The sequence below is a fragment of the Sabethes cyaneus genome, chromosome 1 (genome assembly GCF_943734655.1).
Source record: "Sabethes cyaneus chromosome 1, idSabCyanKW18_F2, whole genome shotgun sequence".
NCBI lineage: Eukaryota > Metazoa > Arthropoda > Insecta > Diptera > Culicidae > Sabethes > Sabethes cyaneus.
The window spans coordinates 56174671-56751386 of record NC_071353.1 but is presented as its reverse complement, the minus strand read 5'-3'; the positions used below and the strand labels follow the sequence as shown (position 1 = coordinate 56751386).

The following is a 576716-nucleotide window of genomic DNA, read 5'->3' as shown; positions in this document are numbered from 1 at the left end:
CGTCGCTCTTATCCTGAAAACCGACGGCTCGAAATACTCGGAGGTTCTGAAGACCATGAGTGGAGACGCCCTACTAAGGGATCTGGGTGCGGACGTGCGGAGCATCCGCGGTTAAAGTTAAAGAAGGACGCCACCAAGAAGAGTTCCGCATACAAGTCCATAGCGGAAAGAGTGCTCGGGGAGGAAGTGCAGGTACGTGCTCTCACACCAGAAGTGACTCTCAAACTTAAGAACTTGGATGAGATCAACGAAGTGTGCGAGGTCGTACAAGCTCTCTAAGAGCAAAGTGGAGTGGTGGCAGCCGAGGCGTTTCACCTACGCAAGAGTCCGACCGGGACCCATGTAGCCATTATTCAACTCAAGCTCAAGCAGTCGGAAGCTTGCTTCCGGTTGCACCGACCTCCCAACCGAACGCACGTAGCGATGTTGCCACTTTTTCCTCGGTCTTCTTCTTGAGCATCCTTTGGACCTTCTTGTGGCTCAGGGTCGTCCGCCATCCGGAACCGGGCTTTCTTTTGATGCTCTGATGTAGTAGATGCCGGAGCGGGCGAATCCGGCGTCCACAAAGTGCCGCACGATGTCCGTTTTCGACGCGGTGGGGTACCGTTCTTTCAACGCGCACACTTCTGAACGGACTAGCTTCACTGTTTTCGTCATCACGGTTAGAGTTTGACTGAGAGAGCTGTAATTTTCTGCGTAGTAGAAATTATTGTTGGTTGATATCATTTGATTAAATTTGCATCCTTCATAACTATATATCAATCAGATGATGCAAAATAGTGTCATCTTCTGAATACATAATAATAAATGGAATACATAAAATGGAATTAAATATCAAGATAATGAAAATAACATGGCGATGGCACGAAACATGACTTTTCTTGAGCTCTTTTTGTTTTGGTTTTCATGACACCCCGCATAAATGCATAAGGTTTGGATTAAGCATTTGTGAGGATAATTTGAAGCCAACATGGTCAGTTTTTAAGCCGATTTGCCATCTGCAAAACCGTTTTTGATAGTTTGAATCGTTGCCAAGTAGACGTCAAAGATTCTTTTATAGTTGTAGCTGACGTGTGGAGTTTTCATCAGATTTCGAAAAAGATGCATGTTGAGTATGCTTAGTAGCTCTTTCAATGCGTTGTGATATTAAAAGTAAATGCACAATCTAGGAGTGTAGTTATTAAACGGATATTGTTAACCATTTCGCTCCACAAAGGAAATCATGTTCATCGATCTCAGCGCTACTTATTCTTCATCACTAAATATTAGAATTAAGTTCATGTTGCTTTCCTAAATGTATGAATGTATGTATGGGGACTACCACCTATCGCAGCAGAACAACTGTTCATAGCAATGGGCTTATCTGATAAGGGGAATTGTACAAACATAACCATTGGTCATACGCATGAGTCATGAGATCGTTAAGTAAGCCCTCCCAATGCAGAATGGTTGCAATAGGTGGGGAGAAGGGCCCGCTCATCATCCACAGTGTGTTGTTAGCCGGGCCAAGGTTAACCTTAGGAAGTTGACCACTTCACTCTCCCTAAGCACACTGCTTCAAACAAGTACCCTGTTGGACCTTCCCATTCATTGATGTTATTGTTTTTGTGTACTTTAAAAATTTGATTTGGTTAAGTGCTCTTTTTCAATTACTTCTGTCGTGGCAATTATTGGGTTATAAGTAATATTGTATGCTCTTTTTTATCATATTGTTGTGTTATAATTGAGTATTATTGGATCATAGTTATGGATTAACTTTTAGATGCTTTCTATTTTCGTTTTTTCAATACTTAGAGTGGTTATGTTTTTCAATTTTAGGAAAACCGAAATATTGATATAAGAAAAAACTACGAGAATTCAGTTTACCGACACCGAAGATTATGTGCTATCTACTTATTCGATCCGTCCGAAATCGCGCGCGATTAGACGCCGATTGACATTTGTTGCTATACGCGAAAGCTGTCCTGAGACAAACGGGTTTATTTTGTCAATTAAATCGAAAACGATTATAACGCTTCAATATCAGTCCCGGTTTGTAAACACGTCATTGTTAGTGTGCCCAAGTTAATTCAAAATGATTTTTAGAAACAACCGCTGCCAGAAAAATGCAACGACTACATGTAAGCACCAATTATATGAGACCAGTCTAGATATTCAAACATTTTCTCGTAAAGCTAGTATTACGAAAATTCGGATATAAAATATACCTTTTTTAACAATTTAATATAATAGTTATGGTACTCATAAACAGCCTAATTCATATCGAAAAATACTATGCTCATGCGAGATATACGGTGGCTCAAAAACCACGTAACAACTTAAATTCATTATAGGGTATGTTGCTACATCGTCGTAATTGCCTATTCCCGTCCTATCCAACACAAATTATTAAAAATATCAGCATTTTTATGACACACAATGCAAAACTAGTTATTCCCTAATATTTTAGTTAGTTGTCTATCATACGCAATCAATCAAAGTGAGCTGAGATCTATTTAAATGCTTTTTATCATTAAAGAAGTCCTACCAGCCAAATTTCCTACGTTTTTTCGTGCGACGAAGAAGACAATGTCGACTAATCGTGCTAATTTCCGTCATTCATAAATGAAAATAACTCACGCAAGGCATTGTCGTTATTCTACAGCCAGAAAAACTTGTCTGACCTGCAGAAATTTTGTAGAATAACATTTGTCATGCCGTCCTACACAAATACATGCGCGTTAGCTTCGTAAACATTGTTGTGACTTTTAGTTCGGACGATGAAAAATTTTGTTGGACGGATTTTAAAACGGTACGACGAATTTTAGCAATAAAGTCAGTTGCGTAATTTCAATAATACGCTTTAATAGTCGCTTTTCAGTGATTTTAAAGTTCACGGATCGGAAGGTAAGTGTGTTTTAGTTAAATCAGTACAAGAACTTTTGGAGTATTCACTAAATCCATCCAGCAAATGATGAAAATTAGAATGGCTTTCCTTATTACGACGGGAATTAGAAAAAGACCCTACCTGAAAATACAAATCAGGCACAATGAAACCAGCCAATATAGTCCCTAAGTTGATAAGCATTTCCTCTTACCAACACTAATATGCAGAGATATAGCGCCCTACACGCATAAGAGCTCATGTTGGTTTCCTAAATGTTCACAAAATGGTTAATGCACAGATTCATTATGATTAGTAACCGTGTTACTCCGTTGAGCAGATTCTTCGTTAGTTTTCAAGTCAAGTAATTATGTAGTTTCAAGTGATTCAACCGACGTTGTAATGATACGGAGACTGTCGGTTGGCCCATGTTCGAGATTATTGAATGCTTTCAATTGATGGGGGGTCACTATTGCAAATTTTCCAGAAGTTCTGCTTTATTTCACGTTTGAAAGCACCAATGGTATTAACTTTTCTTGTTTTTTGTTTTTTCTTTTTGGCATCCATCTTTATTTCAGTGATAACAAAAAATGGTTTTAAAATACACTTTGTTTTGCCCAAAAAGCAACAGCATATGCTTTTCACTCTCTTCTAAGACCAAAAGGTGTAATGATGGTATATGTAATTATAAAACACGTTTATAAAATACTTTACTGTGACGATGATAAACAAACGTCAGTGTAATTTATTATTGTTTATTATGTTACGTATTTTTATTAAGGAATAGAGAACAGCTATAAAATTATTTTAAAGGCTGAGAGTTTCTGACTTTACCATTTAACTTTATAAGGTATTAAAAACAGCTTAAAGCAAAAATATGAACTACCTATACTTTGCATTATAAAAATTAGCTTGTAAACTAAGAAGCATGCCAATTGCCGCTATAAAACCGTTATAAATTTTATGAATGCTAAAAAGCTGTTGTATTGTTACTTGGGATGGGAGATTCATCAAACTCAATTAGCTGTCTTAGTTTTTTATTACCATACGAAAAAAGCGCATTTTTTTAATACACGCGATATGCCAGATTTTCGTTCCTCCATGTAGCAAAAAGGTCATCACTTCTAATTTGGGACAAAATATTGCATCTGCGGTGAGTAAAACATGCAAGGTTTTTCAAGGATAACGCCTCCCTGTCGGTCAAATCGACCACCAGATTTTGCCAGGCACTATTATTCGTGTTCGCCAGATTTTCGGAGAAACTTGTTGGTAACCCTGAGTGTAGCTACTACTACTACTGAGCAGTAAGCAACAGGGTTCCGCGCTGCTGGTGCCTTTTGCTGCGGTAATGCCTTTCGGTCCGAATCCGGTTGCAATCTCAGATTATTGCTTGGTTTGACCCATGCATCCTCCAGCATTGGACAAAAGGTAGGAGTCACAACGACTACTTGTTAAGCGTAGCTACCAATAATTCCCCCCTCCCTCACCTTTCCGCTCTTTCCTTTCCATTCCAAAAATTTTTTAACTAGTTTCCCCTACCGTCCCTTCATCAATTGTAAAACCACCGTTTCAAAAAATATTAACAATTCTAAAGCCACTTGGTTTTACATGAATTTTATGAGTGTTATAGCGGTGGATATGAAATGGAGAGAGTTGCCTGGAAGGAGCGTCAAACATAGCTCTGACTCTCTCAAGCTCCAACCTGGCGCCTCCACGCAGATCTAAGTCAAATGATGACGGTCGATGGCCTTACCCGGAAATGCTTAATGTACTTACTGAAACAGCTAAGCTAGGAGGTGCGAACTAGAGCGTCTGTTCTCCAGGTGAGAGGCGGCTCACAAAGCGTCTGTCTCGTAACGGGCGGCTGAATACGAAATGCTGTATCCCGCAAGCTATACCTAAGATGGCAGACCCATCAGCGGGATGTAGGTATCGCGACCCCGGTGAGATAGTATACCGAAAACTCAATTACCACGAACAACGAACAAAGAAATTCAGGACGGAACAATCGGTATAGGGCACGGCAAGGGACAAGGAAACGATTAAGGGATAACGATTGGAAACTTGGTACCTGGAATGTCCGATCACTCCATGAACCGGCACGGACTGGCTTGCTTGCTCGAGAGCTGCATCAACTCGGAGTGGAGATCGCTGCTATTCAGGAAGTTCGGTGGCCAAATTCCGGAGAAAGGGAGTTCCGTGCAGTAGACCCTATTGCAGGCACTTCTTTCAAGTACCACATCTACTACAGTGGCGGTAAAAAAGCAGAACATGGAGTCGGTTTCGTAGTGTTGGGAAAACAAAAGCAACGAGTCATCCGGTGGAGGCCCGTAGATGACCGTAGATGCGTGTTGAGGATTAAGGGCAAATTCTTCAACTATAGCCTAATCAACTTATACGTACCGACAAATGATAAATCCTATGATGCTACAGACGAGTTTTACGACAGACTTGAAAGTACCTATGGAGAGTGCCCAAAACACGACGTGAAAATCATTATCGGAGATGCAAACACGCAGATCGGGAAGGAGGAATTCTTCCTTCCAGTTATTGGAAGACATAGCCTGCGTTATCATTGGTATACAGGTCTGAGGCTCATAAATTTTGCCGCGGCCAGAGGGATGGCCATCTGTAGCACCTACTTTCCACGTTTGAATATTCGGAAACACACCTGGAGGCATCCAAATGGAGACTCTAGCTCTCAGATCGATCATGCTTGATTGACGGTCGACACTTTTCGGATTGACCAAACTCGTGATTTTAGTCATGACCTTGAAATGCGGTCAGGCATATATTATAATTTTTTTTTTTTTTTGAAACGATGATTCTACAATTGATGAAGGGACGGTATGGGAAAGTAATGAAGGATTTTTTAGGGAATGAAGGGGAAAGAGTGGAAATGAAGAATGGGGGGGGGGGGGGGGGTAACAGGTAGCTATGCTTAACAAGTTGTCGTTGTGACTCCTATCTTTTGTCCAATGCTGGAAGGTGCATGGGACTTGCAAAAACAAAAAATATTAATATATGCCTGACCGCATTTTAAGGTCATGACAAGGGCCTGCATTGTGTCGTCGTCCTGAAAGTAAAAACACGTTAGATTAAAACTTCTCGGTCGGTGGTTTCTACAGTAGGTGGAGGAAGAGGCACAATTTGTGTCTAAAAATAGCCCAACCCATGTTGCTATGGTTAATAAGGGGGGTTGTGCAGACTTCTTTTGTCCAGCGCCTCTATAGTTCAAAGGTACACGAGCACCAGCGAGCCACATGCCCTGGCAGGTGTTGTGGGTTCAAATCCGGTTATAATCTCTGATTATAGCATGGTTCGACCCATGCACCTTCCAGCATTGGACAAAAGATAGGAGTCACAACGACAACTTGTTAAGCATAGCTACCTATTACCCCCCCCCCCCCCCCCTTCCTTTTCACTCTTTCCCCTTCATTCCCTAAAAAATCCTTCTTCATTACTTTCCCATACCGTCCCTTCAATTGTAGAATCATCGTTTCAAAAAAAACAAAAACTTTTCGGATGTTATCGATGTACGGTCTTTTCGTGGACCAAATATCGACTCTGACCACTATCTCGTAGTGAGTAAGATTCGCGCAAGGCTGTCGAACACGGCGAAAGCTCGCACTGAGAGGACGCTGCGTTTCAACATCCAGCGGTTAACGGCAGACGGCGTAGCAGTGGAGTATGCCAGGAAGCTTGACCAGCGAATCGCAGAACGGCAGGTAGAAGAAGAAGATATAAATGGGCTGTGGAGGAACATCCATGGTGCCATCCAAACAACAGCGAGAGAGGTGGTAGGCACGACGCGTTGAAGACAGCGTAACAGCTGGTTTGATGCCGAATGCCAGAGAGTGACAGATGAAAAGAACCAGGCCAGGAGTCGCATGCTCACTGCGGCAACGCGTCAAAACAGAGAGAAATACAGAGAGACTAGAGCTGCGGAAAAAAGAATCCATCGTCTAAAGAAACGCGAGTACGAGGAGCACGTGCTCGCCGGCGCAGAGGAGCGATACGCCAGCAACGACATACTGAGTTTCTATAAAACGGTGAGTTGCAGGAATTTTGCCATGCTTGTGATGTGCAATGATAGTGCTGGCAACCTGCTTACCGACAAAACGGTGGTAGCAGCCAGGTGGAAGGAGCACTTTCAGACACTATTGAATGGAGAGGTAAATGCGAAGGTCAGCAGGGATAGGATAGAAATTGTAAGCGATGGTCAAGCTGTGGAGCCACCAACACAGGAGGAGGTTAAGAAGGCAATCAGTGAGCTGAAAACGGTAAGGCTGCTGGGAAGGACGGTATCCCGGAGGAACTTCTAAAAGCGGGGAGCGAGCGGCTGTACGAAGCAATCCACCGGATCATTGTCAGGATCTGGGAGGAAGAACAAATGCCGGAGGAGTGGTTGGATGACCTCATTTGCCCAATTTTCAAAAAGGGACATCGAATGGAGTGTAAAAACTATCGAGGAATTACATAGCTCAATTCTGCCTACAAGGTGCTTTCCCGAATCCTGTTCTGCAGACTGAGACCGTTAGCGGAGTCCTTCGTCTGCGAGTACCAAGCAGGTTTTCGTGAGGGTCGCTCCTCGATGGATCAGATGTTTACCCTGCGTCAGTTGCTAGACAATTTCCGGGAGTACAACTTGCAGACACACCATCTGTTTGTGGACTTTAAAGCGGCGTACAATTCAGTTAAACGAAATGAGCTGTGGTAGATAATGCTAGAACATGGTTTTCCGACGAAACTAGTTACGCTGATTCGTGCGACGCTGGACGGATCAAAATCATGCGTTAGAATAGCGGGTGAGACCTCAACTGCTTTCGTGACGTTGGATGGACTGAAGCAAGGGTATGCACTCTCTAACCTGCTATTCAACATTGCCTTGGAAGGTGCATTACGAAAGGCAAACGTGGAAAGGAATGGAACTATCATCACGAAATCTCACATGCTTCTTGGTTTTGCGAATGACGTCGATATCATCGGAATCAACCGTAGAGCAGTGGTAGAGGCCTTCAGGCCCTTTAAAAGGGAAGCTGCGAGATTGGGACTTACCATTAATACCGCCAAAACGAAGTACATGGTTGCTGGTAGGGAACGTGGGAGCCCAACTGGTGTTGGTGCCGGGGTGGAGTTAGATGGGGAACGATATGAAGTAGTGGAGGAATTTATATACCTTGGTACACTCGTGATATGTGACAACGATGTAAGCGGCGTAGTGAAACGACGAGTTGCAGCCGCGAATCGGGCTTTCTACGGATTACGTAGCCAGCTGAAGTCCCGTAGTTTGCAAATTCGCACAAAACTGGCGCTCTACAGAACACTAATCCTCCCGGTGGCCCTTTACGGGCACGAATCATGGACGCTAAAGGAAGCTGATCGGCGAGTGCTTGGGGTTTTTGAGCGTAAAATTCTGCGATCTATACTTGGTGGCAAATGGAAACGGAGTGTGGCACAGACGCATGAATCACGAGCTGTACCTAGTATAAAAATATGCTGATATAATGAAGGTAGTGCAATGTGGCAGACTGCGGTGGGCTGGACACGTGGCCACATTGCCCGATGAAAGAGTAGCCAAAACTATTTTCAGCAGAAAACCAGGAAGACTCCGAGGCAGACCCCGCACCCGGTGGGTGTGTGCTGTCGAATACGATGCACGTTCAGCTGATGTTCGTGGGGATTGGAGAACGGCAGCCCAGGACCGACGGTACTGGAGGACCATAATTCATTCTGCGCAGGATCGGTAACGGACCGTTGCCACTAAAGTAAAGCAAGTAAGTTATTGCGGTATTATTACCTCTGATTTTATTATAGTATTACGAAATACCAAGATGATATGAGTCAAAAAACACTTGTAGCTAGCTATAAAACCATAATAAAATTGTTAATAAAGAAAATTTATTGTGGTTGCGTATATTACCACGATAAAACTAATTGGCTACGCCACGTCTCTTATAAATTTACTATAGAGATTGCTGACATTTTCCGCACGCATATTTCGCCGGATATACGAATACGCGGTTTGTTTGCATCTGCAATTTTTTTTTCCAAGCGAAAATTTTTTCCCGATGCACATAAACCACTAATACAGTTGGACATCAGCAACCCTTATACGTGTGGCGTATCAATACAATACGGCGCACCAATCGAAATTGATCTTATTACAGTTGCTTGTCAAATCGCAATAAATCTGCTGGGATTGGGAGATTCTCTTTGTGTCTCCTCTACTACTACATATATATATATTTAGTTAAAACGACCAGTTTTCGAAAATTGCGATGGCGCGTTGATTTTATTCACCTAAAAGTTACGATAAAAGTTTATGCGCATGTGCTGCAAACAAATGGAAACTTCTAAAATTTATTAATTACTAGAGGACCCGACCAACTTCGTACTACCACAAATTAGACTGAATATTTCCGATTGTAAAAATCAGACGAACTGCGTGAGCTGCTGGTTTTAAGAAAAATGAGTACTAACGGTATAAGTAGAATTTTGTATTTTTTGAGGATCCTAACGTTTGATGTAGTCGATAAACTTCTGATTTTCAGAGAACGTGTATATCTAACAACCGTATTAAGCCATTAGCAAGAAATGAATATTAGACAAAATCTCAAAATTATTATCAGCTACACGTTGGAAACATTTCGGTGTAAAAGTTGCCGAAATAATTGCATTGCCGAATCTGGATAGCTGTAATTTACAAACTGCTTTAGTAAAAAATAATTGATCAAGATAACTTCATTATTGTAAATTTTCATTTATATCCGTAGATTTGTTGCTGAATTGCTGAAATTTGATGATCTGGCAATTTAGTCAGTTTAGTGCTTAAACCATTTGTAAACCTGTATTGGATCTTCTGGATAGCATCCTATGTAAAAAGGCATAAAACAGTTTTGTGTTTATTTCATAAATTCGATAAATGAATATACGAATTAAATAAATAAGCGAATTTTCGTATTAGACGGTATGAATAAAACAGTTTAGTTTGCTTTTCCCGTTTAAATCGTATGGGAGCATTTGCTATAACTCTTTTATTCATACGGCCTATTGACGTTTTAGACTTGTGCTTAGGTTTATAAATAAGTTGTAACTGCATTGCAGGAGCACAAAAATTGTTAGTAGCATTGTTACATGTGGCGAATTTCAATGAACGTGTTTGTTTATCAGACGACGAACGACGACGAATTTTCCGATTTTTCTCGCCGTCAAAACATAGCGGTGGTGGAAACGAATATAATGAAAAAACCCGAATTAATCCACCTAGCGGCGTGACCTGGCCTTTCTACTAGATCATTTTTTATTTATTAGTTTCTGAATATGTACTTATAATTCAGTTAGCCATATTTTAAACTTCAATTTACTGCGAGCAACTATTGTATTTTCCTTATTAGACTCCAGAATGAATATATGTAGTAAATCAATAATTCAAAAACCAAAGTGCCACAAACATTTCCGATTGCAGGTAACAGTGAGAGAAGAAAATTATGATTCAAATGTTTTAGAGCAATTCCTGCTTAAAAGCGCTGGAAAAAGAGCCATTTTTGTTTCGACTATTTTTAATTGAAAAGAAATTTAGCTGAGGTGTTGGATGCCACGTAAGGATTCATTTTCTATGAAACTTAGTTTTTGTTCATCAAGCGTAACTGTTCAAAAGGGCTTATTTATAAATGAGGGCAACATTTAATATATAGCCTAAATTATGCTCTAAAATCTGGTGAAGTGTTATCGAGACGGATACTCGGACGGACGGAAAATTTGATAAAGTTTTCGAAAATACCCTAATTTCACTTTCTTTTAATAAAACTCAAACAAAATCAAATTCTATGTATGATTTTGAACAAAATATGTCACATAAAATTTTTCTTAGGCCTAGCCGTTCTCAAGTTATTGTTAATTCAAGTTAATGTTTAAATCTAAAAATTATGTCCTAGGGTAATTCTACGCGAGGTATCCAAGAACCGTGTAATCGACTTTTACGGATTTAAAGCAAATTTTGTAACACTATTCGTCTTAGGTCAAAAAACAAAAACCCAAAATTGGCCCCCACGGTTGATGGGAGCACATCCTTTTCACAGAAAAGAAATTTTTGTTAAACCCTCTTAATTATTTTGCTTATATCTCCGAAAATATTTGGTTTAAGAAAAAATCATCTTTACATTTCCAAAGGAAATTGACCAATAAATCCTAAAAAAATATTATTTTTTAACAGCAGTGCTACCAAATACTTTTTAATTCGATTTGAAATTTCTTTTCGGTAGCTCTTCAATAGATTTTAGAGTATAATTTAGGCTATCTTCAAAAAAATATGAGACAAATCTGAGGGAACATGTTTTGAGATAATTCTCATTTTATGATTTTTATCACGGTATTTCATGAAATTTCAGTTAGGCCATTACAAAAATTTTATAAAGTTTTTGTCCTTCCGCTGTTGGGCCACTGAAGGGGGGGGGGCGAAAAAAAAACAAAGAGATTTTTTAATCGAGCAAAAAAAAGTTGATTTAAGGCATTTTTACTTAAAGTTTAAACGTGAAAACCAAATCTATTCTTGCTTTTAATATATACGTTATTATTTTCCATGCGAAAATCTACGAAAAAAGACAAAAACGAAAGAAAAAATTTTCGGCCGATTTTCGGAAACTCCGTTGTTTGAATTTTCATTTCTGTTTCGTGCTAGAGGCATCAACTCAACTCGTACACTCATTTTTCGAGTTTTTCAGGCTGTAGAACCCACAGACAATTGATTTTATGAAAAAAAATTAACTCATATCCTACAAATTATTTTTTGCCCCTCGATTTTTCAAACCAATTTCCAACGGGGGGTGACAAAAACTTTTAAAATTATTTGCAATGGCCTTATTGAAAATACACTTAATTTTCGACAGCTTTTTCTTTGATGTCATTTTGAACAAATAAGTAGGTTTTGGGATATGAATTTTTAAAAACATAATAACTTCGTTTCTAAATACGTCCGTTTGACAAATTACGCTTGACGAAAAAAAATAAGTTTCATAGAAAATGAACCCTTGCGTGGTATCCAACATATCAGCAAAATTTCATTTCAATCAAAAATAGTCGAATCAAACCGTTTTAGTTGAGCAGAAAGTGCTCTTCATCACTTTTCCTGTATATTAATGCAAATTACAAAACTGCAAATTGTACATACATACATCATACATACACACTTACATATACGCACATACATACATATACACACATAGATACATATACACATACATACACAAATGCATACATACATACATACATACACACATACATACATACATACATATATACATACATACATACATACACGCATGCACACATACATACATTATATACAATCGACCCTTGCTTGATACATTTTGGCTGCACGTTTTGAAAGTTTTAATATACAGTGCTTAAGTGCTAAAGTTTGAATAACTTTTGAAGGAATCATCCGATTTTCAATAACTCGGTTTCATTTGATAGATCTCAACAGTAATTTTCAAATAACAATAAATTGTAAAGTATTTTCCATTGAATTAATGCTTATATGTAACAAAAATATGTTTTAAATGCTTTTGTATCACATTTCTTTATGTAACTTTCAAACCACAACCCCATTCATCATGAAATTTGGAAGTTAAGGGTTTGAAAGGCTTCCCTTTCAAATGCAATCAATTTTGTTCAAATCAGTTAAGGGACCTATGAGATAATGAAGTCCCATATTTTTCATATTTTTATACATAACTTTTGAACTAAAAGTCCGATCAGTATGAAATTCAATAGCGACCAATGGGACACCTAGACCTTTCATTTGACACTAAGATCATAAAAATCGATCCAGCCATCTCCGAGAAAAGTGAGTGAGATTAAAAAGCGTCACATACACACACACACACACAACACACACACACATACAAATGCTCAGTTTTCGAAACTGAGTCGAATGGTATATGACATTCGGCCCGCAGGACCTTCTTTCAATTTCCGATTTTTCGAGTGATTTCTATACCTTTATACTATATATTTATATAGTAGAAAGGCAAAGAGCTGACTCAAATTGGACGCTCCGTTCTCAAGTGCGCGGTCGAACTTTTTCGCTTCTCTTTTATATAGGGTATGTTGCTACATCGTCGTAATTGCCTATTCCCGTCCTATCCAACACAAATTATTAAAAATATTACCATTTTTATGACACACAATGCAAAACTAGTTATTCCCTAATATTTTAGTTAGTTGTCTATCATACGCAATCAATCAAAGTGAGCTGAGATCTATTTAAATGCTTTTTATCATTAAAGAAGTCCTACCAGCCAAATTTCCTACGTTTTTTCGTGCGACGAAGAAGACAATGTCGACTAATCGTTTTAATTTCCGTCATTCATAAATGAAAATAACTCACGCAAGGCATTGTCGTTATTCTACAGCCAGAAAAACTTGCCTGGCCTGCAGAAATTTTGTAGAATAACATTTGTCATGCCGTCCTACACAAATACTTGCGCATTAGCTTCGTAAACATTGTTGTGATTTTTAGTTCGGACGATGAAAAATTTTGTTGGACGGATTTTAAAACGGTAGGGGAACTGTGGGTAAAATGAACAGGGGAGGTAAAATGAACAGGCAGCCAAATTCCCAGTAAACCAATTAAAATCTGTTCCAGATCAATAGGAATCTTCTCCTAGAAGTATTTCAAGCTGTTTGAGACAATATGTGGTGATCATAAGTTTTCCAATGTGAAAAAAAATGGAAAAAGTAAAAAATATTTGCAGAAATCTGACGCGGATGGTAATTTCCACTAGTAGTAAATAAGCTATTTTGGCGAAACAAATTAAATTTCGACTATTGGTATCATTCAGTGTTGTTTGCTTATCACTATCCTACGGATCTGTCGAAAATTCCAAATATTTTTATCAACTGTTTGTTTATATTAAACACTTGAAAACAATTGGTGTTTTGGGGGTAAAATGAACACCTCACTATGGGGGCAAAATGAATAGTGTGTATCATGATGTTTTACTTTCCATTTATCAGCAGCTACGAAATAATTACAATTCAAGCAACAAAAATGATCGAGTCTCTCGAAAAATGACGGTAAATGACCGAGTGCTGGAAAATCCTGCGTCAGTCGTCAGTCTTGCTTGACAAAAGTCAAGCATTGTATGAACGTGACGAAGATACATTATGTTAACTTTGTTGACTCCCATTTTAATTCCAACAGCCTTGTTGAATACCTACGGCTTATGTAGAACAATGATAATGTAAAATAATGTTTAATTTACCCAAACTCACAAACTCACAGATGTATTTTCAAGTTAACAAAGTTGGCAAACTAATTTAGCTTTTCACCAGAGCAATCATGCTTTATAGCTTTGGAGCTCAAAGTTTTATTAGCGGTTTTATGGAATTGGTGATGAAAAGCATTAGTGGAACGTAATAAAACTTAAACTCGTTACTTGGGCTGTGTCTACCGAAAGCTACAGAGAAAAAGGCACAATGTTTGTCTAAAAATGACTTAAACCACCAGTGTTGGCGAAGTTTGAAGCACGTCGCACGCTTCAGAAGGGGGTTGTGGAGTCTCCTTTTTATCTAGTCCGCAGTGGTTCAACCAGTTTACTAATATCTACGATCCACAGGGCCTGGGTGGAGAAGTAGAGCTCGAATTCGGTTATATTTGGCTCCAATTATAGTTTAGTTCGATCAGGAGATCCCCCAGCTTGTGTAAAGAGGAACGGTGCAAAACTTCTTAAGTGTTGCTTCAATGATCCTCACTTACCTAATTTTCCGCTCTTTCCTCCTTCACGCCTTGTCCCATTCTGCTTGGACACTATCAACACCTATTTCATTCCTTTTTCAGCCATACCATCCGTTAATTGTAGAAACTACCTCGGTATACCGCCATATAAAACCTTAGGGTGCCCACAGAGTGTATATGACGCGACTTCGCTCACATGTTACCAAATACACAGTCCTAGTTTGGGCGAAAAAGAGCTGAGCTTATAACTGCAGCAAGAAAACTCGTGTCGCGTCGCAGCTCGTCTGCACTCTGGCGGTGTCCTTACTTATCCAGGTGCGATGTCCGTTAGGATTTCACTTTTGTCTCCAGTTTTACTGAATAATCTGTCTTTACTGTCATTTATCAGTCAACAGAAAAATATTTATCCTAATGGCAACTAAATTATCAGCTTCTCACGAATAGAAATTTAATCCCCAAAATGAGCAAAATGACTTATGATTTCAGGTTTCTAGCTTATGTTTTATGAAAATACACCATGAATAATAAACATGGTATCATGAACTTCTTACAGTACAACACAACGCAAGATCACGAACTATTATTCATGATTTTGCACGGGCTGATATGGCAGTTCCGTCATGATTTGACAGTAATTCAAACTTCATGATTTCATGATTTTACTCATGGTATCGGAATCGGATTTCTTTCCGTGTATCAACTGAGCTAACACCAACGTCGTTTGAGACAGTGATGGCTAAACTGTGGCCCGCCAACTGATTTGAGGGTAATTTTTTAATGCCTGAAGGGGCATCCGATATGCAGTTTAGTCGTGATTTTTCGTACACAGTATGGAGCTGTATGCTTTCCAGCGTGAATGCTATGGCGAGTCTTGGGAAACGATAGTTGAGGTCGATGTTAACTGGCATAATTATTGTTGAATTGAACCAACGAACATTCACCAGTCACGTGAATCATTTATCAGTCGTCGTATGTTCGAATCTCGACTAGGCGGTGCTCCTAGATAGAGTCAGTAGGATTTTTGCACCAGCCCCGTAACTGTCCTGTACTCTAATATCCGGTCGCGAAGTCTGTCGATAAAGAAGGGTCAGACCTTTGAGCCCACAGCTGTGCTCTTTAAGTCGCGCTTGCACCGAATGTGGATTGCATTTTGCCACAAAATTAAATGTAGCTAACCAATATATGGACAACGTACCGCCAAAAGGATTTGCCCTCAAAACATTTTACGAACCACGCCGGAAAGGTCTTATGGTATTGCAGAGCATGCACCTCGGAGGCTTTGCGCAGATTTAGACCTATCCGAACATTCACTTGCTCAAATCCCCAGCACTTGAAGCAACGTTTCATTTGCTTGGCCACGCGAGGGATGGCTTTCAAAACGCACCCTGACCACTCAACCTTAATTTCGCCCTTCTTTAGTAGTTTGGATGCTGCTACCGCTGAAAGGCAAATCGCTGCCATCTGTGTTCCTCACTCCCTTCCTCAGTCGGATTGCCATCGGTACGTCACACAGTTCGCACGCTCGCTTCATTTACCAAACTAACAAGCTCCTTGAAGGCTGCTTCACCGATGGATCCGTTTTGCAGCTCGAAAAGCATCTCTCCCAGTTGAGTCCGCCTGGTCCTCACTACCTTTTCGCCAAGCTTCTTCAACTCCGGAGCTTCTCTTACTTTTGCTTCTGCTTGTCCCTCTGACTTACGATAGGACGCCTTCCATTGCATTCGCCCTGGTTCCTCTTCTTCGTTGTTCTTCACCTTCTTTTGCCGCTCCTCTTCACCAGGTGTTTCTCTTTTCCTTTCCTTTTCCTCTCGCTTCAAATTCAAATTACAAGCAAGGCGGTATAACAAACGTTTACCACCATGTGGATTTAATTAGCTTTAATCAACGCATCAAATTCTAACAGGTACACCTATCTAACTGTCAAAGTGCGTACCATGATGCAGTAGAATCAATATATATAGAATGCCAGTGTCGCTGTTTTTCTATAGGACTCATTGTGGTAAACATGATGCTAACAATCTGTATCAAATCTGTGAATCGGGAACTTCGTTGTCAAAGTTGCACATTGTTATTTATCTGTTCTTTACCTGTGCGCTGGTTGGTGCTGTCATCAGTGCGTTCTCGGCTGTGTTTTTATACCAGTGATATGGTTTTAAGGGTTTTAAACGTTCTTTTTCTTTTCGTCCGGATGAATTGGCCTTGCCAGCGTTGAAAGAGATTTCGTAGGCTGCTCGCACTTACAGGAAATCCCGTGCCGAACTGTCAACGCGTGAGTGTTGACAAAAGCAAAAATACTTCTCTTTCTTTTTTTCTTACGCAAAACCCTGAACAATATCAGCAACGCTGGCAAGGCCAATAGAATCCCACAACTGCGCCCTTTAGCACCGATTTTTTCAGAAATTTGCAGCAAGCGAAGTTTCCAATCACATTACTTGGCAGCCATAATTGAAATTTTAAACTAGTTGCCAAAGTTTGACAATGAGATTCCCTTTTTGATGAATCTCAGGCACACACACATTTGCATATATAATGTAAATACATTATCTGAACATGTGTGATGTTTACCACGCGCACTGCAGCGACATTGGCATTCTATATATATTGATTATACTCATGATGCGCTCATTTTCATATATTATAGCAATGATAATAAAGCACCAGTTAGGCAGATCGTACAAGCGTATTGGTTCCATGCCTGTATCATACAGTAAAAGCAAACGAAGCGCTCGGAAACTACGTCACAACGTTTGTTCTGTTGTTATAGAGTGAAATGAAATTTTTCAATCACGTGGTGTAGTTGCAATGAGCACATAGTTTGTTGTATCATTTTTTATTTATTATTATTGATATTATGTGGCTATAGTTGGGACGATTACATAACAGCGATTGTTTTTTTGGAACGGAAGTAAAGGAAGTTGCGGTGATGGTGTATAAAATTATCGTCACTGTGAAACATAAAAATTGAAAAAAATATTTTTCATAAAATTTGATTGTCTAGTAAATAGATAATGGTAACAAGCAACACATAATGAAATAGCTGGACTTTTTTTCCATCCAACAAAATGCAGACGGTTGAATTGACTGCTGTGGCAAAAAAAGTTATTGATAGTGGTAAGAGTAATGTATAGTTTCATTTCAACCTTTTTCAACCGCGTTTTTTTAGAGAGTGTAACACTGTACCCAGTCCTGCGTCAAAATATTTTATGTCAATGAATAGCAGAATGTTATAGTTTGCTGTTGAATATCGAGACACAAATAATCTAATTAATACGAAGAACGTGCCTCTTGATTGACTCAATTACGACGTTAGTTATCGGGTTTGCCAATATTTTTTTTATTTTGCTTCTAATGTATTACCTTGCTGATAGTTTCAGAAACTAAGATAAAAAATATTTTTTCAATGCTATTCTATTTCTTGGACCACAGAGCGTCGGTATTCACCTTAAAAACCTTCGTTATAGTCTAATTTGCATTCCAAATTGCACAATCTCGATGAAAGAACCATTTGCTAACAGTACACGCGTTGTTACAGTTTTCCAGTTCGAATTCTATGCCCCCTTGTCTGTTAAAAAGTCTAGAAAATAAGTAGTTAACGTGTGTAAATTGTTTACACAAACAGAACCAATAAATTCTTAAATGCTTTAGTTTACAGCTCATAATTAGACCTTACCTGAAGCATATTCTAAGAATTTATTTCTCGTTATCGGTCATGTTTACTGCCCATAGTATTCAATTCGTCGTCTTATTGCGTTCAAAGAACTTTGTTTTTTCTATAATGCTCTATCAACCCAACAAACATGTTTGTGCGTTTCTATCTTCTATCAACTCTTTCTATTTCTACACACATACCGGCTAGAGGTGATTGTTCGAACTGGTATATGTATGGTTAACATTATCATTGTTGTCATAGCATGCAATTATTTCCAACATGTGTAACAATTTACGACATCTTGGCTCTTGCAATTCCCGAGCACTTTAAGGGCAATTCTGTATTCGCGGTTTTACGATAGTGATAACGCGTATACACATCAATTCATTCACGGATCATTCATTCAAAAGACAACAGCTCCTTTGAAAGCATTCGTAACTGTAGAATTACGATTGGTCTAGTGGCGCTATTAGAAACGGAAAAATCGTTTTCCAATCAGCTAATGATACGTTCTATATTCATCAAGTATCTCTGTAGTTACAGTTTTTCACGCATGGCAGCCAATCCAGGGTACAAAAGTCTGCAGTGCGGACTTTTACGACTGGGGATAAACAGTTCGACGTAATACCTACATATAATATCTGCAACAGGATGCTTTTGACTTTCGAGGAACTAACAACCAAAAGAAACGTTAGCTCTAGTAAAACTGCGCTCATGCTTCACGTGTGCTTTCAAGCTTATGTTATAGAAAAAAACAGCAAGACTTTGGAAAACGGAGAGAGTGATGGAATGCGCCACTTTGAGGTAATAAATCAAAACCGCGGAAGAGACTAATTTATTATTTTATAGCATTCTAAACTACAGTGAGCTAGACTGCCACTCTTCGTGAAAATGCACCTTACTAAAGGTGCAGCTCAGCAGACATTTATGAAGACTGCTAACAGCTGACCGGAAAAAAACAGTTGGTTTTTCATCAACGATGAAGTTACATTGTAATGGGTACCTTCTGTTGTTATGGAACCACAATATATGTGTCATAGGACATTCATCGTTCTAATATAACGAGTGTTGATAAATCATTTAATGATTTTAGCGCTCATGAAAATATTATCGCCTCATCCGTATTGAAGACCGAATAGAGTTGAAAGTGTAAACAAATTATTATATTAACAATATAGCTCACTTCGCAATATCTCAAACATATCTGAAATGACAAAAAGTAACACCCTCTTGCGGACAAAAAGGTGACTAAAAGCCTTCTGAAATGAAAATTTTTAAGCGTGCGACCAATGATAAGTAAAAGGTGCGGCAGATAGAATGTACTATCTCTAACGCTACACTCAAAATATTCTGCACATAACAAATAGTAAATTTCCATATGAAATCCCATATGATTATCATGAGCCGCATATAAACACAATCCTCCCAGAAATACACATAAAAATTATACGCGTATGTATAGTATGTGCAATTATACACCTAAAAATTATACGCATATGAATAGTATGTACATAAACAATGTACAAAAATAGCTTGCACATAAACGATAACTGTTTGGCACATAAAGATCATTTACTGGGCACATTGCAAAAATCTATATGTGGGACACATAGAAACTATACGAAAAGTTTTCTCAGTGTATGACGTGGTTCTAGATCAGAGCTGCCATAAATACAGATATTTGTGCATGCATAAATTTGGGACCCTACCGTTTTCTCCGGAGTATTTAATTTTCTCGATCTAATCTTTTAAATAACATAAATAGTTTATGGACTACTTTAAAATTCAAGAACATTAGTAGAGCCAGAAATCACAGCAACTGAAATAATTGATGGGTCCCAAATTTATGCATGCACAAATATCTGTATTTGTGGCAGCTCTGTTCTAGATTGTAACGTTAATTATAAAGATTGTAACGTTAATTATAAAAATTAATTATGGATAGTAGAAACAGCAAGAAATCTCAATAAAACCTTCAATTACAGTTACAAAAATGCTATAGGAACATAGCAAAGCTTAAAATCGAAATATTTCAAAAATAGTTTACCTTTGGATAGAATAAATTTGAAAAAAGAAAACACTGGAAGGACATCCTTTTGAACCAATTTTTACCAATTTATCTCTTGATCAATAAAAAAGCTAACCGGATTTGGTTGTTGCAAGACAAATTGACAGAAGTTTTGGAGTCAGCGATCCAATCGAATGGTTAAATTGTTGCAATATTCTTACTTCAAACAGTCTAAGTAAGTTTTCGCCTATTTTGCGACTACGAAGGTAAGCAGCTGCACCCAGTAAATGTTTATAGGGTGTTCAATAAGTTCGAATACACTTTAAAAATGTGTTTAAAATGAAAATGAAAATACAAGATATTGTTTTCTGAGTCAATTTTTACTGAAACAGTGTTTATTGAGAGCCTTTACAACATGGAAGCATCAGAATCAGAACCAAATCAGAAAACCAAATGCGTTGTATGTGTACATCCAACAGACCTCATAATTCCTAGACTAGTAATGGCGCTGGTGTTCCCATTGTATTCAACACTCTTAACCCGTAAATTGGTTGGATCTAGTTAAAACTTGGTTAAAACTACTCAAAATATCCTTAAAGTCTGCAAATTCAGATTTTGAGCAGTTTATGAACAAAAAAATTGGTAGTAGGATCTTAAAAGTGCATTTTTTGTCACAGAGAATAAATCAATTATCGGTAGCAAGTAGCCAACATTGGTTGAATTTTTTACCCAAAATTTGAGTTTGTACATTTTAAGGGCGTTTTGAGTAGTTTCAACCAAGTTTTAGCTAAATCCGACCTATCTCCCGACAACAAAATATAGTCCATTAGTAAGCTTTTGGCATATTTGTTTCATTCAACTTCAATACCATAACCGTATGCTCGCACCTTATGCTTAACTCCACTCTAAAAGTTTTGTACAACCTAGCTGCAGCTTCATCTGTACGGAAATCCACTTTTTCTTCATGTTTTCCTCAGACTCAACCTCCTTGGGATGCTTCCGTAGTGTCTGCTTCTTAATAGCCTAGCATTTTTCGATGGACCTTAGTTCCAGTGCGTTGGAGGCGTTCATGTCCTTGGGTACGAAAATGATTCCGTTGGCTTCGTACTATTCCAATACATCCTATGAATATTGGCACGAAGCTAGATCCGGCCAGAAGATCGTAGGGCCCTCGTGTTGCTTCGACAGAGAAGGCAAATGGTTCTGTAAACATTTTTGAGGTAGATCTGCCCGTTCACAGTCCCGGTAGTCACGAACGGTGCACTCCGTTTGTCACATGATGTATTTCTTGGCCAAATCATGTATTTCATGGCAAACTATGAAAGTTTCTGCACTTACTTCCTCCGAACATCAAACTTGTGCTGGTAGGTGAAGTACAGTAACCCCGGGAGCTGCCGGAAGTCCGCCTTGACGTAAGTCTCATCATCAGTCTGATTTCATAAATCCCAGATTTCCTGTGTTCTTCAATCGGGTCTTTAGTTGATCCCAACTTATTTTTAAGCTGGTTATTCGGCTTGTGTAGACTAGGTCAATCCCAAATTTCCACATTTTCCAACGGAGAGGGCGTGTAATGTTTCCGTCGTATTCTACTGCCAGTCTCTTAAGTTCTGGTGTTATTGATGTAAGTGTTGTGAGTGATTTTTTGTATGTGTCTCTTCGTTTCTTGGAAATAATGTTCTGTATTGTCGTTTCTTTATGTTCGTTCAGTATTGCAATTTCAAGAATGTGTGTTAATTCTTTTCGCTTTCCTAGCTCACTTAGCGGTAATGTTTACATCCTATGCATCATGTGATGGAAAGCTGCCATTTTGTGTTGGTGGGAGTGGTTAGATGAGCTAGGTATAACTCCTTTGGTGTTCGTTGGTTTCCTGTAAATTTCAATTTCTGTTTCTATGCTTTCGTTTTGTCTGATTACAACGATATCCAAAAAAGAAAGTTCGTCTTTTTATATTTCGTGTGTGAAGTGTATATTCCTGTGTGTGTCATTCATGCCTGCTAGAATGGTTTCCAGTTCTCCTTTTTTGACTATGCTGAAAACGTCGTCGACGTATCGCCATCATCTTTTTGGGAGCACCTTGTTTTGCTCCAGCTTACTTTCAATATTAGCTATGAACAGGTCACACAGGAACGGTGATAATGGATTGCCCATCGGTGCACCTTTCAACTGTTTGTAATAGTTGTTCCTGAATTCCTGAAGTTTTTCCTCCATACACAAACGTGTCAGCTTTAAATAACCTCCCATCTTTTTTCTCCATGCGTTGTCCTCATGTTGTTGCAATAGCCAGTCTTCCAAGAGGCTTTTCGATTCTTTCACGTGGTCGCTTGGGAATAAGGCCGTAACATCGAAAGAGACCATTATGTCGTCTTCTGCTAGTTATCCCGATGTTTTTAGGTACTCGACGAATTCTCGTGTGCTGCTGACAGAACGGCTCGGGAATTTTATTGGCATTCTTTGGAACTCGGTTACCAACCACTTGGCAATCTTTTCCGTGGATGATCCGTTTGCCTTGATTATTTCCCGCGTTTCCGTTCCTGGTGTGTGTATTTTGGGCTGTCCTTTAATTCTTGGTAATGTAGGGTTTGATGTCCGTAGTTTTCCGATGCAGTCTCCTAACGCTGGTTGGCATTCTTCAATTGTACGATTAACTCGTTTAACTATTTCGAGTTGTTGATTTTATCGAGCATCTGGTTATCGTTATCCTTCTTGACCATTATAACCACCTTGTTAAGAGTAGGATAAAAGCTAACAAGCGAGCCTGCTTTGAAAGGTTATGTGCTAATGCCAATGCGAACCCGTGGGCTAGTGCCAATGCGAAGTCCATGTAATGGCAATGACCAAGGGGTGATGGCGCCCGCAGATGGCGCCAAAGATGCTGGAGCAGATCATCGTGGGCCTCTTTCCGTGCCACGAGCCAAGGCCCTGGCCTTAGGCCACTGAGTCGTCCCACGGCCGACGTTCTAGTATCTCAGACCATAGCGTAGGATGGTCGGCCTCCATGCCGAACATCCAAAGTAACGTGAGTGACGGCGGCTTAGAGGTTGGGGAGGAAGCGACGGTTACGAATGAGAAACTCATTGAGATCGTTAGATCCTTGAAGGTGAGTAAGGCACCGGGGCCAGACGGAACCCCGGATATGGTCATTGAAGCGGCTATTCTAGAGGCTCCCGAATTATTCGGGGCAGTCATGAGTAAATGCCTGGAAGCTGGCCATTTCCCGGACAGATGGAAGCGACATAACCTGGTCCTATTGCCGAATCCGAGAAAACCTCCGGGTGTCCCCTCGTCATATAGGCCGATCTGTCTGCTCGATACTGCCGGCAATGTGCTGGAGAGGTTTATCCATAACAGACTCGTACAGTACACTGAGAGTACAATGGTCTGCCAAGGAAAGGCAAATCTACGGTGGATGCCATCTTGTCTGTCACTAAGACAGCCGAGGTGGCGATTTAATAGCACTAGCTGGAACACCATAGCCAACTCGCTTCGGAACGTCCAAGTGCCGGTGTCGCTGTACACGATTCTGAAAAATTATTAGCAGAATCGTGTGCTATGCCACAACACGGAGGAGGGTCAGAAGTGCGTTCCAATCACCGCAGGGGTTCCGCAAGGTTCCATGCTGGGCCCGGTTTTGTGGAACGTCATGTATGACGAGGTGATTGTCGGCTTTGCGGACGACATAACCTTAGAAGTCTACGGTGAATCTATCAGAGAGGTTGAGTTGACGGCTGCTCACTCTATAAGCATTGTTAAAGATTGGATGCACTCCAGGAAACTGGAGCTAGTGCATCATAAAACGGAGGTTATCGTGGCGAATAACCACAAATCGGTAAAGCAAAGCCTAGGTGCTACATTCCGTTATCGAAACATGACCTTCTGTTTTTGTACGACAGACTTCACAGCCAGCTGTTAGAATACAGGACAATTGCAGGGTTAGTTGCTACACAAATCGGTGCAGTAAGCAAATATCAGCGCCGGGGTTTGCACTATTTCGTCAACACGGTCCTCAAAACTCCTGGGAGTCATGGTCAACGACAAGCTCAAGTTCAGGAGCCACGTCGAATATGCCTGCAAAAAGGCTTCCACAGCTATGTCGGCATTGTCTCGTATGATGTCTAATAGCACTGCGGTATATGGCAGCAAGCGAAGGCTTTTAGCCAACGTGGTCCAGTCCATACTTAGGTATGGCGGACCGGTGTGGTCATCGGCGTTAGGAACCAAAAGCTACCCAGGTAAGCTGGAAGGTACCTATCGTCTTATGTGCTTGAGAGTGGCGAGTGCGTATCGCACAGTTTCACATGACGCAATCTGCGTCTTAGCGGGTATGATGCCTATTGGCATCATCATCAGTGAAGACATAGAGTGCATCAACCAACGTGGAACTAGAGGCATACGGAGTACCACAAGATCGGCCTCGATGACCAAATGGCAGCGAGCATGGTCTGATTCTACAAAGGACCGGTGGACACAGCGACTTATCCCGGAGGTATCCGGATGGGCGAAAGGCGCCACGGCGAAGTCAACTTCCACCTGACACAGATTCTGTCAGGGCATGGATGTTTTAGACAGTATCTGCACAAGTTTGGGCATGCGGAGTCCCCCGCGTCTCCCGAATGCGTAGATTTTGAGGAAACTGCAGAACATGCTTTCTGCGTACGCCCTTGCTTCGTGGGCGCGAAAAGCAGCATGATGGCAGTGAGCGGATAGGACCAGCTAGGGAGCCAGGGGCGGGGCCTTGGGGGCCTTGGCCCCCCCCACAATATTTCGGCTTACATTTTAAAAAAAAATTTCAATGCAGAATAACAATACGCCAAGCTAAAACTGTAGCACAAGTATATTTTTGTTGAATGCGCCTTTGAATAACAATATAATCGACATCGTTTTGTATCTCTCATAATCTTTGAAAATTCTCAACTATGTAGCTCTCCGTTACTCGGAACATTCGGCATGGACAAAGGCGACGAAGGACATGGAATGGAGACTTGGTGCCTGGAACTGCAAATCGCTAAATTTCGATGGTGGCGATAGGGTGCTGCTCGATCAGTTAGAACCCCGAAATTTTGGCATTGTAGCACTGCAGGAGCTCTGTCGCAAAGGCGAGAAGGTGTACAGGATCCGTGGCGGCAAAGCCCAATTTTTCCAGAGCGGTGGAGCGACCAACGAGCTGGGAACGGGCTTCGTAGTGTTGGGCAAAATTCAGGACCGCGTAATGGACTGGAAAGCGATCAATGCAAAGATGTGCGTGTTGAGGATAAAAGGCAGTGTCTTCAACTACACCATCATAAAAATGCATTGTCTACACGACGGTAGACCAGACGACGAGAAGGAAGCGTTCTCTGCGCAGCTGGAGGCAACGTACGACAGCTGCTCACGATAGGATATCAAGATCGCCATCGGGGATATGAACGCCCAGGTCGGCAGGGAAGCAATGACCGGATCAGGCCCCATAGCTTACACACCGACACCAACGACCAGTGATGCATCCGAGACTTGGTGATCAGAAGCACATTCCTTTCCCACAAAGATATTCACAAAGCCACCTGGAGATCACCTGACTAACGAACTTTTAACCAAATCGACCATATTATCATCGAGGGCCGGTTTTTCTCGAACATCACCAACGTACGCTCCCTACGGGGTGCGGATATCGACTCGGACCATTACCTAGTAGCAGTACACGTGCGCTTAAAACTATCGACGGTTTATACCTTGCAACAAAGCCGCCCTCCTCGGTTCATTCGGCAGCTATACAACCCACCAGTTGCCGAAAACTACGCGCGAGTACTGGATGAAGCTCTGCCTTGTTCTGTGAAGCTAGATGCTTCGACCCTCGAAAACGGATGGAGTATTTTACACTCGGCCGTCAGCACAACCGCGGTGCTAGGAGTGGAAGACTAGAGTGCACGAAGTGATCAGTTTGACGGGGAATGCCACCAAGCAATAGAGCGGAAAAAAGAGCATGGAAAATCTGTCTAAGCATAGCCACGTGAGAGAATTTGGCCAAGTATCCACGAGCGCGGAATGAGTTGACCATGATCCTAAGGAGGAAAAAGCGCCAGGACGAGGACAGAGATCGTGAGGAGCTGGAACAGTTATTCCGGGCTAATGACACGTGCAAGATTTATGAGGAAGGTCGACAGGTGGAAGCAGTATTTCGATGAGCACCTCAATATATAGCGATATAGCAACAGGAGACGCAACGGAAGTTAACCTCGGAGTGGCTACAAAAGAATACAGCGTGCCGGCTCCCGATCGCGAAGAGATCCGGCGAGAAATTCGTCAGCTGAAGAATAGGACTATCGGTCTGATTAGTGCTTTGTATATCGTCAGCTTAGTGCGGTGTACGCTGCTTGATCGAAGCGTCTTGCGGAGGGAAAAGAAGCGTTCAATGCGAGAGTCCCAGAAGCTATGCAGTCTTTAAAAATCCTGTAAAACATTCTTCTCGACAGCAAACTAATTAGCAGAAACAATATTGTACGCAAACTTTTGAAAACCATTAGAAAGTTACTTGTGTTACATGAATACTTAGTTAAATAAATTAAGTAATTAATTCGAAAAAAAATTCTGTAACATAAGCATTAAATATATTGACATTCGTAGAGGGAGAGTTTATCGACTGCAAATTATTATGCTTTGACGGTTTTTCGGCTTTCAGCCAAGTACCCAGTACCACCGGACTACCAAAGCAACATCATTTATAGCATACCATGCACCATCTGCGACGCCTGCTATATAGGAATGACAACAAACAAATTCAAAACCAGGATTAGTGGACACAAAACACATTACAATGCACTAGACAAACTACTAACAGAAGACGCCACCAATGACACTGCAACCACGGAACTTCAAATAGACGCACTTAAAGAAAAGACAGCACTAATGGAACACAGCATAGCTTTAAACCATAGATTTGATCTCGATAACACAAAAATTTTAGACAGACACAGAAAACAACGTTCGTTACCGTACTTAGAAGTATGCCATATAATGTCAACACAGAATAGCATAAACAAACGCACAGACACTGGGACTAAACGCCATATATGCAGGAGTAATACCCACGCTAAAAACCTTCACAAACTAAAACTGTCATAATCAGATTTCAATACACAAACGTCACAGTGATGTCAGTTCGAAATAGTGATAGCCAACACACCATCGGCGCAGTGACCCGAATAAAACAAACCGCAAAGCCCCGCTTTCTGGACCAGATTTCAAATGCAAACAAAACGCAAAACGTACCTTAAATTTCAAATTCAATAAAATACAGTAAGTAAAATTCTCAAACAACACAGTGATAGAAAGTTAACCCAAGCTCCTTAAAAATAGTACAAAGTAGACGCCATGTTATTAGGTTGCACAATAGGAATACGACACAAAGATATGACAAAAAAACGATTAAGCTTTTGTAAGTCCCATCATAAGTTACAGCTAGAAAAACCACCTAAATTATTGTACAATTCCAGAATCCTTAGAAAAAGGTGAAATAAATCACCGAAACGTCGGATAAGTAAAAGCAAAACAATCGTTTGCTAAATCCACTTGACTGAAAGCCGAAAAACCGTCAAAGCATATATTGACATTATTAGTTAAACCAATGGTTTTCTGCATAATAACTTGGCATCCCTCCAAAGGCGAGAAAACCTCTTCTCTTAGCTTTAAAACTTCTCGAAAAAATGGTTTGGCTACCCCCCCCAAACGAAAATCCTGGCTACGTCACTGGATAAGACACAACTCCAGGTAATTTAGTCTAAAATATGTGTTCTAGCTCGGACGTCTGCGGTGCGGCCAATGCGGCTGCTATCCAGATTGTACTTGAGCTACAAAACCGCTGAAGAGCCGATCAACGGCGCATAAACAGCCTAACTACCATAGTCCAGTAGTTATCTATGAGGCTGCGTTAAGCACAATAGCCCCTCCCTGAAGTAATACCGATAAAGTGGTACCAGGGAGGTATAGGCTGGAGACGCGAATAGGGTTTAATGGGTCTGGATCCGCACGCCCCATTAGGGGAGTCGGGATACCTAACCCCACACCATGAGTTGTCTTCTCAGGTGTCTGATAGTACCGTGTCTTCTAAGGTGCTCAACAGATTTCCTTACTCGTAAAAAAACACGGATCAGGAAGGGCAAGGGTGCCTTTGCAGTATTGCGGAACATGCAGCGTTCAAACCAGATCACTCTACATGCCTCGACACACACGTTAAATTCCTATTACTGTATGGCTGCCGCTACCTGAGTTGTATCATTCGTGCCTGGTGGTTTGACAACTGAATATCCAACGAGGAACTCCATCGTCGATGTCATCAACGATATTGACCAAATAAAAATTGAGAGTACGTAGGTGGAATCAGACACGCCTCGAGGAGGGGAACGAACGAGAAGCAATCGTCTGGAATCCGCAGGGAGAACGAAGAAGAGCCAGAGCCAGAGGCTCATGGCAGCGCAGCTTAGCCAATGACATTCGAACTGTTGACGTTAACCTGTCCTAGCGACAGATGAAAGCCATGGCGGGTAAGCGTCGACGGTGGAGATCTCTGGTTTTATCCCTTTGGTCTGCCGGACCGACGGACATGGAACAACGTAAGTATGTTTCTACCACGAAGTAGATTCGAGCATCAAATCTGTTACCGGCGACACTTGACGGAAAATAACGAAATATTTTTTTCTCCGGTTGTTGAGGCGGGAACCGAAGTGGATCTCGTTTATTATGCTACCGCAAGTAAGAACAACGCCACAAACCACAGAACCACGAAGACTGCATGTTAAACAGGTCACAATTGCACTAAAAAATGTTCTCTTATCTTCTTACCACGATGTTATCGATACCCATGCTAGTCGTGATCGTACGTCAAACGCGTTCTGCTGCAAAATGTGCTACGAATGTGTTCTCGTACCAAGTACGAACCACTCGTGTTCACAACATTTGGGGAAGAAAGTTCTTATCAGCTACAAATATTTTTTTACACATATTTTTGATTTAAAAAAAACGAAATCATGTTCTCAATGTAGAACTGGGGACTCTAAGACGGTATATTTCGAAAGCAATCGTCAAGAGTCGGTAGTGTATTGTTGGCTTCTTACAAAAAAAATTCGATTTGACTCAGGAAAGAGGCCCGATTGTCTTTTCGTTGCCGATTTCTTATGTTTTGAATTTTATTTACGCTTAACAGGTTCAAATATACCCAACACCATTGCCCTGCTGTATTTTACCTTTTCTGCTAATTCAAAGTAAAAGTACTCACAATCATTATTCCGAGTGGTGGTAATTGCGAGCTCGAACTGGAATTGGATCGAATTTTGGCCAAACGCCGACCGGGTAAGCTGGCGATATACTTTCGATTTCAAAACCTCTATCTGTTTTTAGGTAGCTTGTTAACGAGCGGTGGATTCATAATTGGCCCCAATACGAGCGGGTTTGAACTCGACAGAAACCAAACTTGCAAACAGGAAGAGCAAAAACATGTTTATATCGCACGGTTCAGGCTATTTCTCTTGTCTTAATCATTCACGCTCTTGGGATGTTACAGCTTACTCGGCCAATCTACAACGTATTTGACTATTATCGCTGTCTAATGTGGAGCTTCCGATTATGTTTCGAGCGGATTCATACATTTTCGTGAGGAAATGTTGATTAAACAGAAAACATATCAAGGTCAGTTGAAACTGAAACTTAGAGCTTCCGTCTAGCGTCAAACTTGTTTGTACGCACGAAAGCACCTATCACTTCTTTCACTTTTCGTTTTTAGCCTTCTCATGGCGATGAGTCGTTTGCCACGTGAGTATCTTTAATTTAATTTAAACCATTCAGCAGAAATCCCATCTTAAGCAAATATACATGCGAAGACGTGATCAAGCTGAAACTAGGTCTATTTTTTAACTTTCTTTAGGTAGTTCTTGCTTTTTCAAATTGTCTTGTGAACGCTATACGACTTTTTTTTTCCTATGAAGTGAGCTTAACAATAAGCTTAACAATATATAGGTACAAGCAGACGGGTATCATCACAGATTTATAACACACAAAGGCAGCCGACCTGCAACGGAGTGGAAGCAGTCAGTAAAAGTGTAGCGAATCACACCAAATCTCAATTAATTGCATGTCCGGTCGGCCTTCATCCGCAACGCCAGCCGACAGCGTCCATGCCTACTGGTCGGGTCACCGGTTCGTTCGACAACAAATCTTTGCAGTTATTACTAACAAAGTTTCTTCCATCTGGTAAAGGTCCTAATTTTATTTAGTATTGTATTACCTACTCTGAATCCCTTCATAAGTGAAAATGTTTGTTGCGGGAGTAGCACGTAAGTTTTGGTTCCGTTTTACAAATTGCGGACGTGGTCTTGCTGTGCCATTTCGTGATTTTTACTTCTGCGTTCACTTCAGATAGCGCCAGTGTGCTGTTGCAGGCTAGAAAAAGATCCACTAAATTTTGTTGAGAATTTATAGCTCTTTATAGCAACAATTAATAAAATTATGAAAATGTCTTCAACTATGGGCTGTTCTGCGATTACCGGAAACCCGGAAAAACCGGATAATCAATTATTCCATCTGCATAACGTGTAACAGCAGATGTGTTGATGAACATACCGTCTAAATAATTGAGTGGGCAATGAAAATAATGTGAACGTAACTAAAGAGGCAAGTCATAAGTTGCAAATAGTTGATTGTACTGCGAGGAAGAGAAAGAGATACAAAAGGATCTACTGAAGCGACAAAAATTGTGTTTATTCTTATTGTCATGAATTAATGCTTCAGTGATGAGTCTACTGAAATTAAAGTCCTTACATCCAATTATACTGTCCTTCCGTTCCAAACATAAACAGCGACTGTAGTGTTGTGTAATCAAACGAAAAAAATGTTAAATTTTACGCCGCTTTGGAAATTACTGTCTGTATCTGACCACCTTTTTCTGGTCCGCTGAATTATACTTATATCAATTAAAACATTTAATAACACAGAAGGCTATCTATTAACCAACTATAATTATACAATTTATCAACCACAGCAACCAATAATATACTTCTAAAGAAAAAAGCAAGAACTGTTCGTTGTACGGGAACTGTACATATTGAGTATAAAGTAACTCCACCATGAATCTCCCTAGACGAGCCATCTAGCACGTTGGGCCCCTATATTACTGGTACCGGTGGGGTTCTTGAAGAGAACGGATTTAACTGCACAGTCGTCCGGCATCCTTGCGACGAGGTCGGCCCACCGTAGTCTCCCAACTTTCACCAGGTGTACGATGGAAATCTCTCCAAGTAGTGCTTGCAACTCGTGGTTCCTACGCCTTCGCCACTCTCCGCTATCCGTTTGTACTCCAAAAATAGTCAACAATACCTATCGTTCAAATACGGCAAGTGCACGTATGTCTTCGGAAAGCAAAGTTACTGTCTCAAGTCCGTAGAGGACTACCGGTCTGATAAGCGTTTTGTACATCGTCAGCTTTATGCGACGGCGTATGCTCCTTGATCGAAGCATCTTGCGGAGGGAATAGGCTCGATTTCCAGCTTGAATGGGTCGTTGAATCTCCTTACCCGTATTATTATCTGCGGTGACCAGAGATCCCAAATATACGAATTCATCAACCGCTTCCAGTTCATCGCCGTCAATAGTAACTGTCCGTTGGAGACAAACTTTCTCTGAAGCCTCTTCTTACCATATATTTGGTTTACGACGGAGGAGTTGGCTACTCTTGATGAAGAGCGTTCCTCTCGTTTCGATGCCCGCTCGCCAGATCGCACCTTCAATAGTGATATTGAATAACGTACACGACAGTCCATCCCCTTGCCACAACCCTCTGCGCGATTCGGAAGGACTCAAGAGTGTCCCCGAAATGCGCACGTAACACATAACTCGCTCCAGGAAACAATTGCGACAATTTGTCCGGAAAATCGTACTCGTGCATTATCTGCCATAGCTGTTCGCGTTAGCATCTCTTGGCCATTTTTGTAGAGTTCTGCCGGAAGTCGGTCCTTTCCGGTGGCTCTTTTATTCTTCAGCTGACCGATTTCTCGCTGGTAAGCACTCCTAGATTAACTTCCGTTGCATCTCCTTCTGCTTTATTGCCATTCAGGCGCTCATCAAAAACTGCTTCCATCTGTCGACCACCTCGCGCGCGTTTGTGATTAGTTTCCCTCTCTCGTCCCTCATAAGTCTGGTTTTGGTGTGTAACCTTGTCGAGTTTAGTTCACCTTATCGTAAAACTTGCGCGCGTCATTAGCCCGGAATAGTTGTTCCAGCTCCTCACGATCTCTGTTCCCCTCCTGACGCTTTTTCCTCCTCAGCATCGTGGTCAGCTCATTCTGCGCTTGACGATACCTGGCCGAATTCTCTCTCGTGGATATGCTTAGATAGTTTAATAAAGAGCTTTGTAACAGCTCTATCGCTTGTTGGCATTCCCCGTCAAACCAATCATTTCGTGCGCTCGAGGTTTTCTCACCTAGCACCGCGGGCGTGGTTGCGGCCTCGTTAATGTTCGAGCGTAACATACTCAATCCGTATTCAAGGATCGAAGCATCTCGATGAGAATATTGTCGATTTGGTTCGAGATTCGTTGATCTCCACGTGGCTTTGAGGATATCTTTGTGGGGAAAGAAGATGCTTCTGATCACCAACCCTCGGGAAGCTGCAGAGTTGATGTAGCGCTGACTGTTATCGTTCGTATCGATGTGCAGGCTATGGGACCCGATCACCGGTCTATACATTGCTTCCCTGCCGACCTGAGCGTTCAAATGACGATCTTGATGTCCCGTGATGAGCAGCTGTCGTACGTAGCCTCGTAGCACGTTTACGATGGTGTAGTTGAAGAAACGGCCTTTTATTTTCAACATGCACATCCTCTCGATGATCGCTCTCGCGAACGTCCATTACGTGATCCTGCATTTTGTCCATCCCACAGACAACCTTCACCAAAAGCCTTTCCATGTAACACATCATTACTTCCGGAAAAAGATTAGGGCACCGCAACAGTAAACTAACCCTGTGAATGCCCACCGAATGAAACCTTGCTAAATTAGTCGACGCTGAGTCGTCGACCCCAGTTGTCCGCGATTTAGCCGCTTGTAGGTTAGTGTAAGACGACTAGAGGATACTGCACTAACCGATGGATGCTTATGTCCCTCTGCCGTACGGATTCACCCGATGTTAAATTCGTAAGCACTCTGTCTGCAAGTGTTAGTATGAATGTTTGATGGACTTGTCGTGAGGTTTCCTAGCAAGACCGGAATTGATTCTAAGACATGCTTCTTCACGGCATGTTACTACTTGCCAGGCGCTTAGGTGAAGCTTGTGATTGCTCCCTGCACGAAACAAAATCATACAAAATCGTTCTGTAACATTTTCCGTTTCAATATCATTCCATAGAGCAAAAAATAACAGCCTTCACTTGAAACCCATACCACAGAACAGAAATGGAAGTAGAAATCCAAACACGTACATGCTACTTTCTACAGATACTAGCGAACCTGACGGTAGCGAGTCACTTTTTTCCACGAAAACACACGAACGCATACGAATGCGCACGAAAGCATGTGAAAGCTGCTATGCGATTGGCAGCGAGTGTTCTGCTTATATTGCTGTTATTTGCTTCTATGCGAAAACCTTCCCAAAGAAAAATAAAAACAAAAAAAGACTCTGTTACCAGTTTTGATCGCCGAATCGTTCGGACTTCCACTTCTGTTCTGTGACTGTTGTCAAGTTTTCGCTTGCGTTCTTCCCACCACACGCGAGCACACACACACCTTCTCTTCTTTTCCTCGGAACCACCCCATCGGCAGCCAACCATGTTTTCGCTGACAACATCTCGTGAGTGCGAAAATGAAACAGCATTTCACCACTGCGTTTCATTCAACTGCCAGCAGTCTGATTTGGGCCCGCTGTCAAAATTTGAGCCCGGGGCCGGGACATCCTCACAATGTCACTTACTGCAGCTCGATATAGCTGGCAGCGCTGCGTAAATGGAATGTCACTACAGTAATGACCCGATTTTGATGAATTTAGGGGTGACAAAAACGGGAAAGTGACAAAATCGGGTATTTTATTAATTTTTATTTTTTCGCAGATAAGGCCATCGCAAATTATTTAATTTTTAGTTTAAAAAACTCGAAAAATGAGTGTACGAGTTGAGTTAACGCTTCTAGCACGAAATAGAAATAAAAATTCATACAGAAACAATTCCGAAAATCGGCAAAAAAAAATTCTTTCGTTTTTGTCTTTTTTCGTAGATTTTTGCATGGAAAATAATAACGTATATATTAAATGCAAAAGTAGATTTCGTTTTCACTTTTAAACTTTAAGTGAAAATGCCCAAAATCCATTTTTTTTGCTCGATTAAAAAATTCTCTTTGTTTTTTTTCGCCCCCCCTTCAGTGGCCCAACACCGGAGGGACAAAAACTTTATAAAATATTTGTAATGACCTAACTTAGAACGAATTACATTCTGATCGCTTTTAGGACATCTGGGGACATGTGCCACCTTTTTACAGTAGAAGTCCCAAAGGCATCAAAATCGTTTTGCCTTTCTACTATATAAATATATAGTATAAAGGTATAGAAATCACTTGGAAAACCGGAAATGGAAAGAAGGTCCTGCGGACCGAATGTCATATACCATTCGACTCAGTTTCGAAAACTGAGCATTTTCTGTGTGTGTATGTGTGTGTGTGTGTGTGTATGTATGTGTGTGTGTATGTGACGCTTTTAATCTCACTCACTTTTCTCGGAGATGGCTGGACTGATTTTAATGTTTTTAGTGTCAAATGAAAGGTCTAGGTGTCCCATAGGTCGCTATTGAATTTCATACTGATCGGACTTTTAGTTCAAAAGTTATGTATAAAAATACGAAAAATATGGGACTTCATTATCTCATAGGTCCCTTAACCGATTTGAACAAATTTGATTGCATATGAAAGAGGAGCCTTGCAAACCCTTAACTTCCAAATTTCATGACGATTGGACTTGTAGTTTAAAAGTTACATAAAGAAATGTGAAAAAATAGTATTTAAAACATATTTTTGTAACATATAAGCATTAATTCAATGAAAAACCCGAATTAAACCACCTAGCGGCGTGACGTAGCCTTTCTACTGCCACAATAATCATTATTTAATTTCTCAGGAACGTCTATGTATAATTAACTTGACTATATTTTTAAATATCCGTTCCGTATTCCTCAAAATCCTTATTTGCCAGTCAAATTACCAACGTATTGCGTAGAATAATTAAATTTTCTTTCCTTGGGTGCGTAAATACTTGTAACACTTTATTTAGTTTTATAATCGGTCGGCCTTAACTTTTGGGCTTCAGAGCCATATACGAAACTTGTTTTGAATTGACAATATGAAATATGTGTTCAAAACAGATTTTTTGATAATTAATAAATACCATGCGTTCAAAAGTTAGCATCTTTGAAAAACAAGAGTTCAGAAAAATTATTATTATAATTCGAGTATGTATGTATGTATGTATGTATGTATGTATGTATGTATGTATGTATGTATGTATGTATGTATGTATGTATGTATGTATGTATGTATGTATGTATGTATGTATGTATGTATGTATGTATGTATGTATGTATGTATGTATGTATGTATGTATGTATGTATGTATGTATGTATGTATGTATGTATGTATGTATGTATGTATGTATGTATGTATGTATGTATGTATGTATGTATGTATGTATGTATGTATGTATGTATGTATGTATGTATGTATGTATGTATGTATGTATGTATGTATGTATGTATGTATGTATGTATGTATGTATGTATGTATGTATGTATGTATGTATGTATGTATGTATGTATGTATGTATGTATGTATGTATGTATGTATGTATGTATGTATGTATGTATGTATGTATGTATGTATGTATGTATGTATGTATGTATGTATGTATGTATGTATGTATGTATGTATGTATGTATGTATGTATGTATGTATGTATGTATGTATGTATGTATATATGCATGTATGTATGTATATATGCATGTATATATATATGTATGCATGTATGTATGTATGTATGTATGTATGTATGTATGTATGTGTGTGTGTATCTGATGACAATTTGCAATTTTTAAATTTGCATTGAAATTCAAGAAAAGTGAGAAACATGTCAATTGTCGGAAGTTTTTGAAGCCTCTTAGTGGAATACGAAATTTGAAATTAAAGAAAAGAAAAAACTTTTACCGACTAAATTTCACTATTTAATATTTTTTCGCGACAGATACGTATACGCTTTGAAATAAGACACTGATGGAGCCTGCACGTCGTAGGCGAACTACGTATCTGTTGCAAATAAATATTAAATAGTGGTATTCAATCGAAAAGCTTTTTCTTTTCTTTGATTTCAGATTTCAATTGTCGTTTTGTTCACTTGCTGTTACTCACAATTGTACAAGCAAAGCAAAAAGCGAAGAAAAGCAGTTCATTTAAGCATGTAGGTATTGTGGTGTATTGGATTAAAAATACTAGTGAGTTGATTTTTCCAAATAAATTTATACAAATTTCAAACAAATTTTGCGCATTAATAGATGCTCTTTTTAATCAATAGATACTAGAGCTAAGAAATGTTATATGAAAAATAGGAAGTAAACGTTGCACGGTAGTAATTTTGTACGATTTGTTTTCGTTAGTGACATTTTAAAGGACAGATGTCTTATGTCATGTATCATGTTTTAATAAATAAATCAAAAATGACAAGCACTGGAAATCATATCGATCATATTTCCCATTCTCAAGCATGTTTATGGCGCAGCTTTTGCACTATTTTTCGAACTCATCTTGTTTTCCTAACCCTCTAACAAAACGATGCGATCAAACTAATGACTATCTTTTCATGAAAGTACATTCAAAAGAAGCTTAAGTTTTGATTTTCATGCAAAAATAATTATCTGAAGGAGCGCCAGCTAAGAAAAAGTTCAATTTCTCTTTTTCATATCTAATGATCTTCAGTTATTTTTTCTAATTCAGATATATTGCAAAATTGAAACCAAGCAAACTAATAGTAAAATTTTGAGATTAATCATTTTGCTGTCGATATCCTTTTTCTTCAAATGCGAAGTATAATAATAATTTTTCTGAACTCTTGTTTTTCAAAGATGCTAACTTTTGAACGCATGGTAATAATATCAAAAAATCTGCTATGAACACATATTTCATATTGTCAATTCAAAACAAGTTTCGTATGTGGCTCTGAAGCCCGAAAGTTAAGGCCGACCGATTATAAAACTAAATAAGGTGTTACAAGTATTTACGCACCCAAGGAAAGAAAATTTAATTATTCTACGTAATACGTTGGGAATTTGACTGGCAAATAAGGATTTTGAGGAATACGGAGCGGATATTTAAAAATATAGTCAAGTTAATTATATATGTTCCTGAGAAATTAAATAATGATTATTGTGGCAGTAGAAAGGCTAGGTCACGTCGCTAGGTGGATTAATTCGGGTTTTTTTTTAATTGCGCGTAATGGTTGATTATGCTGGTTAACTATGTTCAGAAAAATTTCTCAGCGTAAAAAACTCTTTCTTATGGTATAAATGATTGTTTGATTAATCCTTCTAGAAGTAAGTCAGAAAATTTATTTTTTAAGCAGTAAGAGATAGAGCAAAACAATGTTCCACAAAATTTCAGAGAAGATTATTATAAATAATTTTTCCAAAGGAAGTAACCTTCTAGCTATTATAGCTGTGGAGATAAGAAACAACTTTTGTGGAAACTCCACGATAATCAACTTTTTGAACACAGTTTCCACAGTGTTTTAACACATTTGATATGTTTGACAATGATTTTCAAACAGTCAAATTCATACTTTTCTAGAATATAATGACTTGCAATCGCCAATATTTGAGAATAAAATTCAAATTTTCTTGTAAAAATCATGCAACTTTCAATAGCAATAACTCCCAAATCAAAAACGTGCAAGCCATTCATTGCCCATGTGAAAGTACAACAAAAATACTACAAAATGCTAAACAAATTAGCCTGACCCTGCATAACCCTCTACCGAAATACTTGCACTGAATGTTGTTACTCGGTGGGCTTTAATATGGTGTAGTTCAAAAACAGTGTTATCCAGATTAAGTAAATGTCCAAAATAATTAACGAAAATGTGTAATTCAAGCAACATAGATTGATTATTTTTAGAGATCCAGAATAAGATTTTCAGACATCCTTTTTGTATGGAATCAAATTGCAGCTGCAGTTCAAGGTGTGCAAGTTTTTGTGGTCTGCTGAATTATACTTATATCAATCTTCATCATCACTATCGCTATTACTGTGCCTGTTATCTGTACTGACCAATTGCGTGTTTTGATACAGTACCTTTGGGGCCGCTTTGCACACTACTGCCGAATCGTAAAAACGCGATCGTTACCTTTTGTGTAAAAATTGCGTAATTTTTTAAGGCTGGTATTTTTCGAGAAGTTTATTAATAAAATACAGTGCACATTTTAATTACCTCTCCAAAGATCAACAAATTACGAATTTTTGTGTAAAAAAAGACCTGAGTGTATTCCGCTTTCTTCCGAAATTAAACCTTTCGATTTTTTGTTCGACAGACTACGTACCCAACTGTTAGCACAGCACAATTGCGGGGCTCGTACTTCAGTCCTTGTGACCAGAGGTGGGCATCGCTAACCGAAATTTTAGCTTCGCTAACAGCTAATCCGCTAAATCAAAACGTTAGCTTCGATAACCGCTAACCGCTAAATCAACCAACAATTTAGCGGAAGCTAACGCTAACCGCTAACAGCTAAATTGTAACCTTCGTTTACATATTTTTTATAAAATTAACTCTGCCAATTTAACATGCTTTTTTCAATCTGCTCATAATTCCCAATCCAAATTTCCTAAGTCCATCTCTGAGCAAGCTGTCGACTGTGTGATTGATAGCGCTCCAAACCTTCGGGTGGAGCGGTCACTCACACGGGTAAGCTTGTTCGGGCATATCTAAAACAACCTGAGTAAGCTGTCTACTGAGTGGGTGATAACCCTCCAAGTCTCTCGCTTTGCGAGGGGCGGACGGGTCACTCACTTAGGAAAGCTCTCTCGGGTATAGTTCAACAGGTTTGAGTTAGCAGTCAATGACGTGAGCGATATCCCTCCAAGTCTGTCGCAGTGCGACCGGGACGGACGGATCGCTCACTTCGGATAGCTCTCTCAATTATCTGCCAGAGAAACGGTGATGCGATCGACTGGGTGAGTTATATCCCTCCACGTCTGGCGTCTCTCGTCTGGGACGGAGCGGTAACTCACTCGGGAAGGCCTTTTCAAATACAACCAGAAGATTCCTCTGTAAGTGGGATAACCCTCCACGTCCCCGATAGACGGAGGGGTCCCCCCCCACAGGGTTGCCCACAGATACCATGAGAAACACAACCAAGGTATTCAGAGCCATAGGGTATTATACAGTAAATAATGGTTGCCAGGACAAAAGATTGTTAAAAATTGAAAAACTTTTAAAGATTCAATTTTTAACTGACCGAACTTATAAAAGGGTTCAGGCTCGATGAACATATCATTTGATGTTTGGAAAAGTAAACGACAATAGTGCGCGAGAATCGTTTTGTCCGTTACTATTTTAAAAATATATTTAAATCGATTTGATTATTGTCGGTGAGATAAAAAGAAAGATTTTGTCGTGTGTTGTGTAAAGTTAAAAGGACTAAACTAGGTAATTGTCAAGTGGTTAAAAAAAAGTGTATTGTGGAAAGTAAAAAGTCTATTGTAAAATCTATTGTTTATTCTAGTGTTAAGCTATAAAAACACAGAAAGAGCTAAAAGCGAACAATTTACAAACACGTAACGAAGAAACAAACGTGGATAAAAAGAATTATAAAAGTAATAGTGCCGATATACAAGGAAGAAAAAAGGTAAAAATAGTTTTAAGCAAATTATAAAATGTGCAAAAGTAAACTAAGGCTGGTGTAGGAAAAACTAAGGCTGGTGTGTGAAAAAGGCTAATATCCCTCGAAAAGGTCCTCGAGGGACCTTTTATTCTTGGACTATTTCACAGGCGCAGAACATCAGCGCTAGCAACCGTACCCAGTGAGCCTGCGTGCCCGTCAGCATTCGGCGCAGAGCGAGTGAATCGGTGTTCTTGGCCGTGGGATCGTTTGGTACCGGCCGAGACGCAATACAATCCAGCGTCTACTGCTGACCGTACCCGCCGCAAAAGCCTCCCTGCGGCTAGTTCAACATTTATCTACAATTCGAACACCCTTGCTTTTGGTAACGTAGCTGTTGGTTCATTCATTGCGGGACGAGAACAATACCCCGTACCATCAAGTTACGGTGACCGAGGCCACCTTGACCACATTTGCATCCAAATTGCCGTGTGTGGAGAAACCGTCGTCGTCGTCGAGAGGAGAAGGTCGTTCCACCAGCCTTAGATAAGCAAGTAACCTAGATTTAAGCCAAAATTGTCGGGAGAGGGCAAATAAACCTGTAAATTGTATACATAATCTAGAGTTTTACCAACAGCGTCACCGTCCTCTAATTTTATCTTCACCTTGATTGTAAATTTCGTTTGCGAGCTTGAAAGGAGTTTCAGTCCTGGTCGTTTATTTTTCTTCTGAGGTGTGACCCGATTATAAACTCGATCATTGTGTGTCTGGTGGCATTATTCATCGTGATATTATCCTAATTGTTGGTTGATTTCCATCGATTTCTGTTTGCGACGGAAACACTTATTGTATTGAGGAATAGCCGTGACGCACTACCGTTTCTATCCGTTTTAGCACCATTACCCTTCCCTTCCCTTCCCGCTGAGCAGTTTGGAGGGTTACAAAATTTGTTAGCACTGTAGGATCAGCATTACTTTGTTAAGCGCTGATTTCGGCAATAAAAGAAAATTTTTGTTTTAAGGTGAAATTGGTCGTCATCGATTCTGCAAATTTCAAAAGCAGTTTTTTTGTTTAAAACAAAAATTTTGTTCATGAAAATACATTCGCTGTGTTCAGATTGACAAGAAGAATGCAGTATTTACATTTCTATAAACAGAACCCCGCTTTTGGGCCCAAAAACTGCTTCCGAAATTGGGCTTTCCGACGAAAAGTTAATGACTGCTAGTTTCCCTAGTTTCCCTGCTAGTTAAAGGTCTAAGAAAAAATACCTGAGATAATTCCGTGCAAAGAATTGCAGGCATTCATGAAAACTGTTTAAGGAACATTATCATTTAGCATATTATCACATTAAAAGGGTACAAAACATTTCCATGTTCCATGACATAGATTTCTCGATTTTTTATTGGAGTTTTCCATCGCTTTGAAAATTTATGTAAATGCTTTCCAAATAATATTTTCTCTGGATTGCTTAATAAAAAGTTACTTACATTTTGTTGGGTTTACACTTGAGCATTACCGGTAAGCGTACCAGTAGTGGCGCATCTAGTAATAAAATTTCAAGTTTTTAGTAAAAATACAATAAAATCAGAATGAAAAGAATCATAATCATAATTTTCCTTGGTTGTTGTGAAAACTTTATTGCGTTGAAATTTGGCCCATGAATTTATAAAACGAGTGATGTCCGAGAAAATCGAAAAATCTCCCTTGATGTTTTCACTGAATGTAAGAGGCCTCGAAGTTTTTAAATATCGATTTATTTGAATCCGCGTACAAAAGTAGTCCTCTATGGACTTGAGATAACAACTTTGTTTACGGAAGTGCACTTGCCGTATTTGAACGAAAGATGTTGCGGATTATTTTTGGCGGAGTACAAACGGATAGCGGAGAGTGACATAGACGTATGAACCATGAGTTGTAGTCACTATTTGGGAAAAGTTGGGAGACTACGGTAGGCCGGCCACATCGCAAGGATACCGAACGTGAAATCCGTTCTCTTCAAGAGCTCCACCGGCGACAGGAATAGAAGGGCCAAACGAGTTAGATGGTTTGACCAGGTTGAAGTCGACTTGCATGTGCCGAGACGCGTAACAAATTGGAAACGAGTAGCCTAGGACCCAGAAGTACACTGGAGAGGAATTCTTGATACGGCAAGAGCCACCCCGGCTCTTGGCTGGTAAAGTACGTACAAAAGTTTGGAATTTGGAATCCTTCGACCGAAACCTGTGCGATATTTCTTACAAATTTTCTTTCTGCCAAAAAAAAGTTAGCGGTTTATTTAGCGGTACACACATTTAGCGGAAGCTAACAAAAACGCTAACGGTTATAAAAATTAGCGAAAACGCTAACCGCTAACTAAAATGTTAGCTGAGCTAATTAGCTGTTAGCGGATTAGCGGAATTGTGCCCACCTCTGCTTGTGACTAACGGTTTTTCTCAGTCGAGATTCGAATATGTGATAACTTCCTTGTCAGACCAATGTCGTACGTGGAGGGTAACCTCTCAGTTATATGCTGCATATATTTTTATTATGCATTTCCAACACTCTTCCTACAGTATGACTAGTATTACAATGCACACCCCATCTCTCCTTATTCTCTCTAAGAGTCCAATTACTGCTACGCTACAGCACACTATACATCATAAAAGCAATGACATATGAATTCTAGGCAGAAAAGCAGTTCAATTTGACAAATCGAAATCGTGACAAAATCCGGTCAAAAACGTGACAAAATCGGGTTACCACTGTATTTCCAACTTTTAGATAGTCATGCTTTCTTGCATTACTTGCAAAAGACGCCATTTACCTTGTTCAGTATCACATAATCTAATTTCTTAGTTTCTCTCACGTAGCATGACTTTTCCATCAATTATGGTTCACTTTTTGGCAAATATCACACATATACAGTATTGCACTTTATCATTTACTGAATTAAATCATATTTTTCTCGTACTCACCGATTTTAATTCACGTCGCCATTTTGTATCCACTGAAGATATCCAAACACTCGCAACTATCGACCGTTCACAACGATTGCATAGCTCTGACTGACTCTTTGATCCAAGAACAATCGTACTAGCGTACACATGTGTTACCCCACGACTTTACCGATATATCTACACCGATACAGTCTTCTAGAGATGCCAGTGTTCTTGATTTTTCAGGATTATCAAGACTTTTTCGTGCATCTCCTCATATACTGACAAGCACTTTTTTCCTGATTTTGAGAAAAAATCCTGATTTTGTGTGTTAATTTAAATAAGTTAAGTTATGAGTAAGTCTCGTTGAAACGGAGCCACTACTGGCACGAGGTCTTCAAATATTGGAAGCCCTGTTTTTCTACTTTACAGAACCGGGCAATTTGTTAGTTGTTTCATTGCAAATTTTATGAAATAGGGTACGGGTGGGTTTATCCAGCCCATTAAGCGGTAGCCTGAACAATATTCAGGAACTACGTTGAACTATATTTATTCGAGACAAGATTTTTATACCAGTTGATAGAATAATATTTACAGAATATCGGCGTGTATTTTGGGTTTAATAAAACGCTACTGAATTTGAGTTATAGTCGCGAGAAATGATGAAGTCGCTGCGGTTAAATTGAGCCCAATTTCTATCGTGGTGTCTGTGTTTTTTAAATCCGACAGGCCGAAATAGCTCGCACAGCAATTAAATGCTTTTCAAAAACAGATCAAAAGAGGCAAGAAAAGAGAGACCGATGGATAACTTCTCGCTATTGCCTACATTCCGGGCTCATTGAAGATAGTTAGTTTTGCAGTGACAACAGCTTGCTGCTGGCGCTAGTGTATCACTGAATCGTTCATATACACTAGCGCCAGTTGTCACTCAAATACCAGATATGTCAGTACATATATTGGTAGTAGTGTAAATAACGCACCATACGCTGGAATTAAAAACAAAATGCTGCTAATGGTTAGTGAATGAAAATTGATTTATATTTTCATATCAGAGGGGAATTTTTGTGTTCTTCCGTGATAAAAAGAAGTAGAATTGTTCTGTGATAGCATATTCACAGCTGTTTAGTTTCTAGAATAAGTAAACGTGATCATAATTGTGTGTTTTCCAAATCATCATCAAGAGCAGATACGCGTAAGCGATTGCTGCTAGTTTTTCCAGCCTGGTTACGTGCTAATGGATAAACAGTGGTATTGATGTTTATTGAATAAAATTAAGCAAACTACTTACATTTTTATGAAAATAGTTATAACACATTACAGCCTATGAGCCTACATTCGTTTCAGTATTGTTATATAGCGGCAAAGTTTTTATTTGGGAAAGTGTAGCCAAAAAAGGTAATGTATGCCGAAATTAGTAGCGTGATGGAAATACCCTCCCGTACCCTATCACATGATATAGATCTCGAGGTTTGCCGAAAATTCAACTTTTTTTGAAACTGTTAGGCCCCTTGGCGAACGAGGGGTGTACTATTTCGATATATTCAAAGTGTAATTCTTATTTTTTAACCCTTTTCAACCAATTAAGTACAAAAGTTGCAATATTTGAAGACCTCGTGTCGGTAGTAGCCCCGTTTCAACGAGAATTACTCTTATAATTTTAGTTAAGCCAATTCAAATATTTAAAAAGTTTTTATCCTGCCGGTGTTGGCCAACTGAAGGGGGGAGGGAACGATAAAAAAACAAAGAGATTTTTTTAATCGAGCAAAAAAAAACTGCGTTTTAAGCATTTTTACTTAAAGTTTAAACGTGAAAACTAAATCTTTTCTTGCTTTTTATATATACGTTATTATTTTCCATGCAAAAAAAATACGAAAAGAAAGACAAAATGGAATGAAAAATTTTTTCGTCGATTTTCGGAAATTCCGTTGTTTGAAATTTCCATTTCTGTTCCGTGTTAAAAGCATTAATACTCATTTTTCGAGTTTTTTAGGCTGTAGAACCCACAGAAAATTGATTTTATAAAAGAAATTTGACTTAGATCTGCCACATAGTTATTTTGCTCCTTGATTTTTCATGCCAAGTTCAAAGGGGGAGGAGCGGGGGGGGGGGGGGGGGGGGGGGGCTACGGGTATTGGGTATTTTGTTACTCCAATTCTTTCTTCCGGTCACTATTGATTTCTACTTAAATTTACTGAACCAAAATATTGGATGAACGAAATATATGTACATTTTTAGAACAGGAGTTGATAGGGTGCTGGATGGATTCGTCTACGGAGGGTCTTCGTCTACTTTCCAGACATATAGACAAGAAACCAGCATTATAACCAGTTTTGATGCGAATTACATTCAAACTAACCTGGTACATATTGATATTTATAGATTGTCTCTTCGCTATCGAGGAAAAGATTATGTTAGAAAATTTTTCACTATTTGTTCAAAAAATAGAAATCCTCTTAGTTTTTCTACCAAAACTAGTACTTGCGCATTAATTGTTATAAAAACTCGCAATAAAGTATGGATCGTGTTTACGTAATGACGAACAGAGTCCGTAACCTTATGCAAAATAAAATATAAACGTTCAACTTCTTCGATCCGAAGGAGATATAAAGGTTAATAGCATCTCCTAAAGTAACTGCCCAGAACAGAAGTAAAATAATGAAACCTCTTCGCCCAGTGAAGCTATTAAAATGGTTGATATCGTGATCCAAAGCGTTTCCGGCCAGCCATCATTTGAACGGATCTCACTCGCAGTCACCGGATGAAATGACTAAATGTTTTCACTATCTGTATATGCACGATCGTTTTTTTTTTGTTTGGTGATCCTTTCCCAAACAGCGACCTGATGATAGTAATCATGGCGCAGCAGCAAGCGGTTAAGGCGAAGCTCGGTCTGCCCTTCGTGTGAAGAAATTGAAATGATCACAACTTCTTGAAACTGGAATGTGATCCAATGTGTATTATTGGCTGCTTGGGTGGCTTTCAAATTACCAACGGAAGTGTTTTCTAATCATATGGTTCATGTCAACAACACCGCGAACAGTCTCAAAGTGCACTAGCCACGAGAAGAATAACGTGTCGTGTTTTCCGCTTAAGCCTGCGTCTAGTTTCTGACCTTTGCCGAAATTAATATAAATCACAGGGAAATTTGTGTTTACATACATAGGGTAAATTAACTATTAATGGACCAGTAAGTACTTGAGTAGTTTTCTTCCACGAATAATTTTAAACTGGTAACGCTAGACACGCAACCGATGGCACTTACATTACGAGTAACTTTCGATTAAGCCTTAAAAATATCTATTTATGCTGCAAATCTCTATATTTTACACATTTTTTAAAACAGATTGTAATGTCCGTTTTCCTTTAATGGACCTTGTGGCTTTCAATAGGATAGCGACCGGGTCCATTATAAGAATTCTAGTGTATTTTGCATGAAGAGGGTTCACTAATGGCGACATTTCGCATTGTTAAGCATAAAATGAACCCTAACTTGTTAAAAATGTCGATTTTAAGGCATTACAGTGGACTCCCGTTCGTTTGAACGATTCCTCATGCAAACTAACGGGGTTAGCTTTTAATTTGAACAACTGGTAACCCTAAATATGCTGCAGCTTGTGTGAACTGGCTGCCCTGTTCTTTGTTATTGTTTTGGTGGCTTGATTTAGTTGGCAGTTGCAAGCAACGAATATTTCATTCTCCGATCAGATTTCTACCATAATCGTTGAGAAAACGCATTGTGAAACAGATTAAACACGCTAGATCAGTACAAACAAATCGTGTTTATGTGCATTGTCTGCATAAGCTAATGATGTCATATTGAGAATGACATTTGAACCATTTTTAATTTGCACATCGTGCAAACCAACGGGGCTCAAATTAAAAAGTGTTCAGATTAAAAACGGTCAAACGAACGGGGGTCCACGGTAATCATTAAATTCAGCTAAAATTTTATAAATCGAACTGTGTAGTATGTTTAGTACTTTCTGTTTTATGTCATATATCCTCGGAAATAAGAAGCCCAAGCTAATAAACGCCGAAACTGTACCCGATGTCCATTATAGGTAAAGGGTACACTATAAGTTAACTTAGCCTAATTAAATCATACCGTGCTGTTGTGATATTATGAGAATTCTCTGAAAGTTCTCTTACTTTCTTTCTGAGTTTGCCTGTGCAGCTATCGCATGCTCCTTAGTAAGCCTTGCTTTGCTAGCTTTTCAGCTGAACATCAATAGTCGGCATGTAATCTGTATTGATGACGGTAAGTGCCCAATAGTTAAATAAATTAAAGCAAAAACCAACAGGCTCCGCTTTGCCGCATAACTAAATCAGACACGGTGAATTGCCTGTTGGGCGGCCTATTTCGATGAAGTCATCTTCGGTTCGGTTGATCGAATCTACGTTGTTCAGCGAACGCGGCGTCATATTTTCAGGAAGCTGAAGGTACCTACATGATTCCACACTAAGTCCAATGCTTTGCGGCCTGATTGGGAAATGTGAATCATCTTCTTCTACTAATAAACCCATAAATAAGACACCTTCTTCGATCAGCAACCTGGTTTGTGGTGTGCGGAGCACTGCTGAAAGGTTCTAAATTGCTTACCTGGTTTCGCCATCGAACACCTGTGCGAGACTGCTGGAACGGTTGCGGAATCTAGAGCTTACAAGTTTGTAGCCAACTTTGTGTTCTTGCCGCCATCCACTGCATGCAATCTTGTTCCACTGGCAACAGCTAATGAAGAGATTAGACCGGACACAACGGTAAACTACTACACGAGCAAGCAAATTTATCACAGAATCTGTTCGACATCAAATATCTACTACTGAATAAAGGACCAACCCAGTTTCCTGCTGTAATTTTCGATTTTCTGCTAAGATTTGACATGTTACAATTCATAACTTGAATTTAAATAGTTGATATGCGACCATAAAACATCATATTTTTGTGGTGCTCGTATGCTGCAGGATATAGCCTCTCATCAAGCAATCAGAGTTTTACGCCCTCCGGGGTTTACCATGCGGTATAAATATTATGACCCATATCGGTCTGTGCCTCGTTCCCTAGCTTCTGCCAGTTCGAGCGTTTGCATTCGATATCAATGTGCGGCTTGGCGCTGGAACCACTAATTACCGAAAGCATAGAATAACCACTCAAAGTTTCAGTAACCGTTAAAAATGTAATTTCGATCCATATTTTGGATAAATCAAGCCGCAGAATCGAATTGGTGGCCGAATGATATATTTTTCGGGAATTTCCTTAGTGTTGTTATGTGTTTCTAACTTTTAAAGAAATCAAAAATTAACTGAAGCTTTAATGGTAGGTAATTGAGCTAATCGTGTGACTATATTTCTTTCTAGTAAACCAACCGACACACACTTTGTACATAGCTTTTTAGTGAAATACCCTGTCTAGAAATAATCAATAGAAGTGGTTTGTTCCATCTAAACATAACAAAGGACGATGTAATAAATTGTTGTCAAATTAATTACAATATAATGATTGAATACTAAAAATAATAAATTAATTAAGCTGTCGCAGAAAAAAGGGTTGATATCGAGAAGATTTGAATAAAATCATTATACTTAACCTTCCGTTACTCGTGCCAACTTTTGTAACACGGATACTCGCGCGTTGTATTTTGTACAACACTCTTTATCTCGGAATATCTCGGAATCCTGGCTATATAGAAAGTTACTGTCTTCAGCAAAGTTAATCAGTAGGTTAAGACCTTTCGTTTTGGAGATAAAACTTTAAAAGTTTGTCACCAGGCGCCGCCAAAACCCGCTGTAAATTGAACATCTTACAATTGCGGCCATATACAAGTTGCTGCATTCGGAAAGATCCTTTTATCGTTCCTAAATGATGTAGCATTCTATTTATTAATTTTTTTCTAGCAGTTATCATGTTTTGTTAGATATTTTTCACATAAAACAACTCATCACATAAAGTATGATAACATTTCTGCTGTTGGCAGAAAGTAGGGCATCTGTGGTTAGAAAGTAGGACTGATGTAGTGTTTTGATTTACTTGGGTAGGATGTTTAGAAAGTTTTTTGCACAGTGATGATACATAGTGTGAAAATTGGATACTTTCGTTCACCTTTTAGGTCCACTAAAACATTTTCTGAAAACAGGATCTTACAAATAAACAGATACCGTAGATAGAACACATTCAGAAAACTAGCCCATACACTAGCGCCGTGAAGTCACGAAATTATGAACTTTTGCACACCTGCGGAATGACCATCAACTTGTAACTTACGACTAGCTCGACCGGATTCTTGGCTACAGGGTCGGCTACCCACCAATGTACTGGAGGAGACTCACTTCCCAGAAACTCACCTCGGACTATCAAGCAGACAAAACACCAAATACATGCAAAACAGACATAGGGCTCTTATATTTATATGCGATCATGCTTCATTTGAACGGTGCGGCCGACTGGAACTGTTGGGGCCCTGATGACAGGAACATGCAGACGTAGAGGGGGAGAGAGTGTGACGTACCTTGGCTGGAACGATGTGAATCGAGCTATCCTGGATCGTGACGGTCGCTCTATTCACGGCGCTCGTGGACAAAGGAGACACTCATTGGTTCTGGCGTCGAAGAGCGGGGGTCAGGCTCAACCAGACCTCCTCGGGCCTTCCCGTCCGAAACGTTCGTCCCTCTCAATGAACACGTGTGACTCGACGATGGCGTTACTCGCCGGCCACCAGCACCTCTGCTGCCACCGGTGACACGTGAAATTGCTTCTTACTCTGCCGGAACGGGATCCGGGATCTGAGATGGTTGTAGATATAAGATCCGCCGATTTGGGCCACGCTGCTGAGAACGCTGCGGGGTACTATATAGTACGTAACCGGGACTCGGGCTCCTAGACAGTGGTTGTTCCCTCCAAAGGGCTTTTGCGTACGAACAGGACACTAGTTTAATCAGCGGTCAAATGCCGATTACAATCGGGTTACAAGATGATGAAGGTTTTCTCCGATTCCTCCGTAGTAGTATATCACAGGGAACCGCTTGACTTAGTCGTTTTACGATGCGTCGTAATCCTCTTCAGAGCAGCTTTTTAACACTCGCGATATCTAACAAATTTGCTGACAGGCAGTCTAACTTTGGCACGTGGTTTGGTACCACCGAGAAACTTTTTAATACCGTTTGGAGAACAGGCAACAACGATCCTTGATTGGTCTAACTACGAATGAATCTCCGCTCATCTGTCATCACTCTTAATCCCCCTGTCACACTCCCCTTCTCTGTCGAACACCGGACACAGTAGTGTTGCGTCGATTTCGCCTATATCTGAAACTCGCTGAAGAGATGTTAGTCGTTATTTTCAAGGTTGAAGATTTTAATGCGGTTCTTTGCCGTCTTTTTTCTGGTCTGTACAATTTTTTTTATTTGTTTTCTTTGTCGACTTCATGCGTAGTCTTCCACACTTATTTTGGGCTGGGTGGCTATTTAGCTGGGTGGTATGTTTAAGGTTAGTACTTAACTTACCTAAATCTATTACAAATAGAATGAGCCACCGAAATTTGAACAAAAAAGAAACAAAAATTAATAAACAAAGAACAAATTGGAATTTAAATTAATCAAAATAAACTAAATGCATGCCTTGAATGTCCATTCAATGCCTTGTTGCCGATATCGACGGTAACAAACTGCTGAATAACTGTATATAGAAACCATTTTCCCTTATGAAGAAATAAGAGAAAATTCCAGTAGGGACCAAGGGCGGTACCCCTCACACGCCGCTTGCATCGTTTCTGCGATTTCAGTTTATGCATATCTATTTTGCTGAACAGTTTAAAGCATTAATGTATTGAATAATTATGTCATTTTGTTCATAATAAGTTTATTGAAGAATACATTTTGGTTTGAGATCAATCTGTTACTTTAAAACAAAATGGCATCTAAAAATCTACAAGTGTTGTACAAAATACAACAGCGCGAGTAACGGAAGGTTAAGGGTACATGAATAACTAAAAACTGTGAAAAAATCACAATTTTTTATTTCAGATTTCGATTCCACAGATATGTTCACTTATTTTAATGTTAATTGTGTAATGATCCGACCATGGGGAGTGGACGATAAACGATCATACACAGCACTGTGTAGCATCATAGATTGAATCAATTTGATGAGCTACCAGGGAAAGCTGTTCTCGTCCATGATTTTACATAGCTCTTTTTGGTCGATGGTATCGTATGCAGCTTGGAAGTCATTATTAATATTTATTATAGTCAGCAGATAAAATGTAATCCTAATGACAACTATCTAATTAAAACATATATGAACTAAACTAACACAAACATCTTTCAAAACAACGCTTATTGTTTTCACGAGACACATAAAATCAAACACTCGTAGCAGCTATTAAAAACCCGGCACATACTAAGACTGGTTCGTGTAACCCATAGTTACTTCTTGAGTGTCGATTGACGAGGGAGGCATGCAAACGAAGATTACATTTTCTAGTGTTGATATCAAGCCGACTAAGAAATACAGAACATCCTTGAAGGAAATCGCCGCCGAAACACGCCTCAGCCACAAGCAAGTTGCAAGCTGTTTGAGAAATCAATCCAAAGCCGGATTCTTTCATTCGTTAATGAGAATGATGTCCTTCTGGGCAAGGGAAAATCGACTATCCATCAATTCCATCGAGTTACCAACATAATCCAGCGAAACAAGTCGGTATCCAAGCTCAGGTCAGATCATTCAGAAGATTATCAGAAGCTATCTGTCTGGCAAAGCATTCCAGGTATCTCTGAATAGTGCCTGCTCTAAGATATTTAACATCCCTGCAGATGTGTCTCGAGGAAGTATCCTGAGGCTCATTCTGTATAACATATTTGATATACAATTTGATATCCCTCCCCTTAATCTCCCACCTAGCGCCTCCACGCAGATCTAAGTCAAATCATGACGGTCGATGGCCTTTCCCGGAAATGCTTCATATACTTACTGAAGCAGCTAAGCTAGGAGGTGCGAACTAGAGCGCCTGTTCTCCAGGTGAGGGGCGGCTCATACAGCGTCTGTCTCGAAACGGGCGGCTGAATATGAAATGCTGTATCCCGCAAGCTATACCTAAGATGGCAGACCCATCAGCGGGATGTAGGTATCGCGACCCCGGTGAGGTAGTATACCGAAAACTCAATCACCACGAATAACTAAGAAAGAAATTCAGGACGGAACAATCGGTATAGGACACGGCAAGGGACAAGGAAACGATTAAGGGATAATGATTGGAAACTTGGTACCTGGAATGTACGAACACTCCATGAATCGGCACGGCCTGGCTTGCTTGCTCGAAAGCTGCATCAACTCGTAGTAAAGATCGCTGCTATTCAGGAAGTTTGGTGGCCAAATTCCGGAGAAAGGGAGCTCCGTGCAGTAGACCCTATTGCAGGCACTTCTTTCAAGTACCACATCTACTACAGTGGCGGCAAAAGAGCAAAACATGGAGTCGGTTTCGTAGTGTTGGGAAAACAAAAGCAACGAGTTAGCCGATGAAGGCCCGTAGATAACCGTATATGCATGTTGAGGATTAAGGGCAAATTCTTCAACTACAGCCTAATCAACTTATACGCACCGACAAATGATAAATCCGATAATGCTAAGGACGAGTTTTACGACAGGCTTGAGAGGACCCGTGAAGAGTGCCTAAAACACGACGTGAAAATCATCATCGGAGATGCAAATGCGCAGATCGGGAGGGAGGAATTCTTCCGTCCAGTCATTGGAAGACATAACCTTCACCTGGCGACCAATAATAACGGTCTAATGCTCATAAATTTTGCCGCAGCCAGAGATATGACCATCTGTAGTACCTACTTTCCACGTTTGAATATTTGAAAACACACCTGGTGGAGGCATCCAAATGGAGATTCTAGCTCTCAGATCGATCACGTCTTTATTGACGGTCGACACTTTTCGGATGTTATCGATGTACGGTCTTTTCGGGGACCAAATATCGACTCTAACCACTATCTCGTAGTGAGTAAGATTCGCGCAAGACTGTCGAACATGGCGAAAGCTCGCACTGAGAGGACGCTGCGTTTCAACATCCTGCGGTTAACGGCAGACGGCGTAGCAGTGGAGTACGCCAGGAAGCTAGGCCAACGAATCGCAGAACAGCAGGTAGAGGGAGAAGATATAAATGGGCTGTGGAGGAACATCCATGGTGCCATCCAAACAGCAGCGAGAGAGGTGGTAGGCACGACGCGTGGAAGACAGCATAACAGCTGGTTTGATGCCGAATGCCAGAGAGTGACAGATGAAAAGAACCAGGCCAAGATTCGCATGCTCACTGCGGCCACGCGTCAAAACAGAGAGAGGTACAGAGAGACTAGAGCTGCGGAAAAAAGAATCCATCGTCTAAAGAAACGCGAGTACGAGGAGCACGTGCTCGACGGCGCAGAGGAGCGATACGCCAGCAACGACATACTGAGTTTCTATAAAACGGTGAGATGCAGGAATTTTGCCATGCCTGAGATGTGCAATGATAGTGCTGGCAACCTGCTTACAGACAAAAAATCAGAGAGGTTGTGTACAAGACACGACCGCATATATAGGTGACGCAGGACTACGTAAGTCTCTTTGTAGTGATAGTAGCATGTATTCATGCTTGTAATCATTCGATTCTTCATGTATACATGCTATATGCAAGATATATACATGCTACATGCGTTGTATGTAACATTTATCAAAGTAGTAACATTGCATACGTTCAATTCTCAAAAGATTGTGGATTTGAGAACAATTTAACAAAATCAAGAACACAAACTATTACTTTCCTGCTACCTTACTGCAATTAAAGATTGTTTTTATTATCCATGGTTTCCCACGTTGAAGGGATTTTACAGTAGAATCAATATATATAGAATGCCAGTGTCGCTGCAGTGCTCGTGGTAAACATCACACATTTAAAAATTATGTATTTACATTGTATGCGCATATGTGTGAGTGATCGATTCGAAACGGGAATCTGATTGTCAAACTAAAAAGGCAACCCAATAAAAAATCCTTCTGCTTTTCCGTAAATCACGTAGGACAAATCACCCGATTTGGTCGTTTTAAGGTATTTCGTCGGCAGGAAAATTTTCTATTGGGCAATTTGACAATGCAGTTCCCGTATCCAAGACACGAACCAGCAACATGTTTGCCACCAAAATATCCATGAAACACCAGCGACACTGGCATTCTATATATATTGATTATACTGATTTTACCAATTCAATCCTATTTTATCAACAGCACATCTTTTCACTACACTTCTAATGAAACGGCAAGCATGCGTATTCATACAGAGTCGTATTATAACCGAACACTACAGCTGTAGCACATTTTTCCAACACAGATATCAAATTCGCCGAGGTTTAATCGTCTCGCAGTAAAAAATTTGCGATCTATTGGGACAACGAACTTGTGTAATTTTTTCTGGCACACTTCCCTAACACAGACATCAAATTGGACTAGGTTTAATCGCGTTCGTAAGAAATCTTTTGGCATGAGGGGGCTTTGTCACTCTCTCTGGCGTACTTCCCAAGCAAGGACATCAAAATGGTCTAGGTTGAACCGCGGTGTTAAGAAATCTTGTTGAAATGAGGAAACTTTGTCACTTGTTTTGGCTTACTTCCCAAGCACAGATATCAAATTTGTATAGGTTTAGATCATCGTAAAGAATCTTCCAACCAATCACGAAGCGAGAATTCTGGTAAAACATAGGTTTATTATTTTCAATTTTTCAATAGTTCAACATCAAGATTCCATACTTTTCTTCATTTGGGTCAATTCTTAGAAGATTTTCCGATCGATTGGTGTAAGAATATTGAAAATCGATCGGAAAATCGCTGAGCTATTAGTGCTCAAAACCTTTCATTTTTCGTGACGCTCGCATTTTTCGATTTTTTGGAATGACACCCTATCTCAAAACTTGCCGTAAGACGTAGTCCTACGTCAAAAATGTCATCAGCAGAAGTTTTTGCTGCGAACAGAAGTAAGCGAAAGAGTTAGTAACCCTCGCTTTGTCCGAAGGCATAGTTAAAAAGTTTGAGATTGAAGTTTAAAGTTAAGAATAAAGAAGATATGTACGAAGTATAACTGTTAGAAGTAGAAGTTAATATAAGTTTAGTTTCTAGTTGAAACTGGTTACAGTGTTATTGATCTTCCGAAACCTATTCTATAGTCCACCGAGAAACAGCGATCAACTTCAATATCTTTCTAATATTACGACAAAGGTCAAAATAAATAGTGAGTAAAAGAAAATCAATCTGAAATCGTGAATCTAAACCAGCACCAGATTGCATTCGAATCCAGCAAAATAGATAGATTACGAAATTCAACTTGCTTTCCAGAACAATTATCGTATCATAATCGATTGTCTATTTCAAGACCACACGCATCCGGCCCGCAAGCTAATGTACACAATTTAAACTCACTTCTTGCGCTATTGTATGCCCTCAGCCAGCATGAACTTCACGTCGCACCAGGTCAACAAACAGCATAGGACTGAGTGAGCGAAAAGGGTAGATAATTGATGTAAAAATCATGAGTAAATCAATACGAGAAAGCATGCAACGCACGAAGGGGCATCTACGCTAAACTGCTTTCTGACTTGAAAGCAACAACTTCTCACATTGTTGTAACTCACTCGAACCGGTTGATTTCCCTATCCGACGTGACGTGGGTTATTTTTTGTTTCGAAATATTCACAAAATCATGCCCTGTTCCAGCTGGAGATAATCTTACGACTCGATTAAACTTTCATGCGGCGATGGATCACGATGAAAATGGTTGCATACCTTGAAATTGAACTTTTCTCGCGATATCTCCAGTTTCGTTGGATGTGAATAGCAATAGGCTGACAAAAACACTTTTATACAAAAAAAAAACGGTTCAAGTACCGGTTCGGTCACCAAAACTCGCGGTCTCACCCTCTGCCAGAGCATTGAATAAATTGGCTACCCCCAAGAGGCAACGACCGTATGGGAATAGTAAAATGTCAACGATTGCGCGAATGCCTCTCGTCGTCGAATTTGTTTTTCTCTACCAAGTCTATAGGGCAGTGTGAAAATGACATCAGCCAACAGTTGGCCATTGCCATTTTGAAGTGGTGAAAACGGAGCTTGATTTCGCAAAATTCAACCGGTCATGTTGCGAATGATGATCTCCAGGTGCATATGCTACACCGGACATTTAAATGTTCGTTGTTCATGTCAGTGCATGCTGACCGATCGGCTAACCAGAAGAGCTAGTCATGGAAAACGAAAATCGATTACTTAAAGTGAAACGGTTCCCAAATGCTTGCATTAAAGATGAATCACGAGAGTTTCGACAGAGCCAGGAAAAGCGCCAAAATAATGAGTTTGCTGCAGTGCTAATACACTTGAGCGTGGTTGCCGAATGCCAAAACTATCTTTTTCAGTTTTCTCAGTAGTGAAGGCTGCAAGCTGTGTTCAATATTAGCGGCTTATTTTCCGACCAGTCTATTTATCAAATACGTGTGTCTAGCGAAGTGCCGGCAATGCATTTCGCGCTTGGTTGATCAGTAAAACCAGCCGGTCTCACTTTCGTTTGATGCAACGAATTTTTCACACAGTATATTAGCTGAGTAATTTGGGAAAATGGCAGATCGAATTCATTGCTGGTTTCCCGATTCGAAGATATCACCCAATAGACGAGTGCATATTGCTCAAGGTGTTTGTCATCCCGCGTTCTTTCGAAACGTTTTACTAGGTAAGAAACAAGTTCATCGAATGTTTACATTGATTGTGTAATGAGTAATTTGTGCAGAAACAACAAGTGTCAGTTCTTAATCGTTTGCCAACAGCCGCATAAATAATTCTCTACGCATCGTACCGTCCCGTTTTCGAGAACAAGAAAGTTAATCCTTTGCCATTCAGTTTAGATCGCCTTTTCTACAAGGAATCATGCTAGTACCAAAATTGAGTCCGTACCAAAAATTAACTCCACCCGCAAATGACGGATCTCCCCCCCAGGAGAAAATTTGCTTGCTTGAAATTTCACAGCCAGCTGTTGTTTAAAGCACAGGAAAATGTACGGGGCTGATTGTACGATCCCCGTCGGCGTCGTGAACTTAGAGCCGGGGTGGTTTGTGCTGTTTTAAGCCCCATTTAATGCGATCTGGGGATACTCGTCACCCATTTTCCAGGTATCTCTAAAGTCGCAGTTTTACCTTTGTTATACTATAACAAAGGTTTAGGAATTGGTCGAAAAACACGAAATTGATCCGAGACTCGGAGGGCCGAGCTACATATACCAATCGATAGGGTTCGACGAACTGAGCAATGTCTGTGTGTGTGTGTGTGTGTGTGTGTGTGTGTGTGTGTGTGTGTGTGTGTGTGTGTGTGTGTGTGTGTGTGTGTGTGTGTGTGTGTGTGTGTGTGTGTGTGTGTGTGTGTGTGTGTGTGTGTGTGTGTGTGTGTGTGTGTGTGTGTGTGTGTGTGTGTGTGTGTGTGTGTGTGTATGTATGTGCGGGGCGCAACTTTTCTATCGCCTGTTTCTCGGAGATGGCTGAACCGATTTGTTCGCTATTACTTTTATTTGAAAGGTATTATTGCCTAGTATATCACTATTGAATTGTTTCGAGGTCCGACATTTCGTTTAAAAGTTATAAGTAAAAACGTGAAAATTTGAAATTTCCAGAGAAAAAGTAAAAATTAGTTTAAATTATTTAGCAGACCTATGATGCTGTTTGCTACGAAATGGATGATGCAAACTAATCTGTCAAAATATTGTGCTCAATAGTAAAGAATGTGAGTGTGCTGGTGTATACTGGCGTATTTTTGTTGTGCATGTGATCCACAAATTGGATCGATCATTATGGCTTGGCACAAACTCATCCCGTGAAGCTCGAAAAGTAAAAAGTTTCGAAAAATATTATTTTCGTAATCAAAACTTATCCAACGCATAATAACGCATAATAATTGTAAATGATTAGTTTAAATACCTTCACAATAGCAAGTTGATGCGATTTCTAGTTTGGTTTGGTTTTTGCGGGACATTTTTACAAGCGTTATTTCCGCGAATTTTTGATTGCGAACTTTGAAAACCTGTTTAGGCTAAATAGTTTGCTAATATTATCTGTGTTCCATTCTAAGTTATGAATAAATATGTTATGTTCATCATCATTTTGAATTTAGGTCACCAGTTTTGCCTTTCTACTATATAAATATATAGTATAAAGGTATAGAAATCACTTGGAAAACCGGAAATGGAAAGAAGGTCCTGCGGGCCGAATGTCATATACCATTCGACTCAGTTTCGAAAACTGAGCATTTTCTGTGTGTGTGTATGTATGTGTGTGTGTGCGTGTGTATGTGTGTGTGTGGGTATGTAACGCTTTCAATCTCACTCACTTTTCTCGGAGATGGCTGGACCGATTTTAATGTTCTTAGTGTCAAATGAAAGGTCTAGGTGTCCCATAGGTTGCTATTGAATTTCATTTTGATCGGACTTTTAGTTCAAAAGTTATGTATAAAAATACGAAAAATATGGGACTTCATTATCTCACAGGTCCCTTAACCGATTTGAACAAAATTGATTGCATATAAAAGAGGAGTCTTGCAAACCCTTAACTTCCAAATTTCATGACGATTGGCCTTGTAGTTTGAAAGTTACATAAAGAAATGTGAAAAAATAGTATTTAAAACATATTTTTGAAACATATAAACATTAATTCAATGAAAAACATCACACATTTTATTATTATTTGAAAATTACTGCTGAGATCTATCAAACGAAACCGAGTTATTTAAAATCGGACGGTTCATTCAAAAGTTATTCAAACTTTAACACTTGAGCACCGTATATTAAACCGTTAAAACATGTGAAATCAAAACATATCAATCAAATGTTGATTGTATTCAATGTATGTATGTTTGTATGTTTGTATGTATGTATGTATGTATGTATGTATGTATGAATGTATGTATGTATGTATGTATGTATGTATGTATGTATGTATGTATGTATGAATGTATGTATGTATGTATGTATGTATGTATGTATGTATGTATGTATGTATGTATGTATGTATGTATGTATGTATGTATGTATGTATGTATGTATGTATGTATGTATGTATGTATGTATGTATGTATGTATGTATGTATGTATGTATCTATGTATGTATGTATGTATGTATGTATGTATGTATGTATGTATGTATGTATGTATGTATGTATGTATGTATGTATGTATGTATGTATGTACGTATGTATGTATGTATGTATGTATGTATGTATGTATGTATGTATGTATGTATGTATGTATGTATGTATGTATGTATGTATGTATGTATGTATGTATGTATGTATGTATGTATGTATGTATGTATGTATGTATGTATGTATGTATGTATGTATGTATGTATGTATGTATGTATGTATGTATGTATGTATGTATGTATGTATGTATGTATGTATGTATGTATGTATGTATGTATGTACGTGTGTATGTGATGACAATTTGCAATTTTCTAATTTGCATTGAAATTCAAGAAAAGTGAGAAACATTTCAATTGTCTGAAGTTTTTGAAGCCTCTTAGTGGAATACGAACTCTGAAATTAAAGAAAAGAAAAAAACTTTTACCGACTAAATTCCACTATTTAATATTCATTCGCGACAGATATGTATACGCTTTGAAATAAGACACTGATGAAGCCTGCACGTCGTAGGCGAACTACGTATCTGTTGCAAATAAATATTAAATAGTGGGATTCAATTGAAAAGATTTTTCTTTCTTTGATTTCAGATTTCAATTGTCATTTTCTTCACTTGCTGTTACTCACAATTGTACAAGAAAAGCAAAAAGCGAAAAGAAGCAGTTAATTTAAGCATGTCGGTAAAATGGTGTATAGGATTAAAAATACTAGTGAGTTGATTTTTCCAAATAAATTTATACAAATTTCAAACAAATTTTGCGCATCAATAGATGTTCTTTTCAATCATTAGATATTAGAGCTTACAAATGTTATTTGAAAAATAGGAAGTAAACGGTGCACGGTAGTAATTTTGTAAGATTTGTTTTCGTTAGTGACATTTTAAAGGACAGATGTCTTATGTCATGTATCATGTTTTAATAAATAAATCCAAAATGACAAGCGCTGGAAATCATGTCGATCATATTTTTCATTCTCAAGCATGTTTAGCTAGCTTTTGCACTATTTTTCGACTTCATCTTGTTTTCCTAACCCTCTAACATTGTAAAAACGATGCGATCAGGCTAATGACTATCTTTTCATGAAAGTACATTCAAAAGAAACTCAAGTTTTAATTTGTATGCAAAAATAATTATCTGAAGGAGCACCAGCTAAGAAATTTCTCTTTTTCATATCTAATGCTCTATTCAGTTATTTTTTCTAATTCAGATATGTTGCAAAATTGAAGCCAAACAAACTTATAGTAAAATTTTCAGATTAATCATTTTGTTGTACATATCCTATTTCTTCAAAAGTGAAGTATACTAATAATTTTTCTGAATTCTTGTTTTTCAAAGATGCTAACTTTTGAACGCATGGTATTAATATCAAAATATCAAAACATCTGCTATGAACACATATTTCATATTGTCAATTCAAAACAAACCAGTGTAAGTTAGTTAGATACTGATGAAGGTCACACGTCGAGACCGAAATACGTATTTATCAATAAAACACAGTAGTAGAATTAAAGGATATAAATAACTTTTTGTTTTTACCTTTGTTATAGTATATAACAAAGGTTTAGAAATTGGTCGAAAAACACGAAACTGATCCGAGGCCCGGAGGGCCGAATCACATATACCAATCGATAGAGCTCGACGAACTGAGCAATGTCTGTGTGTGTGTGTGTGTGTGTGTGTGTATGTGTGTGTGTGCAGCTCATTTTCTATCGCCTGTTTCTCGGATATGGCTGAACCGATTTATGCGTTATTAGTCTCATTTAAAAGGTATTATTGCCTAGTATATCACTATTGAATTGCTTCGTGGTCCGATGTTTCGTTTAAAAGTTATAAGCAAAAATGTGAAAACTATGTGACACGATTTTCTCCGGAACCACACAACCGATTTCAATGATCTTAGTACCAAATGAAAGCTCTTGCTGAATTATAAAAATTTTCAGAAAGTTTTATTGAATACAAACAAGTAGTTTAAAAGTTATGCTTAAAAACGTGTTTTGACAACGTAATAATTATCGCCTGTTTCTCAGAGATGGCCAAGCCGATTTATGCGCTATTAGTCTCATTTGAAAGATAATATATCCGGATAGATCACTATTGAATGGTTTTTTGATTGGACTTTTAGTTTGAAAGTTATGAGCAATTGAAGTTACACGTTAAAACTTACAATACTTTATAGCGATTTTAACCAAGATAATTTATCTAGTTTCAATTGTTTTAGTATTAAACGAGAGGTCTTAACACTGTAAATGTATTTACCAAATTTCATAAGGATTGGTTCTACTGGTCAAAAGATATTTAAAAATGATTGATGAAATTTATTCAAGAAAACCTTAATGACCAAACCTTTAATGGAACTAAACCTCAAAAACAGAATAATATAGTAAAAATGTGTAATTTTTCAACGGGTGTTTCTTTGCAGCAGTTAATTAATAAAATATAGCACATTTCCTGACACTTTTAGGGTGACCGTGAATCCGCTTAGAAGGGTGACACAAATTTTTATTTTTGAAACGCGTCCAAAAAATAGCGTCTTCACAAAAATTGTAGAACACACTAAAATAAGCAACTTTGTTGCAAATAGTAACTATCTATCTCTTACTGGTTGCGAAATTTAATGATTTGTTTAAAGAAACCAGTTTAAATTCAAGCAAAGCAAAGTCATGGGTGTAAACGGCCTTCAGAACTTAACCCTTCTTTATCGACAGACTTCGCAGCCGGGCCGGTTATTAGAGTACAGGAAAATTACGGGCTAGGGCAAAGATCCTATTAACTCTGTAACGGCACCGATCAGTCGAGATTCGAACATACGACGATTGGCTTGTTAGGCTAGCATTGTACCCCGAGACAAACAGCCACTTTAAAATCAGTTCTGCTCAAAAATTCTGTACACGCTGTTTTCATTGCTTTCATATGTTCTATAAAGTTATTTAGTAGGTTAAAATACACACTGAAGATTGTTTATTGCTAGGATGCATATGGATGATAACTAGCACAGCATTAACAAACAATTGAATTAAGTTCCGAAGACGTGTCGATATCTGTATGATCATTTCCAGCTCAAAACGCTTAAAAAGACATTTTTTTCTCGACTATTTTCGATTGGAATTGGAATTTGAATGTGAATTTAGTTTCTTTCTAATCCTAATATTTGACGGGCAATATTTCGAAAGGTCCAATGTGCAAATGAGATTCTTTTTGCGCCTCCTCTCTTACGCTTATTACGGCGGCATAAATGCACTTGAATGCATCTATTTTGCATGGAACGGTTGCCGGTGTTATTGGAAAGCTAAAATCCTTTAGAAAAATTGGGTTGAAATGCATTTATGTCTCCGTAATAAGCATAAGAGAGGAGACGCATAGAGAATCTCTCATTTACACATTGAACCTTTTGACATGTTGGTCGAGATTTCCACGTTTATCTGTAAATAAAAAATAAAAAGGTTTGACAAAACGGGTCTTTTCTTTTAAAAAGGAGGTACTGCCACTAATCGTGGGGGGTATCAATCGGCACCAAATTTAAGATGTTTGCTTTCTGACCTATAATGAACAATCTGACAAAATTTGGTTCGAATTCGTGAAGGTCGATTACACGGTTATCGGATACTTTGCATGTGTTAACTTTAATAGATAATTTTTAGATTTCACATCTGAATAACTTGAGAATGGCTGGGCCTGGAAACAGCTTATTTAAGACTTTAGTTCAAAGTGATGTGTATAGAATTTGACTCTGTCAGTTTTATAAAAATTACAAATTCAAATACAAATTAAAAATAATATTTGACCTGGAAATGCCCATTTCAAATGACATATAAGCTGGTATAACAAAGGTTCCTTTCACCACTAGGTGGATTAAATCGGGTTTTCTTCTTTTTTATCAATTCAAAACAAGTTTCGTATGTGGCTCTGAAGCCCGAAAGTTAAGGCCGTCTGTAGACCCGTTAGAGGATTAATTTATAATTTTCTATATATATTCATTCAAGTCTGCAAAAATTATCTTTTGTGTTAACATTATTTTTCTGTTCAGATGTTTCTGAGAAATTAAATAATGATTATTGTGGCAGTAGAAAGGCTAGGTCACGCCGCTAGGTGGATTAATTCGGGTTTCTATAGATATGATAAATTTTCACAAATAATCGTTTTTGGTTTTTGGCACAATCTCACCCCGGAAGGTGGTACCACAATTGTTCAAAATACTGGACACTGTGGTAAGAGTACCCAACAGAAAAGGAAGTACCCAAATTGACTCCAATGCAGTCGAAGAAACAGTACCAATTTTGTAAAACACACTTCTAATTAACTGAACTATTTTGACTCCTCCGCCTTCTTCCTGGTTCACTTGCCTAGGATTTGAAGATCCTGAAGGTATTCGCACGTATTATTATCGAAACAGTCAGTTTACTGAAATTTCCTCGTAGGTAGGCTCCGGTATGGCGGTCAACGGGTCGTACACTAAAAAGTGGCCCGAACTTAACGGTGCTGGACAGACTGGATTATCAGAAAAGACATAAAGAGGTCGAGAGTTGAGCGGTGCTTCGACCTGGCAGATAAATGTAGTAAACTCCATCGTGTTGAGCATGACGAGTTGGAGTTTTTTCTTAGCTCCTTTGTCCATGTGCGGCGCGTATTCGGAGGAATCATTTTCCATGGGATTTCGCGAGCCTGACAGAGCTCGAAAAGCTTTTCCTCCAATAAGGGCTGCCGGAAAATAAAATTAATGTCATGCAACTCTTTCTTTGACCCCCAAAATTCGTTCCGTTGCAACGCTTTGTCGGAGGAAATTTGCTCTGGAAAACCACGTCTGAAAACGAAACGAATCTTTGTAAATAAGGTTGGGATACCGGGAGTACCGGAACTGGTAATACCGGTACCATCGGCCGATTTTCCGGTACCGAAATACCGGTACTGGCGTAAGAGAATACCGGTATTTTCGGTTCCAGGTGCTGAAGCTGAAATTCATATCCCAGAAATCAAACTGATGTTCATCCCTGGTAACTTTGTAATGTACAATAAACATTATTTGTTTCGATTATAGCCACTTTGCTGTTAATTTGGTTATTCGTGGCTTCGTCCTCCGGCATCCTTGCAATATGACAGGTCCATCGTCGTAACTCCCGACTTTCGCCAGATGATACGATGAGAATCTCTCCAAGTAGTGCCTGCGGCACATGGTTGAGCCTGCGCTATTCTTCGCTTTCTGTTCATACTCCACCAACAACTTTTGTTCAAATGAGTGTTGCGAAGCCCACACTCCCCAAGTAGCATTTCCAAGTTTTATTACGTTCGTATAGCGGTTTTCATGACCAATTTCATAAAACCGCTAATAAAACAATGAGCTCCACCAGAACTTTCTGATGACCGCTGTAAAACTGCTTACTGACCAAGTGGCCCACTCCTCAGAATGTTTTCATAACCGCTATAAGAATCAGGTTATAAACTCAAGTAGTCGTAGCACGCTCTGCTAAAAGCAGCAATAAAACCGATTAAGCTTTCGCTGCTTGACAGCCATCGCCATAATTTAAAAAAGCTTTTCGCTTTTTGCTTTTTGCTTTTCGCTTTTCTAGCAAACGCCAGATAAGTTCGCTAGCTTTGTCAACTTGAAAATATATCCGTGAGCAGAAAAGTTTTGGTTTTACTGACAGATCATTCTGAACGATTTAGTTTATAGCCCAGAGTAACCAGAACCAGAATAAAATACCCCATAGAATATTTATTAAATTCTAAGCAATTTCGTTGGTTTGCACTATGTGCGCATTTAATTTCAGCGTGCATTTTGATATGATAGGTCGATAAAATTAGGGCGCCACTGAAATTTTGCAATTTTCGAAAACTGGTTGTTTACCAAAGATATTTGAAAGCCTCGTCCATGATTTGCTGTATCCGGAGATTCACCACATTATTTCCGAATGGTAGCATGGGTTCGTTAAAAAACGACGACCAACCTGATGGCTTACGCTTCATCGCTGATCAGTGCACTTGATAAACGACAGCAAGTCGATGCCGTTTATATCGATTTTGCAAAGGCTTTCGATAAAGTGCCGTATGTCATATTGGTGGCCAAATTAGAAAAAATTGGATTCCCCGAATGGCTAACACGGTGGATACTGTCGTATCTCACCGAGCGTACTGCTTACGTCCGCACAGATGAAACGAGTTCACTCCCGTTTGAGATCGAATCAGATGTGCCTCAGGGAAGCCATCTAGTTCCACTGCTGTTTATACTATTTGTAAACGATCTGTGCACCACCATACAGTCTCCTAAATACATGTTCGCAGATGATCTCAAATTTTTTCGCGTAGTAACGTCTGCTGCGGTTGACTGCTGTGCAATCCAAGCTGACATTGACGTGTTAGTAAACTGGTGCTCGCTGAACGGGATGGAAGTGAATGTACAGAAATGTAATGCTATCTCTTTCTGCAGAAAAAGACGCAACGTTATAACATTCGATTATAAAATGTCTGCAGCAAGTATCAACCGTGTAAATACAGTGAAAGATCTGGGCATTCTACTAGACAGCAAATTGAGTTTCACACAGCACATTGCGTCTACTACTGCCAAAGCCTATACTGTATTGGGGTTCGTCAAACGAAACACGAAGCAATTCCAAGATGTCTACTGCCTAAATTCGTTGTATTGTGCACTTGTACGGAGCATACTGGAGTATGGAGTGCTTGTGTGGGCTCCTTATCATGCTGTGCAAGTAAATCGAATCGAACGAATCTAACGCCACTTTGTTCGATATGCTCTACGACTCCTGCCCTGGCGCGATCCAGTTCGTCTACCGCATTACGAAAACCGATGCGCGCTTATCCATCTACCGACGCTGACAACTAGAAGGACACTGCTGCAACGGCTTTTTGTTTTCGACCTTCTTGGCAATAATATCGACTGCCCCGACTTGCTGAGCCGTGTTCCAATCAACGTGCCTCCAAGGCCTACTCGCCAGCCACATTTCCTTCGGCTTCCTGTGTATCGTACTCAATATGCCCAAAATAATCCGTTTAATGTTTGCTGTAGAGAGTTTGACAATATCTCAGAGTGCTATGATTTTAACATTAGTAAAATAACCTTTAACCATAGAATAAGTAATATGTAGGGACAGTCTGTACGAATTAGTCGAAGACTTGTAAATAAATAAAAAAAAAAACAAAAAAAAACAAATTGAAAATATTCAGTTAGTCAATCTCAATTCCTAACCAAATCATTTTAGTGGCTTCCTCTGACAGAAAAACCGATTGAAAATAACTTTTTTTCTGCAAAATACTTTGATTTGATGAATTGTTGTTTGCGAGCCAAAACAAAATACTAGAATATGGCAATATGGCTTCGCACAAAAAAATTATTTTGGTGTTAAACTTTGGTATTCTTCATAATAGCAGCAAAAAAACTGTTAGGTTAGGGCACAGACAAACAGACGAGACACTCGCGTTAATGTCATCGTCCAATAAAAAACCACTCATTTTTCAAAAAAAATGTGTCGTAACACAGCCACACCGCGGCGCGCGGATGTTGCTTCGTGTTTTCAATAGTAGAACCATACAAATGTAAAAACCCTACAGCATAAAACACTGCAAATGCAAGCTACTCCGCAACATGCATAACAGAGGGTGCTAGTGTGCAAGCAGAATGTGTTGGACGATGGTTTTCAAAGGATTTTCTTCTATGTGTCATGTCAGTTTGTCAGTGGTTAGGGTGTTACCGTTTTAATAGCACTATAAAACTAACAGATTTATTGCGGTTTGACAAGTATGCGCGATAAGATCAATTTTGATTGGTGCGCCATTTTGTGTTGATACACCACACTTATGGTAAGTTTATAGGAGATGTGGTGCAGCCAACAAGTTTTAACGTGGTAATATAAGCAACCACAATAAATTTGCTTTATTAACAGTTTTATTATGGTTTTCTAGCTAGCTATAAGTATGTTTGGACTCGTATCCTCTTGGTATTGCACAATACCACAATAAACCCAGAGATAATGATTAATACCGCAATAAAACCTTTATAAAATTCAAGTTAAACCAAGTGGCTTTAGAATTGTTACTTGGGTCGTGTGGTCTAATTTTCTCACACACGCCTACTCGTTCTAACGAACACGCCGGCATAAGCATCCCTTTAAAACTTCCGCTTTTATTTCTTCATGCACTGCAACGAGTTTTTGCAAGTGTGTGTTTAGCTAATACCCAGCAAACACCAACTCGTATATCAATGTACGAAAATTATCGTTATTGACTTTTAATAAATTCTGTATCGTAAATATAGCCTAATGAAATGCACACAAGTTTATATTCTGTCGTATTTGACGATAGCAAGTGTTTGAACTGCGACTTCCAGTATAGAATTGTATGGCATTATAAAACTAATCGCTTTGAGTCGGGTCTTATCGCATACAAAGATTTATAAAGTTGAATTGTTAACGTATATTTTGTAGTACGAATATGGCCTCCAAATTAGTACGCATATGCTAGTTTTGTGCATTAGATACGATTTTTCATGGTATATATAGGTGCATATAACTCATTTGTTACTCTGATATGCGTTCGAAAATGTTTGCTGGGTAGCTACAGTCGTCGCTCGTCGTTCGCCGTTGCAGCCCGATCTGCTGATACCGATTACTCGCGACCGACGGCTCGTACTCCCGCCCGTGAGTTGAATCGAACGCGAAGCAGAAGAAGTAGAAAAAGTTATTCAGATTATCCCAGTGCGCCACCAGCCTCTCGGCCACCTGATTCCCCATGAGTTTTTTGACTCGGAAAAAGTATGCAGGAAGACGATGTGAGGATGTGCGTGCGCGGGTGTGTGGGTAGAAGAATATCTACACACAGCACTGGCGGCTGTTTCTTTTACACCGTTAAGGCGTTAAATGCTATGTTTGTCTTACTCTTGCGCGTGTGAGTAAGCATGGTTGACTTCTTGCTCGATTCGCAACATTGGCTTCAAATATGGCAAGCGCACGTATATCTTTCATAAGCAAAGTTAGTCTCAAGTTTTTCCGGTTCTTTCCATAAATAAGATCTGTCTTAAAAACATATGGGTACCGGTACTGGAACCGGTTTCACGGCTTGTGTTTCACAAGCAATTGCGGTCGAGCAGACTAAGCCCCCGTACAAAGTGTACCCTGTACAAGACGCCTATTAGACCGGTTGTTCTCTACGGGAATGAAACATGGACAATGCTCAAGGATCTGCGAGTGCTTGGAGTTTTCGATAGAAGAGTACTAAGAATAATCTTCGGTGGCGTACAGGAGAACGAAGTACGGAGGCGGAGGATGAACCATGAACTCGCATAGCTCTATGGCGAACCCTAGAGAGCCTTAGAGAGTCGTCATCTTAAACCGAAAATTCCAATCGAACAGAATCAGTTGTCTAAAGTAAGTCCAAACGAACTGGAGACATGTCAAAACAATAATTGGAGAGCCTGCAAAAGAGTAAGGACTATACAGCCTGTAATAGATAGAGAGACGCCATCTCAAACCGAGAACATTTTTTTTAGAGTAGTTTTAACCCAAAGGGTCATTCACTACTTACCCAAGAACATTTTTAAGCAGAATTTTCTAAATTTTTAGCAGCTTTTTATTAATTATTCGAAATAAAAGCTTCGGAAAAAGGTTCCTTGAGTATGTTATTATTATATGAGCATCGTGAAACTCAAAATGTCTAATTTAAATCGCTGGTTTTCAAAAGAATTCGCAATAACAGACAACAGCAGCATAACTATTTACGGTACGACTGTGAACTGTAGTAAAAAAACCCCGAATTAATCCACCTAGCGGCGTGACCTAGCCTTTCTACTGCCACAATAATCATTATTTAATTTCTCAGGAACATCTATGTATAATTAACTTGACTATATTTTTAAATATCCGTTCCGTATTCCTGAAAATCCTTATTTGCCAGTAAAATTACCAACGTATTGCGTAGAATAATTAAATTTTCTTTCCTTGGGTGCGTAAATACTTGTAATACCTTATTTAGTTTTATAATCGGTCGGCCTTAACTTTCGGGCTTCAGAGCCACATACGAAACTTGTTTTGAATTGACAATATGAAATATGTGGTTATAACAGATTTTTTGATAATTAATTAATACCATGCGTTCAAAAGTTAGCATCTTTGAAAAACAAGAGTTCAGAAAAATTATTATTATACTTCGCTTTTGAAGACAAAGGATATCGACAACAAAATGATTAATCTCAAAATTTTACTATTAGTTTGCTTGGCTTCAATTTTGCAATATATTTGAATTAGAAAAAATAACTGAATAGAGCATTAGATATGAAAAAGAGAAATTGAACTTTTTCTTAGCTGGCGCTCCTTCAGATAATTATTTTGCATGAAAATCAAAACATAAGCTTCTTTTGAATGTACTTTCATGAAAAGATAGTCATTAGCTTGATCGCATCGTTTTTACAATGTTAGAGGGTTAGGAAAACAAGATGAGGTCGAAAAATAGTGCAAGCTGCGCCTTAAACATGCTTGAGAATGGGAAATATGATCGATATGATTTCCAGTGCTTGTCATTTTTGATTTATTTGTTCAAACATGATACATGACATAAGACATCTGTCCTTTAAAATGTCATTAACGAAAACAAATCCTAAAAAATTACTACCGTGCAAAGTTTACTTCCTATTTTTCATATAACATTTCTAATCTCCAGTATCTATTGATTAAAAAGAGCGTCTATTGATGCGTAAAATTTGTTTGAAATTTGTATAAATTTATTTGGAAAACTCATTAGTATTTTTAATGCTATACACCACTATACCTACATGCTTAAATTAACTGCTTCTTTTCGCTGTTTGCTTTTCGTGTACAATTGTGAGTAACAGCAAGTGAACAAAATGACAATTGAAATCTGAAATCAAAGAAAAGAAATAGCTTTTCGATTAAATCCCACTATTTAATATTTATTTGCAACAGATACGTAGTTCGTCTACGACGTGCAGGCTTCATCAGTGTCTTATTTCAAAGCGTATACGTATTTGTCACAAATAAATATTAAATTGTGGAATTTAGTCGGTAAAAGTTTTTTCTTTTCTTTGATTTCAAATTTCGTATTCCACTAAGAGGCTTCAAAAACTTCAGACAATTGATTCACAAAAGTGAGAAACATCTTTTCTTGAATTTCAATGCAAATTTAAAAATTGCAAATTGTCATCCCAAATAACAATTTGAGTTTTATTACACTCCTATGATGGCATTCAAGACCAAAATTGGTCATGAAAACCACCACAAGAGTACAATCAAACTCACATTGTTGCTTGGGACGACATACACACACATACATACATACATACATACATATATACATACATACATACATACATACATACATACATACATACATACATACATACATACATACACACATACATACATACATACACACATACATACATACATACATACATACATACATACATACATACATACATACATACATACATACATACATACATACATACATACATACATACATACATACATACATACATACATACACACATACATCACACACATTGACTACAATCAACATTTGTTTTGATTTCACGCGTTTTAACGGTTTAATATACGGTGCTTAAGTGTTAAAGTTTAAATAACTTTTGAATGAACCGTCCGATTTTTAATAACTCGGTTTCGTTTGATAGATCTCAGCAGTAATTTTCAAATAATAATAAAATGTGTGATGTTTTTCATTGAATTAATGTTTATATGTTTCAAAAATATGTTTTAAATACTATTTTTCGCATTTCTTTATGTAACTTTCAAACTACAAGCCCAATCGTCATGAAATTTGGAAGTTAAGGGTTTGCAAGGCTCCTCTTTCATATGCAATCAATTTTGTTCAAATCGGTTAAGGGACCTATGAGATAATGAAGTCCCATATTTTTCATATTTTTATACATAACTTTTGAACTAAAAGTCCGATCGGTATGAAATTCAATAGCGACCAATGGGACACCTAGACCTTTCATTTGACACTAAGAACATTAAAATCGGTCCAGCCATCTCCGAGAAAAGTGAGTGAGATTAAAAGCGTCACACACACACACACACACAGAAAATGCTCAGTTTTCGAAACTAAGTCGAATGGTATATGACATTCGGCCCGCAGGACCTTCTTTCCATTTCCGGTTTTCCAAGTGATTTCTATACCTTTATACTATATATTTATATAGTAGAAAGGCAAAACATGAAAAGGAATTACATATCTCTCTAGCGAACCCAGTATTCAAAAGGTGGCTAAAGCTGGGCGGATACGATGCACCGAACAACTACCCTACAAAGATGGCGCTTGTCTCAAATCCGGTAGGAACAAGACGACCAGGACCACAGTAAGCAGGATGATTATACCAGGTGGAGCGAAATCTAACGGAGAGTACTCGATGTCCTAGGAATTAGAGAGTGGTAGCACACAACCGAATTAACTGGAGAGACCTTGTTCATCAGGCTTTCTTTAAGGACGGTAGGTCACTTAAGTAAGTCGGTCGGACGCCGTCCGACATAAACGAACAATTTACTTACGTTGGACCGACGCCGGGCGACAAACTTTTACTGTGTAGATTTAAATACTAAAAGAGAAATGAAAAAATACGTCACCCAATGCTCCCAGTTTGCTTGCAGTTTACACTCTCCAGTGTGAACGTAAAGCAGGAGAACGACTGTTGGCTTCTCTGAAAAGCCACATGGATTGTAAGCAGCAGCTTCGTCAGCGGCAGATTAACTGGATTCAAAAAACAGTCAAATGATCGTTTTCGATGCGCAAGTTGAAAGCAGAAAGCGTACGCATTCACACAGTCACAGTCAGCTTGCGATCCCTTTTCAAGCCCTAGCGGTGACGTCCACCAACTCGCAACAAGTCATCGTTCAATAACGGGAACAAGCTTTTCGAATTCTAGCTCACCAGATTGATTGCGAGTAATTTCCTTTGCGTATTCATTATGCTAACTCACCCTTACAATTACCTTCATCGCCTCTTGCAGCTTCATAATCATCGGGAATTTCGTGAACACTCTGGTATTCTTGTTGTTCTGTGTAGAACGCATCACATATGCCAAAACGCGTTGCAATTTCCTGAAGCAGCTGTACTTCTTAAAAATCGGCAAATCTTCCAGTTTGATGACACCATTTAAAACGACGATTGGTTTGAGGTCAGGAATATCTTCATCGGAAAGCTGAGTAGGCAGCTCCATGTCGTGTCTCTCACTTCTAAGGAATATTGGATCGTTCCACCAAGTGCTTTCCCTAACTGGCTTAACAATAGAGCAGCAAGTAACTGCTTGCGTAGGACCGCAAGCACTGATTTTGGCACTAGATTTGATTTTACAGTCAATAGCTTCTCCGAAACCGCCACAACTTTCATATCCACTTCAATATCTCCAGTATGGACATGAAAAAGTTTTTGTTAAAAAGGCTTTTTTCCGTAAAATACGTCCATTTTGCTATGTAGACTTATAGGTAAATTTCATTTTTTGTTTTTGAAATGCTATTTTTGAATGCAGGAATTTTTTTTACGAAAATTCAGGGCATTTTGTAAAATTCATGTAAAATTATTTTTTGTAGGACCTATAATTTTCGAGTTAGCATATAAAGCAATTTTGAAAAAAAAAAAACAAACAATTATGCAAAGTTACTTATTTGCAAGAATTCTGTACACCCACAAAGTTTAATTGAATTCTGATTCTGAGAGAGTCATGCCAACCTCTGTTCGAGTTGGCGCGAAATCCGTCATATTTGTGTTCTGTTACCTATCCGCTCTACAAGAGCTAAAGAGCGTACCGTCACAGATGAAGTCATTATTGGAAAATGTTTCGATTATCGTTTTGTTGTAGGTACAGTACGCCATTTTGCACAATTTAATTCACCGAATTGAAGAATCGTTTGGAAGTATTACTCGTACTTGAGAGAAATAAAGTTCACATCGATAAACCGTGCCCTCATTAAGCGTTGTTTTAATAGTTATAACGACCAACCGTTTTGTGTACGATTTTATTTCCAAAGAAGGTTAGCAATCTATTTCAAAAATCTTATCTAGGGTTTTGTTGCTATTTCGAAGTTTTATGTTGCATTTCACCGTAAATTTTTTATGATTATGAGGATTCAGACTCTATTTTATTTTAAATCACGATTCTTATTTCTGGAAATACCAAATGATTTCAATTGAAAGGAATGAGTTTATGCAGGAAATTACGATGGTTTTATTTTTTTCTCGCATGCTGATAAATTGAGGAACAAGTACTTTTTCGTTTGTGCTTTCATTGTTAACATATGCGTAGGTTTTATATCATCCTAAACGATCACTTAGATGACAGTTTAGTATGACTTTAGTATCACTAATAGCACTCATTCATGTTGCGAATGCGTTCATTGCAAGATACAAACAGATGATAATTTTAAAACTCGGCTATTGTGGTGTGGTTTTGTATGATTCTAAACAAGGTTTTTCAATATTTGCCATAGATTGATTTATCAGGCTTTTGACTCCCTTTACCTTGCATAGCATTGCGTAATGTAAATCTGTTTTCTTCCCTCATTTGCCAAATAATAATAATCTGTCTTTTGATATGGAATTCGCTTCGATAAATTAGGTAGACAACGTGATCATTATACGAGCCCCATTTTCTGTCAATTTAAAGATTTAGTTGAGTTTGGCATTAAATTTTAGAAAAGAGAATTCATCATGTGTGTATTATGTAACTTCCACTGACTTACCACTATCATTTTCAGTCATAAGCGCACATTTATCTCCACGAATATTTTCCGCAAACAGATTGAAAATGCCGTATTTGTTAATGGATTAGCGTAAATACTTTGCACGATGTAAAGGCAAATAGTAGAGCAGCAAGCTTTGCATTATGTTTTAAATATACTTTTTAATGAAAATAGTTAAGCGGAATAGTGTTATAACGCTGTGAAAATGAGCCAAAAAATCAAAAGGTCAAATGACCCCTTTACGGTACGTTTAGAGTTAAGTATACAAGAAAACACTAAGATATAATAAATAGATGAGTTGGCCTGGCTCCGGCGAACTTCAGTAGAACATGCATCGTCTTCGACAGCGCACATCCATCGGGTGCGAGGTATACCTCTGTTCCTGGTTCTCAGCTGAAAACAGTTTTGGCCGTTCTTTAACTAGACATTCTATCCCCGTGACCAGCCCAACGCAGTCTACCACATTGTACAACTTTCACTATATCCGCATATATGTATACTTGATATAGCTCGTGGTTGATACGTCTGCGCCCCACACCATTTTAGATTTTACCACCAAGTACTGATCGCAGAATTTTATGCACAAAAACCCCAAGCTCTCGTCAATTAGCTTCCATCGGGAGGATTAGGGCCATTCGGAGGATTAGTGTTCTGTAGAGCAGTGTTGCGAAACCCGCACACGTGTAAACTATTTTTCTCACATACGCGTTCTCGTTCTAACGAACACACTGGCATGATTATTTTTTCATGCCCTGCGACGAGTATTTGCAACTGTGTATTTAGCAATCAGCCACGATTGTCGTTCTCGCTCGTCAGTGCAACCCGAGCAGTTGGTACCGAACGCTCACGAGGGCCAGCACTCTTACTCGCGTGTAAGATAGGGGCATAAGATAAAGAAATAAAGCAAAATCTGCATCGACGCTACGAGGCTGTGCGCTCACGAGAGTGTCGTTAGCAAAATGTATGCACACAGCACACAGCGGTTGATTGGCATACGCTTGCGTCAGTACTCCAGTAAGCGTAGGGTGCTATGTTTCTCGCTCTTGGTCACGTACGGGTAAATAGTTCCGTTGGAAAACCATGTTCTATCATTATCTACCACGGCATTATTTCGTTTGACTAAATCGTACGTCGCCTTAAAGTCAACGAACAGATGATGAGCCTGCATGTTGTACTCCCGGAACGGATGTAAACATCTGAACCCTCAGAAAAATCAACGTGGTACTCGATGACGAAGGACCCCGCTAACGAGTTCAGTCTACACGATGTGATCTAAATTAATTTCGGAGGCCAATATATTACTGAACATTTGCACAAAATTTGATTTTCTGCTTTTGAGCTGCTTTCACGTTATTGATATTTGAAAAAATCATATTTCTTTTTAGAAAAAATGCCTGTAGCTTTGGAAGCGAAGGAGATAGCAACTTGATTCCTTCAAACAAAATGTGCGTTTTCCATGTGTGTGAAAGTGCTCAGTAGGCATGATTTGTGAGATGAGAAATAAACACGAAAGAAGATATAAAGAAAAAACGGATTTTAGGTTAACCCCGACCAAAAGACTTCAAATAGCTCCAGCCCTTCAACCATAAGAGATAGAAATTTAATTTTTATGGCAAAGTTACTGAAAATTTAATATTCTTTAACTTTGCTGAACATTTTATTCAGCTAACTAAAGCCATAAAAAAGTTTACATTTTGCACTCGCTTACTATGATGGCCACCCTAATGTCAGATAAAGCAAAAAATGCGGAAGTTAAAATAACAAATTTACTCCGAACATACTATATACCTAGGACTAACGGTTTTAGCTTAATTACTTTTGTCCACCTAGATTTGAATTTCATCCCACGGTGCGGCGTTGACCAACATGATGCCACGGCCATTACAGCAATCTAGCCGGTCGCCGTTTTTGTAGATGGGATAGACTACACCTTCCATCCACTCCTCCGGTTGTTTCTCCGCCTCCCAAATCCTAGAAATTATCTAATAAAGTCAATGAAGTGCCGTTGCTAGCGGTTCTTGGCCATTTTTGTAAAGCTCTGCCGGGAGTCGGTCCTTTCCGGTCCATATTTTTGGCCTTATTTCAAATATTTTTTTCTCGATAACGCGGAAGGCAAATCGATTCGGGCTTTTTGCATTCTAAACATTGTATTTTGGACTAGTATTTACAATTTTGTTTACCTATGGGAACCTCTTCCCCCCTCCCCTACGGCTCCTTGAACATGATCATTCGAAAAAAACATGAATTGCGGTACCATGGATTGGCGCTCGGGGGCTTATCCGAATTGAAAAATTACAAAACTACATGAAAATATACTAAATTATCTCGTGTTTGACCCATCCTTTTTTTACAATTGAACGCATAACAAAATGGCGGACATTCAAACATTAAACTAAGGGTTTTCGTCGACTTTAACTTTAAACATTTTTAAAAAATACAAAAATTGCAATATCGAAAAAAGGATGGGTCAAACACTAGATAATATTGTTGGCTTTAAAACAAAAAAAGAATCATCAGAATTGCTTGAGCCGTTCTTGAAATATTTATGGTACCGACTTTGAAAACCTGAAAAGTTTTTATGCACTATGCAATCGTTCCAGACATGCGCGGTACTAATAACTGTAACTTTGCCATTTTTTTTGGAATTCATCGAAACGGCTTCAAACACATATGCTAAAAATGTTAATCTTTTGATATAAACAATAAAAAAAATTTCGATTTTTTAGAATTGAAAAACTACTATGCCCCCTTAAATCCTATTCCTACCTCCACGAGGTGCCGGCTGGGGTACGCATCTTCGGTTGTCGTATGCTAACAGGAAAGGGGGCACAGTGGCTCCCGCCCACATTCAGATGGCAGTCCCATCAGCGGGATAAGGACCTTAGGTTAACAGCCTACTGTACCAGAACATACAAAAAGTTACCGAAAATGAAAGAAGATATCTCTCCGGATTATTGGCAACGACCTTTAGCATGAAAACACGGACACGAATCGGAACATGGAATGCCCAGCAGGGCAAGCTGGCTCAACTCGCAAGGGAAGCTAGCCGCCTGAAGCTTGAAATCCTGGGGCTGAGCGAGGTCCGCTGGAAGGGTACTGGCGAACACAGGACATCATCCGGGCAAGTCTTACTCTACTCTGGCATACGAGGTGAAAATGCTACTCGAGAAAGAGGAGTTGGATTCCAGACTTGTTATAAACACCGCCCGGTGCGACACGGTTGCCACCCGTCCACATACGCACGGCAATGGGTGCTTTCGATAATAGAACGCACTGGCGTTGCTACATGCTGGCACGCTCGCCGACAACGCGAAAACCCGATCGAAGTGCCTTGCCTTCGGTTCGGGCACCGTTCTCTTGCCGTGCTTTTGCCGTGTTTTTGCGGTGCTCTAGCAAGTGCCGGCTGGTGTACTGGCACGCCGTTTCGCTCGCGAACTAAATAACCTATATAACTGCTTGGAGCGATACGGTAAAAACTTATGAACGTAACGTAACGATGTAACGCTTATTATGATACCTATAGGAAAACATTTAGAAACAAGTTAATTTTTCGATTCAAGGACAGTTTTTCTAACTAATTGTTAATTCGTTTATACAAAGCATCAGTTTGTGTTTTGTTCCGGAATATTTAATGTGCGAACCTGCATGTCCCATGCGGGTTAAAAGCTATCCTACTTTCTTTTATAAATCTTGATTTGGTTAAATTATGCATTTCAATCGAAAACGGGGTTTCAATTGAGAGATGTGAATATAATATTCAAATAAAGTATGGTTTAAAAACTCGTTAATTTAATCTTTAATCGTTTTAACTTTCATGTCCATATTAGGGTAAGGAACGAGTTAAGCAGTGTTACCTATTTTAATCAGTTGAACATAAATGATCCGAAAATGCACTTTTTTATTCATATTTTCAAAATCTTTTGATAGGATCATCTTCACAAATCACTTAACCATACATTTGGTTCACACAAACACAATTTACTGGGTTTCCGACAAGAAATATGATGAAATAAAAATTGTTGTCCAAAAACGTACATTTTTCAGCTGCTCTTCAGCAATCGCCACCTCGCTACTAACGAATTCATCAAATTTTCAGCACTGATTACAACCACTCTGAAAGTCAAGCACTCAATTGTCACATACCATATTATTCAGTCTCTTTTTTTCTATTATCTAAGGCTTTGTCACTAGCCGAAAGTTTTATTATTTTTTAACAAAACTGAAAACAAATTCTGAATTGATGGAACCTGTTCACCAGTAGCAGCAGCTGCAGCACAACTGATGAACTATCGTGTTGCCAAGATACTGTTTCGGTTCTGGAAATAAGAATTTTAAGTTTGAAATTAACTGAAACCTCCTATGGTGAAAACGTGGTTCAATACTTTTAAGAGAAATGTATGTTCATAATTAATTTTTCTTTATTAAAAACAACACAAAAGACAGCTTTTTCAATAATTTTCGAAGATTTTCTCAGTGATTTAATGAAGCAACGATGTGTTTCAATGTTATTTGCTTTGACAACACTGTTCTAAAGTTAGATCGTGTGCACTTCTATGTTTGCCTCTTTTGTTCTCCCACCATCCTTATGAACAGCGAGTGAGACGTCAAACTCGCAGTTTCCCATAAGAACACCAGAGAATAAAAGAGACGACGAATACCGTTTGCCGAACGGTGCGGTGAGTGTATGCCCCGATAAACAATTTAGACAGATGGCATTTTACGCATATGCCGATACGCTATGCCGATTACGCATCAGATGCCGATTAGTAGGTCGCGGATAGGAACGCGAACTTACTGAATAGGGGGAAAAGTTCGAGGGATTTTTTAACGGGACGTAAAAAAATTCAGATTTCAGGATTGCTGAAAACAGCACCCTGCGGGTGAAAATGGGTTCGGTGTGTTCAAAATTAGTTACACCGCTCCAACTTTTAAAGCGAAAAATCAAAAGTTTAGCTCAACAATAGTGTCTTCCAATGGTAACAGCTTGAAGAACTAAAGATAGCAAGAAGATTGGTATGCTGATATCCCCCACTTAGTCAACCCATCGCTTGTAATAAGGTAAAACAATCAGTGACCCGCTTAGACTGCTTAAAACTAGTTCTTTACCCTATTCGCTAAACGAAATGTACAGAATGTTTTCGGATAGGTAGATAAGTGCGCAGCGCAGCACGAAAGAAAGAAAAAAAGCAGAATATGAGTGGGGTGCTCGGCTGTCGGTGTTTCGCCCGGTGCCGCTCGGTGCCCACTCAACACATATAAAACCGAACCTAACAAAAAAAATCGGCACCGATGTGCGGAGTCATATTTGTTCGTACGATAGTCGGCGAAATGCACTGAAACCGGGTGCGTATGATGTATGAACGAAGGAGAATGCTTTAGCACGGCGTGCGGAGCGGCGCGTGCTTTCACATGTCTGTTGGATTCCTACTGAACCCAGGGACACATGCGGCCCTGTTGAAGTGGGAACCGACAAATGAACGAATAATCGTTGTCAGATTCAGAGCACGGGTTAGGAACCTTACGGCAATCCAGTGCAATGCGCCAACAGATACTGCCGACCTGCAGGAGAAAGAGAACTTTTACAGCTAGCTGAGCAGCCTGGTTGAGAAAATCCCGAAGGGGGACATCCAAATTCACATGGGCGACTTCAACGCGAAGATTGGCTCAAACAACGCGGACCTTAAACGTGTCATGGGACGCCATGGCCTAGGAGAGATGAGCGAAAACGGGGAGCTGTTTACAGAATTCTGTGGTAATAACGACATGGTCATTGGTGGATCGCTCTTCCCCCATAGACCAGTACATAAAGTCACGTGGGATTCTCGCGACGGCCGAACAGAAAACCAAATCGACCACATCTGCATCAGCCGGAAATGGAGAAGGAGCCTTCTTGATGTACGCAACAAACGCAGCGCTGATATTGCATCCGACCATCATCTTGTTATCGCTGAGATACGTCTGCGTGTCGCACGTGTCCAACGACGGGAGAAAAAAGTTGGATGCCGCTAAACCGTCCGCCGATTGGAGAATCCTGAGGTGAAAAGGGCCTTTGTCGAACAATTTGAATCTCGAGCCTCGGAGTTGCCACCTGGTGGAACCGTCGAAGAGCAATGGACCGGCATCAAGAACGCCTTCATCACGACTAGTGATGAAACCCTCGGCAAAGCGCGCAGCGGTCGGAGGGAGTGGATTTCAAATAAAACTTGGAGGAAGATCGACGAGCGGACAGAGGCGAAAGGCGGCATTAAGCGAGCGCGGACCAGATCGGCTAAGACAGCTGCCCGTCAACGATACGCCGAACTGGAGAGGGCTGTTAAACATGCTTGTAGGCGGGACAAGAGAGCCTGGACTAACTCCCTAGCCGAACAAGGAGAAACCGCCGCCGCCAATGGTGATATCCGTTTGTTGTACGATATTTCTCGCCGCCTTACTGGTGCCAGGATAAATACAAAGATGCCGCTAAAGGACAGAGCTGGTCAGCTATTGACTGACCGTACAGAACAGCTTGAGCGATGGACTGAACATTTTGAACAACTCTTCCGAGTTTCAAATGTCAGAGACCAACAAAACCAGCAGCGTATGACGCCTATAGTTCGTCGAATTAATCGCGTCAACTCGGAGGCGCCATCGCTGGATGAAATTGTAGCAGCCATCAAGAGTATGAAATCCAATAGAGCGCCAGGGATAGATCGTATTTCAGCCGAAATGCTCAAAGCTGACCCATCTTTGTCAGCCCAGATGATGCATTAGCTTTTCAGCAATATTTGGGAAACCGCAACTTTTCCGGTGGACTGGATGCAGGGCATATTGGTCAAAGTCCCTAAGAAAGGAGACCTAACGGAATGCGGTAACTGGCGTGGCATCACGTTGCTCTGTATTACTCTCAAAGTACTCTGTAAGGTAATCCTCAACCGGATCCAGGAGAAGATCGACGCTACTCTCCGGCGGCAGCAAGCAGGATTCCGTGCTGGTCGATCATGTGTAGACCATATCACAACGCTCCGAATTATATTGGAGCAGATCAACGAATTCCAGGACTCTCTTCTGCTAGTGTTCGTTGACTTCGAAAAGACGTTCGACCGACTCAATCACGAAAACATCTGGGGCGCACTTAGGCGTAGAGGAATTCCAGATAAGCTAGTCCATCTCATCGAGGCGTTCTCGTGCAAGGTTTTGCACGACGGCGTCTTACCCGACCCCATAAGGGTTACTGCTGGCGTGAGACAGGGCTGCATTTTATCACCGCTTCTGTTTCTCATCGTTATGGATGGGATATTAGTTGGAGCAATTGACAGTAGACCAAATCGATGATTGCCTTGGAATCCTCTAACGATGGGGCAGCTAAATGACCTCGACCTTGCCGATGACATTGTCTTGCTCGCACAACGCCGAAACGATATGCAGAGCAAGTTAGATGACCTCTCCGAGAGCTCCCAGGCAGCAGGTCTCACAGTCAATGTAGCGAAAACTAAGTCTATGGTAGTGAACACTGACAATTCTACCAACTTCACAGTAGCAGGACAACAAGTTGAACAGGTAGACGCCTTTCAATATCTTGGTAGCCAAACAACGCCCGATTGTGGTACCAAGACTGATATAGCCACACGGATCAGGAAGGCCAGGGGTGCCTTTGCAGGTCTGCGAAACATTTGGCGCTCAAACCAGATCACTCTACGTACGAAAACCCGAATCTTTAATTCAAACGTTAAATCCGTACTGCTGTATGCCTGCGAAACGTGGTGCGTCTCAGCGGAGACAACGCAAAAACTGCAGGTATTCATTAACCGGTGCCTGCGATGTATTATTCGTGCCTGGTGGCCTGATAACTGGATATTCAATGAGGAACTCCATCGTCGGTGTCATCAACGGCCGATAGCCACAGAAATTCGTGAACGTAGGTGGAAGTGGATCGGACACACCTTGAGGAAAGGAGCGAACGAGGTTTGCAGAGAAGCACTTGACTGGAATCCACAAGGACAGCGTAGAAGAGGCAGACCCAGAAGCTCATGCCGACGGAGCGTAGCCAACGACATCCTGGCTGTAGACGAGAACCTGTCCTTGCGACAGGTAAAAGCCATGGCGGGTAACCATCAGCAGTGGAGATCTCTGATTTCATCCCTTTGTTCTGCTGGACCGGCGGACATGGACACATAAGTAAAAAAAAGTTAAGTATTTACGGCACACTCCCAGTTCACACTGGGCGATGCACCCAGGGCGCTTTCTGCGCACTACCCACTGTGAAGTCAGAGTGCGCCGTAAATACTTAAGATAGAGCAATACTTCGTTCAGCAATCTTATGGATGGTAATCGACTCTATAAATGTCCCATACATAATATTTTCGAATTTGGTTTGACACCTAAAAAGGCAAAATAGGTGCACTGAGTGCTACACACTACACTACTACAGTCGATATCCGCACCCCGTAGGGAGCGTACGTTGGTGATGTTCGAAAAAAAACCGGCCCTCGCTGAGAATATGGTCGATTTGGTTCGAAGTTCGTTGGTCAGGTGGTCTCCAGGTGGCTTTGTGGATATCTTTGTGGGGAAAGAAAGTGCTTCTGACCAGCAAGCCTCGGGAAGCTGCAAAGTTGATGCATCGCTGGTCGTTATCGTTCGTGTCGGTGTGCAGGCTATGGGGCCCGATCACCGGTCTATACATTGCTTCCCTGCCGACCTGGGCGCTCATATCCCCGATGGCGATCTTCATGTTCCGTCGTGAGCAGCTGTCGTACGTTGCCTTCAGCTGCGCATAGAACGCTTCCTTCTCGTCGTCGGGTCTTCCTTTGTTCGGACAATGCACGTTTATGATGGTGTAATTGAAGAAACGGCCTTTTATCCTCAACACGCACATCCTTTCATTGATCGCTTTGCAGTCCATTACGCGATCCTGCATTTTTCCCAATACTAGGAAGCCAGCTCATTGGTCGCTCCACCACTCTGGAAAAATTGGGCTCTACTACCATGGATTCTCCACACCTTCTCGTCTTTGTGACAGATCTCCTGCAGTGCCACGATGCAAAACTTTCCGGTTTCTAACTGATCGAGCAGCACCCTGTCGCCACCAACGAAATTTACCTGCAGTTCCAGGTACCAAGTTTTTATTCCATGTCCTTATTTCGCCGCCTTTGCCCATGTCGAATGTTTCGAGTAAGATTTTCTTGACCCTTTTTAGCTTTTAGGGTTTAGGTAGGTAGCCGTACCAAGGTCTACGCTACCGAGTCTCGTGATGGGGCTGTCATCTGACAGTGTCCAGACACACTGTGGCTCCTTTCCTGTTGGTATACAACCTTAGTTTCCACCGGGGTTGGTTACCCAATCTCCGCTAAGGTTGCTCGTATTCCGGCTGGTACCACGAGGAGGTAGGGGTAGGAGTTGTTGGATAAGAGGCTGAGGACCACTATGGGGTATGTTTTTCGCATTATCCTACCATTTTCCAACCAACTTATCTCTTCTACCAGCCCATTTATAGCTTCTTCCCTTTCTTCCTGCTGTTCGGCGATTCGTTGATCCAGCTTTCTGGCGTATTTCACTGCCACACCATCTGCCGTCAACCGCTCGATGCGAGCCTTAGCCGCGTTTGACAACTTTGCACGAATCTTACACATGACGTAATAATCGTCACAGTTGACATTAGGTTCCCAAAAAGATCGTACATCGATGACATCCGACAAGTGTCGACCTCGGCTAGGACATGATCACTCTGGAAGCTTGAATCTCCACTTGGATGTCTACAGGTGTGTTTCATCTACGTGTTTTCGGGCTGCTTCCGATGTAATTTTTTGCGTCGTTTCGAAATAAAAATAGCTTTCCTTTTCAGAATCTGCAAGTAACCGGTTGTCGCTTTCACCACGATAAAATTGAATAATCGGGAGATTTGTCAATTTGACAAAATGTAAATGTGCCATAAATGTGCCACTCGAATTCACGTACATTTCGTTCACATATAATCGAGTAACGGATAGTTAACAAACTATTGCTGGATTGAAACTAAAGAAAACTCCTTTCACGGTTGAATTTCACTATTAATTTTATTCACGACAGATACGTATTTCGCCTACGACTTGCAGGCTTCATCAATGTCTGTTTTCGAGCTGTTCAATCTTCGTATTCCACTAAGACGATCTAAACTGAAGTTTAACACTGGGTTTAACAAATGGGTAAATGAGAAGTCATCGTGATCAATCGTAATGTCAGCGTTCAATAGTCTATATTATTCTCCAAGCAGGAAAGTTCAAAAATACCGCATAAACAACCAATACTAGTAAACCTAAGAACTGTTGACTGTTAACCCGAGCAAAGTTTTAAAGCAAATTGAAAACAAAATTTGATACCTTGATGTAACTGATTTTCATTAGTCGGTGTGATTTCATTTTGGTCGACTTAGTGGTTAAGATATCAAAATTGATAGCAAAAATTCTACGTCACGTGAATACTATTGCCCGTTTCTTTGGTAACAAAACGCGCTGCTCACTTTTTTGATAGCTTGAAATCGTCGCAGGGAGAATCTGCTTGGCTGTATGTAAGTTATAAGTATATATTATGCTTGTCTAGCACGTTAGCTTTTGATTTACTTGACAAAATAAACGATATTTGCCGCCGCGACGAAATTCATCGCGTGCGAAAGGGTGGGAAATTGATAATACTTTTGCTATCAAAAATATCAAACGGAATATTAATCTTGCTGTTCCACAATATCAATAGGAGAGCTGAATTCATTTGCTCATTTTGCTATCATATCATCTTCATATTGCTATCTATCATCATATAATTTGAACTGACCATTTTACTAGCAAAAAATGTATGTGAAAATAGATTAATGTAAGTATTGTAGGTTTATTTACATCATACATAGACTATGCCAAAACATTTTTTTTTTTTCAATAAAAATGAAAACAAAATGAAAGCAATGTTTGATACATCATAAGTGCCATTTGGACACAAAACAAAACATGATTTCTAGATGATATCAACAGCAAAATATGTAATGACTTTGATATACTTTTGTTGAAAAACCTTGCTCGGGAAGTTTGTCGAATAAAAACAGCAGATCGGGTTTCGAATACGGAATGTAGCATGAACATTTTACTTTGCTTCACAAGGTACACGGATTTACAAGGGCCTCTGTTAGATTTTTATTACTAAAAATGTTGATTTTACAAGGGCTTCAGTAGTTTCATAATTGACTAATGATGCCCTGTTGAGCGCCTCCGTAAAGTCTGTAAAGAGATAAAAATGCTACTTTTCCTTTTAATTCTGCTAATTAGTAGAATTCAAAGAAAAAAAACTCATCTTTCTCTATTCTCTAGTTTCATAATCTTTTCTCTTTTGAACACATTGCTATGAAATGATTCGCATAGCCAACCACTATTGTGGTAATGATGAAAATATTTCTCATATTTCTATTTTTCCATTTTTACCTTTTCAAGGATAGTTATGCGCTGTTGTATACTATCTGTGTTGCTTATGAATAGATACGTTATTATTTGTTATTAATATGAAAGTGGTCATAATTTCAATACTCTGATTACGAACAAAAAATCCCGATGATAACCAATAACAGAGCGATCTACATTGATCGTTCAATAATGCGCCGGGAATCGAAAATACTGGAATGCTTCACAATGCTAAATAAATACTTTGTTCAAACATACCGCGGGACGGCTCACTGAAGTCTTCACTTTCTAAATAAAAGTTATTCTGTTTACGGCCGCACGTAATTATAATCATTTAGCGAAGCATATAGACTCCCACATCCATTGGTCGCTTTCTGGCTATGGATGAACTTAAGCAAAAAGGTCATTCGAGAAATCTCGAACCATTTCACTTGGACATCGGCTGCCGCAATGCCCTGTTTTGTGTAGCAAGGCTTGATACAACTATTAGCATAATTATGCCAACAATCGGCGAGATCGAAAATGAGGGGGGGCGCCATTAAAAACCAATACGTATCAACGTAGCCAACGAGCTGATCATTATAACTAAATCAGCAGCAGCGGTTCGAAACACTACTGCTGAACTATTGCTATTCATGCATTGAATGGCATCGCGGGAAACGCGAATTCACGGGATACTCCCGACTGGTCGGCAGGCAGGGCCTATAATTGGAGCCTTTCTTCTGAATACGACGTCCAGAGAGAAGAGAGCATCAGCTTGATGTACATGCAACATCCACATCCTGTAGTTCTTTTGTCAATTTTGGCCATTGTTGTTGAGTGTCTGACTTCGCAAATCCCCGGCCCTAATGGAATCTGGCTCTCTGATGGCTTCCTTTCCATTTGGTCAAATTTTGATTGATTTCTCGCCGCAGAGAGCACCACATTAGTCGGTGGAATTGATCCAGCGAGGTTTGTTTAACGGTACTTCGGGGATGTCCGACGATGCTGCCCCGTGAAAGCGAAACGGGCTTCGAAATGGATCGGGGCGTCATTGAAAACGATCGCGGGTCTTGCCTGCAATTGCTGAAAGTGAAAAAATAGGGAAAAAACATCGATCAATACTGACCTTTTGCCAAACGTTGCAGATGGGTACGATTCGTTTGCCAATAATTACAGCCAGGTAATCGTAAATTTGCGGTCTAATTCGGTGTTAGATTTATAATTTACAACGGTATGAGGTTTCTAATTATGTCACACTATGGATTAATTTTAAAAGTTTCTAAATTCAAAACTTCGTAATTGTAAATCGTAAACGTTAATGTCTATTCCCGTTCTATCCAATAAAAATTACACTGAAGTCGCTTTTCACGCGACTATTTTTACGCGAATTTCGGAATTTACGCGTTTTTTTTTGCGCGAATATCGGAATTTACGCGGTTTTTTACGCGATTTTTGGAATTTACGCGGTTTTTTTACGCGAATTTCGGAATTTACGCGGTTTTGATTTACGCGGGACGTATCCTTCGCGTAAAAAGTGACTTTAGTTAGTTGGCTGTCAAGCGTGACCAATAAAGTAAGTTGAGTTAAATGCTTTTTTTATTACAGGATTCCTAGCAGCCAAATTTCCTGCCTTTTATAGAGTTGACGAAGAAGAAATGTCGAATGTCCTTACAGCAGAAGCAAAATTGTCAGCACACCTGAAATCACCATTTGGTATAAAAAATTTTTTCTGACTTTATAAAACACATGCTGTTCCAAAATCTAACCCCACTGCTTAGTCGATAATTCCAATACAATTAACTTTTTTAAACGTTTTAAAATCATCCTTTTTTGTCACTATTTCTCGTGTAATTTTTCAAATAGACCTAAGTGACAATGGGAGATTCTCTTCGCGTCTTCTCTTTTCCACTTTTTTACGGCTACATAAATGCATAGAAAAACTTTCAAAACATTTAGCTAACTAGTGACTCCGTCAATCGATTTATGCAAAGCTGATGTGTTAAAATACATTAGTATCGCCATAAAAAGCGGAAGAGAGGAGACACGAAGAGAACCTCTCAATGTCACATTGGTCTATTTGAAAAATTACCCGAGATATTCCGGAATGTCCAGATCGGCTCAAAATACATCCAAATGACCACTAAAGAGTTCGTGTTGAAAAATCCTGTCATTTGATACCCCATTTGCCATATTTTCAAAGAGAATTCCAAATGACCACTTTTGAGTTCCGGTAGAACCGATACCAGATGTTCCGAAGTATGGGGTGTAAGCCAGCGCTCTACAGGGTAGTGTAAAAGTCATTATTAGTGACTACAAATAAAATGGATAACTTTTGCGCAGTCAATTAAGTATACAGGTATACAGGACTCGATTATCCGGGTGAAAAATTTTTTTTAAATAGGCTTTTTGAAATGTGCTTACGTTCAAAACGTGTTTAAGATTATAAAAAAAAAATTTCACCCGGATAATAGAGTCCGACCTGTATTTCTAGTTTTATTTCATCTGCTACTTATGACGTCAAAAAATCCCACCGCGATCTGGAAAATCTCCGGGAAAATGGAACCATAATTTATCTGCACATTTTCTCATTAACCCTTTATAAGGCCGTAGCAATTATATTGCCACCAACGAAAAATATTTGTATTGCGTCTATAATGACATCAATATAATTATAGAAGCAAAATAAAAAAAAATTGTTGGTGGCAACATAATTGCCACTGCGTTATAAAGGGTTAAAGGTCAATCTAATGTGGTTCTTTTAAGACTAGTTACATAAAAATCGATTGAAAAGCAGTGGAGATAGAGCCAAAAGTGTAACTGAAAGTACCTTCATTTTTGATGTCGGGGACGTAAAGGTTAACCATGTAGTACAGTGGTGCCCAGGCATATGCGGGCCAAATCAGATCGCCCATGAATACCGCGGGCCGCAATAATCTCTGGCCATTCCTGTGCATAACAAAATGTAAAATATGCGACAACAAAATCACCACAAGATTTAAACCGGAAAGCATTCAGATTCACAACATGCACGAGGCATTACAACTAAATTGAGGGACTCCTAAGTCATCAAAAAAATTTCTCGCAAGTCCACAATCTTTCAAATCAATCCGCGGGCCGCAGTTTGGCCATCACTGATGTAGTACCTAATTGTGACACAGTCTTACAAGCAGGGCTTGAAAAGGGATCGCAAGTTGAATGTGACTGCCGTGAATGCGAACTTTCCGCATTCAAACTCCGCTTTTTGAACGATCATTTGACTGTTTTTTTGTATCCAGTCAATCTGCCGCTTGCGCTGCTGCCGTCTTACAATTCATGCGGCATCTCAGCAAAAGCAAACAGTCAATCTCCCGTTTTGCTTTGCGCTTTGAGAATATAAACTGCAAACTGACTGGAAGCATACGGTGACGTATTTTTTCGTTTCTCTTTTTGTCTCCAAATCGGCTGCTCACAGTAAAAGTTTGTCACCCGGACGTCGGTCCGACGCAAGCAAAATATTCGTTTGTATTGGACGGAGTCCGACCGACTTCTTCCATGCACATGTAGTGGTTGTTTTTTTGTAGTATTGAATCATACGATTGTGCGGTTGCTTTTCGTTAGCGTGGTGATTGCCAGTCATTTGACTGTTTTGCAGTCATTCGCTGCTCCAAACGGTAAAGGTAACTTGATCGAAACGAAAATGTCAAAAAGCGTTCATTCTGTTGCGTGCATTCGGCGTTTGACTGAGCAAACTGCCAGTTGTTTTATGCATAGCGTTCGTATTCCACCTCTAAACGGACGGTGTGAACTTGAATGCGCGTTGGTGTGACTGCGGTAGAAAAAAAGGATCGGTCGAAGCCCTTGTTACAAGTACAACGCCTGCAACCATTGACCAAAGACGTAGTCCTACGGAAAAAGGCAGTTTGATTTCTACTGAGCTCAGCGGCACATGCGGCCTTGATGGAGTGGGAACCGATAAATGGAAGAATAATCGTTGCCAGATTCAGAACATTTGTTAGGAGAGAGAGGGTTTCTACAGTCTGTTGAACAGTGTGGTTGAGAAAATCCCGAAGGGGGACATCCAAATCCACTTCCACTTGGGCGAGTTCAACGCAAAGGTTGGCTCAAACAACGCAGACCTTGAACGCGTCATGAGACGCCATGGCCTAGGAGAGATGTGCGAAAACGGGGAGCTGTTTACAGAATTTTGCGGTGATGAGCGATTGATGGATCGCTCTTTCCCCGAAGACCTGTACATAGAGTCACGTGGGTTTCCTGTGACGGCTGAACAGAAAACCAAATCGAAAACATCTGCATCAGCCGAAAATGGCGAAGGAGCCTTCTTGATATACGCAACAAACGCAGCACTGATATTGCATCCGACCACCATGTTATCGCTGAGATACGTTTGCGCGTTGCACATGTCCAACGACGGGAGCAGAAAGTTGGGTACCGTTACGACGTCGGCACTATAAGATGACCCCATCATGAGACTCGGTAGCGTGGCCCTAACAAGGCTTCCTACCTAAACCTTACGAACAATCAACAACATTCGACACGAAACATTTGGTATTGACAAAGGCGACGAAACTTGGACATGGCATGAATAAAACTACAGATCGCTGAATTGCTTGGGTGGCGACAGGGTGCTGCTCGGTCAGTTAGAACTTAGAACCTCGAAAGTTCGGCATCATAGCACTGCAGCAGATCTGTCGCAATGGTGAGTAGGTGTGGAAGATTCGTGACGGAGATCGTAATAGAAAGTACGCATTAAGTCGTATGCATGACAATTTTACATTGGAATTGCATAATGATTAGAATATGGTAAGGTGAAGTGTACAATAAGTTGTTTTGCGGTCGTGCGCGTCGTCATATACAACTTATGGCTGTAAATTGTAAAGCAGTATATATGATTGTAACATTTAGTTATATCTTAATCGTTACTTACTTACTTACTTAGGTGGCTTGCCGTCCTAAGACAAAGCCTGTTGAACAAAATTTCTCCATGTAACTCGGTTGAGGGCTACCGCTCTCCAATTCCTCGGGCACCGAGTACTCTCCGCCAGATCTCGCTCCACCTGGTCTAACCATCTTGCTCGCTGCGCTCCTGGTCGTCTTGTTCCTACCGGATTTGAGGCGAACACCATCTTTGCAGGGTAGTTGTCCGGCATTCTTGCAACATGCCCTGCCCATCGCATCCGTCCAGCTTTAGCTACCTTCTGGATACTGGGTTCGCCATAGAGCTGTGCCAGTTCATGGTTCATCCTCCGCCTCCATACTCCGTTCTCCTGTACGCCGCCGAAGATCGTTCTTAGCACTCGTCGTTCGAAGACTCCGAGCACTCGCAGGTCCTCCTCGAGCATTGTCCATGTTTCATGCCCGTAGAGAACAACCGGTCTAATAAGCGTCTTGTACAGGGTGCACTTTGTACGGGGACTTAGTCTGCTCGACCGCAATTGCTTGTGGAGCCCATAGTAAGCACGACTTCCGCTGATAATACGCCTCCGAATCTCACGGCTGGTATCATTGTCCGCCGTTACCAGTGAGCCAAGGTAGACAAATTCATCGACTACCTCAAACTCATCGCCGTCGATCAATATACTACTGCCCAAGCGGTGTCCTTCGGCCTCAGTACCGCTGGCCAGCATGTACTTTGTTTTAGACGTATTTACCTTTAACCCAATCTTTTCTGCTTCGCGCTTTAGTCTGGTGTACTGTTCAGCCACTGCCATAGATGTTCTGCCGATAATATCCATGTCATCGGCAAAGCAGACGAATTGACTAGATTTGTTGAATATCGTGCCCCGCGTGTTGATATCCGCTCGGTTCATAACACCTTGTAGCGCTATGTTGAACAGCAGGCATGAAAGACCATCACCTTGACGAAGCCCTCTGTGTGATTCGAATGAACTTGACAATCCACCCGAAATCCGAACACAGCACTGTGTACCATCCATCGTAGATTTAATCAGTTTGATGAGCTTCCTGGGGAAGCTGTTCTCGTCCATGATTTTCCATAGCTCTTTCCGGTCGATGGTATCATATGCGGCTTTGAAGTCAACGAATAAATGATGCGTGGGAACTCTGTATTCACGGCCCTTTTGGAGGATTTGCCGCAGTGTAAATATTTGATCCGTTGTAGACCGACCTTCAACGAAGCCGGCTTGATAAATTCCTACAAATCTATTCGCAATTAGTGATAGACGGCGGAAAATGATTTGGGACAGCACTTTGTAAGCGGCATTGAGAACGGTGATCGCTCGATAGTTCTCACAGTCTTGTCGCCCTTTTTATAGATCGGGCAGATAACCCCATCTTTCCACTCCTCCGGTAGCTGTTCCGTATCCCAAATTCTAACAATTAGTCGGTGCAGACAAACGGCCAGCTTTTCTGGTCCCATTTTAATAAGCTCCGCTCCGATGCCATCTTTTCCAGCTGACTTGTTGTTCTTTAGCTGCATGATGGCTTCCTTAACTTCGCCTATCGTTGGGGCTGGCGCCCCTTCCCCATTTGCTGCACCGTCGAAATCGCTTTCCCCGCCACCATGGTTTTCCGCCGGTGCGCCATTCAGGTGTTCGTCGAAGTGCTGCTTCCACCTATCCGTCACCTCACGATCGTCCGTCAGAATACTGCCAGTCTTATCCCGACACATTTCGGCTCGCGGCACAAAGCCTTCTTAATCGTATATTGAGGATTATTAAGTTGCTTGTTCCAAAAATTGTTGTATAGAATGCAAGATAGAATTATTGAAATTTTTGCACGTATATTGCCTCCACTTTGGTACTTATATTTTCTTATGTGGTGGGAAATATAACTTTTTTCGTGTGGATATGATTTTGTATTTCTCAGTTGCAACCGAAATATACAAACTAAATTGTTTACTGGGCAGATCAGTGGAGAGACCAATGATCTGGGAACGAGCCTCGTAGTGATGGGCAGTAAAGCAGTAATGGACTAGAAAGTGATCAACGAGAGGATGTGCATGTTGAGAATAAAAGGCCATGTCTTCAACTACACCATCATAGATATGCACTGTTCACACGAAGGTCAACCCGACAACGAGAAGGAAGTATTCCATACGTAGCAGGATGCAAAGTATGGTAGCTGCTCGCCACAGGACATCAAAATCGTAATCGGGGATATGAACGCCCAGATCAACAGGAAAGCAATGTATAGACCGATGATCGGGCCCCCTATAGCCTGCACATCGACACGAATGATAATGTATATATGGTATTCTTGTTGACTTTTTCGGTGAGAAATATGAATGATAATGATCTGCGATGCATCAACTTTGCAACTTCCCGAGGCAAGATGGTCGGAAGCATTTTCTTTTCCCGCAAAGATATCCAGGAAGCCATGGGAACCTGACCAACTAACACAGAACCAACCGATTTTAATGATTGCTAGTTTCCCGTTGCTGTACTTCAAAGGTTCACCAACAGGGTCCACAGAGTCTTTTTTATATTGTTTATGCAGGGAGAAATGGGTGTAGGTATGAAATGGGGAGAGTTACCTGGAAGGAGCGTCAAACATAGCTCTGGCTCTCTCAAGCTCCTACTTGGCGCCTCCACGCAGATCTAAGTCAAATGATGACGGTCGAGGGCCTTACCCGGAAATGCTTCATATACTTACTGAAGCAGCTAAGCTAGGAGGTGCGAACTAGAGCGCCTGTTCTCCAGGTGAGGAGCGGTTCACACAGCGTCTGTCTCGTAACGGGCGGCTGAATATGAAATGCTGTATCCCGCAAGCTATACCTAAGATGGCAGACCCATCAGCGTGATGTAGGTATCGCGACCCCGGTGAGGTAGTATACCGAAAACTCAATTACCACGAACAACGAAGAAAGAAATTCAAGACAGCACAATCGGTATAGGACACGGCAAGGGACAAGGAAACGATAAAGGGATAACGATTGGAAACTTGGTACCTGGAATGTCCGAACTCTCCATGAACCGGCACGAGCTGGCTTGCTTGCTCGAGAGCTGCATCAACTCGGAGTGGAGATCGCTGCTATTCAGGAAGTTCGGTAGCCAAATTCCGGAGAAAGGGAGTTCTGTGCAGTAGACCCTATTGCAGGCACTTCTTTCAAGTACCACATCTACTACAGTGGCGGTAAAAAAGCAGAACATGGAGTCGGTTTCGTAGTGTTGGGAAAACAAAAGCAACGAGTTACCCGGGCGAGACCCATAGATGACCGTATATGCGTGTTGAGGATTAAGGGCAAATTCTTCAACTATAGCCTAATCAACTTATACGCACCGACAAATGATTAATCCGATGATGCTAAAGACGAGTTTTACGACAGGCTTGAGAGGACCTATGGAGAGTGCCCAAAACACGACGTGAAAATCATCATCGGAAATGCAAACACGCAGATCGGGAAGGAAGAATTCTTCCGTCCAGTCATTGGAAGACATAGCCTGCATCTGTCGACCAATGATAACGGTCTGAGGCTCATAAATTTTGCCGCGGTCAGAGGGATGGCCATCTGTAGCACCTACTTTCCACGTTTGAATATTCGGAAACACACCTGGAGGCATCCAAATGGAGACTCTAGCTCTCAGATCGATCTTGTTTGATTAACGGTCGACACTTTTCGGATGTTATCGATGTACGGTCTTTTCGTGGACCAAATATCGACTCTGACCACTATCTCGTAGTGAGTAAGATTCGCGCAAGGCTGTCGAACACGGCGAAAGCTCGCACTGAGAGGACGCGGTGCCCGTTTCAACATCCAGCGGTTAACGGCAGACGGCGTAGCAGTGGAGTACGCCAGGAAGCTTGACCAGCGAATCGCAGAACAGCAGGTAGAAGAAGAAGATATAAATGGGCAGTGGAGGAACATCCATGGTGCCATCCAAACAGCAGCGAGAGAGGTGGTAGGCACGACGCGTGGAAGACGGCATAACAGCTGGTTTGATGCCGAATGCCAGAGAGTGACAGATGAAAAGAACCAGGCCAGGAGTCGCATGCTCACTCGGCAACGCGTCAAAACAGAGAGAGATACAGAGAGACTAGAGCTGCGGAAAAAAGAATCCATCGTCTAAAGAAACGCGAGTATGAGGAGCACGTGCTCGCCGGCGCAGAGGAGCGATACGCCAGCAACGACACACGGAGTTTCTAAAAAACAGTGAGATGCAGGAATTTTGCCATGCCTGTGATGTGCAATGATAGTGCTGGCAACCTGCTTACCGACAAAACGGCGGTAGCAGCCAGGTGGAAGCAGCACTTTCAGACACTATTGAATGGAGAGGTAAATGCGGAGATCAGCAGGGACAGGATAGAAATTGTAACGAAGGTCAAGCTGTGGAGCCACCAACACAGGAGGAGGTTAAGAAGGCAATCAGTGAGCTGAAAAACGGTAAGGCTGCTGGGAAGGACGGTATCCCGGAAGAACTTCTAAAAGCGGGGAGCGAGCGGCTGTACGAAGTAATCCACCTAGGGCTGTCTAACCGGTAGTACCGGTAGTACCGAAACCGGTAATACCGACCAATTTTTGGATACCGAAATATCGGTTTTGGAATGGCAAAAAACCGGTATTTCCGGTATTTTCTAATCTGCTTGTTTTTTCTAACTCCTTATTCGAATAAGAACTAAATTTGATAAAAGATTATAAAACTCTTAGAAAAACAACTTGGTGTTAATGCCGACGAGATTCTTCGACTACTAACAATGAAGAGAGTGCAATTGTGGGTCAAATTATTTTAGCTCTTGAACCCGTTTAAGGCACAGTAGATTAACTTTGTTGTAAAAATGTTTCAATGTATGAGCCAGACGTCGCGTTTCAATTTATTTTTGAACAACTTGATATTCAAAAGCCAAGCCAGGAAACAAGATCAGGGCCCAGAAACGTCACTTACAATAGTAAATTGCAGTGTTGGGCAACGCTAATTCGCTAACCAATTCAATTTGCTCGATAATCGAGGAAATTTCGCTAATCACTAATAGCAAACTGCAAATTAACAATCACAGTTTATTTTTGAACATATCACAACAGCTTGCATTGTAATCTATCACTGTACAAATTATTACTTTCTTAATAAAACTAAGATCAAAACCTATAATAATGGATAAAATGCTCTACAGTTTATTAATTTCAAAATTAATAGCGGCACTTCATTTGGAATTACGGATCAGCAACAATTCGGCTAGTCTGAGTATAAATTATGAAGCCTAATTAGCGTTTCGCATTTGCTCGGTTAGCGAATTAGCGGTACCCAACACTGGTAAATTGTTTAAAATTGTGTTTAGTAAACACTGGTAAATTCAACAATGAAGTAATGAAGCTTCAGTTTTAACAGAAGCAGCGCCGCTTCGTTTCAAAACTAGCTTCAATCAGCGTCATTGAAACGATTTCAGCGTCATTCAAACGATCACTTCATCATAACAACCGGTTTTAAAGTTTCATTTGTATTTCTCTATCAAATATTCAGAAAAGGTCACCCTAGACTCTGAATGCAATTGAATTGATTTTGAGTAACATTTCCTACATTAATCTATTCAACATCGAAAAATCGTGCATGACTGTCAATCGTCATTATTTGACACAGTCAGTAGCTTCAGCTGAAGCTTGCTCGAAACGTTCTGTTCGATAAATGAAACAAGTCGCTTCATATAGGGTAGATGCTCCAGTAGTTGTGGTAGTACCAGTAGTGGTGGAAACTCGAAATATATCATAATTTTGGCGGATTTCGAGATAATTTCAGTTTTCTATTGTTAAATATTTATTTGTTAACAGTTTTATCTAAGATACACAGTTAAAATTCAAGATGCGGGTGCAAAAATTACAAATTTCTTTTCAGCAGTCCAATAGAGTGCAATTGCTTAAGAAATTCGTAACAATCCATAGCATTTTAACAAGCCTACGTTGTTATCCACATGCTGCCATGCTCATTGCAAGCGTTGCTAAGGCGGTAAACAACATTCCACTATTATAGGCAAATTTTCCACTATTATAGGAACATTACCACTACTTTAGGAGCACATACTAATGTCAGGAAAAGCAATACTTTAGATATATTAACCAGCAGAATGGTATAATTTTGATATGTATTTAAAGCCAACACTATGGCGCACCATATTATCATGTAGTTCAATTGAAAACTGATAAATTGAGCGTTTAAATTGTCTTTACACACTACCCCCTGACATAATGCCTCCATTACTGGAGCATCTACCCTATGAAGCGAATGTAAAGGAAAGTTAGCTTCATTTATTTGTTTCGACGATGCCGGGCTTTGATCAGAATACGGGGATCTTTGCGCGTTTTGAGCATTCTTGCCAGCAAAGGATCTGCCAGGAAAGAATTTGGAATATTTTTCAAGTCTTTCGAGTGATACATTGATTGAACTAGGAGATGAAATTTGCATCCCACTATCTTCGAATAGTGGGATTGATAACCGAGAAGAGAAGGTATTTGTGAACGATGATGAAGAGGATGACGTTATGCAGGAGTTCCGGTTTGGGGATGGAGAAAAAATTGTTGAGAGGCTGTAGGAGACCGGAACATTAATTATGCTGGAAGCAACAATACAAGATGATTTGTAAATAACGAAAGGCGGGTCTCCCTACTATAAATTTGAAGAAATGAAAGGAAAGTTCCTGATGTACTTAGAGCCGTTCGCTAGACATCGATGAAAGCGGAAGTTTTTTCAAATGTTGGAAGTGATGGCAATAAAATTTGTTCTATAGCAAGGGAATTAAATCGCTAAGAGTATTATATCTGCTTCAATTCTATTTTGCTAAGCAACATTACTGAAGCTAATGTTTCAAAATAAAAAGATTCACTGAAAAACATCGATATTTCTATTGATTTCGAATAATCTGTCAATACCGGTATTTTACCGGTATTACCGGTATTTTCTACGCCAATACCGAAATACCGGTTTTCACCAAAAGCGCCCAATACCGACAGCCCTAAATCCACCGGATCATTGTCAGGATCTGGGAGGAAGAACAAATGCCGGAGGAGTGGTAGGATGGCCTCATTTGCCCAATTTTCAAAAAAAAAAACATCGAATGGAGTGTAAAAACTATCGAGGAATTACATTGCTCAATTCTGCCTACAAGGTGCTTTCCCGAATCCTGTTCTGCAGACTGAGACCGTTAGCGGAGTCCTTCGTCGGCGAGTACCAAGCAGGTTTTCGTGAGGGTCGCTGCACGGCGGATCAGATGTTTACCCTGCGCCAGTTGCTAGACAAGTTCCGGGAGTACAACTTGCAGACACACCGTCTGTTTGTGGACTTTAAAGCGGCGTACGATTCAGTTAAACGAAATGAGCTGTGGCAGATAATACTAGAACATGGTTTTCCAACGAAACTAGTTACGCTGATTCGTGCGACGTTGGACGGGTCCAAATCATGCGTTAGAATAGCGGGTTAGACCTCAGCTGCTTTCGTGACGTTGGATGGACTGAAGCAAGGGGATGCACTCTCTAACCTGCTATTCAACATTGCCTTGGAAGGTGCATTACGAAGAGCAAACGTGGAAAGGAATGGAACTATCATCACGAAATCTCACATGCTTCTTGGTTTTGCGGATGACGTCGATATCATCGGAATCAACCGTAGAGCAGTGGAAGAGGCCTTCAGGCCCTTTAAAAAGGAAGCTGCGAGATTGGGACTTACCATTAATACCGCCAAAACGAAGTACATGGTTGCTGGTAGGGAACGTGGGAGCCCAAGTGGTGTTGGTGCCGAGGTGGAGTTAGATGGGGAACGATATGAAGTAGTGGAGGAATTTATATACCTTGGTACACTCGTGACATGTGACAACGATGTAAGCCGCGAAGTAAAACGACGAGTTGCAGCCGCGAATCGGGCTTTCTACGGATTACGTAGCCAGCTGAAGTCCCGTAGTTTGCAAATTCGCACAAAACTGGCGCTCTACAGAACACTAATCCTCCCGATGGCCCTTTACGAATCATTACTCTGATCGGCGAGTGCTTGGGGTTTTTGAGCGTAAAATTCTGCGATCTATACTTGGTGGCAAAATGGAAAATGGAGTGTGGCGCAGACGCATGAATCACGAGCTGTACCAAGTATACAAATATGCTGATATAGTGAAGGTAGTGCAATGTGGCAGGCTGCGGTGGGCTGGACACGTGGCCACATTGCTCGATGAAAGAGTAGCCAAAACTATTTTCAGCAGAAAACCAGGAAGAGGCCGTAGACTCCGAGGCAGACCCCGCACCCGGTGGGTGTGTGCTGTCGAAGACGATGCACGTTCAGCTGGTGTTCGTGGGGATTGGAGAACGGCAGCCCAAGACCGACGGTACTGGAGGACCATAATTCGTTCGGCGCAGGACCGGTAACGGACCGTTGCCACTAAAGTAAGTAAAGTAAGTATGCAGGGAGAAAATCTTCACAGGCAGCACTTTCACGGTGCCGAATAGCATTCGCAAGGTGCCAACTTGCGCCTACCTACTAAAAACTCTCCTGCTCTCCATTTCCTGAACCCCTACCGTTAGGTTTTATTTCAGGAGGGAAAAAAAGTTTACCTCGCCATGTCTTCTACCCATCCAGGACGAGATGTTCTGGATCAGCCTATGGGTCCACCTACCGTGTTCGGCGTGATCCCATTCCGCCTGCCAACGCCTAATAGAGTCCAGCCTAACTCTGTCCCTAGCGCCCCTGACGTTTCTCTGCCTATGGTACTCGATGTCCTTATCTAGAAGTATGCATGTGGGAATCATAGCTGCAATAACCCCGATAGCATCCAACGATATGGTACGGTAGTCGCACGCTACGCGTAATGCCAACAGCCTGAATACCTTGTTTAAACATGCCTGATTGCGCTTACTATCCAAAGCCGAGGCCCATGCCGGTGCACCATATCGTAGCACCGACGTGGCAACGCTGGTCATCAGGCGTCTCTTACTGCTGCTAGGTCCCTAGCCGTTCGGCATAATCTTTGACAGCGCAGTAACCGCTGTTAACGCTTTACCTCACACGGATAGAAATTTAATCTCCAAAATGAGCAAAATGACTCATGATTTCAGGTTTCTTGCTTATGATTTATGAAAATACACCATGAATAATAATCATGATATCATGAACTTCTTGCAGTACAACACAATGCAAGATCATGAATGCAAGATTATTCATGATTTTGTGCTGCCTGATACGGCAGTCCAATCATGATTTGACAATAATTCAAACTTCATAATTTCATGTTTTTATTCATGGCATCGGATTTCTTTCCGTGTAAGCATAATCCACATGGCTGGTGAAGTTCAGCCTGTTGTCAGCCATAACACCCAGGTACTTCACACTTCGTTTGGAGACAATAGTTTGTCCTCCAACGATGATTTTAGCCTCTAAGGCCGACTTGCGGTTACTGATCATCACCACTTCCGTCTTATGATGGGCCAATTGAGATTGACGCCCGTTATCCAATCCAATAATAGAGGTATTATGCTCATGGCGTTCGATGTCAGCATTTCCACCTCCTCTAGAAACTCGCCTACCACTGTAAGGACGATATCATCGGCGAAGCCAGGGACACTCCCCCTACCCTTCATGGTGGTAGGGATGTCAGCATCCGATCGCCGTATGTCAGGAATGTATCAATCTGTACTTAGAGACCAGCCACGGTTTTAATGGGACGGAAGGCAGCTGTACCATTAGCCTACTCGCCGTTTCGGGAAGGTCCCTTCCTTACCTAAAACTTACCTTACCAAAAAGCTGCTTTTGCAATTGGGCTCTCCGACGAAAAGTTAATGAGCGCTAGTTTCCCATTAATAAGGGAGTTGTGGAGTCTTCTTTTTATTCAGTCCGTTGTGCTTCAACGCTTCACCAATAACGCCGATCCACAGGGTCTGGGAGGATAAGAGGCACCCTCTCCGGTTATAATGGGCTCCGGTTACAGCTTGTTTTGATTCGCGGTTACTCCAGCTTGGGTAGAGAGGAACGGAACTTCTTAAGCGTTGCTTCAATGGCCCTCCTTTACCTAAATTTCCGATCTTTTCCCTTCATATCTTGTCCAGTTCTGCTTGGATACTATCAACACTTTTACACACACTCTGTCGATTGTAAAAACTTCCGTTATAAAAAAAAACAAATATATGGTAGAAAGAGGCCTGGCGAAAGTTATATATGGTACCAAATACCTACCAAATATATGGTAGAAAGAGACCTGGCGAAAATTGGGAGGCTACGATGGGCCGACCAAGCCGCAAGAATGCCGGACGACTGTGCAGTTCTCTTCGAGAACTCCACCGGCACCAGAAATAGAAAGGCCCAACGTGCTTGATGGCTCGACCAGGTTGAAGGCGACTTGCGAGTGAAGGAGACGCTCAACGAATAGGCGACGAGTAAACTCGGACCGAGTTTCAGTGGAGCGGAAGTAAGTGCGTTGCGTCACTTAGAAACAGTTTAGTGAATAAATAGTTCTCTGGGTCAGTTGAGACTACCGTAGCGTCGTTTAAAGAATAAGAATAATACACCTTTTGTACATTTATCGTAGTCAATAAATTCTCCACTTGTTTCTATATTACCATCATTTAAGAGAGGCATTAGCTACATTGTTGACGACTACAAATTGTTTTGAATTTATACGCTCGTAATCTGCATACAACCGGAGCTAAATCATGAACATATATAAAACTTCGTTTGATTGTCCCCGTTAATGTTTATTAGCATTTACTGTCTCTTGGAATATTTGAATCGTTGTAGATCTCACCGGTCAAGTCAAAGGTAGACATTCTAGAAAAAAAAACACTCACACACATTCCACGATTAATGTGGTGGTTTTATCACTCAATATTCACAAAGGTTAATTTTAATTAAGGGCTCGTAAATTATCACTTAAGGACTTATAAATCCGCGAAAACGACCAACATCGAAGCCCATAATTATGCAAAACACCAATATTAGCGCTAAATTTATTGTTCCCTGCAGCCCGGCGGTTTTGCCGTCAGCCGAAAAGCGGCGGGCTTCCTTCCGACGCTGACATCGAACTCATTTGCAAAAGAGAAATTACATCCGAACTCTCGGTAAAGATACGCATCGCACTCGGTTCTGTCGAATGCAAATGCAACACATCATAATGACAGCCGCGCAGGTCCATCACTTTAAAAGAAACACGGTTCATTCAATAAACACGGTCGTATGCGCGAGCGCACGCAAAAAGCACGTCTCGTTTTTATTGGCACATGAATAACAAATGGCGATACGCGAGCCGACCGTGCAGGCCACCGTTCCGCCCGGTCCGCAGAGTCCACCTATCATCGCTGCGCCGCGCGGAATAGCGGTAAATTATGTTTCAGGTCACCACTTGTGTAGACTCACTTTCAAACAAGAGCACGAAGGGTCACGAATTTTGCGTGCTAAAAGGAGGCTAATGAAAATGGTAACGCGGCGGCTCGATGACATCGTCATTGTACATGCAGTGACGCGTGCATTTAAATGCATTCGTGCGATGATTGACCGCGGAAGATTTGGGGTCAACAGCAACAGCAGTTATGGCGGAAAGAATGAATGACCAATTCCGAAAAACAGTCGAAACAGTTTTCCCGTTGCGTCGCTTTTTGGCCGCGAGACAGTTACCATTGATTGTGACCGGCGATCGTGGACGGTTTGCGAATCCACAATTTCTCCGTCGGAGGATGGCGGAAAAGTTAAAATACTTATGCACTGATTTAATTTTCTCTCTCCGGATCAGCCGGTCCGTGACAAGAACGTGTCAAGGTTTAGCGAAATGGGACATCCAAGCTGACGGCTCTGCTGTCTCCGGATTGCTTGAGCGGACCTCAACTGGCGCTCGCTGGAGCAGAAGAATGGAGCGACAATGAAAGAAATGCCAAGGAGAGTTCGGTTTGAGTGAGTGGTAGCATTGACTCTCGCGAGCGGTATCTGCCACTGAGAGATGGTTTATGTTCCGTTCGTTTTGTGCGGTGGTTCGTCTCACGGAAAATCGGATCGCGGAAAAGCTATGCTTGTCCGTTGAACTTGATCGTGCTTCAATGTCTTTCAGAACGGCACTGACCGAGTGGTGCAGAGTTGTGCGCTTTTCACGATCAAGGTCACTCTTTCTCTTGCTTTTAGTTATGCAACTATGCTCGATCCTTTGCGGTAGCAGGAGAGTAAATCATGTTGAGAGAACCGATGGTCCAAATCACCCAGATCGCATTTCTCTCGCGAAGAAAATGTAGAAAATACTGGTGAAATGAAGACGAATTCAAACTCTTCTGCGAGCAGCCAACAGCTGAAGATCACGGCCAAGGGGAGATCCGAAAAAACTTATATAACAACCTACCGTAAATCGGTATTCTTTAGTTAAGTGCCAACCTTAGGACGGTCGAGATCGTACCATCCTCTGTAGCGATTGTGTCCCAGAGAGTGAGCAGCGATTGCACACAGCCACCGGGAACTTTCTTCCCGAGGAGCTTCTTTCAAATTATTCAAAACCGTTGAGCGAATTTGCCTGCCTTTCTGCCCTGTATTCAGGAATTCTTCACCAACCATCCAGAGATTCTCCGTCGATCATTCTCGTTAGTGCCTGTGCGCTCTAGTGTACAAAGTGCCTACCAAAATCTGTTCCGAGAATTGAATAATCAGTGAAAAACAGTTTCATTTGCTATCCAGGTGGAAGAAACAGAAAATTGCCGCAGTATTGCAGATATCGGAAAGTGCTTCGAGAAAAAGGTGAAATCAACCGATCGAAGAAGAAGTTACAATTATTGGCAGAAAAAAAAACAACTGTTAGTGTGATTGTTGGGAAGCAAGCTGTAGCAGTGAATTTTTAAAAGCCTACAAGTCTCGATAAGTTTTTTGCTGCGCGCAAAAAAACCGCCAAGACCAGAAGTGAAGTGCCAATTTCTGTGAAGAGGAAAACCCACCAAGTTGTAGCGAAATTAGACAGCGTTAGCGTGCCGTTTGAGCAACGTAACAAAGTGCCTCGGAAAATCACCCTCGATATAGCAAAAAAAAAAGGTAAGAGCCTGCTGCAGTTCGGTATCGCCAAGGGCTTTTATTTTTGCTCAAAGTGCTTAACAAACTGAACGAGACTCAAAAAGTGAAAGATTCTTCTCGACGGCAGCTGCAGCAAGTCATACTACTAATCCAATCTAGGCTTCACTCGATTTACGCCGCTGAAGTTCGCGAAAGGTGGTTCACGCTGAACTGACCGGGTGGGAGAATTTCCAGAACAGCCAGAAAGCGAAAAACCGTTGCTCCCTTAGTTCAATCATTTTTGCCAAATCATCCTATCGCGCCCTCCTGCGTACAGATCGTAGCACTGGCTATTAAGCAATTCTGGTACACCATTGGAGCCCATGGGAGAATTTTCCAATTTATGGAATTTCAAGATGCGAATCTACCGCAGCAAATTAACCTTGAGAGATGTTCAACCGTGCTGGAGTCTAGAAAAGCTCCGAAGAGGGGTCTTTCGGTTGTTATTTCTTTTGATAACAGTATCAAGCTTTCGGTTTTGTTTCCGAAAAACTTGACTGGTGGCCATTTTTTGCTGCTTTTTTCGTCACTTCTGACGTCGATTTCCGATTGACCCCCAAACACAACCAGATTTGGGGCTCCACATCACGTCACGACCAAAGTTTACCGACGATAAATAGCCATCGGAAAGAGGGGCCGGGCGCACAGCACAGCCACTGACGGGAGAGAAAACAAAAACATCAAAACCTTTTAGGGTCAATTAGAAGTGTTCAATTGCCGGGCAAAGTGGTAGCAGCGGCGACGCCGAGTTTCGAAGTCCATTAGGGGGAGGACCGACGATGGAAGGTCATCGCAGCTCGGGTGGAGCTGGTAATTGGAGTGCTTGTACCGAAATTCAGATGTACGTATGTGGTCGGCAGTGCGATTTTTTCTAGTGGAAACTGTCGGAAAGTAAAGTGAGTTGTATTTTAGGTGAAGATGAACAGAGCGACTCAATGCTCGTTTGTTCTGGCCTGTGGAGGCCAAGTTTGGATCGGGAATAGATATCCGACAAGCCCCCAATGTTTTAGCGGAATTTTAAACTGTGCAATCGGGTTTCGAACATAAAAGCACTTCACTAGAATATTCAGTTCAACGAGAAGTGATATTTACTTCAGTCGTCAATTTTTTTTATTTTAATTTAAGATGCTTTGCGCTAATTATTTTTCATCGAGTGACCATGCTTGGATTAATTATACTGCTAAAGATCGTTACCATGAAATTTTACATATCACTTTTGTTGATTCTTCACCGAAAAAATCAACAAAAGTAGTAGATTGGATTGATTCTTTCCAGGACAAAATTTCTTAAAACGTTCTAGAAAGCTAAGTATTGTACAACTATCAAAAAATTTCGCAGTTTTTTATAAAAAAAAAGTTCATAATACTGCCACATATGACAGTGGCTGTGTCTTTTCATTTGATAATGTTCGTATTCCAGTTTGAAAATTTATAACAATTGGATTGAGAAATTCAAGAAAATAAGTCAAATTAAAAAAGAGGCGATAAAAATATATATTGAAACGATCGAGCAAATGTAGTGATTCTGATTGCTCTTCTGCGGAAGAGAAAGCGTAATCTCGGAATAATGTAATTTTGGGAATTTATTTTTGCAACTCAATACTTTTATGGTATTTCAAATCAAACAACATTCCACAAACGTAATGTTGGACATTACAGAAAACAAATAAAGTAATTTGAAATACCATGGAAATAGAAGCGCACATTTACCCGGAAATTTTCAAATTTAGCTTCGTGTGATGTTCCAAGTAATGCATGCTACAAAATTTAAAGAACTATTGTGCAAAATATCCACAAAGTAATACTTGCATGTATAGAGTAACGCAATCCATTTGAAAACTTAATAAATAATTTTTGTAACATACACCAATATCATACCAGATAAAAAAATCCGAATGGAATTAAATTCCGCCGGGCCATTTAGTCAATTACAAAAGTGAAAACCAGTTCCAGTAACTGTTTTTAACTGTGTGAAGTCAAATATTAGGTTCATGTAAAAATATCCATCACTGTGAAGCATTATTTCAAAACTTATCTTATAATATTTCTAGCATGTTCAAAGACTTTTGAACAAGTTTGAATAAAATAATGTCCTTTTTGGCTTGTAAAGATTTCGAGAAATCGTGAAATCGTCTGAAACATTTTGATTTTGATTAAAAAGAAAAGTAAAAAATTAAAAAGAAGTTTCTTAGATGGATTGCCTACTTAACTAATTACAAGACAAACATAGTTTTTCAAACATAAAAAATAGCTAAAATGCTTTTTCTCTGGGTTTAACAAAACTTCTTTAACCCCAATAGAAAATTTTAAATTTTTTGACCTGCAATTGAGACGCCATTTTGACATAATACAATTCTTTTTTCAGCAACCGCGTATAAATTACTTCGTGTTACAATTACTCGTGGGTGTTTATGAGCACATAAAAGTGCTTTGTGATACGACTCTAACGTTCACCACTCGTTGAGGAACATTCACGAAAGACATGTTATCATAAAAGTCATTGTGCTTTTGTTTTTCGATCATTTTCGTTGTCAGTATTACTATAAAAATAGACCAACTTCTTCTCACAGTTTGATAGTTTGAGTAATCACAGTTGGTTGGTCGTTTATTCCGATTATAGACCGTATGTTGATTATGCCGCTAGCGGTAGGATAATAACTTTTTTGCCCGAAAAGAGCCAACAACTGTTTAGATTATTTTGCCACAGTAAAACGTTAGTAGCCTTTCCAACAGTAACCGTTGTAATTCATACAAGCACAATTTACTGTGTTTCCAACAATAAAATATGAAATATGGTGAATTAAAAATTGTTGTCAAAAAACTTGCGTTTTTTCAGCGGCTGAAGAGCATCGCCATCTCTCTACTGCTTAAAGAGTTCGCCACTTTGCTACTTTGAGCATTTCTAAAAGTCTAGCGCCCAATTTTCACATACCATATTGTAGTAGATATATGAGCGCTTACGTTATTTTATGTCATGGTCACAAGCTTATGACAAGATAATTTGAGACAGTTCAGTAAAATTCATGACTGCAGAAGAAAATGCCTTGGTGGTTAAAATACCTTTGGGTTAATTAAATCTCGTTCCTTCGTTTTTGATGTAAAATTCGGAAGTTTTGCATAACAACTTGAAAAACTAAAGTTAACAAGAATATTAGTATGCTGACAACCCGCACTTAGTCAAACCATCGCTTACAATAAGGTGAAACAATTAGTGATCCAGTCAGACTGCTTAAAATAGGTTCTTTACCCTAGGTAAGCCGTTAATGCCGTTTTCCAAGTGCAAACCACCTCCCAAATCGGACAATTTCCTGAGAAATTCAAAAATGTTTTGGGGTCTCGTACTATCACCGTACTAACGACCCCTAATCCATTAGCCGTGTAGAAAAACTAGATCTCTGGAGCTCTTTAAAATCGGCTCTAATCTTAATTACTGGATTGTCATAGTGCAGCTTAGCTTTTTGTACCCAATGCCCTTCTGGCACACAAAAAAGCTTAATTACTACTAACGCGCTCCTGATTTGGTTGGGTTTTTTTGTTTGTCATCTTGTTTAAGTGTTACTTTTCAGCCTTGTTTATTGATAATTTACTCCGATAGAAAAATTCGGAATGCGTTCAAATGCTTTGAACACTCTTCTACTGCTACCAATTGCGGTTAGGTTTCGTTTTCCTCCAGATTCCTGTGTTCTTGTAGCTGAAACTTTTGCATTAGAGTTTTTTTTCTACATTAGGCAGTTTTGCTATGTAACTGAGAACAAAATACGAGCATTAATTTCCATAGTCTGCTCCTTTGTGTTCGTTGGCATTCTGCTTCATTTAAATAACAGACCTCATAAATTCTAAACAAGCCGTGGCGCTGGTGTGCTTATTGTATTCAAGTTGATTTTTTTTGGTTTTATTTCGAGAGCGGTTAAGATCATCGAAACAGCTCGGAAGCCAAACGAAAACAAGTTTGACTTTATTTACGCAACAATTATAACCCGTAAAATTTCAGTGATGCCTGCGCCAGTACCTATCTAGACGTTATAACTTATAAACTCTTTTACTTAACCCATTATGACCCGGGCATACCTAAATTTGGACCAAATGAAGTGAAACTCTGTAATCTATTATATTATGGTTTGAATGTGTCGGGAAACGCAAACTCGTCTTTGGAATGCTTTCAAGGCCAAAATATCGCAGGTTTAATATTTCATAGGCTCAGTTTCAGATTTTTTATCTAATTTTGTGATAGGCTTTACATATAAATACCAATTTACATGTAATGTTTCGTCACTAAATGTAGACTTTTTCATGTGTTTTGCAGACAAAGTTTTTTAATTTATCACAACTTTGCACTGTTGAAATTACAGATGAAATCACAAAAACTGACAGATTATATCACACACACGTCAGATTGATCTCTCTTGTAGTGATATATTAACAATACTAACTATTGAAATTCAGCAGTAAACAGGTTTTGAAGACGAGGTATGATATATCATACGCTAGGACATAATGGGTTAAATTTACGGTGAGGTCCCGGTTCGCCAAAAAGCCAACCTATCTTACCCGGTGTCGAAGTTTTACTAATAAGTATTACCTACTCCTTCAAAAGCCGTTCATCGAGTCGAAAAACTATTTATAGGTTGGTTTAACCTGCTGAATACATCTTTTGCAAAAGCAGTATAACTGATGCACTTATAACGAGCAATAAACTGAAATATTTTTCTTCCCAAAACATGCTAAGATATTAAATGTTATTATCAGTAAACTGCTTTTCAAGTGAAAAACACTTTAATAGCCATATAAATAAATAAAGGGTGCAGAAACGCTTTTGCATAACATAAGTATCATAGTTAGACAAAAGGCAGAATTGTAATCAAACATGCGTGCATTCGATAACTGTATTCAACTGGTAATAAAACAAAGCGGATAAAACCATTCAGAGAACAACAGATTAACAGGCTCGATGAAAGCATTCGATTTTTTTTGTATATAAAATCTTACGGTAGCGCCTTCTAGAAATAGTTTGCCAAACGCAGCAAATAATATGTATGCACGCTTTACCCATGGGACTGTTCACTTCAAGTTTGTTAAATATATTTTATGTATATTACATATTTTTACTTGGCTTCTAAATAATTTAAAATATTTAACCCATATTGAAAGGTTTACTTTCCACCTTCTTCAATACAATCTTGAACCTGTCAAGTCGTCATAAAAATATGTGACAAGAATTGTTATGATGAAGTGAACACTGTTTAAAATAGTAAATATATTACTGACATATTGCATATTTATGCAGGTAGTGAGTTATCCCGAGCCAGTAGCAATATTACTTCGTGATGGAGTTATCGTATTAGTGATGGCAGGAAATCGTGTTTTAGTTTGGCACTTATTGTTCGAGCGGTACTCCATCGAGGGATTTCTCCTTGCACACTCAAAAACCTTTTCACACACTGCTCGTTTATTGCCGGTTGATCTGTTCTGTCTGCGATCGGCAAACTGTGCGTGCACTATACGGAAGCTGCAAAGTGCCTTTACGGTTAACATAAATAACCAGTAGTAACTGACCTGGTAAACGATAACTTTTAAAGGGTTTTAAAGATTACGTTAGAGCCTTTTGACTGAAGAGGTCGGGCACGCGATATTTGTGACAGAGTTTCTACATCAACTAGATTTTAAATATTTGTTCATTAAGCCTCATTCTACATATTAGATTGAGCACTGCATAATTGTTTCGCAGCAAAAAATGAACCTTTCTTCAGTTATCTTTCGTTATTTGGTTATTTTTTCAGCTGGTACACTCTGGAAAAATGTGTGTACATTTAGACGATATTTCGAGAAGCAAACCACAAATATTTCGAGAACGAATAGAAAAATTCAGTTACTTTCATTTGGTTTCAAGACATATAAAAACTAAAAGATAATTAAAAATTGTTTAAAGCCGTTGAGCGCAGTAATCCATACACCATCCGTAATGTTAATTTCAAGTCTAAAGCGTGAAGTTCAGACTGCAAAAGCTCCTAATCAATCCGCCTCTTACGGTATGGAGAACTTCAGCTTTTAACGTGCTATAACGGCGAACACCACAATGAGTGTTCGAAAATATTAGCATACTTTTGGCGACCCTACTCACTTCAACTCTACACTTTGACCGGGCCTTATGCCACAAATATACGTAGTCTCACATATGTGACATAGTTTGACAGTACTGTTGAGCCCCTCGTTACTAGGCCGTAAACTTGCTAACTTGCACCTTAATCTTATTTGCTTTGCGTTGACAAAAGTTAATATCACTGCGGGCTCAAGGTTGTGGGCCCCACTGACAGCCGGAGAGATGTTATCCGAACGCTAACATGTTGGCAGCGAAAACATGGCTGCCTGCCAGCTACTTACCTTAAACATATCTGATGTTAGCTGATACGTCAGCTTTTCTGTCATGTACTATATTGCCACCTGATGCACTCTTTTTACGAAACTATCATTTACTGTTTCATTCGTACATACGATACAATGTTGCCGGAGAAGTTATTTTGATCCTTTACTATTGGTTATAAAAACGATCACGTTGTGATGAACAGATTTGCCGAAAGTATGGTTATATTTTCGAACATTCATTGTGGTGCCTGTCAGTAGGCACACGAAAAACTGAATAAATATTTGAAATGAGTCAAACAAAACGGTAACAAAGCTACTGGCTCCTTCAACAGAAAACAGAATATTGCTTTACAATAATGTTCAACAAGTAGAGTAAGGAGGGGTAAAAGTGCGATGGGGGTAAAAGTGCGATTCAATGATTTATCGGTGCAGATTCCGAGTAAATTTTCTACATTGGCATGGATGGGTGACTACTTTGACAGCTTGAATCTAACGTAAACTTTGGTTGCTTACGAATCATAGTTGCTGAGTTATGTGTAAATGTTATTTTAGGGCGGTTTTGATGTAATTTTTCGTTTTACGGCAAATACGATATCAACAGGAAGATATTACTTGTTGAAAATTTGTAGCAGCGTTTTATATCACTCACATATCTGTTTTGAAAATACGGTGAAAATAATATACAAAATATATTTTGCTTTTCCGTAATTTCATCGAACTCCGTCAAGCGCCTAGCGGGGTAAAAGTTCGATTCACAGACGGGGCAACAGTGCGATTCATGGACGAGGCAAAAATGTATAGCTAATTATATACAGCTTTAGGCACTATATTACAGATACTAGAAATGAAAGATTTGCAGAAAACTGTGTGCTCTACAGATGTTAGCCAAAGAAAAACAATGGGTTTCCGCTGATGAAACAAAAAATAAACGGTTGGAAATGTTTCGATCTAACGGAGGCTGCAATACACCAGCGCAAAATAGAAAAGGTGCAAATTGAGAATATTCCTTACCGAAACATAACGCAGATTGAAGATAATATGGTTTTGTTAGCTACTGTTGGGCTAATTTCATGGATTCTAGCTTCGAACTTTTGCCCCGCGGTATTCGCACTTTTGCCCCGCCAGAGGGGTAAAAGTGCGAATCTGCACTTGATCAGAAGAAAGAAGAATTTATTTTGCAAACACCGCAGATGATTTATAGTTGAATGTGAAGACATTGAGTTACTGCATCACTATAAAATGTATTATGTTGTCCTTCTTTATATCTCACGAAAATTGATGGCAACTTCAAACATCGCACTTATGCCCCGCCCTACTCTATTTCATAAATACAATTCTACAGAGGCGAATGCCAAAATAGGCAGTTTCTATATAAAAAAAAATATAATTCTACAGTTTGCAACCTGGCAGCAATATAAACCGAAAGAAAACAGCGAAGGTCTAAATTTGCTACTCCGTGAAACACCAGAATTGCTACACAGTTAATTCTGATTCTCGCGGCAGGAAAAAATATCTAGCTGCATGGTAACTCGAAATTGAAGTCCATGATCCAAAGAAAAGTCGAAACTATTTTCACAAGTGAATTCCACGGTAAATTTTATTCTAACGAATACGCATTTTGCCTACGACTTGCAGATTTCATCAGTGTCTGTTTTTGAACTGGAAGAATTCAATTTTCACTCAACAAATGTTAGTTGAAAAAAAAAATAATACCAATCTGATTTTCACGTAAACGCATTAGTATGCGGGAGAACTACCTGAAAATCACGTAATTAGTATAGGAAAAGCTGGATGGAAAATATTCACACAACTTTTCCTATGATTTCGATGGGAAATTTATTTTGCGTGTAAAGGAAAACTTTACAATGCTCTACTAAAATGCGTTTAAAGCTGTTAAGGCAGATCAGGATATGGAGAAAACATAGATGCACACCTGCATTTGGTTATGAGATTGTGGTAACTGCGACATCTTGGAATTTAGAGCATATTAAAGGATTTGCCTGAAACGTGTAATGTGTGTTAACAACACAATTATTTGGGCATTTGCCAGTAGCGTGTAACCGGCACAGAGAGAAAGTCTGCAAAATGTAAACAAACCAAGTGAGGGTAATTTTCTACTGGACTGGCATACACTCTGAAATGATTCTACCTGTAAATAGGTCGGATTTAGTTAAAGCTAGGTTGAAACTACTCAAAATGCCCTTAAAGTGTACAAACTCAGATTTTGAGTAGTTTTTCAACCAAAAAATTGGTAGTAGGAACTTCAAAATGCGTTATTTGCCATAGAGAATAATTCAATTATCGGTGGCGAGTAGCCAAAATTGGTTGAAATTTTTACCCAAAGTTTGAGGACATTTTCAGTAGTTTCAACCTAGCTTTAACTAAATCCGACCTATTTGCAGGTAGAACCATTTAAGAGTGTAGGGAAAGAAACCCTCACTCTGTTTGTTTACAGTTTGCAGATTGGCCCTTTTAAAAAATTGGTACCGAAGTGTCGGAATCGGTTGACAGCTTTCCGCGTAAAGAAGTCGAGAGTCTCTTGTGTGCGACATCGAACGGTTGGACATCACATTGGCGATCTGTTTGCCAAATAGGACCTTCGATATAAATTTAGTAGTAAAATATGAGGTGAGAAAAATGGAATATATTTTGTAGCGCAATATAGTAGCAATTTGGGTAGAATTCCAAACGAAAGTGCGGTTTTACTTCAGCTGGCGTTTATTTTGCGAAGTTGTCCGCACTATTTTTTTTAGCCAGGGCTTATTTTGCACATTTTGTGGCTGCATTGTTTCTCGTAGGAATAGTGTTGTATTTTTTTAACTTCGAACGTTTTGCATGGAGATGGGTAAATAATTGTATTGAACGAAGCTCTATTTGGGACTCCATTTGGCAATAAGGTTGAGCCGGAGAAAGGCCATGGGTAACTCGAAAAAATATGTACATTAAATTTAAATTTAACAATAGTTTTTATTGCGGATTTTGAAGCTTATGGTGAAGCTATTGGTATTGCAAAAGTGTCATAAATTCGTATTTTTGTTTCTTTTTTATGGAATGGAATAGGCCAATTTCATCACAAATTTACTGTACTTCTGATTTGGTTTTGACGTAGAACTACGTCTTACGGCAAGATTTGTGATAGGGTGTCGATTTTCAATATTTTTTCGCCAATCAATCGGAAAATCTTCTTACGCATCCACACCAATAAAGAAAACTATTGTTTTTTAAGTGCGCACTATGGAAAAATGGAAAATAATTAAGCCTTGTCCAACTGGAAATCCTCGCTTGGTAATTGGTTGGAAAAGACGGCATCATAGGTTTAACGTGTTTTTTTTTTAAAAAGTGACGAATCTTCCATCCCAATAGGTCGAATATTCTTTGCGACGATTGAACCTAGCCTAATTTGATATCTTTCCTTATGAAGTGAGTCAAAACAAATGACAAAGTCTCCTCGTCTCAACAAGATTTCTTAAGGCCGCGATTGAGCCTAGACCAATTTGATGTCCTTGCTTGGGAAATAGGCCATATTAAAGTTGAACTGGGAAATGGCCAAGGCCAACGCAAATTAGGATTGAGAGAGAGAAAGTCATGGCCAAACCATATTAAGATTCAGGTTGAGTTGGTTTAAATATTGGTTAGGGCTAAGTCTAGAAAAGCCCAAGACCAACCTTTGAATAATGAGTCGAGATGAGTCAAAGGCCAACGTAACGATAAACGTTGGTAGAATATCATGAGTCTTGACTATTGACTTCAGGAAGGTAACGATACTGTTTACCATTGTGGTACTGGGTAACAATGATACTGTGCATCAATGATAAGATATGGTAAATAATGTGACCATTATGCGTGTCCTAACAAACTTCTCTGGATGGTGGCCCAAGCCAATAAATATTGAACCCGAAGCTTTTATCCCGAACTTTGGGTGTTTGTCCGTAAGCGACCAAAAACCTTTCGCCTGGGACGGACAATCAAGTTCAATTAGCCATCCGATTCATCATTATTAGTTTGATTGCACCAAAGAATGTGCTGCGGCTCTGTGGTCGATTGTGTCTGACACTCGTTCCTTACCTGCATACATAAGATTTGATCCATCATAGCATGTGTGTAGCCAACGTTTGGCGCATGAATCAGAACAGCGCATACTGCATAGCCGAAGCGCAGAAGCTCCACCAGCTTGTTCTGAACCATATAAACAGTCTAGACGGATGCGCGTTCGTTCACACCGAAAACCGGACAGGCGAACCGACAGCCACTCATTCACGCCAAGCGAATCCTATACGAGTTACCGTAGATGATCACCTGATACGTGCAGTCACTGTTGCTATCGCGTTCGTTCACATCACTGTCCTCCGAGGGTTCGGGGGAGCCCTTGGCAGTCCGCTGAAACAGATGCGTACCCATACTTAACGATGTAGCCCGAGCGCAGTGTATGTAGCCCGTAAGCAGGTAAGCCCTACAAGTACCACTTCGTCTGATACCGTTCAGTCGTCAAGAGATGATGGACCTTCAGGTGGCGCTTCTCCATAAAAACAGTTATGTCCGATGATGGGTCTCTCAATGGCCTGGGCACATGTGGATCTAACTCACTCATTTGATTTCTCGACATTCCCTTATGCAATCGTGGTTAATGAGAAACTCTTTCCGACACAGGAAATTATGTTACCAAACCTAAGCATAGGTTCTACACTGTTTTGCCCAGTACCAAAAGGCAACCGCAATAAATACTTTCAAATTTCCCTAAGCATCAGCGGCGCACTTTTCCGTTAGCAACCAGCACTTTTCGGTTTCGTCTGACATACATTCCGTTTATCAATTTTTCTTCATTTTCTGTTTTCGGCGCAGTAAAATTTTCTAACACAGAAAGCAATAAAACAAAACCAAACGGCAAAAGGCCACTCCCAGTCATGCCGGAAAAATGCCATGCTGCCGCCTGCAGCGGTTGTGCAACCGTTTTCCGAAGACGTTCTCAATCGCGGTCGGGGCATCCTCTCGGGATGCCGAGAAATAGGAGGGAAACCACCACCGTCGAGCATTAGCGGGCAAGGTGAAGAAATCGTTTATTTTCTCCTTCACTATTACCCCTGTTACGCACAATCAGTATCGGAAACGATGCTTGGCTATAGAGTGCACAAGCGCAAAATTTTGCATCGGTTGTTCCTAAATCGCAATAATTACCCCGCCGGAGTGCCGATCGTAAATTTTGCTTATCAAACACAATTGTGAAATCTTTTTGTCTTCGTTATCGAGGTCAAGCTCAATTGGAGCGATTTATACGGTTTCAACACGGACTGTACATAATAATTTATTGAATTTGGGATTAGTTAGTGTGCTATTGTTTAAGTTGATCGATAATAATTATCTCCATTTATGACATCGTGTTTGTAGAAGTGAAGCTTTTCAGCCAATTCACTTTCGGTTAGAAATGAAAGCGAATTTCTACTGAATTTTTGCTAAAAAAAATAAACTGCATACTACTAAGAGCTTTCAACGAGTCAATTTCAGTCAAGCAATTTCAATCGATAATCGTAAGATGTAATGTAATTCTGTAACTGGTTAAGTTTATTTCAAAACAGATTCTAGCTGGTTAAAGCCTGATTAAAATTCGAATCATTCCAGCTAACAAGATACACAGTTTTAAGGCAACCGGCGAACCTGTCGGTTCTTTCGCAATAAGCTATTTAGCAACTTTCCAAGCCATTAATTTTCTATCCTCAAGTGGAACATAAAATAGAGCTAGCGAACTTTATCATAAAACACCCTTACTAGTGCCGTGCCTTTATAGACAGAAAATGAACCGCCGTGCCGTCTCGTAAATCGCCAGACTAACGGAGATTCTGGCCCACTTCGTTATCCCGGTATGTTTGAGTTATACGGACCAACAGATTAGCAATGCATTAGCACTTCTTTGTCGATGCACGATCGATAAATAAAGATTTCCTGAAGAGCTGCTACACTTCTACGTTGCTATCGGACTTTTTAAATTTCTGACATCCTATCCAATTAATTACCTACACCTTCTGAAATCTGTTGAGTGGTTTCAACACTTTAAGACCGGTGAACTCGATATCAAGGAAAAAACTGAAGACGAACAATATTGGTGACTTTCCTCCGTAAAAACTCGCGATAGTGCTAAACTTGTTACATGTAACTGTTTTCAGGTGTAAATAAGTAATGGGGTTTATCCGTAAGGTCCAAAATTTCTTCGTTCTATCCAATAGAAATTATTCCAAATATTATGATACACAATGTAAAATTAGTTCCTTAATATTCCTTATATTCCTTAATATTTTAGTTTATCATGCGCGACCGATACAAGTGAGCTGAGACCTTTATACATTCTTTTCTTTTCATTAAAGAATACCTAGGAGTCAAATTTGCTATTGTTTTTCATGCGACGAAGAAGAAATGTCGATTATCTTTACTCCAGAGATAAAATTTTGACTTGAATAACATTACAAAAAAAAACCTGATTTAATCCACCTAGTGGTGAAAGGAACCTTTGTTATACGATCTTACTTGCGATTTGAGATAGAAATCGACACGTTTGGCTTACATGAAATTTTTGGAAATTGAATAAGTTTACAAAATTTGAACCAAATAGAAGCACTTATAAATTTTGATAGTTCCTTTTCTCATGAAATTGCTGAGTAAGTTGCTACTAATGAGGGTAAGTCCAAGTAAAAGTGAGTTGTAAGATGAACTATTATTGTTTAACATATGCATTGCGTAGTAAAGGTCTAGTTTATAAGTTTTTGAACTATGCATAATTTCCTGTAATGTCATTCTATTTGATTCACAACAATAAAGTTTTCTTGAATAAATTTCATCAATTTTTATTAACTTTCGGTTACTCACGCTGTTGTATTTTGTACAACATGTGTAGGTTTTTGAATGCCATATTGTTATAAAGTTACAAATCGTATATTACGTATATACTAACGAAATAACGTATATTCTTCAGTAAACTTGTTATGAGCAAAATGTCAGAATTATTCAATGCATTAATACTTTAAATTGTTAGGAAACAAGATTAGCATAAACCGACATCACAGAAACGAAGCAAGTAGCATGTGAGGTGTACCGCAATTGACCCCAACTGGAATTTTCTCCCGTTTCTTCATATGGAAAAATGGTGTCTGTATGCAGCAAAACTTCCAGCAAATGTAAAATGTTTAAGATGTATCCGTCTGTTGGTAATCGAGTAATTCGGGGTCAAAATCAGGTTATTTTTTACAATTAAAGTTCTACAGTTCCTAAACAAGCAAACATAGAGGTATACTAAATTCAGCAAAGTTGTATATTTTTATTATTTGTACAACTTTGTAATACATGAAAAAGTCATACAACAATTACAAGAAGAGTTAAAATAGAAAAACTGACTTTACAAATTCATATACATTAAATAAGATTTTTCTACCTTCACTGAAGAGATAGAAGGTTACTGTCTTCAGCAAAATTTCTTGTAATAATATGCTCTAAAAGTTTGCAGAACACATCAATGTGTTGTATTGAAACTGAAGGAAAATAATTTTTTTATTTCACTTTTAGGGGGATTATTCAAAATTCAAATTCTACCAGACGATAGAGCATTCAATTTTAAGAAACTCTTCCAAAGGTTCGATAAACTTAAAACCAAGTTTTCCCAGTCAAAACTCTAGTGCGCACGTTTTCTTTGGTTTTAGGCTATTGTGCGCGCAAGTAATCGTGTTATAAAAGTTGGCGCTAGTGCTCGAGGGTTAATATCTTTCGACCGGTAAAACCAATTCTTATGTAATTTTGCATATATATTCGTAGTGTGAAAACCTCTCGTTTGATATTAAAATAATTGAAATTAGGTAAATTATCTTTAACCAAGATCATAAATTATTGTTAATTTTGGTGTGGTGTATTCGATTGCTCATAACTTTCAAATTAAACATCCAATCAGAAAACCATTCAATAGTGATCTATCCAGCTATATTACCTGCCAAACGAAACTAATAGCGTGTAAATCGGTTTGGCCATCTCTGAGAAACAGGCGTTCATTTGTACCTAGTCAAAACAAGTTTTTCAAGGCTAACTTTTAAACTGCTTGTCCGTTTTCAATAAAACTTAGCAAAATGTTTAGTAATAGTAAGAGCTTTCGTTTGGTACTAATATCGTTAAAATTGGTTGCGTGGTTCCGGAGAAACCCGTGTCACGTAGTTTTCACATTTTTGCTTATAACTTTCAAACGAAAAGTCAGACCACGAAACCATTTAATAGTGATATACTAGGCAATAATACCTTTCAAACAAAAGTAATAGCGGTCGAATCGGTTCAGCCATCGCCGAGTAACAGGCGATAGAAAATTCGGAGCGAACACACATACACACATACACACATACACACATACATACACACACACACACACAGACATTGCTCAGTTCGTCGAACCCTATCGATTGGTACATGTGACTCGGCCCTCCGGGCCTTGGATCAATTTCGTGTTTTTCGACCAATTTCTAAACCTTTGTTATATAGTATAACAAAGGTAAAACACCTGAAATCACCATTTGGTATCAAAATTTTCTTCTTACCTTATAAACTACATGTTATTCATATGACTGTTTAGTTCATAATTCCAATTAAATTACCTTTTTAACACGTTTTAAAATCATCCTTCCTTTTTCACTACTTATTTCTTCAAAATAGTTATATCGCCACCTTTGTTGCTAGTGTGGCTATCAGCAAATTATGTGAAATAAAGCTTCCACTTTATTTACAGAATTATTAGCGATTTAAAAGTCTCAAACAGAATTAATTCACAGTAATTAGTTGACAGTAGACTTTAGTTTATTCATGAAAATAGAATATATTATTTAACAGTAGTAAGTCAACAAATAGTTCAATGAAAAAAAAAAACTGGGAAACCATGTGGTTAACAATTTGGTAACAACTTTCGTATGTATACATGCCAAGGGGCTGCTAACAGCTATGATTACAACGCGCCTTTGTTAGCAAAGTTAGCTTTGATTGCTAGTAACATTTGATTAGCAGTAATTTTTGAGAATCATACTCTTATAATTACTAAAAATGGATCATTTTAGGCAACTTTTGCTCATGCTTACCGCTAGATGGACACTAAAGCGCCACATGCCACATTTAGAGTAAACTTGAAGGCTGATACAGATTACACGTCATAACTTCTTTCCGTTCCGTTGTTGTTCACGATTGTTGATGGTTTGGTTAATCTGAAACGGCCTTTTTGAGTGCACCAATCAGTTTGAAATGCAATTTGATAGTCGATCACAGACGTTCGCCGAGTATGTTTGACAGAACATGTCTATGCTGGATCTATGAGATTTTTCAACTTTTTTAATGATCCATTAATAATGATTACTAAAGATTATCATCAATTATTATATTGATAATCAATATATCGATTATGTAATTGATATATAAAAGATTACAAAAATAATCTATGATTACAACGCACTTATACGCCCTACTGGGTACCCTCTCGTACACTCTAAAAAATCGACACGTCGCATCCACGTAAAAATCCAGTAAACTTCTCTACATCAACTGTCGACTAACATTAGAAAACGTCAAACAGACCGAGCGAGGGTTTTTTCTTTGCTGGAGCAGCATAGGAAAATGAACTCTTACTCGTTCTGTTTGACAGTTGGCTTATTCGCCCTTTTCAAATGTTGGTCGACAACTTACATGAACTTCAGGTGCTAGTTAATGGGCAAGTTAATAAAATTTACCGGAATCGCACGTAAACCGGTTAGTATAAGTGCAAGTTACCTATAATTCACGTGACGGTTACATGAAAAGTGCGATGGATGAGAATTACCCATGCTTTCACGTAAACGATGCATGACTTTTGGTAATAAATTTGGAAATAAAAATGGTACGACGAATTTAAGCAATAAGGGCAACTGACTCAATTGAGTCAAATCAGCACAAGAACTTTTAGATTATTCATTAGAATCCATCCAAGAAATGATGAAAATTTAGATGACTTTCCTTACTACGATGGGAATTAGCAATAAACCCTACTTCAAATATTAAAGACCCAAGGTATATTCAGTAATCCCAAGGAATAAACTTTGTTTGAAATTTTTTTCGACATTTTTATCAGTGCTTGGATGAATAATAAGATAATTAGGTTTCAATTCACTAATTAGCTTAACTTATAATAGTAGGTAATTGTTCACCGATTTGGCTTCGAACTCATGTCATGCTGATAGAAAGCCATCGTTGAAAGCATTGGAGATAATCTGAAATATGATAGGCCTAATTTGTTAATGGTGATTGTTCATTGCAAAAAAATCATTTAAGTGCTGAAAAGCGCGCTCTGTTTGACTTTCGATTACTTTTTTCCATTTTCAATGAAAAGTGCTGTATTACAATTCTTTAATTTGCTGGAAAAACATTAACCCAGAATACAGTCTTCAATTATATCATTATATCATCATCATTTATAAACACACCGTTTACACAACATTTATTCAACGCTACACAATGCTTTTTAACACTAGTCTTAAGCGACTCTTAAGCGACAGTTATTCTGCATTCGCTTTCAGCAGTGCTGCCTAATTTTTTTTTTTTTTTTCAATTTTTTTAATCAATCATTGGGTCACTCACCACACATGATATTGTTTATTCAACGAATTTGCTTATTCAGCATCGGTTGCGCAGCATTTGTTCCACAGTAGAATAAATCTACTTTAAACTGTTTGAGCCAAAAAACTAAGAAAAAGCTGCACTAGCCACAATTTATTCGCTTACATTGGATTTAATCCAAAAATCACCATTTTCACCATGAGCCCCCCAACTGAATTTCATTTTAACTGAATGAAACAATATTATCTGTAGCATGATTCAAAATTTTCATATAATTGTTATATTTCTCAAATTTGCTGTGAAACAAATAGCATAGGGTTTATGGAAAATCACATTAAAATTAGAGGAAATACCAGAGTCACTTTTCCGAAATTTCATAGATTCGGAAATTTGGAACGTATCCCCGTGTGAAAACTCCAGTGAATTTTTGTTTATGAAAAATTACAAATTTAGGGACTTCACTTTCAATTACTTTTATTTAGAAATACCTATATGTTTCTTTCTTGCACGGAGTAACGTTACGTTGTATATGGTCGCACTGGCGTTAGATGGAATTCAACAAAAACGGACGGTGCTGGGTGAATCAAACAATAAACAATAGGTCATTGACGACCTGATTCCCCTGGGAATCAGACCAACGGTCATCACTCATCAAATGAATTTATTAAAGCGGCAATCAAGCGCCAAAATTTAAACTTAAGTGATAATGAAAATAACTGTTTGTTTCGTTTTGGACGCGGATTCCGTGCGAAAAGAACATTTTTACATTTTTACGGCCGACGTTTCGAGGAGTATTTCTTCATCTTCAGGGCAGCTTCTGAATTAAAAACATTTTCAAAATTATACACGTAAATCATTGATAACAACACTGATTAAAAACAGAGAAGGCGTAAAAGTGCGCCGTGGCTGAGAACTACGATAAAAGTTACTCATCGAGAGAGTACAAGAATTTACATTGTCGGTTTTTAAATTGACTGTACGCTTATTATGATCGACGTTCTTTTGACGAAAAACGTCAATCATAATGATATTAATACGACACAAAATTAACTGTAGATGTGTTTGAAAAGCAAACCCTTGGATAGTGACACGAAGCTAGATCCGGCCAGAAGATCATAGGGTCCTCGTGTTGCTTCAACAAAGGAAGCAGCCGCTTCCGTAGACATTGCTTGAGGTAGATCTGCCCGTTTGCAGTCCCGGTAGACACGAACGGCGCACTCCGTTTTCCACATGAACAGTTCGCTTGCCAAATGATATATTTCTTGGCTAACTTTGAAAGTTTCCGCTTCCTCCGAAACATCAAACTTATGCAGAGCACTGAAGAACCCAACAAACATTTTTGTTGTATAATTGCTTCTTGAATAGTAGTTGAATAGTAGTTGAATAATCTACTGTTCAAATAAAATGTTTGTTGGGAACAGTTGCTTCGGAAGCTGCCGGAAGTCTGCCTTGACGTAAGTCTCATCATCCATGATGAGTCATTGAGACTTCGTCAGCATCTGGGTGTCCAGTTTCCGAACCCGTGACTTTTCCACCATATTTTGCCGTTCGTCACGATTTGGAGTCTACTGTACTTTGTACGTATGCAGTTTCTTCCGGTCCTTGGGTATCTGAGCGAAAGACTTGGACAGATTCAACTTTTTGACCCCTTCCCTGACCGTAACATTGGGCTTGCGCTTAAAGGCTTTCACGTCACGCTTGTGATCCTGGTCACTGACAGAACATCCACTCTGACCATATTTCTCCTTCCATCCGATGCTCAGAATTTCGTAGTAAGGTCACACGACTGCACGATTCCGAGTTGTTTTCCGACGTCCCGTTGAGAGAGTCGAGGATTTTCCAGGTGCTTGCGCGAAACCAATTCGCGACGTTGCTTTTCTGGTGACGCCATTTTTTTCAATTTTCGAAAAACTGACAGCGATAAAAATACAGTGTAAACAATACACTTTAAGCTACTTCTTCCGGAATTTTTTCAAGAGATAATACCTAATGGCTAATTTTCTGCAGCGTTTTTACGAGATGCGATTTAATGTGGGACACCCTCTAGGAGTGAATCAGGCAAAATTGACCATTTGTGGATTCTTCACGATACGAAATCGATAACATTCCCCTGATTTTCACCATTCTCCTGGTTTTCATCAGACCTTTGAGTTAGTTTTAATCGCTTCAATTAGGTTTCACTATCTATTTAGAGGTGAATTGGGCAGTATGGACTATTACGAACAGTGTGGAATGGATGGACTTTGATTCTTCTGATGCTTTGACTACATTTGGAAGCAATTTGAGTTCATTTCACGGGCGGCAAATAAGTTTTATAATGTTTAATTACCTTTTATCATGTCTTGGCTATAATAGGACATCACGGTCTGCACCAGATGGGACTGTCACCATTCGATTCCTTGTATTTTTTTACTTAGGAATAGTTATCTTGTAGGACCCCAAACTAGTGGCTTCTAACTAATTAGGATTACGAGTCCATTTTTGCCCTATGTGCATTGTTGCTAGAAGTTTTACTTCGAAAGTCTGCCTTTTTTGACAAATATATTAAGATCTTTTTTGAAGCCAAAGGACCAAAAATTCGCGAAACAGAAAAATCTGACGATCCGTTCTTCTTTTCTACTGTAATTATATACAGTTCAATATATTTTCTGTTTTTAATCCACCTTTTACCATGTTATCGTTTTATCAAATAATGTGGAAGCTGGAACAAAGCAGTGTCCTGTTTTGTTATGAAATTCACAGCGTTTGTACTTTTAGCTTCATCGCAGAACACTGGAAAAATTTGTTACTGAATGAAATTTTATTGTCTGCACTTTAGAACCATTTGGCATATATTTTATCTACTCGGTGGATTTACAAGAATCGCACAGTTTTCCCACGAGGTATCCATTTTCAATTTAAATAAAAACAATAAATTCAAGTTTATACTTCAAGTAATTGCATTTGAAGTATTCAACATAACATGACCCCATGCAGCATAACATCTTGAGCGCGATTTGCTGCCAGACTCCCATCTATGAGTGAGTGACTGCGTCCGGATCGGTTGTCAGCTATGCTTCGTAATGTTCTATCTGTTTGTGAACCTGAATTAATGCGATTTGTTTTACGAGCACCGTTGCATGCGGTCGCGATCGAATACAGTTGTGAAAAATTATTGAATAAGCTTGGCTTTAATTATCTGTTGTTGTACCAATTCCTTGCTAGCTTTTATCGCACGTACCGTTGCTCTGTCTACCGTTGACTAGAAGAAGGAAGAAAAAACAGTCGAAAGCCGCCGAAGGGGATTTATTTGTTTGCAGTTTGAGTATAGGTATATGTCGATCGAAGCAAAATACAACTAATGGCATGCAATGGTGGCACAATTATTTAATTTTCCTATGATTATACCATCTATGCTTTTATAGGACATACGTTTAGAAACAGTTGAAATTTTATTTTGTACATAATCAATGCGTGCACAGAATCACTAAATCTCGTTCTCGGTTTCTTCTCTTGCAGGTACACACTGAAGATGATGCTTCCACTCCGAAACCTAATCAAATGACTCATATCCATCAATATCATCACTGCAGGTCATTACAAAAGTACTGAATCACTTTGATTGCTCCAAAAACATTGGCGAAAAAAACTTTAACGGTACTCAATGGAGCTACTGGTAATATAGCCCTTGCCTGTATGTGATACTTTTCAATTAGTTTACGAGAATTCATTGGGAAATTACACGCTTGTATCACAGGCACCATACATACAAGCTACAATTCAACTGCTAACTATCAAACTACGTAAAGATTCATTTCTGAATGGATATGAACGTTCTCTGTGCAGCACGATATGTCAGGTTTATCCGCCTAAAGGGTTTCAGCCAACTCCGACACTCATCAGAACAAATAAATTTTTATTATTATTACAATCGGTATTCGTCTCACATGGATATGCTTTCCCAGGACCTATATAATTGCGATTAATCTAGGCTCAGCCACCCAACGGTTCACGGCTTTATATGACGAGAACGATTCACAGCCTACACTGGGTCTAAATAGTCCTTTATTATCTGAGCTATTTTCTTCTCATATGAAAGAATTTTATCACCGCGCAGAATTGGATTTTATGAATGGTTGACAGAAAATGGCAGAATTGAAGAAGGGAGGCTGGGAGTTACCTTTCGGAATGGTTGGAAATCTCAATGGAATACAAATATGGGTGGCTTAGCAGGCAGAGTGCGGAAAATTAACTTCTTTCATGCTCACAATTCGAACGGTGAACGAGATCCCTGTGCACACAATCAATGAGCGACAATTTTACAATCTATGGCTAGCGTTTCCGTATAATTTTGCCCTGATTTTTTGAATAGGTCGTGTCGATCAAGTGTAAACAAACCGCGTGAGTGCTATTTTCTGCTAATGTTTTACTTTCCTTCCGTCATTCCGCCATTCCGAGGACAACTCATCAAATAGACTCAGAATTGATAAAAATCAACCCCTGGAGTGATTTTATGGATTAATTTTATGAACCTACATATTGTTAGGGTTTCTACTCAATCATATTTGTAGTCATACAGGGACCCACAGGAACCTGCTCCAGAGTGGCTACTCGCTAAATAAACTTAAAATGGATAAACATCAACTCCTGGAGTGATTTCATGAATTTTGATACCATTTGTTTGGTTTTATTGACAATATTGTACAAATATGTCTTGGATCTGTAAGATGATCCCCGAGATACGGATTTACGAGATGGAGACCTAGGTCTGTTCAGGTCCTAGATGCTAGAAATAGACAAATTTTCCAATTTTTTGACAGCAATAAACGGTAAAAATACAGCTTATAGAATAGTTTGTAGGTAATGTGCTCGAAACAAATACCCAAAAAAGTTTATTTGCTTATTTTGGGATTTATTTTTTGTCAAAAAGAATAGAATAGATTAGTAAAATGCATATAATCTTAGTATTAAACCTCTCTTTTATGACCCGGCCGATTTTAAGTGTAATAATTGACTCAACAAGTATTGTATAAATTTTTGCAAAATGGCGTCCATCCCGGTTCTGAAACAGTAAAGTTCTCGGATTCTGAAACTCACAGAAGAACTATTATTTCATACTTCCAAGATTTTTTAAGTGGTTTTAACCCAGAGGGTTATTCACCACTACTTCAAAGATCATAAACATGTTTAAAACACTTTTCAGGCGTATGAGGACGAATTCTGCGTATTAGATATCGAGCTACCTACACAGAGTGCTTCCTATTTCAACATGCATTAATTGCTATTCAGATTGGTTGGACCATGGACACTTTTTGTGACCCTTACGTGGTACACTGTTCTGCTATACCTTGATTACGTATTGTGATAGGTGACCAAACATCCACTACTATCCACTCACTTAATTGTCTTTTGCGCGGGCATCCACTGCACACTCGTCCATACTCTGTCAACCGACCAATGACACGCTACAGCATGTTTCCCAAGTATCGAGTCAAACATAGCTTTACACACTTCAAGCGAAACCTTACGATATACTGTAAAGATTTGTATAACGCGGTGGGTGGTGCTGTACGCCCATCGCGATATCTCAGCTGTTCATTAGCCAATAAAGTTGATTTTTGGTAGTTGACTAGGTTATACCCAATGCTAACAATGTACCAAATATTGACTTTATTGGTTACTGGACAGCTGAGATATCGCGATTGGCATACAGCACCACCCACCGCGTTATACAAATCTTTACTGTAGTATAAATAACTGGATGCCACATCCTCCCCTGGCGCAAAATAACCAATTATTGTTTAAGTTAAAGTTTCGAGTCAACAATGTAGATTATATTATTTATGTATTGATGCAGTAGTTGGCTTACTCTCATATGCCTCTCCGTTTTGTTATGTGTTGCACAGTTATTTCAGTACCCAATTCCAGTAAACTGTTTTTGTACTGACGTGTTGGTGCTCGGGTTATTCGGACTCAATCTTCTTAATCATTAGCCTTGGGCTCTTCCCGACCATACCTTCATAAGCGTTGGTTTTGGGCTTTTCTAGACGGGAAGCGTTGACCGTTGGCCCTTCCCGGTGCAATCTTCATAAGCGTGTTCCTTTTTTTTCTGTTTGGCTAGCAGCTAAACTCTGTGCAAACTAATTTCCAGTTAGGTTATTTGTTTGTTTGGCTAGGAGCTAAACTCTGCGAAAACTAATGCCGCACGCATGTCTTCAAACTTTCAAGTGTTCCAAAAAGATTTAAAATTGGATGATCTGATCAAGAGCTATGACCAAAACACAAAACCTGTTTCACAACCGGAGGTATTACCCTACCCTAGGCTGACCAGACGTCCCGGATTATGCGGGACTGTTCCGGATTTGGATGGCTTGTCCCGGGTTACTAAACGTCCCGGAAAGTGTCCCACATGGATTAATTCAGTCTCGGTTTTAGCCAGTCGGCACCTTGTGTTCTTCATCTGACCAATGTCGCTGGTGACTGCTTTCTTTTCATTTTCTCCCAGTATTTCAATATTGGACGGACCTGGGGACAATTTAGTGCACTCAGCTGTGAACTAAAGTCTATTGTCGTTGTACCATTGTAACATGCTCTTGCTGTAAAGGCAGCAAGCTATCATGGGTCTTAATGAAGGGTAAAATCTGTTAGTGGTTACTGGTTTTCACACTGCTGCGAACCTTACCGCGAGCAAGAGCGTGTATAATTTATCCCCTGAATTTGTTTAAAATCGGCTTTTTCTGAAGCTTGGGACCCTAAACTGTTACGTCGAGTGTCACTTTGTTCAGCACGATTTTGTCGAGTAACTCGACTGAGTCAACCGCTAAAAAACTAGGGACTCAACTGTCAGTAAATGAGCAAATGACGTCTGAGGTTGCTATGTTACGGTTATTCATTAAGGCGATACCGAAAGTGGCTAACGTTATTGTGTTGGTGCGACAAACACTGTACTGTACATCTCATGTGTTCGTTAAAAACCTAAACGTTTATTTGAATATTGCATTAGTATTGGTCAAATAGCGGAGCTTGCAAACATAAACACACCTGATCCGCAGCCAACCGCACCGCCTACATGCATCCCGAAATATGGTTTGTTTTCTTTATCAAGGCACTCCGATTCAATCAAGATTAACAGCAGCAACTGAATAATGCGTAGGATCACTAGGATGTTTAATTAATCCGTTTGCATCGGAGGCCAGTGTTTGATTTCTGCGCTTGCGTTTTGTTTGTTTACATCACTCTAAGCTTACCGATGCGGCGAAAGTTGAAAGCTCTTTAAAAGCTCATTGATGTGACGAAAGTTTGATACTGTGTTGCTGCTTTTTCGGAAACCGCTAGTACAATGAAATATGTGCGCAACAAAATATCTATTAACTAATTCCAAATTATACATTGGTCGCTTTTATGAACACGTAATGATCGATATGATCAGTTAAATTTATTTTCCATTAGCAATTATGTTTTGCTGAGCGTTTGTTGATATATAGCAGATCGATAAATGGAATGACAAGTTTTAAGAAATTATAACAGCACTGGAAACACTGATTCCGTGGCGAAAGCGTGCTCTGCCAATACAGCTGCATTTTTAAGGTGCAAAACAATACATGCTTCGAACGGTGGCCATTTATCCAGCCATCTTTGAGCCACTTTCGGTTTCGCCTTAAGCCGCTGTGCTGCCCGTTCTCCCCGCACTCGACACTCGACAGTGACTGAGTCGACTCGAGTTGTTCGACGTGACTTACAGAATAGGACCCTTATTCTTCGTCGAGTTAGATACATCTATCGCGTTTCGTCAGCACCCGGTCGTACAACTTTCGAGACTGGAGACTAGTCATTGTTTATTATTTGAGACTTCGGTTGGGTCTCTTCTTGCTCAGTAATACTTATACAATGTGGTATATACAGTTGTAGCAATGTTGGTAAATAGATGTTAGTGCAATGAAGAATTTACATCATGGTGTGGATGGAATCGTAAATCGACTACGTGAAACTCCAAAAACAAACCCAATTGTCCGACGCGGTTTGGTTTCGTAATTTGACGTGAATTACTGATTTTTCGCTACTTCCACGTCTTTTTGAACCTCGTTGATACTTGCAGCCTCTTCAAGATGGCTTTGCCGTATAATACAGTGGTCAGTATTCAGTTTTTTTCGCTAAAGCATAATCCGTGATGTTGGGATTAGCCTTGACTTCCCGAATGACCACAGTTGACGCTCAAGAGTTCCATTCCAACGCTTAGTTTGAGCACAATAACTTTTATAATATGATCAATCAATTTTGCCAGCACCTGAGTTGACACTGAAGGAATTACAAAACGTCATCAAAAGTTTGCATTTACGGCCACTGGGAGCGCTAATTTTGCAAATAAGCCATTTAATACGTCCCGCATTTATTCAAAAAAATCTGGCCGCTTTATCCCACCCCCATTAAGATGAGCTACTCGATGCTGTACCCCAAACAAGAATGGCCGCTCTATAGAATTTCTATGATGTAGCTTCCCGCCCAGTGCTTTTGACATTTTATATTTCCGTCATAGAAAAATAACGACGAGCCGAAGGGTCGATGTCAACTCGTTAGCTCTAGTGTTTTGTTGTCTATGTCCATCATCTGCTACTAAAGCACAATAAAATCAGAATACTTATCTCTAGTTTACTTATTGAAATTTATACAATACGTAATAATGTTATCACCGGGCTTCTTTACGTTCACTGTAGTAAGGTCAAAGCGTACCTATACCACAAGACGCAAGAACACTTTCCTTCGAGTTTCTTTGAAAATTTTAGCCGCTAGTCAGTTTAATGACAATTATCTTTTTATGGCCTCTCTTCAGTACAATGATTTTATTTTTTCCAAACCATACAATAACCAAGCAGTAATAATGAACATCAAAGCCGCGGTCTTACGCGTGGCAAAAAACAATTAAATTAACGTAAGTATTGTTGTATGCATATACAGTACAATATAAAGTACGCACCCGCTCTCATACTATATAACACGCGGTATCTTTTTTATTGTCAAACATATGAACTCGGTATATTTGGACAAATTGTAGCATTTTCAATGCTTTAAACGATTTATGTATCGTTAAATATAAACATTAGCTATTTTGATCAAGCTATTATATAGTTCTAGAAAAAGTCAATTTTTAGTTGATCATAATAAAGTACGCACTACTAATATAATGACTGCACAATGCCGTCTACTGCATACGAATAGTTTCCTCGCCATCACACTGCAGCGAAGTGTCAAAACAAATTGTTTATGATTGATTTTTCATTACTGGTGCGCGTTTTTATCTGGTACGATGGCAAAAAAGCAAATTTGTGAAGATATCCGTAAATTTATCGTTAAAAATCGTAAGGAAGGTTTCTCGAATTGAGAAATTGCTCGAAGATATGAAATTAGTGAGGCAGGAGTACGAAAAACATTGAAAAAATATGAGGAACTTGGAAGCGTGAAAGACCGGACTGAAAGAGGAAGAAAGCGGAGGACTACAACCAGTGATGATCGCCTGATTCGTCGAAAAGTGGCGAAAGATCCGTTCTCTACCAGCCGAGTAATCCGAGAAAATACGAACTTAAATATTTCCGAACGAACTGTTCGTAGAAGACTGAAGGAAATGGGATTTAAAAATGGATTTGCTCAACGATGGCCATTTATCCGAAATGTTAACAGGTTTGTTTATTTCATATTCAATATTTGTTTTTAAGTAATATTAATTTGCATAGGATCAAACGTCTTAAATTTGCTCAAAAATATATCGACAAACCTCTGGAGTATAAAGCCTCTGTATAAAACATCTTCTGAAAGTACATCTATAAAGCAATTTGTTCGATCACTGTGAATAGTTATCTACTATAAATAATGAGAAAAGCATGAAAGTTTCAAGATGTGGTAAGTGCGTACTTTATTTTGTCCAGTACTGTACACTCTGCACTCTTAAATGAGTTCACCCGTAAGTTGGTTGGATTTAGCTAAAACTTGGTTAAAACTACTCAAAATGCCCTTAAAGTGTACAAACTCAGATTTTGAGTAGTTTTTCGACCAAAAAAAAAATGGTAGTAAGAACTGAAAAGTGCGTTATTTGTCACAGAGAATAATTCAATTATCGGTAGCAAGTAGCCAAAATTGGTTGAATTTTATACCCAAAATTTGAGTTTGTGCACTTCAAGGGTATTTTAAGTAGTTTCAACCAAGTTTTAGCTAAATCCGACCTATTTACAGGTAGATTTTTTCAAGAGTGTGGATAATACTAACTGCGAGAGCATCTGCGCAGACACACACTAGCGTGTGCTCCTCTGTAAAGCTCGTGTTGAACAATATAAAACAGTAAATTTCAGCCTCAACTGTACAGACATTTACGAGTTTTCTTCTATTGCAAGAAGTGAAAGATTTATCTCGTGCTGAAAACCTGAATACTTGTGAATATAATTCCTTCAAAAACTCGAAATAAAATGTGAAACGTGATTGCGTATGACTAGGTGGCTCCACACGACGATTAAACAAAAAATATCTCACTTGAAAGATTCTCAAACATCCTAAAGCTACCTCTTTTAAAGCTCTATTATATAAAGTTTGGCAATGAGGTAGCACGGTGCACCAATCCAACTGTCAAAGTGCGTCCCTATCGAACAAAATTGCTGCCACCATATTTTGCATCGAAAACTTATTGTGCGCGCATTCCCTTAGTGGACACGACGGTTGAAACAGTCGTGTTTCTGAACGGTCGTAAAAAGGGTCGTTTTTAGCTTTTGACAGATAAAATGTCAAATTATGTCATCATCGCTGTTTCATTACTGGAACCAATCGAGCAAAGTAAATAAACCTAGGAATTACCGTTCTATCAGAAGAAACGGAATGAAATTCAGCATGAAATGAATTTGTATTTTCAACGCCGGTTTGCCGAAATTTCATAGTGAATAAAGCGTAGTTTATCCTTCATTATCCAAACAAGCAATAACAAAGCAATAACGTTCGTATTCGAAAACAATTTGTTTAATGCTTTTGTATATGATTAACACGAAGTCACGATTAAGGTTGCGACAGAAACGCAATGAGCCTGTGTTGCCAGTTATGGCGATAAAACATTACGAACTGTGTTGCCAATTTAGTCATTTTTTTACCTTTGGAACGTTTGAAACAGTACCTGAACTCCCCTCGGAATCCATCGATCAAGTAAATGCACAATACCGGAAATTATTGAATTCTGCATATATTTTTGCAGTGTTTGAGATGGAATTAAACTTTTTAACACTCAACACTTAGATCTTAAAATAAAAACAAAGCTTATAGCCAAAATGCATTCTTGTAAAAAATTCCGGGCCGTTGGTTTAGTTATTGAGTGGCAGTGTTGATCAAGCTGCGGAATTTTTCATTGTCATCTATAAATATAAAAGTGAGCGTGAGTTTGTGTGTTTGCATATTTGTGTATTCTGCCATAACTCCAGAAGGCCTTAACCGTGCTCCACCAAACTTGGCACATATAGTCCTCCATAATAGAATCAGCACTGTGGTGTTGACAAAACGGGGTGGTCCTTATAAAGGTGAGGGGCGGTCCAAATAACTAAACGGGATTGAGTTATGTAGAGGATTAGCTAAGAGGGCCTTATTTCTCTTCCGTTCTTATAGGGATTTTTAGAGAGCAAACAGATGCATAATAGCGATGCGACAGAAGGGGAACTGACTGGTAGGGAGGCAACAGGGAGGGTGACGGGGTGGGTGCATGAGCAACGATTAGAATGTGTGTTCCGCCATAACTTCGAAACGCCTGGATGGTTATTCATCAAACTTAGCACACATGTTCCTTGACATAAAAGAATTAGCACACAGAATTGGGGGGGGGGGGTCCAAAATAAAAGAGATAAGGAATAATTGGAAAAAAGCTTCCTTTATCCAGTTTTTTTACGAGCCATAATGGCGGACGTGTTCGTAATATTTGGACGTTCCTTCGCACGTTCCTTTAGTTTTACCGTGAACGGAAAGAAAACGTGCGATGTATTTAAGAAATGTCAAAAATGCTGTTCAAATATCGCGAACACAGATTATGCGGTCCGCCATTATGGCCCGTGAAAAGCTGGATAGAATATTTTCAAATTATGGCTGAGACCGTACTGTCTAATGAATCAAAATTGAACCATAGTGATCGAGCCTGTCCCCTACGGTCGGTTACTGTGCCAGTAACTTTGATTATTGCACTTCAGCCAATGGATTTTTATCGGGAAATCTCACGTAATAAAGCAAATGTTGGAAACAAATCAAACCCTATATTGGAGAAATAAAAATGGAAGCTCTCATTTTCCGTGCAGGCTTCCACCGCGAACTGCACAAATCACCTTCCGTCCGAGCGTTCTCAAGCGAAAAACTTAGTCGGTGAATTTTACGGGGCACTGATTTCATGCGCCCGACCGCCGATCGACCAGCTCGCCGCTGGCGCTGGCTCACGCAGTCCCCAGGTTAGATTGGAGCAACCTGTTCGAAGGTGTTCAATCAACGAAATTGGGAAGCATGCGCATCTCCCGGTAATAGTGCCCTCCACCGCTTCCGCCTCAGCAGTAACAGTGTAACTAACCTTTTGGTAGGCTATTTTTGAGCTGTGTAATTTGATTCTTGACTTGCTCAATTTCTTCGCTATTATTTTCTGTGTGGCTTCACATGCTCGGCACGGTCAGTGGTCAGAGGAAGAAAACAGAGCTGCTCGGTTGGGTTGGTCTGCTGCCTGCACGAGCCGACGAAGGGTTTCCGCGTCGTATTTGACCGGGCAGCAAGTGCATGAACCCACGACGTAACCGGCCTTTACCGGGGATCAGCTGAGACCGCACAGATGATGGAGCGAGTGATTGAGATGGAACGATTCGCTCGAGCAACGGTATCTTTGTTCGCGCCTTGTTTTGGTAAGGTAAGAGGATGTACGATTTTTATTTTGGTATCTTCTCGTCATTACACATGTATCCGAACTTTAATCTGCATTCGGTGAATAATTTTTTTCCACTGATTGTTTTAATTTAGCGGTTTCTCAGTGGTAGCAATCGTAATTAAATTATCATTTCTTGTTCTACTCCGATTAGGGGCAGATGGAATACATTTTACGTGAAATGGTTTGCAATGCTTTTTGGGCGAAAACTGTTTGAGTACTCATAAAACCATTTTATTGTACCGCTTGATCTTCTTTTCGTTTGTGTATTTCCATCGTTAGTGAGTTCAAACCAATTTTCTCTCACTCAGTCTCCTCCAGATAGCTAAGTGTATTCTATTTATGAGCGATTACCTCCCCTGTAGATAATCTTCTTTGGTGGCATCCAGTTTCTGATTTTGCCATTCGGCGGGGGTAAATGCTTTAAATGAGGTAGATTTACCCGAAAGCAAGCGCATCCAGTACGCAAAAGATTACCAGATATCGAAATTTTCCCGCTCCCACATAGTGGCAACCCAAAAACCCACTGCATGCTAGCGCTAATAGATTTCCATGTCGAAATTTTCCCACTTCCACTTAGTGATAACCCGTTGCGAAGTGATTGATATGATTTCCTCCGGCTGCCGTGTGCCAACCTCACTCACCATTATTCACAGCTTTTCGTTTGCTATGCTGTGCTTTACAACTGGTGTGAATATGGCATAAATCGGATACGCAAAGCCATCGTCTCCATGAACCAAACAGTGCGGTTCGCAGGCAGTGATACAGAATTGAGCGGATTTGCATTGCCACAAATCATACGTATCTTGGGGGGAAGGAATCATAATTCCTATTTATATCTGACCAATATAGCGCCTAGACTCCCATGGATTTCCGCCAGTGCCTGCAGGTCCAATTTTTCACGATCCGGAATCAATAGGTCCGTGAGGGAATTGCACACAATTAAACGCAACCATTGATTATCTCACCAGGGTCGACCCCTTGCTTAAGCTTCCGCAAGCCAAGGATCCGTTACTGGGGCCGCAACGAGCAGGAATGCATTCTACGCCCGTCTAGCCCCAAAGACCTACAATCTTCGCGGGAAGCCTAGGCTCCGATAATTATTTAACTGTTTATCACCGTTTCCCAGCTGTGGCGTAACTTTCCGCCTGTAGTTGTGTGCGGTTGTACTGGCCAAGATCGGCAAACGAACGCACATTCGCGTGAAAGCGCAACGCACATATATGCGCTCGTCGATTGGTGCACGTCAATAAAGTATGTTATCGTTATGCAGCTCGTCAGGGACCGACGTCCGAGATCAAACTGGTTGCTGAGAACGGGATCGATTATTATGCTATAGCTCGAGCTATCCGATTTCTGCAAGCTTCTGGTTTCGTTCGTTTGTTCCCCAGCCATGCCGCCAATTTGCTTGCATGCAGATCGTTGCTCTTATTTCGCTGGCCGACCCGCAAGATAAAAATTGAATTATTTGATCCAGATTCTAATACCCGAAGCATCTGCCAGGGGTCGGCGCGTCATCGCTGGCTGACCCACTGACAGGAAACTGCCCGTGGCAAATGCGTCTTAAAGCACAACGAAAATGTTCCATCAAAACAAATCACGTGCTCCGATTTAGTTTGAGAATAACCAAAACAAAAACACCGACAAACTTGCCTCTTCCCAAAATTTGTATTGTAATTTGTCTTGTTCGAGTTTTCGGTAGATTGATTAATTTGATCATGATGGAAAACAATTTGTGCGTCGATCTAGTTCTGCGCCACTCACTCGTGGGGCGGTGGTGGGGGGGGGAGTCGTTTTAATGACCGCTAGGCGGCTGGTAGACTGCATATGATTTCATATATAAACAGACAGGTAAACGTAAGCAAGAATTCCGTATCAGCTAAGTATATAAGATTATCCGATCTTTCTCTTGATAGCTTGCTTCTTAGAGATACTTCAACCGATAAAATATCGTAAAATTTTCCCCCTATATCTATCCATTATCGCGCACAGCCCACATGCAGTGCTATCGAGTCATTTCGTTTAGGATTCAAAAGTGACGAGAACAAGGCTTGTCGGCCCATTGAAGGCATTCGTGCGTGCCCAAGCTGCTGGTCATTACACCGCCGGTGCGGTTTAACTTTTCCATTTCGCTGGGTAAAGCTCGAGGATCCGTACTGTACTTGTTTCAAAGAGAATAAAACAAATGAAAAGAAACTAAAAAACTAAATAGAAGATGCCTGCTTCATTCCGTTTAATGATTGAAGATATCATCAATGATTAATTCTTATGACCAAGTGTCTCGCATTGATTGATTTTATTATGGTTCCAGTAGAATGTTGAAACGTTCAAAAAAAATTTACAGGTAAGACAGTTTTTTGCCACTGAAACTTCGCTGAAGAAATGTCATTTCTATCTCCATCGGGTGTAGAGTGTCAAATGCATTAAAAAAGCAAATTCTTTAAAAATTAGTTTTTCATACTTACTTTTTGTTAGTTGCATTTTACAAGAATACATTATTCTAGGCAAACGAAGCACTTAAAACATACAATTTTGCTAGAAATTCATATTCAAGCTTTATTTTTTCTTAACTTCACAAACCAATGGGGTAGAATGGGGCAAGTGATAGACATGAAATCGATGCTTCGCCTTGAAGGTTAGGTCAAGTACTATAAAAATGTATAAGTGCCGCTGGTCCTTACCCGCTCATATTGCAGTACGATTAGTACTTGAACTAAGTCTTTCGGCAAAGTAGGGTGCCATTTCAAAAAATCTGAACACGACAAGTGATTAAGTTTTGAGTGAGCGTTAACAACTCTGGATTTTCAATATTTTTGCACCGATCGATTGAAAAATCTTTTATGCATTGCTTCCCATTGAAAACAAGATCCTATTTGGCAAATCACTGTTGAAATGAACATAAATATCTAGCACAGTCAGAATTAACCAATTAGCCAACCACAGGTTAGCACGCTTTTGCTTCTCAAGACCGTGACGAAAAATTTAAGCTCAAGTCCAAGTTGATTTCCAGAAAGTAAACAATTTTGCTTAAGGTGAAACGGTACTAAATCCCAACAAGCCCATGTTTGGATTCAGTACCGTATCACCTTAAAGGGTTATACGCCCAAGCTTTCCAACCGCTTTTATCGTTTAAATATTGAAGTTATTTCAATTTGATGTACTGAAAGTAAACACAAAAACAGTTATAGAAAAGTAAACGACCATCCCTTCCTTTTGCTTCCATGTAGTGCAATAATTTAGTTAAAACTGGAATCTGGTATGAAAACAAGGTTAACGGAATATTCAGCTACGTGACGTGACGCAGCAATTCTCAAAATGAAAAAGAATTAGCGGTTGTCTGATCAGCGCCGTAGCGTGCAGTTGGTCAGATTGGCCAAAAACGGCCTGAACCTCAGTAAAACACTCCCGAGGGTAGCGAAGTACTGAATACTGGGAGTTGTACGAATCGTGTATCACAGTCTAATTTAAAAAAATTATAAACTTCCATGGAATTCTTATTCAAAAAACGAGGGGGTGCCAAATCGGGTCTTCGCCAAGGCTGCCTCGATGTTATGCTACGACGCACTGCAACCAGGTCTAGAATCTGATTCAAAACCTGATAAAAAATGTTAACCAAAACATGGTTCACAAGCTAGTCCAAATCTGTTCCAAAACCTAATACAAAATTCGATACAAAATATGGTCCACAATATGGTCCAGGTCCAGAATCTGGTTCAAAATCTGATCAAAAACCTAATTAAAATGTGCTGCAGAATCTGGTTTAGGCCCAAAATCTGGTCTTAGTCGAGTATGTGGTCCAAAATCTGGTCCCGGAATCTGAACCAAAATATGATAAAAATGTGGTCCAAAATATTATCCAATACTTGCTCCAAATTTGATTAACAATTGGTCCAAAATCTGGTCCAGAATCTGATGCAGGTCCAACAGCTGGTTCAAGTCCAGAATCTGGTACAAAATATGGCCTAAATCTAAATAAAAATATAGTCCAAAATCTGGTCCTGAATCTAGTTCAAATCAGTTACAAAATCTGTAACAAAATTTGATAAAAATATGTGGTCCGCAATCTAGCCCAGGCCCAGCTTCAGAATCTGGTTCAGAACGTGATCCAAATTCAGGTTGGTGATTTAGAATTTGGTCAAAAATGTACCCCAAAATCTGGTTTATAGTCGTTTTCAGTTCCAGAGTATGAAATGGACGTAAATTTAATGTAAAATCTCGTCCAAAATTTGATAAAAAAAATGTGGTCCGGAATCGGGGCCATGTGATTGGTAGTCTAAAATCTTATCAGAACGAACACGGATTTAAGAAACGAGGGGTACTAAATCTTGTCTTCGGCAAGGGTGCCACAGTGTCACGCTGCGGCTTTGTGTCTGATCCAAACATAGGTTTTGGGCGTTTAATTTACGGTGTTTTGCATCAATTAGTTGCGTGCAATTCTTTACATAGGGTCTCCCTATTGTGTAAGTTACGTCGAGCAGCTCAACCACAGAGAACATATAGTAATTTAGGAATATTTTTTTCCAAAATTCTTGGATAAAATTTCAAGCTGAAATCGCTTAATACACTAACGACACCACCGTTATAGTCTCCTAACTAAATGATTCTTTCTGACAGAGTTGACTCACCAGCTTTCTAGTGGTCGACTCAGTCGAGCTACTCGACTAAATTGTGTCGCGTGTGACTAGTATAATACCAAAAGTAGTCAAGTCAAGCTGTGACACTTGCCGTAAAGGACGATTCAAATATGACGTCCACCAAATTGCTACTTTTTTAGACCCCCCCTCAACCGTCTGTCAGATTGTGTCACAAAACTCAACCTCGCCCCCCCCCCCCCCCCCCTTTGGACGTTACACAAACTCAAAATAAAAAAGAAAAAGCGTGTTAAAAGTAAAAAGTGGTTTGTAAAAATAGCTTAACCTTTTAAGAGTTAGTGTATGATTAAAAAAATATAGAAAATAACAATTAAAAACAAATAATAACTGCGAACAAGGGCTCTAACAACATTCAATTGCAATTTTTACAAATCAATGAAGAAATAGTGCTTTGGTTTCAATGGTTTCAATTGAAGTAGCACGGCACCGCTTCAAAAAAAGCTTCAATCTGCGTCGGCGAAGCAGGTTTCACCACATCGTGACGATAGCTTTTAGAGTTCATTGTACTTTTCTATCCAATAAAAAGCTAGAAACTTTGATTGCAAATGAACTGAAATTGATTTACATAAATCCTTCAATGTAACGCGTGGTCTATCTAGTTAACATTGGCAAATTGTGCCTGACTTTCAAGAGCCGTCAGCTGGAACAATAAGTTCGAAATCGAAATAAATCGATGAGTAATGAATGACTGAGAAACATATTTTTGCTGCCTTTTGATGAAAATGTTATTTTTTTTACGGATGTCACACTCCCCCCATAAGCAACCGCCCACTTAGCTTCGAGGTACGACGCTGGTCTAACAAGCCAGTCGTCGCATGTTCGAATCTCGGCTAGGCGGTGCTTGCTTGATAGAGTCAGTAGGATCGTTACACTGGCCCCGTAATTTTCCTGTACTCTAAACAGCCGGCTGCGAAGTCTGTCGATAAAGAAGGGTAATGTCTAATGACGGTTTAAGCCCAAGACTTTGCTTTTTGCCCCCCATAAGCAATGGACATCATTACTGAATGATCCCTAACATACATTATATGGCCCATAACTTCGATTGTATCGCTGTCAAGTATGGAAATAACTGTTAAGTAGAGTGTCACAAAGAACTAATAAGGTGCATAAGACGTTAGCTAATTGAAGATACACATGCGGAACCTATACAAGTTCATAGTACTTGACTAACGCTTCAAGGTGAAACCACAGACTAACAGACGTAACACTGAAGCCTCAGTCCATCGCCAATAAAAACGATCATTTCTAATTTTCACTTAAACCAAGACTCAAAAGTGGCTGCTCGAGAACGCCGCTCGCCTGCGCTGGTGCTGTTGTAAGATAATATACAAGTCAATTTATAGCACTGATAAATTTATAGCACTGACGAACTGACATCCCAGGTAACCAATAAGCATTTCCAATGCAATTTAAATGCAAGTCAATAAGCATTTAAGTTGCCTTAAATGCTACTTAAATGCTATTTTGGCAAAATATGCGGCTACTTTACTGCTAGCCCTCTTATAGTGCTGACAATGCTTATTTGCAGCTAGTTACCGACAAGAAGAATTTAAATAGAATTATCGATGCCAATTTAGAACAGTTATGCAGTCAAAAGGCTGATAAACAGCAACCTGCAGTATAAAACGCCAGGGATGCTAATAAACGATTGATTTACTGCTTATACTAATGCTTATTGGTTACCTGGGATGACATATGGTGGAAAATCCCATTGGCGGAACCTGCGATCATTTCTAGGGGGGGCTATAGCCTACGGATTTTTTTTCGACCATTTGCAGGGTTTTTACAATTGTATGGTTTTATACTGAAAACTCAAAGAAACACTCAAGCGCCGCGATGTGGCCATGTTGCGAAACAAGCTTTTTTGAAAAATGAGTGGTTTTTGAATGAACGGTGGAATTAACGCGAGTGTCTCGTATGTTTGTCTGTGTTTATAGTATCCATGCTCTACGTAGCGCGAAGACTGCACCGGGTGATGCCTGTGTTTTTTTTAAGTTTCAGGGTTCTTATTGAAACGATGTTTTATAAGAAAATTTGTTCGAAGTGATACGTCTGTTAGTCTGTGATGAAACATTGATTTTACATCTCCACTTGCCCTTTTGTACTCTACAGATTCATGAAGTTAGGCAAAAATAGAGCTTGGATATGCGATAATTAAACCAGGGAAGGTTCTAGAGACCTGCAAAACGTGTGTGTTGAGGGTCTCAATGTGGCTTAGGGCGATGTGTTCAAACCAAGTAACAACGGCAGCTGAATTGCAAGAGCAATTTCTGTTTACTGGTTGGTTTGAGACTATCAAACCTACATTACCAAAGCACTTAAATGCCGTTTGAAAAAGCGATGCTTAAACTGCTTTAAGTTCTTCAAATTAGCACTCTCCCAAAACCCGAAAAACAAGCTTATTTATGGGCTGCATAAAGGTTGAAGAGACGTTGATTAAGCGGCTAGAAAGCATTGCTAAATTATTTCACATGCCAAAAACAGACTTGACAGCAGTGCGCTAAACCGGCTATTTAAAGAGCCTTCGTTAAGCTTTTTTGCAGCTACGAAAGCAGCCCAAAGCTTGATAAAATCACCAGATTTAGATTTTTAAGAGCTGAAGGAAGGCCTTCATTTATATTGACAAACCTGCGTTCAAACAAAGGGTAAAAAGTATTAGCTCTAAAAACGTTTAATCAGCTTGAAATTGTTACCTGGCTAGTGGCATTTGTGCAAGTAACATTTTGGATGCCATTTTGATCTCGAGTAACTTTTCAAAAAGACCTAAGTAACTCTTTTTGGCGTCCTCTCTTCCGATTATTACGACGACGGAAAGGCACTTTTACAGAAATTTTCTTACCGTTTAGCCACAGACAAACAGACAAAACGCTCACTCGCCCATTCTTTGCACGGTATAACAGTCATTTCAAATTTATTGTTGGTTGAGAATGTCCCTATTTTGGTCAAAGTGGTACTTTTTACGAAAGGAGGGAATACCCCATAAAAAATACTTCCTTGTTCGAGGGATACTCCTGTTGTAAGTTAATATTTGGAAATGTCGATCATAGATGGGGCCAGTGTTCAGACAAAACGTGCAAAATCAAAATAGAGACATAATTTTGCACACACATGCTACAAAATAAGGGATGTTCAGGTTTATTAAATGCATAATCGAATGAAATGTGTCAAGTTTAAATCGACTACATTTTAATAGAAACATCGTGAATAAATCGTGACATGACTTCTAGAAGAAAATGCTCTCATAAACATCGTCAGACATATTTTGCTTGATTTTTATTTTATGGTTTGAATTCCATTCCAATTCCATCCTCGAGAAAAATCAACAAAACCCTGAATTAGTCTTGTGCTTGAACGCAGGCATCCTCTGTTCACATTACGAAGCAATTTGCAACTGAAGCTAAAAGCTACAACACTCGATTCGATTACCATCATGCGGCAATGTTCCCAAAACATGCTTTTCTAATTTCGCATAGACGATTGGATCAATGCACGAGGAGCATCTGTTTGTCTGTGCTAACAGCCTTTAGAATTGAAAGTTACGTCTTTCTTAACCTTAGCGTAACAGTGGCTATTTTGCATCAAATGGTGTAAAACAAAAACGTCAGATCCCTATCAGAAAATTTTGCGAATTCCACGGATAAGCCGACTGCTTGACTGGATGCGCGTGCTCAAGTATCGTCAATCATTGAAACTAGACAGTGTACTTGTTTGCCTTTGTTCTGATGGCTGCACGATTACCAGCAATCCAAGGTCTGTTGCGCTATGGTTCTGCTTCAGATGCTTTCCACAGCGTTGGTTTACAAACGGTTTGGTAACGAAAAACAAGGGAAGCATACTTAAAACGCATCCGATGACTGGGAAAGATCAATGCACAGCGCTTGTAAAGGAAAACAACCTCCTGGTAAATGGTATTTAATCAATTCTAATTCCATATAAGATATGCTACGTTAAGCACCAATGGAAGTGCCGATTTGTTTCAATCCACATAGAAAACAGTTATGGCTGGGAAAATAACATAATGACACCTTTGGAACAGGTTAAGTACAACATATGTTCGCCTAAAAACATTAAAGATCGGAGATAAGGTTGATTGTAAAGAACGAACCGCTCCCGAATTTCAATGCTAATTGAACGATCAACATTAGCATTAGCGTAAAATTCCCGCTCTGCGTTCAGTGGATCGTGTTGTGCCTGCGGCCTGCATGCCGAGGTAAGTTTTAGCGTTGATTAAAAGCCAAACTCTCAACTCAACGTGCGGAAATATGCGCATGTGTACCATACTGGCGCATAACGTAAGCTTGCCCGAAAAAGAACTCACGCGCGTAGACGCGAATCCAAACGGAATCATTCAGGCTTCGGCCAAAAAATGGGGTAATTGAACAGAAACATTAACAGTAGTGCAGAACCCTAATGAACGCACACAAAACGGCAACCTGAAGGTCAGGTTCGTGTCAGGTGGGGCTAACAACATCAAGCAGAACAGGGTCATCACTGTTTCCGATCAAATTTACAGCCTTGTTGGGAGGAGAGCAAATCCGATTCGTGTTAGTTCCATTTGCTTTCTGAACTTTTCAAGCCGGCGATACTATTCCAGTGAATCAAGCAATTATAGGTCAGAAGCAGATTTGGTTCCCGAAAATTAGATATTGGGCTGGTGTGGAAAGTGAAGAGGCACGGAGGGGTAGGAGATTCCTTACGCATTAATGATATAGTATATGTGGCTCGCAGAGCTAAGCTTACAGTGATTGAAACGAATTGTTGTACTGTTAAACTGATTATAGTTTCGTTTGTGAAGAGGATCTTGGGAATTGGGAAAATTCGAGGAATTAAAACTGAGCCGATCGGTACTGAAGATGTTTGCCAAGAAGAGTTTTGGACATGAAGAATTGCAGTCCATAGCGGTTTGATGAACTTTTCTAATGATTCCAGCGGCTGATAGGTTCTTTCTATTCGCTAAACCATGCCTAATCGAACAACCTTGGAAACTGCCCGAGTCCGAACCGCCTGTCATCCGATACAAAAGCATGCGGATCTTTTATTGGAAAGTTGTTGTTAGCAGAACGACGAGGTTAGCAATTTTCCTCGCCTACCTTGTTGCTTCGGATGTTATCAGCTTTTTACTCTCGCAGTAGTTGCTGTTTTAACAGTACATGAATGCGGTCGCCATGGCGCGTTGTTGTCAACGGAGTACGCGATGTGAGTACAAGCTATGGAAACATGTTTTCCAGCACATCTGTGCGGTAGCACCGTTTCATGCCGGTTTTCCTAGGCTGCTTAACTTTCTTTTCCCCACAACAGGCTGTGTATAGCGAGACCAGCGGGAAGTGTGTTAGAACTGCAACAACATTCGCCACACATTCCGGTGCGGTTGTTTAAGTTAGACAAAAGAGTGGCCTTCGGGTAGCGGTGGCGGCCATGTCGAACCTAACGACCATCGGTGACGTATCGTGTTGCAGGCAACGCGCCAGGGTGGTTCGATCGGGAATAGCCCGTAAACTCGAAACTGAAGAGAAAAGATTGCAAATGTGTATTGAAATACATTGAGTTTGCAAAACAATTAAGTATCTGCGGAAATTTGGTCATATATCCAGCTTTTTACGAGCCATAATGGTGGACGCGTTCGTAATATTTGAACAGCATTTTTGACATTTCCCTAATATATCGCACGTTTGCTTTCCGCGCGTTCACGGTAAAACTGTACGGGAAGGAACGGAAAGAAAACGTGTGATGTACTAGGGAAATGTCAAAAAATGCTGTTCAAATATTACGACCACGTCCTCCATTATGGCTCGTAAAAAGCTGGATACGATTTGGTCATTCTCGTCGATTCCACAAATACTTTGAAGTACTCGGGGAATATGATGAAATTATAACTCAGATTTGCCGAACGGAAAATGCACCATCCAAAACTACATATGTCGGTAAAAATTATTTGTTCGACGTCTGACAGATAATTCTTGGTGGGAATGTGTAAATACAGAACAAATCAAAGCAAATGGCGCACTTACACTAGTAGTGGCAACTAATGATAGAGGGCGACTGCCGATTCGTGAACATTGCACGAGTAGTTGCAACCAACCGGCTGACAACCTTGCCTTGTTACACGCGACGTTGTGTCTCGACTAACAATACCCGCAATTGTACGACTACGGACGAACTCTTTTCACTTGTAGAGTGTTTCTCAGTGTAGACTGTTCAAACAAATGGAAAACGTGCGATGATTTGCGATGTATTTCACCAGCGTACACAATAAACTGTTGGCTAAAAACTCAAACTAATCCAATTAGTGGTGAAAGAAACCTTTGTTATACCATCGCATCAAATTGTATTTTCAACCACGGATACTGGTGGGAACGTATATTTCAGCCAAAGCAAGGCACAACATTCTGTTATTCAATTAACCCGAGAAGATTTAATTTTCAAAAGCCTCATCAAATAATTAATCTAAATAAAGTGTACCAAACGGTTCATGTAATACATTCTAAAACCTGCAATAAAATTCTATTTTTGCATCAAATAAGTAGCTTGACTACTTTTTAGTTTTGAGCCTTCTCAGTCCGTCATATTTTGAGGAAAAACTTCACTTTTTGTTGCCAATAGATATTTCGCAGCTTGCTCATCCGCCGTTTTTTGATGATAGATTGGTAAGCTTCAGGTTCATGAAATACAAACACAAAAACCATGCGGAAAAATCATTTCATCATCTAGACACAGTGATACTTATGGCGACCGGTTTTACTCATTAACGGGAAACTAGCAGTCATTGACTTTTCGTCGGAAAGCCCAATTTCGGAAGCAATTTTTGGGCCCAAAAGTGAGGTTCTGTTTGTAAAAGTGTAATTACTGCATTCTTCTTGTCAATCTTTTACCGCATTAATGGGACAAAAGTTCATTTCTCGCGGGGCAAAACTTTCAAGGCTATAATAGACCTCTTGCTGTCAAAACAATCAACACCAGAGGTTGGAAAACTAGCAAAATGAATATATACACCGAGGACTAAAAGCCACTAACACTACTTTAAACTACCCAGCTTTTTACGAGCCATAATGGCGGACGTGTTCGTAATATTTGAACAGCATTTTTGACATTTCCCTAATACATCGCACGTTTTCTTTCCGCACATTCCTTTAGTTTTACCGTGGATGCGCCGAAAGAAAACGTGCGATGTATTAAGGAAATGTCAAAAATGCTGTTCAAATATTACGAACACGTCCGCCATTATGGCTCGTAAAAAGCTAGATTCCCTTTTCGTGGTAATATTATATTGAATACTTTCCGGTGCCCGACGACACTGGAAAGTACCGCTAAATCGAACACACTCAATATTCAATTTTTGAACGAATTCTGATGTTCACAATGAGGTTTTGTTCGAGATAAAATTCGAAGCTGATGCGTGCAGTATCGGCGAGCCACGCGAATAGTGTATGTTCATGCCTCTTCGAGCTTGTTAATAGCTGCTTTTAAGGCTGCAATGAAGCTTAACCATGCACCATGCTGTTAATTCTATTTTTAGAACGAGAAATAGTTATGCAATATGCTTTTTCAGCCGCTCAATCAACGTCTTATCAACCTTTATGCAGCCAAAAAAATCTATTTTTAAATTTAAAAAAATGGAACGCGATATTTTTATTTTGCCGTAAACATTGTCGAACGCGATATTTTTAATTTCGGATAACTTTAATTCGTATAAGTAAGCTAATTAAAAATGCATGTGTTTTTTCGGACATGTGCATGTGCAGAACAGACAGTGGGAATATCTTTACACCTGAAAGCAGTCGATGACGTCGATAACTAACAAACTTTTGCTGTCAGCCGAATTGCGAAATTCTATGATCTGACAGTATGTGTGCTGTGAGTCGAATGAAAACTTTACAGTAGTTTGTAAAGCCATTTTAACACCTTTAAGCAGCCTTAAAGTAGTTTGATAGCTGTGAGCCTAATGAAGGCCTCTACTCTACACTTTAACACCTTTAAGCAGCCGTAAAACGGTTTGATGTTTATGGCTGTTTAGAAGCGGATTGTTTAGCAGAAAAATCCGCTATAAAGCCTGTTTATCAGCCTTTGAGAGAGAGAGCTGGTTTGAAGAACTTAAAGTAGTTTAAGCATCGCTTGTTCAACCACGATTCAAGTGCTTACTTTATGAAGTTTTGATCGCCTTAAGGCAGCCAGTAAACAGCAATTGCTCTTGGAATTCAGCTACCGTTGTTACTTGGGAAATAATCACTTTTTCGTGAATTCTCCAACTACTGGTCAACACAGAATATGTGTTGATAAATTATTGAAACTCACTTTTACCCCCGGCACACCTCCTGTAGCCAACCCAACCAGAATTGGCAGTCAACGCATCCGTCAGTGTTAAATTGACAGTTTTTCCACGAATCGAATTGACACTGACAGATGCGTTGACGCAAAGTTCTATTTGGGCCTTTACCCTACATGTTTTTTCACCTGAATCGTTCTCTAAAGACCACTCACATTTTCACTAAAGGCCTAGGTGTAAGGTCGGGGTTCCGAAAGAATTCTAAAATTTTATTCAACGTTTGTCTGGCCTAAGATTTTGTTACTAGAAAACCTTGTTAAGCTACTAAAATCTGAATTAGGCGATTTTATCAAACGTTGAGCTTGTTAATGGTTGCTTTCGAAACTGCAATGAAGCTTAATGGGCGCTTGTCCGCGATTTTTAAAAACCGATTGACGAAATGCTGTCAATTCCATTTTAATAAAGTGAAATAATTATGCAATGCTTTTCCAGTCACTTACCAATGTCAATGTCTTATCAACGTTTATGTAGAACAGATCTCATACCTCTAGACAAGTAATGGCGTCAGTGTGCCCAGTGTGTATGTATGTATGTATGTATGTATAAGGGTAGCCACCATCACCTCAAGGGTTTCCCATTGTATGCAAGTAGAATTACTGCAAAATCGAATTTATCTAACGGGTGACAACTAAAATGTTGGAATTTTTTTGGGGCCCCTATACTCCACAACAAACAAGCTCAGAGGGAAATGAGAGTATGTATGTGTTAGCTCTCTCTCTCTCCTCTTTTTGTCAATATTTTTTGCTTTGTTTATGCTTGCCTTGTTTTGCTTAAAATGACGTCGAAACAAGAAGCATTTCGAAAGCGCATTATACACTTCTACGAACTACCACAGAAATCTTGGCAAAAAGTATCCAGCTTTTTACGAACCATAATGGCGAACGTATTCGTAATATTTGAACAGCATTTTTGACATTTCTCTAATACATCGCACATTTTCTTTCCGTACATTCTTTTAGTTTTACCGTGAACGTGGGGAAAGAAAACGTGCGATGTATTAGGGAAATGTCAAAAATTCTGTTCAAATATTACGAACACATCCGCCATTATGGCGCGTAAAAAACTGGATACGGTACAACATTTAAAAAGCGAATATTTTACGGCTTCGACTGTTTACCATATCCTAAGATGACCAACAACTATTGGATATCAGATGCACTGATGGAAACTCAAATGACGCAATTATAATTTATTACATTACATACTTACGGGTACACCATATCAGCCACCCATGGTGTGTACGGTTGTCTATGCTATGCTATGCTATATATGGACAAAAATAGAACAATCACACCAGCCGTCCTTCGAATGGAATAGAGTTTCATCATTTGAATTTACATGAGTACTTCAATTATTAATTTAATTCTTTTTTCTGGTACCCATGAGTATCCAGCTTTTTACGAGCCATAATGGCGGACGCGTTCGTAATATTTAAACAGCATTTTTGGCATTTCCCTAATACATCGCACGTTTTCTTTCCGCGCGTTCACGGTAAAACTAAAGGAATGTACGGAAAGAAAACGTGCGATGTATTAGGGAAATGTCAAAAATGCTGTTCAAATATTACGAACGCGTCCGCCATTATGGCTCGTGAAAAGCTGGATTATTTAAACTTTCTTCGGCCCGCGTTTTCACTATACAGTAAGAGGTGCTTGCTTCATGAGCTAAAACGAAACAAATAATTAAAATAACTTATGTTAAGCTTACCTACTAACAAGGTCGTGTGGCTCAGCCGTCATCCAAACCCGCAGTTTTGAGATCAGGCAGCCGGGAACCACCCATCATCGCACCTCCTAGCTTGGCTACTCAATAGAGCATTACCGGGTAAGGCCACGTGGAGGCGCTAGGTAGGGGCTTGGGATGGCTAGATCTACGTTGGACGCTTCCTCATTTGTCTTCCCCATTTCATACCCGGCGCCAGTATGCCCATTATATTCCTGGAAAATCATCTCCAGCAACAAGCCAGCACTTCTGAGCTACAAGTGTCAAAAGTTTGTTTACGTTTACCAAAATGACGAAACCAACTGCCAGAACATAACCTGTAAATAGCCAGTGATGCCAGCGCCAATACTTGTCTAGGGACTATGAGGTCTGTTTTATGCAGCCAATAAATAGTCTTATTTAAAATTTAAAAAAATGGAACGTCATCTTCATCTGCAGGATAGACAATGAGAATATGTTTACACCTAAAGCAGTCGATAATGTCGATAACTGACATAAATTTTCGCTGTCAGCCGTATTGCGAAATTTGTGATCTGACAGTACCTCTCGACCAACATGTCAAAAGGTCCAATGTGCATATAAGAGATTCTCTTTGCGTCTCCTCTCTTGTGCTAATTACGGTGTCATAAATGCATTTCATCACAATTTTTCTCAAGGATTAGCTAGCCAATAACGCCAGCAACCGTTTCATGCCAAATAGGAGCATTCAAGTGCATTTATGCCGCCGTAATAAGCGCAAGAGAGAAGACGCAAAGAGAATCTCTTATTTGCAGAATGGACCTTTTGAAATGTTGCTCGTCATCTGTTATCTGTGAGCCTAATGAAAGCTTGGTAGTAGTTTGTAAAGCCAGTTTGACACCCATAAATAGCAAACCTTAAAGTAGTTCCAAAGCGGTGAGCCTAATGAGCTTCTGCAGGTTTATAAGGCCTCCTTAAAACCTTTAAGCAGTCGTTGATTTGATGTTTATGGTTCATTTCTAAGAATTGTTTAGTACTAAATAGCTTGCTTAATAGCTTGTTTATCAGCTCTTGGGAGAGAGTTGATTTCAAAAACTCAAAGTAGCTTAAACATCGCTTATTCAAACCTAATTTCGGTGCTTAATTTATGCAGCTTTGATCACTTCCAATCACTTCCAATAAACCGCCATTGCTCTTGCAATTCAGCTGCCATTGTTACTTGAGCTTCCTTGTTTATCTACATAGAACCTTATGATCCAGTCTTTGGTACGTAGATTCCTTTTCTTGAGAGTTTGTCATAAGTTTAGCACACCCTATTTTGTCGACTATTAGTTTTATGCTATGATTCTATATGAAGAGTTGTCTCAATAAATTTTGTTCAATATTTGAGAAAGATCAATTAACGAAAGGTAAATAAATCGTGTGATAGGGTGATTTATATATTTCGGACGGGCGTTACGCTCACACTCTAAGTCCATGTAAACAATCCACTGATAGACGTCACAGAAATAAGGTTATGTGCACCCGTGCAACGCTCTATAGAATTGGCGATGCCAGCGGCAGCGATAGAATAGATTCGTAGGCTGCTCGGGCTTAGAGAAAAGCTCATGCCGAACTGTCAATGCGTGAGTGTTGACAAAAGTAAAAATACTTCCCTCCCTCCTGGTTGTTAACTCAGCAATTACCTTTAGTTACTCTGGAAGTGTAAGCATATACTAATACCATTATTGTGTGTGTGTGTTTTAAATGTGTTTGTTAGATGGTCTCTGCAGATCTTCACCCTAAACAGTATGAACAATATTCTGAATGACTGGTGACCCACTTTCTTGCAAAATTGGGGATTTGGTCATTGATATTTGTAGGTAGGAGGGATAATTAGGTGATCAAGGTAAATTTTACACTTAGTATTTGTACTTTATTACAGAATTATTATCCTTCTCCTTTCCTTTCTCCGTTCGACGTGAGCTGAAAATCACCGAAATATGGATGACAAAATCTTCCGAAATCACGCCCAAGAAGCACTATTATAAGCAGTTTTTTACCCTTCTGTTGGCAGATTTTAGTCTTTCGTAATTCAAATTTGTCCTCGCCAATCTCGCACCACCCTAGTCTCGTTCGGTTCCAGCGGGACGACACAAGGTGAAACAAACGGACATGTAGCGGGAAAAACTAACATCGGGAAAAAAACAAAAACAAAACGTACAATTTATCTACGCAAAGTGAAAAGCATCGGTTCGCGAAAACAAGTCTCATCTCATCTATGCTATCCCGCACCGGACCTCTCCAGCGGCGTCACCATCATCGTGATATGGGAGAACCCCATCGTCGCATCGCTATCTTCCGCCGTCGTCGTCGCGTCGTGGACGTCGGCATGTACCGAACCGGAGGAGTGAGGTACGAAATGTGGGTCAAAGCTGGGCTAAATAGTCGCCGACCGGTATTCAAATAGAGGCCCGTTCTTCGCTCAAACGATACGGAAGCCTCCGTTGACTGACGCGGCGGCCGCGAAATATGATTGGGCTATTGGTGATGATGCCTGCTGCTCGGCACGTAATGAGCCGTATAGTTGACGGATAATGATAATGGTGATCATTACTGAAATGTTCATTATGATTTCGGGATATAGACGAAACCGCATCGCAGTTTGCCGTCACGTTTCTTAAAAGCGTCCGTCCCCGGACCGGTGGTGATTGGCAGCGACGCAGCATCCCAGGGTGTGGATTGATGGCCGTTTTCCGGGTGGATTATGTTATTACCGACAGTCCCGCTGGGGTTGATACAAGTAGCAAACGTTATTGGAAGGTAATCAGGTAGAATTATCCCTTGTGCCATAGGCGTAGACTTTAGAGCCGATTGATTGGTGTGCAAATCGTAAAAGAAGAAAACGCAACTCTACGCGTCGTTCTTTAGAATTGAGACAATCCTGGGAAACTCGAGAGGGAATCGTCGAAATATTGCACTAAAGCCGATGCAAGCTGGCGCAGAATACCGGTCTTTTCGCTTGCCTTACCATATCGGGTTAACAGCCAAATTAAACTCAACTCCACCGTTGACCTTTGAGCACAGGCGGAAGCGTGCCTTTGTTATTTTCTAATGACCGAAAGGGTGAAACCGTGCGAATGTCGTTTAGATGCGTCACGATAATTCGGCTTGCAGGCCGTTTTCAGCAAATGCGGTTGAACTGTGGCAAATGATAAATTAAAAGACAAAGACGATTATCAAGTTTCTTTGTGCGGTGACGAACATAAGGTTTTTATGTTGGCCGCTAAATAATGCGTTTTTGAAAACTTTATTCAAACATATTGGGGGATTTAATTTTGCCTACTTACCTAGCTGAAATTGCACCCACACTACTTTCCAGTTTACTAACCACTGTTTGATAAAAACAAACTTAACCAAACTGCGAACTTTATTCGTTGAAGTGTACTTGAATTAGTTGGAAATGGCGAAAGTGCAAAAGTGCAAAAGTTAATGAAACTGTTATTCCTTTGTACGTGGGTTTAATTAACTTTTCACGACATCCCTTGTAGAAATTTAGCTGTGGCAAAATCAGTTAATGGTGTGGAAATTGAATTCGGTATAATTGTTGCTTCACATTATACATTTCAAAACAACCGATTATATCGCGAGTGTTTGATAACTCAAGCTTTCTAGCGGAGAAAGAAGGATTTGGAGTTAGGTTCAATTAACTTTTGCGACACTGTAAAAATGTTTCTTCCGTTAGAAATTTCCAATTCTCGGATACTTTTTCAATTCGACGTATCTGCAAATGAAAGATTCTCTTCGTGTCTCCTCTCTTCCGCTGTTTACGGCGATACTAATGTATTTTGACACAATGTGTCTACAATCATTGTTAGAATGGCCAAAGTAGCTCAGTAACTCAGGTTTATCTGACACCATTAAACTAGATGTCGACCAACATTTGAAAAGGGCGCATAAGGCAAATGTCAAATAGAACGAGTGAGAGTTCATTTTCCTATGCTGCTCCAGCAAAAAATAATTCTCGCTCGGTCTGTTTGACGTTTGGCTTATACGCCCTTTTCTAATGTTGGTCGACTGATCTGCTGCTCGATTATTGTAGCATCCTGGTATTTACAGGGTGAATAGCGATAACTGTCAGTAAAGTAAATGGTTACAAAAATAAGACGCTTGAATGTATATTAATTTTGAGTGTATTTCATGTAAAGTTTATGCATAACATTGGTTTTAAATTAGTTCAATTCAAATCTTTCTCCCTTTGCTTTAATTGCTAGTCGCAATCGTTGCTGAAAAGCCCTACAGCTGGCACGCACGATATCCGGAGGCATTTCATCCTAAATATTCTCCAAACGTTGCTTGAAAGTATCCACAGTTAATGCTTTGGTGCTCCCTAGTTTGCCTAGTATGTAACCCCATGCATAGAAGTCGAGAGGATTTAAATCAGGCGAAGAAACAGGCTACTCTTTGGGAGAAATCAAGCCCGCAAAATTGTCCTCTCACAAAGCCTGTGTAGCTTTCGCCTGATGAGACGGTGCAGAATCTTGTTGGAAGCAGTATGGTGCATTCCTGTAGTGTTTTTTGACACTGGGAAGCAGACGGTTTTTCAAGACATTATCGACGTAATATTTAGTACTAATTTTAACACCAGGTTCAGCGAACAGTGATGGAACCTTTGAACAGCCAATTTTTGCCTAGGAATATCAGAAAGATGTACTGCATATTGTGCTTTTGGCACTATATTAGATTACCGTGCAAAAAATTTCTGCACAAATAAAATTTTTGCACACTCATCTCTAACTCATACTTGGATTTATAGCGCTTTATACACTTACACTTGTACACTTGTTTTCATCTACTGTCAGAAGATTTATAGTGTTGAACAAATGTAAACATGATCAACATTATTAATTGTCACCACAAATATTTTGTAGTATTAGTGACTGTGAAAGTTTAACTGTCATTGGAATTATTTTACGGAAGTCTAAGAATTCGTGCAAACATCAATATATCCATTCAATTTTTGTTGTACTTGAGCGACTGCCGACAGCTTTCGGCACTTGCATCCTTCTGCTTTCCTGTCAAACCGGGTACCCGTCTTTTTTTTTTGTATTGAACTAATCGAAGATCATCTTTTAAAACATTCTTCATGGCTTACTGCAAGATTCTTAGTTCTCTGGCCCATCTTACGTCCAGACTGATCTAGTTTCCGCCGAATTCGCTCTCTTACACTCGTTCGGTGGCTTCCGGTGTCCCTACAGTGCGTTTACAGCCAAGGTGTGAAAGTATTTTCCAAGAAAACAAAGCAATTTAAAACAATCTTTCAAGCTATGTTGACATTTAAATACACTCGAAATGAAAAATATGTAGACACATCTGTAATTAACCCATTTTTAATTAAACACGTCCCAAAAAACATTGACAACTCACCCTGCATGCTACAAATTGCATCAAAAACGCGAAATGCAAGAAACTTGCAGACAGAATGCAAATAAAATCCTAGCAGTGAGCTGTCATTGATTCATGGAAAATATTAGCGAACCGTTAAATTGCTGACTACCAAACAGCAGATGACACAATCCAGTGTTACAAATTGCTGGTACACAACTTGAAAATTACGTTCCCTTCTGTTACCTATTTTGCAAGATATTTGTCATAAATTTGGTAGGTAAAACAGTAGGTAACCAGTTTACACAAAAGCAATGGTTGCGTCCACTTTACAAAATAAACAGTAGATTTTACCTTATTTTCATCAAAATTATTGAAACATGTTCGAATGATTTGTCCCCTACAGGTAGGGGAATGTCGTCGTGGTTGGGCCGTCTTTTAGCATCCGCCCACAACTTCCGTTTCAAAAGCAATTTCGGAAATCTAAAAACATCGTTGGAAAGGTCTAAGAATAAGCTATATTTCTGGAAAAATCTTGAACTGATTGCTTGAAAAATAATAAAGTTATACGCATTTACGTGAAGACAAAAAATGTTGCCTTGATCGGGCCATATTGTACAGGTTGGGCCACCGCTTTAACCCTTTATAAGGCAGTGGCAACTATATTGCCACCAACAAAAATTTTTTATTTTGCTTTTATAATTATACTGATGTCATTATAGACGCAAAACAAATATTTTTCGTTGGTGGTAATATAATTGCCACGGCCTTATAAAGGGTTAAATCCAGGAAATACGCATTGAAACTCTACATAGAGACACGAAAAGAATGAATTCCGGAAACAACTGCCCATATAAGTACAAATATCCGATTTTTAATTACATCTGTGCGAAATTTTTGCGTTATATTGTAAAATCAATATTACTATAATCGCCTTTTCCGAAGTGTACTACTAAAATGAAAAATCAACAGCAATATAGGTTCTTGTTTTATTCATTTTGCTTTATTTTATTACATTTCACGTGATTTACGTTCTGTAGCGAATATTGCGCTTCTGTGCTTAAAATTATTGTGGCCTAACCATGACTACACAAGTGGCCCGACTTTTACAATAAGCGCTTTTGTATCATTTCTCCTTTCCTTACCCAAACACCTAACTAGAGGGATTTTTTTATAGTCTTCGTATGGAGTACTACACACTTAACACCTTTTGAATATTTATCTCGATAATTGAATTTCATGAATCATTTCTTGAAGAAAAGTTGTCTGCACCTGGAAAACTTTTTTGTACTGATTCAATCAGTGAATTCAGTACGCGTGTTTTGAATACACGATTGAAACGCACAATATTGTGAAAAGGTAGCTGTCATAGTAAGAGGTTTTACAATGCTTGTACATAGATATCACGAGTTACTAAAACTGAACAAATCGTGGTGGCCCGAACATAACACTGGCACGACGCTAGCGATATTACCCTACATATAGCTTTAATGAAGAAAATTAATTTTAATATCATACTTTCCTTTAAATCGGAACGATTGTGATCAATGTTGCTAATTTTCATCGCGATGATCGCTCATTGCCAGCTCATTAGCGATTTATATTTTGACAATTGGTAACACTGTCTTGTCCTATACACTCGCGAAGAATCGTCGACGCATAAGCTGACGAGAAAAATCGGAATGGGTTACGCTCGCAAATATACTCACACGGCACCCCTGTCTCGCACTTTTGTTCATCACTGTTAACAAGTCGAGAATGTATTTTGCGCTCAAACGTAAACACGCATATTTATTGCATTCATGAAAACTCATCGCGATGATTCAAAATGAAAACTATTCGTGCTGGATTACATCACTTGCAATCAACTCGTACATAAAAAGTGTGAGTTTTGATTTGTTTTTCCCTCACTCTCATAAAATAATTCTCAGTTGGAAAAAAATTGCCAACGAATTTGACGTTTTGGAATCACCTTTGAGATTGTTTCGAACCGAATCAGTACTTTTATCGATGAATAGCAACACTCATGGTGATACAGTAATGTAACTTGCCTTTAAAAATAAAATCAGTGAAATTATCAAAGCCGTGCAGCAGTACTGCATTACGAACTGCAACTAAAATTGCATCAATCATCTGCGCGCTCTTTCTTCCGCGCTGTGATATTAGAAAAGAAAATTATGAACTAATATTGATCTAATTGGTTAATTTGCAGATTGACTGGAACAATTTTGATTGTGAGTCAAGCCGCAATGGGTTTATCGTAAAGCAATTTTCGCACCGCAGATTTACAACTGATTTCCTTGAGTTTCTCCAGTGACGCTTAGAGCCATTGCGATGTGAGATAAAAATCAGTCTTTATATCATGAAACTCATCTGCTTTCCACTATTATCTTTGATTGACAAAGAAAGTCTCATGGTGCCAAACAGTTTTTATGCGTTCTTCATTCAAATGTTTTAAATAAATACCTGTCTTGATTTCAAAATCAGGTTTCGCACAAAGCTCGTTGCAGCCGCATCCTAAAACGAACGCAACCGGTATATAGCGTTAAAATTATAGAAATCAGAAAAAAAGCGTAATGAACGAGAAATTTTATTGCAGAAATTTTAATTGCTCATTTTTCCATATACAATTATACAAACCTGATGTCATGGAACAAAAGCTGATTGCAAAACTATTCAACCAGACCATTCCACTAGGTGTGCAGATAAACGAAAAACTGCATACTTTGGGTATGAATCTGGTAAAAAAAACTTACAAAAAAAAATCTCCCAACATCGCCCAACTAAAGTAATAAGATGCGCTCAAAAATCAGAATACAAGAAACCCCAGCTAATCACCTCCTGCGCAACAATTTATCGCCTCATCTTCAAAGGCTCACGGCTCTAAAATGATGTGCTTAGAAGCAACCATTACAACCGTTTCCCGCTAAGTATCGATCGCTGCAACCCAATCGCATGGATTCGTCAGTCGTGCGAATTCACATTGCCGGCCAGGCCAGAATAGCACAATAGAGGCAGGATGCATCGGCCGATATGCAGAAGCATTGCATTGGCAGTGAAGCGCGCTATATCATGTGCCTGCACTTTCACCTCTACTCTACCGGTTTCCAAACTAAACCGCTTTCGCTTAATTCCCCTCTAATATCATCCCGCCTGCAGTCGGTCGATGGCCCTCGGATCGTCGAGCAATATGCGCTTTTTTTTTCTTTCAATAAATACAATACAGAACAAGCTAATCACGTATCCTGCCAGAAGGAACCGAAACCACAATAAAAATAAATCGCCTTTCGGGCTTTCTCCTGGGTCTGATGCACTGCTGTTGGTTGTACTATAAAAATGCACCACACATGCCATTATAACCGAAAACAACGGTACGGAATTGACAACTAGCTTTTAAGTTTCAACCAGGGAAGTCAAACGTAGTACAGTAGCTATTGGTTTTCTCCTGTCAAGTAACCAACGATGGAACCAGGAAAATATTCTCCTCATGGGCAACTCTCACTCTCGTCCGGGTCTCTGTGCTCGTTGAATGTACGCGGTACATTCCGTGCACCTTATGCCGCTGTTGATTTTTCCACAGATTTTTCACCCCGTTGGTGGCGCGCAGACTGGTTGTGGCTTCTATGACTGATAATGTATACCATGGGAGGCAACTCAGCTGGCCAGCCACCGCAAGGCACCGTGTATTTCTACTGTTAATGCAATTCGCCAATTTGCATAAATGAAATTAGGTTTTCGGGCGCAAGACTCGGTTGTGCATACAAATTTCTTCTGCTCGCAGCACTTTGCATGTCTCTAGCGTGGCTTCACGAGAGCCCAAGTCTACACAGGCCAGGCTGAGAATCGGTTTTCGCTTTCGGAGACAGGCTCTATGCACTTTGCGGCGCTGGGTAAAGTACGAGGGGTGGGTACATTTTCTCGTGAGTGAAACTGAAACTTCATCGGAAGCATCATGCGGTTGTCGCCCCGTTTCGTTTTCAAGCGACATGAAGCAGTCATTAACCGTCGCTCAAAGCTATCGAGCGTCTATGAAATGAAATCCGCACAGGCAGATGGTCCACACCCTCGCATCTTTCCTACCGACCTTTCGGGGAAAATTGGAAGGTTACACGAACAGATTTGGTGGTGAGAGTATTTGGAAACCGATCGGCCCTGTCTCCCTGTCAGCTGATGGAAAGAAAAACTAACTTAGCTTTCATCGGTTGGTTAGTTGGTTCGCTGGGGATCCATGGGAAGCAAAGGTTGGCCAAAACAAGTCGTTACCTTTTCCTCCTCTGCGGATCGATGGTCTGCGTGACGGTGGCGCCTCGGGTGAAATTGGCAAATGATGAAAACTATGCGATCAAGCTCGAATCAAGCTGGGCGGCGGGGAGTGGTGGTGGAGTATGTAGGAGCGGGGTGGATCCGTGCGAACCGTAGATGAAAAATATTTAGCGATTGATTGGGAAACGTTTGAAACCGTGCGCATCTGCAAGAGATTCACCCCAAGCCGGAAGAGGAAGCGATTACCCAAGCTGCTGAAAGTTGGACCGCCCCGATCGGCACAAATCAAGCTCTCCGCTTTGCAAGTTGGTGAGTTGGTGCGAAATCGAAAGTACCAGGGGAAACGAGCTTCAACAAAGTGTGCTTATTATTAGCGGGTAGATTCGGCGATGAGATCTTTACTGTTGGTCATACATGTTTCAATCATTCAGATCCTCTCTATCTTGTTACATTTATGATGTTGAATCAGCTAAGCTAATGAAATTTCTTGTTTTCTCTTACAGGTAAACTTGGAAGGACAAAAATCATCACTAGTTTTAGAAGGTAGGGTGGCAAACCGCTTTGGTCATACTTAATACACGATCACAGAAATTGTATCAGCAAGTGGTTCAGATTTGTCACGAAATAAGTTTTACACCTCTTGCCTGTACATTTGCACTCATTTGGGCAAATAACATATGTCGGAACTTTTAATTACAGAGACTATAGATTACAGAGGCGCCGAGACACTCAAAAACCGCTAAATTTTGAACGAAAGCGGAGAGTTACCTTTATTTATGATGGAACTCTCCATTTTGTTTCAAAATTTCGCAGATTTTGAGTGTCTCGGCGCCTCTGTAATCTATAGTCTCTGTATTTTTAATGAAACAAGCTTTCATGCCTTAGCGCCATTTTGACGTACGGAAACTTAGGTGGTTGGTGTGGCTATCAAGCTTCTTACATTGCATGTCCACTCAGAGGTTTTTGTACCTTTGGGTTTTGTACCGAGTACTGGTTGGTTTACCCGAAAGACTGTTTCGTTTAGAATTTGGACGCACAAAATTTCCAATTTCTCCATGAGAAAATGAAGTAGCAAAATTTGTGAAAATTTTTTTCGTAAGTTTATTATAAAGCTTTAAGGAAAAAATGCAAAAAAAATTTCATATTGTCTGAAATATTTTCGAAACTTTCGCTTAAAGCCAAAACATTCCATCAAGAAGACTGGCATCTCTTCTTCGCGCCCATACGAATGACGAGCAACAGAAGCATCAGCGCACCCCTCCCGACAAAAGTTGAAGCTGTGTGTATATGTATTGTTGGAAAAAGATGTGTGCGAGCGTGGCAATGCATTGCATACGTGTATGTGTACATCCATATTCTAATATACACACACTAGTATGTGAAAGTTTAACTTTAACTCGGCAGATAGCATTGCTGTTGCTGTCGCTCGACTTTTGGCAGAGTTGCCGGTCTTCTTGGTGGAATGTTTTAGCTTAAAGCCTTCCATCGCACAGTGGGTAAAATCGACCGTAAAAATCAGAGGGGTTGTGTACAAGACACGACCGCATATACAGGTGACGCAGGACTACGTATGTAAGTCTCTTTGTAGTGATAGTAGCATGTATCCATGCTTGTAATTATTTGATTCTTCATGTACATATGCTATCCAGCTTTTTACGAGCCATAATGGCGGACGTGTTCGTAATATTTGGACAGCATTTTTGACATTTCCCCAATACATCGCACGTTTTCTTTCCGCGCGTTCACGGTAAAACTAAAGGAATGTACGGAAAGAAAACGTGCGATGTATTAGGGAAATGTCAAAAATGCTGTTCAAATATTACGAACACGTCCGCCATTATGGCTCGTAAAAAGCTGGATATGCAACATATATACATGCCATATGCGTTGTATGTAACATTTATCAAAGTAGTAACATTGCATACGTTCAATTCTCAAAAGATTTCAGAATTATTTCTATGTGCATTTGGAAACAATTTAACAAAATCAAGAACACAAACTTTTGCTTTCCTGCTACCTTACAAAAATTAAAGATTGTTTTTATTACCCATGGTTCCCCACGTTGAAGGGATTTTACCAATTCAATCCTATTTTATCAACAGCACATCTTTTCACTACGCTTTTAATGAAACGGAAAGCATGCGTATTCATACAGAGTCATATTATAACCGAACACTACACCTGTAGAACCTTTTTCCAACACAGATATCAAATTCGCCTAGGTTTAATCGTCTCGCAGTAAAGAATTTGCGATTTGTCGGGACAACGAACTTGTGTCATTTTTTGCTGGCACACTTCCCTAACACAGACATCAAATTGGACTAGGTTTAATCGCGTTCGTAAGAAATCAGTTGGCACGAGGGGACTTTGTCACTCTTTCTGGCGTACTTCCCAAGCAAGGACATCAAAATGGTCTAGGTTTAATCGCGGTGCTAAGAAATCTTGTTGAAATGAGGAAACTTTGTCACTTGTTTTGGCTTACTTCCCAAGCACAGAATTCAAATTGGTATAGGTTCAGATCATCGTAAAGAATCTTCCAACCAATCACGAAGCGAGAATTCTGGTAAAATATAGGTTCATTGTTTTTAATTTTTCAATAGTTCAATATCAAGAATCCATACTTTTCTTCATTTGGGCCAATTCTTAGAAAATTTTCCAATCGATTGGTGTAAGAATATTGAAAATCGATCGGGAAACCACTAAGCTATTAGCGTTCAAAACCTGACCACTTTTCGAGAAAGATTGTGGAATTACCCCCTATACCAGCTACCTTCCTGAAAGACGTAGTCCTACCTCAAAACGAAACTTTTTATTGCTCTCGTTTTGAAGGGTTAAAAAGTGGCTTTTCTTGTATAAAAAATTACGAGAAATCAACCGGTTGGAGCGCGCGAAAATGACGAAAAGGTACCCGTTTTGCACCATTAACTCCTATTCTTGGTTTTGGAAGTATCACCTATTCTTGGTGTTCCTTCTCGGAAAACCTAGCCGTGCATGTGCCTTAGCCGCAACGGCGAGATATGTTCCACAAATTTCAGCTTGCTGTCGATGAGAATCCCCACTACGCCTTTACGTTCTAAGCTTGTTGTCACCATAATGTGACCTAAAACAATCGTCATACGTTCCCGCGCGAATGAGATTATGCAACATATGGTGACGTCATACACTAAAAATTGAGGTCGTCAGCGTATAATAGTTTCGGGGATTTCAATTTTCCATAAAGATCGTTAATAAAAAAACGAACCACAAAGGTTTCAAGACACTACCTTGAGGTACATCGGACTAAATTTGGAACGGAGTAGAGCACGCCCCGCCAACTCTCACCGTTGAGCTACGCTCCGTCGGATTCGACAGGATCCATTGTGTTGGCCACTCAGGTAGACCCATTCTCCTAAACTTTTCAACCACCAGAATGTATGAACCCTTGTCGAAAGCCTTAGCAAAATTAACATACAATTAATAAAGATTCTATGACAACAAAAGTAGAGGAATGTTAGGAAAAAGGGATATAAACAATTCAATTCCAATGCAATATTAACTAGGGGTCTGATTGGTCCCATTTTACTGAAGAATGTTGTTTACTATAGCCAAAGTGCCAATTTGATACTTTCACCAGAGATGCTCAAGAAGGCCTATCGGTTCTTCAGAATAAATAGTATAGTAGATCGAACGACGATACAATTTTTCACTAAAGTGTCATATACGGGAATGCCTTACCCTACACTTACTTAGCTGGCATTACGTCGCTCTACCTGGTCTTGCCAGCTCGCTCGCTGTGTCCCTTTTCGGCTTGTTCCTACAGGATTCGATGCTAAAACCATTTTTGCAAGATAGTTGTCCACAATTCTAGCAACATGTGCTGCCCAATGTATCTGTCCAGCTTTGACCACTTCCTGAATTCTAGGTTCTTAGAATCCGCAGCTTGAAAACTCCGAGTGCTCGCAGGTTTTCTTCCACGTTTCACGCCCGTAGAGGACCATCAGCCTAATTAGCGTTTTGTACAATCTGCACTTTGTTCGGAGGCTCAGATTGTTTGACCGCAAGTGTTAGTGCAGTCCGTAGTAGGCTCGACTTCTGCTGATAATACCAAACAAACAGTTTTGTTTAAGAGTAACTTGTTCAACTGTTGTATAGCTTAAACCAATGGAACAAGCGCTTGATAAGCTGCTGTAAAACAAAAATGTTCCTTGGGAATACACCCTTTAATCTCACGACTGGTATTGTTGTCCTTTGTTGCGAGTTAGCCAAGGTATCGACTACCTCAAACCCATTCCGTCGATTACCACGGTACTGCCTTAGCGAGCCCTGTCGCGGTCGGTCCCGCCTGTCAGCCTATACTTCGTTTTAGACGTATTTATCTTCAATCCAATCTTCTCTACTTCGTGTTTTAGTCTGGTGTACTGAACTTCCACCGCCTCAAATGTTCTGCCGACAGCATTCACGTCGTCGGCAAAGTAAACTGGATTGACTGGATTTATTGAAAATCGTGCCCCGCATTTCGAACATCGCTCGTTTTAACACCTTCAAGCGTAATGTTGAATAGCAGGCAGGAAAGATCAACTCCTTGTCGAAGTCCCCGGCCAGATTCGAATGGGTCCGACAATCCACCCGAGATTCTCACTCAGCACTGGATTAGATCCATCGTAGCCATGATAAGTCTAGTAGGCTTACCCGGGAAGCCGTTTTCGTTCAAAATGTTCTATAGCACTTGTCGCTCTACACTATCTTATGCGGCTTTGGAATCAATGAATGCATACCCTACGTGGGGACTCGGAAATTGCGGCACTTCGGGAGGATCTGCCGCAGGGTGAATATTTGGTCCGTTCTAGACCCACCATCCATGAAGCCGGTCTAAACCAGCCAGTCGATGCAAGGTGACTTGGAAAAGCACTTTCTCAAAATCCAGCTTGTCGCCTTTTTTGTAGATAGGGCAAAGACAGGGTTTTCCTCTCCTCCGGTAGTTGTTTCGTATCCCAAATCTTGGCTATCAACTTGCCCGGGCCTACTAATAAGTAATAAGTTACGCACCAAGCACCAATACATTCATTTCCTCTACTATTACGGTGTTCCGCCTGCACGTCATTCAGGTGTTCAACGTAGTGCTGCTTCCACCTGTCGATCACCGCACAGTTGTCTGGCAAAATTCCTCCATCTTTATTTCTGCACATGTTGACGCAAAGCCTTTGCGAGATTCGTTGAGTATCTAATAGAACTTCCATGTGTCGTGAAAGCGGTACAGCTGTTGGAGTTCTTCGCACTCCATCTCCTCCTAGTGCCGCTTTTCCTCCTGGATGGGTTTGGTGTCTTCGCTTCTGTTTGTATCGGTCCATATTCTGACGGGTGGCTCGACGCAGCATTTGTACCCGCGCGGCGTTTTCACATTTAATATCTGCTGGTACTCCTCGTCAAACCATTCGTTACGTCGATTCGGTGCCTCACAGCCTAAGATGTTCTCCGCTACGCTGTTAGTGACTGTTTTCACGGCATTCCAACGGTCCTCAAGAGGGACGTAATCCAGCTCACCCTCTTCCGGCAACGCGGTTTCGAGATAACGCGTAGCTTTCGGAGACATCCGGTTGCTTCAGTCGCGTTAGATTATACTGTAGCGGGCGTCGATATCGTATGTTGTGCACAATAGATAGTTCTTGACGTATCTTTACCATCACAGTTAGGTAGTAGTCCGAATCATTGTTAGCGCCCCGATAGGAGCTGATGTCGATATTATCTGAAAAATGCCGACCGTCGGTCAGAACGTGGTCGATTTGTGATTCCGTCTGGTTGCGTGATCTCCAGATATACTGAAGGTGCAATTTATGCTGGAAATAGGTACTAGACTACGTAGGGTCATGTTTTTGGAGGCGGTCGTTTGAGGGTGTGCGCTGAGCCGTCCAATCACCGGTTTTGATTCCTCCTCCTGACTAATCCTAGCATTATAGTCTCCGATAATGATTTTGATATCATGTCGTGGGCAGCAGTCATATTCGCGCTCCAACTGCGCGTACAATTCGTCTTTGTCATTATCGGATTCGAGGAGAGGACTGTGCACGTTAATTATGCTAATATTGAAGAATCAGCCCTTAATTCTTCATCTGCATAATCGGGGGTTGTTCGGCCGCCACCTAACCACGCGCTTTTGCATCTCGTCCATCTCTAGAAAAGCTTTGCCCAGCTTGTCTGTATTGCCGCAGCTCTGGTAGATGGTGTGACCATCCCTATACGTACGTGCCATCGTTCCTTTTCAGCATACCTCATGCAGAGCTACGATGTCAACCTTAGGGCTCTTTACTTCGTTAGTCCGTTTTCATCGCCTGAGTCTTTGCCGATTGTTCCGATCCGAGTTATTACTTACGTCGTTCGTTGCTTTGGTTTTTAGGTGGTGCTCGCTTGCAAGGCTGACAACTAACCCCACAATTGCCAGAGGACCAACGTAGCTCGAAAGAGCCCTCCTTCCCTATCAGCATACGATCTCGGTTTCCACCGGGGTTGGCCACTCGATCTCCGCCGAGGTTGCTCGTATCCCGGCTGAGCCCACCAGGAGGTATGGATAGGAGTTGGTGGGCAACAGGTTATGGACCACTGTAGGGTCTATCAATATTACTTTGTGCTGAAGTTACATAGTACCGATGGCAGGTATTGCTGCCTTAGTCTTAGTTTGCCACTTATTGCTCGAGGGGTGCTCCATCGAAGGATTGCTCATTGATTGCAAAGAAATCTTTTACACACCTGTTAGGCTGTTCTCTGTGTAAAAGATGTGTTGGTTTGATCTATCCAAAACTCATTCAACTGTGAAATATTTCGCGAAATTTAGGTAAAATTTAAAAGTTTGTTATAGTTATTTACCCTCAGGTGGTTAAAACTATAAATAATAGAGAAATCATCTATGTTTACTATACTATCTATAGTTAATCAGTTCAGAATGCGAATCATTTCATATTTTGACAGAAGAGCAACTATTTCACCTTCAATGAGTGTAAATATCAATGTGCGGAAGAAAAAATATTTTTTGTTGTACAGAGCTTTGATGTTCCCTCTCGGTAAAATAACTACCGAACTGACAAGAATAACCATACTTCGCAGTACCTAGGTACCCTAGGCTAGGGTTATTTTCGAGCGAACGGGAAATAACTACTGATCTGTCAAATTGTAACTAAAAAGCTAAAATTTTCACCGCATAGTTTACAGCCCTTGTAACAGGAAAATACTGGTTTTACTCTAAATCCAACCGTTAGAAAGACCGATCATCGCCCATATCCTTGTGCATCTTCCGTCCAGGTCATGGGTGAAATCGGTTCATCCCACCGTGCGCTCGCATAATTACTCATCGCCAGGTCACTTTCCAATAGCAGAACCATAATGATCTACATGATCAATCGCTGCCATTCATCAAAATCCACCGAACCCCACCCCATCCGGCCGCCCATTTGCTTGCCGCCCACAATGTAAACAAGACCGCGTACCCTGGGGCCCGTTACTTTCCCTGCCGAGCGCTTTCTGCATCAATCACTTCCAGCCAGCAGCAACCTTCTAGCCTGCTTCTAGTCAGTCAATCAAGACGTCTCCCACTGATGCTGCTGGAGGTCCAGGTACCAGCACCAGGCAGGGTCTAGCGAGGAAACCGAACGGCAGCCGACCGCGATAGAACCGGTCAGTTCGGTGTGACAAATTGCCCTCCGCCCTTCGATGGACGCCGTTCCGTCAGCGAACGGCAGCAACAGCGGAGTGGTTCATGAATAATTTATAATCACTTCCCCGTACCCTATTTGGCCGTCAGAATCCTTTCCTTTGGTGATTTGTTTTCATGCTGGCGATAGTTACCGTATCAGGGCGAATCATAAGGTGCACCGAATCATTGATCCCGCAGATGGGTCTTTTGATCCCGCAAGAACGATCAAAAAAGACATAATTTTTTCCATAAAAACGAACCATAAAAAATGGCAAAAATAAACTGGAATAAAACCACTTCGGGGCAGCCCCAAACCGTGGGCATTTGAATTCAAATTGCTTCATTTGAAAGGCCGAGCCCAAGGTAGCGAACAGAGACCTCAAACATACCGGTCTCGCCAGCGGCGGGCGGCTTCAATTAATTATCGATTTCGAGATATTCAAGCAAAACCTTTTTAATTGATTGAGAATTCGCGAACTTCGATTAGCATAAATATCTAGTATTCAGGCTCACTCGTCGCGAGGATTCATGATATTTCAGTTCTCTGCGCTGGAACAACCTGCAGTTATTTAAATTAGACACTGAATAAATTGGAGTAATCAAACCTGAAACCCGAACCGCGATCCATAAATCAGCACCCTAATCGCTTCGGCGAACATCGAGCGAGCCATAAATTTCCATTAGAACTTTTTCCGTTCTTATTCCAAAGCTAGCCTTTTCGGCTAAACAAATCGAGGTGCAAAATCTTACCAGGTGACAAAAAAACGCATTCCGAGTGAGATGACCACAGCGACACAAAATCCCGTTACTCGGCCATATTGATCATTCCACTTACGATCGGCAAACCACAGCAGCAAACAATGGAATGTTTCCAGCATGTTACGTCCGCGAGTTTGCGAAATAAATCAATATTTACTGCCTGTGGTTTTTCTACCGTTGCTGTTGTAGTAGTTTTTCTTCGCCCAAAGCCGTCGTCATTTTTCACTATTAGAGATACCAAATATTTTTTTTCCGTATCGCATTAGGGTGGTTTGGTAATAATTATCTGGGAACAAGCACATTTTAACATGGTAAATATCCAAGGGGTTGTTTAATCGGCATAGCCCACCCCAAACGGGGAGCAGCCGAGGCTATTGACTTAGTCAATATTGATCGTTGAATACGGCTCGTTTAAAAAATTGTTTTCTGAACGACAGCAACGTCCGAATAGGGACTACTGTTGATGGTTGCAATTAGTCACAGCAGCTGATGTCAGACAGCTCATTTTTTTTAGCTCTGCGAATTCGAACAAACTTAGAATCCGGCGCAGTCACGCTTTCGTGCGTAGGTAAGATTAAATACCAAAGGCAAACTTGACCTCGATTTAGTAGAATTGTCAAAATTTACGACGATCCAACACATCTATTAGCTTGACGGTCGCGGCTGACTCACATCTGACATGAAACCCCGGCGAAGAAATCGAAAACCTGTTCGTTCTATACTTGGCGATGACGGGCCAGATTTCGTTTTTAGGTCACCCGAAGAGCGTTGACCACGTCTCAGGCTCAGGGTGTGTCCGTGCAGGCGAATCAGAATGTAGATATATCCATTCGCGCTCAACCGTTCTGAGTCATCATTCAAGGAGAGAAAGTTGTGACATTCGGATTAGTGAACAGTGTCCTAGAAATGTTATGATATATTTAATGGAGAGTATATCGCGATGGCAGAACCTTAATAATACATGATCGTTCTGTTTTCTTTTTCCTTTTTTTTGTTAAACTGGAGAACATCGGCGAGAGCAATTAGTTTGAATGTTTTACGTTACAAAGTACTGGACAGAACGGCAAAAATATTTCTCGTAGAAAAATAGCATCGTGTAAAAGTCAACACAAACAAAACTGGTAATCTAAACAATGATATTCACTCACAATATACACCCCGGCGAAAAGCTCTTTCGTTGAATGTTACTCAAACAAACACATACGCACGCAGACCAGTCCACAGGCGGCTACACTACCAGACATTCTGCTGTTGTCATTTATGATACACCTCCGACGATGGCTTCCGAAGGCTATCGGTACACCGAACACTGCTTTAGTAGCATCAATAGCTGGGGCAGCAGAATCTGCTAAGCATTCGACCAGATTGTGCACTTTTTGGCTCGATCCACCGACGCCAGGACAGAGCTAAATGGATGCCAGCTGACGGCAGTAACTGCGGCGCCACTTCCGCTGCGAAAAAACCAATCACGATCAGTGGACCTCGAAATTTAAACCAGCATTTTAAAATTAACCCAATTTTTCGGTAGAAATAATGAAAGAAGCTGAGAAAAGAGAAATGAAAAACATGACTTAGGGAATAGAAGAACTTACTTTGGATCCTTCAGCATGGTTTCCAGGGGTCCATTTACGTTCCAGATGTAGACGGAACCGTCTGCAGAACCGGCGGCAATTCGTTGGCAAGTCGGACTAAAGGCTACACGGGCCCAATCGCAGCCCACCTTGAAATTGTCATGGCTGTGGACGAAAACTACATTCAACAATCAAATTACAACGAAAGCAGACATCGCCACTCACCGAAACGTTCGCACGATCTTGTTGTTGCGCAGATCCATCAGGTTGATCGTATCGTCCCGAACGCAGCACAGCAGAAACTTGCCATCCTTGGACAGATCCAGCGATGTGATTTTACCCTGCAGCGGGATATCGTTCGCAGCACAGTCCGCCGTTCGGGTGTCCCAGAATCGGATCTTCTTGTCGAAATGACCGCTGATGATCGAGAAGCTGTCCGTCGTGACCAGATCGTTGCAGCTGGACCCGGCAAATTTGGTTTCCGTACCTGCGAAAAAGGGGGGCATGCTTAACGGTAAATTAAACACAATAGGCAAATAGTAGCTCTGAAGGTTTTTCTTAATTTGGTGAAACCTTTCGAGGTTATTTTACGGAACTGAATTTGGTTGGCACAGTAATTTTTGAGTAACCTAACCTAAAAAAATAAAAATTAGATCAGAATAACATATGCTTAGATCTCAAGCCTCCAATGTAAACGAACTGTTACAGCAACAGTTAACTACGTAAACCATCTAAAATGATGTTACCAACACCTTGGTAATTCAACAATAGGTATTTCAGAGGAATCGTATGATTGCGTTCTCGAACACATAATCCATCCGATTTTATTTAATTGAGTTCTTGATCCACAATAGCTCTACATTGAACCATTGAAACAATAAACCTTTTTATTGATTCAAACTCGAGTTTAAAATATATTGCGAAAAATAGTAAGAAAAATAATAAACATATTTGTTTGGTTAAAATTTTGACAGCTGCGTGTCGCTGCGTGCAGTTCAAAGATGGCTGTCTCTGCATCTCTCTGTTCCTCTGAGGATTTTTAATGTCACTGAATTAGCAGTGACAATAACAGAATCACAGTAATTAACAGTGATAAACCATGATGATCTGTTTCACTCTGACGAAAGGACATATCGGCGTTCTTTTGCCATAATAATACCAACAAAAAACATTAATTCGATTCTCATACAAGGTAAACCAGGAGTATAAAAGGATTTATTCAATTAAAAGGTTAATCGACACCCGACATGCAATTGCAATTGCTTTGAATCAAATTCGCAAATCGATGCTGGAACGCGATCTGGCATACAATGACTGGCTCGAGAAACAAAACAAACACTATGGTAACATCCGCAAAAAGAAACTAATATGAACCGTTTGTTGGACGGTCAAGTTCCTGCAAATTTTCTCTGGAAGCGACTCAAAAACATTGGAATTGGTAGCGACAGGCAAGAACCCACTCGTGATTTCCATACTGATGAAGTCAATCGCGTATTCCTTTCTAGTTGCCAGGCTTGATGAAAGCCAAAGCAGACCGTGGAGATTATCGACTGATTTGCTACACGACTTCAAGTTTCGACCAGTGCGACCATTGGAAGGTCGTCAATCAAATTACGTATATATTTAATAAGATTATTGCAACCTCAATATTTTCCAGGTGCTGGAAACATGCTAAGGTATTGCCCCTAAGGAAGAAGCCACAATTAAAATCATTGTCCAACCTGAAACCGATTAAAAGTTTGTGCGCCTTATCTAAGACATTTGAGAACTCAGATACCACAACATCGTAATAGAAAGTTCACATTAAATCGTTTGCGCGTCAATTTTACATTGGAAATGTATAGTGATTAGAGTATGTCAAAACAAAACAAAGTGAACAATAAATTGTTTTGCAGTCGTGCGTGTCCTTATATACGACTCATGACTGTGAATTATAAAGCAGTATAGATGATTGCAATATTAAGTTATATCTTAATCATATATCCAGCAGTATTAGGTTGCGTGTTTTAAAAACCGCTGTATAAAATGCAAGATTGAATTACAAATAATTGTCAAAATTTTTGCACGTATATTGCCTCCACTTTGGTACTTATAAGTTCTTATCCGGCGTTAAATATGACTTTTTCGTTCATATATGATTTCATATTTCTCAGTTGCAATCGAGATATACAAATCAAATGGTTTATTGGGAAACTTCTAGAGCAGCAAATGATATCATATATTACGGAGAATAATCTGCTAACGGAATATCAAGCAGGGTTTCGCAAACGACAGAGTATTCAAACTGTAAAACTCCATGTATTCGATTATCTTGCAAATGCTATCGCTAAGAAGGATAGTGCGGTTCTGATATTGTTGGATTTCCGATAGCATTTGATACTACATCGCATCAAAGACTCTGTTTGAAACTAAAAACTCATTTCAACTTTGCCAAATCAGCTGTAACCTTGATGGAGTCTTATCAGAAGGAGCGTACCCAAACTGTTTACTATCTGGTGTACCACAAGGTTCCGTACTCGGTCCTTTACTGTTCTTTTGCCACATTAACGGTCTGCCATCCGTTCTCAAGTATTTTTCGGACCGGGAAGTTGCTTGAAATCCATTTTTAACATAGGTTTCGTCGTACATCAAAATACATCCGTTGAATTTCGTCAAAACTTGCCCGTACAAACGCCTAGCACGTTTCTTGGCTACCAAATTCTGCTTTAAGTGCCGATTCCGATGTTTGCTAGCACTATAAGTCCCATAACCTTTTTGAGCAAGAATATTCCGCATGGTTTGACAGTTGGCATCGTACCTACTAGCCATTTCCCGAATGAAGATGCTAAGACTGGATTTAGCCAGCCCCCGGGTACATTTTGAGGTGGCGCTACAGGCGTTTTGCTTTTATAAGCAGCATTCATACGGCACAGGAATTGACGCGACCAAGTCAGAAAAACTTACTCACGTATGTATCAATTATGTGGTTTTTAGGAATCTCAATAGCAGTTCATTGAAAAACATAGTTTCTCAGACTGTCAGAAAAAGTCACTTTTCGGACGAGAAAGGATGATAAAGCAGCGAAAAAGCATTTGACGCTGCAGAAATATACAGTGTGAATCGTTCTTTTACACACACACACAGGCATGAAAGTAATCCAATGATCCTGCTGATGCTAGCCTCGCTTATTTTCATCGCAAACGTCAAAGTTGCCACTGAGGTCGATCTAACGCACTGCAATATCTTACTCCTCAGCTCTCAGTCCCTAGTTCCGCTTTTTAACAGTCACACGAATTTGGTTTTGACATTTTTAGCTCTTTAGCCAACTTCGATCCAGACCAATCTGGATTTTCCAGGTGTTTGAGCAAGATTTTTTACGTCGTTCGAGTTCCATTCTGTACTGCTCCGCAGCGTGGTGGAATATTTTGACAAAACTTGCACCAGTTGTTCTTCATAAACATCAAATTTTACCATAGCCAAATGCACGAACCTTCCTCTCACCACTACTCATAAGATCTTATGCAACGGACGAACTTTTTCTGTGTGGAGGAAATGCATTTTTTCTTCCTCCGATTTCACATCCTTGAAATGAGTCTGAAGTGCTTGCTCAAGATGGTCCAGTACTTTTCAATTCTAGGTCGCAGTTCCGGTGCGCTCAGGGAAATGACATCCTTACGTACGGAATTGACCTTCTTAGTTTTGTATCAATCTAGAATATCTATCGAGTATGGGCCTAAGTTTGGCCACAAAAGCGTAGTACTATACTGATCTTAGAACTAAAATTAGACGCTTTTGGGGGAATTCCTTTGGGCAAATCTACCGACTGACCGTAGTCTGCAGTTGTCACGGATGGGGTGTTCCGCTTTCCATGTTTCCGTGCTGCGACAAATTGCTTGCTAAATCATGTTTTTTTTGGCAAATTTTGACATTTTCTGCTTGCCAACGTCCTCCGGGACGTCAAATTTATGATGAGCAGTTAAGAACTGGAGCCCCAGAAGCTTTCGAAAGTCTGCTTTTACGCAGGTTTCGTTATCCATAACGAGATAATGCGGTTTTGTCAACATCTGGATGTAGAACTTCCGGGCACCTGAGTTCCCCAGCGTACCCTTACTAGCACACCAAAATTCCTGCTTTCGGAATCCGGAGAATTCCTATTTCATAGCAAAAGCGATTCCTTTACCGAGTTGTCGAAATCCTGGGAATTTCAATTTTGGATTCTCATGCAAAAACGCAGGTTCTATCGGCAAGGCATTCTGTACAATTTTCTGTAGCAGCGGTTCCCAACCTTTTTTGGTTCACGAAGCCCCTGGCAGAATCCCCTATACTATTCTGCAGCGAACTAAATGTTTTGGCGAACCCCCAGTTGGGAAACGCTGTTCTGTAGAATTCTCCCACACAATTTCTTCGCGAGGAATCACCACTCTCAAAATAATTTTCACATCGAATTAACGGGAAAAGTTACGTGAATATTTTCTGTCCAACTTTTCCGGTATTATTTACGTGAATCTCACGTAGTTTGCATTAGTATGCGTGCATTTACGTGGAAATCAGATAGATGTTATTGTATTTTCCAATAATGTTCAAGTGAAGGTCACGTCTCCCTGTAGAGAAATTTACGTGATTTTTCACGTAGAATATTTTGGAATATTTTGCGTACAGGTGCGAACCTTTGTTGTTCGTCCAGGTGTTCTGCCGTTCATTATGATTCGACGCCTTTTGGGATTTGTACTTGTTTTTGCATCTTGCACGAAAGACTTGATTATATTTAGTTTCTTCGTCACATCGTTAACTGAACTGTTTGAATTCCGCTTGAAAACTTGAACTACCCGTTTGTGATTCTTTGCACTAAACGTGGATTCATTTTGGTCATTTTTTTGCTTCCGATCGATTGTCAAACGGTCCTGGTTTTGATTTATAACACGACTTGCCATAGATTGTACTATTCGTGGTTTCTTACTGATGGATGACACTGACACATTGGAAGAGATCCGGATTTTAGAGGTACTGACTCCATCTACGCATGGAATGTACAGCTGCAAGCGCAATATACACAGTGTAAACGATACACTTTGGACTAATTTTATTCAAAATTTGGTATTTTGTCTAAAGAGTGAAAAGTTACAGCCATTTCTTGCGTCAGAATGCCAGCAATAATGCACGCACTGTCAAAATTACTTCAATACATATTAGTTTTTCTGAAAGAGGTATAATCAATGAAATACCATCTTATGTTTGACATGTCAGCGATGGTTCGCTTGTAAGCAAGTGATCACTTGCTTACGAGTTCTTGCACTGTCATGTTACGTCGTTAGCGCTTCTACTATGAACGCAGAAAAAGAGTCGATTGATACTAAACTTGACACTAAATTTTAAACGATTTACTAGCTTCTGCTGAGTTGCAGATAGCCCTCAGTGAATTATATTGGTCATGAAAATAGAAGGGCACGTTTTAACACCTGCACCGATTCTAGAAGGAATACGTACATGCTGCGCTTGCACGCGCCTGCTGAAATATTTTTGTCCCTAGTTAATTTGCCAATCCAATTCAGAATAATTAGATAAGTCGAAAATAACAAGATCATATCATATCTATAACTCACAAGAACGATTCTTCAGGTCCCACACCTTGAGCGTCCGATCGTGGCTACCGGTGACTAGACATGATGTGCCGAGAAACTTCGCCGCCAGTACCTTTCCGCTGTGACCCGTAAGTGTGTGCTGAAATGGAAAATCAGAAAGAAAGAAAAAAAAACAATAAGAAAACATACAACAATCCGTTCAGACAGTTACTTCCTACGGTGTGGCCCGTGCGAGATTTTTCGGGCCAAAGATAATTACAAACTAATCAGCTTTCTAAGCCGTACTGTTTTTGTTTTTATCGAAGAGCGCCTATGGGAATAGGGAAAAGAAAACAAAAACGATGCACACACTGCTTTCGTTCCGTTGGAAGACACTTTCAATTTCCTCACAAAAACAAAACTCTTCCCAGACCGGGCCAGCAATGCTTCTCTATTTCCGCACCGTCAATCAATTTTAGCTCAGTCATACGATTTTCTCACGCAACCGCCAGTCAAAACATTTTGCACCCAGCAACGCCGACAACGGTAACCAATCAAATCTGTCCATCTCCGCACTATTAGCAGCAGACTAGGGTGCCTTAGTTAGATCCAAATCGGCTCTCGTGTGCCGTCCATCCGAAAAAAAAACGGTCAGACGGAAATCGAAAACCCTGTCATCAGGTCGAAGTGCGATTCGCCCTGCCCACCGGGAAGCGAAAATCCGCCGCCGCCGATTGCGATCAGCGCATCCAGCGGCGAATTTCATGTGGTTCAAAGCACCCTTCCCCCCCCGATGATGACCCATCGACGGGTTGGTTGGCAGTTCGAAAGTAAAAATTCCCAGAAACCGAAAAGAAACTGAAATCGCGACGACAACGGTGCAGCACAGACGAAAAGCGACGGCCGACCCTTCGGGGAAAGCTATCGTCGTGTGCATAAAAAGCGACCAAAGCTTAATCATCTCACGCCATCAACGGGTCTAAACGATCGGCACTGCAGACTTCAGTAGGGGTTGCATGGGTGGTGTCACCCTTTTCCCTTGCCGGCGGTGAGTGGCTGCGAAGCACGAAGAGTTCAGCCTCGCTCGGTGGGAAATTTGCTTTTTCCAACGGCACTCCGCCCGTTTCGGTAATCAATCGGTCAAACTGGCAGGCGCCAGCTAGCGGGTGGCTCCCACCGTCAAAGAAAAAACGACTCGAAATTCCAACACGCAATGCGGTTGGGATTTTAATAAGTCACGAGAGGTGTGAAACTGATGACAAATGAAAGCAGTTTGGAACAAAAGTATACAATTAGGTGAGTTTTTCGAAGTATTACAGATGTACGATCAGAAACTATTCGACCTCAAAATCTGAATTCAACTCGCGGCCGGTCGCGAGCCCCAGTGCAATTATGCCGAATTTTCTGCATTTATTATGCATCATTGGACCTCAAACCGTTTGCGAACTGTTCGGCACAAATTGGGACAGTAGTGCTTCGCGAAACACACAAACATACCCACGGAAGAGGTGTTCATTATTGCGATTGGTGCTAATTTTTAACAAAATAGGAACGTATCAGAAAGTAAGCTGCACAAAAGTTGTTGAAAACGATACGCTAAAAATTAAGGTTGCTGACATTCTCATCATCATCAGCATCATCCAAACTTATCATCGTTGTGATGCAACTGGAGCACGAGCTATGATTGGAATTTTCAACCGATTGGCTGGCTGTTGTTTGTAAATTAATTACTATAGTTAAGTCACGCACGATGCGGTAGCCGATTAGCTTCAGCGAACCGGGAGTTCGGCGGCTCGTTATTACTGCTTACAGCAAGTGAGTAAAAATATCGAACGGTAAACTAGATCCAGCATACTTGCTGGCCTATGCTATGCGCAGCATGTGACGTGTCCTCAATAAAATCAATGAAATATGATGAGACTACAAGTGGGTACCAATGAATGGTTCGTAAAACTGAGAAGATGAGGGATAACTGAACACTTACGAACCGCCAGCTGACTGCTACCAGGCAGGAAGAGCCGTCCGTCCGTCGGTATGAAGCAAAGAAACATTGAACGGAGCGAAATGCTCACAATTTGTAGAGCAAAACATAACCTATTTCAAAATTGCATAAAAATAACCAGTAAAAAAATTAGCACTCGCGCTGCGTGTAGTAATTGCAGTAAAATAAGCGTGCTAAACGCATATAAAACACGAGTTTTGCCACAAAATTTACCGCGGAACGTTGAGACTGTGCTGAAAGCTTAACCTAAAGCTAGCTAATGCTTATCTGTAATACATAAAACTCATCAATAACTAATGAAGATGGAAGTAATTAGTGAATACATTAGTGGAGCGACATTTTCAACATTTCAGGATTTACTTTTATTCAGCAGTTATGTTACAAATGTGTCCGACGGTAGATGTTAAGGGTACCGTTCATGATAGCACAGAAATCATGTTCACAATCGATCCGATTAATATCGGTACGGAAGAAATGGTTTCATTTGTTAGGGGATGGTCTGAGTAAATTATTTAGGTTGACGAACAATAAATTGAATGCTTCTTTTGCCCTTTGTGTACTCAACCACATTGGTACGTCAAATTTACGTGAAAACGTCTATCTATCATCATAAATATAAGAGGCTTATGTCTGTCGCCAAAACGAGGGATGCAATATGTATTTTCGTGGTAATAATCGCCCACATTAAACAAAGACTCAAACCAATCATAGCAGATTACATTCAAGACGAGCAAAAGTAACGTAGTTGCACTCCATAGAGTTACATAGCGTTAGCGTCACATAAGGTTTTGCACGGGTGAGCATAACCTCACTTCTTTGACGTCTGTCAGTGGTTTGTTTACATGGACTTAGAACATGGGTTAACATATTGAAACTGAATATTGCTTAAAGGCCTTAACGGCAGTCAGAAAAGCACAAAAACTGACATTCCGAGTAGTTTGGAGGGCGACACTGCTGGATAATACGCTTCTAAAACATTTAACTCCAATTTATGCATATCGCGTTCGTCTAACAAATAGTAAACAAACCACGAGTGGATGTCAAATGGGTGCATTGCGTTCATTCCGGTTCATTCGTGACGTCACCTTGAAAATCCTTATAGCGTACCTCCAATTTGCTCTCAATTAGACGCGAGGCGACGCGCGGTGGTTACAGCTAGTCATATAGACTAAGAGCCTTCTCTGCAACCAAAACCGGGCCACTGGTAGGGCACCATGTTTTCGGGATAAGAATCGCCTACATTAAGCAAACACTCAAACCAATTATACCAGATTGCATTCAAGACAAGCAAAAGTAACGTAGCTGCATCAACGATTCGCTTTCAATTAGACGCGAGGTGACGCACGCGGGTTACAGCTAGTAAACAATCCTCATCCCTTACACTTTTCATGTAACATCAACGTGAGTTTTTATTAAGTTTATACTCATACGACTCGATTTAAAGGCTCCTAGTGACTTTGCTCTAATTTTCCAACAACTAGGTAGTGACGTCCATATCGATAGGTGTCATAAAGTTTACGTGATTTTTCACGTAAAAAGTACACATCGATTGTTTAGAGTACATACAAATTTTATGGTTAAAAAGCAAATAAACTGATATAATATTATTACCGCCTTATTCTTCACGTGCTTAAGCCCACATTTGAAATTTGGACGTGTTTGGAAAAGACTCTGTAATTAGTATGACGGCACTTTTTACAGAATAGATGAAAAGGCGCCATTTGTAAAAAACATGTTTGTATGAGGAATGGGCCTGTTGTAAAGCATTGTTTAGGAATGTCCAGAACTAGAAAACGTACTTTTGTAGCATCTTTTTGAAGGAATTATATCTGTTTATTTGTGGCAGAAGTTAAGCAACATTTTCATTACAGCGACTCAACAGAATTACATTTCAGTATGTCCAAAGTAAAACCTTTTTGAACAACTTATTCCAGTCTTAAAAAAAGCATTTCTTGGTAACTTGGTTCAAGTGCAGTATGTTCCATTGTTGCTTTCTCTCCATACTTTCCTTTCAACAGAGGACATCCGTGATTTCCCAGCATCTTATCATGTATCAACCCAAATCCAAATCCAATCCAAATCCAATCAGAATCTAATCCAAGTCAAATCCAAATCCAAATCGAATTCCTATCGAAATCTAATCCAAATTCAATCCCAATCTAATCCAATCTAAATCCCAACCAATCCAAATCTAATCAAAATTCAAACTAAATCCAAATCCAAACCAATCGAAATCTAATCAAATTTCAAACCAAGTCCTATCCAAATCCAATCAAAATCTAATCTAAATCCAATCCAAATCCAAACTAAATTCCATCCAAATCCAATCCTCATCAATCTATCATCAAATCAATCTAAATCAAATCGAAATCAGATCCAAATCCAATCCAAATTCACTCCAAACCAACCCAAATCTAATCAAAATTCAAACCAAATTCTTTCCAAATCCAATCTAAAACCAATCAATCCAAATTCAATCTAATTCCAATCCAAGATCAATCCAAGTCCAATCCAAATCCAATCCAAGTCCAGTCCAAGTCCAATCCAAATCCAATGAAAATCTAACTTAAACCCAATCCATTCTAATCCAATCCAAGTCTAATCCAGATCAAATTAAAATCTAATCCAAATCCAAACCAATCCAAATCTAATCAAAATTCAAACCAAACCCAATCCTAATCAAATCCAATCCAATCCAAATCCAGTCCAAATCCAATCCAAATTTAATCCAAATCTAGTCCAAATCCAGTCCAAATCCAAATCGAAATCGAATCCAAACCCAATCGTAATCAAACTCAATACCATCAAAATCAAATATAAGTCCATTCCAAATCCAATCCAAATCCAACCCATTCCAAAATTCGGCATAATTGCTGTTGATTAATTTCAAATTGGTCAGTATTAAACAACAAAGTGCAAGAAACAAAAGTCTAACATCATTAGCGCACAGTTGACGTTGTAAACAAATAAAGAAACGACTGTCAGTCGGAAGAGTAGAAAACACCCTTCGACACCACGAGATACTCTACAGGGTGAGTAGTAATAACTGTCAACAAAGTAAATGGTCACAAAAATAAGACGCTTGCATAAATTTTAATTTTGAGTCCAGCAATTAATCCAATTCAAATCTTTCTCACTTTGACACGATATCCTAAGGTATTTCATCCCAGAACTTTTCCAAACGTTCCAAATATTCACAGTCAATCCTTTGGTGCTCCCTAGTTTGCCCTAGTGTAAATCAGGCGAAGAGGCAGGGCACTCTTTCAAAGAAAGAGTTTCTTTTCTCCTTGGTTAGACGGTGTAGAATCTTGTTGGAAGTAGTATGATGCATTCTTGTAGTGTTTTTTGAGGATGGGCAGCAAATAGTTCTTCGAAACATTATCGATGTAATATTTGGTGTTGATTTTAATACCAGGTTCAATGAATGGCAATGGAACCGTCAAATTTTTGGAGAAACATCCCCATACCATCGCCATGAAAATCTTCTGGAACCTTTAAACAGCTAGTTTGTACTGAGAAATATCAGAAAGGTGTGCTGCATTTATCCGATCATTTTGTTGGTTGTGGTGAGCCTGCAGCTGGAACAATTTTCGTTCGAGTGTGTTGATATTTGAATACACTCTAAACGAAAAATATGCAGACACATCTGTGATTAACCCATTTAAAATGTCTCCGAAAAATACTCAAATAAGTATTTCAAATGTGACGTTTAACCATAATCAGCGCATGTGCAGACGTTCAAAATCAAATTTTGGACCCCTGCTTTCTGATTCTGGGTACAAAATTTAATTTTCCATATTTTCTTTCGGTTGGACTAACGGTTGGAAAAATATCAAAGCGACACCCAGGTCCTGGCCTAAGACAGGTGATTGATGTCTACCCGCAGTGACTGTCCAGAATGTCTCGCAACTAAGGAGATCTTGACCGGATATGAATTATACTTCAACGATCGACCGATCGATCGATCGATTGATCCACTCCATCGCCGATGGTAATCAACCTCGAAGCAGCAGCATCGGTGGAGGCAGCAAACAACAACCATAACGCCTGGAACTGGATCCCAGAACCCGAACCAGCCGAACGGGTTATCAACGATCTGCTCCTGGTACATATATAAAGAGATCTGTCCAATAGAGGCAAATGCGGGCATCGATCTGCCACAGTCTTACCGTCGCTGTCGTCGTCGGGTGCACTTTGGCATTCAAGCCGACCACCCTCGGACCTGGTCGGGAAAAGTGCACCGCCAACGGTTCGAGAAGAAAGTTCCTTCAATGCCAGAAGCTCCGAAATCAGGTCAATCCGCTGCAGGCGCAGCCTCGAAGGGGAAAACGGCACAAAAAAGTGAAACAATATGCATTTAAATTTAAGCCCGCATGAATCTAATAGACGTTTTATAAATTGCATGTGCGTTCATCTTCGTGCGGTTCCCGGCAGACCTTTCTCCTGGATCAATGCGCGGCGAATCCTCCGATGCGCGCGCACGGAATAGGCCTAGTAAACTTTGATGTAGTTTTTTTTATCTAATTCGCATAGATCTTCCCGCGGCAGAGCGGGCAGGTTCCCGCGGCCAGCCAAATACGGGCAAAACCGAATCCGGTACGACGGGATAGTTGCGATGTCGTGAAAGCACTTTCTGCGGTTTCGTACGAATGTTCCAATAATTGAGAACGCGTCGTCGACGTCGTTGTCGGCCAGATGTGGACTCGCCTGGCTGGGATTAAAGATCCACATAGAGGTTCACAACCTGTTTGGTTCCTGTTGACTTTTTCCTCGCTCAGCGGCCGCTTGAAACGTCGTGTCGTGCAGGGAATCTGCGGTATGATGGCAATCGCAATGATGATGTTGACGCTAGAGGATGTGTGTGCGGATATCGAGTTTGGCATTCAGTCGGACTTGTAAGCAAACCGGACTGCAGTCAGTAAAGCTAAACTGTGCCGAGTTCGTAAAAGGATAGGCCAAACTGGTCCGGCCGTGTTTTTGTTCGCTGGCGTGCTTTGGATGTGTCTTTACGCGGAAAAGCCGAGTGGGAATCAACTTCACATTTTTTACTGTCATTGAACCGTGTCGTCAAAAAATGTTCACGTAACATAATCGTCGCAGTAATTCAAAACAAATACGAAAAAAAACAAAATGCTGATTTATTGCATACGGTAAGATCAAAGCAAACCCACAATTCAGCACCGTATTAGCCATACCCCAATTTTTTCCAATTGCTAGCTAATGCTCAATCAACACCTTCCAATAGTGCCGAAGAATCGCATTCCATGCAGGGTTGATGCTCCTGGTAAGATTTGGCTATGGGGCGGTAATTCACCCCAACCAAACTCGCCCACAGCTAGGTCTCGGTAATCGATGCGGCGAACGCATGCTGCCCATTACTCATGTTTGGCCATACACAACACCGCACAAAGCCGGACAAATTGCCGGCGATTAATTCGACATCGAAAGTGTAAAATTTCCATGATCCGAAGCAAATGGTACGGCGGCGAATGATGACGATGGATTTTCGCTATCCGGTTTGCTTTCGCGGCAACCGCTTGCCAGAGTAACAACCTTCATTGCGGTATCCGACACATCAGGACGGGCCTCCGTAAAGACTCGAACCCGTGGAAGCTTCCGCGCTCAGTGAGCGGATGCTGTAAAGTTTGCTAGAATTTACTACGCACAGATTGTGTTTATTGCTATATTTGACTGTGCTGCAAAAAATAGCACCATTTTCAGAATACTCTAGGAAATTCCATTTTTTGCTGTGATATTTATTTATTTTTATGCGAGTAAATTGCAAAAACCGAAATTTACTCTATTCGCCATTACTAAATTCAAGATGGCGTCTAAAATATGTCTAAATCATCTTGTATGGAAACCCAACTGTTCCTCTTTGATAATCAATGTCAGCCAAAACACAATGTTATATTTCATCAATCAAATAAGCCTTGATTTCGTTCTGAATTTTGTGTATGTACCTCGGTAACACTCATAATAAATTTGACAAAAATAACAGTAAGGGCCAAAAAAATGAACTTAAGACCAAAAACAATTGATGGTAATGTTTGCACGACTATAGAGCATTATACGGGAGCTCCTAACCACACTTTTTTGACAGCATTTGATGGTTTGTTTACATTGTGTTAAGGCGAATTGAGTTTTCTATCTTTGCCCGGCAGATAATAATGAAAAAAATAGTTTTTATTTATAAGGGAAAGTGCCTTACATGCATTTAAAGCAACTGATGCAGTAATCCTTCACGAAATTTCAAATCGAAACCGCTGGATATGACGAAAAACATGTTAACAAACCACCAACTGGTATCACTTGACGGCAAAATGACGTCATTGCAAAATGATCTATTGACAGACCATTGCACGGGTTCGAGAATTCTTAACCTCGCTCTTCTGGCAGCACCTAGTGGTTTGTATACAACCACCAGTGGTGTTAGAGTTTGCAGTGAAATTTCCATTTTCGCCCGCAGGATAGTGATCAAATTGTTAAGTTTTTATTGAAAAAAGGCACTTTATAAAGCAATCGACACAATCATCTTTCACGAAAACTCAAATCGAAATCGCTGGATTTGACAAAATTTATGGAAACAAATCACCGTGTCATTTTGCAGTAAACGAAAGAAAGAGCAACACCGTCGTACAGAAAGACCAGACCAGATTTGATGGATGCAGAGTTGTCAAAAAGATTGTTTGCATATTACGAACACAATCGATAGCGTCTGCCATTATAGCGAGTAAAAAGCTGGATTGTTTACATTGGTTTGCGGACTTGGTACGCTCTTTTCACTTCAATTTGGCTCTTTTGATTACAGTGTCACAGCCACAATAAGGATAGCTGATATGCAACAGTATTGGTGATTTTTGTGCATCGGGATAAGATTTTGCTACGAAATTTTTATCTCAGATGTAAGCAAATCGCGTATCCAGTTTTTTACGAGCCATAATGGCGGACGGTGTTCGTAATATTTGGACAGCATTTTTGACATTTCCTAGATACAGTGGACCCCCGTTCGTTTGAATGATTCCTCATGCAAACTAATGGGGTTAGTTTTTTATTTGAACAACTGGTAACCCTAAATATGCTGGAACTTGTATGAACTGGCCGCCCTGCTCTTTGTTAGTGTTTTAATGGTTTGATTTAGGAGGCAGTTGCGAGCGCGAATATTGCATTCTCCGATCGGATTTCTACCATAATCGTTGGGAAAACGGAATGTGAAACAGATTCAACACGCTACATCAGTACAAACAAATCATGTTCATGTGCAAATGATGCCATGTTGAGAATGACATTTGAACCATTTTTAATTCGCACGTCGTGCAAACTAGCGGGGTCAAATTAGTGTCAAAGTGTTCAGATTAAAAACGGGCAAACGAACGGGGGTTCACGGTACATCGCACGTTTTCTTTCCACACGTTTTTTTTAGTTTTACCGTGAACGTGCGGAAAGAAAACGTGCGATTTATTTAAGGACTGTCAAAAATGCTGTTCAAATAATACGAACATGGATTATGCTGTCCGCCATAATGGCTCGTAAAAAGCTGGATAATACTATTTGTGGTTCGCAACTTATAGATAGCTGAATATCGATGAGGTATATACAGGTGTAGCAATGTTGGTAGAGTGGTATTAGTGCAATGAAAAAGTTGCTTCATGATATGAGTGGAATTGAAAATCGACCAATCACGGTCAAGCGTGACGTCAAATTTTTAAAGCAACCCCAATTATTCGGTGCGGTTTGTTGTTGTAGTTTGACCTCCTTGAATGATTTTTCTCTATTGAAACTATATGTAACTAAAATGTCTTCTTCTTCCATATCTAACCAGCTTTTTACGAGCCATAATGGCATACGGTATAATTCACATTCGTAATGTATTTGAACAGCAATTTTGACATTTCAGTAATACATCGGACATTTTGTTGCTGCATGTTTACGGTAAAACCAAAGGAACATACACTCCAAAAAATCGACACGTCGCATCCACGTGTAACTCGCACTCATACTAACCAGTTTACGTGCGATCCCGGTAAATTTGATTAACATTCCCATTCGCTATGACGGCGCCGCAGTGGAGACACCTACATTAGTTTCGAGTATGCGTGAAGCAGAATAGCGATTTGTTAAAGAGTGCAAAAGACAGAAACATGTCGGAAATAATTTTCACGCATTCAGCTACGGGCAGTTCTGTAAGTGGAAAAGAGGTCGTGCGGTGCCGTCATTGCGAATTAACTAGTACACGAAGTTCATGTAAGTTACTGTACAGAAGTTTACATGATGTGTCACGGGAAGCGAAGTGTTGATTTTTTAGAGTGTATGCGTTCAAGCCACGAAGAATTTACGTGGACGTTATTGCGGAGAGTCTCACGCGAAAATTATTAGCGTGACTATTTTCTGCGTGTACCTCACACGTTTGCAATTTAGCAATTTTAACGATCAGTTTTTCGTCATTGTTTCCCCATTGTACCTCTCCATATTTTCAATGTATTTGGTAAGTACAGGATAATTATTATTAAAATATGAATTTGCGTAGGACTCGTAAAATTGCTGCAAGGCACAATATATGACTTATATTTCCACGTAAGTTTGACGTCATGTTTAGTACTATCAGGTTTGGCAGACGGAATTAGTCGTCTCTTTTATTCTCTAGTGCTCTTATGGAACTGCGAGTTTGACGGTACACTCGCAGTTCCGTAAGAACACTAGAGAATAAAAGAGGCGACGAATACCGTCTGCTGACCCTGGTAGTTCTAAACATAGAGTTTGACGTACCGATTATTTTGAATGTGCTTTTTGGTTCCGCTACTATGCTTTGAATGCGGCGAAAAACTCAAAATGAATTGATAAACAAAAAACATTGCATGAATTTTACGAAATTTAAGCTTATTAGTAGAGTCATATTAGATGACATTTTGAGATAAACGAGTATTGATTAAGTACTTTCGATGTATATTATTATTTAAGAACGATTATTGCACGACCCGAGTAAAAAAAGTAAGTTAGAGTGGGCTGATTTCGAAGTCGTATGGTTTGAACAACAATTTCACACTCATCGCATCGTGAAAATGTTTATTGAAACAAAGTTAAATTGTTTCAACTTTTCATTTTACTTTTATCTTGTGGAATCCAACAAAAGATCGTTTGTGCAAACAAAAACAAAACGAGAAAGAGTTTATTCTTCTATGCTGGTTCCGCTGATATTGCAACAAAAAAGAACTTTCACTCGATTTGTTTATGTTTCTCCTGTAAGGCACGAATTTCATCTTTTAACACAGTTGGTAACAATTATAGCAAAGAATAAAAGCTGTATTGTAAATCGATACAATCAGCAAGATAGACGATCATTTATGCGATACGCTCATTTTGAAATGTAATGCAAGATGAGCTTTTGCTTCTCCCTAATTGACGCTACAAAAGTGAACATATTCCCATAAAAGTAATGAGCTACTAATTATGGAGGGCTTGAAAGGGCAAATGCAGCGCCATCCACAACACTGGAAGCTGTTACGGGAAACAAGGTCTGAAATGTCACGATAATAGGGGGTAGGGTTCAAGAGCAATTTCACGGATACACGTCCCATAATCAGCAAAATCAATAAACTGAAGCGACATTTTCCCGGAAACACATAAACACGCCCAAGGAATTCTAGCGGGATGTAGTTAGAGTACAACTTTAACAATTCTTTTGATAATATATTATTTAGGAGCTATTATTGCGCGGCCCAATTAGCTTCGAGGTACTATTTGCTTGCATAGAACAGAAGTGGAAGTTAAAGTTCAAACACATAAATGTTACCTCCTACAGACACTGAACCTGGCGGTAGCGAGGAACTTTTTCCACGAAAACACGAAAGCATATAGCAGCGATATACGGTGAACGTTTTGCTTATATTGCTTTCTATGCAAAAACCATCCAAAAAAGAGACAAAATTGAAAACGACTCTATTATCATTTTTGATCGCCGCGTTGGACAAATTTTCACAACTGTTCTGTGATTTTGGATTAACAAGCCGGTCGTCATATGTTCGAGTCTCGGCTAGGCAGTGCAGCTAGAGTTAATAAGGATCGGATCGAAGTTAAATAGGATCGTTGCACTAATTCCGTAACTGCCTAGTACCACAGAGAACAGATTAACAGGCTCGAATAAAGTAATCGACATTTTGTGTGTAAAACCTGCCGGTGGCGCCCTCCAGAAATAGTTGACCAAACGCATGAAAAATATGCATGCACCTTTACCAATATTACTTTGTGCTGGAGTTACATAGTAGCGATGGCAGCGACATCAAGTTTTAGTTTGCCACATACAGCTCGAGGGGTGCTTCGAAGGATTACTTTTTGATTATATAAAAACCTTTTACATGCTTCTCGTTGATTACCTGGTAGTCTGTTCTCTGTGTTAGTATCCTAAAACTGATAGCGAAGTCTGTCGATAAAGAAGGGTCAAGTGTTATAGACGTTTATACGCTTTTTCCTTGCACTCTCTGAGTGAAAAAAAAATTGAAATGAGCTGATTTCGAAATCATTTGGTTTGACTAACAATTTTAAAATCATCTTCGTGGAAATACTTATGGCAACAAAGTTAAATTGATCGTGCGGCAATGTGATATATACAGGTGTGGCAATGTTGGTTAAGTGGTGTTAGTGCAATGAAGAAATTTCATCATGGTGTGGGTGGAATCGTAAATCGACCAATCACGATGAAGCGTGACGTCAAACTCCAAAAACAAACCCCATTGTCCGACGCGGTTTGTTTTTGTAGTTTGACGTCGTCTTCTGATTACAAACACCATCAAATGTCTTCATCTGCCACACCTCTTTAAACCTCATTGGTCGTGCGGTGCCGTCATAGCGAAATTGAGATTGCTGACAGCTACCGTACGCACACTATCCGGCGTATATGTACACGCGATTTGTTGCTGCTGTTGTTGGTTTTTCCATGACGTTTTACAAACTGGGGGAAAACAAACCACCAACACAACTGCAGATTAGCAAGCTCTATGGTTAGATCAAGGGGTTTCCAGTAAGGCGTATAAGTGCGTAGTAATCAGAGATTATTTTTGTAATCATTTACGAATTAATTAGGTAATTATTGGTAATCAGTAGAGTAATCACTGATAATCTTAAGTAATCATTGGTAATCATGATTAATTTATAGTAATCACAAGGGATTGATTACTGGTAATCAGAGGTAATCAGTAAAGTAATCAAAAGTAACTTTTTTCAAAGATGCGTAGTAATCATTGCTGTTGGAAACCCCTTGGGTTAGATGTTGACTGCAAAAACATGGCTGCCTAGCAGGACCGCGAAAGTCAACGGACCAAACCGCGGACCAAAATGCTGTACACTCAAAATATTCTGCACATAACTAATAGTAAATTTCCGTATAAAATTCCATATGATTATCAAGGTGCCACATATAAACACAATCCTCCCAGAAACACACATAAAAACTATACGCATATGAATAGTATGTGCAAATTTTTCGCGTGCACATAAATGATAACCGTTTGGCACATTTAGATCATTTACTGGGTACGTTGCAAAAATCTATATGTGGGACACATAGGAACTATACGAAAAGTTTTCTCAGTGTAGCAGTGTGACTTCATTGTTTTCAACATGACGCGCTTCTGTTTTGTTTACATCAATTATGCACAATAGAGCGATATATCTTTCAACTTAAACAATGTAAAATGCATTGTAGAGTTTTATACACACTGTTTCCGAGTATAATATTCAAGGTGCGTGACAATAGCTTAAGTAGATTTCATAACTATTTCAATACTTGTTAATCAAACATTTAAGCAAACAGTATGCGTGTTCGTTTTGCTCCCTTTTGACAACTCTCGCTGCTCGATAAAGTATTCCACCACGCACACATATAAAGATTTTTTGACATTAGCTGAGGCTGTTTGCAGTAGGAATTATATCAAAAACATCAAATATCAAACTCCCGGATCCTCTCCTCCACTCTTTGCTCCCCTCTCACTCCTACATAACCGATCCGCAGCTAATGTCATTCTGGTTAGTGACGAAACCGCAAATTACTTCATTGGCTTCCAAGATGGTTACTTCCGCGTATCTCTATTCAGCTTTTGACGTAGGACTACGTCTTACGGCAAGGTTTGGGATAGGGTGTCATTCCGAAAAATCTAAAAATGCGAACGTCACGAAAAATGATAGGTTTTGAGCGCAAATAGCATAACGGTTTCCCGATCGATTTTAAATATTTTTGCACCAATCAATCGGAAAATCTTCTACGCATCAACCCCAATATAGAAACCTATGATTTCATAGAAAGCACCATTGCAAAATTGAAAATAATTCAGCATTGTCCAACTGGCAATCCTCGCTTCGTGATTGGTCGCAACGTATTTTTATAAAAAAAAGTGACAAAATCTCCCCGTCCCAACAGGTCGAAGATTTTTTGCAACGATTGAACCTAGACCAATTTGATATCTGTGCTTGGGAGATACGTCAGAAAGAGTGACAAAATCTCCTCGTCCAAACAAAATTCCTTACGAACGCGATTAAACCTAGTCTAATTTGAAATCTGTGCTTGAGAAATATGCCAGAGTGCCAAGCCAGCCATCTTCTTCAACCGGTGTTATCGTTTAAACATTAAATATAGCCCAATTTGATGTCCTAAAGGTGAAACTTCATAGAAAGAGAGCGGCCACCCATTCTTTTTGCCAGATTGCATCCATATACTGCAAGATTTGTTCGCAACTGTTGTTTTGCTCGGAAACCCGGCTGAAGGAATATTTGTGTGTGACGTGACGCAGCAATTCTCAAAGCGAGGAAAATCAGCAACTCTCTTATCCGAGAATAGATTTGAACGTTTCATTTGCTGCTTTACGTCAGTTAGTTAGTTGCCTGCAATACTATACATAGTTACAATAGCCAAGCATTACATTAAGATTAATTTCTTTCGAAAATGATGGACAGGACAAGGCAGGAGGGATCCGTAGTGATGTCAATTTTATGTGACCGTCAACTCGGCATAAGACAGTAAGGTACAAATCATTTTCCAAAGAACTTTAACTTACTTATATAGTAGCTTGCAATCGTGAGAATGAGTAAAAACATGTAAAAAATTATCGACATGCAAAAATTTGAATTTCTCAACCTGCACCACAGCCATTTTGACATAGCAATTTTTTTATGTCATCAAAATACGTATATATGTAAATAGTGTTTGATGTTGAAGTAAGATTTGAGGCGCTATTAACATATATTTAAAAACAATCGAATTTTCTCAACCTGCAGTTAGTCTCAACAAATGCTGCATTTAGCATGATGTACATGAAAAATTGTATTATTACATGCGTGGATTTCCCTAATACATGGCATTTTCATTTTTCATTCCGTACATTCCTTTAGGGAAATGTCGAAAATGCTGTTCAAATATTACGAACACGTCCGCCATTATGGTTTGTAAAAAGCTGGATACTCTGAGTATTTCTAGTAACAATTATAGCAAAGAATAAACGCCATATTGTGAATCGATACAATCAGCAAGAAAATCATTTATGCGATACGCTCCTTTCAAATGTAACGCAAGATGATTTTTTACTTCCCCTTAATTGACGCTACAAAATTGAACATATTGCCATAAATGTAATGAGCTACTAATTATGGAGGGCCTGCAAAAGCGAATGCAGCGCCATTCACAACACTGGTATCAGCTACGGGAAACAAGGCCTGAACTGTCATTGTGATAAGTAGGGGGTAGCGTTCAAGTGCAGATTCACATCACGGAAACACGTTCGTTCATCAGCAAAATCAATTAACTGAAATGACATTCGCCCGGGAAAACATAAAAACAAGCCCAAGGAGTTCTGGAGACACTTTTAGGCGGGCCAAAATTAGAGTTTCTCAAAGGAAAACGAGTGTGACGGAAACTGTGTCCCACTCATTGATGTTGGTATATACTTTTGGTTCTGATGACTACTTACTGGTTGGTTCACCTTAAAAGAACTAGAAATAAGCAGAAAGCAATTAAACACATTGTTTCAGCTATAATTTAACTATTATTAACTGATATTTTTGATATGTAGTCGAATCGATTACTCCAGAATTGTTGCCATCTTACATGAGTGTTTAGTCTGCAAAATTTTGACATTTTTACCCCCCTGGATGGAAAGACAAGCAGGCCCTGTGGGAACGACACTTGTCAACTTTAAAGGAAGCACGGAGATGGCAAGTTTGGGGAAAACCTTTATAACTTTTCAGTTGTGTAAGGTCTGTGCCTAAGGTCATGAACGCTGCGCTAACGTAGAACTACCAATGTAGATGAAATTCGATTAGGGGAACTGTGGGTAAAATGAACAGGGGGGGTAAAATGAACAGGTAGCCAAATTGCCAGTAAACCGATTAAAATCTGTACCAGATCAATAGGTATCTTCTCCTAGAATTATTTCAAGCTGTTTGAGACAATATGTGGTGATCATAAGCTTTCTAATGTGAAAAAAACTGAAAAAGTAAAAAATATTTGTTGAAATCTGACGCTGATGGTAATTTCCACTAATAGTATATAAGCTTTTTTGGCGAAACAAATTAAATTTCGACTATTGGTATCATTTAGTGTTGTTTGCTTATCACTGTCCTGCGGATCTGTCGAAAATTCCAAATATTTTTATCAACTGTTTGTTTATAATAAACACTAGAAAACAATTGGTGTTTTGGGGGCAAAATGAACACTTCACTATGGGGGCAAAATGAACAATGTGTATAATGATGTTTTATTATCCATATATCAGCAGCCAGGACCTAATTACAATTCAATCAATAAAAATGATCGAGTCTCTCGAAAAATAACGGAAAATGACCGATGAAGCGAGTTGAAAGTCAAGCATTATATGAACGTGGTGAAGATACATTATGTTAACTTTGTGGAGTCTTATTTTAATTTTAGCAGCCTTGTTGAATATCTACAGCTTATGTAGAACAATAATAAGGTAAAATAATGTTTAATTTATCCAAACTGCATGTTAACTTTAGTTTTCTATGACATGTTCATTTTGCCCTCACTGCATGTTCATTTTATCCACACGAAAAAAATCAGGCTCGAATGTGACACTTTCGAAAATAAGGGATTTTTCATGACAAATCGTCCTTTTTCAAACATCTTTATATTTTGCTACGTGGAATATGAATCCAGCTTTCAATTCATGTAGTTCGTTCAGCATTTGGTTGGTTCCTGGGGATGCAAATGACGACATTGCTAAGGGTGTTCATTTTCCCCCCAGTTCCCCTACGCTGAGCATTTTTCAAATGTTCCAAAATTTGTTACGCAAATTTATAACTTTGTTAGATGAGGTCGACATTATACTTTCCAAATGCGTGTATCATGTGTATCAGTTTCTTATAATTTGTAGTTCTATAAAGAATTAAACCACCAAGTCAAAATCACACATCACTTGGTGATTGGTGGTGATACCACATTTTATAGATTTTTGAGTGGCTTGTAGAACCAGGTAACTTTAGATAACTGGCTGGAAACTGTACACCAGTTGTAATCATTCGATTGAAAAATTTATTCAGAGCATAAAATATTTGTCGTTAAACGCAAAACATTTGGCTAAACAGTAAATAATAATCAATATCGCTTTGATGTATGCTTGTCTTTCAACTAACATGTAAAATGCTAGTTAAAATCTCGCAGGTTTGAAGATTTTCAATTAATATTATCGATCAAAGTATATTGGAGGTTTTCATAGCACTCTGCTTTTCAGTTATTTTTATACTTTACAGCAATTAAATCAAAAGCTTGTAAAGAATTTCATGGCTATAGCCTTCAAATAAACATTGAAAATTTGTGCCTCATGTCATATGCTAGAATATTCCATTTCCGTTTTTATACAAGACTTCAGTTTAGAAAATATATTTTTAAAGTATATCGATATAATCGGTTAAAGAGGAGAGGTAGGTGCATTCTTTTCTTCAACGATTTACTTTCAGGACATCAACTTTGTCTAGATTTAATGTTCAAATGATAAGATCGATCGAAGGGTAGGGATAATTGAAAAGATAGTTTTACAGTCTTACAGGCCTATTTACTTTCAGGACATCGAATTCGTCTAGGTTCAACGATCAAATACTTATATCGATTAAAGTGCAAGGGTAGCTTCGAATTTTTACAAAAATTTTTACCTTCAGGACTTCAATTTTGTCCAGGTTTGCTGGCAATGAATAACTCCTGACCTGTTGGAAAGCAAGGGTTCGGTTACCTTTTTTAGAATCGAAATAAACGAAACCGCAGGTGTATAAGATTGTCGTACCGGGCCTGGGAAGCAAAAGAGTGCTTCCATGTGATTGGCTGATTCGTTCGTTTTTGACAATGCCTACTATTTATGCTTTTTTTCAATAGCGATATGACAAATTATTTTTATATTTGCTATATTAATCAGTTCTTCAAATTTCTGATCGATTGAAGCAAATATCCCTAAAATCCTTTGAAAATTGGCTGAGTTATAAGCGTACAAATCATAACCACTTTTCGTTATGTGCTCATTTCTCGAACTTCTAAAGTGCACCCCAATATAGAAAACAAAAACGTAGTTGTACGTCAGCTTACATTCTTTTTCTTTCGTTTCGCTTTCCTTAATAAATACTCTTCTACCTTATGTGAAATCTAATTAATCTTTTAAATTAAACCGCAGACCCACCAAGGTCACATTTTCTAAAAATCACAACCGAAAGTATTTGTGTTGTAAGCTTTCAAATGCAAAATTTTCTTTTTAGTTTACTTTCACCATGCTAAAAGTTGTCGTTCAATTTCAATTAGATGGTACCAAACCATAGAGATAGAGAAAAATTTACTATGCCAAGTGCAAACGAGAAAGTGGTGTATTTTTTAGCACTCTCCATTGAAGATCCATTTGCGAAACAGTGCCGAACCTGCTTTGGTGCGCTTTGCGTCATGAAAGATTCGGCTCCTGCCATTTTACCAAGTTCGAAACGATTATCGGTTCTTTTTTTCGGCGGGGTTGATGTACAACTAGTCGTTAACCTAGGTATTGTAATAAAACTTCTGTCACCAGTAGAAAATGTGTTTAATGTCGATATTCGAGATATTTTTACGTATAGCGGGAGTCAGTGCAGTGTGGTCAACAATTTTGCATCAAATAGATCATATAAACGATTAAACATCAGCAGTTTTAATGCTCTTATCTGCGTACACGCAGATGTGCTCACAGCTAGAAATCTAATGTTTCGTTTCTGCTTTCTCTTTCTCCTCTTTCAGGTGAGTGAGCATAAGTTCTGGACCACTAGGTCATCCAGCAGCATTCTTCATCCAGAGTGGTCGCATGCAGAGCCGATCGACTGCATACCCAATCCCGGCAAAACGGCACTAGGCAGAGGCCGGCAAGCGATATCGATATGTCTGTGAAATTCCAGCCAGCACACCTGACACATTTCGATGCTTATCTGAACTGTTACTTCAGCTGCTATCATACCGCATGATAGTGTTGTTGGCGATCTCCTCTTCCACCACCCCACAAGCTTCGCCACGCAGCGCAGCTCTTCCACTACCAACACGCTCGCCATGGGACCGAGTCAAACTGCAGTTATAATATGCCTATGTACCCTCGCGGGTCGCCCACCGCCCCAACTACCTGGTTCATTTGACACCGTATCTGCAAACTGCACTAGCAGTGCAAATGCACACATTGTGGGATATTTACATAATTTAAAACGAAATAGAAGCTCCGTTCCCAGCTTCATTTCCCAAAGAACGAAGCGATATATTCATGAATAAATAACCATCCGTTTTCCTTCTGGTCCGGGAGCGGGCCGGATCGAAACAATAAGACAGGTGCCCTGTCAAGAGATCCACGATGCGTTGAGTCTCGGTTCATTTCTGAGATTCAGTCTGGCGCAGTGCCGCGGTCTCATTCCATGGGCCAATTTTCCGCCAGGCCAGATTTGCGACTTAATTTCCCCCACAACGCCGGCATTGAGCTGTCTTCCAGAATGGTAGAAGGCCACTGGGAATGAATGTTAACATTCCTACTGCAGTGCAGCCCAAATTGGGCAGCGCTGGCATAATAGGCGGGGAAAACGCAGTTCATTAGTCTCGATTGGGGTAGAAACTGGGAATTTCAGGTTCCATCTTTGTCATCGAACATGGATGGTAGCGGTGCTGGTATTGGTAGATCTTCCCAGCCGATTACGAACTTACGGTTGAACGGTTTGAGCAAGTGCATACGTCTCCGGATCGTAGTTACCTTTCGTGGTCATTCCGATCCAGCAAGTATTCAGCCGATTCGCTACGCGCATCCAAACTGTCGGTAACCTTTTATTAAGTAATTATGTCTAGGCGGCAAACGAAACCCAAAACGGGATAAGGTTAAGCCTCCAAAACCAACCAACAGTTTATCTCTGGCCCTTAATTAGTGATCCCGTTCGATCGAATAACCAGCTCGCAACAAGTACACGCGGCGTACACGACAACCCGTTAGCGATGGCACATTCCAGGTTAAGCGCGGCTCTCCCGATGCGACGTTTCATGAAATGAATCAATCAAAAGATGTATGACGTACTCCGTAACCACATCTAATACCTTCGGTCGGTGCCAAGAGAAGTGAAATTGGTGTCAACCGCGAAGCTGCTCCATTCCAACGGGTAAAGCAACGAATATTTATACAACGCGCACATGCGCCGTGTTTCGCATAATAATAATTCCATTAAATTAAAGCAAAAAAGTGCTCTTGCGTGCCTGCTCCGGGTCCCAAACCGAGACAGAATAATGGAACGAACCTCCGTCAGTCGGGCTGGTTTCTGGTTGAAAGCGATAATCGCTCTTTTATGATCCGGTGGCAAACGCGTCTGTGCGTAGAAACGTGTGCTGGAAGGCGGTGACGCGGTGTGTTTGCGCGTGTCACACCGTGTGTAGTTTCACGGTCTGCTGCCTTGGGCTTACCCAGGTGCCAGCCCGGCTGAGACGGCTGCCGTGGGTTGTTCTGCTGGCACATTTGGATGCTCTCCGTGATTCTGCTCGGTGCTAGCCCTAGCTAGCTAGCCCGCCGCGGCAATCAGCGACTAGTTTTTGATTGCAATCTAATCAGCTTACGGTAAGATGTACGGAATGGTTTCGGTTCTGTTGTTGTTCCGTTGTACGCCGCGGTAGGTACGGTTCTGTGGAGACACCTCAGCAGGTGAGCTCGGTCGCTGCCACTTTATCCTGAAGCGAATGTAAATAAGATGTTTATTCTGAATCCGTTAGTTCAATTGGACGATGTAATAAAGATAGTATCAGCCGCAGTTAAAATAATTTCCGCGAATTTCCACTACATGCTCCGCTGTTTTATTTTAGGAAGCAACTAAAGTGATCTATTTGATCGTTTCGAAAAACAAAAAACTCAAAACAAGTGCGAAAAACTGGTGCCGTTATTAATTTGAGCGACTAGTTCAGCAAGGTAATAATGAGAAGATGGACACCGCGTGAAACGTGGACACTAATCCTGCTTTACAAATAAAAGCCCTACGTGTAAAGTCAGTAATAGGATAGGATTAGATAAAAGTTTCAGTGAAATTGCTATTGCCGCCACGAACCGTAGCAGAAAGGTGACAATTTTTCACAGCACGAGGACAGGGCGTCTCACACAAGATGGCTCATTCTGGACGTTTTCAACCGTTTTCCGGTTTCTTCCTCGGGCAGGCAACAACGATCCTGCTTCGGACTATGGCAGAATTGACTGTACTGCGGCAGTCCGCCGTTTATGTAATTTTATTTTAGAGTGATAAAGGAAACAGCCGCCATCATCGCAATTTGGCAGAGCAGTGCAGTCTCTTCTGTAGCGCCTGAGTTACGCGGGGTTTTATGATGCTAGGATCGTGTCTGAGGAAAGCTAAGAGGAGCTTTTCACGTCCCCACGGGACAGGAAGGATCCCAAACGCACCTTCATTTTTGCCGGGAAGCGTGAGTCGGACATACAAAGTCTTGTCCCAACTAACTTTAACGGAAAACAAACCGAAAGAAACGGAGGAGCTAGTTATTTGTTAAGGACAACCGCAAAAGGAGGATAACAGGGATTGTAAGAAGCTTCCAATCTTCCACGATGGAAAGAGCACGTGAAATAGTTGACCGTTAATCAACAAACTGATTTTTATCGCATGTGGAAAAGTGGGATAAGAATTAAACAAGAGTCCGCCGATGAGATGCAAAAACACTTGTGAAATTTCGCTCACTCGACACAATAAATCGTTATTGGAGTTTAAAAGTGGTTCATAAGTCTACGCCACTATCCGCTGTCGGTTTGTACTCCACTAAAAATAGTCCGTAACACCTCTCGTTCACATACGGCAAGTGCACGTATGTCTTCCGTAAGCAAAGTTACTGTCCGTATTCCAGTAGTCCGTCGAGGACTACCGTTCTGATTAGTGTGTGCTCCTTGACCGAAACGTCTTGCGGAGCGTAAAGTAGGCTCGATTTCCAGCTTGAATGCGTCGTTGAATCTTCTTACTCGTATTATTGTCGGCGGTGACTAGAGATCCTAAATATAGGAATTTATCAACCACTTCTAGTTCATCGCCGTCAATAGTCATTGCCCGTGGGAGGCAAACGTTGCTATCTATGGAGCCTCTTCATACCATATATTTGGTTTTCGACGCATTGATTTGTAACCAAATCCTCCTATCCTCCGTTTTTAGTCTGGCGTAGATTGCCTCCGCCGTCCCAAGGTTTCTAGTAATGATGACGTGATCGTCTGTGAAAGTTAGGAATTGCCTACTCTGGCTGAAGATCGTTCCTCTCATTCGAATGTCCGCTCGTCAGATCACACCTTCAATAGCGATGCTGACTAACATACAGGATAGTCCACCTCTGTGCGCGATTTTAAAGGGCTCGAGAGTACTCCTGAAACACGCCCATAGCACATCACTCGCTCCAGGGTAGCATTGAGCTGCTGCGTCAGTTTGTCCGGAAACCCGTACTCGTGTTTTATCTCCCATAGCTCTTCGTGCGCGAGTGTATCGTATGCTGCCCTGAAATCCATGAAAATATGATGCGTTGGCACGTTCTACTCCCGACAATTCTGAAGGATTCGTTGGAGAGTAAAACTTTTGATCCGTAGTAGCACGGACCCCCATAAAGCGCGCTTGATACGATTTCTGTTACTATTTATTTTATGCTCCGCTACAAACCCCAAGCACTCGTCGATCAGCTTTCTTCAGTATCCATGATTTATGTCCATACACGACCACCGGAGAGATTAGCGTTCTGTAGAGCGCCAGTTTTGTTCGAATTTGCAAACTACGGAACCAACACCGTTTGAAATCCCACGTTCCCTGCCAGCACCATGTTCTTCGTTTTGGCGGCGTTAATGGAAAGTCCCAATCTCGCTCAAAAGTCCTAAAGGCCTTTTCTGCGACTCTATGGTTGATTCCGATCATATCGACGTCATCCACAAAACCAAGAAGCATGTGAGAAGCATGTCATGATGATAGTGCCGTTCCTTTTCACGTTTGCACTTCGTATTGCACCTTTCAAGGCAATGCCCAGCTAGCACCAACTCGTATATCAATGTACGAAAACTATCGTAAATATCTCCTAACAAACTCGAAATCGTAACTAAAGCTGGATAAAGTGGGATCAAGTTGATTTTCTGTCGTATATAATGATAATGACTGACATACATACGATTTTCAGCACAAAATCGTAGAGTAGTACGGAGCGACTCGCGTTTAATCGGATATTATCGTATATAAATACTTATATAGTCGTAACGCTCAAAATTATTCGTAATCACGTATATCGCCTCCAAAATAGTACGGATATGCCAATTTTGCGCATGAAATACGATTTATTTAGCATGTATATCTGTACGTAATGCTGATTTTTACCTTTTTTATACATATGAAAATGCTAGCTGGGTGTTTAATAGCAGGTTAGAGAGTGCATCCCCTTGCTCCAGTTCATCTACCGTCACGAAAGCAGTTGAAATCTCACCCGCTGAAGTCTATTCTGACGTATGATTTTGACACATCCAGCGGCGCACGAATCAGCGTAATTAGTTTCTTCGAAAAACCTTGCTCTAGCATTATCTGCTACAGCTCATTTCGTTTGACTGAATCGTATGCCGCCTTACAGTCCACAAATAGACGATGTGTCGGTTATCAAGTTGTACTCCCGAAACTTGTCTAATAACTGACGCAGGGTATACATTTGATCCGTCGTGGAGCGACTCTCAGAAAAACCAGTTTGGTCCACACCGGTCTCAGTCTACAGAACAGGATACGGGAAAGCACTTTATGGGCAAAATTGAGCAATGTAATGCCTCGATAGTATTAACACTAGACGATGTACTTTTTTGAAAATAGAGCAAATGAGGCCGTCCAACCACTCCTCTGACATTTGTTCTTCCTCCCAGACAATGATCGGGTGGATTGCTTAATATAGCCACTCGCTCTCTGCTTTTAGCAGTTTAGCCGGGATACCGTACTGCCCAGCAGCCTTACCATTTTTCAGTTCACTGATTACCTGCTTAACGTCTTCCTGTGTTGGTGGCTTCACAGCTTGGCCATCGCTCACAATTCTTATCCTGTTTGTGGTGATCTCCGTGTACCTATCCATTCAACAACATCTGGAAGTGCTTTTTCCACCTGGCTGCTACAGCCTTTTGTCAGTAAGCATGTTGCACTATTATTGTCCCAAACATCACCGGCATGGCATAATTCCTGAACCTCACCGTTTTGTAGAAACTCCGTGTGTCGTTGCCAAGGGAGTTGCAACCCTACTCAATGTGTTTGAGAGTAGCCAACATCTACTACCGGAGTGGGTATTATTTGCAAAAATCTGGCTAAGATTTGAAAATAATACCCATCTGCCAGCATACCGGCTTTGCAGAACGAACAGAACGTATAGCGATGTCTTGCTGTTTCATTTACGCAAATGGTTAGATGTTGACTACAAAAACATGGCTGCCTAGCAGATCGTGGTCGTTGCTGGCGATCTCTCATCTGCGCCGGCGAACATGTGCTCCTCGTACCCGCGTTTTTTTAGACAGTGGATCCTTTTTTCCGCAGTTCTAGTCTCTGTATACCTTTTTCTGTTCTGACGTATAACCGCAGTGAGCATGCGAGTCCTAGCCTGATTCTTCTCATCTGTCACTGTCTGGAATCAAACTAACTGTTGTGCTGTCTTATACGCGTCGTGCCTACCACCCCTCTCGCGATTGTTTCAATGGCACCATGGAGGTTCCTCCACAGCCTATCTATATCTTCCCTCTCTTTCTGCTGTTCTGCGATTCGTTGATCCAGCTTTCTGGCGTATTCCGCTGCCCCGTCATCTGCCGTCTACCGCAGGACATTGAAGCGTAGCGTCCTCTCGGTGCGAGAACAATTTTCGCGTGAATCTTACACACGACTAGATAGTGGTCAGAGCCAATATTTGGTTCTCGAAAAGACCGTACATCGATGACATCTGAAAAATGTCGCCAGTCTACCAAGTCATGATCGACCTGAGAGCTAGAGTCCCCATTTGGTGTCTTTCCGAATATTTAGACTTGGAAACAGGGCCGGCGCTTCCCTTAAGCAAAAAAAGCAGCTGCTTGGAGCGCCACTTCGAGGGGGCGCCATTTCGCCTGCATTAAAAAAACTGTAGTATTAAATAAAGCGTAAAGCCGGGATGGCAAGTGGTGTATCTAGGGTTACTCTCCGCTATATTGGGTCCTGCACGTTTTATCGTCAATTCGTTAAGCATCTCGACACATGCAAATCGGCTTCAACCTGGTCGAGTTGGGTCTCTCTATTCCTACTCTATTCCTTCCTCATACACGTACTAACAAAATGAAATGTTTTGCTGTCGCTCGACCTGAATGACCCGCCAACATTTTATTCGTTTCCAACCCGACATATGCGTACGTGCAAGCCCTAGGGAGGTCTAGAATAGAACAGATTCATTGCACGGTCATCCGGTATTCTTGCGACGTGACCGAACCGACCCATCGTACTCTTCCAACTTTCGACAAGTTTACCTTGAGAATCATTCCAAGAAGTGCCTGCAGTGCATGATTCATACGCCTTTGCCATTCTTCGCTTTCCGTTTGCGCTCCACCTCCTCCTGATGAAATTCTATTCGCAACAAAACACAACAATCAAAACACTCAGATAAACGTGGTGGGAAAGTGGCATTAATGATATTAACCCTCTAACGGGTAAGACCGTCTATAGACGGCCTTCGGTTTTGGTGCTCCAGAGTTGCATACGAAATTTATTTTGAATTGACAATATGCAAAATGTGTTCAGAATAGATTTCTTGACATTTTTATATTAATATCACAACAGTCTGTCTATGCATTCAAAAGTTATCATCTTTTAAAAACAAAAATTCCGAAAAATTTCGAAAATAATTAATGCGCGAATATTTCCTTTTTTACTTTTGGAGAAAAAGGATGTCTAGAACAAAATGATTGACCTTAAAAATTTTCTATGCGTAAGTTTCATGCTTTATTTCAATTTTGTAATGTATTTGAATTGAAAAAATATCTGGGTAGAGCGTTAGGCATGAAAAACGAAAAAGAGAAATTGGACTTTTTTAGCCTAGTTCTCCTCCAGATAATTATTTTTGCATGAAAATCCGAACTTAAGGTTCTTTTGAGCGTACTTTCATGATAAAATAGTCATCAGCTTGATTGCATAGTTTTTACGATGTTGCCCGTTAGAGGGTTAAATTATTTAGAAATTTTTCGGGAGAGATTTTCGAATCTCCTCAGAATCCGCAATCAGCAGATTCATCTTCGATGAAATATCAAGGTATGAGGACAAAGTTTCTGAAGTATTAAGAAATATGAACCGAACTTTTTCAAGAGGGTTTGAAGAAACCGACAATTATTCAAAAGAAATGGCGGTTGACTGTGATCAGTGTTGCGAAGCCCGCACATGTGTGGGCTAATTTTCTCACACACGCGTATTCGTTCTAATGAACACGCCTTTCGGACTCCCGCTCTTGTTTATTCATGCACTGCAACGTCTTTTGCGAGTGTGTATTCAGCTAACAGCCACGGTCGTGGCTCTCGCACGTCATTGCAGCCTGAGCAACTGATACCGATCACTTGCGAGGACTCGCACTGGCACCCGCGTGTGAATCGAAGGCTGGGATGAAGAAGAAAACAAAAAGTAAGGTAAAATTTGTATTCCAATGTGCCGCTAGCCCTCACGGGCAGCAGGCTGCTCACGAGTTGTTTGCCTCGTGAGTGGTTATGCAGAAAGGCGCTACGAGACTGTGCGTTTTCGAGTGTTTAGGTAGTAAAATGTCTGCAGACACCAACGCCGGCTGTTTTTTGTTTGTTCTGGGGGCGCCATTTTGAAAATTTGCGTGGGGCGGCAAATTGGCTAGCGCCTGCCCTGCTTGGAAAGTAGGTGCTACAGATGACCATTCCTCTGAGCCTCAGACCATTATCGTTAGTCCACAGATGAAAGCTATGTCTTTCAATGACAGGACGGAGGAATTCCTCCCTCCCGATCTGCACATTTGCACCTCCGATAATGATTTTCACGTCATGGTTTGGACTTCTATTTAAACTTATTTTTTTTAACATATTTCTATTTCACGCAAGTGTCATTCTATTTAAGGAAAAAACTGTGCTTTTGTACTTGACTGGTTGAAAGTAGTTACAAAATGATAATTACAATCTTAGAACCTCGAAACAGTGGACCCCTCCTTTGACAAGGCGCTCGACAATTAAGAAAAAGAATTGTTTGCAAACCTTGAGATATAAATCATGTAATTTTTCCCAAATTTGTAGTGGAATAACTAACAAATGACATGGTTCTGTAAAGAAGCAGCGAATGGAGAACATTTTTAGTGCTTATCTTGGATTTGGAGCCCCGCAAGCTATGTTAAGTTTTAGACTACCATAGATAAGCTGCGAAAAAATGTTATTAGGTGTGCCTTGACAATAACTAAATGAAACAACCAATTGGATATCTCTAGCAAGATTCACAATTTTCATATAATTATTGGTGACAATTCCAAAACTTGTTATGAAACAAACAAACTATACGGTTTTGTAAAGAGGAAACATAGGGCTTCCAAATGATGTGAAAAAAACATTGACGGCCATCATGCAAAAACTGTATTCAACAACAAACTGTTGTATTATAGTGTTAGTGTAACACAGTAGAAATGCCCACTACCATGAAATAAATGACAAAATTGTTACTTCGTTATTAATTGCTCAGCTTTACCTTTCACATTAAGTTGCAACTTTTGTCCCAGCTTACACTGATGGTGCAAACGATTTCGGATACACCGGAACGAAAATCATTAAACTTCGTTGAAAATGGCTTATGCTCTGCTGCCATTGCTTCTACGAGTGCTTATCCCTCTGCCCAAAGCGGAATGACCTTTCCCATTCCCGGTAACCGGCTGCAAATCGTGATCGGTTTAACTGCGACGACACGACCGAGCGCTTCGGTACTGGTACTGGCGGTAATGTTCATTCAGCCCAATTCGTCCAGTCAAACTTCCATCATCGCTCAATCAGTTCCGTGCAACATTGTAAAAGTTCGTTTTTCAAAACCGAGCCAGACCAGTTCTAGGACAAAACAAAACATCGCACAAGAAAAATAAACAAATGCTTCATTTTCTACCACTTTGTATCGGATAGGTGCGGTAATCGGATCTGAATGTCGTATAAAAAAAGAAAGTCCACATGTGTACGAACTGTCCTCCGCTCTCATCCCGCGTCGTTCGCCATTTCAATATTCAAGAACTTGTGGTGTACGTACCGATCAGGGACCTGAGCGCGTAGAAGATAAAAAAAAACCACAAAACATCGACCCAACTTAAGAATATAGGCCAGCAAGCCAGCGCTCGTTTCGCTGCCTGCGGCCGCGGCGAGGGCATGGCACGGACGACGGTATGCCTATATGGCGAAAATAAATCAGCCCGACCTCACTGGCCCAGTGCCAGTCGAACAACGCAAAAGCGCCCACCGGTAAGTGGAGGTAGAAAACGGGTAAACCTACATCATAATTTCTTATCGTTGTAATTTTATGGGGCTTTATAAATATCTATACCTGTGTGTGTATATATGAATGTAAACATTATTAATAGACTTGATTCACATGGTTTATAGTGGCACAATGCGCCCCCGTCAATCATGATGGTCTGTGGCTAGTGTGCTGTGCACACCAAGAACGCTCATTTGTCCAAACGACCTGCTCGCCCAGCTGTGCTAGACCTGGAAGTAGCCCGAAGTGAAGCAACGCAGAAGGCAGCATAACAGTATAGCGAAACGGCCGCCACGCCGAAAGCCTAGGAAGGCCAATTTTTCGTGGTTGAACCTGCTGTCGAAAGGTCCGCCGCAGCAACACCCACACGCCGTGCGATCACGTTAACCGCGCAGGTGCTGCAGGCTCTATTGTGCGGTTAAAGGCCTTGAAGAAATCGAGCTGGTGCCCACTCGGGATAAGGCAAAACGGCACGAGAAGGTCCATTTACGGCATTATTTATCTCGCATTTAGCGGAAAACTGCAAACCTGTGTGGAAACTGTGACAAGCTGTTGTTGCGATTGTAGGTCTTCAGGTTTCCACGCCGAAGACCTTGGATGCAATGCATATCGGGCCGGACAGCAATTGAGTCGTTCCGCCGCAGCGGTGCGGATACCAGCCACAGAGAGATGACTGTAGCGCAGAAACCAGATACTTTGCATACACATTTTTCATTCATTTATTTATTATTGCAGATTGCTACCTCCGTACCACTGCTGCGCGGCTCCACTTTCTCCATTCGTTGGGAAGCTTTTAACTTTTAGCTCACTTCCAGCTCACCGAAAGGAACGTAACAGCAGCGTAGAGAAACCGATTGTATGTGAAACTAGAAAGTCTATGGGAATCGTTCTAATTTTTTGGCTCGTGAGTGTTCTCTTCCTCCTTTTATTTGCCAGGTGATGAGTTGCATAACTTCGAACGGACTCACTGGCTGCCGTTGGCCACCATCCACCTTTGGTCAGCTTGCCGTGTCGTGTTCGAAGTAGCCGCGCAAAGCTCGTGGCACTGCAAAAAGGCGCATAGCGGGAGGGAAGGAAACTCAGTAAACGTATCTGGCAGAATGGCGCTCGAACCACCACCCAACAACGATGCATCTGCGGCAGAAAAAGTTACAGTATTTTGCGTGAATGAGCGCTGATTGAAACAAAATATCAGTTATTAAGACTCGTAAAAAAGCGAATTCAATAGGTTTTTGTTTCAAGACAGCAAAAGGCTAGAAGTTGGGTGGTTTTCGGACCTATCAATTAACGTCGGGAACTGAAAATGGCTGGGAAATGAGTCGTTATTAGGGTGTGTTCTACAGAAAAGATATCGAGACCACACAGTTATCCAACAGGTCTCTCGGTGGTCATTAATCAGTGCACATTAACACCCCTTTCCACCGTAACGGGAAGCCTTCGATTTCGAAAGCAGGTCACCCCGTTTGTGTGCTGCTCACGTAGACCTTGTCAAGAATGCAGAAGCGATTGCACGCATCTGCACATCTGTGTATACAGTTCCGGCGGTAGTCGTTGCAAACTCGTTCGAACCCGTCATTCAAGGTTAGTGTGTGTACTTCACTTATTTTACACCAGCTCACCACGGCACACTGGAACTATCGATTAATGAATTAATTTCCGCTAACACCGCATACCACCCAGACTACGGACGACTTCCTAAATGTGCATCTCCTGTGCCGTGAGTCATCCCTAGGCGCTGTACACGACACCCACACTTTATGCTTTTTCAGTTCGCTTTTTAGACGAATTCAATGGAAAGCTCTTCCCACTTGGGATGGCTATTACTGAACGACCTGCGCCGTGCGCACTTAGAGGAACGTGATTGGACTTCCCAAAAGCAATCTGATTTCTCAACGCAGGCCTCATTAATCCGCCCATTCAGTGATAAATTTATTACCAATGATTACAACTTGCTACTGACTGTCTAGCCACTTTCTTCCAACCGGAGGGAAAGTGGTAAAACAAAAAAGTTATTTGTGCTATCTAGGTGAGTATGTCGTGCAGTCCACGGTCGTCCTCCGGACACGTACCGCCGCGTACCTCGCCGTGTATTGCGTCGTCTGCATCGGAACCGAACGAGCGTGAGAGTCCCGGTTCGTTGTGCGTTAGTAGGCTGGATAGGCAGCTGAAAAAAAATATGTACAAAACATGATGCGAAACCACCACCACCACCACCACCAGCTAATCTATTGTTAGCTTTAGTGACTGCAAATGGAGAAATGAAGAAGCAATATAAATGACTAATTTGAGGTTCTTGTGCCGTTGCAACTCCTCTGGTTGCGTACATGCAATTGGAAGTTTTGCCCGCTCTCGTGATGCACAGTAAATTTATTACATACGGCAAAAGCTCATTACTAACAGCAATTAAGTGTTTGATGGTTTGGATTTAAGAGTTTGACTGGTTTTTCATTTTTTGAGCAGTTGTTAATACTCTAATTTACGACATGGTATAAATGCTAGCCTTTTTTATGCATTGGCGATAAACACAGCTGAACAAGCATTCATGTACTGCCGTTCTATGTATGTCTCATTTTTTATGTAGCTTCCCCATTAGGGGAACGTAAAACATATATAACAAGCTATGCTGTTTTGTTATCGACTTTGCTGCTAACAACGATTGTTATAAATCAGCGACCGAGAGTGGTTAAAGTTGCAAACATTGCAACTAAATTTCCTCTGATCAATGCCTGATTCATTAGACCCACATATCGATTAAATTTGAATTGTAACACATTGTGCTGAACAGCGGCAACAGTGGAAGTCGAAATTGGAAGTAGGCCATTGCAAATTATTTTTAAAGTTTTTGTTTTTGTGAAAAAGCGGGGGGGGGGCAAAACAATAATTTGTATGATATAGGTACGTCAAATTTTTTTTATAAAATCAATTACCGGTGGGCTCTGCAGCCTAAAAAACTCGAAAAATGAGTGTACGAGTAAACGCTTCTAACACGAAGCAGAAATGGAAATTCGAACAACGGAATTTCCGAAAATCGGCAGAAATTTTTTTCTATCATTTTTGCCTTCTTTTTCGGAAGATTTTGCATGGAAAATAATACCGTGCATGTGAATTGTGTGTGAATTGTGTGAGAAAGAATTGATTTGGTTTTCACGTTTAAACTTTAAGTGAAAATGCTTAAGACGCATATTTTTTGCATGATTAAAAAAATCTTTGTTTTTCATTCCAAAAAATCGAAAAATGCGAGCATCACGAAAAATGAAAGGTTTTGAACGCTAATAGCTCAGCGGTTTCCCGATTGATTTTCAATATTCTTACACCAATCGATTGGAAAATCTTTTAAGAATTGACCCAAATGAAGAAAAGTATGGATCCTTGATGTAGAACTATTGAAAAATTGAAAATAATGAACCTATGTTTTACCAGAATTCTCGCTTCGTGATTGGTTGGAAGATTCTTTGCGATGATCTAAACCTATACCAATTTGATATCTGTGCTTGGGAAGTACGCCAAAACAAGTGACAAAGTTTCCTCATTTCAACAAGATTTCTTAACACCGCGGTTAAACCTAGACCCTTTTGATGTCCTTGCTTGGGAAGTACGCCAGAAAGAGTGACAACGCCCCCTCGTGCCAACAGATTTCTTACGAACGCGAATAAACCTAGCCCAATTTGATGTCTGTGTTAGGGAAGTGTGCCAGAAAAAATGACACAGGCTCGTCGTACCAACAGATCGCAGATTCTTTACTGCGAGACGATTAAACCTCGGCGAATTTGATATCTGTGTTGGAAAAATGTGCTACAGCTGTAGTGTTCGGTTATAACACGACTCTGTATGAATACTCATACTTGCCGATGCCGTTTCATTAGAAGTGTAGTGAAAAGATGTGCTGTTGATAAAATAGGATTGAATATTGAATTGGTAAAATCCCTTCAACGTGGGGAACCATGGGTAATAAAAACAATCTTTAATCTTTAATCTTCGTGTCTTGTACACATCCCCTCTGATTTTTTTTTCTTCTTTCATATTATTCATTGAATGTTGTGTATAGTCAACATTCAGTGAACATTCATTCAGTGAAAGCTACGCAAATCTACATCGCTATTTCAAGACTAATCACTGAAAATACTGAAAAAATGTTGCATATGACGATGGTGGATGATAGATATGGCCACAATGTAATTCCCGTACCGTTGCTTACGATTTCAAAAGTTTCTCATTTTTCGCACAATGAGAATTTAAAGTTTGTTTGTATTTCTCTTTATTTTTGGCCTGTTTCTCATTGTGGGGATGTATTTCTCATTTGTGGCAGCAGTACTGCTGATTGTGTTGAATGAAAAAAGTTGCACTTTTTGCACAATGAGTGAGGAAATGGCAAGCCTGGGTACAGCCAGGGAAGTCACACTCGCTTTGACTCAGTTCACTTTCATTTGACAGTACCGTCTTAGTCAAGCAGAATTTTAAAAAGTTAAATATCGGACAAGTGAAGAACTGGTTATTATCTACAATTTTTCTGAATAAAGTTGGGTTTTATCTTTTGTGAACGTTCACTTAGCTACTAATGACTTACTAGCATTGTAGCACCGTAACTACAAAAGATACAGCAAAACTTTATTCTGCAAAATTGTAGATGTTACCTAATTCTACAAATATTCCATAAAAAAAATTCCTCCAATTTTGCTTGGCTGAGACGGTACTGTCAAATAAATGTAAATTGATTTAAAGTGATCGTGCCATCCCTGGGGACAGCTTGATTTAAAACTTGGCGGATAATGTATCAAAACAGAGCTCGCAATATATCAATCAAAATTAAATAATAATTAGAAAATCACAAGCTAGAGCGTTTTGAACCACTTACGCAGTGTAGTGTTCCATCATTATCAAATTGTACCAAATCAGTACCATACACTTCGACCTAATAATATTCAAATGTAATATCCTTATACAAAATCAGAAATCTGGAAAGGTAGAAAGCTCAGTAGTATCAATATTAAGGGGAGGGACTGTGCATGCAGGTGCAAGCCTACGTTTGTGTCTTGAGACACAGACCCCTTTACATTTTTTTTTTCATTAAAGAATTCCTAGCAGCCAAATTGCCTACCTTCTTTGTGTGACGAAGAAAAATGTTGATTGTCAGTACAAACAATCCTATCAAAACAATTATGTCACCTCCCTTGTTGCCATTCTGGCTATCAGCCAATTAGGTGAAATAAATCTTCCGGTTTATTTACAGAGTTATTGGCAATTCGAAAGTCTAAAACATAATTATTTTACTGTAATTAGGTAGTTGATTTTATCACCAGTGCATGTTTATTCATAAAAAGAGAAGATATTATTTAACAGTAGTTAGACCTAAAATGTTTCTAAATTGAAATTCGTAAACCATGAGGTTGTCAATTTGACAACACTTACCGTGTGTGTGCGTTCATGCCATAGGGTCTCCAAAAGTTATGATTACAACGCACCATTGAGTTACCTCTGATTACCAGTAATTTTTAATAATCATGCTGTTAATAATAATCAAACTCACAATGATTTCCAATGATTAACTTAAGATTATCATTGATTACTATATTGATTAGTATCAGGGAATCAAAATATCATTGTTCATTCGCAGAAATAACCGACAAAAACTGAGAGCGATAAACCAGTTATTCTCTGACGATAAAACAAACATACGTAATAACTTGAATGTATCACGACAACAAAATAATAGGACAAACACATATTGTCTCGCACCAGATATTTTGATACACACAAGTTGTCGCAAGTCGCCTGGTTAAAGACAATACCTACTTTATCAAAAACTTGAACAAAAGTGCCAAACATCAAAAAATTTAAGAAAAAGACTAGCTTGCTTTGACCCAAAGTCAAAGGTAAGATACCAACGTTACTTTGGTAACTACCAAACACTGCCGCTGCCAACACAGTGTGACATGATTAGGTTTGCTTTTGTAGCGTATAATACGTATTGCATATATTGTACCTTGCAGCAATTTTACGAGTTCTACGCAAATTCGTTTTTTAATAATAATTATGCTGTACTTACTAAATACATTGAAAATATGCTCGTCTAGCAAGGAGGGGTGCAGTGAGGAGGCAACAACGAAAAACTGATGGTTCAAATTGCTAATTTGCAAATATGTGTGGCAAACGCAGAAAATAACCACGCTAATAATTTTCACGTGGGACTCTAAATAGGTAGAAACTCCGCAATAACAGTGTGCCTTTTTCCAAAGCAACAGCATGGCTGTCATGAAACATCCGTATCCACGATGAAGAGCTACGATATTTTGCTGTTGTCCTAACTTTCATGCAATAGTGAAAAACTTACACCATATATTAGAGACAATATCTTTGTCTGTTGGGCGTTCGTGATTTTTGATTCCCTGATGAGTATTGATTACGAATTCAAGACATATAGTATTAAAAAAGTAATCTACGATTACCATGCTTTTATATGCCTTACTGGAAACCCCTTGCAGTGCAGTGTTGTGGTTTTTGGTTTGGACGAAGGAAAATTTTGATAGGCGGATTTTAAAAGAGTACAACGAATTTGAAAAATAAAATCAGTTGCATAATTTCAACAAAATGCTTACAATAATCACGTAATTAGTGAAATTAATATGCCCAAATCGGAAGGTAAGTGTGTTTGAATCAAAACAGCTCAAGAACTTTTGGATTATTCGTTAAAAACCAACCAAGAAATGATAAAAATTGAAGTGGATTTCCTTACTGCGACGGAAATTGGCACTAAGCCCTATTAGAATTTGTTAAAAACTTACGATCAGGTAATTTCCGAATTGTGACACAATGTGTTAGGAACCTGATATCTTCTAGTTATGTCTGTTGGTTGGGTTTCTGGTTAAAAACATTGGGTCACCATTGGCAAAATTGCAAAATAACCGGTATATTAAACAGCTTCATCATTTAGTCAGAATATTGCCGAAGTTATAATCGAATTCTGAGTGGCCAACTGATCATCAAAACCTCATCTAACGGTACTACTTTTGATGAGCATCATATATTAGAACAACCAAATCTAAATCTCTATTCTAAACTACCTATTCTCTCAACGAGTCTGCGGGTTTTGCATAATATCGACCGTAGTTTGCATAGTGAAGTAGTTTGAAATCTTAATCCTGTTTTATCGCATTCGGTAACGGTATAGGTATATACATTCCTTCGCGCAGCTGATGAAACGATATCATTCACACTTTTAAAAGCAGTGGGAATCTGTTAGGTATGGGTACAGTTAAAAAGGTGTATGAAAATATTATAAAATTATTCCGTTAAGTTTTCCATAAAATCACATTTGAACAACGTTACAATCGTCGAACTGCCTTCTCTTAGAAAACTCGTAGTCTATCTCGGCGATCAATTGATAGGTGAGTATATTAGTACCATTAGTACAATTTCTGGATTCCGTAATACCGATTCGTGAAAGACAAAAAGCCGGTATTTCCCGTATTTTTCAACTACCCCGTTTTTTAAATCTTTAAACTATGCTTCAAAAATAGGTCAGCTCCGATATCGAAGAAGAATTAAGTTTAATAGAAAATTGTAAAACTTATACAAAAACAACTCGCTGTTGAAGAGCTCAATAATTTACCCGAAGCTCACACAAAGAACGAATCGAGGTAAAACAATCACACATTAATGTTGGCAATTTCAACAACGACGATCGTTGAAAACAACTAAAAAAGCGAGTTTCGCTACTATAAAATCGAAGAAATGAAAGTAAAACTCCCGATGCGCTTGGTGCCACTCGTCAGACTTCGATCCAAGCGAAAGCTTTTTCAATTACTGAAGCGACCCATGAAAATCTGTTTGAAAAATAAAGACATTTATAAGAAATTACTTCATTCCGAACAATTTGTCAGCTTCCTATAGACTATCAGTTTTGTACGAAGCCACAGCTGATGGAACTTAGACTGGCTACACTATCCGAGGAAGATCCTATTCGCAGTGGTTTGCTGCCTGCTTCTTTACTACATACACAGACAAAAAGACGAGACACTCGCATTAATTCCATCGTCCATTCAAAAACCTCTTATTTTTCAAAAAAGCATGTTTCGCAACATGGCCACACCGTGGCGCTCAAGTGTTGCTTCAAGTTTACAGTATAAAACCATGCAAATGTAAAAAAACTTACAGTATAAAACCCTGCAAATGTGAAACCCCTACAGTATAAAACCCTGCAAATGCAAGCTGCTCCGCAACATGCATAACAGAGGGCGCTAGTGTGCAAGCAAAATGTGTAGGACGATGGTTTTTGAAGAATTTTCTTCTATGTGTCATGTCCAAGGGACTGGCAACCCTATCCCTACTCAATGTGTTTGACAGTAGCCAACATCTACTGCCGGCGTGGGTATTATTTGCAAAAATCTGGCTAAGATTTGAAAATACTACCCATCTGCCAGCATACCGACTTTGCAGAGTGAAACGAACAGAACGTATAGCGGTGTCATGCTGTTTCATTTACGCAAATGGGTAGATGTTGACTGCAAAAACATGGTTGCCTAGCAGAACCGTGGTCATGTCAGTTCGTCAGTGCTACATAGTTCACCTCATTGTCACATATTACCCATATTACCATATCACATATTGTACCTAGATAAAACGAACTGAGCAACTACTTTAAAAATATCTATCTACATCCAGCACCGCCGAAGGGCTACTAATTATCAACTTAAGATGCTTAAAAGCCTCTTTCACTAGTCTACACCACGAATCCGAGAAACAAGTGAGATTTCTGAATGAAAGTAGCGCTTCTCAGCAGGCGTTTCGTTCAAATAACATTCTCCGCTGCGATGTTGAACAACAAACTCGATAATCCGCCCATCACCGTGCTTCAAACCATCTAGGGTCATTCCGTTCAATCGAACCGTACGCTGCCTTAAAGTCTGTTAAAAACAGATGATGAGTCTGCGAGTTGAATTCTCGTAATCTACCGACAATCTGCCGCGAGATGAATATTTGGACCATTTGTGAATCGTTCCCCTCGATAACCGCACTGTTTCTCGAAAATACGTTTCCTGAAACAGCATCCGTCTACGAAATAGATGATGTGGTAGAAAATATTGTTTATAAAAAAAAGGATCATTTTGGCATTCGAGCCGACAGACCTTTTTGCAGATGGGCTTAAGAAAACTTTCAATCAACTCGCAGGTTACTTATACTCATATCTTCGGTATGACCTATTGACATTCTCCTAACTTACCTGGTGCCGCATAATTACGTGACCACGTAGTTAGGTCATGAACCGAAGAATTATTCAATTTTACTTGAGTTGAACTAACTTACTTATGTGTTCATCATCACCGGTTCAGCAGAACAAAGCGATGAAGTCAGGTTTCTCCACTATCGACCGTCACCATGGTCATGGCTTTCATCTGCCAGCTGGAATGTCGTTGACTAAGGTGCGTCGCTATGGGTCTACCTCTTCAGCGCTGCCCCTGCGAAGTGCCTTCTTGGACATTTCTTTCGTTCCTCTGCTCAACATATGTCGGATCTACCTCCAACGACGCTCTAAAATCCCTGCTTATATCGGGCGTTGATGATATCGGCGGTGGAGTTTTAAACTGGAGGTCCAACTGTGAGGCCACCAAGCCCGAATGATGTATTGTATGTAGCGGTAAATGAAGATCTACAGTTTGCGCGTTGTCTCCGCCGATGCGCCCCAATTCCTCCCCTCGTAGGCATCGAATAGACCGAATGCCACATTTGAATAGAACACATGGTTTAGTCGGTAGGGTGGTCTGATTTGAACGCCAAATATTGCGAAAACGCACAAAGGTCTTGGTACCTCCTTCAGGCGTTGTCCGGCTGCCAAGATAACGAGAGAGCTTCCATGTCGTCAACCGGTTGTCCCGCTACTGTGAAATTGGTGGTGCTGTTAGTGTTCACTCGCATCGACTTGGTCTTTTCGACGCAGACTATGCGCCTGACTTGCTGCCTTGGAGATGTCGTAATGATCATCAAGCTTGTTCGATTGTTGTTGGGAGGTCGGTCAGGTCAAGATCATAAGGCCTGTTGTGTGCCATGGTGCCAGAGCAACATGATCTCACGCCAATTATCACATCTAGATGGGTCGCTTTGCTTGAGTACTTTCACCAAGATGCACTGCATCCAGTCACTGGAAATACCGCGGGTTCCCAGATATTTCTGAAGAGCTAATGTCACATTTTATGCTGACAATAGAGGGTCAGTTTTAAGCATCTCGACTGAAACGCATTCTGTTCCTGGTGCTCTACTGGTCCATTTCCAGCTAACGAGGGCACGTCGTAGATGACGCGGCAATTGCGACGAACTCTGAGCGTCAAGTGCTGGATAAGTTGTCGCGGGCCAACAAAACCTGTACATGACGCTCAAATTATGTACAATTGAGATTCGACAGAGTTGTTTAAAGTGTACAGTGCAATATGTGTAAGCTGGTCCGTACGACCGGTCGAACTTCTTCGAATACCACTCATCATATTTTAAACACTCTGTTGGTTAACCTGAGCGACCATTTTGTTCCACCGTCTCTTCAACTCTGTTGTCTCGATACCGCTGTAGTACTTCTCCGCTGTATTGGTAGCTTGCCAAATTAGGCCGAAACTTTGCAGGTCCATTGTGAGGAATCCATAGCGTTGTTTATCACGAAAACTGAGTTTTTCTCCGCAGTTGCAAATACCTCCTTGCTAGGTCAGAAGTTTTCTTGCGAATTTATCGGCAAAAATGAGTTTGAACTTGCTAAGGCCCTGCTTTGCCGATATTCGAACAGAGGATGACAGGCTTGTTAGATCAGCATCGTACCTAGAAGGTAACTGGGCGTTCAGGCATATAATGCACGAGAACGATTTCTGCCCAAACGACTAATGAGGCGAGTGAGCGTATTTCGGGGGCACTCTCGAGTCCCTCCGAATTGCACAGAGGGTTGCGGTAAGGAAATGGATTGTTGTGTGTGTTGTTTAACAGTAAGCCTCGAAACGAGACGAACGACCTTCAGCCAACTCGTACCCTTCACAGATGATCTTGACATTATTACTAGAAACTTTGGGAAGGCGGAAGCAATCTACGCCAGACTAAAAACGGAGGCTAGGACTAAAGATCAATGCGTTGAAAACCAAACATATGGTAGGAAGAACCTCCAGAGAAAATAATGTTTGCTTCCCACGAACAGTGCCTCTTGACGGCGATGAACTGGAAGTGGGTGATGAGTTCATTGTATTTGATATCTTTGTTCACCGCCTCCTAGTTGGCTTCGAGGTATGACGCTGGCCTAGTAAAGGAGGACTCCCATACAAATAAAATACAAATGTCTGCATAACTCGAGAACTAATCAAGCAAATGGAACCAAATTTGACATGTAGCGATTTTCAGAGACAGGAATTGTTTCCATGGTGGTTCGAGACCTCCTCCCTCTCTGGGGGGGTCTCTAATACAAATGAAACACAAATGTCTGCATCTCATTCCGAAGAACAACCATAAACGCGCCAGTTTTAATAAATTTTCATTCATCATAAATATAAGAGGCTTATGTCTGTCACCAAAACGAGGGCCGCGATATGTACTTTCGTGGTAAAAATCGCCCACATTAAGCAAAGACTCAAACCAATCATAGCAGATTACATTCAAGACGAGCAAAATTAACGTAGTTGCACTTCATAGAGTTACATAGCGTTAGCGTTACATAGCGTACCACCAATTTGCTCTCAATTAGACGCGAGGCGACGCGCCGGGGTTACAGCTAGTTCAGTTATAAGCGTAGCAACAAGTGAAAATATTTTTCCATTTCAAAACGGTCAAGCGTCAAAACTGGATCTATTCGGCAATTGTGAGACCCAGACTAGCATATGCTTCGCTAGTGTGGTGGCCTAGAACTGCACACATAACAGCTCAAAAAATGCTTGGAAAGCTACAACGTATGGCGTGCTCTTCAATAACTGGAGCAATGACAAGCACAACTTCCTAAGCTCTAGATGCTCTTTTATATTTTCTACCGTTGCACCAATTCGTACAACTTGAAGCAGAAAAGTGTGCTCTTAGGCTACGTATCCTCCGAGATTTTCAACTGAACACCCTGGTAATCCCCAGCTAGCACCAACTCGTATATCAATGTATGAAAACTATCGTAAATATCTCCTAACAAACTCGAAATCGTAACTAAAGCTGGATAAAGTGGGATCAAGTTGATTTTTTGTCGCATATAATGATAATGACTGACATACATACGATTTTCAGCACAAAATCGTAGAGTAGTACGGAGCGACTCGCGCTTAATCAGATATTATCGTATATAAATACTTATATAGTCATAACGCTCAAAATTATTCGTAATCACGTATATCGCCTCCAAACTAGTACGGATATGCCAATTTTGCGCATGAAATACGATTTATTTAGCATGTACATCTGTACGTAATGCTGATTTTTACCTTTTTTATACGTATGAAAAAGCTAGCTGGGTCACGAACGAAGACTGGATGGAAACTAGGACAAACTTCGATATACCCTTCAAAGTAATCGAAACCGATCGCAGATTACAGGAAGAAGGTGGCCCTAAGACTCGTCCGGGATCACTCCTGTTTTACACCGATGGTTCTAAAATTGGGAAATCTACAGGAGCTGGGGTTACTGGACCAGGAATCGACATATCAATTCCAATGGGACAGCGACCCACAGTCTTCCATGCAGAAATACATAAAGGCATATACATGCCAGTCATTGTTGGTTTGGGAATGCATTCTCTCCCTAAGACAATTAGCTTTAGGGTGAAATTAGCAGTCATCGATTCTGCCAATTTCGAAAGCAGTTTTTTGTTTGAAACAAAAATTCTGTTTATAAAAATATATTTGCTGTGTTCAGATTGGCAAGAAGAATGCAGTTTTTACATTTTTACAAACAGAACCCCGCTTTTGGACCCAAAAACTGCTTTCAAAATTGGGCTCCCGTTAACTAACAATGTTAATTTATACTGGGTACCTGGTCATACTGGTATAGAAAAAAATTAAAAGGCCGATCTCTTAGCGAGAATTGGTTCCTCAACTGAATTCGTTTAGCCTGAGCCATTCTGCGGGGTGTCTACATCCTGCTTGAAAGCTGAGCTCAAAGTCTGGGAATCATCAACGATTGATGCCAATTGGAGAGCTGTTCCAACATTACGGCAATCAAAGCGTTTCATTACGCCATGCAAAAGCTTCACACGCAGCTTAATCAGTTTGAATAAAGTGGATCTGAGTACGCTGACCGGTCTTTTAACCGGACACTGTCCGAGCAGATATCACCTCAAAAATATAGGTAAGCTTAGAGATGACGTATGTCGCTTCGGTAATTTTCAGGTCGAGCCCTCGGAACATATACTGTGTCAATGCATCGCACTAATTCAACGAAGACTGCGTATTCTCGGAAAGGGCGTTCTAACGCCTAGCGAAATATGGTCTGCTGAAACAAAAAAGGAACTGAAATTCATTAAGGAAGTCATACCTTCTTGAGGGGAAATGCAAATTCATAGGGCGACCAACACTCTGACTCATAGCGATGGAACGAACTGATTATGCAAACAGCAAACCGGAGTATACCATAATAGATCTAACTAATGGTCGCAGTGGTTCAGGCTCCCATAAAAAAGCGTCAGCAGTAAATGATTTTCACAGCCTATTCTGCAGCTTGTTCCATTTAAAAATGTTGTCGATGAAACCGAATCGTTTAAAAGCTTGGCCTAGAAGAAAGTGTATAACAAGGGACTCACAAAAAGTTGAAAGAAAGCCCAATTTGATGTCTGACAATTTTGCTTAAGACCACAAAAACCTGTACAAACAACTCTGGAAAAGTAGTATTCTTTTGTCCGTCGCACTGTGCACTGTGAAAAAGCAAAAAAAAAAAACAAGTAAAAACGTATCGTATTGTGATATTATGTACAGGAGTTTAATTTGAGAGCCGCGCAGAGAAAAGTTAAAAGTTCTAATCAGTTGACACAGGCATATTTTTTAACTACGATTTTTACTATTCCTTTTACTATTTAGACAACGATCGAGACGCCTTATTTGTCACAGTTAAAGTGAAGAAAGGGATCACATTTGAGACTTTTTTAGACAGCAGCCTACATTATTTCTCAATATGCTCATACCATCACTCATCTTATAAAAATTATAAAAGAAATTCGTTTTCTAAAAAAAAAGTGGAACGTATTTCTATCTTTTAATTCGATGTATTATGTTATGACTATGCTTATAACGGCATACCTAATGATCCAGCCGTATGACAAATGAGTTCGATAGTTAATATTATACAGACGCATACAATAACAAACATTCAACCTTAGCCAACGGCTTCATCAACCGGACAGGAGCTTGCAATTTCTGCCAGAGACATATTCAAACATCTATCTAATTGAAACATTCATATTTGAAGCACAATCTGCGGCAACTATGCCGCTAGTTGACGAGTAAGGCAAGATTTCAAAGTTTTATTAGTGAATAGGAGACTTATTGCTCCCCGCGGGGATAGTTGGTAGGTAGTTAGAAGAAAACTGGAGCTGGTTCTTATTGTGTGATGAAAGAAGTTCGAAAATCCACAATCAGGAGCATCACTAGATCAGTATCCCGAGGCAGCAGCTTCCTTCACAGTCCCGTTCGACAAACATCAGTCGTTTCAAAACCGAAAGCCTATAAAAACATCATTTCAAATAGGAATTCCAGCAAGGCTGAATTTCAACATCAAATTATTGGCTTAATTTTATTGTTGTGCAATAGTTGCACTAGCAATAAGCGTATTATTGATAATAGACGCCTTTTCTTCGCGTTGCTTCTTATACATTGCGAAACAATAATAAAATAAAACGTGTAATCGGAAACACATTCGATCGCTGGGTAATTGGAAATTCGCTCGAGGAATTAAGTCACATCACCATAAAAACTAATATTAAATAATAGGTACGGGATCTCATGAAACTTTTAACTGCGCTCTTAAAACATGATCAATTATATGTCGTCATTCAGCGCGCATTTGTATGTGTAGACATGGCAATTTCGTGCAACTCAGAGTTTAATAACATTCATCAAAATGTCGCTTCCCTAGCTTCATCGATGTTTCGCTCGAGAAGCCTGAGTCTACAAACGTCTAATAGCTTCATCCTGCTGTTGGATGTAAGCTCGACCAACTCACTGGAGCAGGTTTGCTCTAAATATAGATCTTCGATCGCCTTTTATTATTGTACGCCTTCATAGCATGCAAAACTACAACAAGAGTTTTCCATCTAGTGCTGATGTTGCTATAAACGACGTGGAATGTTGACTGTCGCATTAATGTTCCGCCTCGTGTATAACGACAACCTGTTGATCTGCACACAACACCCAGCCTGCCACACATACACCTATACCGGGATGAGGTCCTTATCAGTTTGCGTGCGTCTCTAGGGCAACTGCTGTGACGTGATGATGAGCGGAAAGTTTGACCGATAACATAATGCTGCAGCAGTAGCTGTTCTGGGCTGGTCGGAAGAGCATAATTTATGCATGCTGCAACTGTTCATTGGCTGATAAAAGATGTGCGATGACTTTTGTGCACTAAAAGTCCTATTTAAGCCAACTGTTTCCGTCCACGGTGAGATTGCTTACGCCACCGCCGCGCCGCCGCGGTATAGTCGCGTTTGCACTATCGCGGGTTCATCGCGCAGGTTTCAGAGACTTGTCTCGTGGAAAATGCTTTCCCTGGTTCGTCGTAATGCTAACGTGGTCATCGATCGGCAGCGAGTGTTGTGCACGCCATCCAACGGGGATGTTTTATGGCACTGATGTTGTCTTTGTTGCATAAGCATATAAAACTGAATTCTATTTTCTTAACCAAAGGGTATTACCCCTGCACTTGTTATAAAACAGTTGAACTGACTATTATAGGACTAATTTTAGTCATTGACCAAATTTCCTATTTAAAAAACAAATATTTGTCCTGTTAAAGCTCATTTCGTATAAAACATAGAAAAAAATATTCAGCATAGTTTTGGGTTGACCAAATCCAAATTGCCGGACCTTTTTTCAAACACTCGTTCACATAAATTTCCTGGTTGACGATCGCAGTTGGAATGACCATGTCGTTTTTCAAGCTACTGGTACGGAAGGCCTGCCAAACTAGATATAGTCTAGCGAATTTGGACCGTTTCATATGCTTGAAAATATCTGTCACCTCTCCCGTTTCAGTTGCAGTATAAAACTCCTGCACAGAAAACTGTTTCCTAACTGCTGTGGCATAGATTTCATCGATTTCATTCACCCTTTAAGTAATGTAATGAAAAATACTACAATTTTATGTTTTTTTTTATTTTCAGGTATTAAAAGAATCTGGTGAACAAATCGAAGGAAGCTTGTTCGACAACATATCAGATTATCTTTCGAAGGAATGCCTGTACAGTGAATCAGGTACATTTCTGTTTTAGCATCTTCATTTTTTGTAGGAATTGTTTCAATAGACCTGTTCCAAATTAGTCAGATCTGTCAATATAGCATTTAAAAGGCGAAATAAAGCCTAGGTACTTAGGTTTTATTCGATAGACTTCGACAGACTCTAACACCCTGCTGTTAGAGTACAAGACAATTGCGAGGCTAGTGCTACGATCTTATTGACAATGAAGCCTAGAAAGCCGATTTTTGTTATAATGTTTTTTGCCTTTCTACTATATAAATATATAGTATAAAGATATAGAAATCACTCTGAAAACCAAATTTCGAAAGCAGTTTCAGCAGGTCGAGTGACAGTTACCACTCGACCCAGTTTTGTCTTTAAATGGAAGATACTGCATCTCAAAGCAAGTATTTCTTTCTCACATTCAGAAAAAGAAACGTTTTGTATATCTTCATAATAAAGTAATGGCATCATATCTGGTAATACTTTGGCACAAAACACACTACTCAGGACCGATTCGCTCGGTTTATCGCTTTTGCTATACGAGATGCGTTGTGTGCTGTCGTTTGTTTTGCCATATGGAAGAGCCACTAAAAATCAATCAATTCATCGTGGTTTGTTGCTATCTTTGTGGTTCATTGACAAAGCAGTGAAAATCAATCGAGTAATGTAAAGCTAACCTGATCCTTGGGAGGCTGACACAGTTCAGCTCAGTATGTATGTCGTATCGAGGAATGCTCGCGTGTGGCATGTAGGTATGTTCCACTCAAAAAATAACACTCATTCCTTGGAGAAATCTTCAAGGTGGCTTGCATTATGCCCCTTTGAAAAGTGCTACAGCCTGATTCAGTCATGATTGAATACATTTTCATTGATTGATCTGCTTGAAATGAGGAAATATTGTTATTTTTCTCTGTAATTTTAATTAAATTTTAGTATTTGGGTTGAACTATAGCAACGCATGTCGTGATTTAGTATTTACATTATTGTATCGTTGTCTTACTATATATAACTCTTCAGAATCTCATCCTCATTTTTAGTTGGAGCATTTTCGACGCAGGACAACTTTAAAGCCGTTATTTTTCAAGAGCAACTACTGATAACACATACATTTTATTCTGGGACAACATGCTATGCACTCCAGCTGCTTATAAATTGTTGGTTATCTAGCAAAATGCACGACGGCTAGAGACATTGACCTTAGATATAGCAAACAATGCGTCAAGATACACAAAACACAACTCTGCAAAACAGTTTGGCTAACTAAATTCGAACAAGATTTTAGTTTTGACTTTAACGGTTTACGTTTAGGACATCAAGTTCGTAGAGGTTCATTGTTTAAACGATAAAATCTATCGAAGGAAAGAGAAAGTTTTACACGCCTACAAAATTGTCTACTTTAAGGACATCAATTTGGTTTAGATTTTATCGAAATGAAATGGGACGGAAAGGTTTTGTTACTTTTTCCCAAAATCGAAGTAAAGGCACGAAAAGAACGATAACTTTCTCGTAGAGAGACCTTCTGGACGACTGACAGCGTATTTCCAAGCAATATCTTGATCCGAGTGTATGTTCCAGTATAGCGCTTACTCTGATCCATTTAGGAGCTGTTGTAAAGTTCACGGAAATGTTTGAGCACGCCGTACAAGGTGTTTAAAGCGGACCACATCGAGTTTTCAGAGCAGTTGTCTTCTTTCGTCGACTATCTAACACAACCTTTTTAAAACTACACATTTGAAACCCCCAAAAGAACTTTAGTACAGTCAGTCAACAATCGCGGCTCACAAAAAATTATGGGTAATTTTAGCTTAATCTGCCGATTAACGCATGAATATTATACTAACTAGTTGAGCCCGAATCCTACGATCCGGAAAATACTAATGTCTGTGTAGTTTTTATGCTCGCATTGGGTTTTATTTAACTAAATAAAAACATTAGCTCCACTGTGCTGATTCTATAAGTGGGCAAAGTGGCTCTTTTGTGTGGGTGGTTCTGAATCATCTTTTTTCTGTCGCGAACCGATTCAAATGAGCAGCACGTCGATATCGCGACGACCATTCCAGTCGAGCAGGCGAATCGAGCAGGCGAATCGAGCAGTCGAATCAAGCAGTTGAGTCGAGCAGTCTAGTAAAACAGTCGAGTTGAGTCGACCTGTCGAGTCGAGCAGTCTAGTCGAGTAGTTAAATCAAGCTGTTCAGTCAAGCGGTCCAGTTAACTGTTCAGTCGAGCAGTTGGGGCACGCTGTCAAGTAGAACAGTTGAATCGAGCAGTCGGGTCGAGTAGTAAGTCGAGCCGTTGAGTCAAGCAGTCGAATCGAACAAGTCAGTCTAGTCGAGCAGTCTAGTAAAGCAGTCGGGTCTAGTGGTCAAGTCGAGCAGTCGGGTCGAATAGTTAGCCGAGCAAACGAGTCAAGCAGTCGAATCGAGCAGTTGAGTCGAGTAGTCCAGCCGCGCTGTTAAATCGAGCTATGCAGTCAAGCAGTCAAGTCGATCTTTTCAATCGAGCAGTTGAGCTGAGCAGTCGAGCAGTCTAGTCGACCAGTCCAGTCGAGCAATCGAATCGAGTAGTCTAGTCGACCAGTCCAGTCGATCAGTCCAGCCGACCAGTGAGGTGACTGAGAATAGAACCTATTGCTACGAAAGCATGACGTCCTATTAATGGCCTGTTAGTTTTTGTCGATTGGGCTAATAACCCCATCTTTGCGCTCCTCTGTTAGCTGTTCCGCGTCCCAAATTCTAATAATTATCCGGTGCACACAGATGGCTAGCTTTTCTGGTCCCATTTTCAGAAGCTCCGCTCCGATGGCGTATTCCCCAGCTGATTTATTGTTCTTCAGCTGCATGATGGCCTCCTCAACTTTGCCTGCCTTTGGGGCTTCTTGCCTATTTGTTGCACCGTCGAAATTGCCTTCCCCGCCGCCATGGTTCTCCGCTTGGATTCAGGTGTGCAACCAGGTGCTGTTTCTACCTTACGATCCCCTCACGATCGCCCGTCAGAATACTGCCATTCTTATCCCGACACATTTCGGCTCGCGGCACAATGTCTTTGCGGAATTCGTTCAGTTTCTGGTAGAACTTTCACGTTTCCTGAGAACGATGCAGCCGCACCAACTCTGCATATTCTTGCTGTTCCAGGTAGCGGTTTTTCTTATGGAAAATTTTGGTCTCGCTGCATCTTCTTCTGTTATTGTCTTTCCGCGTTCTGACGCGTGGCATTGCGCATCTTGGCCTCCCGCGCAGCGTTCTCCTCGTCCACCACCCTCCTACATTCATCGTCAAACCAATCGTTCCACTGATTCAGTGTCACATGCCCGATGGAGCTCACCGCTACACTGCTGATGGTTGTTTTGTTGGTGTTGGTAGAATTCATTCTTGTCGTCGTCGGCACTTCTACTATAGTAACTGAAACACTGAAAAAGCCCACGTTATTAAACTAATTTTATCAGCTTAGATCGTGACTTCTACGAAGTAGGGATTTAAACCCGAGTCCTCAGTGTTATAGGCATAAATGCTAAACACTACACTGACTGGGCGGATGGGATAGTTCCCTAACCGCATGTTAATGCACCCCAAGAAGTGCCGACTCCCTTAAGGTATTGCAGATCTCTCATTTTCTGTGCTTTTGTTGTGTGCTGTAAATGTTGAGACGTGAAAAGTAGGTGTTCAGGATGCAGTGAGCCTCTATTCTATAGCTGCTATCCGTGCTCATTAGTGTTAGCAGCGATGCTTAATAATGTCGTGTCTTGAGCAATCTCTGTATGTTTTTTCCGAGAAGCTTGCAAAATTTCTTCTTTACAACATCGGGTTAATCGTTTGTCGGTGCGAATACGTTGTGATCGGATTGTAATCAATGTATTCTGCCATAGATTCTTATCAAGTTACTACCTAGGTTTTAATACACATTCAAAACGGTTCTAGCAACCAAAATTGGTCATAAAAACAACTATAAAATTTAATTGTTACTTGTGTTAACATGCATATGCAGTTGATGGGTCTTCTAATGGCACAGGCGAATTTTATGATCTTATGACAGGCCGGCATAGAACATGTTTATGGAAGGCCACAGATCAAAGAAACGAAAGCATTCATTTGTACCAGTCGCGGCAGAAGAAGATTTTTATTAATTTCACATGTGAAATAGCATGTCTCATCGCTACTCGATTCGACTCGAAGCTCTTCACTACTGACAATGAGATTTTATAATTTTAATCGACTGCTGGGAATTAGATGGATGTAAATTAATTGTCCCGGCTGCCGACCATGTTTTAATGCCAACTTTGTAATCAGAAACAACAGATCAAAGGTTTGTTTCGTACTTATCTAAAAAGTTGACCTCGAAGATTAACAAGCCGGAATGTGGCGCCAGGACTTCGCTTTGCTTTGCTTTTACAAAATTTTACGCCAACCAGACAGACTTAAACATTAAGTCAATACAATAGTTTTAAGCAAAATAAAAGCGAAGTGGGAAAAGCTTGAATGTTTTACAATTTAATACTAAATCGATTCATGGTGGACTTGATTTGCATAGAAACAAAACCCCACGGCAACGGAAACTGCCTGTCTAAGCAGCAGAAATTTGTTATTTATTTCATGTTGAGTAGGAACGGGTATAATAATAAAGGTCCATAGATACAATGTAAGCAGCATCGGCATCGTTCGGTATATTTCGTGAGAAGGGCAGTTTCATCAAAGACAATACGTCTTTTGGGTGGGTCGAAATCATATCCCATGAAAATTAGCACAAATTTCCACTTTCGCTAGATTCGGATAACGATGGTTTACGACCGTTGCCGCCCCTAGGAACCCTCAATGCCCTCAGAGAACTACTCCAACAGCCTACCTTTTGTGAGGAGCATCCGCACAACAATAATAATTACCGATGAATAATAAACTACTGAATTAGAATTTGTCTTACCCATTTCAACTCCCGCACCCGTCGGATATGACCAAACAAAGCACTCGCTGTTTGCGCGTGCACTCCCAGAGGTCCAGTTTGTTGTGCCCTCTCTGCGATGATACCCTCAATTTGATCCGGTGCTGCCGCTGCTGTGGGAAATGACTTCATTACAATGAATCAACTCCAAGATGCGTGGTCATTTCAGACTCCAAATTAAACCTTTCTTGTTCAGCGCAAGCCATTATTGTGTGGCGTGCCGGGAATGGTAAACCCCTCGATGGCCGCCGCAAAATTCGATTCTGATGTGACAACTAATGCGATAATTTCGGAGACTTCGTGGCCTAACGCGGGAGGCAATTTTCGGCTTCCTCTCGCTGTAATGAGTGTACACCGACCGCCATCGGCAGCATGCCGCCCCGAGACCCGGACCAGGTAAAACTGGGCTTATTTACTGGAAGCATTCTCCGTCAAAATAACGTCGCACGATGTAATGGATCACGAACCTCGAATGCATTTTAAATAAAGCGAACCGCGTTGAATTCATAATGGCTCAGGGTATTCTGGCCTAAAAACCGTCGGTCGTTTTTTTTTCGGGAGATGAATGAAGTAATGCTTCCATTAGGTTACCGTTTGTTTTGGTCGTACGGCGCGTGATGAAGGTTTGTCAGTCGGGTCTATAATTTAGCTTTAATGACTGTTAGCCGGAATGCGGCTGGTAGCTGCAACAGAAGAATAAACAAAACATTTTTCTGAAAGTTCTGCTTTTACTAAATGTGATCATTTATATCGCAAGCGAATGCAATAAAAGCTCTTTTTTCTTCTTGTAAAAGAAAACCTGCTCATCAGCATATCGGCAGTTAATTACTACCACTTTTCTGTACTTTTCGCTACGCACCGATTTAGTGGTCTGAAGGGAAAAAATGTTGCCACCTCGGTTGGAACAACATGGCTCCAAGAAAAACAATTCGTCACGCGCGGAGTACAATGGGCGTTTAATTTTCATTTCCAACAGGCTCCCATAATAGGGTACAACCAAGCGATGAAAGCTTCCCGTTCGGCTAGACCTTTCAGACGTGAGATTCATAATGTATCAAACAGGCAAGAAAGTATCATCCTCTAACGCCACCTTGAAAGCTAGTAGACAGACGGGAAGCGAAATTTGTACACGCTTCTCCTTCTCGCACCCTCCGCGCCCTTCGGATCGAACGAAAACAAGAAGCAAGAGATATCTTTTTAGCCATAAAAAAACCGAAATGGGCGGAAAATTAGCATGAGAAAGGGATCATTTAAAAAACTAAAACGAGAATTTATCCAAAGCCACACCGAGAAGTATTAAAGAAACATGAGTTGAAACGAAACCTAACTGGACGGGCGAGATTGCTCCATTTTCAGTGCTTGTTCAGACATTCTTCCGCGGAAACACCTGAATTGCAATAGGCCTGCCTGTGTGTCTCACGTAATAACGCGAGCGGAAAATAAAAACTCGGTCAAATTTTATGGGGAACGACTACTGTACTGTAGTTCAAAATACCGACGATGAGAGTGAGTGGAAAACCATACTGGGAAACTTCATCACCGTGTTTCATCATTATGTTTTAATCAGTTTTGACCGAATTATTCACTTATGTATATGGCAGCAAGGAAGACACCGAGATTAAGCGCTGAACGAACCCATAATCATCGATATTTTACACCTCTAATCGACCAGTCGAAATTAAACTAGCACAATCGATAGAAGTGTAGGTTTTCGAAACCAAACTACCCGCAGCAACCTACTACTCACTACTCGGTACATTCTTTTGAATGCTAATATCAAGATCGGATTAGATCCGACAAGAGGGGCCTCAAATTGAGGTTGCCACAGTAGCATAAGCAAACAATATTGGGAGCACCCTGGGGCACGGATCCAGTTTATCGCATCGATCCACTGCTAATTCTTCGATAACTCGCCTAACAACGATGTGGTGCGAATTATTTAATCATTTACTGAATACCCGTTGTATCACAAATTTATGAAATTAGTGAAAATTCACGAAATGTACAATTCATGATTAATAATTTCACACAATTTATTGATTGAAAATTCTTTGCCTTTTTTACTAGAAGACATTAACATTCTTCATTCATAGTCCTGCGTAAACTCCACATTTGTGCTCACAAGCACTGTTCGTTTTATAAAGTGGACTCCTATTTTTAGCAGGAAACATTTTATTTTCGAACAAATTAATAAGTTTGGATTGTATATATGAAAGTGATTTCACGTTGCCCTTCATGAGGTTTTGCACAACGTTCACTGAAACTTTTCGCACTGCAGTAAAACTTTGAACGGAGTTCACTTCTCTAACATCCTTCTTGAGATGCCTTTTGATTATCACCCAGTATTTTTCAATGGCCCGCAGTTCTGGGCAGTTTAGTGGGTTTTCACATTTTTGAACAAAATCAACTTTTCCAGTTCTGAGCAGTGTTGTCAAAGTTGCACCAACAAAGTCAGCAGATACTAGATCTCACCAAAACAATGAAGGAGTTGTGTGCTTTCAGTAGACAGGCAGAATTCGTTTTTTTAATGCAGTCCTTCCTGTAGTCCTCACCGTTGATCGTGCCTGTTGTGACCTACGAAGAACTTTTCAATCCACACGAGCACATTACTTGCGATACCAAGACCTTCTTTCCAAACTTTCCGCTCTGACGTATCGTACGACATGAGGAACACGTGTCCCTTGTACAGCGTTAAAAACAATGGCGGACCCAAAAGTGTACATGTGACCAATTTGATGTACGTTTCATCGTTCATTGAACCGTATCGATCGGACTTTTGCCTACTTGCTACCAATAATTGAATTATTCTCTATGATAAATAACGCAGTTCAAGTTCCTCCTACCAACTTTCTGGTCGAAAAGTTACTTAGAATCTGAACTTGAACACTTTAAGTAGTTTTAGCCAAATTTAACCTAAATCTCACCTAACTACAGGTGAACTCTTTTAAGAGTGTAGCTAGAAAGACTTAGAGAGTCGCGACTGAAACAAATAGTCACTGAGGAAGCCTGCAAGTTGTAGGCGAAATACGCATCTGTCAAAAATAAAATATACATAGTAGAATTAAATTGGATAAGTTTTCTTTGAATTTAATTTCCATTGTTTTTAGCGCCTCTGGTAAGTCACTATAAATCTGTAGAGATCGATAAAATCTACAAATTTTAAGAGGACCTTTGGAAATATTCTTGAGAAACTTCTTCAGTCTGGGTGACCGTTTTATAGCAATTTTGTAGTTACTTACTTTACCAGCCGAGAGCCGGGATGGCTCATGCCGTATCAAGAATTCCTCTTTATTGTACTCGGTTCTGGGCTACCCCAAGTAGCACACATTGTCACAATTGAGTCGCAGCGGCTGATATGCGACAAATTTAAATGTAAAACTTCGGTTACAGTAACTTAAAATATAACAGTTGTGTAACCGAAATAGTGCAACTTATGTAACTAAATATGGTTACATTAACAGTTACTCAATAACCAATATGTAACATGTATAGTTACAAAATGGTTACTATTGAAGTTACACATAAACTGTGAATTGACTTTCAATTGGTGGCAAATTAGTTATCTTGAAACTTTTATTGCATAGCGAAAACAATGCAGCAGGTTTATTATTTCAATCTATGGCTGTTAACGTCAAGCAGTAAATTTAACTGTTGAATATAGAAGAGTGTATAAATTTCGCTTGTTATTTCAACACAAATTTTAATGCGGCTTCAAATTTATGGTGAAATGCACGATTCTAGCTTTGAAAAATTCACGCGCTTTTATTTAATCTAGCTTTTCGTTACTTACTTCTTTGAAAAATTGATTTTTTGTAAAACAAATATGTACAAATATAAAAACTTTAGTTTTAATTTTCTGATTTTTTAAATTTATTCTTAGCAATAACGAATTAGTGGAGCATTCACCCTAGAAATCATTAAAAAACAAATTGTTTTCGCTATCACTTAGTAAAATTCATAGCCATTTTGCCTTCGGTTTTAACTATTACACCATCGTCCTTGAAGTTTTGTATCGTTTTCGGTATATTGCATGAAATGATTTTAAGCAGACATTGTTCATAGATATCGGGAAAAGGTGTTTTTAGTGATTGTTGTGAAAAGAAGTGTTAATTTAATATCAAAGAATAGTTTCAGTTTGAATAAAACAGTTTACCAGCAGTGTTAATCATAGAAGGTTACATTTCAGTTACATTCTAGATGCACGTAACCTTAGCCTTCGACCTGGTTACGCTATCGGTTACGGTATCCAATCTGTTGTGGTCACTTATTTCTTATGTCGTCATTTCAAGTTACACTGTAACCTATTTTCATTGCCGGTTTCGTTTCGATGTAACTTGATCGTTTTGACGTTTGAGAATAATCAAAATTTGTTTACTTAATACCAATGTCTGTGCGGAGAAGATTCCAAGTACCATCAATTAAGTAAATAAACGCATTTATAAGAGCATTTACGACCCGTGTACCAATTGTTTATCTTTACCATTAGTAAAATTCTTGAGATCTAGTCTTTGCTTAATCCGTAGTGTTTACAACAGTCAACAAGTCGTTGCGAAAATGTTACTAGCTGACTTTTTTTGACTTCGTAACTGCTCGTAACGGAAAATTAACTGTTTTGCGACCAGCAAGTTGAAGACAGTTTGGAAAAAGGTTTCATTTGTGTCACTTGATAACTATTTGGTAACTCGTAACTGAAAGGTGACTGTTTTTCGACGGCCAAGGTGTTGACAGTTCAAAAAAAACGGTTTCAATTTGGTCATTTGGTAACTATCTGGTAACTTTTTGAGATTTTTGTCATTTTGTTTGTTAAAAAGTAACTATTTTTAATTTTATGTAACCTAACTCGTTACAAGTATCCTAAATGTAACTGCTGTGCAACCTTTTTGTATTTTTTTATTTTTATGATTAGTTACAAGTGCTACTTGGGACTCGTCGCCAATTCGTTGCGCGTCTCGACACACGCAAGTCGGCTTCAACCTGGTCGAGCTTTCTAGCACGTTGGGCTCCTCTATTCCTGGTGCCGGTGGGATTCTTGAAGATAACGGATTTCACTGCACAGTCGTCCGGCATCCTTGCGACGTGGCCGGCCCACCGTAGTTTCCCAACTTTCGCCTGGTTTACGATGGAAATCTCTCCAAGCAGTGCCTGTCGCTCGTGATTCATACGCCACCGCCACTCTCCGCTTTCCGTTTGTACTCCGCCAAAAATAGTCACGTATGTCTTCCGTAAGCAAAGTTACTGTTTCAAGTCCGTAGAGGACTACCGGTCTGATTGGCGTTTTGTCTATCGTCAGTTTTGTGCGGCGGCATATGCTCCTTGATCGAAGCGTCTTGCGGAGATAAAAAGCAGGCTCGACTTCCAGTTTGAATGCATCGTTGAATCTCCTTACTCGTATTATTGTCGGCGGTGACCAAAGATCTCTAATATACGAACTCATCAACCAGTTCCAGTTCATCACCATCAATAGTCACTGTCCGTGGGAGGTAAACGTTGCGTTCTCTGGAGCTTCTTCCTACCATATATTTGGTTTTCGACGCATTGATTTGTAACCCTATCCTCCAAACCTAGTCTAGTTTTTAGTCTGGCGTAGATTGCCTCCGCCTGACCGAAGGTTTCTAGTAACGATTTCGAGGTCATCTGCAAAGGCTAGGAGTTGATTACTCTTGCTGAAGATCGTTCCTCTCGTTTTGATGCCCGCTCACCGGATCACACCTTTAATAGCGATATTGAATAATATACAGGATAGTCCATCCCTTTGCCGCAAACCTCTGCGCGATTCGAAAGGACTCGAGAACGTCCCCGAAACGCGCACGTAGCACATCCCTCGCTCCAGAGTAGCTTTGATCAGCCGCTTCAGTTTGTCTGGAAAACCGTACTCGTGCTCTATTTGCCATAGCTGTTCGCGTTCAACTGCATCGTATGCTGCTCTGAAATCCACGAAAATATGATGCGTGGGCACGTTGTACGTTGATTTGTCGGACAGTAAAAATACCGCCTGATACTGCCCTACGAATTCTCTTGCTATTGGGGATAGACGACGCTACGAAATCTGGAAAAGCACCTTCCCAACGTGATGTCGCGATAATTACAGCAATCTAGCCCGTCGTCCTTTTTGTAGATGGGACAGACTACACTTTCCATCCACTTTTCCGGCAGTTTGTCCTCCTCCCAAATCCTAAAAATTATCCAATGAAGCAGTTTTGTAATACATATTACAATTGTTTTATTATTGTCTTTAAGAAGCAAGTGCTGAAAACTTCTTCAAGTGCACCAAAAAACTGAATTTGTTGCTGAAGTGGCATAACCAGTCGCCACATATTCGAATCTCGATTGAGAAGCTGTGCAAATTGATAACATCGCAGCACTCTTCCGCAATACAAAAAATCGCAAAATAGTCAAATCAGAAGATCAAGTTCGAAGACGAAAATCAATTTTTCCCATACATTTTCTTCGCGACCACCTTTCTTCACAGACAGGGACGGCAGTTAAATACACCCTCTGTTTATTGTGATTTTGTTTTACAAAAAAGTGACAAAATTCCTTCGGTCAGCAGGTCGAAGATTCTTTACGACATTTAAACCTATACCAATTTGATATCTGTGCTTGGGAAGTAACCAGAAAAAATGATAGTCTCCTCGTCTCAGCAAATTGCAGATTTTTTTTCGTACGGCGATTAAACCTAGACCAATTTTATGTCTGTGTCGTGGGGAAGTCACCGGAAAAAGTGATAAAATCTTCTTGTCCTAACAGGTCGAAGATTCTTTGCGACGATTAACCCTAGGCCAATTGGATATCTGCGTTGGGGAAGCGCGCTACAGCTGTACCGTTCAGTTTACTCGTTTGGTTCAATAAATTATCATTGATCTAATTGTGCTTTCTCGTTACGTGCCAAAAGCGTTTCACAATAGTGCCTAACAGTTATTATGGCTCACGTCCACTATACTTAACGGGAATATCGAACAGGCATTGTCCCAACTGAAACAGTTTGCTTAATGACCCTGAGAGCATACATTTTGCAACAGCAAAGCACAACGAAAGGTAAAAGAGCTTTTGTGCATCAAGGAACCCTCTCCCTAAAAAGCACTTTTTATCATCTATCGCTTAGTTTTACTTTGTTTTCGTTAATTTCAATCAGTCGAATCAGCTTCTCATGAAAGCCGTTTTCGTCCTTAACTTTCAATAGCTCTCTGCGGCCGATCGCATTATACGCTGCTTTGAAATCAACCAACAAATGGTTCCGGGAATCTCTGTATTCATGCTCCAAAAGTGAAGGTTAGAGGGATAATTTTTTATAGTAACGAAACTAAGTTGTACTTTCGTCTATCGACGGGCAATGAGCAATTCTACGGCAAACATATGTTTAATTACCTTTGTTCTGTAGTTAAACTGGTGCTAGGCAACTCCCGTCACTGACAGTTGTCAACAGCATTCACCCCGCCTACATGTTCCCGGAAAAACTGCACCGTACAACGTGCAGTTCCATTCAGGCGGCCACTTTCCACGTTCTACATTTCGGAGCACGGTCGTTCACAGTGTGCGGTCGATTCGCGATTAACGGGGAAAAGCTGAGAAGAAAAACGGTTCACACGGTGGTGGTGCAAAACCAAATCTCCGACCTAATTAGGCTCACTGCTGTGGGAGGAGGTTCCAAAGAGCAGAGAGACAATTGCTTTGCAAACAATGACCTGAAGCGCGCACCGCGCCATTAAGCAATTTAAAGCCAATCAAAATATGATCCGGCGTCGAAAGAGGCAACCGCAAACCGGTCCATATCGCCTATTTTGTCTTGAGCGATGATTGTCCCGATGCTAAATATGCCTATCATCATTAGATGTCTGCTACCAGATCAACTTAGGTACCGCTGAAACATAGAAAACTGCAATTGTCAAGTAGCGCGATTGCTGTAAATCGATAAGCATGACTAAGTTGGGCATCGCTGCCGAAAAAGGGACTCCTAGAGTATCTGCAGTTTTCAATCAACTGCACTGATGGTGATCTTTAATCTAAAAAAAGTCTTACTGATTAGTGCAGGAATGCAGCAAACTACCAAATTTCTATGGAAAGTTGTTGAACAAGCTAAAAACTGCATCTCGGCAAGTGCGCAGCAGCAAAGTGATTTTAACAGCATGCATGCCTAGAAATCGGGATTCGTAAATCATTCATAATGCTAACGGGAATCAATTCTTCGATGCTCGATAAGAGTGTGCTCATTGAATACTGAATAGCCCATAGAGGCGCTTTCTTGTTGCTTTTTTTGCTGCACGAGCCTGGAAGTATTGATCTATCCATCTGTCTCTACGTCCATTCGTGCTCGATGCAGTGTACACATAGGAGCTAAAGAGGCGCCTGAAGAGAAAAACAGGCAAACAGGTATGATGACTACTTGAAAAGGTGATCAAAAGAAAAGCCTAATTGGTGGACAGTGATCCAGACGCACATTTAAATATCAATGACATACAGAAAACGGGAGAAGGAAAACGATGACAACAGGTGCTATTCAGCAAGTTGAACCATCATATTTTTTCCGCTATTTTCTATACGTGCATACTTGTCACGTGGGGAGCCATTGAGCGATCTCATCGTTATCATCATCATCATCATCATCACCACCACCAGCATCATCATCATCATAAATAGCAGCTTTGTAGACTTTGCGGCCTGAATGACAACCCATTTACCATTCGATTGCATCAAGAACAGCTTCTCGGTTTATCGGTGATGGACATTGAAAGCTCTACTAATGTCAAAACTCGACGAGGTCTCAGCTCAAAACAAACTGTCATTCCCCCCATTGACGAATGCGAAGTAGCACCAAAGCCAGGGATGGTCGTTTCGTGTGTGGACTTCGTTTCACCGTGGAATCCCATCCGAACTGTGGAGGAATCAAAACCTTGACATCCCGATTGCCGAGCGGCCGTCAGCCTGATTCAAACTCTCCACGGGATGAATTGTGTTTTCAGTGTCATGTTAAATTTATATCAGCCCACCTTCATCTCACAGCTGCAACAGCCTGCGGCAGACCTCGCCGTGCGCGGGTCGGCAATGGAGATCAGAGGAAATCGAGACCGATAGATACACAATCAGTCGATGAAAGCCGATGCAGCGGGACTGTGGATGCGCACGACAGGGGAATCTCGTTAAAAAAGTATATTCGGAAAATAAACAACTTTTCCTCATCGGTGGACCTAGGCTACAGTAGTGGCGGGCAGACGGGTGAGACGAATCCAGCCCATCGGAAGAGAAACGATTTAGGAGAAGAAACACGGAATTAATCTGGAGCATAATGGTTCAGGCACTGATAGCAGCAGATTGTTATCAAAACTGAGGAGACTCGGCGGAGCTATTTGACGGTTCGGAAGAAGTGTCACTTTGCCACTTAAATGCGGCTGTGCGCTTGATTCGTTGCGGTTTAAAACTCATTTTGTTACACTTGTTCCAGCTTCGAGGGACGACACTGCCAGTCGTTCGATCTAACAAACCAGTCGTCGAATGTTCTAATCTTAACTGGGCGAAACTTTTGGAGTCAATGGGGTCGCCCCACTATAGCCCCTCATTTGTCTAGTACACTACCAGTCGGCTGCGAATTCTGTCGTCTAAAGTAGAAGGTCAAGTTTCGAGACTTTGCCTTACGTAAACCTGGTAGGTTTGATCATTTGAAAATAAGCGCAAATGTTAGAGTAACAACGTTGTTAGCGTTATATAATTCAAGTGATACCATTTGTGTGATGAAAGCAAGTAATAAACAAACACTGAAGTCCTGTTGCGGTTTCGATCAACTAGCAAACGGCTCGTGTAAAAAATTCTCAGTCGATTTTAATGCAGTTTGCATACTGCAGAACGACATACCGTACACCAGTATCAGGTACTGATCGAGAAGATTTCTAGCCCGGAACGATCCTCGACTGGCTACCACATATAGCCATCGTTAAAACCACAGAGCTACGAGAACCACAATGCGTTCTTGAAATTCCGATACGAGCGAAAAGAATAATTCATAACCCTACGAGCAGAGATCACAGCAGGTGTGCACGGTGGCAGCAAACCTTTTTGCGGTTTCAGCCAGTGAAAGCCATCGCAATTTTTCATCTCTCAACTAAAGGATAACTTTGCTTTGCTCGATAATAAATCGAAATCGAACAAGGCAGGCGATCCACGGTCAATCCAATTCCTCTAGCGCCGGTTGTTCCAACAGCAGCGGGTCGCTACCGGTTATTGTTATTGTTGTTACGAGGGGTATGCCATCGGACGGTACCCGACGGAAAGGGTTTTCAATCTTCGACCTTCGTGCAGATTTTCATTTTCAACCAATAAAATCTTAACGACCCAATGGGCTAGGGATCTTTACGGTGCGATAACGAGCCACAGTAACTTAACGAAGGCAGTCCCCGCGTAAATCAGTCTATCTGTCAGCCTGACGCTGCTCACGATAAGCCATAGATATTTGTATTGCACAGTAGCAGCAGGCAGTTCGCGCCGACCAACTTCTGCATTTGGGCTTACCTGAAACGAAAAAAAGCAGAAAAACAATAACAGTTAGTATAGGTGATTACCAGTGTACAAGTCGCGAAAAATAGAGAGAATTAGAAGCCAACGGCGCTACCGAACACGATCGTGATTTTTTCGAGCTTCAAAGCGTGCAAAAATAATCACTTCATTTATTTCTTAATGACCTAGTTCTGAAAGGGTGTAGACATTCAGTGCCAGTGTTCCACTGGGTAAATTAGATCTGGATTTTACGCCCTTCTTCTTTGAATCATTAAATCGTGGCACTTTGTGCACTGGCTCTTTGTTTATTAGGTCACTGAGTTTGCTATCATGAATTGTTTCGTATTTACTGCACCGATTTGTTTCCTTATTTGAGCGATAATTTAGGTTACACTTGGTTGTGCTGAAAGCGGATTAGGAGCATTATTCACTCTGCATATGGAAATTGATCCGCTGTCTGGCCAATTGATTAAATATAGGTATTTGGCCAATTTGTTGGCCAAAGCTGTATTTTGAGAAAACTATATAACAAACTTGAGAAACAGCCTTGGTTGATAACGCCGGAGGAATTTTTCTGCTAGTTCTTGACATAAGTTGCAGGTTGCTAGAGGGAAAGTCGTGATATTTCCAATTTTTATGCTTATTATACCTCCTTGTTATTATTGCTGTGGTAGATGTCGTACTACGATCATAACGAAGGTCACGAAATAAGGCCCACACTTACGAACGTTGCTAGATTCATCGAAGTAACGCGGCATCAAAAACGTCGCGCGTTATTTCAACGTATCTTCGTGAGAAAAACTGAAGAATCCATCAACATAAAACAGTTGCTGGACGCCAGGTGCTGCCTGATTCGCTGGATTCAATTCAAATAAGTCATGCTTTAATAGCCCATCTTATATGAATTGTTGATGACAACTATAAGTAGGCATAAAACAACTACTACTGTAAAAGTTTGTCAGTTGGTTCGCAGTTTAAATTTTAATTCCGGTCTTATCTAGGTTAGGGTTATCACACGTGCTGTTTTGAGTGTACACATACTATTTTCTACTCATTAAAATCGAGTGATCTTCTTCGCTCGAAATTGAGGTTTATATACTCAATTAGCTATAAACACTGGAATGTAAAAACATCGAGCGTTATGCTTATAGACATGAGAATTTCAACGACTTGATACTCGCTGTTAAATAATTTATATTACAAACAGAGCCCACCTCAGCTATCAAAGCCAAGGTTACCGTACATTATAAAAAGTAGGTTACTACGTCGTGCTTTAATACAAAGCCCGGAGTACAGTATTAACCTTTCATCAGATGATAAAATTAGAAAGGAAGCGGAATTCGCTGAACAGTTTACAAAATAAGGAACTGTGATGCTCTCTCGTAAATTGTGCAACTGAATTATACGATTAGTACAGACAAAATTACATTAAATTTTATGCTGGCTGGGCTGATAGTTGTTCCCATATTCGCGTGGATAACAAAATGAACACCGTTAATACCTTAACGGTAGGTACTCCGAATAATGAAATAAAATCTTCGAACAAAGAGTACAATTTCAGGCATGTGGCACAAACACCTTCGTTGTTGGATCGGATTTTATTGCGTCAATCGCCCTTATAATTTTGCTGTATCGAATTCCGTACAGTTTCGAAATTCATACACCTAATAGAATTTGCGTGATTATAGGTATTAAAACAGACTAACTATAAAACATTAATACTAAATTCAGATCGGTTTTTCATTTGTGTGATGTTAATGTCAAAACTTAGGCGTACGGCCATGAAATACTAATGGTAGTAAAGCACAGATTAGGCAGACCGCATGTGTTGGTACCACGCCTGTATCAAACAGTGAAAGCAAGTGAAGCGCTCGAAAACTACGTCACAACGTTTGTTGTGTTCTAATAGATTGTATTGAAGTTTTTCAATGGCGTGGTGTAGTTGACATGAGCAAATAGTTTGTTGTATCAGTTTATTATCATATTATGAAATACAGCTTATAATGCTTATAGACATAAGAATTCAAATGACTAAAACATAATGACAAATTAAAACGTAAATTCCTGCCAGATTTCCTTGTCAATTGTTAACTGTGTTGTTAACAATTTGCATCTGCTATAGACTTATTATAATGAATACAACATTGATCTTATAAAGGTCACTTGACAAACCGCAATAAAACTGTTAGTTTTATGGTGCTATTATTATGGTAAACTATTGCTGTTATTATGAAGATCATAAGAACGCCAGAGTAACACAGAAATAATTTTTTATTGTTTTTAGTCCACAAGTTTGTTACAAATTGAGATTGCCTAGTTGAATATATTAGGGTCAATCTCGGTGTAGCGGTTACTACACTCACGCCGAGGACCCGGGTTCAAATCCCAACCCCGCCGGAATCACGAATGACCCAAACTGTTAAGGTGACTATAATCAAACAAAAAAGTTTGAATAATTTATTTTGTTGAAACTATTAGTTTTCAAAAATTGCAAAATTTCCATGTCACGTTGATTTTTGCACGATAGAATTTAATGCGCATATACTGCACAACTACGGAAACTGCCGGAAATTGATTATTTGTTCTATTGGATATTTTGTTGTGGTCGCTATAAATCAAACTGATCAGGATGGTCTGACAGTAAAACTATGTCTTTTCTGCTTGCGGATAAATGCTTTAAAGTTGACAAAGCAGGCGGACTGACTTAGCTTTTTACCAGAGCAAGCTTTACTTTGTAGACCCAAACGATTAGCAGCGAAAAGCGTAATCTGTTTTCTTACTGCTTTCAGCAGAGCGTGATAAGACTAGTAAAGCTTATAACCTGATTCTCAAAGAGGTTATAAAAACCTTCTGACAAATGAGGCTATTGGTTGGAGGGCAGTTTTATACCGATCATCAGAAAATTCTAATGGGGCTGATAGTTTTATTAGTCGTTTAACGAAATTAGTCATGAAAATCACTAAAGGAACGCAATAAAACGCATCACGTTCTGTGTAAGCGTAAAACTTGTTGCGTAAAAAACTTAATCGATTAACCGGCTTTGTTAACTTGAAAATTATACAGTTAATTCACAATCATGGGTCACACACAATTGTGGGTCATTTTGGCTTTAGCTGATAATTTTCGTTTAAATATCACCTATTAATTGATCAGAACTATTAGAGCTACTTACGAGTAACAATTTTATCAATCAATTAGTATAATATGCACGCATTAGTCGGTCGTTAAAGCTAAAATGACCCATAATTACGTATGACCCATGATTGAGGACTGCCTGTATTCGTGAGCAGAAAATTTTAAGTTTTACTGTCAGATCATCCGCGAGGGGCCATAAAAAATACCTGATAGAATGAATAATTAATTTGTAGCGGTTTTCATAGTTGTGCAGCAAATGCTCGTTAAGTATATAAATCTGGTTGGTCAGTATGTAACCATATCAATAGCACTATAAAACTAACGCAACTAACTTTTTTGAGGTTTGAGAAGTAACTGCAATAAGGTCAATTTTGCAGGTACGCCCTATTGTATTGCTACGCCTCACTTATACTTATACTACGCCTCGAGTAGCTTAAGAGATGACACCATAGAATAAATTCCTGCCTCCAAAAATCCCCACATGCCAAATTTGGTTCCATTTGCTTGATTAGTTCTCGAGTTATACAGAAATTTGTATGGAAGCACCCCCTCTTAGAGAGGGAAGGTGTCTCTAACCATCATAAGAACCTTTCCCGTCCCCAAAAACCCCTGCATACAAATTTTCACGCCGATCGGTTCAGTAGTTTCCGAGTCTGTAATAAAATACGGACAGAAAGTCATTTTTATAGGTATAGATAAGTTAAGTTATAGCACAGTCAAACAGACGAGACACTCGCGTTAATTCCATCGTCCAATCAAAACCACTCATTTTTCAAAAAGCATGTTTCGCAACATGGGCACACCGCGGCACTCAATTGTTTCAGCATAAAACCACACTAATGTAAAAACCCTACAGTATAAAACCCTGCAAATGTAAGCTACTCCGCAACATACTTCACAGAGGGTGCTCGTGTGCAAGTAAAATGTGTAGGAAGATGGTTTATGAAAGATTTTCTTCTATGTGTCATGTCAGTTCATCAGGGGTTATAGTATAGTGAAGTTTATGAAAGTAAAACCAAGCGGCTGTTGTTAGTTGGCATAGCTTGCAGGGTAAAGAATTTCATATTGAATCGCTCGCTCCGAGACAAACGCTATTTAAGGAGAAACCGAAAGTGGCTAACGTTATTGTGTTAGTGCGACAAACACTGTACTATTCATCTCATGTGTTCGTTAAAAACCTAAACGTTTATTTGAATGTTGCATAAGTATTGGTAATACATGTCAAATAACGGAGCTTGCAAACATAAACACAGCTGATCCGCAGCCAACCGCACCGATTACGAACGTCCCGAAATATAGTTTGTTTTCTTTATCAAGACATTCCGATGCATTTAGGATTGCCAGCAGCAATTGAATAATGCATAGGTTCAATAGGATGGTTAATTAATCCGTTTGTATTGAAGGCCAGTTTTTGATTGCTGGTCAGCTGATCATTTGTTTACATCATTCTAAGCTTATCAAAGCGGCAAAAGTTGAAAGCTCTTTAAAAGCTCATTGATGTGGCGAAACTTTGAGACCGTGGTGCTGTTTTTTCGGAAATCGCTAGTGCAACGAAATATGGGCGCAACCAAATATTTATTAACTAATTCCAGATTATACGTTTTACGAACACGTAGTGATCTATATGATCAGTTAAATTCATTTTCCATTGGCAATTATGTTTTGCTGAGCGTTTTTTGATATATAGCGGATCGATAAATGGAACGACAAGTTTTAGGAAATTATAACAGCACTGGAAGCACTGATTACGAGGCGAAAGCGTGCGCTGCCAATACAGATGCATTTTTAAGGCACAAAACAATACATGCATCGAAAGGTAGCCATTTATCCAGCCATCTTTGAGCCATTTTCGGGTTCCCCTTAAGCCGCTTCTCACCAGACCCGGTAAGAATTGTCAGACACATGTCGTCCGACATCAACGAAACTTTTGCTTGCGTCTGTCCGACGTCGTGCGACTAATTCTTACTGGGGAGGACCAATTCATCGATGTTGCACTTCCTAGCTCAGCTACGTCAGCCATTGAACGTCACCATTTGACCTAGATCGCCGAGAAATGCTAGAGGTATGGACTTGAAAGAGCTAGAACTCCAGGCAACTCTCCTCATTTCAAAATCCCACAAAAAATATCATCACACACATTTTGCTTGACAACACTAGCACCATCTGTGATCGACTTGCTGAAACTTTAACTTACAACAGGAGTATCCCTCGGACAAGCAAGTTTTTTATAAGTACCTTTCGTTAAAAAGCGCCACTTTGACAAATGCGAAGACATTGCTAATCAACACTAAATGTGAAATAACGATTACAGCGTGCGATGAATGGTACAGTGAGTATTATGTCTGTTTGTCTGTGGTAATGCTTTAGATAGGATGTTAAACAACTTCGTCATACATTAACAGATTCCTTACTTTCTTACGAGTTTTTGAAGTAATTATATCTGCGGGTGCGAGCCGAAATGTGTTCGCATAAGAAAAGTGGTATTTTGACGGACAATCCTGAGATGACCGAAAGGTGGAAGCCGCACTTCGATGAAGACCTGCATCGCACCCGCGCGAAAACAATGTTGGCGAGATAAGTAAATACATTGGCTGGGAAGAATGACATCGGAGCGGAGTTAAGAACCGGAAGAATTGGAAACTGGATTTCTAGAATTTAAGATACTAAACTGGTTACCGGAGGAGTGGACGGATGGAGTTATCTACCCGATCTACAAGAAAGGTGACAAGCTGGACTGTGAAAACTATTGTGCGATCATCTTTCGCACACCTACAAAGTGTTATCTTACCGCCTACAAAGTGCTATCCCAGATCACCTTCCGCCGGCTATCACCAATTTCGAAAAAGCTCGCAAGAATTATCCAGCCAGGATCAATGAAGGACGGTTCTCGACAAATTCAATGTATACACTACGGCAGGTGCTCCAAAAAAGTCGTGAATATAGAGATAAATCTACTGTGTTCGAATTTCGGGTGGATTATCACACAGAGTGCCTCGTCAAGGTTTCAAAGGCTCATGATCAACATACCGTGTTATAAATTGAGCGAGACACGATCTTCAACAAATCTTCTAGTCAATTCTTATGCTTTGCCGACGACATTGACAATGTCACCAGAACATCTGTAACGGTGGTTGAACAGTACACCAGACTAAAGTGCGGAGCATAGAATATTGGATTAAAGGTAGAAACGTCCAAAACAAAGAACACGCTGACCGGCGGAATCGAAGCCGATCAACGCCACTTGGGCAATGTGTAATGTGTGTTGTTGACACATTATTTGACTGGCTGCCGGTAGCGTGTAACTGGCACAGAGAGAGAAAATGAGAGCCGATTGACAACTTCGCGCGTAAATAGTGAGTCAGTCGGTGTTGGATGGTGGACCTCAGGATATCACAGGCAGTAGTATAACGATGAGTGAGGTGAGGAATTCGGGGAAGCTTGGCTCGCTGGTGACGGCGGATAATAATACCAATCGCGAGATTCAAAGGCAAGTCTTGGTTAAACCGCAGGCTTTTCATGCTGAAGACTGAGAAAAAGGCTGCGTTTAGGACATATTCCAAGTTTCACTCCCGTTCGCTGCGTGAACATTACATAAAATTGCACACTGCATACAAAAGAACCAGTCGGGTATGCTTTAGACGACACCTGCAGAGAATCCAGTGCAATCTTAAGGTGAAACGAATAACTTTCTTGAGGCATGTTTGTGATTTGCGTAAGGAATCGGGTCTCCCTTCAACTATGACCCTGAATGGAGAGGTTTCTTCGAGGTTCCAGTATGTTCGCCAACTTTTTGCACATAAATTCACACGAGCCTTTTGCGACGAAGTCATCCCGGAGGACCAACCTACCCAAGCTGCTTGCAATGTTTCGCAATTAACTGTGAATACTCTGGATACGCCCTCTCGAGCAGCCTTAACGTTAAAATCTTCGACTAAACCCGGAGTTTTTACAAAAGCATATTGAAAACCTAATCTGTCCCTCTCCGGCTCGTGTTTGGTCTATCCATTATAAGTGGGGTATTTCCGCTTGCATGGAAAACCGCCCAAATGTTTACTGTGTACAAAAAAGACTGTCAGAGCCGACAAGGCACTCAAAAACCGCTAAATTTTGAATCAAAGCGGAGAGTTCAATTATATAACTAAAGGTAATCTATAGTCTCTGTAGTTCTGTAGCCTACTTCTTACGCTTTGCTCTTCATCGTCTACCACGGTGAAACCCGTCGATGTCGACGACTTGAGGACATTAAAGATACGAAGGTACAAAGTGAAGAATAACACCTCAAAATAGGTTATGGGCCTTTCATTTGCTGCATTGCACTGTTTAGCTGTGCAGAATCAATTCCAAACATATTTAAAATCGGTTAAGAGAACTTACAAGATGCACTGAGCATTTACTAACTAGCATATTTTCGTTAGTTGATCGCATGTTAGTAACAAGTAAATGTCCCTCAAACTAACCTGAGGAAATAGATAGTGCTTTCAAACTACTACTAATTCTTTATATAATTTCAAAATAATGACTCTTTGCTCTCAAAAAACCGAAAGAAAATCAATGAATGTGAACCGATGAGAAATACATACATAAAATTGTACGCGTCAAAACAAATTTACATTAGGTGTAAAAAGGCAAAACATTTTCCATGTAACAAACCACGCCACTTTTACTGTAACTGTTCTCCGTTCACTGTACTCACCGTGTACAGCAAACAGGTGCAATGCTATTAAAGGCAATCAACTGGGCCGCAGTCGTAGTGGCATTCATACTGCACTAAAACAGTTACAATATCAAATTTGATTTAAACATAAAATTTGAACGACTCAGTATGTTTTATGCCAAGCCGAAGTGAAGAGCATAATAAAACGATACAAATTAGATGCAGTTTTATCGCCATCACAAAACTACATATCGAATAACAAGTTATTTTTCTTTCTTTATTTCAGAGCACACCAGCATTTTGAGGTAAGTTTCCTCTCCGTGTAAATTGACGTCAATCAAAGCGGTGATACTAAACTAGCCCAACATTTATTGTCTCCCGGTAAATTCAAATGTTGCTGTCGGTTTCGTCTCGGACTGTCTATCGGTCTTTCTTGTGACGGCCCATAACGCCCCATAACGAAAGCGATTCCCGTCTTGGTTTCCTTACGCTACGAAAACGCACATTTCTCCGATACCCGGTGATTGATGAAGATGCGGCCATCCATCCGGTACGACCCCCCATTGTGACGTACTGCTCATCAAGAATTCGGATCGCCGTAGCTACGATTGTTTCCTAAAGTTTTTTTCTTCTATTTTACCAAACTTAATAAAGTTCAACGTTCAGTAAAACATTTCCCAACTGCCGCCGCAGGGAAGAAGCGCTAACTTTACAGCTTCTTCCTGTGTTTTCCGATGTTTGGAGTATATACAAATAAATAACCGACGAGGAAGGCGGGTTAACATAATAACCGCAATCAAATCGTATTCAGTCTAGCTATACCGCGAAATCAGCCGGCATTAGTGAAAATATTCCGTTTAGGCTCGAATCGATTGGGCTGCTGCGATGGGGGCTTCTAAAGTAAAAGTTCAATCTTCACTCACTCGGTACATCTGCGTACCTACGTACCGGTGGGCAAGCAATTACAAGTTAATAAACGTTATTGATCGAACTCTTACACACTTTTCCGTATTTTCCCTCCATCCACCCGGTTCCTTGGTGTTTCATTTCACCACCACGCAGTTGGCCGTCCGTTGTAAAAGTGAAGTTTTATGGAACAACATTCTGCGCAACTCATTTCGATGGGCTTGCAGGAGATTTGACTGACAAATAGAAATTTAGAAGAATATAGAGATTATCCAATAAACCTCCAGTGACAGAAAAAGTGCTGCGCTGAATCTATTTAATCAGATTAGCTTCCATTCAATATAGTTTTGAATACGTAATATGGTTGGAATGTTCAATTTGAACGGTACCCAATCATAGCGATCAACCAGATAAATAAAATCACCATAACACACTAATGTGGTAGATGACCTTTCATTTGACGTGACGGACATTGGCCACGAAGTAGCACTACAACATGGCATTGAAAAGTCAATCGATCCATACTAATAACGTCAGTCAAGCGCGATGAAGTTATCAGTTTAACAAATGATCATCGCGTATCCGATGCGAATTTTTCACCAAACGGTTGCCATTATCGATCACCGGATCATCATTAATGGAACTGTTTAGATTGACAGCAAGATCGATTATTGGACGGGTTTGGTTGAATCGCTTAGCGGTACACTTTAGTATTCTGCAACGAATTAATAAAAAGAGATCGAGCGAACATTTCTAAGAAACTGACGTCACGTTCACATGGTTTAATATTGATTAAATTCCACTCGCCAGATAAGTTTCTCTTGCATTTAGCACTATCTATGAACCGGAATTTGTTTTCATGCCATCAAAACAAATCATCTAAGTTTTCTACTGGTGAGTTTTTGGCTTCCTATCATAGTCTATTTTTCTATTGTAGCAGATTAAATCTAGTACACTAAAAGAAATAAGAAGAGTAAACATAGCTTGAAACTGCTCAAAATTCTTTTGCAGCAAACAAAACCAGAGTAACAGCGTTGTAAGTAGGTACTTCTCGGTCTTTTTTATCCGTTTTTACGGCTTCAACATAAAATGGCATATAGTTTCAGCGGGCGCTCAATTATCGCCTTTTTTCTTGTTACTGCACTTTCTCCTTAAGACCATTTTGATCCCCTAAACTTAACAAAAATTAAACTTACGGAATCTTACTCTGAATAGCAGAAGACCATGAATTGAACTCGGAACCAATATTTATTGTATATATCCGTAATCATTAGAGTCATTAGAGTTGGTCAGGTTTATTTTCACGTCCATATTCATCAATCGAATAAGCACGTAAACTCTGCATATTAAGATTTTCTAGTGATAATACAAAAAAGCAGACCTCATAATCCCTAGACAAGTGGTGGCGCTAGTGCGCCCATTGTATTCAAGGTGAAGCACCTTGCACAAAAGATCCTGCGCAACTAGATGCGAATTGTCGATAATTCTATGTACTTGAATCTCCATGCAGCTACCATGCCGACCTTCATCTAGTGGCTGTTAAAGCTATTATCGAAACAGCTGCTGGTCGATTACTGTCAAAACTCGGAAGCGAACCAACACAAAACAGTGCCAGTAGGGTCACCAACCTATTTTGAACCCCATCAGCAGTTGTACATAATTTGGACACTTCTATTTGATTTTACTGTAAGTGTCCAAATTATGTACCGCTGCTAATGGGACCCAAAATACGTTGGTTACCCTACTTATCTAGTAGTTATATATAAAAAGATCAGGAAGATACAAAATCAGAAGGGTTGTGTTCCAGACACGACCGAATGGCTCACGTAGGACTATTTTAGACAGGTTTTTGCTACGGGTTCATGACTCAGTCATGAGGCAAGTACAGCAAGATACAGCCCAAAAACAATGTTTATAAGTATCACACCACAAAATTACCAGATTCAATCAAAGACGCATTGATCTATAAATTATATTGAATGTATGAAAATCGGTTCATTAACAACCATTTGAAACCCTTTATTTGTGTATTAGTATCCTATGAGGGATATTTAACTGCACCAAGTTTCGGTGTTGTCAATTTATACCTACTAGCCTTTTCATTGTTTTGGGCGACATTACTACCCGAGCAGTGAACATCCAATACATAGAACGGCAATGATTGGAACCGAAAGCAGCACAATAAACATGTCATTACAACTGCAGTTATCGATGGACTTTGCAATGCCTCGCAATTGTCCTGCACTCTAATAATTGACTGCGAATTCTGTGTGGAATGTTGATAAAGAACGGTCAAGTTTTAAAGACGTTTATACTCGAAACTTTTTTAGTTGAAAAAATATTCAATAAAATGACAATGATTAGACGCTAAAGTAGTATAAACGATGATTATCGTTTCCACATCTACCTTGCAAGTACAAGAAAGCATACATTTTTGTAAAAAATACACGAACGTGTTCAATTGGAACCTTACGTAAATTGGTTGACATTGTTGAACTTTGCTTGAAAATTACCGCAGTCACCTGAACATTTTGCTCTCTCAACAAAACCAGCACTATAGTGATACATCTATTACGAATCTATAGGTAAACAAAAGCTACATTCGACAACTAGTAGGCGCTGCGGTATAAATGATATTTTTATTTCAAGCTGTCAAAACACATGGGAAACTGAAATCATCTGAAGCTTAGATTATCAAAGGAACTAGATACGCCAGTCTTTGAATTCCTCATACATCAGCGAAAAGTATGCCATCAGCACTATCTTCTGACGGTAGGGTGAACTGAACTATCACAGTCTTTGTATCGCCTTCTCATCTTACACTAGTGTTAGTGACAGATTATATAGCCAAACGTGTGCTTATGAAAACGCTCTACGAATACTGATAGGTTAGTACACCCTGTTGCCGTCAGGAGCCACTTTACTGACGATTGAATCTGCGAAGAGTGGCGTATCTACTCCCTTTTATAATCTAAGTCTGAAGTGAATTTGAATTTTTTGTTTAAATACGCGCATTGGAATCAATCAAATGTTATTGGTGGGTTAGAAAATAACGTATATACTTACTGTAGCTTTTACTTGCATGCATTTTACTTAAAACTATTAAAATATTTATTTCATAATAAATACGATACAATAAGGACATTAATTAAACATGCCTTGGATGAAATATTGTTATAATTTTGCTTAAATCCTTCAAAATTACCTTAAACAATCATGTAGAACACTTTCATGATGATATCTAGCTCTAAATTTTACGGTCCCGCACCTATAAACATAACGATACATACCTAAACTAAATCCGGATCTCAATTTATAAGCCATAAATACACATTTCATTTGCAATCCCCTGTGCCCAGTTAGCGCAAATACGATTTCTTACCCGCTGCAGAAAATTTAGTGTTCGCAATATTCATTTTACTGAGATTTAACGGGAAATTAGCAGTCATCAACTTTTCGTCGGAAAGCCCAATTTGGGAAGCAGTTTTGTTCGTGAAATTGTAAATACTGCATTCTTCTTGCGAATCTGAACAGTTCATGTTTCAAACAAAAAAACTGCTTTTGAAATTGACAGAATCGATGACGACTAATTTCACCTTAAATAAAAAATATTTTCGTTTGTATATCCCTCCAGCGAAAAGTTGTAACTGATCATCAGTTTCCTAGTTCGGACAGCCAAATGTAGGAGTCGCATGGGTTTCATTAGTTTTGCGTTTATTCGCCTATTGGTATGCAAGTCTTCAAAATATTACCAGAATTGGCTGAGTTATTAGTGTCCAAAATTTTGGTTAGACACCCTGGTGTAAGACGTAGTTCTACGTTAAAAGTAAAGGGCTGAAAGATGCAATGGATACAGATCACGTCTCCACTGTAGTAGAAAATAAATCCCGTCCGGAAAATCAATTGAAAACCGAACCACGCCACAGTAAATCGGCTTTGAAAACGGATTACGTCACATATCACTGAAGGTAACCTGACTAGAGCGCACATATAATGCTTATGAAGTAATTCGCGGTTTCGTCACCAACGAGAATGATATTTGCTGAGGATCGCTTATGTAGGATTGAGAGGGGAGCAAAGAGTGGAGGAGGGGATCCGGGAGTTTGGAATTTGATGTTGATATTACTCCTACTGCAAACAGCCTCAGCGAGGGCCTCAGCTAATGTCAAAAAATCTTTATATGTGTGCGTGGTGGAATACTTCATAACGGTAAATACAGACACGCGGCGATAATAGATCATTACACCGGAGTTCCTAACCTCACTCTTTTAACAGCATCTGGTGATTTGTTTCCACGGTGTTAGAGTTTGAATTGAAATTTCTATTTTCGCCCGGCAGATAGTGATCAAATTGTTTAGTTTTTATTGAAGGATTTTTATTTATTTGATTACTAGCTGACCCGACAAACTTCGTATTGCCACAAATTAACCTGTGTTGTACATAAATCATGAATCTCGGATGATCTTTGTCACTTCTCGAGTTTTGCAAGCCCCCCAGTGGGCGGCGCTTCCGACGGCGGGTCACCGGCAACACTCGCGACCATCTCGTCCTGAATGATCTAGTGTTACTATAGATAGTTTTTGTGGTCTTGTTATTGATTAATGTTTTATGGAAGAGTTTCGAATTTCTCGAGTTGGATTAGTTTTTGAGTTTCGCAAAAATTTCTGTTTTATTTGTATGAGAGTCCATATCCCCCTACCACAGGGGTGAGAGGTCTCTAACTATCATAAAATAAATTCAAGACTCAAAAATCTCCTACATGCTAAATTTGGTTCCATTTGCTTGATTAGTACTCAAATTATAAGGAAATTTGTATTTCATTTGTATGGGAGCCCACCCTCTTAAAAGGGAAAGGGGTCGTAATACACCACAGAAAAAAAATTCTGCCATCTAAAACTCTCACATGCCAAATTTGGTTCCATTTGCTTGATTAGTTCTAAAGTTATGAGCAAATTTGTATTTCGTTTGAATGGGAGCCCCCCCCCCCTCCTAAAAAGGTAAGAAGTCCTAATTCATCATGGGAAAAATGGTTGCCTCCAAAAACACCCATATGCCAAATATGGTTCCATTTGCTTGATTAGTTCTCGAATTATGAGGAAATTTGTATTTCATTTGTGTAGAAGCCCCCCCTTGAAGTGTGGAAGGATCCTAATTCACCGTAGAAAATATTTTTGCCTCCAAAAACCTCCACATGCCGAATTTGGTTCTATTTGCTTGATTAGTTCTCGAGTTATGGGGAAATTTGTATTTCATTTGTATTGGAGCCCCCCCTCCTAATGTGGGAAGAGGTCCTAATTCATCACAGAAAAAATTCTTACCTCCAAAAACACCTACACGCCAAATTTGGTTCCATTTGCTGGATTAGTTCTCGAGTTATGAGGAAATTTGTATTTCGTTTGTATAGGACCCCCCCTCCTAAAGTGGGGAGGGGTCCCAATTCATCATTGAAAAAAAAATTGTCTCCAAAAACACACACATGCCAAATTTGGTTGCATTTGCTTGATTAGTTCTCGAGTTATGAGGAAATTTGTATGGAAGTCCCCCCTCTTAAAGGGGAGAGGAGTTATAATTCCTCTTATAAAGAGGGGAGGGGTCTCAATTCACCATAGAATAAATTCTTGTCACCAAAAAAACACCCACATGCCAAATGTTGTTCTATTTGCTTGATTAGTTCTCGAGTTAGGAGGAAATTTGTATTTCATTTGTACAGGAGCCCCCCCTCTTAGAGTGGGGAGGGGTCCTAATTCACCGTAGAAAATTTTCTTGCCCTCGAAAACCTTCACATGCCAAAGTTGGTTCCATTTGCTTGATTAGTTCTCGAGTTATGAGGAAATTTGTATGGAAGCCCCCCCTCTTAAAGGGGAGAGGAGTTACAATTCCCCTTATAAAGAGGAAGGGGTCTCAATTTACCATAGAATAAATTCTTGTCACCGAAAACACCCACATGCCAAATTTGGTTCTATTTGCTTGATTAGTTCTCGAGTTATGAGGAAATTTGTATTTCATTTGTATAGGAGCCCCCCCCCCCTCCTGAAGTGGGGAGAGGTTCTTATTCATCATAGAAAACATTCTTGCCTCCAAAAACACCTGCATGCCAAATGTGGTTCCATTTGCTGGATTAGCTCTCGAGTTATAAGGAAATTTGTATTTCGTTTGTACAGGAGCCCCCCATCTTAAAGTGGGGAGGGGTCCCAATTCATCATAGAAAAAAAATTTGTCTTCAAAAACACACATGCCAAATTTGGTTCTATTTGCTTGATTAGTTCTCGAGTTATGAGGAAATTGGTATTTCATTTGTACAGGAGCCCCCCCTCTTAAAGTGAGGAGGGGTCCTAATTCAACATAGAAAATTTTCTTGCCCTCGAAAACCTTCACATGCCAAATTTGGTTCCATTTGCTTGATTAGTTCTCGAGTTATGAGGAAATTTGTATGGAAACCCCCCCTCTTAAAGGGGAGAGGAGTTATAATTCCCCTTATAAAGAGGGGAGGGGTCTCAAATTACCCTAGAATAAATTCTTGTCACCGAAAACACCCACATGCCAAATTTGGTTCTATTTGCTTGATTAGTTCTCGAGTTATGCAGAAATTTGTGTTTCATTCGTATGGGAGCCCCCCCTCTTAGTGAGGGGAGGGGTCTCTAACCATCACTTAAACCTTTCCTGGCCCCAAAAACCTCTACATGCAAATTTTCACGCCGATTGGTTCAGTAGTTTTTGATTCTATAAGGAACACAGGACAGACAGACAAACAGACAGACAGACAGACAGACAGACAGACAGAAATCCTTCTTTATAGGTATAGATAGTCACTATAACAGCTTGGGTCATTCGTGACTTCTGAGGGGTTGGGATTTGAACCCGGGACTTCGGCATGAGAGGCACGAATGCATATTGAAGCAAAAGTATTTTGCGTGCATTATAAAGCAATCGACATAGTCCAGTCATCTTTCACGAAAGCTCAAATCGAAACCGCTGGATTTGACAAAATTTATGTAAACAAACCACTCGGTGTGGTGGTGTCATTTGACGCCACTATGACGCCATCATAAAATGATCTATCGATCATAGACCAACTCAAGGTGACTTCATTTGGCAGATAATGGCGCCCTTGTTCACAAAACCGACCGCAACAACCGAATCCAACAAAGATAAAGTTATTTAAACGGCAGGTCAGTTGACTAAACAGGAATGTGACTAAATTTAAAAAGTCATTATACCTGTAAAATGTTAAACACACAGGCTACATTCGATATAAACGAAAAAGAAAGCTGTCCAATATGTAAACAAGGTGATTTGGTCTATAGACTAAATCAAAGTAACGTCATTTAACAGATGCTGGCACCCTTGTTTACATAACACACGGCAGAATTCAACAAAGTTGTTTGAACGGCAAGTAAATTAAAAAAAGCCATTATGCTTGTGAAATGTCAAACAAACACGCAACATTCGATTTAAACGAAAAGGAAAATTGACCAAAATGTAACCAAGGGCGCCAGTATCTGTCAATTGACGGTATGATAATTTCGTCTATTGTACTAAAACACTATAATATAAAGTATGGCAATGAAAAATTCCGCAGTTTCTGCAACACTGCTACTCAATAACTAAACCGGCAGCCTGGAAATGTATCAAGAATGCAATGACACACAAGCTTTGTTTTTATTCTGTTGTTTGTTATTAATTGAGTTTTAAAAAGTGAAGTTACTGCTCTAACGCTGCTTAAATCTGTACAGAATCAACAAAATCCGGTAAGCTTTAGAGAAAAAAATCCTGGCAGCCATTTTTAATATTATTATTTATATTATAATATTGAGCATTCAATCTTTTATATATGTTTGTCGTACAAACAGTTCATATATTAAAAGTTTTAATCTAAACATGGACTTATCAATATTGTAAGTTCGATAGGTACGCACTCTGACAGTTCGATTGATGCTCCGTACTCATACTCATTGCCATACTTTATATTATAAAGCTTTACATTACTCAGGATCGCCAAACTACGCTCTTTTGACAGCGCATGGTGGTTTCTTTACATGATGTTGGAGTTTGAAATGAAATCACCCGGCAGATAATGAACAAAATATCTACTTTTTATTAAAAAAAGTTCTTTTCAAAGCATTCGACACCGTAATCTCTCACAAAAACTTAAATCGAAACCGATGGATGGGATAAAATTCATGTAAACAAACCACCAAGTGATGTCATTTGACGGCAAAGTGACGTCATCGTGCAATGTTCTATAGATCAAATCAAGGTGACGTCATCTGGCACACTGGCGCCCTTGTTTACAAACAGACCGCCGAATCCAAAAAAGTTTCAGCTGTTTAAACGGCAATTTTGTTGTTTAAACCGAGTTTAAACAGCATTAGGACTAAATTTAAAAAGTTATTATGCCTGTAAAATGTTAAAATACACGCTACATTCGCTATAAACGAAGAGGAAAATTTTCCAAAATTTAAACAAGGGCGCCAGTATCTGTCAACTGACGGTATGATGATTTGGTCAATGGGGGTGTCGGGGACCTAACCACACTTTTTGGACAGCACCTGGAGGTTTGTTTACATGGTGTTTAAAGTTTGAATTGAGTTTTTTATCTTTGCCCGGCAGATAATAATAAAAATGTTTAGTTTTTATTTAAGAGAAAGTGCCTTACATGAAATTTTAAATCGAAATCGTTGGATGTAACAATAAACATGTAACCAAACCACCAAGTGGTGTCATTTGACGGCAAAATGACGTCATCACAAAATGATTTATGTAGTGTATGTGTTTGACATTTTTCAGCCGTAATGACTTTTCACATTCTGTTTGATTGTGTCGTCTGTTATGTAAACAACGATGTCAGTATCTGACAAAACAGGTTGATAGATGCTGGCGCCTTTGCAGAACAGACTTAGTTTTTGCGACAGAATAAATTTATTTCCTGCAATGATTCGGTTGTTTAAATGACAACTTTGTTCATACGACCCAATTCGAAGTGCCATAGATAATTTTTGTTTTCGTGAAAGATGACTGTATCGATTGCTTTATAATTCATGTAAAGCACTTTTTCTTTAATAAAAACTTGCACAATTTGATCATTTTCTACTGGGTGAAAGTAGAAAACTTAATTCAAATTCTAAAACCTTGTAATCAAACCACCAAGTGCTATCAAAAGAGTGATGGTAGGAACTCCCGTGCAATGATTTATTTCGTTGATTTCAACCCCAGTTGCAAGAAAATTGCCAACAAAATCCGTTCTGGTATGAGAAATGAACCGTTAATTATGTTGTGTCTGTTAAGATTCTACTCTGCTAAGCAATAATTTTGATTTTGGAAAAAGAGAAAGTGAACTGGAAAATTTCGATATAGACCAAAAAATATCTAGGTTGCAATGACAGGTGGGGCTCGCATCCACGCTCTTTAGGTTGGTATACACCAAAACATTCCACCAAAAAGACTGGCATCTCTTCTTCGCGCCCATACAAATGACAGCTAGCAGAAGGAACAGCGTACCCCTCCCGACAAAAGTTGAAGCTGTGTGTACATGCACCGGGATGGCAAGGTTGTCATCTCCCATATATTTGGTGCGTAACCGAAATCACTGGCACCCGAAAAATGGCCTGTTTGCCCTAATCGAAATGTTAAATCGGGTAACATAATTTGTTGCTGGCTGTACAAAATGCCAGTTTAAGATTATTTACGCAGTTTAGTACAATTTGCTGAATATTCTTGCGGTTTTGTGATATATTATGCATCATATAATATTTTTCTGTAGAATGAGTGAAAATACGACAACAGTTTATTCAGTTTTTTTGAAAGCGGAATGAAAATAGATGTTCCAAAAGCTAACCACTTTTCGTTACATCACTCGTAGATTTACAGTGTTGGACACCCTACCTTTCCGTGCGACCACCAAAGGAAAACAACGAGTGGATTTCACTCCGGTGTCATAACTTACCGATAACAGTCTAATGAAATTTAAAAGCCGCCCGGTTCTTCGGGTTAGAGCATGCTAACGAAAACTGGCTTCCTTTCCTATCCCGCTGACAACCAACCAACCGACCACCGACCACCTTCTTCAGTGATCTGGTTTACATCCTACTTCTCTCGTAGTTCCTCTTGTTTTGTGGCTTCCGATCATCTTTACATAATTTCTTCATTAGAGCATTAACTGTGAATTAACTAATCCCATGTTTCATCATCTTTACGGTCGGCAGCTTTTTCTGCTTGGACTCCTCCCAATTCACTGTTTCAAGAGGGCGGCAGCAAACAATTCACCGATCGCTTACACAATCGTTAAGTCGATCACTTCCCTATCGTGCGAGTGAGCTGCTCCAATAAAATGTTAACCACTGTACCGTTTTCCTGCCCTTCCCGTGCTCAAGTGGCACAACTAACCAATGAGCGTGATGGAATTTATCAAATTGATTATTCTCAATTTTCGATTCGATTATCCTCCTCACGCCTCCGAAAACTGGTGTTTCTTGCGGGACTTTGAATTAGTCACGTTTACGGCTTTCCGAACGAGTTGCCAACCAGAAATAAAACAGATTGACTACATTTCCCTAAACGAAACTGGATATCGCGGCCACGTCCTTATCTGTCTAATAAATAACAAGCTATTGAAAACAAAAGTTCAAGGAACTTCTGATATCTCAATAAAAATAAATATCGTCATCAAAACAAGTCCGATTCGAGGCGCACACACGAAGCAACCAGTTCCCGTTGGCACATGTGAACCAACCACGCTGTATCTCGAGGGTTAGAAAAATCCACAATAACAAACGTAAATTAGATTTTTTATGCATTGGTTTCGGATCCGCAACATCCGAGCTCACGCAGATTTAACGCCCGCCAGTACGGTATGGCCGCTCTCGAGCCCCACAGTCGTGGCAGCAATCTTTATGTGTAATTGTACCAAACACGAATAGATCTCATTTCTTAGAGCCACTTTCGGTCCCGCTTCGGCAGAAACGTGACGGCGGAAGTCAGCTGTCAGTTGAACGGTTGTTCACAGCTTCTCACCGACAACACTCTACACTGCTGGTGCATGGAACGGAATCCAATTCTACGGCAGCAGCGGTACCATGCCGGTTCGGTGCTTGCTATAGCGTGAGATGAATAGCAGCAACAAAAGTTCACTCCTAATATTATGCTAAACAGAATGGAGACGTTCCGTGCGTTTCATAATGCATTCAGTTTCTGTGGAATCAATGTCAAAGCGAAACAAGGCCCGTCTTCACCACGCCACGGTAGCGGTGGAATGGACGGAATGATAATGGATCGGTCAGAGCATCGTTTTGGACAGGCTTATTACGGATGGAATGAGGAAACATTTGTTCTTGGAAGCTTATCGCCCTTTTCGCTAGATTGAACATCAAGAGCTAATAATGTTTTCAATGGCCTCTTCTGGTTGGGAAGATTAGGGGCTAATTTATAGGAAACTAATGACCCCCGTTCACCTGCACTGGGGTGGTCTGGAGGTGAAAAAGAACTTTACAGTGCAGTGAAGAGAGCACATTATACAAAATTTATTAAGTTAAAGCAAGTGATAAAAACCGGGGAGCAGTTAGTTAGCACACATCGTAGCATTATGACGCATGCCAAAGGTATTAATTTTTCCTAAAGCATCGTGAGAAAATGCACTTTCAAAGTGTTGTTAGAAAAAAATCCCAGCCTTGTAACTTCTACGTGAAAACGAGTCAGCCAACACCGCAAAAATTTCAGTTACAGAAAACCGATTTCAGGGTCATTCTTATATGTTTCCACTGTTCTCCATTCTAATTTCGCGGCGTTTATGTTGGCTTTCTTTCGCTCCGATTTGCATACGACAAGCTTCCACGGTACTGGGACCACAGAATCCGAAACTTCTCTTCCTCCCCTTCTGTGATAATTTGTTTGTATTGCTTGCGTGTACTTTGTACTTCACACAAATGCGTGAAAAAAAAGAAAGACATGAACCGTTGCGTGTTTGATGCTCAGTGGGTACAGTCCTATTCCGACATGGTCCAGATGAATGGACGGTTGAACAAACCTTGCCGCCTCCAACAGGGTCGTAAACAATTAAACGTCCTATGGAAACTAACTGTTTATTTTAGACACTCCCAACTCCCATTGGTAAGAAAAGTGCAAACAAAAGCCAGCCGAACAGATAATCGATTAGTAATTGTTGGACTTTTACGAGACCATTTGCGGAAACTCAATGAGTTGATTAACTCTGGGTGGACCACAATTAGATATCAATGTGCAAACCTAAGTGGCGCCCGCGGTCACGAGAATATATGCACCACAAAATTGCCCCGGAAATGCACACGGTCGTTACCGCCTTTTACTTTTCTTCGCATCCGCGCACACACGCGAGCAAGTATAACCAGATTGACCGGGTAACAGTCTCTGTATCGATGACTGTAAAGAGCCCGAAAATGGCTCCAATTTGTTTATAAATAATATCATTAAAAACGGAGCGGAGCCTGGAAATAAACAGAGTCTCGGTAGAAACCGGTTTATAAAACAAAAAAAAAAACGGGCACGGTTTTTCGATCTACTTCACTTGTGATATTACACAACCACCCAGTTTTCGTCAGGTCGGTCTCGGTATTACCTTTCATTTCACGGTCATTGTGGAATTCAACCGAACAAAATACATACCGAAGATTCCGAAAACGAACTAATCTCTCTGTGCGTGCACACAAACCGTTAAACGCTATTCTAATCGTCTGAACTATTTTCGACAGACCGCGGAAGTGTTAAACGCCCGTTTCAAATTCTGTACAGCTGTAGATACCTATACATAGTGACGGTTGCATCCAAAATTTTGAGTTACGGTGCAACGTTGCGTCGCTGCTGTTCCCACGGAGCGCACCTGCGCGCGCGCGACCGGAAATCATAGACACAGCAGCGACCCCACGCTGTGGACGGCAGCATCATGCATCGTTTCGCGAGAATTTACACGTGCAGCAACCGGGAGACGATATCCGGCTTAGCGGGGGTCGCCTTACGCGGGCACGCAGCAGAAACGAGTTAATTAAAAATTGATCAAGGCTCGCTAAAGACTGCATAAAGAATCTTACATCCTGTGAGTTCTGTTCTTGACAGAGAATATAATCCGAGTGCACCTAGTTCTTTCACCCGTCCTCGGCTGGATACAATGGAACGCATCATTTACTCACGTGATCCAACGAACGACGATGATGACACTCGAGCATGAAATAAAAACAGTAGTTTTTTTTCCTCCACTTCTTTCCAACATAATTCACCTGAGCTACGCTGGAGGAACGCTGTGGGAAGCCGGCCTTGCTGTGCTAAGAGCAAACAACGCTGTGCGCAAGATGACCGACGGCGAACGGAGACAGGGTCAACATATTTTTGTTACTTATTACGTGCACTTGTGCGCATACCGACAGCGACCATCCGTAGAAACATCGCAGAACGTATCGAGCAGTAGGAAGTTCAGCCCCGCAAGTGACAAAGCTGAGAATGTTGGTTTTTTTCCTGTACGTTACGGAGCACTAGCCAGAGAGTTTGAAGCGGCCATTGTGCGTTTACACCCGGGAGCTGGGGACGCCGCTGGCTGTACCGGACAATGATTAATAGAAGCTCATTAACCGTACGTGGAGAAAATGTCTGCAACGGGATTCTGGGTGGGAAGATCTTTTTTTTTTCATAGGAAAACGAAAGAGGAAGTGAACTTGTTCGGTTGCTTTGGTACGGAGAATTGCCCTCCGTGGGGCTAAAATTAAACCTTAAAAGTAAATAAATAAAAGATAAACAGATATATATTCCAAATCAATGGTACAGCCAAATGATTACAAAGTACCCCAAGGAAGCAATCTAAGACCTTAGTAGTTTTCAAAATTTTAAACAGGTTTTACTTTGGAAATTTGAGGTAATTTAGTTTATTTTATCATCATTACTAATGCTAACAACAGCGTACCTAGTATTCATCACCAGAGCTGCCAGTAGTGTTCGTGATTGGTCAATCGATACTTTCAACACCTTTGCTACTCGGTTCTGCAAACAATTTCAATTGTATGGAACTTTGAATCCATTAAATGGAGTTATTTATTCACAGTTTTTAAAATTATTTTATACTGTTGAAAAGCTTCTTTAAAATAACTCAGTTCAGTTCAGTAACGCACATGCATCACATTAATTGCATGAATATTCCGTCAATCCCTTTTTCATTAGAGATCAAATTTGAATAAATTCTTGCAGTATGTGGATACAATCGGGCAAAAGATAGGATTGGTTTCTCACTTTTTTATAACTGTTCATTTTCAGAATCGAAGTGTTCACATCAAATTGGACTAGGGCTATCGCGGCCCTAAGAAATCTCCTTACGACGAGAGGCCTTTATCACTCTTTCTGGCGTACTTCCCAAGCACAGATATCAAATTATCATAAGTCTGAACGTCGTAAAGAATCTTCGACCTATTGGGACGAGGTGGTTTCGTTGCTTTTTTCTAAAAATAAAATAGTTGCCCTTGCCAGTGAAGCAAGGCGATCTCGAAGAAAATGTATGGGAATATTTGACCTGGAAACTTTTCGTTAATTTTCGCTAATTAGTGATTGAAAAAGAAAGTTATTATAGAAATCACATAAATGCTACATCTATTATCCAAACCATTCATAATTGGCAGAAATTCTCTTTCTCCTTTTGGTTTTAGTGATGGCGTTTTGGTCATCGGGTTACTATCGGGATATGTTGTCCCAATGACCAAAACGCCATCACTAAAACCAAAATTAGTAACGTAGGTCAACCAAGTCTCTCTCCTTATCCTACAGTTCGGTAGCATTTACTGGTGCGTAGTGCTGGATTGTTGTAGGTTTCTAACCCGTGTTCTAAATCTGGCCACAATTATTCTTTCGTTTATCATGCGATAAGATGAAAATACTTTAAAAACTATCTTTACTATCGCGGGACACCAATGTGACCTTATGTGTTGATCGATGGGGGAAGGACGAGCTTCTTATCACAATATTTTTCATGTCACAAAACTCTAGAAACAGTTCACAGTTCTCGCGTAGAAAAAAAGAAGACAATGGCGTCCCATGACGCGTTCAAGGTCTGCGCTGTTTGAGCCATTGAAGTCGCCTAAATAGATTTGGATGTTACCCTTCGGAACTTCCTCGACCTCACTGTTCAGTGGACTATAAAATTTCTCTTTTTTCTGCAAGTCGGCAGTATCTTGAGTCGACGTAACACTGATTCATTATAAGATTTCTCACCCCTATTCTGTGACAACTATTATTCTATTGTTTATTGGTTCTCAGTTCATCAAGGTCACGTGCGAGCTTGGATTCACCAAACAGGGCTGCCCCGATAAAATCCCCAGCACCATTCATTTCCTCATGAGTTTAAACTTAAACTAGGCGAGGACACCTTCTCGTGCTGTGGGCAGATCTGAACACTTTACCCAATTACTGGGAAAACCATTTCAGCATTTTTTTCAGCAACATTTGTCAATGTTTGAAGACAAGTTAAAAAGGATTATTTCAAAAAATAACAAGGCGGGCACTCATAGGAATTACACGATAAGCCAGAACATAACCTCGAAACATCAGCCAATAATTGAATCACTTTTCATACAATACATTGCAGGTAGAAAAATACCAAAAACAGATTTTTAACACTTCACTGCACTGCCGCCGACTCGGGACGTTCGGTAAGCTGGCATGGCGAGTGCCTTGGCAGATTTGGATTGTCTCAAGAAACACCGATGCAAGCGAAGCTCTGCTGCTCTCACTAGCCAGACGGGCCGGCCAGACTTAAAAAGTTCGTTTGACGGACACAAGTTGTTCTATACCGTTTTTATTGTTGTACCTTTTTTACAGTTAGCTGCCAGCATGCATCTCACCATCGTTTACCTCAGCGTCGTACTTGACCGGCTGTCAGCTGGATGCAGTGCATTGCATACGCTCTCTGCCTTTGTTGGCTCTCTGTTTTGGTTTTTTTCGCTCCGGAACTGAAATGTTTTTTCGGGAGCGAGCTCGCTGGAACTCACTCTCCGAAAAAGGTTCGCATTTTACGTAGAGTACTGAATTTACTCAATTCAGAACTAACAATTTTACGTGATTGATCGCTCAGAGCAGAAAATGAAAATAAGCACAAAGCGTACACCAAAAAGCAAGTTACGCGATTGATCAGCTTCTTTTGTTTGTGCGATTTTGAAATATTGACCCGTTCGGACGTCAACAGGTTCATGGAGGTAAGAAGCAGGAACGTGGGGTGTTTCCTTAATTTATATGCATGACCACCTTGAGCTTGGTGAATGCAGATAACATTTTCATTAGTCTGACGCGCGGAATTTCTGCAGAAGAAAGTTGTCGATATCGCGAAAAAACAACATCGAACAAGCGCGTGTATTCGCCTACAACTAACCTACATTCGAAGGTTCCCGCCCGCAACCGGGGTAATATAGGCAAACAAGTTGTCTCGCCGTACAATTTTTCCGCCACCACCGGATCCTACAAGACACCGACGTTTGATGATCCTAATCTACCAACGCTACTCTCTGCCATACGGTTCTTGCGCAAACCGGCCTGCAGCGGTGAGGATCAAATTAATAACGATCAATCATGCAGTAATTTAGGTGCGAAGCTGTGATTTGATTAAATTACGTTCAGCTGCTGCAAGGAAGAAATCAGCAGCAGCAGCAGCAGTCATTTGCCTGCTCCATATTGATGCCACAATCAAGTGGAATCCCCCGTGGTGGCCGTGTGTCTGTGACGGGAAAGTAGACCTGCTGCACAGCACGGAACACGGAACTGGTTTGACGGAAAATAGATGTCTTACTTCTTAATGTTGGTAACATTTGGGCCGGTGTTGATCCGCGTGGCGAAATTCTGTTGCAGTCAGTCCTAGTTTGCAAGGATTGATTTCGCTGTTAACATGTGAACAAGTTGATAGAATTGATCAATTTATGAGTTTTGAAAGTACCCAGGTAACCAATAAGCATTTTCAATGCAATTTAAATACAAACCAATAAGCATTTAAGTTGCCTTAAATGCTACTTAAATGCTATTTTGGCAAAATATGCGGCTACTTTACTGCTAGCCCTCTTATAGTGCTGACAATGCTTATTTGCAGCTAGTTACCAACAAGAAGAATTTAAATAGAATTGTGGATGCCAATTTACAACAGTTATGCAGTCAAAAGGCTGATAAACAGCAACCTGCAATATAAAACGCCAGGGATGCTAATAAACGATTGATTTACTGCTTATACTAATGCTTATTGGTTACCTGGGTAGCCAAGAAGCTTGACAAACGATGCATGTTTTTAGCGATTAACAGTAAGAGCAACCACAGGGGTTTTTCACCAACGAAATGTACCCTTCAATTACATTAAGAATGCGAATAATTTGCATTATGCCGGGGATTGGAACGGAAATATACTTCAAAAACTTTTCCCAAAATTTATCCGTTTCGCTCGATGAAACCCGCAGCCACAAAGGATCGTTATCATTTAAATAATGTGCTATTTGACAGTCGCGGGAATAAAGAAATAAATATTTCTGCAGTTTGCACACAATCATTCTCGGCAGAACGTACTACTTCCGCATTGCTGCGGTGCCTTGACGGATCAACGGTGAAGTGCCCGGAGAGCTTCAACCCACCGCAACAGTCCATTAAGAAGGTCGCCAATTTTACCGACCATAACTAATGAGAAACTGGAGCCATGCGGCCATCCGTCCATTCTACCTTCCCGTCCCGTGAGTATTGAAATTATTTTTGCCGACTCGCGGAAAGTGATCCACGCAGAACTCGTTAGGCACGGATTCGGTGCGATCTAACGGTCGACTGGTGGCCGCTGGAGCATATGCGGGTTTGGTGAAACATTTCTGCAGGAAAAGCGCGTTTGTCTGTATCTCTGGCAGACATGGGAGGAACATCCGTGCGGCATCGCACTCCGTAGATCCGTATGCAGTGCTGCAGGCAGGAGACTCTGTTTGCAAGCGTTATTTTATGATTGAATTACGGCGAACTGGGATGCGCCGTGGTTTTCCGATACTTCCCCCGTGGCTCACATCGCAGAAGTGGGTTAATGCGAGGTGGCGCGTTTTTCGGTTGCGGCTGACTTTGTAAAATTACACTTGCAGACTTGCACGCAATACGCCAAGGCTGCCGCTGCTGAGTGGGATCCATGCAACTGGAGTTGTTATTGCTGTGATTGTTGATGAAGCGAATGATGGTGCTGAAGCTGAACGAGAAAGCCAACGAAATATGCTCCGGAGTAATAATATATGCGCCGCGAGCGTTTCCGGCGGCTTGATTAGTGGCGGCGAAGGCGTGAAGTATGAGCGTACGGATACACCGAAGGTGATGGACAGTGGAGACTGCAGACGATAATGTAGGTCTTGGACTGGATAAAAATCACTTGCCGTGTAGCAGCCGGACCAGCTAAACTGGAGTAGGCAAATAGAGTAACTCCACTCGATTTATCGATACTGGACCAGGCACTAGCGGGATAACGCGATAACCGACTGTGTTGTTTATATGTTAATGTGTTTGCAAACAGCTTCATCATTTTACCGTGGGCATGTTTACTGTAATATGAGCATATGGAAGGAAGATGCTCAAGCAAAATAATCGCAGCAGAGCAAATCGGTAGTCAGCCTAGAGTGCTGCCGCCTTTTGCTGTTTGCCGCTCTGTCGACGGAATGTTATACCTTTCTAGCAATGTATTATGAAATTTGATAGAGTGTACCGCTATAATAGTTTTTTATGTCATAGCTGAGTTAACTCATTGCATTTTTTGCAACTTGCATTTCGTTTTCGGTGTATCCGGCAAAATGTGCAAATTGTACAGTAATTGGCGAACATTTTTTGTCTGTGAGAATTAAACGAAATTTATCCAATCACAGTATTAGCTTTAGAACGTATCTTAGGCTATGACCATTTGATTTCAGCTTCGTTCGGTCCAATAAATTCAACCAGTTACGTTTATTAGTGCTGTGTTTAACTATCCAGAAGGAGTCGATTACCTTTTTTTAACTGTTCGCATTATTTATGGTTATCTCCTACTTTTTATAACAGAAAGTTTAGTCATGCCAAACTGTTTCTATTTAACGGGAAACTAGCAGTCGTTAACTTTTCGTCGGAAAGCCCAATTTCGGAAGCTTGGGATAACAATTCTAAAGCCACTTGGTTTTACTTGAATTTTATAAAGGTTTTATTGCGGTATTAATCATTACCTCTGGGTTTATTGTGGTATCGCGTAATACCAAGAGGATACGAGTCCAAACACACTTATAGCTAGCTAGAAAACCATAATAAAACTGCTAATAAAGCAAATTTATTGTGGTTGCTTTTATTACCACGTTAAAACTTGTTGGCTGCACCACGTCTCTCATAAAGTTACCTCAAGTGTGGCGCAGCAATACAAAATGGCGCACCAATCAAAATTGATCTTATCGCGGTTACTTGTCAAACCGCAATAAATCTGTTAGTTTTATAGAGCTATTGAAACGGGAATACCCTGACCAAACAGTTTTTTTGCTGCTATTATGAAGAATACCAAAGTTCAACACCAAAATCATTTTTTTATGCGAAGCCATACTGCCATATCCTAGTATTTTGTTTTAGCTCGCAAACACAATTCATCAAAGCAAAGTTTTTTGCAGAAAGAAAGTTATTATCAATCAATTTTCCTGTCAGAGGAACCAACTAAAATGATTTTACTAGAAATTGAGATTGACTAACTGAATATTTTCAATTTGTTAAAACAACCAGTTTTCTAAAATTGCAAAATTTCAGTGGCGCGCTGATTTTATCGACCTATCATATCAATATGCACGATGAAATTAAATGCGCACATGGTGCAAACTAAATAAATTGCTTAAAATTTAATAAATATTCTATGAGATCCAAATCGTTCAGAATGATCAGTCAGTAAAATTTAAATTTTTCTGATCACGGATATATTTTCAAGTTGACAACTTATTTAGCTTTTGCTAGAAAAGCGAAGAACGAAAAACTTTTTCGAATTATGGCGATGGCTGTCAAGCAGCGAAAGCTTAACCGGTTTTATTGCTGCTTTCGGCAGAGCGTGATACGACTACTTGAGCTTATAACCTGATTCTTATAGCGGTTATGAAAACATTCTGAGGAGTGGGCCACTTGGTCAGAAAGCAGGTTTATAGCGGTCATCAGAAAGTTCTGGTGGAGCTCATAGTTTTATTAGCGGTTTCATGAAATTGGTCATGAAATCCACTAAACGAACATAACAAAACTTGGCATTGTTACTTGGGATGTTTGGGTTACAGCAATGTATTCACTGCATTCTTCTTGCCAATTTGAACACAGCGAATATATTTTCATACACAATTTTTTTGTTTCAAACAAAAAAACTGCTTTTGAAATTTGCAGAATTGATGACGATTAATTCACTTTAAACAGCAATTGAAAAGATAAAACTATATGACTGGAAAATATTTTGCTCTGCAAAATGAATAATGTCTCAGGTACAAATCTTTGTTCGAGTTAATTAATTTACTGTTAGAAAGCATTTCTTTCTCTTTCCTGTTACACAACAATACATAAAATATAAACATAACGGAAAATGATACTGAAAATCATTTTCTTAGCCTCTCAGTTATCAGTTATCAAGGAAAAAATTGCTAATGTTCGATGAAAGAAATCCAGCGAACGTCGCTGCGACAATCTCTCTTCATGGCAGTACAATGTCCAAAAGAATAAAACTTAAAGACACTCAAAGCCGAACACAGAAAATAATAATTTTCGGTAGCTTTTTACCATTTTACCACAGCGAATGTCGCTGTATCATTATCACTCGGTGATGTTATAACGGTAAAGGGTGTCCCACATAAAATTGCATCACAAAAAAACGCTGTAGAAAATTACCTAGTTGGATCGGTCAACTAATCATCCCCCCCGCAGACACCACTGCCATTTAGGGGCATGCATTTTCCTAGGTATACTGACTAGTAGGGATTATCCCTAAGTTAAGTCCGAGCGAGCGGCAGCGAGTAAGGACAGCATATACCCAACATTTGTGCAGGCTGAAGGCCGTGATTATTTTCGGCCGAATATGACGTTCGGCCATTCGTGATTCGGCTATTTGTGATACGGCCGTTCGTGATTCGGCCTTTATGCCATTTGTTATTTCGGCCATTTGTGTTTCGGCCATTCGTGATTCGGCCATTTGTATTTCGGCCATTCGAAAGCAATCCACTAAAATCATACATTATTTATAATTGGCATTCCAAGCATTGGCATCCGAGCATCCAATTGAACTTTAAATTTGAGCGTCATTTTCAATTTGTGTTGCAAGTTGGACGCGCCTATCTATAAATGATATTTTGATCGCATTCTTTCGTGAAAGTACATGTTTTTCTGACGGTATGTAAACATAATTTTCGGGTACTTTTTCATTTCGACGTATCTGCAAATGAGAGATTCTCTTCGAATCTCCTCTCTTTCGCTGTTCATGGCGATACTAATGCATTTTAGCGCGTCAGCTTTGCAAGAATCGGTTGCCGGAGTCACTAGCTAGCTAAATGCTTTAAAATTTTTTTCAATGCTCTAGTTTCGCCGTAAAAAGCAGAATACGTCGATACGTCGAAATGAAAAAGTACCCGAGAATTAGTGTATTAACAAGTTACACAAGAAAACTAGTTGTATGATTTGACATCATTAAATTTATGGATCGAAATGAAGACGGTACTTCAGATTAAGTGGGACCTATTAAAAATAAAGTGTTTCTGAACAAAACTTCCTCTATTAATACAATGTTTTGATGTACTACCGAACATTTCCAGTTCAATTACACAACATTCATATTGGTAAAGCTTTCGAAAAGGACTAAACCAAGAGGGCCCAAAAAAGAAGTCCATTTATTTTACGCTCAACCCCCGCCAATATGAAAAACACCTCGTTCAGAATAGGTGAATTCATTTATGTTTAATCTGAATATTTGGTGACTATATTCATTTTCACATACGCACAAGACGCGCACCCTATGGACTTGTTGTTTTGATTTAACGAAAACAAACGTTTTGAAAACCTTCTGTGTTGTTAAAGAGGAAATCGGCTCGACAGTTTCAACTAAAACGGTCTATTTTGGGTGCTGAACAGAGGTAAGTTACGTATGAGCTTTATTGCCAAAGCTACTGAGCAAGAGAAAACGCATTAACTTTTTTTGCTTTCATTCATGCCAGCAGCGGGGTTCAGATTAAAGAAGGTTATTTCAGCGGGAATACATGGTACATGGCTTATGAGAGGGAGAGAAAACAGTCTGGTCCCATTCTGGCAACGCATAAACGATGTTAGCTGAGTCTGGGAAGGCAAAGTTGATACAATTAAGCTAATCTCCTAATCTGGAATTGAAACAAAAAATCTTTATGGTTTTAACAATTTCTTATGATAGTTTCACTAGTAGCACTATCGTATTGAGCATTGTAGAACAAATAGATTATAATCGTATTTATGAGCTAATTAAGAATGATTAATCATAAATTACGTTTTGTAAGAATTGGGTACAGCTACATATTCAACTGTATTGCATTACTGCATAATTGCGTAATTGCTCACGAATTGTGTTTTATAAAGTCGCTGGTTGTGCTTCAAAAGTAGTCTGATCTTGTAACTGTGTTTTTGGATCAACCATTTGAAGAAACATTGTCTTTAGTTGCGTTTTCCAATGTTTTAACGTTGCTGTATGTTTACACACACAATTTTCTGTTATTTTATGCTTTTCAATTAAATTTGAATAAGGGGAAAGGAGAAAGGGGCAAGTGGGACCTATTGCCACGATTTTAAAATTTCGCTTTAGATTCATTTCATGCAAATCAATAGTCCTTTTTTGTAATTAAACCTTCGAAGTGATACTACTGAAGAGTTTCTGTGCAGCAAGAATTTTACAATAACCATAGATGTAGATTACACATTCGAATAAACCCTAATTATGTATTTTTTAGGTCCCACTTGCCCTGGGGTACCTTAACCCATTAGTGAGCTTTTGGCATATTTATTTCATACAACTTCCGTATGCTCGAGCCTTACGCTTAACTCCACTCATAAGGTTCTGTACAATATCCCGCTGCAGCTTCTTCCGTACGAAACCCCACTATTTTCATGTCTTTCTCAGATTTGACCCCCTTGGGATGGTTCCGTAGTGCCTGCATCAAAATAGCCCAGTATTTTTTGACGGGCCTTAGTGCCGGTGCGTTACCCTACTAACACAGTTGTTGCAAAGTAGTTGTGGCAACCGAAATATGACTAATTCTGGTCATAAATAAGTTTATGCCACTACTAGTGCTAAAGATGTGCTGCTTGAGTGAGGGGGTTCATGTCCTTGGGTACGATAGCGACCTCGTTGGCTTCGTAACACTCCAGGGCATCCTGAGAATAGCGGTGCGAAGCTAGATCTAGCAAGCAGATCGTATGGCCCTCGTGTTGCTTCAACAGAGGAAGCAGACGCTTCTGTAGACACTCCTCCCAAGCAACACACTATTGGCATTTTTGGTTGCAGTACTTATTTATGACTAAAATTAGTCATATATCGGTTTCCACAACTGGTTTGTAACAACTGTGCTACTAGGGCTAGAGGTAGATCTGCCCTTTTACACTCCTGGTAGTCACGAACGGCGGACTTCATTTGCCACATGAGCAGATCGCTTGCCAAATCATGTATTTCTTGGCAAACTTTAAGTTTCTGCTTCCGTACTTCCTCCGAAACATCAAACTTGCGCTGGACGGTCCACCGCAAGTCCGCCTTGACATAAGTCTCATCATCAATGATGAGACAATGAGGTCAGCCGCTGGGTGTACAGTTTCCGAACCCGTGGCTTTTCCGCCGTATTTTGCCGTTCGTCACGATTTGGAATTTTCTGCACTTTATACGTATGCAGTTCCTCCCGGTCCTAGGCTATCTGAACAAAAGCAAAGCAAAGGTTGAGCAAAATCAATTCCCGACGTTGCTTTTCGGGTGATGCCATTTTTTCCAATTTTCGAAAAACTGACAGCGATAAAATCAAAAACATTCCATCAAGAAGACTGACATCTCTTCCTCGCGCCCATACAAATGACGAGCAACAGAAGCAACAGCGCGCCCCTCCCGACAAAAGTTGAAGCTGTGTGTACATGTATTGGTGGGAAAAGATTTGTGCGAGCGTGGCTATGCATTGCATACGTGTTTGTGTACATCCATATTCTAATATACACACACTAGTATGTGAAAGTTCAACTTTAACTCGGCAGATAGCATTGCTGTTACTGTCGCTCGACTATTGGCCAGTTGCCAGTCTTCTTGATGGGATGTTTTTGGATAAAATACAGTGTAAACAACACACTCTAAACTACTTCTACCCAAATTTTTAAGAGCAAATACCCAATGGGTAATTTTCTACAGCATTTTTTTCATGATGTAATTTGATGTGGGGCATTGGATGGTGCATTATTCGATGTTTACAAGCAAGCGCTCTCTGTTGATTATTTTGTATGTAAAATTTTTCTGCGAGATCTGCATATATAACTGTAAGCCTCCCAGTTGGCTTCGAGGTATGACGCTGGCCTAATAACCCAGTAGTCGTATGTTCGTATCACGACTGGGAGAGGCTGTTGGAGTCAATAGGATCGTAGCCACTGGCCTTGCAATTGTCCTGCACTCTAACAGCTGGTTGCGAAGTCTGTCGTAAAAAACAGAAGGTCAAGTTTGGATATGTATTCGGAATGTAGCACCTGGGCTTTGCTTTGCTATATTTTTATGTTTCAATATAATTTTAAGGAGAAATGAGTCGTCATTGATTCTGTAAATTTCAAAAGAAGTTTTTTTTTGTTTGAAACGGAAGTTCTGCTCATGAAAATATCCGGAGTGATTTGCGATTAGGGCGCAACTAGCAAAATGTATATAATGAGGAATATCATTGTGATAATTTTCAAGTACATTTTCAAGTCGTAATTTTAATGATAGTTAGAAGAATCGAATTTAAACACATAAATTGGTGTAGAATAAAGCAATCTTATAGTTTCGCAACAATACTGCATTAAATCTGTGCATTCATGCTCAAAATCTAAGTTTTGTAATGGAGCCCTTAAAAATGAGCCTCAAAGCATTTTGATAATGAGATTCGCCCAATACTGTTTCGCTTTGATTTGATTTTTTATTTAGTTTCACCTGCTTACATGCCCCTGTGTTTTGAAAACAACGTAGTTTCGCTCTTTACTATCGCCTGTTTACAAAACGATTTGCGAATGAGCCTGTTACTTCAACAACAATGAAAAAGGCTAAACTGCAAATTGTTTTTTGTTTTGATTTAACACTTCTATCGATCATTACTAAAAACTTTTTTTAAATAATTCTATCGATTACTACAGAAGAAAGAAATCTTGCCACGGATATTATCAGTCTTTTTAAGACTGGTGGTGTAATAAAACGATTTGTTTACATTTTGGTAGTTGTGCCCTAATCGCGAATCACTCTAGATATATTCTCTGATTGGCAAGAAGAATGCAGTAAATACATTTCTAAAAACAGAGCCCCTGTTTTGAGGCCCAAAACCTGCTTATGAAATTTGGCTTTCCGCTGAAAAGTTAATGAAAACTCATTTCTCCTTATGTCGCCAAGATAACTGACGTTTAACTTAGGCGTTCTCCGCTGCCTCAAAGCAAAAACATTCTATCTAGATGACTGGCAACTCTGCCAAAAGTCGAGAGACAGTAACAGCAATGCTATCTGCCGAGTTAAAGTTGAACTAATACACACTAGTGTGGGTAAATCAAAATATGGATGTACACGCACACATCATTTCCCACTAATACATGTACACACAGCCTCAACTTTTGTCGGGAGGGGTGCGCTGTTGCTTCTGTTGCTTGTCATTCGTTTGGGCGCGAGGAAGAGATGCCAGTCTTCTTGATGGGATGTTTTTACTAATAGTCTGTTTGTGGTTTGCTTTCAAAAAATCTACAACTGCGCAGTGGGAAAACCATCAACAGCAACCACGGATCGGATAAACGCGAGGGATTTATAGCAAGGTAGTATAAGTGCGTAGTAATGAAAGATTACTATTGTAATCATTTACGTCTTAATTACGTAACCAACGGTAATCAATATAGTAATCAATGATAATCGTTAGTAATCATTGGTCATCATTATTAATTTTTGGTAATCTCGAGAAAATTAGACCAAAAGACAAGACCAAAATCAATGGTAATCAGAGGCAATCAGTAAAATAATCAAATATAACCTTTTACAAAGGTTTGTTGTAATTATACCTGTTGAAAGCCCCTTGCAAGCCGCCTTGCAAACTATGAAGTAATTTGCGGTTTCGTCACTAACGAGAATGACATTAGCTGGGGCTCGTATGTGTAGGCTTTAGAGGAGAGCAAAGAGTGGAGGAGAGAATCCGGGAGTTTGGAATTTGATGTTGTTGATATTATTCCTACTGCAAACAGCTTCAGCGAGGGCCACAGCTAATGTCAAAAAATCTTTATATGTGTGCGTGGTGGAATACTTCATACGCACGGTAACTGTCAGCAATCTCTAGATTGGTATTATAGAGAGCTTGCTAATTTGCGGTTGTGTCAATGGTTTATTTTCCCCCTGTTTGAAAAACCCTACAACAGCGTCATGGGAAAACCAGCAGCAGCAACAAATTGCGTGTACATACACGCGGCAGAGTGGGCGTACGGCAGGGATGCCAGGTGATTTTTTGAAAAGTCTTCACGAACCAAGGAAAAATGTCTTCATTTGTCTTCCTTCGGCTCTCCACCCATTTAAACTGCATGGTGAAGACATGTCTTCACATGTCTTCAAGTGAAGACATTTTACTTTTTTGTAACAAAAATGTCTTCAAAATGAAGACATGTCTTCACTTCTGGCATCTCTGGCGTACGGTAACTGTCAGCAATCTCTGTAGTGTTACACGGACGAAGCTAACCTCACTTCTTTGACGTTTACCGGTGGTTTGTTTACATGGATTTAGAAGATGAATCAAAATCACAGATAAACAGACAAGACACTGGCATTAAAAATGCGTGTTTCGCCAAACTGTTATGTTACTCCGAGTATAAAACCGTACAAATGTGACAACCCTGCAGCACAGAGAACAGATTAACAGGCTCGAAGGAAGTAATCGATTTTTTGTGTGTAAAATCTGTCGGTAGCGCCCTCCAGAAATAGTTTGCCAGACGCCAGAAAAATATCCATGTACCTTTATCAATATTTCTTTGTGCTGGGGTTACATAGCAGCGATGGCAGCGACATCAAGATTTAGTTTGCCACTTACTGCTCGAGGGGTGCTCTATTGAAGGATTACTCGTAGATTACATAAAAACCTTTTACACACTTTTTGTCAATTACCTGGTAGTCTGTTCTCTGTGCCTGCAGCATAAAACGCTACAAATATAAGTTACTCCGCAACATTTTTTGTTGTTTTAGTGCGGATTCTTTAAGTAATGTAACCAAAAAAAAATTCAATTGAAAATAATGCGAAGAAAATTTGTCGAAAACTGTCTCCTATAGCAGCAGCACAGCTCCACCCAAATGTCTGTTATCGAGCCAACTAACTAGGTCATGTCTCGTTCTGCTTCGCATCTTCTAACGCACAACCCCCTCCGACATGTACCGTTCAGGATGAAACTGTCAATGTCGATACGCTAGCTAATCTCTCACACTGCACGAAAGAAAGAAGCAACACGGCAACACTTTCGTTCTCTTCCCCCTGTCTGTTGGCAGCTTGTAGCGCAGGGTGTTGGTCCCGGAGAAGCGAAGCAAAACGTGCTAATTCTGCTTGTAGTCCCGTACGATAGCATCTCCTCCGCTACGTCGTCTCGAAAATGGATTCCGCAAATAAGCCGCCACTCCTCAAGTAGTGATACACCATCAGCACAAAAGTAGGTTAACCAATGCGTGAAAATTAATTGAATCGTTGCCGAACCGGGGGAAACCATTGAGACGCGAGGGGTGTAAATCAATCAGGTGAAACCACTCTTCACTGCAGCAGCCGCTATCATAAGCGTTGCACTTAACTTTTCCGAACGGATCAATGTTGGGTGTCGATGAAAGCATGTAAATCAATTAAGATTCTCGTATGCTGATAAGCGTCGCGTTCTGCGTGCGGCAGCAGGCGCCAACATATTGTATGTTTCGGGGCGTTTCGTAGAGTGAGTCGGCGGTGCAACGCGTAGGGTTTTCAACTCTGAAAGTGGTTAAATGTTTTGATAATTTGCTCTAATGATAGGACCACTCAACATGAATTCAAGTGTGCTTTTCCTTAATTGGAGATTGCTAATGCTAGGAGATTGCTAGTGCTAATTGAAAGTGAAGTTGACGATATCAGCTATCCACACACCGGTGACGAACAGGTTCGGCTGCAAAGTCACCACCGGGGGGTCGAATTGGCGTTAACCTAGTTTAGCATTTCGCTTTACGACCTTCCTTCCTACATGGGACGGAAGGAGTCCGAAATTGTAGTTCCAGTTCATTAGCGCAGAGTCGACGTTTTGCGCGGTTCGTTTAGTAAATTATGGTCTAAAGACAGCCGCGCTACTCAATCGTCGATGAAAACCCATCAATTGAAACAAATTGACAGTGCTAACAAATGGATCCGATCGGCAGCTGTCGCCTGGCGCAAAAAGAAACTCCAAATTAAATCAATCGCGCTTCTCTTCTGGTTGATTTAGCTCCATGGTATCGGTGGGTTCTCCCAGCTGAAGGAATTCAATTTGCGGGTTAGTACGACGAGATCCGCTTGCACTCCATTCTGCCGAAGTTGTCACGTGAAACGAAGGTAAACTGCACATGACAGCGTGCCGTCAAACGGTTCTCAGACAACGCAAAAATAGCTCTTCCGCCATCAATTAACCCGGTTCGTTTCCCTTCGCACGGCAGCGAAGTGCAGCCTCCCACAACGAGCGAACTCTGCGGGGAGTGTTGACGACAACATCACGACCAATTGAAAAGTCATCAATTTCCAACCCGACAGAATAGTAGCAGTCGGAATCCACGCACATATTTTTCACTTCCAGTCGCCTTGGGTTTCGTCTCTGAAAAACACTGCAGAGAAAGCGAAAATTGGAACACTACAGGCACCGCCACCACCATTCAATTAATAATTGGCAGAAGGCATAGTTACCACCACTGCCGCCATCCACCAGAAAGTGACATATTTAAGTACCGCTACCACGGCTACCGCTACACATTTCCCTTGAATCGCACCGAACGATCTCGAGAACCTGTAGGAGAGTAGCGCCGTTGCGCACATGTTACAGCCGATCAAGCGTCGACACTGCGAGGCAAGTCGCTTGGCCTACGAGGTGGCGTATAATTTGCATGTTACAACCTAGTTATACACAGCATGCTGCACAGCCGCACGGAGCCTCCGAACCAGCATGTCGGCCGTCGGCGCACGAGCTGAGTTAGTGCATTGCCAGGTGATCCCCCGCATTCGCGTGTTGTTACCATTCAAACCAAACCAAGCCGCATCGTCCCACCGCACGTCCATGCGGGCGCAGGTAACGGGAGTGAGAGCAATTTAAATATTTAGAAAAATAAAACAACACAATAAGCGTTCGGAAAATAAAAAAAACACCTTCAGCACCTTTGACGTAGCGAAACAAGGGCAGCCTCTCAGAGCTGTGTCGAAGGTTTGCCGAGAATCGCCGCCGGTGACAGCTGTCAAAATACCCAAGCATGGTTATGATAGGGCTTGTAATTGATCGCTCGAAATGGGAAACAGGCGAGCCTGAGAATTGTAGGGTTGCCATATAAATCTCTGATATATGCTAATTATTTTTCAAAATAGTTCCTTCATTTTTATTTCTTCTTTCAAAGCCTTCGAACCATTTAGAATCGAAGCGAACCACTCTAAATAAATTTGATTTGAAATTATATTGAAGGTTTGTCACTTGGGAGGTGCTTTACGACCAAGTCTTTTATCGGCAAAAAATTATGTAGACTCTTTTCAAAAGAGACAAACCCTATTCGAAGAATTTGCTGCTGTTGCTAGAACGTACGTTCGCCTTTTTTTCTTTTTATTTCAAAAGAGACAAACCCTCTCCGAAAGATTTACAACACTGTTGTATTTTGTGACTGAAAAGTAGAAAAGGGTTTGGACTGGACTAGTTTCAACTGAGCTAAACTTAGCTTAGCTTAGGCTGATTGCACATATCAATGTTTGCACTGTTTGTCAGTGAAATTGCACAATGAATCACATGAATGGGGTTGGACTGGACTTAATTCAGTTGATGGGGATACCTATTATTTCAAATACCCAACTAGTAAAGTCACTTTGAAGTTTAGGTGTGTGTGTGTGTGTGTGTGTGTGTGTGTGTTTGTTTTTGAGCTGGAGTGTTTGAATCCAAGATGGTGGATGATTGTTCAATAACTGAAAGTTTTCAAGGCACCTCCTCGACATCTCTATCTTGGTCTACATAGTTTGACAATACCCCCATTATGACGGACCCCTCGATATTGTTCCTACAGAAACTGTAGATTACAGAGGCGACAAGGCACTCAAAAACCGCTAAATTTTGAATCAAAACGGAGAGTAACCTTTATTTGTGATGGTACTCTCCGTTATGATTCATAATTTAGCGGTTTTTGAGTGCCTAGTCGCCTCTGAATCTACAGTCTCTGTATTTGTACCCCAAACAACAATGGCCGTCGTATTGATTTTCTATGAAGTGATTTCCCGCCCAGACGTTTCAGATTCAGTCACAGAAAGCTGGTGATGTGCCGGAAGGTCTTGTCGGAGCTATTAAGTAATAAAGAAATAATGAAGAACCGTATTATCCCGATTATCGAGCGTTGTATAATGAAAAGCACGTGTCTATGTACTGCACAACATGGCTGCCGAGAGGTTCAGACCCAGTGCACAATAGGGATTTGTTCGAAAGAAAGATATCTTTATATCTCAAAATGCCGCTGAGCTAGTTTCAATCTTTTGATGTCAATCAAAAGAAAGATATATTTATAACGATTCCAACGATGCGGTGCTTGTTCACGAAACGCATCTATTTTTAGCAGTTTTTGCCAAAAGAAGTGCATTTTAGCCTAGTTTTCTCAATTTGAAGAGATTTAAACGTCTATATCTCTTTTTCGCCATAAATAGGTTATGTTTATAAGGAATCCGATGGGTATTTGTTTATGGCACATGGTTGTTTCATGATTTCTTGGTCAAATAAACGGCATTCTTTCCTAGTTTTATCAATGTAATAGCGGATATCTCTGGATACTGGTGGAATAAATTTTGTTTTCCAATTTTTCACCAAAAGAAAGATATTTTTACATGCATTTGAACAGATTGGTGTTTGGATAGATTATGCCTCCCTAATTTTGCGAGATCAATTCATTTTGCCGCAACCCATCGCCATGGAAACCCAAATGAAGATAGCTTTCTTGTGGCGAAGGAAGATTGGTTTTATTCCGGCGGGTTACAGAGTTATTGATCAATCTTTGTAGTCCTAGAACAGTAGGGTAAAATCCTTTTCCCAAAATCCCAAAATTGCTAATAACAGACGCGTGTCGTGAAAAAGCCAAGGGCACGCTATGTCCGAAGGCACTTATTATTTAACTTTTATGCACCTCAGATTTTTCTTCACAAGATGTTAGTTTTGGTCAAAACGATTAATTTAAAAGAGGTCTAAAAATATTCTATCTTGGGTTTTTTGAAAAATTCAATTTTTAAGTTTATATAGGGGTCATTCCCTCTCAAGTGATCTTACCCGTTGTAATCGACCATCTCCGAATTCAACCAAATTTGGTATAATTGCTCATTCCGACTCCACATTCAATTTCTCAAAGTTTTGTACGGATTGTTCAATCCCTCTTGCAGTGCCACTTCTCTATTTTTCTCAGATTCACGAAAAAACTCATTTTCCACTGCATGACACTGCAAGGGGGATTGATCCAACCGTACAAAACTTTGAAATATTGAATATGGGGTTGAAATGAGCAATTATACCAAATTTGGTTGAAATCGGAGGTGGTCGATTACAGCAGGTAAGATCACTTGAGAGGGAATGATAGGAGTCATAAATTTAAAAATGGAATTTTTCAAAAAACCCTACTGTGTTACCTGACTCATCAGGCCCCTCCATTTACTCTTCCTTCGTGCTGAATTCTATATTTACCCTCTGAAGCATCTTGACAGTGCAAATGTCCCTCCTATAGTTAAGTGTACTGGTCAGAGGTACGAATGAGTCCTCGCCAGGGACGGCTATAATATGGGATAGTGCTGGCTGGCAGCGAGGAATAAGTGGGTAAAGTAGATTAAGCTTTGAAGGAAGGGTAAACCCCAATACACGCAAGCACGCATAAAAAAAAAATTTAATAAGCATATCGCTCACTCAATAGCGATTATAGCAAAAAGAAATGCAGTGCAGGTCATACATATACAGCAAACACCCGGGCGATATTACAATAGATCAACTATACTGGTCGCAGTAATGAGTCCACACATGGAATAAAAAATACCTGACTCATAACGAATATTCGTTATATACGGGGGAGGGTCTCGTAACTCACAAACTTTGTGGTTTTTCATTTAATTGATCATAAATTCGAATAGAGCATACAAATATCAACTATATAACATAAGAAATTACATGTTTACCCCAAAAATAAAAGCATGAGAGTTTTTAGAATTTCGGAAATAGGGGTGCGTTATGAGTCAGGTAACACAGTAGATAGAATATTTTGAGACCTTCTTTAAATATATCGTATTAATCAATACTAACAGCCTGTTAAGAAAAATCTGAGGTGCATAAAAGTGAAATAATAAGTGCCTTCGGACATAGCGTGAAGGGGTTTCCCGTAAGGCGTATAAATGCGTAGTAACCAGAGATTACTTTTGTAATCTTTTACAAATTAATTAGGTAATCAATGGTAATTAGTATAGTAATCAATGATAATCTTAAGTAATCATCGGTAATCATGATTAATTTTTAGTGATCACAAGAGATTGAATACTGGTAATCAGAGGTAATCAGTAATGTAATCAAAAGTAACTTTTCTCAACGGTGCGTAGTAATCATTGCTGTTGGAAACCCCTTGGAAAAAGCACTTCATCAGATCATTGAAATCTCCATAAAAATATCTTTCTTTTGGCACCAAAAGAGCGGCATTTGCAGATATTGAGATAAAGGACCTTTTTACGAAAAACTCCACCGCGCAGTGTATTGACTTTTGAATAGGTAAGATCGTATGCATTAACAACTGTTAACACCATTAAAGTAAGTACGAAAAATGTACCGTCATCCCGGGATACTTGCAACACTTTTGAACTTTGACCTGATATAACTTTTGAAGTGTACCGTTTCGGCCAAGTGTAAGTAGCCAAAATTTGTATAGTGGTCAGTACTTTTGATTTATGACTATGAGCAAAATGAACCGAAAATAGGGGTGTTGCAAGTTACCCAGTAAACGGGGTTACTTGCAACACTTTTCTGATTTTGCGTTTCTTATGAATTTAAATTTGATTTCAAACCGCGAATGACTATTTTTAGATATTTTGAGTGTATTTGTAGTAAAACAAGAGATACTGGAGGCATGTTTTGTTTCCCAATTTCGTCTATCGTTTAAAGATATTCGGTGAAAATTCAGCATGTCGGTGAACTCCAAATTGCCGTTTCAAGGCACGTGGAATTTTTCACAATTTCATTTTTTCTGGAGATGGCACTAAACAAAATAACATCGTACAGATGCAAACTTACTTTGTACATACTGTCTATTACGATAATTATTTATTTTATAAATGCTACGAGCCGCGCCATATTGGAAGTAACAACAAGAATTCATCGTTTCTCCTCCAAGTTCAAAATATAAACAAAGCTCAAAGTTCCTATTTTTTAGCTTATATGGTCGCTGTTAAGTCAGACCGAGCCAAGTGACAACATTCTTATTTCGAGAAAAACACCTTCAAAGTTTGCTGCTCTGTATGGTTTATAGCTATCAATTATTCGAAATCATCTCATAACTCTGGCTGTTTGCAACATTTATGTAGTATGATTAGAATAAAATGTAGCTTAGAAAATTCTTGGTCGTTTGCTGTCATTAACTCATTCTTTTAAATTTTGTGAGTTGGCCCGGTTTGATTTAACACCGACCATATGATACACTAATTGTGTGCAGGAACCAAACGATAAAAAAAAAATTCATGTCAATGAACTGACGCAACTTTGCACATCCATTTTTCCTCCTCTGATAGTGAAATTACTTTCCAATCGTATAAAAATAAGCAAAAAAATGATATAATTAAACCTAACTAAACAATATGTAAACATCTCTTCTTTAAAAAGGCGTTGGCTACAAATGGTTATGTTAACAAACAAATGCGTTAGAGCTTCGAAAACGCGATGTGCAGAAGTGTTGCAAATAACCTCGGTGTTTCAAGTATACCCGGATGACGGTACATGTAAATAAGGATTTTCGGAAACTATTTTTACTTTGGTCGGCAGCCACACGTTTATTGTAGTTCACAATTCGTTTTGCTTGCGTGATAACGGGTGGCAACTAAAATTTTGGAATTTTTTCGTGACCCTTATGCTCAACAATAAACGAGCTCAGAGAGAAATGAGAGTATGTATGTGTTAGCTCTCTCTGTCTTCTTTTTGTTAATATTTTTTGTTTTGTTTGCCCAGTCTTGCTAAAAATGGCGTCTACACAAGAAGCATTTCGGGAGCGCGTTGTACACTTGTACGAACTGCAACAGAAATCAGAAAGTATACGGTACAACATTGAAAAAGCAAATATGTTGCGGCTTCGACTGTTTACCATATCCTTAGATGCCGAACAACCATTCGCAAGCAAGGTAGTGGAAGACCAGCCAAAATTATGGGCGCAGAATAACATCGTTCTCTTTCTCGTTTCGTCAACAACAAGCCCTCTGGTGTGGCTATCAATTAAGATGCACCAGACGAATGTTTGAAGAAAATTTTGATCCCGTTTCTACAAAAACATCATGCAGATGGACAATACGTATTTTGGCCGGATAGAGCATCATCGCATTGCGCCAAAAAAATATAATCGTTCCTGAAAACTCATTCGATCCCATTTTTATCCAAAAAGACGACCCGAAAAATCTGTCTCAGTGCACCCAATCGAAGATTTCTACGGGATTTTGAGTTCTTTGGTGTACAAAAATAACTGGAGCGCCACGAACAGTTGCAAACAGTTGATTGGTAAAATCAAGAGATGCATTCGCAAAGTTGCCATGACGGCTGTACAACGCTCCTGTTTCGACGTCAAACGAAAGCTTCGACGAACAGCCAATTACGGGCCGTTTTCGAATGTACACTATTTTTTTCAACAATGGTTAATTTATCTTTAATTTCAGTAAATCAGATCTTCTTCATGTAACTTTGTCTTTTTTGACAGCTAGAGAAAAAAATTCCAAAATTTTAGTTGCCACCCGTTATGAGCTGGGATTATCGATGTCTATACCGTGTTAAAGGCTGCTTTTGATCGTCTGGATCATGGGCTACTATGCACTGAATGTGGCAAATTTGAACTCTTTTATTACGTTAGCATGGTTAAAATCTCATCTATGAAATTGATAATAAAATTATGTAAATCTGGGATTGTCCCCGTTTAACTCATTCAATAATAACCTCAGAGTCCCTCAAGGTAGTATTTTGGTACAATTACTGATTTCGTTGTTTATGAACGATATCACGAATAACGACATTAACTAGCGGCGAGCACTAAGAACTCTCAGCTAATTAAAACTTACGAAGATTTACAACTTCAAGCGCTGATCGACCTGTTCTCTGATTGGAGCTTTCCGAAATGAACTGCAACTAGCTTCCGCTGTTAAAGCAGCCTTTGGCGTACGATTACCGTATTGTTGGGATTTCTGTACAAGACTGCGATGTTATCTTTGGTCTTATGTTCTGTAGGATGCTTTTTGATTTTTTACCTGGCTGCAGCCCATGTGCGTCGCCTTGTGTCTCACAGAGCGAATCGGAAGTACCGAACATAGTTTTTTACGATTTCGGCGAAAAAATACTTTTTTGATATCACGATAACAGAAATGTTTGACCAGAACATCTATACGTACGTGTAGGACATACTAACAGGTAGGAAGGGAGGAGCTGCGATTCTAGCCACGAAAACATGATACCCTGTCAGGGGTTTGGTTTCCGTTACAGACAGAAAAAGGTGCTTATATAATAGATACTTCCTTCCTTTTTTCTGATAATCTAAAGTAGAGTAATTCTCGCTGAAACGAGGCCACTACTGACACGAGATCTTAAAATATTGGAACTTTTGCACTTGATTGGTTGATGGTTATAGTTACAGAATACGAATTCGGCACCAACTGTTCCAAAAGGGCCAATCTGGAAACTAAATAGAAAGAAAACTTATCCTAAATTGGATCGACTATGTATAATTTATTCTTGACAGATACGTATTTCGCCTACGACTTGCAGGCTTCCTCAGTGTCTGTTTTCGAACTTCGTTTTGAAAACCAATATGGCGATATTTATTCAATATTTTGCATGGGGAACCCTAGAATTTAGCGTTTTGGAAAGGGGACGACTGGAACATTAACGAAAATTAAGTTCGATCAATAGCGATGGCAAATGGAAAATCTAAATTTTGCTCGAAAATCCGTACAATATGGACTATTTAGAACGGGATTAACTAATAGAAATCAAAAATAGGTGTTTAATGGTCTTTTGAATCTGAAGATGTCGGACGATTAACCAATATCTTGCAACATGAAAAACACTACTTCGGAGCTTTTTGACGTAGGACTACGTCTTACGGCAAGTTTTGAGATAGGGTGTCATTCCAAAAAATCAAAAAATGCGAGCGTCACGAAAAATGAAAGGTTTTGAGCGCTAATAGCTCAGTGGTTTTCCGATCGATTTTCAATATTCTTACACCAATCGATCGGAAAATCTTCTAAGAATTGACCCAAATGAAGAAAAGTATGGATTATTGATGTTGAACTATTGAAAAATTGAAAATAATGAACCTATGTTTTACCAGAATTCTCCCTTCGTGATTGGTTGGAAGATTCTTTACGATGATCTAAACCTATACCAATTTGATATCTGTGCTTGGGAAGTAAGCCAAAACAAGTGACAAAGTTTCCTCATTTCAACAAGATTTCTTAACACCGCGGTTCAACCTAGACCATTTTGATGTCCTTGCTTGGGAAGTACGCCAGAGAGAGTGACAAAGCCACCTCGTGCCAACAGATTTCTTACGAACGCGATTAAAACTAGTCCAATCTGATGTCTGTGTTAGGGAAGTGTGCCAGAAAAAATGACACAAGTTCGTTGTCCCAACAGATCGCAAATTCTTTACTGCGAGACGATTAAACATCGGCGAATTTGATGTCTGTGTTGCAAAAATGTGCTACAGCTGTAGTGTTCGGTTATATTTCGGCTCTGTATGAATACGCATGCTTGCCGTTTCATTAGAAGTGTAGTGAAAAGATGTGCTGTTGATAAACTAGGATTGAATTGGTAAAATCCTTTCAACGTGGGAAACCATGGATAATAAAAGCAATCTTTAATTTCAGTAAGGTAGCAGGAAAGTAATAGTTTGTGTTCTTGATTTTGTTAAATTGTTTTCAAATGCACAATCTTTTGAGAATTGAACGTATGCAATGTTACTACTTTGATAAATGTTACATACAACGCATGTAGCATGTATATATGTTACATATAGCATGTATACATGAAGAATCGAATGATTACAAGCATGAATACATGCTACTATCACTACAAAGAGACTTACGTAGTCCTGCGTCACCTCTATATGCGGTCGTGTCTTGTACACAACCCCTCTGATTTTTTTGCAAGTGAGCGACTGTTGGATGCCAGTTTTCAATGTTGGACCCCATTTTTAGTACGAAAGTTAATCGAACAAGGAAAATTACCAAACGAGGTCTCCTGCGATGAGATAACTTTCCCAATTGAGTAAGGCCATTGCAAATCACCTTCAAAGTTTTTGTCACCCGCCCCCTTGGAAATTGGCTTGAAAAATCAGGGGGCAAAAAAATAATTTGTAGGATATGAGTTAAATTTTTTTTATAAAATCAATTGTTTGTGGGCTCTACAGCCTGAAAAACTCGAAAAATGAGTGTACGAGGTGAGTTAACGCTTCTAGCACGGAACAGAAATGGAAGTTCAAACAGTGCAATTTCCGAAACTTGGTCAAAAAAATTTTCTTTCGTTTTTGTCTTTTTGTTCGTAGGTTTTTGCATGGAAAATAACAATGTATTTATTAAATCAAGAATAGATTTGGTTTCCACGTTTAAACTTCAAGAATAGATTTGGTTTTCACGTTTAAACTTTAAGTAAAAATGCCTAAAATCCATATTTTTTTTTACTCGATTAAAAAATTCTCTTTGTTTTTTTTCGCCCCCCCCCCCCCTTTAGTGGCCCAACACCGGAGGGACAAAAACTTTTTTAAATATTTGTAATGGCCTAATTCGTTCGCAAATAAAACGTTCGTATTGATGGATCATTCCGTAAATTGGAATGATCAAACCACACTAGAACACAGAAGTCAAGTACTTTACTCGGAAATTCATTTTTTCCAGCAGTATTTTCCAACCTCAAAGACGAACTTTCACTGACAGTACAAGCTATGTCATGTCCAGTTAAACTCGGCTGATTTACACCTAACAAGCAGGAAACATTCATTTGTTATTTTTGAATATTTCGAAACATCAGGTCTATGCATAAATCAGCCAAACATTTCCACCCCGATGGAATTGGATGGATTTAAAATGTTCCCAATTACCGATTAAATACTCCAAGGAACGGGTGCATATTTTCACGACTGCCATCGACCTCCCGGCTAGCGTCGGATGTGTTCACGATTTTACCGAGCAATTGTCGCCATCAATTACAATTCCCGAGACTGATTATCCTTTTCCGTGCTTCTAAAAATAACGACAGGCCAGAACATCCCACCGAACCGGTCCGCCATGCCGGTTCCATGGTTTGTCCAAACGAAACCGACCGTTTGTCGACGCTTTCACAGCGAATGGAAGCTGCGAAAGCCTGAGCAGCAGCAGCAGCAAAAAGGCACCTGTCATTCGCGTTAAACGTTTTATGAACAACGCGTTGCTAGGGGGCGCCGGGAATGGGGCCAGGCGCAACGGCGGCGTTGTCCGTCAAGGTCTTTGCCGTAGTTGGCACTGATCTAAAATTGTAATTGGAGCTGTCAGAACGGAAGACGGGCATATCGCAAACCGGTCCGCAATAGAATGTGAAACTATTCGCATAAAACTCCGCGTACCAATCGATGACGAGCGCGAGCTTTTGTATGCGTCGTACAAATATAGACTACAAATGCTGATCGATAGGTTATTGAAGATCAAGATAGCGTATTTTTATTTGCCATTTGTGTTCGAATTTTTTTTTGTTTTGCAGAACAACAACGGCGACACTAACTGGGATCAAATAATGGTCTTGTGCCTATTGAGTCCATGTTGATGGCCGGTTACTAAAGGGAAAACCGACAAGATACACAGGCTTAATTTCAACACTTGCAATTGGTCTCAATAGTGCGAGACTCAAATCATCCATTGCGAATTATTTCACCGTTCAAACAAGAAAGCACGAACTAAACAACAAGAGTTTTATAGCCTTCCACCCTATAACTCCTAGCTAGAACAACTTTCTGAGTCACAAACGGCCGTATTCCAGCCATATGATTACCGTTCTTCCTTTTTATTCTGGGAAATCGTGAATGTAACAATTAAATTAAGTATTTTTTCCGAGCACTCTGTTTGTTCCGATGCTTGAAACATCTTGACAGCCGAGAGCGACCGCACATCTGGATGGGTTTTGCGGTACGGAACAAAAGTAAGCTTAACTGCCGATGTTGGCACGGATGCTGTTGACCTATGGCCCGTCTGTTGTTCATGGTGGTAGCACCAGCCCAGTTCATCCGGTAAATCAAAATTCATCAACCTGAGCAAAACTCACGCGTAGATTCTCATCGCACTTGCCCACATCTTGCGATGGGAGCGTGAATGACAGGCCGGTTAATTAGAAGCCACTCGGTGGCGGTATGACCCCTAAGCTTTCTAACCTCTAGCGAACCCACTAGAGCAGAATTTCTGCAGCATTGATGCGTCGACCTCCATGACGAAAATTGCTCTTGTCGACAGTAGAAACGTGTGATCGTCCTGTCAAGAAGTGTCCGACAATGTAGAGAGCCGACCGTAATGATGCTTGAAGGGATAATCTTCGGGAAAGGTGTAATCAAATCGTCTGGATAAAACCCTCCACGTCGTTCGAGTATGCAAACAGAAAGCGGCCAAAAGGCAAACAAGAAAGTAAAATTACAGTTTCATTTTCATTACAAACTATCGGCTCACGTTCTGGAGTAGCCCCTGGGAGAAAAATCCTAGACTAAATACGTGTCTTCGTGTTGGCATGCGTGCGATGTGCATGGTTAGAATGTAACATCCGCATAGCAAACTGAAACGATCCAAGTAGATTATAGGCTACGCGTGAAAGATCGTATGAGTTTGCTAAATTTAATGGACAACCGTTTAATAGATTCAATCTATATGTGCACAGGGCTTTGTTAGGTAGCAAGACCCCCTCAGGGAGTGAAAAGCCGCAATCAGTTTCTAACGATTAATTGCCATTCGAAAGACATTCATTCGTTTAATGTCACAAAATTATTACACGATTGCCACGTTAATTGCAGATTAATCTAAACAAACATATTAAAAGCTCTCTTTAATGCTTCCGTAAAGTTTAAGGTGACCCACAATCATTGTGTGTGATGTAATGAGCTACGCTGCTATCACTCAAGCGGTGATTTGACCATTACGGCTGTGATATGATCATCGTAAACCTGTACAGTTCTAAACATTGATTATCTTCGAAGGATAAATCGAACGGTTACATTGCTCATAAAAAGTTTTCCATCAAAGCCAAATTAAAAGAAATGGAATTTTCTACGTTCAAAGCATGATTGGTGCTTGGAAAAGTCTGTAAATGATAAATAAAATAATTTAAAAAAAAATCCGGTGTTTCTGTCACTGCGCTACTACTGTTAGTTGCCCAGATATTTGGGTTAATGACACTGCATGCGGATGGAATCTTCCCGGCAGTTGTCACTTTAGTGGTAGACGGACTTTATCACTTTAGTGCTTTCCTGCTATTGACAAAAGTTGTTTGTGTTAGCTCCTAGATATATTTGAAAACGAATCAACTCAATCTTCACCTTTGTACAGTCCAAATTAGCGAGACTGCCTTTTATAAAATTTAGTTTACTGTCTAGATTTTCCAGTAGCTTCGACTGAAATAACGTATGGGGTCAAAATTTATACACTTCTTAAATAGAAATTTTTCTGTTTTATGATTCTTAACACCTTTAAATAGAAGCAAAGGTTAGTTCAAAACATACTAATGTTTCACTAATGTTTAAGATTCAAAATGGCGGCCTCAAGCACAGCAAATATCATGAGAATTTCACATTATAAATCGAACGAGGAAAATTGTTAGGAGACAAAAATCATTCGTTCGTTGACATTATTTCATTATTACATCCATTATTTCATTATCCATTATATCTAATATGGGAGATTATAGCTTTGAGAAAAAAGCAGGAAACCGTCTATAATAAAGATGCCGTGATGCAGCTGCCCTGCCGCAATCGCCATGTTGGATTTATAATTATGTTAAATATCTGTTTTCAATTTCAAAACCGAATTTCGGATTCGTCTCCACATTTATCGATCATGAACTACAATCCTCCGAACGTCCCTTATGCCCGTTATTCTAATCAATGCATTAAAAAATGGACTGACTTGAGCGATTTTTCATGTGACCACCATGCCACCTGGTGATAAATCCACCTATCGCCAATTGTAGCAACTCTGTTATGTACTGAAAAAAAAAACAAAAGTAGTGTAGCAATCATGCCTAATGCTTCATTCGTGCTACCAGCTCCACCCCGGAGCGAAGAAATTGGACATGGTGAGGCATTTATAACATCCTCGCCTTTCTGGAGAAACGGAAGCCAGGCTTTAGTCGCACGATGGTGCTGCGCAACCGTAAAGTGTAGCAGAAGCTGAAAAGGAAGACCGAAAGCAAGGTGGTCTCATTGTTCCGTGTTTAGAGACCAGGAGATCGCGACAACCGGCGAATATGTCAGTCGCCGTTGACCGTGTGCGTGTCTGAGCAGAAGGCCCAGAAGGGACGGCTGAAGATGTTGGCCGAAAACATCTTTCCGGCGAAGTGCGATGTCGTGATCATAATGGATAATGAGATGTCGAATGTATCTCCCATACCGAGTTCCCGAAGAAGGATTTCTGTGGCTGACAATCAGCGAGAAGGGAACGCCAAAGCCGCAGTTCTTTCCCTCGAGGTGAACAGGGAACGGCGAAAAGTACGAAGTCCCTCCGGTAGGCAGTTACCACTTTCATCTAGACGAAGAATCACACGAAGAAGAATGTGGTCGCTTGATCAGACCTGACGGTCAGGAAGACCACCGACGCTTCCAACATCCCACAGCTGCGACCGATAATTTTTGAGCGAATCTCAAACAGAGGATCTACTCCAAATTACTAACCAAAACGGAGGGAGACGTAAAACGCCAAAACGTAGATCATCAAGGCTGCAAAAAACCTGAATAACATGCCGACATATATCTTTTCGTCGGCCTTGACCACGGCTCCGGCTAACTTTCGTTAGGCCGCCCGGCAAGGCTTCGAAGCATTTTTATAGAATGCTAATGTACCTAGAATTTGAGGAAAATTTATCCCATTAAATTATCCGAAGTTAATCCATTTGTTTTTAATGGATACGTTAGCATCCTCGTTAACAGCTCACATTCAACAGGCAAGCGGTCAGGCTCGGAGTAGTCGGCCTCTGTCAGATTCTTTGTTAAATCTACTGCTTGGTGACTTACCATAAAATCCCGTCCTTTCCAGCTGATTTGTATTAGCTGATTTTTTACTACAACCAAAGTTAACTTGTGAATTCACGTCGTGCCACGCCGCTAGCGGTGCTCAAACATTTTGTTCCGGTCATAACCAACACGCGCCCGATTTAGGTGCATTTTTCCTACTCGCGTCAGAAACGCATATGAAATCGTCGGTGCCAACTTCTTCTATTTGGTACGGTGTTATATGAATTCGGAGGGCACCGCGCGACATCCAACCATACGACGACAGCCGAACACATGTGCACCTTATTCATTCTCGTTTTCTTTTTGTTTCGTTTCAGGTAAATAACGGAAAACGAAAACAAGTAAGTTCGCTGGTACCGCGTGACTACGAGATGCGACTCAAAACCAAAGCTCAGCGTTTGAATATTAACTTTCTCCCTGGTGGGTGGTGTCAATACGTAGCGTCAACACTTCGTCAATCTTCAAAAGAACCCCTTGCGATGTATAGATGTGTAACACATGATGTGTTGGTATGTACCGTGCGGCTCCGTGCGATACTTACTTGTAATAGGTCTGATCCAAAGTTGGTGGTTCCACAGCTTGTCCATCAACCTGTTTCTGTCGATAGCACATTCAAATGCTGTTTTTGGGACCGGGAAAGATTCTTATGATGGTTCGGGACCCCTACCACCACTGGAAGGGGGGGCTCCCATACAAATGAAACATCAATTTCAACATAACCCGCGAACTGATCATGCAACTGGAACCAAATTTGGCAGGTAGGGGGTTTTGGAGGCAGGATTTTTTATGGTGGTCTCTCGCCTCTCTGGAAGGGGGGCTCTCATGCAAATAAAACAAAAAATGTCTGCATAACATAAAATAAAACAAAAATTTCTATCACCGAACCAATGCATTTGATGCCGATAAAATTCAAACTTCCGTTCGTTGGTAACCAACGACTTCTAGAAAACTTTGGGATCTTTTTTACACTTACTCCTGGTGAAATTTCCTAACAAAAACTAGTATTTTTTTGTTATTTTTGACGATTTTTGGCAAGAGTCAAAATCATTATGTGAGGCAGAACGCCAAAGCCCGTGGACAAAACGCTCCAAGTTTGCCCAGCTAGGCGTTAAACGCAACCAAAAAATTTGCCATTCAATCACGTGTTGGATAAACTCCTAAAACTAGGCTGCCGAAATGGCGAAAGCGTTCGTTATAGCGTTTGTTGCAACCGCTTGTTTGCTGGGACATAATGGGTTCATATCTCAACATAATTGGCAATAAAATTTATTCATCTACTTTTCTCCAACTGATGTGTGATGAAATATTGTAAGCTAAACAATGTACAATTAGGTTTAAGGCAAATTCAGGGTCCTATACAATACATAATATTGCTACATTTTTAATAAATAATCCGAAACAAAAGATGTACTGCAAATTAAAAATATTTTATAACTGTTCGATCCCGCTGTGATGCATTCTGCCCCTGTTTTGTATTTTGAAGTTTTTTGCAATATGTGTGAAAAATATGCATAGTTAATGCCGTTTTTGTGATGAATCATCGAGTATGACAGTATATCAATTAGATAGACTGTATTTATTATGAAATTTGCATACCGACTAGTGGTAAAAGCTTAAGAGAAAACCGTGATTTCTTACATGTGGAATGAGATCGCGGATAATCGCTTGATTTTATTGGATGTGGCTATGTTTGATGCTTTTACATGCTACATAATTATGGATTAGCGTGTTTTACACCAAAATAAAATGCGCATTCATAATTTTACCAAATAGTTTCCGCGTTTTTAAGCAATTAATAGCATGGGCCATTCTACCCCCACAGTGCGTTCTGGACAATCCTACCCTAACAATATTAACTTTGGAAAAGGCACAAATCGAAAGCCGAAACGTCAGGCAGTATAAAAAAGTCGTTTTCGATAGATAACCGGATGTACAGCCGCAAATCCAAAACAAAAAATTTCTGCATAACTCGAGAACTAATCAAGCAAATGGAACCAAATTTGACATGTGGAGATTTTGAGAGGCAAAATTTTTTCTATGATGGTTTGAGACCACTTCCCTCTCTGGAAGGGGGGCTTTCATGCAAATAAAATACAAATTTCTGCATAACTCGAGAACTAATCAAGCAAACGGAACGAAGTTTGGCACGGAGGAGTTTTTGGAGGCCGGATTTTTTCCTATAGTGGTTCGAGACCCCTCCTCCTCTGGAAGTGTGAGGGTGGGCTCTCATACAAATGAAACAGAAATTTCTGCATAACTCTAAAACTAATTAAACAACTGGACCCGAATTTGGCATGTGGGGGTCTTTGGAGGCGGGCTTTTTGCTATGATGGTTCGAGATCCCTCATCCCTCTGGAAGGGGGGGGGGCTCCCATACAAATGAAACACCATTTTCTACATAACTCGAGAACTAATCAAGGAAATGGAACCAAATTTGGCATGTGGGGCTTTTCGGAGGCAGGATTTTTTTCTAAGGTAGTTCGAGACCCCTCCTCCCTCTGGGAACATGGGCTCTCATATAAATGAAACAGAAATTTCTGCATAATTTGAAAATTTGTCAAACAGATGGAACCGAATGGGGCATATGGTTTTTGGAAGAATTTTTTTCACTATGATGGTTTGAGCCCCCACCCCTCTTTCAGAAGGGGTCTGAAAGGAGGGGCTCTCATAGAAATGAAACACAAATTTCGGCATAACTCGAAAACTAATCAAACAAATGGAACCAAATTTGGCATGTGGAGGTTTTCGGAGGTAGCATTTTTTTTCTATGGTGGTTCAAGACCCCTCCCCCACTGAAAGGGGCTGTAGTAGCGAAGAGCAGTCCACGTGATTGGATAGGAGCTTCGCAGCGGCAATTCATCGTTCAACTCCAAAGACTGAATGCCAAGAAATCAACAGCGAACTTCATACTAAGCCAAGTACAGCGGATCTCTCCAAGACACCAGTTGGCGTTTTTCTCAAGCTGTGTTTTGAGTACAAAGCTCAAAAATTATAAGTTTGTTCCAATACGTTGAGTAGTTTCCGAGAAATGAAATACATGAAATTTGAAAATCGTATTTTTACAGGAGCGGCGTTTTATTCTACCGAGGTTGTTCCATATCCGGTGGTCGGATGATTACAAAATTAGTATCAAAATAAGCGGAAGAGTGTTTATGTCCCCTTAACATGTGTGCACTACCATTAAGATTAGTAATGTTCGTTTTAAAATACAAATTAATCCATGAAGATACTAAAAGAGACAAACGTCTCAACACAATTTAAGATCAATTTTCAATGTAGGGTTTTTTTCTATTTCCCGTCGTAGTAGGTAAAGCCATTCTAATTTTCATCATTTGTAGGATGGATTTAATGAATACTCCAAAAGTTCTTGTGCTGATTTGACTCAAACACACTTACCTTCCGATCCGTTAACTTTGAAATCACTGAAAAGCGATTATTAAAGCATATTATTGAAATTACGCAACTGACTTTATTTCTTAAATTCGTCGTACCGTTTTAAAATCCATCCATCAAAATTTTTCATCGTCCCAACTAAAAATCACAACAATGTTTACGAAGCTAACGCGCATGTATTTCTGTAGGACGGCATAACAAAGGTTATTCTGCAAAATTTCTGCAGACCAGGCAAGTTTTCCTGGCTGTAGAATAACGACAATGCCTTGCGTAGGTTATTTTCATTTATGAATGACGGAAATTAAAACGATTAGTCGACATTTTCTTCTTCGTCGCTCGAAAAAACGTAGGAAATTTGGCTGGTAGGGCTTCTTTAATGATAAAAAGCATTTAAATAGATCTCAGCTCACTTTGATTGGTCGCGTATGATAGACAACAAACTAAAATATTAGGAAATAACTAGTTTTGCATTGTGTGTCATAAAAATGCTGATATTTTTAATGATTTGTGTTGGATAGGACGGGAATAGGCAATTACAACGAAGCAGCAACATAGCCTACTTTCAGTTTATATATAGATGCCACATTTTGCACCTTTTCAGCCTATACGAGTACAAAATGTGCCATTTTTACACTAAATCTATTAATAACTCAGTCTGAGTAGAAGATACAGGGTCGCGGTCTTCTGCAAAATGCACTTTAGTGGGGGGGGCTCCTATACAAATGAAATACAAATTTCCTCATAACTCGAGAACTAATCAAGCAAATGGAACCAAATTTAGCATGTGGGTGTTTTGGCAGGCAATTTTTTTTCTATGGTGAATTGAGACCCCTCCCCTCTTTAGGAGGGGAATAACGACCCCTATCCCTTTTAAGAGGAAGGGCTTACAAATGAATATACAAATTTCCTCATAACTCGAGAACTAATCAAGCAAATGGAACAAAATTTGACATGTGGGTGTTTTTGGAGACAAGAATTTTTTCTATGGTGAATTGAAACCTCTTCCCGCTTTAGGAGGAGGGGCTCCTATACAAATGAAATACAAATTTCCTCATAACTCGAGAACTAATTAATCAAATGAAACCAAATCTGGCATGTGGGGGGTTTTGGAGGCAGGATTTTTTTTAATGATAGTTTGAAACCCCTCATCCCTGTGGTAGGGGGATGAGGACTCTCATACAAATAAAACAGAAATTTTTGCGTAATTCAAAAACTAATCGAACTCGAGAAATTTTAGACTCTTTCATAAAACATTAATCAATAACAAGACCGCCAAAAACTCTCAATAGTAACATTAGATGATTCAGCGCAAGACGGCCACAGGCCGCGAGTGCTGCCGGCGACTTGCCGTCGGAAGCGCCGGCCACTGCGAGGGGCAGCCCCCCGTAGAGATCACATCTATCTAGGTTTATTTATTTTCCTAGATCTACTGACCTCTATTACTTTTCTTCAGTTGGGTCACCCGTGCGAAATGGTACTTTCTACGAAAAGATTTTACGTGAAATGGTACATCCCGCGTAAGGTTTTTCGCGAAATGGTATTCTGCGAAACTTTATATTCCGCGTTATGGTCAACCGAGAATTGGTGTTCCGCAAAATGGTATTGTACGAAATGGACGAAATGGTTTGTAATGATGGCGAATATTTAAATGCTATCCGCTTTATTTTATCAGGCTAAGCAATGGGGGGAGTTGTTTTCTACTTTACTGTGAGGAAAATCTGTATATTAAAACACCCATTGAACTCCCCAGAAACTTGCAAAACTCAAGATTGCGACAAAGGTCATCCGAGATTCATGATTTATGTACAACACAGTTTAATTTGTGGCAATACGAAGTTTGTCGGGTCAGCTAGTATACTGATAAAATTGATTTTTAGGGGTCTTTCAAAAATGACCTGATATTTCAAAAACTGTGATACTTAGAAAAATGGTATCTTTAGCAAATATTTTTTCAATAAATTTATCTACAACTTTTCCGAAGAAACCATAGCTCTATATCATAACACAAAAAAGTTTGAATTTGCAGCGCCACCTGTGGTTGAGTTCCAAACTAAAAATAGTAATCAACCGTTGCGTCTATTGATATAAAAAAAATCTCTCAAAAATACTATATTATTAAAATCGCTATTAAAAGAGTTACTAAAAAAGTTCACGTTTGTCGAGCATTCAAACCACTGTACAGTGGCTTGAAATAGTGTAGATTGGCGCAAACGAAATTATGTTGCACTTGTCTATACTTTACGTCAAACGTGAAACAGTTTGCTGCACACCAGTTCACAAAAGTTTTTAGTATCGTCAGCATAAAACAACCGACAGTCAAGTGGAAGTAAAAGCGCAACGTCGTTTATGAAAATCGAGAAAAAAAGTGGGCCCAGGTTGTAACTTTGGGGGACTCCAGATCGATTGGAGCAGCAGTTACTTTGACACATAAATTTCGTTATGTTGAGTAAGCTCTAAATCTGCACATGACGTCCGTAGACATGCAGAATATATAGCTGAGGTCCCATGGTTTAGCCTTGATTTTTTTCGCGGATTTCAGACATTGACTTTTTTCGTGGTGACTAGACGCCGAGGTACTTGTGCAGATTCAAAAGAATTGTCGACCTCCATTAGTAACAAGCACCAGGGTAACATTCCATTCTCTGTCGTTGCCGTTGACAATCCCCCAATTTATTGAGAAAGATACAGTACGATACAGTCACTTTCCTTCTTAGTGGTTTGCTCGCAGGTTCCTGCGGTCGATGTTTATAAGTTTTCCAACTTATTTTCTTCACTCAATTTCTTCGAACTGTTAAGTGGTTTGATTTTGAACCTGCTCCAGATTATTAAACTCTGCATATGATTTGTCGCTTCAAGCCAAGAAGAATCTTACACACCCATTTGGGCTCGATAACAATAATTATTGTGCGGTAATTACTGGAGCACCTCCAGCTAGCAGCAGAAGCAGCAGCAGCAGAAAACGCTATCCCCTAATGAGGCTGAGCTCGTTGAATCTTTAACCCCTGTTCAGAATCAGAACCATCAGACAGCGATGATTGCTATCGATTCGCGTGGCTGTATGAATCAGCAGTTTTCGAACAGTACTCGCATCGTTCTGCACTGCCTATGCCCACACTTTCCTGCTGTCATGTTAATTTCAGCACTAATTACCCAACAAATTGTGCTGCTTATCGAAAACTCGTGCAAACGCCTTTTTACGGTACCAGTCAATTCAGCGCTCAGCTTCTTCGCACCTACAATATACATATATATGCTTCAACAGCTAGAAGAGACGGTCCACAGTTCCCACATTAGCTGGCAGAGCAAGTTCGATAATTATGTGCAAATGATACGTGCACATTTGCTGTTGAATTTTCCCGGTCCTCGCGCGGATCCAACTTGCAATCGACGCCATGAATAAGCTATGAAGTGTGTGTATGTACACCGGCGGGTTCCGTTAAATTTATAATGACTTGAATAAATCAGCTCTTCAGCAGCTCTCGAGCTGGCATTACTCACTAGGCTGGCTCGTGCCGGCTGTTCAACTAAGTGTTTGTGCTCGACACTATCCGGCAAAATGTAGGTCTATATGTTATGGTAGGTTCCGATGAAGTTTGTGTATTGTGCAGTCACATGCGTGTTTACGAACAATTTTGGCAAACATGAAAATAATCTGTTTTCGCTTACTCGCGTGGCAAACATTTCCAAAGCCTCCGGGTGCATTGAAATTCTATCGGATCGGATGTTTTCCAGATAAATTGCCTTATCCCGTTAGCTGTCGCCATTGAATCTCATTTGAATTCCTATCGCTGACGGTCGCTTTTTTACGATCCTCACGACTTTTGCCGCAGCAACGTACTACTTGAAAGGATTTTTCTCACCGCCTCGGCAGAACTGGTTCGACGGTGCCTTTTCGGTTTTATTAGTCGAATTCTTATTCTTGAGGATTGCGCTTTCCTCTTCTCGGATTTGTCCAAATATTGATACCGAAAAAGAGAACTTCCTGCAGCAGCATCCAACCTGTTTTTCGTTCACGTTGATGTCACCTGTCGTGCCGTTGTACGGTTCGTGAAGACGGTGGTACGTTCCAGAGGACGACCAATTGCACTGGCTTGACAGACTGAGCACCCTAGCGGCTAGCGACGTTGGTTTAGCAAACAAGACGGAATAAACAAGCCACTTTTGAATAATAAATAAGACAATCTGAATCACTCTGTGCTCTGGTACCCGTCGCACTTACTCCACGAAAGATCCGTCTCCGCAGAAGATATCGACGACGAGGACGACGACGACGACGAAAGCTCAAGAAGTGTCAAACTAAAGAAAGACATTTGCCGTTCAAAAACCCACAAACAATGAAATTATTGTGCTTTGCATACTAGTTACACACACGTAGCCCAGTCAGACTGTCTCGCATTCCATTTGGAGTAACATTATCATTTAATTCAATTATTGCATAATCATACGGTGATTGAGATACTGCAGTTCAAGTTTGACTCTTGATAGTGAGAATGCAGCGGAATGGTGGATACATCAACCGGTGATTAGATGCAATAAAATGAACGATTGAAGTTCGCAGTGATGCAAACAAAAAAGCTTGGAGCTTTCAAATTAGGTCACTTTGGTTTGCAAGCAGATAGTAAAATCTGGCCACACTTAACAATCTTCACGTTAAATAGTGTCATTATAAGATTCGATTGGAAGTTTTCAATGCTACGACATTGTTACTGTTTACTACCAGAACCATTAATGCATATATGAAAAATAACGATTATACTGTATTAAAATTTTGCTCTAGCAAACTGGACATCGAAGCGATGATCTGCAAAATATATTTAAATAAAATTTTATTCAAAAATAAAACGTTTATAAATGGAGCAAACTGGGATAGAAAGATCGTTACTCGTATCGAAATAGCTTTCTTGGATACAATTATCAAAAGTATAATGGCAACTCCAGCAACCCAGCCTGTGCAACCTGTTGCTAACATTTTGCCTTTCAGCATAGATAATATTTGATTGCATCGTCAAATCGCAGCTCGCGATGTGTTTCTCAGAAGGACTTACAATAGTACATTCCAAATATAGAGCAATTCCAGGCGAAACGAGTAAACGGTTCAAAACATGACCCTCGCTGATTTGAAAGAAACTTTCAACTTTCATATCTCATCATTCATGTTTCACAGGTCAATGGGCCATTACAGCTCAAGGCTAATTTTTAAAAAGCACGTATGTCTTTTTACATATAATAAGAAAGTCGTAAGAAAAATAATAAAAAGTTTTCCCAGATGGGACAAACATAGCACATATAAACACTACGATACAACAATAACATTTTTCAGTTCATTTTGAACCAAAAAGCGCGCCATTTTCGAGATGCTTTAAAAAACTATAGCAAACATTCACAGTTTTCAGTTTCTTTTTTGTGTCGATGAGCATTCAACGATTCGCATCGCAAACTAGATTGGGGCCGGAATGGATTCAGCCTGACCGCCCACCGAACTACAGAAAATAAAGACCTAAACCCGAGAAGGCTGTTTATTGCAAGAACCCGCAACTAACCGCACCGTCGAAATGTGTGTTAATCAGTTCTCTGCGCTGCGATAGATCATACTCTTGCAGAGCGGTTAAGTAGGCCGCATTGAAAATCCCCCTGCTGACTGACCCCTGACCCAGCTGCCGCTCGCCTGGTTGGCTGCACCTGCCAGCCCTTAGACTGTCGGTAGGAAGCTTATAACTGCTCCTCAGAACAAAAGCTACTGCGCGCTGCTGGCAATCATCAAGTGCAATCATTTTCTGATTACCTGCTCACGTTTTTCTGATTCCAGCGCATGATCGCTTCTCAATCGCGCGCCTAATCAATATCTTCGAGTGACATCGCCGTTGCGCGGTCACGGCTTACCGCAGACCGCAGCGACTGCCAAAAATGTGCCAAGTAATCACGAAGCCCGCACCTGGGCAATGTCTCATGGGAGACCGTGGAAAATATGACACGATTATGCTAAAATTGATTGTTTCGCGGCACGAGGTAGCGCGCACCCGGACAGCCCGTCAAAACCTTACCAGACGGAATCGATATTGACTTGTGCATCAGACAGGATGCCATTACTCAGGCACATTTGCGCAAAGATCAACTTGTGAAAGTAGGACTCGCGCGTTCGCTTCTAGTCTTGAGTCTTCAATGATTTTGATAACAACGACCGCTCCAGTCAAACTAGCTAACATTGTTAACCTTGTCATTGGCTTTGTGTCCCTGGAAAACAGTAGCTCAATGGAAACATTGTCTCTCTCGCTGCCTCCATTCAGCATAGCTTGGAATTAATTACAACATGTTGATGCATCCCATATCCGCTTTACCTTCAACCAAGGCCTCAGTACTGAAATTGCTGGGCAACTGTAAGATGAAACTAATCATGCTGAAAAAATGTGTGCTTTCAATGGAAAATAGAAAGAGGCAAGTTTGTAAACGCTCGCAATCTTCAGAGTGAGTAATCTAGAGCTGAACTATTTTTATAGCACGCCTGGAATTTGTCATATATTCAATGCTGTGCGAGACGTGGCAAAGGGGGGAATGTTTTTAATTGTTAGCCTTGTTGCTGTTGCGATACAAGATTAAGCGCTCTCAATGCCTGCGCTCTGGAAGTGGGCCCCTCCGACTGGCGGCACGATATTCATATGCAGAGAAGCAAAAGAAAGTTCTACACGACCATGCAGATTCCACTCGATATCATTCAAGCAGTGCGGCCGTGAAAAAAAAAGTTCAAAGCTCGTGAATAGATGCGACCCGTGGTTAGACTTTCCCCGATTGTGCGTGTAATTACAACTCCTGCAGATCGGTTACAGCGAAGCAGTCGGAATAACGGGTCACGCGCACAATTCCCTGCCCATTGACTTCAGCCACGAATGTAGGTACCAATCTCGACAACGACCCGGTGCCTTTTTTCTGCCTGCCCAGCGAAACCATTTCCCTCCAGCTTGCCTATTGTTTGTACAACGAATCTCTCGAACTTCGGGAATCGACCGCGAAAAGGTAACCTGTGTTTTGTTTTTGTTTTCACATGGACTTCGTTGCGATAAAAATAGACCGGCTTACCGACCGATCCGACCACTGTTTTGTCTAATGGTTTTAATTGCTGTTTACCACTTGCGAGGATTTAGATTTACCGTCTTTGTGTACAGCAAATACAGTTGAACCCTCTTGTAAAATTTCTGAGCTTTGATACCGTCTTGCGACAATGATGACGGTGATCTGCGATATTCTTGATGGTAAACCGGTTTACTCAAATGGATACTTTTGTTCTAAAACAGTAATAACGGTGTTTTGAAGGTATTTCAAAAGGAAAGGATCGAAACTGGAACTCGAAACATTCGGCTTGGGTACATTTGAAATGTTTAAACCTGCAGAAATTTAAATCAGTCTTAAAAAAATTATACATTTCGGATCAACGGTCGACTTATTCGGCAGTGTGGTACGTTTTTTTCGAAATTCGCGTGATGTAAATTTGAGTACAATTCGTCATGTAAACATTGAGTGAAAATCCTACCTCTCACAGCTGCAAATATGCAAAACATTTCATTAATGCGCTAATAAACAACTTACAAACCATTTGTTAAGCTAACTAAACCTATTTTGAAACTTTTCTCCTCGCAGTTTATTTTAAATTCTTTTTAAATGACGCCTTACTACCTGCTTTTGTTCGTTTCGGCTCGCTAATTCGGAAGCTTTTTTCGGCTCGCAAACGCAAACAAAAACGATGAAATGCTGGCCTCCACGTCTGCATTCGGTAAGGCACCGAACCGGAACGACAAACAAAACACGGTGACCAAAACCCGCGCTAGGAAGCCATATCGAAAATTGCTCACAAAAGCGAGGTACGTCGTGATGAAATCGCCGTAAAGTTTTGACAGGCAATCTGTAGATCCGTACATTCCGATGAGTGCCACCAACGGGAAAATCTACCGGAACCAGTGCTTCCAGAAACGCCCGCAGAAACGCTGCTCTTACTGCGGTCTCACGAAGGCGAGACGCTGTTTTGGCCAACCTAACAATGTTGTTTTTGTATCAAAAGGCGTGAACCCACCGAACTCGCCGGGACTTCTCCCAATAGAAAAGAGTCGCGTCATTATGGAGGCTAGCCCCGACTATATAGTTGTCTTCTGTGGTGGTGCGCGTTAGTCCTTCATACTGCACCTTTTAAGATAATGTTGAATACCATGACAGGTTTAGGAATGCATCCTCTAGCTTCAGTTCATCCAACGTACTACTACTACTAAGGTCTCACTCGCTGTTCCGACACTGGTTTTGGACCTATTCAGCGTTATTCGAGTCAATTTAATCGGTTTCTCCGGAAGAGTAAGTTCAACCAGCATCTGCCACAGCTCATTTCGCTTGATTAAAATATACGGCGCGTTGAAATCCACAAACAGATAGCGAGTAAATAAAGAGAAAAAAATGCGACCTTTCCAAAAGTTAGTCTAGACCAATTTTGGAAAAACTAAGAATGCAAAGTTGTTTATTTACATGAACTCTTTACACACAAAAAATTTCATTGAGATGGTGCTGCCAAATCCACAGGCGAGTTGACGTGAAATCCGTCGTATGCTAGTTGTGCCGTCAGATCTTATCTAGAATCCATCGCAGGGTAAATGTTTAGTCTGTTATGGAACGGCTTTCTCGAAAATCAGCTGAGAACTAGCGGACAATGGACTCCGTCTATGGTTTCAACCTACACAATAGAATATTGGAGCGCACTTTATATGCCGAGAAACGCAAATGAGGCCTAATCCAATCAACGAAAAATGGAACGGAGAAAACCGTCGAGATTAATGATCTATTTCTACCAAATTAAAAGTAAAGTAGTTTCCGATGACATGTCATAGAAACCCCATAAAAAATAATTCGAGATGCCAATTGTCCTCGATGTTTATTGACGAATGTGAGTTTCGTTTGACATGTAGTTGGCGCTACGGTACAGATGATGCTGTTATGCATCAAAATTAAAAAAGTTAAGCAGTTTTGAAATGTGTAGCTGAGCAACTGAAATGTTCTCTTCGGCTGTACTTCGATTAAAACTATAAAAGCGGATAATTTGAATGAATGAAATTTCGTGTTTAATGCAATATCTCCAAAATAGAACCTAAACGGTATATATATATATATATATATATATGGAAGAGAACTATTTCAAATCAGCTTCGCATGCTGCTTGTTTCAAATTATAACTATGATTATGTCAAATTAAATACGCGCCAGAATAATGAAAATTATTCTGGAAGTGTGGATATGTAAAAGTATTCATGCGGGGCTTATTGTTTATGAAGGCGACTTCGGAATGTGCGTGTATATCCAGGCATTCTAGAAATGGGTCGTTGGATGAACAATAGAGCTATCACCTTCTATCTCCAAGACTAAAATTATTTGCATTTAGGTAGACAAACTTTCTAACAAAAGGTTGCAAGTAATTTTTTTTTACATAAAAGCGCTGCCAGTCAGCGGGCGATGGATTGTATCACACACACATACACACATTTCTACCAAATTAAAAGTAATCTTTGGGGGACTTTCGCCGCGCTTTCCAATGGGCCAATTCCAGTCACCCTCCCAAGCAGCCATTTTTTTTTTAATTTTTCCCAAGCGGCTAACACGCTAACGGACGTCACGTGCAGCGCCTTGTAAGTCACAAGTACCTGTTTTTACGACTTTTGAATTAAAGCGGTTTTTTATGACGATTTTTGAATTAACACGGTTTTTTATGACGGGTTTTGAATCGACGCGGTTTTTTTACATCATTTTTCGAATTAAATTCGAGTGGTTTTTTCGGCGATTTTGAATTAACGCGGCTTTTTTACGTCGATTTTTTAATTAACACGGTTTATTTTATGACGATTTTGAATCATCGCGGTCGCGGTTTTTTTGTACAACATTTTTCTAATTATAGCTGTTTTTTTAAACGATTTTATTTTGCACGGCACGTATCTCCCGTGTAAAAAAAGACTTGAGTGTACAGGTTTCTTCGTCCCGGTTGGTAAAAACGAGTTAGATTAAAACTTCACAATTCGGTGGTTCGATTACAATAGATCGAGGAAGAGGCACAATTTGTGTCTATAAATAACCCAACCCACCAGATGATGGAGTCCAGTGCCTCTATGGTTCACAGGTACATAAGTACCAACGAGCCACATGCCCTGGCGGGTGGGTTCGAATCCGGTTATAATCTCAGATTACAGCTTGCTTCGACCCATGCACCTACCCACATTGGAGGTAGCAGTCACAACGACTACTTGTTAAGCGTAGCTACTAATAATCCCCTCACCCCTCTCACCTTTCCGCTCTTTCTCCAACACTCTAAAATTTCATTACTTTCTTTTACCGTCCCTTGTAAAAGGGACGTCAATTGTCAATTGTAAAAGAACCACCGTTTCAAAAAATATTAAGCCATTTCAGGTTTTATTACACTTTTATGATGGTTTTTATGGCCAAACCTGGTCATAAAACCCGCAATAAGAGCACTATAAAACTCAAGTGTTTCTTAGACTGATAAAAGCTACGGAGTCACCGTTCGTGGTGCCGCCGAAACCAAGAGAAATTACAGAAGATTCGACTTCTTCTTATTATTATTATTCTTTTTCAACCGCTTAGAGCTGGGATGGCTTGTGCCATATCAAGAACATCTTTCCTCTTCACTCGATCCTGGGTTGCTTGTTAAGACAACAGGAAGCTTATCTCAAGTAATCTTTGAGGGACTTTTACCGAAACAGAGTCCATAAGATAGTCGCCTCCCAAGCACCTATTTTAAATTTCATTTAAGTTTTATACTCGTATGATGGTTTTTCTCTCCAAAATTGGTCATGAAAAGCACTATAAGAGCACTATAAAACTCAAGCCTTTCCTAGGCTGATAGATATTACAAAGTCGGTAGCCGTGTTGCTGCTGAAACCAAGGAAAATTCTTCTTATTATTATCATTATTATTCTGCTTCAATAGCTTAGAGTTTGTGCCGAATCAAGAACTTGTCTCCACTCGATTCTGGGCTACTCTCAACAGTCTCAACACTCCCTGTCAGCTTCGATCTGGTCGAACCATCCACTACGTTGAGTGCGTCTGTTCCTAGTCTTGGAAGCCTTGGAGTCTTAGAAGGGAGCATATTTCGTCGCACTGTCGTCCAGCAAGCTTGCGTCGTGTCTGGCCCATCACAGGCCTTCAACTTTTGCAAACATGGTTACAGTCTTAAGTCCATGGAGGACTAACAGTGTCTAGTGAACCCTGTGTACACCGTTAGTTTCATGCAGCGGCGTAAGCTTCTTGATCGAAAAGTCTTGCGGAGGACAACTTGAAATTTGTCACTCGTGTTGTTTTCGGTCAAGTAAACGAACTCATCAACACCGTAAACGTCATTGCCGTTCATAGCCACAGCCCTTAGTAGGTGAATGTTGTTCGTTACTTCTCATATAACGTATGCATTAAAAATGGACGTTTATTAAGTCTTCTACAAAAATGCTTCGACACCCAGCCGGGCTGCCTTACGGCAATTGACCAGAACCTTAGCCATAGACGATGAAAAGATGGAAAGATGGAGCTCTTCTGTGACTTTAGCGATTGGCTGGATTTCCGTTTTGGTCGCAAAATTATTGGAGTAGATCCTCCGTTTGAGATCCGCCCAAAAATTTTCTGTCGGTCGCAGCTGGAGGACGTTGCGTTGGGAGGGTTGATGGTCTTCGATAAAATGTTTATCTCTGGCCGGTCCCTCTTCTCCAATGCACTCTTGGCATAATGGACCGAGGCTAGCCAGATCCGCCCAAAAATACATACTCCTTCACGTGATACTTCTCGATGAACCTTCTTCGGGAACTTGGCCATCAGATCCCCTGCCAGTCAAGGCCATCTAGCATCAAGTAGGTCTTCCCGATCAGGAGGCCATAACAAGATAACACATTTTGATAAAAATATTATGTTACAAATCGAAAATAAACTAGTTATGAAGCAAATTCAAGTTTGTAACAGATTCAGATACAAGTAGCACATTCAGTTATGAATGAGCTATATAGATTATAGATTCCACCACTAAGAATGACACATTTCGCTTTAATAACAAAATATGTTACTTGTAAATTACTTTTATAACAAAATATGTTACTTGCAAAACTTATTTTAATTACCATCATTATTTTAAAAGTATATTAAATACGTCACTTCACAGTTACTAATACTTGCTAATATATCTTAATGAGCTGTGCTATTTTTGGAATATCTTGAAATGTTGACAATTAACCTTTAACACAATGTGTTACAATTAAGATAAAATCATTACATGGTTTGTTATGAATCAGGTATTAATTAGAGGCAGTTTAGTTATAATTTTTGATATTTTAATCACTTACGGAGGCTAATTTATACCAACGGTTGTTATAATATGATCAAATATATCAAATTAATAACAACTGTTGTTAGACAATTTGATAACAAAATAACAAGATCTGTTATAATTTTGTTAGGTCCTCCTGATCGGGTTGTTTTCCATAATGACAATGACTTCGCGCTTCGCCGGAAAGATGTTTTTCTGTTCTTCTCTTTGTTCTGCGTGGCTCTCGGCTGTTCAGAAACGACCGGTCTCAAATGTAGTATCCGCATAAAAATGTTCATTTTAGCCAGGTACTTCTTCACCGTTTGGCACGGAACGATGAGGCCATCTTGCTTTTGGTTTTCCTCTCCAGCTGCTGCTGTACTTTGCGGTCGCGCCGCACCGTTTGGCGGCCGAAATCAGGCTTCCGGTCGCGGCTCTCGCCTTTCCCCAGAAGTTCCTCACGATGTCCAATTTTTTCGCTCCGGTATGGAGCTGGCATTACGAACAAAGCATCGAGTGCAGTCGCTTGACTATTTTTCTGTATCATAAATAATAGGGTAGCTACGATTGGCGGTGCATTGGTGGCAGGGTATCAGCATCTTTGACTCGAGCAGCACGTTCCTCACATGATGGCAGGGTAGCGGAGATTGCCTTCGCTATCGTAAAGTGCAGAAGAATTGTAAATTGAGGGTAAAGGCTGATCTACTTTGGACGTTCAAATAAAAATGAAAATAAAACTAATTGTCTTGCAGTAGTTATTATAGATGTCAATTACGACGTTAATAGTGCGACTTCGGGGAAAAGAGCGTATAACTGCAAAGTAAAATGAAAGTCCCAGTAATGTGCGGAACTCCGAAGAGCTCCCAGTACGAATTATTATCTGTCAGATGTCAACCTGACTCAAGCAAAAGATACAGTTACGTCAGACCAAATTACGTGACCGTCTCGTTGAAGGCAGCATATGTTATTGACGGCTCGGCATGCGACGTAACCCAGTCTGGAGTAAGACTAAATAATGGTCTGATAGGTTGAGGCTCCGTTTGGAGGCATTTTTCTATTAGAAAGGATAAGCTGTTCAAAGGTATTTAAAGAATCTAGAGAATCTAGAAGCACAAGAGCTGATGGATAATATCATAACTTATCAATTCAACTCGCACGTTAAATTCGAAGCTAATCGATGCTTGTTTCACCGCGCAGCACCTGCTGGTGGTGCAGAAATTAAATCCATATAAATTATCCAATTACTGCAGCTACAATGGATAATAATGTAAAATGCTTCACCTGATAGTCGGTGTTGTTCGGCAGCGGCTACTGTGTAACCCGCGGAAGGCTATCGCGCCTCCTACTCAGCGACCGTATGGTCAGAAGATTTATCTCCACTGATTACAGCTACCGAGCCCAGCAGGATGCACACTAATTAAATTATCAACAAACTTAATCGCACAAGTCCAGTGTGGCAGGCAAAAGGCCCGACGTCCAAGCACTCAGCGGCAGGAACGAATGGTCAAGTTCTGAGCTGGCTCCTTGTGCGACAACATCATAAACGCTTGAACCATTCTAGACCTCCACCGCGTGGTCCAGTCGGCAACCACACAGTTGCCGTTCGCAACTGATTTATTTTAATCTAGTTCGTAATACTCGGTTACATGACAGATTTATTATGATACATCGACACCGCTGCCGGGAGACGCCGAGCTCATCGTTGCACTCGACCCCGTATAGTTTCTGTGTGCCAGTAATTGTGCGATTGTTGATACGGCAATTTATCTCTCCGGAGCTAATCCTGAACACATTGCGCAGCTGGTGCTATGCTAGCAACGAACTTGTACTTGAAGGATCGCTTCAAGATAATACAACCACCAACCGGAGGAGGAAAGGTGTTCAGATCCGCGAACGCATATCCAATCCGCTATAATCCAATGTCCATGCCGATGGCTGGAAAGTGTGCTATTGCGTATACATATACGGTTGTTGATAGTGCCAACAGAGCATTCAGATTGAATAATAAACAGTATCCGGAGTAATTCATCCAGCAGGATATTGTTGCAATTCACAGCGGATTATCTAATAACAAAAATGAAATTCTGTTCTCAACAGAAAAAAGTAGTACGAAGGGGAAAATATATAGTAAATCTCTTAACAACCGTCCACAGGGAAATTTTTTTCCAATTGCTGACGACATAGGAAGCAACAGGCAAGCAAAACATTTTAATTAATCCTTTATTTATGTTATCCCTAGTAGCGGCGCCGCTGATTTCCTTTGGCAGTGCAGCGTAATGATTATCCAGATTGGTAGCAAATTGTGCACAATTCCCATTCGTTGTAGCCGAAGGATTGCGGTGCATAGCATAGCAAACTGCTTATATAAATATATTAAACCACTTCGCTCCCGTTGGCTGTACAATCGGAATGTTGCCGCCCCACTTCAGCTTTTCGTTGAGGCAACGTTATTTTCGCACGAGTTTACGCAATTCAGCAAATCACAACATACTTGTGTACGCCTCGCCGAGGTAAAATGTTATCCGGAGAAAAAGAAATTTGGATTTGGAAAATTTGCTGCCTTCCAGCTGACTAATAGTATATAAATGTATTAACATTTCCTCAATAGCTTCTACTCATTTTAGTTCAATTGCTCCACACCGCGAGAACTTTCTAGGTAGACAATAGTCGTACGAAGCTTACAGATAGGGTCCCATAAATTTAACCGACAGATGCTGATGCCTTTCTGCAACATTCTCGGATGAAGCAATCATACCATGACGTGCAGCGATCATTGACCAATTAGGATCTTGTTGAGGCTTTCCCAATTCAGAGCCTTCTAATGAACTTCTGCAAATCTATTCAAAACTCACTTAAGACAGTTCTTCACCGAGCGCCACATTTAGCGATTTAGCTAGCAACGTCGGGCGGTAATTTTCCAGAGAGTCCCATTACTCACGTTTGATTTATGGATCCGGCCAGAATACAACACGGCTCGAGAATGCTAAGGAAACGGGCAGAAAAACCTCCGTTCCTTGCGCCGTTCACGACCGCAGTTGATGATGGGCCAATTTTGATTAAATGCACACTTTACCGAAAGAAGTTACCTTCCGGGGTCTGGCCAGACACGGAATAACAACACAGCGATCGATCGATCTCGTTAGGGATTGCGAGCTGCACATCCGAGATTTATGAAAGGTAGTGGCCTGTCCTGCTTGGCAGCGAGCCAAATGATTTACAGTCTGCTAATTCTAGCACTTTATTCCCATCGGGCCTCTGCTCGGGATCTGCGACTTCCTTTCTCGTTTTAGCAAACACTTAAGCTTAATTTACTCACATTTTCTCTGTTTTTATCTTCTCACCTTTTTCCCGCAGATTCATCACCATTGCCGTATTCCACTTTGACATCATAAACAAATAGCAATCAGGTAAGCACCTCCACCGGGCTCCCACTCAACCTAACCTCAACCACCCAACGGATCGCGACATGCGAGGGTTTCGTTCGGCTGTCAACAGGTTGTCATAGCACCTCGTTCGTTGTTTCGCGGCGCCTGCCTCACCGATCGCAAATTGCAGTCATAATAATCGATTATGAACTTGTTTCCGTGTCGAACCCGTCACGGTTAGCCATCATCTGATTGACGATTGCCGCCGAGGACCCGGTAATTCTTATGTACACTGGTGGTGAGACAAACTTCCGCTGGGAAAACAGTTTGCAAGGGGTGTAAACAAGCGAGAAACATTCGTAAACAGGGAATTCTTAACTGGACGATGACGATTTTCGCCCCTGATCAAATTGAATTTAGATGAGAAGAAAGTTTGAAAAGTTTTGCAGCCTTGCTGAGCACTAATCAGTGTTCTTCTTAAGTGTCGTTTTGAAAGATACAAAAACGAAAGCAAAAACGTAAAACAAATGTCAATAATCTTTCCAGAAAATACTGAAACGATTTGACCAATTTTGGCAGCAAATGAAAGGATTTTTTTAGGTAAAACCTCTTGCGAAATCCGTTAGAATTGAACAAACTGATCTGCAAGTTATGCTTATAATGCTTAAAAATGGTGGATTTTGTGAAGCCAAGCGAACGCACATTAGGGTAGTTGATCCAATAGTTGTGGTAGTACCAATAGTTGCGCTACTATTCATTATTAATGCATATTTTCGTCACCGTAGCATTTTAGATAAAACAATTACATTTATTATATAAAATAGGTTTTTAGAAGTATTGGTAGTTAGACTACACCATTTAAAATTAAAGCATTATTTGCTAAAATGCCAATTTTCCAAAATCTAACGGGCAGTTGGAGCGCACAACTATAGGCGCTCACCTATAGTTTTGCTACGATGTTTTTTCACTTAGCAACCTAGCAATGTATATGGAATAACACAATTAAAGGAACATCAAACTTAATTAAGGAAACATTAGCGCAACTGTTGGTACAATATAATTGAATCGGAAAATTCATTTTTTCTTTATAAAGCTTCTCGTACAACGAAAGCAATTGTCTTGCCTTGTGACAAATATCTTGTATTTGATAAATTTATGTCCCACAAGCATTAATTGAAGCATATACCTCAATAGACAAGCAAAATGAAGTTATATTGTGCTTAGTGGCGCAACTAATGGATCATCTACCCTACCAGCAGGCAGCTGGTTTAAAAGAAAAAAATTGACCCCCGCCTGGCCCGACGCCATTTTTCTGTGACTGAATCTAAAACGTCAAAAACGCTGAGCAGAAAATCGCTTCATAGAAAATCTATGTGACGGCCATTGTTGTTTGGGGTTCAGCACAGAGACTATAGATTACAGAGGCGTCGAGACACTCAAAAACCGCTCAATTTTGAACGAAAACGGACAGTTACCTTTATTTATGATGGTACTTCCCGTTTTGTTTCAAATTTAGCGGATTTTGAGTGTCTCGGCAGTATAATCAATATATATAGAATGCCAGTGTCACTGCAGTGCGCGTGGTAAACATCACACATGTTCAGATAATGTATTTACATTATATATGCATTTGTGTGTGTGCCTGACATTCATCAAAAGGGGAATCTCATTGTCAAACTTTGACAACCAGTTTAAAATTTGAAATATGGCTGCCAAGTAATGTGATGGGAAGCTTCGCTTGTTTCAAATTTCTGAAAAAATCGGTGCAAAAGGGCGCAGTTATTGGATTCAATTCATCCGAACGAAAAGAAAAAGAACGTTCAAAAACATTTCACTGGCATGAAAACACAGCGATGAGCGGCACTGATGACAGCACCAACCAGCGCACAGATAAAGAACAGATAAATAACAATGAGCAACTTTGACAATGAAGTTCCCGATTCACAGACTTGATACAGATTGTTAGCATCATGGTTACCACAATGAGTCCTGTAGAAAAACAGCGACACTGGCATTCTATATATATTGATTCTACTGTCTCGGCGCCTCTGTAATCTACAGTCTCTTTAGGGTTCACTATCGAGGGGTTCATCTTAATAGGGTTACTGTCAAACTCTACAGACCAAGCTAAACATGTCGAAGAGGGTGACAACTTCGATTCGAAAAATATGTTGCAAATCTGCATTGTATCTCTCACGTATCGAATAATAAGCAGAAAAGGATTTACGTTAGTTTTAGTAAACTTCACCGAAGAAGAAACCCCACTCAGAGTATACATCGCGCTAGTATGATTTGCTGATTTAACGATTTGCGATTCAAGTAGATTGGCCTTGCCAGCGTTGAAAGAGATTTCGTAGGCTGCTCGCACTTACAGGAAATCTCGTGCCGAACTGTCAACGCGTGAGTGTTGACAAAAGCAAAAATACTTCCCTTTCTTTTTTTCTCACGCAAAACCCTGAACAATATCAGCAACGCTGGCAAGGCCAATTGGAAACCAAATTCATAATGATAAAATCGACACAAAGCGTTCCTGCACTCTATTTGGCATTTTTCAATTCGCAGTGTATTCTGCTTTATTACTAGGGTAGCGCGTGAGGAAAAACGACTTATGATGCGACGTGGTTTTTATTGCTGTAGTTACATTCACAAGCCTTTTATACCCGAAATATGACGGTCAATTGAACGCAATGTGAGCGAAATCGCGTCGCGTCAAAATCGCATGTACTCTGTAGGCTCTATTGAAGCCTTATAATAAAAAATATGGCAATGAAAAATTCCGCAGCTTTAGCAATACTACCATTCATGAACTAAACCAGCAGCCTGGGAATTTTAGCAAGAGTGTATTGACTACAAGTTTTGTTTTTATTTTCGATCGAAGATCGAAAGTGTAGTGTTGAAAAGTTAAATCCCATCTCAAACGCTGCAAAAATGCATATATTTCCATAAAATCCGGTTAGTTTTCGAAGCAATATACCATGACAGCCATTTTGTTCGATAGGTACGCACTTTGATATTTTGATTGGTGCCCTGTACTAGCTCATTGCCATACTTTATATCATAGGGCTTTAGTACAGAGACGGTAGATTATCAGAAACGACTAGGCACTCAAAAACCGCTAAATTTTGAATCAAAACGGAGAGTACCATCACAAATAAAGGATACTCTCTGTTTTGATTCAAAATTTAGCAGTTGTTGAGTGCCTTGTCGCCTCGGTAATCTTCAATCTCCGTAGGCTTTTGACACCATGAGGCATATAGTGAGACTGTATGCGTAAGCGTTTTGTGACTTTCGAGCCGAAAGTGGATTCACTCGAGCAATCACTGTACACTCTTAATTAGTTTCACCTACAGAACTAGTTGGAACCACCCAAAACTTTTAAAGTGTACAATCTCAGTTGCTGAGTAGTTCTAAATCTAAATATTTATAGCAGGAGTAGCGCATGCGTGCGTGAAAATAATTTTTGTTGATTTTACCTGCGAATTGATTTTACCAAATTGCAATCTAATGAAATCATCACCTCTCTAATTTCCGACTATTCAATTGTTGTATAAGGAGCGTTATTGAAACCTCGTTCCATAACGCTTCGCACAAAACAAGCATGCGGATTGATATCAGGACTACGAGTGGCTAACTTCTCCAACAAAAAACTGTGCAACATTTTCTATGAGGCATTTTTGCGACCGCCATGCGGTCGTGTCTTGTATACCACCCCTCTGATTTTCGCATCATATTTCCACACTCTCGATGAAATCCTTACCAAATACATCGGATCGACACTTGCGCTGCTTCCGTTTGGGGGTTCAGGTTATTTTACCCTACTCCCGGACCGTCTTCACAATAAACTAATAATAAAATTGTCATATATTTGAGTCACCACTCACCACTATGCGAGGCTGTTGGATTCAATAGGGTCGTAGTACTAGTCCCGCTATTGTCTTGTACACTAACGGTTGGCTGCGAAGTCTGACGAACAAAAAAATCAGAAGGTCAAATTTCGCCGGAGTTCTTTTGATTACTGCAGAAAATGGCATCGTTTTAGAAAAGTTGTTTCAACGCTATTGAAGCTCTGCTGTAAAACACGCCCGTCCAGTTAGCTTCGAGGTACGATGCTGCTCTAACAAGCCAGTCGTTGTATGTTCGAATATAGGCTGGGGGATGTCGCTAGAGTCCGTAGGATCGTTGCACTAGCCCCTGTGCAGCGTCCTCTACTCTAATAATTGGCTGCTAAGTCTATCGATATAGAAGGGTCAAGTCATAAAGATGTTCATACCCAAAGCTTTGCTTTTTTTTGCTGTAAAACACGGTGAAAGAGTCTAATGAGCAAAAATTGAAAAAATATTAGACAGCAATTCATCACGAATGATCCAGATATCAGGAAGTTTGGATCGCTTTCGCGGCAAAATCGATGGAACATTGCATTCGCTGCATACTTCAATCGTCAAAACACATCTACATCATCACCATCATCATCATCATTATCATCATCATCATCATCATCATCATCATCGTCGTCGTCGTCGTCATGACCTCCACGGATGTAAGTTCAATAATGGCCCAAAATAAATAGCTGAATTAAGATTTCTATCTCGGAATACCCGTTGGGCTGACAAACAGAGAACCCTGTAATTTCACGATTATCACCACTTAATCATTATTGCTAAAAACATAGCTCCCCCCCGGGGGCAATGGACTGCAGGCGAAAGAGGAGGAAACTCACCACCAGATTCGGCATGTTTGGGTCGCACTGGAAGGTGCACCCATGTAAGCCAAGCGGTACCTACAAAACGGAACAGATCGAAATTCCTCGATAAAAGGTATGCGCGCCGCAACGTTCGGGCTTTACGATACCGAAGGAGGTCGAAAAATATACCACACGTGGAAGGCACCTGAAGACTAGACTAACATGCAACACACATACAAACACTCACACACTTGCAGGTGAGACTCGAGTGCAGGCGCTTATCAGATGCTGGTTATTGTTAGTACCGTCATAATATTTACAATTTTCTCTGCTGCTCATGTTTGCATCTATATTACTAGCGAGATGCACGCGGCAGTTAGATCCGGTCTCAAACGGCCGCAGGTTTCCCCGAAAACAATAATAGCATTAATAATAGTTATAATAAATGACACAATTACAGCCATTAGAAATCGAGATCGTTCTGGCGTGCATACATTTTTGCACCAACCACTGGCAGCTTGCAGTTAGGAGAAGTTATGTTTGCCATATATTATTACTGTTTATTGCGATTATAGTCCTGTGCGATCGGGTGCTTCCATGCCTGTGAGATAGCGCGGTACGAGTCTGGGTTAAGTGTTTCCTTCGGGTTGATTTTCAGATCATGTTACCCGTGCGTTGTAACGGCACAATAATACAAGCTAATAAGATCACACATGACGCTCGGTGTTTCCGCCCGGTTGCGGCACCAACAGGTCAGCATGAGTAATTAAGTTCTAATTAAAATGTGAGCGCAGCGGAAGTCAATAAAGTCTAGATTTAATCTACCTAATGGCAAAAGAGACCTTTTCGCAAACTATCATGCCTTCCCGCTGTTGCTTTCCCGGCCTTTTCAAGTGACATTGACAGCGTGCAGGTCTACATAAAGGGTAAGCGTCAATAATACTCAATTCGGTAGAAGCAAATAGAATTTGGCAAACTGTCAATTTGCCGACAGAAAAATAATTATGATTTCGTATATTTCCACTCAATGTTACGTAACACAACTGTTCAATTGTACTACGAATGATGTACCCCCAAGCACTACGCTCCAGTTAGGAAGAAATCATCAATGTTGTAAACAAAATCAATTAAAGCCGCTATCTGCGACTTTCCTTTCAATGTGCACGTGTGGGCTCACTCAACGAGCTCAGCACTTTGACAGGTTTGGGCGCAGCGTGTAGCATTTTGCTGTCACCGAGCGTAGAATATCCGATTCATCTGTCATCGATATTTAATAATTTTTGCACTGAAATAAACACACCGAACATGACACAGACAGCCGGCAAAGCTGGCGTTTTGTGCAATGCAGGCAACCGTGGAATGCCTGGAAAGGCTTTTGAGGGCTACTGCGCCCAACAGCGCAAGTGTGGAGCCCTAACGCGCGGGGGAGGTACGATCGGTTGTCTTTGATTAAGCTGTTCCTCACGTTCCTGCCGACAGAACTAGCGAGCAATCCTAGGCAGCAGTCGTAGAGGGGGAAACGAAGATTTAATATTATTCACAGCGCACGGAGGAGCTCCGCTCCGCTCTTGTACCGCCTGCAATAGCAAACGGGCACAAGATTCTGATGATCTTCCTCCTTCGGGAACAAACCAACGACAGCATGCCGGCACGACCTATGCCAGCGCTGCTGCAACTTTCCGCCATAGGTTAGAACACGCGGGATACCATGCAAACACGTAACACGTGAGTGTGACCTGACCGGGAAACGTTTGCCTAAGGTGGTTCGGAGAACTTATACTGCAATATAAGTAACAACAATGCTTTCGGTGAGACCCTAAAAACGAGACACAGGGTCGCTTTAATTCATGTCTTCAGCAATAAAATGAATGGAAGCCATAAGCTATACTACTGCACATAAGATAAAACCGGAAGTATTATCTGTGTTTAGCTGCGCAGGGATGGCTTCGTTCCCCACGGGAGATACGAAGAGGGCTTACTGGAGTTGTATATTAAACGCAGATGCAAGATAATTAGTGAAATTTCAAACTGTGTTTAAGAAACCACACGGGTTACCAGCAAACATGAGGTTTACGCATCCCATTGTCAGGCATCCATGTTAACGCCGCCAACATCTTGTGCGTGCGAAAATGAAGTAGCATTTCCTTGCTGCCCAATTTTGAGCCACTCGACAGCCTGCAGCAGCCTGATTTGTGCCCGCTGTCAAATTTTGAGATTAACACAGAAAGGAGTAAGATCTGATGCACTTTCACAAAAAGTGGAAGAGCCCAAAAATCTGCGTAATGTGGCAATTTTTCAACTCTGAGTAGTTTAAGTCGACCTGTTGTAAACTGAGTTATATTTAATCATGATTTGTGCCGGTACTGCTCAGTTTTGGGTGAAATGGCAGTCAGTTTTGAGTAAAATGTTACCCATTAAAGTGTTTCTATGTTGAAATCAAAAAAAGAGCAAGAGTTACTGAAAATGGTGTGAAGAATATTACCCATATTTTGAGTTTTTTTTTTTTTCTTTTTTGTATGGGCTTATCACTTTGACCACAAAATTATTTATTTATTTATTTATTTATTTAATCATTTTAATTTCAACCGACACGTGGTTAATGTTGCAATGTTGCCCGGGTGTATGCTGTATTCTGCAATGCATTTCTGTGCTTTATCGTTATTGAGTAAACGATAAGCTTATTTTTTTATGCGTGCTTATGTGTATGAGGGTTTTACCCCTGCTTCGATGCATGTCCTACTATACCAAACCTGTGTCGCCTCGTTATAGTTAGAACTGGTGAGTCTTCATGAGGTTCAAAACCATTACCTCAATAGGTCCTCATACCAGTATACTAACCATAAGAAGCGTCTTCGGGATAATGTAGAACTCAGCATGAAGGAAGGGTGATGAGGGGCCTGAGAATAAACCCATGCTAAGATTCGAACCCACGACCATTCGCTTGTCAAAGCAGACTCGGTAACCTTGCGGCTACAGAGCCCCCCAATTTTGAGTTGATCCACTTTATGTGAAAGTGAGCCAAAGTTTATTTGCATGCATGACATGCTCTTGCTGTTATTCACTACAGCTGATGTCAATAGGGCGGGTTTCGGTCTATGTTCTGCATAGGAAGGTTTGGTTTCCTTTTACAAAGAAGTAACAAAACGAAGGTCGAAGACTCTTTACGACGTTTAAACCGACGTTTTGATGTTTGTGCTTCGAAAGTACGCCAGAGGGTAAATCTACACCTTTTCTTCAACCGATTTTATCGTTTGAAAATTTAATCTAGTCCAATTTGATGTCCTGAAAGTAAACAATTTTGTTAAATTGTAAGACCAGCCCAATTTTCCAGTCGATTTTATCGTTTTAAGATTAAGCCTAGTCCAATTTGATGTCCTGAAAGTGAAACGTTATAGAAAAGTGAGCGGTAATCCTTCCCTTTTGCCAGATTGCATCCATATTTTTGCGGAACTGTTATCTTGAACGGAAACAGACATAATGTGTGTACATGACGTGACGCAGCATTTTCAAAACGAGGAAAATCAGCGACTGTCTTATCCGAGAATAGTTTTTGAACGTTTCATTTGCTGCTTTGCGTCAGCTAGTTGCTTGCAATTCAATTGTTCAATTGTTTCAATTGTATTTCTTTCAAGAATGCAAATAACTGTAAAGTAGAGTGTCGAAAGGAACTAGTAAGATGCAAAGGACGTTAACTAATTGATATTTTAACTAGTTGTCCTCATGTTAGTTGTAAGACGGTTATACTTCAAATCAAACTATCACAATGAATGCGAATCGGTGTTCTAAATGATAACCCACAATAGTTATTTACTTTTTCGGTTTTGGTTTTGGAAGTTAGCTTACCTTCGTCAACTGCATACCGGTTTCAAACCAATTACTTGAAGTTGACTAGCGCTATAAGTCATTGTCAAAATGTCAAAATGCGAAATTATCGCAACTCATTAGAAGATGTGTAACTGTAGCCTGATGGTTTAACTCTTAGTGAAACTACAAATTCTAACAAATTGATGAAAATGATATTCAGAGTACAGACATTCAGGATATTTAAGCTTAACTTCACTTACCAAATGCATAGAAATGTTTTAGGGCATTTATTAAATAGAATAAATTAAAAACAATGGCGTTACAAACTGATGAACATTTTCAAACTGTCCAGCATTGCCGAATTGTACCCAGCTTCGTAGTCCTACGTGAACTCGTCGTTCGTTCCCGTAGGCACAGACCTCCATACTTTTTTACTGCACGTTGCTGTATATAAGCTTTTCTACTGCATAGTTGTTCTAAATTGGCATCCAGCCACATACACAGATTATTCTGTGTTTGACAGATATTTGAAAAAAATCGCCTGTACAGAATCTGCATGCATAGAATACAGATTTTCGCCAATTACACAGAAACAGATTTTTGAGCTTTTACATGAGAGTAGAAGAGACGGAAATTGTGAGCAAAATGACTCTCCGTCTCTTTCACTCTCATTGTTTTGCATTGGACAGATTTTTGCACAGATATTTTTCCTCGCTGTACAAATAGCCAGATTTTTCCAACAAAAAACACAGAATTTTATGTGGCATCCCTGACTATGAGCAAGTTAGCAGTAAAGTAGACATATATTTTGCCAAAATAGTTTTTGAGCAGCATTTTAGGTGACTTAAATGCTTATTAGCGCACATTTGAATGACATTGATAATGCTTATTGGTTATCTGGGTTGACTAATCTCAAGTTTTTAGTCTTGACCTTGAAATGCGGTCATACATATATATTAATATTTTCTGAAACGATGGTTCTACAATTGATGAAGGGACGGTAGGGAAAGAAATGAAAATTTTTTTGGTGAAGGTGGGGAAGAGCGGAAAGGAAGGGGGGGAGATTACAACCGGATCTCAGATTACAGCTTGGTTCGACTCATGCACCTTCCAGTATTGGACAAAAGGTAGGAGTCAAAATGACTACTTGTCAAGCATAGCTACCAATACCCCCCCCCCCTTCCTTTCCGCTCTTCCCCACCTTCACCAAAAAAATTTTCATTTCTTTCCCTACCGTCCCTTCATCAATTGTAGAACCATCGTTTCAAAAAATATCTGGGTTGGCTACTAACATATAAAATCAACAATTTCACTGATTTTCGAAAGCCTTTATAGATTAGACATATTATTACAATTTAATTCGATAATTCTGATAGTAACTGTGTCCAACTGCAGTAAGTTTTACGAAGTTGTGCCGAAAATGGAGATGTCAGGCGTATCATCACCAGCTAACAATTACTTTGTACGGCAACTATCGGAATATGAAGCCTTTTGAGTGACACAACAAAATTTGCACATTCATTGCTATTTATTGAAGTTGCTTTTTACACTGTAGTGGGACGAACCAACTAACGAACGGTTGAAAGTCCCATTAAATAGTAAATACATAAATTTTACACTGTACTTTTACGCGATGATTTTTACGCGAATTTTGAAATTTACCCGATCTTTACGCGGATTTTAGAAGTAAAATAGACCCATAAATTAAACAGATATAAATTTTAAAAGCTAGTATATGATGAAAGTTTTCTAAACCACACTAACTCAGAATGGTGAATCCTAATGATAAAATTTTGAAACAATAATAATTTTGAAACAATAACAACAAATACAAAAAAATTGAATAAATTCGCAGCAACTATAGCACTTTTTCACATGGAATCACTGCTAAATTGCAAGGAAAGACCATAAATGTAGAAGCCCACGCAGAGCCGAAAACTGGTAAGTTTTTTCAGGATGACGATTAATAGCAATAATGTTACTATTATTCGTTTAACATACAGGACGACGTTCATTCTCTATTTTGCTATACTCGGTTGCATAATGGGAGCAGTTCATTTCACTTTGCATCAATATGCGCGAAACTTGCGATGATCTTTTCACCAACAAGGTGGTGCAACATGCCACACTGAGCATTTCGCATTACTGCTGGGGGACAGCAGTTCATAAGCGTTTGGAGTATAAAATCTAGTGAATGTGTTGATAAAATCTACAAGCCATAAAGATTTAGAAGTTACACGAAATAGTGCTATCGTCGTCGTGAGTGTTATTGCGCCTCATCGAATGAGTTATTTGTGGAAGAGGAATTTAAGAAGAAATAAAGATTAAAGAATCACAAATTCTCTGAACTAATATATAAAATAGATAGCAATTTCATACAATCTGCAGCACAGTGCACCTTTTATGGTCATCTTACTAAGAACAAAATTAAAATAACGATTCAGGCTGCCGAAGTGGCTTTTTGAATCAAATGGGCTTTTGGCATACAAGAAAATAAAGATTAATAGAAAAACTGTACAAGATCTCGTGGAATTTCTCTTTTTCTTTTTTTTTTTTTTTTGGTTTTAGTGATGGCGTTTTGGTCATCGGGTTACTAGTAAACTAGTTTATTTGCTGTCTAGGCCAACGTTTCAAGGACTTTATAACCGTACTGTGTTGTGTACAGGAATGACTGTTGTAGTTCGACCAACAGCAGAAAAAACCCACCCCAACAAACTTGACAAGAATTAGTTTAATATGTTTTTGCCCTGATGATGAGGAAATAAAGTCCTTGAAACGTTGGCCTAGACAGCAAATAAACTAGTTTACTAGTAACCCGATGACCAAAACGCCATCACTAAAACCAAAATTAGTATCGTTGGTCAAACAAATATCTCTTTCTCTTTTTCTTTTCAAAACGAAATTTACCATAGTATCAACTGTAGATTAATTGTAGTCTACCATAATATGTAAGGTAAATTTCGTATGATTTCGTTAAATTCTGGCAAATACGAAATTTCGCGAAATCACGCACAGCCTTAATAACCACTGTGCCTAACCCGAATAAAACAGTCACAGTCCGGATCCGAAATGGATGTGCAGTGCAGTGTTTACATCTCATTTATTGCAAGCACTATTAATTTGTTTCGTTTTTTTTTTTTCAAAGCTCAAGATCAAGTGTAGTAAAGTGATGGTATCAATCGTATTGATTATAGTATTCATGTCTTCTAGCTTAATGTAGAATTTGGTAACTTTTTAGGGATTCGAATTCACTATAAATTAACTTAAATTAAAGTTCATTATTTCGGCGTTACACGACGAATTTTTTTATTCAACTTGATGCTGTCGCCTCTAATCACACTATTTACCGATTTTGCTACATAACTTTAAATGTATGCAACTTGGTAAGCTTATTGCTATCAAAAGCCATTGCGATCTTCGTGGAAAATCATACCACAAACTATACAGACACCACGCGTAGAACAAATATCATAAAATCTAAGGGACCAATTTCATTTGAAGCGAGTGAATCTCGTCCCTCGCATTTCTCACATATTCACATGGCATTCAAAGCTCTCAAACGCTATCTGTTTCTTTTACTCTGCTAGAAATTCAGAAATCCATTCGCCCAGAAAACTTAGTAGCCCGATTACATGTATGTTTTTCCATAAATTCATTTGCAACCTGTTTCACTTGGATGTTCCGATAGCGACCGGCATACTGATGGTGGCCGGTGCTCTCATGGCCAATCTTTACCTGAACAGCGGTAAGAAGAGTGAGAAAAATGAGTGCTTGTGAAGGGACCGTGAGTGACTTTCTCACGTCCCTTCTGGTACCTGAAAAAATCGTTCGCGTGTTGTCTGTATAGTTTGTGATCATACTATTGTTGGTTTTGGTTACAATTGCCAAATTGGTTGTGCCAGTGTTGCTATTCGTCGATAAAAGCAATGATTGGGTTCGAAACACTCTCAAAGGGGATTCCAAAACATCAAATTCGGTGGCAATTCTTTTCTAACTGAGAATTATTTTATGAGAGTGAGAGATAAACAAATCAAAACTCACACTTTTTATGAATGAATTGATCGCAAGTGATGTAATCCAGCACGAATAGTTTTCATTTTGAATCATCGCGATGAGCTTTGTTGATGAATGCAAAAAATATGCTTGTTTACGTTTGATCGCAACACACATTCAGTGATGAACAAAGAGTGTGAGGCAAAGGTACCAAGTGAGTATTTGCGAACGTAATCAATTCCTTTTTTTCTCACCAGCTTATGCGTCGGCGATTCTTCGCGAGTGAATAGGATAAGATATTGTTACCAATTGTCAAAATTTAAATCACTAATGAGCAGGCGATGAGCGATCATCGGGATGAAAATTAGCAACATTGAATTGTGCTATGCCTACTAAGAATAAAGTATCTTATATAGTACGAAAATAAACGTTTGTTTTACGAATTCTTTTGTTGTTTTGCCGTTGTTACTACCGCGAGGCTATTAAACAAAGTTATATTCGTAAGAATTATTATATTTCAAAAAAATGCTTTGTGCATTATATCAAAAAGCGCACGATAAAAATGGTATAATAAAGACACTTATGGGAAAATAGCGAAATCTTTCCTTTCCCTGAAAAAAGCTGATATTGATTGGGAATCAAAGCTAAGCTCATTTGTTTTATTACCGTAAGAACAGCCGACGACGCCGCAAACCACAGAACCACGACAACTGCGCATTAAGCAGTTCATAATTGCACACGTATTTTTTCTCTTGCCCACTATCTTCGCAGCCTGATCTCATCAATAACGAAGCCAGACAATAACCGTGTATCAAATGCGTTCTGGTGCAAAGTGTGCTACGAATGTGTTTCCGTACCAGATACGAACCATTCGTAATAAATACCGAAAAAAAATTACCGTACAAAAAATAAGTTTATGACTGTCTTGAAATGTATGAAATTTTTTGATCAGCTACGAATACAGTTTTTCGAAAAAAGATGAAGTTTTGTTCTCAGTATAAGAAAAGCAATTAGCTTGAGTAGTATTTGGACCACAAAAGAGGCAACATCATCCTGAAATTAAAAATACCGTTAACACTATTCCCTTCTGTATCTGGTCGATTCGGTTTGAAGTTTGTAGCAATAAGTGGTGATCTCTTTGTACCGCCAAACACCATCGATCCAATTTGCAAGCCAGCCCCGCTGTAGAAAGCTAGAACTTCCCGCTTGGCAGCTTTTATCGTTGAAACCATCGGCCCAAAACCGCGCCAATTCCTCACCTCAGACCGACGACGGCGACGACGACGCGATTCGGCGCAAACCATTTCAACACGACACGCCATAACGCCGCCCCGGGAGGCTGCGCGATGATGCGATCTAATTAAAAATAGTTCAAACAAGTTCACGACTTTTTGCCTCACCGCTTCCCGACGCCCACGCCGACCGTTCGGCCCAGACGACACTTCAAGGTCCGTACGAACGATCCTCGCCGAGTGTTGGCACTTCGGGGGAGGTAAACTTCAATTGACCATTCCTATTTAATACCTGCTATAGATTTACTTCCGCAGCAAGGACATACTGGATGGAAAAAGCAGCCAAACAAACAAACACACGCTTCTACCGAGAAGATTCACGTCCGATGATCAAGTGGCCTGCAACGCTGCAAGCTCCCTTTTGGATCGGCTTCGTGCGCTCTCGAATCAATTGCACACAATTTGCAACCGGCGACTTCGACGTCGGTCGTTCTTCAACATCCGACCGTACAAATGCAAATTATAAACGATCGCGGTTCGGTCGTGATTTCGTTTGTTTCTTGTTTCTTTTTTGTTTTTGCTAGGTGCTGCGCTGCGATCTAGTTTGGTTTCGCTATAGAGCTTTGCTGAAGGCGACACACGAGGGGGTTAAAATTTTAATGAATCGCGCGTTTGACGGTCAACACTTGATAACAAAGCCAATGTGCAAAGAGGGAACTCGCAGCTGCGGGTCTTCCTTAATTAAGAGAGTTTCATAGCTTCCCCCTCCACAGCAGTTGGGGGCGGCAAGCAGGCAGCGAAGAAACTCATCACGTTTCTTGAATTCTTCGATATCTCGCTAGTGAGAAGGAGAGCGCGCTCATCGTGACGAGAAGCTGTGTAGTGTTGTCGATGGCCGCCGATTCCTTGGGAATTTATTGCAGCCAACCGATGCTGATGCTGGCCGCCACGGGCAGAGCTTATCAGCGTTTGAAGATCTGTTGGGGTTTTTTTTTTCTATTTGCGGTTATTTCTTTGGTGGAAGTTGTCCGAAGGTGTTCAATTGACGCGACTTGAATATAATTCACATACACACGCCGCGTGTTGCTACCAAGCAGCATTGCGAGTGTCCAAGATTTATAAGAATTCGATTAGAATCGAAGGGGCAACGTGCAGGACGTGCCATCGGAATCCCTGGAATCCCATTTTCCTACAGGATAAGCTAGCAGCGAATGGCGGGGTCTATGGAATAGCTGGTTTATTTGTTGTGTGACCACGGCCGTCAGATAAATTACCCGATGATTATGTAATTTACTAGACACCCTATGTATGGTACAGCAAGCTTTGCGGAAACTGTTCATTAGAATATTTCTTTATGTATTATCGATCGATTCCATGCGTGCGCTTATCGTAATAACGGTAGTTGCAACCACTCCAGCAGACACCGATAATGGCGGAGATCATGCACAAGACATTGCGGGGCGGACAGTTGATTACTTGGGCGATTTTCAATTATAATTTTAAATTATATTTACGGTACAACGCAACGTCGGTCGGTTCAGTAATATGAAACGGGAACTTCCATTTAAGGACGCTTCTGTTAGTTCGTGTGCCATAAACCAAACGACCTTGCTGTTGGAAGAACTGATTTGCATTCGTTGAACTCTCGAGCATGAGGCTTGAGACCTACCGTAACAAAAAAAGCCACGCTTGGTTCAAACGGTTCACGTATGTTAGCACGGAACGAGCACTCAATGCGCTGAGAAAGATTCCCACAAAACCAAGCAATTCAGCAACAGATAAAGGATCAACCGGTCATTATGCAAATGCAATTACCGAGAATTAAATAATCGACCAGATGCGAAAGCCCTGGTATTCGTTCGGCTCGGCACAGAGCTATGCGAACCTGAAGAAGCTTCGAAATGTCGAAAACGTGGCATTGTTAATGAAGAAATTACTCCCATTTTTAGCGGGAAGCTTGCACTTCATAGTCAACTACCGGCTGCAACACCTACACCCACACTCGTCAACAGTGCAAAAACTCCTGGCACGAAAAAGAAACAAAATGTAATATGCAGCGAATGTGTCGTTGATGGCTGATTGCAACGTGCCAACTTCAACCGTCGTAACCGCAGGATTGTCGCGGTTCCCGCGGGTTATGAATAATTCATAATTTTCTCCCGTTTGGGCTTGGCAGTGCCTGAAAGTGCAAGAATCAGAACCGTACGGACCAAATCCAGCATGAGGGTGTATCCTATGGATGGGTACACCGGCGCAGGGTGTGGTGTAATTGAAGTCTTTTGTTTCAAATGTGCGCAGAGCGCGCACCTCGGGTCGTGCTTTTTTTCACCTCATTAGAATGTTTGCCCTGCTTAATTCGCAGACTGCGGTTTGTTTGCGTGGTCTTGGGTGCTTCGAGCGGGAAAAGCGACGATTAGGGTTTGCGAGGGGCAAATGGGAGACCATTATTAGCCAAGCGCCGCCACTACTGCCCCATTTGACTGGCAAATTATGAGTATTAACGCCTTGAACTTTAGCACCTAGCGGCCACTCTTGCACGGGGCAGATAAGCAGAAGTAACTGTTTAGAAGAGTTACAGGTACGGTTAAGAGATACAAGCCTGTGCTGGGATGCTGTAAGTCTCAAGCATGTTCATCATTGCGTCAGTTTTTCCCAAAAAAAAACAACAGTCAGTCTGTTAAGTAATAACTATCTTTGTTGTTGTTAAATTTAATACATACAAAACATTGAACATAGTAATTTAAGCAAAATTCTGTTTTAAATAATTCAATTTTTTTTTTCAAATTAAAGAGTGATAAGCCATTACAAGCCTTGATATTGAAGCCAATATATTGTCTTGAGACCTAAGGAAACACCTCAAAGTATCACTAAGAGGTTCGACATAAAGACAAAATGTTTTCGACAATAAACCTAGTTACTCCTTAGCATCTACTGGGTCAGAACATCACACTGGGTCTCGAAAGCACACTAAAAGTATTTATTGTTTCGCCTACTTATGTGTGGCTGCGCCCCGTCGTGTGAGTCTTTATCGCTATTTTATCACACTTAGGTTTATTACGTTTTCACAATCAACCCAACCGCAATAAGACCAGTTTTGTATTGCCTGTATTTTACTTTTATTTATAGGAAAATTTACATATCCAACTAGTTTTATTTTGACGTTACAAACAACTGCAACTGGTTGCGTTTATTGCAGTAATTCGAAATGGCTTTATGGTATTCTTCCGAGCAATTTCGAAACTATTCATGCAGCTAAAAGACATTTGCGTAATTCGGTTTAATAAATAGATCTATTAAATGTATACATGTAGCTACAAACCTTTTATATGACTTGCTCTTTTGGGCATTGCGTTTGACCATAATGTAGTTGTACACGCTAGAAAAACGTGTAAATTTATGTTTGTTAGCATACACATAAAAAGAACATTAAGAATCGTGTAATAATACGTGTTATTTTAATTTTACGTGCAATATATTAAGGGTTGGTAAAATGCAAAGCTACATCTATAGAATCAATTTAATTAGGTCCGTTTTATGAGTAGGAAAAAAATATATGTGATCTTTATTTTATTATCGTTAATTCATATGCACTTTAGTTTGAATCAAACGTAAATTTTTTTTTTCCAACTAGGTATGTAGGTAATGATCATTGCCACAATGGGACATTAAAAACTAAATAAAAAGAATAATTGTGTGACAGTCATATGTTGATTGACGTTAAAACTTCAAAAATTGAAGAAAATTTTTGTCGCAACTTCGACCCATGTAACTATAGCCAAAAAAAGGAGCGTGAACCTATAGCGTGAAAGGAAAAAAAACAGATAGCAAGCAAATGATAGAGCAAACACACACCCTTATTGTTTTCATAAACAATCTAAACATCTTTTGTAATGGAGAATTCAACAAATCTCGACCAACATTTCAAAAGGTCCAATGTGCAAATGAGAGGTTCTTTTTGCATCTCCTCTCTTACGCTTATCACGGCGGCATAAATGCACTTGAATGCATGAAACGGTTGCTGACGTTATTGGCAAGCTAATCCTTGCGAAAAATCGGGTTGAAATGCATTTATACCGCCGTAATAAGCATAAGACCCAAAGAGAATTTCTGATTTGCACATTGGACCTTTTGACATATTGGTCGAGATTTGTTGACTTTTCTGAGTGCAGAAGTTAATTTTTTCATAAAAATCAACAAAAGCTTCAATTACAATCGTACGGTAATTCAAATAACGAAAATAAAAAACATTTTCTTTTGTACATACGTATGATACTGTTTCTCACATTGACCAAGACTAATTTTTCAAAAAAACACAATTTTTGGGCACAATATTAAAGGCGATGGTACAATTTATTGATTTCAAAGCAGCATACAATACACTCGATCGTGACCAGCTATGGCAGATAATGTACGAACACAGTTTTCCAGATAAACTGACGCGACTGATTACGTGTTACATTGGATCGAGTGATGTGTTTCGTGCGCATCTCGGGGATACTCTCGAGTTCCTTCGAGACGCGACGAGGGTTGAAACAAGGTGACGGCTTATCATGCACGCTGTTCATCATCGCTCTGTATTCTCAACATTTCTGAAAGATTTGGCAGAATGAACAAAAACTGATCCGTAATGGCATAAGCCCCCATACAGTCGTCATCGTCAGCAGCATAGAGCCGAGGTGGCTCGTGCTGTTTCAAGCAGTTGTTTCCATTCAACTCGAACTTGGGTCACTCGTCGCCAAGTCGCCAGACGTTTCAGAAGTCGCAAATCACTTTCGACCTGGTTGGACCCCTCTGTTCCTAGTGCCGGTGGGGTTGTTCAAGAGAACTGTTTTCGACACATTGTCGTCCGGCATCCTTACGACGTGTCCGGCCCACTGTAGCTTACCGAATTTCGCCAGATGTACGATTGGAATCTCTCCAAGCAGTGTCTGTAGCTCGTGATTCACACGCCTCAGTCACTCTCCGTTTTCAGCTTGAACTCCGCCAAATATCATCTGCAGCACCTTTCGCTCGAACACGGCAATAAGGAACCGGTCTAAGAAGGGTTTTGTACATTGTCAGCTTCGTACGGCGGCGTATGCTTCTTGATCCTAGCTTTTAACGAAGGGCAAAGTAGGCCCGATTTCCCGCTTAAATGCGCCGCTGGATCTCCTTACTAATGTTTTAGTCCGCGGTCATCAGCGATTCTAAACACACGAACTCATCTACCACTTTTAGTTCATCACGGTCAACGGTTACCGTCCGTGGGAGTTGTACGTTTGTTTCTTTTAAGCATCTTCCTTTCCTGTATTTGGTCTTCAACGCATTTATTTTCAGTCCAATCCTTCTAGACTCCGCTTTCAGTCTGGCATAGATTGCCTTCACCGTCGCAAACTCCTGGCTATCAAAGCCATCTGCAAAGCCTAGAAGTTCGCTACCCTTGGTGAAAATCGTGCCTCTCGTTTCGATGGCCGCTCGTTGGATCACCCCCTCAAGAACGATCTTCAACAGCATGCAGAATAAACCGTCACCTTGTCTCAATCCTCGCCGCGTATCGAAGGGACTCGAGAGTGTCCCCGAGATGCGCACCAAACACATCACTCGATCCAATGTAACTCTAAGCAATACAGTGGTGCGAACCCCCATAAAGCCCACCTGATAATTCCCTTCGAAACCTTGTGCTATCGGTGACAGCCGGCGTAACCGGATCAGGGAGAGTATCTTTTATCTTTGTTAGAATATAGTCACTTTGACAGCTTGGGTAATTCGTGACTTCTGCGAGGTTGGGATTTGAACCCGGGTCCGCGACGTGAGAGGCGTGAATGCTAACCACTTCACCGGGACTGACTTCATTGAAGAGTACCTTGTAGGCGACGATTACCAGCGTTATACAGAGTTAATTGCAGCAGTCGAGCCGATTGCCCTTTTTGTAGATGGCACAGACCACTCCTTCCATCCATTCGTCCAGTAGCGGAAGAAGCACCGCCGCCTCATCCAGAATTCGCGGGTAGCTCTCGGCAGATTGCGGGTTATCACGCAGCCTGATGCTCAGCCGCGAAGGATGGAGAATGACTTTGACGTGTCTGGTATACGGTTAACAATTTTGAGCGCACATAGACTGCTACTTGGTGATGATCCGAGTAAATATTTGCACCCCATAGGGAATGTAGGGTACGGGAGGGTATATTCAGCAGGTTTATAAACTCAGCCTATTTGCCGTTTCTTTCGCCAGTAAAAATACTTTGCCGACACTCAATTTTAATATGTCATAACTATTTGCTCAAGACTGTAAATAATCTACTATTTTGTATTCAAAGAACGTCAAAACCACCTGGTTTCTATTAGGACTATGCCATAGACCGACAAAATAGATGCACTCGCTCAATGGGCCGAAAATACTCTCCCGTGCCCTATGTTCGTGATGTTAGAGAAGAATCGGCTTTCTATAAGAACGTGGTCAATCTGGTTCATTGTACGTTGGTCGGGTAATCTCCTGGTGGCTTTGTGGATATCTTTGCGTGGGAAAATGTGCTTTAGATCATCAATCCTCGCGAAGCTGCGAAGTTCCTATCCCCGATGACGATCTTGATGTCCCGTGGCGAGCAGCTATCGCATGTTGCCTCCAGCTTCGCGTAGAACACTACATTCTCGTTGTCGGATGCTGTAATTGAAAAAACGGCCCTTTATCCTCAATAGACACATTCTCTCGTTGCCTTCTCGCCTTCCAATCTACCGCGCGATCCTGCATTCTGCCCAACACTACAAAGTCCATTCGTAGTTCATTGCTCTGGTAAAACTGGGCCTTTCGCCACGGATCTTCCAAACCTTCTCTCCTTTACGATAGCACACGACCGCCACCTACGAAATTTAGCAATCCAAGTTCCAAGTACCGAGTATCCATTCGTCGTCCTTGTTTTATCGCCTAGCTCGATGCCGAATATTCCGACACGTATTAATTGAAATATTTGTGGGAAAGGTGCGTTAAGAAAGGTTACCAGACTCTTCCATGTCCAGATTCGAACACGACGACTGGTTTGCTAGACAAATGTCGTACCTCAAGGCCAATTGGAAAGCAATGACACTGTACGGTCTTAAAAATTGTCTTGTCATTGGAGTTAAGCGGTAAAACAACCTTGTAGGCGTCCTTGACCAGTGTAAGGTCGCGGTAGTTACAGCAATCGAACCGGTCACACTTTTTGTGGATGGGAAAACCACCCCAACCACTCTTTGCAGCCATTCCCCTAGCAATTTCTACTCCCAAATCCTAGAATCTATTCAATGAAGTGTCATTGATAGTGGTTCTTTACCATGTTTTGTACAGTTCTGATATCGGTCTTTCCGGCGGCTCTATTATTCTTCAGTGGTCCAATTTGCGGCCTTATGAACTTATGATCGGGAGCCGGGATGCCACTATAGGTTGAAACCAATCGCTTCTGTTGTATGTATCAACATCGTGGTTCTACCTGTCGAAAAATTTGTGCTTTTATCGTATGTCATCTGTTTTTCAAAGACGAATTGCAACGAAATCCTTTCGTTGGAAAGCCCACTTTTTGGTTAAACTGAACCAGAAACTGCATATCAATTGAATCAAAAACAGAAACAAATTCAGGACGTCTCTTGATTATTTCTAACTTCTCATGAGTTGTCAAGTTTTACCTTTATTAGAAAAGTGTAAAATTTGACTGTAAATAGATTACTAACTTAAGTGTCACATTGTTACTCGTTGTCTAGGAAGAGACCGAGAAACCAGAAACCCACCGCAAAATGCTCACAGCTCTAATCATAATCTAATCTGCGTCGACTGGAACTGGCTTGCCTCCAAGCATCCAGGTTCAAACAAGATTTCCTCGGGCCTGTTAAATTTTCCCTCCCCGAACTACTACTGAAAGCAATTAAGTGCATCGTAAAAAAAAGAATTCCTGCATTCCCTTAATGAACAAAACCGGGCATGCACAAACGATGGAGATGGATCGGTTATTATTTTATCGTACCACCCATTCATCGGGAGTTTGTACTGACGGAACATCGAGAAGCGTTGCTATAATCAGCCGCAATAATCTGGTTTCTTCGGATATATGATTGCTTCAGTAATAGCGATCCCTGCGGAACCCCCAAGTAGTACGGAAGGATGGATCGATTATTCTATGTTCTAATTGCCGTGGCTGAACAATGCAGTTGCAAGGGCTGAGACCTGGTATATGTAATCAAAATGCCGCAACCGTACTGTTCAGATTTCATGTGGGCAACTTTCCGTGCAATGTTAGGTGTGACCGGTGAAAGATCACGATAGGCAAGCGAAACTAAAAAAACCGGAACCTAAATACTGCTAAAACTTTTTATTTCACTGAGAAATGGGAAGAACCTGCTGCACCATTATCTGAGGGCTGATTCACCTAGGTATTGAATAGACATTCCTGTACGATGCGGTGCAGCCATTTTCTCCGCTTCAATGGATTAGGTTTTCGGAGCGACGATCGCTGTAAGCTAGAGGTGAAAGATCTTGGATATTTTGAAAGATACCATTGATTCGATGTTCACCTCGCGTGTGTTTGATCGTTTGTTTGTTTTTTTTTTCTTTTGCTCCGATCCGATGAGCGAAACCTGGGTAGGCGGAAAACTGCTCCTGCCAAGGCAGAGTCAATCGGTACCAATGCACTTTGTTCCATGCAGTACATGAGCTCTGTGGGAATTAGAACACGTGCAAAATTCAAACTAATGGTCGCCAGACGAGAATAGTGAAAACTTTCATTAACTCAAACTTCACATGAACACCACACTGGCCGTGGAGCTTGGATACTGCCAAAGAAAGGGTAATTTATTTTTCCCCTTTTCACGCGATCGAGCATCGCTTACGGATGTCGCGTGACGATCGGGAGATGGTGTGGAGCTTTTTCGATTCATTTGTTTCTGATTTGAAGCTTTTCCTCCAATTTAATAGCGCTTTTCAAGAGCTGAAGTGACGGAAACAGCCTATTAAGTGAAGGTTGTGTTTGATAAATTATGCGTTTAAAGTTTTATTTGGGCATTTATTTTTTCTAATTTAAACGGTGTCACCTTGCTGTAGAACATTGTTGGATTAATCTTCAGCGTCCGTCGTTTTGTTTTTCACATTAAAATCACTAATGTATCCTCGGTAAAGTTAATAGGAAATTATTAGGTTTACTGTTTAAAGCAGACATTTTTTTTCCTTTTCTTGCTTCCACATCAAGGAGGGCTCCCTTCAGGTGAACTCGAGTGACCCATGTTGCGTGTAATGATTCGGAGCATTTATTGCAATCATCATTACAGTTGTTTTGGTGAACCGCATACTAGATGGACTCCGAAACTCTGGGACGGACAGTCGAACGGCACTACTGGGTAATGAGATATCATTTATTATATGACAAGAGTTTGCGAAGACCTTTTTCCTACACGACAGCAGCATTCTCAGCACGGACGAATTGCGAACATTTTTATGCGTGTGTGTGATGTGTGTTTGATGTTGTATGAGATAATTTATCAAAATTGTGCTCCATTAAACCAATAAAAAACAGAATCGAGTCATTGGGTCGCACTCGGATGATGAACCACTGGGTCCCGTTAGGTAGGGTCGCCGTTTGCAAATGCGATTCAGTGGGAAAGTTGTACTAAAATTTTAAATATGTGTTACTTTGAGCTATAAACGCCTGTTTCTCGATGAGGGATGAGCCAGGCTGGCTGCTATCGGTCTTGAAAGGTACCACAAACAATTTGAATTTGATTACACTTCTGAGTATTAAGTTTAGTATGAAAATTATGAGTGATTTGAGACGGCTGATTGAATTAAAGCGAATGTCGTTTTGAAATCCAAGACAATGGACTGTATATTACATAATAAATCCGCATTAATCTACCTAGCGGCGTGACTTAATATTTCTACAGCTTTTAAATTTATTTTAAATTTATTAGTATATGATTATCTAGTCATTTAACTATATTTTTAAATATCTGCTATCAAAATCTTTATTCAACAAAAAAGTATATTTTCTTTTTTAGCGTCTATAAATATTTTTACGTCTCAGCCAATTAATTCATTTTATCAACATCTTATTTATTTTCAATTTTTTTATGCACACATGCACACATCCATCGATTACAACCGACCTTTGGTTGATATGGTTTGGGTTTCCACGTTTTTAACGGTTTTTCATACGCACTTTTGAATGAAACGTCCAATTTGCAATAACTTGGCTCTGTTTGATAGGTCGAAACAGTACTATTTATATAATAATAAATTGTAGAGCATTTGTTCTTGAATTCATACTTATATGTAACAAAAATGTTTTAATCACTGTTTTTTACATTTCTTTGCGTAACTTTTAAACCACAGCTTCAATCGCCATAAACTTTGGTAGTTTAGGGTTTGAGCGGTTCATCTTTCATTTGCAATCAATTTTGTTCAAACCGTTTGAGGGACCCAAGAGAAAAGGTAATTTCGTGTTTTTGCTTATTTTTATACATAACTTTTGACTAAAAGTCCGATCAAAATGATATTCAACACCAACCTATAAGGTAACTAGGTCTTTCATTTGATGCTAAGAATATCAAAATCGGTTCAGCCATCTCCGAGAATAGTGATTGAGATTAAAAAGTGTCACATACACACGAACATAGAAAATGCTTCAAAACTGAATCTGCAGGGCCTTCTTTCGATTTTCGGTTTTGTTTTACTTACTTTTTCGGCGACAATCCGCTCAACGAATCTGTGCCGAATATAAAAGTCGTCTCCGCCCTTCTCGGTCTTGGGCTGTCACTCTTTAGTCGCCCCTAACACCCACTATTCTAGCATCCTCGTCAATAGCGCTCATCCAACGGGTACGGTGTCTGCCTTGAAGTAGACGGCCTCTGTCAGCATCTCTGCTGAATATTCTTTTTGCTGATCTCTCATCCGACATCCTTGCTACGTGGCCAGACTATTGTAGCTTACCGTGTTTTATTCGCTTCACAACATCCGCGTCTTTGCATACTTGATAAATTTCATCGTTCATGCGCCTGCGCCTCACTTCATCTTTTAATATGCCGCCAGGAATTGATCGCAAGATCTTACGCTCAAAAACAACAAGAGCTAGCCGGTCACTTTCCGGAGCTCTTTCAACCTTCACGCTTCGTGGCTGTAGAGTACCAAATCGTACCTCAATAACCGAAAATTATCGTAAATAACTTTTAACAATTTCGGAATCGTAACTAAAGCTTAATAAACTGCACCCAAGTTGATTTTCAGTCATATATGATGATAATAGCTGACATACATACGATATTCAGCACAGAATTGTATAGCAGTACGGAGCGGGTCGGGCTTAATCAGATATTATCGAATACTTATATTTATTCCTCATCACGTATATCGGCTTCACAGTAGCACGGATATGCAAATTTTGTGCAATAAATACGATTTATAACTGATTTATAACTTTTATCCTATATATAAAAATGGATTTCTGTCTGTCTATCTGTCTGCCTGTCTGTCTGTCTGTCGGGATGTTCCTTATAGAATCAAAAACTACTGAACCAATCGGCGTGAAAATTTGCATGCAGAGGTTTTTGGGGCCAGGAAAGGTTTTAGTGATGGTTAGAGACCCCTCCTCCCACTAAGCGGGGGGGGGGGCATACAAATGAAACACAAATTTCTGCATAACTCGAGAACTAATCAAGCAAACAGAACAAAATTTGGCATGTGGGTGTTTTTGGTGACAAGAATTTATTCTATGGTAAATTTAGACCCCTCCCCTCTTTAGTAGGGGAATTATAACTCCCCTTTAAGAGGGGGAGGGGGGCTTCAATACAAATGAAATACAAATTTCCTCATAATTCGAGAACTAATCAAGCAAATGAAACCGAATTTGGCATGTGGGAGTTTTAGATGGCAGAAATTTTTTCTATGGTGAATTACGATCCCTCCCCCTTTTAAGAGGGGGTGGGCACCCATACAAATGAAATACAAATTTCCTCATAACTAATCAAGCTAATCAAGCAAATGGAACCAAATTTGGCATGTGGGGCTTTTAGGGGGCAGAATTTTTTTTATGATGAATTAAGACCCCTCCCCTCTTTAGGAGGGGGGGGGCTCCCATATAGTTGAAATTCAAATTTCCTTATAACTTGAGAACTAATCAAGCAAATGGAACCAAATTTGGCATGTGGGAGATTTTGGAGTCTTGAATTTATTTTATGATAGAGACCTCTCACCCCTGTGGTAGGGGGATATGGACTTTCATACAAATAAACAGAAATTTTTGCGAAACTCAAAAACTAATCGAACTCGAGAAATTCGAGACTCTTCCATAAAACATTAGTCAATAACAAGACCACAAAAACTATCTATAGTAACACCAGATCATTCAGGACGAGACGGCCGCGAGTGTTGCCGGTGACCCGCCGTCGGAAGCGCCGCCCACTGAGGGGAGGCACTACTGTCTAGGTTTATTTGTTTTCCTAGGTCTACCTGGGTTTCCTGGAACCAACGACAGCGAGTAAGGAGAGGATCGCGAAATGGTACTTCTCACAAAAAAAAATTCCGTGAAATGGTACATTCTGCTTAAGGTTTTTCGCAAAATCATATTCGGCGAAATGTTGTACAATCATGGCGATTATTATTATCCGCTTTCTGGCTATGCAATGAGGGGACAGGGGAGTTGTTTTCTACTTTACTGAGAGGAAAAATTGCAAATTTGTATGTTAAACTACCCATTCCCGGTAACTAATAAGCATAAACATAAGCAGCAAATCAGCGTATCTGGCATTTTATACTGCACGTTGATGTATGTTAGCTTTTGACTGCATACGTGTTATAAATTGACATCCGAAATTGTATTCAAATTCTTCTTGTCGGTAATTAGCTTTAAATTAGCAATGTCAGCACTATTAGAAGGTTATCAGTAAAGTAGCTGTATATTATGCCAACATAGCATTTAAGGCGACTTAAATGCTTATTGACCTACATTTGAATAGCCTTGGTGATGCTTGTTGGTTACCTGGGATGCTTTCATAGTGACGTAGCTGCCAAAATGAATCATCTAAGGTCGAACTCAGAAACTTGCAAAACTCGAGATTGTGACAAAGATCATCCGAGAATCATGATTTATGTACAACACAGGTTAATTTGTGGCAATACGAAGTTTGTCGGGTCAGCTAGTATACATATAAAAATGCAAGCTGGGCTCTCTACCAGTCACCATCTCACCATATACCTCGTTTTGGCAGAGTTTATGATAAACCCTATCTTCGCAGCTTGCTCCTTAAGATGCGTGTACGCCTCTTCCACAGCTCTACGGTGAATACAGATGATATCGATGTCATCCGCGAACCCTAGGAGCATGTGAGATTTCGTGATGATGGTACCGCTTCTCTGAACGTTTGCCGTTTGAGTAGCACCTCCCAATGGAATGTTGAATAGCAAATTCGATAACCCGTCACCTTGTGTCAAGCTATCTAAATGTCACCAACGAGTCCAATGTCTCGCCCGCTACTCTGAAGCTTGATTTTGAACCCTCAAGGATAGCACGTATCAGCCTAATCAGTTTTGTTGGAAAACCATGTTCAAGCAAAATCCGCCAGAGCTCAGTTTAATTGAAGCGTTTAACTGAATCGTACGCTGCCTTGAAGTCTATAAACAAATGGTGAGTCTGCAAGTTGAGTTCTCGATTGTTGCAAAGTGAAAATTTGGCCCATCATGGAGCGTCCCTTTTGAGGAAACCGCATTGGTATTCGCCAACAAAGGTTTCCTGTAATGGTCTCAGTCTATGAAACGGAATGCGGGAGAGTATTTTGTATGCAGATTTGAGGAGATTAATGTTCCTATAATCGTTGCATTTCAGTCGGTGGCCCTTTTTGTATTTAGGGCATATGAGACCTTCCAAACAGTTCCTCCTCAGTTGAACGCCGAGGACTCGAGTCCAAGTCCCAAGCCCGCAGAAGTCACGAATGACCCAAGCTGTAAAAGTGACTATAAACAAACGAAAAAAACCAGTTCCAAAATTCATGTGGTTTTTACATGAATTACGCTAACCGCTAAAATAAACCGCCCAGTTAGCTTCGAGGTACGATGCTAGTCTAAAAAGCCAGTCGTCGTATATTCGAATCTCAGCTAGGTGGTGCTTGCTAGATTAAATCAGTAGGATCGGTGCACTGGCCCCGTAGTTTCCCTGTACTATAACAGCCGACAGCGAAGTCTGCCGATAAAGAAGGGTAATGTCTATACTCACCCACGGCTTTGCTTTTTTGGTAAAGTAACTATTTAAATGAAATAACATTTTAGGACTCGAATGAACCCCTTGCGTTTAAAAAGTCCTAATAAACTAATAACAACAACAAAATAACATTTTATAACTCGTCACCGCGACCAGCATTTAGATCTACATTGTGATATCACCCAGATGTTTACTGTATTCTGCACTGCAATTCTTATCCTAATTAAAAAAAGTTATGCATAGAGTAACAAACATATTTTGGACCCCATTTGCAGCTGTACATAATTTGGACACTAACAGAAAAATCAGATGGAAGTGTCCAAATTATGGACAGCTGCTGATGGGGTCCAAAATAGGTTGGTTACCCTACTTATGTGCGTTTTGGAGTTTTTTGGGGTCAATGTAGACTCTGTAACCTTACCTACTGTACTGTGCTTTCACGTTATTGATCATACCTTGCTGGACCATACTAATTAATCGTTGCAATATGGGCTCGTTCCCCAAGGAATGAAAAACATCGTTGCTTGTTCAGATTGCAAAGGTTGCAGAAACGATTAAAGTTGAACCGTTTCGTCCCATCAACATGTTACACATATTAGAGGAAAAATTTAACCTGCTGCGAAAGACCAGGCCTGCTGGCGTTTTTATGTTGTTATTCCTTGTTGATTCCGAAATTATAGGGCTATCGAGAAGGCCACTCTTGTGAAACGGCATTGAACTTAGTGTTGGCAATAGAGAATGGAGACTACATAGAGTATAAATACACTCTAGATACTGTTTTCTTGGAACTAAAAGGCGCTGTTGAAACAATTTTTAGGTCATTATTGTTAAAAACATTCAAGCGGTTCACAATTATGAGTTTATTAAGATATTTGTCTAATAGAACTCGAAGGACTGTTTTCAATTCAATCTAAGCCAGTGGATCACAATCTTTGTGTTTCCCAGGGTAGTGTATTGGGGTCTTGGGGTTTTATTATGTATATAAATGATATGTGACGGGGCTTACGTTTTTCCGACAATCAAACAAAACAAATCAGGACTGCAAATAATTATTTACCAATTTCCAATTCCCCGTCTAGATTTTTTGAGAGCATTTTAGGGATTTATCGAGTAACTTCTTTCATTAGTTATGTACGAAGCTTGATCATCTGATAAGCGTAGAAATTCACCCTAAATAAATCACCTCTAGATACGGAATACTAAAGGTCAAAATATTTTGCATACATTCCAACTAGAAAGTAAGTCCTTGCCATGCATAAGCCCTAAACCCTAAACAACCGAAGCTTCCAACAACACAGCGCGCAGGTCCCAGTCAAAGGTTAAGCGATGTTCGCAGTTCATTAAACGCACCAGCCAGCGTAGCCACCGTTGCGGGCCCGGGCGCAGTTTAGCGTTCTCGCTACAGGCTACCGGCAAGCCAGCCAGCCAGCCAGCAAACCAGCCCGTCAACCGGCGACACTTAATTCAATTAAACTATTGCCCTTACCGGTATGCTTAATTGTCGACTTAGCTCCCGTCGGCCATTTCCTGAGCAGAACTCCTCAAAAGACATTGTGTCGATTGTGGTTGTCATCGTCGCATTCAGCGGATCGAGCAGGAGAACCTACAGAGACTCTGCAGAGAATGTGACTGCCGCGCTAATGATAAATATTAGCAAACGTCGAGTCGACAACGTTCTGTTCCAACCGATGTTCTTTAACACTCATGTGCTATTTCCCCCCAGGGCCTGAGCAATCAGCGATTGTCGGTAGTAGTAAATGAAAACATCGATTAACTTCCCGCTGTCCAACAGCCCTCGGTCGACCATCGCTATGTCCTCGGTGTAATAATTAACATAAAAACATTTGTGCTGCTTCTGTTTTGCCACAAAAAAAACGGGGCAGCTTCCAAAGCACAACCGACAGCCCTCATCCAGGCCCATTAGCTAGTCAGGGTTTAGTAACAAGAGGCTTCTACAATCCAACATGTAGTTATATAGTAGCCGGCAACCATATGTTGCACTTGACCAGTAGCTGCTGAAGGGCGATTAAACTTGAACTTGAGCCAGAAAACTTTTTTTTTTTTTGAGCCAGAAAACTTACTTTTATATTCGATTCCCCTATCCACAGGCCACGTGTATTTTTTTGGTTTCGGGTTATGCCGGGCGCCCGAACGCGAAGGATGTTTTATTTTGCCAAAAGAGAATCAAAACAAAGCCGTTTGTTGAACTCTTGACTAACGTGAAAGCAGCACTTCTTAATTCTTCTATTAAAACCACGGCAGAGGTCATTATCCACGACGATTATAATAGCTATATCTTTCTTGTTGAGTTATTAAATAATCACTGTGCAGAAGAGTTGCCCTGAATAGCTCTCCAACGGCAATATGATTTGCAGAATAATCGCTAAACGAACAATATCCAGCCCCTCACTAGGGGGTCTTATTTAACAATAATAAAAAAAACGTAGAATAGGGAACTCTTGATTTTTATGGAAGGCGATAGATTGATGGATTCGTTTTTTTGTTTTCGATACCCTCGGCTGTGCCTGCTGATCATTGCGTCTGCCTATCCGCCAGAAATCGACCTTGATGGAGCAGTAGCCTTGGTGCGATGTTTCCTCCATTCATTGGCAAGTGTTTTGCTTTCCAAACGATTGATAGATGAGAGCAAGGCAATTGTTATGATTTGCAAACACTCCACCGAGCTGTTGATGTTAGAGCTAACTCATATAGCAGCAGCATCGGTGCAAACGAAAAAGTTGCGACATGCGGAGTCGCCTGGAACCAATAGTGCTGCCAGCTTGCCAAGCGAAGTCACACATGGCCAACGAAATTGATTGAGCGCATGGGGCCTTGATTTATTCTGGATTAGAGCTATCGGCCTTGGCAGGTACCGGTAGATATAGTTCTATGAAATGGCATGAGAAGGGGAAAAAGATCATCAGCAAACACATGCATAACCGAGGAATATCCCTTTTGAAGGATAATATTTCGGGATGTCGGTTATTGGCGATGCCAGCGTTGCTGATATTGCTCAGGGTTTTGCGTGAGAAAAAAGAGAAGGAAGTATTTTTGCTTTTGTCGACACTCACGCATTGACAGTTCAGCATGAGATTTCCTGTAAGTACGAGCAGCCTACGAAATCTCTTTTATCGCTGGCATCGCCAGTAGATGGTGCTGGTATAGCATAGCTTAGCATAGCATACACAACCGTACACATCATGGGTGGCTGATATGATGTACCCGTAAGTATACCATACACCTGTCCTTACGATTGTAGAAATGGGCACGATAGTTGACCACCTACTTTAAGAGGATGCGCAAAAACTCACGCAATCTTCATAGGTGTTCTTGTATCCAGTAATATACGATATGAATAAAATATTAAAAATAAAATGAAATGGAGCATATATGGTAAAAATAGAACAATCTCACCATCAATCCTTCGAACGAAAAATATTTGCGTCAGTTTCCATCATCTAATATCTAATAAAAAATTTAGTTTTTCCTTACGATATCCATGTGCATTATTTAAGCTTGTTACGGTTAGTGTCTAAATTGTACAATAGGAGGTGTTTGATGAGCTAAGACGAAACAAATAATTAAAATAACATATTATACTTACCTGCTACCAAGACCGTGTGGCTCAGCCGTCTGCATCTGGGAACCACGCGACATCGCACCTCCTAGCTTAGCTACTCAATAGAGTATTACCGGGTATGACCACGTGGAAGAGCTAGGTAGGAGCTTGGGCTGGCAAAAGCTATGTAGGTCGCTTTCTCGTTTGCCTTCCCCATTTCATACCCGCCAGTAGATGGTGCTGGTATGCATCAAAAATTAGCGTGACGATATTGTTAATTTCCCACCCTTTGGTACGAGACAAATTATAACCGTCGCGGGCGAAACCACCGCCAGAATCGTCGCGAGGGCAAATATCGTTTATTTTGTCAAGTAAATCAATAGCTTGCATGTTAGACAAACAAAATATATACTTATATTTTACATTTTACAGCCAAGCAAAATTTTTTTGTGACGAAATGCAAGTAACTCTAATAGAAACTACACAATTGGTGCATCTTTTATGATGGTATGAATATACATTCAGAATTGACTGAGATATTAGCGTTCAAAATCTTTCATTTTTTCGTGTCACGATCAAATTTTATTTCGTAGCCACTCTAGAAAGCTGTTGTCACTGCAAAACTAGTTATCTTCAATGAGTCGGTATCTAGGCAATACCGACAAGTTACCTATCGGTATTCCTTTTGATCTGTTTTTGAAAAGCATTTAATCCCTGTGCTGGCTAGTTCGGCCTGTCGGTTTTAAAAAACACAGACACCACTATAGAAAATGGGCCCAATTTAGTCGCAGCGACTTCATCATTTCTCGCGACTATAACTCAAATTCAGTAGCGTTTCACTAAGATCAAAATACACGCCGATATTCAGTAAATATTATTCTATCAACTGGTATAAAAATCTTGTCTCGAATAAATATAGTTTCAACGTAATTCCTGAATATTGTTTAGGCTACCGCTTAATGGGCTGGAAATACCCTCCCGTACCCTACATTTATCAAGCATAGTTTAACACCTATTAAATAACTTAGTTACAAACGTAATTTTTGCTATAGCGGGAGCAAAATATCAATGAAAGTCGGCTCCTCGTGGTGTCACGTTACGCTGGAATGTGCCAGCGGCGTTAAGTTTAATCTACTTGCGAGTTTTTCACTTCATTTTCCATGAGCGAAATCGTTTGCGAGATTCGACTGTGATAATCGTGTAAATCGGGGTAGTCTAAATAAGGGCAAATGTCGCAATATATATTGCCCCTTTTATGACTATTTAGACTACTGTGATTATCATTTAACGACACATTTCGTATTTACCACTGTTAATCTGACACTAGAGTGGCATTTAATTTAATCGACATATGAGTTTGACTTTTTTTTTCGTTCTTGCTCTTCTTTTTCACTTCATTTTGCCTGAGCGAAATCGTTTGCGAGATTCGACTGTGATTATCGTGTAAATCGGGGCAAATGTCGCAATATGATAGTTTCCACGCACGAACGATGCACGTAACTTTTTATGCGCATAAATCTGTTTTACTGGCTTATCTGACTTACAAGTACAACGATTTTACCACTGACGAACTGACATCCAAGCTAGGGTGTTCAACCTGTGTAACTTTTTAGGAACCATATAAAATTTATTTACGAAACACTTCGGTTTTATTTATTGTACACTAGTTCATTTTGAATAGAAAAACACTTTCGATTGACGTATTTTCACATATACATGAAGTGTTTATATCATTAATCCTCAATGAATTGTTGTAGAATGTTAGATGTTTTGCATTTCAATTTAAAATGAGAACCATATGATATTTAAACAGATTCATATGATGTAATTACCCTGCAATAAAATTATCAATTGCTGAGCAATTGTTCCGATTGTTTCATTAAGTTTAATATGGTAAACTTTTCATAGACATAAATTAATGTGTTCGCTGGGATAAAGGTATTTTATTCACTAAACTACACCATACTATGAATAAGCCTAATTAGACGTTATGGCAACAATCGAAGAACTGCTCATTCGGTAATAAAAAACAAAAGATTTTCACCTAATAAAATATATCGCTGCACGATGTAAAAATGCACTTTGCTAAGCAATTGGGCATTTTTCATGAGCTACGTTAAAGAATACATCTTTAAATGCAGCACGATATAATGAGGTACTAATTAACCCTCACAAAAATCCCAATAATTTTTTTAAACAACAGAGATCAAGTAAAGTAAGGTTACCGGATATTTTGTCTTGTCGCTGAATTCAGCCTACATAGCTTTTCTTTGCTGCACTTTCCCAAAAGAAAAAATGTTGTCATTATATAACTATTATAACTATAACTGTGTTATAACTACTTTCACAAAATTTCACAAATTTTGCTGGTTTTTATTAAATTAACAACAAACCACTGTTTCTGTCACTTAATTAGACTGAAGAAATAGAAGCAATCGCTTACGTGTACCGCTCTCGATGCAAGTTTGACAAACACCGAATTTTGTTCCCATTAGCTTATTCCGGAAAGTAAACAACTGTTAATACAGTATTACAAAACAATTCTACTTCTTTTCATCAAGGAGATGAACAATAAATCAATTTGCATTCACTAGTTGCAAATTCATCTCGATTTTGAATCCTTTTGAATTTTCTCTATGACAAATAACGCACTTTTAAGTTCCTACTACCAATTTTTTGGTTGAAAAACTACTCAAAATCAGAGTTTGTACACTTTTGGGGCATTCTGAGTTGTTTAAACCTAGCTTTAACTAAATCCGACCTATTTACAGATAGAATCATTCAAGAGTGTAGATCATTTTGTGATGACGTCATTTTGCCGTCAAAAGACACTAAAAAGCACTTTTTCTACATAAAAAACTAAACATTTTGATCATTATCTGCCGGACAAAGATAAAACTCAATTTAAACTCTAACACCATGTAAACAAACCATCAAGTGCTGTCAAAAGAAAAGCTATCGATTTATAATCAGCAAGATAAATGTGCAATTTTGTAATACGCGCATTTCAAATGTAACGCAAGATGAGCTTTTGCTTCCATGATTGATGCTACAAAAGTGAACGTTTTCCTATAAAAATAATGCATCACTTATTATGGACGGCCCGAAAATTCGATTGCAGCGCCGCTCACAACACTGGTAGCAGTTACGGGAAACATGCTCCAAACTGTCATTATAATAGAGGATAGGTGTGTCGCAGTGGTGCGCTGTATTCAGATCCCTGTCGCGACAGCTGTCAGCTAAAACCGCCTCCGATAGTGGTGGTAATAGAGGTAGACAACAAATTTTGAAACAATATTTATACGATACAACGCATGTATTTAATGCTGCGCAGTATGACGAATGCAGCGTGTTGTTTCCCGTCTTTCGTTTATCGTAAAAAAGCTTCTTGAACGTCTAATTACTTGTGATACGGTGTGTTCGATTCTGAGCTGTTTACTGCTCCGTCGATGAGAACCCGCATATGTAAATGAAAACAATAGTGAAAATGGTCATAACTATATCGCTATTATAATCCTTATAATCACCATACGATCAAAGGTTACAATACATTCCGAAAGCAGGAATTTCAGTGGCGTCTACTATTTACATTATGGTTTAACCATTATCATTATGTTCATCATATCCTACGCTCCAAAAATATGTATGAAAAATTGTTCGTTTTCGTGTGGTGAACATTCTTAACGACCCATTGTTTGTATGGTTACTGGACGAATTACCATAACTAATATACTTGATATTATACCAGGCAACAGTCGTGATACGGTAAGGCACCATTTCATCAATGGTTCTAGACTGGAAGATAGACGATAATATTTATGGTCAGAGTATAGTTCCGATTAATGCGGGAAGCATTTGGATTTTCGAAGAAAGTTTTTGTGTACTTTCTCTTGTTCCAAAGATATCACTGTAAGCTCTTAATCTATTTTGGTAAAACTCTACCGACATAAACAACATACCACAGACAAACAGACAAGACACTCGCGATAATTCTATCGTCCAATCAAAAACCACTCATTTTTCAAAAAAGCATGTTTCGCAACATAGCCACACCGCGGCGCGCGAGTGTTGCTTTGAGTTTTCAGTATAAAACCATTCAAATGTACAAAACCCTGCAAATGCAAGCTACTCCGCAACATGCATAACACTAGCAACATGATTGCTAGTGTGCAAGCAAAATGTACAGGACGATGGTTTTTAAAGGATTTTCTTCTAAGTGTCATGTCAGTTCGTCAGTGAACATACTTTCAACTATTTTTAGTCAAAATTTCTGTTATGTTTCGTCACGCGGCAGTTACTAACTAATCAGCGTGTCCAGTTTTTTCGAAATGTAGTTTTCAAAATACCCACAACTCAAAAGCGAAAAGTTGAATCAATAAGGTGTATCCAGATAAATTGAAGGAAATTAAATGTAGCTATTAGAAACTTTATAGAAACAGTGGAGCAACTGGAGTAACATATGAAAAAGACATGTTTAACATAAAAAATTAAAATAAATCCAACTTTTTCTCCGAATATCTCTAAAACGGCTGCATTTAGAAAAATAATTGTTATGACCAATTTTGTTGTAAATAACATAAAAATTTTTTTTTGTATTACAAATTCATATATTACTTAAAAAATCCCAAGTTGGAAAAAAATCATGATAGTCGTTGTTCTACGAAGTCCGTTCATGAAAGTTGCTCCATCTCAGGACAACTTTTAAAAGCTTGCAAATTACTTCTATTTTTTCCAAAAAAATTAAAAATTTTCAAAAATGGTAGATTTTTAATTACTTGATTTTAAGTTTTATTTCAAATTTTATTGAAAAATTGGTCAAATATTTTTTTCAGTGCATAATTTTTTCGTGTTCAGAAATCAATTTTCTACTTTTGCTTAGACATAATTTTTGTAAAATCGTTAGTTTTCGAGATACATACAATCTTTCAAACATAATACACATGAAAATAAGTACGCCCTGTTTAAAAATGAGCCTTGAATCAAAACGGCGCCAAAATCTGTGGAAGGTGCGTTTGTAAAGTATCATCCAAATCAAAGAGGTTCATTTCAGATTTCAGCATTTTTTGGACGATTTGGCGTGGAACTGCTCTGTAGCCAGTGGACACCGGAGATATTCCGGGTTGTCCGGGAGTATGTCAAAAACTGATTTTTTTCATCGTTTGTATCTTTTTCTCACATGAAAATTCAATAATATTTATATTTTATCCCAAAACTAGATTTCATTTTCTGTCGATTGGTGAAAAGAGAACGGAGATCCGTCGAGACACAACCGAGATATGGCTATTTCAGTGAAATCAGTGCTGGAAATGTTGCCAGTAATGTCCTACCTTTATGGCCATTTTAAAACATGACCGAAACCATACCAATATGGATTTCAAACTTCAAGAATTAAAGAAGGTTGAAAATCCTGAGGTTTGACACTTATATTGATATCATTTCGGATATTCCTTAAAACGACCATTTCCGCCGGGGTCCCTAGAACCTGCTACATGAACCTGGAAATGTTTTCAGTGTCAGCGGCAGATAAAACCTTAAAGTTTGACGCTCATATTGATATGGTTTGCACAATGTCCCAAAATGGTCAGAGCAATAGATGGTACTGATTTCACGGAAATTGCTGTAAGTTGGTTGTGTCTCGACTCCCGGGCATCAGCTCTGTTTCATGCAGCCACCACATTATGAAGTGGCGCAACAGGCGTTTTGTGTTTAATAAGCAGAGAATTGACAACTTGGCTGATATCACAATAATAAAGGGATATTGGTTTCCCGTATGATATCTTGCGTTATGTCAAGTGCCAACACGGGAAAACATAATATCAGTATCAGCAAATTACCGTGTCTCCTGTAATTATAAACGGCTCTATATATTTTCTGGTTCATAAATTGAAGCAATAGTGAATAACTTCATAAAGTCTATTTTGTTGTTACGATTACAGGCATTGTGATTTTCTGCTCGCGTTTTTAATCAGCACTAAGTTTCTTTACTCTGATTTTGTTCAAACATTACTTTCCCCCTGACCTGTCAGAATACTGCTTACTTTTATAACCTATTAACGTTTTTAGTAAAAACCTTGTTTTCTGAATGTCTGGAATTCCAGAAACAAGACATTTGAGTTATGTCTTTTATTGATAATCACGGCCCGCATTAATGTTCCGTTTTATATGTTCTACTTTGAAAAATATGTCCCGATTCAAAAAGCTTCTCTTGTAATGTGATACGACACGTTTTGTCATAGAAAATAATTGCAATGTAAATTTGTCCCCATCATTCACTGCGGTATGCGTCAATTACATTTTGATATTATGATGATGATATTATGGTTTTTATGTTAGATGAACGGTTCCTTTCCAAAGAAAGCATTTCCACCATCACCCCGAGCGAGATGTTCCGCAAATAAATAAAAAAAAGTTTTATCGTTGATTTTTGGACCGCTCAAGTTGTCACAAGCATTTACAAATAGATTGGCAAACAGCAACAAACAGGCCACGTCGAGCAACGATTATACGACTATAATATGAACATAAAATAACTCATACTTTTTATGGTGCAGAAATTACAAGACGCATTTGTAACTAATTTGTAAAGACCAAGCCCCATTATTAATTCGAAGCAGTTGACATACAACAGTCTATAACATATAAACAAGCTAATAAAAAATATTATGAAAATATCTTTATATTATTTACTAGGGTATGACGCACTCATTATTGAAATTAAATCGGTAATTATTCGCGCTGTGCTAATAATAAAAAGTAACCTTTGAACCTCCGCGAACCTCCTATCAAGGAGCAGCTCCGCTCCCACAAGTCACCCATCAATCTTCGTCTTGTGACGTCGATATTTCACCTACTCAGCCCCGACATAAAGAGGCTTGCATTTAGATCGCTATAACGAGCATCTCTGCTGCCGAATCGGCAACTGACGGCGAGTCTCTAGTGTTCGCGAATCTCATTTGCCAGTGCATTGTTGTTTGACATTTGTACTTTCACCGGGCGAGCAGGCACTCGTAAGTAAGATTGATCGCCATCAGTGAGCGCCAGTCGCTGCCGCAGCCGCCACTGCCGCCACCGCCGCCACCGCCACCGCCGCCCGCCTGCAGCAAAGATAAAGCACTAGCTTGCGTCCGTTCTTAGCTGTAATCGATTATCATAATTCTTACCTGCACCTATAACGGTGCTCGTTTCCTTCTATTAACGTGCACCCACGAGCGCTGGACAGCATCCTAGGGGAGAGTGGCCCTCTTGAGCCTTCAACACATCTTTGCTTGTAATTGCAATACGCTCTCGCAACGGTCCTGACCCGCTCTAGTAAACGGACCTTCGCATCAACGGCAGAAACAACCTCATAAAACAACATTCTACTCATTCAAGCCCAACCTCACTGACTCAATCTGGGCCAGGAAGAAAGCTGGCAAGCATAAACGGCAGCAAAGTCTGCAGCTGGTTTATGATCGCGGCACATTCATAGTACATGCGCTGCCAGGTCTTGTGTTACATAATATTATCAAAACATATTACATTACAATTTATTTTATGAAATAATCACAATAATAAAGGGATTTGCTCTGTCGTTCCGTCGGAGGGCCTGCAGAAAAATGACGGATGTCGGTGACCCGCACGAGCCGCGCGTCGCGATTTCGTTGAATGCCTAAGTACACGGGTAGCAAGACAGCCCCGGCAATAAAGAGGCCACGGCCAGGAATTACTTCCGCGTGAACCACGGGCACGTCGTAAGTCCGACGGTATTATGTTTTGCGAAACTGTTCGAAACTGATGAATGAGCCTGTAATTGTTTGCGCTGTGTGCCGTTTTGCAACTGCTGTAAGCGAGGTGTTGAGATGTATGCAAGATTGATGCTGGATGGATTTGCTTCGATAGTTTCCGTATTTCCGTGTGTGTGAATCAACTGTGAGATGTTAGGGAATAGCCCGAGTTTCACGAAAATCGCCCTAAAATCAGCAGGTGGTCATCAGGGGTCATCGAACTGTGCTACGCCGCACCGCTATGATAGAGAGGTGTTGAAGGATTAATTAATTGAGACAGTACGCGCGGTAGGGTCTCTTCCCGGAAGGTTTTTTTGTACCTCGCTAATTAATGCGCACGTGATCGTGATTCTAGCCTAAAGCTGCTAAAGACAAGGCACACAAGGCTACAGATAAAAGTTTTGCATTAATTAAACTGGTCGCGTTAGACCCTTGCGGTTCCATAATGCCAGGAGCAAAATGGTCTCCAAGAAGCGTGAACTTGTTGGTCGTTAGCGAAATTTTATACTGTTCGTCACCTGCGCTTCTGAGATATCACCGTATGATGGTCTAACCATGTTTATGTTGCCACGAAAAGAATAGAACTACACCGAGTGTTGCCGGAGAAGATGGTACCCTTGCGGCCTCAAATCGTAACATGTAATTTACATAAAGACCTTGAGTGGTATGCTGCCGTCGTTGAGCGATGGCCCTCGAGGGCCCAGCATCTCAACTGTCAAACACCCAGCCGAGCGGACGAGCTCAGCTTTGCTCAAAGTTTGCCTTTAGAACCTGAAGAGCCCTCACAGAGGCGGACATCATCATTCGTATGAATCGTTGCAAACAACGTAGTGTTTTGCAGCTAGTCAGTTGACTAGCTCGATGCTGCGATGAGACGATGGTGGAAAAACAGCAACTATTTACTGTCAGCTAAACGATTTAAATGATTTGTAATGGCGGGCCTCCGCAGCAAACGGCAAGACCGTGCAAAATCCAGCAACGCAACGCAATGCTTTGGGTGTGGTTTGGTCTGAGGGCAATTTCACGGGACGGCTGCGAGGGGTGAAAGTGATTTGCTAGCTCATTGAGCTCGTGAACCGAAGCGTAATTCCGTAAATATATCATTGCAGTAATCAGTCTGTTTCACAAGTCGACCGAATGTCCAACGATGATTGCATTCAGTGGTTGATAAATACTGGATAAATGCTACCTGCTGTTGTGAAGTATGAAACAAGTAGCGAATTTAAAACGCTCAGAGAAAAGACTCAATTTTTAAAGGATCCGGTCTTAAATTTATTTGTTATTTCTCGGACTGACATTTATAAAATACTAGCTGACCCGACAAACTTCGTATTGCCACAAATTAACCTGTGTTGTACATAAATCATGAATCTCGGATTATCTTTGTCACAATCTCGAATTTTGCAAGCCCCCAGTGGGCGGCGCTTCCGACGGCGGGTCACCGGCAACACTCGCGACCGTCTCGTCCTGAATGATCTAGTGTTACTATAGATAGTTTTTGTGGTCTTGTATTGACTAATGTTTTATGGAAGAGTCTCGAATTTCTCGAGTTCGATTAGTTTTTGAGTTTCGCAAAAATTTCTGTTTTATTTGTATGAGAGTCCATATCCCCCTACCACAGGGGTGAGAGGTCTCTAACTATCGTAAAATGAATTCAAGACTCCAAAATCTCTCACATGCCAAAATTGGTTCCATTTGATTGATTAGTTCTCAAGTTATAAGGAAATTTGAATTTCATTTGTATGGGAGCTCCCCTCTTAAAAGGGGAAGGGGTCGCAATTCACCATAAAAAAAATTTCTGCCATCTAAAACTCCCACATGCCAAATTTGGTTCCATTTGATTGATTAGTTCTCGAGATAAGAGGAAATTTGCATTTCATTTATATAGGAGCCCACCCCCTCTTAAAGTGGGGAAATCCATAGAAAATATTCTTGCCTACAAAAACACCCACATGATAAATTTGGTTCCATTTGCTTGATTAGTTCTAGAGTTATGAGGAAATTTGTATTTCGTTTGTATGAGAGCCCCCCCTCTTAAAAAGGTAAGGGGTCCTAATTCATCATAGAAAAAAAGGTTGCATCCAAAAACACCCACATGCCAAATTTTGTTCCATTTGCTTGATTAGCTCTCGAGTTATGAGGAAATTTGTATTTCGTTTGTATAGGAGCCCCCCTCTTAAAGTTGGGAGGGGTCCTAATTCACCATAGAAAATGTTCTTGCCCTCGAAAACTTTCACATGCCAAATTTGGTTTCATTTGCTTGATTAGCTCTCGAGTTATGAGGAAATTTGTATTTCATTTGCATAGGAGCCCCCCTCCTAAAGTGAGGAGGGGTCCCAGTTCATCATAGAAAAAATTTTTGTCTTCAAAAACACCCACGTGTCAAATTTGGTTCCATTTGCTTGATTAGTTCTCGAGTTATGAGGAAAATTGTTTTCGATTCTATAAGGAACATACAGACAAACAGACAGACAGAAATCCTTCTTTATAGGTATAGATTTCATTCTCGAATTACGTTTGAGCTTTTCCTTAACAATATCCTAACCCCAAACAATTCCTCAAACACAGACATCAATAAGGTGTACGATGTCATGTCTACCTCGGCGCGATATAATTTCGATGATAATCAAAACAGTGGCTGAAAACTCGTAGTAATTTCACTTTGGATTGCTAAGCAAGTCTTGCAGTATTAAGTACTCGTTACCGATTTACCCAGTTGCTTCAACATTCGAAAGTTCATTCCGACTTGGCAAAGCTACTCTTCTTAGTTCTTACTGAGGATTGTAAATCCTCTGGACTGTGAGTAACTTGCTCTATGCTTATTGACGCTTGGCTAGATCCCCTCTCATTTCATGTACTCCTGGTTTCCTCACTTATCGTTGTCATCATCGCCCAATATAGAGCCGTTGTGGCTCATGCTATTTCAAACATTCGTTTCCATTCAACTTGTTATAGTGCCGTCGGTTTTCCAGGCGCCTGATAATTCGGAACTGGAAAGTCACCTTCGATCTGGTCGAACCATCTTGACATTGTACCAATCTGATCCAGAAACCGGTGGAGTTGCGCAATGAGAATGGTTTTCAGCGCGCTGTTGTACAGCATGCTTACGACGTGTCCATGTCCAGCCTACCATAACCTACTGGTTTTCGCCCTATATAATGGGAAACAATTAGTTTCTAGCATTTCTTGTTCGTCGCCGTTGTACGTCCGTTTCCTTTGAGTCTCTTCCTTTCATATATTACGTCTTCAAGGCATTTATCAGTCCCCTCCTTTTGTCCGGAAATCCGTATTCCTGTGCTATAACTGGGCTCGGTACTGCATCGTATGCTGGCTGTATTGTCGACGTTTCTTCAAGGTTTGTCAGATAGTAACTATTTGGTCCGCAGTATTGCGAGCTTCCATAAGACCTACTTGGTAATGCAATACCAAATCTTGGCCTATCACTGATAGCCAGCATAACAAGATCGGTAATCCTGGTGCGATGTGCTTTAGGATTTAAACTGCATAACAATTGGCTAGATTTATTGAAGATCGTGCCCCGCATGTTAAAACCCACACGTTTCATAACACCTCCCAGCGCGATGTTGAACAGGATACACGAAAGACTATCGCCATGTTGCAGAACCCTGCGTGTTGCAAAGGGGCTTGATAACGTGCCCGATATCCTCGCACAGCACTGTATAGATGGGAGATCCATCGTGGCCTTTATCAATCTTGTCAGCTTCCCGGGAAAGCCGTTTTCGTCCAACCATTCTCCATAGCTCTTCACGTTCGATAGTATCGTAGGCGACCTTGAAATCTATGAAAAAGCGGTGCGTAGGGACTTGGTTTTCGCAACACTTTTGGAGAATTTGTCGGAGCACAAAAATTTGGTCCGTTGTCGATCGCCCACCCACAAAACCGGCTTCGTAACTTCCCACGAATCTACTTGCTAGCAGCTATAGACGGCGAAAGATGATCTGAGAAAGCACTTTATAGGCTATGTTGAGAATTGTGCCCGCTTGATAGTTCTCACATCCATCTACTAGTACCACGGTAGTTTCTCCTCCTCATAGATCCTGGAAATAACTCAGTTAAGAGTTATTGTTAACATTGCTTTGCCTCTCTGCTAGCTATGTTCGTCATCAGTAACCTGATTTCTCCCCTAACCTTATCCTTAACGTTTACGCTAAGCACTGGAATTCTAACATTTCTTTTCTCCCAGGTAGGTTTCTATTCCAATTCCGTGCGTTATATTTCCGTAGTGGCCATCAAAGAACTGCTTCCATCAGTCGACCAACTTGTGCTAAGTTGGGATAAGGATTCCCTCTTCGTCTCTACGCATATTAGCCTCAGCCATTGTGGTGAAAAAAACTGTTCTAATTTTTCAAGGTCTCTATCACCCTGCTATCACGTTTTTCTCCTCAGGATCGTGGTCGGCTTGTTCCGTGATCGTTGACATTTTGCCAAGTTCTTGCTAATGTACTGGAAATGCTTAGATGGGTTTTCCATGGTTTTCTTTTTCAATTCCATGCACGTTCCAAAATGCAGAGACCATAACCTTGCTTTTTGATATTCTCTTTTCTTTCTTATCTTATCTTATTATCTTATTAAATTGTCTTAGTCGGTAATTTTAACTTACGACTTACATTACAAGCGGTTTCGTCTTTCAAATCCAAAAAGGGACTTTCCTCATTTTTTCTGGTACACTTCTCTAACACAAACGTCAAACTGGTCTACATTTAATCGCGGTCACAAGAAATTTTGTTGGAACGTGAAGAATTTGTCACACATACTGGCGTAGTTTCCAAGCACAGACATCAAATTGGTCCAGGTTTGATGGTCGCTATCGCTAAGAATCTTCGACCTTTTGGGACGGGGAGATTCTGTCACTTTTTATCTAAAAACACGTTAAAACTTTGATGACGTCTCTTCCGACTAATCACTAAGCGAGGATTACTAGTTGGACAATGCTTCATTATTTTAAATTTTTCAAGTGTGCACTTTAAAATCAACAGTTTTTCTTATTGGTGTAGTTACGTAGAAGATTTTCCGATCGATTGGCGCAAAAAAACTGCTACGCTATTAGGGCTCAAAACCTATAATTTTTTTCGTGACGCTAGCATTTTTAGATTTTTTTGGAATGACATCCTACCCCAAACCTTGCTGTAAAACATAGTCCTACGTCAAAAATTAAGCGAAATCGCAATAAACAGATGGCGTATAAACTTATCGTCGCGGGTTTGAGAAGCAAAAAGTTTGCATAGAGTAGGGCAGGGCATAAGTGCGATGTTTAAAGTTGTCATCAATTTTCGTGAGATATAAAGAAGAACAACAACATAATATATTTTATAGTGATGCAGCTACTCAATGTCTTCACATTCAACTATAAATCATCTGCGGTAATAATTTTTTGCAAAATAAATTCTTCTTTCTTCTGATCAAGTGCAGATACGCACTTTTACCCCACTAGCAGAGCAAAAGTGCGAATACCGCGGGGTAAAAGTTCGAAGCTAGAATCCTTGAAATTAGCCCAACAGTAACTAACAAAACCATATTATCTTCAATCTGCGTTATGTTTCGGTAAGGAATATTCTCAATTTGCACCTTTTCTATTTTGCGCTGGTGTATTCCAGCCTCTGTTAGATCGAAACTTTTCCAAACGTTTGTTTTTTGTTACATCAGAGGAAACACATTGTTTTTCTTCGGCCTACATCTGTAGAGCACACAGTTTTCTACAGATTTTTCATTTCTAGTATCTGTAATAAGTGCCTAAAGCTTTATATAATTAGCTATACATTTTTGCCTCGTCCATGGAACGCACTTTTGCCCCGCCCGTGAATCGAACTTTTACCCCGCTAGGCGCTTGACGGGGTTAGATCAAATTACGGAAAAGTGAAATATATTTTGTAAATTATTTTCGCCGTATTTTCAAAACAGATATGTGAGTGATGTAAAACGCTGCTACAAATTTTCAACAAGTAATATCCTTCTAATGATATCGTATTTGCCGTATAACAAAAAATAACATCAAAACCGCCTTAAAATAATATTTGCACATAACTCAGCAACTATGCTTCATAAGCAACCAAAGTTTACGTTAGATTCAAGCTGTCTAAGTAGTCATCCATCCATGCCAATGTAGAAAATTTACTCGGAATCTGCACCGATAAATCATTGAATCGCACTTTTACCCGCATCGCACTTTTACCCCTCCTTGCTCTATATCAGGGATGGAAAAAATCGCTTCTAGCGATCAAGATCGTAGAAGCGATCAGATTCAGATTCATTGACATCACTACTTGTAAGCGACAAACACTTTGTCGCGACCCGTACAGATTATGACAAACCTCATGTCAGATCATATTCATTGCATGATTGCGTTGAGAAATATAACAGATACAGACGATTGGTTGTGTGCATCGTATGAATCACAATACAAACAACATGTGTGACATTTTTCCTCGCAGCTAGGTAAGATGTAACACTGCGATCCACTGCTGAGACTGTTTAGAGAACAAAATCTTGTGATCAACGCTAAAGATTCACTGTTTGTCATGATCTGTACGGATCGTGATCTGTGCGTGTGGCGATAACTCACAGATTTTATCAAAATCACTGATCTTCCATCCCTGCTCTATATATATATTAATTGGTTAATTCTAATTAATTCAAATCCGCGGCTCGTTTACCGTTTGCCCATCCATAGTCAATTCACTATTCATTGTCATTGGTTGAAATGTATGCAGTTTGCAATAAATGTAAACATCGATGATTTCAATTACTCCTATTTTGGAGAACCAAGTGATCAGGTCTTCTTATCCCAACACGTCACTGTTTTATTACCATTTCGTTTCTTTTCAACCTCATTATGTTCATTTTTATCCAATCGTCCAATAATAAATTCATGATATTGAATGTCTGCTTCACTGCGCATAATGATAAAATGAATCGTCGCCAATGGCCATTGTAGGATCTGTTCACAACAAAACGTTACTTTGAATATCAATGCTTTATTCTTGACACCAAAAATGCTATTAGATTTCAGCTTTATTGGAAATATCTTTCCAATAAATCCAGTTTCTTGCAATGGTTTTGTGTTGATTTTATGTACATCTTATATGGATGACTCTAGCATCGTAACAGCGTAAACTACTTTTGATTACTTCACACATTTTTATTCATAAAAGTCATACAGCAATTCATAATAATGGGTATGAATTCATTGAACAACAAAAGACTGTCGTTTCAGTATGCAACAAGCGACAAACCAGTAGCTTAGTTTTTTTTTCATTCAGTGAATGCTCCCGTATATCGAAGGATAACGAGCTGCATCATTCATTCAAACATTCGAAGAAAACAAAATTAACTAAATCGATAACAAACGTCTCGTACGGTCATAACTAATGTGATTAACACACTTCTCCGGCTGGACGGATGTTTCCCAAGTTATGTGCGGTAGTCCCGTTTTTTCCAACTGGTACAGCAAACCTAATTAGAGCACTCCACAGCTTGCCTAATGATGCAACTATGCGAGCCTTGCGGCCCAGATGGGCGTACTTATTCGAGCGAAAGAAGATCAGATTTGCGCCGTTTTTTCACTGGCAAAGGCAAATAGCCTTCAGTTCTGAAGAACTGCCAAGTCCTCTACCGGTCGTAAATTGCACAATCATCTTCTTTATCTGTGGGTAGTTCCTGCTGGGTCTCCATACTGCACCGGTTCAGAAGGGGCAAAAACGCGTCAAAAGACTTCCATGCATTTTCCTCTGCATTACTCACAGCTTCGGCGAGTTTCCGCCCCGGATTGTGTCCGAGGTTTGCGCTGATTTTCTTCTAACGAACGGTTTCTGCCAGCTCCGGGGTGAGAAAGGGCCAACCCACCGAAGTCACTGAAGATTATGAATGCAAATATTGCAATTCGCGACTGACCGCAGGGTTTCTATGGCGCGACCGCAGCAAACCACAATATCTGTGAAGGAAATCGACAGTTTTACTGCAGTATTTCGCATTCGCTCCAAAGACCTAGAAAAGTGGGGCTCCGTTGTCGCCGGTCTGAGAAGGGACTCCGTGTCTTATAGATTTAAGAAAAAAGAAAAAAAAGAGAGAGAGGGTCTAAGAGACCCCCGAAGGCACCTGTGGCCTATTTGTTTGAATCAGATTGAATTGGTCGCGCATACTTTAAGGACGCTGCATTGTTGCCATCTGCCAAAAAAAACGACAGAGTGCCTCACGATGATTTTTGCACCCTTTCTGAGAGTCACGCGAAGCTTCCCTGGCCCCCATGCGCCCCTCTCGGTGGAATGCTGTTGCACGATATTCGTCGACCGGCATAATCTGGAAAGAGTTCACTGCGCGGCAAGAATAACATTGTCTCAATCGAGCAAAATTTATGACTTCAACCCGGACAGAAGTGGTAGCTGTAATTCCGTGTAGCGGCGAGCTCCTCGTTGGTAGTCGAACACAATCGTTCATGGGTCGTGGTTTTTAAATAAACATTTATTTATATCATTCTCGTGTTGCTTACATACCTACGGGAGCCGCCAGCTGCTCATCCGGTCTCCAGCGTCCGGCAGCTTCAGAGCAATGGCAAAAAGTTGCAAGATTATGAGCGATGTAGTGGCCGGAGCGGAGTTCATAAGCCCTGATTAAAGTACCTAAATCAATTGCAACAACTTCATGGAAAGAATACTCAACATAATAACACAATCTTTGTTTTTTTTGCGGCCAACACCGCTTAGCGCCCCCAACCGATCGAATGATGTGTAGCAATTCAACTAGTAATCTAGCAGCGGCTAGCAACTTTAGCGATCCCGTCGTTTGAGTTCAATTACAACTTCATGGGAGGAGAGATTCCATGGCTGTTCGTTTACGGCGATGTTTGGCTGCGGCGAGAGAATGTTTTTTTTTGCAGAAAAACAAAAATATTCAGCGGAAGCAACGATATTTGCGATGGCATGAGAAACACAGTGAAAACAACACAAAAAACACACGATGAGAATATGATTAACAACAATTGCGCGAAAACCTGTGTAGAGTAGCTTAATTTATAATGCCGTGTTATATTGCTCATCAACGTTCGGCAGTTCCTATAAGCGATGCTATTAGCGAGTCGGTAGCAGAGTACAAGGAATTTTTAAACGTACAACCACTATCTCTCCAAGATTTATGAACCTGGAATTAGTTCAATTTATCTCTAATCAACGTCAATTATAAGTTTTAATGGGTATCAAAATCGGACAGGTTATATAGGTTGTTTTATACAGAAAATAGAACACTCCCAGAGCAGATAATCTCATTCCCAATCACTGCTTTCAGGATGTGATTTAGGTACATTCACACCTACAGATTGCTTTCCCTTGATCAGCAAACCCATTTCTCAACCTTCCAGTTCCACTGCGCTGCATCTATTTATTAATCTACTCCGGTGGTGGGTTTTCCGCCTGTTTTTCCTCCTGTCAGAATCTTTATCGATTCGGACTTTCGTAACATTGAATTCTTTTTCGCCATAACGACCGCCAATCACGAACGCCCTCCGGATGCTGCGGAAGCCGTATCACACCCGCGCAATCACCGGGGCCGCCAACGCAGACAGCGACTCCACAGATGGGAAAAAAATCAGATAACTTCGCGAATGCAAATATTTGCATTTCAATTACAGGGTCCAATGTTCGGTTGCAATTCGAAATCGCAAGTTCACCCATATCTCTCGGGTCGGTGCTGCCCCAAAGCTAATAAAAAAGCAGGACAAGGAAGCGAACAAAAAAATTGTTTTATTTTTGTGCCGCAAGTAGCCCGACTTTGCCCGATGAAAGAGATACGGTTTTATGGCTCTTATAATAGTCGTTGAACGCGCCTCCTTTGACGGGGCAGCGAATCCGATCGACAAGATCAGAGGTGCAAATAGATCCGAAATAGTTGTAAATCCGATTGCACACGCGACGCTCGAAGTGGGGTGACTGAAAGGTCGATTGTGCGCGACCGACAGCGAAAGCTGCAGCAACCCGTGATGACGATCATTATTCTATTACCATTCGGCGATATAATAATAATGCGATATTTATGAGTCTGCACGCTGGGTCCATACTTCGGCCGGAATGTGGTGGCGCCATACTGCCTCTGTCTCCCTAGCTCCAACGCCGGTTAGCTGCAACGGCAGCGACAGTTGCAACACGCGACCGAAGGTGAAAATTGATGGGGTTCAACAAGTTGGCAGCAGCTACGGTGGGGAAACCGCGTCGACAGCAGTTGGAGATATTCCCTGCGAAATCATAATGATTAGCATGGGGTGAATATCTGGCATTTTACGGCCGCTTGCGTTTCAACAGCAGCTCTTAATTTTGCTGCGATTCCGCCAGACGCACGCGAACGAACACCGCGGAATTGAGCTCACAGCACTCGCGCCTGCGCAAATTAATGGTTTTCGGTAGGGGAAATTCTGCGGTTATGATAAAACTGAAACCAAGATGATCGCGAACAGATGTGGAATGACAGTAATTGCACAGTTTCTCGATACACTAGAGGGGGGAAATTCCCAGCGAAATTAGTATGACCAGGGACACTGTTCGCTATAGCGGAAGATCGAGGTAGTTGAGTTGCCGATCCGCATTCATGATTGGGCCATAGGATCAACAGGATCTGTAAAAATATAGCATAATTTTGTAATTTTAATTTTAGATTTTAAAATTTCATCGTGTATGTTGTAACAGATAAATTTATAGGTCTAATCAATACACAAAATGGCATCGAAGCAGTAACACCTTCGAGCAAATTGTAAATGCTGAAGTTGCTGAAGCCGTTGATAGAATGAAACATTGTCCTATTGTCCTGAATCGGATGGCATTTCTACTGTGCTGTAAAAGAAAAGTTGCGAAACTGTCAAGTCACCAATTCCAGATAGCAACTTCAAAGCCGCTTGGTTTTATTTGAATTTTATTAAGGTTTTATTGCGGTAAGAATTACCTCCGATTTCGTCATGGTGTTTCACAATACTAAGATGGTACAAGTCAAAAACTACTTCTAGCTAGCTATAAAACCGCAATAAAACTGTTAATTAAGCAGATTTATTGTGGTTGCTTAGATTGCCACGATAAAACTGGTTGGATGCGACACCTCTCCTACAAACTTACTGTAAATGGGGCGTAGTAATACAATATGGCGCACCAATCGAAGTTGATCTTATTGCGTTTGCTTGTCGACCGGCAACAAAACTGTTAGTTTTATGGTTCTATTATTATGGCAACACCCTGACCAAACAGATTTATTGCTGCTATTATGAAAAATATTAGAGTCCAACGCCGAAATCATTTTTTACGTGAGGCCGTACTGCCGTTTTCTAGTTTTTTTTTGCCGCCAAACAACAGTTCATCAAAGCAAACTGTGAGTTGCAGAAAGGAAGTTAAAGTTGAAGGAAGTTTAGATTAATCGGCTTTCATGTCACAGGAAGTAACTAAAACGATTTTGCTAGAGATTGAACAATTAGACATATTCATTTTGTTGAAATATCCAGTTTTGAAAAATTTCGAAATTTCGATGATGCGTTAATTTTATCCACTCCAATATGCACGATAAACTTTTATGCGCATATGTTGCACAACTGCGGACACTACAGACTAATTCACTAATTCAATATGCAGGGTATTCAATAAGTTCGAATACAACTTTTCATTGTTGTGCAAGTGCGCATCATGTGCATTCTGTGTATTGGTACTGGTATCAGCTTTAGTCTTATATAGGCTAACCGACGCGCAAGGTGTCGACTTGACGTCATTTGTTATTTGTTTACCGCGCGCGATGAAGGAGTACCGCAACGTCGTAGTAAAGTTGAGCAACCCGGTGACATATTTCGGCGGTTGAAATCCCACGGGGTGAAGCGGAATACCATCCGTCGGTACCGGCTACCGGGAGACGGGCTCGGCCAAGGACCGTGCTATATCCGGGCGGCCGCGAGGGCGTCAGCAGCCATCAAGATGATGAGGGAGCGGGTTCATCGAAAAATGAACCGCTCGATCCGGAAGACCGCTGTTGACCTGGATGTGTCGATCGGGACTGCCCACACCATCATGGCGAAGGACCTGGGATGCAAGCCGTACAAGAAACGCAAGGTTCACGGGGTAACGAAGGCTACAACGAAGAAGAGGCTGGACACAGCAAAACTGATACTTTCGCGCCAGCGTGCCGGCCGGTCAGAAGTTCGTGTTTTCTTATGAGAAACTCTTCATCTTGTAACAGCCGCACAATATCCAAAATGATCGCCTGTGGGCGCCGACGTTGACCCGCATCCCCCCGTCCCACGTAAACATCTCGCGGTTCCAGAGCGCCGCGTCGGTGATGGTTTGAGGGGCCGTATCCAAGCGTGGGAAGCTTCCTCTGGTGTTTAACGAGAAAAATGTGAAAATCAACGCCGCGTACTAAAAGACCGATGTTCTGGAGAAGGTTGTGGCCACGGCACGTCGTGACCTCTACGGGAAAGATCATTACGTCTTTCAACAGGACGGCGCACCGGCCCACACGGCGAATACCGTCCAAGCGTGGTGTCGGGAGAATTTGACTGATTTTCTCGTTAAGACTTTGTGACCTTCCAGCTCCTCGGATCCTAATCCCCTGGACTTGGTCGTACATGCTGGCCAAGCAGAGCGAACATAAAGTGAGCACTATGGACCAATTTAAGATGCTCATTTCCAAGATCTGGGACGAGATGCCCATGGACCAGGTGCGTACCGCGTGTGATTCTTTTGAGAAACGTCTCAAGCTTGTCATACAGCACAAAGGGGGAGGGGGGGCTTCCACCAAATATGTCGTAAAGGTTCTGACTCAGAAAAGAATATCTTATATTTTCATTTTTCAAACACATTTTTAAAGTGTATTCGAACTTATTGGACATCCTGTATATTCCGTCGCATAACAGTAAAACTTAACTTTTCCTACTCACGGCTTTGTATTCTTTACGCAGCAAGCATTATGCTTTATAGCTTTGTCAACCAAAGCGAAAAGCTTCATTAAATTATAGCGGTTGCCATCAAGCAGCGAAATCAGTTTTATTAGTGCTTTCAGCAGAGCATAATAAACCTAGACTCTCCAAGAGGTTATAAAACCCTACATAAAGAGTGGACCTCTTAGTTGGAAGGAAGTTTTGCAACGGTCATCAGAAGGTTCCAGTGGAGCGCATAGTTTTGTTCGCGGTTTTATGAAATTGGTCACGAAACTACTAGAGGAACATAATAAAACTCAAATTGCTGCTTGGGAGCGCATTATCGTTCAATCTTTCTATACGTCGTCATCTCGGGCTTCATGTTAAGAACTACATAGCTACATCGCAGCATTGTGTTTTTCCTGGAAGACCAGTTTCAGCCAATTTGCCGGAGTTTACCTCTCTAGCTAATACGTGTTGTCGAGCGTTTTCAGCAGAATGCAATTTATGCTGACTTAAAGGAAGCATTTGATCGAATTTCACTGGCTAGCAAGGAAGCGTCACAACAGATCACAGGCCCAGAACTTGTAGTGTAGGCCTTTCGATCAACAACTTCACGACACTTTTGATATAGGTAATAACAACTGGAAATGTTTCTAAAAATTTTATATCTCAAGTTACTCAATAGATTTACACGTTCTTAGTAGCAAATGAAAGTATATGATTGTCCTGAAGCTGTTTGCTAAGTCTTACAGGAATTGCGCTTGTGGTTAAAATTTTATCAGTTAAAGTGCGTTTCAATGGCGGCGCGTGGTACACAATAATACCGTAAAAGCTAAGCTAAAACAATAAAATGCTGCTAGTCCAGTTTGATTCTATACATGGTTGTATAACCAAGCATTGTTTTAATTTTATGAAAATGTAAGCAAACTTTCGAAACAATCAGGAAAAGTATTCTCTGAAGAGACTTTTCCACAAAATCCCAAGAACCAAGCATCGTACAGCAATTTTTCTTACCGATCCAGAAATTTTTGTTACATTTTCTACTACAAAATATGTCATTTTATGCTCAAAATATGTCAATTTCTGCTACAAAATATGTAACAATTCTAAACCCATTGGTTTTATTTCAACCTCTGGTTTTATTATGGCATTACGCAATACCAAATTGACACGAGCCAAAAAATACGGCTTGTTATCAAACCAAAATAATACTGTTACATCTTTTATAAACTTATTATGAGTGTTTCGAGAAGGCGGAGCAACACAATGGCGTACCAATACAAAATTGATCTTGTTGTTGCAGGTCAATAAAGCTGTTAGTTTTATAATGCCATGAAAATGGCATTTTACCATGACCAAACAGAGCCTGCTGCTGCTATGAAGAATATTAGAGTTCAAAGCCGAAAAAGCAAAATTTAAACTAGGCCATATTGCCATATTCTAGTATTTTTTTAGCCCGCAAACGAACATTCATCAAAGTAAAGTATAAGCTATAAGATACAGAAAGAAAGATTTTATCAACTGGGTTTCTTGTCACAAGAAGCAACAAGAGTGATTATCTAGAGATTGAGATTGACTAATCTAATACTATAAACATCTTATTTCGTCTGTAACCAAAACCAGACCCCCGACAGGACCCCATATCTCGTGGTAAAAATCGCAGCTCGGTCCCTACACACTTTGTACAAAGCCGAAACTAATACATTAGCGACCTAAACTGCAGGTGGTGCGAGCACTTCTTGAACACTCGTTATCCGCGGCAGGATTTGCTGCGGGCCCGAGAAAGAAGTTGGTGCTATAAATATAGCAATTAACCAAGTACAGATGTCAGTGTCCTGGTTAAAGCCGAAGCGAAGCGAAGACGAACAAATTGTGCCAAGTCGCATGCAAGACGAGCATCAATAATCAATTTTATAAATATTTGTTTGCGGTATTAATCATTACCTTTGGTTTTATTGTGGTATTACAGTTTTCAAAATTCCAAAATTTCGATGACGCGTTGATTTTATCCAATAAGCACGATAAAATTTAATGCGCATATGCTGCACAACTGCGGAACTACGAATTTTTAATTAATTCTTTCGTTCGACACTGATGAAGCCTGCAAGTCGTAGGCAAAATACGTATTCGTCAAGAATAAATATACTTAGTATAATTTAATTGAAAAGTTTTCTTTTTAATTTGATTTCAGGTTTCGTATTCTACTAAGACGCTCCAAAAACTTCAGTTAATTATTTCAGATATTTTATTATGACCTCTATAACCAAATCGATCAGCATAATCGGACAGTAAAATTATAACTTTTCTGTTCACAGATTTACATTTTCAAGTTAACAAAGCTGACTGACTGATTGGGTTTTTTTACCAGAGCAAGCTTGACGCTTTATAGCTTTGTAGAACAAGGCGAAAAGCTTCATTGAATTATGACGGTGCCTGTCAAGCAACGAAAAGCATAATCGGACTCATTGCTGCAGAGCGTGATAAGACTACTTGATTCGTAAAGAGGTTATAAAAACCTTCCGGAGAATGAACCCCCTGGTCGGAAGGCAGCTTTATAGCGGTCATTAGAAAGTTCCAGTGGAGCACATAGTTTTATTAGCAGTTTTATGAAATTAGTCATGGAAACCACTAGAGGAACGTAATAAAACTAAAAGTGCTGCTTGGACTCATAGAGTTACATAGCGTTAGAGGTAAATCTAGACGTTTTGGTCATACATTCCAGTTATCTCCGTTATAGGGAATCTAGGGATTATCACATCAAAAAGCGTTTTTTCACCGAAATTTAAAAAAATAGGTTGAGGAGGGGGACATATAAACTTCTGGGTTTACACCGCCAAGCTGCAAACGAATCATGTCTTGTGGCTCATTTTGTATAATTTGTATAAAAAGGTAGACTTATCAAGAGTAATTAATTTATGCTTGTCAACCAGAGTTTAAATTTTGCAAAATACAGAACATACAGAAGCAAATTCTTAGCACTGCACCTGCGTAATAAAGAACTGCCTTGGGTAACCCTGGAAACTCCAACCGGCTCCGGAACGGAATGACCTCCCACCAGGATTGCATCCTGGTTTCGATATGCCAAGTGTTCAGTGATAAATTGGCAAACACACAACTATTTATCCTCCTCTAACCAGCTGAGCTGACCGTTCGACAACTAACGAGCTGAGGTTTGGAACCTTTGCTGTGGTTCATCCGAAATGGCTTGATTCTGTCCTCGCCGGAGACAACTCTTACAGTATTCGAACCGCCCGAACAGCGTAGATGTATCAGGTTACCATTTAATAACATATGAATAAGACCCAATGGCAGTGCACACTCGCCTAATCGCCACAGAAGCTGCACAAGGCGTGGAGCATATGTTATATCGCTTGCTAGGCATCGATTTTACATATTTTGCGGAGTCCTTTGCTATTAAGGTGAAACGATGAGACAGAATTGAAGAACATTAGAGCAGCGCGATCTAGCCACAGCGGCAGGAAAATGCCTGTTTGTTCTCGAATGTTAGCCGCGCAAAGGGCTGTCTCATAAGACAGCCCACTCACATACAAGTACATATAGGATGTGCGATAGTCCCTTTTTGCCGTCGTCCGGTTTTGCAAATGACTTTGAAGAGGAGCGCAGAGATGAAAAATAAATTGTTCGTCCGGCATAGGCCTGCTGGTCAAAGCAACGGGCTTTTTGCACCATTCTGGGGACAACAAGCGCAGAAACAATACTTGGTTACTGCCGCAGATAACGAAGCACACTAATTGAGGATGACTTTTGCCTCTTTTGGGCAGTCTCGGGCCCTGAACAAACGGTTCTTGCTGGAATTTGCAGTGTCCATGTACATAAATATTCCTTTTCGTGTACGTTTTTCATATTCAATGTCAAAAGTTTATCCCTAATAGCTACTAGCAACATCTCTGGAAATTTGTTATTCCTTTAGTTTGTACTATTTTGCCTCTCACATTGACACGAAGAAAATCTCAAAGTTTATCTCTAGCCGACCTCAAACTGACAGAAAACATAATTTGATTTAATTTTTTCTCTTTACTTAGGCGAGTTCCATACCGTCCTCAACTACGTAGGCATGAGTCGCCAAACGTTTTATATGCTGTCATGTGCACTTAGGAGCTGGCTACCTTTGGCTTCTCAACTCATAGCAACCTGACTGAAACAAAATAACACACAACCGACGCAGACTCTTGTCGAGTTTGTTTGTAATTAATAAACCAACCTTGTTATTGGTTGAACACATCCGCCTCGCCGAAGAAAATCGCACAGACAAGCTGGGAATACGAAAGGCTTAGTATTCCCGTTTGTGAATCCCACTTTCTCGCCGATTGCGAATCATTTATTTAAGCTCCTGCTCCGACACACCACCTCTAGGAGTTCTCACGACTGTCCCTACTGCAACTGAAAGTGGGCGAATAACAACCCATTTCTTTTTCTGTCGTGGCCTTTGACAGCCGTTCTCGTAGCCGATGAATCATTCCAGAAAATCGTTCGCTGGATCTTGATCGTATTCGTAATGCGCTTTATCATAATTGCTGCACTTAATGTCGCTAGGCAACCATCCGGTCTCCCTGCCATTTAATTGACAAATTTAGATTGATTGATTGATTAAATGACCATCGTAATGACAGTTTCCTATTTTTGTGTCCTTTTCAGAACGCTATGCTTCCCAGATCGCTGCATTCGACCATTCTAGCTTGCCTACTGCTAGCGTCCGCGCTTAGTATAGAAGGTGCCAAGCGACGATCCCGCCTCGATCTGCCTATCTCGAAGCCCGCGGATGCTCCGCTAGAGGACAACCTGGCGACTGCATCCGGTTCCGATGGCGTAGTAGACCGAGCGGAACCACCGGCTGCCACCGCGGCGGCCACCAATCCGGTAGCGTCTCCCGTTGCCGCAGCCCCAGTTGCCACTCAAAACTCGCCGACAGCGGCCACGTCCACCGAAACGGACAACGCCAACAGTTCCGGCAGCGGCAGTGCCGAAAATAGTTCGCAGATGATCGACGAGTACAGCGACGAAGACTGCGATCCGGATTTTGTGGCGTTCGAGTTGGTGACCGGGTGAGTAATTGAAGATGGTCGCTTAACAAAAGCACCTTATTTTACGCGACTTTTGTCGCACCATTTTCTGTGTCGCCGTTCAGCCGTTTTCGAGAAGTCTTAGCCTGTTTTGTCGATAACTATTAACCGTTATTAACCATTACTGAATCGAAACGACAAACAATAATATCACTAGAGTTATTACACAGTGCTTTTCGGCCGAGTCCTTCATAGTGAACATACACACCCTGTTAAGCAAGCAATGCAATGACAGCAGTGGCCGCGTATTTTATTTGATTTAGCTGTATACCGTGAACGTACCATATTCTGCGCAGTTAATACATTTTTATGGTTCCTCCGCTATTATAAGTATTCTAGAGTTAAATTGATAACGTTGATAGCAGCAACATGTAGTGCTACGGTCTATAATATATGGTAAAAAACATGGGAATTAAAAGTCGACCAACAATTGAGTATATCTTTCGTTTTGTAAACTTATTCACGGTGCCTAATTCTGCGCACTCTCTTGCCCATGTTCCTAATTCTGCGCATGTTTGTTCCTAATTCTGCGCACCTAAAAAATAACAATAAACATGCATACCATGTAGTTTATGTCTTTATACGCTGAAAGCACATCAAAAATCTGACATTAGCCATTACCATGATTAAATCCATGATCTGGCCTTCTTGTGCTGTCCAGGTGGCACAGGAACATTATTATCATTTGGATTGGCTTATTTTAAATATTTTATTGTCGATAACGTGAAGGGCGAGTTCATTCGGGTTTTCTCTATACTGAACATTATACTTTAGACTAATATTAACAATTGTGTTTTCATATAGAAACCACTTCCCCACTCCCTGACAGCTCAATGAAGTTCGACTGTCAAAAAAAATCAGAAGACATGGTTCCATGAATTGGCGTTCGTAGGTTCGGACCCCGAGCCGTAACACAGGATTCCAATCAATGCAAGTTAAAGGTTCTACTTGAATTTCTATGCCTCTATACCTCAGCCATTTGGGAGAAGTTGCGTATTTTTTCGCGATTTCTTCATAGGATACATTACTGCGCAGAATTTGGAACATGAATAAAAAATCTGTGCCTAAATCTGCGCACTACTGCATCGCATTTTTCCAACGAAAACAAGGCATGCAATCACTCTTTTTGCCTAAAACATGACTAAAACTAATTATTCTTTCTAATTATGCTGGGTAATTTGATCATTGCAAAGAATTTCGATCATAATTTTGTTAATTTTCTAGAAGGACAGTTTTAGCGTTGGCGCTAACGACGTTGTTTTCTGACATATAAAATACTTTCAGTTTCACTTTCATTTATTTCGCTGTCAAATATTATGGCCCTTTTGTGAGTAATGGCGTAATATTCAACAGAGATTTATAAAAAAAATAACACAATGGCCATAGTTATGCACAATGTTGAAAAATACATATATAAAGAAAAATGCGCAGAATTAGGAGCTGCGCAGAATATGGTACGTTCACGGTATCATGAATTTGGCTTACCGCAGAATCCACATTGACCAAACATCTCAATAATAAACGACTCACCTGCAAATAAAGGAAAAAGAGAGATAAAAAACATTATTACTAACAATTCATTTCCTTCTTTTTTACAGATACGTCTTCTCGGCACCGAATAAACTGCTCGATTCGATTCCCGGCACCCTGATGCTGACCGACTGTCTGGAGGCCTGTCAGAACAATGATTCATGCGCCTCGGTCAACTACGAAACTGGGCTCTGCGTGCTGTTCTCGTCCAATTCTGACAAATTACCAGGTAATTTACTACACCTCGTATCGATATGCAGCCGACTGCAGTGTGCCGGCTGTAAATAAGTGGCACACGTTCAATTGCCGTTGAAAGTGAGATATTCTCAATATTTCATCCAGTATAAAACGATGGGGTTCCGAAGCCCCGGGACCGGTACCGATCCAGCGGCCATCGGGACGGATTTCCATCAAAGACCTTTCAATCGTCAGCTAAATCATAAAGACAATCCATTTTGCCAAAACGGTGGTGATTGATTCGAAGTGGGCTTTTAAGCGATCAATTTACCCAGTTAGAAATTCACAGATACAAAGTATATAACCATCGATTATACCCGACGACGTAGTGAGACCTTCCGATGAGACATTCGAAAGCGCTAGGTTTCTCGGAGAACGAAACCTAAACAACCTCTGCAAAAGGTGGAAAATCGATAATGAGGATAAATGATGTCAGTGAAGGTTAAATATGTTCATCGGATGCTTTTCTTTCCCAATTGAATTGTATGGGGAGATAGCTAAAAGCCAGTTTAGATTTTTTTTTGTTTATCGCTCATGCACCACATTAATGCCAACTAGCAACAAGTATTCGCCTGTCTTTTAATCGGCAAATAATTATAGATGGTACGCTGGCTGCGGGAGATTTTATTGCACGCCCCACTCAAGCGTCCGCTTCCTTGCGATCCAATGGCCACCCGGTATTGCCTAGCGTCCGGTTCCCAAGGCGCATCGTCGATGCGGCGATCCTGTGAAACCTCCACCTGAATTTGACCTTTGCCGCCACAGAGCAGCTGCAGTGCCAGCAACGGTTGCTTCTGCAGCTGCAGATAACGTTACAGGATAATTAAAATCGTTCGCCAATTGAATTCCGACCTCCACCGTCGAATAAGGTCCCGCTCGGTGAAATAGCGCGCAAAAAGGCAATGGAAGGCGATTGCGTTATGGCGAATGGGCAAATGGATTGTGTCTGCTGTGTGATCAACAAACAAGCTTACGGGTAAATGGAACCATCAGCTGGGTTCCGTTTTCTGCCGCTGCGGTAATGGGATTATAAAGCACTCAATCGACATAGTCAAGATACACAGACTTTAATTTACGAAGGTGTTTTATGACACACCGTAATAATCAAGTTGGTATAGAGAGCCAATACACGCAAAAAATCTAACAGTTATTTAATTTAGATGGAAATGTAGTATAATACTTTGTACGAAAGAGTATGAAAATTGAGGTTAACAACATTCATAGGAAGGAGAAATGAATTTATTCTATTTTTCAATCAACATTGAATGCCTAGTAGTTGTTTTTTCAAACCCGGTCGGAACTGGATAAATTTTTTGTGTTCATTTGCTCCTACATGATGGATAAAATTAATCCAGTTCTATTCCAACCCGGATCAAATAAACAAATTCGCTATAAAACAATGGTTATTTAACAGATATCGCTTTGAAAATCAAGTTTATAATATTTTGTTGTGTGTTACTAAACCCATTTCAACTCAAAACAGAAATTTTTAGAAAAGTTACAATTATTTCCTTCCACGCCAACACTTTTTACGCAGTTTGACGGTTTGTTATAATGAAAAGTTTGATGTCGGTTGATACTTATCAAACTGCGAATGGTAAATCCACAGACAAACAGACGAAACACTCGGATTAACTCCGTCGTCCATGCAGAAACCACTCGAAACAGCATGTTTCGCAACATGGCCACACCGCAGCGCTCGAGTGTTGCTTTGAGTTTTCATTATAAAACCGTACAAATGTAAGAACCCTTCAGTTTAAAACCCTACAAATATATGTTACTCCGCTACATACCAGAGGGTGCTACTATGTAAGCAAAATGTGTAGGACGATGGTCTTTTCTATAGTTACTATATATATAGTTCGGCGGATAGAAAACCAGGCGAATTGGCAACCCTGATTTTTGAAATTAAATTTGAAATGCAGGTTTTTACGGAAAATAATCGCTAGTGGGTGTTGAAAATGACTAGTTCTATGAAAATAAAGTGTGTTTATTAACATTAGTCCCACAATTCGAATTTTGAAAAAGGTTTGGCTCCGCTTTTGACGTTCCCGATTTTTGTATCCGCCGAACTATATATATATAGTAACTATAGTCTTTTCTTCTGTGTGTTATATCAATGGTAAATCATGTGATAAATATGTTCGTGGAAATATAGCATTCTACGGCGGTGAAAAATGTACAATTCGTTGGTGGATCCCCGTACAAAATTCATTAAAAAGTGAATATTTGATGGGAGTGTTTCCTAAATGTATGCCCAATAACATAAAATAAATACCATTATAACAGTGCAGTCAGACTCAAAACATTACTCGGATGATTACTGTCGTGTTGTTCACTTCTAGCGTCTATTCGTAAACTGCCGATTCTTCTGGCGGCTGTCCAAAGTATCCGAGATACACAAGGTACATTGTTTCCAATGCAATGTATTCGATCGTACGGTACAAGGTATATTATATTTCCTACAAGTGACTTTAGTACACTGACAAAATACATCCGCATGCCACTGATACAGGGGCTTGCGATGGATGCCATGCTTTTGTCGCCAACATCTCAGCACATGCGGAAAAGAAACAGCAAGTCACTGCATACGTTTCACTCAACAATGTTGGCAACAAATTTATCTGTCAGGCGGGCGTTTTTTCTGCGATAGCGCCCTTCGTTAAGGCGACTGTCAAACACAGTTCGCTAAGATAGGGATAGCACCCCTCTGCACTGATACAAAGCCCTTCCTTGAACGACTCTCGTATACTGCTATGCACGCTAATGTCGAAATATACAGAACTATAACATAATACACTCATGTTCCTATATGTAATAATGCATGATACCTTGCAATTACCGACCCGCTGCTTGCCAATAAATACAAAATGTGGCAAATAACGGTGTTCAAAGTATACGGTAAAAACCACAACCGAGCGTTTCTGATTTTGGCATCTACCCGTACCCGTGTGCCGTGTAAATTTTGCGAAAACACGCACGGAGTGGAGACGCCTGATATTTATTCCGAAAACTAGCCATAATGAAAAAAATTAAGACACTTTTAGAAAGAGAGACTACCTAATATAACGGGCGGCAGTAGTTTAATGAGTAAAACACTCGGGAATCAACCGAAAGAGCGTGGGTGCGTGCCTCACCTGGCATTGCCCTAGCAGGTTTCTAAATTCAGGTTTCTAAATTTGCCTCTTCTTTCGCCAATAAAAATACTTTGCCGACTTACAATTTTAATAAGTCATAACTATTTGCTCAAAACTGTAAGTAATCTACTATTTTTTAATCAAGAAAGTCAAAACTACCTGTTCTTCCACCAGAACTATGCCATAGGCCGAAAAATAGATGCCATCGCTTAATGGGCTGAAAATACCCTCCCGTGCCCTACGAGTAAATAAAAAGGATTAATACTGTTTTACTTCCCACTAATTGGCCACCACTGTCTTTCCGGATACCTATCACGCAATGAAACGTTCATTCGGAGTCCATTTGTTTTCTTCACATACTGCATCGGGTAAACGATGCACGTATATTTTCGTTGGTGTAGATAAGGTTGTTTTCTTTCACATTTCTAAAGCTCTGTGTTTTCTATCGACCAGTTGTAAAATAATTCCTGAAGCTCAGAGTTTGTACAATTGTTTATTGATACCGACTATAGATTGCAATGAATATAATGAGTAAAAGCGAGAAGAATTTATTATAGCACATAAACCCAAATATTTTATGAACTTCAAGGTGAAACGGTACTGAATCCGAACATGGCCGGATCGATGGTACCCATATCCCCACATGGACGCCATTTTTCCGGCCATGCTAAGATTCAGTACCGTTTCACCTTAAAGTGTTATTTGTTTATGTTACCATTATTTTTCATAATTTTTGATGCCATTTGATAACTTAGAGTCTCTAAAAGAGCGTTGTGAGTGAAATTCCTGCAACGTTTGCAATATTATGAAGAAGAGACGTTTAACGAGAAATGATAAAATATTCCATTTGGCTGCATGTTTCTTATGATAAACCATAAAAGCACCTCTTTCTTACTCTTTTATTTTAAAAAGCATATAAAACCAGGCCCCGGACAGGACGCCATATTTGCGTGGTAAGAATTGTAGCTCGCTCCTTATACGCTTTGTGGTAAGCGGATCTTTTTTTAATTTTGGCTTCGTTCATAGGTCTATAAACTATGCCAGTGTATAAATATTTTTGATTGTGAAAATAATAATTGTTAAAAGTCCAACGAAGTCCTAGCTCAAAAATAAATCCAATTATGAGAATTTTGGACTTTTCACAATTTTTCATGCATGCTATTTAGTCCCATCCAGCATGTTGGATTACAATATCACTTGGACCTTGCTAGCTCGCTTCTATCATTGATAAAGCTTGCTTCAGATAGTATTGAGACAAAAACAATTGCGTGTATTTCAGTTACTTATGATTAAGTTCAAGATCTTTTCTTACACAAATGTAGCATTTTCTTCATAGTTTTAAGAAAAAATACGGATAAAATTATTCGTCACGGTTTCGTAGGAATTCGCGAACTGTAATATGGCTCATTAGGCGGCGCACACTTTCTTCGTCCATCGTTTTGGCTATCTTATTCCCCCAGGTCTGCACCCGATTGATGTCTTTGACAACGTTTCCCTTTGCCTTGAGTCTCCTCTACAAGATTTCCCAGTATTTCTAAATAAGGCGGAACTGGGGGCAATTGGGTGGGTTAAGGTCTTTCGGAACAAGCTGGACCCCTTTCTCTGCATACCATTCTTGAACGACTTTGCTGTAATGACAGCTTGCCAAATCTAGCCAATACATCACGGGAAGATGGTGGGATCGAATGAACGGCAAAATTCATTTTTGAAGACACCCCTTTTAGTACAGTTCCGACGTCATTGTCTTATTTGTAACGAAAACTTTTGTTTTTCTGCAAAGCAGGGCATTCATTAATTTTAGTGCAAATTTGTCGACAAAAACAAATTTAAATTTGCTTGGAGCATCCCCCCGAACCGTTGCCAAGTAAAATTTTTGACCTGGCATTTGCCCGAAGTCAGCCTTGACATTGGTTTCATCGTCCATCAGAAGACACCCGTCGAACTTGGTTAGCACCCGGTCGTATAGCTTTCGAGCACGAATTTTGGCCACACAATTCTGTTTTATGGTTCGGTTTAGCTATTTGCTAGCTCGATACGAGTTGATTCCTTCCCGGAGCCGAATTCTCCTCACGAAACTATGGGTAGCACCGAATTTTCTGGCCAAATCACGGACCGACAGATTGAGATTCCTCTTGATGGTATTCAAAATCTTACCACGCAGTTTCCGATGGACAGTTCCACTCTAATGATTAGCTTGAGGCTTCCGAATTGTCGTCAATGTTTCCTTATACCGTTTAATACGGCGCCACACGGCAATTTCTGGGCAATTTCTTGGCAACGGCATTAAAACTAGACCAATTTGATGTCTGTGTTAAGGAAGTGCGCTATATGTATGCACACGTTTGCCATTTCATTAGAAGAGTAGCGAAAAGAGAATGTATTGTGTTGTGGCAAGGATGTGCTACTGATAAAAAGTGATCGAATAGGTAACTAATGCTTCTTGTAAATTGGTGGTGAACAGGATACAGACATCTTGTCAAACGTAGACTGGCCCAGCGAGTCAATTGTCGTATGTCCGAATCTCGGCTGAAAAAAACTTTTAGGATCAATAGGGGCTCTAACGCAAGAGCGTAATAAAAACTTACATTACACATTAAATCGTATGCATATCAATTTTACATTGGAATTGTATAATGATTAGAATATGTCAAAACAAAGTGAACAATAAATTGTTTTGCAGTCGTGCGCTTCCTCATATACAACTCATGACTGTGAATTATAAAGCAGTATAGATGATTGCAATATTGAGTTATATCTTAATCATATATTCAAGAGTATTAAGTTGTATGTTTCAAAAACCACGCAAAATAGAATTACAAATGGTTGTCAAAACTTTCGCACGTATATTGCCTCCACTTTGGTACTTATATGTACTAATTTGATGTGCAATATAACTTTTTCGTTCAAATATGACGTTGTATTTCTCAGTTGCAATCGAGATATAGAAACCAAATTATTGACTGGGTTGTACTTTAACACTACAACAGTCCTCTAATTTCGAAAACGGAGTGTCAGCATGTAGGCTTTGCTGTGTGTCTGGCAGATTGAAAGTACACATTTAAATTGAACACCGCCCTGGTAACCAATAAGCATTAACATAAGCAGTAAATCAACCGGTTATTGGCATTTGTTCACTGCACGTCGGCGTTTTCCACTACACGTCGCTGTATACTAGCTTTTTGACTGCTGTTGTAAATTGCCGTAAATTAGCATTGTCAGCACTATAAGAAGGTCTGCAGTGCAGTAGCCAGTGATAATGCTTATTGGTTACCTGAGTAGTTTAAACCATGACATGCCCCTCAGCAAAACGAAACTTGGAACATAACGTTTTCTACGCAACGGGCCGATCGCATCGAGAGACCAAACATTTCCGTAAACATTCTTGAAAGCACCAATTCTACGTTGCGATTGATTTATTCCCATCCTACAAACCAGCAATGCATCCGAACCGGTAAAACACTTGCTTGCTCTGCAACCGGGAAGGTGATGAAGCCATTCCTCATCGGTCAGTATTAGCCAACCGGAGCAGGGAGGACGACCATTATTGATTGGAAAAACCACTGACACCTCAGGCGGTGCTGACCATGGTGTTCCGGTTGTGTTGCGTTGCCATTCTAGAAGACTATCGCACTCGGGCAGTGGAGTTTCCTCGGCGTTGATTACCGAACGAAATAATTGAGATGTTGCGAGAAACTCCCACACACATATACAACACTAGGAAGGGTCGCAAACGTGACGCCCGGGGAAAGTCTACGCTACAATCGATAGTGAAAAAACGGACGATTTCTATTATTGCCATTTGATTTAGTATAGGTTGTGTTTCACTATGAGCTTCAGCTGCGAGTAGCCATTGCGAGTCAACCGATAGCGAGAGGTCGTGATGGTGATTATTTAACGCCCCGAAGGTGACCACGACTGCATAGATCTATGCGGGCTTGGTTCAAACGAAAATAACGCAAATACCGTAGGTACAGAATGCAAATAAATTGATAAGTCATGTTACACTGTTTGGTCGTCGTAGCGCAATGTACAACACCTCTCACAGAACAGGTAGATCACAGGGAAACTGAACGAGCGTCATAGTAATTCAGTCATAAATCAGTGGCTTCGCAACTTTCCATGGTCTCGACACAAACAAGATTGATATGACCAGGATGCCTTTGTGCAAAAGAGGAAATTGTAGTAGCCTGCAGCAACGGACGCCTGTGCGTCTTTATTAGGAATAACACATATTGTAGGACTTTCCAGTTTTTCTTTCTTCTGCACAGCGACAACATAAGCGTAGGAAATCACATTGATGCTGCGGTGAATATAGATCACTTCTAAATTAAAAATCTTCTCATCATTCATCTTCTGCCAAACGGCGGTCGATTCGAGCCCCCGACGGGATATTGCTATATATGCACAATCACGAGCAGTTCCGCATTTCTAATGGCTGTGGCGACGTCAAGAAGCCCTGGAAAGTTACTCCAATTTTTATTTATGTACATCTGGTGCGGTATCACGAATTACGGGCCGGACAACGATGCAGCAGAATTTTCGCTTCCAGTCCGCTGGCTGGCTTCCTCGATAGCGTTACGAACTTCGAGATACATGACAATAAAATGGAAATAACATTTCAATTCCGTTCCCGGGCTTTAAAAAAGTCCGGAGCATCAGCAGCAGCGAAAAGGATGTCGCGCGTTGCCGGGAGTTCTCAGCGGTTCAGAGATCTCGCGGGAGTTGCCACAGTTCGATAAAAGGGGCAAAACGAACGAAGATCAAGTTCTGAATGGCGTTGTCTGTTCCGTCTGTGTCTCACGACGGGGACTAGTTTGGTGCCCGTGCGGTCCCCGAAACACAAAACACAAAACCGAACGAGCAAGCGAGAGAGCAAGACAGACGACAACTTGTTGAAATCCCGGTGAGAGATAATGATAAAATCGTGTTTTCCCAAGATCCGCGCGCAAGCATGGCATCTGACCGCGAATGGCCGCTGATGGTAATACGATTGGCTGGTTAGTAGACGTTCGGAGCTATTGACATTTTTCGAACCACGGTTGCCGGGATAGGATAAGAACAAACATAAGTGAATTCCACAAGACAGTGAGCCTGAAAATAGGTGACACAAAGGTGGTGGACTTTAGCCGTTGTGCAGACACAACAAAGGCACGATAAAGGATGGTTTTTTTAGGAAGCTAATTTTTCTAATTTTGCTGTAGCCCCAAGCGGATTTTGAACGCATGTGATTTGCGGCATAAGAAAAATGTTTTTAAAAATTATCATTCGATTGCAACTCGAAAACCGTAAAACGGTTCATCCCTGACAATATATACTTTTTACGCTATTTGGCTTGTTCGCCTAGCAATAGTCTGCACGACGTCTTTCCATCTTGCGATGTTGGCATCCTACACAGGTCATAATATTAATTGGCTACTGTCCGAACCGCGTGGCAACCAACAGCTGATCGAATTACATCGGAAAACCACAAATCACACTCAGCAGCGGACTATAAATCAAACGGGTGGTGATATGATGGTATAAATCATCGGTTCCCTCGGCGGCGCGAAGATTTCCGCAAACCATACAGGCATGACTTTACCGTACTGACCTCTTGCGAGTGTTTTTGCTCGAATCCGGAGCGGCAATGGTAGGAGAAAAAAAACCCTCAATCGTTATTTTCCATTGAGACTCGATCCAGGCAGGCAGCTGACTTGCGCGTAATAATTTATGACGCGTTTGAACTCTGGGAGATAAGCACGATTCCAAAGTTTTCCAGCATTTTGTGCGATACTCTATGGCGGCATTCACGTGGGGTGCAGGAGCTGTATATAATTTTATTATGACTGTTTGTTAACAGCAAATCCGTACGTTGTTTGCACAATGCCTGGTACAAACAGGAACGTAGGCAGGAGTTGCTGTACAGGACGGAATGGTATGAACATTTTCCGAGGTCAAAGGCGCATCCAAAACATTGAAATTATTATGAGCTCCGATAGCTGTATAACACATGTTTTGTGTTTAGATTCCAATCGCCGACCTCGTCAGTCTCACGAGATAGCGCCAGACATGATAAGCAGAAAAAAAATTCGAAGCAACGCTACTCTATCACGGTTAGGTTGTACCAAGCCACGAACGTCGGACAGCACAGAGAAGTTCCCAAACGCTCCAGTAACCAGGACAGGATAGTATCGGAGCATGATGGTAAATTTATGAGTCTAATAGAAAGCCTGCCAATTCCAGTAAGGTTCCTTCCATCGATAGAAGAGAAAGGCTCGCGAAACGACTACTATCAGCAGGTGTGTCGAATAATAAATAAAATGTATCAGGAACACTTTTCGATTAGGAAAAGACTGCAGCAGTAGTCCTACAAACTAAGAACACACAGACTAGAAGGTATGAGAGGTGGCGTTGATTTACGGACTTGCTTCAAAAGGTATTTGGTTCATGCGCCGGGTCGGAATTCGCGGTACATCTGCTCGCGTAAGCTATTAAAGTGTGTCACGTCTGACCGAACATCAAATCACGAACCCGAACCTTCCCATGGGGATCATCGACTTCAAGCAATCGAAGCTCGCCCCGTTAGGCATAGCATAGACCGTAAACCAATATGAATCAATGAATGACATGCGAAATAAAGATGCTTTTGAGAACATAATTGTTAATGCTCAAAGCACGCATGACGGTGCACAGATGCAACAACTAATGATCCCGTTACACAGCCCCTTGGCATCATCGTTATATCATTATGAACATTGCCTGAGGTATGGTCATATATAATAGGCACAGCACTCATGTATGCAAGCGTTTGCGAGGAAACCTAGTTTTAATTATATCAACATTCAACTGTCAGTGACCTGCTGTGAGTGAATGTTTTTCATCAATTTGGGAAGTTGAAATGTGTTTCAAATAACACGCATACAACTCAATGCACTTCGAACTACATTAACGCAGAACAAGATGGATTAGACCGCACATCGCATAAGGTAAGATTCCACGAATCAACGAGCTCAAGCCTATCCAACTCTTTCGGATGACCCTAATGAGTTAAGGCGTTCTGGCAAGCGACAAGCAGCACGCCTATATACAAGCAATTCGAGGCCGTAGCTTTGCAGCTACGTGTGCATGAATAACAGACTCCTAACCACTGGTTAGGATCCTAAACTAATGCTACAACAGTGCTGATCATCATCTAGCATATCAAATTGTCGAAACAGCCGCTATGTTCTATATGTCAAAACTCAGAAGCAAATGGAAACAAGTTGGACATGATGCCAGTGTTGCCAGCGCTAGTACTCGTCTAGGGATTCTAAAGTCTCTTGCATGAATAGAAAAATATGCATAGAGGAAAAACGTCCACAGTGATAGACACCACTTTTCCAAAAATTTAAAAACAATTTTGTTGATAGCTGCCAAGCCAAGTATAAATTCTAAAGCAGCCTAGTTTCATTTTAATTTTATAAAGATTTTATCGCGGTATGAATCTCTAGCTCTGGTTTCATCAAGGTGTTGCGCAATGCCATGATGATGCAAACCAAAAGCTGCTTACAGCTAGCTATAAAACCATAATAAAACTGTTAATAAAGGAAATTTGTAATGGCTGGTTATGTTACCACGATAGAACTGGTTGGCTGCGACACATCTCCTATAAACTTAATATAAGTGGGGCGTAGCTATACAATATGGCGCACCAATCAAAGTTGATCTTGTTGCGGTTGCTTGTCAAACCGCAATAAAATTGTTAGTTTTATGCACGCAAAATAATCCACATGTTCTTTCCACGTGAAAAATCACGTAAATTTCTCTACAAGGAGTTACGTGAGTTTCAGTTGAACTTTATTGGAAAATACAATAACATCTATCTGATTTCCACGCAAATGCACGCATACTAATGCAAACTACGTTGAATTCACGTAAATAGTAGGGGAATGTCGTCGTGGTTGGGCCGCCTTTTTGGCATTCGTCCATAACTTCCGTTTCAAAAAGAATTTTTAAAATCTAATTATATCGTTGGAAAGGTCTAAAAATAAGCTATATTTCTGGAAAATCTTGAACTGATTGCTTAAAAAATAATAAAGATATAGACATTTACGTGAAGACAAAAAATGTTGTCATAGTCGGGCCACGCTGTACAGGTTGGGCCACCGCTCTTAATCTAAGAAATACGTATTGAAATTCTATGTAGAAACATCAAAAGAATGAATTTCGTGAGCAACGGCCCTTATAAGTATAAATATCCTATTTTTAATAACATCTTTGCGAAATTTTTGGTGATCTTGTAAAATCAATATTACTACAATCGCGTTTCTCGAAGTGTACTACTGCAATGAAAAATCAACAACAATCTAGGTTTTTATTATACTAATTTTGCTTTATTTCATCACATTTCCCGCGACTGACGTTCTCTAGCAAAAATTGCGCTTCTGTGCTTAAAATTATGGTGGCCCAACCATGACTACACAAGTGGCCCGACCTTTACAATAAGCGCTTTTGTGGCATTTACCCCCTTACCCCCTTACGTCCTAACTGGACGGGATTTTTCAATATCCTTCGAATAGAGCACAACACACTTAATAAATTTTCAATATTTATCCCGATAATTGCATTTCATGAATCATTTCTTGAAGAAAAGTTAACTGCACCTGCAAAACTTTTTTTGTATTGATTCAATCAGTGAATTCAGTACGCGTGTTTTAAATACACGATTGAAACTCACAATTTTGTGAAAAGTTAGCTGTCACAGTAAGAAGTTTTACATTGCTTGTATATACGTATCACGAGTTACTAAAACTGAAAAAATCGTGGTGGCCCGACCATAACGGTGGCCCGACGATAACGGCATTACCCTACAGGAAAAGTAGGATAGAAAATACTCACATAACTTTTCCCGTAACTTCGTAATTTTTATTACGTAACTATTATGAAGAATATCAGAGTTCAACACCAAAATTATTTTTTACGCGATTTCCGATTCTAGCCGTTTTCTAGCATTTTTTATATTCGCCAAACGACGTCTGATCAAAGCAGTGGATAACATTATTTTCAGCTTTCATTTCAAAATGTAACTAGAATGATTTTGTTAGAAATTAAGATTAACTAAACGAACATATTTGTTTTGTTTAAACAACTGGTTTTCAAAAATTGCAAAATTTTGATGGTGTGTTAATTTTAGCCACTTATCATTTTAGCATGCACGACAAAATTTAATGCGCATATACTACACAAGTATGGAAACTGCTGAAAATGTATTATTCACTGAAATCGCTTGTTACGCGGTTTGCGCGACTATTTTTATGCGAATTTCGGAATTTACGCGAATGTCGGAATTTACGCGGTTTTTACGCAAATTTTGGAATTTACGTGGTTTTTTTATGCGATTTTGATTTTTTACGAGCAGTTTTGATTCACGCAGACGTTACTGTCAAACAGCGAGAAGCATGATCAGTTTTATTGCTGCTTTCAGCAGAGCATAATAAACTTACTTGAGCGTATGGCCTGACTCTCCAAAAGGTTATAAAAATCTTCTGAAGGCCACCTCTTGATCAGAAGGAAGTTTTATAGCGGTCATCAGAAGGTTCTAGTAAATCTCATAGTTTTGTATTTTCTTTCGAATTGACCTTATTTCGACCTCATAGTTTTATAAGCGATTTTATGAAAACCACTAGAGGAACGCAATAAAACTTAAATTGCAGCTTGTCTAATACATTCGAAAATTATGCCCTTCTACTTGTCCGCAACTTCAATAGTTTCAATCGTTTTGGCTAAATTAGTTACAACCACAAATGTGAAGGTGTCATTTTGTCTCACTGTTCCCCAATCTTGATCATTTGACTTTTAGCTTACACTCAAGAATTCGTGTACAATCAATTCATCTGGATTGATTAGCAATTCAACAAACAAAAAAAACATGGCGAGAGCATTGCCTCAGTGTTACCCACGTCAGATTGTCTCACTGTTCCCAATGGGAACGTTTTATTAAAAAAATAGTAAAATAGCGGCATTAGCAAACAATTCGATAGTTTGATTTTTTATTATTAGGTCTTATTATTGTGTGATGCCACGCAGTATCCAAATTAGATTGGATTTGTTATGCATTTTGCTGTTGAAAATCACTTGGACATGATTGCAATAAAATTTAGGTTCACAAACTACACTTTCCATAAAAATGTCATGGATTTTGAATACTTTATAGTGAAGCTATCCAGCCTTTTACGAGCCGTAATGACGGACGTCAAAACCTGTGTTCGTAATTCTTGAACAGCATTTGTGACATTTCAGTAATGTCATAAATGCTGTTCGTTTGGTTTTACGGTGAACGTGCGGAAAGAAAACGTGCGATGTATTACTGAAATGTCAAAAATGCTGTTCAAATATTACGAACACGGATCATGTCACCCACCATTATGGCTCATAAAAAACTGGATAGAATAGACCATTGCACGGGAGCTCTAAGCCTCACTCTTTTGACAGCACCTGGTGGTTTGTGTACATGATGTTGGTGTTTGAATTAAAACTTCTATTTTCGCCTGGCAGATAATGATCAAATTGTTTTGTTTGAATTGTTCTATTGAAGAAAAATCGACACAATCATCTTTCATGAAAACTCAAATCGAAAGCGCTGGATTTGGCAAAATTTATGTAAACAAACCACCCGGTGGTATCATTTGACGGCAAAGTGACGTCATCAAGGTGACGTTACGAATCCAATTTAACAGGCCCCCTTCTTATAGCAAACTTAGTTTTTGTGGTAGAATAAGTTTGTTTCTTGCAAAGATTCAGTTAATACGACCCAATTCGGAAAGCTATTATGCTTGTAAAATGTTAAACACACACACACTACGTTCGATATCAACGAAAAAACAGTCAAAAATGTAAATAAGGACGCCAGTGTCTGTCAATTGACGGTATGATGATTTCGTCTATACAGCATTACACGGGAGCTCCTGACCACACTTTTTTGACAGCACCTGGTGGTTTATTTACATGGTTTTAAAATTTGATTGAGTTTTCTATCTTTGCCCGGCAGATAATGATAAAAATGTTTAGTTTTTATTTAAGTGAAACTGCCTTACACGCATTTTAAAGTAATTGATACAGTAATCCTTCACGAAATTTCAGTTCGAAACCGCTGGATGTGACAAAAAAACATGTAAACCAACCACCAAGTGGTGTCATTTGACGGCAAAATTCCGATCAGCTCTTGTTTCCGACCGATCACTCAACTAATGTAGTCGATTTTCAGAAGATCAATCGGCTGCTTTGGTTGAGTGATCAGAATTAGAAACTGATCGGAATTACCTGTGATCACGGTATATCGAATGTAGCGTGTGTGCCTAACATTTTACAGACATAATGGCTTTTCAAATTTAGTCGTATTGCCGTTCAAACAACAAACGTACCATTTAAACCACTGAATCCTTGTTGGATTCTGTCGTCTATTATACAAACAATGGCGCCAGAATCTGTCAAAACAGATTCGGAACATCACCTTGATTTGGTCTATTATCTATAGTTCATTGCATGATGACGTCATTTTGCCGTCAAATGACACCGCTGGGTGATTTGTTTACACTCAAATACTTTTTTACACGGTTTGTTTTTTCGATTTTTAAGAACAGGGCAACTTGGGGACCATTCACTGATTCGATTTTACTGATTATTGATTTTATCGACTGTAGTGAAGCTTTTAAAAGAGCTTTTTATTGTAATTATTTGGCAATCTTAGTCTTTTAACTAACACACCAACAAGTTAGCGGATTGACAGTTTTCATCTGTATGCCAGTTATACCTTGTAAGGTTGCTTACACTATGCCTTTCAACTAATTTTGAGTGTCTGTCTACGACAGATGACAGGTGCACTAAAGCAAAATGAAACATTTAGGGTAACGAACCAATTATTCCGGGGTCGCCTGTTTTAATCAATTGCAAAAAAAATTAATTGTTTTTTCATATTTTCGGAATATTTTGCAAAGAACAACATCTTGATGTTGTTGTAACCATAGATGTGATTCATACAAACACATGTTGCTGTCTGAAATTAACTTCTACTATTTTTCAAAATAGTAGAATTTAATTTAAAAAAGCTTTCTTTTATTTAATTTCGGATTTCGTATTCTACTAAGACGCTCCAAAAAACTTCAGACATGTTGTTGTACTTTCGACATCAAGATGTAAAAATTATTGTTAAAAGACATTTTTACAGCTGCCATGAAGAGAATCTATGATCGATATTCCCAAATATTAATTAACAATATGTGCATTTCTCAAACAATCAAGTATTTTTATGGGGCATTTCCCTCCTTTTGTTAAACATTCCCAACCAACAATATATATATGAAATGACTGGTACAGCGTGCGACAAATGGGAGAGTGAGTGTTATGTCGGTTTGTCTGTGGTATAACTGATAATTTGGGATAAGTTGCCAATAGACCAAATCATCATACCTTCAATTAACAGATACTGGCGCCCTTGTTTACATTTTGAACAATTTTCCTTTTCGTTTATATCGAATGAAGCGTGTGTATTTAACATGTTATTGGCATAATGGCTTTTTTAATTTAGTTATATTGCTGTTTGAACAACAAACTTACCGTTTAAACACTGAATCTTGGTTGGATTCTGCCGTCTCTTATGTAAACAAGGGTGCCAGTATCTGCCAAATGACATTACCTTGATTTGGTCTACACATCAGTAAAATTTAAAACTGCTTAAGAAAGCATTTTAGTGATTAAAATGCATTCCAACTGATTAAAATTAGTTCTAGTGCGTCAATTTTTAATGTAAATCAGATATTTAGCTTGATAATAATGACTTTCAGTGGTAACTGCTTCAAGAACTAAAGTTTACAAGAAGATTGATATGCTGACATCCTCCACTTAGTCAACCCTACTGTTTTACCTGACTCACTGCGAATATGCGTATTATTGAAATAAAACGTAACCATACGGTTTATTCGTTTATAACGTATATTCAGTTAATATCGATAACAAACGAATTTGTAAAAAGTTACATAAATAACAATTCAGTTTCACAATACAATTATTGCGTACTACTGGTACATGAAATATAATGTTTAAGTACGTTATTTTTAGTGATCAAAATTAACGATATTTTCGGTACAAGGGCGATATTTTTCGAAACCTTTCGAACCAACACGATCCCGCGAATACAACGCATTTCGCAGTGAGTCAGGTAACACAGTAGGTGTGCTACGTTCTGTGTTCGAAGCTTTACCTTCTGGGTTTATTCGACAGACTTCGCAGCTAGCTGTTAGAGCACAGGGCAATTGCGGGGCTAGTGCTACGATCCTATTGACTCTAACAGCTTCACCCAGCCGAGATTCGAATGTACGGCGACTGGTCCCAAGAGAGTGAAGCGATATTTTGCATTAAAAGTCCTACAACACGAATTTTTTTAGACGAAATTGCTTCTAGAATTCATAAATCGATTGACTTAAACAGCTCTATTAAGTGGCTTGGTAAATCTGAAAATAGAAAAAGATGAAACTTTTCCGTTCTATAAACTGTTCGAAAACCTGCAAGTTCAAAGCGGCGTAACTATCAGAATAACTAAATAGTAAAAGTTTCATTTTTCTCTACAAAAAATCGATTTTTGATATCATTTTAAATAGCTATATATTTTTTGTTGGTTCAGCATCGTTTTCATTAAGATTTTCATGCTTTTTTCTGCGATAACCTATCGTTTAGGACTTCAAATTGACGTCAAATAAGGAATGTTTGGCATCCAACGGCCATCTCCGGTTCAAAACAGTCCCCATTGGGAAATTTTATTGCCGTAGGTTAAATGTTGGATTCAAAAATAGCATTTTCATTCCAGATCCGAACAAGTTTGTATTGTAAGATCTTTCAATCATCACTAAGTTTCATTCGTTTTCACTTTACAACCGGCCATCAATAAACGTCCAATTCCCTGTGTCTGCTGTATAACTGATCCTCCTTACAATCTACTCTGCTTACTATAAATTCCGTTTGCTTGAAAGCAATCTGAACGACACTCTTTTCACTTTTGACTGAGAAAGAAATAGTATAATTAAACTCCTTTGTAGTGGACTCACTTTTACTTTGAGCTTTGGACGTCATGCACCCGCTGTCGCTCAGTGCAACTCGAGAAAGGGATGTTTGTAAAGTATGTATTTTCCAATAGAAATAACTGAATCAAAAAATTTCTGCAACCAAAATCAAATTCTCGAAAATTTCTTCACAGTAACCTCGAAAAACGCCTTCATCTCATTCGAAATCATTTGAATACTTTATCTCATGCAAACTTTTACGCCTCTTTCGGTTAATATATGCAGAAACACTACCTCACGATGATGGAAACTTGGAAGAACTCGTAAAATAGAAGAAGATGAGGATCATTCACTGGATTGGCACATACACACACACGCGCACGCGCGGGTATGATCGAAATCATAAGACTCTCACTCTATCTCTTGCGTCGTTTTTCAGTCAGTCGGACGAACTCACTCACTTTTCTAACCCGCGTTAACCAACTGCGAAAGCGAAAATCGTTGCTCCCATTACCGTTCGATAGCTATGCAACAGCAGCAGCAGCAACAACATCGGCAGCAACACCGTAAATTACCCCATCCGATGCGCTGCGGTTTTGTGGGGTTAGGTTTAATCGAATCTGCCACCACACACCGAACCTCTGCTAGACTAGGAAACCATTTCCCATGACCGACCGAACTCTGGTTGCTGCACCGTTCGGACCCTATTGTCTACCGCAGTGCCACCAGCCGGGGTTCGTCGCCTAGAGCGGACGAGTGATTTGCGCATTCCTTGCGCGTATGCTAGAAGAAACCCTAGAATTAGTATAAATCCCACCAATTTGTCTATTTACAACATCGGTTGGTGATTGATTTCATCAACCAGTGGCATGTTTGGTGTGACTCACGAACTCCTAGAGGTCGTTTCCTTCCGTTCGAGTTTCGTAGCTAGTAATACTGATGCGCTCTATCATCAAGGAAGGAGGAGGGGGTTTGTTTTTTTTTGCACTCGCTGTAAAGATGCAGCTTATGTGCTTTCGAACGTACTTAATAATGGGGCAATTCAAAATTGGAAACATTCGAGATGTACACTTTCATTTTCTCAGCATGAACATAACAAAAGTGAATTTCCCCTGAAGTGTACCCATCCATCTATACGTCACCGATTACGTTGCGGCCTTGCTGCTTTCACCCAGCAGGGCACATAGCAAGAATAGTGCAAATCTAAGCCGGTTACTTTGTAACCGCTACGGAATTCTAGTTAAATTAGCGACGCTTTTCAGCGGATGCCAAACAAAAGGGGCTGCATGACTGTTAGATACCGAACCGGCAGACGTAACGGCAATTATTCATCGATGATCCATTTGGTCGGAACTGTACTGCTTCCATCTACAAACCTGAATCGGATACCGATACAGATTGGTAATCGAAAGCTATTATTGATTCTTGATGCCTTGCCGTTGGTAGAGCAACTACCACTGGCATGATTACCTATGCCTATCAATCTCGGTCCTACCTCGGCCGGTTAGATTGAACACGAAGAGGCACACTTGCGAGATGTAAATTGCCACACCTGCGGCAAGCTTTAATCAGTCATTTCATTACCATTGATTTTGAATTTATATAAACAACACCAATGGCAACGGCGATGAATCTTCGCGGAGGACGTTCAATGATCCATAAAGATGGAGATTTCCTGTCCCGAGCCACTGTAGGGGATAAATTAGCGCGATGAAAATTGCCGACCACTGCACCATCAGGTGGTAATTCCATCGCAACTGAGGGCAGCAATATCAGCAGCCTAATCGATATCGGCTAAGGTGGGGTACAATGGAATGATCCAGTCTCGATTCCTTTTTTTTTCTCACTGTCTCGGAAATGGAAATGGTGTGAAGTTGATGGTTTAAATGATCCATCTTTAGCAGCGTACCACGTGGTTGTGGTGTGCTGAAATAGCAGCAAGGTTTATCTGAAAATATTTCAAAAACAGGAAAAGTTGTGGTATTACAAAAAAAACTGTTTCAAAATACAGAGAACTTCCTCGGAAGCCGTTCGAACATTTTTTTTTGTCTGAAAGTGAAAGATACAAGATTTTACTGACTTGCCCTTTTTAAATATAACTCGTGAAAACCGATATTTCAATAAATTTGAAAAGATTATTGTCACACGCTATGTCTGAAGGGTGCGATTATGCAACTTTGATGTACATAAAATTTTCTTTCACAACGTGTTAGGACAGGTCTTCACGATTCAGAATATGCTAATTTTAAAAAAATACATCGGGAAAGAATTGAAAAAAGTCAATTTGAATATTTTAGTTATAATCAACCGGGTACAGGTGTACGCACTAGTAATTCCATGAGCAAAAGTGCTCCGATGTTGATCAAACTTTGTGGATTTGTTCTTTTTACGAAAATTTTAGACCACTTAGGGTGGTACTAAAATCATTATCGGTGTCATAACACCTTCTCTTAAATACTCTCGGATACTTTTTCATTTCAACGAATCTGACAATCAGAGATTTTCTTCGTGTCCCCTCTCTTCCGCTTTTTACGACGATACTAATGCATTTTAGCGCATCAGCTTTGCGCGAATCGGTTGCCGGAATCACTGGCTAACTAAATGTTTTGAAAATTTTCTTTTCAATGCTTTAGTTTCGCCGTATAAAACGGAAGAGAGGAGACACGAAGAGAATCTCTCATTGCCAGATACGTCGAAATGAAAAACTACCCAAAAACTTTTAAATCGCTCAACTGGTTACAACAATTTTGATAGTAGTCGAAAGGTATATTAGTGAGTATCTAATAAAAACGATGCATTGTAACCTATATTAGTTTTTTCGAATAATATTGGTTTGAAACCCAAACTATCCAAACCATGACATGATTACAAAAACCTTAAACTTAACCTTAAAACATATTTCCATGCAATGACAATAATAAGATCCCAGCTTTTATATTTTTTGAAAGCTTAAAAGGTTAAAGCGGTAGGGAAAAGTAACGAAAATGTTTTTTGAACGGCGGGAAAATAGTGGAAAGCTTGGTCCGACCAATTCACAACGACAACTTGTTATACGTAGCTACCAATTACCCCCTCCCCCCCTTACCTTTCCACTCTTTCCTATCCATTCCCAAAAAATAGTTTTGTAAAGAAGAAAGATAGTGCTTACAAATTATGTTGCGCCCATCTTAGATCTTAAACAAAACCGAGTGATGTGGCAAAAAGTCGATTTCTTGTCATAATCTAATATGGCGACATTTGCAATTCTCGCTCCAAAAAATTGTTCGCCCAATTTGAAAGCCTCATCCTTTCTTTTTACAAAACCATGTCATTTGTTATTTGTTTATATATCAAATTTCGGGACTGTCACACGATAAAAATGTTGAAGTTAGCCAAAAATCAACTCTTTTTAATACTGTTCTGGTCTTTTGGCGAACGAGGGGTCCACTGTTTCGAGTTATTTCAAGTGAAATTCTCCATATTTAACAATTTTCATTCTTCAAGCACAAAAATTGAGATATTTAAAGATTTCGTGGCAAAAGTTAAGTATTCAAAAGAAGGTGTCAAGACTATGATGCTGATTTCTAGGACCACCCCAAATCAAGAGGGGGTACCATAAGCGCCAAAATAAAAATACGGGTCTAAAATTTTCATAAAAAGAACAAATCCACAAAGTTTGAGCAAAATCGGAGCACTTTGTATTATGGAATTACTAAGTCCGTACACCTGTACCCGGTTGATTACAGCTAAAATATTCAAATTGACTTTTTTCAATTTTTTCCCGATGGATTTTTTTAAAATTAGCATATTCTGAATCGTGAAGACGTGTACTAACACGTTGTGAAAGAAAATTTTATGTACATTAAAGTTGCATAATCGCACCCTTCAGACATAGCGTGTGTCACAAATTATGCCTATTTTTTATCGACAAACAGAGACTTTTAGTGAGGTTATGCAGTAGACTATTGCAAATATAATTTATTTTTAGAAAAAAAACTAACAATTTGATGGCATTTTTCTAAATTTTGAATTCTTTTAAATTTTTTATTGGTTTTTACCCACTCTGATTTGTTTGCAGAAATGGGATTGTGTTCTCTCCATAAACTACCCATGTGATATGTAGCCGAGCGTTGTCATGTAGTAAAATTACTTTGTTGATGATGGGAGGAGGCACATAAGTAAAAGGGATTGTGTTTGTCTTGCATTTAGACCGATTTCCGTTGCGCAGGTGGCTGGGATTTTTTACACCAAAAATGTTCAATCAATAAAATTTACTACTCCTACCATTTTTCACAAAACACTATTGATCAGTACGATTACAAAGTTCCACCGAGCTGACTTTCGGAAATTCGATTTTCTCATTGCAGGTGCCCTCACCAAATCCCAGTTCCCGGTGTTCACGATCTACGCCCAGAAGTCCTGCCTGAAGTTGCGCCCGTGTGAGCGCGCCTGGTGCATCGACAGAGTGCAAGGCTACAAGCTCAATGGTCACGTCAAGCGTACTTCCCAGGTTCTCAACCGCCGTGACTGTCTGGAGATGTGTTTGGGCGAAAATGAATTCACATGCCGGTAAGTGCCCACAGCGGTAATCAATACTATTATTTTTGTCATTGGCTTCTTGGCGAGCGGCGACCGTCGTTGCCGCAAAAACGTCGCCTCGGTGTCGAGCGAGTCAATTATGCAATCGAACTGCGGTCAAATTGTATTCGTGATCATCGCAGTGCAGTCACAGTCAACCAACGGCGGCAGACAGATTAAATATAATGACAGTGCGAAGAACCGCAGCAATCGATATTATGTTTCCCAGGCCCCAACTGATAGTTCGATGGTAGTTGTTTTTTTTTTGCAACTCTGTATAGAAGCTAGACTAATTACGCCTCCTTGAACTGATTTCCGCCCTGTGCGCGAGCTGAAATAGCAGTCTTCAACGGAATGACCGTGCAAAAATCCTCAAAACCCAAAATTCCGCTCCCAAAGCACGTGCCCAAGGCCGACTTGCGATTCCGAGACGAATGCGCCAAAAGGTCAACATTCTCTTAGCGGTAGAACGGATTCTGCTCGGACAAAGGAAATGGCTTGTTCGCGTCTGGACATCAAATGCCCGGCTGCCGGTCCGGTACGGTGGTAACCTGATTCGAATCTAGTGATTAGGCTAATTGTTCTCGCCACGCGGCGTGCGTATCTCCCGATTTGCAGAGCAGATCACGGATCGTAAATAGATTGGATGACTGGCACGAATGATGTTTCACTTTCAAGATCTAAGCTGCTTTTTTACAAAAGGGCGTATAATGTCTTTAATTGGGATCTAATCGGACATTCTGCCACAGAACTTTCATGTTTAAAGTAGGTATTCAGACAGGATGGTTGGTTAGTAATTTTAGTGTGTCTATTATGGAATACCGAACAGCAGGGTGTAGCTTTCTGATGTATGAGTTATCGGCATCTAATCCCAACTTATGTTCTACAGTCTTGCATTTGAAAAGGTATTAGGTACACAAATTACCTGCTTCAGCCTTCGGCACTACCAGTCTGAAGTTGAATTTTCATATCATCTTCCAACCTTTGCGTTCTTATGTTTGATGATAGTGTTGATGTCACAAATCAAGTAGCTGTCGTAAGTCTCTTTTATCTTAAGTTTCATCTCGAATCTACCCTCGTAAGGAGAGCCTAAGTTTACGATGCCGCGGTTGAAAAAATGACCTTTAATCCTCATTAAATACAATTTTTCACTGATTGACTTTCAGGAAATCTAAAGATAAAATCCATTTCTAGATCGTCGGAGTTTTTCGTCGTTCCTGTAATAATAGGCCTTGCCTTGTCTTTTCTAATTGTAATCAACCAATTTAACTTTTTCAAGAAAGCAATATAAACACTGACGAACCGATACGATATGACACAAGCAATCAACTTCTGTTGATCGTACAAGAACTCGCAAGCAATTGAATACTTGCATACAAGCCAGCATGCTCTTTTATATTAAACTGAAGTAATGCAAACAGTGGGGAAGAAATATGTAGTGGCAAATACAAAATTTAGTGTGGTTTAATGAATGACAATCGAAGACCGCTTCAGTTTTTAATTGGCTAACCCTTAACTTTACTTTATTTTAGTGACAACGGTCCGTTACCGATCCTGCGCTGAACGAATTATGGTCCTCCAGTACCGTCGGTCCTGGGCTGCCGTACTACAATCCCCACGAACGTCAGCTGAACGTGCATCGTCTTCAACAGCACACACCCACCGGGTGCGGGGTCTGCCTCGGAATCTACGGCCTCTTCCTGGTTCTCTGCTGAAAATAGTTTTGGCTACTCTTTCGTCGGGCATTATGGCCACGTGTTCAGCCCACCGCAGCCTGCCACATTCCACTACCTTCACTATATCAGCATATTTGTATACTTGGTACAGCACGTGATTCATGCGTCACACTCCATTTTCCATTTTGCCACCAAGTATAGATCGCAGAATTTTACGCTCAAAAACCCATAGCACTCGTCGATCAGCTTCCTTTAGCGTCCATGATTCGTGTCCGTAAAGGGCCACCGGGAGGATTAGTGTTCTGTAGAGCGCCAGTTTTGTGCAAACTACGGGACTTCAGCTGGCTACGTAATCCGTAGAAAGCCCGATTCGCAGCTGCGGAGTGTACCAAGGTATATAAATTCCTCCACTACTTCATATCGTTCCCCATCTAACTCCACCTCGGCGCCAACACCACTTGAGCTCCCACGTTCCCTACCAGCAACCATGTACTTCGTTTTTTCGGTATTAATGGTGAGTCCCAATCTCGCAGCTTCCCTTTTAAAGGGCCTGAAGGCCTCTTCCACTGCTCTACGGTTGATTCCGATGATATCGACGTCATCCGCAAAACCAAGAAGTATGTGAGATTTCGTGATGATAGTTCCATTCCTTACCACGTTTGCTCTTCGTAATGCACCTTCCAAGGCAATGTTGAATAGCAGGTTAGAGAGTGCATCCCCTTGCTGCTTCAGTCCATTCAACGTCACGAAAGCAGCTGAGGTCTCACCCGCTATTCTAACGCATGATTTGGATCCGTCCAGCGTCGCACGAATCAGCGTAACTAGTTTCGTCGGAAAACCATGTTCTAGCATTATCTGCCACAGCTCATTTCGTTTAACTGAATCGACCCTCACCCTGAGTGACCCTCACGAAAAGCAGCTTGGTACTCGCCGACGAAGGACTCTGCTAACGGACTCCGTCTGCAGAATAGGATTCGGGAAAGCACCTTGTATGCAGCATTGAGTAATGTAATTCCTCGTTAGTTTTTATACTCCAGTCGATGTTCCTTTTTGAAAATTGGGCAAATGAGACCATTCGCTTACAATTCCTATCCTGTCCCTGCTGATCTCCGCGCTTACCTCTCCATTCAACAGTGTCTGGAAGTGCTCCTTCCACCTGGCTGCTACCGCCGTTTTGTCGGTAAGCAGGTTGCCAGCGCTATCATTGCACATCACTTGCATGGCAAAGTTCCTGCATCTCACCGTTTTATTGAAACTCCGTGTGTCGTTGCTGGCGTATCACTCCTCTGTACCGGCGAGCACGTGCTCCTCGTACTCGCGTTTCTTTAGACGATGGATTCTTTTTTCCGCAGCTCTAGTCTCTCTCTACCTTTCTCTGTTTTGACGCGTTGCCGCAGTGAGCATACGACTCCTGGCCTGGTTCTTTTCATCTGTCACTCTCTGGCATTCGGCATCAAACCAGCTGTTACGCTGTCTTCCACGCGTCGTGCCTACCACTTCTCTCGCAGCTGTTTCGATGGCACCATGGATATTCCTCTACAGCCCATTTATATCTTCTCCTTCTACCTGCTGTTCTGTGATTCGTTGGTCAAGCTTCCTGACGAACACCACTGCTACGCCGGATATTCCAGGTACCAAGTTTCCAATCATTATCCCTTAATCGTTTCCTTGTCCCTTGCTGTGTCCTATACCGATTGTTCAGTCCTGAATTTCTTTCTTCGTTATTCGTGGTAATTGAGTTTTTCGGTATACTACCTCACCGGGGTCGCGATACCTACATCCCGCGGATGGGTCTGCCATCTTAGGTACAGCTTGCGGGATACAGCATTTCATATTCAGCCACCCGTTCCGAGACAGACGCTGTATGAGCCGTTCCTCACCTGGAGAACAGGCGCTCTAATTCGCACCTCCTAGCTTAGCTGCTCCAGTAAGTACATGAAGCATTTCCGGGTAAGGCCATTGAACGTGATCAGTTGACTTAGATCTGCGTGGAGGCGCTAGGTGGGAGCTTGAGAGAGCCTGAGCTATATTTGACGCTCCTTCCAGGTAACTCTCTCGGCTATTCCACAAACAGCTAATAAAGAAATTTTGACAATGATCTGTGTTTATTCACTACCCAGGTAACCAAAGAGCATTAACATAAATAAGCAGATAATCAGCCACTCATCTGGCGTTTTATAATGCACGTTGCTGTTTATTAGCTTTTTGACAGCATAGCTGTTTTAAGTTGGCATCCAAAATTCTATTCAACGCTTCTTGTCGATAACTAGCTGTCAATAAGCATTGTCAGCACTATAAGAGGGTTAGCAGTAAAGTAGCCGTATATTTTGCCAAAGTAGTTTTTAAGTAGCTTTTAAGTTGACTTAAATGCTAACTGACTGGTATTTGAATTGCATTGGCAATGCTTATCGATGACCTGGGTATACTTCTAGACTGTGTTTGGCTTTTTCAGTTGAATCAATATATATAGAATGTCACTGTCGCTGTTTCATGGAGATTTTTGTGGCAAACATGTTGCTAGTTCGTGTTTTGGATATGGCAGCAACACTGTCCAATTTCCAAATAGGAAGTTTTGACAGGTATTCGTCCAACAATTAACTTTTCCCCTACTTTTCCATGACAAATAAGCATTTTTCGTGCAACTGGAGCGACAGTTCAAGGCACTTTGATTCAGAATTAATGAGAAAAATGTATGAGATGCCATTCGGTTCATTGGTACTGCAGCTCAATAGCGATAGTAGCAAAAAAGATATGCCGTGCAGGTTACAGCAAACACCCGGGCGATATTACAATAGATCTACAGTACCATTTATCGTAGCTAAAATCAATCTAATCAACTTTCCGCTGATACCCTCCTCGTCTGCGGTTTTCCTTTGCTCATTGCGATCGACTGCGTCATACGTAGCTTTGAAGTAGGCGAACAAATGGTGCATGGGAACTCTGTATTCCCCAATAATGGAGCATTATACAGGGGAAAAGACGTGCTATGTCAATAGCTTTACAAAGAATATTTACTTTAGGTATGACTATGGATAGTTCACTAACGCCATCTTTTTTAAAAACTATCCAAAATCTGCTGATCTGCAGACAACTACGTTTAGAAACTTCAAAGACGGTGCTCTGCATTCGACATTGTGCTGTAACCAAAAAATTTCTAGTGCTACTAACCGATTTTTATATTATGTTCCAACAGCTTTTTTTTAATATTCGTTATTGCTGTTCACTAAAAACAGCCTTATGTTGACGACATAAATTAACACTTTCAGTTTCTCGTAAATGGCGGAAATATCATTCACGTACAAAATAAAAAGCTATAATCCCAAATGAGAACCTTGAGGTGTACCAGATTTGAGTTATTTGATTTTGATTTCAGTTCTTAACCGCCCAGTTAGATACACACTTAAAAAAAAGTGCCGAAGTCAGCAAAATTTTGCCGAGATTTGGAGAGCCGAGCGTTCGGTAAAATTTTTATGATGCCAAACGTTAGTAAAGATCCGTAAACGTCGATTTGCAAAGTTGAAATTTTCACCGAACGCTCGGCTGTCCAAATCTCGGCAAATTTTGCTGAGTTTTTTAAGTGTGTACAGTGCTGGTCTAACAAGCCAGTTGTCGTATGTTCGAATCTCGGCTAGACGGTGCTGCTAGATCGAGTCAGTAGAATTGTTGAACTAGCTCCGTAGTTGTCCTGTACTACAGAACAAACATACGAGACACTCGCGTTAATTTCATCGTCCAATCAAAACCCATTAATTTTTTCAAATAAGCATGTTTCGCAACATGGCCACACGGTGGCGCGCGAGTGTTGCTCCGAGTTTTCAGTATAAAAGCATACAAATGTAAAAAACCTACAGCATAGAACACTGCAAATGTAAGCTACTGCGCAACATGCATAACAGAGGGTGCTAGTGTACAAGCAAAATGTGTAGGACGATGATTTTTACAAGATTTTCTTCTAAGTGTTATGTCAGTTCGTCAGTACCTGGACTCTAGTCAGCCGGCTGCCAATTCTGTCGGTCAAGAATGGTCAAGTCTTAGAAGGACGTTAAACCCAAGGCTTTACATTTTTTTCATTACATTTAACTACATTTGAATGTGATTCGCGCAATTTTATAAGACCTTAGTCAATGCTATTTTTCTGTCTTTCGAAATAAAGATTCCGTGCAATGACAAAGTCGTTGTAAGATTGTTCATACATACTGGAAGGATTTCTTCACCACCAGCACCATTTAAGGTATCTAAACTATTTTGGAGCCTGTCCTCCAAAGACTCCGGATTTCCGCACAGATGGCAAACAGGTTGCGTTTCTGTGGCGTCTTCTTTTCATCAAAGCTATTTTCAGTTCAATTATTCCTAATAACTATGTAAAAGAAGTCCAGAGCAGCATTGACACTGGGTTAAAACCACATAAAAAAGCTTTGATACTTTCTTCATCCCAGCTGCCTGGGAACACTGTTTAATGTATGACTTAATGTTTTCGCAGTTTGTCATCTGGTATTCAGAGACTTCCTCTTTCAACCCTTTATCCTACACTCTTAAATGATTCTACCTGTAAATTGGTCGGATTTAGTTAAAGTTAGGTTGAAACTACTCAAAATGCCCTTAAAGTGTACAAACTTAGATTTTGAGTAGTTTTTCAACTAAAAAATTGGTAGTAGGAACTTAAAATTGCGTTATTTGTCATAGAGAATAATTCAATTATCGGTAGCAAGTAGCCAAAATTGGTTGAAATTTTTACCCAAAGTTTGAGTTTGTACACTTCAAGGGCATTTTGAGTAGTTTCAACCTGGCTTTAACTAAATCCGACCTATTTACAGGTAGAATCATTTAAGAGTGTACTTTCATATTGTAAAGCAAGGAAAACTTTCTGGACCAACCTGTACATATATATATTATTTTTCTTCGTTACAGTTTTAAGATCCCCCAATCAAGTCATTCACAATGTCCCCCTAATGGGGCAAATAAAAGCAACACTGTTACTCTTTAATTACACATCCAATTGAGTCGTATGTATGTCTAGAAGATTAACTTAACCGTCAATTAACTGAAAACTTGGAACCGCAGGTGCCCGGTAATGATCCATAAACATTTCATCGTATAATATGTAGAGCAGTCTGACGTTTCCGTCCGACGATCTGCTCATCGCTAAGTTATCTCCACCGGCCTACGTAAACAAGATTGTACCGATAGTTGAGGTCTTAATGCGCGCTCGCTAGATGTTCAAACGATCGGTAGACATTGATGGCATAATTCTGGCCAGACTTATAGTGGTATGCCCGGCTGCCTGGAACTGACCGCTGGATATTTACTTGCGCTTTTTGACGAGCGAGATCGCTAAACTTGATTGCCGGCACTTCACTGTGAACGATGCGGACAGAGGAGAAAGTCAATTTTAGCTAGAATGGGGAAAGATTACTCCGCAATCACCCCGTAAATATACATGTTTCGTTCGCGGCTGGAAAGAGATATTATTTCGCAAACACAGACACACACATACACAAACGTGTGTCGTCTCTGCACACTTACATTGTATAATAGCAGTGCGGTGTGCGAAAGGCAACTTGGGCGAGTCTACCGGTGGTACAATTCCTTCATTCACACCGAAATGGGGTTGTTGCTGTAGCTTGATGATGATGGTGATTGGCAGAAGAATTACTTGAGTCAGGTTCTTGGTCGAGCTGCTTGAAGCACGTCCTCAGGCTCATTGATCGGTCATCAATACACCGGGTTGCGCTCGTAGAAATTGGGATCCAACGGCCTACCATTCTGGGTCTATTCATGAAATGTTACGGTAATTGCAGGTCGAGCTCGTCAGCAGCCATGCCGGAGTTATTTGTCCATGATGCACTTTAGTTGCCATCTTGGTAATTGCCACCACCTTGACCATTACCAATGCCGAGCTATGGAAATTTAATGACTATGTCTCCTGCTTCAACCGGATAATCCCTTCAGGTACAACGGCGGCTTCAAAGTCATAATATTTACTCCTTTGTTTTCGTCCTGCAAGCTTTGCTTTCCTTTGACACCTGCCATGGAACCAGAGGAATCAATTATATTTCTTCTGGCACAACACTGTTGCAACAGTATCGGACAATTGTAAACCTCCTCGCCATCATCAACCGAGAAAAGTACAAAATCATCTAAACTGTCTGAGCGAAGAGGAAAGCTTTCAAGGAAACTCATAGATCGCCCCAACAAAAAGAAGGTTGAATAATAATGGAGATGTTTTTAAATGTACTGTCTGAAGATCGATCGCTCTCTTGGAGGTTGACTATATGTATAATCCTCGCGCAAGTTGGCTCAGGATTCTTCATTGTAAAGCATGTTTTTGCTGCCAGCACGGAAAAAGCCCCCGGCTAAAGAAACACTTTATTCAGTAGCTCCGTCAGAAGATAAAACCACGCTGCAAGAAGGGGTAATTAAAAATTATGAAACATACTGATTTGCAGTAACAATAAAAACAAGTGTAAACTTAACTCCTTCCAGCAAACATCGCGCGGGTGAGCTACCAGAGGGAACAACAAAAACCCAGAACAGCAAAATCGCGATTAAGATTGCACTTTTCGTCCGGTTTTTCTAGTTTTAAAGCGATGTTAACGATTATGGCTCGAGGCGAAAATGATGGCGATAGCATCTGATTGCTGGGCGGTACACACAGTCAGTACACATGAGGGATGGCATTAAAAATAAAACGTGCCCTTCATACGAAATTTACTATTCATTAAAAGGTCTCATGGCCGCGGTGAGTAACGGGAAATTATCTGGGGCATAGATTCGATTTTCCGTCAGTTGGCTTCAGGGTTATTCGTAACAAAAAAATACAGTCGATGCATCCACATAGTTGAAGCAATATATATATATATATATATAGAATGTCAGTGTCGCTGGTGTTTCATGGTGATTTCTGTGGCAAACATGTTGCTGGTTCGTGTCTTGGATACGGGAACAACACTGTCAAATTTTTCATAAGAAAATTTTAGCAGGTGTTGTTTTAAGTGATTCAGCTTACGCGAACCTTCTAAATAGGGGGAAAAGCAGGAAGAATTTTTTATCGGGTTGCCTTTGCCGTTTGACAGACAAGCTCCCATTTCGAATTTTGACCGCTCACACATATGCGCATACAATGTAAAAAACCTGATTTAATCCACCTAGTGGTGAAAGGAACCTTTGTTATACCGTCTTACTTGCAATTTGAGATAGAAATCGACACGTTTGGTTTACATGAAATTTTTGGAAATTGAATAAGGTTACAAAATTTGAACCAAATAAAAGCACTTATAAATTTTGATAGTTTCTTTTCTCATGAAATTGCTGAGTAAGTTGTTACTAATGAGGGTAAGTGCAAGTAAAAGTAAGTTGTAAGATGAAATATTATTCTTTAACATATACATTGCGTAGTAAAGGTCTAGTTAATAGGTTTTTGAACTATGCATAATTTCCTGTAACGCCATTCTATTTGATTCACAACAATAAAGTTTTCTTGAATAAATTTCATCAATTTTTGAACCTTCGGTTACTCACGTTGTTGTATTTTGTACACCATATGTAGGTTTTTGAATGCCATATTGTTATATAGTTACAAATCGTATATTACGTATATACTAACGTATATTTTTCAATAAACTTGTTATGAGCAAAATGTCAGAATTATTCAATGCATTATTACTTTAAACTGTTAGGAAAATAGATTAGCATAAACCGACATCATAGAAACGAAGCAAGTAGCATGTGAGGTGTACTGCAATTGGCCCCAACTGGAATTTTCTTTCGTTTCTTCATATGGAAAAATGGTGTCTGTGTGCAGTAAAACTATCAGCAAATGTAAAATGTTTATAATGTATCCGTCTGTTGGTAGTCGAGTAATTCGGGGTCAAAATCAGGGTATTTTTTATAATCAAAGTTCTACAGTTCGTAAACAAGGAAACATAGAGGTATACTATGTTCAGCAAAGTTGTGTATTTTTATTAATTATACAACTTTGTAATACATGAAAAAATCATACAACAATTACAAAAAGAGCTACAATAGAAAAACTGATTTTTCAAATTTTGCTGAAGACAGTAACCTTCTATCTCTTCAACAATAAGATCTCTTCGTTGAAGAGATAGAAGGTTACTGTCTTCAGCAAAATTTCTTGTAATAATATGCTCTAAAACTTTGCAGAACACATCAATGTGTTATATTGAAACTGAAGGAAAATAATTTTTTTATTTCACTTTTAGGGGGATTAATCAAAATTCAAATTCTACCAGACGATAGAGCTTTCAATTTCATGAAATTCTTCCAAAGGTTCGATAAACTTAAAACCAAGTTTTCCTAGTCAAAACTCTAGTGCGCACGTTTTCTTTGGTTTTGGGCTATTGTGCGCGCGAGTAACTGTGTTATAAAAGTTGGCGCGAGTGTTCGAGGGTTAATATCTTTTGACCGGTAAAACGAATTCTTATGAAATTTTGCATATATATTCGTAGTGTGAAAACCTCTCGTTCGATATTAAAATAATTGAAATTAGGTTATTTTTCTTGGTTAAAATCATTATAAATTATTGTTAATTTTGGTGTGGTGTATTGAATTACTCATAACTTTCAAATTAAACATCCAATCAAAAAACCATTCAATAGTGATCTATCCGGCTATATTACCTGCCAAATGAAACTAATAGCACGTAAATCGGTTTAGCCATCTCTGAGAAACAGGCGATCATTTGAACCTTGTCAAAACTGGTTTTTTAAGCATAACTTTTAAACCACTTGTTTGTTTTCAATCGAAATTGGCGTGAAGTTTAGCAATAGTAAGAGCTTTTATTTGGTACTAAGATCGATGAAATCGGTTATGTGGTTCCGGAGAAAATCGTGTCACGTAATTTTCACATTTTTGCTTATAACTTTTAAACTAAAAGTCAGACCACAAAACCATTTAATAGTGATATACTAGGTAAAAATACCTTTCAAATAAAAGTTATAGCAGACGAATCGGTTCAGCCATCTCCGAGAAATAGGCGATTGAAAATTAAAGCGCACACACATACACACATACACACACACACACACACACACACACACACACACACACACACACACACACACACACACACGCACACACACACACACACACACACACACACACACACACACACACACACACACACACACACACACACACACACACACACACACACACACACACACACACACACACACACACACACACACACACACACACACACACACACACACACACACACACACACACACACACACACACACACACACACACACACACACACACACACACACACACACACACACACACACACACACACACACACACACACACACACACACACACACACACACACACACACAGACATTGCTCATTCGTCGAACCTGATCGATTGGTATATGTGACACGGCCCTCCGGGCCTCAGATCGACTTCGTGTTTTTCGACCATTTCCTAAACCTTTGTTATATTGTATAACAAAGGTAAAAATCATTTTCATATATGTAATGTTTACCACGAGCACCGCAGCGCAACTGGCATTCTATTGTGACATTTGCCCTTATTTAGACTACCCCGATTTCACGATTATCACAGTCGTATCTCGCACACGATTTCGCTCAAGGAAAATGAACTGAAAAAGAAGGGAAAGAAGGAAAAAGAAGTCAAACTAATAAGTTGATTAAATTAAATGCCACTCTAGTGTCAGATTAACAGTGGTAAATACGGAATGTGTCATTAAATGATTATCACAGTAGTCTAAATAGTCATAAAAGGGGCAATATATATTGCGACATTTGCCCCTATTTAGACTGCCACGATTTACACGATTATCACAGTCGAATCTCGCACACGATTTAGCTCAAGAAAAATGAAATGATAAAGAAGGAAAAAGAAGTCAAACTCATAAGTTGATTAAACTAAGTGTCAGATTAACAGTGCAAAATGCAGAATGTTTCATCAAATGATTATCACAGTAGTCTAAATAGTCATAAAAGGGGCAATATAAATAATGATTCATCTCAATATATATAATGACTCTATCCACATATTGTATCATAGATGGTGCAAACATATAATACCATCGGTTCGGCAGTATTTGACTTGGTGGTCGAATGAAAGTTTTAAAAATTTACAGCACGTTAAGTACGACACTGCTTTGTTCAATTAGCAAGGATTCCCAAAGACTTTGAACCCTTCAAATACGTTGGACTTTTTTAGCATCTACTAGATTAATTCGTGTGTAATTTCAGTGGGATACGCTTAAATAGGTCAGAACCTCCCAACATGACACTGATAATAGGGTTGTAGCACTAGCCACGTAATTCTAGATAGAATTAACAAAAGGGCGAATGTTGCAAATTTAAACAAAACGGGTGAGAGTTATTTTTTGCTGCACTCTTAAATGAGTTTACCCGTAAATTGGTTGGATTTAGCTAAAACTTGGTTAAAACTACTCAAAATGCCCTTAAATTGTACAAACTCAAATTTTGAGTAGTTTTTCGACCAAAAAATTGGTAGTAGAAGTGTGTTATTTGTCACAGAGAGTAATTCAATTATTGGTAGCAAGTAGCCATAATTGGTTGAATTTCTTACCCAAAATTTGAGTTTGTATACTTCAAGAGCATTTTGAGTAGTTTCAACCTAGTTTTAACTAAATCCGAACTATTTACAGGTAGAATCATTTAAGAGTGTGGACCAGCATATAGAAAACTCAACCCTCATCCGGTTTGTTTACGCTTACGATATTCGCTCGTTTGTTCATTGTATATTGTCCTGTACTCTAACAGCTGGCTCAAAAGAAGGTCAAATTCCGGATGCAGAATGTAGCACAGTAATGCAGGTTAACATTGGATTAGTTTAGTGTTTAAAGTTTATGCTGGAAGGGTTAAAATTCACACTTTGCTCAGCAGTGATTTCCACTGCAGTTGATTACTAGTGATATGATCGCGAGAAAAAGTCATTAAGCCGATAATAAAAACCAAGGCGCGCTATTATTTCGACAAAACAATTTTAGTTATCTCTTGGTGAAGGGATTATACGGGACAGTCTACGTCTACGTTGAACATTTGTCGCAGCCAGCTGGGTCGCCTCGTCGCCTGTGTTGTTATTGTTATCACGAGTCTTTATTTATTTAATTGGCACGTCAAATTTACGTGAAAACATAAATGATTCTCATGCATCACACTTTTCAGGTAACGTTTACGTGAATATGTGATAGCTTGCAGTTATACTGACCGGTTTACGTGCGATCCCAGTAAATTTGATCAACTTTCCCATTAACTAACAACTGAAGTCCATGTAAACTAATGTACAGAAGTTTACATGATTTTTCACCTGGATGGGACGTGTCGAATTTTTAGAGTGTATTCGCGACTACAAAGTTGCTGATATTTCTAGATAGAAACAAAAGGGCGAATGTCGCAAATGTAAACACAACGGGTGAGAGTTACTTTTTGCTGGACCAGCATAGGAAAATCAACCCTCACTCGGTTTGTTTACGCTTGCGGCATTCACCCTTTTGTTAATTCTATCTTCATTTGTTTGGTTTTTGTGTGAGAAAATAAGCAAAGGATGTATTTTTGCTTTTGTTTTCACGCAAGTTTTGACAATTCGGCATGGGCTTTTGTGTAAGTGCGAACAGGCTTAAAAATCTCTTTTACTTTCGTAGTCGCGAATGTTTGTCGGTAGTATTGCTGATTGTAAGGAAGATTGTCCAATCAATAAGTGCGCAATCGCTCATAAAAGGGCTATTTTGCATTAAATCGTTTCGGTTTCTTATTGACTGGAATGTAACGAAAAAGTGCGCTGAAGATACCGAAACGATTTAATGCAGGATTGCACTTTTATGAGCGATTTCGCACTTTTGATGGTACAATTTTCCTTGCAATCAGCAATATCGTTTGCGCATTTTAACCAGACCGAGCTAAAGCTGTATAATATAATGTATGGGAATGAAGTAGTATGGTGCACCAATCGAACTGTCAAAGTGAGTACCTATCGAACAAAATGGTATGCCACGATATTTTACCACGAAAACTTTCCGGATTTTATTGAATTCTGCATATATTTTTGCAGCGTTTGAGATGGAATTTTACTTTTCAACTTGCAAGTTTAGATCTTCAAATAAAAACAAAACTTCTAGTCAATGCATTCTTGTTAAAATTTCCGGGTTGCTGGTTTAGTTATTGATTGGCAGTGTTGCTGAAGCTGCAGCATTTTTCATTGCCATACTAATTATAGAGCTTTAGGCCGAGCACAATGCGGCCTAATCCGCTTTCAAGGCCGACACATTACAATTTAGTTCGTTTTTGTTTAGGATTACACTGAAGTCTTTTTTTACACGGTTTGTTTTTTTAGATTACTCAAGAACGATGCAGCTTAGGGACTAATTACAAAATGCGTGACGAATGTCGAGCCTCTCCCAAATGTATTGAGAAATAAATGAATGATCCCTAAGTTGCCCTGTTCTTATTATTTAAAAAAACAAACCGTGTAAAAAAAGTACTTGAATGTATTGTGTGGCAAATGTTTTTTCATGCTGTGAAGAGGAAATTATAGATAGTACAGTAAACATAGATCAATGGATGCACCTTCTCACAGAACTGGCAACGAAAACAACGGTTTTTTAGATTATAGTCACTTTAACCAGCTTGGGTCATTCGTGGGGTTGGGATTTGAACCCGGGTCCTGGACGTGAGAGGCGTGAATGCTAACCACTACGCCGGGACTGACCCCCTCAAAAAAAACGGGGTGGTACTGTTATTTTATTTTGGTTTCATATATGTTCAGGTTTTCTGAAAATGTCTGATTTAGTGCCAAATCTCCGTCATTTACGACAGGTGTTGATTTTCTTCTTTCATTTGGAAAAACGGCGATTGAAGCGCATCCAAAAAGTTTACAGAGATGCTCCTCTAAGTATGTAACAATATGCCGTGCTGATTGGTTTAGTCGCTTCAAAGACGGTGATTTCGATGGTAACATGCGCTTGAAGGAAGGCCAAAAACGTTCGAAGACGCTGCATTGGAGGAAGAGCATTGCTCGATGAGGATCCAAACAAAATTACGAGCTACCCACAGAATCGTATTCAAGCGATTATTGCGATTATGCGAAAAACGGTACAATTCGAATAAAGGGACGAAAATATGATTCTACAGAATGACAGGGCTCTGCCGCACGTTATCAAACCCCTATATTTCCTAGATATTATGTGTGATATTGGGTTTTACACTTCCTTCTAAGCTTGCTCTACCTTACCCACCTCGTTCCTCACATGCCAATGCTATTTCCAATATTAGGCGTCTCTAACGAGTCTTCAATTACATTCCTCTGACCAGTAAACCAATTACAAGTGACTTTCAGTATGGATAAAAAATAATGAGGGACCCGAGAATAAACCCGTGCTAGTCACTTCGATATTAACTGCGAATTTGTTCAACTGATTATACTTTGCTAGAATTTATGCAATCTTATAATGTGTTCTCAACCGCAATTAGCAAGCTACTCAAAATCCAACGAAAATGAGGATGATTTCAAACAAACTTGGAACCAAGGTTCTGTTAGCAACTGCCCTCGTGATTACCACACCGCGAGGTTTGCAGTTCAGCCGTAAGTCCTAACTCCGAAAGACGATCGGACGGTCGCAACAAATGCGATGCGATGCGCCAATTCTATCGGACATCCAAGCTAGTCCGAAAGTAGACACAGGAAGTTGGGACTGTTCCACCGGCAACCGCCGGTCGCATCTGCATCTCGACAGCAGCACGGAAGAAATCAGAGTAGAATGAACCTTTCGCTCAGTTGAACGGCGTTTTCCGGACCATTTTCCGTGTCGAGCTTACGTCGCCACGGCTAGATTCCATTCGTCGTCGCGTAGCCCAGCACTATGGTGCCAGCACAGCAGCAGCCTGTGGGGCTTCCTATCGACATCAGAATGTTTTCGCTGTTGTTCCGTTTGCTTCTCCACGCGAAATGTCGGATAGAATTTTCGAACCGAGCGCAGCCGCACGGGCAGACACACAATCGAACCAATGGCAATGGGTGCCAGTACCATCCCTCTCCCGCTGAGCTGTTGCCACTCATCTAACGGAGTCTCATAAAGCTAAATTTTATCATCATCTTAATAGCAATTTCATGACTTCTGAAAAATGTCGCAGTCCATTGCATTTCTCCATTCTCCCCGGAGGCACAAGAAGCAAGTACGAAATTTCCTCTGAAAATAAAAGTAAATCTTTCCGGTTGAACACGATGGGAAAACGGTTTGCTGGGCCTTTGGCATCGCTATGTACGGCTCATCCCGTGCCATCGTCAGCCGTCGTAGAACAAAGAACTGGATCTTAACTGGAAGTCCGGGAAAAACGAATGTGTAACATGCAGCGAATTTATTGTTATGATTACAACCCAAACAACTCAACCGTTTACACTAACAACATCGGATATTGCTACTATTAAGCGGACAGCCTCGAAGACTTTACACTCCCCGCGTGTTTCCACGCACCACACGATCGGTACCATGGACTGGTGTTTGGTGGCCAGCATGTAATGGCATTTATACGTGTGCGGATTGTGTCGCTCTATCCTCGTTTTTTTTTTTGCCGCGCCGACCAGATCCACCGCAAGCGCTGCATGACATTCCACGGCAAAAAAAGTTTCTTCCGAGCAGTTCCCTTCTTCATCACACCTGCATTCCGCCTTCCGAATATAGCAATGTTTTCTGGTAAGAACATTTTTGTGGTGCGCGGTCCAGAATGCGACTTGACGGGCGGCCAAACTTGCGGGCTGAAGGGGAAAAGAAATCACACAGGTCGTTCCTTTTCGCGAGAGTTCCCTTTCCTGGAAGTACACAGCAAGATTTTGCAACTTCGCAGTAGTTGCTGCAACAGTGCAGTAATTTCCTGCTTGTTCAAAAACAACAAGTGCCCCGAGAGAACTTTAGGGACAGAGTAGATGCGGCCACATCGCAGTTCAGTGGCCCCGCAAAAATACACAAAACAGAGGGCAACAGTCGCGGGCGCGCGAGCGCGTTCGCGGCAAGCACAATTGCAACAGTTGCCCTTTTATGTAATTTCTGTCAACTCGATCACTTTTCCCACTCTTTATGCAAATACCAAACCGAGAAGTGTATAACCACGATAGGAACGGCTAGAAAGAGTGCTACGTTGCAAGAGGGAAACTAGGGAGGCAGCATCCTTTTCAATGGATATTCCAACAACCAGCTCATTATATCGCATTTCTTCGTGAACTCTTCGGAGAAGAGTCTGCTTGGTAAAATTCCCATCCAAAGCCCACGATGCTTCACTGCTTAACAGCGGGTGCGGGGGAGGTGCAACGTTGAAATAGCTCCAACACCAAACATAACTGTGCGACCGCGACCGCACTCACCATGGCTAATCCTCTTGAATGGGACTTCTGAAAACGGTAGCAACTAGGTATGTAGCGTGCCGTTAAAGAGTCATTTTCCAGTCGATTTGTGGTAGAACTAAAATAAATCAAAACTTATCACACCGGAGCTCCAGAGTGCTTGAGAGAAGAAGCACCGTTTAGGGTCATTAGCGGGACGTGTCTTTAAATACAATTAACATTGGGTACACACTTGTCGAAAGCGATTGCGTGGCATGACGAGGCAGAAGATCGATTTGTTTGACAACCTAGTGATACTAGTAGCGGTCGTAATTGGAAACCGCAGACCTGGGACGGATTGAAAATTCAGTTGCTGGTCGACTTTTTACGTGGGGGTTTCTACAATTTGAACTAAACACGTTTGCATTTGCTACGAAGACGACATCGGCATAATTATTGTTCGGTACCAATTGTGTGGTACGTGTATCAATACAGAAAGTTTTTATTTCAACGGTAAAAAATAGCTAAAAAGTAAAAAATAATATTGTTTGATTCAACGAAAAAAGAAGTAGACATTAATTGGCGTTCTGCTGTTTGATGGACAAAACTTTATGTTGAAAAAAATATATGCCAATTTAAGAGCACCTAATTCAATCCAATTTCGCTATGCGTTCATAATTGCTCAGTTGTATTAGACATGCGTCGAGAATGATAGTAAAAGATATTTTTATGGAGTAATGTTGTAACTTAGACAGACTATCGTAATTAGTGTACTCAATAAAATCAACTGGCTTGAGGGCAGCAATACGTCCTCATTGTACGATTTTTATTGATTCAAAATAAACCCATAACGATGCCGGTCATGGCAAATAGGCCTGCACTTCGGAGGAATGCTTGAGCATAAAATCGCTCTATGTATTATTCACTGAAAAAATGGCCTTTGTAAGAAACAAACGCTTTCCTCCATTGGACGCGAACATATGCGAAAACAAAAACGAAATGGTTGATTTTTTGTTAAGGTACCCCGGGGCAAGTGAGAATCCGGGGTAATTGAGAACGGAGGGCACAACTCGTTTCAGCTGTTTTTTTTTCTTCTCCAGTTGAACCTTTCTGGAAATGAATGATTGTACAACTCCAACGCATAAATTTAATTTATAGATTATTTATGGTTTAAAGTTGTACGCACTTTTCTATTAATAATGTTTTGTTTGCAACCATTCCTGGCAGTGTTTGTTCTTCTGCCAACATAGGAACGTGGCTAGTATGTGTATTGATAAATTATATACGTTAAACACTTGTGTAGCTTACCAACTGGCCCCGTGGGGGGCTCCGTAGCTGCAAGGTTACCGAGTCTGCTTTGACAAGCGAGTGGTCGTGGGTTCGAATCTTAGTAGAATCAAGCCATTCGATGTCAAGTGACTTTAGCATGGGTTTATTCTCAGGCCCCTACATTTACCCTTCCTTCGTGCTGAATTCTATATTTACCCTCTGAAGCCTCTTGACAGTGCAAATGCCCCTCCTATAGTTAAGTGTACTGGTCAGAGGTACGAATGAGTCCTCGCCAGGGACGGCTATAATACGGGATAGTGCTGGCAGCGAGGAATAAGTGGGTAAAGTAGAGTAAGCTTTGAAGGAAGGGTAAACCCCAATACACGCAAGCACGCATAAAATTTAATAAGCATATCGCTCACTCAATAGCGATTATAGCAAAAAGAAATGCAGTGCAGGTCATACAGCAAACACCCGGGCGATATTACAATAGATCAACTATACTGGTCGCAGTAATGAGTCCACACATGGAAAAAAACTGGTTAAAACCACATTAAAATAGAAAAAGTGCAGCTGGATAATTCAAATATAATGCATGGGTTGGAAAGATTACGACATTCCACACGACTGTTCCAGATCGATTACGAAGAATTTATATCGTTAACCTTCAAAATAAAACCAAAAGACAAGCCCAAGGGGTTAACAAATGTAGACCATTGCTTAAGGAGTTTTCCAACTTAAAAAAAATTTTTATTAATTATTCCAAAAGATTAACATGTCAGGAAAATACATATTCGCAAGCATAAACTAACGGCTCGTCTACGATGCTAGATGGCTTCGTCAGTAACTTATATTCATAGAGTTTACACATTTGTACGGTTCAACACTCAACACTCCCACCACAGAACAGAAGTGGAAGTAGAAATCCAAACACGTACATACTACTTTCTACAGATACTAGCGATCCTGGCGGAAGCGAGTCACTTTTTTTCCACGGAAACACGCGAACGCATACGAATGCACACGAAAACATGTGAAAGCTGCTAAGCGATTGGCAGAGAGCGTTCTGCTTATATTGCTGCTTATATTCGCTTCTATACGAAAGCCTTCCCAAAGAGAGATAAAAACAAAAAAGACTCTGTCACAAGTTTTGATCGCCGAATCGTTCGGACTTCCACTTCTGTTTTGTGCTCCCACACTCCAACACTCCACGCTGCGATGCGCTTTAGAAAATGGGTGATCTTTGTGTGGACAATAATACTAACACCAGTATGTCGTCTGTTTGTCTGTGATTTTAATTCATCTGCTACACTCAAAATAATCCACACGTCCTTTCCACGTGAAAAATCACGTAAATTTCTCTACAGACAGTTACATGACTTTCAGGTGACTGTTATTGGAAAAAGCAATAGCATCTATCTGATTTTCACGTTAACGCATTAGTATGCGTGCGAACTACCTGAAAATCACGTAAATAGTACTGGAAAAGCTGGATGGAAAATATTCACATAACTTTTCCTATGATTTCAACGTGAAATTTATTTTGAGTGCAAGTCCATGCAAACAATCCACCACTATCCATACTTCACCACGTATGCGTACATGCAAGGGTTTTCCAACAGCTATGATTACAACGCGACCTCGAGAAAAGGTGGCTTTGATTACTTTACTAATTCCCTCTGTTTACCACCAATTTTTAGTAATCATGATCTTGTGATTACTAGAAATTAATTATCATTAATGATTACTAAAGATTATTGTTGATTATTGTATAGATTACCGTTGGTTATGTAGGGTAAGGAACGAATTAATTAGGGGTTGCCTATTTTAGTCAGTTGAACATAAGTTGATGACATGAATTTATGTTCAGTTTTAATCAGTTGAACATACATAAAAATGCAGTATTTTGTCCATATTTTCAGAATCTTTTCATAAGTACATCATCTTGAATCACTTAACCATGTAATGTAATGTAATTCATACAAACACAATTTACTGTGTTTTCGATAGGAAATATTATGAATTAAAAATTGTTCTCATAAAACTTGCCTTTTTTAAGCTACTGAAGCGAATCGTCACTCACACTGAAGCGAGAACCATAGTATTTCGTACCTTTCCCTGAAAATGCTTGCTTTCGAAAATACCATGAAAAAGGTTGTGTTTGTTATCAATTGGATTCAATTGTAACTGTTAATATTTGGCAGGGCAGCCTTTGGCGAAATTTATCAAGACTGAAGTTTAATGTTTTCCCGACGTTTCGACACTTTGTTGGTGTCTTTTTAAGGGATAATATGATATTACCCCTTTGAAAATGACACCAACAAAGTGTCAAAACGACAGGAAAACATCAAACTTCAATCTTGATAAATTTCTCCGAAGACTTCCCTGCCAACTATTAACAGATACCATGAAAAAGCTATTAAATTCTACCAGGATTCTTGTACAAGCAACATGTTCTTAGTCAATTTTACTACCTTTCATGATAAAGTCTAGTAATTTTAACCACGATTCTGTTTGCTTTTGCAGTACTATCGCCACCCAGCTACTTTGAGCACTGAATACAGCATTTCTAACAGTCAAGCACTCAATTTTAACATAGCATATTGTAGTAGACGAGTTAGCGCTTTCGTCATTTGATTATAAGCTTATAACAGCGATAAATTGGGAAAAGTTAGTCAAACTCAGGACTGCTAAAGAAAGCATTGGTGATTGAAATGCGTTCGGGCTGACTAAAATTAGTTCCAGCGCCTCAATTTTTAATATAAAAAGTAAGAAGTTTAGCTTAATAATAGTGACTTTCAGTAGTAACAACTTGAAGAATTAGAGTTTACAAGAAGATAGGTATACTCAGATTCCCACTTTGTCAACCTTTCGCTTATAATAAGGTAAGACAATCAATGATCCGCTTAGACTGCTTAAAATAGTTGTCCCTTACCCTATTAGAGACGTAAATAATAACAAAAGTAATCTCTGATTATTGCGCACTTAGACGCCTTACTGGAAACCCTTTGCGCACACACGATTTTTTGTTGCTGTTGGTGGTTTTCCCATTGTGTGCAGTAGAATCTTTCAAACTGAGGGAAATAAATTACTAACATTCCAATCAAATGACTCTAACCAAAATATTATAAAATTGTAGCTCCAGTGCACATTTCTATCAATACACCTTGTCCCTTTGATGACAGAATGTTCATGAAATGTTCGCCCCAGCTATCCAGCTTTTTACGAGCCATAATGGCGGACGTGTTCGTAATATTTGAAGAGCGTTTTAGACATTTCCCTAATACATCGCACGTTTTCTTTCCGTACATTCCTTTAGTTTTACCTTGAACGCGCGGAAAGAAAACGTGCGATGTATTAGGGAAATGTCAAAAATGCTGGTCAAATATTACGAACACGTCTGCCATTATGGATCGTAAAAAGCTGGATAGTTTAGGTGGCACATGTATTAGTTTCAGCTTTCTACAAAGCACGTATCGAGCGAGCTGCAATTCTTACCACGAAAATATGGCGTCCTATCAGCAGGAGCCTGGTTTTGGTTGTTAGATAACCAATTGGCATTCCGCATTACGAACTGGCGCTAGAACATGAGAATTTGCTTCGCTAAAATATGTAAGGGCTGAAATATTTTATCTGTCCGTATCATTCTGTGCCAAAAATTCGAAGCAAAATGGTCGATCGAGGTTTTCGGTACAAGTAGCTCCGGCAGGCAACCATGTTTTTTCAATGCCAACAGGTTATTGTTTGCCCGTCCAGTTAGCTCCGGGGTACGATGCTGGTCTAACAAGCTAGTCGTCGTAGGTTCGAATCTCAACTGGGTGGTGCCGCTGTTGAGTCAATAGGATCTTTATAGTACACTAGTTTTGTAATTTTCCTGCACTCTAATAACCGGCTGCGAAGTCTGTCGATAAAGAAGGGTCAAGTTCTTAAGGACGTTTATACCCATGACTATGCTTTGCTCTTTAGGTTATTGTTTGCCTAAATAAAATTTTAACAATTTAACCGAATTGCGCCACACGAGTAAGGTCTACGGTGGAGCAACTAAGTCAAGGATGCCAGCTAGCTGGTTTAGTACAACGAAAGGAAGTGTATGCTGCTTTTTACGAGCCATAATATTTGACATTTCCCTAATACATCGCACGTTTTGTTTCCGCACGTTCACTGTAAAACCAAAGGAACGTACGGAAAGAAAACGTGCGATGTATTGCTAAAATGTAAATATAGATCAGCAAAGATAAATTCTTTTGTAGTAAATATAGATCAGCAAAGATAAATTCTTTTGTATCCAAACGAACTGTCGAAACAAGTATCCAAAAGAGAATAACTGCATTATATCTTATGGAGTGTACTGCGGTTTCGTCACTATTCTCGTTTAGTTTAGTTTAGTAGTCTCGTTTAGACATTAGCTGGGGCTCGTATGCGTAGGGTTCAGAGGGGAGCAAAGAGTGGAGGAGTGGATCCGGGAGCTTATTATGCCTACTGCAAACAGCTTCAGCGAGGGCCACAGCTAATGTCTAAAAATCTTTATATGTGTGCGGGGGAATACTCCATGCGACGCTTGAGAATTTTACAGTGTTGCTGAGATGTCATTGTAGTTTTTTTCGTTGCCAGTTCTGTGGGAAGAAGGATGTTGTCAAAAATAGAAAAGCATTGCACTGTGGTTTGGATAACAATTATTATTGTGATAAACGTTCAATTGTGACACCATACATGTGTGTGTTATAAGTATTCCGCACTTTTTTTCCATTAGAGCTAGGTGGTTGACGGCTTGCCTGCACTTCAGATTAGGAGCGGTCCAAACGGTAACGACCGAATCAAGAAACTTGTTGTCTCAGTACTAGCGCAGAGAATGCAAGTTTTCACTCTCTTACAAGTCATTCAGAAGTATTGGGAGTACCACGTAAGACGTAACCACGCATCATATGTTAGTGGATTTCAGGGCAGCATACGATACAGTCGAACACGAACAGCAATGGCAGAAAAGGAACACATCACATGCTGCCAATGTCTTTAAGAGAAAAAAATCAACAAATTATTCCAATGAAGCTTCGCTCTAGAAGTGATGATGTTAGTACAAGTTTCTAAATCATGTCTATCCGAACCAAAAAGCGCTTTGACGCAACGCGAAGCAAACAAAAGTAAATAGAGAATTTCGATGCTAATCGTATAGAATTTACCTAGAATATTACTCCCAACAGCGCTCATAATTATATCAAACGTGCTTTTTCATTTTTGTAAGCTTGAAATTCTATACTATGAAACTGGGACCTGTTCCGATGCACATCTTGGCAGAGCGCCACGACCACCGGTCATCACCCTAACGGTTCGGTTGCCCGGAAGACCGCTCAGCTCAGCGAACGAAACTAGAACGAGGCCACTGTGTTTTTTGCATTCGATCAGTTGCAGATAATCTCGCATCCAGATCTCATGTAAATCTATTTCTGGGCTAATAATACTGACTAATTTGGTCGTCCGGCACTTATACCGAGATGGCGAGATCGGTTTGCACCGGGGCAGCCGCACCGGTGCCGTGATCCCTTTTAAAGCTCAAACCAAACCAAACCGGACCTGCCTTAATCAATCGAACTGGTTTCTAGAAATCGAGCGCATTTACTTAATCTTACCGTAAGGCCTGGAATCTGCTGCGCGTACGGTGCAGATGCAAAACCAAAAGCGCGGGCGATCCCGGCTGACGATACGGATCAGGCTCGATTCCTAGCCAAAAGAGACCTTTGCAACTGTACCATAACTGTAAACTGCACCCTCACTGCCACCCGTTCAGATTCGCAGACAGTCCACTGCATCTGATTCACTTGTTAAATATTTATTTAAGCAATCAATTTAAATTACCTTTCGCGTACTTCCACTATGCACAATTCGCATGGCGCACATCAGATGATCTAGTCCGGACTTCGATGCGCCCACCCCTTCCGCAGGCTCTATTGAATCGTATCTTAAACGGCGCGGCTTCGGCACCAAACCTGTAAGCTTATCTCGAACTTATCTTCCCACTACTTTTCGATGCCTTTTTTGCCCCTTTCGGAGCCTTTTCGTGGCTAACAAGTCGAATCGAGCGAAAATCAGCACCTTTTATTACACTTTCATGCGGTCCATGGCGCACCACGCCATTCAGCGAGGCTGTTTCCTAATCTAATTTATTAGCGTATTCTGTTGGCTTCTGATCAACCGAGAAAAACAGACCGGGCCTGCCCGCGATAAACTACACATGCTTATAGCAGGATTAGAGTGCACTTTCAACGACGACGCGGAACCGACCGACAAGGGATCCTCCGAAGGGAATCTAATCAATAAAATTAACATTCTATCAGTGCAGTCCAATTTTCCGGACTCTGCATTCAAAACAAACAAACAAACCGCTCTCCATCGCGAAGGAAACTTAATTTGTCAGACGGTTCGGACCAACGGACTAGCATTGCTTTGCTGAAGGGCTATTCTCCGTATACAATCCAGATTTCAACAACGAAGAATTACCATACAATGTTAATGTTATGATAATGCTACTGCTGCCACTTTGGCGCGGATGGACAGTACGTTTCTCGGAACACAGTGTAGGACATTTCGCAGTACCTGTGCCGGCCGGAGATTTGGGGTGCGCAGAGGCGTCAATTTGTCCTGCCGGAGCATGCTGGGAGCTGCAACAAGATTCACCGCGTGCACAACAAGAAGCTGCTTGCTTGCTTGCTTGCGACTGCGGTTCTGTCAGGTGCGTGTTTCCAGTGCAGTGACACCACTTGCGAATTGAACAACATGTAGTTATTTGTCACCAGATACGACAACCTGAGGTAGAGCGTGCGCAGCGACGATTTGGCTCTTCAAGCCGACGAGGCCAAAGTGCCCACGCGTAGAACCTGTTGCAGAGCTGCTATTGGACAATACTGCGTCAGTGTAAACGTATTCCTGTTGCATGAGAGGCCTGGTTCTAGAGGTGTTAACCCTCTTGACGACAGAATACTTGTGAATTTGCATGAGCTCGCAAAGTATGTTATTTCAATTAGCAAATGTCGCTGGTGGAGAATAATTATAATGTTGGCACTCCATTTCGTTTACAACGAATGAAAGCAAAAACATGACGTCTTTCACATGGGAGGATAATGTCATAATTAAGTCTTCACCCAACAACGAATGAAGGCGGTTGAAAGTGCACAGCATAGACCCACTTAATTGTAGCAATCTGCCACGATCTATTGCTCTCGCGTACATCCTGCACTTTGCCGGCAATGCGGCAACGAACTAATTAATTTGCCGCAATTTTAAATTTATATCTCATTAGTAAATGAAGCGTACTAGTGCTTCACGTAGCTAAGCCATCGTTCCACGGTGGTATCCAATTCCTTCATTCAGTACGTAATAAAGGCTTTGCAAACTTATCGTGCCTAACAACCGCATCATCCAGCATCCGATCTTCGTGTATGGATAGTTCGCGATTGCAGGGGAGGAAATAAAGGAAACAACAGATTTTCCCTCCACATTCCGCACAAGATTGTTTCAGCTGCTGGCTTATTTTATTTTTTTCCTTCCTATTGGAGCAAGCACCCCCGACTGCAAATTTAAGTGCATCTATTACAGAAATGCTATAAACTGGATTTACAGAGACAGCTTTTTCCTCGACGCGCGAAGTAGCTGGTCGGATGGTAAACTCGATAATTTCCTTGGAAAAAGTGTTTTCCTAGCGCACAACAACATGCGCCCACTTTACACTCCGGCGCAGGGGAAGCTGGCAGAGTAAAAACAAGCATACCTAAATAAATATAATTGAGTAATCAAAGCCTCCGGTCGGTGCAGGGAGTCAACCCAGCCGCAACTAGACCGTCGATTTGCGATGCTGTGCCAGTATTCGCGGATAGTGCAAATTAACTGAGTAATTGGGTCAATCAGTTGATGATGGCAGACCGCGCCGAGGCCTTAGATTTATGCACTCGAACGGTCCCCAACGGTCGACTCCCAAAGGGACCGGGAAGAAAAGTGTGTAAACATAGATTGTGCATTTGTCATCATTACTTTTTCACGCACATATTTCGCTTCGCGGGTAAACTTTGTAGCCACAGAAGCAGGCAGGGGGAAGAGATCGAGGCATCCAATAAGGAAGACTTTACGGGATGTTGTTGCAATTATGAATTCCACACCTCGCGTACTTCCTTATATGAGACCGAGCGCCGTTCGTACAAATTGGCCGCGCTGCAAGTTACTAATAAGTCTCACAGCAGTATGCCTAATCAATGATGCGCACCAGAGCGCTGGGAAGATGTACCTCGGACTGATTGGCCCGTCGCGGGTTTCCCCCGGCCTTGCATGCATTGGTTTGAACTTAGAATTTCGGGTGAATTGACTAAACTATGGGAATTGTACCGATTTTCAAGCCACCGTTTCACCATTACTTGATGTCACGTCTTAAGTGACTCCAACCATGTTGGATCAAAGCCGAGAATTTTCCTTCAGTAGTACTTCCGGATAGAAATGGCACAGGAAAAAATCGAAAATTGTATGTTATTTAAAGAGAAGTCAATTTTTATTATTGCAATGGTCTTCATTCGACTTGCGCAAACACGAACGGATACTGCGGGCCATGCAGTTGTGTTGTATCACATCAATTCTGAAGATGTTGAACAACATAATTTTACATAATTAATTTACAGAGGGAAGGGGTCTCAGTACACATTAGAAAAACCCTCACATGCCAAATTTTGTTCCATTTCATTTTGGTTTCATTTGTTCGGGGGTTCTCCCTCTTTAAGAGGAAGGGGTCCTAATTCACCATAGAAAAAATCCTGCCTCCCAAAATTCCCACACACCAAATTTGGTTCCATTTGCTTGATTAGTTCTCGAGTGATGCAGAAATTGCAGAATGTGTTTTATTTGTAGGGCAGCCCACCTCCCCCCACCCCTTCTAGAGAGGGGAGGGGTTTCAAACCATCATAAGAACCTTGCCCGGCCCCAACAACCCCTGCATGCAAATTTTCACGCCAATCGGCTCAGGAACTTCCGAGTCTATAAAGAGCATAAAGACAGATATTCAATTTTTATATATGGGTCAATTCCACCGGAAATTTATTCAAAATTTTTTTTCTCTTCGGAATAATTTTTTTACGTTCTTTGTTCAAAAAAAATCCGCACGTATTTTTTTATTTCGATTATTACTGTTGGAATTCGCAAGATATGATATGTAATCCGAAAAAATCACTATTTTTTAAATGCTGATTGTAAACATAGTTTTTAAATTAAAAAAATGACTTTCTACCAGATATGTTCACTATTCCACAAGCTTTCAAAATTGGTATACCATACCTCCTCTCGATTGTTTTTCAATAGTTAAATAGTGCATTTTTATAAACAATTGTAATATTTTCAAAGTTGGAACTTTTTTTCTCGATTTTGTTTATTTTAAAATATTTGCTGATCTGTCTCGAAGAAGCATGCAAAATTTGGAAATGAAGAAATGAAAAATGAATGGAAGTTATGAGTTTTTATGTCTCAGCGCGTGTGTCAATGTGCAGCGAGCGGTTATGCTCAATCGATGTTGCAACCCACGGGCAGCTTCATAACGAGGCCGCCTTTGATGCTTTTTAAGTGTAACGTGTCGTTGAAGCGCGCGCGTTCGTTCGCTCGTTTGCATTAACGTGCGCGCTTCGATATAAAAATTCATAGCTTCTAGAGTTTTAATTTCTCCATTTCCAAATTTTGCATGCTTCTTCGAGAAAGATCAACAAATATTATAAAATTAAAAAAATCGAGAAAAAAAAGTTTCAACTTTGAAAAAATTGCAATTGTTTCTAAAATACTGCGCCTGTCTTGAGCCTGTATTGTGTCTGTCTTGTGTTTGTCTTGTGTCTATCTTGTATCCGTCTTGTATCCATCTTGTGTCTATCACAAGATCTGTCTTGTGTCTGACTTACGTCTTTCTTGTCTCTGACTTATGTCTGCCTGTGTGTCTTGTGTTTGTCTTATCTGTCTTATCCCCCTAGCCTAGTCTATCTTTTATAATCTGTTTGGGACTGTTATGCGAGTAGGGGCAGTAAATTGGATCTACAACTATGTTACGCAGCGGTTTTTAAAAATTCGAAAAATGCTCAAAATGGTGACAATTTTTTTAAAAAAAAGGTCAAGCTCATAAAAAATTGAAAAAATGAGATATTAAAAAACGGCTACACATAACAATTTAGATACCGTCATCCGGGGCGAGATTGTGCCAAAAAAAGCATATGTTTTTATCCTTTAGCTCAGTATACACACAATTTAGGAACTAAGTTGATTTCAAACCTGTCAATATATACTAAATTGTTCAATTAACAACTACCGTAGAGATGGTTTAGTTACAATGAAACCTAATTTTACTGGAAGTGTATGAACTTTGGCACAATCTCACCCCTTCTAGGGGGCGACATTGTGCCAAAAACATAAAGTTAGGCTAAAAACCTAAACAGTGAACATTAGCATGTTTATAAACAATACACATAAATATCAGTATAAAGTAGTCCATATGGGGCCGTCCATGAACTAAGTGGACTATTAGAGGCAGGGGGTCGGTCAAAAACAACGCATCATACAAAAAGTATGAAGTTATGAATAAAAATGTTATGTTCATCATCATTTTGAATTTAGGTCACCAATTTCTATAGTTATAATAAATTTTCTCAAATAAACATTTTTCGTTTTTGGCACAATCTCACCCCCGTGGCACAATCTCACCCCGGATGGCGGTAGTTCATTATTATACGCTGAAAAAAAAAATCAGCCAAATCGGTCCACTTGATTCTGAGATCACGTACCAACAGCTGAAAAAACATGATTTCTAGAAAAACATGTTTAAAGTTTCATACAGTCATGATCTTCCCTTGAGTTGACCCTATAGGTTTTGCCGTAACTTTTCAACGAGATCAGATATTAAAAAAAACTTGGCAAAACATTTTTGATGGTATAAGCCTCCCGAAAATGCAAAAAATGCAGATTGCACTTCTTCGACTTTCCAGAGTAGGGTGCCTCCTTAAACTGCTTACTAACAGCACGAAACAATCGCCTTTCCTAGACACACGTTCACATGAATTTCCTGATGAACAATCCTGGTGCAACCAAACCCTTAATTTTTCAAGCCACAGATACAGATGGCTTGCCAAACAAGATATATCTTAGCCAGCTTCGACAGTTTCATATGCTTAAGAATGTTCTGCCCCTTCCGGTTGCTTTACATAACGTCTCGCCCGAAGAAGCTGCTTGAAGTCTGCCTTGACGTAGGTTTCACTGACAACATCACCAAGCAGTCAAACTTTATCAGCATCGTCGTGTACAGTTCTCGAAATGGTATTTTAGCCATCTTGTTTTGTGTTATTTTCGCAATCAGTAGCTTCTAATAAGTCCACAGTTCAACCCGTTACTTGCTAGTTGACGACACTTACAGCTTCTTTGCGACATCTCGAATGGAGAGGTTGAGGTTCCACTCGAAAACATTTTCCACTTCTTGACGTCATTCATGTGGTTTTCGCGAACTCGCAGGGGTTGGAAAATTCGCAAATGGAATATATACACAGAGCATCCGCAAGCGACATGTTTATGAACGTTAACAAAAAAAAGAATGGTTCAAATCGCGTTTACGAATGACCTGAATTTACAAGTTAGAACAACGTTGAAGATACGAATCAAAGGTTTTGCACGCTGACGTCACGAATGAACGCGATTCACCCATTTGACATCCTTCCGTGGTTTGTTTACTAACTATTACTCAAATTTTGCGAACGCGATATACATAAATCTGAGTTAAACGTTTCCAAAGGGTATTGTCCAGCAGTGTTGCCTCCAAACAACTTAAAATGGCAGTTTTTGTGCGTTTCTGACCTGCTGTTAAGGGGGACCCTCGTCTGGAAAGTCGAAAAAATCGAATTTTATTTTTTTGCATTTTCGAGACCTTTATACCTTCAGAAATGTCATGCCAAAACAATTTTTTGATATCTGATCTAGATGAAAAGTTATGGTAAAAACTGTGCGGCCACCTTAAGGGAAGTGCATTGTTGTACGAAACTTTGAACGCGTTTTTCTCGAAACCATGTTTTTTCAGCTGGCGGTACGTGTTTCTCAGAATCTAATTTAGCTTTAGCTGAAATTTTTTTTCAGCATGTAAAAATGAATTATCTAAATTGTAGCGTAGCCGTAATAATTTAGGTATTGACCTAAAGCTTTAAAATCATCCTTGAATTCCGTTCTCCGATACTCTGTTGGCTCCCGGCACGTACCGCCAGCAAGGAACTGTTTTCTAGAGAGCATCCACACGCCCAGCTGCAACCAGTATAATAATCACTATTCTGGTATCCAAAAAATGCAAAATATATCTTCAAATATACCTTTACCAATAACCAAAATGCCCCAACACTTAACTTTAATTCCAGCATCCGAAAAAAAGTTACAAAAATCTATTATTTTTCGACCTTCCAGAGTAGGGTCCCCCCTTAACACCTGTAACAATATTCACTTTTATTATTTTAACCGACATTCTAAGTCCAGGTAAATAAACCACCGATAGACGTCAAAGAAGCGAGGTTATGTTTGCCTGTGCAAAACTCTATTGTACAGAGTGAGTAGTAACAACAGTCAGTAAAGTAAATAATCACAAAAATAAGACGCATCAATTTTAATTTTGAATATATTTCGTGTATAGTATATCCATAACATTAGTCTTAAATTAGTCCAATTCAAATCTTTCTCCCTTTGTTTTAATTACCAGCCGCAATCGCTGCTAAAGCGTTAAAGCTGGCACGCGCGATGTCGCGAGGCATTTCATCCCAAATTTTTTCCCAACGTTACTTGAAAGTATACACAGTCGATCCTTTGGTGTTCCCTAGTTTGCCTAGCATGTAACTCCAAGCATAGAAGTCGAGAGGATTCAAATCAGGCGAAGAGAAACATGTCCTCACGGCCAAGCTTGTGTAGCTTTCAGCTGGTGAGACAGTGCAGAATTTTGTTGGAAACAGTATGGTGCATTCATATAGTGTTTTTTGATTATGGGAAGCAATATAGATGTAATATTTAGTGTTGATTTTATTACCAGGTTCAATGAACAGCAATGGAACCTTCAAATTTTTGGAAAAACATATTCATACCTTCACCATCCGAACACTCTGGAACCATTGAACAGGCATTTTGTTCCGAGGAATATCAGAAAGATGTGCTGCATATATCCGATCATTCGGTGGGTTGTGGCGAACCTCTAGCAGGAAAATGTTTTCAAAATGTCACAATCACCGTGCCCGCTTGAGCAGCTACCGACATCTTTCGACTTTTGCTACCCTCTGCTTTTCAGTCAAACGCGTCAAAGGCGAAATTCCCAGTTCCTTGACCATCTTACGTCTAGTCTGATCTAGTTTCCGTCGAATTCGCTCTCTTACTCGTTTGATGGCTTCCGGTGTACTTACAGTGCGTTTACGGCAAGATTTAGAGAGCATTTTCCAAAAATCGGTTTGCTTTGTATCGCTTTATAATACGAAAAATTAATCTTTCGTTTATTCCGAGTGGCTTTAGCTTATTTAAAAAATCACACGGTCGAACATTGTCCAGCAACAGACTAATCACAATTTTTGGCGTTCATGATTACCACGATTCTTAAACGAATGTGAATTCAAAATAAACTTTCAAGCTGGTGTTGACATTTGAATACACTCTAAATGAAAACTGTGCAGACAGATCTGTTGGAAATTTTATAGCACTTTGAAAAATTGTTCAAATTCGAAAAAAATGAGTTTGGAAAAACCACAAAAATGAATGCTTTGCTCTAGCCAAAATCGAAATCTCACGGTATATTTTAAAACGCCGCGGCCACGGCGCGCCGTTGTATAATAGGGGAAGGGCGGTAAAGACGGACACCTTAAGCTAAAGACTCAATATCTACTCAAATATAACTGTATTGATCGCAATTTTCGTACAAACTGAACCTTTAAGTCCCTGTCTAATAAAGTTGCAACGTGTGCTAGAAAATTTCTTCCAAAATTTATGCTTTTTTTAATATTATAAACATTATGTATAAATCAGAGTTTCTGCGCATGGGCGGGAAAGACGGACACTTGATATGGGAAAGACGGACACTCGCAAAAAGGTGTCACGCGTCGTCGAATTATCAGTATTAAGAAAGATTAACGTATTTCATCATGTATTTAGGAAAGAATTGGTTTGGGAAAACCCCCTTCCCGATCCCCCCTTTGAGCGAGAAAATAAAATGGTTCCCTTCAATATTTTAATTGGTGACGAATTAATCGTTTCTAAAAGTTGGCCTATTCCAACTGTTATAAGACTTCTGGTTACTTTTACATATATAATATGTAAATATTTGCAATGTTAAATCGTTTTTGGGCAAAATGGGTTCAAAATCTGTGTGTCTGTCTTTCCCTACCGTTGGGTGTCCGTCTTTCCCGACTTGGATACCATTTTTTCAAACTTCAATAACTTTTTACTGAATATTTATAAATTCACCAGGTTTCCAATGGATATTCAGTGAAGGGTCAAACTAACGCAATGTCGTCGGTTTAGCATGAATATGTTGTTTTTTAACGATTTACCAGCTATTTCCTTCACACACAAAATTACATCGGTTAGCGAAAATGCGCATTTTTTCTTTGTTTTGCTTATAAATTTGGCAGCTGCGCAGCTAAAAATCGGCAGTTTGATTCAAAAGTGTTAATTCAGTCTATAGAAACATTTCTCATCATTGATTTGCTTCAAAAAATTATTGTTTATGAAATATGACAAATGTCCGTCTTTCCCGCAGTGTCCGTCTTTACCGCCCTTCCCCTACAAACTAAAGTTTTTTTTTAAGAAAGACGTAATTTCACGATTTGGTTAGACAAGTACCTTTTGAGTAAGATTTGCAGATCAACTATGTTATTAATTAGGGTTTAACACTAGTACCTTCGTTAAGACGTTAACTGTCAGATGGGTTATAAGGACAAATCAAGAAATATTTGAGAAGCGATGTAAGCAACGCAGCACTTTTAGTATGTTGAGAATTTTCAACCCCCTTGACTTCTCGTTAGAAAGAAAATGTTATGTTTGATGCATATTAAAATGGTTTGACAACCAGTGTTTAAGACAAAAAACACCCAAGAGCAGGAGGGAGGGTTTCTAACGGCAGGTGTTTTTTACGATTCACATGTGGTGTGAGCGCTTCTCTGCATGCAATATAATGTCCGGTTGACCTAAATAGAGGATTTTCTCACGATACATTTTATATGGTTGCGTATTAGTCAACGTTAATATCGAATAATAATGTTCATAAAATATAGAAAATTAGTCCCAGTTAATTTCGAACGATTTTTTACCACCATCCTTGATGAGAAAGCTATTGCTTGCCGTTTATTGCGCTGGCGAGAAAATTCAATTAATGCAATAGAACCGACCTAATTGCCGTAGCGTACACTTACAGTCGTCACCACAGCTGGTGAATATCTAACCATTTGCACTAAAATTCAAATAAAAAGGAAATGTAATGTACCGGTGTAAAAACCTCATTCCAAGCGAAATGGCAATCGTAGTTCCCAAAGTACTTCTTAAAAGACGCACTGGAAACGTAACTGGATAATTTCCTTGCGTGGAACTATGTCGAATATATAATTGTTTTTAAGGATGCTCCAGATTTCACACTGCCAGTGCTATGTTCCGTGTGTCTATCAATCAACTACAAAGCACCACAAGAACAAGTAATTAAGTCAGTAAGTACAAGGTTTTCATGATTGCATAACAACTTTAACCATCGAAATGAAATTATGTAAGTTCATTACGTGCCTATTCAATTACACTTTTCCACTACATAATTTGCAGCATATAATGATTAAGCATTCTCAACCGCACGTGATAAATGATGCAAAAAAAATCATCGAACCAATAAAATTGGCTGATTGGTTTGTGGTTGAGACACTTCAATCCAGCAAGTGGTAATTAAGGTACAATTAGTTCGAAGCCAAGTTCAGCCTCAGAAGCTCAACAGGATCGGCTCGCTCAACTGTTTATAGTTGGCGCCTGGGAGCAATGTTTAAACACGAGTCTAGTCACGTTCTGCCGCACGTAGCTCACGCAGGGTGCGCTATAATCTCGGAATCAATAACAGGCTTTAGCGTACGAAAAAAAACACCCTGATGCCTGTTGACAACCATAAAATGAAATTCCTTCTGCCGCAGACCGATAGCCGACAGCGACGGCGTCGGCTGTCAGATTCCGAAAGGTCGTTCGTGGCATAACCGGGCAAATAATATGACAGCTTTTATGATAACGCTCGACGGATAGCCTCTCTCAAGTTCGCCGACATCAATGTGTGGCCGATCTGCCCGCTGATTTTCCTCTGAAGGTAAACACCAGAATTATCACTTGTTGAAATCTCGCAGTTACCGCTGCCATAACCACCACCCCCACGTTCGTATCTAGATCGTAAGCATGAACACGAGTGGGAGAGCACTTTTCCCGTAAATGGAAATTGTTTTAATTGGACTTTCTTTATCGCTGCAGCAGCAACCTGGTCCCGGCTAGAGTCGTCTCCCGGGGATGTTTGATGACCAGTCAGTGCCACGTCAAACGTTACCTCACGACAACTGTGAGCGATCGTGGACAGAAATTAATTACAAAGCTTTCACCTGAAAGCAGTTGCAGCCGGCAGAAGTCAGCGGCGGTTATCGTTAATTGACTTCAAACGACGACACCGTTAGTGCATTCCCGTGCGTTGTATGATTATGTACATGTACGCATGCAGTCCGGTTCACATAACATACATGATACTCTACAGATGGATTAGATCGAGTCGGTTGGAGTTGGATTGGCCGTCCGGGTGACCCAAATTTGACGGTTTTGGACCTGTGCTGTGCGCACGTGACGTGGGTTCAAATGAAGTGCACCTTACGGCGTGGGAAACGACAGACAGCGAGCGCGCACGACATGTTGTTTCATCTGAATATCTCGATCAGGACGTCAATCTCTTGCGAGCTAATTTGATCATGTTAAACAGTCACCCTCCGTCAGATCAAATGACGGAACAAGCTCCGTCCCATTTGCTCGACCATCATGTCAGCAAATATTTGCGCGATATCTGGATCGCTGTAGTTGGTCATCGTTAGCTTGCGAACAATAACAAGATCAAACTCTCCTGACATGCATTGCAGTATATTGTACGGGACGGGATTTACTCACTCTCCGCGCCCTGGGATTGTGCGGTAAAGTTTTCCAAATCGAAGAAAATCGATAATAACACATACAGCTCGAGCCTCTGGTGCTCAGCCGAACAGGGCCCTTGTGAGCAAATATGCCGCGGCCCAATAGAGCTGAACAAGCCGAAGATGCTTATCATCGGGAGGAATATAAAATATGTACATACACATTCAGCTTTTAATGGTGCTGTTGTTTGCAGTTTATCGTTGCTAGACTAACAATTGTGAGGAGATCTTCCGCCCCCATAAAGTTCTACAGTTATCTTTTATAGTAATGACAGAGGATTGAAAGCCACCGAAACACACAGAGAAAAAGAACCTTGTTGTCAGCCACATCTGGTACACCGAAAAGCCATCCCGTTGAGCCGAGGTTCACCACATCGAGAAATCCGCTTTTCTCTTGTTAGAAACTGCATATAAAACCTCTGGAAAAGCAAACAGCGTGCAGCGCAGAATATAATTAACAAGTTGTTCTGAACTCTCCGGAAATGCATCGCTCGATGATGGCACAAAGCCGGACTGCTATGTGATCCACTTCGTGTTAATGAACATGAACATCGTGGTAAAACTACACTTTGACCGCGGCAACCGTCAAACAGACACACACGGCAACTGGTGCTTTCTTTAAAACCCGTAATCGAATCGAAGCGGAACGCTGTAATTGGGAGCGTCCTGATCGTGGATTGATACCAGATCCGAGCGCTGGTTGGCTAGAATTCTCGATGGCTATCTCGGCAAGACTATGTACATGCTTTCCCCGTCAACTCAAATCACGTCCGAACAGCAGAGCAAACAGCATCTAGCAAACATGCCATGACCCGACCTTCGGTGCATCTCTCCTTTTATCTGCAGCAGCGAATCTTCGAAAAATTTAACCACAATCGCTGCGGCGTGGTGGGCATGTCTAGCATTAGTATAGATTAAGAAAATTCCATACATTCGGGGCATTGCACTGTTGAAACATGTACTGAATAGCTCAATTATTTATAAAAAAATAGATAAAAAAAATAATACGCTTGATGCTCCAGCAACCGATGACCTTCATTGAGATGGTATCATTTTGGCCATTCGCCCAGAATTGTATCATCCTATTTCGACTGCGGCCTATCTCGGCAGATTATATCACCTGGCGTCAGCGGAGCGGAACCAGATAGCGTGCCCCTGCGGGCCCAGCGACAGTTAACTCGTCAAACTGCGCAGCAAAATTACTACTTCGACAGACTTGCAATTAGTAAGCCGAGCCAAATAGCCGGCCGCACCAGCACCACCGCACCGGATCGTGAAGTTCAATGGGACGTAAGCTGTGAGCGCACCACGGCAACAATTAGCAGAAAATGCGTCCATTTTCACAAGGTTCACTGCAAACGGTACTTCTTGCGGAACTGTGACCAACTAGAGAAAACGTACCGACGAGTCCCGACCCGCTTCAGCACATTATCAGACTGTACGCAACACCGACGCCCGATGAGAACCCGGCCGGGAAGACAGATAGGTTAATTAATTTTCAAACAATTAACAAACACCGACTAATTCTATACCATTTGCCAGCTATGCGAAACGCTGCTGGGTGAAACTCATGATCGAGGATCTCTCCCACCGAGACTCGAGCGCAGCTATTGTGTAAATAAAATATTAATTAATACATACTTTATCTTGCCTAGACTTTCTACCGTACAGTTCTTGACCACGAAGGCCTCCTGTCCGAGTTGCCTCGTCGGTGCTAGTCGGTCCAACAAGATTGCACTCAATTCAATAGCGCTAATAATAATAAATTGCAGATAATACGTAGTCTCACGTACGTATCCCAGTCCAGCTCGGCCTGGAAAATACGCGCACACTTAACCTCTCTTTAGCCGACTATGATGCATTAATCTCATTTGTTTCAACCGCGTATTGCTACCTCCCTCGGAACACCATACGATAGGTTAGAACAGCATCGTGTGTACAGAACCAACCGTGGAAGGTCACGACCTTGGTATTGATCAAGAGCGCGCCGTTGTGGGTGGTCACCTCTGGGCGTTGCACCCATACCTAGGGACTACGGTTTACTAATTTTCATTGTCCGCGAAACAAATTGAATTTTGCGCCGCGATTCTGCCGCGTTCCGGTCGTCCGGTTTTTATGGGCCGTACAAACGTGGAGAAACAATTCATCGGCCTCGTAAAGTCTCGTAAAGCAGAGCCGACAGTGAATGGCCAAATGCAGCAGGTCGCCCGCGGCCGCCGCCGCCGCCGCCGCTGGTGACTCGCGCTGAATGCCATCGGTGCATAATCGGTCATAGGTTTCGCTTTTCATGCCGCAGAAGCGAAATCCATACCATATAATGGAAGCAATCATTCGGTGAAATTGTCGGCGAATTCCGCGTGACCAGCTCTGGACACTAGAGGAGGTTGGTTCCTCTCTGGGGAACACAAACACACAAACACGGGAAAATTGCGATGAAATTCCCAGGATCGTCAACCAGCATTCGGGAAACGAAATGAGCAGCATTCAACGAGCGCAGGTGAAGCAGGGGGGGGGCGGATTGCGCAGAAGGTTCGAGGTGAATAAGTGAAAAATTTACCGTGGCAGTAAACTGAAGTGCGTTTGCCCTCAAAATGCACCGTATGGTAAATGCAGTGTACAGGGGTACTTCGTTTTACTTTATAATGTATAATGTAAGTTTTCCTACTTTAGTCGGTTTTGTGCAAAGGTCACAGTAATAGAAGGCGTCTCAATTATTTTCAACTTTGGTATTTGGCTCACACGTCCTCTATCGGGCACAACCCATGTTTCAGTAGCATTGTAATAAAAAAAAACGTTGAAGTTTAAGTAGAAAAAATAAATTTTCAATCTCTAACGTTCAGGTTTCCCTAGGCGAATGACGATAGTGAGATCTTTCTGCCGCCCCTGCTGTTTTCAATCCATTGGTTGCGATATTTAATGCTCACACATTCCCCCGAAAATACTATTTTATGTTACACATTATGTTATGTTACACATGTTATGTTTTATTACACACCTACAACGGTGTTAATGACTAAAACTGGTCATAACAACTGCAATAAGAGTGCAATAAAATTCAGATTGTTCCTTGAATCACTACCATCGTTTTGACCCAATCACTAGGCCCCTTACCAAGGGTTCTCAGAGTGATCAGGTTTAGTGCGCTGTATTTTCAGATTGGATTATTTATCCAACTCGGCAATAATCCTTAGATTTTGCTCAATTTTTTTTCTCAGATAGGAAGGTCAAAGTTTTTGCTTCTTATTTGTATGAGAGCCCCCCTTCCAGTGGTATCGAACCACCACAGAAACATTTATTGCCTTCAAAAACCTCCACAGGCCAAATTTGGTTCCATTTGCTTGACTAGTTCTCGGGTTATGCAGAAATTTTGGTTTCATTTGCCTGGAAGCCTCCCCTTCCCTTCCAGAGCGGGTTCTCGAACCATCATAAGAACCTTCTCGGCTCCAAAAAGCCCTGCCTACAAATTTTTCGTTTAATTCTTGCCATCAGATTCTGCCATCTTGTCCACTTTATTCACCGCAAAACACCAGTTTAGCTTAAACTGGTTTTCGCTTCCAACAGTTAAGTTTTCTTCAGGTTCCGCTTGGCGATAACTTAATATTGCACGGGGGATGGGGATGGTAGCGGTCCTTGTCGTTCAGGCGTCACCAGAATGTTGTAGGTAGCTTACTACTCCAATGCATTTGTTCTGTAATGGCAGTATGCCAATGCCGGCTAAAACAGCACGGAACACTCGTTGTGCTTCAGAAAAAGAACAAGACGTTTTTCCCAGACACTCGTTCACGTGAACTTGCTGGGTAACTTCTGGTTGCAAAGTTGCAATGAAAATGCCGCACGTCAAACCTTTGGTATAAATAGCTTACCAAAGTAGACATTTCATAGAAAACTTCGTCAGTTTCGTTTGCTTGAAAACGTCTGCCACTTTTCCCCTTCCAGCTGCCGTACAAACCTCCTACCCAAGAAGCTCCTTGAAGTCCGCCTTCAGGTTTCGTAATCCTTTACCACGCAATTGAACTTCGTAAGCATCGTGATTTGACCGTCTAATTCTGCTCGTCATCGCGACCCGGTTTGTAACTCGATGCAGCGATTGTCGAGGGTACTCCCATCTTATTTGCGATATTTCGGACGAACAGGTTAGGGTTCCGCTTAAAAGCGCTGGTTATTCTTTTTGTCGTCACTGCCGCTTTCCCGGTAGCAAACGATTGTCTCCCTACCCAGGCTACCTGGCTACCGAAAAACGTACGCCGAATACTTTTATTACGTTGGTGACAGTTGATTGGGCCACTTTGAACGATTTCGCCAACTCGACGTGCGAGTGGTTCGGAGGCTTTAGTAACGATTACGTAAATTTTGATGCGTTGTCAGTCGTCGGATGTTTGAACTCGACTGGGAGAGGCTGTTATGGTCAATAGGATCGTAGTACTTGTCCCGCCATTGTCCTGTACTCTAACAGCTGACGGCGAAGTCTGGTGCAAAGAATAGTCAAATATCGATCATTGCTTTGCTTTGCTGTACTTTTCTTACATGTACGCCATTTTAAGCAAATTCCGCGTAGCTTTTGAAAACGACCCAAGTAGCATTGAGAAACTCTTTTTGGTGTCCCTACAGGAAACGATTCATGCAAACCAACTGCATTCAGAGGCGTTGTTGGCTACCATGGGAGAATCGAGAACCTTCTCGCATACTAACTCGCTGGAGCTTTTTACCTAACCGCGCCCGTAGATTCCAGGATTCTTTTGGACTATCCTAGCGACATTTGCTGGTATTTTCACGTTTGTTCCGTTTTGCACAATCCAGCGTCAGCGTTTCACGGCAACGTTTAGGCACGATATTTACTGTCGATTTTAGAAGTTTGAGAAACTTTGGGGACATTCCTTTTGACCACGTGACTGTACGGAATAAATTTCACGTCTCTCACGTTGCATTTTCATACATACTAAAGGCGCTACAGTAATTAAATAAAAGCGGCCAAACACCAACCGGAACAGACTTTACTTTCAGCACGCTTCATGATCACGGGTGTGCCATGAGGTGCGGCCCCAATTCTTTTAAATTTTAAACATGTTTGGGATTAGAAATCCCCACAGTTTTGGAGGCTAATATACGAGTTTCTCCTGAAATAAACCAAGGTTAGCCTCGGTCTCGAGGTACTACGCTGCGCTGATGTAACAGGTCAGTTGTCGCACGTTCAAATCTCGACTGGGAAAAGCTGTAAGAGTCAATGCAATCGCATTACTAACCTCGCAATTGTCCTGTATTCTAACAACCAGCTGCGAAGTCTGACGAATAAGCATAGAAGGTCAAGTTTCCAACAGTGTTGCGATATATCGACAGCGTTTACAGAGATTGAAATATTGTCTATGTAACTGGCAGCATTTTGTGCTTTCTTTCAGAGTGCGTAATCTTTCTTATCGAAGATACAAACCCCATCGAAATACTTCACTCAATTGCGTTAGCATGAAATTTTGCACTCGTTTTCACTCTTTCTATTTTAACTACATTCGTAAGAATGTACGTCAGTTGCAGAAGTGAAATGATTTTTTCGTAAACAAAATTTCACTTTTTTAAATTAAGTGAAAATTTGCATTTTTTGTTAAATATTCTACCTTATACGATCACTGCCAATAATGGAAGTAGAGGTAACCGAGAAATAAAAAGCAAAGGGACAAAAAATAACCAACAAACAAAAGAAACTCACTAAAACTGCGACTGAACTGAACTGAACTGAACTGAACTAATTACCTGCCATGGTGGTCAGGTGTTCGGCCAAGTTTCTATGACGGCTACTAGTATTTGTAAATATTATTAGTTGTCGACAACTTCATACCCCCATTTTCCCATGAACCACTGTAATCTAGCTGTCTTAAAAGATTTTTTTTAAATTTCGATACATACACAAAAACATATTACAGAAAAATAGTGGCAATCAGTCCAGTAACTTCCATTGCCATGATATCGCGATGAATTACTTGCGGTCAGCAATGCGCTATCAATGATGATGAAACCTATCAAATGTTGCGCAATCAAATTCGAATATGGAAGCTGTAATTCAACTACAATTTTAAACATATTTTAGGAGCAGCATCGCAATAATGTATTGAATCATCAACCGTGCTACTTAAAACAAAAGAATTGCTCCGTCTCTTTTGTAGATGTTTTCAACGTATGGAAGCTGTGCGACAAATCCAATCGCAATATTTTCAGAAAGTCGCGAGGGAATGATAGTGAAAAGTGATGCGAAAAAAACGAAAATAAAACTAACGTAACAGGCTGCAAGAAATCTGAAAGTTTTATAGAATGTAATGTCGTTTTGGGCAGTGTTGCAGAAAATTGAGATTATTTTACCATCATTTTCAGCTAAAAACGAGGATGAAAATGATTTTTTTCAACACTGGTTTCGAAAGGGGAGAATGTAGCACCAAGGCTTTGCTTTTATATCTATAGTATCATAATAACTAACGATATTTCTGTGAACCGCCATAGCAATCATTAAAAACATCACGGATGCTGATTTGGATGTCCTTGAAAATTAAGAACTTTTCAGTGGCTTTTTCAGGGCCACAAGGACTTTTATGAGCCCAGCACTTTTTTTAGTTGAGCAATCGGCCTTCAATCGTTGACTTCCCAAGCAACAATGTGAGTTTTATGGTACTCTTATGGTGGTTTTCATTACCAATTTTGGTCTTAAATGCTATCATAAGAGTGTAAAATAAAACCCAAATGGTTACCTGGGTTGATTATTAATTTTTGAGTGATGCTCATAGCTATATTTCTCCTGGAGATTTCTACTCAGTCATAACTAGTCTTGTTTTGTTCAGACAACCTTCTTAAACAGGATGCAGATGTCACTTTTCGACAGTCAATCCTCAAATTTTGCTAGGCACTAACCATTGTCAAGCAGGACACAGAAACGAACCAAAAATGTTTGAAGTCCAGCAAAATATTGTGCTTTGCAGCAATTTTACGAGTTCTACGCAAATTCATTTTTGAACATTAATTATGCTATACTCAACAATACATTGAAGACATGCTTGCCAAACAGAGGCTGTGCATTCCTATTCCTTGTCATATTGGAGGTAAACAGAGACGTCAAATTGCTAAATTGCAAATGTGTGTGTGTGTGTGTGCGTGAGACGCAGAAAAAACACGTTAATAATTTTCGCGTGGAACTCTAAGAAGGAGGATTTTCCCCAATAAACAAGCAAATTACAATTTAAGCAAGATTTCATCAAACTAGCCAATTCATGCGGCTTACAAGTTTTATACGGGAAACTCGTCCACTGATAGGTATAAGACCAGTCGAAAAATGTCAAATCTATTCGAGGCTCAGGCAACTCAGGCTGACGGTAACGTTTTGGACTTTATTACACATTTATAATGGAACTGATAATCAAAATTGACTACAAAACCGCAATAAGCGTAAAACAAAACTTAAATTGTTATTGCACTGAAAACGTTACTATGGCAAATGGAACTCAGACTTATATGTTCCTTAAATCCATACACTTAATATCGACTAGAGTTGCAATTTTGTTAATTTTTCGTCAGATAGAATTCTGATCGATAAACAATATTTAATCTTGAAAAAAGGTTTCAACGCAATCATAAATAAACAGCGTAAATGTAGAAAAAAGAGGAACCATGCAATACGAGTAACAGTGCTAGGAATGGGAAAAAGTAGAGAGAAATCTCTCATAACTCTTTCCGGGTATAACAATGACCAACAACTAACCATGGAGTCAACAGCTAAAAGTAAAAAAAAAACTAACAATCAACCGCAAACTGTTTTTTTACGCTGTCATGACCATTTGACCACTCTCGTTGACTGTGTACGTCGTCGGTGCCGAAGAATGCACCACTCGCTGCACATGCTGGGCGCTACCTGGGGAAAAAGTGCTAATTCAATCAAGTTTGCTCCAATTTCCCTTTTCTTTCCATCTCTCCTAACGGCTATGGGTTTCTGGAGCTCTCGCTTTTTTTTTATTCAAGACAAGCTGCTACACTATCACCGCGCACTGATATTTAATAACAGAAAAAATGACACTACTAGTACCAGATTGTAGCACTGCCATAAACCTCGATACCTATTGGAAACTGCTTGTACAGGTATGGAAGCGCAAGCGACTGTTAAACTAGTAACCAGAAACTTATGACTAGTTGTGAAATATTTTACCGGACCTCTCAACGAGAGCATTTTATGGCCACGCGACGGAATTTATTTACATTCCGCTGAGCTGGCTCTTGCGGCGATGAAAATTTACGACGCGCAAAAAGAAATGATCAACGAATTCAAATCGGACCTTTACCGTATGGAGAAAAAAGCTAGTCGCCAATCGCCACTGTTGAATCTCATGTCCCTGCACGCTCCTTGAGACCATGAAGAAAGACTAGCTCTTCGCCACCGTAAGAGGCGCTTGCCGTTTATCTGACCAAATTTATCAATTATTATAATTATTAGGTTCACCCGGTCTAAGTCTGCCCACTGCACCGGACGCCCAAAGCCACTTGAGCTACGTGCAAGTGAATGCAAATTTTAAACTCGGAAAGTATGTCGCAAGCTGAAAACCAGATTAAAATGTGCCGATTTGAATAATCTACCCGGACTTCCATGTGTCATATGAAACATTTTATTGGATTTCTCTCTCTCTCTCTCTCTGTTTCTTCCCATTCTGTCCACCCATCTAACTGTCCGTAACGGAACGGAGCGTGATTCCTATCGATAGTGGACAACCTACGGGCCCTCTGTCGCGCTAACGGCGCATGTACTATATACATACATATCTATGTATACAAGCTAAACAAAAGAAGCATCAAACGGCGAGCGATGACCAACGCGGAAGTGCAATTTGTTGCAATTTTTATGATTCATTGTTAGCTATCTAGCGACGAGGATCTGCGAACACGAGCCAACATAACACTGTCACACTATGGCACTTTAATTAACCGTCTTTGTTTTCTTCCGTTTTTTCTTTCACCCACAGCTCGGCCAACTTTTACCAATCGACGATGACTTGCGAGCTATCCGATATGGACCGAATCACGTTGGCTGGATCCAGCGCATTCCAATCCGCTGACGGATCGGACTACCTCGAGAACAACTGCGCCGAAGAACCGACCAAGCTGTGCGAATTCAAACGTATGTCCGGACGTATCCTCAAAACGGTCGACTCTGTCTATCAGGACGTTGCTAGTGTCGATGAGTGCCGTGAACTGTGCTTGAGCTCGCCGTACCGCTGCCATTCGTACGATTATGGTGACACCGGAGATATGGTGTGCCGTTTATCTCACCACAGCCGCGCTACGCTTGCCGACATTCAGGATCCCTATTTAGATGTGCCAGAAGCTGCTACCTATGAACTGTCATCTTGCTACAACGTATCCATTGAATGCCGTGCCGGAGATATGATCGCCAAGATTCGCACTTCCAAACTGTTCGATGGAAAGGTCTACGCTAAGGGTGCGCCCAACTCTTGCTCCGTTGATGTCAAAAACTCTCTCGAATTCGAACTTCGCATGGGCTATCAAGACATCGATTGTAATGTTCGTCAAAATGGTCTCGGCCGGTACCTAAACGACGTGGTTATCCAGCATCACGATACCATCGTCACATCGTCTGATTTGGGACTTGCTGTCACGTGCCAGTATGATTTGACAAACAAAACCGTTTCGAACGATGTCGATCTAGATGTTGCTGGCGATATCGAGCCTGCGCTATCGGAAGAGGTGGTTGTCGACTCTCCGAATGTTGTAATGAAGATCACCACTCGCGACGGATCGGAAATGATGCGTACTGCCGAAGTTGGAGATCCCCTGGCTCTGCGTTTCGAAATCCTGGATCCACAATCGCCATACGAAATCTTCGTTCGCGAACTGGTTGCGATGGATGGCGTCGACAGCAGCGAAATTACTCTCATCGATGCTCGTGGTTGTCCAACCGATCACTTCATCATGGGACCAATCTACAAGAGTGCTGGCTCCGGAAAGATTCTCCTGTCTCACTTCGACGCCTTCAAATTCCCATCGTCGGAAATGGTTCAGTTCCGAGCTCTTGTTACACCGTGCATGCCAACGTGTGAACCAGTACAGTGCGACCAGGATGACTTCGCCGCCGGAGAACTGCGCTCGATTGTATCATACGGACGCAAACGTCGTTCCGTCAATGTCACCACGGAATTCAGCCGCCAGCGTCGGGAAACTACCCATCAGGCACCTCAGGACGACATGCTTCTGGTTCAGTCGATTCAAATCACTGACAAATTCGGATTTGAAAAGCAACAAGCTAAGCCCAAGATTAGTAGCAGCGAGACTGTATTTGTTGCATCCTCCGATGCTCAGGGTATTTGTGTTAACGGACTTGGTAAGAGATCGATATTTTTGCTTGCCTTAGCGAATACCATCAATGACGTACTATCTACCATTACAGGTCTTCTCGTTGCCGGAGCCGTATTTTTGCTCGGACAGCTTGCCATTATTGCCATTTGGACCTACCTGTGGCAACGTCGCAGGAAGCAGCGCCAATTCGAAAACGCTTCGATGGGCTCCTCAGTGATGCCAAGCCCTACAATGGCCGCTGCTCGAGGGGATTCCATGTGCAAATTGTACGATAGCGGTTATGCTGGCAGGCACTTCTAAGAACCATCCGAGCCCACAATCATACGCATACATACCACCACAAGGCTGATCTATTTCCACTAACCCATTTGACATCCCCACAATACGCACAAACTCACAGTATCACAGTCGTCGTAGCAAACTTTTCAATTCCCTAGTGCACACCGACCCATCTTAGGATTAAGATCGCCTGGTTTTTCCTCGCTGGTTCAAATCAACCGCGAGGAAAAAGTCGAGCAACAGAACTGCCATTTAATGGTCTAATTTTCATTGTATTTTTCGCTCACATCAACCATATGATTTTTTTTAAATACGACCAGTAAGGATGCGGGAGGTTGAATACTCGCAGCTGCTGGCACACTGAGCGATAAACCACACCAATCGGCAAAAGGAGTATTCGAAACTCTCGCTCACTCGCGCGCCTTCAAATCTTCACTGTTCACCTTAGTTATCGGTGCCCAATCTGCACGCTCACTCAACCTACAATCAATTCAGACATCAAGCTAATCCTTATGTTTTACATTATCCAAACAAGGGAGAATAGGACGACTGGAGTATAGAACGGCGAGTTTTCGAATGTTGAAACCAAGTATGTGTGCATAAATAACGTGAATATATGTAGAAGAGAAAAAAACACCGATATAGTATTCTAACAAAGTGTACCCGTGTGCTTGTGAGTGAGTCTGTTTTTATAGGCGTGTATGTGCGACTTAGGTATAGCTTTTCTCTCGAAAAAACCTCACGAAAATATCTTTCCTAATACGAAAATTTATACTCCTTTGTCCTTTTCTCCCGAGCTTAGAGCTAGGCTTGGTCTTCCCCGCTAGTACACGAAGCACCAGGCACTGAGAGGAAAGACAAATCAAAATCATCGGAAGATTGAGAGCAGCGAGTTCTAAGCTCAATTTTAAGCATTTATCGTAATTTATTTTTTATTCATAATTTCTTTACTATTAGTAACCTTCAGAAAAGTGGAAAACAAAAGTATTCCCCTACTCTGTTTTGTAACCCTATTCAGTAACACAGGATCGAAAGTTACAGAACGAATGCAATAAGAAAATGATAGCAGAATAAAAATCAAACACATTTAGTACATACACTAATCGGTCGTACTAGTAGATTGTAGTGTGAAAAAAAACAACACTTAGGCTTCCCTTATTTCATCCGCTGGATCCCCCCTACTTCAAACTGTTTAATTTAAATAATTCATAGCATACTAACCATTCATTATCATGCATTAGTTGTGACTTACTGCGAAGGAAGTAACGTAAAAGTAAACAAGCGGAACACATGAGCAAAGCAAAATAATACTGCAAAACACCGAGTAAAAGTCAAAAATTAATATTTAATTTAAAAATGAAAGAAGGAAAACTTAGTAAAAATTAAATTTAATTTAATTTTAATCGTAAGGCCAACAATCATAACGAACGACACGAGATCGACGAGAGGATATAAGAATAATACATAAATTACATATGCATATGTTTTCTATGTATTGAAGCAACAATATAATGTAAAACATTATTTTTATGAATAAAATAAAAATGGAAAAATCAAAAACTGCAATGTATTTATGTATGCACAGCACTGAACGCGGGAAAAAGATTATTTTTACGCAATACAATGCAGGCCTCTATTGTTGTTCAAAAGCTCGTCTCCACTCCACTCTTCTTCCCGTCGATAATTCTTTGAGCGTCTCGACATTTAAAGACTGATCTGCTCAAGCTATCTGGTACGTTCGGTGTCTCTTAATTCTCGTGCCGGTTGGGCCCTTAAAGAGAACAGATTTCGTGACGCTATCGTCCGGCATTCTTGCGACGTGGCCGGCTTACCGTAACCTCTCGACTTTCGTCAGATGTGCGATTGATATCTCTCCCAGTTTCCAGCCTGTAGCTCATGGTTCATACGATTGCCCCATTCTCCGTTTTCCGTTTGTACCTACTCCGCCAGAGATTCGTACGCCTGTCGTAAACAAAGTAGCAGCCTCAAAGACTACTGGCCCAATTGGCGTTTTGTACATCATGCGATGGTGCTTGATCCTTGAAGGAAATATTTTGCGAAAAGCAAAGAAAGATCCATTTACAGCTTGAGTGAGTCGTTAAATCTCCTCAGTCGTTATGATGTCAGCGATAACCAATGATCCTGAATATATATACTCCTCCGCTGTTGTTTTCTCTTGATCCTCTCTATACCATATATGTATGCATTTGGGTTTGGACGCATTGATTTTAAACCCAATTCTCTCATCCTTCGCCTTTTAGTCTGGCATAGATTGCTTCTGCCGCCCCGAAATTTCGAGCAGTAACGTCGAAGTCGTCTGCGAAACCTAGAAGTTGGCTACTCTGGTTGATATTCATGCCTCTCCTTTCGATGCTCGCTCGCCGGATCACACTCTCAGTCGCGATGTTAAATAATATACGAATACGGTACATTCCATCCCCTTACCGCCATCCTCTGCGTGATACAAAGGTGCGTGTGTGTCCCTCGAAACGCTGACGTAGCATACGCTCGTTCTACAGGGTACGTGACGAATTTTTGCAGTAAATTTCAAATAGCAATTTCTTATGCTTGCGAAACCATATTCAGATATATCTGGCAGCACTGAATAACTTATACTGTTGGGTGCCAGATGTAAACAAACAGTGTTGAGTAAACTAAAAGATGTCGAAGAATATCTTTTAAGAAGAATCAAGAAAATAATCGTTAAGCCGTCGTCTTTTTAGTGCGCTCCGGAGCAAGCGTAAAGGAAATAGTGCGATCGGCAAAAGTGTCGCAAAGAACAGTGTGTTATATAAAGATGGCTTGGGAAAGTGATAAGCTATCTTGCACACTTACCCGGAAAACATACAAGTGCCGTTCCATTACCGCTGAACGGAACAGGGTCAAAAAAGTGGAAAGAACGATTAAAAAGAATCCAGCGAGGTCAATGGCTTAGGAAATCGGGTGTTCGGACTTCTCAATCCGGCGAGTAATGGCCAAAAACCTTGGTTATAAGTCGTATTCGCTACGCAGAGGTCATTAATTATTAAAATTATAGAGCCAAATGAGTAGGGATGGGAAAACTATCATTAACTACTGATAGTTATCAGTAAGCAATAATATCACTAAGTATCAGTAAGGGTTCGCTATTATTGATATTTACTGATATAGTTGCCTCCCAGTTGGCCTCGAGGTATGACGCTGGCCTTATAAGCTAGTCGTCGTATGTTCGAATCTCGGCTGACGCTGTTAGAGTCAATAGGATCGTAGCAACTGGCCCTGCAATTATCCTGTACTCTAACAGCTGGCTGCGAAGTCTGTCGTATAAAAACAGAAGGTCAAGTTTCGATAACGGAATGTAGCACCTAGGCTTTGCTTTTACTGATATAGTTTCGTTGTCCCGTTAGAAAAATTAGTTAGATTAAATCTATTGGTCGGTAATTGCGTACGATAAACGTGGATGACACAATATATCGTAGTCAACGTCAGCAGCCTAAAGCCGGGGTAGCTCGTGCTGATTCAAGAAGTCGTCTCCATTTAACTCGAACTTTGGCCACACGTCGCCAATTTTCCAGTCGTTTCAAAAGTCACAAATCACTTTCGACGTGATCTTGCACGTTGAGCCCCCTGTTCCTGGTGCCAGTGAGGTTGTTGAAGATAACTGTTTCCGTCGCACTATCGTCCGGCATTCTTACGACGTGTCTGGCCTACCGTAGCCTACTGACTTTCGCCAAATGTACGATGCACATATCAGTCATCTTGTCACCTTGTCAACCCTCGCCGCATCTCGAAGGGTGTGTCCCCGAAATGCGCACGAAACACACCACTCGATCCAATAGCTCTGATCAGTAGCGTCAGTTTATCCGGGAAACCGTGTTCATCCAAGATCCAATAAGTGCAATTGCTGGTCTTGATCGACTGGTTCGTGTGATGCGTAGGCACAATGTGCTCCCAACATATTTGCTGGGTGGTAAAAATCTGGTCCGTAGTTGCGCGAGCCTCCATAAAGCCCGCTTGGTAAATTACAAAGTAAACTAACAATGAAGAACGCAGTTATAAAATTACAATTTCCTATTTTTTGCTTCAATGTTCTGATGAGTAAAATTACTGATATTTACTGATAGTTATCAGTAACGTACTGAAATTACTGATAGTTATCAGTAACGATTTTTAATGATAGTTCCCATCCCTATATTACTGTGAGCAGCCGATTTGGAGACAAAAAGAGAAACGAAAAAATACATCATATTCCAGTTAGCTTCCAGTTAGTTGGCACTTTGCAGTTTAGATTCTTTATATGAACGCACAAAGCGGGAGTACGACTGTTTGCTTTTGCAGAGAGGCCGCATGAATTGTAAGATGGCAGCAGCGCAAGCGGCAGATTGACTGGATTCAAAAAACAGTCAAATGATCATTCAAAACGTGGAGGTTGAATGCGGAGAGTGTACGCATTCACGGCAGTCACATTCAACTTGCGATCTCTTTTCAAGCCCTGTCCAGGACACAATTGCCCAGTGTATGGCCGAGAAGGACGGCTTTGTCGCGAATGGTAAGACATCGATAGTTTTGAGCGATACTGATACTAGATTATGTCCGCACATTGGGAAAACACGTCTGTACGGATATAGCAACTACTATCGCTACCTTTTCATGGTACCAGCCGGAATACAAGCAACCTTTGTGGAAATCACATAAGCAATCCCGTATTCAAGACGTAAACGATTACAAACGTAAACTCTGATTGCTGCGTACCTATACGCCTCACTGGAAACCCCTTGCGCACACGTGATTTGTTGTTGCTGCTGGTGGTTTTCCTACTGTGCTGTTGTAGAGTTAATCGAACTGAGATAAAAAAGCACTAACCCAACCACAAATTAGTAATCTCTATCAGTAAAGCGCACGCTCCCTTTCGCTGCTATAAGCTTTCGTATGATTATCAGTGCTTAGAAATCTCACATTCAGTTTATGCAATACACCTGAATTGATGCAATATACAATGAAGCAGTATATTGCTTTGCTGCTTCTAGTACAGATGAAATGAACTCAGCATTGCCAACATAAAACCAACGATACGAGCGAATCAATTGCGTTCATGTTGCATGTTCATGTTGTTCTCTATGTTCATTCATTTCCGGTAGCCGTGATTGAAATTAAAATTGACTCATTTTTCGAGCTGCCAACAACGGCAAACGAAATTACAATAAACGTGAATATTGCTACGCGCAAGTACTGAATGAGGCACTGCCTTCTTCCGAGGAGTTAGGTGCTTCAAACCTCGAAGACGGTTGGGGCAGAATACGCTCGGCCATCGGAGAGGCCGCTACCGCGGCACTAGGTATTGAGCCTCGGAGTACACAAAATGATTGGTTTGATGGGGAATGCCAACAAGCGGTGGAGGAGAAAAAAAATGCTTGGAAAAATTATCTAAGTATTGCCACTAGAGAGAACCTGGCCAAGTACCGACGAGCTAGGAACAAGTTGACCACGATCCTGAGGAGAAAAAAGCGCCAAAAGGAGGACAGAGATCGTGAAGAATTGGAGCAACTATTCCGAGCTAATGACACGCGCAAGTTTTATGAGAAGGTGAACCAAACTCGGAAGGGCTACACACCGAAACCTGACGTGTGTAGGGACGAGGGAGGGAATCTAATTACAAACGAGCGCGAGGTGGTCGACAGGTGGAAGCAGTTCTTCGATGAACACCTCAATGGCGAAGTCGCATAAGGAGGCGGAACGGAAATTAACCTAGGAGCGCCCATGGAAGATAGTGATGTCCTAGCACCTGATCTCCAAGAAGTCAAACGAGAAATCAGGTTGCTGAAGACCAATAAAGCCGCTGGGAAGGACCGCTTACCGGCAGAGCTTTATAAACATGGCGGAGAAACGCTAGCAAAGGCTCTACACTGGGTTATTTCGAGGATTTGGGAGGAGGAAAAGCTACCGGAGGAATGGATGGAAGGAATGGTTTGTCCCATCTACAAAAAGGGTGATCGGCTAGACTGCTGCAACTATCGCGGTATTACGCTGGTAAATGCCGCCTACAAGGTACTCTCCCAGATCCTGTTACGCCGGCTGTCACCGATAGCACAAGGTTTCGTAGGGAATTATCAGGCGGGTTTCATGGGGGCTCGCGCAACTACGGACCAAATTTTTACTCTCCGACAGATCTTGCAGAAATGTCGGGAGTACAACGTGCCCACGCATCACATCTTTATTGATTTCAAAGCAGCATACGATACAGTCGATCGAGACAAGCTATGGCAGATAATGCACGAATACGGTTTTCCGGACAAACTGACGCGACTGATCAGAGCTACATTGGATCGAGTGATGTGTTTCGTACGCATCTCGGGGACACTCTCGAGTCCCTTCGAGACGCGACGAGGGTTGAGACAAGGTGACGGTCTATCCTGCATGCTGTTCAACATCGCTCTTGAGGGGGTGATCCGACGAGCGGGCATCGAAACGAGAGGCACGATTTTTACCAAGAGTAGCCAACTTCTAGGCTTTGCAGATGACTTCGATATCATTGCCAGGAACTTTGCGACGGCGGAGGCAATCTACGCCAGACTGAAAGCGGAGTCTAGGAGAATTGAGCTAAAAATAAATGCGTCGAAGACCAAATACATGAAAGGAAGAGGCTCAAAGGAAACAAATGTGCGCCTCCCACGGACGGTAACCGTTGACGGCGACGAACTAGAAGTGGTAGAAGAGTTCGTGTATTTGGGATCGCTGGTGACCGCGGACAACAACACTAGTAAGGAGATCCAGCGGCGCATCCAAGCGGGAAATCGGGCCTACTTTGCCCTTCGTAAAACGCTACGATCAGGAAGCATACGCCGCCGCACGAAGCTAACAATGTACAAAACCATTATTAGACCAGTAGTTCTTTATGGACTTGAAGCCGTGACGCTGCTTACGGAGGACATACGCGCCCTTGCCGTGTTTGAGCGGAAAGTGCTGCGGATGATATTTGGCGGAGTACAAACTGAAAGCGGAGTGGCGGAGGCGTATGAATCACGAGCTACAGGCACTGCTTGGGGAGACTCCCATCGTACATCTAGCGAAAGTTAGCAGGCTACGGTGGGCCGGACACGTCGTAAGGATGCCGGACGACTGTGCGACGAAAATAGTCCTCTTCAACAACTCCACCGGCACCAGGAACAGGGGGGCCCAACGTGCACGATGGCTCGACCAGGTCGAGAGCGATTTGCGACTTCTGAGACGACTAGGAAATTGGCGACGAGTGGCCCAAGACCGAGTTGAATGGAGACGAGTGCTTGAAACAGCACGAGCCACCCCGGCTCTATGCTGCTGAAGAAGAAGAAGTGAATATTGCTCCGCAGTTTTTAATTAATTCTCTACAGCCAGGTTTTGGTTGATTCTAGAAAACTAAACTTTGAGATCTAAAATATCGGTCAAGAGTAAGAAATTGACTGATGGGGGGCTCCGTAACCGCAAGGTTACCGAGTCTGCTTTGACAAGCGAGTGGTCGTGGGTTCGAATCTTAGTAGAATCAAGCCATTCGAGGTCAAGTGACTTTAGCATGGGTTTATTCTCAAACCCCCCCCCCCCCCTCAATCACCCTTCCTTCATGCTGAATTCTAAAATTTACCCACTGAAGCCTCTTAAAAGTGCAAAAGTCCCTCATCGCTCATTCAATAGCGATTATAGCAAACAGAAATGCAATGCAGGTCATACAGCAAACACCCGGGCGATATCACAATAGGGTCGCAGTGATGAGTCTACACAGGAAAAAAAAGAAATTGACAGACTAGTTAATCGAGCAATCATTCAGCGCTGTAATTCATGAATGAGTTATTTTGAAGGGTAGAAAGCTGAGAAAGACAAACATTGTAAGCAGTTCAATAGTCATGTCCATGGACTGACAAATAAAAGAATACTACCAGAGGTAAAAATGTACACGCTGAATGCGTTTTATATTCGCCTTCATGCAGGATTGTCAAATTTTTAGAGCGCTGATGATTATAGAGAGCGTTCGAGTTAAACATCAAGTATCATTGCGACATAAAGTTATATTAAAATATAAAAATTCAAGGTGTCTACTCAGTTTCGAAAAACGAATTCTCTGAGTTTTTCAGGTTTATTCCAAAATTGAAGGAAAAAATCCAGGTTACTCAAATAATGTTTAAACTATGTTATTCAAGAAACATTTGCGACAAATAATATTAAGATATTTTAACAATATGCCAGTGATAAAAATATTAAACATATTATGATTTCTGGTGATCAAAAACTCAGCTTCCACCAACTGAACCGAATGAACCAAACCAACCAAATGAATATTGTCAAACTCATGGGCGTAACGACGGGAAAGGGGGGGGGGGGGTGCTTGAAGGTTCAAGCTCAACCGAGTTACGCGACAAAATCACGTCGCATGTGACTTACATAATACCAAAAGTAGACCAGCCGAGCAAAGTGCCACGTGACTTCCAGAATTTTTTTTTTCCTTCTTCTGTTGGGTACTCTCACCACTGCGTCCATTATTTTGAACTATTGTGGTATGCCCCATTGTTTCTTTTGCTGTACGCAAAACGCAAACGGACTTCCAGAATAGGGCCTCAGATAGATTTAAGATTGCAGGGAAAATGTGCTTTCTTTGCTATTGAAGGGTAGCCCGGAACTACCGTACGACCTTTATACTAAAAGTTTGGACAATAGTCGCATTTTCTCCGTGTGCGTACCATCCGGCTGGACTTGTCAACTCTTGTATATGTCTCTATACCGCAGGTCTTAATGTAAGCTACCGAAACGAGAAAATTTTCCCACCTACTACTATTTCCCTTGGCGAGCTCTCCATGCGAGAATTGAATTTTTCTATTTTTCCGACCGGCAAATTGCACTTCGCGCATGAGTCGCTTACCTGTTGCTTTCTTGTTATTTCCCGCGAGCTCAAGCACAAGTGGATGACGAAAAAGTTATAAACAAAGTTAGTTGAGCGGAGAGTATCACTCGCAATTTCATCGCTTTCCAATGTGTGCTGTATTCTCTCAGCACCAAATTCTAGTGCCCATTGCGACAAACTTTCGTTGCGCGCACTCTGAAGAAACCGAGCCGCGCATTCCGAAGATGATTTATATTTTTATGCCAACGTCGGTCGCTTTCTGACCAACGTGGCTGGTTTTACTCTGCATGGATTCACCGGGATTTAATACTCTGGGTCCAAGCTAGATTTCTTAATTGGAATAAATTGATAGTATGGTCGTTATCCAAGTCTGGGTACAGTGCTGTGAGAAAAACATTGCGATAGATTTTAAAAATTCCCTGAGGTTGGGTGAAATTCCCTGAGAATTCCAGATTTTACCAGAGTAAATATTTATCTCTGAGGATTCCCGGTTTTCCTAGGACCCTGCTGGAACACAGGGACACCCTGTAAAAATACAAACATCGACGGATGCGCACTCCGTTGTTTAATAAAGACAGACGAGCTGGGGTTTTAACCAGTCTCCTGACATCTGTACGTTGTTGTATCACGAATTTGTTAACCAATTTTGGACCTGTTCTTTTTCAGGCCTAAAACAAATCTTGCCCTGGATAACTGGAGTGTTCAAGAGGTGCCCGCACCGGCTGTAGTTTAGATGGCACATGTATTAGTTTCAGTTTTGTAAAAAGCATGTAAGGAGCGGTCTACGATTCTAACCATGAAAATATGGTGCCCTGTCAAGTTTTGGTTACACACAAGGTTCTTATATATGCAATGCGATATACGTTCGCCCTGAAGCTGACAACGAAACCCGATCGATTCTTTTGCCAGTAAAATGTGATTGCAGAACAATTCTTCCGTTTAGTAGGCATACTATTTAGGCACCAGCTAGCAAAGACGTCGAGTTGATCTAGAAGCAAGTGACAGTCATCGATCGAACGGATGGGGAAGTAAGAAGCTATATAGCAATCGGAAAAAAAACAACCATGAATCTACCAAGAGATGAGCAAAACCTTTGCAAAAGACTTCGGCTAACATCCAGTCTGCGCTATTGACAAGTCGGAATGCATATAGGTATGCCGTTTGTTTGAGAACATTGAACCGTGGAGCATATTGTTAGTGAAATTCATCGAAACGAGAACATTTAAAAAACCATTACAAGGCAGCAAAAGTAGGAAGCACCCACTAAAGCTACTGTTACTGACATGGTATGAAGCAAAGATCCTTATCTTTCCAAAATAATATTTTTCAGCGTAGAAGACAGATTATAAAGAACGGAGGATTCGTTTCTAATAGTGAGATTTAATTTGCAGTGGATTTGTCATCTAAGGTTTATCCTTGTTTTTATTTTTAAATTAGGCCATTGCAAATCATTTTTAAAGTTTTTGTACCAACCCCCCCTTTGGAAAATGGCTTAAAAAATCGGGGCAAATAAATAATTGGTAGGATATGAGTCAAATTTTTTTTATAAAATCAATTGTCTGTGGGCTCTATAGCCTGAAAAACTTGTTGTTTTTGTCTTTTTTTCGTAGATTTTTGCATGGAAAATAACAACGTATATATTAAAAGCAAGAATAGATTTGGTTTTTACGTTTAAACTTGAAATAAAATCCATTTTTTTTTGCTCGATTAAAAAATTATTTTTGTTTTTTTTTCGCGCCCCCCTTCTGTGGCCCAACACCGGAGGGACAAAACCGGGTCTCCTACGAAAGGCTGAAAGCTACGAAAGGCTGAAAACCAAAAGGCTGAATATCACATAAGGCAGAAAAATCATAAGGCTAAACAGAAGCGTATTATCTTGGAGATTTTTTATTGTTTATTGTTTATTGTTTATTGTTTATTGTACATTAGTTCATCTGACCTTTTTGGGTCTCAATGAAACTTAGGAGTGGGGAAAAGCCCACTTGAGGTCAACCCTCAAGTGCGCGTAAAAACCCCACTATCTTTTAATACTTTGACACTATTTTAAATTACAATATTACAAATCGTTATCAGGCATACACACTACATACAATTACAATATTAATATAGCACAAATTTAAAACATTAACACATTCTTAACTTAGCGTCTTACAGTATTTGCCTTAGTCTATTCTTAAAAGTAACACTTGGTAAATCAAAGTCAAATAATTCGAACGCGTTATTGAAGACGTCACACATCGCCCTAAGAGGTTCGTTTTGACCATAATCAGTGCGGTGGAATGCAAGGCGCAGAAAATCTCGTGATCTTAGGTTTCTTGAGGGGACATTAAAATCGATTTCGGACAGTATGTTTGGAGCATCTATTTCCCCAGTTAATAGTTTTCCTACGAAAATAGCTTGAAAAATATTTCGCCTCTTTGCCAGTGTGTCGATGCCCAGAAGTCGACAACGGTCAGCATAAGATGGCAAATGGTTGGGATTTTGCCACGGTAGAAACCTTAGAGCGAAGCGTAGGAACCTGGCCTGTACTGATTCAATCCGGTTATTCCAAATTTCGGTGTAGGGGCTCCATACTATGGCCGATGTCTCCAGAATGGAACGGACAAGTGAGAAATACAATGATCGCAAGCAAAACGGGTCAGTGAACTCTCTGGCTATCCTCATAATAAAGCCAAGGTTTCTATTAGCACGTGCTATGATGTGAGAGTAGTGATGTTTAAATGAGAGTTGTGAGTCTAGTAGTACACCTAGGTCTTTAATTACTGTGACCCTTTCGAGCATTTCTCCGGATACTGTATAGTTAGACAATATTGGGTTTTTCTTGCGTGTAAAAGAAATCACGAAACATTTTGCTACACTAATAGTCAATAAGTTTCGCAAGCACCAGTTGAAGAAAGAATTCAAGGATCGTTGCAGTTCAATGCAGTCCGTTAGAGTTCGAATGACCAGAAATAATTTCAGATCATCAGCGTAAATGAGTTTACAACCCGACGGGATAACAAAGCACACATCATTGAAGAATAAAGAGAACAGCAGTGGTCCCAGGTTACTCCCCTGCGGAACACCAGATATATTAGTGAAACTGTCGGACTCAATGTGGCCTAATCTAACAGAAAGCGTGCGATCGACGAAATAAGATTTCAGCCACTCAGTAAAATGTATTGAAGCTCCGAGGCGTTCAATTTTAGCTAATAAGATAGAGTGATCGACACGATCGAACGCAGCTTTCAGATCAGTGTAAATAGTGTCCACTTGTACGCCATTTTCCATGCTTTTAATGCAATGCGATGTGAACTGCAGTAAATTTGTCGTCGTTGATCTGCCAGGGTAGAAGCCATGCTGATCCATGGAGATATATGACTTGAACTCACGTAGCAGTACATTTCCAACCAGTATTTCAAATAATTTTGATCCAGCAGAGAGAGACGTAATTCCTCGATAGTTAACTATATCGTGTTTGTCTCCTTTTTTGAACACAGGAAACATAACCGATTTTTTCCAGCACTCAGGGAATATTGCTTGCGACAACGATTGGTTAAATATCATTCTTAGCGGGACACATAGCGCAGTCGCACATTTTTTCAGGATAATAGCTGGAATACCGTCTGGGCCACTTGATGTTGAGGGTTTTAACTTTTTCATAGCTTCAAGTACATCTTCGTCGGAAAAACTAATACCACTCAAGTTTATTACATCGCGAGGAACGTTGCGAAGGGCATTTTCTATTTGTGTCCAACTAGCTGAAGTCGCATTGAACACGCTCGAAAAGTGTTTCGCAAACAAAGTGCAGATGCCATCAGATGTACTAGAGCTTTCATTTCCCAAAAACATACTGGTAGGAAGACCACTTTCTTTGCGCTTACTGTTTACGAATGACCAAAACCGTTTCGGATTCTGACTGAGTTCTGACTGTGTGCGTAACACATGCCTAGAATACAGGTAACGGTTATAGATTCTATAATTCCTGCTTGCGGTAGTGAACACAAGTTTTGTCGTCGGATTTCGTCGTCTTGTATAATTTCGGAGCGCTGCTGCCCTTAACCGTTTCAACTCTCGAAGTCGTCGGTTGGACCATGGAGGTTTTGGCCGGGGACGAGGTGATGGAACAAAGTTATTAAACTGCTGTTTCAGTGTCAACGAAAGTAATTCTACTCTGCCATTAACGTCAGTTGCTTGGTTCAGTAAAGTCTCCCAGTCGATTGTAAGTAGAGTATTCAGGAGCCCGGTAAAATCAGTTTTAAAAAAATTGAATTCCCTAGTATCAGACAACTCTTCAAAGTGGATTTGTTGAGCGCACACTAATGTAAGTAAGAGGGGAGGGTGATGCGGATCGATACCAACTAACGACTCACACGCTTCAGCGATGTTGCAGCCCATTGATGCTTCCTCATTCACGAAAACGAGGTCCAGTGTTCGATTCCGCCTATTCGTGACCATACATATTTGTATCATATTAAGTAAAGACATACCGCACAACACTAGATCTGCTAAAACTGGATTCAGAAGGATCAGCAAAAATACGACCGGAGTGGCTGGGTTTCCAAACAAGGCCTGGTTGGTTATAGTCTCCGAACAGCAGATGAGTAGTACGAGATGAAAATGAGTTTACTATAGCAAGCGTCGCATCGATATGCTTTTGAACGACTGCTGTGTTATCCGCAATGTCTGGGGGAATATAAACAACACCTACACAGATGTTTGAGTCGTTTGTGCAAATATCCACCCATAACTGTTCTAAGTCGCGATTAACACCAGATCTCAACTTCGACTGCTGTCGGTTCGACACAGCAATTAGGACGCCACCTCCACGAGATTTACCTGAGTTAACTGAGTCGCGATCGTCGCGGTATACTGTGTACCTTGACCCAAATAACTGAAGAGAGCATATTTCGTCATTTAGCCAGGTCTCGGTAAGAACGATGACATCATAATCTGCGTCTGAGACAGCTATAAACAGCTCGTCGATTTTAGTTCGTAATCCCCTGACATTCTGATAATAGAATTGAAGGTTTCCATATGGATTACAAACTGTAGAGGTAACCTCGCCGCAGCTCACAGGACCAGCAGAATCAGTCTGTAACGGACATTTTTTTGCATGCCATAGAAAATTTTTGCGACCTTCTAGCTCAAATGTTCTTACATGCTGTCCCTACTCCTTACTCGCTACTGCTCGTTCGGACTCAACCAAGGGATAACCCCTACTAGTCAGTAAACCTAGGAAAATGCATTCACCTAAATAGAGGTGGTTACTGCGGGGGGGGGGTCACCCCCCACAATGGCCGGCGAACACTCACGGCCTACGGCCGTCTCGCCCTGAATAATCTAAGAAACGTTTACTACTGACACGGTAAAAATAGATCTCGCACGTTTTAGCCATTCAGCCTTTCGTACATTCAGCCTTATGAGATTTCAGCCTTTTGTCCATTCAGCCTTATGTAGGTGCTTTCAGTAGTGTTCAGCCTTTCGAATTTCAGCCTTATCGTTTTCAACCTTTCGTTGCTAACCCGTTATGTCATGTTACTGTATCCAATTAGTTAATTTTACTCCCAGCAAAATGGTGCATTTTTGACTACGAATTAATCCGAAACAAGCGCTTTTATTTAAACTAGAGCTTGTTAAAACGCTGAAAAACTTTAAGAAACAAACATTTCTGCTTCGTTGTCTTGTTTTAATAATTTCACATTCAATTTCGGAGTAATAAATAAAACTGAACTATAAATCACAAATATGTTTGATTTTTATTTGTTTAATTCTTCGATACCAAGATATGTCTTGTTCAAAAGTTTGACTTATAAGCAGACTAGTCAAAGATTCAAAATAGTATTGTTTATACGTATGTAGAACGTATATCTCGGAATGAGAAAAGAAGGTGTTTAATCCATTCTCGGCAGGTGATGCCATACAGCACTACCTGGTGCATACCTTAACTCTGATTGCACTGTAATGATTAGGTGAGTCATTTCGAACTCGTAATTTTTCCAAATGATTCTAAGAACGATTGAGCTTTATAAAGCACTATTTGAGGCAATGTTATTTATAGCAGAAAGTGTATCTAACATGTTATTCTATTCATATAAGTGGTAACGCAAAGCGTTCATATGTCATTTATTTCTATTTGGTATCGATTGTTGTTTTAGAATCTGTACCATAATTGTGGGATAAGTGGGATTGCTACACTATTTGTTTAGAATATCAAATGTTCAACTCGAAATACAAATTTATTTCGTTCGTAATGTTATAACTCTAATATGAAACATATTAAAACAAATACAATATAATACGATCAGACAAATGAAAATAATCAACATTCATCCAACCTGTATTCACATCAGTCCATTTGCATCATGTTTTAAAAATAGAATAAAATATCCTTTGCGAGAGAAGCAAATGCGCAATAGCTCCTTATCGCAGCATCCTTCCCGAAGAGGAAACAATGAGCAAAGGCAAAGGGAAGGAAACCAAATCCTCTTATGGAACACACCTGTTGCTTGGATAGAATCTATCACAGACTCACATACAAAGATTTCCCCTCATCCGACTCCATCTGCGCATGTCCTGTGATGGGCAGCTGCGTTTGATTCGAAAAAATATATCCCTTCCCGACCGTGACAGGACTCGAACCTGCAATCTTCGGATTCGAAGTCCGACGCCTTCATCCATTAGGCCACACGGTCCGCTCGTCAGCTGATTACGTTCTTAGGTATTACGTTAACATAATTGAGCTACTGGCTTTTTTGCGTTGCGGTACCGAGAGTATTACAGTCAAATATTTCACCACTTACCCGCAATCGTTGATCACAGACGGTCCACACCCGGCTAGCGAAATCATTCGAGGCAGCTAAGATGAGTGATCCAGTGGTATCAAATTCTACCGAATTGATACCCTGGTTACTACCAACTAAAGCACCACGCGGTTCACAAATGCCTGCAATTGAAAAAGAATTGTATTTTACATATACTGCTTAGCGGCTTGAGTCTAGAAGAATACCTTTGCCAACATCCCACAGTTTTACCTTCCGGTCAGCACCACCAGTGGCAACGACGCGCTCCACTGGGCTCCAGCGTACGGCGTTTACTTCCCCATCGTGGGCATCGAATTTAAATTCAATACCTTCTGGCGGTCCGTCAGAGCCGAAATCGAAACGATCTACATCACCCATTCCCGCAAGGGATGAAGGTCCAGGAATATCCTTTATTGCTCGTTCAAGTTCACTCTCAATCCGAGCTTTTTTCTCCTTGAAAAATTTGTCATTTTCTTTATTCATAATCTCTGCGTCGCGCGATTTATATTCCATAAGCAGATTCAGCAGTTTGCTATTTTCATCCTGTACTGCTCGTAATTTTTCCTCGGCCGTATTCGCTCGTAACTGCGAAGCTAGAGACTCGTCCTTAATCGTAATATGGGAAACCTTCAGTTCTTCCAGTTCATCACGCAAAGTGACATTCAACGCAGTCTGCTCTGCAAGGGCGCGCTCCTTCTCAGCTAATGTTCGCTGTGTGTCCGAAAGCTTCTGGTTCAAATTGATAATCATTTGCGAGTGTTCGCCCTTACGTTTGTGCAAATCGGTTAGCTCTTCCTGCTGGGCTAATATTTTTTTCTCCAGAGACTGAATCTGAGCGTTAGTAATGGACACCAAGTCAGACCCGCTGGTACCACTGGAACTGTCACGAATTTTTTTATCGATTTTAAGCTCCAAATTCTCCTGTCTCAGCTTAGCTGCCGCGTCAAACAATCGATTGTCTGAAATATACATATTGAGTTTAGTTTTTAAGTAAGCGCAAGATGATAAATGAATGCGTTATCGGTGATATTATGGTTAGAAATAAAACATGCAAGTATACATCCACATGAACCATACGAGAAAATGGCGTAGCCCGCAAGTATATCCGTGTATCAATATTTCATCAGTTCAAAAATTTGAACTTTTACAAGTTGTGCGATAAAAACACGTTAAAATACACAAAATGTAACATGCCATCCGTTGGGATCCAGGTTGATTAGCTAACAGCAGGGGCTTGCGATGGGTGCCATGTTTTTGTTGCCAACATCTCAGCACATCTCGACAAAGGTTGGCAGCAAATCTACCTGTCAGACGGGCGCTATTTCTTGCATTTTTTGAAATAGCGCCCTTCGTTAAGTGGACTGTCAAACACCGTTCGTTAAGATACGGATAGCACCCCGCTGGCTAACAGGGCTGTTCGTAGCTTGACAGTTGGAACAGGTTTTCCCATGGCAACCTTCAGAGGACAACGCTGAACCTCCGATATTCCGTCTCGGTTCGGTTATCTCTATCCCGGCAGTAAGGACTCCATACTAGTGCGCAGTACTCTAGATTGCAGCATCAAATCATTAAATCACATCATTAAAATTTTGACGTAGGACTACGTCTTACGGCAAGGTTTGGGATAGGGGGTCATTCCCCAAAATCTTTCTCAAAAAGTGGTCAGGTTTTAAACGCTAATAGCTTAGGGGTTTCCCGATCGATTGTCAATTTTCTTACACCAATCGATCGGAAAATCTTCTACGCATTGACTCAAACGAAGAAAATCATTGATTTTTGAGGTAGCACTATTGAAAAAATGAAAATAATGAAGCTATGTTTAACCAGAATTCTCGGTTGGTTGGAAATGACGTCATCAAAGTGGTTACACGTTTTCACGCTTCGGTTAATAATTCAGTCAATTCTTAATAGATTTTCAAGATATTTATACCAATCGATCGGAAAATAGAATTGGAGAATATAGAAAGCTATTGATGTTCAATGCGCGTCATAGAAAAATTGAAAATAACTCTAACTCGATCTAACTAGAAATTGTCGCTTTGTGATTGAATGGAATGATTTCTAATTATTTTCGAACAAGTCCTGGTACAATTGGGGAATTAACGAGAAAGTTGAAGGAAAATTCCATTTAATTCTACTATGTATAACAAAGTTACAAGAGAAATAAATGGAATCCTACCCTTTCTCGTTGATTGCTTTGAAAAATTGAAAAATTGTCTGCCGTGAACAAGTAGTAGCAATTAAAACCAAGTTAACACTAAATTAAACACTAATTAACCGCACCAATTGCGCAGAAAAACGCATTAAAACTAAACCCAATGTTTTGTTTAAATAGATACTGCTGTCCCAATAAACTTTATTGTAATCAGTGGAGAACAACAATTTTTTATATCTTCATATAGGCATGTTTTCATCCTTAAAAGGACTGTGTCTGGTAATTGATAAAACTGTTAAGAATTTCGGCATTCTTCTCTCTTTTCTTGGACAATACAACGGCTTGAACGTTTGGCAGAATACCTCTAGTAACTCCGAAGAATATCTGCATTTTCTCTGACAGTCAAGCGGCACTAAAAGCGCTTAAAGCTTTTAAGTGTTTCTCAAAACTTGTCTGGGATTGCATTTGTCTCTTACGGCAACTGAGCCAGGTAAACTCGGTAAACCTGTACTGGGTCCCTGGTCATTGCGGAATAGATGGAAATGAAGTCGCAGACGAACTAGCCAGATGTGGTTCTAACTCTCCATTCACAGGTCCGGATCCATTCTGCGGTATCTCGGACTGTGTGATGAAGAGTGGGTTGAAACAATGGGAGAGCCGAATGATTATGGCCAATTGGATGGCTGTACAGTCGCGCAAACAATCAAAGAAATTTATAATGCCTAGTATTAAGGTTACCCAGAAGCTGCTGAGTCTCAATAAGAGAGACCTCAGCACGTTTACCGGTCTGGTGACAGGACATTGTCCGAGTAAATATCATCTTCGGAATCTCGGTTTCGTGCAAGATGATATTTGTCGCCTGTGCAATACCGAGAGCGAAACCTCGGAACACTTACTCTGCAATTGTGGAGCACTAATAGGACGCAGACTGCAGTATCTCAAAAAGGCCCTACTAGAGCCTAGGGAGATCTGATTTGCGTCGCCGATCAGGACTATAAGGTTTATAAACCAAGTCATCCCTGATTGGCACCTGTCTCGCTCCAGCTACCAGCCTACCACTTCTTCAATAAGTGATAGGTAAGCCTGAAGCGTACAGTAAAAGAAACAATGGGGCATACCACAATAGTTCAAAATAATGGACGCAGTGGTGAGAGTACCCAACAGAAGAAGAACAAGAACTCCGAAGAAAAGTTTGTTCATTTCTTAGTAAATACGGACAGCCAACTGCGGAAGATACTGGCCTTCTCGTCGTCACACAATAAGCGTTGCCTGCGGCTAAATCCAAAATTCAGTCGTGAAATCACTGCTGCTAATCTGTTGGAAATTTAGTAAACTTTCTTCTCGGTTTTCTTTGGCAACAGAACAGAACGACTTGACTGTTCGGCAGTACACCACCTATGGCAACCCCATTCATCAGTTGTTTGCCATTCCTTCCAACACTTCCAGTTCCAACACTTTAGTAGTTCAATCCTAAATAAACGAGTACAGTTGCCCGCCATGGCGTATACCTGTCGCCAGAATAGGTTCTCGTCTACAGCCCGGATGTCGTTGGTTAAGCTGCGGCGCTATAAACCTCTGGGTCTGCCTTTTCTACGCTGTCCTTGTGGATTCTAGTCGAGTGCTTCTCTGCAGACCTTGTTTGCTCTTTTCCTCAAAGTGCGTCCGATCCACTTCCACCTACGTTCACGAATTTCTGTGGCTATCGGCCGACGATGGAGTTCCTCATTGGATATCCAGTTGTCAGGCCACCAGGCACGGATGATATATTGCAGGCACCGGTTAATGAACTCCTGCAGTTTTTGCGTTGTCTCTGCTGAGACGCATTACGTTTCGCAGGCATACAGTAGTACGGATTTAACATTTGAATTACAGATTCGGTTTTCGTACATAGAGTGATCTGGTTTAAGCGCCAAATGTTTCGCAGACCTGCAAAGGCACCCCTGGCCTTTCTGATCCGTGTGGCTATATCAGTCTTGGTACCAACCATCGGGCGTTGTCTGGCTACCAATTACCAAGCTATCGAAAGGCGTCTACCTTCTCAACTTGTTGTCCAGCTACTGTGAAGTTGGTGGAATTATCAGTGTTCACTACCATAGACTTAGTTTTTGCTACATTGACTGTAAGCCTGGGAGTACTCGGAGAGGTCATCTAACTTGCTCTGCATATCGTTTCGGCGTTGTGCGAGCAAGACAATGTCGTCGGCTAGGTCGACGTCATTTAGCTGCTCCATCGTTAGAGGATTCCAAGGCAATCCTCGATTTGGTCTACTGTCAATTGCTCCAACTAATATCTCATCCATAGCGATGAGAAACAGAAGTGGTGATAAAATGCAGCCCTGTCTCACGCCAGCAGTAACCCTTATGGGGTCGGACAAGACGCCGCCGTGCAAAACCTTTCACGAGAACGCCTCGTACTGAGCTTCGCTGAGATGGACTAGCTTATTTGGAACTCCGCTACGCCCAAGTGCGTCCCAGATGTTTTCGTGGTTGAGTCGGTCGAACGCCTTTTCGAAATCAACCAACACCAGCAGAAAAGAGTCCTGGAATTCGTTGATCTGCTCCAATACAATGCTGAGCGTTGTGATATGATCTACACAGGGTTGATTTGCTCTTTTTACTCTTTTTTGCTCTTTTGACTACAGCGCCTCAACCAGACAGAATTCGAAAAAATGATTTATAGTACAAGTGTAGAGTTACTTATTATCTACAATATTGTTGAAGAAAGCATAGTTTAATCTTTTGTATTTATAGCGTTACAGTCTGCAATGCCATTGGTAGCAAAAAGAGTGCTTTTTTGGCTACCAGCGGAGTATCAGCCCCATAGTGCCATAAATATAAAAGATAAAATTATACTTTTTTCAACAATATTGTAGATAATAATAAACTCTACAATTAACCTATGCATCACCGTTTAGAATTTTGATTAACTGGGACGCTGTAGTCAAAAGAGCAAAGATAAAGTAAAAAGAGCAAATCAAGCCTAGATCTACACATGATAGACCAGCACAGAATCCCGCTTGCTGCCGCCGGAGAGTAGCATCGATCTTCTCCTGAATCCGGTTGAGGAGTACCTTACAGAGTACTTTGAGTGTAATACAGAGCAATGTGATGCTACACCATCAATATGCCCTGCATCCAGTCCACCGGAAAAGTTACGGTTCCCATATATTGCTGGAAAGCTGATGCATCATCTGGGCTTTGAGCATTTCGTCTGAAATACAGTCTATCCCTGGCGCTCTATTGGATTTCATACGCTTGATGGCTGCTACAATTTCATCCAGCGATGGCGCCTCCGAGTTGACGCGATTAATTCGACGAACTGTAGGCGTCATATCCTGCTGGTTTTGTTGGTCTCTGATATTTGAAACTCGGAAGAGTTGTTCGAAATGTTCAGTCCATCGCTTAAGCTGTTCTGTACGGTCAGTCATTAGCTGACCAGCTCTGTCCTTTAACGGCATCTTTGTATTCATCCTGGCACCACTAAGGCGGCGAGAAATATCGTACAACAAACGGATATCACGGATATTGGCGGCGGCGGTTTCTCCTTGTTCGGCTAGGGAGTTAGTCCAGGCTCTCTTGTCCCGCCTACAAGCACGTTTAACAGCCCTCTCCAGTGTGGCGTATCGTTAACGGACAGCTGTCTTAGCCGATCACGCACAATGCCGACTTTCGCCTCTCTCCGTTCGTCGATCTTCCTCCATGATTCATCCGAGATCCACTCCCTCCGCTTGCTGCGCGCTTTGCCGAGGATTTCATCACTGGTCTCACTAATCAACACAAGTACAAATTGAACGGGACTGTAGATTTGCCTCCTTTGCCCAGACTGAAATTAAAATAGCACCAAACTCACTCGTTCCGACTACCGATTTACCTTTTACCATTGGAAAAGGAGTATTCAACGAAGTAATGGAATGACAGACTATGAAAAATAGGACGGACTAAAAGTATGCCTGAGATGTGTTGGTATAAAACTACATAGAAGGTTTTTCACAACACTATCAGTAGCTGCAGAACGAGCAAATACAAGCCACTAGTGGGGCGCCGGGTGCAAAGGAGAATATTTTGGATCGCATTGCTGATGAGGTTGCCTGGTTCTCGTTACAAGTCGTGCCTGGTTTGCAGTTTGCGGTATGGCAATTTACCGAAAAAGATAATCTGCTGCGTGCTTTACCACACCAAGAGCCGCTCTCTGCGCGAATGGATTGTACACCATGTTTTTGCGTTAACAACTGCACTTAGTGTCAAAAACGGCAGCGCCAAGTGTTGTTTGTATGAACACTCTCTGATGCGATTTTCACTGAGTGCTGTCATTCGCTCGCATTTTCGCTCTTACGCTGTGTGCATATTAGCTGTTGAAGTGTGTTGCCGAATCGCTCTGTGCGACAAGGCATAAAGTTGGAACATTGGGCGCATAGTATAACGAATGACAGCCCTGGTTACAGTTACAGGCAACTTTAACATTGATTTGTTAAAGCCAAAAAAAACTTGGAGTTTGTGGACATCATGAAGAAGTCCTTTTCTTTTGGACAAATTGCCGCCATTTTGGTAATTTTTCGAATTTTCTAACTCCGCTACGTAACAACTTAGGTATTGACCTAAAGCTTCAAAATCATCCTTGACATCCGTTCCCCGATACTCCGCTGGCTCCCGGCACGTACCACCAGCACGCAACTGTTTACTAGAGAGCATCTACGCGCCCAACTGCCACAAGTATACCAATATACCTATATCCTAGTCTAGGATTATAAATAGCAATGAAACAAAAAGCGATTGGGAAGGAGAAAATCGACAACAATAGAGAAACAATAGATACCCAAAATTGTCGTATCTGTCTGGGGAATAAGGTGATCACTCAGAAAATATATTTTCTTTGAAACTTTTAATTAAGTTGCACTATTTAACATTTGAAAAACAACTTTCTAATAGTTACCATGCAATAGCTACATCTATCCTACTAGAAAACCTTCAACTATCAAGTCAGCAATCGCTCGTTTTGTTCCTCAGAGACTGGTTCAAAACCCTCATTAGTGAGTCCTCACCTCCGGCCCAGATAAAAGGCAATGTTTCGCAGCATTCTGTAAATACTGTACAGAGCGATGCTTTGTTTCTGGAGAGCACCTAGATAATTCCTAATCGCCAAAGGCAATCAAGCGGGATTACCGATTGACATATTCCTCGGTGATTGTCACGGTAACCTTTTTTTTAAAGAAAAACTTGTTTATTAAAATTTTCAGCGTATCGAACTCTCAAGTTATGCCGCGTTAAGCTAATGTTTACTCAAGACTGTGTTAACTGAAATGCCCGAATTCCGTGCATTTAGTCTAAAGTTTGCGGTTTTCTAGCGAAACACGCATATTTTCGAAAATAAAAAGTTTAAACGCATGCTCTTTCAAACTTTTAAATTCTTATGCTGGAATTGTGCTTATTTTGTCGAGAGATTGACTTTAATACCAGGCGCACGGAATTAGGTCCACAAAAGTAGGGTACCTCACGTTAATTATTGCTATTTTATTGAGTACATAACAATCAATCATAAAGCGCATATAATCCTATTCAAATAGGTAAATCAATAAAATGATAAATATAAATAAAATTTAATTAAACAGGTTTAGATTTTCTTATACATGGATTCTACTTATTAGATGATTTGGCAAGCCGATCGGATGAGTTGAAGGGTCAGAAAATGATGAAGCTGAAAACATATGTTTACAGTTTTATTATGTTCAGTGATGTGGTAAAAGTAAAAGAAAATAATAACTTTCACTTTTCCGATGCGTATGTAGCATACAGAAATAAAACGTAACTCTGACGCAATACATCCAGTTCGGACCGATCACTGCTGGTGATAACACACAGCTGCCACAAAAATCTTCAACCTGCAGCATCCCATTATGCATCTTCTTAATTCAATCAGCCCATCTTGGTTGATTCAATAGCAAAGGCTTCATAAGGAGCTTCCTGTAGTGTTAAGGGTACTTACTGTAAGCAATAATATCTGCATATCTGGAGGTTTCATTTCTGTTGCGTGTTCGAAGACGGTCGGCTATAGTGTCACGCCAATTCTCCGATTTACAACCGGCACCTGCAGTGGCCATCCTTTTCGGCAAAACTAGCAATAATTGTACTCAACAATATCTTGATGCAGCAGCGATGTTTCTGCTGAGAACAAACACTTGCAATCACAACACTCACTATATTTTTCACCTTGGTAGCACAAGCGTAACTAGATAAACCGCAGTTAAACAGCTTGAAAATTGAATTATTTAAGTGAATTTCCGTAAAAATCGAAACGACGAATGTTTGTGTTTTGATTAACACCTTTCTATCAGTATTGTTATCCCCTTTGTTTTGAATATGCACACGGTTTGAGGAAATTGACGTTACTTTTTGACCTTTTTGACACTTCTGTGAATTCGCCCACCAAGAATCTCACCCGAAAAAAATGAAAGATTTCAATTTCAAACTTGAAATCTTTCATTTTGGAGGGCAGTAAAACATGGTGGGCGAGATCCGCGTTTATAATAGCAGTGTGAATTCACCCACCATGAATTAACCACCAAAACTGACAATTTTTGCACAGCGGCACACATATAAGGTAGCGCCCGTAATGGCTAGCACTAGAACTAAAGCTGTGAAGGCACCCACCAAAATTAAAAATAAAATAAATATTTATGTTTACTGCAGAACAGACAGTGGATCACTAAATCAAACAAATTGAAATCAAAAACTCACTAAATAAAAAATCAAGGTAAGAAACAAATTGCTGCAAAAGCATTATCCTCAAATAATATGGATACAATTTTAGGGATACCTATTTGACTCCAGCCAGGCAAATCAGAGAGTTTAAGTTGGTCGACCCAAAACATTACGTGTGACTAAAGGACAATAAACTAAATCAAATTAAAATAAAAACTTATTAAAATGAGGTAAGATACAAATAACTTATATTAATCATTTTAGGGATACTCAACCAACGTGCGCTTAATATGAAAGCAAATATGTACATTTCGGAAAACCTAGCCATGAGGAAAGTTAAACAAATAGGAGCACCTAGGAGTCTAGGCAAATAAGAAAATTTTATGATTCTCGGCTCAACACGCTCTGAATAACTACAGCAGCACACGGGGAAATATTGAAGACACCATATTCTTAATACTTAATCTTCTGCGGTTGAGGTGGTAGTCCGACAGACACCAGAAATCAGAAAAATGCAACATGTGCGTCAAGGTTGTATTTTGATTTTTAAGTTTGCATCGTCTTCCCGACAGAATTGTACAGAATTCTAAAATAATTAAGATCTGAATTTCCATAATTCAAGATTAAGAATTACTAGGTTAAGTTGCGGTGTCCAGTAGAACACCACGTCAGCACAATCGTTAACATTAGGGCACCTCAGCCGCAGAAGGTTAAGTAGCACATGGTAGATTACTCGTGACTGCCTACCGATATCAAGAATCGGCAAATTGGGTATAGTAGCTGAGACCCAAAGCGACTCAGAAAATACTTAGTTGCTCGGCCTAAACGCCATCTATGAGCACTGAAGCAAAAGAGGAACATTTTCAATATACTAAGTACTTGAGTCACTCTATGGTGGATTACTCGTGACTGCCTACCGATATCAAGATTCGGCGAATTGGGTGTAGTAGCTGAGACCCAAAGCGACTCAGAAAATACTTAGTTGCTCGGCCTAAACGCCATCTATGAGCACTGAAGCAAAAGAGGAACATTTTCAATACACTAAGTACTTGAGTCACTCTATGGTGGATTACTCGTGACTGCCTACCGATATCAAGAATCGGCGAATTGGGTATAGTAGCTGAGACCCAAAGCGACTCAGAAAATACTTAGTTGCTCGGCCTAAACGCCATCTATGAGCACTGAAGCAAAAGAGGAACATTTTCAATATACTAAGTACTTGAGTCACTCTATGGTGGATTACTCGTGACTGCCTACCGATATCAAGATTCGGCGAATTGGGTGTAGTAGCTGAGACCCAAAGCGACTCAGAAAATACTTAGTTGCTCGGCCTAAACGCCATCTATGAGCACTGAAGCAAAAGAGGAACATTTTCAATACACTAAGTACTTGAGCCACACTATGGTAGATTGCTCGTGACTGCCTACCGATATCAAGATTCGGCGAATTGGGTGTAGTAGCTGAGATCTCAAGCGACTCAGAAAATACTTAGTTGCTCGGCCTAAACGCCATCTATGAGCACTGAAGCAAAAGAGGAACATTTTCAATACACTAAGTACTTGAGTCACTCTATGGTGGATTACTCGTGACTGCCTACCGATATCAAGAATCGGCGAATTGGGTATAGTAGCTGAGACCCAAAGCGACTCAGAAAATACTTAGTTGCTCGGCCTAAACGCCATCTATGAGCACTGAAGCAAAAGAGGAACATTTTCAATATACTAAGTACTTGAGTCACTCTATGGTGGATTACTCGTGACTGCCTACCGATATCAAGATTCGGCGAATTGGGTGTAGTAGCTGAGACCCAAAGCGACTCAGAAAATACTTAGTTGCTCGGCCTAAACGCCATCTATGAGCACTGAAGCAAAAGAGGAACATTTTCAATACACTAAGTACTTGAGTCACTCTATGGTGGATTACTCGTGACTGCCTACCGATATCAAGAATCGGCAAATTGGGTATAGTAGCTGAGACCCAAAGCGACTCAGAAAATACTTAGTTGCTCGGCCTAAACGCCATCTATGAGCACTGAAGCAAAAGAGGAACATTTTCAATACACTAAGTACTTGAGTCACTCTATGGTGGATTACTCGTGACTGCCTACCGATATCAAGATTCGGCGAATTGGGTATAGTAGCTGAGACCCAAAGCGACTCAGAAAATACTTAGTTGCTCGGCCTAAACGCCATCTATGAGCACTGAAGCAAAAGAGGAACATTTTCAATATACTAAATATTTGAGCCACACTATGGTAGATTGCTCGTGACTGCCTACCGATATCAAGATTCGGTGAATTGGGCCTAGCAGCTGAGACCTCAAGCGACTCAGAAAATACTTAGCGGCTCGGCCTAAACGCCATCTATGAGCACTGAAGCAAAAGAGGAACATTTTCAATATACTAAGTACTTGAGTCACTCTATGGTGGATTACTCGTGACTGCCTACCGATATCAAGATTCGGCGAATTGGGTGTAGTAGCTGAGATCTCAAGCGACTCAGAAAATACTTAGTTGCTCGGCCTAAACGCCATCTATGAGCACTGAAGCAAAAGAGGAACATTTTCAATACACTAAGTACTTGAGTCACTCTATGGTGGATTACTCGTGACTGCCTACCGATATCAAGATTCGGCGAATTGGGTGTAGTAGCTGAGACCCAAAGCGACTCAGAAAATACTTAGTTGCTCGGCCTAAACGCCATCTATGAGCACTGAAGCAAAAGAGGAACATTTTCAATACACTAAGTACTTGAGTCACTCTATGGTGGATTACTCGTGACTGCCTACCGATATCAAGAATCGGCGAATTGGGTATAGTAGCTGAGACCCAAAGCGACTCAGAAAATACTTAGTTGCTCGGCCTAAACGCCATCTATGAGCACTGAAGCAAAAGAGGAACATTTTCAATATACTAAGTACTTGAGTCACTCTATGGTGGATTACTCGTGACTGCCTACCGATATCAAGATTCGGCGAATTGGGTGTAGTAGCTGAGATCTCAAGCGACTCAGAAAATACTTAGTTGCTCGGCCTAAACGCCATCTATGAGCACTGAAGCAAAAGAGGAACATTTTCAATACACTAAGTACTTGAGTCACTCTATGGTGGATTACTCGTGACTGCCTACCGATATCAAGATTCGGCGAATTGGGTGTAGTAGCTGAGACCCAAAGCGACTCAGAAAATACTTAGTTGCTCGGCCTAAACGCCATCTATGAGCACTGAAGCAAAAGAGGAACATTTTCAATACACTAAGTACTTGAGTCACTCTATGGTGGATTACTCGTGACTGCCTACCGATATCAAGATTCGGCGAATTGGGTGTAGTAGCTGAGATCTCAAGCGACTCAGAAAATACTTAGTTGCTCGGCCTAAACGCCATCTATGAGCACTGAAGCAAAAGAGGAACATTTTCAATACACTAAGTACTTGAGTCACTCTATGGTGGATTACTCGTGACTGCCTACCGATATCAAGATTCGGTGAATTGGGCCAAGCAGCTGAGACCTCAAGCGACTCAGAAAATACTTAGTTGCTCGGCCTAAACGCCATCTATGAGCACTGAAGCAAAAGAGGAACATTTTCAATACACTAAGTACTTGAGTCACTCTATGGTGGATTACTCGTGACTGCCTACCGATATCAAGAATCGGCAAATTGGGTATAGTAGCTGAGACCCAAAGCGACTCAGAAAATACTTAGTTGCTCGGCCTAAACGCCATCTATGAGCACTGAAGCAAAAGAGGAACATTTTCAATACACTAAGTACTTGAGTCACTCTATGGTGGATTACTCGTGACTGCCTACCGATATCAAGATTCGGCGAATTGGGTGTAGTAGCTGAGATCTCAAGCGACTCAGAAAATACTTAGTTGCTCGGCCTAAACGCCATCTATGAGCACTGAAGCAAAAGAGGAACATTTTCAATATACTAAGTACTTGAGTCACTCTATGGTGGATTACTCGTGACTGCCTACCGATATCAAGATTCGGCGAATTGGGTGTAGTAGCTGAGATCTCAAGCGACTCAGAAAATACTTAGTTGCTCGGCCTAAACGCCATCTATGAGCACTGAAGCAAAAGAGGAACATTTTCAATACACTAAGTACTTGAGTCACTCTATGGTGGATTACTCGTGACTGCCTACCGATATCAAGATTCGGCGAATTGGGTGTAGTAGCTGAGACCCAAAGCGACTCAGAAAATACTTAGTTGCTCGGCCTAAACGCCATCTATGAGCACTGAAGCAAAAGAGGAACATTTTCAATACACTAAGTACTTGAGTCACTCTATGGTGGATTACTCGTGACTGCCTACCGATATCAAGATTCGGCGAATTGGGTGTAGTAGCTGAGACCCAAAGCGACTCAGAAAATACTTAGTTGCTCGGCCTAAACGCCATCTATGAGCACTGAAGCAAAAGAGGAACATTTTCAATACACTAAGTACTTGAGTCACTCTATGGTGGATTACTCGTGACTGCCTACCGATATCAAGATTCGGTGAATTGGGCCAAGCAGCTGAGACCTCAAGCGACTCAGAAAATACTTAGTTGCTCGGCCTAAACGCCATCTATGAGCACTGAAGCAAAAGAGGAACATTTTCAATACACTAAGTACTTGAGTCACTCTATGGTGGATTACTCGTGACTGCCTACCGATATCAAGAATCGGCAAATTGGGTATAGTAGCTGAGACCCAAAGCGACTCAGAAAATACTTAGTTGCTCGGCCTAAACGCCATCTATGAGCACTGAAGCAAAAGAGGAACATTTTCAATACACTAAGTACTTGAGTCACTCTATGGTGGATTACTCGTGACTGCCTACCGATATCAAGATTCGGCGAATTGGGTGTAGTAGCTGAGATCTCAAGCGACTCAGAAAATACTTAGTTGCTCGGCCTAAACGCCATCTATGAGCACTGAAGCAAAAGAGGAACATTTTCAATATACTAAGTACTTGAGTCACTCTATGGTGGATTACTCGTGACTGCCTACCGATATCAAGAATCGGCGAATTGGGTATAGTAGCTGAGACCCAAAGCGACTCAGAAAATACTTAGTTGCTCGGCCTAAACGCCATCTATGAGCACTGAAGCAAAAGGGGAACATTTTCAATACACTAAGTACTTGAGTCACTCTATGGTGGATTACTCGTGACTGCCTACCGATATCAAGAATCGGCGAATTGGGTATAGTAGCTGAGACCCAAAGCGACTCAGAAAATACTTAGTTGCTCGGCCTAAACGCCATCTATGAGCACTGAAGCAAAAGAGGAACATTTTCAATATACTAAGTACTTGAGTCACTCTATGGTGGATTACTCGTGACTGCCTACCGATATCAAGATTCGGCGAATTGGGTGTAGTAGCTGAGATCTCAAGCGACTCAGAAAATACTTCGTTGCTCGGCCTAAACGCCATCTATGAGCACTGAAGCAAAAGAGGAACATTATCAATACACTAAGTACTTGAGTCACTCTATGGTGGATTACTCGTGACTGCCTACCGATATCAAGAATCGGCGAATTGGGTATAGTAGCTGAGACCCAAAGCGACTCAGAAAATACTTAGTTGCTCGGCCTAAACGCCATCTATGCGCACTGAAGCAAAAGGGGAACATTTTCAATATACTAAATATTTGAGCCACACTATGGTAGATTATTCGTGACTGCCTACCGATATCAAGATTCGGCGAATTGGGTGTAGTAGCTGAGACCCAAAGCGACTCAGAAAATACTTAGTTGCTCGGCCTAAACGCCATCTATGAGCACTGAAGCAAAAGAGGAACATTTTCAATATACTAAGTACTTGAGTCACTCTATGGTGGATTACTCGTGACTGCCTACCGATATCAAGAATCGGCGAATTGGGTATAGTAGCTGAGACCCAAAGCGACTCAGAAAATACTTAGTTGCTCGGCCTAAACGCCATCTATGAGCACTGAAGCAAAAGAGGAACATTTTCAATACACTAAGCACTTGAGTCACTCTATGGTGGATTACTCGTGACTGCCTACCGATATCAAGAATCGGCAAATTGGGTATAGTAGCTGAGACCCAAAGCGACTCAGAAAATACTTAGTTGCTCGGCCTAAACGCCATCTATGAGCACTGAAGCAAAAGAGGAACATTTTCAATATACTAAATATTTGAGCCACACTATGGTAGATTACTCGTGACTGCCTACCGATATCAAGATTCGGCGAATTGGGTGTAGTAGCTGAGACCCAAAGCGACTCAGAAAATACTTAGTTGCTCGGCCTAAACGCCATCTATGAGCACTGAAGCAAAAGAGGAACATTTTCAATATACTAAGTACTTGAGTCACTCTATGGTGGATTACTCGTGACTGCCTACCGATATCAAGATTCGGCGAATTGGGTGTAGTAGCTGAGATCTCAAGCGACTCAGAAAATACTTAGTTGCTCGGCCTAAACGCCATCTATGAGCACTGAAGCAAAAGAGGAACATTTTCAATATACTAAATATTTGAGCCACACTATGGTAGATTACTCGTGACTGCCTACCGATATCAAGATTCGGCGAATTGGGTGTAGTAGCTGAGACCCAAAGCGACTCAGAAAATACTTAGTTGCTCGGCCTAAACGCCATCTATGAGCACTGAAGCAAAAGAGGAACATTTTCAATATACTAAGTACTTGAGCCACTCTATGGTGGATTACTCGTGACTGCCTACCGATATCAAGAATCGGCGAATTGGGTATAGTAGCTGAGACCCAAAGCGACTCAGAAAATACTTAGTTGCTCGGCCCAAACGCCATCTATGAGCACTGAAGCAAAAGAGGAACATTTTCCATGCACTAAGTACTTGAGTCACTCTATGGTGGATTACTCGTGACTGCCTACCGATATCAAGATTCGGTGAATTGGGTCTAGTAGCTGAGACCTCAAGCGACTCAGAAAATACTTAGTTGCTTGGCCTAAACGCCATCTATGGGCACTGACAAAGGTTGGTCAGCATCTCGACTGAAATGCAGTCCATCCCTGGCGCTAAATTGTATTTCATACTTTTGACTGCTACTTCAATTAAGTCGATTAATACAACAAACTATAGGCGCTGCTGGTCTCCTGATATTTGAAACTTGAAAATGTGCAGACAACGAAAAAAGGCAGCCGGTAGCGAAAAAATACGAGAGGCGTCCAGAATGATACACGTATTAGAAAGCAAGAAGCTAAATTTCTCACAGAAAAGTTGGAATGATATGAAGATATGAAGAAAGCTTGTTCTGCAGTTTCCTCAACGTCCGCGCATTCAGAACACGCGGGGGACTCCGCATGCCCAAACTTGTGCAGATATTGTCTAAAACAACCATGCCCTGACAGAATCTGTGTCAGGTGGAAGTTGACTTCGCCATGGCGCCTGTTGGCCCATCCGGATAGTTCCGGGATAAGTCGATGTGTCCACCGGCCTTTTGTGGAATAAGACCATGCCCGCTGCCATGTGATCATCGAGGCCGATCTTGTAGTACTCCGTATGCCTCTAGTTCCACGTTGGTTGAAGCACCAATAGGCATCATACCCGCTAAGACGCAGATTGCGTCATGTGAACTGTGCGATACGCACTCGCCACTCTTAAGCACATGAGACGATAGGTGCTTTCCAGCTTGTCTAGATAGCTTTTGGTACCTAACGCCGATGACCACACCGGCCCGCCATACCTGAGTATGGACTGGACCACGTTGGCTAATAGCCTTCGCTTGCTGCCATATACCGCAGAGCTAACGTGGCTCCCGAACTTGAGCTTGTCATCGACCATGACTCCCAGAAGTTTTAAGGACCGCGTTGACGAAATAATGCAGTCCCCAACGCTGATATTTGCTTGCTGTACCGACTTGCGATTTTTTACCACGATAACCTCCGTTTTATGATGCGCTAGCTCCAGTTTCCTGGATCGCATCCAATCTTCAACAATGCTTATAGAGTGGGTAGCCGTCAACTCTACCTCTCTGATAGATTCACCATAGACTTCCAAGGTGATGTCATCCGCAAAGCCGACAATCACCACCCCTACCGGGAACTTTAGCTTCTACACCTCGTCATACATGACGTTCCACAACACCGGGCCCAGTATGGAATCTTGCGGAACCCCTGCGGTGATTGGAACGCACTTCTGACCCTCCTCCGTGTTGTAGCATAGCACACGATTCTGGAAATAATTTTCCAGGATTCTGTACTGCGACACCGGCACTTGGACGTTCCGAAGCGAGTTGGCTATGGAGTCCCAGCTAGCACTATTAAACGCATTTCTCACGTCGAGCGTGACAACTGCGCAATAGCGAATACCTGTCCTCTTGCGCTGGATCGCCATCTCAGCTGTCTTAGTGACAGACAAGATGGCATCCACCGTAGATTTGCCTTTTCGGAAACCGAATTGGTTCCTTGACAGACCGTTTGTACCCTCAGTGTACTGTATGAGTCTGTTAAGGATAACCCTTTCCAGCACCTTGCCGGCAGTATCGAGCAGACAGATCGGCCTATATGACGAGGGGACACCCGGAGGTTTTCCAGGCTTCGGCAATAGGACCAGGTTCTGTCGCTTCCATCTGTCCGGGAAGTGGCCAGCTTCCAGGCATCTACTCATTACTGCCCCGAATAATTCGGGAGCCTCCAGAATAGCCGCTTTAATGGCCATATTCGGGATTCCGTCAGGTCCCGGTGCCTTGCTCACCTTTAGGGATTTAGCGATCTCAATGAGTTCCTCGTTCGTAACCGTTACTTCCTCCCCGACCTCTAAACCGCCGTCGCCCACGTTACTTTGGATGTTCGGCACGGAGGCCGACCATCCTACGCTATGGTCTGAGATACTGGAACGTCGGCCGTGGGACGACTCAGCGGCCTGAGGCCAGGGCCTTGGCTCGTGGCGCGGAAAGAGGCCCTATATGATCCGCTCCAGCATATCTGGCGATCGCTCTGCGGGCGCCATCACGCCCTTGGTCTTTGCCATTACGACCCTGTAGGCATCACCCCACGGGTTCGCATTGGCACTGGCACACAACCTTTCAAAGCAGGCTCGCTTGCTAGCTATTATCCCACTCTTAAGCGCTGCGCGTGCAGCAACTAGTGCTACTCGACATTCTGCTCTGCCCTCGTCCGAACGAGCTCTTTGCATAATTCTCCTTGCACGAAAGCAGGCTCCGCGGAGTTCCGCAATTTCTTCTGTCCACCAGTAAACCGGTGACCTACCATACCTAGGTCGGCTTTTCCTAGGCATGGTGGCGTCACACGCTCGCGACAGCGTCTCAACCAAATGATCAGCGTTCGGATCGGGCATATCGCGATCACCGCACTCTCTTCGGATCGCTTCCACAAATACTTCGGGATCGAAGTATGATGTCTTCCATCCACGGGTGGTTGGAGTGCTGGCTCTACCCGCCGCCTGCCGCCTCGTTATCTGACCAACACCATAGCGGACCGCCTGATGGTCACTGTGAGTGTAGCCATTGTCTACCCTCCAGTCTCCTATCGGACCAGGACTGCCGAATGTCACGTCGATGATAGACTCTGCACCATTCCTACTGAAGGTACTAGTGGTGCCGACGTTGGCCAGGTCTACGTTGAGCTTTGCCAGAGCCTCAAGCAGAATCCGACCCCTATGGTTCGTGCGACGACTTCCCCACTCAACCGCCCAAGCGTTGAAGTCGCCCGCCACAACCACCGGCCTTAGACCAGTCAGCACAACTGATACTCGGTCTACCATCCGCGTAAACTGCTCGATCGACCAGCTCGGCGGAGCATAACAGCTGCAGTAGAACACTCCGCCCACTTTGGCAACCGCAAATCCCTCGTCTGCAGTTGACACAACCTCTTGAACCGGGAACCTGCTTGTCGTCCATATAGCCGCCATCCCGGACCTATCCGAGACCCAGTTACCGTTTCCGGCAGGGATGCGGTATGGGTCCGAGATGATGGCAATGTCCGTCGACGACTCAGTAACTGCTTGGTGTAACAGCTGCTGGGCCGCGTGGCAGTGATTCAAGTTTAGTTGTGTTACCTGCCCTACGCCCGTGTTTTAGTCGCCGGCGCGTCTGCCGGGCACTTTGGGCCTCCTGTTATGTGCTTAGCGTCCCGTTGGCCTGTACATATCAGGCACTTGGGCGGCACAGAACAGTCCTTCGCTATATGGCCCGCACCGCCACATCTTCTACACAGGTGGCTTCTGTCAGGCCCCTTACAGCTCCAGGACTTGTGCCCTCGCTCAAAGCACCTGAAGCAAGCCTCCGGCTGCTGGAACACGCTCAGTGGGCATACGGACCATCCCACCTTCAGCTTGGCCGCCTTCAGGGCTGTATTTCCGTCTACCAGTGGAAGTCTTATAGTTGCTACCTGGGTTCCCGCCGGTCCCTTGCGCAGACGAACTGCTTCGGTAGTCACCACCACGTTACATTGCTCCTTGAGAGCTCGTGTCAGTTCGACCGCTTCGGTGATCTCGTCCAGCTTTTTAAGCTGGAGAGTCATCTCAGGCGTTAGTGCGCGGATCTGTATGCCATCACCAAGGACCTTTTCTGCCAGCACTTTGTAGGCAGAACCCTTCTCCGTGGCATCCTTTTTGAGCTCAAGGATCATGTCACCGGATACTCCGCACATCCGCGTCAAGACCCTTCAGCTGCTCGTCCCCTCTCATGGCCTTCAAGACTTCTGCATAACTCAGCCCCTCTGTTTTGAGGATAAGGGCATCGCCTTTGCTCCTCTTTTTTCTGGCCACTTTCGGTGGAGTTCGATCCTCCTCCTTCTTCCTGGTCTTCCTCTTTTTCACTGTTTCCCACTGATTGTCGGGCGCTAACTGTATCTTATTGCCCTCGGTGGGTTCCTCCGTTTGCTTGCGACCCTCAGCGATCAAGCGCTTCTTCGGTCCCGTGGGGGTTTCTTCCCCTGGGGACTGCCTTGCGCGCTTAGTGGATACCTTGTTGTCACTGGACTGCTCCGTAGTCGCAAGGGCCACGGTGTGATCAGTCGTTGACAGGCAGGCATCCGTTTGTACACACCTCGATACAAATGCCTTCTCTATCACTTTTACTCGTGCTTCGAGTTCACTGTGTTCTTTCGTCGCAGCACGCATGGTGCCCCGAAGCATGAGCAGACTTTGTTTCATGTCCTTCGCTAGGGTGCTGCGGCCTGCCACGAACTCGATAATGGCATCGAGCTGATGAGACGCCGCTACCACTCTTGGTAGCATGTCTCTCTTTCCTTCCACTGCTTTTATTAGCGACGGGCCATTCATCGCTGCGTCCGGCGTAGATGCAGTTGGAGCGACAGGTGTGCCGCTTCCCTTTTCGCTTACGCTGGCGCTTCTACTCGTATCCATCGGCGGAGATCGCTGGATACCACCTCTTGCGAACGGATTATCTAATCCGCCCTCGCTCACTGAAGTTACGTTTTTTTTATTTTGATTATTCATATAGAATCCCACGAGTTGAGGAGAAAGAAGAGTCCGCCGCATCCGAGCCCCTCATGATGCGGTAAGGGCTGATTACTGTGGAGGGCGCTCTGGTGCTCCACAGGCTCCGTTTGCGGCTGAGTATTTATAGAACCTCCCCCCCCCCACCATTCATCCCTCGGCACGGGTCGCATGACACCTTGGATTAGGGGTTTATCCATTTACGTTTTTACTTTTAACCATGGATAACAGCTATTCAACCATCCTCCTTTAGGGGCTTTGGATCCTCTGCTCAGGTTCTCAGTATTTTCAGGTTCATCGAACATGCTTCTACCGAGATCCGTCATTTGCAGGCGGAGAGTTTACACTCAGCTCTCGCATGAGTGCCCCCTTCTCTGTCCGCATACGACCCTAGTTTCCGCCGGTTGTCCGGTTTCCACTAAGGAACGTATCCCGGATGGTACCACGAGGAGGTAGAGATGGGGTTGCTAAATAAGAGGCTGTGGAACTTCGTGGTAGTTCTGGAGCGCATTATTCAACCATTTACCATCCAGGGGAAGGCTGTGTCTGTACACCCCGATCCGGAGATGACCGTTATAACGTCCACTCCTTCACATTCACCCTCGCAGGGTTTTGCCATTCTTGTTGCTACAACATTCTCCTTCACCGTCCACTTTCCTTGCACCTGTCGAGACGTGTACCGATTCAAAGATGGCGACCGTCATGACTTCCATCTCCTCACGGCCACCCTCGCAGGGTTTCTTGTTGGGCTCAGCACTGCTCCGTCGAGTTCGCTACCACACTACCACTTCATCTATCAAGATGCGAACCGATCCAGGGATAGCGACCAAAATAACATCTATCCTCTCACGGCCGCCCTCGTAGTGTTTCTGTCCAAGCTTGGTTTGCTCCGTCACGCTCGTCACTCCACCGATGCGTCTGTCAAGATTGTCTGCTAATCGGGATTTCGCTAGTTCGCTGGTCGTTTCTCCACTGTCGTTGCAGTTGCAACATAATCTGTGCTACAACGCCGGTGACGGCATTCCACACGCTCTCCTCCCGACACATTTCGCCTACTATGTTCTCCACCGTCAGGGGCGGCATCTCCCTTCGTATCGCGGCAAATCGAGGACATTCAAAAACCACATGCTGTGGTGTTTCTACCGTCTCTCTGCATTCCGGACAGAATGGGATCGCAGCGTGCCCGAACCGGTGCAGGTATTGCCTGAAGCAACCGTGACCCGAGAGAAACTGCGTCAAGTGGAACCCAACGTCCCCATGTTTCCTGTTCAACCAGGTTGACAGAACCGGTATGAGTCGGTGCGTCCATCTACCATTCTCGGCCCTATCCCACTCTTGCTGCCATTTGCTCAGCGACTCTTCTCTCGCCAGCTTCCGGGCTCCTCTGATGTTTCTTCGTCCGTAGCAGCCGTTATCTTCCACGAGCATGATGCTGATGGGGATCATTCCAGCGATAACACATACTGCCTCCGACGATATTGTTCTATATGCACTGGCAACTCTTACAGCCAAGAGTCGGAAGGTACTATTCAGCTTCTCGCGATTCCGCTTCGATTGTAGTGCTGCGATCCAGGCTGGACCTCCATACCGCAGTATCGATGATGGCACACTAGCCAGCAGTCTCCGCTTACTACTACTCGGCCCGTAACAATTCGGCATGATTCTGGCTATCGCATTGATAGCCTTCGCGCCTTCTCGCAAGCGTAGTCGACGTGGCAGTTGAAGTTCAACCGGTCGTCTATCATTACTCCCAGATGCTTGACCGCGCGCATTGAAGTAATAATGTGCTCTCCGACGGTGACGACTGCATGTTGCACAGCCTTACAGTTGCTAACCAGCAGAACCTCCGTTTTATGGTGGGCGATTTGTAGCTTTGCACCATGCATCCAGTTTTCGAGTTCTAATCGCCTCTGTCACCAGCATTTCTACCTCCTCCAGTGACTCGCCTGTCACCGATAGCACGATGTCATCTGCAAAGCCGACGATCACCGCGCCTCTAGGTAGCCTCAGAGACAGTACACCGTTGTACATCCCGTTCCAGAGCGTTGGGCCAAGGATGGAGCCTTGTGGGACTCCAGACGTAATTTTCATCGTCTTGCGCCCCTCGGCGGTCTCGTAAACAAGCGTCCGATTCCTGAAGTAACTCCTCAGTATTCTGCATTGATATCCCGGGACATGCATTCTACGCAGCGATTCGGCAATGGCCTCCCAACTGGCAATGTTAAATGCGTTTTTTACGTCGATCGTTACAACGGCACAAAAACGATCTCCTCTTCGCCTCTGTTTGGACGACTTCTCGGCTCGCTCGATCACTGTCCGAATTGCATCCACCGTGGAATTCCCTTTCCGGAACCCAAACTGCATGTTTGACAGACCGTGTTCACCTTCTGTATACCTCGTAAGCCTATTCAGGATTATCCTCTCCAGGAGTTTCCCGCATGTATCCAGTAGACATATCGGCTTGTATGACGCTGGATCCCCCGCAGGCTTCCCTGGCTTCGGCAACAGCACTAGCTTCTGGATCTTCCATCGGTCCGGGAAGCTACCATCTTCTAAGCATTTCTGCAGCACGGTCCTGAACAAATTCGGGAACGCTTGTATTGCTGCCTTAAGAGCCACGTTAGGAATCCCTTCAGGACCAGGGGCCTTCCTCATTTTTAGTTGTCTTGCCACTGCTACTATTTCATCGATTGAGACTTGCAGACCATCAGCGCTAGCCCTCTCTTCTGGACCGTACGGTATTGTTGGCCACATCGTAGGGGCATGCGTCGGAAAAAGTCCCTCCACGATAACCTTCAGCTCATTCGGACACAACTCCCTAATTGTCACAGGACCTTTTACTTTTGCCATAACGATTCGGTACGCGTCACCCCAGGGGTTGGCATCTATTTCTCGGCACAGCTCCTTGAAGCAGTTGCGTTTACTTTGTTTTATCTCCCGTTTCAATGCAGCCCTGGCCACTCTAAACGCAGCGCTACGTTCTTCCCGATCTGCTTCAGTTCTGGCTCTTTGGACGCGTCTTGTGGCTCTGAGACAACTAGCACGATGGTTGCTAATTGCTGCATTCCACCAATAAGCCGGTCGCCGCTATTTTCTCGGTTCCTATTTTCTGGGCATGGTAGCATCACATGCCCTGACCAATATATCTGTCAACTCGTTCTCATTCAGGATCGATCTTCCACTGTCCACCCTGAGTGCCTCGACGAAAAGATCCCTGTCAAAGGCCGTCGTCTCCCACTTCCGCTCGTAGGTTCTGGCTTTCTGTCTTATCGCCGGATTTCGTCGGCCGATACTAAATTTAGTCTCCAGGAGATCGCTATAGGTATACCCTTCGCAGACCCTCCAATTTATGTTCGGCATCAGGGATGGACTGCCAAAAGTGACATCAATGATGGATTCGCGGCCGTCTTTACGAAAGGTGCTAACGGTACCTTCGTTGAACAGTGCAATTTCCATCTTAGCCAGGGCTTCTAACAGACTGTATCCTCTGGCGTTGGTGCATTTGCTCCCCAACTCCACAGCCCATGCGCTAAAGTCTCCCACAACGATGATCGGCCTTCGCCCGATGAGTTTTTCGGTCAGCGCGTCCAGCATCTGGTGGAACTGCTCCATGGTCCGTCTTGGGGGTGCGTAACAGCTGCATACGTAGATCCCGTTGATTTTGACAATCACGAAACCTTCATACGAACTAGAAACCACCTCCTTAATGGGGAAACTGCCCATTACATGTATTGCAGCCATTGCTGCTTTATCAGCTGCCCAGTTACCGTTACCGGGAGGATTTCGGTACGGTTCTGCAATTATCGTGACGTCGCACAACGACTCCATTGTCGACTGCCACAGCAGTTGTTGTGCTATGTCGCAATGATAGAGATTAATCTGGGTCACCTCCATCACTGCTGCCCGCCGTCGCCTTTTTATACGCTGGGCATTGGAAGCCTCCCGTCGTGTGGTCATTTCTCTCTGAATTATTGCAGAGCATACACCTCGGTGGCCTTGCGCAGTCGCTTGCAACATGGCCATTCTCGCCGCATTTCCGACACGATCTGGATTTATCCGGACATTCACAGTTACGCGCCTGATGACCGAAGCCCCAGCACCTGAAACAACGTTCCATTTCCTTGGTCACACGAGGGATGGCTTTCAGAACACACACTGATCACCCAACTTTAATTTTACCCTTCATCAGTAATTTGGGCGCTGCTACCGCTGAGAGACGAATCGTCGCCGTCTGCGTCCCACCATATGCCTTTTTGAGCCGGATTCCCATCGGTACGTCGCCCAATTCGCACTGTACCTTCAACGCATTCCTTATCTCCTGTTCTGTCGTGATCTCTTTTAGCCCAGCAAACACCAACTCGTATATCAATGTACGAAAATTATCGTTATTGACTTTTAATAAATTCAGGATCGTAAAAATAGCCTAATGAAACGCACACAAGTTTATATTCTATCGTATTTGACGACAACAAGTGATTGACTTACGACTTCCAGTACAGAATTGTATATCATTGTGCAACTAATCGCTTTAAGTCAGATCTTATCGCACACAAAGACTAATAAAGTGGAATTGTTAACGTATATTTTGTAGTACTTATATGGCCTCCAAATTAGTACGCAAATGCTGGTTTTGTGCATCAGATACGATTTTTTAGGGTATATATAAGTAGATTTAACCCATTTGTTACTCTGATATGCATATGAAAATGTTTACTGGGAGGTCCCTGCACTCGATCACGGTGTCTTGGGAAAGCGCTTTCACGTTTGCTTCGTCTCCAAGTGCTTTGGCAACAAGATCCTTCAAAGCCGCGCTCTTAATCGGTGGATCCTTTTTCAGTTCAAAAAGCATCTCTCCCTTTTGAGTTCGCCTGGTTCTTACCACTTTCTCTCCAAGTTCCTTCAACTCCGGGGCTTCTCTGACTTTTCGGAGGATCGCTGCGTACGAAACGTTGGCGTTCGCTTCGACAGCCAGAGCATCACCCTTAATCCTCTCCCGCCGACTAAGTATTTTCTGAGTCGCTTGAGGTCTCAGCTACTAGGCCCAATTCACCGAATCTTGATATCGGTAGGCAGTCACGAGTAATCCACCATAGAGTGACTCAAATACTTAGTGCATGGAAAATGTTCCTCTTTAGCTTCAGTGCTCACAGATGGCGTTTAGGCCGAGCAACTAAGTATTTTCTGAGTCGCTTGAGGTCTCAGCTACTAGACCCAATTCACCGAATCTTGATATCGGTAGGCAGTCACGAGTAATCCACCATAGAGTGACTCAAGTACTTAGTATATGGAAAATGTTCCTCTTTTGCTTCAGTGCTCACAGATGGCGTTTAGGCCGAGCAACTAAGTATTTTCTGAGTCGCTTGAGGTCTCAGCTACTAGACCCAATTCACCGAATCTTGATATCAGTAGGCAGTCACGAGTAATCCACCATAGAGTGACTCAAGTACTTAGTATATGGAAAATGTTCCTCTTTAGCTTCAGTGCTCACAGATGGCGTTTAGGCCAAGCAACTAAGTATTTTCTGAGTCGCTTGAGGTCTCAGCTACTAGACCCAATTCACCGAATCTTGATATCGGTAGGCAGTCACGAGTAATCCACCATAGAGTGACTCAAGTACTTAGTATATGGAAAATGTTCCTCTTTTGCTTCAGTGCTCACAGATGGCGTTTAGGCCGAGCAACTAAGTATTTTCTGAGTCGCTTGAGGTCTCAGCTACTAGACCCAATTCACCGAATCTTGATATCGGTAGGCAGTCACGAGTAATCCACCATAGAGTGACTCAAATACTTAGTGCATGGAAAATGTTCCTCTTTAGCTTCAGTGCTCACAGATGGCGTTTAGGCCGAGCAACTAAGTATTTTCTGAGTCGCTTGAGGTCTCAGCTACTAGACCCAATTCACCGAATCTTGATATCGGTAGGCAGTCACGAGTAATCCATCATAGTGTGACTCAAGTACTTAGTGCATGGAAAATGTTCCTCTTTAGCTTCAGTGCTCACAGATGGCGTTTAGGCCGAGCAACTAAGTATTTTCTGAGTCGCTTGAGGTCTCAGCTACTAGACCCAATTCACCGAATCTTGATATCGGTAGGCAGTCACGAGTAATCCACCATAGAGTGACTCAAGTACTTAGTATATGGAAAATGTTCCTCTTTTGCTTCAGTGCTCACAGATGGCGTTTAGGCCGAGCAACTAAGTATTTTCTGAGTCGCTCGAGGTCTCAGCTACTAGACCCAATTCACCGAATCTTGATATCGGTAGGCACCCAAGTAGCACACGTTGTCACAATTGAGTCGCAGCGGCTGATATGCGACAAATTTAAATGTAAAACTTCGGTTACAGTAACCTAAAATATAACAGTTGTGTAACCGAAATAGCGCAACTTATGTAACTAAATCTGGTTGCATTAACAGTTACTCAATAACCAATATGTAACATGTATAGTTACAAAATGGTTACTATTGAAGTTACACATAAACTGTAAATTGACTTTCAATTGGTGGCAAATTAGTTATCTTGTAACTTTTATTGCATAGCGAAAATGTAGCAGGTTTATTATTTCAATCTATGGCTGTCAACGTCAAGCAGTAAATTTAACTGTTGAATATAGAAGAGTGTATAAATTATTATTTCAACACAAATTTTAATGCAGTTTCAAATTTATGGTGAAATGCATGATTCTAGCTTTGAAAAATTCACGCGCTCTTATTTAATATAGCTTTTCGTTACTTACTTCTTTGAAAAATTGATGTTTTGTAAATCAAATATAAAAATTTGAATTTTAATTTTTTGATTTTTTAAATTTATTCTTAGCAATAATGAATTAGTGGAGCATTCACCTAGAAACCATTAAAAATCAAGTTGTTTTCGCTATCACTTCTATCACAGTAAAATTCATAGCCATTTTGCCTTTGGTTCTAACTACTACACCATCGTCCTTGAAGTTTTGTATCGTTTTCGGCATATTGCATGCAATGATTTTAAGCAGCCATTGTTCATTGTTCACATTGTTGATATCGGGAAAAAGTATTTTTTAGTGATTGTTGTGAAAAGAAAGTGTTAATTTAATATCAAAGAATAGTTTCAGTTTGAGTAAAACAGTTACCACTAGTGTTAATCATAGAAGGTTACATTTCAGTTACATTCTAGTTGTACGTAACCTTAGCCTTCGACCTGGTTACGGTATCGGTTATACGGTAACCAATATTAAATCTGTTGTAGTCACTTATTTCTTATGTCGTCATTTCTAAGTTACACTGTAACCTATTTTCATTGCCGGTTTCGTTTCGATGTAACTTGATCGTTTTGACGTTTGAGAATAATCATCATTTGTTTACTTAATACCAATGTCTGGGCGGAGAAGATTCCAAGTACCATCAATTAAGTAAATATATGCATTTACAAGAGCATTTCACAACCCGTGTACCAATTGTTTATCTTTACCATTAGCAATATTCTTCAGGTCTAGTTTTTCCTTAATCCGTTGTGTTTACAAGGAACAGTGAACAAATTGTTGCGAAAATGTTACTAGCCGACTTTTTTTGACTTCGTAACTGCTCGTAACGGAAAATTAACTGTTTTGCGACCAGCAAGTTGATGACAGTTTGGAAAAAGGTTTCATTTGTGTCACTTGATAACTATTTGGTAACTCGTAACTGAAAGGTGACTGTTTTGCGACGACCAAGTTGTTGACAGTTCGAAAAAAAGGTTTCAATTTGGTCATTTGGTAACTACCTGGTAACTTTTTGAGATTTTTGTCACTAGAAAACTAAAAAGTAACTATTTTTAATTTTATGTAACCTAACTCGTTACAAGTATCCTAAATGTAACTGCTGTGCAACCTTTTTGTATTTTTTTATTTTTATGATTAGTTACAAGTGCTACTTGGGCAGTCACGAGTAATCCATCATAGTGTGACTCAAGTACTTAGTGCATGGAAAATGTTCCTCTTTAGCTTCAGTGCTCACAGATGGCGTTTAGGCCGAGCAACTAAGTATTTTCTGAGTCGCTTGAGGTCTCAGCTACTAGACCCAATTCACCGAATCTTGATATCGGTAGGCAGTCACGAGTAATCCACCATAGAGTGACTCAAATACTTAGTGCATGGAAAATGTTCCTCTTTAGCTTCAGTGCTCACAGATGGCGTTTAGGCCGAGCAACTAAGTATTTTCTGAGTCGCTTGAGGTCTCAGCTACTAGACCCAATTCACCGAATCTTGATATCGGTAGGCAGTCACGAGTAATCCATCATAGTGTGACTCAAGTACTTAGTGCATGGAAAATGTTCCTCTTTAGCTTCAGTGCTCACAGATGGCGTTTAGGCCGAGCAACTAAGTATTTTCTGAGTCGCTTGAGGTCTCAGCTACTAGACCCAATTCACCGAATCTTGATATCGGTAGGCAGTCACGAGTAATCCACCATAGAGTGACTCAAATACTTAGTGCATGGAAAATGTTCCTCTTTAGCTTCAGTGCTCACAGATGGCGTTTAGGCCGAGCAACTAAGTATTTTCTGAGTCGCTTGAGGTCTCAGCTACTAGACCCAATTCACCGAATCTTGATATCGGTAGGCAGTCACGAGTAATCCACCATAGAGTGACTCAAATACTTAGTGCATGGAAAATGTTCCTCTTTAGCTTCAGTGCTCACAGATGGCGTTTAGGCCGAGCAACTAAGTATTTTCTGAGTCGCTTGAGGTCTCAGCTACTAGACCCAATTCACCGAATCTTGATATCGGTAGGCAGTCACGAGTAATCCATCATAGTGTGACTCAAGTACTTAGTGCATGGAAAATGTTCCTCTTTAGCTTCAGTGCTCACAGATGGCGTTTAGGCCGAGCAACTAAGTATTTTCTGAGTCGCTTGAGGTCTCAGCTACTAGACCCAATTCACCGAATCTTGATATCGGTAGGCAGTCACGAGTAATCCATCATAGTGTGACTCAAGTACTTAGTGCATGGAAAATGTTCCTCTTTAGCTTCAGTGCTCACAGATGGCGTTTAGGCCGAGCAACTAAGTATTTTCTGAGTCGCTTGAGGTCTCAGCTACTAGACCCAATTCACCGAATCTTGATATCGGTAGGCAGTCACGAGTAATCCACCATAGAGTGACTCAAGTACTTAGTATATGGAAAATGTTCCTCTTTTGCTTCAGTGCTCACAGATGGCGTTTAGGCCGAGCAACTAAGTATTTTCTGAGTCGCTTGAGGTCTCAGCTACTAGACCCAATTCACCGAATCTTGATATCGGTAGGCAGTCACGAGTAATCCACCATAGAGTGACTCAAATACTTAGTGCATGGAAAATGTTCCTCTTTAGCTTCAGTGCTCACAGATGGCGTTTAGGCCGAGCAACTAAGTATTTTCTGAGTCGCTTGAGGTCTCAGCTACTAGACCCAATTCACCGAATCTTGATATCGGTAGGCAGTCACGAGTAATCCATCATAGTGTGACTCAAGTACTTAGTGCATGGAAAATGTTCCTCTTTAGCTTCAGTGCTCACAGATGGCGTTTAGGCCGAGCAACTAAGTATTTTCTGAGTCGCTTGAGGTCTCAGCTACTAGACCCAATTCACCGAATCTTGATATCGGTAGGCAGTCACGAGTAATCCACCATAGAGTGACTCAAATACTTAGTGCATGGAAAATGTTCCTCTTTAGCTTCAGTGCTCACAGATGGCGTTTAGGCCGAGCAACTAAGTATTTTCTGAGTCGCTTGAGGTCTCAGCTACTAGACCCAATTCACCGAATCTTGATATCGGTAGGCAGTCACGAGTAATCCACCATAGAGTGACTCAAATACTTAGTGCATGGAAAATGTTCCTCTTTAGCTTCAGTGCTCACAGATGGCGTTTAGGCCGAGCAACTAAGTATTTTCTGAGTCGCTTGAGGTCTCAGCTACTAGACCCAATTCACCGAATCTTGATATCGGTAGGCAGTCACGAGTAATCCATCATAGTGTGACTCAAGTACTTAGTGCATGGAAAATGTTCCTCTTTAGCTTCAGTGCTCACAGATGGCGTTTAGGCCGAGCAACTAAGTATTTTCTGAGTCGCTTGAGGTCTCAGCTACTAGACCCAATTCACCGAATCTTGATATCGGTAGGCAGTCACGAGTAATCCATCATAGTGTGACTCAAGTACTTAGTGCATGGAAAATGTTCCTCTTTAGCTTCAGTGCTCACAGATGGCGTTTAGGCCGAGCAACTAAGTATTTTCTGAGTCGCTTGAGGTCTCAGCTACTAGACCCAATTCACCGAATCTTGATATCGGTAGGCAGTCACGAGTAATCCACCATAGTGTGACTCAAATACTTAGTGCATGGAAAATGTTCCTCTTTAGCTTCAGTGCTCACAGATGGCGTTTAGGCCGAGCAACTAAGTATTTTCTGAGTCGCTTGAGGTCTCAGCTACTAGACCCAATTCACCGAATCTTGATATCGGTAGGCAGTCACGAGTAATCCATCATAGTGTGACTCAAGTACTTAGTGCATGGAAAATGTTCCTCTTTAGCTTCAGTGCTCACAGATGGCGTTTAGGCCGAGCAACTAAGTATTTTCTGAGTCGCTTGAGGTCTCAGCTACTAGACCCAATTCACCGAATCTTGATATCGGTAGGCAGTCACGAGTAATCCATCATAGTGTGACTCAAGTACTTAGTGCATGGAAAATGTTCCTCTTTAGCTTCAGTGCTCACAGATGGCGTTTAGGCCGAGCAACTAAGTATTTTCTGAGTCGCTTGAGGTCTCAGCTACTAGACCCAATTCACCGAATCTTGATATCGGTAGGCAGTCACGAGTAATCCATCATAGTGTGACTCAAGTACTTAGTGCATGGAAAATGTTCCTCTTTAGCTTCAGTGCTCACAGATGGCGTTTAGGCCGAGCAACTAAGTATTTTCTGAGTCGCTTGAGGTCTCAGCTACTAGACCCAATTCACCGAATCTTGATATCGGTAGGCAGTCACGAGTAATCCACCATAGAGTGACTCAAATACTTAGTGCATGGAAAATGTTCCTCTTTAGCTTCAGTGCTCACAGATGGCGTTTAGGCCGAGCAACTAAGTATTTTCTGAGTCGCTTGAGGTCTCAGCTACTAGACCCAATTCACCGAATCTTGATATCGGTAGGCAGTCACGAGTAATCCACCATAGTGTGACTCAAGTACTTAGTATATGGAAAATGTTCCTCTTTTGCTTCAGTGCTCACAGATGGCGTTTAGGCCGAGCAACTAAGTATTTTCTGAGTCGCTTGAGGTCTCAGCTACTAGACCCAATTCACCGAATCTTGATATCGGTAGGCAGTCACGAGTAATCCACCATAGAGTGACTCAAGTACTTAGTATATGGAAAATGTTCCTCTTTTGCTTCAGTGCTCACAGATGGCGTTTAGGCCGAGCAACTAAGTATTTTCTGAGTCGCTTGAGGTCTCAGCTACTAGACCCAATTCACCGAATCTTGATATCGGTAGGCAGTCACGAGTAATCCACCATAGAGTGACTCAAGTACTTAGTATATGGAAAATGTTCCTCTTTTGCTTCAGTGCTCACAGATGGCGTTTAGGCCGAGCAACTAAGTATTTTCTGAGTCGCTTGAGGTCTCAGCTACTAGACCCAATTCACCGAATCTTGATATCGGTAGGCAGTCACGAGTAATCCATCATAGTGTGACTCAAGTACTTAGTGCATGGAAAATGTTCCTCTTTAGCTTCAGTGCTCACAGATGGCGTTTAGGCCGAGCAACTAAGTATTTTCTGAGTCGCTTGAGGTCTCAGCTACTAGACCCAATTCACCGAATCTTGATATCGGTAGGCAGTCACGAGTAATCCACCATAGTGTGACTCAAGTACTTAGTGCATGGAAAATGTTCCTCTTTAGCTTCAGTGCTCACAGATGGCGTTTAGGCCGAGCAACTAAGTATTTTCTGAGTCGCTTGAGGTCTCAGCTACTAGACCCAATTCACCGAATCTTGATATCGGTAGGCAGTCACGAGTAATCCACCATAGTGTGACTCAAGTACTTAGTGCATGGAAAATGTTCCTCTTTAGCTTCAGTGCTCACAGATGGCGTTTAGGCCGAGCAACTAAGTATTTTCTGAGTCGCTTGAGGTCTCAGCTACTAGGCCCAATTCACCGAATTTTGATATCGGTAGGCAATCACGAGTAATCCACCATAGAGTGACTCAAGTACTAAGTGCATGGAAAATGTTCCTCTTTAGCTTCAGTGCTCACAGATGGCGTTTAGGCCGAGCAACTAAGTATTTTCTGAGTCGCTTGAGGTCTCAGCTACTAGGCCCAATTCACCGAATTTTGATATCGGTAGGCAATCACGAGTAATCCACCATAGTGTGACTCAAGTACTTAGTGCATGGAAAATGTTCCTCTTTAGCTTCAGTGCTCACAGATGGCGTTTAGGCCGAGCAACTAAGTATTTTCTGAATCGCTTGAGGTCTCAGCTACTAGACCCAATTCACCGAATCTTGATATCGGTAGGCAGTCACGAGTAATCCACCATAGTGTGACTCAAGTACTTAGTGCATGGAAAATGTTCCTCTTTAGCTTCAGTGCTCACAGATGGCGTTTAGGCCGAGCAACTAAGTATTTTCTGAGTCGCTTGAGGTCTCAGCTACTAGGCCCAATTCACCGAATTTTGATATCGGTAGGCAATCACGAGTAATCCACCATAGTGTGACTCAAGTACTTAGTGCATGGAAAATGTTCCTCTTTAGCTTCAGTGCTCACAGATGGCGTTTAGGCCGAGCAACTAAGTATTTTCTGAATCGCTTGAGGTCTCAGCTACTAGACCCAATTCACCGAATCTTGATATCGGTAGGCAGTCACGAGTAATCCACCATAGTGTGACTCAAGTACTTAGTGCATGGAAAATGTTCCTCTTTAGCTTCAGTGCTCACAGATGGCGTTTAGGCCGAGCAACTAAGTATTTTCTGAATCGCTTGAGGTCTCAGCTACTAGACCCAATTCACCGAATCTTGATATCGGTAGGCAGTCACGAGTAATCCACCATAGTGTGACTCAAGTACTTAGTGCATGGAAAATGTTCCTCTTTAGCTTCAGTGCTCACAGATGGCGTTTAGGCCGAGCAACTAAGTATTTTCTGAGTCGCTTGAGGTCTCAGCTACTAGGCCCAATTCACCGAATTTTGATATCGGTAGGCAATCACGAGTAATCCACCATAGTGTGACTCAAGTACTTAGTGCATGGAAAATGTTCCTCTTTAGCTTCAGTGCTCACAGATGGCGTTTAGGCCGAGCAACTAAGTATTTTCTGAATCGCTTGAGGTCTCAGCTACTAGACCCAATTCACCGAATCTTGATATCGGTAGGCAGTCACGAGTAATCCACCATAGTGTGACTCAAGTACTTAGTGCATGGAAAATGTTCCTCTTTAGCTTCAGTGCTCACAGATGGCGTTTAGGCCGAGCAACTAAGTATTTTCTGAATCGCTTGAGGTCTCAGCTACTAGGCCCAATTCACCGAATTTTGATATCGGTAGGCAATCACGAGTAATCCACCATAGTGTGACTCAAGTACTTAGTGCATGGAAAATGTTCCTCTTTAGCTTCAGTGCTCACAGATGGCGTTTAGGCCGAGCAACTAAGTATTTTCTGAATCGCTTGAGGTCTCAGCTACTAGGCCCAATTCACCGAATTTTGATATCGGTACTCTGAAACAAAAACCATCGGGTATCGGGGTAACGCCGAAAGTAACGCATAGTAATTTTGACCAGAACACTGCTTAAGCTAAACAGAAATCTTTTCTGCAAAAATTCACTGGTGTGTCCTCTTAATTTTACCCTCTAATATGGTAACAATTACCATGATCCTTGTTTTAGTGTAGGCAGTCACGAATAATCCATCTTGTGCGACTTAAGTATCAAGAATATGGTGTCTTCAATATTTCCTCGAGTGCTTTTTTAGTTATTTAGAGCGTGTTGAGCCGAGAATCATAAAATTTTCTCATTTGTCTAGACTTTTAGGTGCTCCTAGCTAGCTATTTCAGTTTAACTTTTCTAATGGCTAGGTTTTCCGAAATATATTTGCTTTCATATTAAGCGCACGTTGGTTGAATATCCCTAAAATGATTTATATAAGCTATTTGTACCTTACCTCATTTTAATTAGTTTTTATTTTATTGTTTATTTGATTTAGTTTATTGTCCTTTATTTTATAGTTCTTTAACATAATGCTTTGGGTCGACCAACTTAAATACTCTCTGATTTGCCTGGCTGGAGTCAAATAGGTATCCCTAAAATTGTAGTCATAATATTATACATATAGGATAATGCTTTTGCAGCAATTTGTTTCTTACCTTATTTTTTTATTTAGTTAGTTTTTGATTTGATTTTTTTTTTTGGTTTAGTAATCCACTGTCTGTACTGCAGTAAACATTAATATTTATTTTATTTTTAATTTTGGTGGGTGCCTTCACAACTTTAGTTCTAGTGCTAGCCATTTCAGGCGCTGTCTTATATGTGTGCCGCTGTGCAAAAATTGTCAGTTTTGGTGGTTAATTCATGGTGGGTGAATTCACACTGCTATTATAAACGCGGATCTCGCCCACCATGTTTTACTGCCCAACAAAATGAAAGATTTCAAGTTTGAAATTGAAATCTTTCATTTCTTTCGGGTGAGAATCTTGGTGGGCGAGTTCACAGAAGTACGTTTGACAGTGTTGTGTGGTTTGTTTTGATTACTTATTCGCAAGACCCAGAAGCAAAAAACTGCAAAAAGGACAAAAATATATGTTGTACAGAACTGTTATCATTTTCCTGTTTCGGAAAAGTCGGGTATTTCCGGTTTCCGCAAACAACTGGCACGAATTACAAGTAATAAACCCACTAGCAATAAAATTAGGTTACAAAGGGAATCAAAACAAAACACACAAAAACGTCAAACCAGAGTTGAGGTTAGGCACCGTGCAAAGGTTTATAGTCCAATGAACTGTAACGCAAAGGTGCGACGAAAGGATATCACCAAGGGGGTTTCTGTAATCAATGATTACATCGCAGTCACTGAAATCAATGTTGCAGTTATTGCGCTCTTCACACTCAATTGGACTACACAGTTATAAAGTGCAATTTTCAAAACTTTGATGAAAAGTGTGCTACTGATAATATCGCTAGTAGTCTTATATCGATAATACCATCAAGCTTTATCGTCACGGAAGAATATCGAAAATTGACGGGTTTAAAGTGAAATCTTCTTCTTGTCAGTTATTATTTTAACATTTTTGTTCTATTTCTTACGTATTTTTGCTTATACTGTCATATTATCGTTATTGATTATTAACGCTAAGAAAACTTTATCAATAATCGTTATAGATTTTGATAGGCATTTCCCATCATTACAACTCTCGCATCTGAGCTGACATTTGATTTGGCAGTGGCGCCAGTAACAGTTGTAGGAAAAGCAAATAGTATTTAACTTTTCATTTATTTCATATATGCTGCATATTTGTTCAAGTTATGAATTATGTAATTAAAAACAATTTTTATATTATTGTTAGCGTCGATAACAAGCATTAGAATTCAAATAGGAATTAACCAAGATTCATGTTTTTTTCACACGAAATTTTAGCAACTTTTCTCACCTACAGATGTGTGACTGAACAAGTGTGTTCAAAATTCAACTTTCAATGCAAAGAGCAATAAATAAATATTTATTATTGTACCTTGCAGCAATTTTACGAGTCCTACGCAAACACGTTTTTTAATAATAATTATCCTGTACCTACTAAATACACTGAAACTATGCTTGTCAAGCAAGGAGGGGTGCAGCGGGGAGGCAATAACGACCAACTGATGGTTTAAATGGCTAAATTGCAAATATCTGTGGTAAACGGAGAAAATAACCACGATAATAATTTTCGCGTGGGACTCTAAATAGGTGGAAACTTCGCAATATTTGAACAGCAAATTATTTTCGAAATACTATCTTTGAGATTTGTCGACTAACATTTGAAAGGGGCGGATAAACTAACTGTCAAATAGAACGAGTGAAAGTTATTTTTTGCTGGAGCAGCATAGGAAAATCAATTCTCACTCGTTCTGTTTGACAGTTGGCTTATGGCCCCTTTCATATGTTAGTCGAAATTTGTCACTATAAAGCAGGGATACCAGATTTGCTGATTTGTCTGCAAATTGCAGATTTTTGGAACGATCTTGCAGATCATTATAAATTTGCAGATATTTGCAGTTTTTATGACTTTTATTGTTTTGTTGCAGATTTTTGTTCGAAGCTCTTTGAACTTTCACAGACTTCGTAAAAAAGTGTGCAGATTTTCGCAGATTATTTTCAAACCAGAAAATTCGAGTAGCCGGAAAACTGCACGATTTTTTCGGTTTTCGAGCAGTTGCAGACATTTTTTTAAAAAATATGGCATCTCTGCTATAAAGAGAATAAAAGAAATGAAGATAGAATTAACAAAAGGGCGAATGTCGCAAGCGTAAACAAACCGAGTGAGGGTTGATTTTCCTATGCTGGGTCAGCAAAAAGTAACTCTCACCCGTTTTGTTTACATTTGCGACATTCGCCCTTTTGTTAATTCTATCTAGAAATATTATTGGAAATACCATAAATATTGGCATAATTAATATGAATCAATGTTAATCGTGATAGTACCACAGAGAACAGACTACCAGGTAATTGACAAAAAGTGTGTAAAAGGTTTTTATGTAATCTACGAGTAATCCTTCAATAGAGCACCCCTGCTTTTTGGGTGTACCTATCTTTTTGTAGAAAGTTAATTTTCTTGTCGGAAGGTTTGACCACTGCAACCATTATTTTGATCTATTGTGGTAAGAAATTTCAAAAAATTATTCTCTTGATTTGTGCCGTTCTAAGGTAATTCTAACTTTAGTTTTCAAAAGGTCGCATAATGCATGTAAAAGGGTTGATTATGCGACCTTTTGAAAACTAAAGCCAGAATTGTGGTACTATCACAGAGAACAGATTAACAGGCTCGATGGAAGGCTCGATTTTTGAGTTTTTGAGCGCTAATAGCTCAGCGGTTTTCCGATCGATTTTCAATATTCTTACACCAATCGATTGGCAAATCTTCTAAGAATTAACCCAAATGAAGAAAAGTATGAATTCTTGATGTTGAACCATTGAAAAATTGAAAATAATGAACCTATGTTTTACCAGAATTCTCGCTTCGTGAATGGTTGGAAGATTCTTTGCGACGATCTAAACCTATACCAATTTGATATCTGTGCTTGGGAAGTAAGCCAAAACAAGTGACAAAGTATCCTCATTTCAACAAGATTTCTTAACACCGCGGTTAAACCTAGACCATTTTGATGTCCTTGCTTGGGAAGTACGCCAGAAAGAGTGACAAAGCCCCCTCGTGCCAACGGATTTCTTACGAACGCGATGAAACCTAGTCCAATTTGATGTTTGTGTTAGGGAAGTGTGCCAGAACAAATGACACAAGTTCGTTGTCCCAACAGTTCGCAAATTCTTTACTTCTAGACGATTAAACCTCGGCGAATTTGATATATGTGTTGGAAAAATGTGCTACAGCTGTAGTGTTCGGTTATAATATGACTGTATGAATACGCATGCTTACCGTTTCATTACAAGTGTAGTGAAAAGATGTGCTGTTGATAAAATAAGATTGAATAGGTAAAATCTCTTCAACGTGGGGAACCATGAGTAATAAAAACAATCTTTAATTTCAGTAAGGTAGCAGGAAAGCAATAGTTTGTGTTCTTGATTTTGTTAAATTGTTTTCAAATGCACAATCTTTTGAGAATTGAACGTATGCAATGTTACTACTTCGATAAATGTTACATACAACGTATGTAGCATGTATATATGTTGCATATAGCATGTATATATGAAGAATCGAATGATTACTTGAATGATTGAATACATGCTACTATCACTACAAAGAGACTTACGTAGTCCTGCGTCACCTATGTATGCGGTCGTGTCTTGTACACAACCCCTCTGATTTTTTTTATACAGAAAATCACACATATCCCTATTGCTTAAATTGTTTGTACGCTTATCAACTTGGCAAGGATGGTTCTTGGCAGGGCAGTAGCAACAATTTTGACGATTTTTCCACAATATTGAAAGATTCTTAAAAACTTTAAATTTCACGAACGTTTGCGATAGTTTTTCAGTTGGTATCGCTTGAACCGCCTATCCCGGGTTTGCAGTTTTGAAGGTAGAAATTGCAAAAAGAAAACAAAATGTAGTGTTCATAAAACGAATAGCAAGAATTATTATTTACCGTTGTAAACTAATTAATGCCGCAGAAATACCTTCTGAATATGTGTTAAACTCGACGGCGCAAAATGTCTGAAACAAATGAGCATATTTTTCATATCCGTATTTGACGCTCTATTCATAAACCTTTCCAGATAAATTTTCGGACGAAAGCATTTCGTGGGAAGCTGTGGAATAATGTAGTATTAGTTTTGTAATTACTGCCTTTCCTTGTCGTCAATTTGCACAATCTTCAATCGCGCAACGTACCATTCTGCAGATAAGACATGAAACCGAAGATCAAAATCGTTTTTAAATATACAATAGTTACCCTTATTAAGCTGTATGCAAGTGAGATGTTGCCAAAAATTGAACGGAGAATCACGTAAAAATATATCGGAAACACAAATATCCGTAAACAATGAAAAAATAACAAAAATAACAAATTCACAGTTCAATCGTATGGCCCCAGGTAACCAATAAGCATTTCCAATGCAATTTAAAAGCAAGCCAATAAGCATTTAAGTTGCCTTAAATGCTACTTAAATGTTATTTTGGCAAAATATGCGGCTACTTTACTGCTAGCCCTCTTATAGTGCTGACAATGCTTATTTGCAGCTAGTTACCAACAAGAAGAATTTAAATAGAATTGTGGATGCCAATTTACAACAGTTATGCAGTCAAAAAGCTGATAAACAACAACCTGCAGTGTAAAACGCCAGGGATGCTAATAAACGACTGATTTACTGCTTATTTTAATGCTTATTGGTTACCTGGGGCTTCTTGAACTTTCATACGTCACGCACAAAATTCAATATGGCTGTTTATAGTACCTGTGTATAAATATTTCTTGAAGCTGCGTCGCCATGAGCCTCTGCCTCTTCTACGCTGTCCTAGTGGATTCCAGTCAAGTGCTTCTCTGTAGGTTTGTCTGATCCACTTATTCCTCAAGGTGTGTCCGATTCACTTCCATCTAATTGTATACCATTCCCCCGAAAACCATTCGCCAGAATTCCAAACCCCTGAATGACCCATTCTCCAGAAAACTGTTTCCCAAAATATACCGTTCCCCAGAAAGTCATTATCCCGAAAACACCCCATTCCCCAGAAAGCCAGTTCCCAGAACCTACCATTCTTTAGAAAATTTTGTCCTAGAATGAGCCACTTCTTAGAAAGTTATGAATTATGATAGATAATTTGGGCGAATGTCACTAGGCCGAGTATCAGTAGATCTAATAACACTACTTAGCCCGACTGTAATTTTAGCGGTTTGAAGGATCTCAGCGTTTTAGTGGTCAGTTACGAGGACGAGGTTTGTAACCAACGGCCAATAAACCTAGACAAACGTATAAGAAGTGGTGTTTCCTGCCTAAAAAACAAAAACAGTTGTCACACATTATTGTTTGTGAATCAAACAGAATCAACAGATAATCAGTTGATGATATATTTACAAAAATCAACAGATTTCAAACATATTTTAAATATTTGGCAACTTTATCTAAAAAAGCCATGTCGCGGTCCCCCAAGGAACTCCGGAATAACTCCGGGGCCATAAGACATATGGCCATTATCTGTAGATATTATGAAAATAGAAAAGATTTTCGGGAAATCCCCCAAACTTAGTGAAAAAATATTGGAAGATAAAATAGTTATGACCATTTTAGTGAATTTTGCGGTGCTAAAAATAATGTGAACCTTAGAGGGGTTAATCGACAAAGCCGCTGTTATAGAAACTTCAATCCGCTGGTGTCACACTCGAGTATGTGGAGCTCGGGGTATTGGGGACACATATTCTTCTTTTTCTAATTTTGCTTCAAATTGTAAGCTAGCCTATTTTATTTCTAACTTTCTTTCTGGAAAATGGCTTTCTGGAGAATGGTTTTCTAGGGGAGTGTTTTTCTGGGGAATGGTAACTTCTGGAAAATGGTACATTCGGGAAATGATTTTCTGGAAAATGGTGCTTTCTAGGGAATGATTTTCTGGGGAATGGGATTCTGAGAAATGGTTTTCTGGGGAATGGTTTTCGGGGGAATGGTATACAATCCTTCCACCGACGTTCACGAATTTCTGTGGCTGTCAGACGTTGATGACACCGACGATGGAGTTCCTCACCTGCAGTTCTTGCCTTGTCTCCGCTGAGACGCAGCACGATTTAACGTTTGAATTGAAGATTCGGGTTTTCGTACGTAAAGTGATCTGGTTTGAGCGCCAAATGTTTCGCAGACCTACAAAGGCACCTGGCTGCCTGGGAGCTCTCGGAGAGGTTGTCTAACTTGCTCTGCATATCGTTTCGGCGTTGTGCGAGCAAGACAATGTCGTTGGCTAGGTCGAGGTCATTTAGCTGCTCCATCGTTAGAGGATTCCAAGACAATCCTCGATTTGGTCTACTGCCAATTGCTCCAACTAATATCTCATGTATAACGATGAGAAACAGAAGCGGTGATAAAATGTAGCCCTGTCTCACGCCAGCAGTAACCCTTATGGGGTCCGACAAGACACCATCGTGCAAAACCTTGCACGAGAACGCCTCGTACTGAGATGTTTTCGTGGTTGAGTCGGTCGAACGCCTTTTCGAAGTCAACGAACACCGGCAGAAGAGAATCCTGGAATTCGTTGATCTGCTCCAATATAGTGTGGAGTGTTGTGGTATGGTCTACACATGATCGGTCAGCACGGAACCCAGCTTGCTGCCGCCGGAGAGTAGCGTCGATCTTCTCCTGGATCCGGTTGAGGATTACCTTACAAAGTACTTTGAGAGTAATACAGAGCAACGTCATGCTACGCCAGTTACTGCATTCAATTAGGTCCCCTTTCTTAGGGACTTTGACCAATATACCCTGCATCCAGTCAACCGGAAGCTGTGGTTTCCCATATATTACTGAAAAACTGATGCAGATGATGCATGATGACAAAGATGGGTCTCTGAGCATTTCAGCTGAAATACAATATATCCCTGGCATTCTATTGGATTTCATGCGCTTGATGACTGCTACAATTTCATCCAGCGATGGCGCCTCCGAGTTGACGCGATTAATTCGACGAACTGTATGCGTCATACGCTGCTGGTTTTGTTGGTCTCTGCTATTTGAAACTCGGAAGAGTTGTTCGAAATGTTCAGTCCATCGCTTAATCTGTTTTATACGGTCAGTCAGTAGCTGACCAGCTCGGTCCTTTAACGGAATCTTTGTATTCATGCTGGCGCCACTAAGGCGGCGAGAAATATTGTACAACAAACGGATATTGCCATCGACGGCGACGGTTTCTTCTTCTTCGGCTAGAGAGTTAGTCCAGGCTGTCTTGTTCCGCCTACAAGCACGTTTAACATCCCTCTCCAGTTCGGCGAATCGTTGACGGGCAGCTGTCTTAGCCGATCAGGTTCGCGTTCGCTCAATGCCGGCTTTCGCCTCTCTCCGCTCGTTGATCTTCCTCCAAGTTTCATCCGAGATCCACTCCCTCCGCCCGCTGCGCACTTTGCCGAGGGCTTCATCACTGATCGTGATAAAGGCGTTCTTGATGCTGGTCAATTGCTTTTCGACGGTTCCACCAGGTGACAACTCCGAGGTTGTTCGACAAAGGGCCTTTTCATCTCAAGATTCTCCAATCGGCGGACATCGTAGCGGCACCCAACTTTCTCCTCCCGTCGTTGGACACGTGCGACGCGTAAACGTATTGCAGCGATAACAAGATGATGGTCGATGCGATATCAGCGCTGCGTTTGTTGCGTACATCAAGAAGGCTCCTTCGCCAGTTTCAGTTGATGCAGATGTGGTCGATTTGGTTTTCTGTCCGGCCATCGCGGGAAACCCTCGTGATTTTATGTACTGGTCTATGGGCGAATGACCACACCAATAACCATGTTGTTATTACCACAGAATTCTGTGAATAGCAACACGTTTTCACTCATCTCTCCTAGGCCATGACGCGTTCAAGGTCCGCGTTGTTTGAGCCAATCTTCGCTTTGAAGACGCCCAAATGGATTTGGATGTTCTCCTTCGGGATTTTCTCAACCACGCTGTTCAGCTGGCTGTAAAAACTCTCTTTCTCCTGCAGGTCGGCAGCATCTGTTGGCGCATAGCACTGGATTGCTGTAAGGTTTCTAATCCGTGTTCTGAATCTGGCAACGATTATTCGCTCATTTATCGGTTCCCACTTCATCAGGACCGCATGTGCCCCTTGGCTCAGTAGGTATCCAATTCCTCTTTCTCGAGTAGCATTTTCACCTTGTATGTCAGAGTAGAGCAAGACTTGCCTGGATGATGTCTTGTGTTCGCCAGTGCCCGGCCAGCGGGCCCTGTTCCTGTTAGAGTAACCCAGCCGAGGTTGCGAACACCAGCCGGCACCACGTGGAGGTAGGAGTAGGAGTTAGTGAACAGAGGTTATGGAATGCACATGTTCACCCTTTGCCAGGCCAAAAAAAACACCATATTTACTATTGAATAAATCACTTTTATTATGTGATATATGAATTTACCGTTTATAATCTATTTTATATAGATGTCTGTAATCTATTTCGAATAGCCCATCTCGTTTAAATGTTATGTATTTTACACTTTCGAAAAATGAGAAAATATGTCTGTCGATGCTCTTCGATAATGCGTAACCACTTGTTCAATTGCACAACAGTTTTGAGTTGCTTTTCTTCTATTTCTGATATAGCTATTGATGTAGACAGAGCACAGAACAAAAGTCATATTTATATACTAATTGTGATCCTAATCGGATTTTTCACTGTTTTACTTTCTAATACGCCTATCCAATTGATTTTGATATTTCGATTTGCTATTTTGTTTTCGTAAAATAAAGAATGAGTTTTACTTGTCTACCAGCTGTTACTTGCTCATTATTTGTTTTGATAGCTAGATATGCCGTAGACAGCTTGTAATATATCATACCATTACTATTGAATAATTTAGTTATAAGCATCAAGCGAGCATAGAGCATTACGGGGTGAATTCGCACTCCAAGAAAACAGATGGTCTTGGAGAAGAAAAACAAAATGAAAACGGTGTGCCAATCACCTAACAGGAATTTTTGTCATAATTCGAAGCACTGTGATCACATTTCGAAATTATCTATCTAGAAAGTAAATTGATGCTGCTGTAAACCGCGAACGGAGTGAATCATTCAAATCTATCTCTGCTGCTCAGATGCTTATTTTATTCTGACTTAGTACTACTATACAAATATAAATGTTTGCTTATCGACTGGTTATTTTTTATCGTTTCTAGCATATAAAATTAAAGAAAAGATTTTTATATAGTAGCATAATCAGTTGAAATTAAACCTAATATGGGAACAATACAACACCGAGTGTACCATTGGGAGAGAAAAAAAAACTAAATTTCGACCTGTGGAGTACAACATATTGTGAAAGAGACCCGGCGTGCTAGTGTTCGGTTATTTATTGAACTATAGTAGGTATATTTTGCATTTATCAATTCTAATGTTTTGTATAGAAGCAAACTGTCGCTTAATTTCTAATTTCAACAGAAATGTTAAATTCAATATTCAGAGGGACATTATTGTTACTATACTTTACTCTTTCTTGTGGAGCCTATTTGCGGTTTGCCTGCAAGCTGCAGTCGGTTATTGTAACAAAAGATTTCATGCTGAATTGTTCGAACGTTGTCTATTCAGTAGCAGTTAGCAGGAGCAGTTGTCTCCGTTTCGGGGCCGGTTGTTGCGATCCGCGTTCAACTTAATCTGGTCGGGAAACTCGTTGTAGAGTTCAACCTGTAAAAAAGGATAATCAATGGTTCATTATATTCAACTTTGGTGATAGTTTCGTATACTATTATACTGGCCGTAGCCGGGTACCTAACCTAATTTTCTATAATTTCGGCGAAGAACACTGTTTTGATTTGATAACCTAGATTCACTGGAACAGAGATGTTTTACCAAAATGCCTAAATATTTCTGTAACGTTGAGTAATTCTATGCGGAGTTCTGTCAGTGGCCTGGCTTTCGTTACAGAGCGAACAAGGCTCTTATATATTTAATTTTTACCATCTCAGATACAACTTATTCGGGACCAAATTCCCGAAAAACGGAATGTAGCACAAAGAGTGACTTTTGCATTGCTTTGTAATTGCTTCGCTTTTTTACCAAACGTTTTTGAATGTGAAAACAACATTCGTCGCTTTACTGCAGGAAACTCCGGCTATGAAAGCGTGGGATCAACCAGACAAGGGAAAAAAGTATCCCAATCTAATTTTGATCCTAAACCAATACCTCCTTTTAATTGCTTTGACTGATTGGAGAGCCCAATTTCGCGGATAAGCAAAAGCAGTCGATTACAGTAAATACCTATACATTTATTTAATACAATCTCTCTGCCGTCCGCTACGTCGTGACCTCAATCTTGTCTTGCCAGCTTCTTGGGAAAGCCGTTCGAAATAGCTTTTTACGGTCGATAGTTTCACAAGCGGCCTTGAATTCGATGAGTAGCTGGTGCGAAGAAACTTGGTCAAGACAGTTTCCGGTTAGCTTCGAGGTGTGACGCTGGTTTCACAAACCAGTCGTCGTATGTTCGAATCTCGGTAGCAATAGCCCAGTAGTTGGGTTGTTTAACGGTATGTAGCTTTTCATGTCTAAGGGCATGAAAGCCGGAATATGATATGAAGAAACCGTATGAACGCCTTGAAACGCTGCACCGTCATGAACATCATTATATAAACGCAAATGTCAATTAAAAAATATTTTAAAATACTGTTTTTATAATATTTAAGTTGAATGTAATTTAAATCAAAAAAAAAATTTTTTTTTTTGCTTCTGGAAGTCATCTGTTAACGTATATGAAGTACATATTTTCAATCGTGAAATAACTCAATTGCCTTGTACCATAACCACTGGCTGCAAAGTATGTTGAACATAAACAGGTCAAGTTTCGAAAACGGAGTGTAGCACCTAGGCTGCTTTTAGTAACTTGGTATTCGCGGCCCTTTTGAAGTAGCTGCCGCTTTCACAAAAGCAGCTTGATAACTTCCCATAATTCTACTTGTTAGTGGCAAAATATGATCTGAGAAAATATTCTGTAGGAAGCGTTGAGAATAATGATCACTCGGTAGTTCTCATATTTCAGCCCTTTTCGTATTTTGGGAATATTACACCCGGCTTCCTACCCCCGGAAGCTTTTATATTTCTAAGATTCTGACTATCAGCCAATGCAGGCAAGTAGCCTGTTCTGGAGTAGCATGATGGCATGGATCACCACAACTATTCAGCAGGGTGAGCATATCTCGCTCGCTCGCTAGGACTCAGTAGTGAGTACTCAGTAGTGACTTAAAGACATTTTCAACGAACGCTAGAAATCAGTAGTGCGTACTCAGTAGTGACTTAAAGACATTGGCGAAACTAGCGCTCATTTCTAGGGGGGGCTAAAGCCCATGGCATTTTTTTCAACGATGGGGCGGGGTTTGGGGGTTCTACCCCCCCCCCCCCCCCCCCCCGTCGCTTTAGACCTGGACGAATACACGATAAAAAATCAACTTGGGCTCACTTTATCAAGCTTTAGTTACGATATTGAATTTGTTAAGAGATATTTACGATAATTTCCGTACATTGATATACGATTTGGTGCTAGCTGGGTAGCTGGAGCGATTGACAGTAGACCAAACCGAGGATTGCCTTAGAATTCTCTAGCGACGGAGCAGATAAAGATTATTCGCACAACACTGAACCCACACGCTCCCAGGAAGCAGATCTCAAATTCAAAGTAGGAAAGACTAACTATGGTAGTGAACACTGACAACATGTTGAGCAGGGGAAAGCCTTTCAATACCTTGGTAGCCAGACAACGCTCGATGGTTGCACCAAGATACCTAACCAAACGGATCCGAAAGGCTAGGGGAACCTTTGCAGGACTGCGAAACCAGATTGCTGTACATACCAAAACACGAATTTTAAACTCAAACGCGAAATCCACTGTCAGTGAAACTGGATATTCAACGAGGAATTCCATCGTCGATGTCCATGAGGAAAGCGGCGAACGAAATCTGTAGAGAAGCACTTGACTGGAGTTCGCAAGGACAACGTGGAAGAGGCAGACCCAGAGGCTCATGGCGACGCAGCTTAACCAACGACAGTCCTGACGACAGGTAAAATCCGCGTTAGTAAAGCAAGCAGTGATAGATAGATGGAAATATTTATGTATGATTACCTTTCAGCTTTTGTAATAACCTAAATTGTTATAAGTTAGCCTTACAGGTGGTTTTCTAAACAATTTTAATTAAATAAACGTTAAGACAGAAAATATAGTACCTACATCAATGCATAAATATGAGGAGTTCACTCTAATTTATACATACACTAGCTGACCCGACAAACTTCCTATTGCCACAAATTAACCTGTGTTGTACATAAATCATGAATCTCGGATGATCTTTGTCACAATCTCGAGTTTTGCAAGTTTCTGAGGAGTTCAACCTTAGATGATTCATTTTGGCAGTTACGTAACTATGAAAGCATCCCAGGTAACCAATAAGCATCACCAATGCTATTCAAATGTAGGCCAATAAGCATTTAAGTCGCCTTAAATGCTACTTAAATGCTATTTTCGCAAAATATACAGCTACTTTACTGATAACCTTCTTATAGTGCTGACAATGCTAATTTACAGCTAATTACCGACACGAAGAATTTGAATACAATTTTGGATGCCAATTTACAACACCTATGCAGTCAAAAAGCTAATATACAACAACGTGCATTACAAAATGCCAGATACGCTGATTTGCTGCTTATGTTAATGCTGATTAGTTACCAGGAATGGGTAGTTGCAAATATACAAATTTGCAATTTTTTCTCACAATAAAGTAGAAAACAACTCCCCTTTCCTCTCATTGCATAGCCAGAAAGCGGATAGTAATATTCGCCATGATTGTACAACATTTAGCCGAATATCATTTTGCGAAAAACCTTAAGCGGAATGTACCATTTTACGGAAATCTTTTTTGTGAAAAGTACCATTTCGCGATCCTCTCCTTACTCGCAGTCGCTCGTCCCAGGAAACCCAGGTAGACCGAGGAAAACAAATAAATCTAGACAGTAGTGATTTCTGCGGGGAGTTGCCTCCCCCAGTGGGCGGCGCTTCCGACGGCGGGTCACCGGCAACACTCGCGGCCGTCTCGTCCTGAATGATCTAGTGTTACTATAGATAGTTTTTGTGGTCTTGTTATTGACTAATGTTTTATGGAAGAGTCTCGAATTTCTCGAGTTCGATTAGTTTTTGAGTTTCGCAAAAATTTCTGTTTTATTTGAATGAGAGTCCATATCCCCCTACCACAGGGGTGAGAGGTCTCTATCATAAAATAAATTCAAGTCTCCAAAATCTCTCACATGCCAAATTTGGTTCCATTTGCTTGATTAGTTCTCAAGTTTTAAGAAAATTTGAATTTCATTTGAATGGGAGCCCCCCTCCTTAACAGGGGAGGGGTCCTAATTCATCATAGAAAAAGTTTCTGCCCCCTAAAAGCCCCACTTGCCAAATTTGGTTCCATTTGCTTGATTAGTTCTCGTGTTATGCAGAAATTTGTGTTTCATTTGTATGGGAGCCCCCTCTTAGTGGAGGGAGGGGACTCTAACCATCACTAAAACCTTTCCTGGCCCCAAAAACCTCTACAAATTTTCACGCCGATTGGTTCAGTAGTTTTTGATTCTATAAGGAACATCCCGACAGACAGAAATCCATTTTTATATATAAGATAAATGTCTGTATAATTGACGTCACTAGCGATCGGAGTTGAAGTAACTGATCACCAAATTTGAAGACCGACAACTTATTGTGCTTTGCAGCAATTTTAGGAGTTCTACGCAAATTCTTATTTGAACATAAATTATCGTCTATACTGATCAATACATTGAAGATATGCTTGTTAAACAAGGAGGCGTGCAGAAGCGTCAAACTGGAGGTGAATAGAGGCGTCAAATTGCTAAATTGAACATGTGTGTGTGACGCAGAAAAACCCCAGCTAATAATTTTTGCGTGGGAGTCTAAGAAGGGAGATTTTCCGCAATATTTTTACCTTTTTACTGCGTTGTGCATCCATATCAACAAACAGTGTCAAACTCGTTGAACAACTTCCGAACACTTATTTAATTAACTGTATTATAGCAATAACCTATTATAATATCAAAGACTTCACTTACCTCACTTTCTTGGGCTAATGCATTTTTGGCAATTGTTTGGAAAGCAAGGTCTACATTGATGCCTTCTTTGGCTGATGTTTCAAAGTAGGGAATATCATTCTTTGCTTGGCACCACTGTTGGGCACGTTTGGTTGATACCTACAGGAGAGAAAAACCGACGGATAATTAACGATATGCTATAATAAACGACCAAAAATGTATTACGTACCGTTCGATTCTCGAGGTCAATCTTATTACCCAACACTACGAACGGGAAGTGGTCCGGATCACGGGGACTCGCCTGAATCAGAAATTCATCCCTCCAGGAGTCCAGATTTTTAAACGTATTCGGAGCGGTGGTGTCGTACACCAGTACGCAGCAATCCGCTCCACGGTAAAATGCGACTCCGAGCGATTGGAACCGTTCCTGTCCAGCAGTGTCCCATATCTACCGATAAACAAATAGCTGGATTGAAACAGATTGTCCGTTCCACATTGAGGTTGTATATTACCTGCATCGTAACAACTCGATCATCGATTACTACTTCCTTGGTCAGGAAATCGGCTCCGATTGTAGCCTTGTACTGGTTCGAGAAACGTTTGTTTACATACTGATTCATTAGGGACGTTTTACCGACGCTGCTATCGCCAAGGATGATAACTTTCAGTAGTACTTTTTTCCTAGTTGCCATTGTACAGCTCTTACTCGTGGCACTAATAACAAGATGCCGTGTTTTAGCTATCAACCGTTCACGCTTTAACTATACACCTGTGGCGGAAATAAGCAGAGATGCGAATTTACTGATTACGATACTTTAAAGATGAGCGGTTTTTCTGTGTGAGGTAGGTACACATATGTTATTATTATTAAACGATCAACCGATTATAAACCGATGTGAAGTCTGTGCACTTCTCGTATGTGACAGTAAATATCGCTTGACGGAGTTCTTTGTTCCCAATCTGTATAATGTTATCATGCTTTTTGTATGGAAATAAAAAGTCTAAGAATTCTTAAAATATTAGGGCACACAAAAAACTCGTTTATAGGAATGGGGATTTAACGATCATAGTGGGCGAGATGGACTACTGTTTATTTGGGCATTTAGTACACGATCAATTTCACTTATTATCTTTGTTTTAACAAAGGTATAAACACCTGGCAAATACTGTGTATTGTTCAGAGGCCTGGAAGGATACACTAATCAACAAGGTACGACGAATTTAACAAAGGGTTTGAAAAATACAGATGCTCTTGAAAGCAAATCATAGATAGAGATGAGATAGAGATAGAGATCACCCACTAAATAAAACCCGAATTAATCCACCTAGCGGCGTGACCTAGCCTTTCTACTGCCACAATAATCATTATTTAATTTCTCAGGAACTTAATTGTAGATGTATAGATGTTATATTAGACTATATTTTTAAATATCCGTTCCATATTCCTCAAAATCCTTATTTGCCAGTAAAATTCACAATGTATTGTGTAGAATAATTATATTTTCTTTCCTTGGGTGCGTAAATACATGTAAGCGTCATTTATGTTACTTGATGAACACCTTATTTAGTTTTATAATATTTATAGAAAAATAATGTAAACACAAAAGATAATTTTTACAGACTTGAATGAATATGTATAGAAAATTAGAAATTAACCCTCTAACGGGTCTGCAGACGGCCTTAACTTTCGGGCTTCAGAGCCACATACGAAACTGGTTTTGAATTGACAATATGAAGTATTTGTTCATAGCAGATTTTTTGATATTTTGATATTAATACCATGCATTCAAAAGTTAGCATCTTTGAAAAACAAGAGTTCAGAAAAATTATTATTATATTTCGCTTTTGAAGAAAAAGGATATTGTACAACAAAATGATTAATCTCAAAATTTTACTATTGGTTTGCTTGGTTTCAATTTTGCAATATATCTGAATTAGAAAAAAATTACTGAATAGAGCATTAGATATGAAAACGAGAAATGGAACTATTTCTTAGCTAGCGCTCCTTCAGATAATTATTTTTGCATGAAAATCAAAACTTAAGCTTCTTTTGAATGTACTTTCATGAAAAGATAGTCATTAGCTTGATCGCATCGTTTTTACAATGTTAGAGGGTTAGGAAAACAAGATGAGGTCGAAAAATAGTGCCAAAGCTGCGCCATAAACATGCTTGAGAATGGGAAATACGATCGATATGATTCCCAGTGCTTGTCTTTTTTTTTGATTTATTTATTAAAACATGATACATGACATAAGACATCTGTCCTTTAAAATATCACTAACGAAAACAAATCTTACAAAATTTCTACCGTGCAACGTTTACTTCCTATTTTTCATATAACATTTCTAAGCTCTAGTATCTATTGATTGAAAAGAGCATCTATTGATGCGCAGAATTTGTTTGGAATTTGTACAAATTTATTTGGAAAAATCAACTCACTAGTAATTTTGATTCTATACACCACTATACCTACATGCTTAAATAAACTGCTTTTCTTCGCTTTTTGCTTTTCTTGTACAATTGTGAGTAACAGCAAGTGAAGAAAATGACAATTGAAATCTGAAATCAAAGAAAAGAAAAAAACTTTTCGATTGAATCCTACTATTTAATATTTATTTGCAACAGATACGTAGTTCACCTACGACGTGCAGGCTTCATCAGTGTCTTATTTCAAAGCGTATACGTATCTGTCGCGAATAAATATTAAATAGTGGAATTTAGTCGGTAAAAGTTTTTTCTTTTCTTTAATTTCAGAGTTCGTATTCCACTAAGAGGCTTCAAAAACTTCGGACAATTGACATGTTTCTCACTTTTCTTGAATTTCATTGCAAATTTTAAAATTGCAAATTGTCATCACATACATACATACATACATACATACATACATACATACATACATACATACATACATACATACATACATACATACATACATACATACATACATACATACATACATACATACATACACACATACATCACACACATCTCATACATTGAATACAATCAACATTTGATTGATATGTTTTGATTTCACACGTTTTAACGGTTTAATATACGGTGCTTAAGTGTTAAAGTTTGAATAACTTTTGAATGAAGCGTCCGATTTTGAATAACTCAGTTTCGTTTGATAGATCTCAGCAGTAATTTTCAAATAATCATAAAATGTGTGATGTTTTTCATTAAATTAATGCTTATATGTTACATAAATATGTTTTAAATACTATTTTTTCACATTTCTTTAAGTAACTTTCAAACTACAAGTCCAATCGTCATGAAATTTGGAAGTTAAGGCTTTGCAAGGCTCCCCTTTCATATGCAATCAATTTTGTTCAAATCGGTTAAGAGACCTATGAGATAATGAAGTCCCATATTTTTCGTATTTTTATACATAACTTTTGAACTAAAAGTCCGATCAGTATGAAATTCAATAGCGACCAATGGGACACCTAGACCTTTCATTTGACACTAAGAACTTTAAAATCGGTCTAGCCATCTCCGAGAAAAGTGAGTGAGATTAAAAGCGTCACATACACACACACACACATACACACACACACACACACACATACATACACACACAGAAAATGCTCAGTTTTCGAAACTGAGTCGAATGGTATATAACATTCGGCCCGCAGGACCTTCTTTCCATTTCCGGTTTTCCAAGTGATTTCTATACCTTTATACTATATATTTATATAGTAGAAAGGCAAAACATGACGCTTTCGGTAAGCGAGGTTGATGAACCAGCTATCATAGTTTAGCGAAAACTGCATCTTGAATTGGATAAACAAATCTTACCAACGGCCATCCCTTGTGCGCAAAGAATAACGGTCTTTATCTTTTCTGCAAATAGTACTCCGATCCTCATTTACCGTATGGAACTAATGTATGCCGCAGGCGTTATCTATACCTACTTTGTACTTGACCTTCACTTATGAAAACCAGTATAACTCTGATCTAGGCAGACCTGCTTGCTGTCCTAAGCTTCCAAACATTTTAATTGTTTATTTCAAGGTCTATATACAGCCCATGGTTGATGTAAAGTTTTCCGCTACTGTGTTATTCGCGGGATCGTGTTGGTTCGAAAGTTTTCGAAAAATATCGCCCTTGTATCGAAAATATCGTTAATTTTGATCACTAAAAATAACGTACTTAAACGTTATATTGCAAGTGCTAGTAGTACGCAATAATTGTATTGTGAAACTGAATTGTTATTTATGCAACTTTTTACAAGTTAAATGCAATAACAAAAGCACAACTTATAAAAAATCGTTTGCTATCGATATTAGCTGCATATGCGTAATAAACGAATAAAACGCATGGTGACGTTTTATTTCAATAACACGCATATTCGCAGTGAGTCAGGTAAAACAGTAGAGAAGGCGTTTTTTGCATGTGCTATTTTTGTAAAAGCCAAATGTTATAATGCCATTGTCATGGAAAGTTGGGTGCATCATTCAGACTTTAAGTATTGACGTATTCAGTAGGGATGCTATACCGGTTTTACCGGGCTATTTTCCAATACCGAATTACCGGTTTTTCCACCATCAAAAACCGGTATTTTCGGTATTTTTTTGCATGCTCAAATAACAACTCAAGAAGTCTGAATCGCTAGTAAAACTTTTGAAACATAGGGTAAACTTAATTTCATGATTGAAGGTTCTACAAATAATAGCTCAATAACATCCCGAAATACTTCACCGCTGCCAGCATAGAACCGGAGCGCTTCGTGTTTTTTAATCAGTCGTCTCCATTCAACTCGTTCCACTCCATGGGCTACTCGTCGCCAATTTCCCATTTGTCTCAGAAGTGCAAATTTGATCGAGCCATCTTGCATTTTGAGCCCCTCTGTTCCTAGTGCCGATGGGGTCGTTGGGGTCTTCGACGTGTCCACCCCACGGTAGCCTACCGACTTTCGCCAGCTGTACGATGAATATTCCGAGCAATACGTTTAGTTCGTGATTCATACGCCTTCGCCACTCTCCGCTTTCATTTTGTACTCCACCAAATATCATCTGCAGCATCTTCCGGTCAAACACGACAAGGGCGCGTATTTCCACCGAGAGCGATGTCACAGTTTCAAGTTCGTAAAGAACTACTTACTAAAGAACTTAAATAAGGGTTTTGTACATTGTCTGCTTCGTACGGCGGCGTATGCTTCTTGATCGTAGCGTTTTGCGAAGGGCAAAGTAGGTCCGATTTCTTGCTTTCATGCGCCACATAATTAAGAATATTGCGCATTTGCGCAATGGAAGAAACGTGCGATATCTGTGAAGCTGTTCAGAAAATCTTTTGTAAAAATTAACAGAGTACTCTAGAGAAATGCCAGAACACAACACGGAAAAGAAATTCGTTCGGGTGCTAGTACAAACTGGAATAGAAATAAACTTATGTTTATTTAGAATAACCTATTGGCACTTTGGCAGTGCTGAGACAATTCTGCGGGCTTCAATCATCGCTTCGAACGTTTCTGTCCGATCTGAGAAGCAACGATACGCTTTACTTAAGCGATGAGGAATTCATGAAGAAAGAAGATTTTATCGCAGTGCTAGAACCAGTCTGCTGCTGTCGAATTGCTGTACCAGAAAACTTGCAAACTTTACGAACTACGAACTCTAAAACTACTCTCGGATCACCTTTCAGGTACCGCACAACTGCTGTTCGAGTTACTGTATCGGTAGAATTTCAGAGAGAGCCCGTAGGGTAAAAAGGGGCAAGATGCCCACCCGGAGCAAGATGACCACCCTTCCAAAAATCGTTATATACGCTATAAAGGTATATAATTAGTAACCGTACGCGTAAATAAACACTACATCTAACAATAATTCAAACAATTACAAAAATAAAATCATTGAACTCTTCGATAACATAAAAAATAGATCGATGATTAAAAATACTGCTTTTATTATAAGATTGCGCAGCCATAAAATAAGGTTTTAATCATGATTTAAAAAAAATTCATCTAACGAAAGAGTTATCGTGGCATTGATTTTAGTAATGAATCAGATGTTGATTATGCAGATAATGTATTTACCACAAATTGCTTTTAAAAAATACACCTACTTGCGGGGCAAAATGCGCACCGCTTTATAGACCAAGATTGCTACCCTGAATTGCATAACCATAACCTTAAATCAGCAACAATCGCAGATAATGCATTTACCACAAATTGCTTTTAAAAAATACACCTACTTGCGGGGCAAAATGCGCACCGCTTTATAGACCAAGATTGCTACCCTGAATTGCATAACCATAACCTTAAATCAGCAACAATCGCTGCATAAAATATTTGTAACGGAATAAACATGCATATTTATTTGTTTTCGATAAAAATACATTGTTTAACATATTTCTGTATAATAATGACCACAGAGGAATACGTACATTCAATGAACAACTTTTTTATGGTTAACTAAACACTCCAAATTATTCAAATAATGTTTAACATAGTTTATGACCAGCTTGAATCCATAATATTTATTATTTAGATTATACGTGAAATACAATGAAGGTTTAACATCTTTTGAAAAGGATGGTCATCTTGCCCCGCAGGTTGGAAAAATTCCCAAAAATCGATGAATTTTTGCTCGTGAATATTTGATATGCGTTATAACTTTTAGCATCCAATATGCATACAGGTTATAGAAAAGACTGTAAAAGATAACGTAGCGAGGGTTTTGAGCCCTTTGCTGTAGATTTCTTCGGATATATTGATAGTGAGCTTAAGGTGGGCATCTTGCCCCGTGCTACCCTATATTTAAATTTATTCGTTTTATAATTAGCCGCACTATTCGTGATGACTTTGTAACATTCTTCAAGGCTTCAAGGATGTTCTGATAATAAAATTCTGCAAGGTTTTATTATTTTAAAAGTCAATGGAATAAATTCAGAAACCGAGCAGACAGACGAACCAAATCAACTGAACTTTCAGTTATAATTTATCATGAATGTCAGTATCTAAGCAGCTTATTAAAACAAACGCTTGAACAAGGGTTTTCCTAGCCACATTTCTAATTTACCGTTAGGAATTGTTCTTTCTTTCTCTGTGTTCTCACCGAATGAAGATTCTCTGCTTCCGGAAGATTTTCATTAAAATTTGTTCTCGTTTAAAAGAAAACATGGTAAATTCTCATCGCATTGTTAAATTTTATTGTTTTAATGAACTAGTCAATTAGTTATGCCAAAAAAAATTGAGTACGATTGATTATGGAAAATTCTTCTTCAATTAATATAATTTTTAAATGCAGTTTTCAAATGTTAACTTTTACCGGTTTTACCGGTATTGCATTTATCAATACCGAAAAACCGGTTTTCAAAATACCCCCCGGTATTGGCATCTCTAGTATTCAGATTTCAGATTAAGTTCGTTTATCCTCCCGGGCAGCGCAACTTCAACTCGAAATGCTCTCAGCCTCTGAAACTTTTAAATTTGTTCACTTTGCCGTGCACTAATTACGTAAGGCATAATGGGGGGAGGGACGTATGATTTTCATAGACGAAAAAAATATGAAAAATTCACATTTTTTAATAGCAACTCATGTCACTTGTTACATAAATTTTTAAATGGATAAGTTCAATTGTGAAGTGTCAATCCTTCATGCTACAAGGAAATGCGTAGCAGCCGAGTATTTTAGCCTTGCCCATTCAGGGAAACAGCAGTCGGTCTACATATTTCGTTGCAATTGCCTATCCCAATCCCGCAAGGCAGCAACAAAGCAAAGCAAAGCAAAGCCTAGGTGCTACATTCCGTTATCGAGACTTGATCTTCTGTTTTTTATACAACAGACTTCGCAGCCAGCTGTTAGAGTGCAGTAGATGCTCATTAGACTACAGCGCCTCAACGAAGCAGAATTCGAAAACGTAGTGTAAGGAGCAATTGTAGAGCTTATTATTATCTACAATATTGTTGAAAAAAGTATAGCTTTATCTTTTGTATTTACGACGCTATGGGGCTGCTAACCCGTTGGTAGCCAAATGAGCGCTCTTTTTGCTTCCAACGGCAAAAGGCAGCCCCATAGCGTCGTAAATACAAGAGATAAAGCTATACTTTCTTCAACAATATTGTAGACAATAATAAACTCTACAATTGCTCTTTACACTACTTTTTCGAATTCTGCTTCGTTGAGGCGTTGTAGTCTAATGAGCATTTACTGAGCAAAAAACCCAAAATGAAGCCTGTTGACTCTAACAGCCTCTCCCAGTCGAGAGTCGAACATACGACGACTAGTTTATTAGGCCAGCGTCACACCTCGAAGCCAACTGGGAGGGTACGATCACGAGAAACATTTTTGTTTAAAAGTAGCTTTTATTCAACTAATATAAATGCAAATGTTTCTTGGGATGTATTGTTCTTCTGTTCCCAAAGATCTTGCCTGTGCGTGTGACCAGAATGGGGTGGTCAGTATTTTGCTTCACAGGAAACCGTGGATGGCCATTATAGATCTGTTCGTTAGAGGCAATGCAGTGCCAATACCGATGTAAGATCATGACGCGTGTTATCTAGAAGAGGCAAAGAAGTTCTTTGTATGCTACTTGACGAAGACACGTGTTCAGAGGATGTAGAGTGGATCAGTGTGAATTTTGTGAACGCTAGTGAGTTTCTGAGCATTCGTTCTGTTCATGAGTGGGATATGCAGGGATTTACAACAGATAATTAATTTTGTTTGTTCTTTTTTATGAATTTGTTTAAACTTTGGTTTTTATGAACTTGTTTGAACTCTGTTGACCGTTTCCATATTCTTTCAATGTCTAACTTTTTGAATAAAACTTGAATTTTGATGTTCAAAAAATCTTCTGTTTCTGTTTCTGTTTCTGTTTGCAGCACAAGGTGGGGCAGTTAGAGCCAAGTCTGTCCAGGGCTGAGATAAGGTGGTTGTGATAATGTTAAAAGAATCCGTGCGGATTACGCTAGCTCCATAATGTATTGGTGATTATGGATTAATGGGCGGAAGAAGAGTGACAGAACTTGGCTTGATATAATTGTGTGCTTGGTCAATATAGCATAAGATGGCTTGTACTTATCTTGTTTTCTCCTTCCTTTATTTGTTTCCTCATCTTGTTCGTAGTCAATCTTGATTAAACCTGAAGCAGGCTCCACGCCGGCCGTCCTCTCCATCGTTGTCACCAGTGTGGTCATCTGTGGCTGGTCTCTTGCCTCCCCTCACAGCAACATTATTGTTGCCGTGAGAAGAAGCGATAGAGATCAGGCAGAAAAGAAAAGAAAAGAAAAGAAAAGAGGAATTTTTTAGTCAACATGTTGATTGCAATTTTCAAGTTAGTAATATCACGAGAATTCTATGTCTGTCCATCACCTATGCTACTACCGACTAACTACTCGCTAGGCTGGACGCTACTCATCTCCCAAATACCCATGTCATCACGATTGACCCAGCGCTGTTCCACAACCTATGCTCATTAAAAGCCACAGCCGCCTCTTTATCTCCCATCTTTGCAGTATTGTAGCTGATGGCGTAAATTTTCGAATATTTTGTGCGGAATATTATTCAAGAGCAATATTATCGCTCAGAACTATCGAAAAACTACTTGAACTTCCGAAAAATAGAGCAGATGCGATGTAATGGGGACTGGTACTCGCTCGTATTATTCCCGGTGGCATTAATTGCATATTTGTAGCGGTAGTCAACCGATTTGTCGGTATGCTCTTCAGACCGTGGTCAATTGAAATGATTCTGTAACTAAGAAGGGATGAGGTGGATCAAAAAGAACTTCGCTTGGAGATATGTATATATGCCGTGTTAGGTCTTAAGTGCAAGCTGTCACTAAAGCAAGACTTAATAAGATGTTAACGACGTTGATAATTCTGTGAGGATGGTATTGAATCGAAAAATAAATCCTCATACCACGGCCATATATTATGTACTATGACCCCATTTTAGGAAGTGGAAATGATTGAGGACAGCCCTTCGCTATCACTTGAATCAACCAGAGAATCGAATACCTGTTTTTACTTGAAGAAGTTTTAACTCTAAAAAGATTTAGTTAGAAATGGAATTTCAGTTGAAGTCTGCCAGCATTGGGCAATGGACAGAACAAGATATATATCGAGGCTATAAATCTTTTCGAGTGATCCACTAAGTCCGACCGCGACGACAGCCGCAAGAATGGAGAGGAGCAGGCCGCCGGTGAGTTGCCACCGTTCGACTTGATGGACTCTCCGACAGAGGCTCATCAGCATTAGGAAGGCCAAACAGCGTCATACATGATCATTTTATGTTGTTAGTTGAATACCGTTAACGCGGTTAGTCACAAGACATGCAAATCATTCTAATAAAGGAGGGAAATAAAAAAAAAAAAATTATAATTACATCCAAAACCATACAATAGAGGTGACAGTAACAGCAACGATAGCAATATTAGTAATAATAGTAATAGCATAGGAAACTGATACAGGAAACACAGCTACTGACTATAACTTCCTGCCCATTAATAATTGTAATTTGGCAGCATAGGTATAAGAATTTCCGACTCATCATAGAACACTCAAACATATATTCATTCGTACCTATACACCCATGCACACTCATACATGCATACACATGTATACATGTACGTGTGTGTATATTTTTCAGTGCTGTGCTGTCCATAATCGCATAACAGCCACAAATTCTATGGCAATCTCATAGAAAATGTCTCGATTACGCAAATAAAGACATCACATCATTTTTGAACACTCGTTCGTTCTAACTAGCGATACATTTTAATTTTCATGAGTAAGTCAAAATCTCATGAATGGTGGGTAGGATTTGGTTTCAGTTTTCTAGAGAAATTTCTGTGCATACCAGCAATTCATCTAGGGAACCGAGTAAGCCCTCCCGGTGCTTCGGCCCAAACGGATTGAATTTAAAATCAAATCCGTTCGATTTCGCTCCATTCCGCTTTACGAGACACATGCTACACATAAAGCTAAATTATGCAATACTACATACTACACATATATCCAACTTAAACTATAAACATTCTACATGCGGAACTAAGAATTTTTAGGTCGTTTGGCCGAAGTACGCGTCAAACCACCTACCCATGGGAGGGAATTTTGATGTTCAAAAAATCTTACTAAGATTTTTTATGGGGGAGGGGGATTGGCCAAAATCTTACAAATGAGGAAAAACCCTTGAGAAAAATGTCTCTTTTATTTAAATGCAGAGTGTGAAGTGTTAAGAAAAATCGATGAAATCAGGCCTCGCTGCTTTGGAATGAATCGTTACGTAATGTGCCAAGTGGCTCGGCTCAGCCTGCACGCCGGTTATTTATAGAGGCTTCGATTGAATGGACTGTTAGCTCTTCTGAACCAACGAATTCTCCAGGTCCGGATGGTATTCTACTCATTTTCTTACAGAAAATCGACGACGTTATACTGGCCGAGCTCATCAACCTTTATCGAGCCAGTTTCACTTTGTGACATATCCCGGAGAATTGGCGAAAAGTAGAGGTTGTATTCATACCCAAGCAAGAAAAAAAGAGAAATCATGCATAAGGCTTGCAGACTAATAAGTTTGACATCAACGCTTCTCAAGTTGATGGAGAAAATCACTGATAACTATATCCGCAGTTGCATGAAATTCAACATGCATATCAACACGGCAAATCTACGGAAATCGCACTGCACTGTGTTATTGCGTTAATTGAGAAATCACTCAAATATTAGGAAACGGTACTTTGTGCTTTCCTTGATATTGAAAGAGCTTTCGATTACTAGTCCTTCGTTTCAATCATTACGGCTTTCTTCCAAAACAGAATGAACTACACCACAATAAACTAGATTCCATCAATGTTTTCAAGCAGAAAATTCACAGCATCATTGAAATACGTCTGTGATGATTTAGGTGACCAAAGAATATCTGCAAAGAGTTTTCTTCCCCTTGCTTTAGACGCTGGTGGCCGACGCACTTCTACACAAGATTCGCAGCTTAGTTATGAGACTATTGCTTAGGCCGTCGACGTAAAACTTAACGTTTAAGAAAAATTTGAAATACTGTACTGGCCAGTTGTATATTAGAAGCTCTAAGCACCACCATGTTATGTTTACAAGACGGGCCTAATATTAACCCCACATAAACAGTCGTTGTTATATCATTCACTAGGTCAAGAAAACATACCAGGTGTATTCACGTAGCGCTTGCTGAGGATATATTTGCAAACCTCATCGTTGCAAATGGTACCTACGCATAAAATAAAACAATATGTATAGGTATCATTGATTTTTAAAGGGTGAAGTGTCCTTACTATACATTAACATTTTCATTAAGCATATAAATCGTTATTCTTTAAATCATACGTTTATGTAAAAAAATAGAAATCACTGCATTTCGCTTGTTCAGAGTCAGACGCACAGAGTTCGTTCGTCCGCGCAACGTCACAGATTTAAAATAGGTCGTAGTCGAATCTTTTACGCAGTGTACTTTTCCCCAGGAAGTAATTCAGAAATCAGTACGAAAGCTGCCGTTTGCTTCTGTCGGTCGACATTCGACAGACAAAAAAATGGATACGATTTTTCGAAAATTTGTCAGCTGTTCCATGCTAACTTTGGGAACGCAACAGACATCATATGCGTTGTGTTTGGACTGGATGATTTCTAGACGCTATTGCTATTCCGTGGCAGGTATCTATTTGTACTACCTATTATTCGTTGCAATGGTGGTTTTACTACCTACAATGCTTTCATAACACGAATGACTAAAACAAAGAAAAGGTTCGACCAGATTATTATGAAACAAATAGAATTAGCATGTGTTTACACTTGAAATATTATGCTTACAAAAATAACTTCTGGAATATGAATCACATACCAAATTGATAGAGTGATGGTATGTGATGTCTAAACTAAGTCGTAAATTTTACAATTAAAAATTCCGTGATTGGTGTCCCAGCGACTTTTCTATACGTTAGTACCTGACTACCTGTAAATAAGCAGGAAACTCCCTACGAATTGGCAACAAGGCTTCACGGTCAAAACAAAACTTATTGCTCATATGACTCGTTCGTGTTAGTTTGATGAGGCGCAAAAGGAATATATATTTTTTTCTATTCTCAATGCAATCGTATCGGAAGCATATGATTCATGTCGGATAGACTTTTACCCTCATCTTCTTACAGTTCAAACAAGCCCGCACAGAACTACACAATTACAAGCTGACTATGTCCGATCAGCTCAAGATCTCGCAAGACCATTGAACTAATAGTAACTTATCACTTTGTTACGTTGTGCGCTAACCAATATTGATGAGTAAAGCAAAGTATCAAAAAATTATATGGGACAACGTCACCAATTTTTTACTCTTTTTTATTTGGTTTTACTTTGATAAGCACTAATTATACGATTCCTTTCTGACCACTGCTTTCGAAACGAAATACACCAACACATTGATCATCGTGGATCTGTACCTCAAGTCGGATTCATATTCGTTTTTCATTCTTTTTAACAAAGGAAATATTTTACACAATCTTGTCATACGAAGCGAACAAAAACACATTCGAATCTACGGGACCACCTTTTGCGTCATTCTTTTTTGCACCCTCCAGCAGAGTGCTTGCTGCTAGTCAGCAATCAGCATCACACCACAGTAAAACTATTTCGTACCGTTAGTTCCGCAGCTGGTTAGCCTTTCCGAAACTAAAAACGAACCACTCCGCTGTAGGAAAACACTTGTTCTTCGAATTTATTTAAGGATTTTCCACTTTCAATTCGCTGATTTCACTTCGATAGGCTGCCCGTCTACAACCTCTGCAACACCCTCTTTACACTGACACACTGACTCGAAAAGTCGAAAATTTCGAGTTTCGACTCGAAACGTCTGACGCGTATAGGGTGCTATTTTGTTGGTTGACAAAACTGGCAAAAGGGACAAACCCAAGAATAAACAAACCCACACGCTTAAATGATTCTACCTGTAAATTGGTCGGATTTAGTTAAAGTTAGGTTGAAACTACTCAAAATGCCCTTAAAGCGTACAAACTCAGATTTTGAGTAGTTTTTCAACCAAAAAATTGGTAGAAGGAACTTAAAATTACGTTATTTGTCATAGAGAATAATTCAATTATCGGTAGCAAGTAGCCAAAATTGGTTGAAATTTTTACCCAAAGTTTGAGTTTGTACACTTTAAGAACATTTTGAGTAGTTTCAACCTAGCTTTAACTAAATCCGACCTATTTACAGGTAGAATCATTTAAGAGTGCACAGTGATGCGCGATTAGGGCGCTGGGCGCAACGCAACCAAAAACCTATCATCATGCTCTGAAACAAAAACCATGGTATCTCCTACAATTTTGCAGAAAACGCATGCTTTTTGTAAGTACCATGAAAAAGCTATTCAAATTTACCATGATTCTTGTACAAGTAATATTTGTTCTCAGATAATTTTACCACCTTTCATGGTCATGTCTAGTAATTTTGACTACGATTCTGTTATTTTTGTTATGCATCGGGGTGGCGCCGAAAGTAACGCATAATAAATTTGGCCAGAACACTGCTTAAGCTAAACAGAAATCTTTTCTGCAAAAATTCACTGGTGTGTCCTCTTAATTTTACCCTCTAATATGGTAACAATTACCATGATTCTTGTTTCAGTGTAGGCGCGAGAAAGAGATGCCAGTTTCCTTGATGGAATGTTTTTGGCGCAACTCAGGGGTGAGAAACAAACGTCAAATGCAAGGTAATTCTTCTACGAATTAATTACGTAATCAATGGTAATCAGTATAGATTAACAGGCTCGAAGGAAGTAATCGACTTTTTGTGTGTAAAATCTGTCGATAGCGCCCTCCAGAAGTAGTTTGCCAACGCATAAAATATATCCATGTACCTTTTATCAATATTTCTTTGTGCTTTGAGTTACATACACTCAAAAAAATTGGCACGTCAAATTTACGTGAAAACATAGGTAATTCTTATCCATCACACTTTTCATGTAACATTCACGTTAATTATTGGTAACTCGCACTCATACTAAGCAGTTTACGTGCAATCCCGGTAAATTTTATCAACTTTGTAGCATGGTCATCATTTTACAATTTTTACGCAGCAAACGCCACTTACGCTCACTGTTCAAAACTGCGGAAATCACGTTTAGTCCGACGCTTGTATTCAAATATCTCCGTCGCGTTCAAAATTCAGCGCTTTTCAAAAACTTATCCACTATTTCCGTCTCACCAAAGCCGAATCGTGCAAAAGAAGGGAAGCGCGATTGAACCGACATGCGAAAGAACGGGATGATACCACTAAGCCTTTAGAAAGACACGAACGTTGAAAGGTCGTTTTCTAAAGAAAACGTACTTCCGTGAAAAGAATTTGAATGCCTACTATTTTATCTGAGGATTTCCAAATTTCTGCCCTTTCATTTCGATCCAGATCGTGGAAGAGACTAGTGGTATTTTAGTAGTTACGCGTGCGTTATTTTGTAAGTTTGATTCAAATGTGAGAAAGTTTAACGGTCGATTTGTAACAAAGTTCCTTTTTTGCTGATTAGGTAGAAGTATTAGCTAGTGCGGTCGAAAGCTTAGGCAGTGCGGTCCTTCGTCTACGGACGATTTTTCGTGTGTTGTGTGACAGACAAGAAGGTAAGATAATTTAAAAAAGGTGTGTGATGGTAAAAATACTTAAAGGCGTCGACAGCCGTTCGACGGCTTCTTTTGTCAGATTTTCTTTTGCTGCGACCGTTTCCTGCCAACCCGCTTCTAGCGACGCCTAAGCGGTACCACCACTTCACGACGGCATCGAAAAGCAGCGCTAAGCAAACCACGCGCTTCGCTTTCTTCTGGCAACGCTCAACCATCGCTAGTGCAACGGCTCAACACTGCCGCGCCGCCATCGTAGCATCACGTTTCCGAACGACGCTGTTCGACGCCATCGCAGATCTTGTTCGGCGCCATCGCGACGACGCCATCATTGCAACGGCCGACACCGTGCTTGTCATCAGTTACAGCCAAAAAGCAACTGACCGATCAGCTGATCGGTACCGTGAGTAAACAAACGTGCACGTAAAACTTAAAATCCACACACACGCCTTTTCAAATCTTACCGCTCGAAGAACGAGCTCGAAAACAAACGAGTAGACCTTTGTGCCGTTCTGCGACTATTACCAGAACGAGCTGACAGAGAACGCACTGTAGGAAAGGGGGAAAGAGATAACCAGAGTTAGATCTATTAATAGAACTGGAGACGTCGATAAAGAAGGCCGAATTAAATAAACCCTCGTTGTTGATTGTATAGCGGTATTTTATCTGTAACCCTCGCTACTCCCTGTTATAAGTCACCCCTGAGAACATTTCTCACATGCGCGTCCGATATTTTGAATTTTACTTTGTTTTTCTACTCCGCTTGGCTGGCGGGAAACAGCCACACTATTAACCTGAAGCGAGAAGGCGAGAAGGATAGGGAGATCTTTGCCGGTGATGATAACATTCTACTTATAGGTTCTGTCTTCTTTGAACCGGTAAGGCGGTCGTTGTCTTCGCTAAAGGTAATAGTGGCACCATCTGGACGCGGGTAGATTAACGTTCCAGGTGTGCAAATCAACCGTTCCTTTGCGCGATTCGGGACCCATTTTCCACAACCTGCCGGGCAACCTTAACCACAGAAAACAGATTAACAGGCTCGAAGTAAGCAATCGATTTTTTGTGTGTAAAATCTGTCGGTAGCGCCCTCCAGAAATAGTTTGCCAAACGCATCAAAAAATATCCATGTACCTTTATCAATATTTCTTTGTGCTGGAGTCACAGAGAACAGACTACCAGGTAATTGACAAAAAGTGTGTAAAAGGTTTTTATGTAATCTACGAGTAATCCTTCAATAGAGCACCCCTCGAGCAGTAAGTGGCAAACTAAATCTTGATGTCGCTGCCATCGCTGCTATGTAACTCCAGCACAAAGAAATGTTGATAAAGGTACATGGATATTTTTTGATGCGTTTGGCAAACTATTTCTGGAGGGCGCTACCGACAGATTTTACACACAAAAAATCGATTACTTCCTTCGAGCCTGTTAATCTGTTCTCTGTGCTGGAGTTACATAGCAGCGACGGCAGCGCCATCAAGATTTAGTTTGCCACCAAGTAGCTGGTAGGCAGCCATGTTTTCAAAGCCAACATTTTTGCGTTAGCGTAAGCGAGAAATCATATATTCGCCACTCTTCACACAAGTTAGCTCTTCAGCTATCAGTGGGGCCCACGACTCCTGAGCCCGCCTGATGTTAGCTCTCGTCAACGCAAAGCAAATGAGATAAAGGTGCCAGTCAAGGGGTTTCCAACAGCAATGATTACTACGCACCTTTGGAAAAAGTTACTTTTGATTACTTTATTGATTACCTCTGATTACCAGTAATCAATTGTCGTGTCCGTCGGTTATTTCCAACCGAGCCCTCCGGAATACGGAACAACGTCCGTCAAAGTCTACGTTCGTCCAAAAACAGACTCTTGTTTAGAGTATGCTATATCTTGCCACAGTATGCGTAACTCTCCTATTGAACGATACATTTCTCTCCTTGTCTCTTACCGTTCGTATGACGGTATTCTTCCTATGCAAGGAATTTCAGTTACACTCAAGCAAATAATTCAGTTTCATTAGATTTGTTTTACGCTGATTCATCTAACTCGGCTCGTTCCCTACATCAATCTCTTGTGATTACTATAAATTAATCATGATTACCAATGATTACTTAAGATTATCATTGATTACTATGCTGATTACCATTGATTACCTAATTAATTCGTAAGTGATTACAAAAGTAATCTCTGATTACTACGCACTTATACGCCTTACTGGAAACCCCTTGGTGCCAGTTAGCTGTTTGCAAGGGGTTTCCAGTAAGGCGTATAAGTGCGTAGTAATCAGAGATTACTTTTGTAATCATTTACGAATTAATTAGGTAATCAATGGTAATCAGTAAAGTAATCAATGATAATCCTAAGTAATCATTGGTAATCATGATTAATTTATAGTAATCGCAAAAGATTGATTACTGGTAATCAGAGGTAATCAGTAAAGTAATCAAAAGTAACTTTTTTCAAAGGTGCGTAGTAAACATTGCTGTTGGAAACCCCTTGGCTGTTTGGCACTTACTGCTCGAGGGGTGCTCTATTGAAGGATTTCTCGTAGATTACATAAAGGCCTGAAGAGCTCTGGCGAACGGAAGATAACTCGCGGGCAAGCCGCCCACGTTATAACTTTTCCATTAACTAGTATCACAGAGAACAGATTAACAGGCTCGAAGGAAGTAATCGATTTTTTGTGTGTAAAATCTGTCGGTAGCGCCCTCCAGAAATAGTTTGCCAAACGCATCAAAAATATCCATGTACCTTTATCAATATTTCTTTGTGCTGGAGTTACATAGCAGCGTTGGCAGCGACATCAAGGTTTAGTTTGCCACTTACTGCGCGAGGGGTGCTCTATTGAAGGATTACTCGTAGATTACATAAAAACCTTTTACACACTTTTAGTCAATTACCTGGTAGTCTGTTCTCTGTGCTAGTATTGTCAATTGCAAGGAAAATTGTACCATCCAAAGTGCGATATCGCTCATAAAAGTGCTATTTTGCATTAAATCGTTTCGGTATCTTCAGCGCACTTTTTCGTTATCTTCCAAGCGATAAGTGTGCCGAAGATACCAGATAACGCTGACGAATATTAAGGAGAAATAGGCACTAGAGAGCGCTTGCAAAAGAATTAAATTTAACTTCAGATGTCATTGCTACTCAAAATTATATAAAACAAAAATAGCTAAAATTCAACAGATGTCGCAGAGATATACTTTTAATATAAAAAAAGTCAACAGAGAGTGCTCGTGTGAAGATCAAATTGAACATTAGATGTCGCTACCACTTCATCTAGGCGCAATCTGTTGGTAATTCTATTAGTAATGTCGCAGGCATGGTGGTGTCGCTAGTAGTTTTCTTCTACGGTCTGCGCATGGAGCTCCATCAGGGCATTTTTCAAAATTATTGTACAGGCACAGAACGGAAGATCAACTTCAAGTAAATGCGAATTCAAAAACTGACCACAAAAGGAATGCAAAAATCAGCAACGATTTTTTCTTACTTCGACTAAGTTTCTCAGACCGTGCACATTTATGCCACTTTGACTGTGGTATAAAGTGGTATAATATTTTTGTATGTTTTGAATTGACCGTTAGCACTACAGTTCTACCTGGCTAATAAGGATTGTTGTTATTAATGACAACTTAAAGAAGATATTATTGAAAAATTATAATCGGAGCAGAAAAGTGATGCAGTATAACAAAGATTTTACTGTTTTGAAATCTAAAATAAAATGTCGGCTTGGCACATATCAGTAGTAATTGAAACCGAAATTAAGATTTCAGTTCTTTGGAACGGAGATGATTTGGAACTTGGAAGCCGTTAATAGATAAAATGATTTTAGTGGAAGGAATTTCGAATACAGGTTGTTCCTCTCCCTGCTACCTGTCAAAACCGCAGCAAAATGGAACCTGCTTGTTTTTCCCCTAAGTTCAATAGATCAGTTCGTTTCATTTTTGGCACCGATCGTTTTTGGTTCATCACTTTATGTGTCTAGACCAATCTGCATCATATTAACGCACACGTGTATGAAATTTGACACCAATAGAGCCTCTTTGTTCGAAGTACAATTCTCCGATAAGAACGCTAAGACGGACCGCTGTAACGGCTGTAATGTAGTCGTCGGAATCGAAACCACAACGAACATTGCATGGATTATTGAAGATGCTAGAAGATAACTAGTTGCTTCTGGTGCTGGCGCTGGTGGACAATTTAATATTTAACAAAGTATTGTCACTGCAAAACTGGCTATCTTCAATGATCCATTGCTCAGGATCATTTAATAAATTTATCAGAAAATTTAATACTTTTGGAAACGATGGTTCTACGATGGATGTAGGAAGCGGCACAATATGTGTCGATAACCCAACCAAACGCGTCGCTTTCTTGATAAGTGGATTTTACAGTCTCCTTTTGTCCAGCGCCTCTATGGTTCAAAGGTACAAGGACCAGCGAACCACATGCCCTGGCGGGTGTTGTGGGTTCGAATCCGGTTATAATCTCAGAATATAGCTTGGTTCGACTCATGCACCTTCCAGCTTTGGACAAAAGGTAGAAGTCAAAATGACTACTTGTCAAGCATAGCTACCAACCCCCCCCCCCTTCCTTTTCGCTCTTCCCCTCCTTCTCTTCATCAATTGTAGAACCATCGTTTCAAAAAGTATCAATATATATGCATGACCGCATTTCAAGGTCAAGACAAAAACTTGAGATTAGTCTACCAAAAAATTTTACAAATCAGGAAAAAAAGTACCAATCCGGCTTCCTATGTCGGAAAACCGACCTTTTTGCAGGATTGACCGGCCACCGGCTTTGCAGGTGAAAAACCGGTCGGGCCGACCAAAAACCGGCCACTTGGCAACCCTAGTATGGGGCTATTGTCAAATCATATGTGAGAGTGTATTGGTGATACCGGACTGACTTAATTGGTTCCAACATGTAGAAGTATGTGTGTTTGAAAATATTTACATGCTTAAGGTAACTTTGCTCACCGCAATTTGACACTTTGACTCTAATGAGTCTAAATCATTGCGTACTACTGTCACTTTAAATGTAACATTTATGTACGTTATTTTCACAGTTTAAAATTATGCGAGGGACCGTCGCTCATAACGTTTTGTATCGGATCGATTTTAAGTGCGAACACAAGTTATATTCATTATGCTTCTGGTAGGATTGAAGTAGTTGTGTGAAAAAAATTTTAAACATCTTCAAAAAAAATTCGCACAAAACACAAGCCGCTTTACAAGGGTGAACCTGTTATCTCGCACATCGTTAATTCATACCAGAATATTTGACAGGTCTATTGAAAGTGGTATAATTTTTTCCGTGTAAAAAGCGTTCTTGTTACCACTAGATGGCAGTCAAAAATGAACTGAGTTGTATCAAAAACATTCCATCAAGAAGACTGCCATCTCTTCCTAGCGCCCATACAAATGACGAGCAACAGAAGCAACAGCGCACCCCTCCCGACAAAAGTTGAAGCTGTCTATACATGTATTGGTGGGAAAAGATGTGTGCAAGCGTGGCAATGCATTGCATACGTGTTTGTGTACATCCATATTCTAATATACACACACTAGTATGCGAAAGTTCAACTTTAGCTCGGCAGATAGCATTGCTGCTACTGTCGCTCGACTTTTGGCAGAGTTGCCAGTCTTCTTGATGGGATGTTTTTGGTTGTATCCAGTTTTCAAATCGAAGATGATATTCCTTTCTTTGGTACAGGGACAGGTTTGAGTCGAAAGCTCGAAAGTATAGTGTAGTCGAATGCTTCCGCCATGTGCCATCATTAATTCGCTATGACGGCGCCGCAGTGGAGACACCTTCATTAGTTTCGAGTTTGCGTGAAGCAGAATAGCGATTTGTTCATGAGTGCAAAAGACAGAAACATGTCGGAAATAATTTTCACGCATTCAGCTACGGGCAGTTCTGTAAGTGTAAAATATGTCGTGCGGTGCCGTCATAGCGAATAAACCATTTCACGTACTTTGCTCAAATTTTGTTCAACCAAACAAAACCTGGTTTTTAGTGCCAGGGAAGGTTCTTATGATGGCTAGAGATCCCTCCCCCCACTAAGAGGGGGGCTCCCAGACAAATCTATACCTATAAAAATGGATTTCTGTCTGTCTGCCCGTATGTTCCTTATAGAATCGAAAACTACTGAACCGATCGGCGTGAAAATTTGCATGTAGGGGTTTTTGGGGCCAGGGAAGGTTCTTATGATGGTTAGAGACCCCTCCCCCCACTAAGAAGGGGGATTCCCATACAAATGAAACACAAATTTCTGCATAACTCGAGAACTAATCAAGCAAATGGAATCAAATTTTACATGTTGGTGTTTTTGGAGACAACAATTTTTTCTATGGTGAATTGAGACCTTGTGGGTGTGACAATTCATGTGGGTGTTTTTTCCGGCAATTTGAATTGAAGACCCCTCCCCTCTTTCGGAGGAGAATTAAGACCCCTCTTCCTTTTAAAAGGGGGGGGGGGGGGGGTTCTATACAAATGAAATACAAAATTCCTCATAACTCGAGAAATAATCAAGCAAATGTAACCAAATTTGACATGTGGGTGTTTTTGGAGAGCCCCTCGTAGAGATCACCTCTATCTAGGTTTGTTTATTTTCCTAGATCTACTGACCTCTATTACTTTCCTTCAGTTGGGTCACCCCTGCGAAATGGTACTTTCTACTTTCTAGATTTTCCGTGCAATGGTTCATATCGCGTAAGGGTTTTCGCGAAAAATGGTATTCTGCGAAACTCTATATTCCGCGTTATGGTCAACCGAGAATTGGTGTTCCGCAAAATGGTATTCGGCGAAATGGTTTGTAATGATGGCGAATATTTAAATGCTATCCGCTTTATTTTATCAGGCTAAGCAATGGGGGCAGTTGTTTTCTACTTTACTGTGAGTAAAAATTGTATATTAAAACACCCATGAACTCCCTAGTAACTTGCAAAACTCGAGATTGTGACAAAGGTCATCCGAGATTCACGATTTATGTACAGCACAGTTTAATTCGTGACAATACGAAGTTTGTCGGGTCAGCTAGTCTAAGTATAATGCTTGACTATTGAAACTATGTAAAGAATTGCAAGCAATTAACTGACGCAAAGCAGCAAAAGAAGCATTCCAAACTATTCGCGAATAAGAGAGTCGCTGATTTTGCTCCATCCCGCCACATGCATAAATATCCCTTCCGTGCAAGACAACAGTTGCGAACAAATTCTCGCAGTATCTATACAGAAACAGATACGATCTGGCAAAAGGAAAGGATGACCGCTCACTTTTCTATGACGTTTCACTTTCAGGATATTGATTTGGACTAGATTCAAATAGTTTAAAGATTAACTCGGTTGTAGGAAAGGGGTGATTTTATATTTTGACAAAATGGTTTACTTTCCGGACATCAAATTGCACAAGGTTAAATATCCAAACCATAATATCGGTTAAAGAAAGGGGGTGGTTTTTCACTTTGGCGTACTTCCCAAGCACAGATTTCAAATTGGTATAGGTTTCTGAACGTCATTAAAAATCTTCGACCTGTTCGGACGGGGAGTTTCTGGCACTTTTGTGCAAAAAGCACGTGCAAACTTCGATGACGCCTTTTCCAACCAATCAGGATGCAAGGATTTCTAGTTGGTCAATGCTTCATTATTTTCAATTTTTCCTTAGTGTACACTTACGAAATAAAAGCGTTCGTCATTCGGACTAACTCTTAGAATATGTTCCGTTATATTGGTGCAAAAATATTTAAAATCGATCGGAATGACAGCCTATCTAGCCAAACCTTGCCATAAGACGTAGTCCTACGTTCAAAGTTCAAAATACATCCTCAAATATACCTAAACCAATAATCAATATAGCCCAACTCTTAACTTTAATACCAACATCCGAAAAAAATCTACGAAAATCCATTATTTTTCGACCTTCTAGAGCACGGGGAAGGATCCTTATGAGATTTAAGTCTAGTATAAATTGTAATCGATAGGTACAACAGCACATACCTACATCATTAAATTGTTCGATAATCTCTCATATCTGAAAAGAATAAACCACTGGCAAATATTGTTTCTTTGCTCACACTCAACAAGGACACCAAAGCAAATGAGTCAAAGTCCTTCAACCATAAAATTCGTTGTTTTTTTTATCATCCGAAAAAAGCTATCCTGCAATATTTATTACACCGACACAGAAGCCAGAAGTGGGTGGATTAACTGGTTATGATCATTACCCCGCACCGAATGCACCCGAACGGGAAGAAGCGTAAAGAAAGTGCGGTTTACATGCCTGTTTAGGGAACTCGTATGCACTTCTCTTTCGTTTGCTTCGTTTGAGTGTCCCTGTGTGGACGCCTGTTCCCATCTTAACCGAAACCGTTTCTGAACTCTTTCACGCTTCATCATCGAATTACTAATGCAATTAAGGAAAGTAGATTAACATTGTCTAAGGCAGAAGGTTTCTACCAAATCTGGTCAGGCTAGAAAATCCTTGCTCAGAATGCAACAGAAAGCAAACGATTTTCTTCACCCATCCGCCCGGTGTGTCTTTGTTCTTCCGACTCCCGTATGCAACCGACAGTGGCTGGTGAAAATTTAATAAGATTTAGAAGCATTTTCTCAACTGGACAGAAACTTTTTGATGAGATTATCGATCTAAGCGGCTTAAACCAGGAATTAGACGTCCTGTGTCGATCGAAAGTCGAATTTCAGCAGAACTTCGTGCTTGAGAATGGCATTGATTTATGACTTTGCGATTAGGCAATTTGCCTTGAAGGCAAATTAATATTCTTCCAAACTTTGATAACGCATTTGACTCTAAGTTGATAGAACACGTTATAAATTACACAATCGTCGAGAATGAACACGGTTATCATGAAGAGGGAATTTATGTTGACAGAGGTCAAAACAGAGTTTTGTGCAAGGAATCATTTCTATGCTCTATGCTTCCTACCCAGCGGGATACCTGCTGGGGCGATCCTTTTTCCAGTAAATGAGCAAATAATTAACTGAGTGACATTCTATACAGGCATTGGATTGCTGCAAACTGATTGATATTTCGCTCAATATATGGGTTTTTCGGCTTCTATTCCCATAAAGTTAACAAAAGCCGCATATAACGAGGAATGTGGGAAATAATGAGAAGTTATTAAGTCACAAAATGACCCCGAGCTGCACCGATTTCAATGGGATTTTTCGACTCCGAATGGGTACTTGTCTGGATAGATTTGGCAAAGGCGACTTTTGGCTGGGAAGGTACTTACTACCAAATGGGAGCAATTTCAACAGCCGTTTACGACCTCAAACAATGTCGGCCTTAATTAGGTACAATTGTATGATGTATCCCTTCTCTGGTTAGCGGCCACTCAATGCAACTCAACGAGCTGTGATCGATTGAGTCGGCATTACCGGCTACCGTATGGTATGTATTATAGGTATAACCGTCAAATGTATCCGAAAAGGATCCATCATTGCGCTCAATAATGAAACCATATGCGAGAGTGATGAGAAGTTCCGACCACGTGTCATCTTCCGGTCTTTCTTTTTATGATGGAAACGTATTTCAGTATGGCGAAGTTGAAAAGTGTTGATCCAAACAATGCCAGTGGAAACTGTAGAAACTATATGGGCATAATGATGGTGCTTGAGCGGTATTGAAAAGTGGTAAAACGCTGTGTTAGCTGTCGTGAATTGGTTTCGAACTTATTTTGAAGGTTTTATGTGGTTTACAGGAACGAAACAGATGAAAGAAATTCTTCAGATATTTTTATCACTTGAGTGTTACGTGCACCTATTTCAAATCGCTTTGAACCTATCATTAAAATTATAACATATTCTATATACAGAAAAAAATGAATGAACAAGTCTAACCTGAGGTTAATTTACCAGAAAAGCTTCGTCGTGGGTTTATAAGTAATTTTAGCTTGTAATAATAGAAATAGATTAACGATGAACAATGAAATAGAGCTGTTAGGCACAACACAAAGTTCGTAACATGCGACGGGTAAAGAAAATCAAATTATTGAGGATTTTTCAACTAACGAGAAAGGAACCTTCTTTTCACGAGCATAATACAACGCTTTTCAACTAAGATAGAGGTAAGAATTTATATTGAAATAGCATACAGTTAATAACTCGTGATTTCATTGGAAGTTGCGTACAAGCTTAGCGATTTGAGCTTGTGAAATGCAAAATATAATGCCCATTTAGAATTTTTTTTCGGTCTTTCAAATACAGCACTCGTGCGTTAATTGCACGTCCTCTATGGCCTAGTTCTAGTGGAAGAACAGGTGGTTTTGACGTTCTTTAAATAATAAATAGTAGATTACTTACAGTCTTGAGAAAATAGTTATAACATATTAAAATTGTATGTCGGTAAAGCATTTTTATTGGCGAAAGAAAGAGCAAATATGCTGAATTTAGAAACCTGCTGAAAATACCCTCCCGTACCCTACAATGAGGAATATCATTGTGATAGTTTGCAAGTACATTTTCAAGTCGTAATTTAAATAAAAGTGAGAAAAATCGAGTTTAAAGACATAATAAATTGGTGTAGAATGACGCAATCATATAGTTTCCCAACTATACTGCATTAAATCTGTGCATTCATGCGCAAAATCTAAGTTTTGTAGTTGAACCCCTTGAAATGAGCCTCAAAGCATTTTGACAATGAGATTCACCCGGTTCTGTTTCGCCTTGTTTTGATTTTTTATGTAGTTTCGCCTGTTTACATTCGCGAAGTTTCGCTCTTTTTTTTGTATGCCAGAAGGGCACAAAAATGACACTGCGACTGTCAAGAAGATTGTCTTTTGTAGCTGGTCCCGATTGCCGTACACAGTTTACGGATTGCTCATACCCATTGATGGAGTTGAGCTAGGTTGTAAGACTGTGCCCCAATTAAGTATTACATAGTTAATAAAACTTAATAAAACTAAAACTTCTTGGGATGAAGTTTCCATACTGAGTATGGAGTTAATAGGTAGCTTCCGCAGAAGCTGAACCTGGGCGACGCAAGAGTTGCACAGGAGCAGAGCAAGAGCGCTGTACTTTCTAGTTCTAAATTGCAAAAGCTGCAAATGTCGGTTAAGACTTTGCCAATTCTCTTTAAATAGTAAAGAGTGGGACAATGTCCGGTGAGGAGTTCCGTGATTGTGCGCAGTTCCCTACACGTTAAGGTAAGTAATTCGTTAACTACTGCAGGGCCTGGGTAGATAAACTGTTTAGCTTGTCTACAGCCCTGCGCTTTATACCAACTGGATGCTATTTCTAGCTTTCCCAGGTTAGCAGTTCGCTTTTGACAGCCGATATGGAGGTGCCCAGAAACGGTTCGGGGGCAATGAACTGATGAGCAGATCCTTGTCTCGCTAGGCTATCGGCAAGCTCATTGCCCTCGATTCCGCAGTGTCCAGGCACCCAGAATAATGAAACTTTGTTCTGGCGGGAGAGCTCCTTCAAGATTGTGCTGCACTCCCAAACTAACTTGAATGCACATTTGGTGGACTTGAGAGCCAGTAGTGCAGCCTGGCTGTCCGTAAAGATTCCGATTTTTGCATACCTATACTTTCGTTTTAGACATATCTTGGCGCAGATGTATATGGCATATACTTCCGCTTGGAACACGGTGGGCCATTTGCCCAGTGGAAGAGCTTCCTTTATTCCGGGTCCGTAGACTCCAGAACCTGTGCAAGTCCCAATTTTTGATCCATCTGTAAAGAAGCAGATAGTACCGGACGCTATCGGATGGTACCACGATCAGTAACAATTACCTACTCTGTACGGAACATCCATGTTAGGCCCTGCCTCCATCCAGTCAGAGATTGTCGTTGCTAGGGGTGATAATTTGAACTCCCTTAGTACGCGAAGCTGACCAAGTGGATCTCCCTCAAGTAAGTTACAACACCTCTGTAACTTTAGTGTACCGAGTTCGGCTTCCTTCTTCACATGAAGATGTAAAGGTAGCAAGCATAACATTGCCTCCATGGCTGCAGTTGGTGTAGTGCGCATGGCGCTGGTCACTGACAAACATGCCAGGCGTTGAACTTTGTTTAGCTTGGCCTGCGCTGTCACCTCATTCACCTTTGGTCACCATACAAGCGCGGTATAAGTTAGCCTAGGCCGTGCAATAGTAGTATACCAAAGGGCTATTTGAGGTTTCAGTCCCCAGGTTTTGCCAAACAGTGAACTGCATGCCCAGATGGCTGATGTTACAAAATAATACCCAGATGTTATCATTGCTGAAGCTTAGTCTGATTCCATTCAGTGTAGGGGGAGTAAGAGTATGTCTCCTCCGCCTAGTAAATGGTATGTTTTGGAGGGGTGCATATTAAGCTCCTCACGTAGACCCCATGAAATAGTGGAGTTTAGAGCTGCTTGCATACGACTGGACAGTACTGCGTCAAATTTACCTCTGACAATAAGTACCGTGTCGTCGGTGTACGCAATGACCTCTAGAATGACCTCATAGCCATGCTGTGATAGCTTGTGCAAGAGTGCGTCGACCACCAGTGACCAAAGCAAGGGGGAGAGAACTCCTCCTTGAGGGTATCCTTTAATCGCTGATATTGTGATCGACGTATCTCCCAATGAGGCTGTGATTTCCCTGCTTGACGGCATTGCTTGAATCCAGCTCATTGTCGGCTGATCAGTTCCTTTATTAAGGAGAGCCGTGTTAGTTGAGGCGAATGACGTGTTATCGAAAGCACCGTCAATGTCAAGAAAAGCACAGAGTGCCGTCTCTTGGTATTGAAGCGACTTCGCAATCAGCGTCACTAGGCAGTGAAGTGCGGTTTCCGTAGATTTACCGCATTGGTAAGCACGTTCATTGCCATGTAAAGGAGAGTTCTTTAGAAACTCGTTACGGATGTGATTATCCGTGATTTTTTTCTTCAACTTGAGAAGCGTTGATGTCAGACTAAGTGATCTGAAAGCTTTTGGCATAGTTTTATCTTTTTTTTGCCTGCCTTAGGTATGAACTCTACTCTGACCTTCCGCCAGCTTGCCGAGACATGTCCCAACATAAAGCTGGCACGAAAGAGATTGATGAGGTCGGACATTATAACCTCGTCCGCTTTTTGTAAGAAAATGGGAAGTATGCCATCCAGACCCGGAGACTTCATTGGGTCAAAGGAGCTGAGTGCCCAATTGATTGAAGCCTCCGTAAACAGTCGACGCGCAAGTAGAACCGAGTCGCTTGACACATTGCGCGACGTCTCAACCTGCTGTTGCGCGCCGATGTCGCTTCCAGTGAAGACTGTCGAACCAGGGAAATGCGTGTTCATAAGAATCTCCAACGTTTCCCTAGTAGTATAAGTGATACTGCCATCTTCTTTTTTCAATTGCCCTAGGCCATTATCACGGTCCTTGGCTAGCGCTTTTGGGAGTTGCGCTGCCACAGGCAGAGTCTTGATGCTTTCGCAAAACTTGACTCTGGACTTTCTTTTGGCTTTGCGAAGCTCTGCGTTGTTTTTGGTGAGAGATGCCCTGCAGGCCTACCAATTAGACATGATCTTAGCGCTGTTGAATAAACGCCTAGCCTCCCGAAGAAGGTTGCTGAGCGATTCATTCCACCAGGGCACGTCACGGCAGACTGTCTGTGTGATTAACGGACAGTTTGCAGTATAAGCAATCAATCAATCCTACTCTGTAGCTCATTGGCTGCAGCGTCCAGCTTAGCTTGTTGAGAGTTTGCCTCAATATCAAAAACGATATGCCTGTGGTCTGATAAACTTGGTTCGTCAGAGACATGCCAGTTTTTGACCTTCTCAGCTATAGAAGTGCTGCACAGAGTGAGGTCTAGGACCTCATCTCTGCTTAGCATTAACAAAAGTGGGGACATTCCCTACATTGTATACATTGGCATTGTAAGCAGTTAAGTATTCAAGTAGGTTCTCACCCCTGTTATTTACATCCGTGCTACCCCAAATCGTGTGGTGGGCGTTGGCATCGCAGCCGATCAGGAACGACACGTTGATGGCCCAGCAGTACCGCACGAGAGCGGCAACATCGGATGGCCTATCGTCGTCCTTGTCGCCCGGGAAGTATGCGGACGCCACGACCTGGTCCTGATTCCCTGTCGTTGTTGGCACTTCCAGTTTGACAGCGACGACATCGCGTTGAATGAATTCCGTAATGGGAGAAAATTGTATTTCCTTCGTTAGCAGAATTGCAGACTTAGGTTTGGTCTGCGTGTTACAGTAGATTAACTTACCGTAGTTTCCTAGGCCGAGAATTCTCGTGCCGTCCTTGGCAGAGTCGTTAGACTCAAAACGTGACGGACGGCTGCCACTGGCGTGAACGCCTTCTTGATTTACCTGCTTCCCTACATCACAGGGCCTCGATGACTGCAGTCGACTGGAGACCGAATTACGGCCGGCGCTTTTCGGTCGATTCTGATTTTTGCGAGTGGTTGATGCAGAGCTCCTTTTCGGGAAACCTTGCGTACCTTCGCAACCGTCGCGGACGTACGGAAATGGGTTGGTGGTTGATGCAGATTCCCTTTACGGGGAACCGTGCGGACCTGCGGTACCGTTGCCGACGTGCCTGGAGCAGGTGGTTGCGAAACTCCCTCGGGAGGTCGTCTCGCACGAACCTTCGCTGCTCCTGGCGCAGAATCCTCTAATCGGCAGATGGCTGCTCCTCGGCCAACCTGTCGCATGCGAGCCTTGCCAAACATATAATTTAGCATGAAGCCTTCCCTGAGAGGTTAGTAGACTGAGGGTCTATCTCCAACGCCAGTTCGACTGTATTTCCTGTCACGCTGCGACGAAGTACTCACCACGTTTGTGTAGAGAAGCCGTCGTTCTGATTTTGGAGCAGACGGAGGATTCTCTCACTCGAAGTATAAACATTGCTCGAGAAATACCCCATGAACACAAGGAGCCTCGGGAGGTCCTTCAAAAGAAAACAAAAGAACCAGTCGGGAATGCTTTAGACGACACCGACAGAGAATTCAGCGTAATCTGAAGGTGAAACCGAAAACTTTCTGGAAGTATGTTAGCGATCAGCGGAGCCGGAGTAGCATCTGCCGCGTTGATGGCTGTCAGCTGAAGAGCCCCAACGGTAACTTCGGTAATATCATTTAATAGTTGGTGGGATGGTTTCCCAATACCTCCCACTTTTAAGAATAGGTGATACGGATCGTACCTCGCAGGCTGTCTACGCATTATCGAACACTGACGAGTAGAAGTCGGTTGCTGCGGTGCTAAGGGGATTGCTAAGGGGAGTTCGATAACGTCGATGATTAACCTATGGCTGTAGGTTTGTTTGGAGACTGGCCGTCAAGTCGGCTTCCGGTTCAACTCTAGGGCGGAGACCCCAACTGTCCGGAAGGATAGACAACGGTACTTGCACGTTTCCCGGTGTCGTCGCCTTTGGTGTCTTTCTGAATGGCATTGAACGAGATCGGAAAATCCGACTCATGAATGATTGTGCGAACGCTATCCTCCAGTTCGAGATTGGCGATTACGTACTCCTCCTCCGGTCGCACATGACAGTTGATAAGTCTTGAGAGTAAGCATTCTGTGAAATCATGTCACGGTGAACACCAGTGTCAGTCCCTGCTTTTTTATTTGACCGTAATTGCTTTCTGCCAAGGTCTGGCTACGAGATACGTGGAAGATGGCTTTAACCACTGAACTTGCCAGAATTTAGCTCGACCAAAAAGTTGTAGGCCATCATGAAGACCAGATTTCGTGATATAACTAAGGTGTTGGAGAAGACCTTACTTGTCAAGAGCACCTACAGTTATCATTTTGATAAGAATTCCGATGATGTAAGGTTGGTTCACAGCACGCGTTTGTTTCAAGTTTGGCCTAATGAAAAGCATTTCACCCTGTCACCCTGCTTTGTCCAGAATACGATCTAAGGAATCCGTCGGGTTAAAATTGTTTTTTTTTCTTTTTAAAGAAAACTATTTTCATATAGAATCTGATGGTAGTGTTTTTCATTATGGTAATAACAGGATTTTAACTCCAATTTTCTCAGCTTATATCCGAAAAATGATGGTGAAATATTCTTCATTAAATTTAAACTGCGAGAAACAAACGACTGTCATAACATATGTTCACGACGATGCTGGCGGACACGCAAGGTTGGCCACTAGATACGCCTTTAGCGAAATAACGACGATTTTGAGCGACGGAGAAATTTGCACCCTTGGCAATGGCTTTCGGGAATAGCGCTTGGATAAAAAATATACATGTGTACTGTATGGTGGTTTTAATTCGACTGTTCAATGTTCGAGTGCGATACAATTGGTACGATCGGTTGATCGATTGATCGATAACGAAAATGGTGTAATAGCAAAATTTATATAAATCGATAAATGGTTTATCAAAGTTAGTGTAACGATAGGTATTATTGATATGCAAGATATAGTTGTATTTATAGCATTGAATTAGTCAGCAACATGCCGGCCGCCGTTGAAACCGTCCGTTTCAACCCTCATCAGCGACCGTTGTCTCCTTCATTGGTCATCTTCGTCGGGATCAATAGGAAGAATGGCAATCTCCGTAACTGTCCTTTTATATCGCCCGTTCGCGGTCTGAATGACGACCACTCGGATTCGCCCATCCTTGCCAGCTGTAGTTTCAGCAATTCGCCCCAATGACCACTGAAGCGGTGGCGAGTTACTCTGCCTTACGAGCACCAACTGTCCAAGCTCACGTTGGGTTTAGATCGTCTCCACTTTGTTCGTTGCTGCAGATGGCTGAGGTAATCTAGATGCCAGTAGTTCCAGAGGTCTTGGACTGCCTTTTTCATCTCCTGTAATCGTGAAAGTCGATTAGGATTACGACTGGTCAAATCAGGTTCTGTTATGGTTATTAGGGATTCGCCAACAAGGAAGTGTCCAGGAGTTAGAATAGATAAATCATCCGCAGAGTCTGTAAGCGGGGAAAGAGGACGGGAATTGAGGACGGATTCAATCTGGGCAACGATAGTTTGTAGTTGGTCTATGCTGAATGAGCGGTTGCCCATGATGCGACGGAAGTGGAACTTAAACGATTTGATTCCAGCTTCCCAGATTCCGCCGAAGTGCGGAGAGCGGGCCGGAATATGACGGAACGTGATTCCGTTTTCAATGCAGTAGCCTTTCCAGTCCTCGGTTTGAAACTGACGGAGAAACTCCTTTCGCATGTTTCGAAGCTCGCGATCCGCCCCGACGAAAGCGGTTGCATTATCGCAATGCAGTTCGAGTACACGACCACGACGTGCCACGAATCGCTTGACGGCGTTAATACAAGCGGATGACGACACATCGGCGATAAGTTCAAGGTGCACAGCCTTCACCACTAGACATACGAATAAACCGACGTAAATCTTGACCGACGTACCCCGTCCACTCAACGGACGTACGAAAAACGGCTCACAGTAATCAAGCCCAGAATACAGAAATGGTGTAGCAGGCCTGACGCGTACAGCAGGTAATGGAGCCATGATTTGCTGTACTAGCCGTGGTTGACAGCGGAAGCATGTCTTGCATTTGCGTACCACATGCCGAGCTAGTTGACGACCTCGAAGTGGCCAGAACCGTTGACGCATAGTAGCGAGAGTAAGCGAGGGACCTCCGTGTAGAGTGCGGACATGATTGGACCGAGCTATGAGCCAGCTAAGCTGATGATCGGCTGGCAAAATTATTGGGAAACGTGAATCGTAAGGCGCATCCATGTTCGACAACCTTCCGTTTATTCTGAGTAAACCGACCGGGTCTAGGAATAGGTTCAAATCTTTGAGTGGCGATTTCCACAAGTTTCTGCTAGGCTTTGTTGTCGGGTCGTCTACCTTTTGATACCAGACAATTTGGTTGGGGAAAGCTGTCAACTGTGCATACCGAATGAGAGCCTTTAGAGCTCGGTCTCCTTCGTCAGGAGTTAGCGGATCGACGTTACGTTTGTTCTTGGCGCTTTTAGCATTGTGCACGAATCGAAAACAGTATGCTACGGTTCTGGTTAATTTGGCAAGATCCGAGAACCGTCCAAACAATGAGTCAATATTGGTGACAAGAAAAGTGACAGCAGGGCTAGATTCGATTTGCAGTTCCACTGCGTCCGGTGGTGACATCGCTGCCTCGGGCCAGCGGTCGATGGGTTGTGTCAGAAAGCTCGGACCATGCCACCACAAATTGCTTTCCGAGAGCTCACTCGCCAGCATTCCTCGAGATATACGATCAGCTGGATTATCCGCTGATGCGACATGGTTAAACGTACAATTCTTGGTTAGACGTTGTATTTCTGCGATACGGTTTGAAACGAACACCTTCCAAATGTATAAGTATTGGTTCGAACACTCAACCCAGCTAGCTCAATTTCTTATACCTCAGGGTCGGCAACCGACCTTCGGGGGACTCACTCAACCCGACTACTTACCACGAACGAAGCAGACCAATCAAAAGCGTCAAAGAAGGTTTTAAATGGAAATCTGGCTCTTTTGTATAAAAGAAAAAAAGAAGGAAAATTCATGCATGCACATTTATTTCTCCATACCATCGATGCAGCTCCTGGCGTCGCACGTTGGGGCCCATTGATGACCGACGAACGGAGGGAGAGGAGACGAACGTACCTGACGAGACGACCGTGATGACCGTGATGACCGTGGTGACTGTAGAGGGCTGTAGACTCGCTCGGGACGTTGACAGGACTCTTATGACGCACCGTACAGTAGCAATTGTGGCCGACGTAATAAACCGCAGCGCCCACGTGGCCGACACTCCACAGGTTTGGTTGAGTGGTATGTGGTTGCCGTACAAACCACCAGAATGGACACTAAGAAGCGCTGTACTTTGTTGCCGATCGACGCTGTCACTCTGCACTCCGCTAGCTAGTATTCCGACATCTTCTCGGGGTTACAAAAAGGAGAAACTCCGGGCACTCGAATGGTTGCTCTTCGAGGCTATATCGTCACTCGCGCAGCCGTTCCTCTACTAGGCTTCGTGGCGAATTCGCTAATTACACTTCGCTAGGGATTTTTGATGCTCGACGGGGAATTAACTAGCCCCTCCGTACGTGACTACGGCTTTCATCCGACTGTCCCGAGCCGATCTTTTCATCAGTCCATCATCCCGAACAGACTCCCTTCTCTCTTCCTGTCTCCTCTCTACCTCTTCCTCTCACTCTCCGTCTCCCTCCGTAATCACCACCGGATACCACTTTTTCGTGCAGTGCAAAGTGGTATAAAATTGGCTGTACGATCGGGAACTATTACGGGGTTATCAATTTAGTGCGGACTTTTTGCCGTCGTTTACGTTGCGGTCTTTCCGTTACAAACGTGTTTTACTGGCGTTACCATTTAATAGGTAAGACTGTCCCTGACTCAGTGAATGATTTACGGAGCCTTTAGAGCCTCCATGCTAAGCCCCAACACCTGGTCTGGATGTTTCGGGGTGGGCGCAGAAGGCCTCTTTTGAGCTTCTGAGTCATCAATGTAGACAGGGTCTCCTTACGCTATTAAATGGTAACGCTCACATAATTCCTTTTTTTTCGCAAATTTTTCGTCGCCTAATTAACGGATGAGTTTTTAAGGGTTAGTAAACTTATCCTATGTTAAACAAAAATACAATAAATATTCAAACAACAAAACAAAATAAACTAATAACAATAAACAAGAGCCAGATAAACAAAACAAAATTAATTGACAAATTTTACTTACAGACTACACTTATCGACTAAACTTAAACACTAAATCGCAAAACTTTGACGCCATGGATTGGTACCGTTCATTTAACAAAATGACCGGTAACAATTCTCCCGGAGACCCAGTAGAAAAATTACGAAGTTAATTTTTCGTCACAAATCTTTACCAAGTTCGGTTGATTCCTTCCTATCCACCCTAACTACAAAAGTATGGAGCTGGACCTTTCAAATTCGATCATATTTTCGCTCAAAACTCAAGTTCGTCATCTTCGATTTGATTGTCTTCCCGCGCAGTATCTGGATTCTACCATTAACTGTATCCCTCTTGCTTCACTAAACATGGGAGACAAGGACGTACTCTCACCAAATCATCAGAAAAAACCCTCCCAAGCATTTGGCTGGGAAAACTTCTACCCTTTACTCAATAATCATTCATACTTTCCACTCTCTACATTCATTGGGCCCTATTAGCTTTCATTCATATGCTCATTCACACTCTTGCATACTTCTTAGCCTACTACTAATCCTAATGTTTAGGGACATATATATTTTCCATCGCATAAATTCATCCTAAATCTACTAAGGCCATAGATTTCCGCCTTACCATAACTGCTATTAAGTCGTCATTCGTGTTAAAAAATCAGTTCCGGGGTCATAAGGCATCAACATTGAATACATTCAACTCCGCGCAATTTTCAGAATCCCTCCTGATCAGGGAGGATCTGCTACTGACCATCAATGTCGTAGGACTCCGGTCTCCAGCAAAACTGTATTTTAACTATTCGTGCCGAGACCTGATATGCATTTTAAAAATAACAAACCCTATTGCGCTTCAAATTTATCAAAGTATATTTTGAACGTTGAGCTAAATCTATTATACCAGATATCTTCGTTAAAACAATCGCTATCAATCAATAGAGATGTAAACCGATATTGGTATCTATCTGGCACCACTAATTCACACGAATCTGCTTAGTGTACCATCGGCATCATGTGCTTACGCTACGTTGACATGAGCCATTGTGCAAGACGAGAAGAGACCAGTGTGATAGAATTTACTCCAGTTTGCGGGGACTTAATCATCGAAAGTGATCTGAAATTGTTTTACGAACAGTGGTCGATGGCAGAGGAATTATTTTACCATGACGTGGAAAGAATAACTGTGACCTGGGGTCTCCCAGAACATCAACGGTGACATGGGTTTTCTAAACTAACGCCTTATTTACTAATATAATCTACTTTACAGGAACGGGATCAGTATCAGCAGCCGGCAAGAATGATTACCGGATAATTTTATATATATTTTAGGTTCAATGACCTTTTTATAACTGTGCTTAATAAATTAGCCTGGTTTTAGGTGGGCAGCTGGCCACACCCCCAGGATCTTTCCTTCAACGTCTTCCAGCTTGAAGGATGAGGTTCCAATCCTCGCCAATCCGTGATTTTAGCGGGGAGATATATCGGCCCATGTTTGGTATGGTACAAAGGATTGTCTCCTATTCCGCCGATAAACGGTTTAGCCAAACTGAAAAAGATTTCTGGTAACGAGAATCATATCGTGCTTCTCCAGACTCGGGAGCTTTCTTCGAGTCAGATTGCACTTTTTCGAAGATTTGGGGTGGGAACTTATTTATGTAGGGCGCCATTAATTATCTGAAAGTCTAGATATTTATCTGACTCATCTCTAAGAGGGTATATTTTTGAATTTTGGGATAAATTGTGAAACATGACCAAAAGGTCATGCACAGTGGACAATCTACTACTAAATCTTCCACTACTAGTGTGGGTACTATTTTTACTTTGCCATCAAAGTAAAACGAAATGTAAATCTCTCCCATTATTTTTATCTGGCCTCCATCGGCCGTTCAAAATTGCCCTTGATCCGTTGGTTGTTAAGTTTACAGTAATGGAAACGATTGAAATTTTTTTTTTCTAAGAGTTACAGTTCCTCTTCGGAAATCCGTTTAGATAGTGAAAGTACTAAAATTCATTAAGTTTAGGGCCCTGATCGGTACCCGAATATTTTTCAACATTGCATTGGGACACAGGTAACGTTCTATATGAAGATGGTAAGTTTTGTGACTGTATCGGAGCCTGGTAACTCCACGAGTTAGTAGTGTGCCATTCTGAATAATCCGCGTTGGCGGTAGGAATGGGTGGTATTACCGAAGCAGTGGTTGCTGGTGGAAGGCTTTTATGTTGGTAGGTATTCCAAGGTGGACGATTTAGAATGGACACCGCATTGTGCCTTGGTCCAAGGTCCAAGGCCCTTGGATACGGAAAATTACTATTTGCGTTTTGTAGGTATATTTGAGAATATGTGGGGCATTCCGTCACTGGGAATCTCCATCTTTCACTACCGCGCAAATACACATTACCGGAAGCAGGGCTATAGGTACAGAAGCTATTCGACTGTATCAACGGCGTGGATACTGGTCGTGAATACTGAGTTAAGACGGTAGTGTTTTTTGAAATTGTAGTTAACACTTTAGGAATAGTACCAGTGCAGGTTACTGGCATTGTCTGGTGGCTCATGATCACCACATCACTTTCGCTTGTTTGACACTGGGTGCTTACAACGAGATTACTAGCAGTTTGATTTGAAATAAGCTGGTTTAACGATTCGTGTTCTGCCCGATACTTTCTCAGCAGACTTAATTCAGCTTCGAGGCCGTATAACGTGTCTCGTAACTTACTCATGTCTGTTAATTCATTCGTAGCTCCACTGAATCCCAACCGCTTTAAACACTTCACTATTTCTGCTTTATCGTCCGCCATTGCTACTGGAGGTTTAGACTTGAGAATCTGAAATCACAACGTTCCGCTCTTGCATATTTCCGAAATGTTGATTCAGACAATCAATCACTCTTGTTAAAATTTCTTCTGCTCGCTAATGTTCTGCAGATTCCGAATTGTACTATCAGTCAGTTCGCTACATGCAGTAAAAAGGAATAGTTTTTGGGAGCGACATTTTTGCTCCTTCTAGCCGACAATGCGACATTACACCTTCGATTCACGATTTTCTAATTCCGCTGCTGGACTACGAAGTAAAATTTTATCACCAAACCGATTCTCTTTCTCTTGCTTCATTACACCGCGCAACATACATCGTTCTCCTGTAATATTAATCTGTCTCATGCATAATTCTTCTTCTGGCTCATCACCATCCAAAAAATCTACTCTCATTTCCAAATATTTCACATGCACGTTTTCCCTAGAAAACATTTTCATATTGTCCATCTTTACCAATTAAATAGCATGCAATTTTATAGAAGCAAACCTTCTCGATGTTTCGGTAAGAATAATTACCCTAATCTGAAACCACGTGTACTGTAGCTCGAGGAGGTGCGTTGTTCCAATCGAACGATATCAAACCTAACCTGACTTTTGATCAATTTCTGACTCTTTTCCCGACGGTTCAAACAGCTTACACTTCCTGCCAAAGCATATAAGAAGGGAATCGAAGCGAATTTGATCGAGACAAGTGACGAATTGTTCTCGAGTCTCCCCGAATCCGGGTAAAATATTCTAATAGAAGATTAGAATATTTTGTTTTACGAGGATCGCCAATTATAAGTATTGGTTCGAACACTCAACCCAGCTAGCTCAATTTCTTATACCTCAGGGTCGGCAACCGACCTTCGGGGGACTCACTCAACCCGACTACTTACCACGAACGAAGCAGACCAATCAAAAGCGTCAAAGAAGGTTTTAAATGGAAATCTGGCTCTTTTGTATAAAAGAAAAAAAGAAGGAAAATTCATGCATGCACATTTATTTCTCCATACCATCGATGCAGCTCCTGGCGTCGCACGTTGGGGCCCATTGATGACCGACGAACGGAGGGAGAGGAGACGAACGTACCTGACGAGACGACCGTGATGACCGTGATGACCGTGGTGACTGTAGAGGGCTGTAGACTCGCTCGGGACGTTGACAGGACTCTTATGACGCACCGTACAGTAGCAATTGTGGCCGACGTAATAAACCGCAGCGCCCACGTGGCCGACACTCCACAGGTTTGGTTGAGTGGTATGTGGTTGCCGTACAAACCACCAGAATGGACACTAAGAAGCGCTGTACTTTGTTGCCGATCGACGCTGTCACTCTGCACTCCGCTAGCTAGTATTCCGACATCTTCTCGGGGTTACAAAAAGGAGAAACTCCGGGCACTCGAATGGTTGCTCTTCGAGGCTATATCGTCACTCGCGCAGCCGTTCCTCTACTAGGCTTCGTGGCGAATTCGCTAATTACACTTCGCTAGGGATTTTTGATGCTCGACGGGGAATTAACTAGCCCCTCCGTACGTGACTACGGCTTTCATCCGACTGTCCCGAGCCGATCTTTTCATCAGTCCATCATCCCGAACAGACTCCCTTCTCTCTTCCTGTCTCCTCTCTACCTCTTCCTCTCACTCTCCGTCTCCCTCCGTAATCACCACCGGATACCACTTTTTCGTGCAGTGCAAAGTGGTATAAAATTGGCTGTACGATCGGGAACTATTACGGGGTTATCAATTTAGTGCGGACTTTTTGCCGTCGTTTACGTTGCGGTCTTTCCGTTACAAACGTGTTTTACTGGCGTTACCATTTAATAGGTAAGACTGTCCCTGACTCAGTGAATGATTTACGGAGCCTTTAGAGCCTCCATGCTAAGCCCCAACACCTGGTCTGGATGTTTCGGGGTGGGCGCAGAAGGCCTCTTTTGAGCTTCTGAGTCATCAATGTAGACAGGGTCTCCTTACGCTATTAAATGGTAACGCTCACATAATTCCTTTTTTTTCGCAAATTTTTCGTCGCCTAATTAACGGATGAGTTTTTAAGGGTTAGTAAACTTATCCTATGTTAAACAAAAATACAATAAATATTCAAACAACAAAACAAAATAAACTAATAACAATAAACAAGAGCCAGATAAACAAAACAAAATTAATTGACAAATTTTACTTACAGACTACACTTATCGACTAAACTTAAACACTAAATCGCAAAACTTTGACGCCATGGATTGGTACCGTTCATTTAACAAAATGACCGGTAACAAATGTTAGATGGCGATTTGATCCAGTGTAGAACGATCGTGGAGTCTACCCAAAATGTTGGTTTCACGACGAATTCGGTTGACTGACGAATGTTATCGACAAGCTGGCTGCCGAGCAAAGCAGCACAGAGTTCCAGTCGCGTAATAGATCGTCCGCGCAATGGAGCGACACGAGATTTGGCGGTAAGTAGTTGGCTTTGTAGCTCTCCTGATTCGCTACGAGAAACGACGTAGATACAGCAACCGTAAGCCAATTTCGACGCATCACAGAAACAGTGTAAACCGTATTGACGAGTATGCACGACTCTACGTGGCACGCAGAGGGTTTGTAAATGAGCGAGCTCGGAGCGATAAGATCGCCTCCAAGCAGCGTCTTGATCAGACATCATTTCATCCCACTGCAGATTTTCGGCCCACAATTTTTGAACGAACATCTTGGCCTTCACTACAACAGGGCCCAAAAGACCGAGCGGGTCGAACAATTGGGACATCTCGGACACGACGACTCGTTTGCTAATAGTATTCAGCTCCGGTAGTACTGGAATCTTGAATTTGAAGGTATCTGTCAGCGGAGACCACAACAGTCCCGATGTTTTTACGGTCGGCGAGCGATCAAGTTCGAGTTCAGGCGAGGTTTCCCAAAGCTGACGAGGGATATTTGCGAGAACAGCCGAGTCATTGGCTGCCCACTTCCGGAGCACTAAACCAGCTTGTTGTAGCATGTTCATCAACTGGTGACAGGTTTCGGCGAGAGTACCCAGATTGTCTTGGCCGGTGAGTAGATCGTCTACATACATTCCATTACGAATTACGGGAGCCGCTTGCGAAAAATGTTTTCCTTCATCAGTAGCCAATTGATTCAACACGCGTGCAGCATGAAATGGTGAGCTTGCTAGTCCATACGTAACGGTTTTTAGTTGAAAAACACGAATCGGTTCTGTGGGACATCTTCTCCATACAATCTGCTGATACCTTTGATCATCCGGGTGGATCCAAATCTGCCGAAACATTTTTTCGACGTCGGCAGTGACGACGTACCGAGGCAAACGAAAGTTGACGACGATAGAATACAGAGCTGGCTGTATAGTTGGTCCAACGAAGAGTGCTTCGTTGAGCGACAGGCTGGTTGGGCTTCGGCAGGATCCATCGAATACGACTCGTATTTTCGTAGTGGAGCTCTCAGGTCGGTGGATGGCATGGTGGGGCAAGAAAAACTGTGGGCTACGCGACGCGGATGGATTCACTTCCTCCATGTGACTAAGCGTTTCGCACTCCTGTATGAAATCGTGATATGCCTTGCGGAGACTTTCATCTTTTGAAAACTTTCTTTCCATGGTGAGAAAACGACGAAGTGCGGCGGGATACGAATCTCCCAACAGTGGTAGCATTTCCTCCCGCAAAGGCAAACGAACTATATATCTACCGTCTTGATCTCGCTCGACGGTTTGTTGAAAGTGTGCTTCACAATGTTGCTCATCGGGACTATAAACCTTTCCAGTATTAAAATTGTCAACTTCCCAGAAGCGCTCCAGTTGCTGGCTCAGCATCTCATTTGTACAAACGAAACTATTTTCAACTGCATGGGAAGGCGGGGGATCAACGACCTTGCCACATATGATGTATCCCAGCACTGTTTTCTGGAGAAGTGGATATCCATTGTCGAGAGTAATTTGCTGTTGTTCTAGCAACGAAAAGAACAATTCAGCACCGATGATCATGTCAATTCCCTTGCTGATATTAAAGTTGGGGTCAGCCAGTGGTAAGTTTCGTGGAATCTTCCACTGCGTAACGTCGATATGATGACTGGGAAGAGATACTGTTAACTTGGGTAGAATGAGGCAACCCAAACTAAACGGATGGTTTCCAAATCGGGAAGCAAATGATAGAGTCGCACCGTAACGGACATTCTGGGTAGACTGGCCAATTCCACTTACAGGTGTATTGAGCTTGGTTCTCTGTAAACGGAGCCTTTGACAGAGCGTCTCGGTGATTAAACTAGGTGAGGCACAGTAAAGCTCTAACTAGATGTTCGTTGTTATCAACATATTTCACCTTTATCACTGCTGTAGAAAGCAACACTGTTTTGCCGTGAGAATTACGGTTCAAGTTAGCACTTTGACAGGAGAGATTGGGAGGTGAATCACTATCAGTAGCGATAGTATCAACCGGCGACGTGGAAGGGGCTATACCGACCGGAAACGATAACGACGACGAAGGCGCGAGTGGTGAGGCACCGGAGGCGGGTGACGGAAATGCGACACAATGTGCACCGCGACATTGTAAACGATTTCGAACCGATATTGTCCGCGGATTGATCACTCAGCACTAGTGTAGATTGAGTTGGTGGTGCTCCAGACATACCAGACCCCGATGAATGAAATGGATGAAATCGGTGGCAAATGAAGCATAGTATGATGCTTCTTAAAACAATATTTACACGAGCCGCTGGAACAATCTTTTGCGAGGTGTGAGCCTTTGAGGCAGTTAATGCAAAGCCCTTGTTTCTTCACGAACTCGAACCTTTGATGTGGAACAAGCGCTTGAAAGCTGCCACATTGAAATAATAAATGAGCTTGTCTACACTTTGGGCATTTCCTAACGTTTTCGGAAGCAGCGTGTGCTGCTGTGACTCGGGGTCTAGACGCTTTTATTTCACTATAGATATTCACTGGGTGGGAGAGCATTATGGTTTTTATTATTCGCGATCGTTTATGAATGAATTCCAACAATTCTTTATACGTGGGACGCTCGACCGCGTCTACCTGAGTTTCCCAATCTCTAAGAGAAGCAGTATCCAAGCAACTGCTTAGTCTTTCAATGAGAAAAGAATTCCTGTGTTCCTCTACATTCTCGAGTTTATCTAATAATTGTATGTGGCGATCGAAACTGTCTGCCAACTCCGAAAGACCACTTGCTGATTCTCGTTTTAGCGGGCCGATAGCCAATAATGCCGACATTTGCCGCTTAACAAGCAAGTTGGGATTCTCAAATCGATCGCCCAAAAGATTCCAAGCCACATGGTAATCATCAGCTGAGACATTCATCGCAGAAATAATACGAGCTGCCTCGTCGGACAGGGAGGCTCGCAAATAGTGCATTTTTTGCACAGCAGTTAATTGTTGATTGGAATGTATTAACGAAACGTAAAGGTCACGAAACGTTACCCAATCGTCACCGAAAGTTGGGACCTTGATTTCCGGAAGCCGGACATGAGTAGCAAGTTGTGCAGGCTGGGCACAAATCGACAACGTGGACGCCTGAGCTGCCGGGGTAGGCTCGGGTGGAGTGACAGGCAGTTTGCTTTGCAAGGAAGATTTCAGTTCAAAATATAGCAACTGAAATTCTCGCCTTTGTTCCGAAAAATGCTCATCATCATCCTCTAAAATTTCAATCTCCTCTTGAGTGGCCAAAAAATCATGCCACAATTCGTCAAGATACGCAACTTGATTTGGTAACTGATCCTCATTAGCGGGATCGAAATTTTTATTAAATTCGTCAACCATCATCGCCGAGCCTAAAATGTTTGATCGACGACGATGAAGACGTCTCAATTGTGCCACTGATTTTGCGGGCTTGCAAGCTTTTTTCACAGGCATTTTATCACCACCACCGATTGAAAAACGAATTGAATATCTGGTTTCGCGAGAAAAACTTAACCTCACCGTCTGTTGGCTTCGAAATTGTGTTGCCTGCTACCTTTCCTGGAAAGGGCACACCGGCCGCTGCTAGCCGATGCAGGAATGTGATTACGACGATTGCGATGTTACGATTGCTGCTGGAGCAACTGCGAGGATGATGATTTTTACCAACTGCGATGACGAGTGATCCACGTGCTGGCCGGGATCGTATCTGCTCGAATACACTCCAACGAGGACGACGACGAAGAATTTCTATTGATGGTCCGTGGAACAATTGCACGAAATGACTTCTGGCCAACTGTTGCTGTTACAAAACCACGTGCTGGACGGGGCTTTGTCTGCTCGATTGAGGTTATTGAAACCACACCAACGACGATATAGGCGACGATCTGCAACTCGTTGTCCCGGGTTTCGGCACCAGAATGTCGACGACGATGCTGGCGGACACGCAAGGTTGGCCACTAGATACGCCTTGAGCGAAATAACGACGATTTTGAGCGACGGAGAAATTTGCACCCTTGGCAATGGTTTTCGGGAATAGCGCTTGGATAAAAAATATACATGTGTACTGTATGGTGGTTTTAATTCGGCTGTTCAATGTTCGAGTGGGGTACAATTGGTACGATCGGTTGATCGATTGATCGATAACGAAAATGGTGTAATAGCAAAATTTATATAAATCGATAAATGGTTTATCAAAGTTAGTGTAACGATAGGTATTATTGATATGCAAGATATAATTGTATTTATAGCATTGAATTAGTCAGCAACAACATACACCAAATTATTGCAATTCTCATGAAACTATCCTTCTTATAAAGGAAATAGGTTGAATCTGCTGCAGTGGAATTCAGAGATTTTGATTAAAATCCTCGAGAAAACAGGTAAAATTTGTCTTTATTTGATCACGAAATAAAGAATCAAACAAGTGTTGCGAACAAACGCTCCGAAAAAAGATTCCTTTCATTTGGTTATAATTACTAAAAATAGACGTGTGCCGTAAATAAACCTCATACTAATAATATCTTTTGTTTTGTTATCAAGAGATTGAATGCTGTCCAGTGGCATTTGGAAATATTGATACAAACGTCTTTTTTCGAAAAAAAAGTCTCCATTGTGTTGTGTTTTACTTGACCTTAATGTCAACATATGGGCTTAATTCAATACAACCGCATATGAATGCGAATGCGTTTCTCAGTATAATAAATTATTTATGAAAAGTTTATCAAATTACCTCTAACCGCACAGAATCGTTTATGCATGTCATCCTACAATAAAGCATCCGGTTTTCATTTATGATATTGTATTTATTATTTTGCTATTAAAATGAATCTTTTCAATCATATGCGAAAGCTACAGGTAATAATTATTACTTTACAAACGATTTTATTTATCATCATCTTAACGTGCCATTTAGATAGTAAACTAAAATCTACATCCATCATAATGTGCTTGCTTCTTGCGGAATAAAAAAAAACTAGAATACTTACACGAGAACTGTGATCGTTCATCGCTCATCGTATGAAATGAGCAGAAATAAAATTAAATTACAGTCAATTGAAGCCTCTGTTATTAAATAGCTATTAAGTACTCGTTATATACAGCTTTAATGCAAATTCCCTATCTACACGCATGTTTTTTACGATCTCAGCGGGTCATCTCGGTACATCGAACGCCGGCTTGTAGAAAAATATAGCAAAATAAAATCTCTCCTTACTAATGTAATGCTGGAAAACAATATCTAGAAACGATCACTGGTACAATTGCAGCTCCTGAATGCAAACAAATGCTAATACTTGTTCTATACCATTCCCGCCTGGAAGCCAGGCGGGGTGGGGAATGTGGCACTCCCACTAACAATCATGCTTTCCGTTTAGTCCTATTTGGCACATGTGCTTACTACGAGGAAATATCCCGTCCCGCAACCGACGATGGTGTCGATGGTGTGGTTCAGCCGTTGTGATGCATATTTTCCTCGTCGCTCGGGCAGTCGTCCATATCGATGAACTCATCCTCGTCGTCTTCCGGGCAGCTTCCGCCGGACGCCGGACTCGATGTCGACCGGTTCTGATCGCTCGACTCGCCCGATTTGCCCTCCTCCTGTTGCATACGTTTGTGCTTGGTGCGTCGATTCTGGAACCACACCTTAACCTGGTGAAAGAGTGAAAGAGAAAGAGCGGAAAAATACTGTCGTTAGATTATGATTTGCCATTCGAGATTGCTTTTTCTTATGGGGTTGAAAATCTAGCTTTGAGGGTAAGGGGAAAATGCCGCCAAAAGAGGCGCAAACGATGGTTCGTTATTTGTGTAACAAAGTGGTGGCAATTTTGCAGCAGTTGTACGTGATGATCGTATTGTGTTCAACTTTTATTCGGCAATGATTTATTTCATTGTGCACATTTGCAAGGGGAACGAAAACTACGACTTATTCCGGAGCGATAAATTAAGGAGGAAATTTTATGCGGAAAAAGTCGCATCAAAATCCGGCCATCTTGATTTCGGGTGACGCTAAATGCTGCCACCCTGGAATGTGTGATAAGATTTGATTCCGACTGTAGTTAGCTAACTGCTAGCTTTTTTCGTCGTCATAGAAGAGGGAGCATATGGATCATGCTAGCCGCCATTTGTCGCCATCATGTCATAAATGTCAGCTTGCTTGTCAAGCATCACATGTTCTGTTGTACACGATGGTATCAACGGTTGCGCGCCGGCCAAACCAATGATCTGTGGTGTCATAATTTCACGGCAAGCGGAAAAGAGTATAATTATGGAGCTACGAAAATGGGATCCGTTTTGTTCACCGCTGGTAATTGGATCCGGTGGTCGCTGTTTGTGGAAGGAAATAGTTTGTGTTGCTAGCATTGCAGTGTTTTTTAATTTTCGTGAAAAAAAGAACATGTAATTGATGACATTTTTTAATTTCTACATAATTACCGTAGGAAAATAAGTCCGATTACATAAGGATAAATTGTAAGCTGCCGAAAACAAGTATGTATTGTAGGAACGTAAACTTATGAAATTCGGGGCACTGTTGAGTCTAGCTGCATAGAACTTGTTGTATCAAGGTTTTCGCTCCACTGAACTCGGTCCTGGGCTACTCGCAGCCAATTCGTTGAGCGTCTCGACACTCGCAAATCGGGTTTAAGCTGGTCAAGCCATCTAGCACGTTGGGTCCCTCTATTTCTGGTGCCGGCGGAGTTTTTGAAGAAAACAGATTTCACCGCACAATCGTCCGGCATCTTTGCGACGTGACCGGCTCACCGTAGTCATAGCGTAGACTTTCGCCAAGTGCACGATGAGAACTTCTTCAACTAGTGTCTACAGCTCGTGATTCATACACCTCTGCCACTCTCCGCTTACCGTTTGTACTCTACCACAAATTGTCCGCAACATCTTTCGTACAAATACGAAAAGTGCACGTATGTCTTCTGCAAGCAAAGCTACGTCTCCAGTTCGTAGAGGACTACTGGTCTGATTAGCGTTTTGTACATCGTCAGCTTTGTGCGGTGGTGTGTGCTCTTTGATCGAAGCATGTTGCGGAGGGAAAGTAGATTCGAGTTTCAGCTTGAATGCGTCGTTGAATTTTTTTACTCGGCCAGAGATCCGGAAAATATGAAAATCATCAATCACTTCCAGTTCATCGCCGTCAATAGTCACTGTCCGTGGGAGGCGAATCTCTTATGAAGTCAAAGTTGTCTGCGAAGGCTAGGAGTTGGCTACTCTTACTAAAGATCGTTCCTCTCGTTTCACACCTTCACCAGTGATGTTGAATAACATACCGGACAGTCCATACCCTTGCCGCAATCTGCTGCGCAATTCGGAGGAACTCGAGAGTACCTAAAGGCATGCCTAAAGCCGATAAAAAAAAGAAAACCATGCAAAAGGCTTTAAGACCAATAAGTTTGACATCACCGCTTCTCTATTTGATAGAGGAAATCGTTGATAACTATATCCACAGCGATCCGTTGCATGGAAATTAGCATGCATACCAATACGGTACATCTAAGGAAACTGCATTGCTCCACCTTGTATCGTTAATTAAGGAATCGCTCAAACATCAAGAAACGACACATTGGGGTTTTCGTGATATTGAAGGCACTTCTGATAACGTGTTATTCGCTTTAGATAATACGATTCTCTTTCTAAACAGAATCGACTTATAATAACCTTGATTCTAGCAATGCTTTCAAGTAGCGAAATCGCAGCCTTATTGGGAGATACATCGCTTAACATTTTTGGCGTTGACAGGAGGTCCACAAGGAGCTCTCTCACCCTTGCTTTGGTCACTGGTGGCCGACTCATACCTTCACAAGCAGCACATCTTGGTTACGAGACTATTACTTATGCCGAGCACGTAGTAATTATCGTCAGCGAATTTTTTTTGACATAATCTATTTATGCTGGTAAGAAAGCATCTCGTTGGAATCAAATACAGGGTTGCAGACTAAACAGTTAAACAGTGAGCTACGCACAATCAGGGGACTCCAAACTGGACACAGTCCCGCTCTTTTAAACAATATCGAATGATACCGACACCTTCCACTTTTGTGAGTCTGCATTTGAAAGGACAGCGCATTTGCTCTGCGATTGCGGGGCTCTTGCTTTATCTAGCTGACCCGACAAACTTCGTATTGCCACAAATTAAACCGTGTTGTGCATAAATCGGATGACCTTTGTCACAATATTGAGTTTTGCAAGTTTCTGAAGAGTGCATGCGTGGTTTAACATACAAATTTTCCTCACAGTAAAGTAGCCCCTCCTAAAGTGGGGAGGGGTCCTAATTCACCATAAAAAAATTCTCGCCAAATTTGGTTCGATTTGCTTGATTAGTTGTCGACTTATGAGAAAATTTGTATTTCATTTGAATGGGAGCCCCCCTCTTGAAGAGGAGGGGTCTCAATTCACCACAGAAAAGATTCTTGTCTCCAAAAACACCCACATCCCAAGTAACAATTTGGGTTTTATTACACTCCTATGATGGCATTTAAGACCAAAATTAGTCTCCAAGACCACCATAAGAGTACAATAAATCTCACATTGTTGCTTGGGATGCCAAATTTGGTTCCATTTGCTCAAGTTAAGAGGAAATTTGTATTTCATTTGTATAGGAACTCCCCCCCCCCTCTTGAAGGGGGGAGGGGTCATAATTCCCCTCCTAAAGAGGGGAGGGGTCTCAATCCACCAAAGAAAAAAAATCTGCCTCCAAAAACATCCACATGCCTAATTTTGTTCCATTTGCTTGATTAGTTCTGGAGTTATGAGGAAATTTGTATTTCATTTGTATGGGAGCCCCCCCCCTCCTAAAAAGGGAAGGGGTCCTAATTCATCATAGAAAAATTTCTTGCCTCCAAAAAACCCACTTGCCAAATTTGGTTCCATTTGATTAATTCTCGAGTTATGAGAAAATTGGTTTTTCATTTGTATAGTGGGGAGGGGTCCTACTTCACCACAAAAAAAATTTTTGTCTCCAAAAACCTTCACGTGTCAAATTTGGTTCCATTTGCTTGATTAGTTCATGAGTTATGAGGAAATTTGTATTTCATTTATATGGGAGCCCCCCCTCTTGAAGAGGGGAGGGGTCATAATTCCCCACTTAAAGAGAGGAGGGGTCTCAATTCACCATAGAAAAAATTCTTGCTTCCAAAAACATTCACGTAAAAGCAAAGCCATGGGTTTATACCGTCTTTAGACATTACCCTTCTTTATCGACAGACTTCGCAGCCGACTGTTAGAGTACAGGAAAATTACGGGGCCGGTGCAACAATCCTACTGACTCTAACTAGCAAGCACCGCCTAGCCGAGATTCTAACATGCGACGACTGGCTTGTTAGACCAGCATCGTACCTCAAAGCTAGCTGGGCGGTTATCATTATCAAAACATTCACGTGCGGTTCTTGGATCTTTGGTTGCAATTGCTTGATTAGTTCTCTAGTTATGCAGAAATTTGTGTTTCATTTGTATGGGAGCCTCCCCTCTTACGGAGAGGGGTCTCTAACCATCATAAGAACCTTCCCCGGCCCCAAAAATCTATACATGCAAACTTTTACGCCGAGCGGTTCAGTAGTTTTCGATTCTATAAAGAACATACCGACAGAAATCCATTCTAATAGGTATAGATTACTTCTTCGAACATTTTCTTCTTACTCAATACTGAGAATAGAACCCAAATCCCAAAAAGTCATTGATTTCATTAACCATGTAGTACCGAATCGCGCCACAGGATTACAACCATCTAGCTCAACTTCATCAATGGGTATGAGCACTGCGGAAACTGTGTACAGCAATCGAAGTCCGCCTCAAAAGACGATCATTAAGACTGTTACAGTAGTCTTTCAACCCAATGCCCTTCTGGCATACAAAAAAGGGCCTCGCCGCTTAATCTGCACAGGGCCTCGCGTGCTGTAACGCCGGCTCTGCTATTTACAATGAATGAATTGTCTTTGTGACGTAGGCGCACATATTCTCTGGATCACAACGAAGAAGTGCAAAAGACATCAAGACATTAAACAATTTAAAATCGCACTTTAATGAGTGATTGCACACGGTAGTGTTTTGTATAAATGCAAACTTGATGGGTTCAAGCTAGAAATACTCACAGTAAGAGATACGCGGAAACTAAAGCCAACGATTTGACATCAGTGTACAAAAACTGCCAGCACTTGCTGCGATGCAAAATGCTGTAGCAGTGTGACTTGATTGTTTTCAACATGATCCGCTTCTGTTTTATTTTCATCAATTTTGCCCAATAGGCGATATATCTTTCAACTTAATGAATGTAAAATGCATCGCAAAGCTTTATACACACTGTGCCCGAGTATAATATTCAAGGTGCGTGACAATAGCTTAAGTAGATTTCATAACTATTACAATACTTGTTAATCAACCATTTAAGCAAACAGTATGCGTGTTCGATTGACTCCCTCTTGACAATTCTCGCTGCTCGATTGGTTCCCAAGATGGCTGCTTCCGCGTATCTCTATACTCTGAGTATTTCTAGTTCAAACTTACATTGTAAGGGTTGCTAGTATGTGATTGTATTGGTTTTGGTTTGCGTGCATCGCGAAACGATTTCGCTATGGAAAAAAATTTCCCGATGAATACAAATCGCGTAGAAGACTGTCCAGAACGCACCGGGGGGTTGAATGGCCCACGCTATTAATTGTTTAAAAACGCGGAAACTATTCGGTAAAATTATGAATGCGCATTTTATTTTGGTGCAAAACAAGCTAATTCATAATTGTGTAGAATGTAAAAGCATCAAACATAGCCACATCCAATAAAATCAAGCGATTATCCGCGATCTCATTCCACATGTAAGAAATCACGGTTTTCTCTTAAGCTTTTAACACTAGTCGGTATGCAAATTTCATAATAAATACAGTCTATCTAATTGATATACTGTCATACTCGATGATTCATCATAAAAACGGCATTAAATAGGCATGTTGCAATATATGTGAATATTGCAAAAAACTTCAAAATACAAAACAGGGGTAGAATGCATCACAGCGGGATCGAACAGTTATAAAATATTTTTAATTTGCAGTACATCTTTTGTTTCTGATTACTTATTAAAAATGTAGCAATATTATGTATTGTATAGGACTTAGAATTTACCTTAAACCTTATTGTACATTGTTTAACTTACAATATTTCATCATACATCAGTTGGAGAAAAGTAGATGAATTAATTTTATTGCCAATTATGTTGAGAACCCATGTTGAACCGTATGCAAGCGTATGTAACAAACGCTATAACGAATGCTTCCGCCATTTCGGCAGCCTAGTTTTAGGAGTTTATACAACACGTGATTAAATGTAAATTTTTTGGTTGCGTTTAACGCCTAGCTGGGCGAACTTGGTGCGTTTTGTCCACGGGCTTTGGCGTTCTGCCTCACATAATGATTTTGACTATTGCCAAAAATCGTCAAAAATAACAAAAAATACTGGTTTTTGTTAGGAAATTTCACCAGGAGTAAGTGTAAAGAAGATCCCAAAGTCTTCTAGAAGTTGAAAAACGTGGAACAAACATACCGTTGCTCTGCAAAATGATGTTTTGCTTAAGCGGTGCATTCTGCACCACTTTACCCTATACGTATACGCGGCGAAGTGTGCGTAAGGTAAATGTCAGCAATCTCTATTAAAGAACATAGATACGCCACTCCCGACACCAGGAACAGGGGGGCCCAATGTGCACGATGGCTCGACCAGGCGAAAGCGATTTGCGACTTCTGAGACGACTAGGAAATTGGCGACGAGTGGCCCATGACCGAGTTGAATGGAGCCGAGTGCTTGAAACAGCAATCCTTAGTAAAGCGGCTTCTGACGGCAAGAGGGGTTACTAACCTGTCATAGTGTTTGTAAAGTGTTCCCATAGACACACGTTAAAATGTTTAAGGGGATACAAAGACTATGGCACTCTAGTAAACCCTACCGCCAGTAGATAGTGTTGATGACTTACTTTTTACTTATGATATAGGGAAATCAAAGACTGGCAAATCTAGTTCCTTTAGTAATCTAAAGTTCAAACAATAGCGCAAGCAAAAATATGCTTTGAACCCGCGTTCATGTTTTATTAAATTCTTTCAACATTACTGACATTAGAACTAAGGAGTGTGAAATCAAGCCATCTAGTAGTTAGGAAACTCTAATTGCAAATAATACCGGCCTACGACAGAAATATGTGATAATTACCTGAGTTTCCGATAGATTGAGATTCTGGGCGAGCTGTTTGCGCTCTGCGCCGACCACGTAATGGTTGCTTTCGAAGGCGTGTTCCAGTTTCAGTAGCTGCGAGGGCGAGAACGCGGTCCGGACTCGTTTGGACTTTCGAAACGGAATGAGGTAGTCTGGAATTAAAAGAGAGCAAACGGAGAAAAGAGCAGGTTAGTTTCGAGCGTTACGTGATCGAAATGTGTCACACTGTTACGGAACGGTTGAAATGTTGGAAAGCGGAAATGGCAACGGAAATTGCACGAGCTACTGCTCCGATGTCCCTAAAAGCTTTTGGTGAGAAGCCGTTGGCAACGCGAAAACATGGCGGAACATTGTAATGATAGTTATAAACAGTATTCGGAGCCGTTACCCTCGCGCTTCCACTCGTGGCAAGAAAGGCACCCGTAATTAAATAATTATAGATCATTACGACAAATATATTATACGGCTGCGCTGCTGCAGTTAGCACAGTTTGAGCAGTGTGTTGTTATAGGTGCAGGTAATCGTGCATGCAACCGGACAAGTAACAAAAGTAGTGTACATCGGTGCGCCGCGCCGACTCAAACCCGGCGTGACCCGCTAAAACAAGCGAAAGCGTCTTATTAGTGGTAATAATGGTGACGACGATATACGGCATTGATGAAGCTCTACTATATTTTATGGATGACGCTAACACACGTACCTACAAACATGTGCCGATCACAGCCACAGTTGCAAACTTGCTTCAGTAAATGATTTTTAATGGGAGTTCATTTTCGCAATAATTTACAGCTTTCATGAATTGTTCACTCAATCAAACAACCGCCGCGGTTTTCACTGGCGATGTGTGAATTGATTTCTCGACATGTGTTAAGTGAGCAGTGATACCGCATAATGCATTCCCATCGAAACAGTAAAAGTCTACATAAAACAACACTTTCGAGCAAATTGAAGAGTACTGAAATTAAAAGGCAATCAGTAGCGGGAACAGACCTGAATCGTTTAAGTTGGAAAGGTTATTGAACCGCTTTCGAATGACCCTGTCGTTGTTTCCGCTATTTTAAAACGCCGCAACCGTCAGTTTACTAATTACAATTATATACATTACAATTAAGTCCACTCGAGTTAGCGCGCAGCAAGATGTGATGCGACGAAAACTAGTGCTCATAGGACATGGCAAAAGTTAATTCAATTAAAATAATCATTTCGCTCTCCTCCGTCGGTATTGGTTTGGCCCCGCTACGGGAAAGGCGCTGGGCGCGGGGTATACCCAGTTTAGTTTTTTTCTCTCGCCATTTTCCAATCACGCAGCGCGAAGAAAGAAAAAAAACTGGCTGCTCTGGTTGACGACGAGCGACGGCGCGGGGACAAGGGGAATGGGCGAACAAAGTTTGCTTCATTTAGATAATTCAATTCAATTAAAGTGCCGCTGGGTAGATGTTCGCTGCGCTCTACGTTATAGGTTAGGTGTTTGTATAGGCAAAACGTGCTCATGAAAGCGCATCGGCGCAAAAACTTTGACTTTTGTTTCTTGATGAACGCGCGACAGGAGGAGGTACTGTTTTTTTTTGTTTTTAACCATGGAGCAATTAAAATTCCGCTCCGGCAAGTGTCAAGCGTGCGAAGTGTGATGGCTACCGGTGGTAATAGCCAACAACATGATGGCTTTGAAGAAAAAACATCATTCAAAATTCGTTTACTGTGTAAAATGTAAGTAAATGTTGTCCATATTTATGAGTTATTGTAATTTCATATTTATGAATTGGCCTAACAAAACCAGCGTCGTATGTTGAATTCAGATTTGAATTTTAATCTATGAGTGTGGGTATTAAAGGTTAAAACAAATACAAAAAATTAAAGCAAATACATCGTTAAAAGTAGCCAAATGATTTGGTCAATCATTTACTGTCACCAATATAATAAAAGTGTTCGGGAAACGTTTGTCGACAGCCAGAAAACCTGGATCGGAAAGAAATCAAAGCCGGAGGCCGCATGGAAGCTGAAAACAGTGGCTAGCTCCTTTAGGTGGGGTCTAAAATACGAGCCGACTGTGTACACAACAATACTGATGAAACTCGGTTGCTCGGTGATAGACAACGTCACCTGCGTCAAGGCAGACTTTAACCAGCCACCTGGGCAGGAGCTGTATACGGTAACTGGAAGGGGAAAGGTGGCAGACATTCTCAAGCATATGAAACAGTCAAAGTTCACTGAGAAATACTTGATTTGGTAGGCTATCTGTGACCTGCATGCGACATTTCCATTGCAACCATAATGAACGAGCAACCGTTACGTTGACGAGTGTCTGGAAAAACGTCTGGTGCTGTTTTGGTCAGATTTGTCCGTCAGCAATGTGCTGGTAGCACCCAAGTACAAGAACTCTCCTAACGGGTATGAGTTCCGCCCGCTGGAGAAATTTTGACTCATCGTCAAGGGCAGCCTGAAGAAGAACTAGAAAGCTGCCGAAAGCCTAAAGCAATTTAAGGTAAACTAGGGTTCTACAATGAACAAATTGGACATGATGGCTGTGTGGAATCCAAACCAAACCAATCTGATGGCAACTCGGTATCGATAGAGTGGAACTTGAATATACTTAAAGCTGAATATTTTTATTGTCTTTAAACAAGCTTTAATAATTAAAAGTCGCAAATCGTTTGCGTTGCATACTACACTGAAAAAAATGCATTCACTAATTTAGTAAGCAGTCACCTTTGGAGGGATCAATGTTCTAAATATCGCCTCATTCACTGCGCTTCACTAGTATACATCAGACACACACAGACACACTGTCAATACTGTCAACCGGAATCGATGGTGTGGTGCATACATACGGTCGGGGTCGGCCCGTACATACTGACTAGTACTGAGTGAGTGGGTGGAATCGAGCTGCCACTCGACTCCGGCTGTCAAGTCTGCAGCCACGCGCTTAAATGTGAACCTGAATCTGGCCAACAGCAGCGCAGAGTTAGCATCGAAACTTCACTCGGCACTCCACTGAACTGGCGGCGGCTGCAGCGGCAACGCAGCGGCGTCGTTGATCGCATGTTGCTCATGCATACAAACCATGTCAGGTTAATTACGAGAAAATAAACACTCAGCAGCGCCAGAGTGGAGAATGATTGATTTTGCCATGGTCTGCTCGCTTTGCATACGGTACCGCATTAGGTTGAGAGATACAATTAAAAACGCATGTAATAACCTATGACGGATCGCAGGCTTTTCCGCCGTCAATATGCTAATATGCTTCGATTGTGTTGCATCGTGTGTAAGCGCACTAAACATGCACAAAAAAATAAAATCAGCGTCGCCTTCGTCATCGTTGGTTGCAAGATCGGTTTCGGTGCAACGAGTACTTGATTAATGAGTAATTAGTTGCTAAATTGGAAAGTCCTGTGCTAAGAAATTAAGTTGGGAGATCTCATCACCCGCCTGTGCTGGAAGAGCGAGGATTAACTCGTTCGAAGCGAGTTGCAGCAGTTTGGAGCAGCAAAAGTAGCATAAATTACGCATCAAGAATTTTTCCACCCTTCACTCAGGAACCCTGGTGATGTGTGGTTTTGTTTTTATGTGTATATCAACAACATTTCTTCGTTCCGGCTTAGGGTCCATGTTTTATCGGAAGCGTCGAATCACTCGTGTATAACATGCGGAGCAACGAGACGTTGCGGGGTCTTTCAATCCCGACGGACAGCCCGCGAAAGAGGAAGCAGAAACCTTATATAAAAACTTATTAATTTATATCATCGCCACGAGGTGATTTTAAGTTGTTTTAGGTATTTTCCTTTTCTCTTGCAACCATCGTGGCCATTCATTCCGAAGCCTGCACGAGGCTCGCCCATTTGTTTCCCGAGTAGTCTGCCCATTTCTCGTGGGCTTTTCATCGACTTATTCGCGCTTGTTAGGCTCGTCATTTCTTGTAAAATCTGCCCAAATTAAAATACTAAATCATATAATTTATGCTGCAGTCAAATATGTTATGAATTGTTAAATCTGCTGAGCCCTGTGGAGCTGTGCTGTGTGAGCTCTTCCTTCCAGGCTGGGGCTCGAGCAGGAGGTGATAAACCCGCCGGACTCCGAGCCGATCGACCGACGGTGAAGGCAAGGAATGTGAGAACAGGCCGATTTCGCATGCGCTGAGTAATAACTACCGCTCGGCGGAAGGTTGCAAAAATGCGAAACGTGGAGGTATAAGGTAATTTGCACACCCCTCGGCCACAATTCAAATTTCAACTGCATTCTTTCGGGCGGCTCTGTCTGGCTTGGAAAGGATTCGCACCCGGCAGGCTGGATGCTGGCCGGCGGAAAACGGCGGAGGATATAATCACATCTTCACGATTTGCTACGCTCACCTCCATTATGTCCTAATGTTTATGAGTTTACTTTTTGCGCGATGTGATAATTTACTAACAAGCTTATGATGGACGGGACTTACTGGCCGAAGTACTGCCCATCACGCGATCATAACATTGCTGATGGTTGCCCGAGGAGGCTGCGGACAGAGCCGAATTTGGTGGAAATTCGGTTTTGGTGTATGCTTTCGGTGTTCTCTGCGGATGCCACTCTGTTCCCAATAATCACTGGGGCTCTGTTTGCTGGGTTCTTTCAACGGCGTCGACGTGACGCAATTACGTTGTTTCGTACGTAATTGCGTACTTAAAATTCTTGGCGCATTAGCATCCTTACGGCAAAACCGAGACTCTCAGGATTTCATGATGCACTTGAAAAAGAGAAAAAAAACCAACGGAAGTCGCACTTCATCCAGCATACAATGGCTCCTTTCTACGCACTCTACTAATCGGTTGGGGTAATGGCAGAGGGAGCATAAATTATCGCCAGACCAAGTCGTTAAAAATGAGCGCTGCGGATACGGGTTGTTCGTCCTGTCCGTCCCGCGGGCAGCTCGGAGAGGAACCGCGCAGACACATGCTGCTTACTACGACTGGCGGTGGTGCCGCTGCTTCTGCTAGACCTTCTACACGGGGCGTTAATCATCGTTGGCCGATCGTTTCGATCGATTGCAGCGCAAGTGATAAATTAGCGATAAATGGGCTTTTTATGACTGCATAGTGAGTTGCCGCGGAAAAAAGGCTTCTGCGCACACTGGCACTTTTAATTAGGATTCTCTTTTGCGGTAAAGAGTGGCTACCGTGGTCGAAATGCCGTTCATTTATTTATTTATTTATGAAGGTTTATACAATCATTGGTGTTTAATGATAACAGCAGTTAAGATTCTGCCGATGGTTAGCCAATTCTCAAGAAATTTTCAATACAATATACATTTAAGTCGTGAAATGAAATGCTGCCGTTGTTGGTTAGAAAGCTGGCATTAAATTTAACAAGATTGCTTGTTGTTCACACAAACAAACTTCCATTACGTTGCTGTGGTAGATTTGTTTTTCCTTCAAGTGGTGTTTTATAGAATATCATTTCATTAATTATTTTGCTTCCGATAGTGATTTAATCAGATCTTTAAAGAAGCCATAAATCGCTGGATATCATGAGCACATGAAGTTCGACATTTCAATTAAGTAGGTAGCTCTCTAAAATCATTATTCTTGCCAATACAAGCACCATATAAATTTAAAAAAAAACCTTAAGAGCTGTAACTTTATTCATTGATGTTCAGTACCTTTCACGATATGCTTTAATGTGCTTGTATCATCTCTCCTTTGTTAGCAAATCAATTCATAAGAACAAAACAATATCATGAATTGTGTGGCTGTCACACGCCATACATTACCTTTGTCCCACTCATTGGTTTTGGATCCTACCTACTGGTTCAGGTATCACCATCAGTGGCTCGAACTGCACGTTCCTCACAATCGTTCGAATGATTTATGCGTTACTTATTAATTAGTTCACTCTAAACCAACTGATACTAAATAAAACATTACCTTTTAGCTATAATTTAATAATAATAATAATAACAATAATTTGTTTACAATTGTAATAAAACTAGGACAGGAAGTGCCACCTGGCTTCTTATTTCTCTTTTCATTTCCGCCAACCCTACTGAAAATTCTTTGTACGTTCTGTGCACCACTGCTGTGTCAGAATCACTTTTAGTTGGTCGAACATCAAATCCGTAGGACGCCGCAAAAAAGCCTAGCAAAGCTTTGGGCTTAAGGTCCTTTCTAAGACTTGACTCTTCTTTATCGACAGACTTCACAGCCAGCTATTAGATCACAGGACAGTTACTGGGCTATTTCTGTTTGGTTTAGTTTCATTTCTTACATTTATTACAGTCAACAGATAAAGTATAATCCTGATGACAAATATCTATTTAAAACATATATGAACTAACCTAGCACAAACATCTTTTAAAACAACGCTTATTGTTTTCACGAGACACATTAAAATCAAACACTTCATAGCAGCTATTAAAAACCCGGCACATATTAAGCACTGGTTCGTATAACCCATAGTTAGTTCTTGAATGTCGATTGACGAGAAAGGCGTGCGAACGAAGATTACGTCTTCCAGTGTTGATATCTAGGCGACTAAGCAATTCAGGACAATCGATATTTCCTTGAAGGAGATCGCCGACAAAACACGCCTTAGCCACATTGCGCCTTCCTTCCAGCGGTTCTAAATTAATCAGCTTGCAACGGCTTTCGTAACTCGGCAGGTGACGTGGGTCACGCCAGCGTAGGTGTCGCAGAGCAAACCTAATAAACTTGCGTTGAACTGCTTCAATCCAATGAATTGCATTTTGGTAAAAAGGTGACCAAACAATGGCGGAGTATTCCAGCATAGGACGAACCAGCGAGCAATATAGAGATTTTAAGCAATATACATCCTTGAAGCTTTTCGCAAAGCGGAACAGAAATCCAAGTTGCGAGAAAGCCCTGGATACAACGAAGGAAATGTGGTTCTTGAACGTTAGTTTCGAGTCAAGCAAGACTCCCAAGTCTTTAACAGTTGTTTCGCGCTTTAGAGCCGTCTCACGAAGGGCGTAATCGTGCAGATACATGTTACGTTTGCGACCGAAGGAGATGACTGAGCACTTGGACACATTTAGTGACATCTTGTTAATTCGGCACCATTCGTCAAAGGTCTCCAAATCCTGTTGCAAGAGATGGGCGACATTAGGGCTTTTTACTGTACAGTACATTACAAGATAATCTCGAACATCTGAGGATACTGTTCACGTCATTCATGTACAGCAGAAACAAGAACGGTCCCAAATGACTGCCTTGGGGATCGCCGGATGTTGCTACGAAGGGTGACGATACGTAATCGCCGATTTTGACTGACATAGTTCTGCCGATGAGATAGGAGCGAAGCCAAGTCAGCAGATTGTCGTGAATGCCCAATTCGTGGTATTTAGAGATGGTTATCTCATGGTTCATGCGGTCGAAAGCTGCAGAAAGGTCCGTGTATATCGCGTCAACTTGATTCCCTTCTTGCATTGCACGGATGATGAACGATGTAAAGGCGATTAAATTGGTTGTCGTTAAGCGCTTTGGCATAAATCCATGCTGGTCAGGAGAGATGCAGTGTGAGCAATCTTGCATCAACTTTTCCAGAACGATTAGCTCAAACAGCTTAGAGGCAGCACTTTAGGCAACAATACCACGGTAATCAGCAAAGGTTCTTTTGCATCCCTTTTTGTGCCCAGGGAAAACAAAGGAATCCTTCCAGCACTCGGGGAAAACTCCCATCGTCAATGATATATCGAAAACCTTAAGTCCAAAACTTCTTGGGATTTGCTCTAAGAGAGCTCTGCAGATGCGAATTATGGGCAATAAACAAACTATTATTTAGGCGCTAGTAGTTGGAGTTAGCATGTGCATAGTAAACTTTGGTGCGGTCCGAGCGATATTTGCAGTATTTCCTAAGGGCAGCTCTTTTCAGTCGTTTCAGGCGTTTAAGTTCCGAGTTGGACCATGCGGGCTTAGAAGGCTTGCGTTTGAATTTTTTGGGTGTAAACTGATCGATCGCGTAAAGTATGATGCCACAAACGGTGGAAGCAGCAAAGTTAACGTCATGACTAGCGAGTAAAGAATTCCAGTCCAAGTTAGCCAAAAAACTGTTCATCGCCTCGAAGTCTGCTCTGAGAAAGTCGTAATAGACGGTTTCAGCATGGTCTAGGAAACGATATTCGGGTTTCAAATCCAGTGTCAACAATAGAGGTGGATGATGCCTGCAATGCTTGACGAGTGGTGTTGGGGCTTGCAGAATAGAACAACGTTGCCCAAATTCTTCGCTTACGGGGCTAGTGCGAAAATCCTACTGACTCTATCTTGCAGCACCGCTTAGCCGAGATTCGAACATACGACGACTGGCTTGTTAGACCAGCATCGCTGAAGTACGCCGCAGATTGCTTGAATTTGTTTATAAACCACCACCACCACGTTGGTCTGTCAGTAGAGCTAACATTTTCTATAGCCCGAAACTAAGATGATTCCAGAGACTATCATCTATCACTGCAGGTACCCTTTTTTCATAATATCACTATCATAATATAATATCACGGATAGTGGGAGATAGATAGATTGTGGTTAAAAGAAGACTACAGAACACTAGACTGGGCAGTCTGTCAAATCTCGACGGACAGGGTTAGCACACCCTCTACGGATGACGGCAGTAACTCTTAGGTTGTATTGTATCGCCAGCACTAAATTGGACTTCAAAAAAACGATTTTTCTTCCGTACCGTACATTAAACCTAGCGTCGGAAGTAGTGCGCTGAATAGTAAATGAGACACGCTATACATCGCACTACTTCCGACCCTAGATTTAATGTACGGTACGGAAGAAAAATCGTTTTTTTTCGGAAGTCCAATTTTGTGCTGAAAGTGTGCCATCAGCATCACAACTACACTGACATCATTGTATGACATTGTTTAGCTGAATTTAATGATTAATGCCTTAAAAGCGCCATTTTCAACAAGGTATGGTCCGTTTTATGGTTAACAATGCGAAATGTCGCCATTAGTGGACCCTCTTCATGCAAAATACACTAGAATTCCTGTAATGGGCCCGGTCGCTGTCCTATTGTAAACCATAAGGTCCATAAAAGGAAAACGGACATTCCAATCTGTTTAAAAAATGTGAAACATATTTATAGAGATTTGCAACATAAATTGAATTTTTTTTAGGCTTAATCGAAAGTTACTCGTATTGTAAGTGCCATCGGTTGCGTGTTTAGCGTTACCAGTTAAAAATAATTCGTGGAAGAAAACTACTCAAGCACTAACTGGTCCACTAATGGTTAATTTACCCTAACTCCCTTGGGATAAGAGATGGTGTAAGTAGTATCGTCCTTTGCTGTGTATATGCGAACCTTCTACTATGCTCAGTCTCTAATTCTGGAGTCTTCAGTATAAGCCAGCCCGGTGTCACCAATACACTCACACATATGATTTGACGGTGCCCCCAAACCCGTACTGATGGACCCCTCGATGCTGGGCCTCAAACAGCAACTTAACAACAACAAAACTTAAAAACCTAATAATTTTGTGTAAAGAAATCCGTAGAGTCGAAAAGGGTTTATCCCGTTTAGTTTAGAGTACTCTAAATTAAATGGGAAGACTTCTTTACACAACATTATTGTTTGGTTTGCGACATGAGCATTCCACTACTCATCAATTGCTCAGAGTTACTGATATGATACGAGCTAATAAAGCCGACAGCTATTCTACTAGAGTTGCTCTTCTAGACATAGAGAAAGCATTCGACAGTGTTTTGCATACAGGCTTAATCACGAAATTGCTAAATTTCAATTTTCCAATTTACCTTGTAAACATTTTTCAATTTTTTATTTAACTAATCGATTTTTACAGGCTGTGTATCAGAATACTAAATCTGATAAATTTCCTGTTGAAGCAGGTGTGCCTCAAGGCTCGATCCTGGGCCCAATTCTGTACAACATATACGTATCTGATCTTCCTGAATTACCAACTGGCTGCACTAAATCGTTATTCTGCGACGATACAAGCTTTCTCGTAAGAGAAGTTTTCGTGTCTTATGTAGTCGACTGCAGAAAAGCTTGGATATTTTCTCCAAATACTTGCAAAAGTGGAAAATTTCTCCCAATGTTTTGTTTCTAAAACTCAATTATTTATTTTTCCTCAAAAGCGAAGAGCTTCGTCCCTTAAGCCAAATAATAATCATATTACCAAGATGAACGAAGTTGCTTTAAATTGGTCTTACTAAGTTAAATATTTGGGATTAATTTATGACAAAAAACACACCAATGTGGTGTTTTTGTGTTAATGTGGTTTTAAAGACCACATTGAAAGTATAGTACAAGCAAAATGTTATAAATACATGAGATGTTTGTATCCTCTCATAAAAAGAAATTCTAGACTTAGTCTGAAAAATGAACTATTGATTTACAAAAAAATTTTAGACGGGCAATGTCATATGCCGTTCCGATTTGGTTAAGTTGTTGTTATTACAAGGAAGAAGGGGCTTCAGAGAATTCTGAAAAAAAATTTTGAAAATGATTTTGAAGCGTCTTCCTTGATTTAGCACTTTACTATGACATAGACTTACTGGGTTTGCAACCCTAGAAGCTATGTCAAATAAAATTATTTAAAATTCCGACAAAAATCGTTGCAATCCTCTATTGCGATGATTAAGTCTCTTTATAGATCATAAGTTAGGTTAAGCTAGGTTAGATATTAGGCTAAGGTGTTCTATTACTCCTTTTTTTAACTTTTTATTGTCATAACAAATCATAATAAATCGTCATAATACTAAGTAACGCAATTCTAATAGTGTTGAAAAGTCACCACTTGTGGTTGAACACACAATACCCAGCAAACATTTTTGCCGTATAAAAGCTTATTAAACGCTTGTAATCCAGAAACTAGCTATACAACGGTTGAATAAGCAACTAATCAACAAAAATGTTTGTTGGTTATGATATAGGATAATTACTCTTAAGTACTTTATGTAATCAAATATTTCCCCAATAAAAAAACATGCTCCAACAGTCAGTTTGCTTGTTCAGTTTATTTTAATGGAAACATGTATGAATATCGCAAATAGCCCGACATTTCTTTGAATATTAGAAAGTAATTTTAGCAATGGTCTGTATTCATTCGTGCTTTTAAAGTATTTTTATTATCCGTGTCGGTCTCGTAGTCAGTGAATATCATTCGACTGAGCCTGTTCTCTGCTTTCGCTAGCAAAGCGATATAGATAGTAGAGTAAACATAGATCAGCGGATGCAGCTTCCCGCAGAACTTACAACGAAAAAATTGCAATGGCATCTCAGCAACACTGTAAAATTCTCAAGCGTTGCATAGAATATAATGACGTCACGCTCTTTTGGATACATGTTCGTTATTTGGAATCCAAACTTGTGGCAAAAATTACTGTGCGAATATCCCCTTTTTTTTAGTTTTGTAGAAAAAGAACATCTAAAATCAAATGATTGACCTCAATATTTTTCTATCAGCAATTTGCATGCTTTATTTCAATTCTGTAATATATCTGAATTGAAATAATATCTGTGTATAGAGCGTTAGATATGAAAAACGAAAAAGCGAAACTGAACGATTTCTAACCTGGCGCTCCTACAGATATTTATTTTTGCATGAAAATCAACATTTGAGCCACTTTTGAGTGTACTTTCATGAAAATTAGCCATTGGCTTGATTACACGGTTTTTACGATGTTGCTTTTAGGTGGTTAATCTCTTAAATTAGTTTTACAAAATAACCTATGTCTTTGAAACAAAATCCAGCACAGGTTGGCTTAAGCTGTGTTCTAAAATTTTTTGGTGGTTTTTTGCCTTTATTATTACGAGAAAGGAAAGCGTAAAATATAAGAAATATGTATTAGTTTAAGGCGATATTAGTTTAAGGCGAAATTAGTCTTTATCGATTCTGCAAATTTCAAAAGCAGTTTTTATGTTTGAAACCAAAATTTTGTTCATGAAATTACATTCGCTGTGTTCAGATTGGCAAGAAGAATACAAGGAATATATTTCTACAAACAGACCCCGCTTTTGGGCCCAAAAACTGCTTCCAAAATTGGGCTCTCCGACGAAAAGTTAATGACTGCTAGTTTCCCGTTATGGAGAAATGAGTCGTCATTGATTCTGTAAATTTCCAAATCAGGTTTTTTTGGTTTTTGAAACAAAAATTCTGTTCATGAAGATTGCGGTGAAAAAATTTCTAAAAACAGAGCCCCTGTTTTGTGCCCAAAAACTGCTTTCGAAATTGGGCCTTCCGACGAAAAGTTAATGACAACTCATTTCCCCTTAACGGTGTTGAGCCTTAAGCAGGATGTCTCTAGTGCGTGATAGTTGTATCAGTTGAAGTTTAGGTTTGAAGTTGATTTGAAGTCATTCTTTCATTACAAACCGCTTTTATCAATCACAGTTAGGTATTCAGTAGATACTGGCACATCCTTGTATTGCTGCCGAGAAAACTTTGCTCTCTGGCTTCCGATGGTGCTTCAAAATGCAGCCAGTCTGACACTTGCCATGCAGCAGTTGCCGCTCCTAACGAGCAGCCTAATGAAGTGATCATATAATCCAACAAAGTACCAGCCACCAGCGAGCGGGCGGAACCGGCAATCGTGCGTGGTGCACGATCGTAACATTGTTAGGCTCGTATAATTAAACCGGACCACAGAGCCATATCGAAAGCGACAGGCATAAATGTCAAGCAAAATTGGACCTAATTCAGGCCGGTCCGTGCGGTGCTAACAACGGCGAGCAGGGAAGAACTCGGGCAGCCTCCTAACTGTCTCGGTGCTCGGAGCGCTTGTGCACCTATAAAAGTCTCCCAGCGAAAACTACCACGAAGGAATCTCATAAAAACAAACCATTTTCCCAGAAATCCACACAATCAAGCTGTTTTATGACATCTTAGATGAAGAAGAACTAAGCAACACGGAGAAATAAAAACGAAACCGTGCCCAGGAAAAGGTCCGTCGATCAGTTTCCAATTAAGCACCGATCATCATCATTTCTCATTCCTCCTGGTGGACGAGGAGTAGGTGCAAGGTGACTTATAAAAGCCAGCTCAAACAAAAAAAACTATTCTATTCTAAAGAACCCAACAATAGGCTACTTAAACATATCTATACAGAGTCCTGTTGAGTCAGTTATTTGCCTCTTCTGGAATTGTGTTCCGGGCCAGCTAACACCCGAATGCTCAGCATGTGTGCGGCAAATCGGTCCGACTGAATCGGAGAATTATGGCTTATGGTTTGCGAGTAAGACGAACCAGACGGCAAGGGGACGGCTGGGTCTGGGAATCTTTTGTCTCGCCTCGGTCCCAGCTCGGCTAAAGAAGACTTGGGAGAATTTGGCGTGAAACGAGTTCGACAAACAAACGCTAGAATTAAGCAATTAATAATCAACCCACGACAACCCGCGACGAAGACCGACGGGTTCTGAAGGGGAAACAAGCTGCTCGAATTTCGAGAGCGATTAATTTGTTAAATAGGTCGTTAAAACGGTTACACTGAGATGTTTCAGGGTGATAAAATTAGCTGACTTTAGTGGGTCATCAATCCGCGGATGACCTGTAGTGGCAAACGGATGCCCGTCGTTTTAAGAACCGATCACGATAGATGAATGATGATCGCTAAGTGGATTTATTTTTAATGACTAGTACTTACTGCCTGGGAAGCCGATGGGAAACACTCCGCGACCGTGACGACTCAGAAGCCACGGGTATAAGGGGTAGCTATCACGTGGTGGCAGATTGGGGTTGTGCAGATGAGCGGCGGCCGGATGCGGTGGAAAAGGTTGTCCAGCTTGAGCATGAGCCAGCGCAGCAGCTTGAAACTGGGCAGCAAGGAAGTGTTGATTGTGGGCAGCTTGAACCATTTCGGGTGTGTGCATGAAGGGTGGAAGTGTCTTGATGTCCGGATTTTGCGGCTGTTGCTGTTGAGGTGGACTCACTGGAAACGGTCGTATCAGTCCAGCCGGAAGTCCAGGTACAACGATTGGTCCTGGTGCGGAGGGCGGAACAGAAAGAGGACCGGACGGGGACGACGGTGGAGACGGACTGCGCGGTCTCTTGCCAGGTCGGTGGTCATCTGGTGTAAGTCTGGCTTGCAGGGCAGGACTGGTGGCCGTAAACGACTCTAGGCGGCTCTGGGATTCTATGCTTTGAGGAGATTCCGGCAGTCTCGTAATGCTATAGTTATGCGGCGGGGAAAGACTCTGCAGTCGATTCAACCGGACCGAGTAGGACTGTGGACTTGGCGATCGCTGTGGACCGTCAACCTTAGTTATCGCATGCGGTGGCGATTTGGGTGTACTGTTCCCAACTATAGAGTCGATACTAAATCCTATTCGCGGTTGAAGCGTCGGCATTTTGTAGGTCGAAATTTTGCAACTTTTATTTGCACCGAATATCACATAAAATTCTTCTGTCTTGCTGCCGAGCACACGCTTCTCAGCTTCACAAACTTTTCCCACCGATTGACTTATTTCCTCACTAGAGCTTAGTTAGTCAAAAGCATCGAAAACTTGCTATAACTATATTCGCACTGACACGATTGCGTGATCATCAATCACCGGGTTGGGCCAATTAGCGTGTATGTTGTTTTATTTTTTTATTTGTTCAAGGTTTAATTCACAACCACTTTCTTCGACCACTTGGGCGAGTATCCGATAGGAATACGGCACGGGCACGGTAAGTAGAAGAAGACTTGACGTTGGGATTAAGAAACGAACACGGAACTGAAACGCACACGAGAACTTCACTCAACGAACGCTGAACTCGGAATGAAAACTGGTAGGGTGACTTTCTGCAACCTATCCACGCAATCGTAGTGGTCGAGTTCACTAATACCAGCTTAATCCGGGTATTGCCGTATTTCGCTGTAGTAGTGATAAGCTAACAATCAGATTTCTGTAGGCGTGGCTTCTTCCAAAGTTGTATGTTTTACCACCCCGCACATTGTGAACTTTTCAGTGAGCTTTGCATAAGTACACCCCACACTCGTCAACGAGATTATGTTCTCGTCTCCGCTTCGTCTCTTGTTTATTAGCAGTGCTAAGTAGCTTACCCTATATACGAGGGGGAAAAGCGAATTAAATGTTTATGATGCTAGTGCTGTCTTTTTCGTTCCGAATCTGGTTTCCGTTTGTTCTGTCCCTATCGCGCACGGTCGATATCCATTTGAATGAATGGAAGTCTCGTTTAGCTTTTGTTCGTGTTAATGTACTTTCCATTTGCAGCTTCTTGTGGTGCTTGTCTCGCTTTTTTTCGTTTCGTTTCTTCGTTCAACGTTCAGAGGTACGTTCTTACGGTAGTGGTGGATGTTTACTTTATTTATTATATATTATTAGGAGCTTGTTATAAGTCCATTCGATAATTGGTGTACCCTATTTGTGTTTATTTTCATTATTATTATCTCAGTTTTTTTTTCGTTCGCTTGTCACTGAACAGGATTTTTCCCATGCCATCGCTCACGATTGCGGTCTAGTGCGGTACAGAAGGAACTGACTGTGATTTTTATTAATTAAGCTAATTTTTGCGCTGGTAATTTTTGGGACAGCTGAACCCGTTAACCTGCTTTAAGATAGGCAAGTATTGTTCTCTCTCTAGCTGTATTAGGTCTTGGTGCATATTCGATTAGACGTATTTTTTGGATAATTCATAACACTAATTCACAAAATTTGTGATAAACATAAATTATATTGAGGTCATTTTAAAGTCTAATAATAGTTATTACCAGGTTTATAAGCTTTGTCGGTTAATTCATGTCTTATTACCGTGTAGCGCGTTGACAAGTCTTTGAAATGAGAAAAGAAATCCATCAAAAAATTACCGAAATATGGTCATTTCTGTGCTGGAAATGTTGTTAGTAACGTCCTATCTTAATGGTCATTTTGGCTTTATAGACCACTTTCGCCGAGGTGCCTAGAATCTGCTATAGAGCTGCAGTGTCAGTGGCTCATAACACCTTAAAGTTTGATACTAATATTTATCTGGTTTGCATCATGCCCTAAAATGGTCAGAGCAATAAATATTGTTGGCACTGATTTCACGGAAATGGCCATAATATGGTTGTTTTTCAACGGATTTCCGTTCTCTTTTCCCCGATCGACTGGAAATGAAGTCTTGTATTGGAACAAAATACGAATGTTATTAAATTTACATGATAGAAAAAAACTACAAGCGATGATAAAATCTTCGGTGTTCACTGGTAACTGTATATCTCGATATATTTCAGCGAAACGAGAATATTTTTTTTTGTAGAATGCAATAAGTTTCATCTGAAAATGTCTTATATTGTATCTACCTAGATGTTTTGACCATTTGAAATTTGTCAAAATTTTGCCAGTCCCGATCGTTTTGTTTAACCCCTGTACATCCCTTAGCATGCCCAAAAATAAACAAGAATTACAGAAATTAGGCCTTAAGTGTTAAGGAAATTTTATATATCAATCTAAATAATTGTTTGAGAGCAATAAACTTTAAATTTCACGTTGATCTTATACACTAAAAATATTACTCTAACCTTCACCATGGGCAAGGTTTATTTATCAGATTTTTTTTCCTTGAATATGTATACAGTGGTAACCCGATTTTGTCACTCCCCGATTTTGTCACTCCCCGATTTTGTCACCCCCGATTTTGTCACGTTTTTGCCCCGATTTTGTCACCCCCGATTTTGTCACGTTTTTTACCCGATTTTGTCACGCTTTATTAGATTTATCAGATTTATGTGTTAAAACACTGTGAAAAGTATTGTGTTCAACAAGTTGATTATCGTGGAGTTTCCACAAAAGTTGTTTCTTATCTCCAGAACTATAATAGCTAGAAGATTACTTTCTTTGGCAAAGTTCTTTATAATAATCTTCTCAAAAGTTTTGTAGAACATTGTTTTGCTCTATCTCTTACTGCTTGAAAAATAAATTTTCTATCTTACTTTTAGGGGGGTTAATCAAAGAATCGTTCATACCAAAAGAAAGAGCTTCTTACGCTGTGAAATTTCTCTGAACATAGTTAACCAGTATCATCAACCATTTCGGCGCAATTAAAAAACGCGTGTTTTCATACCTTTGGAAGTGCTGTGAAAAGGTGACAAATGTCCACAGAGAGGTAGAAGGAAGTGCGACATGGCCTAAAAGTGATCAGAATGAAGTATATGTAGTTCGTTCTAAATTATCTGCAAAAAAATAAAAATTGAAAAAATACCCGATTTTGTCACTGCCCCGTTTTTGTCACCCCTAAATTCATCATGGGGGTGACAAAATCGGGTCATTACTGTACATCTTGCAATGTATTAAAGACTTGTAGGCCGTATAATTATCAACGTTCAAACAAAATATATCAATTTCTGAGGTGACCTATATTGGCAAATCGACTTATAGTACCGTCATCCGGGGATACTTGCAACACCGGGGTTACTTGCAATACTTCTGCGCATCGCGCTTTTGACAGCTCTAACAGTATAATCAATATATATATAGAATGCCAGTGTCGCTGGTGTTTCATGGATATTTTGGTGGCAAACATGTTGCTGGTTTGTGTCTTGGATACGGGAACTACATTGTCAAATTGCCCAATAGAAAATTTTCCTCCCGACGAAATACCCCAAAACGACCAAATCGGGTGATTTATCCTACGTGATTTACGGAAAAGCAGAAAGATTTTTTATTGGGTTGCCTTTTTAGTTTGACAATCAGATTCCCGTTTCGAATCGATCACTCACACATATGCGCATACAGTGTAAATACGTAATTTTCAAATGTGTGATGTTTACCACGAGCACTGCAGCGACACTGGCATTCTATATATATTGATTCAACTGCTCTAACGCATTTGTTTGGTAACATTTGTTCTCAATGCTATTTTAAAGAAGGGACGTTTACCTATTGTTTAGTTAAGTTTAATCCATTACATCATTGTTTTGTTTGTTTTTATACGATTGGAAAGTAATTTTAATTTCAGAGTAGGAAAAATGGCTGTGCAAAGTTGCGTCGGTTCATTGACATAAAATTATTTTTTATCGTTTGGTTCCTGTACTTCGTGTTGTTACTTCCAATATGGCGCGGCTTGCAACACTTGTTTCACTGTTTTCCACCTCCACCACGTCCTTTCCTCGCTTGGCAACTGCCTTTTTTGTATTCATAAATTTGTTACGTAACTATTCTCATGACTCCCCCTCCCCTCTATGTGGCAACAAGTAACGAAAACACTCGACCCCCTCCCTCCTCTCTAAGCGTTACGTAATTTGTGTACGAAGCTTAACAGTGACAAGATGAGCTCGGGGGGGGAGGGGGGTGTTTGATTGCTGACGAACATAGCAAGTCTGCTGTTGAAACTGTGAATGGCCGTTGCTTGGAGCAAGTGTGTGGAACAAAACTAGTAATTTGTGAAATCTATATTCCACCGGACAAGAGCTTACAGGTTGGTGTTATTGATGCGCACTTTGCTTCGATTTCGGAATTGTTGAGCAACGGGTCGACAAGAGAAGAAAATGTTTTGATTTGCGGTGACTACGACCAGCCACGCATTGTCTGGAGCAGTAGCAACGATGATTTGCAATACACCAGTTCATCGCACCTACCTGCTGACACTTGACGATGGTGTGGACTTTTTAAATCTTCATCAGGTCCTGGTGTAACGGATGTTTGCGTCGCTCCTCTGGTTTCGCTCGTCGATCTTCATCATTCTGCTTTACCCATTCATTGCTTTGTTCACGGATTGCAATATAAGTCCTAGTTCTGTACGGCTATGCATGTTAATGGAAAATAATGCGGATTTTATCACTTACGAATTTTTTGCAAGCATAAACTGAGAGATTTTTACTGACCATGACAACGTTGATGATATCGCTAAACGCTCATTTACCGCTGGTGAAGGAGCTTGTGGACTAACCACCATCGGTAGTACTGCTCTAGCGGCACTAGGTACAATGAATCTGGACCGAAAAAACGATTGGTTCGATAACGAATGCGGCAATTAGTGCAGGAGAAGAATGCAGCACGTGCGAGAATGCTGCAACACCGTACGAGGACGAATGTGGAGCAATATAAACAAGCACGAAACAGGTAAAACTCGGTCTTCCAGAGGAAAAAGCGCCAACAGGAAGATCGAGATCGCGAGGCGATGGAAGAACTGTACCGTGCTAACGATAAACGGAAGTTCTACGAGAAGTTAAACCGTTCGCGCAAAGGCTATATGCCGCAGGCCGATATGTGTCGGGACTCAGGCGGTAATCTTCTCACGAACGAACGTGAGGTGATCGAGAGGTGGAAGCAGTATTATGGCGAGCACCTTAATAGCGATGTAGCTAAACATGAAGGTGATGTTATGGCAACAGATCTTGGAGCACGTGCAGAAGACGACAGAATACCAGCCCCCGACCTCCAGGAGGTAGCAGAAGAGATCGGTCGGCTGAAGAACAATAAAGCGGCTGGGGCTGATCAGCTACCCGGCGTGCTGCTGAAATACGGTGGTGACGCACTGACTAGAGCGCTGCACTGGGTCATTGTCAAGATTTGGGAGGAGGAGCTACTACCGGAGGAGTGGACGGAAGGCATCGTGTGTCCGATCTACAAAAAGGTCGATAAGTTGGATTGTTGTAATTACCGCGCAATCACACTGTTGAACGTCGCCTACAAGGTACTCTCCCAACTTTTATGTTATGACTGGAACGAGACGGCGGGGCGCGCAGCGAGCAAGATGGATCGATTAAGTGGAAGGCGACCTGCGGACCCTACGTAGACTACGTGGCTGGCGAATTGAAGCCATGGACCAAGTGGAATGGAGACGACTTCTTCGTACAGCAGAGGAAACCACGGCCTGGAGCAGATTAAGTAAGTAAGTATGTGCGTTCAAGCCGATATTCGAAGGAAACCAAACAATTTTAACAATTTTCTGCACCACAAGAGTTCCTGAAGGTATTTGTATGCTGGTACTGTAGCAACTGGTTACTTGTTAGTATAGCCACAGACTAACAGACGTAACTCTGGAGCATTGTTCCATCGCCAAGAAAAACGATCATTTCAAATTTTCTCTCTAGCCAAGACTCAAACAATAGTCGCAACTCAAACAAGAGAAGGCCGTTCCACTACGCTGTCGCTGCTATCAGATAAAATACGAGCAAATTTATAGCATGGCTACATTTATAGCGAGCTGCTTTGCGCAGCGCGAATACTGCACCAGGTGCTGTTGCTGTAGTGTTTTTTGCGTAATCTAGTCCATACGAGTTAGTTGCATTGGGTGATAAGTCCACTGTTACAAATGATAATGAGCGTTTCTTGCGGCATACGATCGGTTAGTACCTAACCGGCCAGCTCTATCTTTGAACGCTATCTTTGCATTCGTCATAACAACACTAAGATGGCAGGAAACGTAGCATGATAAACAGATTTCACCACTGGCGCCGCTAACTGAACCGCTCTAGTTTGTATCCGCTCAAAGCTGGCTTTCGCATTCCTCCGCTCGTCGATCTACCTTCAAGTTTCGTCTAAAATCTTCTCCTTTCGGTCATTGCACACTCCGACGATTACTCGTTGTGGCGAAATCGCTCTAGATGCCAGTCTATGGTTCTTTAACAGCTCTGTCAGGCGGAAGTTCTTAAGCCTTCTACGAAGGCTTTTTTCATCTCAGGATTTTCAAACCAGCGGACAGCGTAACTTCATTGAATGCGAGCGACGTGCAGGCGCATCGTACCAAAAATAAAATGATGATTGGATGCGATGTCGGTGCTACATTTTCTGCGTAAATCAAGCAGACCTCTTTCACACTTTAGGCTGATGTATATGTGGCCTATTTGGCTTTTTATTCGGCCATCACGGCCGAGACTCATGTGACCTTATGAGCTGGTCGATGGCGGAAAAGCGAGCCCCCTACCACTCTGTTTTCCAGCAAGTCGATAGCATATGAGGTCATGTGATACTGGATCAAGGTAAGGCTGCTCACCCGTGTTCCAAATCTGACAGTAAGCCATATGAATAAATTTTGCTGTATTTCTCCCATAAGATTAACACGGGAAAAGCAAAGCAAACTGTTCTATTCATACGTCATTATGGCTGTTCTACGGTTTATCAATTCTCAGGTTTGAAAACCTGCGTAAGCCTCTGAGCTCAATAGGAATCAAACTTCTCGTTCCCGAGTCGCATTATTTTCTCGTGTACCAGAATATGATAAGACTAGTACAGATAAAATGCCGTATGAATAAAACAGCTTTGCTTTTCCCATGTAAATCTTATGGGAGAGTTTGCTCTAACTCTTTTATACATACGGCCTAATGTCTCGTGTTCACCAGTGTTTGGCAGTCAAAATGCTCCGTGTTTCGATTCATATCCGAGTTGTCATGATCATTGACAAGGATCCAGATCGATTCCTATTTTCATTTTTTGAAATAATAAAGTTGTCAGATATTGGTAAGTTCTATTATTTTTCTCAGATCTCCTTCGCTCCTTTTCTCAAGGTGTTTCCGATCCACTTCCACCAACGTACACAATTTTTGCTGCTATCGGTTGTTGATGACATCGACGATGAAGTACCTCGTTAGATATCCGAAGCGCTTTTTGCGCTGTCTTCAATGAGATGCTTTAATCAGATCCGCAGACGTGTATCAATACGGATTTAACGTTAGAGTTGAAAATTCGGGTTTACGGGTATTCTGGATCTAGTTTGAACAATATGTTTCGCAGAACTGCAAAGGCACCCTAGGCTTTCGTGATCCGTGTGGCTATATTTGTCTTGGTTCCGCCATTAGGTGCTGTATGGCTACCATGCTATTGAAAGGCTTCCATGTGCTCAACCTGTTGTCTCGCTACTGTGAAGTCGGTAGGCTTGTCAGTGTTAACTACCATAAACTTAGCTGTTCCTACAATGACTGTAAAAACTGCTGCCTGGGAGCTTTCGGAAAAGTCATTTAACTGACTCTGCATATTGTTTCGGTGTTGTGCGAGCAAGACAATATCGTTGCCTAGGTCATTTAGCTGCTTCATCGTTAGAGGATTCCAACGTAAAAAGCCATCACATTCAAAAAGTCAAAGGAGTGACAACAATTTTGTAAGAACAATACGTGATAGTGTCCAGTATATACATTACATTATTAGTTCAATAGTACTTACGTTGCACGAAGATACGAAAGTGAGAGTGACAACAATTCGTAGAATGTGTCAACAACGTAGTGGTGAACTAAATTTAGCCGTCAATAACGCCTTTTTTCCTTTTAGGAGATTGAACCACTGCGACCATTTTTGGAGATCTATAGTGGTAAACGCTTTTAAAGAGAACAGGCCAAACATTGAAAATTTTCCATCAAAAACGCAATGGAATGGAAAAACTGGTGATAGCATACAGAAAATTTGTAATCTTTTTGCAACAAAAAATCACTGTGGGAGACTAATGCTCCCTACACAGGTAGAAATCATACTGTAAAATCATACAACATTGCCATGTTCAATCAACTGTGCAAAGCCCTCGCTAGCAACATTCAGAATAAACCACGGTAGTCCGTATCAATCATCTGATAACAAATGGCACTAAAACTAGCAGCAGTAGTGAGCAGCAAATAATTCCTCCCGGCTCCTCCTAATGATACGACAGTCAAGACTAGCGAGCTTGCTAATAACTGGGCAGCACATAATACAAACCACTACTCGTTGTGGCGGCTGGGCGCTTTATGCAGAATAGCGACCGGTAGTTATGTCAGACATTGCACATAAATATAAATCTTGCACCATTAAACTGCTTAATTTATCTCGCGCTTCTGCAGCACCAAACGCGAACCACCATTTGTACGTGCTTATGTTTGTATGTGGGTACCTGATATCCAGTCACTGCAGCATGCTGATGATGGGGGTAATTCGTTGTCCACCATGCTGGGAGCACCGGAACGGTCGCACTGCAGCGACCGTTGGTCAAAAGTGAGAAAAATAATTAACATTTATGATGTATTACCCTTCCTTGGATACGGACGGCAAAGCCGACACGTCGCGAATGGTAATGTTTATCTTTCTGGGTCATTTTTCACAGCGCCAACTCACCAAACGTGGACAATCAATTTACGAGAAGCCACTAAATTAGATTTTTGCAAGTTCAGAAACGTTAAGCAGCATAACAAATTGTAAAAATTTTGAAAAAAAAATGTTTTCCGTCATCAACCGTTCATCCCGGTTTTGGTGCTTAACAACATCAATGCATCCCATGAATACATCATTTAATATGCGCTTCTACCACGCATCTGTTGCGCACTGCTTATGTAGTACCATAAGGCATTATCGCGTTTAAACAACTTAATTTTCTTCTGCAGCTAATCGATCTGCCTGCCAACCAGTCCGCTGTCCGATGGGATCCATTCTTGCGGTAATCGATCCGCATATGTTTGCGTCTTCGGAGCCATTACGGATGAATGGGTATTTAAAACCGGACAAGTGAGACATTAACAACGTTAGCGTTAAGGTGCGATCACGGGCTCGCAGCGGGACGATTCAGATTACTCGATTTTTCATGCGTCACAGGAAGAACATTTTCTGACGCATTCGGTTTCGTATTCTTGGGGATGAAATTTAAATGGAAAAATCAATTCATAAGATTGAAGAATTATTCTTGAAGCTGGGCTGTTAATCAGAAATTGATATCGGTATCGATAGTTAATCTATAACGCAAAATGACCTGATGTCTAATATTGTAATAATAAAATTGCAAGCCAGGTGCGTCTGTTCTCATGTCAAGGGCGGCTCTTGACGGCTCTACATTCCTCAACCCAGTGAGCGCCAGTACTCCTGGCTAGGAGCGGCGCACGACAGTGTCTGATTCAGAGCGGGTGGCTGAATAAAGAAGTGTGATGTCTTGGCACTAGAGCTAAGATAGTAACTCCATCATGAAACTCGGTAGACCGGTAATAGGACCCCATGACGTGCACGCCTGACCAACGTACAATGATTAGCCAGATTGACCATGTTTTCATAGATGGCCGGTTCTTCTCTTGTTTTTGAAACGATGGTTCTACAATTGATGAAGGGACGGTAGGGGAAAGAAATGAAAATTTTTTGGTGAAGGAGAGGGAAGAGCGGAAAGGTGAGGAAGAGGGGTGGGGGGGTGATATTGGTAGCAACGCTTAACAAGTAGTCGTTTTGACTCCCACCTTTTGTCCAATGCTGGAAGGTGCATGAGTCGAACCAAGCTATAATCTGAGATTATAACCGGATTCGAACCCACAACACCCGCCAGGGTATGTGGTTCGCTGGTACTTGTACCTTTGAACCATAGAGGCGCTTGACAAAAGGAGACTACAATACCCACTCATCAAGGTAGCGACGCGTCTGTTTTGGTTATAGACACAAATTGTACCTCTTCCTACATCTATTGTAGAACCACCTTAAAAGTGAGATACGAAATTTATTTTCTCGTATATTCGAGATACTGGTTTGGTACTTTTGGCACAGTATTAATATCAAGTATCAATACACACAACTTTATCAAAGATATCATACTTGTATCTCTTCATGGAAATCATCTATAAAGCGCTATTCGTGGACAAACCCTTTAAAATTGTTTTTAAACGCTGACTTATTCTGGACAACTTTTACTTGTTCATAGTTTTTCAGAAAGTTGTTTATCTCGCCAAAGTTAATGTTTTTGTAGAACATTGTTATACGTTATTTTCTAAAGTTTCGGAGATTTCGAGCTTTTTTTTCAAATATTTCTCAAGGTGGCAAATGGTGGCAGATCAAACAACTCCTACACAAAAGTACAACAATAAATCTGAGAAGGCAAGTGTCAATTATCTGTATCTGTTTGTATCCTCAAAAGTTATAGTTGTTTTAAAAATCCATCTCTGTTATGTATACGGAAGAATTAAAATATACTTCTTCTTCTTTTTCTTCTTCTTTAGCAGAATAGAGCTGGGGTGGCTCGTGCTGTTTCAAGCACTCGTCTCCATTCAACTCGGTCTTGGACCACTCGTCGCCAATTTCCTAGTCGTCTCAGAAGTCGCAAATCGCTTTCGACCTGGTCGAGCCATCGTGCACGTTGGGCCCCCTGTTCCTGGTGCCAGTGGGATTGTTGAAGAGGACTATTTTCGTCGCACTGTCGTGCGGTATCCTTACAACGTGTCCGACCCACCGTAGCCTGCTAACTTTCGCTAGATGTACGATGGGAGTCTCCCCAAGCAGTGCCTGTAGCTCGTGATTCATACGCCTCCGCCACTCTCCGCTTTCAGTTTGTACTTCGCCAAATATCGTCCGCAGCACTTTCCGCTCGAACACGGCAAGGGCGCGTATGTCCTACGTGAGCAGCGTCACGGCTTCAAGTCCATAAAGAACTACCGGTCTAATAAGGGTTTTGTACATTGTTAGCTTCGTGCGGCGGCGTATGCTTCCTGATCGTAGCGTTTTACGAAGGGCAAAGTAGGCACGATTTCCCGCTTGGATGCGCCGCTGGAACTCCTTACCATTGTTGTTGTCCGCGGTCACCAGCGATCCAGTTCGTCGCCGTCAACGGTTACCGTCTGTGGGAGGCGCGCGTTTGTTTCCTTTGAGCCTCTTCCTTTCATGTATTTGGTCTTCGACGCATTTATTTTTAGCCCAATTCTCCTAGACTCCGCTTTCAGTCTGGCGTAGATTGCCTCCGCAGTCGCAAAGTTCCTGGCAATGGTGTCGAAGTCATCTCTGTCCCAGAGATGCGTACGAAACACATCACTCGATCCAATGTAGCTCTGATCAGTCGCGTCAGTTTGTCCGGAAAACCGTATTCGTGCATTACCTCCCATAGCTTGTCTCGATCGACTGTATCGTATGCTGCTTTGAAATCAATAAAGATATGATGCGTGGGCACGTTGTACTCTCGACATTTCTGCAAGATCTGTCGGATAGAAAAAATTTGGTCCGTAGTTGCGCGAGCCCCCATTGAACCCGACTGATAATTCCCTACGAAGCCTTGTGCTATCGGTGACAGCCGGCGTAACAGGATCTGGGAGAGTATCTTGTAGGCGGCGTTTATCAGCGTAATACCACGATAGTTGCAGCAGTCTAACCGTTCACCCTTTTTGTAGATGGGACAAACCACTACTTCCATCCATTCCTCCGGTAGCTTTTCCTCCTCCCAAATCCTCGAAATAACCCAGTGTAGAGTCTTTGCTAGCGTTTCTCCGCCATGTTTATACAGCTCTGCCGGTAGGCGGTCCTTCCCAGCGGCTTTATTGGTCTTCAGCAGCCCGATTTCTCGTTTGACTTCTTGGAGATCAGGTGCTAGGACATTACTATCTTCCATGGGCGCTCCTAGGTTAATTTCCGTTCCGCCTCCTTCTGCGACTTCGCCATTGAGGTGTTCATCGAAGAACTACTTCTATTTGTCGACCACCTCGCGCTCGTTTGTAATTAGATTCCCTCCCTCGTCCCTACACATGTCAGGTTTCGGTGTGTAGCCCTTCCAAGTTTGGTTCACGTTCTCATAAAACTTGCGCGTGTCATTATCTTGGAATAGTTGCTCTAATTCTTCACGATCTCTGTCCTCCTTTTGGCGCTTTTTTCTCCTCAGGATCGTGGTCAACTGGTTCCTAGCTCGTCGGTATTTGGCCAGGTTCTCTCTAGTGGCAATACTTAGATAATTTTTCCAAGTATTTGTTTTCTCCTCCACCGCTTGTTGGCTTTAGGCTGGCAAATGAGTGAACATGTGCAAATATATCACCTCTGTTTTCTAACTCCTATCTCTACCTCCACGAGGTGCCGGCTGGGGTACGGTAGCCAAAGTTGCGCACCTGATGGTACGCAACTTTGGTTGTCGTATGCAGACAGAGAAGGTGGAACACTCGCCGTGTGGTTTCCGGCTACCTAATCATGCAGTTCGGCGCAGGATTTTCGGAGGGCGCGGCTGCGGGATGTGAGCACACCGGGAGAGAGTTATTTTCTCAGCTGGCTTAGCACAGAGAGAGAAAGACTCTTAATCGGTCTGTTTTACACAATCTGCACTTACGCCCTTTGGCGGTTGGTGCCGAATTGTACGTTTGGGCAAAAATTGAGCCACGGGACCTGATCCTGCCGGGAGTCGGCAAATCAGGTGCCCCTAAGTCAAGTCAAGGGACCTCCGTGCCGATGACTGAATGGCTGGAGGGGTGAAAACATGCCAGTCGCGAACGGAGTGCTTTGGGCATCTTGCCCCTACTGTGCCATGCGGGGCTCTGGTACGGTCGATCTTTGTTGTCCCTTGCGTTTCTTGGGAACAGCATAGTAGTTCTGCCCAATTTCCCTTATGGGTTTTACGCCAAGTGCGTTCTGGCCAACTTAATTGGCTTCGCTTACAATTTGCTGTCTGATCTGTGTTGGAGATTGTTTGTGCATATACTCCGCTAGTCAAATAGTTAGAGTCGCACAAATAAATCTTCAACACAAACGGGTAGCAAATTTGTATTTATGCGAAAAACTTTTTAATGGCTCACCACCATCGCATTGGTTCAGGAGCCATATTTTCGCAAGGGGTACTTTCATTCGACGGATATTGGAAACCAGAACTTTGCTGTTTTCAGCAAAACTGGTATGACAAATCCTTGTTTGATGCCCAGGGCATGCATATTGTTGCATAGGTCAATAAGTGCATGCCTTATCTCTGAGTTGACTACTTGAGATATTTGTGCAGTCACAGTAGAACTCGTCGTGGATGATGTCCATAGGCGCTATGTCTACTGTTCTGCATACTTACTACACGATGAACCGTCTCCCAGCGACGATTTCAGAAATGTGGTGAGATACTGCCAATCTAATGGGATTCCGCTCATTGTAGGCAGTGATGCCAATGTCCATCACATCATTTGGGGCAGCTCGGATATCAATCTGAGAGGCTCTGATTTGATGGAATATTTGAGTAGTACCAACCTTGGAATACTCAACATTGGCAATTGTCCAACTTTCATACGAGCTGGTAGAGAGGAAGTGTTAGATATAACACTCTGCTCTAACAGGATCAGTCATGAGTTGGCACAATGGCATGTTTCAAATGAGACACCAATATCTGATCATTGCTTTATATATTTTGATCATTTGGGTGTCTCCTTGAACGCTGCAACATTTCGCAATCCGAGATTTTCTGACTGGGAACTCTTTGAGGAGGAACTGGCGACGAAATTTCAAGGATTCGAACCGACGATTGAGTCATCGATCGACTTGGATGTGGCTGTAGATGTCACAACATCTTTTATTGCGGAAGCTTTTGAAGTAGCTTGCCCGCTAAAAACTATTAAAACGACTAGAGGAACACCGTGGTGGAACTCTCATCTCGCGGAACTAAAGAAACGATGCAGGAGAGCCTGGAATAGACGTCGGAGGGATGGCGTGGAGCCTTTCAAGCAGGCCCGGAAAGCCTATGCAAAGGCTCTACGATCTTCAGCACGCACGAGCTGGCACAGGTTCTGTAGCAACGTTTCCAGTTTCGGCGAGGCAAGTCGACTTAATAAAATACTGTCAAAATCGAAAGATTATCAGGTTAATAACATTCGAAGTTCGAACGGTGAATACTGTTCGAATGACAATGAAATCCTGGAATGTTTCTTTTATAGTCACTTTCCGGGCTGTGTGGAACCTGAAGTTCGAAACGATCCAGAAATCGTTTTAGGTGGCTTAGACTCATGGGCTTTTGCTCGGAGACTTGTCACAACTGAAGCGATTGAGTGGGCCGTGAACAGCTTCTCTCCATACAAATCTCCTGGAACAGATGGAATATACCCTATTCTACTGCAAAAAGGATTCAAGTACTTCAAACACATTCTGAGAAGGATGTTTGTGTGTAGTATTGCTATTGGGTACATCCCAACTCAATGGCGTGAAATAACCATTAAGTTTATTCCTAGAGGTGGACGCGCGACATACGAGCAAGCAAAAAGTTTTAGACCAATCAGTCTAACGTCTTTCTTGCTTAAATCACTTGAGCGGATTGTTGATCACCACATCCGCGAAACAAGCGTAGTAGAAGTTCCTCTTCATTCAGCACAGCATGCTTATCAAAGTGGCAAGTCTACAGCCACTTTATTACATGATGTGGTGGATAAAATTGAGGTTGCTTTTTCACAAAAGGAA

At 40.8% G+C, this 576716-nt stretch overlaps 5 protein-coding genes and 1 non-coding gene across 7 annotated transcripts; 1 reads left to right on the top strand and 5 right to left on the bottom strand.

The window, feature by feature from the left end:
• Positions 1–166675: 166675 nt before the first annotated feature.
• LOC128738162 (autophagy-related protein 16-1) lies at positions 166676–455063 on the bottom strand. The gene is made up of 7 exons (XM_053833079.1): positions 454732–455063; positions 446804–447556; positions 446598–446740; positions 172912–173029; positions 167558–167819; positions 167354–167497; positions 166676–167212 (listed from the first exon to the last, which is right to left on the bottom strand). Exons 1-7 carry the CDS (start codon positions 454844–454846, stop codon positions 167110–167112), a joined length of 1638 nt encoding a protein of 545 aa, XP_053689054.1. The 5' UTR covers positions 454847–455063; the 3' UTR covers positions 166676–167109.
• LOC128738156 (uncharacterized) lies at positions 361006–430991 on the top strand. Its single transcript, XM_053833068.1, has 5 exons — positions 361006–361406; positions 363023–363183; positions 384684–384885; positions 429341–430716; positions 430783–430991. Exons 1-5 carry the CDS (start codon positions 361006–361008, stop codon positions 430989–430991), a joined length of 2349 nt encoding a protein of 782 aa, XP_053689043.1.
• Trnar-ucg (transfer RNA arginine (anticodon UCG)) lies at positions 446416–446489 on the bottom strand. The gene has a single exon. It is a non-coding gene; the product is annotated as a tRNA-Arg (tRNA).
• Positions 455064–489521: 34458 nt separating the features above from the next.
• Positions 489522–508971, bottom strand: LOC128733024 (ras-related protein rab7). Of its 2 annotated transcripts, none has more exons than XM_053826563.1 (5): positions 508809–508971; positions 495720–495976; positions 495437–495655; positions 495229–495366; positions 489522–490815 (listed from the first exon to the last, which is right to left on the bottom strand). In XM_053826563.1, the coding sequence occupies exons 2-5, from the start codon at positions 495897–495899 to the stop codon at positions 490726–490728; spliced, it is 627 nt and encodes a 208-aa protein (XP_053682538.1). In that variant the 5' UTR covers positions 495900–495976; positions 508809–508971; the 3' UTR covers positions 489522–490725. The 2 variants fall into 2 exon arrangements, with proteins under 2 accessions (XP_053682538.1, XP_053682539.1); XM_053826564.1 differs by lacking the exon at positions 508809–508971 and adding an exon at positions 508613–508670.
• Positions 508972–526052: 17081 nt separating this feature from the next.
• On the bottom strand, positions 526053–537137 carry LOC128745712 (uncharacterized). The gene is made up of 4 exons (XM_053842792.1): positions 535730–537137; positions 529310–529582; positions 527394–528933; positions 526053–526254 (listed from the first exon to the last, which is right to left on the bottom strand). Exons 1-4 carry the CDS (start codon positions 537135–537137, stop codon positions 526053–526055), a joined length of 3423 nt encoding a protein of 1140 aa, XP_053698767.1.
• Positions 537138–541007: 3870 nt separating this feature from the next.
• LOC128733025 (homeotic protein empty spiracles-like) lies at positions 541008–562055 on the bottom strand. Its single transcript, XM_053826565.1, has 3 exons — positions 561341–562055; positions 547752–547906; positions 541008–541208 (listed from the first exon to the last, which is right to left on the bottom strand). The coding sequence occupies exons 1-3, from the start codon at positions 562041–562043 to the stop codon at positions 541008–541010; spliced, it is 1059 nt and encodes a 352-aa protein (XP_053682540.1). The 5' UTR covers positions 562044–562055.
• Between the last annotated feature and the right edge of the window lie 14661 nt (positions 562056–576716).

What these genes read in the sequence shown, in the direction of transcription:
- LOC128738162 (XM_053833079.1), bottom strand. Translation starts at nt 454,846, where the DNA reads ATGGCCACTGCAGGTGCCGGTTGTAAATCGGAGAATTGGCGTGACACT. An exon ending in ACTGTGGGATGTTGGCAAAG is followed by an intron (nt 446,741 to 446,803) that starts GTATTCTTCTAG and finishes TTTCAATTGCAG; the next exon opens with GCATTTGTGAACCGCGTGGT. An exon ending in ACCATGCTGAAGGATCCAAA is followed by an intron (nt 167,213 to 167,353) that starts GTAAGTTCTTCT and finishes GTTTTTTCGCAG; the next exon opens with CGGAAGTGGCGCCGCAGTTA.
- LOC128745712 (XM_053842792.1), bottom strand. Translation starts at nt 537,137, where the DNA reads ATGATCATCGGTGCTGAATTGTTCTTTTCGTTGCTAGAACAACAGCAA. An exon ending in ACAAACCCTCTGCGTGCCAC is followed by an intron (nt 529,583 to 535,729) that starts GTAGAGTCGTGC and finishes AACCCCGAGAAG; the next exon opens with ATGTCGGAATACTAGCTAGC. An exon ending in CATCACGGTCGTCTCGTCAG is followed by an intron (nt 528,934 to 529,309) that starts GTACGTTCGTCT and finishes ATGTCGCATCAG; the next exon opens with CGGATAATCCAGCTGATCGT.
- LOC128733024 (XM_053826563.1), bottom strand. Translation starts at nt 495,899, where the DNA reads ATGGCAACTAGGAAAAAAGTACTACTGAAAGTTATCATCCTTGGCGAT. An exon ending in ATCGAGTTGTTACGATGCAG is followed by an intron (nt 495,656 to 495,719) that starts GTAATATACAAC and finishes GTTTATCGGTAG; the next exon opens with ATATGGGACACTGCTGGACA. An exon ending in TTGACCTCGAGAATCGAACG is followed by an intron (nt 495,367 to 495,436) that starts GTACGTAATACA and finishes TCTCTCCTGTAG; the next exon opens with GTATCAACCAAACGTGCCCA.
- LOC128738156 (XM_053833068.1), top strand. Translation starts at nt 361,006, where the DNA reads ATGCTTCCCAGATCGCTGCATTCGACCATTCTAGCTTGCCTACTGCTA. An exon ending in CAATTCTGACAAATTACCAG is followed by an intron (nt 363,184 to 384,683) that starts GTAATTTACTAC and finishes TTCTCATTGCAG; the next exon opens with GTGCCCTCACCAAATCCCAG. An exon ending in GAAAATGAATTCACATGCCG is followed by an intron (nt 384,886 to 429,340) that starts GTAAGTGCCCAC and finishes TTTCACCCACAG; the next exon opens with CTCGGCCAACTTTTACCAAT.
- LOC128733025 (XM_053826565.1), bottom strand. Translation starts at nt 562,043, where the DNA reads ATGCCGACGCTTCAACCGCGAATAGGATTTAGTATCGACTCTATAGTT. An exon ending in TCCCATCGGCTTCCCAGGCA is followed by an intron (nt 547,907 to 561,340) that starts GTAAGTACTAGT and finishes TTTTAATTCCAG; the next exon opens with ACTACCTCATTCCGTTTCGA. An exon ending in TCAATCTATCGGAAACTCAG is followed by an intron (nt 541,209 to 547,751) that starts GTAATTATCACA and finishes CTCTTTCACCAG; the next exon opens with GTTAAGGTGTGGTTCCAGAA.